The 441,446-nt window shown below is 42.3% G+C and overlaps 7 protein-coding genes, 3 long non-coding RNA genes and 1 other non-coding gene across 38 annotated transcripts; 4 read left to right on the forward strand and 7 right to left on the reverse strand.

Annotated features, from left to right (window-relative positions):
* Nucleotides 1–20,293: 20,293 nt before the first annotated feature.
* PECAM1 (platelet and endothelial cell adhesion molecule 1) lies at nt 20,294–95,519 on the reverse strand. Of its 6 annotated transcripts, XM_045490667.1 has the most exons (20): nt 95,332–95,519; nt 90,389–90,514; nt 85,293–85,387; nt 80,669–80,824; nt 80,556–80,582; nt 68,389–68,682; nt 64,493–64,798; nt 59,534–59,809; nt 54,819–55,067; nt 52,751–53,026; nt 50,910–51,197; nt 50,085–50,192; nt 48,937–48,964; nt 48,103–48,179; nt 45,194–45,247; nt 43,664–43,726; nt 40,876–40,950; nt 38,283–38,339; nt 27,595–27,617; nt 20,294–21,351 (listed from the first exon to the last, which is right to left on the reverse strand). In XM_045490667.1, the coding sequence occupies exons 4-20, from the start codon at nt 80,730–80,732 to the stop codon at nt 21,322–21,324; spliced, it is 2,295 nt and encodes a 764-aa protein (XP_045346623.1). In that variant the 5' UTR covers nt 80,733–80,824; nt 85,293–85,387; nt 90,389–90,514; nt 95,332–95,519; the 3' UTR covers nt 20,294–21,321. The 6 variants fall into 6 exon arrangements, with proteins under 6 accessions (XP_045346623.1, XP_045346624.1, XP_045346625.1 ...); XM_045490668.1 differs by lacking the exon at nt 85,293–85,387; XM_045490669.1 differs by lacking the exons at nt 85,293–85,387; nt 90,389–90,514; nt 95,332–95,519 and adding an exon at nt 81,598–81,833.
* Nucleotides 95,520–106,539: 11,020 nt separating this feature from the next.
* On the forward strand, nt 106,540–129,982 carry MILR1 (mast cell immunoglobulin like receptor 1). 4 transcript variants are annotated; one of them, XM_045490693.1, is made up of 9 exons: nt 106,553–106,686; nt 112,895–113,170; nt 118,330–118,617; nt 120,526–120,636; nt 122,480–122,569; nt 123,099–123,149; nt 123,282–123,350; nt 123,790–123,873; nt 129,479–129,982. In XM_045490693.1, exons 1-8 carry the CDS (start codon nt 106,557–106,559, stop codon nt 123,843–123,845), a joined length of 1,071 nt encoding a protein of 356 aa, XP_045346649.1. In that variant the 5' UTR covers nt 106,553–106,556; the 3' UTR covers nt 123,846–123,873; nt 129,479–129,982. The 4 variants fall into 4 exon arrangements, with proteins under 4 accessions (XP_045346650.1, XP_045346649.1, XP_045346651.1 ...); XM_045490695.1 differs by having other exon boundaries at nt 106,569–106,686; nt 112,971–113,170; XM_045490697.1 differs by lacking the exon at nt 106,553–106,686 and adding an exon at nt 107,838–107,951.
* POLG2 (DNA polymerase gamma 2, accessory subunit) lies at nt 124,655–155,689 on the reverse strand. 10 transcript variants are annotated; one of them, XM_045490683.1, is made up of 8 exons: nt 153,744–155,689; nt 150,132–150,258; nt 149,901–150,006; nt 148,472–148,645; nt 142,547–142,687; nt 140,302–140,382; nt 137,578–137,678; nt 124,655–126,825 (listed from the first exon to the last, which is right to left on the reverse strand). In XM_045490683.1, the coding sequence occupies exons 1-8, from the start codon at nt 154,303–154,305 to the stop codon at nt 126,666–126,668; spliced, it is 1,452 nt and encodes a 483-aa protein (XP_045346639.1). In that variant the 5' UTR covers nt 154,306–155,689; the 3' UTR covers nt 124,655–126,665. The 10 variants fall into 10 exon arrangements, with proteins under 10 accessions (XP_045346639.1, XP_045346640.1, XP_045346644.1 ...); XM_045490684.1 differs by lacking the exon at nt 124,655–126,825 and adding an exon at nt 134,952–135,151 and having other exon boundaries at nt 140,302–140,346; XM_045490688.1 differs by lacking the exon at nt 124,655–126,825 and adding an exon at nt 134,952–135,122.
* A 1,189-nt stretch (nt 155,690–156,878) lies between these two features.
* On the reverse strand, nt 156,879–164,253 carry DDX5 (DEAD-box helicase 5). Of its 4 annotated transcripts, none has more exons than XM_045490680.1 (14): nt 164,143–164,253; nt 163,339–163,517; nt 161,962–162,127; nt 161,519–161,615; nt 161,295–161,428; nt 161,110–161,175; nt 160,692–160,833; nt 160,450–160,610; nt 160,186–160,358; nt 159,707–159,817; nt 159,419–159,480; nt 159,281–159,340; nt 157,806–158,030; nt 156,879–157,583 (listed from the first exon to the last, which is right to left on the reverse strand). In XM_045490680.1, exons 2-14 carry the CDS (start codon nt 163,380–163,382, stop codon nt 157,180–157,182), a joined length of 1,845 nt encoding a protein of 614 aa, XP_045346636.1. In that variant the 5' UTR covers nt 163,383–163,517; nt 164,143–164,253; the 3' UTR covers nt 156,879–157,179. The 4 variants fall into 4 exon arrangements, with proteins under 4 accessions (XP_045346636.1, XP_045346635.1, XP_045346634.1 ...); XM_045490679.1 differs by lacking the exon at nt 164,143–164,253 and adding an exon at nt 163,803–163,921; XM_045490678.1 differs by lacking the exons at nt 163,339–163,517; nt 164,143–164,253 and adding an exon at nt 162,609–163,206.
* CEP95 (centrosomal protein 95) lies at nt 164,032–208,241 on the forward strand. The gene is made up of 20 exons (XM_045490666.1): nt 164,032–164,425; nt 165,927–166,055; nt 169,606–169,713; nt 172,972–173,082; nt 176,234–176,339; nt 178,037–178,152; nt 186,369–186,488; nt 187,038–187,231; nt 189,221–189,333; nt 189,509–189,638; nt 190,839–190,992; nt 201,048–201,187; nt 201,939–202,028; nt 202,830–202,962; nt 203,822–203,991; nt 204,106–204,180; nt 205,215–205,367; nt 206,904–207,050; nt 207,541–207,612; nt 207,898–208,241. The coding sequence occupies exons 1-20, from the start codon at nt 164,407–164,409 to the stop codon at nt 208,072–208,074; spliced, it is 2,457 nt and encodes an 818-aa protein (XP_045346622.1). The 5' UTR covers nt 164,032–164,406; the 3' UTR covers nt 208,075–208,241.
* Nucleotides 187,487–213,583, reverse strand: LOC123604506. The gene is made up of 2 exons (XR_006715350.1): nt 213,531–213,583; nt 187,487–187,666 (listed from the first exon to the last, which is right to left on the reverse strand). It is a non-coding gene; the product is annotated as an uncharacterized LOC123604506 (long non-coding RNA).
* On the forward strand, nt 208,417–214,974 carry LOC123604505. The gene is made up of 2 exons (XR_006715349.1): nt 208,417–208,622; nt 214,021–214,974. It is a non-coding gene; the product is annotated as an uncharacterized LOC123604505 (long non-coding RNA).
* SMURF2 (SMAD specific E3 ubiquitin protein ligase 2) lies at nt 214,411–335,191 on the reverse strand. 3 transcript variants are annotated; one of them, XM_045490673.1, is made up of 19 exons: nt 335,089–335,191; nt 273,597–273,635; nt 267,512–267,620; nt 258,219–258,352; nt 255,424–255,489; nt 251,077–251,161; nt 248,954–249,037; nt 246,226–246,428; nt 243,800–243,884; nt 238,922–239,080; nt 234,025–234,220; nt 231,547–231,650; nt 228,949–229,063; nt 227,120–227,298; nt 225,689–225,826; nt 221,901–222,021; nt 219,406–219,607; nt 218,062–218,137; nt 214,411–217,750 (listed from the first exon to the last, which is right to left on the reverse strand). In XM_045490673.1, the coding sequence occupies exons 1-19, from the start codon at nt 335,138–335,140 to the stop codon at nt 217,651–217,653; spliced, it is 2,247 nt and encodes a 748-aa protein (XP_045346629.1). In that variant the 5' UTR covers nt 335,141–335,191; the 3' UTR covers nt 214,411–217,650. The 3 variants fall into 3 exon arrangements, with proteins under 3 accessions (XP_045346629.1, XP_045346630.1, XP_045346633.1); XM_045490674.1 differs by lacking the exon at nt 238,922–239,080; XM_045490677.1 differs by lacking the exon at nt 219,406–219,607 and having other exon boundaries at nt 217,171–217,750.
* A 20,558-nt stretch (nt 335,192–355,749) lies between these two features.
* Nucleotides 355,750–361,727, reverse strand: LOC123604507. Its single transcript, XR_006715351.1, has 2 exons — nt 361,256–361,727; nt 355,750–356,491 (listed from the first exon to the last, which is right to left on the reverse strand). It is a non-coding gene; the product is annotated as an uncharacterized LOC123604507 (long non-coding RNA).
* Nucleotides 361,728–409,421: 47,694 nt separating this feature from the next.
* On the reverse strand, nt 409,422–419,739 carry KPNA2 (karyopherin subunit alpha 2). Of its 6 annotated transcripts, none has more exons than XM_045490698.1 (11): nt 419,483–419,739; nt 418,066–418,142; nt 417,774–417,911; nt 415,713–415,801; nt 414,640–414,908; nt 414,055–414,149; nt 413,689–413,952; nt 412,748–412,981; nt 412,306–412,488; nt 410,619–410,768; nt 409,422–409,772 (listed from the first exon to the last, which is right to left on the reverse strand). In XM_045490698.1, exons 2-11 carry the CDS (start codon nt 418,138–418,140, stop codon nt 409,680–409,682), a joined length of 1,590 nt encoding a protein of 529 aa, XP_045346654.1. In that variant the 5' UTR covers nt 418,141–418,142; nt 419,483–419,739; the 3' UTR covers nt 409,422–409,679. The 6 variants fall into 6 exon arrangements, with proteins under 6 accessions (XP_045346654.1, XP_045346657.1, XP_045346656.1 ...); XM_045490701.1 differs by having other exon boundaries at nt 419,487–419,618; XM_045490700.1 differs by having other exon boundaries at nt 418,066–418,163; nt 419,483–419,615.
* A 4,182-nt stretch (nt 419,740–423,921) lies between these two features.
* Nucleotides 423,922–423,994, forward strand: TRNAR-CCG. The gene has a single exon. It is a non-coding gene; the product is annotated as a tRNA-Arg (tRNA).
* The last annotated feature ends 17,452 nt before the right edge of the window (nt 423,995–441,446 follow it).

The raw sequence follows: 441,446 nt of genomic DNA on the forward strand, positions 1-441,446 counted from the left end.
CAACCACCTGTTTCTCCCACTAGGCGAAGACCCTTGGGCGCACCTCCTAGAGTCTGGCAGGGAGTAGAAGCTAATAACGAGTATCAAGAGGAAGAGAGGCAGAGGCTACGGTCTCAGCACCCATCTCAGTGCCCACCAAGAAGCAGGTCTTCAGCTCCTGTCTATGAGGCTGAACTTTCTAAGCAGCAGCTTGGTCTTCCCCCTCCTTTCTCCCCGAAACCTCCATCGGTGTGACAGAAAACGGGCTGGCTTTTGCAGCCACCTTCATGGACCTTGTCTCAAGCACGTCCCCAGCCAAACTGCTGATGGAGATTGATGTTAAGTATTTATGTCTACCCCCAAAACACTCATGCATGGATGTTCCTGGCAGCATTACTCACAAGAGCCCAAAGGGGGAAACAACCCAAATGTCCATCAACTGATGAATGGATAAACAAAATATGCTACATCAACACAATGAATGATATCTTATTTGGTAATAAAAAGGAAATGGAAGTCCGGCCTGAGCGCCGAAACATGGTGATTCTTGAAAATAGGAGGCTAAGTGAAAGGAGCCGATCACAAAGGACCACATTCTGTCTGAGACCCTTTTATATGAAAGGTACAGAAAAGGCAAATCCCCAGAGACAGAAAGCAGATTGGTGGTTTCCTAGGGCCAGGGGCATTAAGGGAATTGGGAGTGACTACCAGCGGGTACGGGGTTTCTTTTGGGGGTGACAAAAATGTCCCAAGATTGATGGTGGTGATGGTGGCACAACTCGGTGAATATACTAAAAGTCACTGAGTTTGTGCACTTTAAAGGGATGATTTTTATGGTATGTGAATTATATCTCAACCAAGCTGTTATTACACATATCTACATATATGTTTATGGCTGCTACCCAGTCTATACCCCCTGGCGGCATGGCAGACAAAGATGGATGTGGCATTGGCTATCTCCCCAATTTAAAATAGAATAATAAAAGATGAACTTGGTAGGGAAGGGGGGGTGGTTAGTATGTAACAGAGCCTGTAAATAAGACCTTGGCTTTTAGCTGTCAGATGCAAGGTGCTGATTAGGGCTGGTTATCTGTGACCCTGTAAGGGGTGAGGTTAGATCTCAGTCTACTCACTAAAGAGCAAGTGTGATGCGATGGAGATAGGAAGGAAGAAAACTCCTTCCATGATGCTGGAAAGATATAATTAAAAACATAAATTATACTTTCTAGGCTTTGGAGGCATTCATCATGCTGCTTTCCACAGGCGCCACAGATAAAGCAGTTTGAAAAATTCTATTAATTATCTCAGGAAAGAAAAGGAGGGGCCACCATTGTGGGCACCATGTCTGGAGGAGGAAGGGAAGGAAAAATAACAGAGCCGTAGTTCAGTACGACTCAGGGATGGGGAGAGCTGGAGGGGGCTTCACAGCCTGGTGGGCAACACCAGAATACATTTTGTGGGCTCACACAGCAGTAGAGATTTGCTTAATCAGTTGCTGTAAGAATGTCAGCTCTGGGAGGGCAGAGGTTTTTGTTTATTTTGTTCACTGATGCATCCAGATGGCTGGTACTCAGTAATTTTGTGTGCATGCAGTGAATAAATGAATATTTTACAATTAGGAGGTTTGAAGACAGAGTACTAGGGACCAGCCTGAAACAACTTAAAAGTTGGACAAAATACATGAAACAATGGTTGTCAAGACATTGGACACTGGGCAGCAGAGGACAATGACCCTTGGGAGATGGACGGATGGAGGGAGCCCTATGATTGCTCCAACTAACTGCCCGGAGGGTTTGCAGGCCATGGTGTGGGTGGTGGGAATCAGGTGGAACTTGGCAACCTCCCTGAACTGAGGAGATGGAACCAGGCGGCCAGGGCAGCTATTTTGCAGGACAGAGACTTGGAGAAGAGAGCTTCACAGAGAGAAAGTTCCAGAAATCTGCACAAGGTCCCACTCAAGTCACCAGCTAAGTACCGATCAGCCCAACCATGTGAAGAAACTACCAGAAGCCAGAGAAAGGACCACCTGAAAGAAGCAGAGAGAAGAATCTTTGGAGCCCATACAGGACCAGGAATAGTCCATGTTGCTACCAGCCAGAGTAGAAAACCTTGTAATTTGTGGGGCTAAAATTTGATGGGGGTGGTGCCCCCCCCAAGGTCTCCATACTTGACTGGCAGCCATGCAATAGGGGTAAGAAGCCAAAAAAAGTACATTAGAATAAGGAAGAGAAGCCCTTTGCCTACATCATCTGTCTAGTGCTCCTATTGACGAAGCTTAATATGGTGCCAGCTGCAAAGAAATGCTCGGAGTCCAGGGCAGACAATGAAGAATAAATCTGGAGCTGCCAGGGAATACATTGGTAACTGGTACAGTCACAATCTGACATCCGATAAAAAATTATCAGGTATTCAAAGAAGAAAAAAAAAAAAAACAATCCACAATGAGGAAAAAAATCAATCAGTAGAAACAGATGTAAAAATTACATAGATAGTACAACTGGTAGACCAGGACATCAAAACAGCTACGATATACCCTATGGTTGAGGAAGGTAGTGGAGAGTGAGCATGTTTAGTAGAGATATGGAAAAGAGGGGGAAAAAAATCCAGATGAAACTCCTAAAGATGAACAATACGATGTCTGAAAAGAAATGCTGGGAAAAAGATATGCTGGGTGTTATTAATTTCAGATTAGACACTGCAGAAGCAAGGATGAGTAAACCTGAAGACATAGCATTAGTAACTACCCAAAATGAAACGCAGAGGAAAAAAAGACAGGGGAAAAAAAATGAACAGGGGGTCATTTCCCTGTTTCCCTTATCTCCCTAGTGCAGGGATTGGGATAGTTGTTTTTCTTTTTTCTTTTTTTTTTTTTTAATGTTTATTTATTTTTGAGAGAGAGAGAGAGCAAGCAAGGGAAGGTCAGAGACAGGGAGACACAGAATCTGAAGCAGGGTCCAGGCTCTGGGCTGTTAGCACAGAGCCTGATGCGGGCTCAAACTCACAAACCACACGATTATGACTTCAGCCGAAGTTGGACACTTAACCAACTGAGTCACCCAGGTGCCCTGGGATTGTTTTTCTCAAAGGGCAGATAGTAAATGTTTTAGGTTTGTGGGCTATATGGTTTCCACTGCAATCATTCAACTCTGCCTATTCAACTATGCTCGAAAGCAATCCCAGACAGTACGGAACAAATAGGCATGTCTGTGTTCCAATAAAACTTTACAAAAAACAGTCAGCCAGTGGCCTTAAGTTTGCGGATCCCGTCCTGAGAGTATCCAGTGGGCACCCTGACTGCTCAGTCAGCACCCCTAAAACTCAGAGGGGCTGTCTGGCTCACTAGATGAGAGCCCACCCCAAGCTTCTGCCCTGTCTCCTTCTCTTCCTTCCTTTCCCCTGCCATCTGACATTTTCCTCCCAGCTCCCATCCCCCAGGGCCTTCAAGGATAGCTAGCAGATAAGTGAATTTATCCGGCCATTGTGATTTGCTGAAAAATGGCCCCTCAAAGATACCACATTCTAATCCCTGAACCTGTGAATGTTTCCTTATATGGGAAAATGATCTTCGCGGATGTAATTAACTTAAGGACCTTGAGATGGGAAAGTCATCCTGCTTTATCCCAGTGGGCCCTCTATGCTGCCACAAGTGTCCTTTTGAGATAGAAGCAGAGGGAGATTTGACACACAGAGGAGAGGACAATGTGAAGACAGAACAGAGGGAGATGTGAAGACGTTGGCCCTGGAGTGATGTGGCCACAGTGAAGGAACCAGCAGCCCCCGGAAGCTGCAAGAGGCAAGGAACAGATTCTTCTCTAGAGTCTCCGGAGGGACCACAGCCCAGATAATGTGTTGACTTATGCCTTGTGATGCTGATTTTGGATTTCTGGTCTCCAGAACTGTGAGAGAAAAGAAACTGAGTGTTGCTTGAAAGCCACACAGTTTGTGCTCATTTCTTACAGTAGCCCTAGGTGATGAATACAGCCATCTATAATTACCTGCTATCATCAATACAGTTAAATGGCCTCCCCCTATCCTGGCTAATGTAGGTTTAGAGCCAAGTTAAGTGAGGCTTTCTGGAGCCTTTGCCTTAATCTAAAGCAGGCCTCATGGGAATGGGAAGGCAGCCCACTCAAGAAAGTGGATGGAGTCCCAACCAGGGAGTCAAGAGATCTGAGCATGGCCTGCTCTGCCCTCCTCACTGACTGAGCCCAGGAAAGTCCCAGCTTTTGGTTTCCTTGCCTGTAAAACTCGCAAACTGGGGTAGAGGAAGAGGTTTTTATCCAGCTCCAAGTACCATTAAGCTTAAAGGAAATGCTGATGAGGACCCTGTGCAGAAACATTGTGTTTTTACTACCCGTGGGGCTGGGGGTATTGGGGGGGGGGGTGGGGGCGGGACATAGTAATTCTCAGATTCTACACTGGTCGCCGTCCTGCTCTAAGTTTTAGGAATAACAATACTGATATTAGGAACAGCTACCCTTTACCGCGGGCCTACTATGTGCCAGGAGCCGTGCCAAACATTTTATTTGTGCCCATATCCAAAGACATGAGGACACGGGAGAGTGGAGTTTGCACTTTTGGAACCAGAAAGACCTGGGCTGGAATCTCCAGATCTGCCACAATTATAGTTATGTGACCTCAAGCGAGCGACTTAGCCCAGCTAAGCTTCAGCATCCTCACCCACAAAATGGTGCTGCCTTGCGCTACCTTCCTGGGAGGTTCCAAGCATCAGATCTGCCTTCTGCAAAAATGTCTGGCACGGCCCTCTTATTACCATTTGTTCTTTATAACCAGTGGTGGATTTGTGGCGAACACACACGTCCATGAGGAGATTGCCGATGTCTCTTGGCGTGGGAACATCTAAGAGCCACTGGCATCCGTTCAAAAACACTCCCACTCCCACTCTGCCCCATGGCTGCATTACTACAGAATCTGTCTTCTATAATAGCACCCAGACACCTGCATATGTGGTAATTTTTTTTTTTTTTTTGCAAGAGCTGAGCACCTAATTTCCCCACCTAAAATTTATTCTCCCTTCTTTTGTTATTACAGACAAGGGAAAAGACATAATAAAAACCCTCCGAGTCTGGCAGAGAGAAACAACATGAAATGTGATTTGAAACTGGGAGTGATCGTTGTGTCTACAGTTCTAATAAAGTTAATAAATCAAAGAAAAGCTTTTACGGCCAGGCTTAAGTCACGCAGAAGGGCCTGAATTCAACAGAGGGAGCTTCACGCATCCAACGATTTTTTTTTTCTCCCCAAAGTGCCGCTCTGCCTGGACTTTCTGTCCTGGCTAACATTCCCACCAACCACCCCCCCCCCCCCAAAGACCCTCTGGTGTTAGACTCAGGGGTGCCCTCCATATTCCCTTTCTTGCTTCATCAGGCCATCCGGTCCTGCCTCTCACAGCTGCGGGATGTTTCCCCCGGCCTCACTGTCCACCTCCCCTGGCAGAAGCAAGACGTGTGCCCTTGCCTCTGGGCCTGCAAACTTGGCTGAGCACTCCAGGGCAGCTGCCAAGGGATCTTTCTGAAACACAGATGAAAAGATCATAACGGTGGCCGTCAACTACTTACACCCTATTGCGTGCCGGCCATCTTGCTCGCATTTTCATTTCGTCTCCAAAAGTCTACCAGGTACCAGGCTTTACTGATGAGACAACTTGCTTCAGTGACTTGGCCAGATCGCCGAGCTGGTAAATAGGGGAGCTGGGATTTGAGTCCAGGTCTGTGGGACTTTTGAGTTTGTGCTTCATTCATTCCACTGGTTTCCCTCGCGGGCTTTCTATTGACCACAGCTGAGTTTGCCAAACTCTGCCACTGGGAACACCACTACGTAAGATGTTAATGATGAGTTTTCTTTAAAACAGCATCCACAGCGACGAAATGTGTATATGGTGGTGGTGGAAGTCTGTAGTTACGTAAACCGGGGACATGTTCCCTATGCTGCCTTGTCTTGGAGAACTTCTGACATATTAGTATATTGAAGGCTTTGATGTGTCCTGAAAATAAAATCAAAGAGCACTTTAACCGAGAGTCTTCCAAAGGCATTTTGCCATGGGACCCCTTGAAGCCCTGAACATCTATCCATCGATCTGAAGGAGAACTGGTGTTCCTTGGCACACAGTCTGGGAACCACTGGCCCCTTGCTTCAAATGCAGGTCCTTAACCTAGCTCACAAGCCCCAGAGCTGGCCCTACCTGCCTCTCCCAGGTCACCTCCTCTTGTGACTTCGTGCAACCTTCTGCTCTAGCCACACCTCACTGCTCACATTGTCTCAAACATATGAGGGTGTTCATGCCTCAGTGCCTTTGCATGGGCTGTTTCCTAGGTCTGGAATGCCATTTCCCTCCTTCTCTCCTAGATGTGGAGGACTGACTAAAATGCTCCATAAGTGGTTTTCCCAGGGCTTCTAGCCGGAGCTAATTACCTAATTACTCCCTTGATGGCACCATACCTAGTACTTACCTAGTAGGACATGTTTCTCTTTGTAGATTGAAAGAATATTTGTTTTCTCACGGCTTTCTCCCGTGGAAGGCTGTGAACTTCTTGAAGGGCCAGATCGTGCTTTCTTTAGTTCAGAATCAATACCCGTAGAGGGCCTAGTACACAGTAGGAGTTTGCCAGCTGAACCTCCTATTGTCTTCTGGTCTATTTTCATAATATCGTTTTCTGATTATAAAAGTTCATGGACGCCTGGGTGGCTCAGTCTGTGAAGCGTCGGACTCTTGATTTCTGCACAGGTCATGATCCCAGGGTCTTGAGACTGAGCCCCATGTCGGCATCTGCGCTGAGCATGGCACCTGCTTAAGATTCTCTCTCCCTCCATCTGCCCCTCTCCTCAGCTTGCACATGCTCTCTCTCTAAAAAAAAAAAAAAAAAAAAAAAACACAGAAACAAATAATAAATTAAAATGTATCCCTCATTAAAAGTCACTGCTTAGGTGATTTCCAATATTTTTGTACTATAAACAAGGCAGTGATAAACATCTTCCTACATAAATATTATCTGTGGGTCTATTTGTTGCCTCAGGATAGATTCCCAGAAATGGACTCACTGAGCCAAAGGGTGGGAAGGTTTTTAAAGTTCTTGGAAGGAGTTACTCTACAGAAGGACTGTGCTACTCCCCTCTCCCACCAACAGCTTAGGAGGGTGGCGTCTCATCACACCCCATAATTATGACCACTTTGGATGAGAAAGAATACAAGAATAGTTGCTGTCAAACGTGAAAGAAAAATTGCCTAGCTGGGCGGTTCTTTAAGAGGGACATTTAGCAAGCTTTTGAGGTATAATTACTGTTTAATCAAGCTTAGGGACATACGGACTCCTTATTTTCTCTCTGCGCATGGTGGGTGACTTTGCCCACGCTGTTAGCATCCATCATCACTTTGTCCGTTCTCCCAGGGTTCCTGTTGCCGCTGTGCTTCCCTGGAGGGGCTGCTCTCTCTGGGTGAGGGATGTAGCTGCTGAATGTCCTCCTCCCCAGAGGCTCAGCCAAGGAGCAGGTACCCCCACCGAGATGCTCACCCCCACCCTGCAGGCTCAGGGCTGGCTGCCCACCACCTAAGCTCAAAGCTCAGTGTACTTGGCTGTCCTATTTCACACTTTTTCCTTTCTGCCTCCGGAACCTCTGGGAAGTAAGGACGCCCCTGGCAGAGCTTCTTAAGTTCTGGACCCACCTGCACCAGAAGCTTCTCCAGGCCAACTCATTCCTGCCTTAGGATGGAAAAGGTCCCAACTCCCTCCCTTGTGCTCAAGGGGCTGTGGGTCTCCACGGTTCCCGTGTGGTAGAAAGGGAAGTTTGCGGGAGGAGGGAACCACCAGGGACTGAGTCCACAGGACAACAGCCATTCAAATGCTAAATGTGCTCATCCTCTGACCCCAAATTCCCAGTCCAGAAATTTATCCCCGAGAATACTCACACAGGTGCATAATGGTGTTTGCAAGAACTTTCCCTGTTGTTAGCGGTGGCGGGGAGGGGAAAGCCCTTTAATGGGCAACTGGTTAAGTAAGTGAAGGTCCTTCCATATTATGGGATGCCAGGCAGCTGCACCAGGCAGTTAAAAATAATGAGGCAAAAAAGACAATGAGGCGGACCTGTGCTGGCTACAGGAGACTATCCGCTGTTAAATGAAAACAGCAGGCAGAAGAAAAATATGTTCAAAATGATCCCATTTATGTAAAAGAAAATACTTATTTTATTTAACCAACATTTAATGAGAACCTATTCCAGGCCGGGCACCATGGATAAAAAGGCAACAGCTACACAAAGCCCCTGCTCTCGTGACATGCACATGACCAGGGTTTATGAAGGAACACAAACCAGACCAGAAGGACCTGTTCCCATGGGTTATTTCTAGGCGGGGCGTCTGGGAGCAGGGACATAGTTTTAATGAGGGTTTTTCTATTTTCATCTCTGTGCTTCTATATTGTTTGAATTTTCCCACAATAAACATGCATCGTATTTGTAATTTTAAAATAATACACAATGAGGGAATTAAATGAATGAGAAATGCAGGATTGGGGCCCAGGATACAGCCGGGGCCGGAGACACAGGGCTGAGCCCCATGTCCCCCTTCTACTCTTCGCACGGCCCAGAGAGGTGGGACCTCCGTCGCTTCAGCCTTCCGTGGGCTCTTGGGTTTGATCTCTAGTCTCTTGAGGAAAACAAGTCAGAGAAATGGAGATAACCATTCCACCATGGGGGTGGGGGTTGGAGCTTCAAGTTGACCCCAGCTGTTACGACCTGGTCTTCTTAAGTAGTTTCTTGCAATTGAAAGTGTGTCCGAAGATGATAGTTCTTCCTTTCTTCTTCTGGAAAATTTCCAGACCTCAGAAAAGTGACAAGAAATAGTACAATGAACAATTGTATATCCTTCGCCTAGATTCACACTAGTTGTTAACATTTTGCCCATTTGCTCCCTCTGTCTGTATATATATATAATTTTCCTTTCCTTTTCTTTTCTTTTCTTTCTTTCTTTCTTTCCTTCTTTCTTTCTTTCTTTCTTTCTTTCTTTCTTTCTTTCTTTCTTTCTCTTTCTTTCTTTCTTCTTTCACAGAGAGAGAGAGAGAGAGAGAGTGTGTGTGTGTGTGTGTGTGTGTGTGTAAGGGGCAGAGGAAGAGGGAGACAGAATCTTAAGCAGGCTCTACCCTCAGTGCAGAGCCCAATGCAGGGCTCAAGCCCACAATCCTGGGATCAGGACCTGAGCCAAAATCCAGAGTCGATGCTTAACTGACTGAGCCACCCAGGTGCCCCTATATAATTTTCATTTTTGCTGAATCATTTGAAATTTAGGTACAGACATCATGATGCTTTGTCCCTAGTATTTCAGCACGTATCCCCTGGGAACAGGGACATCCTCCATAACCACAATGTATTATCACACTTGGGAAGCCTAACATTTAATACTATCCTGGTACTAACATACATTCCATATTCAAATTTTCCAAATTGGCCCAATAATATCCTTTGATAGCTTTCCCTCCCCTCCCCCCCCCCCCTTCTTCCTGCCTAAGATCCCATCCAGGATCACCTACATGTTGCATTCAGTTCCCTGAAACTGAAGAGTTTCCTTTAATCTAGAGCAGTTCCCAGCACGTTTTAGTCTTTTCTGATATGGAGATTTTGAAAAGTCTAAATTGTTTTAAAACTACAATTACTTTAGGGGCCTCTGGGTGGCCTCAACTGGTTGAGTGTCCAATTCCTGATTTCAGTTCAAGTCATGATCTCCCAGTTTGTGGGCTCCGCCCTGACGGTGTGGAGCCTGCTTGGGATTCTCTCTCTGCCCCTCCCCCACTCTCATGAGCATGCACACACTCTCTCTCTCTCTCTCAAAATAAATAAACTTTAAAAAAGCAACTACGGGGCGCCTGGTGGCTCTGTCAGTTAAACGTCCCACTCTTGGTTTCGGCTCAGGTCATGATCTCCCAGTTTGTGAGTTCAAGCCCCACCTTGGGCTCTGTGCTAACAGTGTGGAGCCCGCCTGGTGTGCTCTCTCTCTTCCTCTCTCTGCCCCTGCCCCGCTTCACGCTCTGTCCCTCTCAAAATAAATACATAAAACTTTTTTTAAAATTAAAAAATAAAGATAAAAAACAACCACGATTACTTTAAATATGATATCATTTTAATCCTAAATGTGATCCTTGTCCTAGAAATGTAAATTTTCCTAAACCACCACTAGGTGGCGCTCTCAACAGTCCTTGGGCCAAGAAAGCCATCCTGGAAAGGCAATTTAAGGCAAGCAACCCCGCTTTGTCTTAATCAGATAAGGCTCTTATTTGGTAAAGCATATGATGTTAAAAATGCCCGTGTGTTTATAAAGATGCTATTCTTTTGGGCATGACTTCTCACATATGATTCATAATCCCCCCTCCCTGGGATATTGCACATCAGGGCTCTGACTCAGTGGAACTGTGGTAGGTTCCAAGAGTTTGCATTTGTAACAAGCTACTGGTGACGGTGATGCTGCTGGTCTACAGACCACACTTGGAGGAGCAGGAGTTTAGAACAAGCATGTGAAGAAATATATCTATTTACAGTTAGGCAACTTTTACTTTTATGTCACAATCAGTAAGGAAGCTGCTCCCGTGTCCTCCTCCCTACACCCAGCCCTTTGGCCTCCTTGTTCCAAACAGTGGGGATTTTGCTCTAGCTGTTCTCTCTGCCTGGAATGCCCTTCCCCTCCACAGATGTCCTTCTGCTTGGATAACGCTCTTGGCTCCCTCCAGCCTTTGCTCAAATCTCACTTCTTTAACGTTTATTTATTTTTGAGACAGAGAGAGACAGCGCATGAACGGGGGAGGGGCAGAGAGAGAGGGAGACACAGAATCCGAAGCAGGCTCCAGGCTCCGAGCCATCAGCCCAGAGCCTGACGCGGGGCTCAAACTCAGGGACCGCGAGATCGTGACCTGAGTCGAAGTCGGACGCTTAACCGACTGAGCCACCCAGGCGCCCCTCAAATCTCACTTCTTAATGAGGGTTACCCAGACCACCCTATTGAATACCACCACCTACCCCCATGCCTGCTTCCATCTGCTCGATCCTTTTCCCCTGAAGCCCTCACTACCTTCTCACATACGTATGATCTGCTTATTATGTTTATCGCTGATTTCTGTCTCTCCCGGCTAGAATCTAAGTTCCATGAGGGCAGGGATCCTTGTCTATTTCCTTTACCAATATATCCCAAACACCTAGAGCAGTGTCTGGCACATGATAGGCGCCCAAGAAAATATCTGTGCACCTTAATGGGACCTTCAAGATAACAGAGCCCAATCCCCTGATTTTGCTGATGAAGAAATGAGCTCCAGGTCTCTAGGCCAGATAAAGACTTGCCCGAGGTCACACAGACTGTAGGGATATCGCTCCTGTTCTTCTGAATGAATCTAATTTAAAAACAAGGGTTTGTTTCTATCAGTTAAATTGTAAGCTATTATTTTTCATTTTTATTATTTGGCTTAGGCCTTTTCCAAAAAGCCTCTGAAGCAGCGGACAAGATTAAAGGTCATATAAAATGGAACAGTTAGGAATCAAAATGGAAGAGATACCATCTAAAGGAAGAGGGAGTCCACGTAACAGGCACTTGACAGTAGTTAATTACTCTAATGGGATGCGGGATTTGGCTCTAACTTCTCTGGCAGCTGAGTTAAACAGGAAGCACGTGGGACTATAGAGTGTTCATTGTCTGACCTAAGAAAACCTGAGCACTCAGCAGGGACTCACTTCCAGGAGGAACCGGTACCGGAGAACTCCGTGTAACATCCACGGGGCTCCAAGTTGGCCGATGTTTACAAAATACCCAAAGTCATGGTTAAAGAATGTGGTGCCTTTATCCGTGAAGACTGAGAGTATAACATTAAATCACGTAGACCATAGACAGCTCTTGTGGTGCAAGTGACTCCTGTCCTAATGCTCTAACGGAAAATAAAGATGGAAACTCGAGAATCTAGAAGAATGCATAGTTCAACACATCTAAGAATATCTTTGACAAATTATCTGATGTCTTAAATCTTTGGTAAACATTGAACCCCAGGCAATTCATGGATTGGATTTTCTTATGTTCAGGAAATATCTGTTGAGTTTCTGCCACAAACTATCTCTTTCCTTTTCTGACTTCCCCGCAGGGAACTCCCTAGGCCCAGCTATCTCTGACGTAGAGAGAACATGGGAGGAAGCCACATCTGTTTCTCCAGGTTGCATCAAGTATTGGCTAGGGTTTGTTATGCGTCCAAAAGAGAGAGACTGCACGTACGACAAGTTCACCTCTTCTGGCCTCTGGGAAGTTGTGCCCTGCACCAAGCAAGGACGCAGGTGCTCTTTCAAAACCCAATTCTTTTACAAAGCCTCTAAATACCTTGTGAGTAAATACTAGCCAACATATTTGAACAACTGAACAAATGACAATACGTTATTCTCTTAGCGACCCTTTGTCTTTTTTTTTAATTTAAAGAAATCCTAAGGCTTTTTTTTTTCTATGTGGTTCACCCCAAAATTTGTGTGTGTGTGTGCGTGTGCCCATACCATGTGTGATAAAATACACATGACATAAAATTTAACACTTTAGCCACTTTTCAATGTAGACTTCAGTGGTATTACATACATTCATAATGTTGTGCAGCCAGCACAACTGTCCATCCCCATAACTCTTTTCATCTTGTGAAACTGAAATTCTAGGGGCCCCTAGGTGGCTCAGTCGGTTGAGCCCAACTCTTGATATCGTCTCAGGTCGTGATCTTGCAGTTCATGAGATTGAACCCCCCGTGGGGCTCTGTGCTGATAGCACAAGACTTGCTTGGAATTCTCTCTCACACTCTCTTTCTGCCCTTCCCCTACTCACGCTCTCTCTCAAAATAAATAAATAAATAATTTTTTTTTTTAAAAACCCTGAAACTCTATATCCATTAAATAATACCACTCCCCCCGCCCCCGCATTCTCTCCCAAGCCCTTGATGAACACCCTTCTACTTTCTGTCTCTATGATTGTACCTCGTTTAAGTGGAATCACATAGTATTTGTCTTTTTGTGACTGGCTTATTTCACTTAGCATAATGTCCTCAAGTTTCATCCATGTTGTAACATATTGCAGAATTTCCCTCCTTTTAAAGGTTAAATAATATTGCGCTGTATGTATACACAATGTTTTGTTTATTCAGTTATCCATCAAAGGACACTTGGGTTTCTCCCATGTTTTAGTTATCATACATGCTATTATGAATATAGGTGTACAGATACCTCTTGGAACTCTGCTTTCAATTCTTTTGGGCATATATCCAGAAATGGAATTACTGGGCCACAATGTAATTAATATTGCACTGTAATTCATAAATATTAACGCGTTTTTAATTTTTTAGGAATTACCATATTGTTTTTCATAGTGGTTGTACCATTTTACATTCCTACCAACAGTACACAAGTGTTCCAATTTCTCCACATCCTCGCCAACACAGTATCGTCTGTTGTTTTTTTTTTTTAATAGAAGCCATCCTAATGAGTGTGAGGTGGTATCTCATTGTGATTTTGATTTGCATTCCCTAATGATTAGTGCTGTTGAGCATCTTTTCATGCACTTATTGGCTATTTGTAGATTTTCTTTGGCAAACTGTCAATTCAAGTGCTTTGCCCGTTTGGAAGCAGGTTGTTTGTTTTTTTTATTATTGTTGAGTTTTAGGAGTTTTCTATATATTCTGGATATTAATCCTGTATAAGATATTTGATTTACAAATTAAAAAAAATTTTTTTAATGTTTATTTATTTTTGAAAGAGAGAGAGACAGAGCATGAGCAGGGGAGAGGCAGAGAGAGAGGGAGACACAGAACTCAAAGTGGGCTCCAGGCTCCACACTGTCAGCACAAAGCCCAACGTGGGGCTCGAACTCACAAACTGTGAGATCGTGACCTGAGCCAAAGTCAGACGCTCAACCAACTGAGCCACTCGGGCGCCCCTACAAATATTTTAATATACTACTTAATACATTTCCCAAGGCATTTTTCTGTCTGGTGCTTTTTAAAATAGAAGTCACTGTGACCATGTCTTTAATTGAGCCCCCACCACACTGTCCCTCTGCCCATAACAGACGAATCACACACATAGAATGTTCTTTCTCCACTTGGCGCTGGTTCTGCCATGTTAACAGTCCTTGGCTGTGAGAGGGCCCAGAGCTTCAACACAGTTGTCAAGTGGCCTTAGTCACCAACTGGTGCTAGGTTTTGCACTGATCCAAACCTGGTCTTTTGCCTGAATGACCTGGATCCCTCTGCTTCAGTTACATGGATCAGTTGCTTCCATCTTGAAAGAGACCTGGTTGGGTTTGCCATGAGCCTGCTGTGTGCAAGGCATTGTGGCAAGGGCGGCTTACTGCCCTTGGGTTGGAGGGCTGAGTAGGACTATAACAAGCTCCTGGCCCATGTTGGCTATTTGTGGGCTCCTGTTTCCTCGGGGCATCTGCTTATCTTGGCATCTTCCACACAGCCGTGCAACAAAGCCTCACATAAGCCAGATGCTCAGTGTTTGTTGAAAAAAAATCAGATGAGCAAAAGTGATACGTGGACTGTTTGGAGACATGCTGTCTTGATTTTCACTTTTTGACTTAAATATCACCTATCCATATGCCAACACCTTCCTACAAAACAGAGAGAAGCACCTGTGTTGGTCTTGGCACACCATCTCCTCAAGGGCAGGGCTGGGGCATCCTTGTTCTCTAGCGTGCAGTGCACGTGCGTGTGTGCATACGGATGAGCACACGCACACGTGTGCGTTCACGCACGTGCATACCTACCAAGGGCTGGACAGACACATCACCTCAGGACAGACACGGAACGTCTGACAAACTCAGAGATGAATATAGTAGACTGATAGGTCCCAACCTGTTCAAGTACAAGGATTCTTCTTGAATATAAAATAGTTTGCAGGGCACCTGGATGGCTGAGTCAGTTGAGCGTCACTCTTGATTTCAGCTCAGGTCATGATCCCAGGGTTGTGGGATCGAGCCCTGTGTAGGTCTCCATGCTCAGCCTAAAACTAAAAAAATAAGTGAATAAATAAATAAAAGAGTTTGCAAAGATTCCCACATGAGTTTAATTGACCTTTTTAGCATTATTAGGTTGATAAAAATACATCCCTATGCATTTGAGGACCTTTTGTAATGATTCCAAACCTCTCCAGGTCTGGGGATCCACTTCATGAGAGGACATTAACACTAAAAAGGGATAACTACTGTGAACATTTGACATTTTGACATCTTTCCCCCTAAGAAGCATGACTAAAAAGCATGACTTCTCCGAGCAAAGTATCACAAGCACCAGAGACCCTGTCTGTCTGGTTGTCTGATGCATCTTTTTCCTTTTCCTAGGACCCAGTCCTGGGATCCTTCAAAGTCCCAACCGTGGGAGGTTTACTTGTGCTGCACATTCTGGCCCGAATAACCCAAGCCCTGAGAAGGAGAGTGTTAGTTGTACCAGAAACTAGTGGAATAGTTTCTGGCACTAAACCAGACCCTCCTGTGCCAAGAGGTTCCAGGAAAACTAGCACATCCCAGGATCGGGAGGAAGTAAGGCAGCAACTGGGGACTTTTTCCTAATAAATCTAATAAACGCTTGGAAAAATAATCCACCAATGGTCAAATATAGACAGAAACGAAAAACAACTTTGCAGGTTTTGGGAGGCATTTTTTTTTTCCTGAAAAGAGAGAAAAATGGAAAATATTCCATGCATTGGTTCTCAAAATAAATGAGAATGAGAAATATATAAAAAGTTAAAAATGGAAATTCAACTACTGGCTATTTACCCAAAGAAAACAAAAACACTAATTGAAAAGATATATGTCCTGCTATGTTTATTGCAGCATTATTTACAATAGCCAAGATATGGAAGCAGTCCAGTGTCCATCAATAGGTGGATAGATAAAGAAGATGTGGTGAGTATATACAGTGAAATATTACTCAGCCATAAAAAATGGCATCTTGCCATTTGTGACGACATGGCTGGACCTAGGGGGTATTATGCTAAGTGAAATAAGTCAGACAACGACAAATACCACACGATTTCATTTATATGTGGAATCCAAAAAACAAAACAAAGCAGAAAGACCCATAACTACAGAGAACAAACTGATGGTTTCCAGGAGGGAGAGTCAGGCAAAATGGGTGAAGGGGAGTGGGAGATACAGGCTTCCAGTCATGGAATGAATAAGTCACAGGGATGAAAGGTACAGCAGGGGAAATATAGTCAATGGTATTGTAATAGCGTTGCATGGTGACAGATGGTAGCTACCCTTCTGCTGAGTACAACATAATATACAGAATTGTTGAAACTAATGCAATACTGTGTCAACTATACTTCAGTTTTTTTTTTTTTAAGGAAAACTTTCACAGTGAAATAAAGGAATAAGAAAGAGAAAAAAAGAAGTATATAAACTTCAATTCTGTATTATGGTCAGGTAATTGTGGATGAGGGAGACAGGAAAAAGATGAATTGGAGGGGGAAAAGGAAAGAAGAAGCAAGAAAAGGATGGGAGATGAGAGCAAGGACATGAAGAAGGTTAGAGACAGAAGCACAGTGATGATCCCAGAGGCAGAGACACCAAACACACGAAAGCAAAGCACAGTGAGCAAACATCAGACTGCGATGGCTTAAAAGACTAGGTTATGTGCAGGTAAATCACCGGTGCTATACCTTTCTATTTATAGGAGCATCTTAGAAACATGGAAAATCAGAGCTGCAAGGAGTTGAGCTCATCTTGTCACGTTCCTTCTACATTGGGTTGAATAGTGTCCCCCCCCCCACCACCCCCCGCCAAAATTCATGTCTACCTGGAGCCTCAGAACATGAGTTTCTTTGGAAATAGGGTCTTTGCAGATGTAAGTAGTAAAGGTGGGGTTATCCTAGATTAGGGTGGGCTCTAAATCCAATGACTGCTTTCTTTATGAGAAGTCCATGTGAAGACACAGACACAGATACGTATGGAGAAATGTCTTGTATGACAGAGGCCAGGATTAGTGATGTAGCTGCAAGCCAAGGGATGCTGTGGCTTACCAACAACCACCAAAAGCTAGAAGAGGCAAGGAAGGGGTCTTCCCTAGAGCCTTTGAAGGGGGTACGGCCCTGTGGACAACTTGATTGGGGACTTCTGGCTTCTAGAGCAGTGGGAGAATAAAGTTCTGTTGCTCTAAGTCAGAGTTGGTGATAATTTGCTATGATAGCCCTAGAAAATGAATGCAACTTCTTGTAGAACTCTAAGATGTGTGACAGCTCAAGGTCACAGAATCAACTGGTAGCCAATCCCCTGTTGCAACTTGCCTTTTCCTTCATGCTCTGCAAACATGGAAATCATTTTTCTCCTCTCCTCTCCAAATTCATGTTGAAACTTTTATCAGTGCATGTTGGCTTTTATCAGTTTGAATTGTGAAATCCGTATGAAGGTTTTAGAAATACTTTGGACTATGAAAGTTTTAAATTAATTTACTGCCTATTCCTTTGGTGTACCAAAAATAACCCAATAGCTCATTACTTTTGGGAGATGAGGGCTGTCTCTTTTTAACACTGAGATCACCGTTTATTTATTTTGAGGCATTTTCTGAAGGCAAGCCAAGTTCCTCTAGGGATATTGGACTTAAAACAATCCACAAAGTAGACTCTTTGAGAAGAAAATGGGTTAACTACTCTTTTGGAGTTCTTAACAGACATCAAATCACATGGAGCACACTTGAGTTGTTAATTATATTGTAGTTCTTAACCTTGTTTTGGACCATGTCTCTGGGAAACTGATAAAAACCATGACCATCTTCCAGAAAATGGCATGTTCTCACAACTTCCTGCCCCTACTCTCACGGTGTTCACAGACACTGTCCCTTACCACCATCCCCACTCTGTGGACCCCCACTGTGGAGGCTGTCCTCAGGTGGCTGGGCCTCCATTTCCCCCCAGTTCTCCTTTTCACTGGAGCCATGTGGTGGTGAGCAAAGGCAGAACCTGATCCTGCAGCAGAGAATTTCTCTCCAACATATTAATAACACACACGGGGAGTCCTAAAAACAACCGTGCTCAGGAACTGAGTGCTGGCTGAGCAACTTTCAGGAAGCTTCTCCTGAAGACTCTCAAAGATTGAGTCAGGCCAGTGGGGTTCCTGACAGAAATTTCAAGGGACAATGGTGGCTTTTTGAAGAGGACTAATTGATCCCTGGGCTGGAAAGGACCCAGGGCTGACAGCCTGTTTTCCTGCTATGTTGAAGGCACTGTCCTCTCCTTTGCCTCAAGGTCTTAGCACACACACTCTGCCCCCTTGGTCAGCCATGCTCACCCCACCTTTTCCACCTGGTATTCTCCCTACCCTCAGGTCTTTGGTTAGACACAACTTCCCCTTGGACGCTTTCTCTGATTCCCTAATGTCAGTGTTCGAGGAGCCCTTTCCCTGTGCCCCCATTGGCCTTGACTTTCTCCACTGCAGTCCTTGTCCTGCCTGCTATAATGGGCACTCTACTCATCTGTAGCTCTACTGGATTGTGTGTTCCAGGAGGAGTAGAGGCCAAGTGATTCTTATAAGCTGGCCTATTCCCAACAGTGTCAGGAAAATAGAGCGTGATGGAATCGAAATAAATAAATAACCGGTTGGTTCAACGCAGGCATTATTGGCATTTTGGACATGATAATTCTTTGTTATGGTGGACTGTCCTGTGCATTGTAGGACATTTAGCAGCATCCCTGGCTTCTACCCACCAGATCCCAGTAGCGCCCCATCCAGTGGTGACAACTAAAAATGTCTCCAGACACTGTCCAGTGGCCCTGGGAGGCAAAATCACCCTGATAGAAAACCACCGCTTTAATGGATGAATGCTGACCTTGGAGTCACTTTGCCGATCTTGCATCTATGTCAGGGAGTGAAAATTCAGGTCATCAATTAATGCTGATGGAGTGGGTGGCTCCTGAAATGGGTGGCTGACCTCTTGTGGATCTTCAAAAGAGCCCCCCCCCCCCCCCACCAAAATCTATTACATGTTTGCAAAAGAGTGGTTAAGTCGTTTAATGACCTATAACGATGTAAGGACACGAGAGGGAGCTCTAACAAGTTCCAACACAGACGAAAACCAGCCACTCCCAGAAAGGGTGACTGAAGCTCTTCCATAGTGATGAGCTCTGGAGGTTTAGACGCTTGGTTATGCCCTAGAGTGAGGACAGCCGAACCAGAGTCTTGGATTTTTATTTTCTGAATCTACTACGAAAGATCCCTGTGTGTGTGGCTCCCCCCTCCCCCGCACCCGCCCCAGAAATATAGACAAGAGGGGGAAAACAAAGATCCATTTGTGTTCCATAAATAAGTCATAAGCATCAGGAACAGGGTCTTCCCAGCTTCCAGGGCAATGGCCTTTCTCTGGTGACAGCAGGGACTGAGGAGTTGACACTGAGGCTCTGGGCTCTCCCCAGATCATCAACACATCAACCTTCAGGCTTGAAGTTCAATACAGACCATCACATTCTGGGGCTCCACCCTGAGTCCATGCCTGGCTCTGGAACCGGGGAAATTATATAACATTTTCATGCTACTTTGTGTGTGTACACACACGGATTCATACCTTTTATCATATTTTCAAAGGAGTCTAAACCCTCCAGATACTAAGAACCCCTGGCCCAAGCTCCTCATTGTAGAAGTGAAGAACCTGAAGCTCAAAGGTTAAGAGGCTCCTTCAAGTTCCTACAGCTGCAATGTGGCAGAACTAGGACATACACTCCTATCTCCCTCTGCCTTCAGGCCCAGTGGGGCGCTGTTCTGATGGGGACCTGGGCTGTGGGACAGTGAGGTCTGGTCTGAGGCCACTGAGGATGGCTTAGAGGGATAGGAGGGGGTGCTTTGCCAGTAGGGTTACCAGATAAAATGAGATGCCTAGTTACATTTGACTCTCAGATAAATGAATACTTTTACAGCGTAAGTATAAGCCGAATGTTACACAGGACATACTTACACCCGAAGCAGATTCATTGTTTATCTGAAATTCAAATTTAATTGAGCACCCTGGGTGTTTCGGTGTTTTCTGTTGGTGTTATTCGCTCAACCTGGCAACCCTATCTGCCAGGGACAGCCTGGCAGTCTTTGGCTGGGAAGCAAACGCTGAATCGCAGCCAATGGATATTAATGACTCAGTGTTTGACGCTCAGACTACCTCTGGCCCTGCCTTCAATAAAGGCCACGGAGGCCCTTGGCCTGTGTGAGACAACCTGATAAGACCTGCTTGGTTCTTTGTGACTTCAGAAGGCCCGAGGCGTCCTCAAGCACTACAGATATTCTATGTGTATGTGTCCTCTTAGAAGATGACATTTCACAGGTCTGTGAAGAGTAAAGATCAAATTTATTTAATGCAATACCCTGCAGCTGTGTCACTGAGGTGGACGGGACGTGGGGGGAAAATGATCTCAGCTAGGTGTGCTCACTAGTGAAATTCCCCTGCAAAATGGCCGAGGCTACTCGTCCACCCCCTCAAGACACCCTCAGAAATATCGTAAGACCTCAGGGGACCATTTCTTTAGCAAGGAATAAATTAAAAAAAAATTAGTAAGAAAAATACGCATTTCATTTTTCTATTAAAAACAATATTTGCTGTAGGCAAACATCTTCCCATCTTGCAGCCTGCAGCATGGTAAAGGAAAAGAAAGAAAGGGTATAGAAAAACAGCATAAGAACATCTGTGCTCTGTCCGACTTCATTTTCTCTTCTGTGCATTGCCCGGAATGAACCTGATCTTCAGGTTGGCATCTCAAAGGGGTCGCTCCCAAGCAGCTTTGTTGTGATATTTGTGGCAGGCGAGGTCGTGGAGGGAACAGAGGGCGCCATCTGGTCAGTGCTGTTCACTTCCGAGGAACAAGGACCACCCAGAACCACAGGCCTTTGAAGGACCAAAGGCAAAGAGAGAGAGAGAGAGAGAAAAAAAAATAGCCCCTCAGCCCAGCCATTCGCTAGAAACGATTGGCTACAAAACAAAAAAATGGTTTCTGTGTGTGAAGATACTTGGACAAGTTCTTGATCTCCGTGCAAGACAAAAATATTCAAGTTTCAAAATATCCCAATGGCCGTTTAACCCTGAACCTCCTTCTGCGGCTCCCCACTCCTGAGGATGCCCCAGCTTGGTGAGAGGGGGGCGCTGTGGGGGGACTTAACCAGCCCCTCCGTATCTCTTTATACCCCCCATAAATGTAGGCAGATGGATTTCAGAACTGGTGACTTGGCCTGAGGAATTGCTCTGTTCAGTGGGAGCAGGGCAGGTTCATAAATAAATGCACAGAGCTCTTGGAATACAGGAATGATCTCCTCTTCTTGGAACGTGGGTGTCCTTCCAAGGAGGAACATCTGTCCTCGCAGCCCTAAGTTCCATCAAGGGAGCCTTCCGTTCTCTGCAGAGACAAGAGAAGACAAGCTATGGTCACACCCTTCAGGGCTCAAGACTGGCCTGGAGGAGGGGTAAGCAATATTGCAGCAAGCGCTTCACAAAGGCTCTCTGACAGCGCCGTCTTCCGCTGGTACCTCCACCCTGTGGGGTCAGCTCCTGCCCACATTCACTTCTCCCTTCTCTCCACACCAGCTCCGCCCAGGGCTGTGGCCTCCACTGCCTGTAGACGCGCGCTGCCCATCAGGCTATCAGCCAACTTTGTCAAGCACCCACTGAACACCCAGCATTCTGCCCCGTGGGTGCCACACTTACCTACAGAGCAAGACTAGTAGAGTTAAGAGAGACCTGGCTTCTTGCTCCAGCTCTGCTTCTAACACAAGCTGAGGCTTCTCTAGGTCTGTTTTCTTTTCTTTTTTTTTTTTCCAACTTTTTTTTTTTTAATGTTTATTTATTTTTGAGAGAGACAGAGACAGACTGCGAGTGGGTTAGGGGCAGAGAGAGAGGGAGACACAGAACCCGAAGCAGGCTCCAGGCTCCAAACTGTCAGCACAGAGCCTGACGTGGGGCTCGAACTCACAAACTGGGAGATCATGACCTGAGTGGAAGTAGGTCGCTCAACCAACTGAGCCACCCGGGCACCCCCGTTTTCTTTAAAAAAATTTTTTTAATTAATGTTTTTTATTTATTTTTGAGAGAGAGAGAGAGACAGAGACAGAATGGGAAGCAGGCTCCAGGCTCCGAGCTGACAGCATAGAGCCCGACGCGGAGCTCGAAATCACGAACCGTGAGATCATGACCTGAGCTGAAGTTGATGCTCAGCCGATGGAGCCACCCAGGCACCACCCCCCCACCCAGCCCATTTTCTTTTTTAATCGCAAAATCAAAGAGTTTTAACATGGATAAACACTGAGGATGCTTATCGTCACAAAGATGAAGAAGTGGGAGAAGCCAGACGCAGGAGGAACAGATATTGTGTGATTCCACTTACACGCGGTACCCAGAGTAGTCAAACTGATGGAGCTAGAAAGGAGAACTGTGATTTCCAGGAGCTGCGGGGAAGGGGGAAGTGAGCGTGCAATGGGTAGACTTTTGGGTTGGAATGATGACGAAGTTCTGTGGGCGGATGGTGCTGACGGTTGCACACGATGCGAATGTACTTAAGGCCACTGAGCGGTACACTTAACAATGGTTAAAATGGTACCTGCTGTTGTGTCCGTTTTGCCCCCTCCCCAAGAAAAAAAGTAAAAAACAAAACAAAAACAAAAGCCAGATTCCGCACGCCATCCTGCAGTGTTCTCTAACTGCTTTGTGTGATATTGTTGACACCTCCGTATCCACCAGTAACTGGACCCCCATCTGACCCGAGTACTGTTATCTATACCGAGGACGCGAGAACCCGCCAGGAATTTTATATCCTATCCGTTACTGACAAACAGTGCTAGCACGTGGGAAAGGTCCTAACAAACTGCAGGAGTTCAGAGGTGGCGAGACGCCCTCGCTGTACCACGAGGGAATCACAGAAGGCTTCGTGGAGCCAGCCTCCAAGGTGAGGCGGGTTTGGACGAACGGTTGCAGCATGGGGGCAAGAGTGGGGCAGATGGAAATGCTAGAGCAAAGGCGCCCTGGGCCCCAAAGGGCAGGCAGCAAATGAGTCCGTGACCCGACCCTCTGTGAGTGCAGGTGGACCTCGTGGGCACACAAGTGGGGGCACTTGTGGGGATCAGCCAGCGTCTTGGGAGCCCCATGGCCAGGCTGGTTGGCTCTCTGACGGTGGGGGCTGAGGTCCCTGTTTTGTTCTGGTCCCTGCGCATCTGAGGAGCCCCTGAGAACAGGATGCGGGTCCCACGGGCTCCAGCTGGCAGGCCACGGTCCTGCCTCTGCCTTCGCCAGGAGAGACCCTGGCAAGCGGGCCAAGAGAGCTGTGTTGGCCCCAAGGGGCTGGAGGCCCGCCAGCGCTGGCAGCTACCTTCATTTCTTCCGCTTTGCCCAGAGGGGTGACCCTGGTGTCCAGGCTTCCTGCAGGCCCCAGACCAAGTCCCTCCCTAAAGCACTCGGTAGCTGCAGCAGGACTAGCCCCACGGATGGGAAGGGCTGGGTCACAGTCAACCGGACCTTGAAGTAAAGGTTAACATACTCACATCCAAGACCTGTCCTTCCTTGTACCTAAATCAGAGGCCAGCTGTCAGCCACCCAAGAACAGCCATGAAATCGCCCCACTTCGGGCCAGAACATGGTATAGATGCTCTCGAAGGTCATTTTACTTCTAACACCCCTGGGTTTCCTGATTCTAGAATGTACCCCTTATGGTGGGGGGGGGGCGCCTTGGTCGTTCAGTTAGTTAAGCTCTTGGTTTCAGCTCAGGTCATGATCCCACAGTTCATGGGTTCAAGCCCAGGACTGAGATCCCTGCTCGGGATTCTCTCTCTCTCTCTCCTTCTCTCTCTCTGCCCCTCCCCACTCACTCCCTCTCTCAAAAAATAGATAAACTTGGGGCGCCTGGGTGGCTCAGTTGGTTAAGCGTCCGACTTCGGCTCAGGTCATGATCTCGCGGTCCGTGGGTTTGAGCCCCGCGTCGGGCTCTGTGCTGACAGCTCAGAGCCTGGAGCCTGTTTCAGATTCTGTGTCTCCCTCTTTCTCTGACCCTCCCCTGTTCATGCTCTCTCTCTGTCTCAAAAATAAATAAATGTTAAAAAAATTTTTTTAAAAATAGATAAACTTAAAAATAGAATGTGCGCCTTATGAGCACTTCCAATAAACCAAGTCTGTGATAGGTGCTCATTTAATCCTCACAACAACCAGGTGGGGTGGGGGTGGTTATTATCTCCAATTCCAGATGAGGAAATGAAGGCCCTGAGACATCTGCCCAGCGTGACTCAGCTGGTAAACAGCGAATCATGGAAAGGTTAGGTTTTAAGCTGGGTCTCTGATTCCCAAGTCAAAGCCTGGCTTTGGGTGAATCCGATGAAGAGGCATTTCAGGGCCAAAATGAAGTAAGTCTCCCAGTCGGGCCTCATACTGCCAGAGTGATGAAAAGAACTTTAAACAGACCATCAAGTAGCATTTATGTGGTACATTGCAAAATACTTTGTACACGTGTTCCTCATTTTACCTTTAAGAAACTTCTAGTAGGGAGCTATTACTGTGTTTGGGGTTCTCACCATCTCTGTTTCACGAATTGGAAAGCTTAGTTGGAGGAGGGCAGGATCACCCAAAAGATGGCCAGAGAGCTGAAGCTCAGACGCCAGTTCCCACTGCTGGCTCCCAGGAGGGAAGGGGGTGAGCTGTAACTGGGAACTGCCTTTTTTTCTGTAAGAAGACAAGGCTGTGTCCAAGATCCCGAGACCCACGAAGGTCCAGATTCACCCCTTTCTTTTAAGTACAAGGTGTTCTCTTTCACATTATCTGTCTGCCTGGGCCACAAACACAATTTATAAACAAGGCAAAAATGGCAGAGGAAAAATGAAGTCAGAATGTGCCATTGAAGCAAGTCAAACAATACTAAATTAGTATTTGGCTAAGCGGCTATCTCATTGTTAAGATATTTCCTCCAATGTGTTTTCAGAAGCAACGGCCATTAAACTACTGGGAATGATCGCCAGGTTTGATTTCAGGAAGGAAATCCCCTCCCATTTCCCTGCTGGGCAATTCGATTAATTTTCTCCTGACCCTCACCAGCTGATTATTAGGAAAACTATACCTCCTTCTTTTCTAAACAAATTGTATTCGCTTAAAGCGTCAAAATCCCTCTCCCAACGGCTGGGAACCCCTGAGCTCCTGCCAAAAGTCTTTATTCTTTGGGAGGGCAGGACCAGCTGGTGGGGGAGCTCTCAGGAGCATCCTGGGAGCAGACTTCTGGATCCACGGGTCAGCTCCTGGGGGAAAAGGAAAGTTCTATCTGTCCTGGAGCTCAGAGCCTTTGTCCAGAGAGACCGTTTGGATTGCAGACAAAGTAAATAAGTCAGTCCTGCCGGTCCAACAGACTTGCCTGGGGAGGACACAGCTATGTTTATAGTAGCGGGAGAGCATCTCTTTTTCTGGGTCCCACGTTGCCTATGGAGCAAAGATCTCACTTTCCACTCCCTCAAGGCCATGATAGCTGGAACAATGATGTCACTTCTTGGAGGGAGTCTTGTGTTGTGGACTAGCCAAGGAATCTGGGGACCCAGGTTCTAGTCCTGGCTCTGCTATTACCTGGCTGGGACACCCCAGCCAGGCTGTTCTGCCGATTCAGCCGTCAGTTTTTGCACCTATAAATTGGGCTCCGGACCCTTGCCAAGGCAAGTCACTGGTTTCGGGAGTCGGGGTGGGTTTAGGCTAGAAAAAGACCTTCATTTTATCCCTCTTTTCCTTAAATTGATAGCTTTCCTCCATAAGAAGAATGTCAGTGGTTTCCTGCCGTCAAAGGCATAATGAGTTCTCTGTTTTATAAGAATTCAGACTCCAGCAAAACAAAGGAAGCCAGGGGGCCCATTGGAAAGGCTACCAGCAATCTTGCTGAAGGTTCTTTCTTCCCAGACCTTAAAGCAGCGGCTCCTCATTTCTCAAGATACCAGCTGCCCAGTTAGTTAACCCCTGAACTACTGGGTAGTTCTTCAAAAGGTTGGGAGTGGGAAGATAGGAGGAGACAGGTCTTAGCATAATTTGAAGTTGGACCTCCACATTAAAAAAGTATATATTTGGGGCGCCTGGGTGGCTCAGTCGGTTAAGCGTCCGACTTCAGCTCAGGTCACGATCTCTCGGTCTGTGATTTCGAGCCCTCGTCGGGCTCTGGGCTGATGGCTCAGAGCCTGGAGCCTGCTTCCGATTCTGTGTCTCCCTCTCTCTGTCCCTCCCCCATTCATGCTCTGTCTCTCTCTGTCTCAAAAATAAATAAACGTTAAAAAAAAAAAAAGTGGGGCGCCTGGGTGGCGCAGTCGGTTAAGCGTCCGACTTCAGCCAGGTCACGATCTCGCGGTCCGTGAGTTCGAGCCCCGCGTCAGGCTCTGGGCTGATGGCTCAGAGCCTGGAGCCTGCTTCCGATTCTGTGTCTCCCTCTCTCTGCCCCTCCCCCGTTCATACTCTGTCTCTCTCTGTCCCAAAAATAAATAAACGTTGAAAAAATTTAAAGTCAAAAAAAAAAAAAAGTATATATTTCCATCTGCCAACTAGCAGCATCCTAAATCCTCAATTTCTTACAGAGTGAAAACCTCAGGGGCACCTGGGTGGCTCAGTCGGTTAAGCGACCGACCTCAGCTGAGGTCATGATCTCACGGTTTGTGGGTTTGAGCCCCGCATCACGCTCTGTGCTGACAGCTCAGAGCCTGGAGCCTGCTTCCGAGATTCTGTGTCTCCTTCTCTCTGCACCTCCCCTGCTCGTGCTCTGTCTCTCTCTCTGACTCTCAATAAATAAATAAATGTTTATTAAAAAAATAAAAAAAAAAAAAAGGAAAACCTCATAATGAGGTGTTTGAGTCCTTTGCATGTAAGCCCTAACTGACCTCTTCCTAGTGCTTCTCCTGGATGTCCTTTCTCCTATCACCCTGAGCTGCTTGGACTGTTCCTTCCCTCGTGGCTCTACTCCTGCTGATCTTTCTACCTGGGCCTGCTGCTGTGGTTGGACCCCTTCCTCACGGCCGATCCCAGTGACCCCTTCCGTGGGGAGGAGACCCTAACCAGAACCGTCTTTCTTCTGCGTTTCCATAGCTTCTGGTGAGCTATCATCACCTTGCTTTCTCATCTGTGTTAACTCATCTGATTCCCTCTGTGGGTCAAGGACCTTGAGTGGCCTCTGCAGCAAAGGGCCTGGTGTGTCAGGGTGACTGGCACAGGCTCTCAGAGTTCAAAGTTCAAATGCACTGTTGGATCCTCCCTTCCTCCAAGCATTCCCCCCACCCCACAACAATGTCTGCCTCACTTCCAAAGCCTGAACCTGAACTAGGAGGAAATGTGCACTTCGCTCAAGGGGGGCTATATGTTCTAGATTCCTGATCCTTTGAGGGGGTCTCTCTTCGTATGAGGGCTGAGATGCAAGCATGGAAACAGTGGGAGAGAATATTTGAAATCACCAGGCCCAGAAAACCTGGCCAGCCCGATGACCAAACACCCTCCATACAACATCTAGGCTATTGTTGCCCGGGGCTCCTGGTCTAAAACAGACCAGGCCGCTGTAGGGGTGTGATTCATGGGAGTGCAGAACCTGGCTGAGTTTGGAAATAGTTCACTGTTCAATGGACCATTTTTAAAAATTGTTTGTGAAATGTGTACTTACAGAATATCTGTTTTCCACGAAATCTGCAAAACAAAGCATAACATGGAGGGTGAGCGATTCAGAGAGTACATCAGGCTCCCCCCGCCCCCCAACCATCTCAGGAACCCCATGGGTAAAGGCAGGGGGTGGGGGCGGTGCAGAAGGAGACACCAGAGCTTTACCGGGTGCTGAGCTGCATGGCTCCTTTGCCCACAGACAGCTTCCTCTGGGCTCTATACTCCATGTGACAAGCATATTAAAATCCCTGGAAGCTCACTGGACGTTTTAAACAGTTTTTTTTTTAAGATTTTATTTTATTTTTTAATATTTTTTAATGTTTGTTTATTTTTGCGAGAAGAGACAGAGCGTGAGCTGGTGGGGGGGGGGGGTGGGCAGGGGTGGGGAGCAGAGAGAGAGACCCAGAATCTGAAGCAGGCTCCAGGCTCTGAGCTGTCAGCACAGAGCCTGACGCGAGGCTCGAACCCATGAGCAGTGAAATCATGACCTGAGCTGAAATAGGACGCTTAACCGACTGAGCCGCCCGGGCGCCCAAAGATTTTATTTTATTTTTTAAGTAATCTCTATATCCAATGTGGGGCTGGAACTCATGACTGCAAAAACCCAAGTCGCATGCTCCATGGACTGAGCCACCCAGGCGTCCCGGCAGGGTTTTTTTTTTGTTGTTTCTTTTTTTAATTAGTACTTCAGGTTATTTCAAGAAAAAAACTGAAAACTATAGAGGAGTAGAAAGTAGCCGATAAGCATGATCTCTTGTTCCATTCTTTAAACTCTGTTGACACTTTTGTCCCCCAGTCTTTTTCTGCTCTCCCGTAGGCTTTTGGTTCTGAGTCATAACATACAACATATGCCATTTTCTAGCCTACCCTTTTTACATAACGTGATCTTATAAATATTTCCTGGTACCTTCTTAAACATACTTGGGAGTGGCCTGTGTAATAATCATTCAATGGGTGTACAATTGTTTACTTATCCAGCTCCTTACTTTAGAAATTTAGGTTCTTTCCAAGTTTTTGCTGTTTTAAATAGCGCTGCCAGGGGAGCCTGGGTGGCTCGGTCAGTTAAGGGTCCGACTCTCCGTTTCGGCTGAAGTCATGCTCTCACGGTTTCTTGAGTTTGAGCCCCACGTCAGGCTCTGTGCTGACTGTGGAGCCTGCTTAGGATTCTCTCTCTCTCTCTCTCTCTCTCTCTCTCTCTCTCTCTGTCCCTCCCCGGCTCATGTTTTCCCTCTCCCAAGATAAATAAATAAACTTAATAAAAAAAAAAGATGTAAATAGTGCTGCCACATCCTCTTTGGGAATAAGGCTATTTCCTTATTTCGTAGTAGCTTCTCCATCCCCACAAGTGGGAGCAGGGGAGGAGAAGGTATAAACACTGCCACCACTCTCGGGATAGACAGCCCAAGCGCTGCCTGGAATGACAGGGCCACCTCTTCCCCCTTCCCCCGTAGGCCACCCTGTCTTCTTGCTAGGGTGCACGCCGGGACCTGCTGGCCCAGCCAGGCTGCAAGGATGAACATGGGCCTGTCAGGTCCTTCGAAATGTCAGGAAGATCGGAGCGAGGTGAAGAAAGGCCAAGGAGAACGGGAGGTGTCGTGTGGGGGGCGAGCCATCCCGCCAGTGTTAGTTAGAGCCGGTTTTCACTACAACAGGCGAGAGAGGGCTGTGGTTTGCCCTTGGAAAGGAGCAGGCCCCCACCCACTGCAGTTTCTAATCGGGCAGTGGCCCCCACGGCTGGGGCTGATTCCCCAAACAGTCCATGCAGGACATAGACCTGAAGACAGAGAAACCATGGGGACCTCCTGCTGTCTGGGAAAGGCGCCCAGAGCGTATGTGGGTGTTGGGGGTGGCAGCCAGTCTTGAAGGTGGAAGAGGCAATGGCAGGAGGGCCATAACCTACCGGACCCTAGTCCTCAGGGCTACTAGGTGGATGCACTCCAAGGGGCCTCGGGCTCTGCGAGGCCGCCCAACCTTAAACCCAGTCCCTTCTGGGTCTTGGGCGGTCTTGGGGCCCACCTGTCACAACGGGAGTCACAACTCTTCTGTTTCTCTCTCTAATTTAAAAATATCCTGTTTCCAAAAGTCCACTTCCCCCTCAAACCCTGTCTTATCACAGCCCTATTGTGCGTCCCCTGGAGAGGGAACGGGGCCAGAAGTTCCTAAGGGGCCCCCTTCTGTCCTGGCTGGGCCAGAGGCAGACGTCAAACAGCCAAATGGATGAATCAGCCGGACCACACGAAGTCGAGCCATTGTGTAAACTTCCACGCATTGAGTGAGGCTCGGGCAAGGCTCCCACCTGCAGCCCAAATCCGACCCAGGAGGACCTGAAGGACCCCGTGCTTCCCACTCCCCCCAAACCCCCGAGGGCTCTGGAATCAGACTTAAGAGGGAAAGAGGCTTAGTCTGTGTTTCCTAAAGTAATATGAATACAAAAGACGGAAAATTTCGAATATGCTAGTAATACTCAAGGAAACCCTAGGTTTATGCCCACTTGTAGTTTCTGCTACTTTCTTTTTGGTAATAGAGCAATCACTGCAGAAATAGAATCTGGTGGGTAGTACCTATTTTTTTTTTTTCACAGACTACTTTTTTACCCTCTTGGATTCTGAAGTAAAGAAACGCACCCCCCCACCCCGGCAGGGGCAGGGCTGGCAGTGTCCGCCAGGCTGCCTGGCTCAGTGCCACACAGGATGGGTGGGGACCGGCTCTCAAGTGCTCTTTTCTCCCTCCCACAGGGGTTGTGAGAGGCCCTCTGCACTGTGGTTCTTTCTTGATGACAGCTACTCTTAGTATATTAGACTTCTGCCCCTTTAGAAACATTTGGAACACCAAAGAGCGAGCAGAATGTGAAGGCCGAGTGAGCAGATCCTCAGGTGGGAAGATGGCTGGGTCCAACCCCAAAAGGCATAACTTCGTGTCTGGAGCAGGACCCGGCATCTCTTCCAGGGCCTGGCATTGTCAGGTGGGATGTGCCCAGGACACCTGTGGAGGTGGGCACAGGGCATCTAGAGAGGAAAACCAATTCTCCTGTTGGAGGGCTCACAAGGAGGTGAATTACGAGAAGCCAAGGTTTCTTAACACTGACATTTGGGGCTGGATCATTCTTCTTCTTCTTCTTCTTTTTTTTTTTTTTTAGAGTTTACATACTGTTTCTTAGCAATATCTACACCCAACGTGGGCCTTCAACTCGTGACCCTGAGACCAAGAGTTGGATGCTCTCTCAGGGCGCCTGGGTGGCTCCATCGGTTAAGCATCCGACTTCGGCTCAGGTCATGATCTCATGCTTTGTGAGTTGGAGCTCCGCGTCGGGCTCTGTGCTGACAGCTTGGAGTCTGGAGTCTGTTTCAGATTCTGTGTCTCCCTCTCTCTCTACCCCTCCCCCACCCTCTCTCATAAAAGGAATAAACATTAAAAAATTAAAAAAAAAAAAAAAAAAAGAGTTGCATCCTCTCCCAACTGAGCCCACCAGGCACCTCTGGGCTGGATCATTCTTTCTTGTGGGGACTGTCCCATACATTGTAAGATGATAAGTAGCATTCCTGGCCTCCACACATTAGATGCTATAGCACCCCTTTTCCTCCCCCCCAGTTATGACAACCAAAGACGTCTCCTGCCTTGTGAACCAGTGCTCCAGGCCGATGACTCCTAGACCTGAGTTCTTTCATAGTGAAAGAGCTTGACTGCATTGCTGATAAATGCACTCTTCTGTTAAAATCCAGTGTGAATATACATTAGTAGGTTTTGCTTTGGATGACCTGCGGGCCATTTTACAAAGTACTTTTAGAATAAGCCGGAGCACTATAAAAGGTGAAGTCCCGAATCAGAGTGAAGATACAAACTTTCCTGATGAGCCAGAAATTGCGGTTCCTACAAGGCTCAGCCAGGCTGAGTGAAGTTGTTGAGAAAGCCATAGACAGCCTGTAATTGCTCTCTTTTCGTTCTTGTCACCAGAAAAGCAAGGGGAGGAGAAGGAAATCAAACCTTTCCCTGGATGAGTCAGAGAAGGAGGAAGTTGATGACAGGTAAAAAGAGAGGTTTGGGGGGCACGTGCTTGCGGGTGGGGTGGGGGACTTTTGATGTCAGGTTGCCCCACAACCGAGAGTGTCTAAGCTATGAGCAAGCCCTGAAGGACACTACCATCTAAATCAGGAGAACTCAGGCGAGTAACAGAGCATCCTGTATGAAGTCCAAGGTTACAGGGGATGGGAGGAAATTGGTTCCAGTTAAGTGTTAAAGAGAGAAAGGTACCAAACCAACCTGGATTGCTTCCTTCAAACGCTCACTTTTTAGGACCACCCACATTGCTGCTTAAGAAGAGGCATAAACACAGGCTTAGTTCCCATTTCTGTAAAGCCAAACCGCAAGTCATAACCAGAGCTACTCTTGCTGCCTGGAATTTGCAAATCCTCATCTTAGGCAAGTCATTGAAAAGGGAATAAGTACTTCAAAGAGCCTGAAGTGTTAACCTTGCAGATCTAACTTACCAGAAATTATCGGCAAGTTTTCCTTTACCTTAAGAAAGCTGATGGTTATGTAAATGCAAAAGCTCTTTCTCAACCAGTTCTGGGGGCATTCCAGGGCTTGCTGTCCCTTCTACTTAGGCTTTTCTCAATTGGGCCTCTTCTGGATATAAATTTCCTAGTACTGAGAACCCCTCTCCTTCTTTCCCTAACGGTTTGTAAGGAATCACCTAACAGTTGGGAAAGTGGGAAAGGGAAACGTTCAAAGATCAGAGGTTTCTTTGTCCCAGACTGAGTTGACTGCTGGGATAAGATGTTAACTTAGCTCTCTGTCAACAAAACAGTAGGCTCCCAACAGAAGAGCAGACCTGTCTAACCATGGCCATGACCCAGCAGGGGATACTCAGTTGGAAGAGATACCAATTTTATTGAACCCACCTGCCCACCGCAGTGCTTATCCACCTACACACACTCCTGAGGAACACTGCAGTGTTCACTGTGACAATTCCATATGAGGGAGGGACATTTTATTGAAAATTAATAAGAAAACTGACGTCCAGGGGAGAAGTAAGGGTCGGGAGCCAAGTCATATAACTGGGTAAGGGCAGTGCTGAGACCAAACCCTAGTCTCTATCTCCCACTCAGGGTGTTCCTCTTAGGGTTACAGTGCAAAGAACCATCCAGCTGGACTCTAGCCAAAACAAACGTACCAGAAGCCCAGTGAGTTGGCCCCTGAGGTCCATGATTTAATTCGGATTTGGAGGGAAAACTCAGGCTTAGTAGAAGCAAATACTTACTGGGTCTTGGAGTCAAGGGTGAGTAAAGGATTAGAATTGCCTCCAAGGGACCTAGGAGGTGACTCTTAGACGTTGCTTAGAACAAAACATTTAGGGGAATGGTTTTGGATGGACCAAAGCATAGACAAATGACCATGACTTCCAAATGCCAGGACATTGAGACTCTCCGAACGTCATCACCGGAAGGCAACTTAAGATCATCCATTCAACCACCTCACTCAATACAGAAGCACTGAGCTTGCTCAAATTCACAGATAGACAAAGTAGAATGGTTGTTGCCAGGGGCTGGAAAGAGTAGCGAGTTATTGCTTACTGGGTCTAAAGTTTCATTTGGGGAAGATGAAAAAGTTCTGGAGATGGATGGTGATGGTTATACAGCTACGTGAATGTATTTAATGCCACCGAAACGTACACTTAAAAGTGGTTAAAATGGCAGGTGTTATGTGTATTTTGTCACAGTTAAAACACACAACCAAAGCTGTGAGCTTAGAGCCTAAAGCCAAGATTGCAAGGACCTGCTTCCCCCCACAGCCTACAGATGCCCCCACACTCATGAGCCAGCAGTCCACCTCGCTCCCTCCAGGACGCCGGTCCTGTCCAGATTCCCGCCCTGGGGCTGTTCCTTGGAGGCAGGCCTGCCCAATGCCCTTTCCCTTATCTAGAGGAGCAGTTTTCCTTTGTATCACTCAGGGGAAAAGGGGGGTTTAAGAGCCAGAACTACGCCCTGTGAGCCATTTCCCAAAATAGTCAGCCCTGACGTGCTGCTGGTTGGAAGGTGGGGAGAACTAAGAAATTAAGATGGGAAGAATAAAAAATTAAGAAGGAAAGGTTAGATAAGCCTTAGCTCTGTACTCAGCCCATTCACCGACCTGTCCAGAGACCCACCTCCCTCAAGGTCTTTATTTTATTGTGTGTCACCCTCCTCCCCCCAACACACACACACACACACACATGCACACACATGCACATATGTACGTGAGTTGGAGGATTCTCTCTGTTGGCCCACCCTGAGGCCAGTCCTTCCAGGATCCTTTCAAGATTGCTGAGTAAGAAAGACCCTACCTCTTCAAGCAAGAAGCAGAACATAACAGAGGTATAATCAGAAGGGAAGTGGGGCGCCTGGGTGGCGCAGTCGGTTAAGCGTCCGACTTCAGCCAGGTCACGATCTCGCGGTCCGTGAGTTCGAGCCCCGCGTCGGGCTCTGGGCTGATGGCTCAGAGCCTGGAGCCTGTTTCCGATTCTGTGTCTCCCTCTCTCTCTGCCCCTCCCCCGTTCATGCTCTGTCTCTCTCTGTCCCAAAAATAAATAAACGTTAAAAAAAAAAAAAATTAAAAAAAAAAAAAAAAAAAAAGGGAAGTGAGGGCATCTAGAAAATGCTTCTAAAAGTGTGGTGCCCAGAACAACAGCAGCAACATGTGAGAATTTTTTAGAAATACAAATTGGGGCGCCTGGGTGGCTGGGTCGGTTAAGCGTCCGACTTTGGCTCGGGTCATGATCTCGCGGTTTGTGAGTTCGAGCCCCGCGTCGGGCTCTGTGCGGACAGCTCAGAGCCTGGAGCCTGCTTCAGATTCTGTGTCTCCCTCTCTCTCTGTGCCTCCCCTGCTCACTCTCCCCCTCAAAAATAAATAGACATTTTAAAAAAATACTAAAAGAAATACAAATTAGTCCCACTCCAGACCTACTGAAATCACAAAGTCTGGGTGGTGGTACCACACCATTTGTGTTTTAACACACCTGGAGAATGCTCCATCTACATTTGAGCCCCTGCCCCTCATTTCACAGACAAGGCAACCAAGGTTCTGAGAGGTTCCACGACTCACCCAGGGTCACCCAGACCATACCGGGCTGTTACTCTTTTTTTTTTTTTTTTTAACTTTATGTATTTATTTTGAGAGAGTCAGAGATCGTGTGAATTGGGGAGGTGCAGAGAGCGGGGGAGAATCTCAAGCAGGCTGTCAGCTCAGAGCCCGACACGGGGCTCGAACTCATGAACTGTGAGATCCTGACCGGAGCTGAAGTCAAAGACCGGACGCTCAACCAACTGAGCCACCCAGGCACCCCCAGGCTGTTAATAGAACTGAATCCTCTAATTAAGCGGATGGTAATGTGAAACCGAACAAAGCTGGAAAGGGCAGCAACAGGCAGTCCCTTTGGCAGGACCGGGAGGAAACGTGAAGCCCGGCTCCCGGCATTGGAGTCCCTGCTCTGCCATCACTGGCCTTAGGATTGGGATGAGTTACTTAGCCTCCGGGCCCATTTTCCCATCTGCAGGACAGGAACAGTAGTAAAACCTCCGTCAACCCTAGGATGGTTTTGAGGACTGAACAAAGAGCAGGCGTCTCGCAGTAAGAGGGACAGAAAGAAAGAACAGGAAGAGGCCTGAGGAGCCTACGGCTTCCTGTCTTGGAGCAGCCACCGAGCAGGAAATGCTGGGAAACAGCAGCTCCCCTGGCCTCCAGGACGGGAGCCTCTTAGGCAAGGTGAGCACACGACTTTCACAGCAGCACTGTGGTTTTGGCTACAACATCCAGGGCTCTCTCTACCCGCAACCTCTGGGGCAGGAGCCAGCTGCCTGTTCAGAGACCAGGTTACAGAGGAGCCCCAGCCCCAGCTGACTCCTGATGGCCCAAGTGGGGCTCTGCCTGGGAGTCGGGGTGGGGAGGGAGACGGCTGTGCCTGGTCCCTGCCCTCAACCCTAGGGCTCAAGTTTCTCCTGCATCTTTTGGCCAACACGGATTGGATGCTCGCTGTATGGTAGGGATAGTAGACGGACTCGTGCCTGGGGTAATTAGCCCCATCTCCCCCCAAGCTAACCTCACCCCCTGTTTCTCATTTAATCTCATCTCCATGCAACAGCTGAAGAACCTGGAGTCTCAGAAGGGTCAGGCATCTTGGTCACAGTCACACAGCTGCTAAGGGGCAGCACCAGGACTGGGGCTCAGATGTCTGTGAGCAAAACAGGGCCCTTCACCACCCTGAGCCCCTGGGGTCCATTCCTGCCCTAGACCAGAGGGAGCAGCGAGATTCCCAGGGTGGGGCACTGAGGACTCAGGCACGGAGAACCGTCTGAACAGCTGCCCTAAAACAGGTGTAAATGCCACCCCCGAATATGCCACACTGACATAGGATTATTTGGGGCCGGAGGATGCAGAAGGAAGCCTTCCAGGAGTTTCCCTTATCTGACCAGAAGCCGAAGTTCCTAGGAAATGAAGACAGCCATGAGTCCCTCTCCCAGGGAAGGCTTCTGGCCTCCAAGATGACAGGCGGTGCTGAGATGGACCTGCCTAAACAAGCCTTATTCCATTCGTTTCCCCCAGATATTTACCTTCCCATTTGTTTTGTCACTTCTCCACAAATGTATTGTTCTTGCCTAAGGTGCTAAAGAAGTCCCCAGTTCTAACCACACCGAGGGCTTACTCATCACTGTTTTTCTCCTTGTTAATCTGTCTTTTGTCAGTCTCAGGGCAGGGCATCTCCTACTGACACTGGGTGTGGCCCTCACCAGCCAGCTGTAAAGGACCTCCAGCTGCTAGCCCAGGCCACGGCAGAGCCCCAGGCCTCCGGTCCTGGGGCGGGGGATCCCTGCGGGAGCCTGATCAGGAGCCTGGAGTTCAGGTCCAGGGTGGGCCAGTCTGGGGACTTGCTTCCTGTGTGAACTTGGTCAGGTGTTTTCACTGCTCTATGCCTCAGTATCCTCATCTGTAAAATGGGACTTAAATGTGAGGATTGAAAGAGATATTGTAACACAGACCACTTGGCATACACAGTAAGTGCTCAATAAATGTGAGGTTTTGCATAACCAAAGCGACCCAAAATGAACGATTTCAGGGACCATAAGAAGAACAGAGGGGTTTCATACAATTTTCACACAATTACCCAACAGGGTGTTGTATGGAAACCAATTTGACAATAAGTTTCATATTAAAAAAAAAAAAAAAATAAGAGAATGTCTTGGGGAAAAAAAAAATTACCCAACAGGACCAAGCATGAGCCCTACAAGAACTCTAGCTTTTTATTACACTGGAAGGACAGAGAAGGCCTATTTATTTCTGAATTTGCATTTTGCTGGCTCTGAATACTTTGAGAATACAAAATGAGACACTGAGGCCAAAAACTCCCCCAGGGGATGGTTTCTGAAAATCAGTCCGAGTCAGTGTCAAGTTCCACAAGGAAGCTGGGTTTCTGCTCTACCCATGAAAATACCATTAAAATATATATATAAATTAAGGGGTGATTCCTCTTTCAGATAAAAAGTAGGCTCTTCTGGTAAGACAGTGCTCCTCAAACTCTGGCAGCACCAGCGATATCTGGGAGCCTGTTAGAGTTCAGATTCTGGAGATTCTGATTCTGTGGGGCTGGACTGGTCCGGAGACACCCACGGCTGCTGGTCTGGGGACAGCACTTGGAATGGCCAGGCCCTCCCAAAGTTTCCACTTAAATACGGGTCTGTTATACAAAGCAAGATACACTCACAGTGACTATTTCCCCCAGAATCTTATGCCCTTTGGATTGTGACTGATTTTCAGAATTTACTTATCCTAAAGTTTATTTGAGAGACAGAGAGAGTGAGTGCAGGGGAGGGGCAGAGGAAGAGGGAGAGCAAGAATCCCAAGCAGGCTCTGTGCTGTTAGCACGGAGCCGACCCTAGGGTCCCGACCTGAGCCGAAATCAAGAGTCGGTCGCTTAACCGACTGAGCCACCCAGGCGCCCCTATTTTTTCAGAATTTAAAAGTAATCTTTGTATTCATTCATTTCCCCAGGATGGAATAGAATAATTACACACACACACACACACACACACACAAATGTTATTGCTGCGAGCTTCCCCAGGCCCATGTCTGCTTGGGCACTGGGCTCAGTCCTTGGGGGGAGCTCCTCATGAGGAAGTAATGGAGATGGGAACTGAATCGGGGTCTAGAATCAAAGAAAGGAAGAATCAAAGGAAATGGGGGCAGATCTGTACCCCACCCCCAGGCGGAAAGGGGGTTCTCAGAAAGGCTGAAGCTACCCAAGGTCTTCAAAGCACAGCACTAAGACCTTAGGGCACCCCCGCCCCGGTCCCGTGCACCAGGGCCCGTTGGGGGAGTGGGGCAGGTGAGGTGCACTGATTGGCCTCCGAGAACAGACAGGGCCGCACTGCTTCTCTCGGGGTCACGTGAGCACACAATGGCACCAGGGCACATCCCATCAGCTGGGTACGAATATGCAAAGTCCTATTTGCCTGGCCTGCAGCAGGCACTTAATAAGCATTCATTGACTAAATTATAGCACATGTAAAACGTGGCTACATTTGGAGAGTGGTGGGGGAGAGACAGTCAACAACTTCGGTGTAAGGGGCCTCCTTTGCTCCTTCTCCTTGCCCACTCCCAAGGCCCACGTGGATGATTCAGGAGGAAGCGTCCCCCAGGCTCGGGGAGTCAGAAGCCCTCACTCACCAGGATTAGTTTTCCGGATTTCACTATACACCGTCTCTGTGCCCTTGGTTTCCAGACCTGGAAAGTGATCAAGCATAGGTCAACAGCTGCCTCTGGGCACCAGGTCGGCCCACTGCCGAAGCAAGACAATGTCTGAGGCTCCCTGCTTACCCACGACCCCACCCCACGAGTGCCTGTCTCCAGCAAGCCCTGGAGACCTTAATGCCACTAAGCCCAGGCCATTCCCTGGCTTTACAAGATCCTGGTCTAAGTAGCCTCACTCTCTGTCTGGAAGTATGAAGTCAACAGGCCATTATGGGTCCACCTGGACCACTCACAGGTGGAGGGGTTCCCAGCATAGGCCTGCAGCCTCCTGCTCAGTGGTCCCATACCTCCTTCCCTGCCAGTGCGTTCCTGTGTCCAACTGCTCTCCCCGCCCCTCCCAGGAGGCTGGGCTATGACTTCCCAATCACCCGAGGCCTGGGTTCGAGCCTGGGCCTCATCTGTGATGTTAAGGATCAGCTGGGACCGAGAACCACTTAAAATCTTGACAGCGGGGCTAGTTGATTTCACACGCCAACACGTGGGCCTCATTCTGATTCTGATTAGTTCTGGAGTGGCCCTGGCATTGGTGGGTTTTAAGAGCTCCCAGCGGATTCCAATAGGCAGACGGGGTTGAGATCCTCTGGTCTGGGCTCTTTTGGACTGGCGCACAGATGACCAGCCAGGGTATGGATCACACTCAGGGGAGACCCAGGGTTTGGAGGACAAAGCACCCGTATGGTCATCTGTTTCAGTTGAAGTAGGTGTACAGGTTGTGTATACACACACATGTACACACACTCGTAGTGTAGCTACACGCATTGTATGAATCATAGAGGGTGTATACACACAGCATGTACATACATACACACCCACGAACCCTCAGGAAACAGGATGGGACCCCACTTCTTCCCCCACCTCCTCTCACCTGCACAAAGGACAAGGAAGCCTCATTGTAGAAAGGTGGCTCATGCCATGAGGCCAACATTCTCTTTCTACAGATCCGGAAATGAAGCCCCAGACCGGGTAAGATGCTTCCTGTCACCGTGCTCAGCGCCATGTGATTTTTCTTGGTGGCAGGTGGCTGGGGCATGTCCACGGACTCTAACTGCACCAAGATACCCTTGACTCCCTAGGCCCCAGGGATGCCCCCTGACCCTGAACATAGCCTTTCACCGCTGGCCCGGCCCTTTCTCTTTGCCCCATTCCTCCTCATCCTCCAAGTCTCAGGACAGGCTTTGCTTCCGCACTTGGGTACACATACCCTCACCCACCTGCATACACCCCAACACATGCACCCCTTCTCAGGGCCCAGGGCAGTTGCTAGGCCCCCTGTGCTCCCACGGCAGTTTGGGGACACTTGTCCACAGCCACACTGACATTATTTGTCCCCACGACTGCCTGTCCCCTGATGGGCCCGGAGCTTCTCCAGGGGTCTGGTGCACCTCCCAGTCAATGCAGTTACCTGGAGGCACCCGTAAAGGTTTCGCGAGATAGTGACGGCACCAGTCAATGCGCTTGCGGGTGCCTCTATCTCAGGTCCCCCGAGCCTCAGGAAGGCTTTGGCATAATCAGCTTGCTCCCTGAGGTTTTAGATTTTGGAATTGAAATCATGGTCATTCATTAGACACTGAATGGCGATGGTTCCCGTGCCAGGACCTGAACACCAGGAGGAAGCCTGAGGGGGTGTTTCAGACTCCAGCAGGTGAACTTGGGACATTTTGGGTGGCCAGGGCCTCGCACAAGTCTTCATATGGGTCCCCCCCCCCCACCCAGGGCACCAAACAGGAGTTGGTACTCACTAGAGCGACTGAGATATCAGGTGCTCTCAGCTTAGAGAACGGACACCTGCCGTTCTCTAAGAGGCCAGCAGAGATGCTTATACCAGGCTCCCTCCGTGGCACCAGATTTAGGGGTGTAGAGGGAAGCTCCAGGGTTTCCCATATCTCCTGGGGAAATCTCTCACATTCCCAAGGGATTCTGCTCAATGTCAGGCCCGGGGAAGTCACTCCTTCAGTATGATCCTGACACCTATTGTGTGCTGGACACGGTGGAAGCTGAAGCTGAAGCGGGAGGGAAAAGGCAAATCACACCCACACTGGAGCTTTCAGAAGCCCCAGGCCATGGGACAGACAATGCTGTGATAAGCAATATAGGTGCTCTGGGGTCTCTGCCAGCTCCTCCTCCGACCCCGCCCCACAAAGGGAGTGGGGGCCACAGGGAAGGAATCGAGGGAGGGGGCTGGGTGGCCAACGTGGGGGCCTGGACACCCTTGTAAGCTCCACCGCCCCCCGGAACACAAGAGTTGCTGGTAGACCTCTCTGGCCATCTTGGGGACACGCTAACAGCCTCTGGACTCAAGAGTCACGCTTGACTCCCTTCGTCCTTATAACTGCAGATCAGCCTGTTGGTTTCCGTCCTTGGCTGAGCAGCTACACTTGCAGCTGCCCCAGCGGCTCCTCCCACTGCCCCCCTGCTCTGCCCTTCGGTGATGGGCGGGAGCCCCCCCCCCCCCACCCCAGGCCGCTCGTCACCACCTCCCCTGCAATGCAGCTGCCTGCTAATGACTAACCCAGGCCAGCAGGCTGTTTGTCTCTGCTGTCAGGGATGTTTCCGGATGGTGCTTTATTTTGGCTCCTGTTTTTCTCTGTTAACAGAGAAAGAGAAGTCTTCAACGTCATGGGGTTTTCCCAGCAATTAGCCTCACAGCAAACAAGCAACAAACCGGTTTAACGAGTTCCTTCCCACCCTGCCTCCATCCCCAAGTGACTCCTTGAGCAACTGCCCAGTCAGAGTCAGAGCTGGACTGGGTTCCCAGCCCCTCCTCCACCCCAGCTGTAGAAGAGGGAGCTTTGAGGACAGGGAACTGGATTGGCCAAGACCAGATCAAGTTTACTCATCACTGGCCTTGAACCCACAGAGCCCTTTCCTCACCCACCCACTTCAGGACTGCCCTACCCTTGCTGTCCCTTAGCACCAACAAGGCTGGGTTCCGAAAGCTCAACTTGAATCTTCTAGAAACTCTCCATTTCCACCCACGAGGCACTCATTTTAGCTCTCCCGAGGCCCCCACAGCAGCCTGGGGAAACGTAACCACTTGGCTGGCTACCTGCACACAGCTTGTCAAGAAAAGCTTCCCTCCTCACCCGGTCCTGGGACTTCTTTTCCCTTGAAAGCCCCCCCGCCCCCGACCTTCAAGCAAGAAAAAGAAAACCAGACACTCTAACATGGAAACATTCCCAAAAGAATGGAAAATGGATGCTTTTCCAAGGAGAAACCCTGCTTCCTTTCTCCGTCAGCTACTTTAAATCCAAGGCCTCCCAGGCACTGGGCAGAGCGCTCATGAAGCCACCTTGCCCTGAGCTGGCTAGCAGCCCCAGAGGGGCAGGGCCTGGCCCTCTGTGAGGAGCTTCAGGACTGTCTGCTTGAGCTCCCAGTGGAGTTTGGAGGGTCAATGGGGACAGCAGAGTTTTTCTACACATCATCAAAACCCTGGGGCAGCCCTGCCCTCCTGTTACAGTTCCTTTTTCCCTCTGAGTCTGAAGTCCCCTTAAAGGGAAGTAAGCTGTTACTCACAGGACTGAGCCCAAGTGACAGACGGGCATGTGCATCGGGCATTGGCAGGACCAGAGAAGGCCGGAGGGGAGCCCCCTTCCAGCCCCTGTAGCCAGAGCCAACCCATACTCAGTTCTGGGCACCAGAGCCCTGTGCTGTCTCCTCTTGGGCATCTCATACTTAACCCAGCTGAACCTGCTGTTCCTCCCTGTCTCAGACCTCATGACCATCCACACAGTTGTCCACTCACACAACCTGTAGTGATTCTGTCTCCCTGGTCCTTGCCATAAAATTCATCCAGTGTTGTGATGTCTCTAAAATAGATCTGGAACCCATCCACTGCCAGCACTTTGGCTCCGCCCCCATCCCTTGTTGCCCGGTGTTAACACACGGGTCTCTCTGTCTCCATCCCTGTCTGCTTTCAGTCTGTCCTCTGCACCAGCCACATGGAACCTGTCAATTTCCTGCTTAGAGGCGTCTAAAGGCCTTCTGCTCCACTGAGACTAGAATCGCAAAGGGAACCTCAGAGGCCCCGCAGGCTGCACACGTACCTTTGCTACTTGGCACAGGGGTTGATCCAACACCGCCCTTAACTTGCTAACAGGCAAACCACTTTACAATGAAATAAGGAAGAAGAGAATTTCAGGCCTGCCATGGCCCCCACCATTCCCAGGTCCAGTCCAGACTTGGAAGTGGGACGCCCTGTGTGGCATTTGTGCAGATCAGGCAGTACCAACTCTAGGGGGCCATTCTGATTGCAGACTGTAGGATCAGTGCCCCACTGCGCGGCGCACAGCCTAGGGGCCTTCGGGGACTGCCTTACCGAAAGATTCTGTGCACATAGCTGCTGACATGGTACCCAGAGCCTAAGCAAGGGAAGAAAGAAAGAACCCCAAACTCTTCCCAAATCATGGAGCTAGAGATAACAAAGGGATGCCCTTGCCATGTGGCTCTGGCTAATGCCTGGTCTGGAAAACGGCTCTCAGCTTGCCAGGCAGAATAGACACAGCAGTGGCCTCAGCCTCAGCAGGAAGGGGGGTGCATGACAATAGCCCTAATGAGCTTCCCAGGAGGGGAGGAAGGCTTTGGAGAGCTCCTTTGAGCGCAGGGGCCTGTGGGAAAGCAAGGGTGGAGAGCTAGGAGGGTATGCATGGTTTTTTGTGGGACCAAAAGCAACTGAAATTGCTGTTCTAGCATTTGCTATGGACCAGCCCACTCTGAGTCAGTCTCAACCAGCACAGGACCAGAACTAGTGGCCTCCAGGCCAGCCCGCCCCTGAGAGAACCACACACATGAAGTGTGAAGCTAGTGCCACTGTTTACACAGCAGGGTACTCTGTACTTTCAAGAGCCTTTACCCAAGCGTGCCTTTAAAGAGCCAAGCCCTCACTACCTTCAAACGTGCATTTCATTTACACGAGCTCAGTGTGCAAGCAACTTTTTCAGGACGATGCTAGGTTTGGGCAAGGAACATACCTCTGGAGGAAAGTCCAAACGCCCAGGGGTAAGGCTGCCCTCAAAGTCTCTCACCAAACACATTTCTTAGCGCTTAGTAGTTGCTCAATAAAACTTACTCATGGTTAGTAGTAGGTAAACAATAATTAATGAAATGTTACACCCCAAAAGCCTAGGCAGGGGGGGGTCACTGCTCTTGTCATAGGCATGTCTAACAGGCCTGTCTGCTGACCACCCCCCTTCTGACCGACTGAAGGGACCCTTGTCCCCGGGTCATAGCACACCTCACTCTGTTGTCTACACCCAAGCAGAGAGCAAAACATGGGGAATCGCTCCAGGGATGGTGTTTACCTTGGTAAGGCTCAGATGGGGTCACTTGCACTTCTGTGTATTCAACATCCATGGTCAGAGGCTCTGCTCAAAAGAACCACAGCACCGGTGAGACAAAATCTCCTTGGGGAGCCTCAGCCTGCCTTAGAGATTTCCACTCAAATGATTATAACATTCCATATTTCGAGGAGGAAGCCAGACACAGGCCTAATGCCATTCTAAGTAGGGGAGAAATCTTGGGCTAGAGAAGACAGTCACAAGTCCTGCTTTCTCCAGGATGTGGAAAGGCCCTCCGGCCCAGGTCCCCATTGTTTCTACAGGGGAAGGATTTGTGAAAGCTCAGTAGACACAGAAAACAGCCAGTATCATCCATGGCAGTTAACTCTAGAAGCCTCCTCCACAGCCACAGGCATCGAAAGCTATCTCCAAGATGGAAAGGATCTCAGGAAATGGGGAACAGGGTCCCCCGGCCTAAAAATGCTCTGACAGTATGAGCCACACGCATAGGAAAACAAGTTAATGAGAGCAGTTGGGCCGCTAGAGTGAAATCCAGTAAATTAGTTTGTCTCAACTCAAAATTACATTCTTGTTTCATTTTTGAAGCCTCAGAGTTGGGGTTTCTCGCCAGCACTGAAAACATCGATATGTGGTCAAGGACACAGGTGTTTACTTTTTTAGATTTTTTTTTTTTTTTTTTTTTAAGTAGGTTTCACATCCCGCTCAGAGTCTGACATCATGACCCAGAGATCAAGACCTGAACTGAGACCAAGAGGCAGACTAACAAAGCCACCCAGGCGACCCTGCTTCTTTGGATTTAGCTCCTGTGATACAGAGCCCCGGGGTGGGGGGGGGAAGAATTTTGAGAAACGATTTATGATTTAGCCCAATCCTTCTGAGGTTTAACCGTAGCAGGGAATCTACTGTTAATTGTCTTTAAAAATTAGCAGCAATGCTAGTTTATTTTTTTTATAGTGTATGTTTTATTTTTATTAATATTGAGACACAAAATAATATTTTTAAGTTATGTATAAGATACATGGGACGCTTGGGTGGCTCAGTCGGTTGAACGTCCAACGTCAGCTCAGGTCATGATCTCCTGATCCGTGAGTTCAAGCCCCGCGTCCTGTGTCTCCCTCTCTCTCTGTCCCTCCTCCACTCACACACACACTCTCTCTTTCTCTCTAAAAAATAAATAAACATGAAAAATAACTAACTAAATAAAAATAAAAAAACATCTCTGCTTCTACTATCCAAAAGAAAGGAGGTCCTCTACAGTACTACTCAGTAACCCATTCTGAATCAGCCAGTTCCCTGTTAGGTATAACCCAGTTCTTTCCCACTAGAATTTTGGTTACTTTCCATTAAGGACACAAGATAGCATCTTTGGAGAAAGCAACCAGCCATCTCCATTTATACACAGTGGCCAGGGACAGGGTCACTGAGAGCGGTGGGGAAACATCCCCAGGCCTTAACAGTTTCAGCTCTTTCCCTAGGGGTCTTTTTTAACGTAAAGTTTCTAATTAAAAAAACTTTTTTAAATTAGATAATTACCTTTATTTTCATTTGCTGGTTTCGTTGCATGGTTTCCAACATCTTCACTGTAACCTAGTTGAAAAATAACAATTAGGATGAATGGCAATGGAAATTCTAGCTTCTCATATAATGTTTAAAAAACTTAGTGCCACAGGGCATCTGGGTAACTCAGTTGGTTAAGTGCTCAGGTTAAGCTCAGGTCATGATCTCGCAGTTTGTGGGTTTGAGCCCCACATGGGGGGGGGAGGGGAGCTGGGAGCCTGGAGCCTGCTTTGGTTTCTGTGTCTAACCTCTCTCTCTCTGCCCCTCCCCAGCTCACACTCTGTCTTTCTCTCTCTCTCTCAAAAATAAACATTAAACAACAACAACAACAACTTAGTGCCACTAAGAAACGAAGTCAGGCCTAACTTCTTTCTTCAGTGTAGCGGGCAACCAGCAGCATATCTGATTCTGGATTCCCTTCTGGTCCCCCTTCAGCCCCATCCCACCCACTGTGCGGTCTCTTTCTAACACCAGGAACACGCTTACCATCCCATGGGAGGAAAACTTCTGCCTATGGGTTGTTCAAAATTCAGAATTGTTCACGTTGAGCAACCCCATTAGAAATGAAGCTAAATTCCTTTTTTGTTTGTTTATTACTTCTGAGAGAGAGAGACAGAGTGTGAGTGGGGGGGGGGGGGGGGGCGGGCAAAGAGAGAAGGAGACAGAGAATCAGAAGCAGGTTCCAGGCTCTGAGCTGTCAGCACAGAGCCAGGTGCAGGGCTCGAACTCACAGATCAGCAGATTGTGACCCGAGCCGAAGTCCAACGCTTAACCGACTGAGCCACCCAGGGGCCCTGAGGTTAAGCTTAATTCTAAAGGAAGGGGTCCATAACCAGAAACTAGCAAACTTGCCTGCTCCAACCGGAGGACTGAATGCATGAGAACACGGTTTAAAAAATTACGGTACCTTCAGGCTGCCACCTCAGTGGGTAAAAAAATTTTTTAACATTTTTTTAAATCAAGTTATTCTTTATTAAAAATAATTCTCAGGGTACCTGGGTGGCTCAGTTGGTTAGGTGTCTGACTCTTAATTTCAGCTCAAGTCATGATCTCACAGTTTGTGAGTTCAAGCCCCGCGCAGGGCTCCACGCGGACAGTGCAGAACCTGCTTGGGATTCTCTCTCTCCCTCCCTCTCCCCTGCTTACATGCTCTCTCAAGAATAAAAACATAATAATAATTCTTACGGATGTTATAAATAATACTTCTGAAGAACATATGATTTTCCATTATGTATTAAAACTAATTACTTATTGTGATTATTAAAATATTTTATAAGGGGCGCCTGGGTGGCGCAGTCGGTTAAGCGTCCGACTTCAGCCAGGTCACGATCTCGTGGTCCATGAGTTCGAGCCCCGCGTCGGGCTCTGGGCTGATGGCTCAGAGCCTGGAGCCTGTTTCCAACTTTGTGTCTCCCTCTCTCTCTGCCCCTCCCCCGTTCATGCTCTGTCTCTCTCTGTCCCAAAAATAAATAAACGTTGAAAAAAAAAATATTTTATAAAGTGAAATAATCCATGCAGAGACAATATAAGAATTAGAGTATTTCTTGCATTTTGGAAATTTGGGGGAAAATCCTATTTTAATATACCTCTTAGCATTTAATTTAAAGTGTCTATGTATTCATGTGTAAATAGTATAAATCACCAAAAGAATCCCCCTTAAACCACAAAAAGGTATTTTCTCTATAACACTGGATTACTTTTTACTAAATATTCACCAAATGTTTCTGTATGTAGTTTCTTAAATGATATATTTTCCCATTTCTCTCTTTATTGGCCCATTACTTTTGCTATTGCAAATGTTTTATTCACTTTCTAGTAAGGATTGTCTCACATTTTGTGCTTTCTTTAGTTCCTGTTCTATTTGATGGCCTTCAGGAATACAGTTTCCCAGGTTCTTCCATTTATTTGTTTGTTTGTTTGATTATTAATTAGTAGGCTCCACATCCCATGTGGGGCTTGAACTCATGACCCTGAGGTTAAGAGTTGCATGCTCTACGATTGAGCCAACCAGGCCGTTTTATTGACTTTTTAAAGGTTTGATTTGGTACTATAAGAATTGCTCAATTCTTAAAACATGTTTCTCAAGTATGCCCTGTAAAAGGCATATCCTACCTAAAATTCTCATTCTTGTGAAACACTTACACAATTAGAAAAGAACATGAGCATTCTATTCTCAGACCTGCTGATAAAGAAAACTGCCCCCAACGTGGTCTGGGACAGGATGTCTTGGGTGATATAATTATACCCCCCCTCTGGGAAGTGGCTGGCACCCTTCTTCAAAGGCTTGAGCAATTTTCTCCTAGACTTAATGGGATTAAGAACTCCAGGGATTGGCTCCCCACCCTACGGAGCTGACTTTCAAGCTTTCACTCAGCCTCTAAGCATGCATTCCTTTATTGTAACTTTTTTTTTTAATGCCTCCACTATCTGAGAAATACTTTAATTAATTGTGGCCAAGTTTGAAAGGAAACTGTCTTGTGCTTGTAATAAACAATTCTATCCGAGAAGATGTTTTACCAGTGCCCTAATTTGGTAACTGGTCCCTTCTCTAACAAAAGGATAATGATTATACTTGGGCACTGTTCGAAGTTTTGGAAGATAACCCAGGATGGGTATCCACGGCATTACAATTATTCTCTACATTCCCTGGGATGTTTAGAAGGTGGTAAAATTAGGATAAAATGTTCTGCCTGTCTTCTGAAGTTTTTGGTTTATTTATCAACTCACCCTTCCATGACTGATTGGATTAAGTGCCCCTGCTTGAGGACAGGGCTTCCCTTCCAACTTGAACCCCATTACCTACATATTCTGTTTCTAAGACCGGTAGGGGAGTGTGTAGCCAGCTGGGGAAAACGCTTAGCAACTACAGGAAACCAAGACTGTACCGTAATGTCTGTTGGCTTCGGTATCGGGATCTGACAACATCTTCTCATTGCTGGAATTCAGAAGTGGCGCTGCTGGCCTTAAAATGAAATTTAAAAAGTAAAGAATAGATGACTTTTTTTTTTTTTGTCTCTAACTTCAAACTAATAAAATAACCAAGGAAAGATCATGAGAAAACCAGGAAGAGTTTTCTTTTTCTCTTCTTCTTTAAAGAGTTTTCTGCAGTTACAAAAACTTTACCCTCTCCTGTGGAAAGCTAACATTGTTTTCAGCTCTAAGATTATTTGACAAAAACTTTTTGCCGTTAAAATAAATGTCAGGGCCAAGGGGAACCTGAACTGCAGGCAGCCTTTATCAGGCGAATCCCACCCCTCTGAGTTCTTCAGCCTGTGCTACTGTTTTTCTCCAGAACCATCAGAGCTATCATTTCCATACTTTTGGATTTGAGGTTTCAAAAACAGTAAAATGATTACAACCATTTTTTTTTTAGGCCAACTCTATTTTACCAAGAAAGTAAATTCTAAAAATTCCCTCTACTGTCAGTATAATTTCATAAGGAAAAGGGGATTTGACAGGTAAGAGTGTCGGAAGGACATGGCCTCAGAATAAGGCCATTCTTTCCCAGGGAAGGGCGATTGGCAATCTTCCACGGAGACAAACACACACGCATGCACACACGTACACACACACACGCACGCATGCACACCTCCACTACTCACACCTAAGACCTTATTTTTCTGGGTTTCCCAAGAAAAAATTCCTGAGGACCAGAATTTCCCTACAGTTTCCACATGTCTACAGAGCCACCCACGTCTCTTCCAAATACGCACACTGACCTGGCCATCTCCACTGGCGTCTGCTTGGCTTTAAAAGAGAAAGAGAAAATCCAAAGTCAGTATAAAATAGCCATGTCCATACCAGATAGGAACACTCATCTTGACCATATTTGACTTTCTTGAAGGCTGAATACCCATAAAAAGAGAAAAGAAAGCCAAATCTGTTCCTGCCTTTAAAAGAGAAGAAAATAAACAAATAAACAAAGTAAGCCTTTTCTTGCTCTTATACTGAGAGATTTCACATTTCCTTCAGGAATATGACATTTTGACTGTTTTAGCCAGGAGCGATTTTCCTTAGTGGAATGTGATTGAGATGAAGATAATGATAAAGGAACCAGATAAGCCAGATATACAGGCAATTATCGCTTTGATTCAAGAAGATTTCAAAAAGTAAAAGTGACGTCAATCCTTCTGCTTTTAATTCCAAGCTGGCCTGAGACCAAGGCCAGGGTCAACCTTAGGAAGGGGTTGGTTCTGGAGCCCGTCTTCCCAGAAGGGTGGCAACTTTCTTGCTCCAGAAAAAGCCCAGGGCCCCACCTCATCCATCTGCCCCCACCCATCCCAGGTAGTAGCCTTACTCCACAAACATTTTTGCAGAATTTACTGGGACTGTGCCCTTTTCCTTGAGTTCAGGCTAGCTGACTCTGACTTCTGAGGGTCAGTGGGTGATCCTGGCTTCCCTTCCGTGCATGGTTAACCCTCAAGCACAGGGTAGAAATCATGGCACAAGTGGCAGATTAATTGGGAGGCATTCAGTGTGTGTGTGTGGGGGGGGGGCGTGTCTCCATAGCACTCACAACCCACTCTACCAACTGCAGGACTAGGTGTGGCCAAATCCACAGAAACAGCTTCTTCTGATCACATGTAGATGCAATCTTCCAGATTCATCTTTTCTGGGTTGTCCAACTAGAAGAACCATTGTGTTCACATGTGCCTAGCTAAATCCAAGGGGCAATAAAAGCTTTGTAGCTCAAATCTTTGGTTATCAAGGTGACCCCCCCCCCCCCCCCCAAGGAGAAAAACAATTGTCTCCTCAGTTCCCGCTGGGGCAGAGCACCAGCTCTCCATGAAGCTGAAGCATTTCACATCCATGGCCAGTTTCCTGGCCAGGGCGACCTGCCAGAATGCAGTGAAAGAATTGTACTTACCCTTGGCTTTCTTCAGAAAACAGCATCTGGCTCCAAGTATCAAGGTGGCAATTATCACTCCGATGACAACCACGGCAATAAGTCCTTTCTTCCATGGGGCAAGAAAGACTGGAAATGAAGAAAGAAACACACACACGCACACATGCACACACACACACACACACACACACACACACACACACAGGTTTTTCCTCTGTCAGCAAGAAATAATATCAAATTTAAGCAACAAATAAGACTGAATTTTATAGTCCTTGTAACCAGCATCTTACATGAGCATCTACCTCCAAAGGACTCTTGTGTTCATAGCTGGTGCAGAATGTTGTTTTTTGTTTCTTGGGTTTTTTTTTGTTTGTTTGTTTTGTTTTTGGTTTGTTTTTTTGCTACAGCTATGGTCTTAAAGGACCATTGGACTGAAGTAGATTATTTTTGGGAGGTCTATTCATCCCTTCTCCTTCACTAGGAAGCCACCTCTACCCACATTGGTGGGCTCCTGAAACTATGTCCCTTCTGCATGACCCAATCCTCTTGGCCACAGGTGGTCCATGGGTGGACATTTGACCCAAGACAGGCCAGTTGATATCTCTCTACCAAGAATTTGGAGTTATGATTATATGAGAAATTTCTAATTTTTATAATAACCAATTCCTCTTCTATATTTAATTTGGGTGCATGTCTGTCACTTGCAATCAAGAACCTTGAGAACATTGGTCTCTCAACCCTCAGTGAAATGAGCTAAACAGCCACCCATTTCCTCTTACAAGGGATGAAACTTTGGCTTTGCTCTTGGAAACCACACTATATCTCATTGTTGAGACCCTGACTCACCTCTGACTGTCAGTATGTTGCTTTGGGGATTGCTTTTAACAAGGTTGGCTCTGTTGAAGGCTGTGCAGTAATATTGTCCCTCATGTTCCTTGCTAGCCTTCTCCTTGTGCCAAATGGCATAGGTATCATTTGAGATGATCTGGTAGAAGGGACTGCCCTCCTTTTCTCTGTAAAACCTGTAGGTGATGGGACCAGAGGCATCATTCACGGAGCACCGAAGCACAACCTCCTTCCCAGACTCCACCTCTTCATTCAGCAGGATAGTGAGCTTGACCTCATCCACAGGGGCTGAAAGGCAGAGAAAGGGACAGCACTGAGAACCGGGGGAGTCACAAGGGAATGAACATGACACAGCACTGCCCATGGCTGTCCTGCTGCTGCACTGTGACCAAGACTGGGATCCTTTTACTCAGTTCATTCCCACCACCCTCCCTGCCCCATCAATCCCACATTCTTCAGAGCCTCTCCTCCCCCTTAGCCCATAAGGGCAGCAACAGATGCCTCCTGTCCCCACGTGTTTTTTAAATACAAGATGCTATGGACGCATCCCCTCACTTAGCACCTCAAGTATTACTCCATCTGACTTTCAGTCCTCTGCTTTGGAAACTGCCCTCTATCTCTGGTTTTGAAGAAACCCCAAAGGTCACCAATCCCCTGACTATCCCATCCCTGAGTCTCCAGCAGATTAAATCCAGCCTTTAATAGGCTCCCATCTAACCTTCCCACCTGTGGCCTCAACTGCTACCCAGCTTCTTCTGGGGCTTCGATGATGTCTCACTGCCCAGATTCTCTTGCCTTCCCACCTGTCACTCCCTCTTTTTTCACTAGTTTTTCTTCCTTTTGCTCCTTAAATATGGACTTTCTGCAAAATTCAGTCCTCAGCTTTCCATCTCCATTCTCCTTTCTGGTGATTTCACCCACATTATAGCTTCTGTTTGTGCATTTAACACGTAAACATGTGGCATTCAATGCCTAAATATATAGCTCTAGTCCAATTACTCCCCTGAATTCCAGGTCTGGATTTTGACCTGGGCATTTCCACCTGGAAGTCCTGCCGGCCTCTCATTCCCAGCAGATCTAAGCAGAACTCGATGTCCTCCCCTATATCTTTTCCATGTTTAATTACTGAAATTTTGATCCTCAATTGTCTTCCCAAGTAGACCTTCCTATCAGTGTGAGAACTGACTGGTCAGCACACTGGCATCTGACCATGAATCACCTCCCTGAAGACTACAGTGGGTCACTAGACCACAGAGCTGCTGCTCCCACAAAAAGGGAGGACCAGGCCCCGGATGGGAGAGTGGGGTTCCACCACAAGGGCAGATCCCAGAGGGTGCAGCCTGATTCGACAGCATCTCTCCTGATAAAGTACAAAGGGGCGGTGGCAAGCCAGCTTCAGGAGCCACGCTGCCTGGCCTTAATTCCCAGCCCCATTGCCCACCAGCTGTTTGCCCTAAGCCTTAGCTGTCTCATCATAAAACAAGGATAATATGATCATGGGCCTTTCATGGCTATTGTAAGTATTAATGAGGATAATTTACTACAACACTTCACACAGGGGTGGGCACATAGTCGGGGTCAGTAAATGTCAGCCACTAATGCTGACCCAGTTTAAACCAACAGTTTCACTTGGCATTCTGCATTAGCTTTTTCTTTTCTTTTTCTTCTTCTTCTTCTTCTTCTTCTTCTTCTTCTTCTTCTTCTTCTTCTAATGTTTATTTATTTTTAAAAGAGCATGAGGGGGGAGGAGCAGAAAAAGAGAGACAGAGGATCTGAAGTGGGCTCTGCGTTGACAGCACACAGACCAATGTGGGGCTTGAACTCAAGATCATGCAACTTACCTATCACCTTGACCCGCAGAACTTCACTGATCATTTCAGTATGGGAATGACAATTATCTGCGATACATTGGTATTCTACATCTTTTGTTGGCTTGTCTTTGAATACCGCAGGCTCATTGGAGTCCATGTTACAACTCTCCAAAATGCTATTTGCTTTTACAAGGTGATAGCTAATAGGTGCGGTTCCATTTACGGACTGGCAACTGACTGCTATGGTCTGTCCTTTTATCACCTCAGGGCCGGAGTCATAAAAAATCCTGGGCTTGGAGAGCATTTCTAGAACGAAAGAGAGAGAGACAACCTGAATGATGACTGAAAGCAGAAACAAAACATCCAGCCTAAGAGGGTCCTTCTCCAAACTCTAACATTACTATAATTTATTTTATTTTATTTAAGTTTATTTATTTATTTGAGAGAGACAGCATGAGCAGGGGAGGGGCAGAGAGAGAGGGAGACAGAGGATCTGAAGTGGGTTCTGTGCTGACAGCAGACAACCAATGTGAAGCTCGAACTCATGAACCTTGAGATCATGACCTGAGCCAAAGTCGGATGCTCAACCAACTGAGCCACCTAGGCGCCCCCCTAGGTGCATTTACTATAATTTTAAATGCCTACCTGCCTTATCAACCTTTATAGGACTCCTTTAAGATTGGCAAGTAATGTGTGTGTGTGTGTGTGTGTGTGTGTGTGTGTGTGTGTGTGAGAGAGAGAGAGATGAGGATGGAGGGGGGAAATGAAGGCTCTCAATAAAAAAGGATGACACAAGTTCAAGAAAAACATGACATCCCCCCTAAATACGTTTTTATAGGGGCACCTGGGTGGCTCAGTCGGTTAAGCGGCCGACTTCAGCTCAGGTCACGATCTCGAGGTCTGTGAGTTCGAGCCCCGTGCCGGGCTCTGTGCTGAAAGCTCAGAGCCTGGAGCCTGTTTCAGATTCTGTGTCTCCCTCTGTCTCTGACCCTCCCCCATTCATGCTCTGTCTCTCTCTGTCTCAAAAATAAAATATAAAAAATAAATAAATAAATACGTTTTTATATTTCCATGCATCTCACATGCACACACATCCATACGTTGTGGCAGTTATATTGAGAAAAGATATAAGGAAATGCATTAAAAATATAACAAGTACCAAACAGATTTTATTTGAAAACAAATCCTCAGTACCTCAGCCTCTCCTGATCATAAACTGCACGCCCCAAGAAGCAAGAATTCTACTAGGTCCTTATTTAGAAGTTCACTTATTTATAAAACTTATAAAACGAAATGACCTCCTTCCAAGAACAACAGAGAAAATGAAAATGTAATGGCCCACATTTGTCTCTTGCATTATTTCCTTTGGATTTCCATGATGAGAGAGTTGACAATAGACTACAATCCTCGTTGAGTTGAGACTAAAATCTTGGCTGGCTAAAACCACAGCCACAGGGTAAACTGAAGGACAGTGACTGAATAACAACAGAGCCTGTGACAGCTTGACCAGAGCTCTCCATTCACTTAGACCCCTCTACTCAGAGGGTGGTCCAGGACCCAGCATCCCCAAGGCTCTATCTAGTTAGAGATGTGGAATCTGGCTCCAACCGGACCTGTGTTCTAACTGGGTTTTGCATGCACAGTCACTCTGAGAAGCACAGCCGTAGGTGGTTCTGGTACCTATGTTCGGCCCACCAGGAGTCCCAGCCCTGCTGGTCAGCCAGGATATGGATCAGGATATGGAATTGAGGTCCTAAAATTTAGTGTTGAGTAAGCAGTGTTTCCTCCCTGACCTTTCAGAGGGTGCCTGTTCCAGCAGCCAGAATCTTGCCAACTCAGCCCCATCAACAGCATGCAGCCACAATAAAGCCATGAACTTGATTTTTGCCAACATTTTCTTTGTACCACCTCTTTCCTGTCCTCCAAGAAGGAATACACACTTGTTTGGTCTCTTGATATCACTGCTTCCTCTTACCCCCAAGTTGTTACCCTGTGTCAGTCTGATCTGCCTTCAGACTGGAGAGGGTGGCAGCTGGTGATAAATTGCCTTTCTCTCATTCCACCCCAAGACTCTCTGAGCCAGCGAGGATGTACTCACCACACACAGTTATCTGGACTGCATTGCTTTTCTTGACCACCTTGCCAATGCCTGCATTGCAGGTGTATGTCCCTCTGTCCCTCTCTGAGGCTATCTTGGTGAAATTTTGAGACAGTGACACAATCGTGTTTTCCTTCTGGATGGTAAAGTTGGCTGGAGGTGCTCCTGGAATGGAGCACCACAGGTTCAGGCTTTCACCATGATCCAGGCGGGTGGCGGAAGATTCCAGCTTCGGCTTGGAAAACAGCTCTGGAAGACCAGTGAGTGGAAGGAGGTGAGACGTTTCCGGGCACCACTCCCGCAGCCCCCTTCCAGAGAGACCCTTGACCCAGCTGCTTTTGTCAGAGCCAATCCCCAAACTTGCTGCAGAAATTTCTCTTTAGCTTCTCATGAAACCCGATAATCACACAATTCAAGAGTTAGGGTTCATTCTTTGCCTGGGATTGCAATGGCAGGTTTTCTACCCTTGTTAATCCAATTTATTTCATAAAAATGAATTAGAAAAGTTTTTCACTGTGTAATGCAGCAGTGATGATTCATGCATTCACCCAGGTATTCATTCACTCATATGCTTTATTTCATAAGTATTTAGTACACACTTTCTCTGTACTGGGTACCTTGCTTAGCATCAGAGATAGCTGTGAAAAAAAAAAAAAAGTCCCTGACTTCCAAGTGCTTACGTTTAGTGGGTGATTCAGACATGGTTATCTGCAGGAGAGCCCATGGAGGGGATAGCTGAAACTAGGCTCGGGGAATCAGGAAAGGACTCTTACAGGAACTATCCAGGCAAACAGGGAGTGTTCTAAGCAGAGAGAAGAGCCAATGCAAGTCCTGGCAGGAAGTTGGAGCACCTGAAAGTCCTGGAACTTGGTGGGAGTAGAAGCGGCCAGAGGAAGACCTATAGATCTTGAAGGACCTTGAGAGCCGTCTAAACAAGTGTGAATTGTATCCTGGGGCAATGGGATGGGAACCATGGAGAGTTTGGCTTGGGGGAATGACATCAGATGTGTGTTATAGGGAGATATCTGGAGGGAGAATGGATGGGGCTGAGAGCCTGGACTGGGAGCAAGAAGGATGAAGTGCAGGCTTGAGGCAGAGAGCATGAGGTTGGGGAGAAGTGGCAGCTGGTCACCATCCCTCCAGCACTTCCCACAGAGAAGATAACACCTGAGGTCGTGTACTTTGTAAGCTGTAACATTCTATGCCACTTTAAGGAGTCACTAGCACCATAGTTGAGGTTGGATGTCAACAGCAATAAAGACAGAAGTTGACTTTTAAGAAGTCTTGTCATCTTATTTGAATATTCCCTGAAATACATCAAGATTTCATAGTCATGGACTATGTTTTTAATTTCAGCTACTGGAAAATTACTAATTAACTACTTGACCAGTGTGCAGGGGTCCTTCACGTAGGCAAATGCACGCTGGCTTCAAGATTATTTCCTGTGATGCAGAAGGACAAAGTCAGTAATTTTTGAAACTATCTTCATATTGAGAAAGGAACTGAGACCCAAAGTCCCTCTTTGGAAAGCTTCTTGGGCTAGAGGCTTGAGAGTGCAGCCAGGAGTCAGGGAATCAAATTCTACATTTGGTTCTAAATTTACCTTCCATACAGGTTTTTGGGAGGTACAAATCAACACTGTCATTGTCATTGATGTTAAGTAGCTATCTATAGGAGTTATTTCCATCAAAATCAATCCCCAATGCCTTCCTAGTTTCCTCAACAGGGGATAAAATAAAACTTCAAGTAATGTGGTAGTCCAATAATTAATCTATGTGTTATTAAGACACATTCCATCCTTCCTTCCACATAAGCATTGACTTATCTGTTTTCCTAGCACCATCAAAAGCTCTAGTTTAGGAATGGGAAAAAGAAACCAAAGAAACTGACACCCTAAAAGCCTTTACAATCCCAGTGGGCAGTGGGGGCAGATACCCCACAACTTTTCACCTAAGTGAAAAAAATCACTTAGCAAAAAAATTCCAAAGCAATGACTATTTAAAAATATGTAAACGAAAATGTGAAAAATGAAACCATCTTTCAGAAGTAGGTGCAAGATGGTTTGTAGGAATGAAATGTAAGGAAATAATAGTCCATTTGTAAATGATCCATTTGCAGGTAATGTAACAGACCAGCAGGACCATCACATAGACTAATAAGAATTAGTCTTTTATTCACTTGTTGAATGAACACTTACTGAGCTCCTCCAATGTGCCAGTCTGTGCTAAGTGTCAATGATGTAAGGTGAATTGAGCCACAGATCTGGTCCTTCAAGAGCTTACCCAAAGTGGTGATGGCAGACTCTAGACCTTTGTAGTGACTACTGACATAAAGATGGAAACCGAGTGTGATAGGAACTAAGGTGTGACCATGGAACTGTCCTGGGGGACCCCCGAGGGAGATCTGGGGTTTGGTCTTTAAGGACAATAGAAGTTTTTCAGTGGCCGAGGGGAAAGAGTGGCCCAGGGAGAGTGGGAGGGACATTGGGAAGGGGATGGGGTCAAAGTGAAGGATCATGACCATTCAGGGTTGAAGCTCATGAACAGTGATGTCAAATAGGTATCATATTAGGAGGGCTTCTCCTATAGCTGGTTGAAGAATGAACTGGAACAGAGATACTCCAGGAAACCCCTGCAATAGGTAATCCTGGTGTGAGGGCCAGTGTTAGGGTGTGATTACCGAGACAAGAAGACAGAACAGAGCTGAAAGACCTACAACACCTGGTGACAGAACAGATCTGAAAGGTAGACAGTGGGGGATGAAGGTGTCTTTTCTATCCAAAGACAAATGACTAATTCAATGACTTCTATTTTCATAAATCTATTGTGAGCTGCTAACATCACTCAATAGAGCCATTGACAGTGAAGCTTGATGGCAACAGGGGCATGGATCACTAGATGCATCAGTGGGCCTGGAGACCTTTCCAAAGGCCTGGTGGAACTTGAACAGGAGGGTACTTGCCTGCCAGCCCTGGTGTGGCTCAGTTAGCTCTGGGTGGAAAGGGCAGAGCTCAGGATCACAGAGCACTCAGGCTAAAAGGACAGAGAGGGCAGGCTCTGTGTAACACTCTGTTATCTTGGGCCAGGGAGACTGATCTACTGAATGGCTTGTATACCCCACCCGATACAGACTTCTGGGGGTAGGTGATCACCTACAACAGTAGTATCCTAGGGTCCAATGATGCTTTATGCTTTCCCAAAGTAGCCTGGCCTGAGGGGTAAAGATGCTGCTCTGGCTGATGCAACCATCAGTTGGTCCGCCACATGGTCCCTGTTGCTCTCACAGTAGTATGTCCATCCCTTTGTTGTACTTGCTCATTGCATTGCATTCAAATAGTCTGTTTATGTCTGTGAGTTTGTCAGGAGCAAAGCCTGACCTTAGGCAGCTGTCTATCCCCAATAAGTTGCCCAGCATGCGGATGGTACTCAATGTATGTTGAATTGAAAACTTTTCTCTAATGAGATAATACATGTCTTATCAGCGAAAAATATCATGTACCATCAAGATATTTATCATTATCAATAATAAACTAAATTATTAGTACACACTATAGACCAGTGGGATCCAACACATATGCCAATCACCCAGTTGGGTAGTTGACAACTTTCCTATGATACTGTGGACTGTCCCTGTGACTACACTCAGTGCTTTACACATAGAAGGCTTTCAGTAAATGTAGAAATGAATGAATACCTTCACATGGCAACCACGAAGTGCCGACTCTCTCTGCCCTCTGGAACACAGTCATCCAATGTTCATTCATTCATCCAACAAATATGTATTTAAGTCCTACTATGTGCCAGGCTCTATTCTAGGTGTTAAGGACATAGCACTGGATAAAATGGGTAATGTTCCTAGTCTCATAGGCTTGCATTCCAGTGCCTGGATACATACAATAAACAGGAAGAGATAGAATACATTTTTTTGGTAATAGGTGCTATGGAGAGAAGTAAAGCCAGGAAAGGGGGAAAGGAGTCCAATAGAACTTTTAAGTGCATGGGTTTGGAAGTCAAATGGGCCTGGGGTGACTCTTGTTCTGCCACTTGGTAACCCTATAATCGCTGGGGTGAGTTACCTAACACCTCAGCCTCAATTTCCACACCCATAAAACCAGAATCATGATCCTTATCTCACAGCATTGTTATGAGCATGAAATGCAAATGTATGTAAACCAGTCATAGAGTTTTCAACAAAAGGGAATTGTTGCTATTGTTCTTGAATTTGCTAATGCTTTCTCACTCCTGATCCAGTCTTAGGACCTGGGTCTGGGATCTAGCATAGCGCCTGGCACAGAGGAAAGATAAATATAATAGCAGACACACTGGCTAACATTCACACAGAGTGCTTATTCTGTATGAGGCTGTTTATAGCAGAGTCATGTCATTTCATCATTGAGACAGTCCTACAGGTGAGTGCTGTCATTATCCCCATCTCATAGAGCTGTGCCAAGGAGAAGCTGAGTAATTCACCTAGGGTCACTGAAGTAGTGGGTGGCAGTGTTGGGATTTGATGTCAGAACTTGCACCCTCAACCACCACAGCTAATTGCTTACTGACTTTGCATTGACTTTTCCCCTTGAGCACCACGCCCCCACCTGAGTACATTCATTCAGACCAGCAGGAGCAGAAATATCTGCTCTCATTGGCCATTCTGGATTCCAGCATAGTGGCTGCTTGAGCCTACCATATTCACACATCCTCCAGCAGCAGCCCTACCTGTTATGTTGACCACGATGCTGCTGACCTTGGATATCCGGCTGGCTTCCACTTTGCACGTGTAGTTGCCATTATGCTCCACCATGGCCATCACTGAGTAGGTGGCCTCATTGCCATTCTTCTTGTGTGCTACAATCGCCTTGTCCTTCTGGATTATGATTTCTGGAAATGACTGCACCAGGTGTGTCACTTGAATGGTGCACTTAATGTTGAGCTGATCTCCTTCTGTGATCACTCCCTTGGGGCTGATGTGGAATCTGGGATTAGAGAAGGATTCTACAAGAAGAGGACAAGCTGGTTGGACTCAGGTTCAAAGCTGAGTGAGTGGAAGAGGCATTTACATCCTCCCCTTTTGTGATCTTTTTTGTTGCCAACACTATTCTTCCTTATTAATTAAACAAATTCAATCTTTTCCCTTAAAAACCTTCTCCTAAGTTGCTCTGATGCTTCTCACTCATTCTTGCAACTTCAGCCTTCTTAGCTGCAATCTCCCTTGACCTTCCCAAAGCCAAAACCACCTTCTCTAGATCTCATCTGCAGAATCCTCTTCAAATGACCTCAAAAATCATCAGAGCATTGGAAACAGACTCTTGCCCCTGCCCGCCAAGGATTTTCTAGGCTTTTCTCACATAGTTTCATGGAACCATGGCATTTCAGCACAAATATTCCATAGTTTTCTAAAGTGACAATGATGTAAACTGTGCCACTTCATGGAAATACATATTTAAATAACGATATGCACCCCCCAAACTGATTTCTGGTCTATTCTATTTTTTTTTTTTTTTTTTTTTAATGCTGGCTGTGACTGACTAAATTGATTACATGACTCATGCAGCTTGAAAAACACTGTTTTAATAAAATATTGGTCAGATACCAGGGTGTGGGATCATCAGGAGATGGTAAGAGAAGTAGGGATCAGCCTTTGCTTCCACAAACAAATAAAAAAATTGCAGACCATTAGAGTACACACACAGATTGCCAACTATGCAAAATGAAGCCAAAAGTGAATTTAGAGTGATATACTTTCATTCACTTGTCTTTTTTAAAAAATTTTTTAAATGTTTATTTATTTTGAGAGAGAGAGCACAAGCAGGGCAAGGGCAGAGAGAGGGAGACACAGAATCTGAGGCAGGCTCCAGGCTCTGAACTGTCAGCACAGAGCCTGATGCAGGGCTCGAACCCACAAACAGCAAGATCATGACCTGAGCCAAAGTCAGACGCTTAACTGACTGAGCCACCCAGGTGCCCCTAATTTGCTAGTTTTTTACTGCAAAGTCATTTAACTTCACAATAAATAGCTATCATTAAAAAAATAGTCTGTCGTCGTGGAAATGAAAGGAAACAAAAGCAAAAAAATGAACTATTGGGACCTTATCAAGATAAAAACCTTCCGCACAATGAAGGAAATAATCAACAAAACTAAAAGGCAGCCTACAGAATTGGAGAAGATATTTGCAAATGACATATCTGATAAAGTGTAAATATCCAAAATTTGTAAGGAATTTATCTAACTCAACACTGAAATAACAAATAATCCAGTTAAGAAATGGGCAGAAGACATGAACAGACGTTGTCCAAAGAAGACATCCAGATGGCTAACAGACACATGAAAAAATGCTCAATATCACTCATCATCAGGGAAATACATATCAAAACCACAATGAGATACCACCTCACACCTATCAGAATGGCTAAAATTAACAACACAGGGAAGAGATGTTGGCAAGGATGTGGAAAAAGGGGAACCCTCTTGTACTGTTGGTGGGAATGCAAACTGGTGCAGCCACTCTGGAGAACAGTATGGAGTTTCCTCAAAAAATTAAAAATAGAACCATCCTATGATCCAGCAATTGTACTACTACGTATTTTACCCAAAGGATACAAAAAATTTTGAAGGATGACATGCACCCCAATGCTTATAGCAGCATTATCAACAATAGCCAAACTATGAAGAGAGCCCAAATGTCCATCGACGATGAATGGATAAACAAGATGTGGCATATAGGGGCACCTGGGTGGCTCAGTTGGTTAAGCGTCTGACTCTTGATTTCTGCTCAGGTCATGATCTCACAGTTAGTGGGATCAAGCCCCACAATGGGCTCTGAGCTGACAGTGCAGAGCCTGTTTGAGATTCTTTCTCTCCCTGTCTCTCTCCCCCTCTCCTGCTCATGCACACATACACTCTCTCTCTCTCAAAATAAATAAACGTTAAAGAAAAAAAGATGTGGCATACACACACACACACACACACACACACACACACACAAATGGAATATTACTCAGCCATCAAAAAGAATGAAATCTTGCCATTTGCAATTACATGGCTGGAGCTAGAGAGTATTATGCTAAGCGAAATAGTCAGAGAAAGACAAATACCATATGATTTCACTCCTATGTGGAATTTAAGAAACAAAACAGATGAACATATGGGAAGGAAAAAAAAAAGAGGGGAGGGGAAGCAAATCTTAAGAGACTCTTAACAATAGAGAAGGGAGATGGGAGAGGGGGGATGGGCTACATCCCATGATGTGTACTAAGGAGGGCACTTGTGATGAGCACTGGGTGTTGTATGTAAGTGATGAATCGCTGAATTCTACTCCTGAAACCAATATTGCACTGTATGTTAACTAACTAGAATTTAAATGAAAATTCAAAAAAATAAATAAATAAATAAATAAGGCTACTTCCCTGAATGGAAGTTAAAAAACAAGAAAGGGCATCTTTTAGGATACTCAACAAATGTCCTCTGGAGAAGGGAAATCATCACTAAAGGTTTTTTTTTTTTTTTTTTCTTACATCCTAATTAACTCCAGATGCACCAGAAATCTAAACGCAGAAAAAACAAGCAAACAGTTAAACTACAGAAACAGTAAGAGCAAACATACGTGCATTTTTTCCTTTAATTATCTTTAATAGGCTTTAGGTGTGAATCATGAAACTGAGATGCCAAAAAAGAAAAAGATGGACAAATTTGATTCAGTAAGGATGAAACGCTTCTGCCTGAAAACTGAGCATAAAAGAAAGACAGATGACAAACTCAGGGAAATATTTGCATAGTACTTGACAAAGAGCTAATGCCTTTAATTTATAAAGGGCTCAAACAAATCAATCAGAAACAGTAAAAATGGGCCAAGTGTATATAAACAGGCAGTTTATGAGGGGAAATGTAATAAGTCAATAAACACCAAGAACATACTTGACCTCAGTAAAGACCAAAGAAATATAAATCACAAGAACAATGATATATCACTGTGTCTCAGATCGTCATAAACAAGAAAATGTTGATAATGCTACGTGAGAGTAAGGATGTGGGAAAATAAACAGTAGCATCAGTTTTGATGGAAATGTTCAACCATTTTGAGGAGTGCTTTGGCAATATATATCAATATTTAAAATGCACAAAACATTTGAATCAACAATTTGACTGCCAGGAATCAACCTTATAAATAATAATGAAAAAAAATACTCACAGAAGTATACAAGCTATAAGTCTGTATATTGCAGGACTGTTTTAGTAGCAAAACACTGGGTTGGCAGGGAGTAAGGGGGACAATGTGCCTGGGTGGCTCAGTCAGTTGAGCGTCCGCCTCTTGATTCTGGCTGAGGTCATGATCCCAGGGTTGTGGGATCAAGCCCCACATCAGGCTCCACACTGAGCTTGGGATTCTCTCTCTCTCTCTCCCTCTGCCCCTCTCCTCCCTCACACAGGTGCTCTCTCACTCTCCCTCTTAAAAAAAAAAAAAAAAAAAAAAAAAAGGAGCAAAAAAACTGGGAAAATACCTAAAAGTCTATATTAGAAAAATGAAGTAAATTAGGTAAATGAGGTAAATCCTATAATAGGATTCCGAGATGCCACTAAAAGGATTTAGATCTATATTTCTTGATATGGACAAAGCTCTATAACATACCGTTAAGTTAAGGAAAAGTTACAAAACAGTTATGTTTGACAGGTCACATTTTTTGTAAAAACAAAGAAAAACAAACAAAAATTTTGTGTGTGCATGAACATAACAGTAGAGCAAGTCTAGGACAACACAAGTGATTCTCTAAGTATTGGTGCTATGAATGATTGTCACTTGATACTTTATATGGTGCCATATATTCTGGAAGTTTAACCCACACCATGTATTATAATCAGAAAAATATGATATATACATAATATCATATGTATACATATATACACACACGATGGGAATGAAATGAGGTACCAAAAGCAGAAGGGTATCCGTGACAAACTTTGGGGCTCCTATAGAAAAGACTCGAGGCTACTGCACTAGAATATGCCTTCCCTTGACTCTCCCCTGCTCACGAGTCCTTGGGCCATCCTACAGGCTGCCTGTGCTGGAGCTCTTTTCATCCTGGACACGCACGCCCGGGCCTCCCTCTGCTATTTCCTTTCTCTCTGAAGAGCATTCCTCAGGCCACCTCATCTGCTTCTTACTTGTCCAACATCTTGGTGCTGGAGGGTGGGTAGAAGAGGGGAGTCCTTCCTCAAATGTGGGAGGCGAAGGCTGGGGATAGGGACCCCCTTCCCTCCCAAACCCCTCCAGACTCCACTTCCTGGTGTCTGACCCATATTGGCTTGAAGCCGTGTTTTCCAAACTGCAAATCACACAATGCATCATTTCACTGAGTCAAGGTCAGTGTTTAAAAAAAAAAAAAAAAAGAATAGAATAGAAAACAGCAAAATGCTCCATACATTAAGGATTAGTTGTGAAACTTTTGCTTGGGAAATTTTGCACACACACACACACACACACACACACACACACACACACACAAATTTTTTGAACTATATCGCAGTCAAAAAGTTTGAAAAGCATGGCTTGTAAGTGGTTAAGAACAGTCTTGAAAACAGCAGCCCAGTCAGAAGGCCCCAGCCCCTTTCCAATTTCTGGGCTTTCTCCCCATCCCAACCAGCAAACCAGAGAGTGATGAAAAGGAGAGTAGGACTCTGACCCGTCACGGTGACCAGTTCACTCTTGATGGCTTTAGAGATCTCCACATTGGTCCCAGAAAAGATCCTGGCTTGACATTGGAAAAATATGACATGGTCCTGTTCCTCCACTGTGAATTCCATCACCATAAAATTCTGGTTCTGAGAAACTTTTTCTCTTTTTTGCTTGAAACCTTTTGCATCTAGCTTGAGTTTTTCAATTGTGAAGTATATCGGGGGATTTTCCTCTGGGACAGAACAATTGACCGTCACGACCCCGCCTTCTATTGCCTCTTTCTTGTCCAGTGTCACTCTGGGATCGGACACTCCTTTGGGGAAAGAGAAAGTCCGTTAGTATCAGTTTGATCTAGTGATTCAAGCTTACCTCGGCTGCACCACTGTGATCGACCCATCTGAGAGTCTTCTCTTTTGTTCCCAGAACCCCAGGGCTACCTACCAGGTGATTACTGAGCAAGTATGTTCCCAGAGCTATACCAGCTACTTTGAAAAATATGAAATATGTTTCAGATGTGGTTGGTGCTTTCAAAGTTTACAATCCCACTGGGGAGACAGGTCTTGCCAACTGATACAATTAAAACAAAACAGCCATATCTATAGGCATTACTGTGGTTGGTGTTATAATTTATTGACTGCCAACCACGACCTAGGATAGACTTTTTATCCGTGACCCCATGTAATTCTCATAATAAATCTCCAGGGTGGACATGAAAGATAAAAGTATGCCTATTTTGAAGAAGGTGAAGCTCAGTGAGGTCCAAGTTTCATCCAAAAGCTCCTTGCCAGCAAGTTGCAGAACCGAGATTCGATTCCAGGTCTGTCTAACTCCAAAGCCAGGAGTTGGGGTGGGAGGTGGGAGAGAGGAAGGACACATCGCCTCCTGGTTCACAAAGTGAAGCTAAAAATAACTAACCATTAGAATGTGTGGTAGAGATAATGAGTGATGAAGCAGTCAGGAAAAAAGGAGGCCCTCTTTGCCTGAGGGATCAGAGAAGATTCTAGAAGGGAATAGTGCCTGAGAGTAATCTTGGAGGAAGGGTGTTATTTGTTATTTGGACAGATGAGGTGGGGGCTATTTGTTATTTGGACAGATGAGGTGGGGGCTAAGAACAGATGAGGTTGGGGGCTAAAGACAGGGATTTCAGGGTGCGTGTGCACGGGGACTGCTTGTGTCAAGGAATACGATGGACTTTTCGGGAGGGCCATCTAGAAAAAAGAAAGGGGTGTGGGGAGAGGTACAGTAGGTGGTGAGCCAGGGTCAGATGAGGGGGAGCTAGGATGGTCTAGCTGAGACTAGATGTCTTGTCCAGGCTCCGTGGTCTGGTGGTCATGAGGTCCACCTCAAGAGTCAGACAGACTAGCTGGTATCCTAAACCTTGCCACTTCACCTAGTTGCTTATGACTCTTCTGAATCTTTGTTTCAACGCACCCAGTTCGGACATCATGGGCTGTCCTCTTGGGAAGGTGACCTATACTGTATTCGTACCGCTATTTTCACCTGTGGTGGCAGCTGTTTACAAAGGTGTTCCCCTGCTTCACACTGATCTCCCCAAGGGAAAGGATCACATCTTACTCATTGTTGGTTCCTCAGCCCAGCCCAGAGTGGGACTCAATACACGTTGAGTGAATGAATGAATGAATGAATGGCCTCTGGTCTACCTCAAAGACCTGAATAATAATTAAGAGTTAGAGAGGCCAGCTTTGGAGTCAACGAGATCTTGGTTCTAACCAGCTTTGCCTCTGAGGAACTTCAAGGCATGAACATGCCATTCAACCTCTCTGGGCCTGTGCCTGCACCTGGAAAGGGTCACATTTAGCTCTCAGCGCTATTGCAGGGCTTAAATGACGTGTGTGAAGCACTTATAACCGTTTTCCTCATGAGGGTCTGATAGGTGACAGTTCTTATCATTGGAAGTAACAATAAAGTGAATGACTATTCTGATGACAAAAGTGAGCACACAAAATGCAGAAACGACCGTTATGGTAGTCGCTGTCAAGGAAGCACAGGATTCAATTCACTAACAATCCATTAAACCATCCAAGTTTTAAGAAAAATCACCCTAAGTTTCTAAAGCCTGCCAGCACATTTCTTTTCAACAGACATTGCCCAAATTCAGCCTGTCAATCTTTCCTTATCACTAAAGTCAGTGCTGGGAGCTGTTGGCCCGGCAAGGCCCTGTCCTCAGTGGAGACGAGAAGGGCTGGTCTGCATCCCTGTGCCTGTTGCCCCTGGCGACTCTGAGGGATGTCTAGCCAGCCATGTCCCTGTCTGTCCAAAGGACACCCATGGGGGAATTGGCCTGGGGGAGGGTGATGTCATAGTCTCCCAAGTAAGCCTAAAGGCCTGACCAAAAATGTGGCCAGAGATTGTATGCTCATGAAAGGAAAATGCCCCTGAACACTTACCTGCTGGTTCTTCCCGCTTCCTATATGCTGAAAGGGTTATCCCTTTCTAAGGATGGCCCAGCTGAACCCCTCACACATGATGGGCATTCATTCATTCATTCATTCATTCATTCATTCAATACTTGGTTACTAAGCACACTTCGATGCCATCACATTTAATCCTCAAAACAAAACAACCTTCAAGGGTACGTGTTGCTACCTAGTGATCTCTATTTTAAAGACAGGAAATGAAGACTCCAAAGGTTGGGGTATTTCACTGAAGAGCAACTCTATTGGGATACTCTGCTCTTTCTCGGCCTCTGCTCTTCCATTCATGTGACATTTCCATTTCTCTGCCCTTGCTCCATTTCACCATCAAGCAAACTCCTTCATGATCTTCTGTATCTGGACTCAAAGTCCCTTCCTCCAGGAAGCCATCCCTAACTTCTCTAGGAAGAATTGTTGCCTCTCATCTTTGTGCTCCCAAGGCCCTCAGATCATATGACCACTAGACCGTAATTATTTTTTTAATGTCTCTCTTCCCCACCAGACAGTGACCGCCACCAGAGCTGGACTCGACTTGACACATTTTCATGTCTTGCACCTGGTTTTTGTTCCTGACTTGCAGCCTTGGGAAATGCTTCTTGAGGGAGTAAAGCAATGAGTCACTGGATGGAATCCTATATCTCAGAACCCAAATTTCTCATGATTTCCCTCCCACTTCTACATTTCTATCCATTTCTACTTCCCCTTTTTCATCTGCCTAATTTATTCCACAATCATTTACTGAGTGCCTACTATAAGCCAGATTCTTTGTTTGAAATACAGAAACAGACCGAACACCATCTCTTTCCTTGGGAATCTCACAGTAGAGCAGACAGGTGTGAGAGAAACATTTGCAATTGAGTGAAACAGTAATTGCCATTTGGGGGGAACTTAATTATGTGTTGGAAATTATACTAAGCACTTTATCTAGAAGGTATCTTTTAATCCTTGCAATCACTCCCTGAGCTGGGTATTATTATTATCTTCATTTCACTGATGAGAATTTTAAAGTTTACAGAGGCTAAGGGACTTGCCCAAACTGGACTCCAGGCAGAACGACTGCAGAATCCAATGTGAACACTCGGCCTGTGGCCTTTATACAAATGCCACGGAATGTCCAGATTGCATAAGAGCTGTAAGGACCGGGACCCTGGGGGAGATTGGTTTTGCTTGGGAAAGTGTCAGAGAAGAGATGATTGAGTTGAGTCTTGAAGGAGGGAGAAGACGAAGAAGGGTATTCCCAGGAGAGGGAATATAGTGTACGCAAAGGCAAGGAGGTGAGAAACAGCCTGGCGTATTGGGAGCATGTCTAATGCCTACATTTGCAGGTTAGGAAAATGCCAGGCAGAGGAGTGACAAGGGTGACGGATGGGCAGGTAGGTCCAGTGTTACCCTCCATTCAATTTCTATTCCTGCTACCGAGTGCACTATGCTGCATCCACTTGAGCTACATTCAAATGCAGGGACTCACCTTTCACCCACACCTGGTACTCCGATGTGGTTTTCTCCTTGTTGTTCAGAATCACGGTGCATTTATATGTCCCTGCATCACAGACCCGGGCTTGGGGAATAAAATAACTCTCTGTGTTCTTCATGGAGGAGACGTTGTGAAACAGCACATCATCCTTATAGAACAGCACCCAGTGCTGAGGCTTGACATGGGAGGTGGTGCTGATGTCCACGACGCACTGCAGGGTCAGGTTCTCCCCATTTTGCACCTGCAGTCCTGGCAGGATATTCATGTTGATGTCGTTGATGGTGAAGGCTACATGCCAAGGGAAGGAGAGCAGACACACCTGTTATCTCAGAAACATCACCCTGGTGACCTTTACACCACATCAGATTACAGTAGATTGGTATTCTCACATCCTCTGCAGTGTAGTATCTGGGGATCCCAGTGCCTAGAGGGACCAGACAGGCAAGGATGGTATGTGATAGCCGTGGAGGCTATCTATCTAGCATCAGGACTTGGGCTTAAGAACTACTGTGTCTCCCATGCTTTGTTAGCCTCCTTTCTCATCAATGTCCATGAAGTATGAATAAAACAATCCTGAGATTATAAACAGTTTATGTTAATTTTTGAGCGGATAGTGCAGTCAAATGTTTCAAAATCCCCAAGGGCAGATGATATGACGTCTATGTGAAAAACCCCAAAGAGCCTAAAGATAGATCATTTGAAATAATGCAGGTTTAGAAAAGTGGATGGGAAAAAAAAAAAAAAAAGGTGGATATAACTAATATTTAAAAAATCAGGATAGTGGGGGCACCTGGCTGGCTCAGTTGGTAGAACATGTGACTCTTGATCTCAAGGTTGTGAGTTCAAGCCCCACGATGGGCGTGAAGCCTACTTAAGATTAAAAAAAAAAAAAAAAAATCAGGGTAGTGGTCACTTCTGAAGGGAAGAGGAGGGTAGCATTAGGAATACACGGGGTGATATAGTATTGGTGATGTTCTAATTTTCAGGTTAGGTGGTGGGGTCACGTGAATTCATTATGTTATTAAAAGCATGCATATATAAATAAAACAAAAGGTAATTGTGCACAGATCAAAGATGAGAGTATGTTATGAGCCAGGGATTATAATCAATCCAATTCTGTGTACTTGAGTTTAAGCCCCTCATCGGGCTCTGTGTTGACAGCATGGAGCCTGCTTGGAATTCTCTATCTCCGCTCCCCCCCTCCCTTTTTTTTTTTTTTTTCAACGTTTATTTATTTTTGGGACAGAGAGAGACAGAGCATGAACGGGGGAGGGGCAGAGAGAGAGGGAGACACAGAATCGGAAACAGGCTCCAGGCTCTGAGCCATCAGCCCAGAGCCCGACGCGGGGCTCGAACTCACAGACCGCGAGATCGTGACCTGGCTGAAGTCAGACGCTTAACCGACTGCGCCACCCAGGCGCCCCCCCCCCCTTTTTTTTTTTTTTTTTTTTTGCCCCTACCTGTTCTCTCTCTCTCTCTCAAAAATAAATAACATTAAAACAAAAAAAGAAAAAGATACAGTGTAAAGTCTCATTCCCATTCTTGTCCTGCCCACCCAGTTCCCACCTCCCCTTGCAGAAATAACGACTGAATTTAGTTTCTTCCAGATGGTCTGTACAATCTATAAGCAAATACAAAGATAAAGTCTTATGTACTCCTTCCTGATCTTTTACTTAAAAGGTAGATCTTCATATATAGAGTTTGGCACCCTACCTAAAGTTTATGTGGCCCATGAGGGCTTTAGGGGCCAGAAATAGTGTGGGGCTGTAGACACCAGGTGTTATTTAAGCAAAACAGGGTCCTGTGGCTTAGGTAAGGCTCCTAAAGATCAATTCTTAGCAGATACTTTGATAACAAAAATATTCATGGGCCATGATGAATGTATATTTATTGAGTCTCCTTACATATCCCCAATCTCCTTATCCTTGGACAGAGGAAGATCTCAGAAATCTGCATGCTTGGACCACTTTGCTATGGTCCCTCGTTTACTAGTATTAATGGAATGAAGCTTTGGCCCTCTACCAAGGGACGCTGTTAGTAGGGAATGAACTGCGTCCTCCCACACACAACATTCATATATTCAAAACCTAACCCCTAGTACCTCAGAATGTGACTGTGCTTGAACATAAGGCCTTTAAAGGTGATTAAATTAAAATGAACCCAATCCAACCTGCCTGGTGTCCTTATAAGGAATTTGGACAAAGAGAGACCAGGGACATGTGCACAGAAGGATGACCATATGAAGGCGGCCATCTGTGAGCCAAGGAGAGAGGCCTCAGAAGAAACTAAAGCTGCTGACATTTTAGTCTTGGACTTCTAGCCTCCAGAACTGTGAGAAAATTAATTTCTGTTTTTGAAGATAACCAGTCTGTGGTATTTCGTTGTGGTAGAGCTAGGAAACTGATAGATGCTGGTAAGAAATTGTCTTATGGAACCCGATATTGTCTAGTCTAGGATGCCAACGGGATGTTGTCCAGGATTTCACATAGTGTTTCAACTACATCAGGAAAAGCTGTGTTTATTCATTTCTAGCTTGTAAATTCCAACATTTTTCTTTCTTTTTTTCTTTTTTTAAAATGTTTATTTATTTTTGAGAGAAAGAGAGTATAAGCTGGGGGGGGGGGGGGCGGGGTCAGAGAGAGAGGGAGACACAGAATCTGAAGCAGGCTCCAGGCTCTGAGCTGTCAGCACAGAGACCGATGTGAGGATCAAACTCACAAACCGCACGATCACGACTTGAGTCAAAGTCAGATGCTTAACTGAGTGAGCCACCCAGGCGCCCCCACAAAATTTTTCTAATGGATCTTGTTTTCCTTTTGGCTTTGACTGCTAAGAAGCATTAACCCAAAATTTCACCTATGCTTCTAGCAAACTTTGGGATGAATTTCTGTGTGTTTAAAGACTCATAGTGTTGGGGCGCCTGGGTGGCTCAGTCAGTTAAGCGTCCGACTTCAGCTCAGGTCACGATCTCACAGTCCGTGAGTTCGAGCCCCGCGTCGGGCTCTGGGCTGATGGCTCAGAGCCTGGAGCCTGCTTCCAGTTCTGTGTCTCCCTCTCTCTCTGCCTCTCCCCCGTTCATGCTCTGTCTCTCTCTGTCTCAAAAATAAATAAACGTTAAAAAAAAAAAAATTAAAAAAAAAAAAAGACTCATAGTTTCTTTGGCCTGCCTTTATTTACCTTCCACTCTGATTTCCTCATTTATGTCCTCTTCATGAACAACAGCACATAATTTTTATAAGTGGTCCCAAATCATTTTTCAAATAAGAAAATGGATAGCTAGCTAGCTGACCAGAGAGACTGGCAAAAATTGTCTTTCTTTCTCTCTCTTTTAATAAAAGTCAAGTCTTTTTGAACAGTTTAGACTTTGTGTCTAATATGTCTCAGGTTTTAAAAGGAATACAACTGTCCACACCTGTCCCTTTCTTCTGAGCAATTCATTTAACAAAAAACAGCATCTGATCAGTCCATGAAATGAAACGAGGTGATTGTTTAAAATGCAAGTTGTTTCCCGCAGCATTAATCTTTAGAACTCCCTTTTTTGTCTTTGCTATTCCTTACCAGCTCCTGGTCTGAGGAGCCTGCTGGGTGAGCTCTCAGAACAGAAGTTTCCCATCCATTAATATGGTCCCTTCCAGGTAGGGACAGGCCATCTCACTACTCCTTCCTCACCTCCTCCTCATTTTAAGCCATGCTGTTTAGTACAGTGATTCTAACAGGAGAAGAAGGTACGTGCAGAGCCACACTGCCTGGGCCAAATCCCACCTCTGGTCACAAACTGTGTGGCTTTTGGCAAATTCCTGAGCTTCTCTGAGCCTCAGTTTGCTTATCCACACAATGGACATAATAATAGTAAGTGTAAATGGGAGCCCAAGTTTAAGTACTGGGAACACAGTTCCTGGCACAGATGAATGCTTGAGAAATGTTAGCCAGGTTTCTGTCTGCCAGTCACAGATATAAAAGCCAACTTGAGTCTTGAGGTCTCTGAAACTCGATATCCACTCCTTTGGCTAATGAATTTTTTCAAAAGAAAACCATTTCTTGATTTCCCAGGTTAATTACAGTGGCTTCTTCAGACTCCCAGTCTTAGTCGTCCCTGCCGTGTTAGGCTACATCGTGTCATCAGCCTGCGTGAAGTACACACCCGTGGCTGGCCATGCCCTAGACTGGGACACAGACCTGGGCGGATACAGGAAGAAAGCAAGTCAGGCATGTCTGGGTCCAAACCCCTGTCTCCACAGCCATTATCTGAGTGCTCTTGGGAGTTACTTAACCTCTCTCAGCTACCACTTCTCCTCCTGTAAAGTGGGAACATTAGTACCTGCCTTCCCTCCTATTTCTGTCTTCAGTAATGACTGAACCAAGATGGCTGAGGGCCCTGAAGGGACAGTGTGTACTGCCCAATGCCTGGCCCTGGCTGACATTCTCTTCCCTCTTCCTTGGCACTCAGCAGACATTTAAGGGGGCTTCTCTGTGCCAGGCACCGCATCTAATAGTGGGGGGTTCAGGGAAGAGTGAGATCGGCACAGTTTTTGCCCCCCTGGAGCTCACCATCTGCATTCCCGGGTCTTCTCTACTCGGGAACCTCCGGCCTCAGCACCATCCCTGCGTGGGTCTCCTACTGACCGGGCCTCGTTCATTTCCATCTTACAGGGGCCCCAAAGCAAACTTGGCTAAAGCATCAGGTGGTGGTTTTTTAGAAAGGATGAGATCCACTAGCACGGGGCACTTCTGCCAACTGGTCTTTCTAAGCAACAAACACACATTTGCTTCATAAATCAGCTCAACTGATTCATTGGAAGAAACATCACCGTCCCATGGTCAACTGGAACAGACAAGGGTGAAGAAAGGACAGCAGGATTGGGGCTCCTGGGTGGCTCAGTCGGTTGAGCATCCAACTTCAGCTCAGGTCATGATCTCGCGGTTTGTGGGTTTGAGCCCCACCTCGGGTTCTGCACTGACAGCTCGGAGCCTGGAGCCTGCTTCAGATTCTGTGTCTCCCTCTCTCTACCCCTCCCCTACTTGTGCTCTGTCTCTCTCTATCAAAAATAAATAAAATGTAAAAAAAAAAAAAAAAAAAAAAAAAAAAGGACAACAGGATGGAAGAAGGAAAAGCATTTTACAAAATTGATCAATATGTTTATCGTAGATTTATGAAACCCAGCTCTGTGACAAAACACAAAACCAGTGACGTGATGTAACTAAAGCAGCACAGTTTCGACACCACCACCGCCACCACAACCCTTGTGGAAGCCAGCCTTCAAGTTGGCGCCCATTGAGCCTTGCCCTCTGCTATTCACACCTGCATTTTTTGAAATGTTGATTTATCTTTGAGAGAGAGAGACAGAGCGCGAGTGGAGAAGGGGCAGAGAGAGAAGGACACACAGAATCCGAAGCAGGCTCCAGGCCCCGAGCTGTCAGCATAGAGCCCCACACAAGGCTCAAGCCCACGAACTATGAGATCATGACCTGAGCCGAAGTCCGATGCTCAACCGACTGAGTTGCCCAGGTGCCCCTCACACGTGCATTCCCACATCATACCTTCCCACATCATACCAGGGTTATTCTTGTGACCCCAAAATATTGACATGCTTGTTCGCTCCTTCTGAGTTTAGGTTATAAAAGACTTTGCAACTTTTGTCTTGAGCACTCTTTCTTTTTGGGGGGATCACTCACTCTGTGCAAAATCAGCTGCTCCCTGAGCATCCCGATAGAGAGGCCCACAGCCACATGAGTTAGCTTAAAAGCAAATCCCCTGGCCTTAAAGAAGCCCTCAGATCATTGTAATACTGAATAGCATTTTATGGGCAATCTCCTGACAGACCGTGAGCAAGAACTCCCCAGATTCCTGACCCTCAGAAGGTGTGAGATAATAAATTATCTTTTAAGTTTATTTATTTTTGAGAGAGAGAGTGCACACATGTGTGCTCATGCAAGCCGGGGAGGGGCAGAAAGAGGGGGAGAGAGAGAATCCCAAGCAGGTTCTGCACTGACAGAGCATGAACGCATGAACCGTGAGATCATGATCTGAGCAGAAATCAAGAGTCAACTTAACTGACTGAGCCACCCAGGTGCCCCATAAATCATTATCTCAAGCCACTAAATTCCGGGGTAATTTGTTAAGCAGTAGTACACCACTCAACTAATCTTTAAAAATCTCTACCTGATTATTAAGATAATACTGAAAACATTGTCCTCTTTGTGAATAAACTGTCCAGGAAGAGCCAAGCTGGATTACCATGTATAGGTCTCACTATTCATGCAACAGAGTGAGTGTTCACATCTGGGCTCCCTGGGCCTCCTGAGGCTCATGGGTAGGTGGTAGGGGGCCCACGAACCACCTTCGAGTAGATGCAAGTGTGCATTTGTTCTAGAGAAAAGGATCCACGGCTTTCTTTACCGAACAATTGTGATGAAAGATTGGGGTTAGGCAGCAGCCTAAATAGGTCAGATCTTTTCAACCTGGACAGATGAAGGCTGATGGAGGGGGATCCATGGTAACAAAGTCACCACAGCCCAGATAAGGGACCATCATGCCAAATGCCCAGACCCTGAAAGAAGGGGCTGCTTCCTCGTACCTCAAGCTCCCCGTGAGCGGATGCTCATGTTTCTTGGGAAGATGAGGCATCATGACTCAGCCAGTGTCTTGGCCAACCTGGAAATGACTCAGAAATGGGGGGAGGAAAGGTGCCCCCCCCACTGTAGTCAGGAAAATTACAGGGAGCTAGTTAGCAGGGAGCCCCTGATGAACTTTGGTGCTCAGCAGAGAATGCACGGACCCATCTCATCTGAATCTCAAGCATCTCCAAGCTCAGTTGGGGTCTCCTTCAGTGAAACATTTAGTGAGCACCTGTGTCAGGTGCTGGGATTACAAGATGAGTAAGAAATCATCCCCTCTGTCCTAGACCATATGGGCTGATGGGGACCTAGATGACCGAAGTACAATGAATTAAGCACCAAAAAAAAAAAAAAAAAAAAGGTGGCTCTAGGGAGGCCAAGGAAAGTGTGAAGGAAGTGACCCTTGAACCAAAGCTTGAATCAGGCCAAGAACGGGTGGTGGGGTGCTCCAGGCAGGAGAACAGCATGTTCCAGGGCACAGGGGCATGAAAGGTCACATGTTTGGTATTTTCATGGTAAGGATCTTTGCTGCAAACATTTTCAACACCTAACTAATTTGTCTTAAAGCCATTTGGCCGTAAAAGATAAAATCACGGAAAATAAAAGAGGGACATTCATGTAAGAGGACATAACAAAACATGAAAAATGAATAACAAAATCAGAAAAACTATTATAAAAAAATAATTGAATACATTTAAAATGTGTGTAGATTCATGCCAATTCTACGTAAATAACTGATTTTATTTCATGGATTGTACCTAAGTATTTGTCTTCAAAGTCTTTCATTCATAGTGTTATACTTTTTTTTTTTTTTTTTTTTTTTTTTGCTTATTGATGGGTCTCCTCATTCTTTCTTTACTAAAGCTTCTTCCTCATTAAGAGAGGTATAGTTTTGAGGTGACTGGCTGGCTCAGTTGGTAGAGCATCCAACTCTTTTTTTTTTTTAATAATTTTTTTAACGTTTATTTATTTTTGGGAGATCGCACAAGTGGGGGAGGGGCACAGAGAGAGAGGGAGACACAGAATCCCAAGCAGGCTCCAGGCTCTAAGCTGTCAGCACAGAGCCAGACGCGGGGCTCGAACTCATGAACCTTGGGATCATGACCTGAGCCGAAGTAGGATGTTTAACTCACTGAGCCACCCAGATGCCCCTAGAGCATCCAATTCTTAATCTCTGGGTCATGAGTTCAAGCCCCACATTGGGTGTAGAGCCTACTTAAAAAAACATAAAAGAGAGAGAGAGGTATAGTTTCCAAATACTAGGATGCATATTGGTAACAGAGTTTTGTACTACACTGTGAAAGTGTATTGCCTCCTATCCTGTTGTTTGTTCTCGGAAGATTGTCACATGTCCATTGATAGCTGTTCCAAAGTTCTATGGGAAGTGTGGGTTCAAAATTCTACACAACTGTATAGACCATCATGAAGACTAAGATTTATAGAATATAAAACAGAGCACCATGTCAATGGAGAAATGAAACCAGACTCAACCAGTTGTTAAAACCAGCTGTCAACCAATTATTTTTTTAGCCTTGCATGACAAAACTACCTTCCGGCCTAGTAGTTATGCAGCAAAAACGCTTATAGCAAAGATGTTTATGGCAAAACTACCTAGAACCAAGACATCAATGTATTCTGGGCACATACAATTACAGAAACCAGAATATGGGGCCCGAGGGGCCAGGCAAGCTAGGTAGGAGGTGCCAGAATGGAGGGTGTTTCTTAGGGTGCTGACAAGCTGGACCTGCCTAAGGGTATTTGGCGGGGGGGGGGGGAGGTTGGGGTGACAGAATGACATTGGAGCTTTAGAAAGATCACTATAGGTGGTGACTGGGTGGCTCAGTGAGTTAAGCATCCAACTTCAGCTCAGGTCATGATCTCACAGTTCATGAGTTCGAGCCCTGCATCGGGCTCTATGCTCATGGCTCAGAGCCTGGAACCTGCTTTGGATTCTGTGTCTCCCTCTCTCTTTCTGCCCCTCCCCTGTTCGTGCTCTGTCTCTGTCTCTCTCTCAAAAACAAATAAACATTAAAAAAATAAAATTTAATTAAAAAAAATAAAGTAAAAAAAAAGAAAGATCACTATGGGCTGGAGGGAGAGACCAGAGGCCTATAAACATCCTGGACCATGGTTCAGGGCTGAGTGGGGGAGACTGGGATAAAAGGAAGGGAAAGGGCCAAGGCTGACCAAGGAGTACGAGCACAGAGCAGGCAATGTGGAGCAAGCTGGCATCTACAAAGACTGTGGTAGGGCAGGTGCAGTGAGACTGGGGGAAGGGGTAGACTTGAGAATATTGAATGGATGAGAAAGGACTTTTTTTCTGGGGTGATAAAAATATTCTGGAACTAGACAGTGGAGATGTTTGCACCACATTATGAATGTACTGTCCTTAATAATAGAAGCGGAGGGTTTGTCAGAGGGGTGGGAGAACACCAAGGAAGAGTCTAGAAGGTCAAGGAAGGAGGCTTTGTGCAAAGGCAGCAAAGGGGTCCAGAAAGGTGAGGGACGGGAGTGTTCGTGGCATTTGGTAGTACAAGGTCTTTGGTGAGCCCTTAATGAGAGGATTCTGGTGGCAGCGGGGTGTGGGGGCTAAAACCAGAGTACTAAGTGAGGGCAGACTAAGAGCTGAGGAAGCAGAGACTGCAGTTATAAACCAGCCTTGACAGAAATTTGAGGAAGGGAGTGGATTCATTGGGGGGAGACACAAGATAATGAAGGGAGGTGGGTTGTTTGTGTTTTTTCTTTTTCCTAAAAACAAAAACAAAAACAAACAAACCCAAAACTACCATTTGTGTTTGTAGACTGAGGAGAAAGAGCCAGAACGGAGTGGGAAACAGAGATACTAAAAGTGGAGTGGTGGACTAAATAAATGATAGAGCGAGGGGCACCTGGGTGGCTCCGTCGGTTGAGCCTCTGACTTCAGCTCAGGTCATGATCTTGCATTCCGTGGGTTCGAGCCCCTTATTGGGCTCTGTCCTGACAGCTCGGAGCCTGGAGCCTGCTCTGGATCTGTGTCTCGCTCTCTCTGCCCCTCTCCCACTTGTGCTCCGTCTCTCTCTCTCTCTCTCTCTCTCTCTCTCAAAAATAAAAATAAACATAAAAAAATATTTTTAAAAAAATGGTAGAGGGAGATCGGGGCGGATGAGTGATGGGCTCAGAGCCCAGGTGGACAGGCTGGCCCCGTTCAGCCACAGGGACTGACATCTCTGAAGCAGGGAGGGAAGCTGGGAGGATGGGTGGGGAGACAGATAAGCCTGTAGACAGGGCAGGGCGGGAAGTAGAGGGAGTTCCCTGCAGACAGCAGTGTTTTCTAGGTGAAGGATGGAGCTGAGGTCATCTCCTGAGGCAGGCAGGCGGGCTGGGGCTGAGTGGGGGAGACTGGGATAAAAGGAAGGGAAAGGGCCAAGGCTGACCAAGGAGTACGAGCACAGAGCAGGCAATGTGGAGCAAGCTGGCGTCATGCGTGTCAAACGTGTGGTCAGCACGGTCTTGGGGGACCTGAGGAACGGGAGACCTGGTCCTAGTCTTCACTCTGCTAACACCCAGCATTGACCACACACAAGTACCTCATGGCCCCTGAGCCTCCGTCTCCTCAAGTGTAAAACAAGGTGATAGCCTGAGGAAGCAGTGGGAGAGTCTCCCTGCTCCAAGTCCTACCGTTCTGAGGTCTTCCCTGAAGATACAGAGGCCTTTCTCCAGGAACCCTGGGAAGGGAGTGATACCCTCCCATGTGAGGTAGGGAGGTGGGAGAGACTGGAGGTCCTGGGAAGCAGAAGCCCAGCAACTTGCATGTTTGCAGGGCATGGTGTGGACGAGAGCTGAGGTATGTGAACAGCAACGGACAGACAGGGGCAGTGCAGGAGCCATGATTGTGGAGGGCTAAGACCAGATACTAAACCATTGTCAGTCATTGCATGCCACGCAGGTAAGTCACTTCCTTTTATCTAATCTCATCCTCATACAGACACTATGGGATCAATTCTCTTATCATCCCCATTCTACAGATTGGGGAAAAAAGGCTCAAAGAGGCAAAGTGAAAGTGGCTTTAAAGATCTGAGTTGGGGGGCGCCTGGGTGGCTCAGTTGGTTGAGCCACCGAATTCGACTCAGGTCATGATCTCGAGGCTTGTGAGTTCGAGCCCCACATCGGGCTCTGTGCTGACAGCTCAGAGCCTGGAGCCTACTTCAGATTCTGTGTCTCCCTCTCTCTCTACCCCTCCCCTGTTCATGCTCTGTGTCTCTCTGTCTCTCAATAATAAATAAACGTTTAAAAAAAATTTTTTTAAAAGATCTGAGTTGGGCCTCTGGCTCTAGACAGAGAGCCATATTTTACACAGTGAAAGTTCTAGTGCCAATGCCCTGCTAACTGGCTCTCACCTGGGCGAGTTGGTTATTTCTTGGAGTCACAGAGACATCATCAGTCCATTAGGATGCTTACAAAGATCAGGGATATCCTGTCTCCATGAGTTGCCCTGGGAGTCAAATGCCCACTAGAGCACATGGACAGGAGACCAGCAGACTGGCTTTGTTAGTAGCCGCACTGGCCAATCCCAGAGCCACTGCTCCAAGCCTGGGCTCAGCAAACTAGCGTCATCTGTGCACATCATCTCCAAAGAACTATACAACTGTCTGCAATCCAGTCAACCCCATTCTTTTGCCGAGTGACAAGGGGATCCTCTTCTGTGGGCTCTCCCTCCATTTAGCCCCCAGACCCCATCAAACATCTGATCTTGTCTTAAAGATTCAAAATTAGCTCTAAAGTGGATGATAAACCAGACTTCCAAGATGGGCAGAAGCAACCCCCCTTCCTGTCCACAAGCACAAAACATTACAAATATTATCATAGCCTCACAGGCCGATGGGAAGTGAAATCCAGGATCTGTTTCAGATCATTTAGAAGAAAAGTCGTAACAACAATTTATGTTCTGTCTTCAAGAATCTAACAAATTGATTATGTCTCATTTGAACAAAAACAATGGGGCATAGGGGAGAATATGAAATTAAGAAATTTATGGTAAAACAAATAATGGAATCACTCCTTTTTTATCACTTCCCCAATCCTCACAAATAGCAATGCACTTGTTTCTAGAGAAAATGTATGCGACTCCTAGAACACGCTGATTAGAACTTGGCTTAGAATAGGGGCACCTGGGTGGCTCAGTCGGTTAAGCCTCCGACTTCAGCTCAGGTCACGATCTCGCGGTCCGTGAGTTCGAGCCCCGCGTCAGGCTCTGGGCTGATGGCTCAGAGCCTGGAGCCTGCTTCTGATTCTGTGTCTCCCTCTCTCTCTGCCCCTCCCCCGTTCATGCTCTGTCTCTCTCTGTCCCAAAAATAAAATAAACGTTAAAAAAAAAAAATTAAAAAAAAAGAACTTGGCTTAGAAGAAGCATTTTATTCTAAAAGCCTTCTAAAAATGCCAGAAAGAAATAGACTTTAGCTCTCAATATGTTTCTCAGTTGTTATAAACATGAAACCCAAGCAATTCGTTGTGAGTTTTAAGAATCCTGAAAAGACACAGTGAAGCTAGGTAGAGACTTTACAACTTACGGTTTTCTTGTCCTTCAAGGCCTGGACCTGGAAAAGACAGAAGAAATATGTTCATTTCCTCAGCTTTGATTCTCATGAAGTTTAAGGACTGTGGAAAGAGAATAAAAACTCACAAAGCATAAGTGCCAGCAGCAGTCCGAACCACATCTTGCCGTCTTGGGCTGTCTCCAGCTGCATCCCGAGAGCAAAGACTTCAGGCAGTTAGTTCTGCCTTTGGCCCATGCCCCTGGGGCAGAAGACACTTTCCTCGTGGCACAGATAAATCTGCACTGTGAAAGTAGAGAAAAGCACTCTAGTAACTTCTGGCACCACAAGCTGAGACTGACTATAGTGCTGATCAGGTAATGGCTGCCATTGCTGGAAACTGGAAACAATGAAGCGTGGGGCGGCTCGATATCCCCTCAGGAAATGACTGGCCTTCCTGAGGGGGCTGCTGAATGCAGACTCTTTGTTTTAAAGTTACAAGTGACATTTGCCTTAGTGCTCCTGACCCTCCTGTCTCACCTGGGTTTAGAGCCCCTTCTCACGGCAGGGTGAGAGGCTTCTTCCCTCTTTCCAACCTCTACCCAAAGGACTTCTCTCTTTGGACACCCAACAAGATCTCTTGATTTTCCCGAGCCATTCCCCCCACCCCGCCATCCCAAACCCAATGGGCCTGTCTACACAGCATAAGTTTGGACCTCCTGCCTTTCCTGGCAATGCTATCGGACAGGGCTGACTTTTCCAGACAATTGCAGGTTCACCAGACAGACCTGCCACCTTGGGGAAAGCTCAGCTTGGAACTTGCTGGACCTAGGAGGCTCTCCCTGGCTTCTGCGGTTGGTTTCAGCGTGAATGAAGGCAGCTCTTTGAGGTATCCATGCCTTCTGGTGGCTCCCCTCCAGCCTGTACCTTTAAACATACAGAGTATATCAGGCCACAGGGAGCTTTCTAGGACATAAATCAGATCCTTTCACTCCCTTGCTTGAAACCTTGGAATGGCTCCCCACTGCTCTCCAGGGAAAGTCAGTTTATAATCCTCCACAATCCGGCCCTTGCTTACCTCTCCAGCCGGGTCTGTCACCCATTCTTTCCTTGCCCCTACATTCTGGTTGCTAGAATTTATAGTTCCCAGAACACATCACGTGTCTGCGCCTTTATCTTTGCCATACCCCTCCCTAGAGTACTCATCCCCTCTCCTTTTCCGACCTATTCCTACCCAGGTGTCGTAACTCAGTAGGTATCCACTCTTCCAGAATTCTCCTCTGTCTCTCCCACACTGAACCACCCTTCCTCCGCATCCCTGTCTGCATTCCTCACCCCCCTGGGCTTCCCTGGCTGAGACATTTTCTACAGTATGCGATAATGGCCTGTTCTCACCCACGTGGACAGGACGGCTGGCTGGCTGCATGATCACAGGGACAGTGTCTGGTCAAAAAACATTAATAGAGTGGATGATCGGGTGAATGAAGACAAGTTAACAGTATTGTCTGAATTAGACTATTACTGCCTTGAGGTCTGAGGGCAGTGTTGTTTCTGAAATGCTACTCTCTGATACTGACACAGGGTAAATCTAAGTCAGGTTCAAACTGGGACAATGGAAATCAAAGACTTCTCTGCTGCAGGGCAAATACCCAGAAGGGATGGCTTCCAGCTAGAAAACAATTCCTCTCTCTGATCTTCGGTTCAATGGAAGTTATGATAAGAGCTGTGAAAGAGCAATGTAACACAACAGAACTTTTTCTATTGTGCTATTTACTTTTGTTGTTTTGTATTCTCTATCCCCCTCCCCACTGTAAACTCTCTTCTTAAGCAACCTACTGGAACCCCACCCCGCCCCCCGTGGCCCACACATCTACCAAATTTCTACTTGGCAAGAAAAAAAGAAACACCATGAGTCCTCAAATAAAGGTTGGCTTCAAAGATAACTTTTGTATACTGTGGAGTAACCAGCTTGTGCTTCTCAAGGTGACTTTCAAGCAATGGTGATAAATGTCCCACCCGATGCCCCTAAGTTCCAAAGTAAACTTCTAAAACTTAGTCATTGTTTCATATACAATGTTAATAGTTTTAGCACACCATGAGAAAATAAAGCTTCCTTTCAAAATAAATGCTAATATTTTATTGATTTAATGTCTATTCATTTTTGAGAGAAAGTAAGAGAGAGAGTGAGCAGGGGAGGGGCAGAGAGAGAGGGAGACAGAGCATCCGAAGCAGGCTCTTCACACAGCCCAAAGAGGGACTCAAACCCATAAACTGTTAGATCAGGACTGGAGCCGAAGTCAGACACTTAAACGACTGAGCCAGCCAGGTGCCCTAAAACAAGTGTTGATACTCTATTATTTTTTTAATTTTTAATTTTTATTTATTTATTTTGAGAAAGACAGAGACAACGTGAGTAAGGGAAGAGGAGAGAGAGGGAGAGAGAATCCCAGGCAGGTTCCACATGTCAGCTCAGAGCCCGACATGGGGCTTGAACCCACGAACATGTGAGATCATGACCTGAGCCGAAACTGAGAGTCGGATGCTTAATTGACTGAGCCATGCAAGTGCCCCAATACTTTAAAAGAAAAGCAGAAAAAACTATATCCCCCAACTCACACCATGTACCAGAATAAATTCCAAATGGACTGACTCTCTGAAGGTATGAACAAAACCATAGAAGATCTAGAAGAAAACGTAAAAGAATTCCTCATGACCTCGAAATGGCAAAGGCTGGTTCAAGTAGGACTTAAAATCTAGAAGTTATAAAATAAAAGACTGACAAATTATACTCCATGAAAAAAAAAGTTCTACTTTGCCCCTCCCTTCCAAAAAAAGGTCAGTCAAGAGAAAAAATACAAACTGGAAAAAATATTTGCAATTCACATCATCGACAAAGAGCTAACCTCTCTAATACATAAATGAATATGTAATCTCTCTAATATCCACCCCACAGGCACCATTCCTCATTGCAAATACCTGCTTTCTGTCACTCTAGGTTAGTTTGTATTCTTAGAATTTTATAAAAATGGAATCATACAGTATGTAATATGTGTGTGGGGGGGTGTCTATCTTCTCTTATCAGCATAGTCAAATATTAATTTCTTCTTATTGCCAAGTAGTATTCCACTGCATGAATATATCAGTTTTTTTTTAAATCATTATTTATCAATGAACATTTGAGTTGTTTCCAATTTTGAGCTCATAGAGAGCTGCTATGAACATGCTTTTGCACAGACACACACTTTGATTTCTCTTGGGCAAATACCCAGGAGTAGAATGCCTGGGTTGTATGGTAGGCGTATGTTTCAACATTTTAAGAAACTGCCACACCGTTCTCCCAAGTGGCTATATACTATTTTACATTCCCACCAGTGAGGTATGAGAGATCCACTTGTTCCCTATCTGTTACCAATTCCGGGCCTTGGGCTCTCCAAGGAACAGAGATTTTCTAGAGGCCATACTAGAAGTTCCGGTTTATGCCGGATCTAGAGGGAGACAGCACAGAGGAAAGGGTCTTCATGCTGGGTCTCTGAACAAAGGCTGGGGAAAGTTTTTTTTGTTTTTTTTTTTTTCCAACGTTTATTTATTTTTGGGACAGAGAGAGACAGAGCATGAACGGGGGAGGGGCAAAGAGAGAGGGAGACACAGAATCAGAAGCAGGCTCCAGGCTCTGAGCCATCAGCCCAGAGCCTGACGCGGGGCTCGAACTCACGGACCGCCTGGCTGAAGCCGGACGCTTAACCGACTGCGCCACCCAGGCGCCCCTGGCTGGGGAAAGTTTTTAAAGAGGCTGAGGCAGGAAAGGAGTGCGGTGCAACAGGTAAAGGTGGGGAGAGATACAGGAAGTTGGGCGCACAGGTGCAGTGGACAGAACGTGCTTTGTCATGCATGGCACGTCTCAATGGCATGTTAAATCTCCACCAGGCTTGATTTTTAGTATTATAATGAGGGGCAAAGTCGGTGACAGTTCAGTGCCAGGGGCCCAACCCTAGTGCAGACTGGTTTGGTTCAGTCTTCACCAGTCTTGGTAGGGGAGTCCCTCCTTTGGGAGGCAGCCTCTTTCCGCATTCCTGCAAGATATGCTAGTAGGAGGCACTGGGTTTCAGTTATCAAGGAACGCTGGATTTTGTGGTCTGGGTTGAGGGCACTGGAGTCCAATCGCTGCTCTGTCTCAATTTGGGCTATTCTAGGCCCTTTGTCCTTCCCTGTGCATTTTAAAATCAATTTCTCTGGGCACCTTTGTGGCTCAGTCGTTAAGCCTCTGACATGATCTCACACTTGGTGAGTTCAAGTCCTGCATCAGGCTCTGTGGTGACAGTGCAGAGCCTGCTTAGGATTCTCTCTGCCTCTCTGTCTGCCTCTCCCCCATTTGTGCTCTCTCTCAAAATAAATAAATCCTTAAAAAAATAAAATCAGGGGCACCTGGGTGGCTCAGTCAATTAAGCATCCGACTTCAGCTCGGGTCATGATCTCACAGCTCATGGGTTCAAGCTCCGCATCGGGCTCTGTGCTGATAGCTCAGCTGCTTCGGATTCTGGGTCTCCCTCTCTCTCTGCCTTTCCTCTGCTTGCTTTCTGTCTCTTTCTCAACACAAATAAACATTAAAGACTTAAAAAAAATTTTTTTTAATAAAAAAATAAAATCAACTTTTCGATCTCTGTCTAAAAAAAGGCCTTCTGTGATTTTGACTGGAATGGTATTGAACCTGTAAACCATTGTGGGGAGAAGTGACCTTTTAGTCTTAGAGTATTCTGGCCCACAGACATAGCATACCTCTTGACAAACAGCAATGTTGTTGTAGTTTCCGGTGTGCTTTTCTTTAGAAACCTCGTGTCTTTTTTAGTTTTGAAATCATGTAAATGTATTACCTATTAAAAATCAAACTAAGAAATTAAAGTCTAAAATAAAAGCTGTGCCTCGGGTGCTGGACATTATTTGGAATGACTGTTGTCCCCACCACCCCGGCCCAGACAATACTTACTACAGGGTGACTTGTGTTGAGGCCCCCCGGGAGCCAAGTCAACATGAGGCTGATCCTTCACAGGAGAGCCTCCCCACCCCCACTCACTATGGGTCTGCCTCCCTCTTAGTCTCTTTCTATGGGACCCACTCTTTCTAGTTATCCCAGCAATCTCTTCCTCCTCTCTTCCCCCAGCTATGATGTAAGAACTGGACGGTATATTCTCCTTCATTTATTTTATCTATCGAAAAGATGATCAGGCTCCTTATTCTTTATTTGTACAGTCTGAATGTCTTATTCAAAATTAAAAATATATAAATGGAATGTTTTCCAGTTCAGCTTTTTAAAACTCATCAATTAAGGGGTGCCTGGGTGGCTCAGTCAGTTAAGCATCAGACTTCGGCTTGGGTCATGAGCTCACAGTTCATGCATTCAAGCCCCACATTGGGCTCTCTGCTGTCAGCACGGAGCCTGTGTCAGATCCTCTGTCCCCCTCTTCCTCTGCCCCTCTCCTGCTTGCAAGCTCTCTCTCTCTCTCAAAAATAAACATAAAAAAAATAGTCAATTCAGTGGCTTTTTATATGTGTGTGGCCCTCACGTATCTCTCCCCTTCTAGCTCTTTGTCCTCAGTGGACTCCATAATCAAAAAAAAAAAAAAGTTCCAGAAACTATTTTAGCTGTTTGGTAACTAATTAAGAAACTATATTTCTCCTTACAGTGCTGTTCCCTTCTTCCTCTTTTCGGTAAAGGGAATTGAAGGAGAACAGAGTGGTTTCTACATGCTGTGCCTCTGCCCAAATACCAGGAAAATCACACAAATGTGTAACACAGCAATTCATTAACCACAGGAAAAAACTGCCTGCTGTAATAAGGAAAAAAAAACCAAAACAACAACAACTCAGGAAGTGCTTCTTCTGAGAAGCTAGGAGCCGTGTTGGGTAAGAAGGGGGTGGGGGCGGGAAGATGGGGGGAGGGGCAGAGAGAGATAGAGAATCCCAAGCAGGCTCTGCATTGTGAAAGCAGAACCTGATGCAGGGCTCGATCTCACAAACCGTGAGACCATGACCTGAGCTGAAATCAAGAGTTGGACGCTTAACTGGCTGAGCCACCCAGGCGCCCCAATAAACATTTAATAAAAACTAATAATAAAATAAAAAGGGTAAAACCAAAATTAAAAAAAAAAAGATAATAATAAATGTTGGTGAGGATGGAGATACTAGAACCCCTCAGACATTGCTGGTGGGATTGTAAAATGATACATCCACGTTGGAAAGCTTAAAAACTAGAATTGCCATATGATCCAGCAGCAATTCCATTCTTAGGTATATATACCCAAAGGAAATGAAAACACGCTTACACAAATACTTGTATGCGGACGTTTACAGCAGCATTACGAATAATACCTAAGAGGCAGGAGGAACTCAAATGTCTATCAACTGACGAATGGATAAATAAAAGTGATGTATCCATACAATAGAATATTATTTGGCAGAAAAAAGAATGAAGGATTGATACCTGCTACAGTATGCACGAACCTTGAAAACGTCATGGTAAGTGAAAGAGACCAAACATGAAAGGCCACATGTATATGATTCTATTTATATGAAATGTCCAAAGTAGGCAAATCTATATATAGAGAGAAGTAGCTTAGTAGTTTCCTAAGGCGGGGGGAGTGAAGGGAAATAAGAGTGACTCTGAATGGGTATGAGGGTTCTTCGTAGGAGGGATTACAAAGTTCTCAAAGATGGGGCACCTGGGTGGCTCAGCTGGTTAAGCATCCAAGTCTTGGTCTCTGCTCAGGTCTTGATCTCAGGGTTGTGAGTTCAAGCCCCGCATTGGGCTCTGTGCCGGACGTGGAGCCTACTTAAAAAAATAAGTTCTAAAAGTTGAGTGCGATGATAGTTGCACAATTCTGTCAATACACTAAAGACCACTGAATTGTACACTATAAACAGTTAAATGGTATGGTGTGTGAAATACATCTCCACAAACTGTTATTTTTTACAAAGTTTTATCTAATGTTTATTTATTTGAGAGAGAGAGAGTGCAAGCAGGGAAAGGGCAGAGAGAGGGGGAGACACAGAATCCGAAGTAGGCTCGAGGCTCTGGGCTGTCGGCACAGAGCCTGACGCGGGGCTCGAACTCACAAGCTGCGAGATCATGACCTGAGCTGAAGTCAGACGCTTGACTGACTGAGCCACCCAGGTGTCCCTGTGTGAGCCTCAAGAGGTGTCGCCCCTATTAGGCTGTCAGCTCTGTGAGGACAGACGTGGGTCTGTTGGGCTCACCGCAGTGTCCCTGCAGTCAACACAATGCCTGTGATGTAGGAGGCCCTGCGTACACATTTGCTAAATGAGTGAATGTGCTGGAAGCGCAGATGGGTTGTAAAGAGTCATCATGTACGATGGCGATGCACGGGCCACAGTAGCGGATTTGCTCTCCATGGCTGGCCTCAGGCTGACCTAGACTAAGTGGGAGCTTATAGAAAGCCAGCGTCCGCCCCTAGCCCGATGAGGCAAGATGCAGCCCTGAGGGGGGGTGCAGGCCCAAGGCCCCAGTGGAGGAGACCAGGGCCTGAGGAGCCCATCGGAGTGAAGGAGGAAGCATGTGTGTGTGGGGGGAGGGGTGGTTTGAAGGGTCTGCATGCTCTTGTGTGAGTGGTGGTCTGGGTTGGAAATGAGCTGGGCCAGGCATCCTGAGAGGCCGCCCTGGTAGGGCTGATCCGATTTCGCAAATAAAAATGCCCGACCCCGACTTACATCTGAATTTCACAAGAGCAACAAGTCATTTTGTAATAGGAGTACGTCCCACATATTGCACAGGACAGACTAGAAAATGATTTGGGCTATCTGAAATTCAGATGTACCTGGGCATCCGGCATTTTACCTGACAACCGTCACTCGGGACCCCCTCTGTTTCAGGAACACTTATGCCAAACCAGAGTCAGGTGCAGAAACGCTAGAAGGTTCAGGGAGCTGAAGCAGTGAAGTTTCCCGTGCGTTTCTTTTTCAGGTTATTGAGGGGACAGGAGGGAAAACAGGCACTAAGTGGGGCTGCAGATGGGAGGGAGGGTCAGAAATGCTCTGCTCCAGGCCCGGCCCAGGACCAGGAGGGCAGTGTCTTCTAGGAGTCCCCACCTAATGAAACAGCAAAGATGTGCCTGCAGAGGGACGGCCTCATCCCAAGCAGGCACCCTGCTAAACACCAGGAAAGACAAAGTCCTGGCCCTGCCCTCGAGGGGTCTGGAGGCTGATTTATCAACAGACTGATCAACAAAGAGTCAGGCGTGCTGGGAGAAGCTTCCTGCAGAAGACAGAAAATGAGGGGGCCAGAGGTGGCCTTCCCTGGATATTTCTCTCTGGTTTTCCCCATCAGTCTAAGCGGAAAAACGACATCTACTTCTACAACCAGGGTCTTTATCCATCTTCTTGACAATTGACTATCCTCTGACTCCTTCTTCCCAGTTTTGAATCATCCACAGAGAGAATCCCGAGCAGGCTCCTCACTGTCAGTGCAGAGCCCGACGCGTGGCTTCATCCTGATCATGACCTGAGCCGACATCAAGAGTCAGACGCTCCACCGACTGAGCCACCCAGGTGCCCCTGGATCATCCTCAGATTTTATCAGAAGGTCAGCAGGGTTCTCATCCAAGTCATTAATAAAAATACTCAGTAGGGGAGTGAAGATACAACCCTACAGCACTCTACAGATTTGCCCCAGGCTGATCCTAATAAAAATTCTTTTGATATAAATGTTCAGCAAGCTACAAATCCCCTTCCTCTGCCGTCATGTATCCCACCCATCTCCATGAGGACGTGAGGCTTCCTCATGACGATATCATAGGTGCCTTGATCAAATCCAGAAGTACTAGCAAACTATAGCTCCATTAGAGGGTGATCACTCTCAATACCATCCAGGCAGCAGTGGTAACAATAACAATAATAAATAAGAGAATTTTTTTTTTTTTTTGTCTTCACTCTCCTTTGTTGTCCTTTCTATCCAAGACACAGTAAACTTCACTAAAATAAGAGGAAACCCTAATCGGTTTATCATAAGTTCAAGGAAAAATTACCCTGCCAGGAACAACTCTTGGGGAGTGTGCGTGGGGCAGGGGTGGGGGGTGGCAGGCAGGGCAGGGGGGGAATGGTCATGGTTTATCTAGAGATCAGTAAAACGAATTTTAGATACAAAGAGTGACTTCGGTTTAAAGTACAGGCAGTTTCCAGCTTATCATCAGGTTTTGATCCAGAAGTTTGTTTTCAAGTTGGCTGTTGAGCAAATACAAAATGTACTCGAAAAGCAGTCTGACAAACACTGATTAGGTTCCCTGCTCAACCCCAACAAGCCCTTTATCGGCAGTGAGGCTGAGATTGTAACTGAGCCCCGAGTTTCTTCGGGCTCCCAGCTCTGAGCCTCTTCCTATCCAGGGGGAGGTCTGGGCAGTTTCCCTCCTCTGCACGTGGGACTCAGCAGGCAGCTGCCTGTATGCAGGGATTAGTTTTAAGCCCGCTGTCTATAACTTAAAGACATTTTTCATGGCGTGTAGTCCCCTCTTTTGGGGACTTTCCAGCAGGAACGGTGTCCCCATTCCTCATGTCACCCCATCAGTGTCTGTAGATTCCCATCTCGATGGGTACCAGAGCCTCATTTTGCCTGGGGACAGGTGGCAGCCATTTCTCCAAACTGTTTTCTTAAGCCCACAGCATTAGGCTCTAGAAATCCATCCTTCTCCTAATATTTTACTGCTAGAGATTGAAGAGAAGTAGCAGAAAACACAGAAGGTGAGAGATAGGAATGTTGGCTGACGGCTGCTGTTCACAAGCATCCCTTTACAGTTTGTTCTCTGTACACATAGGCTCTGGGGATCTAAGAGAGAAAAGCACTTAGAAATAGTTAAAACATTACCAACCGGGGTGGCTCCCAGTCCAGCGTGCATGTGTTGCTTTGTCCTTTCTCATGGGGCCGGCAGAAGTGTAGGTCGGCTTCTTATGACCAACTATCACCTCGGTCTGAACAGGAAATCTGGTTGGGGGAGCTGCGGAGAAAACAGAAGCCGGGAACGATGTGAGCTGAGCCACAAGGATGTTCTCAATTCTCAGCAGATCCCTCCATTGCCTGCTTTGACAGCAACTAGTAGCTTCTGCTAACACATTGCCTCTCAGAGGTTTCCCCTCTCCACTGTTTTGGCCAGGCAGGCTTGTGCTATCCCTGGACTGGGCCTCCCCGTGTTGCAAGCTTAAGGGCAACCTTGTTCTCTTCCAGTATCTAACCTGAAACCCCAAAAATGGCCTGAGTTTAAAAGGTGGGGGAGAGGGGCGCCTGGGTGGCTCAGTCGGTTGAGCGTCCGACTTCGGCTCAGGTCATGGTCTCACGGTTCGTGGGTTCCAGCCCTGCGTCGGGCTCTGTGCTAACAGCGTAGAGCCTGGAGCCTGCTTCGAATTATGTGTCTCCCCCTCTCTCTGCTCCTCCCCTGCTCATGCTTGGTCTCTCTCTCTCCTTCAAAAACAAAAACAAAAAAGGTGGGGGAGATAGGGAATCCTAAAACCACAGATGACAGGGGCCGTGACATCTACCCTCCATAAAGCTCCAGCAGATTATTTCTTAGGCATGTAAAAACTTCATGTTGTGTCTATGCATCCCCTACAATCTTTTCCTAGTGAGTTATGATGGCTCACACTTCAATCAAGAAGTGTATAGAGCTTCAATAAAGTCCTTGTAGAAATAAATGAAATTATGGAGAGGGCCCAGACCTCAGCTGTTGAGAGTTTAGGGAAGGGTGGAGGATGGGGAGTCTGGGCCAGGCCTGATAGAGCCGCCTGTGAAGGTCACGCCCCGGAAGGGTCAGGCCAGGTGTTAAGGGTCAGACACGGCCTGGGTCATGAAGTAGGCAGAACACGAGGAGTGCCCAGTGCAAGGACCGACAAAAGACAGGTGCAGATCACGTCAGAACTCTTACAGGAGTGGGCAGAGAGCACTTGCGCTTCCAGGCAAGAGTTGGAGATGCCCAGAAACCGACAAGGCTCTTCTAAAAATAAGTCATGACAGTTGCACCTGGTTTCTTTTGTTGTCAAGGTCACTAGATTGTCAAAACCATAAAATCCTGTAGGTACAGGGCTCCTCGATTTTAGCAAGACATCTAGCCAGGTCTGTCCCGAAGCCCTTGTGGAGAAGTATGTGCAATCTGCGAATTGTGGGACAATTAAATCAGGAGAGTTTTTAATCAGGAGCGTCTGGGCGGCTCAGTCAGTTAAGTGGCCAACTTAGCGGCTCCGGCCATAATCTCACAGTTCTGGGTTCGAGCCCCGCATCGGGCTCTGTGCTGACAGCTCAGAGCCTGGATCCTGCTTCGGATTCTGTGTCTCCTTCTCTCTCTGCCCCTCCCTCGTTCATGCTCTGTCACTCTCTCTCTCTCTCTCTCTCTCTCAAGAATAAACATTAAAAAAAATTAAAAACAAAGTTAAACTTCTGACCTTAATTCCCAGAGGCCACTGAAGCAGGCTCCAGGCTCTGAGCTGTCGGCACAGAGCCCGAAGCAGGGCTTGAGCCCATGAACCATGAGATCATGACCTGAGCCAAAGTCGGACGTTTGACTCACTGAGCCACCCAGGCGCCCCTGGGAAGGTTTTTAAAGACAGCTGAGGGAGGGAGGGCATGTTTCTAGAGGGCTGTGGAGTACCCTCTGGGCCAACGTTGGGCAACACAGCCTCCAGCAAGAAAGCAAGTGTGCAGGCCAGTTCCCCGGGGACTCCAGCGGCCACGTAAGCCACTCTCCTCTCCAGGGGGAACGTGTACCTGTTGAACATCTCTTCATCTTACTGATAAATAAGCTTCTAAGAAGGCAAATATTTGTCAAAACCAACACCTGGTGGGTCAGAGCAGTGTTCCCGCTGATTGTCAAGGTTAAACACAAAGAGAAAGGAAAGAAGAAAGCTGTTGTCATTGTGAAGGTGGTTAAGTGGCCTCTGTTGATTGTGGCGGGGGAGGGGGGTAGTCACAGTTCTGGCTGGATGCTAGGAAGGGCCATGCAACAATGAACATGCATCTGTGTCCTCATTGTAGAAACTTGAGCAGATCTGTCTGACCACTCAAACAGCAAGCAGGACAGGAACAAAAGCAAAAACAAAATGTAGCCTAAGAGCTCAAGTCTCATGTGGAGCCAGCAAAGGTGGCAGAATGACAAAAGTTCTGGATGTACCACACAAAACTCAAGAAGAAAGGAGCCCATCTGGGAGTGAGCAAGACTGATTGGTTGACTTTGAGAGGGCCGGCCTGGACTTGATTTTGAGGGAAAGGCCTCAGTACTGGGACTTTCTCTGGGAAGTGGGATTCTCCCCTCTAAGTCCCCTTCAAACAACGTTCAGTGAAGCCCTGCCTTATTTTAAATTGACTTGGAGAGGGGTTTCTGCTAATTGACTTGGAGAGGGGTTTTTCAGGAGACAAACAAGACTCTCAGGGAGGTTAGTATGCTTGCCCAAGGTCCCACAGTCAGTTTAAGTGGTAAAGTCTGTTGGAGTGTTGGATGCCTGACTCCAAGGCCTGAACTCCTTGTACAAATGCCTCTAGAAGAAAAGCATTTCAGGGGTGCCTGGGTGGCTCAGTGGGTTAAGCGTCCAATTTCGGCTCAGGTCATGATCTCGCGGCTCATGGGTTCAAGCCCTGAGCTGGGCTCTATGCAAAACATCTCAGGACTTCTTGAAATGCCCCACAATAGGAAAATCTTCGGCTTTGAACAAATACCAAAGGGGTCAGAGTCTGAAAAAGGTGAAGAACACAGAGTATAAAATATTTATTTACCAAGGTTATTCTAGGATGTAATCCTTCAATTTGTTCTATACAACTGTCTTGCTGTTTCCTGTTTCTTTATAACTTCACTACCCGATTAAACAAAATTAAAATAAATAGATGCATACAAATAAAAAAGGCAGCCAAGTTAGGGTATGAGAATATGCACAGGAAACAGTGCTAATAGACAGGCATGAGATTCATGTGATTTAGGACCAAGCTGCGAGCCCGTGTAAACATTTCTAATATTGAGAATGTGAGAACACGTGGGGCTTTCTAAATGGATCCCTCACAAACCTCAGTGATCTGCTTTAATTAGAGCTGTTTACTTTTTTAATGTTTATTTATTTTTAATTTTTTTTAATGTTTATTTATTTTTGACAGAGAGACAGAGCATGAGCAGGGGAGGGGCAGAGAGAGAGACACACACAGAATCCGAAACAGGCTCCAGGCTCCGAGCTGTCAGCACAGAGCCCGATGCAGGCTCGAACTCACAGACCGTGAGATCATGACCTGAGCCAAAGTCGGACGCTCAACCGATTGAGCCACCCAGGGGCCCCAAATGTTTATTTGAGAGAAAGAGAGAGCATGCGTGCGCCAGCATGAGCTGGGGAGGGGCAGAGAGAGAGGGAGAGAGAGTCCCAAGCTGGATCTCATGAACCATGAGATCTAATGAGAGCTGTTTAAAAAGACACCAATTTGCCCAGAGAAATAAAAAGCATGTTGGACACCTGGGTGGCTCAGTCAATTAAGTGTCTGACTCGATTTCAGCTCAGGTCATGATCTCTCAGTTGTGAGATCAATTCCTGCATCAGGCTCCTCCCTGGGCATGAAGCCTGGGTATGGGGTTCTCTCTCTTCCTTTCTGTCTCTCCCCCGCTGGTGTTCTCTTTCTCCCTCTTTCAAAAAAAAAAAAAAAAAAAAAAAAAAAAAAAAAAAAAAAAAAGCACGTGTTCACACAAATATCTGTACATGAATGTGCACAGCAGCTGTGCTGGAATTATTTATAATTCCAACTTTTCCAAAAAAAGCTTCAATTAGCCCAGATGTCCTTCAATGGGTGAATGGTTAAGCAGCGGTATATCCATACTATGGAATATTCTTCAGCAATAAAAAGGAACAAACTATTAACGACAAACTGAGCAAATCTCCAGGAAAATATGCTATGGCCTTCCACCCTCCAGTTCTCCTGGGTCTTGTGTGGAGTGACGCCAGGTGGTGACAGGGAAGCTGAGCATTACGTGAAAACCTTCCATTTCTTTTTTTTTTTTTTTAAGTTTAATTATTCATTTTGAGACAGAGACAGTGCGAGTGGGGGAGGGGCAGAGAAAGGGAGCATCCCAAGCAGGCTCCGCTCAGGGTTTGAACCCACAAAACCTTGAGATGATGACCTGAGCTGAAAGCAAGAGTTGGACGCTTCACTGACTGAGCCACCCAGGTGCCCCGAGGGTCCTCCATTTCTGCTGGTCCCACCGGCACAGAGCAAATCAGGGAGAACCCGGATGCTCTCCTCCAAGAGGCTCCTTTTCTTGTACTAAAAGGAAGAGGTGATCTGAGCTGCTCTGAAGGCCTGTGGCAAGACCACGTCTGTCACCATCTTCTCTCTAATGCTGGGGCCCTCCTGGGATCTAGGGGTTCAGGCCACTCCACTGACAAAAATAAAACATGAATGTTCACACTGCTACTTCCAACCTGGAAAAAACCCGGAAATCTTCTCCCAGGGTGACAAGGAACAAACATGTTCCAAATAATGGGACATTCTAGGGGGAAAGTGAACAGAAACATTTTGAGACCTAGGAAAGATCGTGGATGTTCGAGGAGGTAAAGGGTGGGGGGGTTGAACATTATTCTAGAGATGCACTAAAATGCCCCAGCTCCTCAGTGGGATGTCTCCCTCCCAGATAATTTCATGATCAGTTGCAACCAGAAAATTATCCTCACGTGGACCTCTGGAACAGTGAAAGGATAAATGTAAGGTGTCCTTAGTCTCCTCCTCCCCCATAGATGAGGCCAAAATGCCATCCCTTAAGCTGGCTTACAGAGACGGCCCCTGAGGTTGGCCATGACTTACCTGGGCAGCCACAGAAGGGCCTGATGAGCCTGACAGTGTCTCAAGAACTCCTTCCTGGCCAGGGAGCTTCCTTCATTGTCTCTGGGGTCCCCACTCATCGCCTGACCAGTGTCCTCACATCAAGAACCTGGCACAGTGTGTGTGATACCAGGGCCAGGGTGCTCTGAGCCGGGTGCTGGCTTCTGAAGAATGGCCTGAGTGCTGGGCCCACCCCAGCAGAGCCAGCTGTCACCAAGCACCAGGTGATAACCCCTGAAACTCAAGTAAATGTGGAAGTGATGACACAGGGTGCCTGCCCTCTGAATACCAATCACCCAGGCATTTGCCTCTCCCCCCTCCCCCCTCCGCATCTGCCCTCCATCTGCAAAGCCTTACCCTCCAAGAACAGATTGCTCTTGGGGGTGGGGGGGTCTCCGCCAGTGGGTAGGCACTTGCCGTGGAAGAGACCCTGCGCTGCCCATAGATCACATCTGCCTGGCCCTTGTAGAAAGGCTCTGCCCACACAAAGGGACTTTGAGTTTAAGTTTTCTTTCGTTAACACAATACTACCTGCGACTGCCTGAAAGTCCATTTTTTAAACGCAGCTAGGAAAGCTGAAGGAAGGGGAAAAGCGGGGGCCTGGTTCAGCCCCGGAGGCTGCATTGTTCTCGGGCCTCCGCTTACCCAGAAGGCCCCCACAACCCCTGGGGAATCAAATGAGATTGTTTTTTCCCAAGATCCAGCTCTTCAGGTGTGAGCTGCAGTTCTTGGACAACGGTCACTGTGGCATTTCTGCAACAGGAAAGAGGAAGGAACTTCTGAGCTCTGAGCAAGCCCCCAAGCAGCCGCCAGCGAAGAGGAAAAGAGCTCAGTTTCCATAGCGATAAATCACGAGGAAGCCAGCCAGGGATAGTCGGCAGGAGGACTTTACCCTTCCGCTGGTTCTCTGCAAACACATTCCCAGCTCCAGGGTTGGTCTCTTGCCTGCTGCCCCTCCAAGCTGCGCCTCCAGAACCACAGGTAGAGGAAGGCTGCCTGTGGATGAAGTGACACACGCTGAATAAAAACCCAGTAATAGTAACTGCCCTTTATCATAGTGCACTAAATCATTTTACGTGCACTGTGGCCCGGTCCTATGTCAGTGCAGCTAACAGTAACTCACCCATGGTGCCATGGCTGGTTAGGGGCCAACCCAAGGGCCTTTGTTCTTACCACCCAGTTCAAGTTCGTCCTGTTTTTAGCTGGAATTATATCATCTTGGCAAGGCTGTTCCCTGTCCATTAGAAACTTTAATCAGGGGCACCTGGGTGGCTCAGTCGGTTAAGCGTCCGACTTCAGCTCAGGTCGTGATCTCACATTTCGTGGGTTTGAGCCCCGCCTCGGGCTCTGTGCTGACAGCTCAGAGCCTGGAGCCTGCTTCCGATTCTGTGCCTTCCTCTCTCTCTGCTCCTCCCCTGTTCGAACTCTGTCTCTCTCTCTCAAAAATAAATATTAAAAAAAAAAAAAAAAAAGAAACTTCAATCAATCAAATCCATACACACATAAACACAAAATAGAAAAATCATTAACATTTAGCTAATGCCGTTTGGGATAAAATCGTCCCAATAATGAGATTTGTGAAATGAAAATAATGGAGGGGCTGTTGATGGTGAAAGAGTAGGAATCCCCAGTCTGCCCAGATTTACGGAAAATTCCAAAGGAGCAAACAGCCCTTTGCACTTCTGATAATCAGGCTATCAGCAGTGAAGTTTTTACAGGACCGAGGGAAAGTAACTCGTTCCTAGTTGTCAGTCTTTACATGCATCTGACTGTATTTTTCTTCTAATGACTAAATTCCTTTAATAAGCATTCATTTCATTGACCCCTCTGGCTTGAAATAGTAGGACACAGCTGAAGGGAGATTTAACTTGTTCCCCCACCCCCACCCCCACCCTGTGACTTAAAAGAAAAGCAAACAATAACAAAAACAAAGTGGTTGCAGGCAGAAACAGTTAATGGGTGCCACCTGTCCTCCCCCTGCTCATTTCAAACTACAGACCTTTGACAATGGCGCCATCTAATGGAAGATTAGGTTAGGCACAAAAATCGTTTCTTTTACCTTCACATTTATCAGCAGTAGCTTCTTCTAAGCACTTCGTTATCAATGGACACTGGACTCTGTCACTCCAGGACTTATGTCACTCTTGGCTATTATTTGTTTCTAAACATATCATTGATGTAAAAAATTATATTAAAATATAGCATAGGGGCCCCTGGGTGGCTCAGTTGGCTGAGCGTCCAACTTCAGCTCAGGTCGTGATTTCACGGTTGGGTTTGTGAGTTCAAGCCCCGTGTGGGGCTCTGTGCTGACGGCTCAGAGCCCAGAGCTTGCTTCGGATTCTGTGTCTCCCTCTCTCTCTCTGCCCCTCCCCCACTCCTGCTCTGTCTCTCTCACTCTCTCTCTCTCTCTCAAAAATAAACGTTAAAGGGGCGCCTGGGTGGCGCAGTCGGTTAAGCGTCCGACTTCAGCCAGGTCACGATCTCGCGGTCCGTGAGTTCGAGCCCCGCGTCGGGCTCTGGGCTGATGGCTCGGAGCCTGGAGCCTGTTTCCGATTCTGTGTCTCCCTCTCTCTCTGCACCTCCCCCGTTCATGCTCTGTCTCTCTCTGTCCCAAAAATAAACGTTGAAAAAAAAAAAATTTAAAAAAAAAAATAAAAAAAAAATAAAATAAACGTTAAAAAAATTTTTTTTAAAGTATTTCTAAAACATAGCATAGGGATGCCTGGGTGGCTCAGTAGGTTAAGCGTCCAACTCAGTTTCAGCTTAGGTCATGAGCTTGCTGTTCATGACTTCAGGCCCTGCATTGGGCTCTGCACTGAAAAAAATCCCTGTTTGGGATTCTTTCTCCCCCCACTTTCTCTCTCTCTGCCCCTCCACCGCTTGTGTTCTCTCTCTCTCTCTCTCAAAATAAATAAACTTAAAAAAAAGATATATATGTAAGTATACATACTATAATAAATAAATAGGATAATGTTTTTTTAATTTACCATTTTTATCATTTTATTTTATTTATTTTTTATTAAAAATTTTTTTAATGTTTATTTTTGAGAGAGAGAGAGAGAGCTAGAGCATGAGCACAGAGCCTGACATGGAGCTCGAACTCATGAACTGCCAGATCATGACCTGAGCCGAAGTCGGATGCTTAACCAACTGAGCCACCCAGGTACCGCTAGTTTTTATTTTATTTTTTAAAATGTTTATTTATTGGGGCACCTGGTTGGCTCAGTCAGTTAGGTGTCTGACTTTTGGTTTTGGCTCAGGTCATGATCTCACAGTTCTTGAGATCAAGCCCCACCTTGCTGGGCTCTGCTCTGACAGTGCAGAGCCTGCTTGGGATTCTCTCTCTCTCTCTCTCTCTCTCTCTCTCTCTCTGCCTCTCCCCTGCTCATGCTCTCTCTCTCTCTCTCTCTCTCTCTCAAAATAAATAAATAAACATTAAAAAGAATTTAAGTAAATTAAAATGTTTATTTATTTATCTTGAGAGAGAAAGAGAGGGAGAGAGTATTTGTCCATGAGTGGGACAGACAGCGAGATAGAGAGAGAAAATCCCAAGCAGGCTCTGTGCTGTGAGTGCCGAGCCCAACGTGGAGCTTGAACTCATGAACGATGAGATCATGACCTGAGCCAAAACCAAGAGTGGGATGCTTAACTGACTGAGCCACCCAGGCACCGCTGGATAATATGTTATATATTTCTGCAATGTGCTTTTTTTTCACCTTTTGCCCATTATGAATATATTTTCATTTATATACATCCAGAATTACCTTATTTTTTAAAAATGTCTCCAAAAGATCTCATTATGTATGGGAATCATTTTTGGGGTAATAAAAATACTCTTTTTTTTAACTATAATTATTCTCATTTTATTTTATTATTTATTTAGAGAGAGAGGGTGTGAATGAGGAAGGGGCAGAGAGAGAGAGAGAGAAAGAGAGAATCTTAAGCAGGCTCCACACTCAGTCCTACACAGGGCTTGATCCCACAATCCTGGGAACATGACCTGAGCCAAAATCAAGAGTCCGACGCTTAACCTACTAATCCACCCAGGTGCCCCAAAAACGTTCTAAAGTTAGATTGTGGTGATAGTTGCACAGCTTTGTGGTTATACTAAAAACCCCAAACTGTGCACTTTAAATTTTATGGTGTGTATATCTCAGCAAAACTGTTTAAAAGAACAGGATGTCAAAAAACATACCATTGTAAGGAATGCCTATCATTTAAATAACTAGTTCCCAATCGATGGGCGCTTAAGTGTCTGCAGTTTCTCATGATTACAAGCAAAACTGTAGGGATGCCCTGTGCCTACCTTGGCACACTTGTAGATCAAGAGGGAAAGTTCTAGGTCTATACGACACAGCTCTGGATGCAGGATTCTGTTGCTAGCTGGTGTGGTAGAAGCCCCTTCAACTTTCTTCCAAGAAGATAAATGTTTTGACATTCGCTGAAGTAAGTTTTCTGTTGAGGATGGGCCTGTGTTCCCCCGTGATCGTAGGTAGGGGAGGAGGGAGATGTGGTTTAGTCTTCTAACTACAATCTACCTTAGCTAGGTATGGCCAGGCACCTTGGTTAGTGCCCCAGATCTGCCTTACCAGCTGCAGACTTAGATCCGTCTGTTCCCGAATGGTTTTTCCCTTTTCGAAACAGAACAACTCACAGTGTTACGTGGACGCAGGGAGCTGGTCCATCTGATGGACCGACCCCTGGCTAGCAAGAGCTCAGTACATGCTAGATTCTCCCCATGGGTTCTCGAGAGACTCTAGATGAGTGTGCGGCAAATTCAGAGGCAGGGCAGACCCTGGTGAATTCAGTCACATGATGCAGTTCCTGAGTGGTGACCCCCACAACTGGGAGGTCACCGGCTCAGTCCAGGCATGGACACCAAAGTCGCTTATTCCCAGCTGCAGACAGATGGAGGAAAGTCCAAGAAGAATCAGGAGAAGGAGGGCAAGGCCTGCATCTGGCCTTGTGAACTCCTCCTACCCACCCCAGAATCTTCAGCAGCCCCTTCCCTGGGAGGGGTTAGGGGGTCAGTTGAAATCATTCTGGGACCCAGGGATGGGGCTGCCTTCTCAGCAGCAGCCCAGGCCATCCTGGATGCAGGAAAACTGGAAAACAGACAAAATTACCAGAGCCCCTGCCAGACCCTGCCGCTGTGAAGAATCACAAAGCCTCCTTCTTGTAAGGACACCAGTATGACTGCATTTTGACTAACTACATCTGCAAAGACCTCACTTCCGAGTAAGCCCATATTCTAAGGTTCTGGACGGATATGAAGTCTGGGGAGCACTAGTCAATCAAATACAGAATCCGTGGGAACAAATAAGATACAAAACAAATAATGAATTGCAGCCCAGAACATCTGCTATAGGGCCCAGCCCAGAGTATCTTTTTACACTGTGCAAGAAAAGTACAAAATACAGTAAACAGTTTCTGCTTGTGCAATGAAAAACAATTGGATTATCGTAACAAAAAACATGAATAGCCTTCAGAGGTTGTGAATAAATGGGGTTCAGCAGCTGTAATGTGAAAAGTTGAAAATACTAAATATATTTAATCGGAATGGTAATCATATGCTGGCAAAGCTCATTGCTCTAATAAATTCTACAATGTCAGCGAGCAAAATAATGAAAAGAATACCTTAAATCTGACAGGTGTGAGGTGGTATCTTATTGTGGGAATGCAAACTGGTGTAGCCGCTCTGGAAAACAGTATGGAGGTTCCTCAAAAAATTAAAACTAGGACTACCCTACAACCCAGCAATTGCACTATTAGGTATTTATCCAAAGGGTACAAAAATGCTGATTTGAAGGGGCACATGCACCTCCATGTTTAGAGCAGCACTATCAACAATAGTCAAATTATGGAAAGAGCCCAAATGTCCATCGACTGACAAATGGATAAAGAAGATACGGTACATATACACAATGGAATACTACTCAGAGATGAAAAAGAATGAAATCTTGCCATTTGCAACAACATGAATGGAACTAGAGGGTATTATGCTAAGTGAAATAAGTCATTCGGAGAAAGACATCATGTGATTTCACTCATATGTGGAATTTGAGAAACACAACAGATGAACATAGGGGAAGGGAAGGAAAAATACGATAAAAACAGAGAGGGAGGAGGCAAACCATAAGAGACTGTTAAATGCAGAGAACAAACTGAGGGTTCCTGGAGGGGTGTTGGGTGGGGGATGGGTTAAATGGGTGATGGGCATTAAGGAAGGAACTTTTTGGGATGAGCTCTGGGTATCCTATACAAGAGATGAATCCCTGGGTTCTACTCCTGAAGCCAAGACTACACTGTATGCCAACTAACTTGAATTTGAATTAAAAAAAAAAAAAAAAAAAAAAAAAAAAGAATACCTTAAATCTACTTCACACAGATAAAAATTCTGGAAATTTTCAAATCAAAATTGTGTCTATACAGCAAGTGAGGATATTCAGAAAATGCTGTCAGAATTTTTAACACAATTTAATATGTAGTTTTATCATTTTTTTTGAATTTTTTAAATGCTTTCATTTACATACAGTATATAGATAGCATGTTTCTTTTTTTTTTTTTTTTTTAAGACTTGATTTATTTAGTCCAGTGTTAAATTTACAGAATAACTGAGCAGGTAGTACATAGAGTTCAATATACGCACCCTGCCTCCAACTCCATAGTCTCCCTTACTATTAACATCTTGCATTAGTGTAGTACATTTGTTACAATTGATGAACCAATACCCATATATTATCATCAACTATAGTCCTTTATTTATGTTAAAGGTCACTCTTGGTGTTGGGCACTTCTGTGGGTTTTGACAAATGCTCTATGACATGTATCCAACATTACAGTTTCTTAGAGAATAGTTACACCAACATAACAATCCCCTCAGAAATTAGATTCCATGAGGCCTTTTTCTCTCCATGGCACTTCATCTCCACCCGACAATATTCTAGAGTTGAGTTATTATTATTATTATTATTATTATTATTATTATTAAAATCCAAGTTGGTTAACATATAGTGTAATAATGGTTTCAGGAGTAGAATTTAGTGATTCATCACTTACATATAACACCCAGTGCTCATCCCAGTTAAGTGCTCCTTAATTCCCATCACCCATTTAACCCACCCCCCACCCAACACCCCTCCAGGAACCCTCAGTTTGTTCTCTGCATTTAACAGTCTCTTATGATTTGCCTCCTCCCTCTCTGTTTTTATCATATTTTTCTTTCCCTTCCCCTATGTTCATCTGTTGTGTTTCTCAAATTCCACGAGTGAAATCATATGATATCTGTCTTTCTCTGACAGACTTATTTCACTTAGTATAATACCCTCTAATTCCATCCATGTTGTTACAAATGGCAAGATTTCATTCTTTTTCATCTCTGAGTAGTATTCCATTGTATATATGTACCGTATCTTCTTTATCTATTTGTCAGTCGATGGACATTTGGGCTCTTTCCATAATTTGACTATTGTTGATAGTGCTGCTCTAAACATGGAGGTGCATGTGCCCCTTCAAATCAGCATTTTTGTACCCTTTGGATAAATACCTAATAGTGCAATTGCTGGGTCATAGGGTAGTTCTAGTTTTAATTTTTAAAATTTTGTTTAATATTTACTTATTTTTGAGAGAGACAGAGACAGAGAGAGACAGAGCACACGTGGGGGAGGGGAAGAGTGAGATGGAGACAGAATCCAAAGCAGGCTTCCAGCTCTGAGCTGTCAGCATGGAGCTTGATGCAGGGCTCGAACTCTTGTGAGATCATGACCTGAGCCAAAGTCAGATGCTTAACAAACTAAGCCACCCAGGAGCCCTTATTTTTGATTTTTTGAGGAACCTCCATACTGTTTTCCAAAGTGGCTGAACCAGTTTGCATTCCCACCAGCAGTGCAAAAGTGTTCCCCTTTCGCTACATCCTCACCAACATCTGCTGTTTCCTGAGTTGTTAATGTTAACCATTCTGACAGGTGTGAGGTGGTATCTCATTGTGGTTTTGATTCGTATTTCCCTGAGAATGAATGATGTTGAACATCCTTTCATGTGTCTGTTAGCCATCTGATGTCTTCTTTGGAAAAGTGTCTGTTCATGTCTTTTGCCCATTTCTTCTCTGTTTCTTTCTTTCTCTCTCTCAAAAATAAATAAACATTTTAAATAAATAAATAAATAAATAAATAAATAAATAAATAAATAAATAAAAAGTTGTAATTATTATTGGTCATCAGGGGTTGAAGATTTAACATCATGAGTAATATCCTTGATGGGAAGAGGAATTCTCTATTGAGACTACACGTGGCTATCTATTTAAAAGAATTCATTGGAAAAGTTCAAGGCACTTCCCCATATCAGATCATCCCCGACAGTGAGCCCTGTATCAAAAGACTGCACCAACCATTTCTAAACATCAACCAAATTTTGGACAATATGAGAATGATTTGATTAACAATTTGCAGAAATATGTATATCACTTCTTAAGTAGCTTTGTATCACATGGCTTAGTTTACTTAGAAATAAAGCAGGGGCGGTGGTGGAGTGTGTTTTAAAATTTTTGATCTGTGCATTGAGTTAATAATTATTTACATTACTCCGTAGGTTGTTAAATCTTTTGGAGGGGGGGTTGTGGGTTTCTTTCTTTTTTTTTTTTTTTTGGTTGTTAAATATTTGTAATACCTCCACACACCTCACAGATTTTGTAAGGATTGAATGAGATTATCAGTGTAAAGTTCTCAGGTAAGAGGAATAGACTAACTTTACTATTAGTAAGCATGACAAGTCCATGGATGGATTTTTCTCTTTCCATTTGAGACTTCCCTCTTGATATATCTGTGTAACCTTTGACAAATTACTTTCCTCTTATGGGGCCTCGCTAACGCACCCCTACCAATCAGTACTTACCAACAGCTGTTAGTAGCACTTCCTCTGGTCTCTAAGCGTCCAAGCTGTGGTCTGCAAGTTTCCTGACCCAGCTGAGTTTCATACAGGGAAAATGTTCTAGACACGTCAGCTCTTCTGAATGTACCCCTGCCCCTGCCCCCCAGTCCTCCTGGGCATGAAATCATCAGGGACTGGCCCCGTCCACCACCCAGGCAAGGATGCACGAGATACTGGTGGGGAAAGTGTCAAACCGGCCATGCCTGCAAAACCTCCAATTTCCTTTGGCAACAGTTCTGACATGGAGAAGGATCATCCCACCAGAGATTAAACTTGTGAGGTTCCTTCCCTCCCTCTCTTCAGCAAGAGAAATTACCACCACTATCCCAGCATGAAAATCACCACTGGGGCGCCTGGGTGGCGCATCCGACTTCGGCTCAGGTCATGATCTCACAGTTTGGGAGTTGGAGCCCCGTGTTGGGCTCTGTGCTGACAGCTCGGAGCCTGGAGCCTGCTTCAGGTTCTGTGTCTCCCTCTCTCTCTGGCTCTCCCCTTCTCACGCTCTGTCTCTCCCTCTCTCTCTCTCTCTCTCAAAAAATAAATTAACATTAAAAAAAAAAAAAAGAAAATCACCATCAATCACTGTTGTGTTTTTTACAAGAGGTGCCCAAAAAGCAACTGAAAAAAAAATTTTTTTTAATGGTTATTTACTTTTAAGAAAGAAAATGTGCCAGCAAGGGAGGGGCAGAGAGAAGGGGACAGAGGACCCAAAGCAGGCTCTGTGCTGGCAGCAGAGAGTCTGATGCGGGGCTCAAACTCACGAACTGCAAGATCATGACCTGAGCCAAAGTTGGACGCTTAACTGACTGATCCACCCAGGTGTCCCAAAAGCAACTTTTTAAAAAAGTTTACTTATTTTGAGAGAGACGGGGAGGGAAGGGGCAGAGAGAGAGAGAGGGAGAGAGAATCCTAAGCAAGCTCTGCACTGTCAGTGCAGAGCCCAACGTCGGACTCAAATTCGCGAACCATGAGATAATGACCTGAGCTGAAATCAAGAGTCGGGTGCTTAACCGGCTGAGCCACCCAAGTGCCCCCCAAAAGCAACTTTTACTATCAGAAGGGAATAAGGGCCTTCTATGCACTGAGAGTTAACTAATGATTTGCTTCCAGACAGTGGCTGGGTGGCAGACCCTGGCTTTGCTCAGTCCCCCAGGGGTGGCTAGGTGTGAGACCCAGAATGACTCACCACCACAGGATGGGACGTGGGGAGGCCAAGCAAAGAGCACCTGGACTGAATGCACACAGTAGGTTGGACGATGTCCCAGAAGGACATGTACCTGGGCAGGAAACTGACTTCCCCCAGAGAGAGCCCCTGTCCACAGAAAAGTGGGAGACCTATAGGGCAGGCCTTAGAGGGGCAAAAGAAATCACCACCAAAGTGGCCTGGCCAGGTCACAGCTCCCTCCACTTGGGAAGCCCCTCACACTTCCTACTCCCCACTTCAGACTGGTGACACTGGAATATGTGGCTTTACTTCTTTTGTTTAAGTTTTTATTTATTTATTTTGAGAGAGCGAGCTTGAGCAGGGGAGGGGCAGAGAGAGAGGGAGAGAATCTCAAGCAGGCTCTATGTTCAGTGTGGAACCTGCCCTGGGCTCGATCCCATGACCCCGAGGTCACCACCTGAGCTGATATCAAGAGTCAGATGCTTAATCGGCAGAGCCACCCAGGTGCCGCTATGTGACTCTACCTCTGCATACATTTCACAGAGCCAGGAGAATTCTAGATGGAGTAGAAGTGAATCACAAGCCTCTCTGGGTTGTAACGTAGAGACTCAGAGACTGCTGGGGGCCCTTGTTACAATTCAGAGTCCCAGGTTTTATTCCTAGTAAGTCTGGAGTGGGGCCTAAGAACCAGCATTTAATATAATATTTAATACAAGGCATTTCTTTTTTTTTTTTATTTTTTTTAATGGTTATTTTTGAGAGAGAGACAGAGTGTGAGTGGAGGATGGACAGAGAGAAGGGGAGACACAGAATTTGAAGCAGGCTCCCAGCTCTGAGCCGTCAGCACAGAGTCTGACATGGGGCTTGAACCCATGAACCACCAGTCTCTTTGTACAAGAACTCATTGGGGGAACACAGGTCAGTCAAACCAACCAATCATATTTTGTTTCAAACTTGTCTAGGCACCGCCAATTTCTTTTACGTTGTCAAAAAAGAGGAAGTTCCCTAAATGACTCACCAGTATGGGGTCATCATGCCTCCTGTGTCCTCCTCCCTAATTTCTTCTGGAGCTGTTTCAAGAAACTGTTCTTTTAGGGCATTTTTTTCTTCTCTCGCCATGTATGGCTCATTTGCCATTTTGAAGCTTGTGTCTCCAAACCAAAACGTGATGTGGAAAAAGAGTTTTCTCATGTTCCTTTTCTCTCTCTCAGTTCAAAGAGCTGCCCTGGATTGTGAATGGAGGAACAGTAAGTTTCATTTACTTCCTTCTCTCTTTTACCAAAACTCTTTTCACCGACACGTGGAGATGGTCAGCTTTCAGCACGACCATTCACGAATAAGTCTTTCTTTGCTTTTAGACGAACAACCAAAGTCAAGTCTTTTCTGTTACCTACAGTTTAAGAGGAAATGATGGGAGGGAGGGAGTTGAAGGCTCTTTCCTGAGGTTCAGAGATTAAATGTTGAGATTGTTTTTACGCTGAAATGTTTCTTTCTTTCTCTGTTGTTATTGTTTTTTTTTTTTTTAATTTAGAAAATCAACACATAATCATTGTAAAATAATTCAAGCAACAAAATAAAAATATATATTGGGAGGTGGTTTATCATCATGGAACTAGACCAGCCAGGGTTGTGGTCCTAACCCCGGTTTCTACCGTTTTCCAGCAGGCAGGCTGGGTGTCTGATGTAACCACCTGACACTTAATCTCTTTCCTCTGTGATGTGAGGATAATAAAATCACCTACCTGAGAGGGTTCTTACGAGGACTCGGTGGGACAAGCCATGTCCCTTAGCACAGAAATTGGTATATGGTAAGCTGTGAGTAAATGCCAGCCCATGCTGCTGTGACTAGATGAAATATGAAAGTGCTGTTGTGCTCTCCAATTCTCCATTTCCAGAAGCAACCACTTATCAACAGTCATTCTCTATTCGGTACCATAGGAAACAAACTCTTCTGTGACGTGTCCTTTTTAATTTATTTTAAAGTTTATTTATTTACTTGAGAGAGAGAGAGAGAGAGCAGGGGAGAGGCAGAGAGAGAGGGAGAGAGAGAATCACAAAGCAGGCTCTCCACTGTCAGCGCGGAACCCCATGTGGGACTCAAACTCACGACCCTCAAGATCATGACCCGAGCTGAAATCGAGAGTCTTGATGCTTAACTGAACCACCCAGGGGCCCAGTCCTATTTTTAGATGACAATACATCACAGAAATCCTTGTAAGCAGTAGATGTAGACTCACCTCTCTTTTTTCAACGGCTGCTTGGCATTTCATAATGTGACTCAGCCATAGTTCATGTAACCACCCCCCTTACTGATTTATCCAGTTTTTTCTTTGTAATGTAAACAATGCTGCAATGAAAATCCTCATACAAAACATCCTTTGTGGACACAGGAGAGGGGGAGAGCATCTCTGGAGGATAAAATCCTGGAGGTGAAATCGCCGGGTCAAAGGGCATGTACATTTGAATTGTTAAGTTGCCCTCTCAACACACAGACCGGGTACCCAGTCACAGGGTGAGTGTGTCCCAGCCTTCTCCAACAGTGGACACAATCTGTTTTTAAATTTGTGCCAATCCGAAGTTCTATGGAAAGGAAATTTAGGGACAGCCGTCTGGTTGGAAGGAGAGGAGAGGCTTTATCTTGAAGCTGAGCTTATAGAAGCTGAGAAAATGTCAGTTGTCCAGATCAAAAAGGGCAAGGGAGCTTGATGACATTTTTGAGGGGCCTAAACTCCTCCTCCACCCAAACTGTCCCGTGGCCCTAGCATTATTTAATGGCCTTTTGCATTCATTCTTCTGGAAATTACCTATTCATATTATTTGTCCATTTATTTGTCTTTTTCTTATTCAGTTGCCATTGACATATCTATCTATCTATCTATCTATCTATCTATCTACATACGTGAAAATATATATACATGAAAAATCCCTTGCTTTCAAGGGATTTTTAAGTTTTAGGGGAGTCAGTTTTTCAGTCTTTTCTTTGTGGCTCCAATTTTTGTGTCTTATTCGGAAGAGCTTTTCTTCTCAGGTGATATAAAAACATTTTCTAATATTTCTTTAATTCCTTAATAATTTTATTCTTTTACATTAGATTTTCTGATGAGGGTTATTTTTTTCCTTGGCATTTTATTTTATTTTATTTTATTTTATTTTATTTTATTTTATTTTTAACGTTTATTATTTTTGAGACAGAGAGAGACAGAGCATGAACGGGGGAGGGTCAGAGAGAGGGAGACACAGAATCTGAAACAGGCTCCAGGCTCTGAGCTGTCAGCACAGAGCCCGACGCGGGGCTCGAACTCACGAACTGTGAGATCGTGACCTGAGCCGAAGTCGGATGCTTAACCGACTGAGCCACCCAGGTGCCCCTCCTTGGCATTTTAAAATAATAAAATACAAACATACAAGCTATCAAAGACTACTAGCTAGTGTCAAAGGACTCATGAGGGGCTCCTAGCTGGTAGAGCATGTGACTCTTGGTCTTGGGGTCATGAGTTTGAGCCCCATGTTGAGCCCCATGTTGTGCCCCATATTGAATATAGAGCTTACTTAAAAACAAACAAACAAACAAACAAACAAAAAACAAAACAAAAAAGGACTCAGGAGCTGGTATAGAGATGCTTCTCATGGCCAAAAAATGGGATAATAAAAATAATAATTGCAATGGATTGAAATACATCAAATATGTAAACTATGAGTTCATAATGATTCTTTTTTTAAAACAATTTTAACATTTATTTATTACTGAGACACAGAGAGAGACAGAGCATGAGCATGGGAGGGACAGAGAGAGAGGGAGACACAGAATCCGAAGCAGGCTCCAGGCTCTGAGCTGTCAGCACAGAGCCCGACGCGGGGCTTGAACTCACAAACCATGAGATCATGACCTGAGCCGAAGTTGGACGCTTAACTGACTGAGCCACCCAGGTGCCCCAAGTTCATAATGATTCTTAAACAAAAAAATAACAACAGTGAAAGAAAAATATCCTGTTACAAGATGCTAGGAAACCAACTCATTATTTTCAGAACCAGTCAATAAAGGAAGAGAATCAAGCATTTATCCTGCTTTTTCAATGCAAACCGTATCTCCATATAACCATAGTTGATGGGGGCAAGTTTCTCTTTATAGAATTATTTCAGATAATAAATGGAAAAGGAATGAATTAGTATATCACCATTTTGCAACCTCTAATGAAATAATGCTTCCAAGTGATTATTGTCAAAGCCGACTAAGAAACAAAAAGAGAGATGACCAGACATTATGTGCCTCGTAATGGAAGTGCACACTACCCTCATGCATTCTTGCTAAATAAAAGCTAATCTGGGGGCACCTGGCTGGCTTAATAGGAAAAGCATGAGCCTCATGATCTTGAGGTCATGAGTTCAAGCCCACATTGGGTGTAAAGATTACTTAAATAAATAAAACTTAAAAGAAAAAAAAGCTAATCTGAATTTCATTAAATTCAGGGGACAAGGGACAGAGGATCAAGGTAAAGGATACCATGGGAATGTGATCAACAAAATCCAGACCATGGAAAACACTATCGAACAAAGAGCTTGCCATCTTCCACAAATAAATTGCAGGGGGAAAGAAAAAGATGGAAACATCTACAGATTTAAAAAGACATAAGAAATAGGGGCACCTGGGTGGCTCAGTTGGTTAAGTGTCCAACTTCAGCTCAGGTCATGATCTCACAGTTCGTGGGTTTGAGCCCCGTGTCGGGCTCTGTGCTGACAGCTCAGAGCCTGGAACCTGTGTCAGAGTCTGTGTCTCCCCCTCACTCTCTCTCTCTCTCTCTCTCAAAAATAAATGGACGTTAAAAAAATTTTTTTTAATTAAAAAAAAGGTGGGGAGGGACCTGGGTGGGCTCAGTCGGTTAAGCCTCTGACTTCGGCTCAGGTCATGATCTCTCAGTTTGTGAGTTTGAGCCCCTTGTCAGATTCTGTGCTGACGGCTCAGAGCCTGTGTCTCCCTCTCTTTCTCTGCCCCTCCCCTGCTCACTCTCCGTTTCTCCCTCTCGAAAATAAATAAACATCAGAATTTTTAAAATAAATAAATAAAAATAAAAATAAGATGTAAGAAACATATCAAGTAATTACAATGCACCGTTTTGGATCCTAAAAAAACAAAACACAAACACAAAAACAAAAACAAAAACAAAACCCACCAGGAGACAGGAAAATTTGAATACTAACTAGATGTTTGATACAACATTTCAAAAACAATGTTAATTTTTGGGTGTGATAATGGTATTTTTACAAAAAAGAATCTTTACCTTTTAGAGATACAAACTATCACTGTCCTCCAGGCAAAGATCACCAAGGACACATGTGTAGTTGAACAAAGCTGGGTGTATTGACTCTTGGAAGTGACAGCAAGTGTGTCCCATGGGAGCCACGGGATGTCTCAGCAAGAAGGTGTTAGAATCTTATGATAAGATTTGGACTTATGTTAGGTGATTTTGGAGGGAGATTTAAAGCAGCAGGCTTTCCTCTGGATTGGATTCTTTCAGGGAGTGAGGATAGTGATATGGTTGGCCATCTCAATAATTACGATCTAAAAGACAGGAAGAACAGAGCAAGGCAGAGTCAGGGCTGATGAAGATTCAGTAGTCACTCATATCAGCCAGTTCAGGGGGATGTTTGGCCATTTTTATGGTTTGGACGATGCTCACGTCTTTATCTGCGTTCGGAGATGATCGTGAAATTATCTTGTGTTTGTCTCAATCCAACATGGTCACAGGGTCTTTGTCTGGTATTGGTGTTCTTAGCGGTGGGTCACTTCCTAGCCAGGCCGGTTCTCACTTGTCAAGGGCTGTTTTTATTCTCAATACTGAAATTTGTGGAGGAAATAATATGTGGTCTTGGACTTGTTTTAAAATAATGGAAGGGGAGGTGCCTGGGTGGCTTGGTCGGTTAAGTGTCTGACTCTTGATTTCGGCTCAAGTCATGATCCTACGGTTGTGAGATCGAGCCCAGAGTTGGGCTCTGTGCTGGGCGTGGAGCCTGCTTACGATTCTCTCTCTGCCCTTCCCCCACTCACATGCCGCTCCCCACCCCCCGTCAGAAAACAAAACAATACAAATAAAAATAAAAATAATAGAATGGGATGGGAGGCGGATGAAGCAGTTGTGACTACGAGTTGATACTTGTTAAAATGGGTGGTAGGCCCCTGGAGGATCATTACGTACTCTTCTCTACTGTTGTATTAAAATTTTTCTGAAATAATAATTTTTTTTTCCGGGGCGCCTGGGTGGCTTACTTGGTTAAGCACCCGACTTTGGCTGAGGCCATGATCTCACAGTTCACGGGTTTGAGCCCCGCATCGGGCTCTGTGCTGATAGCTCAGAGCCTGGAGCCTGCTTCAGTTTCTGTGTCTCCCTCTCTCTCTGCCTCTCCCCTGCTTGCCCTCTGTCTGTCTCTCTCTCTCTATGTCTCTCTCTCTCTGTGTCTCTCTCCCTCTCTCAAAAATGAATAAGTATTAAAAAAAATTTAAATAATTTTTTTTTCAAAATAAGAAATTTAAAAGAAATAGTGGTCCAAAAAGGTCACCAGACATAATGTTTGGTCAGAGAACCTAGAATTTTAATATTTATTTCAAAAAAATTTTTTTAATGTTTATTTATTTTTGAGAGAGAGAGAGTGAGAGTGAGAGAGAGAGAGAGAGAGAGAGACAGAGGGAGAGTGGAGGAGCAGAGAGAGAGGGAGTCACAGAACCCCAAGCAGGGTCTGTGCTGTCAGCACAGGGGCTAGGTCTTACGAACCATTAGATCATGACTTGAGCTGAAATCAAGAGTACAGACTCTTAACCGACTGAACCACCCAGGCGCCCCGGAATTTTAATATCTCTAAGTCAGCACAGCCAGTCTTAAGGGAGTGTCTTTTATCACACTGTACACCTGCAACTAATATCACACTGTGCGTTAAGTAACTGGAATGAAATTTTTTGTAATTTATTTATTTCAAGAGAGGTAGAGATAGCGCGAGTGGGGGAGGGGCAGAGACAGAGAGGGAGACAGAGAATCCCAAGCAGGCTCCTCACTGGCAGCTCGGAGCCCAATGTGAGGCTCGAACTCACGAAACCGTGGGATCGTGACCTGAGCCGAAAACCAAGAGTCGGATGCTTAACCGACTGAGCCACCCAGGCGCCCCCTCACTAGGATTTAAATTTAAAAAAAGAAAGAAGGAAAAATTAGAGTGTCCACTTAAAGCTCTCACCAGCAGAAGAGCTAGCAAGCACGGAAGAGCTGGTCAAGGCCACCCATCCGTCACTGGAAGGAGCCTCTGTAGGTGCTGAGGCTTTCCTCACACACTGGTCAGCCTGGCTGTGCCGACAAGAAAGTTCTCCAGGAACGAGCGTCTCTACCCCTTGACCCACAAAATGTGGCCAGATTACCACTTAGTTATTAAGCGACATTAACAAAGACTTTTTTCTTGTGTTACTCTGTTTTCCAGAACTCCTTTCTCCAAGTTTGAACTCAAAAACAAATGCAGTCACGAGGGGTCAAAATGTGTCTTTAATTTGTTCCAGCCAGAACCCATCACTACAGATCACCTATCTTTTGTTTCGGCATGAGAAGCACCTGAGAACCCAGGAAGGCAAAGGTGAACCCATGATTTTTAACCTAAGCGTCTCGGAAGCCCATGATTTGGGTCCCTACAAATGCAAAGTCCAAGTTTCTAACTGTTCAGTTACCAAATACAGTCATGAGTTCAACTTCATCTTTGTTGGTAAGTAGAGACTCATCCCTGGGGGGCCCCTGTGATTTGTGGGATTCTTTCCTGTCCTAGAATGGGCTCTCTGCTCTCCTGCGAATACTCCCTCAAGGGCTTGGAAAGTATGTCACTGAGATCTTTAGTCTTATTAATTCCATTTTGCTTGCTCTTCCGAAGACTTTTTTTTTTAATGATTAATAGACTTCTTTAAGCTATTATAATACATAGGGTCATCGTTGCCAGACTTAATATGAAATGTTAAATGGTCGATCCAATTTTCCTTCCTAGATAAGTTTTTCTTTCCTATTTCTGTCAGTTTTGAAAACATAATACCAGAAGAAGGGGGACCCAATTCCTAACAGAGCTCCTAAGAGTGAGGTCTTGGGATTGGGATAGATATTTGCTGATCTTGCATAGGGCCCAATGAATTAAGGCAGGATCTTTGGTGAGCCCTCTGCGGCTGAGATCGTTGTACTGAAGCAAGTACTCCCATTTAGGTTGGGATCTTTTTTTTTTTTTTTTTTAACGTTTACTTATTTATTTTAAGAGAGAGAAAGAGCGTGCATGCAAGGGTGTGAGTTGGGGAGGGGCAAGGTGAGAGGGAGAGAATCCCAAGCAGGCTCTGCAATGTCAGCGCTGAGCCCAACGCAGGGCTCAATCTCCCAAACAGTGAGATCATGACCTGAGGCGAGATCAAGAGTCGGGAGCTTAGTGACTGAGCCACCCAGGTGCCCCAGGTTGGTGTCTTATGACCAACCGCTCAGTTTGCGCCTTCTGGGCTTCCACAGATGTGCCTGTCGTACTCGGCTGGGTGGAAGATAGCAGGCAGGGTGGCCAACCGCCACGGCTGGTATTTGGGGAATGACATCGTGGCAATCCGGCATACCTCTTCCAAAGACTCATTGCTATTTCAAATAATGATAGCCTGATTGCCTTAGACAAAAAGCCTTATGTGAACAATTTGGGAAATTGTTGAGATCTTTTCTAGATGCTTTATTCTAGGATTCCCATCACGTAGGCAAAAACTACTTTTTCTCTGAAGGTGCAAGAAGACTTAGAATCAGTATTGGACCCTGCGGCAAAGGTCTTCAAAGCCCCAGGTCTTTTCCAACTTCTTCCCTTTGCAGTGACCACCCAGCAGGCATCCCACCAGCCAGCACTCTTCCTGCCCAACCACATCTTATTACTGCTATATTTTTCTCTCCCATCTTCCCACCCAAGCCTCTCACAACCTAGCATTAATGGTCTCATTTATAAAGGTGACCTTGTTAAAGGACTTCTGAGAGAGGGAGAGAGGGTTTCCAGGTAATATGTGGGCATGGAACCTGGAGGCTTCTAAACATAAGAGCTCTGACTCGCTGACTGAATCTTTGAGTGATTCTCTAGGTCTGTGCTCTCTAGCATAGTAGCCACTAGCCACGTGTGGTTATTTACATATACATCCAAATTAATTAAAACTAAATGAAGCAAAAAGCTCAATTCCTTAGTGTATTCCATAGCCACAGCCGGCCGGTGGCTGCTTTGTTAGTGCAGACAGAACGTTTCCATCATTACAGAAAGTTCCGAGCGCCATTGCTCTAGTGCAAGCGTTCTTAGCATTTTAGGTTATAGCTGTCTTAACAATCGAATGATAGTGATGGGTACTTTTCCTGAAACATATTCATGAGATTACAGATGCAAATCTCTGCATAAGGCTTTTAGGAGATCCAGGTTAAAACCAACCATTTTAGGAGTTTTGAACCCAAAATGAACAGAAGCCATACTGTAGAAGAAGAGTGAAGAAGGGGCAAATCCTTACAAACATGGTCTTAGGATGTGGTACATGACGTGAGGGCAGGCCCTCCGCTGATAATAGTCCATCTAGGCCACCAGGCTGGACTGAGCCGCCTTGTACTGCAGAAAGAGCAACAGGGTGAGCGTTGGGGAACCTGTGCACCCCTGGCTTCCCGTGCAACTTTGCATATTCCCTTTAGATGCACCTTTGCTATATCTCCAGCCCTCAACCATTAAAATGGGTTAAATGGTAAAATACCATTTAACATGGGTTTTAACTCTGGGTGGGAATCTCAGTCTATTGTGGGCAGCATGGGGTGAGGAGAGTAGGCACTATGGCAGAGAAAACATACGATTGTCCTTCAAATCACTGAGATTCAGTGTGAGAAAAGATGTCAAGACCCACTATTAGTGTGGGTTTCCTCCATTTGAATAATGGGGACCTACACTCCTGTAAGGAATAAGCCCAGTTTTAGATGGTTTATGAACTTGATGGCTGAAGCTTTAAATCAGCTGATTAAAAAAACCCCAAGTCTTCATTTCCTGAGCTTCTGTCCCACAGATATGTATAAAGTCTTCCCACATCCTGCCTTCCAAGTAAATGCACAAGTTTCCTGCAATTTGTCATGGTAACTACACTGTCCTGTAGAATTATTTTGATAGATTATAAGACTGTTTCAGCCCCATTTAGATCCAATTAGTAGATATCTATTGAGTGCTTACCCTGTGCAAGTAATTGTGTTGGGTATTGGGTGTTGCTGGGGTTTCAGTGATGCCTAAGACATGTTCTTGTCCCCAGCCCAGTAGGGGTATGAGCCATGAACACAAATTCACTAATTATTGACTCAATCATCAAATATTTGATGATATCCCAAATGTGCCAAACCCTGGATATACATTAAGTTTCTGCTCTGGTAGAGCTTACAGTCTTGTTGGGGAGATACAAAACCCAAGTACCCAAACAGATTCATAATCACAAACGGCATTGCTTGTTATGAAGAAAAAAGAAACTGGCACAGTGATGGAGTGAGGCAAGGCATGGTGGAGTGATCTACTTAGGTAGGGTAGTTAGGGAAGGCCTCTCAAAGGGGATGGCATTGAAGTAGAGCCTTGAAGAATGAGGAGTTAGCTATGCAAGGAGACAGAGAAAGAGGGCTCTAGTCAAGGGACACTAGCCTGTTCAGGAGCTCCAACTTAGGAAAGAACTTGGCTGGTTGGGAAGGACCTGATAGGAAGCTGGTATGGCCAAAGGTCAAATGAGGGGAGTGTAACCCCAGGTGAGACTAGAGTGGGAAGGGGCCAAGTCAGGCAGGGCCTATGACCCAATTTATCATCTTCAAAGTACATTCTAGGCGAGGCAGGGCAAGAGAAGTTGGGGACTGGTTAGGAGGCTCTTGAAGTCATCCAGGAGACAAACAATGGTGAGGACGGACAGACATGGATGGATTCCAGGTATATTTTGGAGGAAGAAGCAGCAGGATTTGTTTGATGATTGGATTTGGATTCACAGTAGTGAAGGTGAGGAAAGAATCAAAATGATTTCCAGATATCTAATGTGATCCACGATAGGAGTGTTGCATTTACTGAGATGGGGAAAACTAGAAGAATGGGAGGTGGGGGAAATGGAGAGCTGTTCAATGGGTATGTGCAAGATGAGTAAGTTCTCCAGATCTTGCTGTACAACATTGTGCCTGTAGTTAATACTACTGTATTGAGCACTTAAAGATTTAAGAAAGTAGATCTCCTGTTAACTCTTCTTACCATGGTAAAGTGAGTAAATGAATGGATGGATGGGTGGATGAATGAATATATATCTAAATAAAAACATTTCTTTTTTTAATAAAAACATTTCTTAAAGAATGGGATTTTGTTATATGTTTATCTACCTACTGATTTTTCATTAACTAGCAGATCAGCTAGAGTTCAGTTTCAAACAGATTACACTTGAGGGGACCATGAGACACCCAAGTGTATCATATAAGAGGATGGGCCAAAGACGAGAGGAGGCAGAAGAGGAAGCACTTCTGCCTGGAGGATTTAGGCAAGTCTTAAAGGAAACGTGGCAGCTGAATGAGTCTTAAAGGACTCCTTGAAGTTTTTAAAAATATAACTGGGTTAGTGAAGAGTAGCAACTCCCTTACTCTGATCACCATGATGCTGTGACGCCCTTTTACCAGTCAGTCCTTTTACAAACTCTCAGGAAAGTTTACATATTTCCAGTCACTTTAGATATCAGTCCTTGGTCCAGTTTGGATCATCCCATCTCAGCGAGGAGTCCATGCGCCCTGCTTCCTCATGAATTGTTTCAACTGCTCCTTCCTGGACACTACAGGATATAGATTTCAGTTCCATTGGAAGAATGTCCTATCAGTGCTCTTCCCAAAGTTGCTCTCTGAGGCCACCATCACCAACCAGGTGCTGCCTTGTCAAGGATGTTGCTTCAGGGATTCTGCTCAAGGGAGGGGTGGAGCAAGGAGACTAAATCATTTTCCTTGATTTTACTTATACTTGGGTCCTTGTATTTCATTGTTTCTGTGCCAAACTGATATTGTTAAAAAAAAAAAAAATCTGTTTGAGTTGGCCCTGGATCTGCTGGTTTACTAGCTGTGTGAGTTTCTTACCTCTCTGAATCACAGTGGGTTCATCTGCGGAATGGGCATGATATTATCCTCTTTGTAGTACTGTTGTTACAAAGTGAAATGAGGTAATGTGAATAGCAAGCCTGGTACATGAATGGATACTCAACAATTATCCTTCCTTTCCTATAATACTGCTTTATTACTGAATTATTAAATAAATAATATAGCTGGATTCTCCCACAAAATACCCATACCACAGGGTTTTCCCTGACAGAGTTAAGCAGACCCACACACTTCCTGTTGAAAAGTTCTCTTGAATCTATCAGAGTTACTTCCTGCTTGTGGGAGGAAGTAGAAGATAATCATTCAGCTGAATTCTATAAATAAAAATACAGTTAGAAAAGATTATATTTTTAGATTTCTTTGATAAAAAAAAAAAAAAACAATGTAGCCTTATAAAGACTGGGACTAAGAGCGCCTCTCAACTTCATACTTGGAACTAGATCTTTGACAGAATTACACTCGTTGTCAACAATAAACAGATGGAGAATTCTGCTGAAAGGCAAGTTTGTGCTTTGATTCCTCAAAGTAAGAGACACCCTCCACCCTCTGGTGTTCTCAGCACCCAGCTTGTGCCACATTGAGTGGAGCTAACCATATACCATCGGTCTTTCCCACTGGGCTGCAAGCTCCTTGGCTTCTCAAGAAGGGTGTCATTATCTTTGCGTCCACAGTCAGGAATAGAGGTTCAATCCATGCTGGTGGACTGAGTGGGTGAATCCATTCTGCTCATCCCTTTAACACATACTTTCATTTGCCTAGACACAGTGATTACACCAGTGCTGAACGTAAACGTCATTAAAATAGAAACAGACCGACATATAATACTGCATTGCATCTCATTCAACGGCTCTCTGCCCATCAATTATACTTTCTTTGAAAAAGATACTGCCATATCACCAGCCATTTCCAAGTACGTAAGGGAGCCCGCTGAATTCAACTTAACCAAGAAAAGCACTGGCGGAAGGGAAGAGTATAGGTGCAAAGCTGAAAACAAATTGCCTGACCATGCAAAATACAGTCAACCAGTCTTCATCAATCCCTCAACAGGTAAGGGCTACCTGAACTCTTTCGACAGGCTCTGGATTTGCTTCCAAAAACTGCAGCCAGCCTCTCCCCTGCCCACGCACTTCCCACTTTGGCTGTATGCATCCAAAGGCCTTTCCTTTGGAAGGTTCCACACAAATTCTGATGGGGTTTCTTTCTGCCATCCAAAAGAAGACGAAAAGCCTAGAAGCTAGGTCAGGAAGAAACCTTGCAGTGAGATTTCCTGACTTGACCCTGCTTCCTGCCTTGATCTCCCACTGCCCAGGTTCTAAGCTAGCACATTAGAATTTGCATCTTTCTTGGGCTTGGAGCCCGGTCTTGATTTTCTTCTGCTTTTTCATTGACTTCTAATGTCTGTGCCCTCCCGTTTGGCTGTTTCTTGCCCACTACTAATGCTTGGTGAGTCTAGACTTCTGGGGGACCACCCTTGTGGTGAGAAGGGCCCCTGTCCCAGTCCTGTGTTTTGGAAGGCACTGCTTTGGTGCTTCTTGGCCATGTGTCTTCCCACAGGCTGAGGGGCCCAGGGGAACATGAGAATGTGCCCACCTGGACCCTGTATCTCCACTTTCCTAAACCATATTCTGGGTACCTGCACCTGAATTCCCTACCCAGTCACATCAGAACCCTCCTTCCAGGGCCTACACAAGTCTTGTTCCCAGCTCATCCTCCCAAGATTGTACCAGGGTAAGGAAGGATAGGAGCATCCCTAGACTCAAGTGTAGGGAGCTGCTTGTGGGGGGTGTGGACAGCATTTGGACATGCAGGCTAGAGGATCCATGTGTAGGCGAGGCCTCTTGGGGTGCACATCAGAGCTCGAGTGGAAAGCTGGGCTGGGCCTGGGGCTAGGGCTGACTCTCTTCATGCCGCCATATTCTGGCACAGAAGTCTGAAGAGTCTGAGAATTCTAGACTCAAACCTGGCTTTCCAGGTCCTTATGAAGTAACACTTGTCGAGGTAGGAGGAGGGTAGAACAAAAATGAGGTTAGCTAAGGCAGTAGGCACACTTGGGCATTGAACACTTCACCTAGCCTCATCCACAGAAGAACAGAGCCCACACCCTGCTCTTTGGTAAGTTCTAACAGATGAGGCAGCCTGTTGGACTCAGGCTCCAGAGTCCTGCTTTTGCCTACAAACCACAGCCCTTCCATTTACTAGCTGTGTGACTGTAGGAAAGTCCTCTATCCTCTCTGAGCCTTACTCATTTGTAAAATGGGAGTGATATCAATGAGATAAATAAGGCAATGCATGCAAAGTGCTTAACACAGCATCTGGCGTGTAGTTAATAACGAATGGTAGCTGTTTAGGTGACATAAATCATGCCAACATGACTAAGGGCTTTGCCCAATAAGTGGCCAGGCTGTTCTGAGCCTTATGACTCTAACAGTGTTGCCAGGAATCTGGTTCAAGGCCGTGCTGTTTTTTCTCTTCCTTTGTGCGACCCCTTGTGGAAGATGTATTTGGTTGTGACTTTAAGAACTTCACTGAGGGGCGCCTGGGTGGCGCAGTCGGTTGAGCGTCCGACTTCGGCCAGGTCACGATCTCGCGGTCCGGGAGTTCGAGCCCCGCGTCGGGCTCTGGGCTGATGGCTCAGAGCCTGGAGCCTGTTTCCGATTCTGTGTCTCCCTCTCTCTTTGCCCCTCCCCCGTTCATGCTCTGTCTCTCTCTGTCCCAAAAAATGAATGGACGTTGAAGGAAAAAATTAAAAAAAAAAAAAAAAAAAGAAAAAAAAAAAAAAAGAACTTCACTGACTAACAAGTTACCTCTCAAGAGTTGCAGGTGTCCATAGTGGTCTGAGGCAATTAAATTAATTTAGGAGACGGTTGTAAACTGCCCTTTCCAGAACACTCTACAGTTCAATGTCATTGGAAAAGAAAGCTGTGCGGTAACCAATGAACCGCTATCTTCTTCCAGGTGGAGGCAGCTGTCCTTTCTGTCTGCAGCTACTGCTTCTGGGATTATTGCTGGTGCTAATGGTAATAATCCCAATTCTGACATTTTGGATACTACCAAAGTACAGAGCAGGTAAGTTCTTTTGGCAGCTTTTCACGGTTTTCCGTGGGCGTTGGATACAGAGAACAGGAGAGAAGGTGCAGAGGAAGGGAAAGGAAAATTAAAAATGGGATACGACGAAGGGGGCGCCTGCGTGGCTCAGTGGGTTGAGCATCCAATTTCGGCTCAGGTCAGGATCTCGCAGCTGGTGAGTTCAAGCCCCGCACTGGGCTCGCTGCTGTCAGCTGAGAGCCCGCTTCTGATCCTCTGTCCCCCTTTCTCTGCCCCTCCCTCCCTCCCTCCCTCTCTCAAAAATGAATAAGCATTAAAAAAATAAAAGCAAATTGTAAAATATACATAAAAAACCAATAAACATTACCATCTTAACCACTGTTCAGTATACAGTTCAGTATAAGGACACTGCCACTGCTCCACAACCATCACCACCATCCGTGCACGGAACTTTTCTCATCTTGCAACACTGAAATCCTGTCCCCATTAAACCCTCCCCATTCAGCTGCCTTGACCCCAGCCCCTGACAACCAGCATTCTCCTTTCTTCCTCTATGAATTGACTACTCTGGGGACCTCATCTAAGGGAATCCTAGGGTGTCTCTCCTTTGGTAACAGGCTTATTTCACTCAGCGTAATGTCCTCAAGATTCATCCATGTTGGGCATGTGTCAGAAATTTCCTTCATTTCTAAAGCTGAAGAATATTCCATCACAGATACATACATAGATACAAATACATATATCCGCTAAATTTATCCATTCGTCTGTCAGCGGGGCCTTGGGTTGCTTCCGCCTTTGGGCTATTGTGAGTAATGCTGCTGTAAACATGGGCACACAAATCTGAATAATTTTTTAACAAAAGGCCCCGCATGTTCGCATTGCACTGGGCCCTGCAAATGACGTGGTAGGTCCCGACCGCCAGCTCCGCAAAGGCAAGAGCTTTGCCTTGTAATTGTCCACCTCCTTGCTGGCCCTGCCCCTCCGAGGAAGCTCCGTAATTGAAGATGAACTCAAGCAACATGCCTCTGCCTCACCTCAGGTGCTGCATCAAGCCCCAGGCACTGCTTTTCGCCAGTCACCTCTCGGGACCACCTCTACTTAAGATTTTGAAATTTGGCCTTTTCACTTGGCCCACAAGTATGGAGGAATATCAAGATTTGCACAAAAAACCAGGATGTCTCCGTACCAGTGAGCCGAGGGGTGTTGGGCAGGTTCCTTCACTTGCTGGAGCCTCAGTGTTCTGACCTGTAGAATGGGGAGATACTGTCACAGCTAGGGAGAGACCTAAGTGATGCATGTTAGCCACCTGTGCCTCCCCCTGTGCCTCCTCTAGAGAGTTTTAAGGCAGAGAAGTCAGGGACTCAGTTGACACAAAACTTGAAACTAGATGTCAAAATGTATACATCTTATACCTTTTTACAACCTGTCTTCCCTTCTTACAAAAAGCCCAGGGTCTTGCAAAAGTGGAATTAGCATTCTTTGATTACTGGCCAGGATTCAATAGAACTCGGCTGGGTAATTTACTGTCTCTTGCAGATATTACAAAGGTTTTTACAGACTGTTCTTTTTCAGCAAAGGAAAGAAAATGTGTCTCTGGCCAACCCAAATGCAATCTGCGTAATCTGATGGGCAAAGGATGTTCCTTGCAGACCCAGGGAAATAAATCAAAAGGGCTTCTGGCTTGGAGAAGCGGGTGATATGGATTCCTCGCTAAGCCCATGGTTTTCCTTCAATGGATGACAGTGTAGGCCATTGGAGCGGGGTCATTCTTTGTTTCGGAACTTTGGGGGATTCGGCTCCTTGGCAGAGGAAATGAGAAAAATGTGGCTGAATTGGTTTAATGTTTCTGTACCAATTTATGTAGGAAAAGCTATGAGAGATCAGGCACCCAGAGACTATAGAAATACACCCATGGAAATTGGAATATACGCAAATGTCTGTGAAACTCAAGCAGGTAAGAGAACTTTGTTGGGTATTTTGATTGGTTTGGTTGGTTGGTTTCAGGTTTCGTCTTTTTAAAATTTTTTTAAGGTTGTACAGACACACGGGTACAAAAAAAAAAAATGAAGAAAAGTTATAGAATACAAGGGCTCCCTCCGACCCATGACCTCCAGTTCCACCCTGCCGGTTTAACCATCAGTTTTTAAAATCCTTCCACAGATACTCTATGCATATGGTAGCAGGTCATAGCCATGCCATCCTACGCCTTGATTTTTTTCACTTCACAACATATCGTGGAGATATTTTAATGTCAATTCGCAATGATCCGCAGGGTGTTCCAGAGCCTCTTATGACCCCCTCTTAATGCAGGCATCATACGCTGCTTTATGGTAAATAGACCCAGGGCAGGGCCTTGGTAACGATGAGAATAAACCCGGCCAACTGACTGAGGGCCGGCCTTGTCCCCAGGCATGGCGCTAAGCAAATTACCTGCTCTGTACTATGCAAACACCACTGACTCCCAATTTATCTCGTTCCCATAGACTCTGTGCCAGGCTTGGAACCAAGGCAGTGTGTTCGCACAGCCCAAGATGGTGAGTGCTCTCTGGGAAAAGTCCAGAGGCTGCACACCATTTCGAGGGCAGATGGCTAAACCCTGCCCTCGAAATGGTGATCAGAGATTCGGATGACAGGCCTAGTAACTCTGTTCCCTGTCTTTTGCCCAGGAACCGGACACTCCCAGGAGATACATTATGCTACCCCCATGTTCCAGGAGGTGGCACCTGGAGGTCGTGGTGAGCCAGTTTGGGATAAGAGATGCTAACAAAATGAGACCGCGGTCCCTGTGAGGCCACCATACTCTGGGGCTTTAGAAGCCCAAGGACCGGGTAGATGGGGGCAACATGCACACCCAGGGTACCAGTAGCAACCAATACCACAGCTCCTAACAAATGACATTGGGAGATGGGTGGGTAGGGAAGAGGGAAGGATGTGACATAGTGACGTATAAAAAACTCAGAGAGGAGGATACCGGGGTAGTCCTAAACCATTTTAAAGAATAAATTGTTTGTATACAGTCCAGGAAAAAAACCCAGTTAATTCTTGGTTCTGTCAATCCACCCAGCTACTAAAATGAGATTTTTTTTTTTTTGAGGGGTGGTGGTGGTTGGTTTTTAGAGACTCTATGGATATATACATTAGTTTTACTGAATTATTTTCTCTTTTATATTTCAGAAGCCTGTAATGATTGTAAAACTGGGTCTATCTATTCTGAGCTCATCAGAAGATGACATTTAAAGCTACAAGCTACATCTCAGAGTAAGATGCTTTTTCTGAAGCTGATTTACATGAAGAAAAAGCAAATTTGACTAATACTTAAAAATATCTCACTGGTTACCTAAAATAAATTACTATTTTTCATGATCAAACACTATTCCTTTGGCCTATTTGGGTACATCCAATCCTGTCGTCAGATAATAGTTTTGTCAGGTGGGATCCTGACTGGTGACAGGTTTTAAATGCTTTTGCTATTTTTATGCATGGACCATTCTCTCCCCATTGCCACATCATTAAAAAAGAGTACTTGTGGGGCGCCTTGGGTGGCTCAGTTGGTAAAGCATCGGACTCTTGATTTCAGCTCATGATCTCACAGTCGTGAGATCGAGTCTCCCCCGGGGCTCCACTCGGCATGGAGCCTAATTAAGATTCTCTCTCTGTGTCCCTCCCATGCTTTCTCTCTTTCTCTCTAAAAAAAAAAAAAAAAAGAGTAATTGTTAGACCACTGTGCTTTTTGTGTCTAAATTCTAAAACAAAAATTGGTGCCTTTGAAAATGTGTCTGAAGAAAACAGTCCCTATAGTTACACACCAAGTACACATTTATTACCCATTGCTGTTTTGGTTTGCTCTCAGATTTTGGAAGGCTGCAAAAACATTTATATTGATTTTCATGGACTTCCTCAGTCCTCAAGACTTAGCTAATATCAAAGGCGTGCCTTTATGCGCTGCATTTCCCATCAGCATTCTGTGGAGAGAACAGTGTTGTGTGGGAGAAAGGAGAATGGATTACTTTGACTGTTTTAACAAATTACCACAAACTGGTGGCTTAAAACAACAGAAATTTATTTTCATAGTTCTGGTGACCAGAAATCCAAAATCAAGATGTCGGCAGCGCTGGGCTCCCTCTGAAGACCCTAAGGGAGAATCCTGCTCGTCTGCTTCAGTTTCCCGTGGTTCCTGGTGTTCCTTGGCTTGTGGCAACATCTCTCTAGTCTCTGCCTCTGTCTTCACATGGCCTTCTCGTCCTTTGCCTTTCTTTTATAAGGACACTGGCCATTGGATCTCGGAACCCCCTGGATAATCTGGGATGGCCTCATCTCAAGATCCTCAATTATAGCTGCATAGACCCTTTTTTCAAATTAGGTGACATTCACAGGTTTCAGGAGTTAGGACACGGACTTAATCTTTTTGGGGAGCCACCCATTCAGACCCCTACAGGGGACAAAATGGTTCCTAGTTTAAGCCTCTCATCCTAGGAGTTATTAGTAACATCCAATAAAAGCCAAAAGGCATTTGTAGACAACCAAAACAACATGGCCAACATTTTTCTGCTCTGCTCTTCTTCTGGGTGGTGCCTGAACCTCTGTCTTAATCGCTCCCAACAGTGGACCTCTGACTAGAAAAAGCACAGCTACCAGTTATTAGACACCAACTGTATAACATTCTGTAAGGCCGATATTAAGAACTTGCTTTTACAGGTAAGGAAACTTAGACTCAGATGAGGTAAGTAATTTTACAAGGTCACCCACAGCTTAGTGGTGGTTGAATTGGGAGTTCAGTCCTAGCAAAGATCAGCAGAAGCACTGGCCATGGAAATGCCTCTTAGGGTGGGAAGGGATACTGTGCACACAGGTCCAGACTAGAGGATTGTGTTGTCATAAGGCAGCATTCATGAGCATAATTTCTGCCCTTTCTCTGTTGATATTTGTATTTGGGGGAAATCAGTATGTCACAGAGGCTAAGAGAGTAAGGAGTCAAACAGACTGAGCTGAATTCAGGCTCAGTCATGTTTTAACTGTGTGACTCTGGATAAGTTATGGGCTTCAGTTTTTTTTCATCTGGGGGGTAAGAGCAAAGTGGGGAGCGGGGGAGACAAATAAATACCTGCATCATGGAGCCACTGTGAGAATTAGCTCAGGTAATGAATGTAAAGGGCTTGCAACAGGGTCAGGCATATAATAAGAATTTTTAAAAGGCTACCTCTTTGTGGTATGATGCTTACTCTTGAGTCATACCAGTTGGCTGCGCCCCTTAGAAATCTTGAAGTCTTTGTGGTCATAAACTTGGCAACTCAGTCACCATTGGCCTCTTCTGTCTTGGGCTCCCTCCTAAAGCAGAGCCTGAGACAAGGACTTGGGTGCAGGTAGCCTATATGTCAGGTGACCCCAGGCGCTGGGAGTGAGAGAGCAGGTACAGTGAAACATTTCAGAGGAGGGAAAGTCAACCCAGGGCGGGGAGGGGCCAGCAAGCTAGAAACCTTACTGGGAATTGGATTTGATCCAGTTAAGACCTTCTGAAGTTTTGAAGTCCAGAATGCCTCTGGGTTTCACAGCATGCCCTGAATCGACAGCCTCTCATTTTCTCCTTGCAAAGCTTTTAAAGCACTTAGTAGAAGCCAACCAAGTCCACAATCCATATAATTACGATTGCCCTGTGCCTTTCAAGTGCTAAAACCATGGAAGAGCCTAGTGCTTCACTTTCTACCCCCGTCCTCTTTCCCACTGCAGGGGAAGGTGTTAGTAATTGTAAAGTAATTGGGAGGCTATGGCGTGCAAGTGTTATCACCACCCCCTTCCAACATCACATGTTGCCATCCATCCAAGGAGTAATTCCGCTTCCCAGCACTGCTTTCTAGGGCCTTCTGATACCCTGTCTTTTCCTGGGCTAGCCCTGAAAGCAGAGCCTGAGATAAGGCCTTCTGTGCAAATAATTTATCTGGGAGGTGACGCAAGCATCAGGTACTGGAGGAAAAGCCAGTACCAGGGTGTACTGTTGAGTTGGGCAACTGGGGCTTGATCTCACTGGAACCTTCTGAGCAACGAGAAGATGTTTCTTAGAACTGTCTGCCTAAGGACTGATAGTAAGAAGCGGTTATCCATTGACTTCCATCCCTGATTGGCTGAGGGGTGTCCCAGGAGGGGATGCCTCCCCGACTTCTAGGCTGTGCATGTGGACATTCCAAGTGGGTTTCCATGGGCGTCTCATGCAGGGCACTGCAAAGCACCAGGGCAGAAAATGGTATGTGTTGCACGCTTGAAGTGAGAAGCTGTCAACACAAAGTGAACGAAGTCCCAGATGCGGCTGGAATCAGAGGTGAGGCCCCGAGGATGTGACACAAGATACAGAGGTGGTGGCTACGCCATCTCGCCAAAGTTCCTTTGTGAAAACAATAACTGCCATGTGTTGAGCACATACCAGTGTCCAGCTGCTATTAAGTGCTTTGTGTACCTTATATGCTTCCATGGTCCTCACGATTCCCTCCCCATCCAGCTGCGACTTCCTGTGGCTTCCCACTCCACACCCCCCCCCCGCCCCCCACCACCCCCCCACCCCCCCGCTCCCCACACAGGTTCTGGCTTTCGGATTGAATTGTTCAGGAAGGGAAGAAGAGGAAAAGGAAAAGGAAAAGACCTACTGAGCTTTCATTTCAATAGCTACTTTGTTTTCAGGTCTATTTCAGCTTCACTTTGGTTCTTTTTCCATACTGTCTTTAGTTCTGCCTGTTTTTGCATTGAATACAAATGGAATCATGGAGCAGTCATTCTTGTGTCTGGTTTTTTTCTGCCCAACATTGTATTTGTGAGATGTGTGAGGTGCAGCATGCAGCTTTAATTGTGTATTTCACTACTAAATAGTATTCCATTGTTTGAATATACTGTAACTTATCTATTCTGCAGCTGACAAACATTTGGGCTGTTGTCAACTTGGGGCTATTACAAATAATGAAGCTGTGACTGCTCTTATGCAACAACATGTCTGCTGCTTCCATGTGCGTGCGACTATGTTGAATATGTATAGGAATACAATGACTGGGTCATGGGATTCATCCCCATGTTTATCCCCAATGTAAGGAGATGATGCCATTATATTTTCCAAAGTGGTTCTATCACCTTTCTATCACCTTTCCATTCCCTTGAATGGTAGACGATGTCATTTTATTTATTTATTTATTTATTTATTTATTTATTTATTTATTTATTTAGAGAGCGTGAGCAGGGGAGAGGGGCTGAGGGAGAGAGAGAACCTCTAGCAGGCATCATGCTCAGCACGAGTCCGATGTGGGTCGTTACTTATTTATTTTTTAAATTAATTTACTTACTTACTTAGAGAGCATGAGTGGGAGAGAGGGGCAGAGGGAGAGAGAGCACCTCAAAGAGGCATCATGTTCAGCATGAGCCTGATGTGGGTCGATCCCATGACCCTGGGATCATGACCTACACAGAAACCAAGAGTCGGATGCTCAATTGACTGAGCCACCCAGGTGCCCCGCACGGTCATTTTAATTGAACCATTCTTGTGGCCATCTAGTAATATCTTTTTGTGATTTTAACTTGCGTTTCCCTGAGACTAATAAGGTTGAACACACTTTCCCATATTTATAGGTCATTTGGATTTCTTTTTTTAATGAAATCCCTGTTTGAGGCCCTTACTTAGCCTGTTTTTCTGAAGCGTTTTGACTTTCATATTTTGGTCTACATCCACCCAGATGTGTGTGGTGTGGACATCATAGTTCATCCCTCCCGTGCACGAACATAGCCAACTCTAGCACCATCCACTGAAAAGCTGTCCTTTGCCCGCCAAACTGCTGTATCATCTCTGTCACACAATCAAATGTCCATGTACAATGTGTGTTTCCTTCTGCGCTTCAGATCGTTTCATTGTTCTACTTATCTCTCCTGCGTTAGTACCATATACTCTTTTTTTAAGTTTATTTATTGTGAGAGAGAGAGATACTGAGTGATTGTGGGAGGGGCAGAGAGAGAGAGAGAGAATCCCAAGCAGGCTCTGTGCTGTCAGTGCAGAGCCCGATGCGGGGCTCGAAATCACGAACCATGAGATCGTGACCTGAGCTGAAACCGAGAGTCAGACGCTTAACCGACTGAGCCGCTCAGGTGCCCTGCCACCATACTCTTCTAAATAAGTTTTGATAACTGGAAAAGCAAATTTTCCCATCTTGTTCTTTTTAAGAATGTCTTAGCTATTCTTGACCTTTTGCATTTCCAATTAAATCTTAGAGTCAGCTTGTTATTTTCTTAAAGAAAACAAAAACAAAAACAAAAACAAACCCTGAACATTAGAGGGATTTTGATTGATACTGGATTGAATTTATAGATCCATTTGGGGAGCATTAACATTGTTATAATAATGAGTCTTGCACATTACAAGCATCTCACTGCTTTTGTCTTCTTGGATTCTCTTAACATTTTATCATTTCCTGCATACCCATCTTACACATCTTTCGTTCCACATCTTATTTATTCCTAGGTACTTGATATGTTGATGCTGTAAGTTGTATTTTATTTCATGCTGTTGATATACAGAACACAGTTTTTTTTTTTTTTTTGTCTGATTTTGTATCCTTTAGCAACCCTGCTAAACTCTCTTCAACTTAAATAACTTAACTGTAGGGGCGCCTGGGTGGCGCAGTCGGTTAAGCGTCCGACTTCAGCCAGGTCACGATCTCGCGGTCCGTGAGTTCGAGCCCCGCGTCAGGCTCTGGGCTGATGGCTCAGAGCCTGGAGCCTGTTTCCGATTCTGTGTCTCCCTCTCTCTCTGCCCCTCCCCCGTTCATGCTCTGTCTCTCTCTGTCCCAAAAATAAATAAACGTTGAAAAAAAAAATAAAAAAAAAGATAACTTAACTGTAGATGTTCTTACAATCTGGAGACTGGAGAGCTACTGCTGCCGTTACCCTGGCTGCCTCCTGCCACAACAGCCTCAGGCCCAGAAACTGGAGGCTCGACATGGGATGTGGAGTTCTGCCACCGCAGACATTTGCTTCTCAGCGACAACCACCACCTTCCCTTCTACTTGCCAGATCCCACGCACGCGTGTCTAAATGGAAGACATTCACAACCACACACACCCTGGCAGTAAGGGAATTGTAATTTTTTAGGTTTCTGATGCCACCAAATAGGAGGGTCATGATGACACTTAAGAGAGCCAAAGAATCTACCACATCAGCCAAAATATCAACCAAGACTGAGGGTAAAATGAAGGCATTTTAAGACAAAGACTGAGAAGGAGGTTTTCCAATCATGTTCTCAGTGAAACAAGTACGCCGTATACTTGAAGAAGAAACCTGAACGCAGATAAAGGGTGTAAGATTCAAGAAGATTCATAGAGTAAACATAAATGACAGAAGGCAGGGGGGCAGAAAGAGAGGTGTGCCTGAGGTTTGCAAACATTATAAAGCTACTTGATGGGGGGCTTAAAGTCACCAACCATGAGATCACGACCTGAGCCAAAATCAAGAGTTGGACGCTCAACTGACTAAGCCACCCAAGTGTCCCTAAGTGACGTGGGTCTTGACCACCTCTCTGACCTCTTCTACCCATCTCCCCTATGCTCATCTATTCCGGCTCCCCTGGCCTGTTTTCTGCTCCTTGATCGTTCCACACCTTTTCCCTCCTAAGGGCCTTGGCTCTTGCTAGTCGCACCGCCCCAGATCTTCACACACCTGACCCCTTTGTATCATTCAGCCTCAATTTGAAGGTCAGGTTCTCAGAGCTTCCCCGACAACCTATGCAAAACACACTACCCAGCCACGATTTGGCACATCATCCTGTTCTATTACCTACAACACTACCACTATCTGAAATTACCTGAAATTGTCCATGTGCCTCCCGCTTAGCATCTGTCCCCACCTGCCCACCCCTGGAAGGGACTTGTCTGTGTTGTTCACCACTACGTCCTTAACACTTACAGTCCCTGGGACTCAGGTGCTCAGAAAGCCTTTTTGAATGAACACGATGAATAAATAGAGAACCATAACAGGCCGGTCTTCAGGAGAAGCACAATTATCTGAGAGAAATTTCTCCCATGCTTCCTTACAGGACGATGTGGTATAACAGCAAACAAATGCCTTCAAAAACACTCTTATGGCTAAATCAACAATGAGTTCACAGGACTATTTCTTAGTAACATCTTTCAATGGATATTGGTGTGGTGTAATACGTGAGAAGGGTATTTGGTAAAAACAAATGTATTAAAAATAATTGGATTGGAGGGAAAATACATCAAAACAATACCATGCAGGTGTGCAGCTCTCGGACAGATTTAATGGGAATTGCTGCTGGAGTGAGCATCAGAAATCACCTGTAGGTTTTAAAAATATACTTGCGTGGGCCCAACGGTCAGAGATTGTTATCAGAAAGAATAGGGCTCAAATATATTCAGATTTTTAAAAGCTCCACAGGGGATTCTGATGTAGAACTCCAGCTGGACATCTGTGATCTGGAAAAACCTCCATAAATATTACTTACCTCACCTGCAGTGTAAACATTCTATGTTGCCAATTAGTGCAGATGCCTTAGCAGTCAAACCAGGAATACAATCTCCTGTGAAGGCTGAGGCCCCTAAAAGGAAAAGGTACCTAAATAAAGGGACCTGTCAGTACAACGGAGAGCTTTAGAAAAATGTTTTAAAACTTAAAAAATTCTTAGTTATATTAAAACTAAGTATTGAACCCCAAAATGCAAAAATGAAATTTAAACTTTTAAGTAGACGTACAAGGGTCATATTGGTATTACAATTCTGAGACTGATGTAATTAAGGTAAAATAAAACAAATGAGCAGTTGTGGGATGTGGCTTTCTAATTTTATCATTACCCTCAATAGTCCTGAGAACTGGGATTTTGGAATGGGAATACAAATGTCTGATAAAAGAGATTAAGTAAAACCCCTGCAGTCCTAAAGGGCATGAGGGGACTTTTTGGGGGTGATGGAAATGTTCTATATTGTCACTCTGGTAGTAGTTACCCATTTATCTAAAATGCATAATTTGTACATTTAAAATAGGTAAATTTATTGAAGATAAATTATATCTCAATAAAGCTGATTAAAACATATACATACACACACACACACATGCTCGTTGTGAACACTGAAAAGGCCTAGACACAAAGTCCACTTTCTACCTATCAGTACCCCTAGTACCCAGAGTACAGCATCCAAATACTGTTTTCCATTAAAAGGAACCAGGGTTTCTTGGAGAAACTCTGAAATATACAATCTCTAGATCAGACATTAGATACCAAGGAAGCTATCAAACACTACTAAAGTTATGTCAAAAGGACTCCAGGCCAACTTGAAGAAGCTCCCACTGGCTAAAGATAGGACAATTTGAACATCAAAAGGAACAACTTTAAAGGGGACGAATCAGCATTTATCCTACCTCTCTCATACCTCTAAGCAGGTAAGAGATGTTTTTTTTTTTTAAATTTTCAATTTTTTTTTTTAACGTTTATTTATTTTGGGGACAGAGAGAGACAGAGCATGAATGGGGGAGGGGCAGAGAGAGAGGGAGACACAGAATCGGAAGCAGGCTCCAGGCTCTGAGCCATCAGCCCAGAGCCTGACGCAGGGCTCGAACTCACGGACCGCGAGATCGTGACCTGAGCTGAAGTTGGACGCTTAACCGACTGAGCCACCCAGGCGCCCCAAGAGATGTTTTTCTTTACAGAAGTATTCTAACTAATGAATGAAGATGTAAGAAAATCAGAATATCACCATTTTGCCACCTCTAATGAACTGACTGACCTAAGCATTGATCAACGACTTATTGCTAGCATCCCCAAAAGAGAAACCACCATTTATTACTGCCTCCTGATGGGAGAACACAACCTAGGAAAAATCTTGTCTCCCCGCCCCTGCCCCCAAATTAAACTTGAAACTGATCAAGCCTCTGGATCCAACTTCCACTCTACAGGAATTATATATAGAGAAGAACAGGTTAAACCCTCATGGGGATGCAGTAATCACGGTCCAAACAGTGACAAAGCCTGTAAAATAAGCAGCCCAATTTCTTAAAAAAGGAAAAACGGAGAGAGAGCTCAAATTTATGGGATAAGAGAGACTAAAAGACCTAACAATCCACTTCAATTTTATGAAATTATGAGACAATTGAAAATCAAGTGGATATTTGATATTAAAGAATTGGTTTTGGGGTGCCTGGGTGGCTCAGGCAGTTAAGTATCCAACTTGGGCTCAGGTCATGGTCTCACAGTTCCTGAGTTCAAGCCCCGCATCGTATTCTGCACTGATAGCCCAGAGCCTGCTTTGGCTTCTCTGTCTCCCTCTCTCTCTGCTCCTCTCCTGCTCTCTCTCAAAGATAAATAAACATTAAAAAAAAAAAAAAATTGTTTTTAAAAACTTTTTATTATGAAAATTCTCAAACATATGCAAAAAATAGAAAAGCATTACAATGAACCTCCATGTACCCATCACCCACCTCCAACAACTCAGAGATATTTTTTTTATCTATATTCCACCCCTTTTTTTTTAACTGGAGAATTTTAAGGCATGTTTCAGATATCGTATAATTTCACTCAAAAATATTTAAGTATGTGTCTCTTTCAGATAAGGATGTTTAAAAAAAAAAAAAAAAGCCATAATACCATCATCAGACTCCCAAGGAAATTGTCAATAATTCCTTCATATCATCTAGTATTAATGTTTTTAGGTGGGATAACGGTTAACAAAAGATACTTAACTGAAATCCTTACAGACGAAATGATACCCGTAATCTGCTTCAAACTGGAATGGAAAGGTGGTGTTAGGGGGAGGAAGCAAGATGTTCACAGGCTGATGGTTGCTGGTGCTGGGCCATAGTATTTGGAGTCAATTACACTATTGTCCATATATTTGGAATTTTTGCCAAGTGAGTAATGACAGCATAATTAACACAAACATAATCAGCACACAAAAGTCTAAAGATTTCTTTTATCTATGAGAAGCAGACACAAAATACACTGTAACACTAGATCATGCCATCTAACATTTTATTTTGCGTTTTAAAAATAAATGTGCTAATTTTTGAAAGTTTAGTTTTACGTTAATCTTCAGTATTTGACAATATACATGTGGCAGATTCTAGAAAGACTCCTTCTTTCCTGATAGTAGAACCCATTTCAGAGAGAAGACACTACTAAAGCCCCAAAGAATAAACTGTGTTTGATCCAAATTAATCATGATATTCTCATCCGCTCAGATAGTGACTGGCCTACGAGTGACCAGATGACCCAGTTCTGACCAATGAAATGTAAATAAGTCTTCTAATTGGGATGCCTGGAAAAGCTTTTACTTTCCCAATTAAAAAGGAAAGAGTTGGGGCACCTGGGTGGCTGTCGGTTGAGCGTCCGACCTTGGCTCAGGTCATGATCTCACGGTCTGTGAGCTCGAGCCCCGCATCGGGCTCTGTGCTGACAGCTTGGAGCCTGAAGCCTGCTTCCGATTCTGTGTCTCCCTCTCTCTGACCCTCCCCTGTTCATGCTCTCTGTCTCAAAAATAAATAAACATTAAAAAAATTTTTTGAAAAAAAAAGGAAAGAGTTTTGGCTGGTTAGCTCTTGCTTCTTTGACTTTCTTCCTAACCAGAATGTGGACAAGAAGCCTAGACAGGAGTCACCTTATGTGCATGTAGCAGCAAGTACAAAAATAAAAACCCAAATACTAAAGATGGTAGAATAGAAAGATATCAAGAGCCTGGGTCCTGGGTCCCTAACTATAATTGAAATAATTTATACCAGCTCTGGACAGTCCACCCCCTGGACTTCTTTTTTTTAATTTTTTTTTAACGTTTTTATTTATTTTTGAGACAGGGAGAGACAGAGCATGAACAGGGGAGGGTCAGAGAGAGGGAGACACAGAATCTGAAACAGGCTCTGGGCTCTGAGCTGTCAGCACAGAGCCCGACGCGGGGCTTGAACTCACGGACCGCGAGATCATGACCTGAGCCGAAGTCAGCCGCTTAACCGACTGAGCCACCCAGGCAACCCCCCCGGACTTCTTGTTATGAGAAAAACAAACTACAATTTGCTTAATCCAATATGTTGGATTATTTTTAAGATTTTATTTTCAAGGAATCTCTACACCCATTGTAGGTCTTGCACTCACAATCCTGAGATTCGAGAGTCACATGCTCTTCCAGCTGAGCCAACTAGGGGCACCCAATATAGTGGGATTTTTGTTTCTTGTAGCTGCACATATTTCTGATAGAATGGAATACATCAAGATATATAAGGAATAAAAACTGAATTTTAAAAAAGCACTGAAAATGTCTACTTCATAAGTGTAAAGGTGCTAAAAACAAATCTAAGTTAATAGAAGACAATCAAATTAGGAAGGAAGAATATTTATTATATAAACATTAAAATCTATACATTCTTAGCTGATGATATATACTTGATTAAAAAGTCTTTTACTTTGGATATATGCATCATTTCCTTCATCGTGGTGTCTCTACTTCTCAGATGTATTAACCCATTCTCCAAAGTAGCTTCAGTAATCAAAACTGTGAAGAGAATACTCATTTCATCATATCTGAGGGAAAAAGTAGTCAAACAAAACACATGAGCACAAATTAAATTGTAAATTCACCATACTACCAGCTTTAATTACTTTAGAATCCAGTCACTTTCCAGAGTCACAAAACTCAAAGGCAGGGCTTGAAAGGTAGACCAAAAAACTTTTTCAAAGTTTCCAAATTGTATTCAAAGTAAACTTTTCATAAAGTTTCTCTGAATTATTGTAATAGATGGAAAGTCATAAAAAACTAAAATTTGAGAAATAAACACTGGTACCTCAACGCATCATTTGGGGTGAAATTATGGATGAACCTCAGAATAACTGTAGCCTTTTGGTACTTGGATGCAATTCAAGAAAAATTACTTTAGACTAAATTCTCTTATAATACTACTGTAACAAAGATCTTGAGTACAATACATTATACCCAAACCATGCTTGCTTAATACAGAACTTAGTATGCTAACTTATAGTTTCTAGTTCAGCAATAACTGAATATATTCGCACTGGCCTTCTTTCTGCTTACCCAGTTACACTACCTCATTGTTTTCTTTCTAGAATTCCATCAGCAATTATCCTATTTATCTATTTACTTGTTTACTGTCTACTTTGTCCCACTAGAATATAGGCTTCATAAGAACAGGAATCCTTTCTGTCATGTTTATTGCTGTTATCAAAGTGCACAAAATATAGTAAGTGTGCTTAATAAATATTCCATTAAAAAGCTCTTGGGCTTTACCATTCAAAAACAACTGTAACTTGATAATATTCAATTATCCTTTAATGACACAAAGGATAAGATTTTAGAACTCACAGGACTGGCAGGTTCAGGCAGCACCTTTCAGTTTTACATACAATGAAACCATTACTTGCTTTATCTATAGAAACCTGTTTTTCCTCTGACATCGTCTGAAAGGCATATTTTAACAAGTTGCTAGAGAACTGAAGAGAAAAACATAAAGCTTCCCAACTTTTCACCCAAAAGATAGTCAACACAAAAAGTTATTAAGATAACAAAATAGGGGCGCCTGGGTGGCGCAGTCGGTTAAGCATCCGACTTCAGCCAGGTCACGATCTCGCGGTCCGGGAGTTCGAGCCCCGCATAGGGCTCTGTGCTGACAGCTCAGAGCCTGGAGCCTGTTTCCGATTCTGCGTCTCCCTCTCTCTCTGCCCCTCCCCCGTTCATGCTCTGTCTCTCTCTTTGTCCCAAAAATAAATAAACGTTGAAAAAAAAAAATTTTTTTTTAAAAAAGATAACAAAATAAACCCAAAGGAGGGAAGAATGGATTATTTGAAAAACAGAAGTTAATGAAATGGCAGGGGGTAAGACTAGAGACAGAAGATCAATCAGGAGGGGCGCCTGAGTTAAGCGTCCGACTTCAGCTCAGGTCATGATCTTGTGGTTTGTGAGTTCAAGCCCTGTGTCAGGCTCTGTGCCAATAGCTCAGAGCCTAGAGCTTGCTTTGGATTCTGTGTCTCCCTCTCTCTCTGCCCCTCCCCAACTCATGCTCTCTCTCTCTCTCTCTCTCTCTCTCAAAAAATAAACATAAAAAAATTAAAAAAAAAAAAAAAAAAAAAAAAGATCAGGCGATTACTGCAAGAACCAGCCAGAAGACACTGTTGACTTTAACTTGGGCAGTGTACTAAGGATCGAGAGATGGGTCCAAGATACTATTCAGGAGGCAGGCTGGCATGTAGTGATGAACTGGAGGTGAAAAGTAAGGAAGAGGAAAGAGTTAAGGACGATAAATCCAGGAATGTGTCTGGATCAACTGGGTGAACAGAGGTGCTGATCACTGAAACTAGTCCTCTGTCCTTTGTCTGGGATGGAATTATCTTCCACTCAGCCTCAGAATAAACCACAACACAAGCAAGGAAAAGGCACTCCACTCATGTTCCCTCACTCCTAATTCAATAAATGTGTCTAATACACACAAATGCATCCTTGATAAAATGATAAACTCGGGTACACATAGTCCATGACATTAAGTCTTAAAGCTGCACATAGTATGTGCTCAGATATACCTGATGAATACTGTTCCTGCTATAGCAATTAACTAGGGGCACATGGTTCTGTAAATGGGAGAGTTAGGAATAATTTTATGTAGATATACATAGATATTTAGAAGGATATTTAGAAGAGATTTTTGTTACTCATAAAGAAACATCACAGGATCAAAAACTCTGAACACAAACAATTCTTGGGGTGCATGGGTGGCTCAGTTGGTTAAGCATGCAACTTTGGTTCTGGTCACGATCTAGCAGTTTATGAGTTTGAGCCCCATGTTGGCCTCTGTGCTGACGGCTCAGAGCCTGAAGCCTGCTTCAGATTCTGTGTTTCCCTCTCTCTCTGCCCCTCCCCTGCTCACGCTGTTTCTCTCTTTCTCTCCCTCTCTCAAAAATAAATAAATGTTGGAAAAAAAAAAAAAAAAGACAATTCTTACTTTGAATAAAGTTGTTCCAGTGAGGAGTGCACAGTTTCCAAATAACCAGGCCACACAGAAATTCCATTTTCTAGTAATTCACTAAATAGTCCTTGACAAACCTGAGAAAAAAATACATAAAATTCAAATACGAAGGAAGTAAAAGTAGCTAGGATGATTACCCTGTTTTCATGAAACCACTAATCACCTTTTCCAGTGTTTAAAATGGGCATAAATTCTTTTAGTTATGTGATAATAGTGTTCACAATTCATATACTATATACTTATAAGCTGCATACTTCCTCTGGAAATGAAGAAATTAAGCACTGCAAAGCTGAATACTAAATGCAAATATTCTCTGAGAGAAAATTTTATACCAAATACAGGAATTTTTGTCATCATTGTTATCATTCAAAACACCAACAAAACCAAAGCAGATTCTGTTGGAGAAAAAACAGTCCAAAGCGCTGTGCTAACTGTGAACTCATCTGAGAGCAGGGCACTGAGCCCCAGGGTTGTACAACCATGTCAGGCAGAGAGGAAACAAGGGAGAAGTAGTCAGACGAGCATGATGAAAACGGGGACAACAGTGTTCCTGAAGCCAACTAAAGAAAACGTTTCCAGGACAGAATGACTGATTTTGGTGGAACGCTGTGCACAAAAGCCTGACTGGAAATACAGAAGTAGTAAGGAGTAATATTACATAATTTACATATTAAACAGTTTTCTTAACAAGCAATGGTGAAGCAAAACAGAGCAAAAACTTTAAACATCCTTAACAATCTGGAGAAGGGTTTCTCCCCCTCTGAATGCTGACGCAGGATACTTAGCAGCATCCCTGGCCTCCATGAGATACCTTTAGCACTCCTCTCCCCACAACTGACAACCAAAGCTGTCTCTAGACAACACCAAATGTCCCTGGTGGGGAGGCTGACCATCGCGGACTGGGGAGTGTGGAGGGAGTGCCTGAGCGACAGTACTGTTTCTCAAACTTCAGCTAGCATTAGAATCCCCTGGAGGGTTTATCAAACACATGTTGCATCACCAGAGTTTCTGATTCAGCGGCTCTGTGGCGAGGACCAAGAATCTGCCTTTCTAACAAGTTCCGAGGGAAAGACCGTAACTAAGTAGGTGGGTGTTAAGGTACTTGATATTTTGGGGATAGGTGAGAATATAAATATTAATAAATCTAAGTAAGAAGTTAACAGAGAAAGGTAAACATAATTGTGGATTTTAACAGGTTAGTGGTTGACAGCAAACAATTTGCTCTTTTGGGGCACCTGGCTGGCTCATTAGGTTGGATGTTCGACTCTTGATTTCGGCTCGGGTCATGATCTCGTGGTTCGTGGCATCAGTCCCCACATCAGGCTCTGTGCTGACAGTGCAGAGCCTGCTTGGGATTCTCTCTCTCCCTCTCTCTCTGCCCCCCACCCCCTGCTATATATAAACTTAAAAAAGTTTTGCTCTTTTGGAAGGTAGAAGAGAAATGGCTCTAAGCATGATTAGGTGCTGAAGACATGGGATAAGGACAATCCCCACACCATGAGTGAGAATACAAATACACCATGCAGCCAATATGGAGACAATCTCACTGACATAGTGAAATTAAGGATTCATATCCATTTTACCCAGTAATCCCATCTTCATATATATAACCAGCAAAAAACCCTTGCATAGCCCAGAAACTTCTGTCATACTGTTGAGGGAAAAAAGTTAGAAACAGAGTAAGATATACAACATGCTCCCTTTTGGTAAATTAAAAACACCCACGGGACACAATACTATTATATTCTTACACGTAAACAAAACCAAAACAGAACAAGGCCTGCAATTACAATGACAAATATTTAAGGAGCAGAGTTCTTTTTTGTCCTTTAAGCAAAAAACCCCAAGGAACTTCTACCTACAAGGGTGCTGGGGAGTCTGCCATGACCCCAGGGGGAAAAGTGGAAGTTAAACCATTACCTTCCCTTCCTCTGTGTGCACTACCTGCCCCTCCCCCCAAGACCTCTCCACAGGACCCTGAAGAAAAAAGCTGGGTGAATCTTGCTAGGGTCCTCACTCAGTTGCTAGATGGGTCTGAGTCACCCAGGACCCAGCATCACTGTGAAGGGGGGTCTCAAAAGAAACTAAAACCACCCTCCTGGCTTTTCTCAAGAGTATTTCATTAGGCTAGATAGATTAGAAAAACCAAAACAAGATTACAGATCTAGAACTTGTGTTTATATCAACAGGTATCAAAAGTGTTACGTTAAAATTGTAAGTAGGCAAGAAATAACTCACTAGACATCTGTACAAATATTTGGATTACCAAAACTATACACACTCATTTAAAAAATCCAACTATCACTAAGCATGACTTAACAGTAAAATCCGCTGAACTGTATGCAGCTTCTTTTATATACTATAGTTCCAATTATCTATAATTAACCATAGAATTTATCCATAGCCATTTAATTAAATTTTTTAAGAAGCCAATGAGGGATGCCTGGGTGGCTCAGTCAGCTGAGTGTCCAATTCTGGATTTCAGTTTAGGTCACGATCCCAGGGTCATGGTATCTATCCCCAGGGCTTGGAATTCTCTGTCTCCCACTGCCCCTCTACCCCACTTCCTCTCTCTCTCTCAAATAAAAAAATACTAATTTAAAAAATCAAACAAATCAAAAATTTTAAATGGCAAGCTACCCATTTGTTTGAAATAATGGTAATAATTAAAATCATGACATTAAAATTCATTTAACCCACCTGTCTTAATTCCACTGTTGGGCCTCTTCCCACATCCAAAGCAACCTTAACAGGGGCTAAACAAGGGTGAAGTTTAAGTACCTAAAGCAATTTAAAGGCGGGGGGGAAAAAGACAGCACACCTCGTTTAAACATAACACAAGCACTAACAAACATAGAGCTTCTTAAACAGTAAAATCTTGTATGAAAACGGAAGCTAGCTGAGGTCAGAAAAAAATCACGTAATGATGTACTTAGCTGGCTACATCCAGGTGCTCATTGACTTCACTTAAATGTTCTGCAGAAATAAGCTCACTTGCTACTCTCCCATTTTCTGACAACTCCCATTTTCCCTCAATCAAAATGCCCCTTCCTGGCATCACTGCCTTCCCTACCCAGCCAGAGCCATGTGGCTTATCGTTTGGACTCTCTTTTGCCAAAACTTACCACTTTTCTTATTCATCCATCCACTCAACAAATATTGAACAGCTACTTAGCGCCAGAAACAGTTCTACGTACTGGGGGACAAAACTCCCTGCCCCTCATGGAGGGGATAAACGGATAATAAACAAGTAAATCATATATTTGAAGGTGGTACGGGAGGAGACAGGAAGTGCTGGTGAGTGGTGGATTGGAGAGGCTGTTTGCAATTTTTTTTAGTTTAACTTTATTTTTTTTTTTTTTGAGAGGGTGCACGCACATGAGCGGAGAAGGGGCAGAGAGAGAGGGAGACAGAATCCAAGCCGGCTCCACGTTATGAGCACAGAGCCCAACATGGGGCTCAAACTCACGAGCTGTGTGACATGGGAGATCACGACCTGAGCCAAAATCAAAGGTCGGGTGCTTAACTGACTAAGCCACCCAGGCACCGCTGCAATTTTAAATAAGGTGGTAAGAGAAGTTCTTCTCTCTGAGGTGACACTGGGGCAGACTTGAGAGGTGCAAGTGGGTCCTGGAGGAGGCGCATCCCAGCCAAATGGAAGCATGACCTGCATGTCCTAGGAACAGCAAGGAGGTCTGTGCTGCTGGAGCAGACGTGTGAGGTCAAAAGGGAAGGGTTTTGTGGAACACTTGGGAGGCTTTGCCTTTTCATCTGAGTGAGTGGAGGAGTTGAGTGGAATATTCTGAGCAGCCGGGCAAAGTAACACGTACCTTTTAAAAGGGTCATTCAGTGCCAGAGGGAGGGGATGGTGGTGGCTTAGATCAGAGTGGAAGCAGCTGGTGGTAAGAAATGGTCAGACACAGGATGTATTTTGAAGACAGAGTCCGATGGTTTTTGCTGACGGTTTGGATGTGGGATATGAGAGAAAGAACGGATCCCCCTTGTTTGCTATACATCCTATAAATCCCAGCCCCTGAACAATTCTATAATCCAACTTTAGGGGCCTATCAGGCTAAATGAACACTGCATAATAAATCACTTAGCTCTGCAGCGTGGTAGGACAAATTCAGTTTCCAGTCCCAGTTGAGTACCCAACATGTCGAAATTGATTTGGGGCAGCTCCCTTTTGCATTCAAGGGGGATATGAATACTCTAAATTCTTGCCAATTAAACCGTACTCCTCCCCAGTTTAAGTTAATAATCCTGCCTTCTAATTCCCTAAGAAAATAGAGGGTATGAGGAAAACTTCCTTCAAAGGCTAACCAGCCCTGGTAGCCTATCTATACAATCATTTCTCTCCTCCCTGCTTTTTCAAATAATTCCTTTTCAAGACCAATCCCTCCCACTTGTGTTCTTGATCCTGCCTTGACTCCTCATGTTTCTTCCAAAATCTTGCTCCATTAGTCATTTATTTTCTTTCCTCCTCTCTCTTGATTTTGAGCCCTTAAAAATGTCCTTTATCCAGGCCCATAGCTAGCTCTTATGATCTACTCAATAGCCACTTGGGGTCCGACTAGAAGCAGGAAGGTCAATACCACAAGTCTTACTAGTGTGACATAATCCTACTTAACACTCTGATACAAACGGAAGCCACCGAGGGAAAGGCTCAGGAGCTAAGAATCAGAGATTTCTGTCTACCTGTCTGCCAGGATCAAACAGAAATGCCTCTGGGATTACCCAATAGGAATGCCTTGTTCTATTCTGTGAGAACCTGCTTATCATTCCCGTGGCCAGATTCTAAAAATCTGAAAAACAGTAAAATAACTTGCACTAAAAGAAATTTATTATTCACAGTTTGTGTTAGAAACCAAGTATACTAATAACATGAGTGAAAAAAACATATACTTCTAGTTTCCCAAGTTTATCTCTGAAATATTAAAAGCACCTTTCTATGAAGATTCTTCTTTCTTGTAAAGGAGCTCTCTGTTAGCTGGAAAGAATCGTAGAGATAAGCCAGCATGCCTCGGTCTAGATTTCCACTAACAGATAAAACATAAGGAACCACATTTTTTCGTCCATCTCGGCCCTTCATAGAAAAGTAGAAGAAACATAAAGTATCATTTAGCAGAGCTATCTCTTAAAACTATAGACTTAGAGAATCAGAACACAAACTTACAAATTCATTTAAGAAAGTATCTACTCTGGGCCAGGCCTATACTAGTCACTGGACCCACAAAGATGGTTATGACACATTTCCTGCTTTCAGGGAGATTAGGATTTAGATTAGATCATTAAATCTCAATTGACTATGTATTAGTACTGTCTTGAATTAAAAAAAAAATTTTTTTAATGTTTATTTATTTATTTTTTTAACGTTTTATTTATTTTTGAGACAGGGAGAGACAGAGCATGAACGGGGGAGGGTCAGAGAGAGAGGGAGACACAGAATCTGAAACAGGATCCAGGTTCTGAGCAGTCAGCACAGAGCCCGATGCGGGGCTCGAACTCACGGACAGTGAGATCGTGACCTGAGCCCAAGTCAAGACGCTTAACCGACTGAGCCACCCAGGCGCCCCTAATGTTTATTTATTTTTGAGAAACAGAGCACGAGCAGGACAGGGGCAGCAGGTGGGGTGGGGGGAGACACACAGAATCTGAAGCAGGCTCCAGGCTCTAAGCTGTCAGCACAGAGCTCAATGTGGGGCTCGAAACTGAGCCATCCAGGGGCCCCATAAAACTGCCCTGAATTATAAAATGTAAAGGTTTTGGGGCACCTGGGTGACTCAGTTGGTTGAACACCTGACTTCGGCTGAGGTCATGATCTCACAGTTTGTGAGTTCTAGCCCCAAAGGGGCTTGCTGCTGGCAGCACAGAGCCTGCTTCAGCTCCTCTGTTCTGTTTTTCTCTCAAAAAAACAAAAACAAAAACAAAAAACAAACAAAACCTGTTAAAAATAAATAAATGAATAAAATGTAAAGGTTTTGTGTTGGGCCCCACTCCCAGAGGTTTTCAACTACCTGGACAAGAGTAGGACCCCAACATCACTACTTTTCCAGTGCTCCCTACATGAGCGTTATAATACAGATTATAATATTACAATAAAGTTCAGAAAGGCCCTTAGAGGAAAAAAACAACTGGTACACTTAGGGATAGGGGTTTGGAGTATAATCTATGTAAATGTAAAGTTCTTATAAGAAGCAAACATCTTTTAAAAACCTGCATTGGAGTTATTACTTTAAGGCTACAATTAAGAATGTAAAATATACCATAATGTATGATATAAATCAGATACTGATAAGAGACCGATTATTTCCTTCCTTTTATTTAAAAAAAAATTTTTTTAATGTTTATTTGTTTTTGAGAGACAGAGAGACAGAGCATGAGCAGTGGAGGGGCAGAAAGAGAGGGAGACACAGAATCCAAAGCAGGCTCCAGGCTCTGAGCTGTCAGCACAGAGCCCAATGTGGACCTTGAACCAACGAACTGTGAGATCATGACCTGAGCTGAAGTTGGACGCTTAACCAACTGAGCCACCCAGGCACCCTTCTTTCCTTCCTTTTAAGCTGATAAACAACCATCTCAAAATTTTTAAAATGTCAATTCTAAAAATTAAAAAGGTTCTGCATATAAACAGTTCTACCTTCATTCTTTTTTTTACTGTTATCACTGTCATCTGAACATTCATGTAATTCTGATACTTAAAAAATTTGCCAATCCTCAACTTCTACTATCCATGATCAAGCATAGTTTTCACTAATACATATATGTACTGACATTTTAAACCCATCTTTATGGCATATGGTACCGTAAAGATTAATGTAAATTTGTTCTCAAAAGGCAGTAAACTTCCTGAAATCTGGGATTCTATTATAACTCTATTAATTGACATCTTGTACACATTTATAGATATGATACTTAATATAACTCTTGAGGCACTGCAAGCTTCTGTGGTGCCATTTGAATTAAAAAAAGACTAAATTGTGTTTAAGTATTCGGAAGGCTTTAATGTTTTCCTTTTTCAATGAAGATTTTATTTTTATTGTTACTTTTTAAAGTTTATTTATTTTTGAGAGAGGGTGAGACACAGAGAGCAAGCCGGGGAGGAGCAGAGAAAGAGGGAAACACAGAATCCGAAGCAGGGTCCTGGCTCTGAGCTGTCAGCACAGAGCTCGACAGGGGGCTTGAACTCACAAACTGCCAGATCATGACCTGAGCTGAAGTCAGACGCTCAACCAACTGAGCCACCCAGATGCCCCAAAGATTTTAAGTAATCTCTATACCCAACGTGGGACTTAAACTCACAACCCCGAGATCAAGAGTCACATGCTCTACTGACTGAGCCAACCAGATGCAGCTAATGTTTTCTAATTCTTTGATAACTGGATATCCAAGGATGCCAAGGTATCCAATGGTAACTCTTCTTAGCTAGAATATCTGATTTCTTATACCATCCAGAATAAACTTCTTTCTATACTCACTTTGTTCTTCAGACGTTGCTGATCTACTTCACCATTCTCAAAAAAATCCAAGAATGTATTTAGATGTTAACTGTAAAATTTACCAAAAACAAACACCAAATAGCCCAAGAAGCCTTTCAAAAAAACATACTAAATAGCAGAAATTCTACTTATTATTTTATAACATGTTCAACTAATGATGAGCAATTTTGAGAACCACGGAAATGGAAGAGCAACAATTTAATGGTGAGTATGGAGAATTTTTCACGGAGATAGTGAAAAAATGAACAAAAATTAACAGACTAATAGCCATAACAAAGAGATTATCTTCAAATTTCTAGTGATAAGACTGGGGCCCTGGCTGGCTCAGTCAGAAGAGCATGCCACCCTTGATCTGAGTTCAAGCCCTGTACTAGGTGTAGCGATTACGTTAAAAAAAAAAAAAAAAAAAAAAAAAAAAAGACCTAAAAAAATTAAATTCCTAGTCACAAGACTGATTGGTTTTTAACTATGATAATGATTATTTAACTATGACTATGCTAACCAGGTTTCATAAGAGTTCTGAATATCCCCAAATGAAATGTGATGGTGTTGGTGCTATGGGAAAATATTCAACAACGAGAAAACTCGATTAGTCACCAAATAGCACATAAAAACTCCACCTGTCGCCAATCAGAAAATCTAAACATTCAAATCTGCAACAGCTCAAAAATGGGCCAGCATAGAGGCATTTGGGTGCCTCAGTCGGTTAAGCATCTGACTCTTGGTTTCAGCTCAGGTCATGATCTCATGGTTTGTGGGTTCAAGCCCCACGTCAGGTTCTGTGCTGACAGTGCAGAGCCTGCTTGGGATTCTTTCTCGCTCCCTCTTTCTCTGCCCCTTCTCTACCCCCACCCCCCTCTCTTTCTCAAAATAAATAAACTTAAAGAAAGGGTCAGCATGGGGGTGCCTGGCTGGCTCAGTCTGTTGAGCATCCCAGTCTTGATTTCTGCTCAGGTCATGATCTCATAGATCAAGCCCCATATCAGGCTCTGTGCTGACAATGCAGAGTCTGCTTGGGATTCTCTTTCTCTCTGCCCCTCCCCTCCTCAAAATAAATAAATTTTAAAAAAATTAAATGAAAGACTGGGTCAGCATATAAGAGGGCTCAGCCACAATTCTATCCATCCAGGTGGCTTCTAAAACTTTGTATCCATGGGTACCTTGAAAAATATTATAGACATTTATAAAGAACCCTGTGTGATGGAAAGGCAAGGTTCCTTCTCTAAGAAAACTATATCACCTGTTTAAATTTTGAAAACTTTGCTCCTTTTAGGATGTAAATGAAGCACCTTTCCTCTGTGGCCAGGGCTCAGTTTTTGGTCAGCTGGCTAGTGTATCCAACTGGGAGAGATCCAGGGCCCAACTTCTAGCCAGTGTGACTGGTAAAGAAGGGGACACTGAGGCCCAAAGCCAGGCTTTCTAACTTTCCTCCTTCTCTATATTCTCACCAGAGCACCTAGTGATGGGGGTTGTAAAGGGAGCGGGCAACAGCCTATCTACGGTCAAGTTCTTTAGTCTTTCTTCCTTGTTCCTTCCCCTGCTTCAAACACTCACCTAGAGTGTCTGATGGGGTGGGAAGAGGGATGTATCAGGGCTGATCTTTGTATAACAATGGTAGGGACTTTGGTTACATACAAGAAATGAAAAATCAATAACTGAAGATACTGGGAGCCAGGTTTCTCACTGTCAGAGAAGAGAATTATAAATTTGGAAAGAGGTGAAGCTAGAATAAACCCTGTGACACTAGACTAGAACTTGAAGAACTGGTGTGCACTCCTAGCTTTTAACAGGTAAATACAGACACAAATATAGAGGTGAGTGTGTAAACATGTATGTACAGAATCGCCTACAAATATTTCTTAGATGGGTCCACAGAAAGGGCCCAGAAACAATGATACCCACTTGCAAGGAGTACACCTTGTAGCAAAATCTCAGTTTTTAAATACATTTTCCTCTAATAAGAATTAAGGTTCCTTGGAGAAATGGCTGACTCCACAGCTAGGCCAAGAAACAAGATGATCCTGGAACAACTTGTTGCTACAAAAAGTAAGGAAATGCTCAGAGAATGATAGAGGTATGTCAAAAGGACCCTGGCCAAGTCTAGGACAATTTCAGCATCAAAATAAATAACGCTAGTAACAGATTATAGCCCTCTGAGAGAAACTGGAATGGGTAAGTCCATATTTACAGAAAGGGGGAGAAAACTCTACCCCACAGTATACTGTTGAAAAACAAATCTAATAGAGCAATAATACAATTAATAATTATAATAAATGACACCATTTAGCAACCCTCATAGTAACCACTGATTTACACAAGAAACATCAACGCATGCTCCAACTGGTAGGTCAAAATGTGGTGAGAAACAGGTTATTGACATAGTCTTAAACTGTCTGCCCACAAAAGACATATTAATTGCTCATTAATTACTAAGTACAAAGTATTTGTCAACTTCATATTGGAGAAACCTGGTAGCACAATCGCAACCAAGAGATAAAAGTTAACATCCACAGTAAAAAATCTGATTATCATTTGCCTTGTAATATGATACACTGAGAGGGCAGCACCATTTCTGTGGTATTCCTAGCAAAAACACATAAATCATAAGGAAACATGAGAGAAATTCAAATTGAGGGACATTCTACAAAGTAACTACAAAGACATATACTCCTCAAAAATGTCAAAGTCATGGGGCGTCTGACTGGCTCGGTCAGTAGAGCATGCGACTCTTATAATCTCTTGGCTGTAATTTCAAGCCCACATTGGGTGTAGCAATTACTTAAAAATAAAATCTTTAAAAATAATGTCAAGGTCATCAAAGATAAAAGGAACTGTTCATCTGAAGGAAACTAAAGGGACATGACAACTACACGAAATCCTAGATTGGATATTGGACCTATGAAGGACATCATTAGGACAACATTTGAAGGATTAAGTGGATTGGATGGTAATAATTAGATTATCATTACATTCCAGATTTCGACAGCTGTGTTGTGGTTAAGTAGGTGAGTGTCCTTGCATTTCAGACATATATACTGTAGTATTAAGAGGTCATGGGCCCCATGTCTACAATTTATTCTCAAATGGTTTCAGAAGCGATCAGTTAGGGTGCCTAGGTGGCTCGGTTAAGTTGGCTGACTCTTGATTTTGGCTCAGGTCATGATCTCATGGTTTGTTAGTTCCAGCCCCACATCGGGCTCTGTGCTGACAGTGTGGAGCCTGCTTGGGATTCTCTCTCTTTCCCTCCCTCTCTGCCCCTTCCCTGCTTGCATTCTGTCTCTGTCTCAAAATAAATCAATAAACTTAAAAAAAAAAAAGATCAGTTAGAGAACCTGGGTAAAAAATATATAGGAGCTTAATATAAAACATACGTGTAATTGAGACTCATTTCCAGGACACATGTTTAAAAGTTCATGGTCTCCTAGATTCCACAGGGTCTCTATTGGCTCCTTTCCCCATGGAAAATTGTAGTAAAGTTTATTTCCTTTTCGTCCCTCTTCGTCCTGACAATCACTGCTGCTGAAGTTAGATGGACTCTTGGCAAACTAGAAAAGAAACTTGTTTTATTAACTTGTTAAAATAAATGTTAAAAAGTAAAGTTGAGGGGCGCCTGGGTGGCTCAATCAGTTAAGCGTCCAACTTCGGCTCAGGTAATCATCCCGCAGTTCATGAGTTCTAACCCTGTGTCCAGCTCTGTGCTGACAGCTCAGAGCCTGCAGCCTGCTTCATATTGTGTCCCTGCCCCTCCCCCACTCATGCTCTGTCTCTCAAAAAAAAAAAAAAAAAATTAAAATAAGAAAAGTTGTGGGGCACCTGGGTGGCTCAGTCAGGAAAGTGTCAACTTTTGATTTCAGCTCCGGTCATGATCTCATGGTTCATGTGGTTTTGAGCCCTGCATTGGGCTCTGCATTGAGAGAGCAGAGCCTGCTTGGGATTCTCTCACCCCCCTCTCTGCCCCTCCCCTGTGCTCTCACTCTCTCAAAATAAGTTAAAATAAACAAACAAAAAAAAAAAAAAAAAAAAAAAAAAAAAAAAAGGAAAGCTGCCTGAGACTTTCTATGCAGGAACTGAATGAAATTGGTCAGATTCCAAATAAAAATTATGACGTTTAGTTAAATGAGTGAATATATTGCTAAAAATATTGTTTTTAGTTTGAAAGAACTACAGAGAAAAACTGTTGGAGCTATCTAACCTTTCTGAGGTCAGTTAGTAAGAGGGGAAGGTGACCATAAACTAAGTGGGGTAAAGAAGAAAGTGTATACTCACCATTCTTATCCTTTGTGAAGAGTGTGATTATTTGTAATTATTCCACTCAGTTTAGTGGGTGTTTGGGGATTTTAAGAATTGGAGAGAGATAAGACAATGGTGAGCCACACATGCTTACTTCAACTGTTTTCCCTTCAGCAGGTACTAAAACTTAATTATAAATTACAGAACCATTTTGACAAATACAGAGTTCATGGAGTCAGGGTACAAAAGTTGAAGCTGTAGGGTGTGCAAGGGTCAAACTCTACAGCAGCCAGGAATGCCAAGTGAGGGACTTGAACTCTATCTCTAATGCAAATGCTTACTCAACAAAAGCTTCTGAGCAAGAGAGACATCAACAGGTATCTTTACCAAAGAAACTTTTTATATGCAACAATGAAAGTCATTACAAAGAGGTTTTTACTTGCATTTATCTATTCGTTATAGCTCTTACAAGCATAACGTAGCTACACCAAATAAAATTTTTTATTGTAGAGAAATATTATCTCTGACATACCAAGACACTCTACCTATTAACTATTAAATTAACGGTACCTTTCTCCACCACAGGAGTCGATGACGTAACCAGAAATCAAGCCACTGGCCTGCAGTTCTTGCTGAAGTAAACCAAACCAGTGAAGCCTCAGTCTTCTCACCGATTCTTTGGATATCAGAAATATCAGAGTTACTTACTTGGAAATTATATAATCTATCTGGATCAAAGGGACAGTTACTGGTTCTTGACTACTTAAATACAAGGCCATGTTATTTGTTATTTTTCTGTACCTTTTAACACCATCAGGTGTCTGCTTAGTATCAGAAACAGGATGAAAACACACTCCAATCTGAGCAAGGCCATAAGGTAGCCTCCTGTTTACCAGATCCAGGCAATTAACATAGTGCTCCAAAGCACCTGTCAAAAGATAAATTCATCATCATATAAATCTATTCCATATACCCAAGTCATAAGGGTCAGTTTATGAACAAGTTAACAATATAATAATGCCAGCAAAGCGGTACAAGTAGCATGGAACTATTAAGGCAGATCTTAATTGATTACCACTTAGTTTTAGGTGGTTTCCCCACAACTTCTTGATTTTCAAATCAATAAGAAAGTTGAAAGTATAGTACAATAAATATCTGTAAACTCTTCAGCTAGATACACCAACTGTCAACATTCTGCCACATGTTTTCTTGTTCACCCCGAAACATTTCAGCATGTGGCTCCTGAAATTATTCTCTATCATTACTGCACCATAAAATTAATCGTGATACCACAATTTCATCTAACACATGGTCAATATTTTATTTTCTCCAATTGTCACCCAAAATGTCATTTATTGCTGTGGTTCCTGCTCTGCATTTTTACCAGGTCTCTTTAATCTATTTTAATCTAGAACATGTCCCCTTTCTCCTCCCTCCTTCTCTAACTTTGCTTTTAATGACATTGACTTGACTGGAGTCCAGGACAGTCATACTCAAGATCTGGCTAATTGTTTCATTAATTGGGGTAAATCATTTTTAACAGAACTAAATACTACATAGTTGATATGTAGGTCTTCTTGCATTTTAACAGGAGGAACATAATTTCAAATTATCCCATATTAATGAAACCAAATTTGATTACCTGATCAGGTAGTAATATCCATTCCCCAACAACAGCCTGCTCAACAAACTTCCACCCAACATTTTAGAATCCATTCATAATCCTGCTTGAATCATTATACTGGGGATTGCAAAATCATTAAAAGGTGACTTTTCTGTCTTTCCTTCTACATTTATTTCATAGCTTCTGTAAAAACAATGTTTTTCCATCCCTTTCCCCTACCGTCAGTCTCAACTATTTATTTTTTGATTAACACTATAAATTTCTATTTTTAATGTGTTATAATCTATTACTATTACTAATTAATATTCAGCTGGATTCTCCTTCAAGCCATTATCTGTGTCCTTGTGATATAACTCTACTAGTCTTCAAGTAATTCTTTTGCTTTCTAGCACCATAAAATGTCTCAAACTCACTTTGTACTTTCCCTGCCCCAGATCTGGGATTAACCATTTCTCCAAGCACTGGTTCATTTTAAAAATCAAAGTCTGGGTACTAGTTGTGTTTATTGCTATTGTCATTACTTCTAGGTCCTTTCAAAATGAAGAAAGTTAAGAAATGTTTTTCAAAATTATGAGGTCATACTAATATTAATATAATATTGCTGATTCAAATTTAACATTACAAAGTTTATCCTTGCCTTCTTTTATATTTGTATCTTTTATATTATATTTGTATCTCTTTTTTCTTACAGAGAAAATCTTGGTTCCTAATAACCTTAACCTATCCATCTACTTGCTTTATCATCTAACATATATGAAACAGCTTCAGAATTATATTTCCAACATTTCTATTTGGAATAAATCTAAATTCAAGAGTTCTTTGTGGTTCTTTATGCACTGAGATGACATCCCACTAAATGACAGCATTGTGTTCAAATTACTTGAGATTTCCACTTCTGATAATAGCACACTAGCCTGCTGATAAGAAAAGCTGGTAAAGAAATTAAAAAAAAAAAAAAATCTGTTTAAAGACTATCAAGGCAGTAAGGACTTGTGGGTCCAAAACATGGAGAGAAGGGTAGAGCAGAGAGGTGAACCCAACAGTTATTGTTGCTTTTCTAATGCTCAAGTAGCAGAGCTGAGAAGCTGAAATGCTGAGAACTTCCTGACAAGTTATGGGACTGGTAAGTACAAAAATTGTAGTTCCGGGCTCCTGAAGGAGGAGGTGCCAAGGTAAACACTCCAGCCTTTCATGAGGGACATTCAAAGAGCTATAGTGTAGGAGTAAAGATGAAATCACTTAAGACCAGCCTCCAATAAACTCAATCTTGAATTGCATTAAGATATGCTCCCACGATAGCTGCCTGCCAAAAGCAAAAGTAAATCCTCCCAGGAAGAAGAAAACACCACCAATATCTCAATTTCTCTCTCCAACTTATACACAAATTACAGAGAATATCAGGAGAAAAGTCCAATGACCAAAAGCCGGAGATACAGACACTAGAAACAGATACATCTCGGTTATTAGTCACAGACTTTAAAATGTGATTGTGTTCAAGAAAGCTGATGACAAGATGGGGGAAAAGGTTTAACACGTGTAATTTGTCACAGAAGGACAGAAGAAAGAGACAATTAACAATAACAATATCTGGAAACAAAAACATAAAAGACAATAACAATATCCAGAAACATAATGGCTGAGAATTTTAAAAAGCTATTCATAAGTAGAGGCTACCAAAGTTGTCCAGAGATGAAATAAAGAAAGCAAGGACCTTGGGAATAGAAAGTAGCAAACTGGGTTAAGTCTAAGCTAAAAACACCAGTCAACTAAAGGATTCTGCAAATAAGTGTTTTTAAATTTGCTAAAGAAAAGGTCTGATATATCAAAAGACATTTTGATGAATGGGCATCTAAGCGAGCTAAGTTTCATTTTCTAATAGGGAAGAAAACATTGATTTGTTTTGGACATAGTAACAAGTGGTGATTTAACTCCCCCAGAAAAAAGACATGGAATAATTAAAGTAGCACAACTCAGAACTGTCACAAATACTCACCAGTTTGTTTTATTAGGGAAATCTTTAAAATATGGGTACTAATTTTCAGACAACCATGGACATTGGGTTATTTTAAGTTACTTTATAGTGCCACTTAATTAAAATAGCAAGGATAGCATTTTGCAAAGATGAGAAGCTGTGGCTGCAAGTCTGTCCTGTAAAGAACCGTTATTTTTTGTTATTTTATTTTATTTTTTACTTTTTTCAGAATCTCTGCTATCATGTTCTATTTGACTCCAAGGGCAAATTGTGACCTATAAATTTCTGTGTATTCACTCAAGAATTATTTATAAAGCTTGATTAGTACTATTATTTTTTTAACTGACTCAAATCACTTAAGGGGCACTTCAAACAACTGTGGACCAGTTTTCTGTAAGAAAAAATTGGGGGAGGGGGAATTTTCATTTTGCTCTAGAAAAATAAGCTTTTGATTAGTCTATTGTGTGTAAAATTAAAGATAACTAAGTATTTACAAACGTTTTAGTAACGTCGTACAAATGATTCACATCATTTAATTTAGGCCCGAATTCTGGAGCTGCTCAATTGAACTCTAGTGTTGTCCAGTCAAATGGACCAGTTTTCCCCATGGTAGGAAGTCAATATACCCAACTACATCAAAAAGATGAGAACCAGACAGATAATTTCCTTCCCACGAGAATACAGGGCCTGTTGCAATTCGCGAAATCTACCAAGACTGCCTTTCCACCCCATCTATTTTGTTCCAATTTTAGTATATGTGCTGCCGAAGCGAGCACTCCACCCCATCTATTTTGAAGCATGAAATCGTGAAGCATACCGTGAAGAAGGTTCTCCCGTAGTTTCCCAGAAGTTTTTAGTAAGTTGTCAAGAAATGCTACTAGCTGTTCCTTACTCAGCTCTTTGTCTTGCAAGAGTTCGCGTAGAGTTGCTGCTGAAACTAACCTGAAGGTACTGTCCCCGGGCAGCAAAGGGCCTGGCTCATGGTGGAGGGCGTCTACCGGGAAGACCTGCTCCCTTAACACCACCACGGAGGACCACCATTCTGCCGCCAGGTTCTTCCGCAACTCTATGCCCAAGGGGCCAAAACCGGGGTGGCACCCGCTCAGAAGAGAATGTCGGCTAAGCTGCCGCCTGCTGCCGCTGAAGAAATGCCTTCTCTGACAGATCTCTAGCAGCTCCTCGCTCCCCTCACCGGACTCGGGGACTTCGGTCGGCTCGCTCCCCCGGGGCAGCTCCGCTTGCGACCGCAGGGGCACTCCGAAGGAGCCACTCCCTTCCGTCAAAGGCTCAGGCTGCCCCCCATCCACTCGACCTCCAAACCCAGACAATAGGCACCTGCAGACTTTCTGGCAGGCCCTGACTGCAGCACCAGAACGCATCGCCCACGGGAGTTACACAGCAGTATCCTATTAGCTGGCTGGTCCCGGGAAACGGCCACAAACGTGAGCCCAGGAGCCAACTGCGCAGGCGCGACGGAAGTGCGCGGACGCCCGGCTGGCCACGCCCACGGAAGCGCGTCCGTGTTTCGGTTGTAGCGGCTGCAGGCCTAGGCCAGTAGCTATGGCCGGCGCAGACACGGTACGGTTTCTCGCCTCAACCAAGTTCGGCCCCTACTTTTTAGCCATCATTAGCACCGATAAAGATCATCCTCGTCTACTTTTCACTATCGTGCTGTACCAAGTCCGCTTTGCTTCTCAAGTGTTTTGCAAATCACATCAAAATACTTGTGTTCGCCAAATCGCCATTTACACCTTTTCAATCTCAGGTGTTTGCGTAAATAACTGTTACCTCTTTTAAAGTCTTAGCCCTTTATAGATTAGAGACACAAGCTTTAGTTGCAACTCCTTGTAAATGTTGCCGCCATGGTACCTACCCCCAGAGGTTCTCTGCTCTCTGGGGTTGGGGTTGTGTGACAGGGAAGGGTATGGACCTTTCACATTTTGGGAGTGGTTCTCAAAAGGGAGTCCTCGGCCAGCAGTGCCTGCACCCCCCGGGAACACTTTTGGAAAAGGAGCCCTGTGACCTTTTAAACAAATGCTCCTGGTGAATGTGGAGGCACACTGATAATCAGTGGTAAAGGCAAGTTTTCCCACTAGAGGATCCTTCCACAGGTCCATCAAAGCGTAATGCGTGACTCCCAGTCTCAAAACCAAACCAGGATTACCTAGCAGGCACTTAAGACTTCACAATTTTCATTTCCACACTTAGAACCTTTAGAATTGCCCAAATGGTGGAAAGGTGCCTCAGCCCACTGAGGAAAATTGTTGCTTCCCAAAGCCCACAACTCCCAATTTCTAAGCCTCCCTTAGAGCAGTTAGGGTAACCTTGTAAGACTAATTTGGGTTAAGAGACATAAGCAACTGTATTTCACTATACTACACCAAAGGGCAGTTTGTGAAAGGAGGGTACAATGGCTGAGGCAGTTGAATTAACCTTAGTTAAAATTTATCAGGCTCAGAAAATCATTCCATACAAGCACATGTGCATTAGTTTGTAAAAAGCTTTAAGACCGTATTGCGCATTGCTTGTAATTCTATTACAAGAACTGCAAAGCTGGGCTCTATCAACGTGTTTTCCAATCAGGAAACACCAGGGAAGAGGCCTATACACAAATAAATAAAAGCGAGAACGGGGAGAAAAATCACATTTATTAGTTCAGACAACCACAGGCTGGACACAACACACATGCTAAAAAGTGGACTGTCTTAAAACTTACTTCAAAGGTAAATAGGTAAATGTTTTCCACAGCCCCACAATCATTTCAATAAATGTTTACAAATTAAAAGGCCGTTAGACATTAAACAGTAAAATATGTAATAAATACTCCAACCTACCCCAAAAGCTTCTTAAGTTAAAAGTCATAATGAATTTGACTAACCATGCTATTGAAAACTGTTCAGTTACTAGACAGGCTGAATCAGTTTTCAATGTATTAGTCCTAAAAATACCAATCCCCATCCCCCACCCCAAGCAAATTCTAGTTAAGTTTTACATTTTAGAGATAAGGCATTGACACCAATTAAAGCCTCAGTTTAATAATCAAAATTTAAATGAAGTCTCATGAAGACCTCTCCTCTCCTGACAAAAAGGAACATAAATACCAGACTGTCTGGGAAGACATTCAGACCTATTTCTAGTCATAATTGAAATGTAGTATTAGAAAGGTTGGTGAGCCAAAATTATATCGAAAACCACCACCCCTCCCTTGACCTTTCTAGAAATAAAAACCCATGTTGACCCTAAGAAGACTTGTACAATGGTCACTGTGCTTTTGGTTATGTTGCCTCCTCTTGGTTAACTATTAACTTCAACAAGATTTTTGTTTATGAATAGACCCTCCAGTCTGAAGTCTTTAGAATTCCCTGAATTATTGGAAAGATATTCATGATTTCCCATATAACTAGTTAAGAGCCCCAGCAAGCCTGAAGACTACAATCTACATAAACTGAAACTTAGCTCTTAGCCAAACGTCTTACAAGGTGTAAAGTTTTTAGCTTTAGTCACCATTTCAGTTAATTCACAGTAGAGCCAAGAGCAAAAATATATTCTGAAACAGCAAGGTATTTGGAGCTTTTCAAATGATGACATTTACAAAGGAATAAAGTCCTCCATGTGGCTCTCACATAAGCACTTTGAGGGTGGGGCTACACAGCTGGTTATTTCCTACCTTAATCTCACTTTACCATTCTGCTACCAGGCTATTAAATGACTCACCTGATGAGGTACTTACAAAAAGCCTTGATGCAATTTTGCCTAAAATTATAAATTTAAACTCATTTTACTTCTTGCAATATAAATAGACCGTTTTGAGGGCCTTCTGATCTCCCCACTTCCCAAACTTAAATTATAGAAAGGAGCAGTCTTTTTAGTTTTTATGGTTAAAAAAACAGACCATCTAAGCAAAGTTTTACATGACATTATATATGTAAAATAAAGTACAATTTCCACTTAATTCAGTCTTCAAATATTTTTTATTGGAAGGCCATGCGTTGCCTTCATTTATTGTATTTCAAATCACTGTACATTTACTTGTGAAAACACTGCCTGCATTTTCTAGTACAAAAAAAACCTAAAAATTGTTTCAGGAATGTAGAGAAATATCCAACTTAAATAGCGAAAAAGTGCACCATAATTACTGCTGCACTGCAGTCATTTCTGCATTTCCCATGTTTCTTAAATAACTATCTTGTCTGATAACACACAATATAAAGAGCAATTATGAAAAACAGACATTTACATATACTTCTAAAGTCTTATTGAGAATATCCTGTTGGCATTGGATAACCAATCATAGGTGCAGCTGCAGTAGCAGGATATGCATATGCCTGTTGGTTCATACCATTGTGCATATTTGGAACGTTACTTCCATATTGCTGAGTGCTATCATAACCGTTCTGGTAAGTCCCTGTTGGATTACCAGTCCTAAAACTGGTCTGTATACCAGCAGACACAAAATTACTTCCAAAACTCCCATTGGTGTAATTTGCAGCACTGTAAACACCATTCTGAGTTTTTGCCCCAAAATCTCTCTTAAGCAGACTAGAATAACCTCGGTCATAATTTTCCCTGTCTCTAAAGGTATTAAATCCACCCCTTTTGCCCGCAGAGTATCTGTCCCGACGGTCATCCTTCATGCCTCCTCTACCCCTGGAACGACCTGTGAAGAAAAAAAAGATAATTGCATGCTGATTATTTCCATGCCACAAATCACTACTGACACAAAAAGGAATTAGGTAGCAACTAGCTCTATTCACTCTGTAAAGGGTTTCTCAGTTTCATATTAAAGATTTTTACTCACCCGCCAATCCCATTTAAATGGATTTGTAGACCATCATGTGACCCCAAATCACCAACATTTCTTATTGAAGGTTGGTCTTACCTGAACCTCTGTCTTCGACCAACTGAAGCAACTTGGGATTAATTGCTTGATTAGCTTCACGAAGCACAGAGATAAGGTCGCTCACTTGCTTTATGTTATTAGGTGTAAAGAAAGTGTATGCTGTGCCTGTTTTGGTACTGCGAGCAGTTCTTCCAATTCGATGAATATAATCCTCTGAGGAGTTAGGGTAGTCATAATTGATGACAAATTTCACATCTTCCACATCTGTAAGGTGTTGCAGTGTGGCAAAATAGCAATGTACGGAGTTTTGCACACCACAACAGCCAGACCAAAAATAAAAAGTTAGACAATTGTATTCCCAAGAAGGTACGGGCTGCAAAAAATACAGTTAAAATGGTTATCCATTCCCTGTAGGAATACCATTGAAATTGGAGAGGGAGAAAAAAAAAAAAAAAAGCACACACCATCTACCTGGATGTCTCATTACCCACCCAATGATAGACAGCCTGTCAGTAAGACGTGTATTCTCTAACATGTTCCCAAACCAGCAAGTCCCCTTACAGATCGTCAAGTGACATCTGAATGCTTCTGCGCAGTAGGGCCACTTAAAGGTTCACAGCAACCTCTTCATGTGCTCATTTTGAGGACCTTTAAACAAAAATGTACATGGTCCTTTGCATTACACACTCATCAGAAGTTCAAAATTCTGGCCACACTGCTTGTCTTGCCAAGACCTTACAACCGCAGCTGCAAGAAAAACATACCTGTCCCCCAAAAGTTGTTTTTATGCACTGTGTCTCGTCTAGGCAAGCGCTTCCAAGAAGCCAGGATTCACTTGAGAATGTGTCTCTCTCTGGCAGGTCTCGACATGACGACTACTGTGTAGGTGAGGGAGGAACTTTCAAAGCACTGCTTTCTTTTCCCACTGACTAAGTGTGAGAAGTTGCTCCTGCTCTAGATCTCATGTGCCAGTACTCACCAATTTGTAAAAGGCTTAGTACCTTTTAAAGCTGCTCTCTCCATTTCAAACTTGAACAAAAATTTCATTGAACATTGAAGTTTGGAAATAGTTCTTCAACATTTCAGCCAACTCACTGAAACTCAAAGACCCACAGATCACAGTAAACAGTTTGAAACAGTGCTGTACCATGGCAGTCATGCAAAGCATGGGACAGAAGAAATACCACGGCAGTGAACTGTGAGGATAACTTGCACTTTTTTCCCCCGGAGAGAACAGTTTACGGGGCAGAGGTGGTATGTTCTGCCTTTTGAAGATTACTGGCACACTTTCAGCTTTTCACCTCTCTAATCGACTGGAAGCAGCCAGCCGACCACTAGTCCTCCATCCCCCTCGAGTCCTCCGATTGTCATGCCTAGGCCTTGCCAAAGGCTGCACCTTTATATGAAAAAAACTTGGAAAAAATGCAGAGGTTAAAGAAAGCAATAAACTTTCTTTAAAAAAGTATATGGAGATCTTCTGGGAAACCGAGCCATGAATTCGAGTTTTTACTAACCTAGCCCTCTGGAGGCCACATCTGTAGCAATCAGAATAGGAGCTTTTCCATGTTTGAATTCTGTGAAAGAAAAACTATCATCAATAATGTAAGAATGACAAGTTTTAAGAAACAAATTTTCATTTTCATTTGACTTACCATTTAGAACCCAGTCACGTTCCTGTTGACTCTTGTCACCATGGATACCCATGGCGGGCCACCTACATTAAAGAAAAACTATCAGTAAGTTCACCTTTAAAACCAGATAGATTTTAGTCTGCTTAAAAAACTAATCACAATTTCCTTTAGTTTTACCTGATGTACAGTTTTATTTACACCAGATATAACTGCCATCCATGAAACTCAAATCTGTTACTTTCGATCTGTTTGCCTCTCCCTCTAAACTCAGCTCTCATACACCTGCTTCAATGGAAGAAGCCCACATACCCGTCTCTCCTCATTTTTCTAGTAAGCTCATCACATCTTCTTTTGGTTTCGACAAAAACAATGGTTTTATTCTCCTTCTCACTCATGATCTCTTCCATTAGACGAATAAGTCTTGGAAAAACAAATTGTGAATTTTAATAAAAGAAGTCCACAGTTACAGACACATATTTACGGTCAGTGAAATCAATAACTTCGATTTACACAACTCAAGTAAAAACACCTGCTTGAACACTTGTATCAAGCAATTCTATCCTTGGTCCTTAAACCATAAAGGAGTTCCTTTTCCTTCTTTGCTATATGGTGATAACCAATTGCGCGAATGAAGGAAAGTATTTTAATAAGGATCGACAGACTAATTTTAAACAAACACACCCAACGTTGCACCAACTGAAAGTCACTTTTAAGATAACCTATCAAACGGTTAACTCCTGAATTTGTACAGTGATGTTTTTAGAACAATACTTCTACAGAAAACTTACTTTTCATCCTTTTCTACATCATGACATACATCCACAATCTGAAGAATATTGTGGTTTGCACTCAGTTCTAGTGCACCAATGTTTATGTGAATGTAGTCTTTCAGGAAATCTTCAGCAAGCTGTCTTACTTCTTTTGGCCAAGTTGCACTCCACATTAGGGTTTGCCTATCAGGCTGAAGAATTTTGGGTTAAAAAAAGCATTGTATTCTAAGAACAAATCTTTGAGATAAGTTTGAAAAGGAAACATTTTTAAAGGTAACTTACTCTTATCTGATCCACAATCTTCCTTATTTGGGGTTCAAAGCCCATATCAAGCATTCTGTCTGCTTCATCAAGGACAAGGTAGGTGGTTCTTCTCAGATTGGTTTTCCCACACTCCAAAAAGTCAATCAGTCTTCCAGGTGTTGCAATACAGATTTCCACACCTTCAATGAAACACACGACGTAACTACAACACGTAGTGTAGAAGTTCTAGAACCAACACTGACAAAATTATTGTTACGTGCCTCTCTCCAAATCACGAATTTGTGGTCCCTTTGGAGCACCACCATAGATGCAAGTGGACTTCAAGCGACATGCTCTACAGTATTCAGCAGCTACTTGCTGTACTTGTTGGGCCAGTTCCCGAGTTGGTGCCAGCACCAAGCACTAAAAGAAACACAAAGCAGAGCAGATTTTAACAGAGTCCCGGATCCTAGTTTTAAACTTACTGGCATTATGCTGGCAGGTAATTGACGTTTGCTGTAAAGACAGCTTTGTCTCCAACTAAGTTGAATAAGACAACTAACTTACAACTAACTTATAACTACGTAACTAACTTATAACTGCATGTAAAAGCATGAGTTTTTTGCTACATACAAACATTTGCTACAAATCTCTCTGTCATACTCCTAAGCAAAAGCTAATGAAAATATGTCTACTTACAATAGGCCCATCACCTCTCTCTAGGAATGGCTGATGATTGATGTGGACGATAGCAGGCAGCAAATACTATGGGGGGGAGGCAAACAACAGGAATTAAGTTAAAATGTTTCCGGTTTCTTTATATTCTCAATTTGTTTTCTCTAGCACATCACCACCGAATAAAACTCGAGTTATCCCAAACTTACAGACAACGTTTTCCCGGATCCAGTCTGTGCTACTCCAACCATATCTAATCCACTTAGAGCAACGGGCCATCCCTGAGCTTGAATAGCAGTGGGCTCAGTAAAATTCTGTCTTGCAATGACATCCATTACGTTAGCTAAAATTAGCAACAATAAAAAATTAGCAAAACCAGAAGAAAAAGAATAAATGAAGTGGGGGGGGGGGAACCTCAAAACTAGGCACTTACCAGGGAAGTTCGCTTCATAAAAATTCAGAACTGGCTTTGGGCAGTTGTGACCTCTAACCGTAATTTCCTTACTCCTTCTGTATGTCTCCACCTCTTGCTAGAAAACAAATTTTAATGATCTACTAAGTACCATGACAACCTTCACTAATATGCAAGTCACCAGGTCCCTAACTTTTTAAATGATTAACAAACCTTAATAGGATTTTAAACCTGTATCCACATACAGACACCACACAGCATAAGATTCACCTATTATGGTTATAGTCAACAACTCTGAAGTACAAAAATCCAAAGCCACCTGTTTTTATAAGTACCACCTCTTTCTTAGCTACCATAGAGTGTGAATTTCCCTTAATTTGGTCATTTCCAAGACCTCTCTATTTAGATTTTGATTTAAGTCATTATTGAATTATAGCCTGATAAAACCATGTGAAATTACTCACTGCTGTGCGCCTAGCCAAATCAGGGTGCTCTTGATAAAAATTCTTCTCAAATTTGGGCAGCTCATCAAGATTCCACTTCTTTTTGACTAGTTTTTCCCCAGGGTTTCCAAACTTCTTTCCAGATAGGGGCCCTGCCCTACTTCCCCCGAATCGAGGTGCACCAAACCTGGAAAAACAAAAACAAAAACCTCACATTTTCAAATGTCTACATAGTGATTTACATACAGACTTTTCATCCTTTGGCACACACTAGAGGTAAATGACTTTCACAGTTTGAAGACTTAGCACTGCCCTTGGCGATGATCATGCTATCAAAAACCACCATTAGCACCATCTCTCTCCCTTCCCGTTGTCCCAAGTACACACTACTAAAGCCAAATCAACAGCCCGGGATATAGCAGGTCGGAAACTGGCTGCCCAAACGCCCGAAGTTCCGATTACAAGGATAGACAACAGCTTATGGTTACTAGCTTCTCCCATGAGCTTAGGAATTAAATGTCTGGGAAAGAGACAATACAAGGGAGGAGCTTAACAGCGATATTATTTTTACTGACTGTTTTCAAGCAAAGAAGCTTTGATTTTAAGGAATAACGGGACGACACAAACAATGAGAACAGAACAAGGACGGTGGTCTCAGGGACACTTACGCAAGCCAATCGAATTGGGGGTATCCCGCGGAAGGGCTCCTGATTCTGATAGCAACATTATATAACGCAAAGAAAAAGAGGAGGAGGAGCTGGCAACTACCGGGGGAGGAGTCCCGGACCGGGCGGCGTTCCCGCTGGGGCGGCGCTTCCCCCTTTGTCTCGCATTTCTCTCTGCGCCACATTTTCTCGACGCTGCCATTTTGAGCTCCTCCGCCGGGCGGGGTAACAAAGGCGCCGCCGCCATGTCCGACGCCGGCATTTTGTACCCGCGACCCAACCACATGGCCGATTCCCGCGGCGCTGGCCACCCTGCTGCCCCTGTCACATCAACGGGTTCGAAGGCGAGCCCGGCGGCTCTCATAGAATTCCCGGGGCAGCTAAACCACATCTCAAAGGGTTGCACCTAATAACGACGACTTCACCCTCTTGGAGACGTCGCGCTTTCCTCCCCTCGAAATACCCTCCCCCAAATTCTCCCAACAGCTACTCAATCGCCGGGGAAACTTCGATGTCCTCCCCGCCAGCCCGCCAACAAAAGGCGACCTTAAAAGCCGTTAACAGAAAAACCGCTTTCAATCAGTTTTTGACAAATACCAAAATGGCGCAAGCCTTCGGTCACAAAAGCCTAAGGATAGGCTGAGAAACCCAAGTTCCTGTCGCCCCCGCCCGCCACCTTCATCGGCCTCCCATCCCCCACTGCCAGGCCTGACAAGTCCGTTCCCACACTCACCCTCGATCCCGGCCGCGGTCTCGGTCACTCGAATAACCCGACATGGCGTCAATGGTTGCGGTTGGCGGGGAACGAAATGGAGAGAATCGGGTGCGACGAGTCGCTGCGGGTGGCTCTGGCGACAGCAAAGCCTTGCGGGGGCGGCAGCGGCGGAGGAGCGGCGATGACTGAGGCCGGAGCTGCTCAACGAGAGACCGGTGGAAATGAATGAGGTGCCGGCCGCGTCCCGGCAGCCGGTTTTATAGTCTGGACCGCCTCCTCCGCCGCAAAGAATGCTGGGAGCCGCTCTATGACCTAATCACTCCGCCCCTGCGCAGAGGCCGCAACGCCCGCCGGCGTTCCGGGATCCGCCATGTTCTCGCCCCACCCCCCACCGCCCCTCCCTCGGAATCGCCGGTTTAGGGCCCCTTTCATGGCTGGACCCACCCACACTGAAATTTCTCAGCCTACACCCTATTCTTTACCTTTTTCTCGTTTTTCCACACCTCAGGGAGGCCACCCTGCCCTTTTCCAGGTTCAGCCTACCCAACAAAATGGCCAGCACAGGCCAACCCACTCAGCCCACTTGGAGATGTTTACGTCTCCAAAGAGCCCTCACGCTTCTAACCAAATGAGACGGGAAGGCGGAGCCAGACGTTGTCACGTGGCTGCTCCCGCCCATCGGGTAAGCGGACCGCACTACTTCGCCAGTTGGCGTCGGCGGAGGAATACGAAACGAAATAGCTCGCCGGAAGTTCCGTACTAATGCCCCCGGGAGACCGACCTGGGCTGCTGGATGTGACCAGATATGTGAAACCCACCCACCTGAGAATCCCTTAGCGGGATATTGCCCGCGGCGAAGGGTATCTAGAGCCCACAAACCGCCGCCTCGGCCCGTGCTGAGAAAGGAAGTCCTCCTGTGATGACCAATCAGCAGCGAGAAGCCGTTTTAAAGTCCCACCCTCTTTCTCCCCCAGCCCTTTCGTTTCGTTCCCCCACCTCGGCGGTGCGTCTGCGCTGTTCGGCCCTTCCAGGACGCCGTCCATCGCGCGCCCAGTTGGGAGTCTAGCGGCAACCTGCCTCCGTGACATGGCCGGCTCAGAGGCTGGTGAGTCTCGGCCCGGAGCCCCGGTGTGTGTGGACTGAAACCGTTTAAGAACCCGAACGCCCCTATTCCTTTTATCTCGAGTCCTCCGGCTGGACTCACTGGTCTGGCCTGCCGACGGGTCTCGTCACAGACACCCCGTCGTGGTCGGCGGGTTTGGGTCTCTTAGCCCCGCTCTTGGTTCGCTTAGTCTCTTAGCCCCGCTTTTGGTTCGCTTAGTGGCCATCGAGCGCATTTTGGGGTGTGAAGAGGAGGGCCCGCAGCACGCCTGCAGCCTGGCTGCAAAGAGGGCAGTCAGAAAGCAGAAAGTGTCCTCCTGGCACCTGTATTCTCGGGAATCCAGCCACTGTCAGCGCGCTCTCTGCTTCTTGAATTGTGGAGACTGAGGCCGTACCTGCCTGTGCATTGAACTTTTGAGCAACGGCACCCTTACGGTGTTGTTGATGCCCTTGCCAAAGTAGAACGGTGGTGGATTTTTCTCTTCGGCGCTCTGTGTCGTTACCTGGCTTTTTCTAGCAACCACTTTCGAGAAGCGAGTTGATTGGGTTGCCTGGGACGCCTTCATCCTTTTCTTCCAGACAGCTTGAAACTTCAAACCCTTTGGTTTGGTCAGCTTGAGAACTGGGCACGGGGAGAGAGAACGTGATTCTTGGAAGATACTCTCATTTGTTTCTGGGAAGAGGGAGATGATGTGCCTTGAATACACAGACACATTTTTAGAACCTGCTGAGCATGTCAGATACAGAGTAACAGAACTTTCTCTTTAGTTGCTAATTATATCAGGGCGCAAATATTTCAAGCTTTCTAAATTGTTCGAGAAACCCTTGAAGTGTGTTTGCTATAATTCCAACGGTGTCTGGGGGTGGGTTGCGGTGGCACAGGAAACTTCAGTGTTGATAATGTGCTAGCTCTGAATTTAGAGACATTTTTAGGTATTTTCTATGTTTTATTTCTTATACATTAAATATAATTAAAAACTAACAAATGTTTTAGTGTTAGTGTCATTACTTCATTTCTTAACAGCCTGCGTTAATCAGCCTATTGGGCACCAGAGAAATTCTGACTTGCACAAGATAATTGGGTAAAAACATGACTAACGCTATTGGGAATTTGAAACAGCATTCATTAATTAGTTTCTGGTAGCCTCAGACTATCATTAACAAAGTGTCTTGCTTATGACATAATATTTGCTTACTTATACGTATGTTTTAAATAAAAACAGCTTTGTGTGGCTTGTAAAATAAGAAAAGGGTACATAACTTAGCACTTTAGCTTATAACGGTAGAAATTGGATTTGCATCATAGTTTTTTACTACATTGAAATTCTAGCACTCTAGCACTTGCAGAGTGCTAGAAATTAAATAATGTATTTTCAAAATTCATGCCTTGGAGGGCCTTTGAACTTTTATAGTAACCAAATTTCTTATCTTGTGCTGCATTCAATGTCTGTCTTTGTGGGGTCGACTTTTGCTATTTAAGGCTTATCTTTTTCCTTTCCTAACAGAGTGGATAACCGTTGCCAATAACCTTCTTTTGAAATGTCACATACACCTGAGGATACGAGAACTGGAAGACTGTGATGCTAATGTTTTTATTGCTCTTTATCAATCCATTTTGGGAGAAAAGGTACCAGGTAAGGGTACTAAAAAGTGGGAGTAATAGTGACTATATGTTAGGCCAGGTGTTTTGAGTGCCTTAAGTTAGATCCTGTGGTGTTTATAAAATCCTGTATTTTCTCTTTGTTTACATTTTATTTGTATGTAACTGTTGCATTCGTTACCATAATAAAGACCCACATAGAGTAACAGCCTTGTTCAAATCAGTTTGAGTGGTCTTGGTCATTGTGTCAGTCATGGCTAATACCTTGTGAAAGTCACACCTTTTCTGTACATATATTTTCAAAAATTCTAAAATTGAGTAGAACTTGGAAACTTGTTGGGTCCTGTTGCTTAACCAGTATTATGGATATGAATTGATGATTGTACTGCATCCCTGCTTGAGTAGCTCAGAGTCTTTATCCATAGATCTCTACTGTCTCTGCTATAACCATTAGTATTAAAGCTCTGTGTAGTCTCTTTTCCTTTCCCACTGTTACCATGAGTTAGTGCCCTCATCACTTGGAATAATGGAGATGGCCTCTAGCTAGTATCTTTGATGCTAGTCTTAACCTTCATTTGAGCACAGAGGCCTATAGTTATTAGACCAGTCTTTTAAAATACTTTTTTCAGGGCACCTGGGTTGCTTAGTCGGTTGAGCATCTGACTCTTGGTTTTGGGTCCAGTCATGATCTCAAGGTTCGTGAGTTTGAGCCCCACATTGGGCTCTGTGCTGACAGCATGGAGCCAACTTGGGATTCTCTCTCTGCCCCTCTCTGTCTGTCCCCTCCCTGCTCACTTGCTCTCTCTCTCTCTCTCAAAATAAATAAAAGAAAAACTTAAAAAATAAAGTACTTTTTTCTTCCTTCCCCCATTCATCTCCCTCAGTGCCAGAGGAGAAACTCCAAACACAAGTTCAGTGTTAAAATCTTTCCTCACTGTGGTCTTTACTGACCTTTTGGGTTTTTTTAAGTTTATTTTGATTTATTTTTAATTTTTTAAAGTTTATTTGCATTTCAAAGTAAGTTTTACTTTGTTTTATATTTTTATTTTTTAATTTACATCCAAGTTAGCATATAGTGCAACAATGATTTCGGGAGATTCCTTAATGCCCCTTACCCATTTAGCCCATCCCCCCTCCCACAATCCCTCCAGCAACCTTCTGTTTGTTCTCTATATTTGTCTGTTTTGTTCCCCTCCCTGTTTTTATATTTTTGTTTCCCTTCCCTATATGCATTTGTTTTGTATCTTAAATTCCTCATATGAGTGAAGTCATACGATATTTGTGTTTCTCTAATTCTGCTTAGCATAATATTCTCGAGTTTCATCTACATAGGAGCAAATGGCAAGATTTCATTCTTTTTGATTGCTGAGTAATACCCGTTTGTATGTATACATAGATATATATATATATGTACACATACACCATATGTATACATACACCACATTTTCTTTATCCATCTGTTGATAGACATTTGGGCTGTTTCCACATTTGGCCATTGTTGATAGTGCTGCTATAAACATTGGGGTACATGTGCCCCTTTGAAACACCACACCTGTATCCCTTGGATACATACCTAGTAGTGCAATTGCTCGGTCATAAGGTAGTTCTATTTTTAATTTTTTGAGGAACCTCCATACTGTTTTCCGGAGTGGGCTCACCAGTTTGCATTCCCACCAGCAGTGCAGAAGAGATCCTCTTTGTCCACATCCTTGCTAACATCTGTTGTTGCCTGAGTTGTTAACATTAGCCATTCTGACAGGTGTGGGGTGGTATCTCATTGTGGCTTTGATTTGTATTTCCCTGATGATGAATGATGTTGAGCATTTTTTCATGTGTCAGTTGGCCATCTGGATGTCTTCTTTGGAGAAGTGTCTATTCATGTCTTTTGCCCATTTCTTCACTGGATTATTTGTGTTTTGGGTGTTGAGTTTGATAAGTTCTTTATAGATTTTGGATACTAAGCCTTTATCTGATGTGTCATTTGCAAATATCTTCTCCCATTCCGTCGGTTGCCTTTTAGTCTTGCAGATTGTTTCCTTCACGGTGCAGAAGCCTTTTATTTTGATGAGGTCCCAGTAGTTCATTTTTGCTTTTGTTTCCCTTGCCTCTGGAGACGTGTTGAGTAAGAAGTTGCTGTGGCCAAGATCAAGGAGGTTTTTGCCTGCTTTCTCCTCGAGGATCTTGATGGCTTCCTGCCTTACATTGAGGTCTTTCATCCATTTTGAGTTTATTTTTGTGTCTGGTGTAAGAAAGTGGTCCAGGTTCATTCTTCTGCATGTCGCTGTCCTGTTTTCCCAGCACCATTTGTTGAAGAGACTGTCCTTATGCCATCGGATATTCTTTTCCTGCTTTGTCGAAGATGAGTTGGCCATACGTTTGTGGGTCCATTCCTGGATTCTCTGTTCTGTTGAATTGATCTGAGTGTCTGTTTTTGTGCCAGTACCATACTGTCTTGATGATTTCAGCTTTGTAGTACAGCTTGAAGTCCGGGATTGTGATGCCTGTAGCTTTGGTTTTCTTTTTCAAGATTGCTTTGGCTACCTGGGGTCTTTTCTGTTTCCATACAGATTGTAGGATTGTTTGTTCTAGCTCTGTGAAGAATGCTGGTGTTACTTTGATAGGGATTGCATTGAATATGTAAATTGCCTTGGGTAGTATTGACATTTAACAATATTTGTTCTTCCTATCCAGGAGTATGGAATATTTTTTCATTTTTTTGTGTCTTCTTCAATTTCTTTCATAAGCTTTCTGTAGTTTTCAGTGTATAGATTTTTCATGTCTTTGGTTAGATTTATTCCTAGGTATTTTATGGTTTTTGGTGCAAGTTTATTTATTTGAGAGCTTGCACGGGGAGGGGCAGAGAGAGGTAAAGAGAGAATCCCAAGCAGGCTCCATGCTGTCAGCATGGAGCCTGATTCAGGGCTCAATCCCAGGAACTGTGAGATCATGACCTGAGCCAGAATCAAGAGTTGGACACTTAACCACCTGAGCCACCCAGGGGCCTCTATTTTTATTTAGAGAGTGTGTGTATGAGTGGGGGAGGGACAGAGAGAGAACAAGGGAGAGAGAATACTAAGCAGGCTCCATGCCATCTTAGAAGCCCTGAGATCATGACCTGAACCAAAATTAAGAGTCAGACGTTTAACCAACTAAGCCACCCAGACACCCTTATATACTGACCTTTTAAATCATTATGCCATTAATTCCTACTAGGTTACCTTCAGAAGGTTGTGGGGTTTTTTTCCTCTCATGGAAAGCAGCCCATGATTATGGGTTAAAGTCTCACTCCATTATTGTTTCCCTTACTAGAGTATTAGCACCTCCTTGAATTTAGGGACCTCTTTATCTTTCTGTAGCATGGTGCTTATTGTAGAGCATGTTCATATATATGTTGATTGACTAAGTATTCAACCACTAAAGGTGCTGTGTGGAATTCAGGCTCTGTTAGCTTTATCTGAATTTTATAGCCTGTTTTGTTTGGGTAGAGCTTATGTTTGTAGCACTTAACCTGACTCAGAAGCCTGGTCAGAGACAGATGAAAACTTGGACCCTCAGATGAAAAATGTGTAGCCTTTTTTCCACAGACCTCATAGCTATTCCCAGGAGTCAAGAGGATGAAGCTCACAATGTACAAGCAGTAATTGATTCGCTGGCCTTGGATTACCTGCAAGTCAGCTTGTCTCACATAACAGGTCGGTGTATACTTAACCATCAGATAATTTTGCATTTGACTAAATTAATTTGTTGGGTAGAATCCTAGACATTGTTTAGTTAACCAAATGAATAAGCTTATGATATAAACCAAGTGGCAAGACTGAGCCAAGATAAATTGACTGGTAGAGTTAAGGCAGCCATTCTTGAGAGCTTTTTTAGGAGAGTCAAACATTGAGTTTATGATGGACCTGAGTCTGAGATGTAAGAATTCTGGCTGGTAGTTAAAGGTATGTTTTTTGTTATTTTGTTATTTTGTTATTTTAAAGCTAACATGCTGCTTGTTTGTAGTAGCTAAGAATTAGCTACATCTAAATATCCATTAAATAGGGACAGGTTAAATAAGTTATGATAGCTCCATGCAGGGAATTACTCTGCTACTGTAAAAGATGATTGATGATGCTCATTATGTACAATGTTCCATATTAGTGGAACAGTCTCCAATGTGTGCAATGTCAGAAAGATGTGCACTTAACAATGATAATGTGCAGAGTAGGGTGCTGCTTATAAAAACAAAGGTAAGGAGAGGAAATATGCAGTTGATTGCTTGCAGAAGGACTCTTTGAAAGCATGTGCAAGAAACCTGTAATGCCAATTGCTTCCAGTAAAGGAACTTCAGGGCTGCAGGACGAGGGTGGGATGAGACTTCATTATATAACTTTTATACTTCTTGAATTTTATTTTGTTTTTTTAAAGTTTATTTATTTATTTTGAGAGAAAGAGTGCATGAATGGGGGACAGGCAGAGAGAGAGAGAGAATCCCAGAGACCACACTGTCAGCGCAGAGCCCGGCATGGTGCTCCATCCCACAAACTGTGAGGTCATGACCTGAGCTGAAATCAAGAGTCAGATGCTCAACCAACTGAGCCACCCAGGCGCCCCTCAATTTTAAGCCTCATGGATATTTTCTCTATTCAAAATAAATAAAACTGTAAATTGTTTTTGAAACTTTTTCCAAAATAGAGTATATCATGCTTGTATTCTAAAGCCAAACATACCAAATATAAATATATTTGTAAATCCCTGTATTCTAGATAGAAAATGAGGATTATTCCAGTCAATTATTTCAAGCTAAGGAAAAGAGGGAATCTGTGCATTTGAACCTACATTTGAATCACTTAGAGAAGGCTTACACCATTGGTTTGTTCTTGGGCAGTTAAATGTTAATCAGGATTTGTCACTCACATCTCTCAATGTGATGTTGACGACAAGTTTTGCAAAAATACTCTGTCTTAAGTTTTGAGTGCAGTTCTAGGAGTAAAAATGGTAAATTAGTTTGAAGATAATTCATTTTGAGGGATAATCCCAGGGTTTTCCTGTTCTTTTGCAATTCGGAATTGCTTTATCACTTGAATAGGGTAATTTCTGGTATTTGTGCTTTTTAAACCTATAGCATAGTGTATCTGCTTATGTAACTTTTTAATGCAGAGCTGCTCCTAACAACTCTCACCCACCCCATGAAAAGTTGCAGAACTGCTTATCTCCTCCAGTATACTGCAGAGCAGCTTTTTACTCGTTGTGTTCTTGTTCAGTTTAAAATACTTTCTTCTGTACCATGAAGCACTGCATTTTGGTGGGCGGTCTTAGTTGCTGGGTTGGCAGAGGATGCTCCCCATCCTGGCAACTGAGAAGTTCTGAGTATGCCCTTGGGGTATACTTGTGTATCTCATTAAGCCAGAAAAACAAGGCTTAAGAAGATTTGTTTGCTTTAAACCAAAAAAAAAAAAAAAAAAAAAAAGAGTCAAATACTGTCTATCTGTATTGGTAATTTTGTAAAACATCATATTTCTGGTTTAGGTTTGTTTTGCATCAGGAGTGAAATTTTGAATGGCTAGATTCTCTCAAATATCAAGTTTCCATTGTGTCTTTCCCTTACTGGTTTGAACTTAAGAGAATGCAGGCATGACCTCCCAAAGGACAACCCAGCTGTCTCAAGAGTTACATTCCATCCATACCTGATGTTGATTAGAGTCCATTTTAGGTGATACTAAGCAAGCTAAGTTTCCATGCTTTTACCAACCCATTTCTTGTCAACATATCAATTTAGCATGTATTAAAAACTTATTATGAGACAAGTATTGTGCCAGGAATTGTTTAAAGAGTAACTCCTGGGTGTAAAGTGGATGTGGTGGGAGGTGAGGCTGGAGAAGTTGGGACTGAGGTGAGATTAAAAAGTTTTACGTGCATGGCCAGTGTTTTTAAGAAAATTTATTATTGAAGTTTAGTTGACATAGAAAATTATATTAGTTTCAGATGTACAACATAGTGATTGGACAGTTCTATATATTACACAGTGCTCACTGTAATAAGTATAGTAACCAACCACTACCTTACAACGCTATTACAATGTTATTGATGTTATTTCCTATGCCTTATTTTTCATCTCTGATTTATTTTATAACTGGAAGTTATACAAACTGTATACAAAGCTGTATAAATTGGAAATTTGTATGAATGGACAAGTTTTTTAAATTAGTATTTTATTTATTTTTTGAGAAAGAGAGAGAGCGAGAGCACCTGGGTCTGAGCAGGGGAGGGGCGTAAGGAGAGGGAGAGAGAATCTCAAGCAGGTTCCATGCCTGACATGGCAGTGGGGGGGGGGGGGTGCTCGATCCCACGACCCTGGGATCATGACCTGAGCTGAAGTCAAGAGTCAGACACTTAACTAACTGAGCCACCCAGGCATCCCACATGGGCAGTTTTTAAATTAAGAAAAATGACATGACCTATATAAAATGAATAGGAGTTAACAAATAGAAAAAACGAGGAATTCCTGATGAAAATATCCCAACAAGTTTTTTGTTTTTATGTTACTCTACTGCTGTTATCTTCAGAACAAACCACTATCTAGAAGTAGGATCCCACAATCTGAAACTGTGTTGCCTCCTGCCATTTTTTTTCACCAGCCTAAAAAAGTTCTGCTTAGATACTTTATATCTTGGTATAAATCTTACCAGAGGATGTTTTATTAAGTCTACTTATTTTGTTTCTTGGTAAAGGAAGGAATATGCTAATTAATTACCAAACATTATATTCAAGACTGCTTCCTTTGTTTCTTCAAATATAATTAGGTATCAAGACATTCATGTTTTTAATATTTATAATATTATTCGTTTTCCTGAATTAGTTTGTAATTCTTTTATCTGAACAGTATTTACACAGTGGTATATTTGTTTTGAAACTTTGAGACTTTTAGTTTCTTCGTTAATATTTTTAATAGCTTTTTATCCTGTGTTTAGGAGAAAATATAGTGAAGGGAGATAAAGAATCTATTAAGAATCTGCTAGAAATCTTTGATGGGTTGCTGGAGTATCTTACAGAACGCATCAGTGAGACATCTCACGAAAAAAGTAAGTTTTAAAATTGTAATTTGAATAACTAATGCATATACCTGGTAAATTAAATCTCACTTCTTTTTTTTTTTAATTTTTTTTTTTTCCAACGTTTATTTATTTTTGGGACAGAGAGAGACAGAGCATGAACAGGGGAGGGGCAGAGAGAGAGGGAGACACAGAATCGGAAACAGGCTCCAGGCTCTGGGCCATCAGCCCAGAGCCCGACGCGGGGCTCAAACTCACAGACCGTGAGATCGTGACCTGGCTAAAGTCGGACGCTTAACCGACTGCGCCACCCAGGCACCCTAAATCTCACTTCTTAACTGTTCTAAGTGGTTGGAAAAAACTATCTTAGACTATCATCATGTCCTTTGTCAGTTTGGATGTGCTAATCTATAAAAAGTTCTGATTAAAGTTGCTTACTGTCCTATTATTGCATGAAATGACTTATTCCAAAATTTCCTGTCAGAACTGCCATTTTTGTTATGAATTTGGATATTGCTAAAGCATTAACAGGAGGAATTGGAGTGTTTTTGTCTTTAACCTATGTTTAGGTTTGTGACAGCCTGAAAGTTTTATTTTAGCCTTTGAGTAATCCAGTTCTCCAAAAAGTTATCCAACAAGTTTTCAGCAGCAATAACAAACAACATAAATTCTGATATGAATGAAGACAAAAAAATGTGGGTAGGCTCATCGTTCCTACTTCTCACGTGGCTGTGATAACATCTGACCTTAAACTCTTTAGTGATAGTTTTCTACCTTTTATCATTGTTGCTGAAAAGATTTAAAGGCATATGTAGGTCTGGCCTGGAGGGAAAAACTGCCACAGGGGATATTTCTTATTTCAAACACTTGAGTGTTCTGAGTGTGGAGGGTTTTGAGTGTTTAATATCTGTTAAATATGTACCAGCCTCGGTATGCTGGGAGGATTCATAATTGCATGCCATGTTCTATTGCTCTCAAAGAAACCTAAGTTTCTGACTTAAGTCAGGAAGACAGCCATAACTGCATACAGTAGTCCCCCTAGATGCAGTTTTGCTTTCCACTCGCAGTCCCCCTTGGTCCAGAAGCAGATGATCCTCCTGAGGTATTGTCAGAAGGTCGGTCATTAATAGCCTAATGCTACATCACAATGCCTGTGTCATTCAGCTCACTTCGTCTCATCACGTAGGCATCTTATCCCACATCATCACAAGAAGCAGGTGAGTACAGTACAATAAGATATTTTGACAGACCACATTTCTATAACTTTTGTTATAGTATGTTGTTATAATCGTTCTATTTTATTATTAGCTATTGCTTATCTTAATGTGCCTAATCTAGAAGTTAAATTTTATCATACATATGTATAGGAAAAAACAGTATATATAGGTTCAATCTTATCTGTGGTTTCAGGCATCCTCTGGGGGTCTTGGAACGTATCCCTCGGGGGTGGGGGGGGGACTGTTAAACAATAAAAACCATTATAGGAGAATTGGGGGAGAGTGAAAGACGTGAAATTTACCTAATTCAAGGCTACTTAGTAGGTATTTTGAGGCTTGGTGGCTTTAACCATTTTAGCAACAAGATTAAGAGATGGAAAACTACCTTTGGTGGAAATTGATTAATTTGAAGTTTTACACTAACAGCAGCGGTTTTTTACAATGTAGTGCTTGATTGCAGGTAGAAGAGGAATGGTAGTGGCTTTACCATGAGTAGGGCAGTGGGGATGGCGAGAGGAGGGCAGAACTGAGAGATACTTAAATGTGAGTCTGGTTGGGGCGCCTGGGTGGCGCAGTCGGTTAAGCGTCCGACTTCAGCCAGGTCACGATCTCGCGGTCCGGGAGTTTGAGCCCCGCGTCAGGCTCTGGGCTGATGGCTCAGAGCCTGGAGCCTGTTTCCGATTCTGTGTCTCCCTCTCTCTCTGCCCCTCCCCCGTTCATGCTCTGTCTCTCTCTGTCCCAAAAATAAATAAAAACGTTGAAAAAAAAAATTAAAAAAAAAAAAAAAATGTGAGTCTGGTAATAGTGAGACGTGGAGGCAGGGCATGCGGGAGGGAGATTTCCAGGGGAGGTCAGTAGAATGTGGTGAGCTTAGTGCTGCTAGGAGGGGGTTGCAGAGGTGGGACCTCCCAGTGCAGTAGTACTGTGGTTGGATGGTGTTTTCTGAAGTGTGATTCTCACCTTTGCAGGTCCAAGTTGATATGGCAGTATTACCTAGAGCTAATCAGATTCTTCAAAATGCCAGTTAATAATGGGAAGTCAATCTTTATTACCATGAGTCACATCATGTACAGAGCAGCTTTTTCCTGGTACCTGAGCTAGCATTATCATTAACTTACCACTGAAGAACAGGGATTTGAAAGCAGACTTTGCGTCAATGCTAAGTTCTGCCTCTCATTGTTTCAAGCTCTCTAAGCCTCAGTGTTTTCATTTGAAATTCTTCCATGGCTGTAGTGATGGTTGAGTAAGTAGATATATAAATAGTTTAGTTCCAAGCCTAGCTCCGAGTCAGTGCGCAGTGAATGTTAACTAATGTTATTACAGTGTTGGTTATTTTGAATACAGAAATAGAAAAAAATGAAGGTAGATGCTCAAATAGAGAAATCTCTAGAAATGGGGATGGGAATATTCAGAGGCGTCAATCTGAATCATAGGAAGTTTCACCCACGTACCTCCTGAAATCAATTCCCTAGTGTGTTGCTGCTGGCGAAAGTGTATTCCTCAGAAATGTTGAGTTGAAAAAGGAGTGATAGTCTGAAAGAGAACTTGAGCCAAGCTTTGATGTACTCTGACTCTTAGCCTGGGAGGGATAGTCTTGGAGCTTGAGGCTCACAGTTGTGTTCTGAAGCCACAGCCTAGTCCTCTTGCTTCAGACATCCCTTACTGAACAGGGAGGTTATAAACAATAAAAAATAAACCTACCACCTATCTTAAAAAAATAAAACATTGCTAGTACAACTGTAGACCTTGCTTTTAAAGCAGCATTTATCTTGCTTCTGTTACCCAAGTAATACATGGTCTTCACAGGTGATAATTTGGTTCTTTCTAATTTCGTGTTCACAAAAGCCCAGTTTACCAGGAGAAGATGAGGGTGCTTAACTGTTCTTACCTCTACCCACCCCCATATAAAAATAGCATTATTAATTGAGAGGTTTTTTGGTTTTGTTTTTATCTATTCTAAACAGGTGAAACTGGACAGAGTTTTAAAGAATTCCATCAAGGACAACCTTTAGAAGAGCCAGAAAGTACTAAGGAATCCAAATCATCATGGAAAAAGGTTTCTTTTGGGAGGTAGCACTCAATGTCTATGAATTTAATCAAAACAAGTTATGCTTTTTCCTTCTAAGAATTGGCACACAATATACCACAATGGCAGCAAAAAACAAAACAAACTGATGGGAAAATCTCAGTACCTTCTCATATTTTAAATCTCCCTGACGGAATTTTAAGAACCTTGAGCTTATATGTAATACTTAAGTCTCAGTATTAAACACCTGTGTATTTTCTTCTTCCTAGTTAGTTCTTTTATTCCAAAATACATCTTTTAAAAAAAAATTTTTTTTTTAAACATTTATTTATTGTTGAGAGAAAAGGGAGCGTGAGTGGGAGAGGGACAGAGAAAGGAAGATGCAGAATTGGAAGCAGGCTCCAGGCTCTGACCTGTCAGCACAGAGCCCAACGCAGGGCTCAAACTCATGAGCAGTGAGGTCGTGACCTTAGCTGGAGTCAGATGCTTAACTGACTGAGCCACCCAGGTGCCCCTTTTCAAAATACGTCTTTAGTGGGGCGCCTGGGTGGCTTAGTTGGTTAAGTGCACCTGCATGTTTTTTTTATTTTTCCCTTGGTCATCAAAATAGTTTATGTTCCCTGTAGAAATCCTGGAAAGTACGAAGAAATAAACAAGTGAAGAAAAAAAAGATGAGCTCTACCATTCAGAACTAAACAAAGGCCTGTTAATGTTTTGTTATACTTGAGTCTTTTTTATAATGTTTTGGTTTTTTTTTTATTTAGTCATATTGTTTACATAGTTTTGTTTCCCACATTTAAAAATTTTACATATCAAGTCTTTTTCCAAGTTGTTAAATTCTTTGTAATAATGTTTAATCCCTGTATAACAGACCATATAGGTGCTTCACAATGGGCTAAACCACTCCTCTAAAGTGGAGGTGGATGTTTCTGGGTTTTTTTATAGTTTTTGAAAATGTGATACATGCTTTTGTTTGCTCTTTAAGCTACATCCAAAGAGTATGAATGTGATAAGCCTATTAAAAGTTGCCAGACTGCTTTCCAAAAAGGCCATGACAGTTTATACACTCACTGGCAGTATAAAATTGCTCGTTACTGTATCCTCATGAATCAGTAACATTAACTCATTAACAAATATCAGAGTTTTAAAATACCTGCAACTTTTATAGACAAAATATAATGTCATTACAGATTTGATGGTAGTTCTACCTACGGGTTGAACATAATGCTATGACTTTTAAATGTATGACTTTCCATTTTTTTTATGGAATTTGTCATGATTTGAAAGACACAGGCAATATCTTCCTGTTTAGGTATAGTACATTGTGGAAAACCTGTCTTAAAGGAGACCACCATGAGATGAATTTCTTGACTTTATTTTTTATTAGATTTTTTTTACAGTGCAAAAGTGAAACAATGCAAGGATATTTAATGCAAAATTCATACCCTACCCAGATTCCACCCCCACACCCGTAGAGTATCCAATGTTTATTGTTCTCTGTGTGTAATCTCCTATGCATTTAATCCTTGACACTTTCTACACGGCTATTTCTACTATACGTGTATGAGTTAAAACAGATAAACACCAAAAAGTGATAAGCAACAGAAGGGAGTGTCTTGCCCTTTTTCTGCACGTAGCAGTGAGCAGTCTGAATACTCATAGGCAGGCTGTTTAAAGCAGCTTTCGTCAGGAGGGGCCCTCTGGTTAGGCTGGGCCCAAGTAAGTAAGGGAATTCTTTCAGGTGCTCCTTGTCATCTGAGGCTTTGGGCCCCTCTTGGGATGGAGATGAAACAGAATCCACTGGTGAAGTAATTAGACTCGGAGACACAGCACACACCTTTGCTCTAAGAAGTAATGGTAAGTAAACTTCAGATACCTGTTATTCAGCATACAACTATGAAAATAAAAATAGTTATTCTTAGGAATGTTTACAGTTGAGAAGAATAGAATTGTAACTCGACCTTAGAATTGAATTTCCAGAGTATACCATGATTAACCTAAATATGAACAGTTACCTGAAATCAAACAAGTAGGAGTTATAGGCACATGAGCAAGTTTGTCATATAATATGTGGGACCTGATACCCTGAGAAGAGAATTCTGAATGCAATTTAATAGTCTACTCACATTCAGATTACCCCCTAAGTATAGTTTTCCTAAACTGGATGACTCACTCTTTTCATGGTTTCAAACAACAAGTCAGTATATCCAGTGGCAGTTCTTCCAGGCATCAGGCTACATTTCCAAGAGTCTGCTGCTCATACACAGTAAGCCTGAATATCTTTGAGGCCCATTTTGAGCCTCGTACCTTGCTGTCCTTCATCCCACTTCCTGTCCTGCCTACCTTAGTTGTCATGCTCTTTTCTGCCTTCATGTTGTTTCTTCTGCTGGGGTGCTCTTTCCTCATCTCTATTCCTGGCAAATTCACCCTACAAAGCCCAGCCTCCCCCACATGCCTACATTCTGGGGCTCTATTTCTACACTGTGGCCTTCTCATCTTATTTTGGTAATACTATTCTCACATTGTATAGTAATTTTGAGTATGTTTGTTTTATAAACTGTGAGTTCCAGGGACAGTAGCCACACCAGACTCATTCAGCAAATATTTAGTGCTTTCCCTGTGCCACGCAGTGGTGTTATAGTGGTTAACAAAATAGACACCGATCCCTTTCCTCATGGAGCTTGTATTCTGCTTGGGGAGGCAGCCAATCAGTAAGACAAGTAAGTGAAATACATAGTAAAATTATTCATATTCATCTTAGTATTTTAGAGCTTCTCAAAACACCAAGCCCAAAATAAGTTGTGGTTTGTATTTTTTTAATGGAAGAACAGGAATGCTGGATAGGCATTAAGTATATTAAATTGGGAATCCAGTGGCCAAATTCTCATCCAGACTCTGCTACTGGCTAGGTGACTTTGGACAAGGCCCTTATCTTTCCTGAGCCCGTTTCTTAACATGTGAAATTGGAGAATTCAGCAAAACCATCTGAGAAATCCCTTTGAGCATTAGTACTTTGGTTCCAAAGAATAGACATTGAAATCCAAGGAATTAATGTTCAAAGAACCTCAATATGGAAGGTTAGACAGTAGACTAAAGGCATGTACTTGCCACTGGGATGAGCGAAGTAACAGAATGACCAGAGTCAATTGAAAGTAACAAAAGAATGCTTCTTGAAGGAAGAGAGTCAGGTGGATTGACAGAAGATGGAAGGGACTATGATTTTAGAAATGGTGTTCTGTGATAGCAACTACCGTGTAGAAAGGTTGCATCTGTAAGAAGTGAGTTGTTTTCAGATTTTAACTATTCGGGTTATAATGCAATTAAGGCAAAAGAGAAAAGGTTGAGAGAAAAGCCAGGCTGAGGTGTTTTGGTTTGGTGTCATTAAGGGCTATGGTAACTTCCTTTTATATTTGGATTTAAGTCATCAGATAACTGTCACCGTATACATTCATAGGCATCTAACTTAGGCTTCAATTTCTGGGCTATGAATCTTATTTTTTTAATTGAGATATAATGAACATGTAAACTTATGTTAGTTTCAGATATACAATCTATGGATTTTATGTTTACATGTGTTGTGAAATGACTGTCCCAATAAAAGTCTAGTTAATATTTGTCACCATAGATAGTGATGACAACTGTTAAAATCTATTCTCTTAGCAACTTATAGTATTAATTATGGTCATGCTGTATATTTTATTCCCATGACTTAACTGGAAATTTGTACCTTTTGACCATCTTCACCCATTTTTTCCTACCCAGGGTTCCCCCTTATTTATGAAATGTCATATATGTTTATTATAGATACTTACTAATGCTTGCAGTAGACAAGTCCAGAGACTTTTCAGTAATAAAACAGTATATCCTAAAACAGTCTAAAAATTATAAGGAAATTTGAGTGTGTCACTTTCAGTCTGACAAATTAAAAGTGCCAAATGTTAACTAAGCATGAAATTTTGGAGAAATTTTATCAAAAAGAAACAGCATATGAGTTTCTTTGTCATCCAAGAAACTGAAGAAAAAATGGACTCAGGTAAAAATGAATTAGCCTGGAGTCAAGTTGATGACAAATTTAGTTTAGGTAGTAGAGAAATTGTGGACCACATTATGAATTTTGAATATTAGATCTTAGATGCTCTTCGTGTAAAATATGAAGTTATGGAGTGAGATTCACATATTTTATTTTATTTTTTTTAATTTTTTTTATTTAAAAAAAAAATTTTTTTTTTTTCAACATTTATTTATTTTTTTTGGGGAGAGAGAGAGAGACAGAGCATGAACAGGGGAGGGGCAGAGAGAGAGGGAGACACAGAATCGGAAACAGGCTCCAGGCTCTGAGCCATCAGCCCAGAGCCTGACGCGGGGCTCGAACTCACGGACTGCGAGATTGTGACCTGGCTGAAGTCGGACGCTTAACCGACTGCGCCACCCAGGCGCCCCGAGATTCACATATTTTAAACATGTTGATGTGAAAATGGCCCTGTTGCTCTGGGTTGTGGAAAAGGAGAGCATAAAAAGATGTGTTTGCTGGATTTTAAGAGACATCAAATGAACGTCAGACATTTTAAAATATGCAGTGTCTTGAAATACATTGCATGGAGTTTGTGCAAGGTGAATTTTCCATTTTTAGTGTGATTATGTCAGTTAACCACTTTAGTAACTGAGTTTTCAGGATACATTCTCATACCTTCAAAGTGAGGAGTAAGTTTATGGTGAAGTCTTTCATTAAATTGAAGAAGGGATAAATAGTCATTTGTAGAGGAGGAGTCATAAGTCTGTTTTGTTTGTGGGAAGTTTATGTATTGTAGATTTCTAAGGGAGCAAAGTGGATATTCCCTCAATTTCAGAACTATTTTAATACAGCTCTCTATGTAATAACATTATAAAGCCGATTAAATATTAAGCATTCAAAAGTTAGACAAAACAATTTGACCTATAAATTTTTTTTTATGGTATCAACCAGGATTCGTAGCTCAGAGATATACCCACAGAACAGCATTTCTACAATTCTCGCACCTATTTGTATGAGTATATTCCAGTAAAACCCAAGCTAGGCACACCTGGCTAGCTTAGTCAGTACAGCATGCAACTCTTGATCTCAGAGTTGTGAGTTTGAGCCCCATGATGAATGTAGAGATTGCTTAAAAATAAAATCTTTAAACACACACACACACACACACACACACATTTTATTTACAAAAACAGTTGGTGAGTCAGATTTGGACCTTGGGCCATAGTTTGCCAACCTCTGACCTAGAGAAAATCACCGTTAACATTTTGATTTCTTTACTTACGGATATGCAAATGTGCATCGCATATGTTCTTTTTTATTTGTTTTTAAAGTTTATTTATTTTTGAGAGAAAGTGACAGTGTGTGAGCGGGAGAGGGGCAGACAGAGACAGAGGGAGACACAGAATCAGAGAAAGGCTCCAGGCTCTGAGCTGTCAGCACAGAGCCCGACATAAGGCTCAAACCCACGAGCAGTGAGATCGTGACCTGAGCTGAAGTCAGATGCCCAGCTGACTGAGCCACCCAGGCGCCCCTCACATATGTTCTTTTAAAATACAGTCATACAGTGGGGCACCTGGGTGGCTCAGTCGGTTAAGTGTCTGACTTCCATTTGGGTCATGATCTCACCATTCGTGGGTTCAAGCCCCCCATCTGTCTCTGTGCTGACAGTACAGAGCCTGGAGCCTGATTCAGATTCTGTGTGTGTGTGTCTCTCTCTCTCTCCCCCTCCCCCAGTCATGGTCTCTGTCTCTCTCACTCTCTCTCTCAAAAATAAACATTTCTCTCTCAAAAATAAATAAACATTAAGAAAAAATTTTAATGTTTATTCATTTTTGAAAGAGACAGCACAAGCAGGGGTGGGGTGGAGGGGCGGGGCACAGAATCTGAAGCAGGCAAGGCATATGAGTAATTTTATTTTGCTTTTTTTTTTTTTTTTTTTTTTTTTGCAGGGCGATCTATGTGGTTTTCTTTTTTTTAATTAAAAAAATTTTTTTTAATTTACATCCAAATTATTTAGCATACAGTGCAGCAGTTATTTCAGGAGTAGGTTCCTTAATGCCCCTTACCCATTTAGCCCATCGTCCTCCCACAGCCCCTCTAGTAACCCTCTGTTTGTTCTCTATATTTAAGAGTCGCTTATGTTTTGGCCCCCTCCCTGTTTCTGTATTATTTTTGCTTCCCTTCCCTTATGTTCATCTGTTCTGTGTCTTAAAGCCCTCATATGAGTGAAGTCATATGAGATTTGTCTCTGACTAATTTTGCTTAGCATAATACCCTCTAGTTCCGTCCACATAGTTGCAAACGACAAGATTTCATTCTTTTTGATTGCCAAGTAATACTCCATTGTATATATATATACACCACATCTTCTGTATCTATTTATCCATCAGTGGACATGTGGGCTCTTTCCATACTTTGGCTATTGTCAGCGCTGCTATAAACATTGGGGTGCATGTGTCCCTTTGAAACAGCATCCCTGTATCCCCTTGGATAAATACCTAGTAGTGCAATTGCTGGGTCTAGGGTAATTCCATTTTCAATTTTTGAGGAACCTCCATACTGTTTTCCAGAGTGGCCTCACCAATTTGCATTCCCACCAGCAGTGCAGAAGAGATCCTCTTTGTCCACATCCTTGCCAACATCTGTTGTTGCCTGAGTTGTTAATGTTAGCCATTCTGACAGGTGTGGGGTAGTATCTCATTGTGATTTTGATTTGTATTTCCCTGATAATGAGTGATGTTGAGCATTTTTTCATGTGTCAGTTGGCCATCTGGATGTCTTCTTTGGAGAAGTGTCTATTCATGTCTTTTGCCCATTTCTTCACTGGATTATTTGTGTTTTGGGTGTTGAGTTTGATAAGTTCTTTATAGATTTTGGATACTAAGCCTTTATCTGATGTGTCATTTGCAAATATCTTCTCCCATTCCGTCGGTTGCCTTTTAGTCTTGCAGATTGTTTCCTTCGCTGTGCAGAAGCCTTTTATTTTGATGAGGTCCCAGTAGTTCATTTTTGCTTTTGTTTCCCTTGCCTCTGGAGACGTGTTGAGTAAGAAGTTGCTGTGGCCAAGATCAAGGAGGTTTTTGCCTGCTTTCTCCTCGAGGATCTTGATGGCTTCCTGCCTTACATTGAGGTCTTTCATCCATTTTGAGTTTATTTTTGTGTCTGGTGTAAGAAAGTGGTCCAGGTTCATTCTTCTGCAAGTCGCTGTCCTGTTTTCCCAGCACCATTTGTTGAAGAGACTGTCCTTATGCCATCGGATATTCTTTTCCTGCTTTGTCGAAGATGAGTTGGCCATACGTTTGTGGGTCCATTCCTGGATTCTCTGTTCTGTTGAATTGATCTGAGTGTCTGTTTTTGTGCCAGTACCATACTGTCTTGATGATTTCAGCTTTGTAGTACAGCTTGAAGTCCGGGATTGTGATGCCTGTAGCTTTGGTTTTCTTTTTCAAGATTGCTTTGGCTACCTGGGGTCTTTTCTGTTTCCATACAGATTGTAGGATTGTTTGTTCTAGCTCTGTGAAGAATGCTGGTGTTACTTTGATAGGGATTGCATTGAATATGTAAATTGCCTTGGGTAGTATTGACATTTTAACAATATTTGTTTTTCCTATCCAGGAGCATGGAATATTTTTCCTTTTTTTTTTTTTGTTATTTTGTTTTTTTTTTTAATTGAAGTATAGTTGACACAATATTACATTAGTTTCAGGTGTACAACATAGTGTACAACATAGTGATTTGACAACTATATATGTTACGCTATGCTCACCCCAAGTGTAGTTACCATTTGTCACCATACATTATTATTAATTCTGTTGACTATATTCCCTATGAGGTTCCTTTCATCCCTGGGACTTTTCAGTCCATAATTGGAAGCCTGTGTGCCTCCCACTCCTCTTTACCCATTTTGCCCATCCCCCTACTACTTCCTGTATAGAAACCATCAGTTCTCTGTATTTATGCATCTTTTTCTTCTTTTTCTGTTTGTTCTTTTGCTTTGTTTTTTGGATTCCATATATAAGTGAAATCATATGGTATTTGTCTTTCTCTGACTTATTTCACTTAGTGTGATACTCTCTAAGTCTACCCATGTTGTAAATAGCAAGCTCTCCTTTTTTTTTTTTTTTTTATTTTTTTAATTTACATCCAAATTAGTTAGCGTATAGTGCAACAATGATTTCAGGAGTATATTCCTTAATGCCCCTTACCCATTTAGCCCATCCCCCCTTCTACACCTCCTCCAGTAATCCTCTGTTTGTTCTCCACATTTATGAGTCTCTTATGCTTTGTCCCCCTCCCTGTTTTTATATTATTTTTGCTTCCCTTCCCTTATGTTTATCTGTTTGTCTCTTAAAGTCCTCATATGAGTGAAGTCATATGATATTTGTCTTTCTCTGATTAATTTTGCTTAGTATAATATCCTCCAGTTCCATCCACGTAGTTGTAAATGGCAAGATTTCATTCTTTTTGATTGCTGAGTAATACTCCATTGTGTATATACACCTCATCTTCTTTATTCATCCATCGATGGACATTTGGGCTCTTTCTATACTTTGGCTATTGTTGATAGTGCTGCTATAAACCTGGGGGTGCGTGTGTCCCTTTGAAAAAGCACACCTGTATCCCGTGGATCAATGCTTAGTAGTGCAATTGCTGGGTCGTAGGGTAGTTCTATTTTTAGTTTTTTGAGGAACCTCCATACTGTTTTCTGGAGTGGCTGCACCAGCTTGCATTCCCAGGCAAGATCTCCTTTTTTATGACTAATACTCCTCTGTGTGTGTGTGTGTGTGTGTGTGCGCGTGCGTGTGTGTGTGTGTGTGTGTGTACGCGCGCCACATCTTTATTCCTTCATTTATCAATGGACAGTGGGTTTGTTTCCATATTTGGCTATTGTAAATACTGCAGTAAATATGGGTGCATATATCTTTTCAAGTTAGTGTTATTGTTTTCCTGGGGGTAAATATACAGTAGTGGAATTACTGGAACATAAGGGATTTCTATTTTTATTTATTTATTTTTTGAGGAACGCTCATACTATTTTCCATAGTGGCTGTACCAATTTACATTTCCACCAACAGTGCACAAGAGGTCCTTTTTCTCCACATCTTTGCCAACACTTATTTTTTGTCTTTTTGATTCAAGCCTTTCTAACAGGTATAAAGTGATAGCTCATTGTAATTTTGATATGTATTTCCCTTGATGATTAGTGATATTGAGCACCTTTTCTTGTGTCTGTTGGCCATCTGTATGTTTTCTTTGGAAAAGCATCTATTCAGGTCCTATGCCTATTTTTTAATTGGATTTTTTTGGGATTTTGATGTTGAGTTATAAAGTTCTTTATATATTGTGGATATTAATCTTTTATAAGATATATCATTTGCAAATATCTTCTGTTCAGTAGTTTGTCTTTTTATTTTGTTGATGGTTTCCTTTGCTGTGCAGAAAGTTTTTATTTTAGTGTAATCCCAATAGTTTATTTTTTGCTTTTGTTTCCCTTGCCTGAGGAGACCTATCAGAAAACTGTTGCTAAGGCTGATGTCAAAGAGATTACTGCATATGTTTTCTTCTGGGAATTTTGTGGTTTCATGTCTCACACTTAGTTGTTTAATCCATTTTGAGGTAATTTTTGTGTATGGTGTTTCATTCTTTTGCATATAGCTGTCCAGTTTTCCTACCATCGTTTATTGAAGAGACTATCCTTTCCCCATTGTATATTCTTACCTCCTTTGTTGTAGATTAATTGACCGTATAAGCATGGGGTTTATTTCTGGACTCTCTTTTCTGTTCTTTTGATCTATGTTTCTGTTTTTGTGGCACCTATTTTTCTAAAGCAAAGCAATGTGATGTGAAGCTTTGTTTTTAATTTGTATAAATGGTTCTGGGCTATAGAACTAGATCTTACTCTCTGGTGGTTATTAAAAGTAATGGGTAGTTTGAACAATCAGACCAACATAGTTCTAGGATTACGTCATTCCTGAGCTTTATATCCTCTGGATACAAAATTCTTGGTTTTTAGTACATCATTCGGCAGTAAAAAAATTCTTTTTAATATTTTCTTTTCTAGGTGCCGAAGGCCCTAACCAAATGCAGTCCAAAAAAGCCCCAACTCTATTACATGAAGAAGTGCCACACCCTCCCTCGTCTAGTTTTTTGTCCAAGAGTAGGACATCCTTTGTTGAAGACAGTGAGTAGTAACGTGTTATTAGTGAGACTACTGCCATGAGTTAGAGCCAAAAGTTATTTCCTGGGATACTTTCGGATGCTATTAGTCTTTTCACTTCTGTTGCTTTACGCTTTATGTGATTCTTTTTGGTTTTACATGATTATATTTGTAAACATTTCCTATTATGAGTTCTGATTTCTTAAGATGGTTTTTGGTCACATGTTGTGCATCTACTATTTTCTAACTCTTCTCTCAAAGACTTTAGGACAATACAAGTTTCTCATATGTTAGCACATCAGTTTACGGTCTTCCAGTTATTAAGGAATGACAAAACATAGCAATTTGAAAAATATTCTCATTTCTTACTGTTATGTCTGGGATTTTTATTAGTTAGTATTACATAAAGTCATTGTTAATGGCGAACTAGCTGTATAACCTGTGGATGAACCATAATTTCTGTAGCTGTTATTCCAGCCATTTAGGTTTTTAGTACCTATAGGCATGTATATATATCAAATGATGTGTTTCTTACAGTTTCATCTTAATGTCCACTTTATTTTTGCTACTTAGTGGAAATTCCTTCTGTGGATGTGATTCCAAGTGCTAGGAAACTAGGGGAGCCTATTCAATCAGCTATTCCTTTACATCCACCCTACCACCCTTCAGAGCCTCGAGCACCCTGTCCCATAGGAAAAGAATACTTGCGCTCAAGTCACATCTCCCCTGCTGTGAATTCTACTGGAGAGGGCACTGCATTTTCTGTGGTAAGTGGAAAAGCTTACTTTCAATGAGATGGATGTCTATCAATTTAAAGGTGTCTCTGCTAGAATGGTAATTATAGATACTGCACTAACCCAAGCACTGTACTTCTTAAATTTTGCGTCTGGGTATACTTACATGTTCTTACTCTAGAACAGTGGGGATGAATGTATAGAAAGGAAAATAGTAAGAGCTAACGACACATTGTTTATTTTGTGTCATGCACAGTTCTAGGTACTTTACTGGTATTGAGTAATTTACTCCTCAACAGCTGTGGAGTAGGTACTATTTTTTTTTTTTTTTTTTTTTTCCCAAGGGGAAGCTGATATAAAGAGATTAAGTATCTAGTCTGAGGTCACACAACAACTGTAGAGTCGGGATTTGAACTCCATATTCTAGGGGCACCTGGGTGGCTCAGTTGGTTGAGCGTCCGGCTTTGGCTCATGAATTCGAGCCCCTTGTTGGGTTCTGTGCTGACAGCTCAGAGCCTGGAGCCTGCTTACGATTCTGTCTCTGTCTCTCTCTTGCTCAGGCATGCTCACGCTCGCGCTCTCTTTCTCACTTTCTCAAATATAAATAAATATTAAAAAAAAAACAAAAAACACCTTTTTTTTTTAATTCAGTATTCTAGTTTCAGAACCCGTATTCTATGTCCCTAGTTAAATCACTGAAAATTTAATAAGAAAGTATGAAAAACAACCTTTCATCCGTATTCCTATTATCCAGTGTGAACTGCTAGTAATATCTTGGTCTTTTTGCTTCTACTGTACTTTAGGAAGAAAAAAATCCATTTTTATAATTATCCTGTCCCTATCCTCCTAGAAACGAACATGTAGGGATATGCAGGTGGTGAATTTATAAACAATGATACATTGTCATTATTAAAAAATTCAGAGTACGTAGAAGTACGAAGATGAAATGAGCATCATTAGCATTAGGTGGCCATCATTCTAAACATTCTGTGCATCTATTCAGGTAGGAAGGTGGATAAGTTAGAAAAAAGGGATCCTAGGATTATGATTACATTTGGGGGACTTTTAGAGAGGGGTGGTAGAAGGGCTTCTGAGTTGCTGGTAATATTCTATTTCCTGACCTGAGTGGCATTTAAATGGGAATACTCCTTTTGAAATAATTCTTGAGCAGGACACTTAAACTTCAATATAAGTTTTTTAAAATGTGATTGTTTTTATAGTTGTTATTTACTAAAAAGTGTTAAATTTAATTTCACTTACACAAGAAACACATAAGTGAAGTTGAAGAGATTCTGTTTTTTTTTTTAACTTTTTAAAATGTTTTATTTATTTTTGAGAGAGAGAGACAGAGCACAAGTAGGGGAGGGGCAGAGAGAGAGGGAGACACAGAATCCAATGCAGGCTCCAGGCTCTGAGCTCTTAGTTAGCACAGAGCCCGATGTGGGGCTCAAACCCACAAACCATGAGATCATGACCCGAGCTGAAGTCGGACACTTAAACGACTGAGCTACCCAGGCACCCTAAATTGAAGAGATTCTTAAACATCAAATGTCTCTTCATAAGATTTCCTCTGAAGTTAAGAAATAAATTGTTAAAAATGTTAAGTATTTATATTCATAACGTTTGATTTTTAACTGTTTCAATTTTAGACAGTTTCTGTTGACTTCTTGATACCAAAGAGAATTATTTTAGTACTTACCACTTGTGATTTGATCACTTTTTCATTGTCCAGGTTTAGCCATAACCCTTGATTTTTCTTGTTTGAGAACACCTCACCTGCCTTTATATTTGAATGGCATCCTGACCCACACTTTTTATCTGAGTACATGTTTATAGACATTTGTTCCTTTGGTATTGAGGATCAAGAGAGTATTTTGACAAATATGTTTAAAAAAATAAAACGTGGAGAATAAAGGTACCTAGTTGTGTGCCATAGGACCTCCCTTTTCCTCCCCCACCCAAAATGTTTTTATGTGCCATCTTTGTATCCTTTTCAAATCAACTCTTTTTTGTTTTTAACAGGAATCAGATAATAGAGTTCTCTTAACTTCTAAGTTGCCTAAAGATAGCAAACAGGAAATGGTTTCAACTCAGATCCAAAGCCCTAGGACAAGGAAACTTCCCACAGGAAAAAGGTAATATTACTGCACTCTGTTTTTAGTCTGTTTGCAAAGGGATTTGAAGAAAGGTGTGTACTTTCTGACCTTAGCTGTGAAGACCAGTATGAATCTGTTAAAGCATGCATTACAGTTATTTTGTCTAAGTAATGTTACTTGGCTACTTAAATGTCACATGGTCATTTTACTACAGATATGAAGGTAGACCTACAGTCTCATCCTGGGATTCACCCTTCTCCCAAAGGGCAAGGAAGAGGTTAACAGAACAAGAAATACACGCAGTTTCCGAGAAACTCTCTCAACGGCTCTCTGAACTAGATTGGGCAAGTCTTGTTTTTTATCTATATTGCAATTGCCATAGTTGGTGAGTATTTAAGTGGTCTTCCAGTCGAAGATGGAAGCTAAGCTAAGGTACTAAAATTAGTTGTGTCTTAATTACTGTAAAAATGTTCCATTAATCAGGCAGATAGGACATAGGATGAGAAGTCATCTCCACCTAGCCTTTCATGATATAACCAAATTTGGTATGGATTTAACCAGATTTTTGTTGAATTCTGATGAAAGCTATTCATTTAGTTATTTACTTTTTAAAAAATTTTTTTAATTATTTACTTTTTTTAAAGATTTTATTTGTAAGTAATCTCTGTACCCACCATGGGGCTCAAGCTTACCAACCCCAAGATCAGGCGTCGCATGCTCTACCAACTGAGCCAGCCATGCACCCCGAAAACTACATTAAAACCTTTATTTTTTTATTTAAAAAAAAAAAAATTTTTTTTAACGTTTATTTATTTTTGGGACAGAGAGAGAGACAGAGCATGAATGGGGGAGGGGCAGAGAGAGAGGGAGACACACAGGATCGGAAGCAGGCTCCAGGCTCTGAGCCATCAGCCCAGAGCCTGACGCGGGGCTCGAACTCACGGACCGCGAGATCGTGACCTGAGCTGAAGTCGGACACTTAACTGACTGAGCCACCCAGGCACCCCTAAAACCTTTATTTTAGACACATCTAAGATTTGGTATAAAATTAGATCTCTGCTTCTTACAAAATCCAGTATTACAGTTTAGGGGTATCATTGAATAAATGTATTAAATCCTTGTGTGATTTACTCTAAAGTTGATTGAAACTGAATAGTCCATAGCACTGGTTAATATACACACTTGATAAACTAAATATGCATAAGTATCTAAAAGTTATTAATACCTAATTATGAGAAGCTTTTTTTATTTTTATAAATTTTTTTTTAACGTGTTTATTTATTTTTGAGACAGAGAGAGACAGAGCGTGAATGGGGGAGGGGCAGAGAGAGAGGGAGACACAGAATCGGAAGCAGGCTCCAGGCTCTGAGCCATCAGCCCAGAGCCCGATGCGGGGCTCAAATGACCTGAGCTGAAGTCGGATGCTTAACTGACTGAGCCACCCAGGCGCCCCGAGAAGAAGCTTTTTAAAGATTCTGTCTACTCTTTCTTACTTGCATTCTGCTGAAATCAATGAAAGATGTTAAAAAGTATTTTCTCAATAGATGTTAAAAAGTGCCCTGGGTGATCGAATTAAAGAAAAGACTGGCTACGAAGAAGATGATATTGGAAATGAAGAGATGGAGAGTGGAAATGATGAGACACTGTCTCAACACAGTGACAGCATCATGGAGTATGGGCCGAAGAAGCGAAGGCCAGGTACTTCTTCTCCCAGAGAAGCCAGGATGAGGTCCTAGAGAACCATGCAGGCGCATCCATTGGTCTATAATGACTGGCTTTTTCATTTTAAATATTTTAGAAATACGTAAAAGGATAAAAAATAATAGCTCTATCTTCACCATCTAAAAGTAGCAGATGCTAACAATTATATGTGTGCTTTACACCTTTTGTGTTTAAAAATAAGAGTTAAAATCCCCTCTGTCCTCCCTGCAGTCCATTTTTTTCCTCCTTCAAAGAAACAATTCTCTCAAAGTTGATATCTTCTTATCCCAGTTTTTATTGTTTATTGATTTTTTGTTTGAGATAAAATCGACATATAACATTGTATTTGTTTAAGGTGTATAGGTGCTTGCTTCAGCACACGTAATAAAATCATTTAAGGTGTACAGTGTAATGATTTGACATGTTTATATGTGTGTGTGTGTGTGTGTGTGTATATGTATACACACACACACACATATATGTATGTATTTTTTTTTTACATTTATTTTTTTTGAGAGAGAGTGAGCAAGAGTGGGAGAGGGGCAGAGAGAGAATCCCAAGCAGGCTCTGTACCGTCAGTGCAGAGCCTGATGCAGAGCTGGAACTCATGAACCATGACATCATGACCTGAACCAAAATCCAGAGTCAGACACTTAACCAACTGATCCACCTAGGCACCCCTTGATATATTTATATATTGCAAAATGATTACCACAGTAAGTTTAGTTAATATCACTTCACATAGTTACAAATTTTTTGTTAATAACTTTTAAGGTTGATTTTTTTGCAACTTTCAAATATGCAATATAGTATTGTTAACTATAGCTTCCATGCTGTACATTATATCCCCAGAACTTATTTATCTTATAATTGGAAGTTTGTACCTTTTGAGCACCTTCACGCCCACCTTTGGCAACCACTATTCTATTCTCTGTGTCTGTGAGTCTGGTGTTTTAGATTCCGCATATAAGTGAGATCATACATTATTTGTCTTTCTTTGACTTACTTACCACAATGCCCTCAAAGCCATCCATGCTGTTATAGATGGCAAGATTTCCTTTTTTTTCTATGGATGAATAATACCTGTTTATATATGTTTTTTTCTTTATCCATTTATCTGTGGATGGGCACTTAGATTGTTTCTGTATCTTGGCTATTTTAGATAATGCTGCAGTGAACATGAGGGTGCATGTATCTTTTTGAGGTAGTGATTTCTTTTCACTTCTGGGTCATTTGGTGTTCTTAAGTTTTTAAGGAACCTCCATACTGTTTTATTTATTTTGAATACTGTTTTACTTAGTGGCTACACCAATTTACATTCCCCCTAACAATGCACAAGGGTTCCCTTTTCTCTCCATCCTCTCCAACACTTGGTATCTTGTGTTTTTGATAATAGCCATTATTCTGGGGCGCCTGGGTGACCCAGTGGGTTAAGTGTCCAACTCTTGATTCCGGCTCGGGTCATGATCTCACGGTTCATAAGATCAAGCCCCACTTCAAGCCTGCTTCGGATTCTCTCTCCCTCTCTTTGCCCCTCCCCCACTCGCACGCATGCTCACTTGCTCTCTCAAAATAAACTTAAAAAAAAAAAGGTAATAGTCATTATTCTAATCAGCGTAAGATGACATCTCATGGTGATTTGGATTTGCATTTCTCTGATAGTGATGTTGAACACCTTTTTGCATACCTCTTGGCTCTTTGTGTGTTGTCTTTAGCAAAATATTCAGTTCCTCTGTCCATTTTTTTAATTGGATAGTTTTTTTTTACTATTAAGTTGTATGAGTTTCTTATATATTTTGGATATTAATCCTGTATCGGATATCTGATTTGCAGATATTTTCTCCTGTTTGGTAGATTGCCTTTTCATTTTGTTGATAGTTTCCTTGGCAGTGCAGAAGCTTGGTATGGTACCACTTGCTCATTTTTGCTTTTGTTGCTTTTGCTTTTGGTGTCAAATCCAAAAAAATGATTGCTGAGACCAATGGCAAGGAGCTTACCCCGTTTTCTTCTAGGAGTTTATGATTTCGGGTCTTACATCCAAATCTTTAGTTCATTTTGAGTTGATATTTGCGTATGGCGTAAGATAGGTTACAGTTTCATCCTTGTGAAATGTGGATGTCCAGTTTTTCTAGCACCATTTATTGAAGAAACTCTCCTTTCCCTATTGAATATTCTTGGGTCACTTGTTGTAAATTAATTGACAATATTTATGGGGGTTTATTTCTTGGCTCTCTCTTCTGTTCCATTGATCTGTGTGTCTTTTACGTCAATACCATATTGTTTTGATACTATAGCTTTGTAATACAGTTTGAAATCAGGAAGTGTGATGTCTCCAGCTTTGTTCTCCTTTTTAAGGATCACTTTGGTTATTTGGGGTGTTTTGTGGTTCCATATAAATTTTGTGACTATTCTGTTTGTGTGAAAATACCATTGGGATTTTGATAGGGATTACATTGAGTCTGTAGATCACTTGGGTGGTAATGGTATTAATGCTTTCAATCCTTGAGCATGGAATATCTTCCCATTTATTTGTGTCTTTCTTCCATCGGTGTCCTGTAGCTTTCAGTGTACAGGTTTTTCACTTTCTTGGTTAAGTTTATTCCTAGGTATTTTATTCTTTTCTGAATTATCATTCAAGTATAATTAATATACAATGTTACTTTCAGGTGTATAGCGATTCAATAATTCTATAAATTTCTCAGTACTTATCAAGATCAGTATATTCTTAATCTGCTTTATCTATTTCACCCATCTCCCTCCTATTCCCCTCTGGCAACCACCAGTTCTCTGTATTTAAGAGTCTGTTTTTTGTTGTTGTTGTCTTTTTTTTTTTTTTTTTTTAATTCACATACAGGTGAAATCATATGGTATTTGTCTTTCTCTGATTTAACTTAGCATTCTATTCTCTAGATCACCCATGTTGCAAATTGCAAGATTTCATTCTTTTTTATGGCTGTCTTTTTGAAGCATTATAAATGGGATTGTTGTCTTAATTTCTCTTTCTTACAGTTATTAGCATATAAAAGGTAACTGATTTTTGTATACTGATTTTGTATCTTGCAGCTTTTTTTATGTATTTTTTTAATGTTTATTTTTGAGAGAAAGAGTGTGAGCTGGAGAGGGGCAGAGAGAGGGAGACAGAGGATCTGAAGCAGGCTCCAAGCTATCAGTGCAAAGCCCAATGTGGGGCTCGAGCTCATGAACCATGAGATCGTGACCTGCGCTGAAGTCTGACACTTAACCAACTGAACCACCCAGGTGCCCCTAAAGATTTTATTTTTAAGTAATCTCTGCACGCAACCTAAACTCACAACCCTGAGGTCAGGAGTCACATACTCCACTGACTGAGCCAGCCAAGTGCCCCTGAATGCTTTCTTTCTTACCTAATTGGTCTGGCTAGGACTTCCACTACTATATTGTATACGTGTATATATACAACATATGTATATGTATAAAGGTAGTGAGAGTAGGTATTGTCTTGTTACTGAAATGAGAAGAAACACTTTAGCTTTTCACCCTTAACTATAATGTTAGCTGTGGGCTTATCAAATATGGCCTTTATTAGATTGAGTACATTCCCTTTATACACAGTTTGTTGAGAGTTTTTATCATGAATGGGTGTTGAATTTTATTAAATGCTTTCTTTGCATCTGTTGAGATGATCGTATTTTTATCCTACATTTTGTTAATGTGAATCACATTGATTGGTGGATGTTGAACCATCTTTGCACTCCTGGAATAAATCCCACTTCATTATGGTGTGTGATCCTTTTAATATAGTGTTGAACTCATTTGCTAATTATTTTGTTAAGGATTTTCGTTCACATCAGTGTTCATCCATATTCATTTTGCATTGATGTTCATCATTATGCTGGCCTTCTAGAATGAGTTTGGAAGTGTTCTTCCTCTTCTGTTTTTTGGAAGAGTTTGAGAAGGACTGCTATTCTTCTTTAAATGTTTGGTAGAATTTACCAGTGAAGCTGTCTGGTACTGGACTTTTGTTGGATGGTTTTTGAGTACTGATGTAATCTTACTTGTAATTAGTTTTTCCGGTTTTCTATTTCTTCATGACTAAATCCTGGTACATTTGATGTTTTTAGGAATTTATCCATTTCTTGTAGGTTCAATTTGTTGGCATAAAATTGTTCATAGTAGTTTCTTAGGATCCTTTGTATTTCTGTGGTATTTATTAGTTGTAATGTCTCCTTTTTCATTTCCAATTTTATTTGAGTCTTTCCTCTTTTTCCCTTGGGTAAGTCTGGCTAAAGGTTTATCTCTATTTTACATGGCACCTGGGTGGCTCAGTTGGTTTAGCATCCAACTCATGGTTTCCGCTCATGTTATGGTCTCATGGTTCATGAGTTCGAGCCCCACATCAGGCTCTGTGCTGACAGTGTGGAGCCTGCTTGGGATTCTGTCTCCCTCTCTTTCTGCTGCTCCCCTGCTTGCTCGCTCTCTCTCCCAAAATAAATACATAAATTTAAAAAAAATTTAAATGTCTATCCTTATTTTTTCAAAGAAACACAGCTCTTAGTTTCATTGACCTTTCTTTTGTTGTTGTTGTCTGTTTCACTTATTTCTGTTCTGATCATTGTTATTCCCTTCCTTCCAACTTTGGGCTTTGTTCTTTTTTCCTGGGTCCTTACAGTGTAAATTTCGGTTGTTTGAGATGTTGTTTCTTTTTTTCTCCCAATTTTTTTGAGATCTAGTTGATAAATAGCACTGTGTATGTATATGGTGCAATGACTGGATTTACCTATCATATGAAATGATTACAATAAGTTAATATCCATTGTCTCCTACAGATATAAGAAAAAAAAGTTTTCCCTTATGTTGAGAACTCTTAGGATCTACCATAACTTTCAAATATACCATATGGCAGAATTAACTATAGTCATGTTTTACATTATATTCCCAGTACTAATTTATCTTATAACTAAAAGCTTGTACCTTTTGACCACCTTCATCAAATTCCTCCACCCACCCCCTGCCTCTGATAACCAGAAATCTGATCTCTTTTTCTATGAGTTTAGCTTGCTTTTTTTTTTTTTTTTTTGTAGATTCCACATCTAAGTGTTTGGTTTCTTTTTCTTTTAGATCCTACAAGTGAGATCATACAATAATCCTCCGAGGGTCCACCCATGTTGTCACAAATGATAGGATTTTCTTTTTTATGACTGAATAATTCATCCATCATTGTACACTTATGTTTCCGTGTCTTGGCTATTATAAATAATGCTGCTGTGAACATGGGGTAGCAGATAATCTTTTCAACAGTGTTTTTGTTTTCCTTGGATGTATTTCAAAAGATGAAATTGCTGCATCATATGGTAATGCATCTATTTTTAATTTTTTGAGGAACTGCCATCTGGCTGTACCAGTTTACATTCCCACTAACAGTGCACAAGGGTTCCCTTTATTCCATATCCTTTCCAACACTTTTTATGTCTTGTCTTTTGTTGGTAGCCATTCTAATAGGCATGAAGTGATACTTCATTGTAGTTTTAATTTGCATTTCTGTAATGATTAGTGCTGCTGAGCACTTGATGTACCTGTTGGCCGTTTGTAGATCTTCTTTGGAAAATGTCTATTCTGTTCCTTTGCCCATTTTTAAATTTGGTTTTTGCTATTGAGTTGTATGCATTTGTTTTTTGGTTTCAGTTTGTGAGAGAGAGCACACACGTGAGCAGGGAGGGGCAGAGAGAGAGGCAGAGAATCCCAAGCAGGCTCCCCAGATGTAGGGCTCAATCTCACAGTGAGATCATGACCTGAGCCAAAATCAAGAGCTGGAGGTTTAACCAACTGAGCCACACAGGCATCCCAAGTTGTATGAGTTCTTTATGTATTTTGGATATTAACCCCTCATCAAATCTCTAATTTGCAAATTTTTTTCCCATTCCAGAAGACTTTTAGTTTGATGTAGTTCCACTTGTTTTTTATTTTGCTGCTTATACTACTTTAGGTGTCCTATCTTTCCTGTTTTCTAACGTATGCATTTATTGCTATGAACTTCCATCTTAGAACTTGTTTTTGCTACATCCTATAATTTTGATATGTTGTATTTCCTTTTCCATCTGAAGATTTTTAAAAAGTTCTCCTTTGATTTCTTCTTTGACCTTTTAGTTGTTCAGTAGCATGTTGTTTAATCTCCAGATGTTTGTGAACTGATTGTCCGTTTTCTTCTTGTAATTGCTTTCTAAATTTCATACCATTGTGGTCAGAAAAGATGCCTGATAGGATTCAGTTTTCTAACTTAAGACTTGTTTGGTGCCCTAACATGTGATTGGTCCTGGAGTATGTTCTTGTATGCTTAAGAAGAATGTATATTCTGTTGCTTTGGGATAGAATATTCTGTAAATGTCTGTTATCTAGTCAAAAATGTGGAATTTAAGCATCTTTATATGCTCCTATGTTGGATACATAAACACTTAGAAGTGTTCATAAACAGTATATAACATTTCCATCATTATATAACAGTCGCCTTTGTCTCTTGTTACTGTCTTTGTCTTAAAAGTTTTTTTTGTTTGATAAAAGTATAGCTACCACAGCTTTCTTTTGGTTTCCATTTGTGTGAAATGCCTTTTTCTATCCCTTCACTTTTATTCTGCGTGGACAGTGTCCCTAAACCTAAAGTGAGTCTCTATTTAGAGTCAGTGTGTAGTTGTGTTTTCTTTTTAATCCATTCAGCCACTTGATTGGAAAATTTACTCCATTTACATTTATAGGTGTCAACTTAGTGTTGCCATTTGGTTAGTTTTCTGGCTGTTTTGTAATACCTCTGTTCCTTCTCTTTCTTTGTGATTTGATGATTTTCTTTAAGGGTATGCTTACACTTCTTTATTTTTTGTGTATTGTAGGTTTCTCTTCCTGATCCTATACTTTGTTTTTGATACCATAATTTACATCTTTTCATCTTGTGTATCCAGTGACAAATTATTGTAGTTGTTTCTGCTACTTCTTTTAACCTTTATGCCAGATTTACATGTGCTTTACCCACCATTGTCACAATGTTGGTCTTTCCTGAATTATATATTTACTTTTACCAGTGAGATTTTACTTTTACCAGTGAGATATGCTTTCCTGTCACTAAATAGCACCCTTTTATTTCTTTTTGAAGAGGCGCCTTTAAAATTTCTTTTAAGGCTGTTCCGGTGTTGGTGAACTGCTTCAGCTTTTGCTTATTTGAAAACTATTTCTCCAGTTCCAAAGGACAGTTTTGCTGAGTAAAATAGTTTTCCTTGGCCAGTTTTTTTCTTTCAGCATTTTGAATATATTGTGCCATTCCCTTTTGGCCTGCAAACCTTCTCCTGAAAAATCTAAGGATAGTCATATGGGGGTTCCCTGGTAAATAACAAGTTGTTTTTCTCTTGCTGATTTTAAGATTCTCTCAAATTAAATTTGACAGTTTAGTTATAATGTGTCTTAGAGTGGGATCTTTGGATTCATCTTATTTGAAAGTTTCTGGGCTCCCTGAATCTGGGTGTCTGTTTCCTTTACCCAGGTTAGGGGAGTTTTCAGCCATTATTTCTTTGAATTAGCTTTCTGCCTTTTTCTCTCTCTCCTCCTTCTGGGACCTCTATAGTGTGAATATTGCTCCACTTGATGGTGTTCCACAAATCCCTTAAGCTGTCTTCACTCTTTTTCATTCTTTTTCTTTTTGCTCATGTGTTTGGATAAGTTCCACTGTCCTGTCTTTGAGTTTGGTAATTATTTTTTCTGCTTCCTCTAGTTTGCTGTTGAACCCCTGTATGGAATTTTCAGTTTAGTTACTGTATTTTTCAATAATGTGACTTTGGTTTGGTACTTCCTTGTATTATCTATCTCTGTTGAAATTCTCACTTTCACTTGTGAAATTGTTCTCCTGACCTTGTGGAGGCTCTTTATGCCCATTATTTTTAAGTTTTCATCAGGTAAATCCCTATTTTTGTTTCATTAAGGTCTGAGTTTTGTCTTATTCTTTTGTTTACAACATACTCTTTTTGTTCATTTTCCTGTGTCGGTCTCTGTGCTCTAGGTAACACCCACCTCTCCCAGGCTTTAAGGAGTCATCTTGTGTAGGAGAGCACTCATCATTCAGCCCATCCCTAGTTCTTGATTGTGCCAAACTTTTGTGATTGTCAGACTGCCGTCTTTGTTCTTAATGGCTCCCAGAAGATGAGGTTGGGTTTTTTTTTTTTTCTCATTCATGTGAGGTGGAGAAGTCATTCAGCTAGTTTCTGGATTCCTTTCAGAGGGAATTGTTCCATCTATGTAGCTGTAAATTCAGTGCATCCTGGGGAGGTGGTGAATTTAGGAGCCTCTAAATTGCCATCTTAAACCAGAACCTTCTCATCCCTTTTTTTATACTTGTAACAGCTCATATTTATAAATGCTATTGTTTTTAAATTTATATAGATACCGTATTATTCCGTAACTTTTTTCTCTTGTTTTGGAAATCTGTGTTGATACAGATACATAGTTAAAATGAATGAACTGTAAGTTCATATGATATACTCCATTTGTATGAATATATATAGATCACCCTTTTCCTCTATTTCAGCACATGTAGATTGTTTCTACTTTTCCTAACTACAGTTTTGCAGTGAACAACCTATAATGTGCAAAGTTTCTCTAGGATCTCCAGGCCAGGTTGTAAAGCATGGAACTCTTGATCTCAGTGTCATGAGTTCGAGCCCCATGTAGAGGGTAGAGTTTACTTTTTTAAAGAAAGTTTCTCTGGGATCTATATCTAGTAGAATTTCTTTTTACCCCAAAATTACTTTCTTCCCTTGGTTATTTCATCTCCCCCCCCCCCCCGCCCCTTAAACTTTCTCAAGTAATCTCTAGGTAAGCCTCACCTAGTAAGCTACATGTTTCGCTTGCTATACACATACACATCTATCCTATTTTGAAAACTCATAGTAAGTTACAATGCTATTTTAATTGGATCTTCAGTTTCTAAAGAATACATTGTGGACATAGTAAGATGTCATGAAAGCATCATTTAAAGTAAATTGTGGGGGTGTCTGGGTGGCTCAGTTGGTTGAGCATCTGACTTCAGCTCAGGTCATGATCTCATGGCTCAGCTCATGAGTTTGAGCCTTGCATCAGGCTCTGTGGTGACGGCTCAGAGCCTGGAGCCTGATTCAAATTCTTTCTTTGTCTCTGTCTCTCTCTGCACCTCCCCTGCTCACTCACTCTCTCAAAATATAAACAAACATTAAAAAAAATTAAAAAGTAAATTGTGCAAGTCAGTTTTTCTTAATATCTTTTTGTTTTTTTTAATTACGAATATCAGTGCCTGACACGGGGCTTGAACTCACGACCCTGAGATCAAGAATCATGTGCTCCACTGACTGAGACAGCCAGGCACGCCCTTAATACCTTACATTCAAAGTGAATTTAAAAGATTTGAATTAAAAGACTGAAAAAAATAAAAGCTTAGGGAAATTTTAGTTCTCTTGGAAGGTTTATTTAGCAAGATACCACACTAGTTTCCTTGATCTTAGAATTACTCACTTTTCTGAAAAGGCATGGAGTCCCCCTCTACACAACTACCAGATGCCCTAGCACAACTATAGACAGCGGAGCATTAAAAACATTTGTGAAGAAAAGTGATTTGTTAGATGTCTCAGGCAGTGTGCAATTGTTAGGAGGGCTAAATTACTTAGTAGGGAAAAATTGGGACTTACTTACAAAATGCTGACCTACATTAACTTTGTCTTCTAAGCATGCTGCTTCGTAGGGATGAGATGTATATATACTTACGTCCTGCCTCCTCAGGACCGAGATAGGTATAAAGGGATAGCAGACATGCAGCTTGGATGGTGTAACATTTTCTTCCTCCACCACCATTTCCTTCCACTTCTTTTAGGCTGTATACATTTATGTGCCTTTATCTGTTTACTTGGTATGACTAAACATATAAATAAATACGAATTCGTTACAGGAGAGAGTATGTTTAGCACATTCACAGTCATTCTTTTTTGGATTTGGTAAAAGTCAACTTAGGTTTCCACCTTAATATTTCTGGCTATCAGGAATTAATGGTGCATGTCTCTTCCGTGTTATAGGAGTTCCTGTGCATAGAAGGCCACCCTACAGATCTCATTCGCTCTCTCCATCTCCAGTTAACAAAAACACACAGTTCCATATGGAGAGAAAACGGCAGCGAAAGCCTAAAGAGGCAGATATCCACCAATTCCAAGCAAAGGTACATCCCATCTCTTGATTCCTATTGAGTAGCAGGCAATACCATTTACCCTCAACCAAGAGCTACAGTGAACATGCTTCAATTGCATTTAATATTCTTGAACTAAGTGAATGATAGGAAATGATGTGGCAAAGCTTTTATGTCTCCCATTAGGCACCATAAAACTTGTGATATTCTAAGAAAACTAACCTTGTCACATATAATCCAGCACTCCAGTGGATTCAGAAAGAGTAGATCAATGTGGGTTGATATTTGCAGAGTGCTTCAGAGAGGATGAGAATTTGAGGTGGGTTAAAAGTGATAGGGTTGCTGAGTTACAGATAGGATTTAAGTGTTCAAGACAGGAATGAGAGGAGGTGGTTAGAATTCAATATGGAGAATGCATGAGTACCAAGGAAGACTTCTGCTGTGGAACAGGGAGTTTGAAATGCAGCATAAATTTAGAACACTTACATTGTTTGCTATAGTATATTTTATAATTAGTGAAAAACTAAAATGCATTCATATGTCTTATAATGACATGTAACTTCAACTCAGCATGTAACTTCCACTCAAGGGACTATCAAAATAATTACAAAACCTGAGTACAAAAAAGTGTATTGTGTAAAACTTTATGTCCCAATTACATGTCTGTTAAATAATGTACATTTAGGATAGTGGAGTCTGCAAGGAACTTAGGCGAATTTTGTTCGTTATATTTTCATTTGTATATGTTTTTAATAATTATAATATATGGCTTTTTCTCCTCTAGGCAATAACGGAAGCATTTGAAAGGGAGCTAAGAAGAAATAAAGTTCAAGAGAATATTGGATCTCTAGGAATAAATAATGATGAGGAAACAGTGGGTAAAAGTCTCTGCTGTAATAAATGCAATTTGATCAGATCAGTGCCAAGTACAGAGATGATCTTTTTAAAAGGAAAAAAAGAACAGGGCCTTACTCATTAGCTCCTTAGAAAAAGGATTTCACGAAGCAGGATTTTCTCTTATTTATAGGGTAGCCAACTTGCTAAAATGTGGCAAGACATGGTATCAGAGAATACTAGCATTTTTCCTTCCTGCCCCAAACTGCCATCAGTTCTTATGTGGTTCTGTTGTTTAGCAGTTGACCAGTAGTTGAAAAGCTAGTTGAGGCTGACAGGTTAAAGGGGAGTTAGATAATCTCAGTTGTTCTATGCCTGATGAGAAGAAACCCAAAGCATAAATTTTCATTGCCTTTCAAAAGGATGGTTACAGAAACTAAGTGAAAACAGGAAAAATGCTTATGCTGAAATGTTCGTGAACAAAACAGGATATAAAATACATTATGATTGCAACTAAATGTTATTTAAGCACTTTTTTAATCTACATGGAAAAAGTTGTCAAGCAAGTACATCAAAGTATTACTGGTGGTTGTATTTAGGGTGTGGGACTCTGGTGACTATGAAACTCAAAAAAGATTCAGCGCTTTTTCAAATTCCAAGAGGTGCCAGAAGCCAAAAGATGCTTTTAACTTAGAGTAGACAAACACTAACCAGATTTTAGAAATGTAAAGTACGACAGTTTGGTTGGGGATTGGTTAGCTATTTTTATCAATATGTAATAATATATGAAAGTTATTAGACTTCTATCTTATTTCTATCCTGTTTTATGTCTGCTTCCAAGGAAAAAATATACAGAGAAGCTGTTCATAAAGGAACTCCAACAAAACGTAGTCAGCCCTGGAAGACTTACTCTAGAAAGACCACAACTCCAAGTCCAAGAGGTGGCTTGCCAAAGCCAAATAAAGCAGTTCCAAGTAAGAACCACAAAATTGTGCTTCACGGAAAACTGGCATCCTTTGAAAGTGTGTGCTACATTCCAAGGGACACAGCACTGAAAACTTCACATCTGCCAGTTAGCTGGAGAAAGTGCCCTCTTTTATCACTGCCATATGCTTGATATCTGTAGAGAGAGAGAAAACTCTTAAGGCATTTATTTAGAACTCTTAATACCTTAGGGAGGCCTATATATTGGTACCAGAGACAGGGTAGGCCTACTACCTGTTGCTGCAGCTTCAGCCTCACTCTGCTCACTCACACTTTAATTGCCTTATCTTTGTTTCTGGCAAGTCGGTAGAACCAAAGAGAAGGTCCAAAGCAAGCAGATGGCCCATCCAGCTCCTATTACATCGACAGTTGGTGCCAGTGAGCATTCGAGTCCTGTTAAAAGGAAAACAAAGTCATGTGAAATGCCAGGGTTCAGTTTCAAACACTGCTGGCCTTCTGACTACATCCCATCAGACACAGACTTTGCCGCCCAGTAGGGCCGGGAAGCGTGTGTGTGACCACACACACAGCGTCCGCCCCAGTCGCTGAGTCAGCCGAGCAGTCAGGACGGACTTCATGAGAACCATGTGTCATCAGTCAGATCTCTTGGGCTTATTTTCATCCTTTCTGGTAGTTGGTGTGCTGGGATCAGAGAAGGAGGGCAAAAGTTAATGACGTACTTCTGGAAGTATTCTTTTCAGGATCTGAACTGCATCACTTAGATAAGCTCTGCTCTACCAGGAAGGTAGAATGAGAGTTATTGTTAAAAGCTGTCAGCAAATCTCTCAGGTGAAGGGGGGTTTGGGTTTTTTTTGTTTTGTTTTTTTGTTTTTTTTTTTTACCTTGCAGTGAAAGTGAATGAACACAGCCTCTTGCCCCTCATGCTGGAGCAGTTTCCATTTCTCTATGTTTCTGGTGAAACACTAAGCAAAATGTGGAAACAGCAAATTACACAGGTTGAACAGCTCAGAAAAGATGCATGTAGAGAAAATCGATCAAAGAAGAAACTCCAGGATGAAGTAAGTTACCTGTCAATTTCAGGCATAGGATTAGAAAGGAGAAAGGGGAAGAGCTAATCTTTTAGAATCTAGTGAATAGCATTATAACCTCCTTCCTTCCTTTCCTCCCTAAAGATAGAAGAAGCCTTAAAAAAGCATGACCTCCTTACTGTACTTGTCAAGAAAGAATATGAACATAACAAGAGACTGGTATGTTAAGAGCAAGTTGAATATTATAATTTTGACTTTATAAGTTATATTAATTACTTGGATTTGTACAGCTGGGTGATAGTCCCACAGACTTACCTTTAACACTTGCCTGTGGAAGCATCTAGGGCTGTAACCAAAACTGATGAGGGGGGAAGGTGCTAGTATAGACAGTTTCATTTGGTCTTTATAGTAACATAATGCAGATGTTTTCTTCGAGATGCTTACACTTGGTCCCACTGTGATCAGCAAGGGGCAAGGTTGTGGTAAATCAGGTCTGTCTCTACCTCCACAGCACCTTCAAGGTACCAGGTGGTTGTAACTTAGTGTTTTTTGTCCTCTCTGATCTTTCAGGTCATAAGTAGAGAGCTGAGGTAGCCTAGCACCTTCCCTCATAATGTGGATTGAGAACTGTCCGTGGCGCACCATCCTCTGTTGAGTATAATGGAGTGGACAGAGGTCAAAGACAGTATGCCAGAGGAGGAGATTTTAAAACTCTTGGTTGAGATAAGCAATGACAACTGTAATCCTAAACAGTTCCAGGGAAAGAAAGGGAAGCCATCTGAAAACAAGTATGAGTCTGAACACTGAGTTGAGGGCTTTATGTAGATGACCTTATTTCATCCTCTCTGCTTTGCAAGATATAGTCTAATTTCCTTAGTTTCAATGTAAATAATCTTGGTAACAAGTTTTGCTTGAAAGTCAGAATGCCTTTTTTCTACTGTTTTTAACCTGGCTTCTGAGTGGGGCTTAGGTGACCCCTGGTGGACATGGGGAGATGCGATCCTCAGTTCCACCTGGATCACCTGCGGCAGTAGGGGCTCGTTGGGGTGGCCCTTCAGACTGGTGATGAACCTACCAAAGGCTGGAAGGCTTCTGGGGGCCAATAGTTTTTCAGGACCTATGCCCAGGTGATAGGCCCCTGGCTCCGCAGGCCTGGCTTACAAGGACCTCCTGGTGCAGAACAGGGCAGTTAAGAATGCCAGAGTCTGTCTTCCTCTTGTCCTTAAACCTCTTTTTCCCTTTCCCTTTCCTAGCAAGACTTCAAGGACCGCATTCATAGGCAGAGGTTGACACAGTCAAAGATAAAGGAAAATCGGCAGCAGATTGTCCGTGCCCGAAAATACTACGATGAGTACAGAGTTCAGTTGCGTGCAAAAATGATGAGAATGAGGACCCGGGAAGAAATGGTAAATATGGCTTTTTATCCAACCCCTGTCAAAAGGATGAATTTTACCTGTTACCTTTCAGGATGACCTTCTTTGTGACTCCTGTCCCAATTTGAATCCATAACCCAAATACAAATCCTCAAGTGCTGGCTACGAAAGTTTCTTATTACCTGTGTGGTGCCTCCCAGTCTGTTCTCAGTCTCCACTGCCCTCGTCTGAATGTGAGCCCTTCATTCCCTCTGTTCTGCACTTATCCTCCAGGACAATTGCTATAAGGGGTTTGCGAATGTGTTAGAAGGAACAGGAATCAAAGGTGTGACTAGATGAGCTGGATTCCACATAAAATCAGAAAAGGAGTGTAGGTTGTTGTCTTAAGCTGAAATGCTTAATATTTTGAGAGTACAAACTGGTAGTAAATTTCATCTCTAGAGTAAAACATTGAGGTAATTACAGTTGACTGGGCTGCTACTATTAGCATTACTAAATGATGCTGCTAAGGCTTTGAGAGGTTAAGTAACTTGACTGACACCGCTGACTGATGAATGCATGGCCATAACGAAAGTGGGCATATCCAAATCCTTTGAATAATCTGTTTTCCTCTGGCTCATATAACCACCTCACCCTCAGTTGTGCGCATCTGTAAATGCGCCATTTGTTCCTTCTCTGGCTGGGGTTCTTCCCCTATATACATGACTCCTTGAGAATTGTTTTCTGAGATCAGTAAAGAATTCTGGGGATACAGGAAAGGATGCTGAACACCGCTGGTCATTAAGGAAGTACAAATCAAAACCACCATGGGAAACCTCTCACTAAAATGGCTAAAATAAACAAGGTGTTGGCAAGGTTATGGAGAAGTTACAGCCCTCACGCAGGGCTGGCAGAATGGTGCGACCACCTTAGATAACAGTCTGGCAGTTCCTCAGGAGGTTGAACACAGAGCTACTGTAGGACTCCGCAGTTTCACTCCTAGATACATGTTCATGCAAATAACCTATAGCACCTTATTTATAATACCTGAAAAGAAGAAAGAAACTCCAGAGGCCCGTCGGCTGACGAATGGATAAACAAAATGTGATATACCCATAGAATAGGATGTTATGTGGCAATAAAAAGGAATGAGGTATTGATACCTGCTACAATATCGATGAACCTTGAAAACATGCTAATAAGCGAAAGAAGCCACATACAAAAGGCCACATATTTTAGGATTCCACTTATATGAAATCTCCAGGGTATATAGACCTGGAAAGTACATTAGTGGTTGCAGGGAGTCGGGGGGTGATGGAGGAGTGGCTGCTAATGGGTGTACGGTTTCTTTTTGGAATGATAAAAATGTCCTGAGGTTAGTGACGATGGTTGCACAAGTCTGAATATACAAAAACTTTCTGAATTGTACCTCTTCAAAGGGTGAATTTTATGGTATGTGGGTTGTATCTCAACAAAGCTGTTACTTAAAAAGACTTTGTGAAATACAATCAGTGTAGCTGGACCAGCTGGACAAAATGTTTCTATTCCTCCATGAAAAGTTCAGCATTAACTTTATTTTTCTAACAACAGATATTTAAGAAGTTGTTTGAAGAAGGTTTACAAATTCAAAAGCAAAGATTACGAGACCTAAGAAACTATGCCAAAGAAAAGCGAGCTGAACAAAAGAGACAGCACCAGAATGAACTGGACTCCATGGAGAACTACTATAAAGACCAGGTGGGCTCACTGTCGCTTGTTCACATCCTAATGTGCTTAATCCTGACCACGTTGTGTCAAAGATCAGCTTTGTATGTTTAATAAAAAGCCTCTATGTATCCATTCAGAACCTGTCCATACAGGTTGCACTGGTGATTCACAGTAAGCTAGTCCTTGACCACGGTACAGAATCTGCATTGCCCTGGTTCTGTTAAAGATTTTAAGGGGCACCTGGGTGGCTCAGTCGGTTAAGCATCTGACTTTGGCTCGGGTCTTGATCTCCTAGTTCGTGAGTTCAGACCTGCATTAGGCTCTCTGTACTGACAGCTCAGAGCCCACTTTGGATCCTGTGTCTCCCTCTCTGCTCTCCCCAGCTTGCACTCTCACTCCCTGTCTCTTCAGAAATAAACTTAAAAAAAATTTTTTTTTTAAGTCTATGAACTTTCAATATAAGAATTGTTCTATTTGGGCTATAGGTAAAACATTTGGTTTTTGTCCTCTCTATGAACAGTTTTCATTGCTGGCAGAAGCCATATCACAAGAACGCCAGGAACTCAAAGCCAGAGAGAGATCCCAGGCACAGGTAATAATTAATAGAAATCATTGATTTATAGTTTTCAGAACTAGAAAACAACTATAGTACACGTTTTAAGGGAAATGGAGAAGATCCATCTACGATCCAGAACATACGATGGTTAATCCGATAAATAGGATTTATCATGTGTTCATTTTACCTGTGAAGTCTCTGTAAGAGCTGCTGCTAAATTCCTGCAACTGCAGGGGCTGGAGGAGCTAGAAAGTGGCGAGGGTGTAACAAGAGTTGGGCCCGGACAAACGTGAACAGCAGGTGACGTGAGTTCTCTTGCAGACACTATATAAGGTGAAGAGGGAGCTGAGGTCGAAGATGGAGAAGGAGATCCAACAACTTCAGTGCATGATCACCCAGGATGACGACGATGCTTTCTTCCGGGAACTGGAAGCTGAGCGCTTCAGATCGCGCCTTCATCTGGCTTCTTTTCAGTACAGTAAAAATCCCTTCCCATGAGACCAGATTTTGTAAGTGAAGTTTCTGGAGGACGTTACCAGGACAGAGCTAGAACTGAGCCAGTAAACACTCGAAACCAGGAGACTCCTTTCCAAATGCTTTACTTCTACATTCATTCCAGTACTTTTTATGACATGATTTTTTTAAATAAAAATTTTCTTGAAGTACACTGCTGTGAATTTATAAGTTAAAGGGGGGGGGGGGGGCGGGGAATAAAGGCACACACTCTTCATTAGTCATATTTGCACCAAAGCAGTTAGTTAATAGGCCTTGATTGAGCAGCAAGCTCCTGAAACCTATTGCTGTAGTTCGGTAAAAACAATACAAATCTCTAATTCAGAAAAGTGCTGTAAGTGTGGGCTCATCATCAGCAGTGGGAGCTGGGGTTAAACCTTTAAAAGAGCATGTGTGTGTAGATTTTTCACCTGGTGGCTGAAGGTGAGAATTTGTGGCTGTGGCTTCTGTTCGTTGTCAGGGGACGGCGTGAGAAGAGGCGGAGTGTGGAAAGCCAGAAGGCGTGTGCCTCGAAGGAGCACTCGTGCCTGCAGGTAGGGAGGAGGCACAGTGGACTGGAAGTAGGCAAGTGCACACCAAGCCTATTTCTGGTGTGGAGGAGGAGAAAACCCCACACCCAGCAGGAAGGCACCACACCTTCCGTGGGGAGGAAGGCTCCAGAGCAGTTGAAGACAGGGGGACTTTGCTGATCAGAGCCAGAGAATGGCACGGGACCCCAGGAAAGGACTGAAGGGGAGAAGAGAGGCTCCGGTTAGGGAACGTAGAGAGTAGCAATGGCGATGAACCACAACAGAGGCCCTGGGAGCATGAGCCGTGGGATCCGCTGGTCTTGCAGACAGACATCCAGACAGCTGTGATCTACCAGGACAAGGGAGTGAGTGCAGGTGAATGGAAAGGATCAGGGACGTGCACAAGACAAGGCTAGGTCTGTAAGGGCTACAACGTGAATTCTAAAAATGGTTATGAAGAGAAAAAATGAAAGTAGATCTGTTATCCACGATATATTTGAGTAAAATGAGCAAATGAAACTATACACCGTGATACTATTTTACTTTAAAAGCTGTGGTATGGGTGGATCTCCCATATAATGCAGTATGTAGTTGACCTTTGGACAACTGCCCCGTGCAGTCAAAAATCCATGTATAACTTCTGACTCCCCAAAAACTTTACTACTAATAGCCTACTGCTGACCAGAAGCGTTACCGACAAAAATTAAGACATTTTGTATATGTATTATCTACTGTATTCTTATAATAAACCTAGAGAAAAAAATATTAAAATACTATAGTATTTTATAGTACTATACAAAAAAATTCATGTATAAATGGACCCAGGTAGTTCAAGGGTCAACAACTATAACCAATAGAGACGTCTGGAAGAATAGGCCCCAAACATTAAGAGGTGTCACTCTGATTATACAAACTTTCATTCTGTGCTTGATATACTTTAATACTATTTGAATTTGTTAAAACAAGTATAATGATACTTTTATTTTTAAATATTACATGTTTTAGGAGTACTCTTTTTTTTTTTTTTAATTTTTTTTTTTCAACGTTTTTATTTATTTTTGAGACAGAGACAGAGCATGAACGGGGGAGGGGCAGAGAGCGAGGGAGACACAGAATCGGAAACAGGCTCCAGGCTCCGAGCCATCAGCCCAGAGCCTGATGTGGGGCTCGCACTCACAGACCGCAAGATCGTGACCTGGCTGAAGTCGGATGCCCAACCGACTGCGCCACCCAGGCGCCCCTAGGAGTGCTCCTAAGTTGCTAGTTCCACCAGCTCTTTACCAAGCTAAGAAATAACTAGGAATAACCAAAAAGAATGGGTGAGGGAATTTAGCAGGAAAAGGATAGGACTACTAAGCAAAGGTCAAAGAATAGGAGAGGAGGACACATTCAAAGATGCCAACTTCTTTTCAAAAAACAGAAAGCAAATGAAGTGGTAACTCAGCAAGTAGAAGATGTTTCCATCCAAGTGCCTGTGGAGAGGGAAGAACGCAGGAAACGCTCCCAATCATGCATGCATTTGAAAATGTACTTAGAGGGGCGCCTGGGTGGCGCAGTCGGTTAAGCGTCCGACTTCAGCCAGGTCACGATCTCGCGGTCCGTGAGTTCGAGCCCCGCGTTGGGCTCTGGGCTGATGGCTCAGAGCCTGGAGCCTGTTTCCGATTCTGTGTCTCCCTCTCTCTCTGCCCCTCCCCCGTTCATGCTCTCTCTCTGTCCCAAAAATAAATAAACGTTGAAAAAAAAAAATTAAAAAAAAAAAAAAAAAGTACTTAGAACTGCGATATGACATATGAGTGGGGAGGGAAAGAGGCGGATTGGTGGAAGTTTATAAATCCTTAACTACCATAAAAGGAAACTAACCAGACGGTTTAAAATTAATGAGTAATATTAACATGTCACTTAGAAACATGGAAGAAACAGCAGAGCTGACCGAATATTTGGGATTAATGCCATCTGGAAAGCAAGACTGGGGCCAGGGGGAGGGGCGATGAAGGTTGTTTTTCTTTTTTCTTTAAGGTTCTTAAGTGTATATGACAAACTTTGTATGTTTAGCTGTGTATATGCATTACTGTATGGTGGGGCGCTGGAGAATTAGCTGCCTCCTCTGAAAAACATGGGAAGGAAAAGGAAGAACCAGCGTTGAGGTCAGCCAAGAGAACAGAGCGTTAGTGAGGGGGCTGAGGATACAGGGAAAACTTATTTGCAGTGACAAGAAGCACCACAATAAAAAAATGAATAGAGAATGAGAAGGGCACAGCAGACAGAAGAGTGTCATTAAGAGAAATGACATAAACTACCAGAAGAATCCAAAATTGGGGCTAGAGCTGCAACTCAATTTGTGTTAAAATCACAAATCTAGACGTGCTGAAAACCTGTTTTATCTGGCATTCTCAGCCATTCAAACCTTACCCAGCTAATTGGATAGGACCAATTTCTTCTTGTCTTAAAAAAACAGGAAACTCATCTGCCTTTAAAACTTTGCCCTCTGAACAAACCTGGAAGCATCATGCTCCCTGATTTCAAACTATACTACAAAGCTGTTAATAATCAAAACAGTATGGTATTGGCATAAAAACAGACACACAGATCAGTGGAACAGAATGAAGAGCCCAGAAATAAACCCACACATACGTGGTCAGTTCATTTACAACAAGTGAGCCAAGAATATATAGCGGGGAAAGGACAGTCTCTTTGACAAATGGTGTTGGGAAAACTGGACAGCTCCATGCAAAACAATACATACGCAAAAATTAACTCCAAACGTAGTAAAGACCTGAACGTAAGACCTGGAACCATAAAGCTCCTAGAGGAAACATGGGTAGTAAGCCCCTCGACATTGGTCTTGATTTTTTTTTGGCTTTGACACCAAAAGCAGAAAGCAATAAGCGGGACTACATCAAACTAAAAAGCTTATTCTGCACAACAAAGGAAACCAACAAAAAGGCAACCTATTGAATGGGGGGAAGTATTTGCAAATGAGATAAATCTGATAAGGGGTTAATATCCAAAATAGAGAAATTCATACAACTCAGTAGCAAAAAAACTATCCAAATAAAAAAAGGACAGAGGGACTGAAAAGACATTTTGCCAAAGACGACACACAAAGGGCCAACAGGTACACGAGAAGGTGTTCAACTCTAATCAGGGAAATGCAAATCAAAACCACCTCACACCTGTTAGGATGACTGTTACCAGAAAGAAGTGTGGGTGAGGACGTGGATTGAGAGGAAACCGTTGTGCACTGTTGGTGGCAATGTAAAATGGCGCCGTCACTACAGAAAATAAGGAAGTTCCCCCAAAATTAAAAATAGAATTACTGCATGGCTCAGCAATTCCCCTTCCAGGTATTCATCTGGAGAAATGAAAACACTACCTGGAAAAGATGCACGCACCGCCTTGTTCCTTGCAGCTTTAACGATAGCCAAAATATGGAAACTTAAGTGTCAGTAAGAGAAAACAGTGTTTAAACATAATGTAATATTATTCAGCCATTAAAAAAAAAGGAAATCTTACTATCTGCAACATGATGGACCTCAAGGGTGTTCTGCTAAGTGAAATAGGTCAGAAATACAAATACCTAAAAACGAACGAAACGGAGCTCATAGAACCAGAAAAAAGGTTGGTGGTTGCCAGAGGTGGGGGACAAAATGGGTGAAAGGAATCAAAAAGTACAAACTTCCAGTTATAAAATGAATTAAGCCGGGGCGCCTGAGTGGCTCAGTCGGTTAAGTGTCCAACTTCAGCTCAGGTCATGATCTCGCGGTTCACAGGTTCCAGCCCTGCGTCGGGCTCTGCTGACGGCTCGGAGCCTGGAGCCTGCTTCGAATTCTGTGTCCCCCTCTCTCTGCCCCTCCCCCACTTGTGCTCTGTCCCTCGCTTTCAAAAATAAACATTTAGAAATTTTTAAAAAATGAATAAGCCACAGGGATTAATGTACAGCATGGCGACTATAGTTAATATTGTATTGCATATTTGAAAGTTGCTACTGGGTCTTAAAAGTTCTCACCACAAAAAAATTTGTATGTGGTGACGGATGTTATACTAGATGTTACCGTGGTGATCATTCCGTATCTATACACACACCAAATCAGAAAGCTGTACAGCTGAACCTAACATTACGGGTCAGTTATACCTCAATTAAAGATAAAAAATACTTTGCCCGTCTGGTCTCGCTCCTGCACCTGGCCGCGCCGGCATCATCTCTGGGAGAAGTGAGCGTCTGAAAGGTGGAGTCTGATGTGCGTCTTCACTCCCAGTTCCTGTGTTGAAAGTCAGAACACTTGGAGAACACCTGGCGGGGGGGGGGGGGGGGGGGGGGGTTGCAGGCAGGAGAAACACCCTGGAAGGGTCCCTCACCCACCCGGTGGGGTTTACAGCTCATATTATAGACTAATGTGAATCTAGATAAACCGTAGCCCAAATACCCACAAAAGTATGCGATCGGCAACCGTTGAGCACATTACCCTGGAAACGTAGCCAACTGTATAATGAACACAAACACAAGGAAGAAGCCATATCCCCCGCAGCTGGCACAGAGCCTGACACGTAGTAGGAGCACAGTAGGTATCTGCTGAATGAACAGAAATAAGTCCATGCAAATACCTAATAAAATGTAATTGTAAAATCTGGCTTGTCCAGTTTGCTAGGAGTATTAACATAGGAATGTAACCTTTTTCTGTATAATTACCTCTATCCTGTTAGGAGGCTCTCGTTCTGTTTTATATATCCTAACTAAGCGTTTAGGATATAAAATACAACAAATGCAGTGGGTACCAAGGTTACGCTTCGTTATAATGAAGAGACAAAGCTTCTAGGTCGCCCCACAGCAGAAAAACAGAACACATACCAAATCAAACTTCTGGGTAATTTACAGATTATAAAAATACTAAAATGCTGGGGCACCTGGGTGGCTCAGTCAGTTGAGCGTCTGACTTCAGCTCATGATCTCATGGTTCATGAGTTCGAGCCCCATGTTGGGCTCTGTGCTGACAGCTCGGAGCCTGGAACCTGCTTCTGATTCTGTGTCTCCTTCTCTCTCTCAAAAATAAGTATTAAAAAAAAAAAAAATCCTTACTATACTAACACTACAAATTGTAGATAATAACCAGTAAACGTGGCAATGAGACAAAGCAAAAAAAAAATTTTTCAAAATGATGTAAAAAACGGACACTATGCCATCCTATGAACTGTAATAAGCCACTACCACTCACACTGCATCTCCCGACCTTCCTCTCTGTGTGGCCTGTGCTACGGAGAGACTCACACAGGCTACACGCTGCATGGAAAACATCGCACCCGTTCCTTTTTCCACCTGTATATTTAGTGGACTTTGATCCACTATCATTTATAGAGTTGTGGATCACGATCCTTAAGGTCTTGGTTTCTCGGAAAAATGTAATTGGTTTCTCCTTTTCATTTCGAGGATTTGACCGCTCAACGCCACGGGAGCAAATGAGGCCCCCCAGGGGCCTGGACAGGCACGGTCACGGGATGGCCCGCTCCCCAGCGAGCCCAGGGCAGCCTCAGACACCCAGCTCCACACGGCCTCCCAACGGCTCCTGCCAGCCCACCGACGTGCCGTGGCAGGAGCACACCAGCCCCTTCCCCACTCTACCTGGAGACACGGGGGGGTCCCGGGCGCTCCGGAGCGCTGCAGCGCGACATGGGCCACAACTAAGGCAGGCATGTGAATCCCCTTAAACTCCTCACTTGATGCCTCATACGCTGTCACTCTTTGCAAAGCCAGTCGTGAAGCTTTTTTGTCCAAAGCAATTCATTATAAACTCCATATTCTTTAAAAACTTCGATGCTGTGACAGTGCAAACAGCATTCATTTTATTGCTCAACTTCGGCATGGGCACATACATAGTTAATTTTTAAAAACCATTTATACAGATGTTATTGATAAAGCTCATGTAACAACGGAGTGAAAATACAAAGAATATCAAAGCTAAAACACTCTGTAATAAATACAAGTACAATGAAAACGATAAAACTTTGTTTTTAAAGTCAGTTTGAGAGAAGGAAGAATATTACATTAAGTGGACTAATTACATCTAGAAACAAAACAACTCAGCGCTTGGTACAATCGTCACCCTCACGTAAGAGCGCTCGATACCACAAATGGCACCTGTCGGCCGTGTGCTGCAGCTGAACAAAACAGGCAGAAAAGAGCTGCTCTATCAAACCGTAACGACGACCGGAACAATCTCTAACTCCCAACAGTGCAACCAGTTCAATGCACTGGAAGGTCAAAGCAGACTTAGTGTTGTAAAAGAAAGCAAATTACCTTGGATTTAAAACGAAAGGAAATCTGTGCTCTGAACTGTAGGGGGGTAAAAAAAAAAAAAAAAAAAAAAAAAAAAAAAAAAAAGACGATAAAAATAAAACCCAATCAGGGCAACAAACTATGTGCAAAACAAAATGTACACTATACACAGCACTATTTAAAAAATTCAAGAAGACCCTTTGCAACAAAACTCACCTCTGTACTGCACATGAGCGCTCAAAAGTTCATACTTAAGCATTCATGATGGAAAGGCAGGGTTAAGGAAAGGTGACCTCTCATACCGGAAATAGCACGGCCAGAGGAAGAGATTGGGAAAAAGCCCAGCTAAGAGGGATATGTGGAAATAAATATTCACATTAAACATGAGGTGCAAGTCCAAAATTCAATGACACATTGGGGGGTTTGGTTTGCTTAGCACCTATTTGGAAGAAATCAGGTAACCTCATTTTGAAAATGAAATCTAAGTCGTGTCTTTATAAATTATGTTGGTGATACCATAGACCGTTAGGGTAGATTTCTTTTAAAGCTCTATTAAGTCATTATTATAAAGTTAAAAAGGCACTCAGAAGCGATGGTATGAGCCTGCTTTATTGTCCATTATGACAGTAGCATTTATCACTGCATCCGTCAGTCAAGATTTCTCTAAAGCGTTCGTCGCGTACTTACTTTTTAGAAGATTAGAAGAGTGGGCACAATCATGCTGCACTAGTGCTTTAATAGGAGACAGACAGACCTGAACCAGTAAGGTACTATTGTGAGAGCTGAACACTGACCATCCAATAGCTCAGAAACCTTTTCTGTACATTTCAAGATGTTCTCAGGTACTACGAACAACGCAGCGGGGAAACACCAAGTGTCTGGGAAGGAAAAGGTCCGCGTAAGCACGTTACCCCCGCACAGTTATGACTATGACTAACTAACCTGCACGCAGCAGTCCGATCTGGCTGAATGAAATGGATTCAAATACTTAGAAACCACACAAGTAGTTCTCAGCTTTGTTTGTTTTAAACGGCAAAATTTCCGCTTCCTTTATCCCCTCCCCAGCCTCCCACCCCATGAAGGCTTACTTGGAATCCCAATACACAGAACAGACAAAGTGGGGGCTGCTCTAGGGAAAGGGGGTAGGGGTGGGGAGCTGGCGGCTCCTGCCCAAAGACCAACGAGGCCTTCCTTGCCCTCTCTGTCTCTCCTGTCTTAAGCCAGTACTTCTGATGCACCTCGCGGGAACCCCTTGGCTCCTGGACACAGACTGAAAACCAATCCATCAAACGAAAGAACGCAAAGGACCTATCACTTGATCATTAAGCTGCAAAATTTAAACAGAGCTCTTGTTAAAATTAGCCCTTGATTCACATCAATGTAAGAAATGTATATATATAATGCAGATTTCTGATAGCTGAATTTAAAAATTCATCCATGACTTCAGATTTTTTCAATCCCTCACTCCAGAACTTTGGCTGCCTTCTGGGTCACGCACCTTGAAAGCCGAATCTGGAGATTTCAAAATCAGATGCTGATCAACACCCAGGGAACTGGGATTCCCTCACCTCCCAAGTGAACTCTCCGGTTCTAAAGTAATTTATACCAGAGATCCAGAATCACTATTGCTTCAGTAATCCTACCCCCTGCCCCATCCCATGCCCACTTTATTAGGTAAAAACAGGATTTTCTAAGCTTGCTAAATAAAATTTTTCCTTTTTCGTAATTTTAGCTGATTAAAACATCATGAGCAGCTAAACAAAGATTCTGGATGGTTTACTTGATAGAAACTCAGACCGTAATTCAAATATAATATAAATTAGGTGCACTTGTTATAGGAGACTTTGGTTTACAGAAACAGCATCTGTATTAAAGATAAGCTGACCCAGCAAAAGAATGAAAATCCCATCCCATCTACATGATCTGAGGAGCAATAAAAATGCAGTATTTCCATTTAAGATGAAAAGTAAATCCAAAATACCTGATCATATTGATTCAAGATAAAAAATTAGGGTTTTTTTAAAGTCTCTTAAAAACAAGGAGCCCTGAATGCATCTTACTGTATCAAATAAGCTAGTTAAGTTTAGACTAAATGGTTGCATTAGGAATCTGACAACCAAAATTATGTAGCTGTATTCCAGGAAATTCGTGCTTGAAAAAAATACAAAAGACTCGCTTAGGCTAGGTTGAAACATATAATGCTTTTAAAATATAATGCTTTGCTATAGAAAAATGTAATTAAACGTGTAAATGGCTTTTTTTTTTTAAGATAATGATTCCTTTAGCCAATTGTTTACAAAGTAGAATCGTTCAAAATAATTTTATTTCTTTTTACAAAGAGCAAGTACAGGAACTGTTCAAAATCATGTGTTCGATCCAAATGAAATGTGATGTGTACCGACTGCTGGAGTTGTCTTGATGTTTGAGAGACTTGAAATCTGTGGAGCGATCTGAATAGATTACCTTTTTATAAAAATAGTAGTAGTCTTTAAGTGTAGAATACTGCCTAACTCTGGAAATGTAGGAAAAGTCAGCATTCTTTAGGTTCAAGATATTAATTTTAAATAGCAGCTGAGTGTGGCCTCATGGCAAAGCATAAAGACCTCTTTTTTCCTTGAAAAGGAATTTCAAAATTGTCCTTTCCCCTCACAGTGTCCTAAACATTTTTTTTTTTTTTAGGGGGGGTGGGGCATTTTCCTGTATTTCAGCATTCCGGGCAACTTTGCTGAAAGGAGGCTGTCGGTCAGGGTATAAATAGAGTCCGGGGTAAATCCGTGAAGTTCATCATTCCACAGCAAACCCACATGTCTCTTCGATGGCCGTTAGCAGCTTTTCGTATAACTTTTCATAGCTTTCATAGGGCGGAATGTCTATTCGATTGAAGCTGGAAATAAGCACATTAGATATAACGCAGTTTATTCAAAGTCAGCAAACTGGCCTCCTAAGTGTGTACTAATACGGTCATATCACTTTTTGTGACACGCAGAAAATTACAAAAAAAGGCTGTATTTCTCTAAAGTAGAAACTGCCACTTTTGGGTTTTCCTACCAATTTCTGAATAATCTTAAATCACTTAAAAACTGCTTATCATTCCTTTTAGAGGTCCTTTTAGTAATAAGAACAGAAAATGAAACATCGGTTTAAAACTAACACGCACATATGAGGAAGGATGGGAAAGCTTCAAAAATAGCTTACCACGTGTGGGCCTTTGGCAGGTTGTTGGTGCAGGCATCGATCTGGTGTATGGTGAAGAGTCGTGGGCCAGCAGCACCTGCAAAGCAAGTAAATGTGGGTCACGTCACCGCACCTGCCTGCATTGGTCTCCAAAATCTGGGAAGAAAACTGGTACATAAACCACAGGGCCTATGGATGGGGATACTGGTGACTCCACATAAGCTGCCAAGGGCAGCAGGCAAAGAACCTGGGTTTTGAAAGCTGGAAATGACCTTGGAAAACACTGGATTCCTTAATATGCTAGCATTTCATTTGACAAACAGTCCAGGATGGAAATCCTTCACCAACTTCTATCTTCTAAAAAAAATCAATGTGCCAAAAGCGTGAGAAGAAAAGTAAATGGACAAATCCAAGATCAAATACACACACACACACACACACACACACACACACACACACAAACTCAAAAAGATGACAACCTAAATACAAATTCAGGTTTCATGCCTCAAACTTGGCTGAGAACAAAAGATTAGCAGCCTATGGAATAAATCTCAGTTAACGTAAGACACCCCATCAACGGGTATGCAGAAATACAGCTTCACTTTACGCATCTGGGTAGTCGGCTAATGAGAGCTCTCCAAATGGGGAATGTGAGCACAACTCCAAGTGCGCTTTCCCCATGGACTTCTGACAGGTGTACTGAGGCCAACACTGCTGAATTATGCATCAGTCTTGCTGTGTGCGTCCTCAGTCACCGCCAGCAGCTTCGGAGGTAAAGGAAGCAGCCGCCCCTGCGTGAAGCTCCACTGTCATTAGCAACATTACCAACTCTCCCCCAAACGAAACCGCTATTCCATGGAAAACAATTCTTACAGGTGGAATAGGTTTGTAAATGAATGGTCTGATGCCATGCAATAATGGAAGTGCTCTGGCCAAACAGCTTCCACAACTCATGCTGCCTCTTTCTATTAAAAGAAGAAAAAAGTAGAGGGAAGAGGCATCCCAAGTGGGTGTAGGTTTTGCAGGGTTGAGGTGTGAAGGTGGAAGGGGACGGGCTTTCCCTACAGGAATGTGCGATATGAGTTAAGGGCAGGGTGACCACCCGAAAAGAAAAGGCAAGCATCGTCACATATGGTCTCTAGCGTGCGGCACTCACTACAACCACAGAGAACCCCGGCAGCAGAGCCTCTTGGGAGGGAACAAAGGAAAGGAAGGAGAAGGTATCAAGATACGAGAGCTACAGCTACAAGGCAGAATGAAGAGATCTGTTTATAAGCCCATGGCTTGTAAACTATGGGACCCAAATATCGACGCCCTCCCCCAATCCTCGGACACCATATCGCGTGTTTCTTCTGGCTTTTCTACCTTGTAAAGCCTTGAAGCCCTGCAGAGGCACTCTAGATGATCCTGTCACAAACTGAAGTAACCGTGCTCTTCGCTCTTCATCAAAGAACTCCACAGCTTTCCAGAACCACTTGACGACATTGCTGTCTGGCGTGCAGTGTTTTAACCGGGTGTTTACCTTCCAGTCATTAACATCTATCTTTCCAAGTCCACAAATAATGAGCTGTTAAAATATTGCACAAATAATGAGCCAAAGGAAATCCAAGTCAAGCCAAAAATTCCTCAAAACAGAACTTTCGATCTGTAGTGCTGGCTCCCATATGGCGGTTCTTTATCATCAAGGGTACACATCATAATCGTCTGGAAAGCTTTTCAACATACACACACCATCAGGTCCTACGTTCAGAGGTTCAGATTCTGGGAGCCTGGGGCGACAGGAGGGATCTGGACTTAAAAAGCTCCCTGGGTCCCTACATACTGCAGGTCCGTCCCCAGGGTCTGAGAACCAACCACGCTCACAAACATGACAAGATCAAAGTTCCGAATTTCCACAGAACTCTAAATTCTGTTTAATGGACAGAAACCAGACTCAAAGAGTAAATACGGTCTGCCTGTGCCTTCCTTAATACCTGCATCATACTACTATGGGTTTTAACACTTATTCGCTTGGGGATTTGGACAATTCGGTTCACCTCCCTCGGCCAGCGGTTTCCTCTGCTCCGCTACATCCTGTGAAAGAACCGTACTGCTCGCTCAGGAACTCAAGAAATGGGTGTTGAATAAGCAGTCCTGATCATCTTCAAGTTGTATCAAAGTACGAAATACATGACTGCACTGACAGAGAGCTCTGCCTGACATCCTGATGTAGGGTCAGCACAGATGAGCCGTATCAAAATCGCTCTGATACTATCAATACTCACATATCCTTAGAACCCAAGACTAACTCACCTCAATAATGTGTTTAGAAAAGTGAAAGATGATAGGGTACAATGTAAAGCATAATGTAAGCTGCACATCCTATATTTTATAATTAGTTCTAATCCCATATCACATACATGCATATATACATATATATACACATACATACACACACTTTAATAAAAAATTTTTAATTTCATTAGCAGTAGAAAGTATGTAATAAACCTTAGGCCTACTGAATAAAACGTCCACCAAAGCTTTCATAGGGTTCTAGAAAGATTACTGAATCATAGCCACACTTAACAGGGAGGTGGTGATCCAAATAGGATTACAGAAGTTATTTATATCACAAAAAATATTTCCTAAATTCTTTTCTTCAGAGGAATGGTAATTATAAGGCCAAACTCCTCATCTGTTGTATGAACAGATAAAAATGGACTGTATTTCAACTTTGCTGCCATTCCTGCTATGTTTTCTTCCTCTTCCTGACCACTTCCTACTGGCCATTTCCCTAAGGAATAGCTCAATCATGAAAGGAATGGGGATGATACTGAATCAAGCCAATCTTTTGAGATTTGCTAACAGGTCTGTTAAAAGATTTATAGTTTAGGGGCGCCTGGGTGGCGCAGTCGGTTAAGCGTCCGACTTCAGCCAGGTCACGATCTCGCGGTCCGTGAGTTTGAGCCCCGCGTCAGGCTCTGGGCTGATGGCTCAGAGCCTGGAGCCTGTTTCCGATTCTGTGTCTCCCTCTCTCTCTGCCCCTCCCCCGTTCATGCTCTGTCTCTCTCTGTCCCAAAAATAAATAAACGTTGAAAAGATTTATAGTTTAGAAAGCACACTGAAGTTAATGAGTAAAATCAGGTTTTACATTTATTTGTAGATTTCAAATATTTATGCTATCCCTAGCCACTAATTAAAATATGCCCCTGGAAGAATAAAACCTCATTGTTTTCTCAAAGTAGTTCAGTGGAAATTCAGATGTATTTGGTTAAAGGTCTTAATTATAAAACCAGACTACAGGTGCTTTAAGGGCCAGCTTTAAAGAAAACAAAAACAAAAACAAATCAGTTAACTGTTTATTACTGCTATTGTTAGTAATGCATATTTCCAAAGAGAGGAAAGATGTTTAGACGCAGTTTATCCTCAGTGTTTTAACTACTGCCTCTATGGTCTCGATTATCAAATGCTTTCTTGCAAAAGTTAGTGTAAACCAATTGAGACTTGGCTTCTAATTCAAATAAACTGCAATATGGTAGAGACGAAGTAATGAAGTTTTATTTAATTAAATCAACAGCCACTTAATTAGGGAAGAGAAAACAACATTAGAAGAACGTACACCTAAGACATGAAATCGGTTGAAAATGAGAAAGGATAATATGGCCAAATAAGTTAAGAATGTTCACAGTGTAAGAGAGATGGCTTATTTGTAGCAATTCCAAAGCAGGAAAGACTTTTCCCGTGAATACCAATTCTCATAGCAGCGCACCGTGAAGCTTCAAAAGCACCAGCAATACGACTTTCCTCTAAAACTAAGTTAACAGAAAATCCCCAACCTTTCCTTGTTACACTAAATGATGTCATGACATTAATACACTGACCTCTAACTCCTTCTCATCGAATGTCTTCAGCAGATGCTGTGGAATTACTTCATTAAATCCTTTCTGCAGAGCCAGGAACTGTGCCTCAATGCCTCGTAAAAATCTCCAGTTCACGTAGAGCCTGTAAACATTGGGCGGGGGTTTCACATGATCCATATATTCAGATTGAGTAACTATTACGAATCTCTACTTCAGCAATCTTGCACATCACAAGCACCTGGCATTAAGAATTTAGTCCAGAGTCTAAAGGAATTTCAGATTCCCAAGCGTGCTGGAGGCCGCGCTGTGAGGCAGTTCACTGTAAGTTAAAAGTTGGAAACCTTCTGCTAACAAAGCAACTCTGCAGATCACAGAGAGGGCAGGTCAATGGCAAGGCGGCTGGAGATTCGATGGGTCTGGAGTTAAAATCTTGACAAAACTTCTCTCTGAATTCTGCCACCAACCAGAAAAAAAAAAAACAGCCCGTGCAACCAAAACTGATTATTTTTCTAGTTTCACTTGAAAATGTCATCTGCGTGTGCTGGGTGTTTTGCTTCTATTTTGGGGGTGTTGGCTCGGGGACAGGAGGTAAAGAGACTCCTCCTATCAATACAAAATGACAACAGTAAAAGCCAACAGTGTGCACTTTCTGATTACACACTCCTTGTTCCCTGGAGGCTTTATAAAAACTGGAAGATGTAACTAAATTAAATAAGTACATAAATAAAATAAAAAGTACAATAAATAAAATTTTAAAAGTACACCAAACTATACCTAATGTATAGCTTCACTTATATTTTTTCCTTGGACTTATAACTGAATTGCCTTTTTAAAAAAAAATCTGTCTACCCAGGAAAACTTCTCCATCTCAAAAATCTCAGAACTATTCCCCTGCCAAATATGTCAACATTTCCTCCTGGCTTGGAGAAATGATTCTCTACTTTCAGTAATAAGTTACTTCACATGAGACCCTTTGGCGGATCTCCTTTTTGTCTGTTTAAGAGGACGGCAAAATGACACCTCCATAAAAAGTCTTTCTCTGTAACTTTTTTTTTCTCCCAAAACTGTATCTGGTAAGAGAGAGGACAGCGTGCTGAAAACATGACAGAGTCTTGGCAAATGGGGTCTAGGACCCTAAAGTGACACATTACTGAAATTCAGGAAATTCCCATCCATTCTTTTCTTTTCCAATTTAGAAACGTAATACATGCTTATTTTCTATGTAAGGAAAAAATCAAACATTAAATGTGAACAAAGAGTCAACACTGAAAGCCCGTTCTATTACCCTCTCCCCCCTACTTCCAGGCCTGGCACCTGCACCCCCTTGCCCCAGGCAAACATTTGACCTGGTATGCAGTCTTCCTGGACATCTTCCGAATAATTATAAAACAACAACACAGAGTTTTTCCCCCCACAGCTTTTTTTTTTTTTTTTTCCCTGGAGTCTTGGAAGCTTGACTACCCTACGTTCTCCTACAAATGGACCTTGAGAGCTTGTTTGGAGGTTCTAGCAGGGGAGCACAGCTACTCGTATACCCTTGACCGAAGAACGGTCCTCCTCTATCGGGGAAGGTCGTCCTCTTCGACCGAGCGCGCAGCTTCGGGAGGGACGCACATGGAGCGGTGAGGGAGGAAGGGGACACCCGCCTAGCCAGCCAGATCAGCCGAATCAACCCTGGCGATCAATGGGGTGACAGATGTCGCAGCCAGATCGCCCTCACATCCTCCCCCCATAGAATTCTTATAAAACTTGCTTAAAAAAAAAAAAAAAAGTGTTCTGTTGTTGTTGTTTCAGTAATCTCTATACCCATTGTGGGGCTTGAATTCATGACCCCAAGATCAAGAATCACATTCTCTTCCCAATGAGCCAGCCAGGCGCCCCTAAAACTTGCTTTTTAAATCTGACATCTTCTACAGTCTATTTATTTGTATTTATTTTGAGAGAAAGATTAGAGAGCAAGAGGGGGAGGGGCAAAGAGCAAGGGAGACAGAAACCCAAGCAGGCTCCGCGCTGTCAGCGTAGAGCCCGATGCCCTGCCTGAACTCCTGAACCATGAGACCATGACCTGAGCCGAAATCAAGAGCTGGACGCCAGTCAGTTAAGTCTCCTTCTAAATATCAGTCTCTTTCTTCTACATATCCATATAGTATTCCGTTGAATGTATGTATTTAATCATTCTCACCTAAAAACATTCCACCAGTTTTCAGTTGTTTTCACAAGTAATATTTAATTGAACATCCTTAAATTTATTTCTTTAACGTGTTTCCATAGACTAGATTCCTAAAAACAGGGCTGCTGGTTGAAAGGCGGATGCATTTTCATTTTGACAAGCAAGGTTATTCACCACCATACTAACGAGGATGCATTTTCACTTTGGTAGCTGTTATCAAATTGCTTTCCAAAAAAAAGCTATTCCAACAGACTGTTGGGCCTCATATGTCAACCAGGAAAATTTAAGCCAATGAGACTTAGAGACATTTCTTGTGTACATGTGGTAAAACAGAGTTCAAACTCCCATATTTGATTACCACGGTTTTATGTTTAGAAGAACTTTAGTTACCACAGGCCAAATGATCTAACGCAACTTCTAAATTCCTAAATCATCTGGTGATTATGTAAAATTTGAAGAGTATTTTCTCATACTTATCCCTTAAACTCACAATGTGCTTACTTCTAAACAGGACAAGGGCTGGTGTCACAGCCCAGAAGTATTGTCAGCCGGCTGCGGCAGCTACGTGACAACTAGCTGCATGCACCATCTCTCTTGGTGTTCCTGCCTCTACACCGCCCCTCTTCCACGTGAGCCTGCACTGGCCTGTGACTTGCTTTAACAGAAAGAACACAGCAGAGGTGATCTGGCCAGTTCCAGGCTTAGGCCTTAAAGAGATCTGACAACTTCTGCTCTTGTGCTCTGGGAAACCAGCCACCCCGTAAGAAGTCTGGTTATCTCGCTGGGAAGAGACAAGCCATGGGGAGCATTAAGAAGCCACCTGGGTGGGGCGCCTGGGTGGCGCAGTCGGTTAAGCGTCCGACTTCAGCCAGGTCACGATCTCGCGGTCCGTGAGTTCGAGCCCCGCGTCGGGCTCTGGGCTGATGGCTCAGAGCCTGGAGCCTGTTTCCGATTCTGTGTCTCCCTCTCTCTCTGCCCCTCTCCCGTTCATGCTCTGTCTCTCTCTGTCCCAAAGATAAATAAACTTTAAAAAAAAAAAAAAAAAAAAAAAAGAAGCCACCTGGGTGGCTGAGTTGGTTGAGCACCTGACTCTTGATTTCGACTCAGGTCATGTGATCGGGCCTTGCATAGAGCGCCACACCGAGCATGGAGCCTGCCTGGCACTCTCTCTCTTTGCCCCACCCCTGCTCACGCTCTCGCTGTTAAAAAAATAAACATTTTTTTAAAAAGATGGGGGGGGGGTGGTTCTCAGGCACCACTTGGAGATAACCAGGGAGGCCCAGCCTACAGTGAGAAGTAGACCCCAGAGGGTGACCCAGTGGCCATTCCAGCCAGTCCCCAGCCATTTGAGCCATCCTAGCTGAGGCATCAGATATGTGAAAAAAGAGGCCATCTTGATGTGAGCCCCAGCTGACACCACAGGGAGGAGCAAAATGCTGTCGCTGTTGTTCTCTATCCTTATTACTGACCCACTGAATTGTGAGAAAAAATAAATGGTGGTTGTTTTGAAGATACTAAATTCTGCAGAGGCCTATTTTGTAGCAGTAAGTAACGCTACCTAAATACTTCAGTGTTTCTCCGTACAGCCGTTCAAGAGCATTAAAACAATTCTTAGGCTTGAAAATATAAAAGTGTTTACCTGACATATTCTTTTTTATTTTCTTCAGTAACAGGGATACTCTTGCCATTTGGTTTAAGTTCATGCTGAATAATTTCACCATATGCATTATGTTCGACACAGAAGGTATGGTCCAAAACACCTGTAATATCATTCTCACTAGAAAGGAAAAAGAGAAGAAGATATTTAACTGGAAAATCTAAAATACAGATCCTTCCAATCTCTTAATTGGGGAGACAGATAAAATGAGACTGTTTTAGAACATAACAAGTACAAGATCAGATTCCTTTTGCTAGTACTTATGCTACCATACCTCCCAGTTCTTGCGCACAGAAGTCAAAGAGCTTTAACCTTCATCAACACAGGAAATGTTTTACTTCCTGAGTAAGGACAAAGAGCCCTGCCCAAAGCTGGACTTTACAAACAGGGAAAACTTAGGTTATGTTTAGCTTTTAGGTAAGAAGCCTTATTTGAATCCGGGTATTCCCGAGCAACCAAATGCCTGAGTATCCCAAGAGAAAGCTATTCATGTATTTGGTAAAAGTAAGTATGGCCCATGTATATTCATAAATAAATATTCTGACAAAACAGAACTCATTCTTACAGATCCCTTTTTTAAAGTATGGCTTCAACAATCACTACTTCAGCAGGAATTTACTCTTCTCACACGTGCGGGACTGGAACAGAACTTGTATCATGTCAAGAAAATCATTACATGTGGTAATTTTTAAAACAGAATATACTACCTTTTTTTTTTTTTTTTTCCTTTTTAAAGTAGTAACATTAACTTTTAGGGATTTGAAACACACAGGAAAGCAACAGAAAGAGGGAAAGTCTTACGTGGTCCTAAGACTCAGATAATCTCTCTCAATATTTTCTGTGCATCATTTAAAAAAAAATTTTTTTTAAGTACATCCATTTTGATGGGGCGCCTGGGTGGCTCAGTCGGTTAAGCGCCTGACTTCGGCTCAGGTCATGATCTCACAGCTTGTGGGTTCGAGCCCCACGTCTGGCTCTGTGCTGACAGCTCAGAGGCTGGAGCCTGTTTCGGATTCTGTATCTCCCTCGCTCTCTGCCCCTCCCCCACTTGCACTCGATCTCTCTCAAAAATAAACGTTAAAAATTTTTTTAAAAAACAGTACATCCATGGGGCGCCTGGGTGGCGCAGTCGGTTAAGCGTCCGACTTCAGCCAGGTCACGATCTCGCGGTCCGTGAGTTCGAGCCCCGCGTCAGGCTCTGGGCGGATGGCTCAGAGCCTGGAGCCTGTTTCCGATTCTGTGTCTCCCTCTCTCTCTGCCCCTCCCCCGTTCATGCTCTGTCTCTCTCTGTCCCAAAAATAAATAAACGTTGAAAAAAAAAAAAAACAAAAAAACAGTACATCCATTTTGAAACAGTTATCTGTAAGGCTCACATTCTATCTATAAGGAGCAGACACAAGACTCAATACATACAGAATCCACACCAAACTGTTGTGAAGATCTGGATCAACTAACTCCATGTCATCCAAAGTAATGGACTTCCCGAGCAACTGTTTATAAAAAGGCAATGTGAAGCCACCATCAATGTAATGTCCATGAAACACGGCCATTCCCATTATTCGTCCAACAAAGTGGAAATAGGATAAATGTTCCTGAAATTGAGAGAAGTTTACATATAAATATTCAAGTTAGACACTACACAGGGAATTTTTAATAAAAATTATATACACAGCATTCATCTTTTTTATAAGTAACAGTTTATACATTCTACAACTTATTTATATGGAGTAGGCTATCATATCAAAGGTTAATAATCATCAGGGAGAGTTTCTATAGCACACGTTCAAGATCCTCTCCATTGCTAAAATATTACACCAGGGACGATGCTTCTCCCAGAGAGTACAGTCACTTTGTAAAAATTATCTTTAGAAATGAAGTCCAAACTACACTCCCACTGTCGCTTCATGAAACCACTCAACAGATGCATCGTCTTCCTCTCCTATCTTACCTGCTGAGCCCTTTACAATCCTGGCTCTGTCCTAACACATGGTAAACACCTCACAAATACAAGCTCTAATTACACTGGCGTAATGGGCTCCCCAGGCACAACCTTCACCTAAAATCTTCCCAACTTTATAAGGGGTTCCCTGCAATGAATCTAGCATGTTTGGATGTATTTGTCTATCATGATAAACTGTTAGTTGGATATTTGCATTTTCAACTCTTTTTACTTCTCCAGCTAGTAAGTAATCTTTAAGCTCTTTAAAAAAAATTTTTTTTTGAGAGCAAGTGAGCAAGTGAGCGCAAGCAGGAGAGGGGCAGAGGGAGAGGAAGGTAGAGAATCTTAAGCAGCCTCCACGCCCACCATGGAGCCTGACACGGGGCTCAATCTCACGACTGTGAGATCATGACCTGAGCTGAAATCAGGAGTCACCCAGGTGCCCCTTAAGCTCCTCTTTAAACCTCCCTTTTAGCTTAAAAATAGCTTTTGTTTCTCTTTAAAAGAAAACATTTAGAAAATACTGACAAGCAAAAACAAAAAATCACCCATAATCTCATACCCAGAAATAACTTCCATCAGTATGATACTACAGAGCTTTTCAACGTTCATACACCCACATATCTACCAAAATTGTATCATACTGTTCTGTAACCTTCTTTTCACTTAGTATATCATGAATACCATCTTTATAGGTCATTAACTATTGTCCCATAGTGTCATTTTAGTGGCTATACAATATGCCATTCTATGGAACGATAACAAATTAGTAAGAGCTACGAACTATTGTTGAGTGCTCAACAGTATGTAACAGGGTTAACAACGTACAGCGCTATGCTCAATACCTAATGTGCACGGTCCCGTTTAATTGTCACAACCCTTCTCTGAACTTCAAGCTAAGATTATTATTATTAGCAATGATAAAATGGAGCCTTAATCACAAAGCTAGTATAGGACCAGGATACGATCTCACATCTTTCTAATTCCAGAACCGTTCCTCTTAAACCATTACCATAATTCTGCATCATGTGATCATCTACCCAACCCCTCTCTTATGGACAATGACGCTGCTTCCAGTTAGCACTACTATAAACAACGATGCAGCAAACATCCCAAAGCACAAATTACTGCACACACCCGTGATCATTTACTTGAGAAAATCTTCTACAACAGAACTTGCTAAGTCCAAGCTTGCGACTAGGACAAGGACAGTGACCCTTCATCATAAACCACACTGACATTTCAACATCAAAAGCACTGCAGGTCACAGGTTAATTCACATCGTCATAACCACCAATCTTACCGGATTGACTGCAGAATCAGGATTGATCTGCAATGTATAGATATCATCTCTTGAATACTGGAAGAGGCCATAGTAAGGATTCAACATTTCATGTGACAACAGATATAACCACTCCCTAGAAAGCAAGATGGAACACAGGAAACTTTTTGTTAATGAATGTTTTTATTAAGATATGCTATTAATTCATCATTTTAGCAAGGAAATTTTTAAATAAAAGCACATAAAACACTAACTAGTTATATAAAATGACACTGGAAAAATCTATCATGCCCCAAAAAGCATGAAGACTCTTGTTTTGTTAAACTGAAATCACTTCTCACTCAATTTTGGGCAATTTTATGACATTTCAGTATCAGAGAGGGCAAGTATTATTCAGAAGTGCCAATTACTCATTAGACGCTGCAGCCTAGTGGTCTGTTAACTTTTAATTACTAAATACATTTCTAATCCAGGATAAATACAAAACGAAGAGAAGAATATGGTTTTGTTTCAAAACATCCATGTGATCTATACTATCCTGGTCCATTCCTATTATGGCAGATTTATACTGGTTTATACTGATATATAACAAAGCATTAATTTACTCTCTTTTGGACAAGGGTGTGTTTTGTTGTTGGTATTGTTTAGTAAGGAAATGATCCCATTTCATCTTTTTTGTGTGAACTTTAAAATATACCACAATAAAAGTATAAGTGGTCAGAGACTGGAAGGCATTTGGTACAGGTAGGAACACAAGGCAAGCCTGCATCTGGGGGGCTGGGGAGGGTGGAGGGGGGTGGGCTCCACACTACTCATTTGTTTCAAGTGTACACTGGTGTTTTAAAAGGCATGTAATAGACAAACACTATCACCTTAAACTTATTAAATTCTTTATTTTTTCAAAGTATGAAAGATAACTTGTTATTCATCTTGGAGAAACAAAATCACTAGTCTAGGACTTGAAAAGATGTAGTTCTAGTCTCAATTCCTGTCATTCTTCCACTAGGAAAGGTATTTAAATATGTTCCGATATCATGGATTAAACAGACTGAGTAATATGTTTTTAGGAAATGTAGTGAAACACGATTTGCAAGTAAAGAAAAATGTCTCAAAGTTCTGTAAGTGATGGAGTCTAAATCAAATCACCACCATTTATGTCATACTCAAAAAATTCTAAAGATAAAAAAAAAAAAAAGCGGTCTCCATATAAGCAAGCTTACCCCCACACCTAACACTTACCTGAAATGTCTTCTATGTTTTTTTATGGATTAACCCAAATTTTTGTTTTACCAAGTATTTAGAACACACATATAAGCAGATTCCAGCTACTCTGGGGTTCTACTATGCAATAAAGATCAGAATGAAGCAGTTCACTGTCACATCCCATGCAGTCTGCCCAAACCCTGACAGTAGTGAGGTTAAGAAATGAACAACAAAAAACCAACTATTTATTTGACTTTACACAGAATTACAGCATTTAGAGTCTATCAACAGATAATTAACAAGCTGTCTCGACAAGCATTCAAATCTAGTGATGAGTAACTCCTAAGAATTCCACAGAAACTAGCAAGTCCTAAGTATGATGTACACATGATCAACTCTACAAATCTAAACTAAACAAACTATCCCATTTATAGGTAAAAAGGCCACAGAACAAAAATACAGGTAAAAACAAGTAATGCTAAGTAACAATTATGGGACTTGGTGGAAACGCAAATTTAATTTAGGCTACATTTAGATTGGGGGAAGCAAATTATCATGATGGTCCCTGGGATGTTTCAGTACAGAAGTTATGATGTTTCTGCCACATTTACATAAAGTGAATTTTCACACCTGTAAAAAAAATATATGTATGAATATATCATAAATATTAGCTTCTATATGGAAACATTAAAAAAAATTTTTTTAATGTTTATTTATTTTTGAGAGAGAGAGAGACAAGAGTGCGAGCAGTGGAGGGACAGAGAGAGAGAGAGACACAGAATCTGAAGCAGGCTCCAGGCTCAGAGCTGTCAGCACAGAGCCTGACGGGGGCTCAAAGCCATGAACCGTGAGATTGTGACCTGAGCCGAAGTCAGATGCTCAACTGATTGAGTCACCCAGGCACCCCTGTATGGAAACATTTTAAAGACCACTTATGATATACACGTATGTTCACACATTTTTACATGAACTTACATGCACACGCAAACATTACTTTAACAAGGTCAAAAAGCATGGCAATGGAAGCCAAGGAAAACAGCATTCAGTTCAGAATATATGTCATTAAAATCTCAACACGGCTCCTAACAATGGAAAGCAGAGGGAATAACATGTACTGAAGGAGAGAGAGAAAATACAGAGCCCGCAGGTCCTAACATGGCCCATGTACGGTTGCAGCCAGTTTTCAGAGAAAGTCTCACTGGGCTATACGAGCCATTAGGGAGTTCTCAATTACCCTTGTGGCGGCTCTACTATTCCAACCTCAGCATGAATACATCTATTAGGATATCGTCTGTATTGCAAACATTTGGGAATGTTACACCAGAAAATAAATTATCAGTGAGAAGGTTCACCAGAGGAAGTATCTTAAACTTATAAATGTAACTATATGTCATTTGCTCAGGAGCAAGTCTTTACCTGGCAACCCCTCCATAGTCAAGGCCTTCTTCTCCACGAAATTTTATCATTAATCGCTTCCACAGATCTTTTGGTCTCATTTTCATGACCTGCCGATATGATTCCTGAAAAAATGTTAATAAACTATTGTTACTAGGTGCTTTCAACTTGTTAAACTCTCCCTCGCATTCTACCTACAAAATGTACATTTATTAAAATAAGATGAAATGTGTTCAATAATCCAATAGATAAGCTCTAAGTGTTTGAAATCTCATGGAACTCCCAAAAACAAGATGGATATAGCTTAATACTACTGAAATTAATTCATTTGACAAATATATTAAAAGCCTAAGGGCAAAACTCCATACTTAAGTTCTATGAACCACAGCAATCACTACACTTACATTATTTTTTTTTGCGTTTCATTCTGACAGTTTATTTTTTTTTTTTCAATATATGAAATTTATTGTCAAATTGGTTTCCATACAACACCCAGAGCTCATCCCAAAAGATGCCCTCTTCAATAGCCATCACCCACCCTCTCCTCCCTCCCACCCCCCATCAACCCTCAGTTTGTTCTCAGTTTTTAAGAGTCTCTTATGCTTTGGCTCTCTCCCAATCTAATCTCTTTTTTTTCTTCCTTCCCCTCCCCCATGGGTTTCTGTTAAGTTTCTCAGGATCCACATAAGAGTGAAAACATATGGTATCTGTCTTTCTCTGTATGACTTATTTCACTTAGCATAACACTCTCCAGTTCCATCCACCTTGCTACAAAAGGCCATATTTCATTCTTTCTCATTGCCACGTAGTATTCCATTGTGTATATAAACCACAATTTCTTTATCCATTCATCAGTTGATGGACATTTAGGCTCTTTCCATAATTTGGCTATTGTTGAGAATGCTGCTATTAACATTGGGGTACAAGTGCCCCTAGGCATCAGTACTCCTGTATCCCTTGGGTAAATTCCTAGCAATGCTACTGCTGGGTCACAGGGCAGGTCTATTTTTAATTTTTTGAGGAACCTCCACACTGTTTTCCAGAGCGGCTGCACCAATTTGCATTCCCACCAACAGTGCAAGAGGGTTCCCGTTTCTCCACATCCTCGCCAGCATCTATAGTCTCCTGATTTGTTCATTTTTGCCACTCTGACTGGCATGAGGTGATATCTGAGTGTGGTTTACTACACTCACATTAAAAACAGAATTTGATTGGGGCGCCTGGGTGGCTCAGTTGGTTGCGTGTCCAACTTCAGCTCAGATCATGATCTCATGTCTCGTCAATCTGAGCCCCACATCAGGCTCTGTGCTGACAACCTGGAGCCTGCTTCGGATTCTGTGTCTCCCTCTCTCTGTCCCTCCCCCACTCATGCTGTCTCTCTCTCTCTCTCTCTCTCTCTCTCAAAAATAAACATTAAAAAAAATTTTTCATAAAAGTACCAAATTTTTAAAAATTGGTTGACCTAATTTTAGGTCATAGGTACCAACAGAAAGTAAAGATGAGAAAAAGAAAGCTCAAAAGAACAAGACGAGTCATTAATGTGACCTTCATTAAGCCAGCATCTTCATATTATTTTAAAATACAAATGACTGACTTGCAAATAAGGTCAGAACTGTTCCAACAGAAAAAAGTTCAGGGGCACCTGGGTGGCTCAGTCAGTTAAGTGTCCAACTTCAGCTCAGGTCACTGACCTCACTGTTTGTGAGTTCAAACATCGTCGGGCTCTGTGCTAACAGCTCAGAGCCTGGAACCTGCTTCAGATTCTGTGTCTCCTTCTCTCTCTGCCCCTCCCCCACACATGCTCAGTCTCTCTCAAATAAAATAAAAATGTCAAAAAGAAAAATTAAAAAAAAAAAAAGGAAAAAGAAAAAAGTTCATCCTTTAGGAAGAGGGTTATCAAATCCCCAAACATCTTTTGCTCCCAAATCCTGAGTGGGAAACCCCTGCCTTGGACCTCTAGGGCTATCAAGTCCAAAGATAAAAGAATATACTAGAAAGAAAGATTTTCAATAAATTAAGGAAGTAGTCCAAAACCAATTAAAATGATTTTTTTGACTTAAGAGTCCCTCATCTTTTGGAAGAATTAGAAGGTAAGGGATGGATACCATTTGCGGTCTTTTAAAGTCCATCAACAGGGCAAGGGCACCTGGCTGGCTCAGTTGGTATGAGCATGCGACTCTTGATCTCGGGGTTGTGAGTTTGCCCCATACTGGGTGTAGAGCTTACTTTAAAAATACATATACTAAAATTTATTAACAAGTATTTGCAACGCAGAGACTAAGCTGAACCAACTGGAATATTTCACCCTCTTCATCCCATTTAAATGTTTATCTTATATACTAAATCTCTGATATTATTGTCTTTATTCCCTACAATGAAAACAGAAATTAGTAAAAACTCTCCCATTCTTGAGAGATAGGAGTTCCAGAAAGCATTCTTAGAAAACAGAGTGAAACACTGTAATTTTTCTCTGTTTTACAATAAGACTTGTCCATTTACCTCAAAAATCTCTTCCCTGGAAACCTCAATGCGGCAATGACCAGCCTGAGGCTGTTGTTGGGAAAGTTCTTGCCGCAAAATTTTTAACTTCTGAACCAGGTCTCGCTTGTACCGTGGGACTGTCAGACACTCTGCATCATCGGGACATAACGATACCACCTGCTGTTGCTGTTGGTCTTTCAACTGGTTCTGCCGACTAAAAGGAAACAGAAATGTGACTATTTGAAATGAAAGAGATTGCGGTTATACATTTAAAAGAACATCATCCTATAAAGCAAGTCTGCCTGTACGATTTTCAGTCCTCACGCTATTCTTTGCTTGACATTTGTGAGGACAATACACGAGCTCCGAAGTTTATGTCTCAGAATCCACACACACTTATGGCATTGGATAATGGAGTTTTACCCATCCAGCTTTGTACAGCTGCTAAGAACAAATTTCTCAAATGCCATCTCCATTTTTTTCTGCATACTTTACCATCAGCCATTTTAAAATTCAGGCGTATGCCAAACGCTGTGCCTGTTATCTCGAGTCTGTCTCTCTGAGAGAGACAAACAGTTGGAGCTGGCAGTTTGGCAGGAGTCCCCTTTCCTATACGTGCTAAGTCTAGACCACAAGAATGTGGAAAGTCACGTGTAAGTTACTGGCACAGAGAAATGAGCACATTACAAGCAAGTCTAAACGCTTTACAAAGTGACTACTCTTTCTTTTTATTGTGGTAAAATATACAACACATAAAATTTACTGTATTAACCTCTTTTTAATATAGTCAGTGGCATTAAGTACATTCACACTGTTGTACTAAAGTGACTTCTAAGTGTGCACATACATGGTTTACTACAAATACAAGAAAATAATCTCCCAAGTACAGCAGAAATAGAATACTTTCAAAAACGGCACACATTACCTAGAGATATTTTTATTCTCCCGGCAAAAGTATTCTAAGTTACACCTAAGAACTTTTTTTTAAAGAACCTTATGATATAATGAACTACTTAATTCCAATAAGCTGTCAGGAAATAAAAAGTCTGATAATTCACTATGGATATCCATGCAGGCACTGAATCATCTTGGAGTTTAACTTTACACACAACAGATAGGAGCATCATCTCCTAACTTAAAGGTAAAGGGCAATGGTAGTCATAATAAAACAAACAAAATTAACTTTAAGGTTTCTAATAAATCACCCGAAACGGTTTTTGTTTTTGTTTTTTTTTTTTTTTTACAAACAGTGGTTCTTATGTACCAGGCCAAATTGTATTCCTAAAACATGTATCTACCCAAAGAAAATGCAGCTTTGATGAAAATCACAAATCACTATTTACTACTCTCATAAACATGAAAGGTGTTTTTTACACACACAAACAAAAGCAAAACAGAGTATTAAAGATGCTCCCTAAATAACTGTATTAATCCTATGCCAAAAACAAAACAAAACAAAACAAAACAAAAAAACCCACAAACTTGGGTATACCTCATACCACATACAAAAATTAAATTCAAAATCAATCAGACCTCCATGTAAAACTGAAATCCATAAAACTTTTGAAACACAGAAGAAAATTTTCATGACCTATGTTAGGCTAAGATTTCTTAGATATGACAACAGAAGTACAATCCATAAAAGAACAAATGGATAAACTGAACTTCATCAAAATTTCAAAAGAAGGGTGCCAACTCAGTTAAGTCGGATGACTTTGGCTCAGGTCATGACCTCATGGGTTCGAGCCCCGCAATGGGCTCTCTGCTGTCAGCACAGAGACCGCTTCGGATCCTCTATCCCCTCTCTCTGCCCCTCCCCAAATCACATTCTTGCTCTCCCTCTCTCAAAAATAACTATTAAAAAAATTTTTTTTTTAATTTCAAAAGATACTGTTCAGATAATGAAAAGACAAGTCATGGACTAGAAGAAAATCTTTCCAAAGCACTTATCTGGTATTTTGGCACTCTAAAATATCTAAAGAACACAAAACACTGAAAAAATTAATGAACTACTCAATTTTTTTAAAGAGGAGGCAAACTATTTCACCAAATAAGATACAAAGACGGCAAATAAGCACGAGAAGATGCACATTAGTTACTAGAGAAATGCAAATTACAACCACGAGGGGGCGCCACCACACATCTACAAGTGGTAAGGTGAACCACACCAAATGTTAGCAAGGACACAGAGCAACTACAAGCCTCACCCGCTGCAGGAGGGAATGGCAAATGGTACAATAGCTCTGAAAAACAACCTGCCATTTCTTTTAAGTTAAACGTAAACCGTATGATGTAGCCGTTCTACTCCTAGTCGCTCATTTATCTTAGAGAAGAGCATATGTCCATACAAAGACTTACACATAAATGTCCATAATAGTTTTGCCATAACCAAAAAGAGGGAATAATCCAAATATCAATAGGAAAGAGGTAAATAAATTGTGGTATATCCATACAATGGAATACCATCTAGCAATGAAAATAAATTATACGCACATCAGAGATGAATCTCAAATAATTATGCTGGGTAAAAGAAACAAAACAGACTACATACTGCAGGAATCCATTTATCTAACACTCTAGAAAATGCATACTAATATATAGTGACAGAAAGTAGACCAGAGATTAGGTGATGATGGGGTGTGTTGTGGACTGAACTGTGTCCAAAAAGATGTGTTGAAGTCCAACCCTTGATGCCTGTGAATGTGACCTTATCTAGATATAGAGTTTCGGCAGATGTACTAAGAGGAGGTCATACTGCATCAGGGTGGCCCTATATGCAATCAAGTGGTATCCTTATAAAAAGAGGGAAATTTGGATCCAGACACACAAAAAGGTGTGGAATAAGAAATGTACTTTGGCATTCCTGGTTCCTGACATGCAACTCCTAAAATCCTTTCAGTTTCCGGTGTGGCAGAGATGACAGGAGTGTCCTTTGTTCTAATATTTGGTCTTTGCCTCCAGTTTGACACACAGCTCCTAAATCCTTTACAATTTCCTGGGTAATTTTGGTTTGTTGTTTTGTTTTGTTTTTAATGTTTATTCATTTTTGAGAGAGCGAGCGAGCACAAGCAGGGGAGGGGCAGAGAGAAAGAGAGAGAGACACAGAATCTGAAGCAGGCTCCAGGCTCGAACCCACAAACTGCGAGATCATGACCTGAGCTGAAGTTGGATGCTTAACTGAGCCACCCAGGCGCCCCAAGGGCATTTTTTGTTTTAATGAGGTGACTTTTATAGTGGGGCCCTAGATATCTTCAGAATGGGTGCTGGTCACTAGAAAAATCAAAGCTTGATTAGAAGCCTGGAATTTTCAGCGTCATCCTCCCAACCTCTGAGAGGAGAGAGCTGGAGACTGAGTTAGTAACTGATCACACATAGGTGATGACATGTCCATAAAACCCCCTAAATGACAGTGTGCAGAGAGCTCCCAGGTTGGTGAATGCACTGAGGCACTGGGAGGACGAAGCACCCAGAGAAGGCCTGGAAGCTCTTGGCTCCCCCAGCACCACACCTTGCCCTATGCACCCCTTCCATTCGGTGGTTCTGAGTTGTATCCTTTATAATAAACTGGTAATGGTACATAAAGTATCTCCAGGAGTTCTGCCAACCATTCTAGCAAATTACTGAACCCCAGAACGAAGTCATGAGAACTCCCCGATTTACAGCGGGTCAATAAGAACCAGAGAAGTCCTTGGACTTGGGATTGGCGTCTGAAGCGGTAACGGTCTTGTGAGACTGAGCCCTTAACCTGTAGGGTCTGGCGCCAACCACAGGTAGTGTCAGAACTGAATTCACTCATCGTATACCCAGCTGGTGTCCAGAGATCTGGAGAACTGATAGGTTTGAGGGAAAAACCCGTTTGGAGTCAGAGGTTTTGTGTGTGGAAACAGATCACAAGAGGCCACGTGAAGACGAAGACAAAGATGGAGATGATGTGTCTACAAGCCGAGGAACAGCAAGTTTTTCCAGCAACCACCAGAAGCTAGGAGAGAGTCACTGAACAGATTCTTCTTCAGAGCCTCCACAGGGGACCAGCCCTGAGGACAACTTGATCCTACACTTCTGGCCTCCAGACTGTGGGAGAACCCATTTCTGTTGTTTTAAACCACCCAGTGTGCAATATTTTGTTATGGCAGCCGTACAGGAGGAGGACTTAAGAAGCATGAGGGAATTTTGGGGGGTGATAGATATGTTCACAATCTACATTGTGGTGATGGTTTCGTAGGCGTATAATATGTCAAAACTTAAATGGAACACTTTAAATACGCAGTTTATTGTATGTCGATTACATTTCAATAAGGGTGATTAAAAAAAATACCTGGGATAGGGGCGCCTGGGTGGCTCAGCAGGTTAAGCAGCTGACTCTTGACTTCAGTTCAGGTCGTGATCTGAGGGTTTGTGGGTTCAAGCCCCATGTCAGGCTCCATACTGACAGTGCAGAGCCTGCTTGGGATTCTCTCTCTCTCCCTCTCTCTACACCTTCCCTGCTCGTGGCATGCTCTCTTTCTCTTAAAATAAATAAATAAGCTTTAAAAATTTTTTTAACAAAAAAACCATAAAAAACCCCTGGGATGGATCCAGCTATCCTGGAGCTACGTCTGATGTACTCAGGGGAAAGATAAAAAACATCACCCCTAGAAAGCATCCTGTCTCTTCAAGTGTGCTATAAGCACCTTTGATACACACCCTTTCCTTAATGCTTCAGAACAGGTTCCTACTTAAGTGCAGTTGGGCTACTTAGGTACAGTGGGCTTAAAATGTTTCTGTATCAGAGTAGAACTTGTCATAGTCTCAAAATTTTGTCCAACAAAAGTAACTTACAACTGGAGAGAGCAATATTCTATCACATTACAAAAAGCATTTTCAGTCTTCTCTTGTTCAGGCTTGCATTTTAACATATATTGTTTCAAAAACTTACTTTAAAACTAAATGCAAGTTAGCAGAGAGCCGAGGATCTGTAAATTGTGTTGTTCTGTTGTTATGGTCAACGAAATAAACTCTGCCTGTTGCAGTATTACGGATCTCCCATCCAGGAGGCAATGGACCAAGCTCTTCACAATTGATGTTGCTAAGATCCCTGCAAAAACAAATATAAAATAAAAAATACCTCATTGCTGGGCCTACTGAGCCAAGCAAGTGTAAATGACACAGAACAATTCCATGAACTCTGAGAAAACGTATTGTTCCAGAAACCTGAGATGTCCAGCTAGAATCTTTAATTCCCAATGGTTTAACAAACTTGCATATTCAAAACCCAATTCATAAATGGCTCAGGAACTTATCACATAGCCTCCATTTTTAGTAAGTTCATTCCTGGGCCTTAATGTAATACAGATTTCAAATTAATATAAAAGCAATCACAACATTTGCCAACATAAACTGTACTTCAATACTTGTCTGACAAAATATTGTTTTACAAATGTCAGTGACATAAGGAATGAAATGTTCTCTAAACTCTCCCTTCAATTATTTTTCTTTATTGCACCATCAAATTTGTATAAATAAATGTTTATTCCATATTAATTTCTAACAAAGCAAAACTGGAAATGTTATTTAATTTACAGATCCTGAAAATAATCACAGTGTATATTTTAAGGGAAAACTGCTCCACTGGGAATTTTGAAAGCTATAAAGCTAGTGAATGAAGAACCTGTTTAAGACACCCAGGGAAGAATGCTCTAATGCTTACTGATACAGTAAGAAAAAGCAGAAAGGCTTTTAATGAATCAAAGACCATTGTTACTGTACCGCACATTCTTAAAATACTACTGTATGTAAACAAAGATTCACAGGACCTTAAAGAATAAGATAAAAACGTGTCTAATGTAAACTTAAACTGTAACAGATAATCATACTGATAAATCTCATCAAAATCGTGTTTTAAAAGTTAAACTAGAAAAAGATTTTTCCTGAAATAACCTCTTCTTGGTCATGGTGAAACATAATGGCAGACACACATAAGCACCCATAGATTTGTTGCAACAGTGATCTGACTTGTGCTTACAGGTGCTCCAAGAGACTCTTCTGCTACAAACTGAAGCTTAGAAAAAAACAACGCCAGTCTCCAAAGAGGAGGAAAAGTTTCAAGGATCCTCCTCCTCAAAAAAAAAAAAAAAAAAAAAAAGTGACGAGCTGGAGCTGGGGCCATCAGCTGGGGGCGGGGCTGTCAGAGAGTAGTTAACTGGGAAATTCAGCCCCAGGCCAGCAGCAAGTTTGGAAAAGGAAATCTGGAACTTCCCTACTACACTGAGAACTCAAAAGGAAGATGAAATGAGTCCAGGAAAACTTCCTCATTTCCCACTTTAGGTCCATAGACCTCCAACCACTTAAGACCAAACAAACTCACCAAGAGCACCACATACTCCTGAAAGAAGACATGATGATTAAGAGTGAGTGGGAACAATAAACCACAAAATTACATCAAACAGAATGGCTAGGCTATGCAACGTTTAGTAATAATTTCATAAAATTGGGTGGGGCGACTGGGCGGATGTCAGTTAAGCATCCGACTAGATTCCCACTCAGGTCATAATCTCACATTCGTGAGATTGAGCCCCGTGTCGGGCTCCATGCTAACAGCACAGGGCCTGCTTAGGATTTTCTCTCTCTCTCTCTCTCTCTCTCTCTGCCCCTCTCCCACACTCTCTCTCTCTCTCTCTCTCTCTCTCAAAAAAAAAAAACAACTTAAAAAAGGAACAATTAAACACATGGATTTTTTTAACAGAATTTTTAGAAATGAAAAGTGATTACTAAAATCAAAGAATGAATAATTCTTTTGATATAATGCAGAATTTGGTTTATAAAACCAAATGACATAAAGTGAAAATTATATAATCATTTTATTCAGAATTTTATAAATTCATAGTCATACGTGGAAGAGCTCTAAAGAATGGATTAAAAGAGAAGGAGGCTAACTGGAAGCAATCTTTATGTCCAATCGGGAGATGATTAAAGAAAACTGGAATGTTATGCAGCCATAAAAATACCGATCTGGACTGCAAGACTACATTGTGTGCAGAGTAATGAACAACAAGGCACTCATCACTGTGTTAAAGGGAAACGCCAAAGATGATGAAATGGGACTTCTCAGATAAATCTAAGTTTACTGGGTACCTTTAAATAAAAGTGTCTGAGTTATACTACTTTATAAATGTCTTTGAACAGGTTTTTTAATATAACCTAAATAATCGACCTAAATAATAATAATCTGCTTTGATACAAGATTCTCCACACAAAAGGCATATTTAAAGGATCCTCCAAAAGACATGATACACATTTTTAGGGTTAACAATTTAGAACACAGAAACTGAAGAAAAATAACCCAGAGCACTATTTTATAAAGTCATTATCCAATACTCAAAATATTCTCAAACCTTTATAGAAACCCTTTACTCGTTAATGAAAAACTGACGTTTCCTTAGGAATAAGAAACATTACCAACACTGGTAACAAAATCTCTCTCAACTTCTGATGCCAGCTTCCACACTTTTCTTTCAACAGATAACTCAAAAGATCAACTTTCTCACTATAAATAATTTAGTTAAAAAAAAAAAACACAATCATTTTTCTTCTATACATTGCCTGCCAATGATTTTAAATAATTTTATAGAAAAGCTCATTATTGACCTACAATTGTATACACACACTCCAAAACACTTCTTTTCATAAGTTACATAACAAAACTCTTGTTTCTCAAAGTTAGGCCCTTGGATTTCTTTTCAGTGAGCTTATTAACAAAACAAAAATTTCTTCCCCACTATTTTTTTAAACAGTTTTTATCATCAAGACACAGAAATGACAACCTTGATAGAATAATTAATGATAAAACACATTCCTTGGTTGCCACCTTGAAAGATTCTAATTAAGCTGTATCACAAAGTAAAACATTTACATTAGAATGGCTTCATTTATAAATACCAGTTAACCGTTGAATAATACAGGTTTACAGTGTGCAGCTCCACTCATATGCAGATTTTTTACAGTACAGTACTTACTATAAAGTGTTTTCCCTTCCCTATGATTTCCTTAACATTTTTTCTGTAGCTTACTTTAAATAGCACACAAAATATGTGTTAATCTATCGTTAAGGCTTATAGTCAACAGTGGGCTATTAGCAAAGTTTTGGGAGAGTCAGAAGTCACACACAGATTTTCAACTGTGCGGGTGGTCGGTGCCCCTAACCCCTGCATTGTTCAAGGGTCAACTGTAAATACAGAGTATCAAAGCAATCCAACATCAGCTTGTCACATCTGTTTTTGATTCAAATACATGACTGCTTGACAAGTAGAGCTCTGAGTACAAGCTTTAGGCAGAAAAAAGATCTCCTGACCCCTTCAGAGGTCATTTTTTGGGAGGAGGGGAATGCTGCACTTAAAATATAAAATATCTTCATCTCACAAGAGTGTATGTGCAGCTTATCAAGCTGATTTAGAATTTAGAACTCAACTTTTTTGCAGTTTCAGCTGAACTACCTGACACTTTGCATCTGTTCATTAGAAAATAATAGCTCCTTTGAGAGCTAAATAGTGTTTGAAAACTTATTATTTGATACTAAGATGTATCAAAAGTTATGTTAAATTACTAAATTGATTTGTGTGTCATTCCATCTTCTTAGTTAAAAGATAGCTCACATTTTGGTTAGTAAATGCATTCAACAATGCCTACAGTTTAAATGTCCAAGTTCTGGTATTTAAAAGAAATTTAATTCATGAGACACCATGACCAAATGAGGTTTATTTCAAGGGTGCAAGAATGGTTCAATATTTGAAAACTTATCCATGTAATCGGTCATATTAACAGATTAAAAAAGAAAAATCACGATAGTACCAATTGATACCAAAAAAAAAAAAGAAAAAAAAAAAGGACAAAGGTTTTAAGTAAATAAATAAATAAGGGGCGCCTGGGTGGTTCAGTCAGTCAAGCGTCCAATTTTGGCTCAGGTCATGATCTCATGGTTCATGAGTCCCAGTCCTAAATCAGGCTCTGTGCTGACTGTTCAGAGCCTGGAGATTGCTTTGGATTCTGTTTCTCTCTCTGCCCCTCCCCAATTCGCACTCTGCCTCTCTCTCAAAAATAAACATTAAAAAAATTTTTTTTAATATAATTTAGGTTATTTCCTTTATACATTAAAACAAAAGTTGATTAAGGAATACATAAGAGAACACTGAATATTCTCATATTAGGTTAAATTAAATAAACCTTTTTTTAAAAAGCCTAACCAGGGTCACCTGGGTGGCTCAGCAGGTTAAGCATCTGACTTCAGCTCAGGTCGTGATCTCTCAGTTCATGAGTTTGAGCCCCACATAAGGCTCTGTGCTGACAGCTCAGAGCCTGCCTATTTTGGATTCTGTGTCTCTCTGTCCCTCTCTGCCCCTCCCCCACTCGTGCTGTGTCTCTCTCTCAAACAAACATGTTAAAAAAATAAAAAACAAATTTAAAAAGCGTAACCAGAAATAAAAATATCAATTTGCTACCCTTTAAAAAAAAAAGGAGGGGGGTGTATAATTTTAAGGTTTATGTTATTCTCCAGGTCAATTTTCAAACTCACAAAGACCCATGTTTTCACCCTGATTTTTTTTCAGGGTGAGAGGGTAGAAGGACTGGGGGCTGGTTAGGGGCAGGGCACTGGGGTGGGACTCCGGAGAAACAGGAAAGGCTTTCCACTAAATGTTACATGAAACGACTGTCACAAACAGCCTTTTACATAAACCATTTTAAATTGAAAATTAAATAATCAAAGAAATCCCAGGTAAAACAGGGATCCAGTGGTGTGAAGAGTGTTTGGATATATTCTTACCTAGGCACTCTTGGATCATGCCACGTGCTCACACCGGTCTGAGTATGTAAGAAATACACCTGACCTTGCTGTGTTGTCCTCTGCTCTGTAAAATTAAGAAACACTAATAATAAAAACATATTCAGAAAGTCCAAATCAAAGACAGCTATAGATACTAGAATGATATTAATACATTCTCCAAATTACCAATTTACTATATTACCAAAAAAAAAAAAAGTGCTTTATAAATCATTTTTTTTCTCAACTCAATACATCTTCTCCTGGAAAACAACCTTATAAATGGTGATGAGAGCCAGAGGCCAGCTAACTAAAAGCCAACAAATTTACAACGTGGCTCAAATACTAAACATGTTGCTATGGAAAACAGAAAACAAGATTGTCACAGTACCAATATTTAAACAAAACAAACATGAAGAAATGATCTTTTATTTTTCTTAAAGTGGAGCCTGAAGGGAACAAAAGAAAGCTCAGAGGAAGAGGCTAACCAACTGTGGGAGATGCTGACAGGATTTGCAAAAGCTTTCAAAGGGTTTGCAGGCTGGTAATAGTTGTTTATTATTCCTAATTTTATACCAAAACTTATGTATTTTCTTTTCTTGAGAGAGGTATATTCTCAAGACTATATTTAGACTCAAACAAAGGCAAAAAGATGGAATACTCCACTAGGAGAGACACTCTATAGTCAAAAACAGACAAAGATACAAAAATAAGCAAGCTGGAAAAAGAAGGACTAAAAGAACAGGCATGCATTCTGGGGAGAAAAAGGTCAAAGGCGAAATGAACTCCGAGCTCTCGGGAAGAGAATAAGGAAGTCAGGGCAAAGAGGAGGTATCTGCTGAAGAGTTTCTTCAACAGTGGTTTTTAGTCTATTTGTGTTTTTAAGCAACAGAACCACTTGTCTTTAAACAAAATCTAATGAAAAATTCTAACATATGAAGTGGTGAAACTACTAATATTTATCAGTATGCCTTTGTTTATAAGCCTACAATAAAGTCAATCAATTTAAAGTTTATGCTTCTTAAAATTATAAACATAAAAATGTCTAAAATTGGTGATAGATGACAGCTGCAAAAACTTCAGCCCTGGCGCCCACTTTACTCCTAGGTTTCAGGTGTACAAAATTTGTTTTTAATTCAAATCACACAAGTAAAATAAAAATATAACCACCCCACTCCAAACAGCTTGCCTTATAATCTCAATTACAGAGAAATGACAGAAGATACTTTATTCTGGGTCTGAACATTAATAATAACAGCCAGAGTTTACTAAGTGCTTCCTATGCTGGACCTTGTATCAGGCACTTCACATGAAATCACCCCTCCTCTCTTGCAACGAACCTACATGGTTGGGACTATCAATTTCCCCATTCTGTGGAAGATAAATTGAGGCTCAGAGAAATTAATGTGCCCAGTGTCACACAACTAACATGTGGCAAAGCCAGGATATAAACCCAGGTCTGTCTCCCAAGTCCATGCTCTCATCACTGTGCTACCTGGGTCATTAAACTGTGCAGCACAGCACAATTAATGGGCAAATTGGGTTTTTTTAACTAAAGAGTTAAAATATATGTAAAAAATAAAGCTAGAATTCTGCATTTGCAGAACAGTTTACAACATACTGTAGAGGAAAAAGAAAATACAAGTTAGATCAGGCGATTCCCAATGTTGGTCATTAGGTGTCACCATCAGCCCAGAATGGTTTATCTGCAGGCAGTTGAGAGGGCGAGGATGTAATTCCTTTGGTTAACTTTGAGCAAGAAAGGAAAAGACAAGTTCATAGTATCTACAAGAGCATTCACAAGTTGTGACTAATTTAGAAAGTTCTGTATTCAACTAGAAGATTCAAGTCATCTTCCATGTGAAATTCTACAATTTAGGAAATTATATAAGATTATAATAATTTTATGCAAACATAGAAGTGACTAAGTCATTTACAACACGAAGCCAAATCATTCAGATGATCCAAAATTATAGACAACACAAATATACAGACACTGTCAGAAATATGCTTTTGAAGTCACTTCTAAATATGCAGGTCTAGAAAATTACACTGTGGGTCTGCCTTCAGATTATCATCATCGATAACTCTACCATTTTACCTTTACATCATGCCTATTGGCAAAGTAATCTCACATTGTTCCGTGTACTCTTAGCAATAGCTTTGTGACCAGGAGAGGTATCACTCACCTCATTTCTTTATAAAATAAGTGCCAAAGGGTTGAGGTTAAATGACCAGCCCAAGTCAAACCGCTGGGCAGGCCGACCGCTACCACTTCGAAGACTTTTCAGATTGGGAGGTTTTACACATTTATTTTCATGCCGAATCCCTAAACCCAGATTAATAACTTCTTTACGGCTGATTTTCTGGCTTTCTTAGCAAGCTGAAATCAGTAAATCACACTTTATTGTTTCCTCTGCTAGTCATACCATAGCCTTCTGGTAGGTCTGGAGGAGTATGTAAATGTGTCCTGCTCATGTAATTTCTATGTCGTTGTGACCGGACTCTCCTCTCGGCCAGTCTGGGATCCGAAGACTGTCCACACGTTGCACCATTTGTTCCACTAATTGGAGTGTTCTCATCAACAAAGCAGCTAAGAGGTCTGCCGGGACTAGAATATTCAGATGCTGGTCTATTGAAAAGTAACAGGGAAAAAAAAGTTACTCAAGTGCGATGTCGAAAGTAGAGTTCTCTAGACGACGTATATACTGCAGGGACAATCACAAGGAAATGGAGTGATCAATGCAAATAGAATGATTTCAAGAACTCTGAATCAAAGTAAACCTGACACCTCTAAGTACAAACTCATATGATAAAGCAGACGGTCAGTTATTTATTGAAATCATTTTATACTGATTTTAATTACATTGTATACAAAATCCACATATATTTACAGATGTGAGTACTAGTTTACAAAGCATTACCTGACTTAGCCTCGGCCTGCCTCTCAGATCTGACTTCCCACCTTTCTCTCACTCCACTTCTGGACATTCTTCCTGTTCCCTGAACTTGCCAAGATCAGTTTACCTTTAGTACTGGAAAGGAGCTCTTCCTCCCACCTCAAAAACTTTTTTCTCTTATTCTCCCTAGGCCAGACAGGCTCCTCCTTGTCATTCAAATCATAGCTTAAGCTTAAATGTCTGAGAGGTCTTTCCTGACCTTCAATCCTAAAGTAGTCACCCAGGCATTTGGTAAGTACATCACCCTAGTTTCTCAGCATAGCAATTATTTGACACTTTTTTTTTTTAATCTGTACCCTTGTTTTCCCTTACTAGAATATTTACTGAGAGAAGAAAGTCTGCCTGGTTCATTTCCCACTATATATATCCTCTGTACCTGGAACAGTGCTTGGCATACACACACACACACACACACACACACACACACAATGAATAAAGATGATGATGTGACTCTTCAAAGAACTTCCAGTATACTGGTAGGTAATCCAAAATGTAAGAGGATAATCAAGAGTTAATTTTTTTTTTAATGTTTATTTATTTTTGATAGAGAGCACGAGCAGGGGAGGGGCAGAGAGGGAGGGAGACACAGAACCTGAAACAGGCTCCAGGCTCTGAGCTGTCAGCACAGACCCTGACACAGGGCTCGAACCCACAAACCGTGAGATCATGACCTGAGCCAAAGGCAGACACTTAACCAACTAAGCCAGCCAGGTGCCCCAAGAGTTAATTTTTAAACTAACATTTACAACCACAATCAACTTTATACTGGTGGAAATTAAAGTGAATTTCATCAGTTAAAGGAGTTAGAAGGAAATGGACTTCACTAAAGCACTGACACAGGTACACATTCATTTATACTCAGACACAATAAAAAGGTTCTTGGACTTCAGTAAAATCCTTGGCAGTTTAATACTAGAAATACAACTCTCGAGTATCTTTTAAAATGCCAACGTGAGCTAAGCTTTTACCTGAGAATCATAATATAATAGGGAAAACTGTGATTTAATGAGTTCGGCAATTAATCCCCAATAAATAAAAGTGGGTATAACTTAGAGAACCATTTGATGATCTATGTCTGGTGCCAGACCTGCTTAGGAAAAGGGGGTGGAGGGCTAAACAAACACTTACTAGAAGTGGCAAATAAACTCTGTTCTGACTTTTAAAGCAAAAAAGGAAATTCAGCCACTTATCCTATTCATTATCAGTTACTTTAAAAAGTACTTTCTTGGAATTTCCAAAAATTCTCTTACTTCCTCATGTCTCTACACATTAAGCTCCATGAAGGCTGTTCAGCCTCGTTCCCTGTTAACAGAGCAAATGATGAGCACAGTGCCTGGCATAGAACCATTTGGTGAACTGAATGATCACGGTTACCACCATTCTGAACACTCTTCACCGCCTTCCCCTCACCTGGTAAAATTCGAACATTCTTCAGGATTTAGTTCAGAAATTCCCCTCCTTCAGAGTTTTCCTTTGCAATTTCTACCATCCCCTTGCTCCCCGCTCTAAGTTAAGGGGCCCTCCATATGGTCTCAGAGCATCTGCATTCTTATCTTGATCACAGACCTTACTAGATGTAATATAATGATATAATCGTACCCCTACATGACTGAACAAATGAAGATCTGGTATATATATTCTCTTACAGCCATTCAATAACAGACTCAAAAAAATTTTAACAGTCCCAGAAATGAGATGGCTTCTCAATTTATTCAGTTAACTTATTTAATCAATACTTACTAATTACCTTCACAGGCCCTAGAGCTGCAATAACAGGATGACTTGCTAAACAACCTTCATCGAAAATTACTTTTTGAAAATAATAATGGCACTTGCTACGGGTGCCCAGGTGGCTCAGTCGGTGAAGCGTCTGACTTCAGCTCAGGTCATGATCTCACAGTTCGTGGGTTCGAGCCCCACGTCGGGCTCTGTGCTGACAGCTCAGAGCCTGGAGCGTGCTTCAGATTCTGCGTCTCCCTCTCTCTCTGTCCCTCTCCTGCTCACACTCTCTCTCTCAAAAATAAATAAACGTTAAAAAATTAAAAAAAAAATAATAATGGCACTCGCTGTAAGATCTACTGATCTTGAGCAGTATAAACCAAGAAAGGAAATCTGGTAACACTGACAGATAAACAGAAAGTGACAACTTCAGGAAGGCAAACAGCACGACCAGGGAAAGATATTTGTATGTTCTTACCGTGTTGGGCGTTCCCACTGTGTAGTTCTTGTTATGTGGTTTAGATACTGGATTCTTCCAGAGGCAGTTCGCCTTTCTTCCCAGCTTAAATAAAAATTGAGAGATAAGGCATTAATAAGAAGGTGGATACAGAATGTTTTTAAGGCAATAACCGAGCCAGGAAGACATCTGCTGTTATAAATCAGGAATGACAAACTGAAAATCATTACACAGAATACAGGAATATTTTTCAACTTATTTTTAAAATGTACACTGTATCTTCTGGAATTCTGAAACTTCTACAATATTTACACTGAGGTGTGCCTAACATTCTCCATTAGCCAAACTCAGAATTTTTCAATAATGTCATTAAGGCTCAACTAAATTACACTATTTCTTCAGAATTTAGTGGCAAAAAAAAAAAAAAAATGCCATACTAAAAATAAAAATCACATCTAATTTTTAAAATTAAATCTAACATTAAAGCATATAAAAGCTTTTTAAAACATTTAGCCTACCCAAATTAGTTTTTTAAAAAGATTGGTACTTCCTCCTCAATAACTTTTTAATGCATGTAACAACAATAAAAAAAAGGGCAAATGACCACAGAAATGTAATAATATTAATACTTCCACCAAAACCCAAGCAGAGGTTTAGAGGCCATAAAAACCAGGAAATAAAGAAATGCTAAGAGGTCTTTTCCTGTGATTACAATCAGAATACAGTACTGGAGTATTATTTATCAATTAATTTGTAAATTATACATATGTATGACTGTATTATAAAATGTACACCAAGTTTTTAAAGGATACATCATAAAAACAAATGGGAAAAAAAGTACGATAAAGAACCAAAAGCTTAGAAAAATAAGCCTTGCATTGTTGTAATCTCTTAACACTGTTTAGTTATTTCGTCCCAAACTTCCCCTTCAAAATTACCAAAATCTACATCCCATCCACAAAAGTTAACATATAGATCAAGGAGCTAAAGTGAGGTATAAATAGAATTAAATTATGGCAATTTTTAAGAATTTAAACAAAGTGAGCAAATACCCTAACTTGGATGTAAAATTCCATATCAAAAATAATTGAAGTCAAAACTCAACCAATTATATACTTGAAATAATTCATTGTACGTAAACTACACCTCATTCAAGTTAAAAATGAAGTCAGAAAGTGTCAGCACTAGTATCAAACAGAGAAAGCAGTGATCAAAAGCATGAGATGTGGAATCAAGGCTTAATTAAGTCTGTGTTCCAGTCTACCATCCACTATATGGCCTTTAAGGCAAGTTTACTTAACTTCTCTGACCCAGTGTTTTTAATCTGTGTAATGAACGAGGGTAACAACAGTAGTGGCAGGAGTAATAACAGTAGCTGATCATTTATATATATTATCTTAATATTATATATATTTATAATATAAAATATATTACTATATATTAAGCACTTACTATATGCAAACATTGTGCCAAACATTGTGCTAAGTGCTTTACACGAACGATCTCATTTAATCCTCACAATTTATGGCATATACACTATTATCACCATCCTCTTCTAGAAGTAAATATAAACCAATGCTCAGAGAAGTTAAATGAACTGATTAAATCCATAAAGCTTGTAAACAGAAGAGGAAGGACTGGAATCCGGATGGTCTAATTCCAGAATCACATGCATGTGAGTTAAACGATCTAATGTCTGACATAAAATGCTTACAACAGTATCTGACACACACATACTCCACAAATGTTCCTATGTTTTTGTCATTTTTACTCCACAAATCTCTATTCCATCCCTCTAAATGGAGTTATGTCTCAGATTCAGCATTTATATGCCCTGTTTTGAATAATTTAATCATGCAAAAAAGTTGTTCTTTTAAATACATAGTATTTACAAGACAGAGATATCTGTCAAGAAATTTGATGGTCTCCTCGTCAAAACTCTTAAAAAATAAATGTAACACATTTAATTCATGGTTTATTTTATAAATTTGACTTGACAAGGTTCCTTGCTAATTTTCCAAGTACAAGGAAAATCTAGATTCTGGAACTGATCAGCAAATTTCTAAAGTATACAATAAATGTCAACTTATTTGTCATTATTTGAAGGACATTATCAACACATTTCTCTAATGATTTCAGCTTACCCATCTGGTAAATCATTATCAAATAAACGACTGCAGTCCACAACTTGTCCTCCTGTGCCTATCCGGTCTCTGGACTGAAGGCTTACTATAACACAACAAAAAAATTACTAAGAATAATTACTAGAAAGATTTACTACAATTTAAAATATGTATCTTTAAAGACATCTGGCTTATCTTAATACTTTAGAATGGATTCTTTAGCTTCTAATAATTCTATATTTTCTTTTTCCATGAGATGTTTCCCTTTAGGAGTGATATTAGAATTTTATGATTTTCTATGCTTTATCATGTTCATGGAGGGGAGTCTAAATCCTTTCTGCCCATTGTAATGGGGCAATGCAAGCCTCCTACTATACTTAAGAGAGGCATTAAAGGTATATTCACATACAGAAGAACTGGAAAAGTTCGTATCAATTTGGGTTTAATTCTTGACCCATCTTTAAAATACTTAACAAAACACACCAGATTCTGGCAACAGGGCAACACTTAGATTCCATAAGTCAAAACCCTACATCAGTATCTAGTGTGGTGTAAAACTACCACTATAAATTTGGAAGCAAGAGACGTAAACTCTAGACCAGGCTCTAATACCTAGTTTAGCACTGTGACCTTGAACAAAACACTTAAAATCCTAAAAGTTTACATAATCCCAATCTAAATAATGAGGAAGCTAGGCTAACTGATAAGCCTGAAGTCCTTCCTTGCTGCTTTAATATTCTTTAATTCTATTTTTGGTAATTCTCCTCAAAGATAGAAAGGAACGGGCAAATTTGACTATAACCAAACTTTTTTTTTTTTTTTAACGTCTATTTCTTTTGAGAGAGAGAAAAAGAAAGAGCACTCATACAAGGGGGTGGGAGGGGCAGAGAGAGAGAGAGAGAAAGAGGGGCGGGGGGGAAGGGCGAGGGGAGGGAATCCCAAGCAGGCTCTGCACCATCAGCGCAGAGCCCAATCTGGGGCTCGAACTCATGAACTGTGAGATCATGACCTGAGCCGAAGTCAGATGCTTAACTGACTGAGCCACCCGGTACCCTAACTATAACCTAACTTCCTAAATAGTTACTACATAAAGTATGATATTTTAAGACCCTTCATTCTAGGAAGGATCTCAAAATTCTAAAATCATCCAGTTCTGTAAAACTTTTGAAAAATCAGAAAGTTCAACACATCACTCCTTTATATGAGTATCATTTATAGGTGACAACATGGTAATACACCTCTCTTCAGTGAATATAAGCAAAATGTTATATGAAAGTTGTACTAGAAAACATTAACCAGTTTTTATACAGAAAAGCTAACTGAAATGCTTACCAATATATAATCACTGTAAAAACGATGTATTTTCTCATTAGCATTGTTTAGAATAATATTAAGGCTCAAAATTAAGGATTTCACGAGCTTCAGCTCCAGAATGCTATATTACAAGACACCTAAGCAATTTCTAGGTGGGTTTGTGTTTTTAAATGGTCTAATTCTAGCGATATAAGGAGTCATAGAAGTACTATGTTTATAAGAGCGCTGTTCATTAGCACTAAAACATCAGAAACAATCTAAATAAACAGCAATAATAGACTGGCTACATTAATTATTTGCCCACCATGGACTACTATACAACATTAAAAATGCTACAGAAATGGGGGACCTAGGTGGCTCAGTCAGTTAAGTGTCTGGCTCTTGATTTTTGTTCAGGTCATGATCTCAATGTTCACGGAATCAAGCCCCGCATCAGGCTCTAAGCTGACAGTGCAGAGCCTGCTCGGGATTCTCTCTCTTCTCTCTGCCCCCCACCCTCCAGCTTGCACTCTCTCTCAAAATAAAAAAACATATAAATTTTAAAAACATTAAAAAAAAACCACTCTTTCAAAAATGCTTTAGAAATAAATCTATGAACAACAACAGCAACAACGAAAGATGTTTAGGACAGATTAAAACAGGTTATTTAAAATTCTGCACAGTATAATCTCATTTAAAAAAAAACAGAAAAGGTAATACATCAAGCTAATAACAATGATGGCATATTATGGGTGTTCCTTATCTTCTCTATTTTTATATTATAACAAAAAAAGAAAAACTTCACAAGACATGGGAAGAACGGAGTAACAGTTTTAAACGTAACAGGGAAAAGATTTATAAACTTGAATCAGTCATCTCAATTTGGTAGATTTTTTTTTAACATTTTATTTTTTGAAACACAGATAATGAACAGGAGAGGGGCAGAGAGGGAAACACAGACTCCAAAGCAGGCTCCAGGCTCTCAGCTGTCAGCACAGAGCCCAATGTGGGACCCGAACTCACTGGCTGTGAGATCATGACCTGAGCCAAAGTCGGACGCTCAACAGAGTGAGCCACCCAGGCACCTCTGGGATATCTTTTCCTAAGGTAATACTCCAAGAAAAGGATAAAGCTAAGTGTCCAAAAATGCTTACAACTTTCAATGTTATAATAGCAAAAAAATGACTTAACTGTCCAATAATCAAGTTTTGATATATTGATATAATTCACCCCTTGGACACTAATAATGGTTACAGTAAGTGAAGGAAAACAAAATTTTACATTCACTGAACCAAAACCATAAAAAATATACACACATAAAAGTATATAAAATTACTAGAAAGGGATATATATTTTTTAAAATTAGTATTCTAGCATACTTCATTTCTCAAAAAGTGTTATGAATATGTATAATTATTTTTTTAATGTTTATTTTGAGAGGGGGAGAGAGAGAGCATGAGCAGGGGAGGGGCTGAGAGAGAGGGAGAGAGAGAATCCCAAGCAGACTGTACTGTCAGCACAGAGCCCAACACAGGGCTTAAACTCACAAACCATGAGATCATGACCTGAGCCAAAATCAAGAGTTGGATACTTAACAAACGAGCCACCCAGGTACCCCTATAATTATTTGCAAAGGTCTAATTCAGCAAGAACTGGAACTCATTCTGTTTTTAAATGGCAGAGTCCAACTCATCTCTACTATGAAAACTAAATTCATACAAAAGCTTCAAATTTAACTACACATGCACACATTTTAAAGTAAAACATTCCTTTTTTATACAGTATACTCCATAGATATATTTCTAATTGCTGACAAAGGAAAGCTGATTGTTTTTATAAATCCCAATTTACACCTAGTAAACCTATTTTGTTACTACTGGACATTAGTTGGCAAATATTATATGACATGCGAAATCAAATTAAATGTGATTGTTCTTACTTTAAAGTTTTATATGCCAGCATTTATTTTTGAGGGTTTTTTTACTCCCTTCTCAATCTAAGAATGACAGGAATTCTCAATAAGGTTGCAGTGTAGATACTTCCCTGTGGTAACTACAACAGGGCTTTGTTAGGTCGCTACTCTGGCAATTCACTAACTATGAACCCAATTCATTTCCTGGGAAAATGAAGCCCTTCAAAAGTAACTTCAGTAACTGAAACCTCTGACAGGTTCATAACGCAATCAACTTATCCTAAATTCTGCTCTGTAGTGAAGTGGTGGGATCCCACTTGCATTTTATTGCTTTTAAGAAGCCTCAAAGGAGTCCATCTCAGTGTCCTACCACATGATGTATCTTTTTTTAATGTTTATTTTTGAAAGAGAAAGAACACAAGCGGGGCGGGGGGGGGGGGGGGGGGGGGAGGGAGACAGAATCCTAAGCAGGCTCCAAGCTCTGAGAGCCTGACGCAGGGCTCGAACCCAAGAGCCGTGAGATCTGACCTGAGCCAAAGTTGGACGCTTAACTGACTGAGCTACTCAGGCACCCCTACCACACTATGTATCTTGATCAAAGCTCAATCCATCAATTCTTAGGTCTCAGAAAATTTTACCTTTAAGCCCTTCCTCTGAATCAATTCAAGACAGACCTTATGAGTAAAGTAATAGCTTCTCCCCTTTTTCAATCAGTGCTATACTATCCTTCATTTTTTTTTCCAATTAGCACAATTATTATAAAACTGTAAAGCATAAACAAAGTTCAATAGAATATTCTTATCAAAAACCAGTTTAAGGATTATTTTTAGAAAACTTTCAGATTATCTGTAAAAGTTTATCTTAGTGTGCTACCATATATTTGCATACTTTAAATGAATGCCTAAGGGATCAATAGTTCTTTACATTAGGAGCCTCTATTTTTTTTATATTATTCATAGTTTGAAGGGGTTTTTTTAAATAATTTTTTAAATTAAGGTAGCCAGGAACCTGGATCCACTGTTTGAAATATTTTATGTGACTCATTTAATTTAAGCCAATACAATGAAGCTATAGTTAGTGTACTTGGATTTGAAAGATACACAGAGTTTAGGTCAGTCTGAATGATGCCAAAATTTCACATAACTTTAAATTTCCACACTTACCTACTATCTGTCCTCTAACTGTATCGTTGTCATTTGGCCCAAGTTTGCATAGATCCAACCTCTGATCTATTTGAAATCAACAAAAAAAGCAATTAAAAAAAAAGCTGATATCAGAGCTTCTAACATCTATAGAGTGATGGTAAATTTCCATAATCCAATGGCAACCAGGCCTATAATTTAAATAACAACATTTTAAAGATGAAACAAACGTTTAAAATCTCTAACTGTATTTGGTACAAATGTCTTAACAGTTTTGATAAATTTGGGTTTCAAAAACTCTAAGTCACTGGTGTATATACATTGCCAATCTGCAATTACTTTTTCTCCAAAGATTTCTGACACTTGTCTTGAGTCTTGGCTTGTCACTTAATAGCTGTTGTCCTTAAGCAATTTATCCCTGAGTCTTGATTTTCTCACGTAGTACCTACACCTCATATTTTTGAAGGATCATATCAGGTAATTATGTAAAACTCTTAGGTACCTGGCATATAAGTGTTCAATAAATGTGAGTTATTATCACTGTTATTTTTTATCTAACCATTTCAAATGACCTCCATACACATAAAGTAAATATTAATAAGAAGCCAAATATAAACTGTAAGATAAGGGTTTGAGTCAGTTCTACTAACTCATTTAGGAGCAACTCATTTATTCTCTCATGCCTCATCAATAGAACAGACATAACACTGACCTGGCCAGTTATAGGAAGGAACAGTGTCACCCACAGCACGCTGCTTTTACTTTGATTATAGCACTTAAAACTGAATTCTTTTACAAATATATATATATACATATACATATATATATATATATATACATATGCATGCCATCTATTCAAAGAAGTCATGAATTGATAAAAAGGAGGAGACCATACATTAGTCTTTGAATTCTCTGCTCCTAACTGGCAGAACGCTGTACAGTGTGCTCAACAAACGTTTGATAAATTAAGTATTATTGCACATCAAAAAGGTCAAGGAAATAAATGCAATGAAACATCCACAGGCAGCACAAAGAAAAATCTGTGTCCCACCAGATTTATCCAGCCAAAAAGAGACACTTTTTCCCCTTGCAAAATAAACGCTACCAAATCAACTGTACAGTAGACTTCTGCAAGGCAATTCCTCTTCTCTTGTTCAGTCTTTCCAGTGTGTCCTGCTCCCTCTGCCAGCAGAGGCCAGTAGGCTTTTGCCCTGGTTTCTCAGAGGACAGGATCCATGCCCCTTTCACCTTTACATCCACCATGGATTTGAACAGTACCTGGCACATTAAAGGTTTGATAAATGCTGGCTAAACTGAACCAAAGATAAGGTCATCCATGTGGCCTGTAAGTCTTCAGTTTGCCTGCTGGGTTGGGTAATAAAACAGTTCGTTTTTATATACTAGACCTCTTCCCATCCCAGCGTCCTCTATTTCCTTTTGGGTCAGCCACCTTGTCAACTCAGAAATACAAGAAATTCTCAAGTGCCTTTAAATTCCCCTGACTCAGAGCTTCTGGCGCAATTTTCTCCCTTTTTCTTCTTAACAGATCAACACTTATATATCTGGACTGTGGCATCATACTACAGTAAAAGGGATTGTCTCTTAATGTATCTAATATTCCAAGAAAAATTTACTCTTTTTTATTAATTTCTTTAGCTAGATTCCATCTGAATTTCTGTTTAGCAGAGGTATCTGGACTAAAATCCCATGACAATGAATGACTAGCAATATTTTTTACATTATATGAAAAAGAATTCTGTAAAAACAACAAAAAATTTTGTCAAAAAAGTTATCTTCAGCTATGTCCCAAAAGAAAGACCCCCAAAAAGATGTTTTGTCACCTGGCTACTGCCAATCCAATACAAAAATCATTTCTAATGTCTTAACCTTGGTCTGATCTTCTAAATGCCCAGGCTAGTGTAAAACTAAGCTATAATTAAGCAGTTAACACAGCTGTCTTACAATCAATGTCTTACCTTTCTAGAACTTTTAACTTTTTTTAGTTTTATATATCATTCTTATTCACTAATAATTCTCCTTTAATTGCCACCTTAAACACTCCAGTCACCTAAATAAAACTCATTTTATCTCATTAATCCACCAAAACCAGAGAAGGGTGCTAAGAAATTTTAAAAAGGCATATACACTTTGACACCCTTCTTTTTACTCTTGGATATCAAACATTTCCTAACACTTATAAATTCACTGTACACTAACTATCAGCTCTGATTCAGTTCAAGTCTCACTATTTTAAATGTTTCATTTTTTTATAAAGTCCATAAAATAAATTTAAACAAGAATTTTTACCAATGTTTCAAACATACATAGGAAGTTAAATTTTTGGATCCCTGCCCCCCCCCAAAAAAAAACATACACATACATATTTTTTTTTTTGAGGGGGGACACAAGTGAGCGAGGGGCAGAGAGAGAGAATCTCACAAGGGGCAGAGAGAGAGAGGGAGGGAGAGAGGGAGAGAGAGAGAGGTGGGGCTCACCGAAAGCAGGGCTCATGTTTTTTTACCTGAAGCAGGGCTCATGCTCACACCAAGTGGGGTTCAAGCTACCTGATATGGAAATTGAACTCACGAACAATGAGATCATGACCTGAGCCATGTAAGTGTCCTGTATTTTTAAAAAAAAATTTTTTTAATGTTTATTTATTTTTGAGTGAGAGAGACAGAGCACGAGCAGGGGAGGGGCAGAGAGAGAGGGAGACACAGAATCTGAAGCAGGCTCCAGGCTCTGAGCTGTCAGCACAGAGCCTAATGTGTGTGCCCTATATTTTTATATTTTAAAAAACACTCGTATCTACTCACAACCAGTGTCTTTGAGGCGGTTGATGGCATTGGAAAGAAGTCGAACACAACCAAGAAATCCAGCACCTTGTTTTTTATGGATCTTCTTGTGATTCCATACACTGATCGTAACTGAATCAGACTTTCCAATATACCTAAAAAACAACATAACTGAATGAGTAACTTGGCAACTACAAGTAGTGAATGTAAAATTTTTTCTTTTGATTTTGTAGTCTAAAGTCACAAATGTTTCAGAGTATGGTTAGATAATGCAAAATATGTTTGAGTTCAATCAATCCCACAGGATTGAATTTAAATTTTTTTTAAATCTTGTAAGTAAAAATCTATAAAGAATTTTTAAAATATCCTTCATCACATCTGCCACTCTCAGACTGGCTAACAATGTGGTGGAAAAAAAAACTATTTTAGTAGCTAGTGTCAAATAACACTACAGGTTTCTGATGTTTCTTTCCAAGAACAAAAATCTTACAAGAGCTTTTATCACAGTCACATTTAAAAAACATTTCAATGACATGGCCTATCATTTCGAAGAGTACTCAGTTTTCAAGGGGCATTGTCAAGGCTGACAGACCAAAAATCTGACATACCTGGTGGGTTTTAAAATGCTGTAGAACAAAAGCTGATTGTAACGCTTTTCCCCTGCTTCTTTCCTGTATGCAGGCCTTGAGCGAGCAGGACTCTTGCAGATTTCACTTCACTGCCTGCAGACAAGCAGAGCAGGGGAAAGCGTTACTACACTTGTCTGTGCGTATACCTGCAAGTACGTTAAGAGCTCTACCACAGCCAATTGTTCACATGGTGCCATCCCATGCAAAAATATAATAAAATAACATAATTATATCAGTAGAATCCTAACTATATTTCATTGCCTCTAAGTGGTCAAATTTTTGGTCCAGCAACCTTGATCTTCAAGTGTCATTCAGTAAAGCAGTAATATCAGAAAAATTCACCTAGTACGTAAAAAAGCCAAAACCACTGAAGTGAGAACTAAAACTTTTCAATGAGAAACAGGGAAACCACACTTAGATCCAACTGTGCATAAAGCATGCCTATCCCTACTGGACTTTTAATTATGCAAGCTAATCCATTCCCTTTTTAAAAATTAAGCCAATTTGAATTTCATTTGTTGCTTACAAATGGGAAAACTCTGGTCGAAAACATCCAATATGCATGCACCAATTTTCAAAGAGACCTAACAGGCCTAACCTGGCAAGTATCTACTGCATGGTATATCAAAATTCTACAACCAGAATCAATTATTAAACAGCTACAGCACCCCAGATCAAGCATTAAAACAAAATCACATTAAATCGGTTCCCCAAGCCTGATTCCCCAGCATGATAAAGTACTGATCCCCGTGCCTTAGAACAGCCCACCACTGGCATAAGCACCCTTATGCTGTCAAGGCCCAGAGAGACCTTGAGAACGTACACTGAAAACAGAGGAACGTCTGTCAATTGTGTCCTGGAATGACTGTGAGACAGTGAAATCACCTCCCTGCCAAATGAACTTTTATACAAAATAGATTGCTCTTGTATGAAGCCACTGACAATTTGGGTTTGCCTATTCCATCAGTTAGCCTGCTCTAACCAATCAGGCACAAATCATAAAGGGCCTTGTCAGCCATGGTGTGAACTCTGGCCTTCTCTCCAAGTAAGGCAGGAAGCCAATGGGAGACGTGCAGCAAAGGAGTAACAAGATTTGAAATCTGTTTTAACAACATCACTCTAGCTGCTGTGTTGAGGACTGTAAAAGCAAGGCGTGTAAGGCAGGGGTCAGCAAACACAGCCTGAGACCCAAACCCGGCAGAGCACAAAATATAGTGTGATTTCAGTGTATATAGTGTGACATAATTTTTTTTTTTTTAGTTTTAAGGCCATAATCAAATATTTAGAATGTCTACATTCACATTACCACTTTTCTAACATGAGGTCATCATTTCTATTTGCTGGACCCAACAATTCCACATACTAATGATGGTCCAACAAGAATTCCAGCCCATACCATCAGAGAGTCCCCTCCCCCTAAATCCCATGGACCTGGCCACCAGGGAATCTCGCTGATCAGCACGTTAATATAATACCATGCTCTGGTCTATAACTGCACAGAACCCCTGATGGACTGACAGGTTTAGGTAGGGACACCCCTCCCCTAGGTCTAGCATGAAGCAGATACTGAAGATGAGCCCTCCGCCCAAATGCCAAAGATTTGTGATTGTCGACCTGTCAGGGGGGAAAACAGGGGCCCCTTTTAGTCAACAAGCTTGAGCAATGAAAACCTGAGTAAGGTAAGAGGGGCCGGCCACAGTGACCACCCAGCTGCATGCAAAGGCTCATGAAGAGACCCACCTCAAAATATCCACAGACCCCAGCCGACCAATGGGCTAGGGTGAGGTACAGGTACCAAAAAAGGAAAACTCCATATGTTCCTATACTCCCACACTCCCTCCCCCTAATTAGAGCCCCCCACCACTGCCTCCTGGCAGACAGTATTTCCTTTGCTATCCTGCCCCCTGCTCCCCTGCAGCGTATCCAGTGGATTCACTACCTCCTTTGTTTTGCCTATATCCATGCTTTCCCCACCCGATCAGGTCGCCCCACACTCCACAGTGTAGGAACTAGTCTCCTTGCCATCTTTGTCTCCCTCAAAGCCCTTCTCCACGGTTACTGCCTAAGTGTCTGCTCTTGGATATAAACCTGATGATAGCATTTCCCCACTTAAAACCTTTTTTCATTGCTCTCCGCTGCTTTAAGGAGAGCATTCAAACTTATTAGTAGGCTTTCAAGGACCTTCATGAGCTGGTTCCTACTTGCCTCTCTTTGCTTGTCCTATGCCGAACTCCACTTACCTGATGTGAACTCCCCAATGCTGCCCCTCCCAACTGTTTTCAGAGTCATGTTCTCTTTCACCTCTGGGTCTTCACACAGACTACTTTTGCTTAGAGCCATCCCCCGTTTCCTTTTTCAAACTAACTCCCACATAAGGTCTAAGCCTAAATGCCACTTTTCTAGGAAGCTGTCCTTAACTCCTAAATTCATATAAAAAAGTTCTGTATATTTCCAGGGCACCTATACTTCCCCATATTCTTATCATACTGTTTATAATTTCCTATTCACTTGTGTCTATATACCACTTAGCTGAAAGCTTGTGAGACTACGTCTTATGCACTGTTATACCTGGGTCTCTGGCTGAATTTAAATGTGACTGAAGCTTAAAGAGACGGCTTAAAACAATCTGATTAAGAACTCAAAAGCTGAGTCAGTTACACAGACAGTAGCTTATTACAGTTGGGATTTCAAAATCACCACAGGTCAAATCAAGTAATAAAAAAGGTGCGACCTAACATATTTACTAAAAGCGTCTGACATTTGAGGATTACCTGTGAGGTACTAGTCTAAGCACTTTGCAGGGGTTATCTCACTGCATCTTCCTATCAGTCGTCTAAAGTAGGCATTGTTGTTGCTGTCACCAATGGAAACTGACACACGAGGGGTTAAACACTGAGCTAATGATCACACAAATAAGTGGGGGGCTGGGGGGTCGGAAGCCAGGTAGTCTCACTTCTCTCTATTGCCTACTTTTTTAGTTCCTATTTATTTGCCTACTAACTTGGAGTCACTGAGCCATAGCACTGAGGGGCACACAAAAAAGCCTTATTCTGAACTGCCTCTCAGTATCTCAATGTTTTAGGAGAAACATGTTTGTTCACATGTGGTTTAGAAGGTCAAATTTAAATAACTGTCCAGAGTCTAGGCTGAGCTGGGTACTCTGCTAGAAGGGTGGGTTAGAACTAAGTAAGTCTAGAAGTAAGACTAGAAGTAAGTAAGTGAGGTGTCAGGCATAAACGTTTGATGGGAGATGTAAAATTCATTTTTGTGGGTAAGGCAAGTGGAACATTTTGAAGAAAAACTGAAATTGATGAAGAGTGAAGTAGAAAGCTCAAAAAGCTTAAAAGACCAAAGACTTAAAGGTCAGGATATCAGGGCAGTTAACATGTTTATAACATGAGATATGCTGACAAAATGGTAGAGGTATAGAAAACATATAGTAACAGAATTAGCAACCTGGAGAAAACTGACACCTATACCTGCAGGGAGCAACAGATAAGAAACAAGACTATTACTGCCACCCCATCCCTGAAATATTTCCGACTTATTAGCCCAAGATACTCTAACAGCGACGGTGGGGCTAAAACAGAAGGACTGGTGAAATTACTAAAAAGGAATGGAAAGCCCTCCTGAATCCCCTCCTTGACCCAGGTCATCCTCAACCCCAGCAGGAGATGTACGCTTTACTCTCTGAAAAGTTCTCTACTCAGGGACACCAGGCACAGCTGAGGGAGAAGGTAAAAGTCCATTATAGAAGCATGGATACTAAGAAGAGGTTACTACAGTCAATAGAGGGACCTCCTAGCATTCTTACACTCTTCAGCTCCAAGAACACTAGCATCCAAGAATATATAGCCCCGGGCAGGAAACAGCAGAATTCTGTGCAATGAATATGTCACAGCCACACCTGATTACCCTAGCAAGCGGACTACCTCTACCCATGGGCACACAATTTCCAATCAACATGGAAGTGCCTCCCCTTAAATATAAAAAAACAGAAACCCAAATCAAACTAACAGAAAAAAAAAAAAGGAACCTTGACAAAAGAGAGGCAATACAAGCAACAAAACTCACTTCTCTTGCATCCAAGAAATAAGACGAAATTACGAAAAACGGATAGTCAGTAAGCAAAGTGATCTTGCAAGCTAAAAATATGAGAGCAGAAATGACAATAAAAGGAATGTTGGAAAACTAAGTAGGGGAAACAGCCCAGATAGTTCATCATAGTTTTTAATTTTTTACTGAAACAAAAATATTTTATTCCACTGGAGATACAATATGAGAGAAAAGAGATAGGACAACTAAATGATAATCAATTCAGAAGGGGTAACATCCAAGTAACAGGAGTTCCAGGAAAGGAAATAGAAAATGAAGAAGAAATCACCTATAATAAATAAAGACAGGGGCACCTGGCTAGCTCAGTCAGTGCAGCATGCAACTCTTGATCTTGGGGTTGTGAATTTGAGCCCCAGAATGGGTGCAGAGATTAAAAATAAAATCTTTAAAAAACAAATAAAAAAGACAAAATTTCCTCATAACTAAAGAGTTTCAGCATCCAGAAGAGGCACAGGCAGTTATTTCTCTGACATCAGCCATAACAACATCTTTCTAGACATGTCTCCTGTGACAAGGGAAACAAAAGAAAAATAAACTACTGGGACTACATCAAAATAAAAAGCTTCTGCACAGAAAAGGAAACGACAGACAAAAATAAAAGACAACCTACCGAATGGGAGAAGATACTTGCACATGACATACCCAGTAAAGGGTTAGTATCTAAAATATAAAGAACTTACGCAACTCAACATCAAAAAACCCACAAACAATCCAATTTAAAAATGCACAGAAGAGGTATGCCTGGGTGGCTCAGTCGGTTAAGCGTTCGACTTCAGCTCAGGTTATGATCTCATGGTTTTGAGTTCTGCTGTCAGCACGAAGCCCACTTTGGATCCTCTGTCCCCCTCTATTTCTGCCCTTCCCTCACTCGCAAATGCTTGCTCTCTCTCACTCTCTCAAAAATAAATAAATATTTTTAAAAAATAATTAAAAAATAAAAATGCGCAGAAGATATGAACAGACATTTCTCCAAAGATATATAAATGGCCAAGAGACACATGAAAACTCACTCATCGTCAAGTAAATGTGTATCAAAACCACAATGAGTATTACCTAACACCTATCAGAATGTCTAAAATCAAAAATTCAAGAAATAGTAAGTGTTGGCGAGGATATGGAGAAAAAAGAACCCTCATGCACTGTTGGTGGGAGTGCAAAGTGGTGCAGCCACTGTGGAAGACAATATGAAGGTTCTTCAAAAAGTTACAAACAGAACTACCCTACAATCCAGTAATCACACTACTGGGTATTTACCCAAAGAATATGAAAACATCCAAGGGATGTATGCACCCCCATGTCTATTGCAGCAGTATTTGCAAAAGCCAAATTATGGAAACAGCCCGTGTCCATAAAGATATGAATGGATAAAGAAGGGAATATTATTCAGCCATAAGAAAGAATGAAATCTTGCCATTTGCAACAACATGGATGGCTCTAGAGAGTATAATGTTACAAAATAAGACAGAGAAAGACAAATACCAAATGATTTTACTCATATGTGGAATTTAAGAAATAAAACAAACGAACAAAGGAAAAAAAAAAAGAAGAGAGAGAGAGAGAGAGAGAGAGAGAGAGAGAGACAAACCAAAAAACAAACTCTTAACTATAGAGAACACACAAATGATTACCAGAGGGGAAGTGGATGGGGGGACAGGTGAAAAAAGTGAAGGGGATTAAAAGTACATTTATTTTTTATTATTATTTTTTTAGAGAGAGCATGAGCAGGAAGAGGGGCACAGGGGAGACAGCAAGGGAGAATCCCAAGCAGGCTCCACGCTCAGTGTGGAGCCCAACGCAGGGCTCAATTCCATGACCCTGGGGATCATTACCCAAGCTGAAATCAAGTCAGTTGCTCAACCAACTTAGCCACCAAGGAGCCCCAAGAGTACATTTATCTTGATGAACACTGAGTAATAAATGGAAGCTGAATCACTGTACTGTATACCTGAAACTAACAGAACACTGTATGTTAACTATACTGGAATTAGGGGCGCCTGGGTAGCTCAGTTGGTTAAGCATCCGACTTCAGCCCAGGTCATGATCTCACGGTTCGTGGGTTCGAGCCCCGCGTAGGGCCCTGTGCTGACAGCTCAGATCCTGAAGGCTGCTTCAGATTCTGTGTCTCCCTCTCTCTCTGCCCCTCCCCCACTTGTTCTCTCTCTCTCTTAAAAATAAACATTAAAAATATTTTTTTAATTTAAAAATAAAAAAACTATCCTGGAATTAAAAACTTTTTAATTTTTTAAAAAAGAGTTTATCCAGATTAAAAGGTCCCAATAAGTACCAAGCACTATGTAACATATATACCAAGTCCATCATCAAAAAATTTATTATGCGGCATAAAGAGAATACCCTGAAATCTTCCAGTGGAAAACAATAATCAAGAAAGACCAAAATCAGGATGCCATTAATGATACTCTGAAACTGCACTATTCAAAAGGGCAGTCACCAGTCACATGGAGCTATTGAGTACTTAAGGCTAGTCCAAATTGAGGCACTCTGTAAGTGCAAACAAACCCCTAAGATCTCAGACTTAGCTGAGAAATGTTTATTTTTTTAACCTATGCATTTATTTATAAGAAAAAAAGACCATAATTATTTTATCTTGATTACATGTTGAAATGAGAATATTTCAGATATACTAAATTAAATATGTTTATTAGGCTTAATCTTTTTTATTAACTTTTATTTATTTTGAGAGAGAGAGAGACAGAGACAGAGACAGTGGGGAGGGGCAGAGAGAGGGAGAGAGAGAGAGAGAGAGAGAGAGAGAGAATCCCAAGCAGGCTCCGCACTGTCAGCACAGAGCCTGATGTGGGGCTCGAACTCATGAACTGTGAGATCATGACCTGAGCCAAAATCAAGAGTTGAACACTTAACCAACTGGGCCACCCAGGTGTCCCTATTAACTTTTTTAAATGTGGCTATTACAAAATTTAAAATTACAGACAAGCTTCTATTTGTGGCTCACATTATATTTCTGTTCAAGTGCTGATCTAGACCTAGACAACAATGGAGCATATATTCACAATTTGGAGAGAAATGCATGTCTTACCTAGAAGGTTATAATCAAACTATCCATTGAGAAAGACAAAGTACATTTTCAGACAAGATCTCAAAGAAATTTTCCCTATCTTTGTACTCTTTCTCAAGATGACCATGAAAGACAGACTTCATCGAAACAGGGAATAACTAAAAATGGGAAATCACTGAACCCAGAAGAGACAAAGGAAATTCCCAACATAATGATAAAGGAGGTTCCTGGACAGTTGTGCAGCAGGTCCTAGACCAGCTTAGACCACCAGACCAGCGTGGAGGAAGAGGCCAAAGGTTTTAGGAGGGAGATCTCCAACAAGGAAACAAAGCCAATAGAATAGCTCATGCGGTTGAATATATGCAGAAACATCCAGTCCTGTAGGAGAGTCTAGGAATTAATTAATGAGACAGATAGAAAACTAAACAAATGGCAAAATAAGATAGTTAATTCCAGAAAAACAAAATTTATCAAGAGAGGAAATGTAATCACTGCACACCATGCGACTCAGTTATGAATAGTTACATGATCATAATGTAAATACAGAACAATGATTTAACCAAAAAGGTTCAAATGGAGGGCTCGGAGAAAGGAAGGGCCACGTGGGTGCTGTAGGAACAGGGATGAGAGAGATCAGTTGTAAAAGCTAAATCTTCTTCTATGGTAAGAAATGTAAAAATAATACCTAAAAGTATGCATACACTAAATCTCTGCATCTCCCCCCCACCCCCGCTCCTCCCCATATACAGAGAGATGTATAAAGTAAGCATGAGATCTAGAAAGAGAAGAAAATACCAGACTAAACAATCAAAGTAACTCTAGTTACCTTGAGAATGGGAATCAGGAATCAGAATGGGGCAGCAAACTGCAGTTTCCCATTACAAGCCTTACAACATTGGGGCACCCCAGTGGCTTAGTCGGTTAAGCGTCTGACTTGGGCTCACCTCATGATCCCACTGTTTGTGGGTTCGAGCCCCGCGTTGTGCTGTGCACTGACAGCTCAGAGCCTGGAGCCTGCTTCGGATTCTGGGTCTCCCTCTCTCTCTACCCCTCCCCTGTTTTTACCCTCTGTCTCTCTCAAAAATAAAAATAAATATTAAAAAAAAAAAGCCTTACAGTATTATGCACCTTTTTAGAATGGTGCCTATAGCACTGTGATTAAAATTTGAAAAAAAGAAACCATCCCTATAAAAGCACAAAGAATGTCTATGAGTGCACTCCAATTACAATTTCTGGTTTTATACTCATAATTGACCTAAAGTAAATTAATACCTTTATTTAACCGAAAGAAGATGGGACGGGGTTGCTCTATACTGCATATACGTTTTTTTCTCCATAGGCTTACTAAGAGCATTTCATCTTCCAAAACCAGCTATCAATAAGTCACAGTACCTTCCCACTAGGTTTTGTGCCCCTCTGTGAAGACCAAATTATACCACAGATCAAACTCTGATCATTTTCAGTGATTCTTTTCAAATACTATATCAAATAATATTGATTCTATGTTTCATTTCAAATGAATCATTTAAACCTACAGGTCATAATGCTGATTCCACTTTGGATCAAGTGTATTCTTCACAGTATCTGTAGAATGGCATTGCCCAGATCCATCAACCACCACCTTAGCAAATGGATCAGGAAGTCCTGTGGGAAAAGGGGAAGAATTTTTTTTTAATTAAAGAATAATGTGACATGGAAAATAGAAGATTAATTATATAAAACTTACTATTTGCTACAAAAGATTATTCCATTCTTTATAAAAAGTGTAACATTTAGCTATAAATGAAAAGTGGTCCATTTTGAACGAAGATTAAAGTTAATTCTACATTAAATACCAAAAGCTACGTTTTTCTTGTTGCTATCTCAAAACATTCTCAGCTTAAACTACCAAAGCCTAGAGGTTACCTCATAATAGGGAAGTGTTTATACATCTTTACCAGCCCTTTGACCCCAGGAAGCTTAAAACAGTTCTGGTTCTCTTAGGGCCTTCCCAAGGTCCTCCTTAGTAGCATTTTTAAAGAAAGAGCTTCTTACAGGTTTTCACACAAGAATATGGGCTACAGAGAAATCAAATTAGCCAAAAAGTTTTCCTGAATAACTACCATGAGTGATGAAAAACTGAATCGAAAAATTAAATACCCTGCCTTAAAACGTTAAGAATGCCTCGGAGGAGAGGGAAACCAGAGAATAAACAAATGTTTGTATAGATTCTAAAGAAAATACTTTTAACACTATGTCAGGCACTATTCTAAATGCTTTACATATATTAAATCTCTTATTCCTCACAATAATCCAATGGGGTAAATGTTACTATAGTCTCTACCCTACTGATGAGGAAACTGAGGCACAAAGGGGTTTATTAACTAATCCAAGGACAAACAATAGTACGTGAAAGAGCCAGGGTCTAAAGTTTAGATTTTAAACCCATGCACATAAAATCTGGTTCTCAATTTCATGCTCTCAACTACTATACTATAGTATACCTCTCACGTACCATGCAGTTCAACAGTGAGTACAAGTAAGAGTTCAGAAAAACAGAACTGTTGGAGAGTTTGAACAGTAAATCAAGGTGCTTTTTTTTTTTTTTTTTTTTTTTTTGAGGGGATGGTACTCATTGGGCTTTAAAGGACAAACAGGAAGATCACCAAGAAAGGTACGACCGCATCTGAAGGGCTGTGAGGAATCTAACCAAATCATTTGTGCTACGATGTTAAAAGTAAATGCTGTGGGTAAGAGAGGCTTAGAAATCAGAAAGTGACTGAGGTAGATAATAGGGTGTCATATTTTTCTATTAGCGGTATTCAGGGTGGACTGGGAGAAGGGAAGACTGGTACAGAGACTATCTAGGAAGCGGTCATAAGTTTCACACAGTAGGATAAACGAACAGTAAGATGAGCAGACTCTGAACTAGGGAAGCCACAGGAAAAGGGAAAGGACAGTGAAGTAATAAACTACTCTGAAAGATCTAATACAAGTTTATAAGAAACTAGGGTCAAAGATGACACTATAGTTTTCAGGCCTAAGTAACAATGAAAACAGTGGTTCTTTTGGAGAAAAAAAAAGTTAGAAGGTAGAACTAAATAAAGTTTTAACGAGACAAAAATGACATTTTGGGATAGCATAGATCTCCTATGGACAGTTGAAAATACTACAACGGGGCGCCTGGGTGGCTCAATCGGTTAAGCGCCCAACTTCAGTTCAGGTCACGATCTCGCAGTTTGTGAGTTCGAGCCCCGTGTCAGACTCTGTGCTGACAGCTCAGAGCCTGGAGCCTGCTTAAGATTCTGTGTCTCTCCCTCTCTCCGCCCCTCCCATGCTCATGCTCTGTTTCTCTGTCTCTCAATAATAAATAAACGTTAAAAAAAATTTTTTTTTAAACAAAGAAAATACTAGAACAAAATGTTGGTATGGGTTGATAATTGGAGAAATTCTGCACCTTGATATCATGCTAATTTTTTTTTTTTAAAGTCAAGATACCAATGTGCCAAGATTCGAGGTCAGGCATAAATCACATCATCAGTTCCCCAATCCTATGACTCTGTGATCTGTCAACTTCAAATAAGAGAGGACCAAATTTTAAGAGTGTTAAGTATTTAAGAAGATACTTGGAAGTTAAGGTATTGATGTATTTAACTATATTCTTTTTAAAAAAAAAAATTTTTTTTTTTAACGTTTATTTATTTTTGGGACAGAGAGAGACAGAGCATGAACGGGGGAGGGGCAGAGAGAGAGGGAGACACAGAATCGGAAACAGGCTCCAGGCTCTGAGCCATCAGCCCAGAGCCCGACGCGGGGCTCGAACTCACGGACCGCGAGATCGTGACCTGGCTGAAGTCGGACGCTTAACCGACTGCGCCACCCAGGCGCCCCACTATATTCTTGAAGTTTACTGCTATTCATATTATTTCAGTAATACCTACCATTTTTAAATGTGTTTAATGGAAGAATATTTTTCCCACTACCTTCAATAACATTAAGTATTTTCAAGAATCTATTCTTTTTCTTTTGATTCTACTATCTCAGCAAACATACAAATGTATGTTTGTAAGCAAAAACAAAAATCACATTTCAAGCTTTCCTTTTAGATGTTGTTTAAAGAATTAAGGACTAAGGGGAACAACTTTTCCACACAAACACACTAGGCATGGTTTCCAAGTCCTTAATTAACTATGAAATTCTGAGTCCCAACCTCCTATGTTTCTTTTCTGTTAAATAATACAAAACACAAGCTCTATGCCCTAACAAAAAAAAGTACCTATATTTCAACTTACCTGTTTCTATTAGTCCACAAAAATTTACCTTGAGAGCCAAGTTACTGTGATGTGATCAAAAGCTATCAAGTTTTCTGAAGTTAGTGAGGCTTCTAGTGGTAAATATCAAGTGGCTAAGGTATTTTCTGTATTTTTAAAAATTTCTCAATCATCCCCATCATTTCTGAGTCATACAAAAATAGCTAAAGCTGAAGACTTCCTCGCTATACAAATGCACTTGAGCTGCAAATAACAATGAAACAAAAATTTCAACTTAAAAGTGTGTTACTTTCTGGAGAAAATAAAGCTTTATTTTTGATTGGGGGAAGAAAAAGAACATTCACCAATCACCATGGTTCTGAGTGACTTCAATTCGGCCCCTAAATATAGTGACTCAACACAGTATCTTACACATAAATCTTTTATTTAAATGTTACATAAAAGAGGGGCACCTGGGCGGCTCAGTCAGTTAAGCATCTGACTTCGGCTCAGGTCATGATTGCACAGTTCGTGAGTCTGAGCCCCACCTCAGACTCTGTGCCACCCGCTTTGGATCCTCTGTCCCCCACCCCTTCTTTGCCCCTCCCAACTTGTTCTCTTTCTCACTCTTTTTCAAAATAAATAAACTTAAATAAACAAACAAATGTTGCATAAAAGAGAAAAAAATTATACTAATGAAAACATTCTTTAAGAAACAGATAATGGATAAAGACAGATACAGGATCATGTTAATGGTAGAATCTAGATGGTGGATATTCACTATACAACTTTTCCATGTTCTTATACGTTTTGAAAGTTTTCCTTCTAAAATTTTGGGGAGAGGGGGAAATAATTTATTTTTTAAAGCCAATAAGCTTGAAAACAATTCCAAAAAGTGAGTTAGCAAATTTTTTCTCAGCAAGGGTAGATACCCAGAATAAAGAGTATTATCTCTAATACACAAATTACAAGACAGCACTTGGCAGTGTATTTTTTCCTATAATTAAATATATACACACACATATGTTTCATCAGCCTATAGTCATGCTTGATATTAAAGTTTACTTTTCTCATTCAACATGATTTAAACTGCATTACAAGCAAACACTACATTTTGATATCAATGATAACTGCATTCTGGCAATAAACACACTCTCACTCAAATTTCATGAAGAGATTTAGGAAGTACTACAATTTTTTCTCTGGAATTAATGTGGGCAACCTTCAACTTATAAACAGATCAATGACAAACTTAAGTTTGTCAGCAGAGGCCATTCCCACTGTGAACCCAGGTGATAGCCCATCCCTGGCTGAGTGCCTTCTGAAGGCCTCAAGATTGGCTTTCCAATTTCCCTTTCCAGAGCCATCAAATGTTTCTTCCATTCTAGGTTTTCAAGATAATCATATAGTTTCCCCTAATTTCCTTATCCCTAGAAGCAAACTCACAACTCTTAAGAAAACTTTTATCAATTTTTACTGCCTACGCTAACAAGAGAGAGAAAGAGTCCTTTCTTTCTTTTTTTCCCACCTACAACTTAAGGGCAGATAAAGATCGTGTAACTGATATTAACTGGCTCTCCAAGGTTTACCAAAAATCAAAGTAAGATTCTTCTAGATTTCCTAGGAAAACTCAGACAAGTAGATATGGATATTATACTGGAGAAACTGTGTCTTAGGACTCTGGAGGAAAGAAAAGAACTTGGGAAGGAAGGCTGGGAGACAAAATGTTAGATTTTATCTGTAAAACCAAAGCAGTCATCTTGGAGGATGCAGAAGGAGCTATAAAAGAGTGCATGCCTCACTTGTCTCCCTTTTCTCCTTGTCACCTACCTATCCAATCCTATTTGCCACTTCACAGTCCTACTAATCCTACCTCAAATCAACCTTAAGAATGGTAAAAAAAAAAAAAAAAAAAAAAAAAAAAAAAAGAGTATACACTGGTTATTAGTGACAGGGATGAAGTAGGTAGTTCAGAAAAAGCCTGTGAAGACAGAATTTGGTGGCAGCATGGAGAGAGGCCACTGGCCTCTCCTGCTGTGATACGCAGTACGGTAGACAGCACCTGGTACACATATTGGAGACTGCTTAAAACTTTCTTAACTATGTCCCACAGCATCCTATTTAACTGCTTTCCCATATAAGCACAGAAACCAGAAAAATTTCTAATTATACAGTTTTATGTTATTTTATAAGCTTTAATTCTGGTTCTACTCTAGATATCTTAGAAGAAAATTTCAAGTGAGATGAATGAAGTATGATTTTAAAATGCATCAAGAGCTTACTATTTCTTTTAATGAAACCCCTGAAAATTAAGTAATATCATATTAAATTAGCACTCATACCTAGTTTCTGGGGGCTGGTAGAACTTGAATTTTAAAATCTAATGAATCTTCTTGGGGCACCTGGGTGGCTCATTCGGTTAAGTGTCCAACACTTGATTTTGGCTCAGGTCATGATCTCAGGGTCATGGGATCACTCCATACTGAGTGTGGAGCCTGCTTAAGATTCTCTCTCTCTCTCTTTCTGCCCCTCTCTCCTGCTTGTGAGTGTGCACATGCTCTAAAATAAAAATTTTAAATAAAATAAAAAATGAAAATCTAATGAATCTTCTCAATTTATAACTTCAAATATATTACATATAAAACCTTGTTGGCTTCGAGTTCTTTACTAAAAATTATATCATTTTGACTCAATTACTTATTTATATATATTTATTTTATTTTTTTTACTCAATACCTTAAAGCTATTGTGAAGTATGATATTACAGGGTAAAGATTTTAAACACACGTGAGGGGTTCTTCCCAATCCTCCTTCACAAAACTTAATCCTAAATAAAGCCACAAAAAAATTTGACAACTTATTGGCAAAGAGACTGCAAATAGGGGAACCACATGTCTGCTTTAGAGGCCGAGACATAAGAGCATCTATGATTGAATGTGGCAGAGATTTCTTTCCTACACTCTGGAAATTCTAAGCAGGCTGAATAACTTCTCTACTTTCCAAGGTATGGTGAATGCCTGAATAAAATTTCCTATAAAATGTTAGAAAAGAAAAAGTGTTTACAAAATAATCTCCACCCTTTCTAGAAACCTAGTAGTATGCACACCCTCGATATTCTTTACACGTCTCATATACACACCTATACACATACACATTTCACACAAATATGTGAGAGGGGTGGATAAAAGGAAAGGAACAAAGGCTAAAAAGGCACAAAGTCCTCTTAAAAAAAAAAAAAAAAAAGTATTGCCAAAAGGGTCCAAACCAAAGCATTCATAAAACAGTATGAAGTATATTTCTGAATAGAGAAATCACTAAAGCCAGACAATTCTGAAAAAGTTATCCAAAAAGTCTACACACAACATACAAGATTTAAAGTTAATTTACTTACGGAAAAAATCCTTTTTCACCAAGTTTTTTGCACAGAGTACTGTAAAGGAAACAAAAAATACATGGAAAGAATTAAAATGGTAAGACTGCACTGTCAAAACGTTCATTTTAAAACACTGAAAGTACCAGTGAATGATAAACATTATAGCAAGGTTTGAAATATGATCACAAGCTTTTATTAAAGACTAGCAAAAGACAGCTGAACCAGTGGTTCCAACTTTAGCAATGATCACACATAACAGCTGACAGCCAGAAAATTTATAAATCTGGTATTCTAATAAGGACCAACTTCCAATCAATCTTCCATCAAGATTTATCTCAGAGCAGCTCGGTGAAAAGGGGAAAATAGTTCCAAGAAAAAAATAAGCAAACTCAGGTTGACATATACATTTTTTAATGAAATAATTTTATACTGAAGATCATAAATAAAGCTTTCTTGATATAGATGAGATTTTTAAAAAAATAACATTGTTATTTAGTCTCCACCTAACTCCACAGAAATTTTATAGGAGAGATAAATTACCTTCTTCTAAATCATCACTCAATGAAAAGACAGATTACTGTATCTACCAAAAATTAAAAGTTAATACACTGAGTAGATATCCCAAAGCCACATTCTCTGGATTACCCTGCATGAAATTATTACTCATAATAAGGTGATGGATGCACAACATTACGAATATATTAAAACCACTGAATTGGAGGTGCCTGGGTGGCTCCGGTTCAGGTGATCTCGTGGTCCATGGGTTCGAGCCCTGCATCTGGCCCTGTGCTGACAGCTCAGAGCCTGGAGCCTGCTTCGGATTCTCTGTCTCTCTCTCTCTCTGCCCCTCCCCTGCTCGCACTCTGTGTTTCTCTGTCTCTCTCAAGATAATAAATAAACATTAAAAAAAATTTTAAAAACCATTGAACTGCACATTCTAAAGGGGTGAATTGTATAGTTTGTGGTTACATTTCACTTTAAAAAATTATTGCTTATATAGAGTTATAAACTTAACTTGTTTAATTCAAACTTGTTAAAAGTGAAGGGAAAACATTGATTTCTGTATGGTTTATAACTTATAAAATATCTATACATGTAATATTTGGCTAATTTCTACCCACTTCTACTCGGTTGAAATGGTCTGGAAGTTTAGTGTTATTTAACATAACAAACCTTGGGAATAAGTCTATACATAACTAATCACTCTAAAAGTTCAAATAAAGGGGAGCCTGGGTGGCTCAGTTCGTTAAGCCTCCAACTCTTGATCTCGGCTCAGGTTATGATCTCATGGTTCATGGGCTCTGTGCTGACAGCACGGAGTCAGCTCGGGATTCTTTCTCCCTCGCTCTCTGCCCCTCCCCTGCTTGCATGTGCTCTCGTTCTCTCTCTCTCTCAAAATAAATAAACTTTTAAAAAAAAGTTAAATAAAAATTATTTTAAAGACAGATGCCAGGCACCTGGGTGGTTTAGTGGTTGGTTTAAGCATCCGACTTTTGATTCCAGCTCAGGTCATGATCTCATGGTTCATGAGTTCAAGCTCTGCATCTGGCTCTGCACTGTCAAGCAGAGCCTGCTTGAGATTCTCTCTCTCTGCCCCTCCCAATTGTCTCTCTCTCCCAAAATAAGTAACTTAAAAAAAAAAAAAGAGACATGCCATTGGTAAATGAGTGAAATTATTAAGTAAGTACAAGATAGTGATTTAGTAGTCAGTCATTTAGGCCCTGTCTTAGAAACAGTTTTATTTTTAAAAACATAAAAACTCAAATATGAAAACTAAGAGCCGTAACTGAGAGTACCAAATCACTAATTGGATTTAGAAGAACTTCTCTCTAACCTTCATTGTCACCACATAAACCATACAGAATACTCAGGATCAATACATTTACAACACATATAGAATCCAAATTCTAATCTTCAGTACTGCTGAGGTAATGACTTTTTTTAAAACCACCGTCCTATGATTCCAGAAGTGAACTGATTTCACATCCTACTTTAGAGAAACCAAAAATATATGCGAATTCTCCAACTTCTTATTGCTAACCCTACAAAGTTATGTTTTGATACTCATTCGTTTTGTCTTCCTTCTGCTTATAATATCCACCCTCCTGTCTCACACTGTCCTTCCCCCTGTGTCCTAGATCTTTTTTTTTTTTTTTCAATGTTTATTTATTTTTGGGACAGAGAGAGACAGAGCATGAACGGGGGAGGGGCAGAGAGAGAGGGAGACACAGAATCGGAAACAGGCTCCAGGCTCTGAGCCATCAGCCCAGAGCCCGACGCGGGGCTCGAACTCACGGACCGCGAGATCGTGACCTGGCTGAAGTCGGACGCTTAACCGACTGCGCCACCCAGGCGCCCCAAGATCTTATATCCAAATCACCATTTTCTCAGGGACCTGTTCTCCCATCTCCTCTACTTATGGCCTCATCAACATTTAAACATACTCTCAGACACCATCCTACTTCTCCTTCAATGTAACTACTTAAGGGGCGCCCGGGTGGCTCAGTCAATTAAGCATCCAACTTTCACTCAGGTCATGATTTCGCAGGTTCATGAGTTCAAGCCCAGAATCAGGCTCTCTGCTGTCAGCACAGAGCCCACTTTGGATCTTCTGTCTCCCTCTTTCTCTGCCCCTCCCCTGCTCACACGCATTCCCTGCCTCCTCAAAAGTAAATAAACAGTAAAACAAAATTATAAAAACGCAACAGATTTCTGTATATTGATTTTGTATCCTACAACTTCACTGCATTCATTTATTAGTTCTACTAGTTTTTTGGTGGAGTCTCTAGGGTTTTATATATATAGCTATCATGGTATCTACAAATTGTCAAAGTCAAGGTTTTACTTTTTCCTTACCAATTTGGATGCCTTTTATTTCTTTTTCTTGTCTGATTGCAGCAGCTAGGACTTCCAGTACTATTTTGAGTAGAAGTGGTAAAAGTGGACACCCTTGTCTTATTCCTGATCTTAGAGGAAAAGCTCTTAATTTCTCCCACCCCCACCTCAGGACCAGACGGACCTAACAAATATACACAGAACATTCCACCCAAAAACAACAAAATACACATTCTTTTCAAGTGCACATGGAACTTTCTCCAGGATAGACCAGAGGTTAGGCCACAAAACAAGTCTCAATAAATTCAAAATGACTGAAATCATACGCATTTTTCCTACCACAGCAATAGACATCAATCACAAGAAATAATCTGGAAAGAACACAAACATAGGGAGGCTAAGTAACATGCTACTAAATGATGAATGGGTCAATCCAGAAATCAAAGAGGAAATAAAAAAATATATGAAGACAAATAAAAGTGAAAACGCAATGGTCCAAAATCTTTGAGATGCAGCAAAAGCTGTTCTAAGAGGGAAGTTTATAGCAAAACAGGCTTACCTCAAGAAACAAGAAAAGTAAACAACCTAACTTTATATGTAAAGGAGCTACAAAAAGAAGAACAAAGTCCAAAGTCTGTAAAAAGGAAATAATAAAGTTTAAAGCAGAAATCAATGAAAAAGAGACTGAAAAAAACAATAGAAAAGATCAATGAAACCGGTAGCTGGTTCTTTGAAAAAAACAAACAAACAGTATTTTATTTTATCTGGATAAAACTTTAACCAGATTCATCAAGAAAGAGAGAGGACTCAGGGCACCAGGGTGGCTCAGTCGGTTAAGTGTCCGACTTCGGCTCAGGTCATGATCTTAACGGTCCATGGGTTCAAGCCCCGCGTCGGACTCTGTGCTGACAGCTCGGAGCCTGGAGCCTGCTTCAGATTCTGTGTCTCCCTCGCTCTCTGCCCCTCCCCCATTCATGCTCTGTTTCTCTGTCTCAAAAATATATAAACATTAAAAAAAAAAAAGAAAGAGAGAGGACTCAAATAAATAGAATCAGAAATGATGGAGGAGAAATAGCAATGAATGCCACAGAAATACAAAGGATTTTGGGGCGCCTGGGTGGCGCAGTCGGTTAAGCGTCCGACTTCAGCCAGGTCACAATCTCGCGGTCCGTGAGTTCAAGCCCCGCGTCAGGCTCTGGGCTGATGGCTCAGAGCCTGGAGCCTGTTTCCGATTCTGTCTCCCTCTCTCTCTGCCCCTCCCCCGTTCATGCTCTGTCTCTCTCTGTCCCAAAAATAAATAAACGTTGAAAAAAAAATTTTTTTAGAAATACAAAGGATTCTAAGAGAATATTATGGAAAAATTTTATGCCAACAAATTGGACAATCTAGAAGAAATAAATTCCTAGAAACAAAGAAACTCCAAATGTGACTCAGGAAGAAATAGGTATCTCAACAGATGAAGTACTAACAAAATTGAATCAATAATCAAAAAGTTCGCAACAAACAGAAGTCCAGGTTTCACTGTGAATTCCAGACATTTAAAGAAGAGTTAATACCTATTCTTTTCAAACTACTCTAAAAAACAGAAGAAGAAAAGCTTCCAAATTCATTCTATTAGGCTGGCATTGTCTTAAAACCAAAACCAGATAAAGACACTATAAAAATTAAAAATTAAAAAAAAAAGGAAGAACAACACTATAGGGCAGTATCTCTGATGAATATAGATGCAAAACTCCTCAACAAAATATTCAAACCCAATCCAACAATACATTAAAAAAAATCATTCACCATAATCAGGTGGGATTTATTCCAGGGATGCAAGGGACAGTTCAATATTCACAAATCAGTCAATGTGATCAATCACATTAACAAGAGAAAGGATTAAAACCATACGATCATCTCAATAGATGTAGAAAAAGCATTTGACAAAGTGCAACACCCATTCATGATAAAAACTCTCTACAAAGTAAATTTAGACTGACTCAACTTCTTCACTTCCCACTAATGCCTCAACTCATTAACAATCTGTCTTCCTCTGTCACCATTGCCACTACGTGGCTTCTCTAAAGCCCAGGGGACATTAATTACTAAATCCATCCAATGGACATCTTTCATTCTTTATCACACTTGACACCTGAGGAGATTTGCCATCACTCCCTCTTCTGGAACCCCGCTTTTCTTTTGGTTTCTGTTTAATACCACATTTCACCTGGTTTTATACCAGGCATAAAATACATTCTAAATCCTCTTTGCCAGATTGTTTTCCTATATTCCATCCACGCAAGTTGAGGTTCTTCAGGATTTTTGCCCTGGATCCTCTTCTACTCTATAACCTGAGAAGCACAGATGCCCATCTCTGCAAACCTTGGAATATATGTAAACTGTTATATGTATGTGTATTTTTCTGGGGGAAGAACCCACATTTTTCCTAGTAGAAAATTCGTAGCTTAACAGACTAACAAAGCTCTTTCTCCTCTCTAAAATATAAATTTGAAGGGGCACCTGTGCGGTTCAGTTGGTTGGACGTCCAACTTCAGCTCAGGTCACGATCTCATGGTCCATGAGTTCGAGCCCTGTGTCGGGCTCTGAGCCTGGAGCCTGCTTTGGATTCTGTCTCCCTCCCTGCCTGCCCCTCCCCCACTCATGCTCTCTCAAAAATAAACATTAAAAAAATTTTAATAAAAAATAAAAATAAATAAATTTGAAGAGCCACATTTCATGCATTCTCCCTGACCTTTACCATTTTAGTGACACCTAAATATTAAGACCCAAACTTAACTCTCTCCTGAACTTCAGGTCCACACAAATTAAACATGCCCCCAAAATAAAATCACCATCTCTCCCTCCCCAAAAACTGCTCTTCCAGTTTACTTTCTTTCAATAAACATCCTTGCTTTTAACTCCTCTCCTCCAGTCAGAAACCTCCATAGCAACCTTCACTACTCCTCCCTCTCCCCATCTCCTGGCAGATACCAATTCTAATCAATTCCACCTCTGAAATATCCTTCATCTGTCCACTTCTATTACCAGTGCCACCACCCTTGTCCAGGCCACCATCAACTAGTCTAGGCCACTAAAACCAGCCTCCCAATCAGTCCCCTGCCTCAAGCCTCCACCAGTTCTTTGCAATGGACCCAAATTTGAAAAATGCAATTAAGGCCTTTCATACATGTCCTATCCTCCTAATAACATTCCAAAATACCCTTCAAAAATTCCTCAAAACTATCCTTCCATCTGTGCTCTGGATATCACACCCAACCTACCACTCTGGAGGTAGTTGACCTCCATCTTCAAAACCATCCCAAGGTTCCTGGGCCCAAACTTTATATTGGTTTACAATGCCCTTCAGGCCCTGGCTCCTGCTTACCTCTCTGATCTTATCTTTCATTACCACCCCTCCTCTCTAACCTAAGTCCAAGATCCAACCACACTAAACTTTCACTTTCTCAAACAAACTCCATCCCTCACCCAGAGAGTCACATGCCATTCCCTCTGCCTGAAACATTTTTCCCAGGCTTCTTCACCTAATCATCTCAAAAGGGAAAGGAAACCTTTTAGAACATATTTCTCTCAACCCTCCACCCATTTGTATTTTCACAGAATCCCCCACTTATAACATGCACTCATCACACTTCATTATAAATGCTTAAGTTTAGAATACCACTTGTAACTATGGGGGTGGTAAACACCATACAGCATAAATCAGGTCTGCCTCAATGGCGCACAAGCACACATTGCACCAGTTATTTGATGGGTGCTCAATAAATTTACTGGATGAATGAAACAGACTCCAAAATAATCTAAAATTTCATTGAAAGGAGGACTTTTTATGTGACAGATAAATTAATCCTCAAGTAATCATAATTTTAACTTATGAAATTTTATTTTTATCGTTTCCTTTTATTTAAAACAAAGTAGTCAGATCATATTTGACAAATTTTCTTTTAAAAATCATTAAGATATTGTTAATATAAGTTTCAAAGGTCAACCGAAAAATAAAAAATATAATTTTTTTTTTAACTTTTTTTTTTTTTTTGGTACAGGGCCCACCTGGGTGGCTCAGTCGGTTCAGCAACCAACTTCGGCTGAGGTCATGATCTCACAGTTCGTGAGTTCAAGCTCCGCATCAGGCTCTGTGCTGACAGCTCAGAGCCTGGAACCTGCTTTGAATTCTGTGTCTCCCTCTCTCTCTCTCTGCCCTTCCCCCGCTCACGCTCTGTCTCTCCTTCAAAAATAAATAAACATTAGGGGCACCTGGGTGGCTCAGCTGGTTAGGCGACTGACTTTGGCTCAGGTCATGATCTCACAGATCCGGAGTTCAAGCCCAGCGTCGGGCTCCGTGCTGATAGCTCAGAGCCTGGAGCCTACTTCAGATTCTGTGTCTCCAACTCTCTCTACCCCTTCCCTGCTCATGCTCTGGGTCTGTCTCTCAATGATAAATAAATGTTAAAAAAAATTTTTTTTAATAAACATTCAAAAAATAAAAAATAAACCCTTTTTTTTTTTAAAGTTTACTTATTTGAGAAAGAGTGAGAGTGCACAAGGGAGAGAAGCAAAGGGAGAGAGAGAATCCCAAGCAGGTCTCCCACTGTCAGCACAGAGTCAGACACGGGGCTCGATTTCACAGCCAGTGACATCATGACCTGAGAGGAAACCAAGAGTTGGATGCTTAACCGACTAAGCCACCCAGGCACCCCATGAAAGAATAACTTTAAAATCAGATTCAAAGTTTATAAAGATAAATTGAATTTTAGTAATCCAGAGACTAGGAAGCCAGTACCAGGGTTCCAGAAGAAACAAGATTAACTTAAAACATAAATATCAAGATTGGTCAGATTGCTAACTTTAACACTAGACCTCAAAAGCATCAGCCAGTTTTTGCTTCAACTGTTTTTATACTCTAAAAGCAAAAACTCTCATTTGCAAGTTTTAAAAGAGAGACTGTTAAACATGATTTGAGATTTGGTAATTTTAGCTATTTGCATAAATAAATAATTTTCACAGCTAGAAGCCTTTTCTGTACTGTTCTTTTTCTTGGGAATGTATTCTGGGTACTAGAACCACAGCCTATTGCTCTTTCCATCTTCAGTACCAATTATGAGAGCTCAGTAAATGCTCAATGACTTGGTGAATTTCAACAAGACAGACTCCTCTCTGTCACCATAACAAAATCTCAACCAAGGAGGTGTGTATCAGAATCTCCTGGGAAATGTACATACAATATTATAATGTAATTTTATGTTTGTAACATAATTTCATAATTATATTGATACGAATTTGTATTTGTAAACCTATCCTATTGTGAAGCATAAACTATAGAAAGTTGAGCCAAGACTGGGAATCCTGCAGCTAAGGAGGGAGGGGTACCACTACGAAGGATATCTTATTTTTGTTTTCTAAACAATCATTACAGGAAGAGAGATAAAAATAATGTTGAGAAATGCTAGACTAAGTTACAGGAAGGGACTGGCAAGAGAGACAACTTATAAGCTGGGAAGGCCTGGAACAAAGGCTAAGGAGTACAGACTTTCTCCTAGACAGTTATCAATATTTCAGTATCTCTCAATGTTTAGTAAGCTTTCCATTGAAGTAATACATATAGGAAAGTGAAGAAATCTTAACTACATAGTTCAATGAATTTTCACTGATTTCTGTACTAAAAACATTATACTGGACTCCAGATATTTAGCAGTCATGTATTAATTTTGATTAATGCTAACTACAAATGTGGCATTATATAAGCATAGTACCGTTACTCCAGAATCCACTGGGGACCATGTCTCACTCAACCTGTAGATTTGTACTAGATTAATCTCACTAGACTACTTTGATCACGTTATTACCCTTCTCAAATTCCTTCACAGCATTTCTCATTCTTAAGACTACACACCTAAAACCTAGCCTGTTCTATTCTGCTCACCTCTTCTGCAGATAAATGGTTTTAAATCAGTAGAGGAGGTGTTCAAAATAAACTAAGATGAGCCTTGTTGGTGTCCTGGTCCTATTTCACAGGGAAGCAGATGTGATCATTGTGAGATGCTTAATAAGAAGGTAGCACTTCCTATATCATTCACTCTTTCAATATTTCCTAAGCACCTACTTTGTGCCAAGTGCTATGATAGATTCTGCAGATACAAAGATAAATAAGACCTAGTACTCTGCTCTCAGAGCTTGCAGGTCAGACATAATTCCAATATCATGCCACCAATGCCCGCCCCCCTCCTTTAATTTTAACATTTACTTATTTTTAATGTTTATTTATTTTTGACAGAGAGAGACAGAGCATGAGCATAGGAGGGGCAGAAAGAGAGGGAGACACAGAATCCGAAGCAGGCTCCAGGCTCTGAGTTGTCAGCACAGAGCCGACGCGGGGCTCGAACTCACAGATTGCGAGATCATGACCTGAGCCGAAGTCGGACGCTCAACCGACTGAGCCACCCAGACACCCCATCATTTACTCATTTTTGAAAGAGCCTGAGCGGGGGAGGAGCAGAGAGAGAGGGGGACACAGAACCCAAAGCAGGCTCCAGGCCCTGAACTGTCAGCACAGAGCCCGACATGGGGATCGAACCCACAAACCATGAGATCATGACCTGAGCCGAAGTCGGACGCTTAACCGACTAAGCCACCCAAGTTCCCCATCAATGCCCTTTTTTTTGTTGTTTTCTCAAGAAATGACTTTAAATTTTGAAAAATCTCCTTTAGTATATTTGATTTGAGGCAGTGACTGGAGAAAACCATTTGCAGAAGTGCATATGCAGTAAATATTACTGTTTAAATCAATATTTTTTTTATGGTTGGATAGGAGTTATCTATATGCAACACACCATGTAGTAATATCAGAGTAAATCCCAGCTGTAGAAACAGAATGCTATTGCTGTTCTTACTGAGTTGTACTCATAATGAATGGCTGTCTATGCTTAATCTGAGTAAAACTCCCAACTGTTCAGTATCTTCTTGCCAAAAATTCCCCTTCCTCCTCCAGATTAGAGTTGCATTCCAATTACACTGCCGACTGGAATGAAACTGCTTGAGAGAAAGAAAAAAACCACTCAGACATCCCGTCTTCTGTCGCCCCACGAAAACAGATTTTATAATACTGTTCCTGCAACTCAAAAGTTGTACTATTTTTGAACAGAGTGGATTTCTCTGTTTTTTTTCCTTGAACTTATATTATCATTGTAAATTAAAACTGAAGTTCAGGATAACAATCCTATACATATACCAACAAGATGGCCTAGTACTGTAAAAATGTCTACTAATATGCACCCTTCCTGATGGCTAGCACATGACAGCAATTTAGATTTTCCTGCTCCAAGAAACAACCTCTACCCCAACTCCTACACATGGAATGAAAAGGAAATTTAAGCTCTTTAGAAAACTCATAAACAAATTTTTCCATGTACGTATTCTACTTATTGCTTTACACAGGAGCACTAACAAAGATTCACATTCAAGAGCATTATTACAAAATGCTGCAATGAGCAAAAATGTCAGCTACAACCCTATGCACATAACAAAAATGAAACAGTTAAAGATAACAAACAGCATGCTGAAATATTATTACACATCCATTAAAATTATGTAAATATATTTATTGACAAGAAAATATTTCTTGAAAACACTAAAAGTCAATTTACAAATACATTTAATAAAATATAATTTTAGCAAGGAATATAAGAAGATTAGCTAACACTTACTGAATATTTATTACTGAATATTTACTGTGCGAGTATATGCCAACTATTCTGTGAAGAAAGTGGTATTATTACCTACATTTTAGAAATGAAGAAATGGAGATTCAGGCATAAAGACTTGCCAGAGATTACAGTGTAAGTACTAGAGTTGAGATTCCAACTCAAACAGACTAATTACAGAATCCAGTCTCTTAACCATCATATATAAAATGAAACAGTCTCCCAGGTTACTTCTTCCTTTATAAGGGAACTTAACGCTGGTTAAAGCAATTACTGGTGTGATCCAAGTTCACAAAATGGTCAACAGAAACTTAGGATGCAAAAGGGCCTTCTCCAAAAAAATGAGCAATTTCCTTCTTTCAACAGATATATAACAGTTTACCTATACAGTCATATTAGACCTGCTTTTAACTAAATATCTTGCCACAGTGCCATTTAATCCAGGAATTTTAGGCAGTTTGTTTTATGCATGTTACAAAACAAACTGGGCCACTAAGTTTACCGTAATATACTTAGTACCTGGCAGGTAGTTCATTAAACTAGTGTATTAGATTTATTAAAAGATAAAGGTTCTACTATAACAAGGTAAATATTCTTGCTTAAAAAAAACCAAACTGTCAGCTTTTAAATATTTCACCAAAGGCAAAATGGGTTCTCAAGTTAACCAATTAAAGGCAACCTTTCCAGCTCACTCATACCAAACAACTTTATTTATTTTCTTTATTTTTGAGATGGGGGAAGGGCAGAGAGAGAAACAGAGAGAGAATCCCAGGCAGGCTTCACACCATCAGCCCAGAGCCGGACGTGGGGCTCGAACTCACAAACCATGAGATTATGGCCTGAGTCGAAACCAAGGGTTGGGCACTTAGCTGACTGAGCCACCCAGGCGGCTCAAACAACTAAAACAGTTTTTCTTGTAATTTCAAACATATGAAGATTTTGGTCAAAAGAATTTTCCAAAGAAGTGTATTTTAACCGAATAAAACTGAAACAAGATTAGGGTGTACAAATAAACTTTTTAAAATTTAAGTGCAAGTGGGGTGCCTGGGTGGCTCAGTTGGTTGAGCATCGGACTTCGGCTCAGGTCATGATCTCACAGCTCGTGAGTTCAAGCCCCGCGTCGGGCTCTGTGCTAAGAGCTCAGAGCCTAGAGCCTGCTTCCGATTCTGTGTCTCCCTCTCTCTCTGCCCCTAACCCACTCGCATTCTGTCTCTGTCTCTCTCAAAAATAAACATTAAAAATTTTTTTCTTAGTTCAGGTTGCTATAACAAATCCCATACACTGGGTGGCTTAAAATAACATCTATTTTGTACAATGCCACAGGCCAGGAAGTCCAAAATCAAGGTGCCAACAGATGTGATGTCTGGTGAGAGCCATCTTCCTGTTCTGCAGACAGGAAGACACCTTCTTGCTTTATCATCAGATGGCCAAGAGAGGTATCTTCTCTGTTGAGTCTCTTCTTATAAGGGCACTAATCCCAATCATGAGGGCTCTACTCTCATAACTTAATTACCTCCCAAAGACCCCACCTTCAAATACCATCAAATTGGGAATTAGGCCTTCAACATATAAAATTTGGGAGGACACATTCAGTCTATAACAAAGTTTCTGTACTTAAGCTTTCAGTATGTATCGATAAGTGAGTCTCAAGGTATATGTCTAGCCTCACTCTTCTCCCAAGCTCCAAACCCACATTTCAATTGCCTACCCCACATACCCACTTGAATATCTCGCCAGCACTGAAAATTGTATTTATTCAAAATTGAATCAAACAGCTTTCCTACTGAACCAGCTCTTCTTCTTTTTGACCTTCCTAGTTCTGTGAACTGTACCACATGCTTCCAATAATCCAGAAAGCAAATGTCTCTTTTATCTCTCCCTCTCCCTGACCACTGCACATCTAAAGCAGTTGCCAGATTATATCTGGTATCATATACAGATCACTCTGCCTATTTCCATTTTCAATGTTCACATTTAAGTAATACATCTAGAGTATTTTTTAATTCTTTTTTTAATTGTTTTTTAACGTTCATTTATTTTTGAGAGAGAGAAAGAGAAAGAGAGAGGAGAGAGAGACCAAGCGAGCAGGGGAAGGGCAGAGAGTGAGGGAGACACAGAATCTGAAGCAGGCCCCAGGCTCCGAACTGTCAGCACAGAGCTGGATGCAGGGCTCAAACCCCCGGGTTGCGAGACCATGACCTGAGCCAAAGTCAGACGCTCAACCAACTAAGCCACCCCAGGTGCCCCTTTCTAGAATATGTTATAATGTGCTCCCCAAAACTTCCACAGAGTCTCTTGCTTGATCCTTGCAAGTTTGTGAGTTATGTTGTAATATCCACAGAAAAGTAAACTACAACTAAGAGCTAAGGCTTGCCCTACCTGTCATCTAGTAAATGAGCTTATTAAGCATTTTGAATCCAGGCTCTACCTGGATTCTATAGATTTTTTTCCTTTTTCTATACACTCCTCATCTAGAAGGCTGTCAATTATCCCAGCCTTCTCTCTCATTAACCCCTAGACTGAAAATACCAGCCTCTTTGTCCCCTAAAATAAACCCAGGACTTTTCTGCCTTTGCTTTTATTTAAAACATTCCTCCTACTTCAAGTGTTATTATTCTAACCATAGACCCTCAAAATCTTATCCATTCAAATCTCAACTTCATGTGAAACTTTTTCTGATCTCCTCCTTTCTCACAATCTGATTTTCTCTCTCCCCCCCTATGAATTTCCAACAACACTTTGACTCTACTTGTTTCGTATGTCCCTTCTCACTATACTTGTATTAAAGTTATTCACGTGGGGCACCTGGGTGTCTCAGTCAGTTGGGTATCCAACCCTTGACTTCAGCTCGGGTCATGATCTCGCAGTCGTGGGATCCAGCCCCACATTAGGCTCTGTGCTGAGCATGGAGTCTGCTTGAGATTCTTTCCCTCCCATTGCCCCTCTCTCCCGCTCATACTCTAAAAATTAAATAAAAAATTAAATTATTCATGTGATATCCTCTCCATCCCTCTATGTTCCCACTAAAATATACATTTCTTTTTTTTTTTAATGTTTTATTTATTTTTGAGAGAGAGGGAGACAGGGTGCAAACAGGGGAGGGGCAGAAAGAGAGGGAGACAGAATCCACAAAGCAGGCTCCAGGCTCTGAGCTGTCAGCACAGAGCCTGACGCGGGGCACAAACCCATGAACCACAAGATCATGACCTGAGCTGATTCTATAGAATCCAGGTAGAGCCTGGATTCAAAATGCCTAATAAGCTCGTTTACTAGATGACAGGCACCCCAGCTATACATTTCTTAAAGACAAAGCCATGATTTATTTTTATTTCTCCTACAGTTATACATATAGTATCATAAACATGATATACAAATAGTTATTGAAATCCATGAAAATCCTCAGAAAACCACTGACAAGGTATAAGGATGAGCAAACTAAAAGGTAAAGAATAAAATTCACTCTTTACTTCTCTGAACCTAGCAAGTCTTTTTGTTGAAATCAGGGTGGCTTTCTCAACTGTTTGTAACCACTGCTTATTTTAGGGCCCTTTCCTAAAAACAGATCTCATTGAGGGGCGCATGGCTGGCTCAGTCAGTTGAATGTGTGACTCTTGATCTCAGGGTTGTGAATTCGAGCCCCATGTTGGGTGTAGAGATCACTTAAAACAAACAAACCACAGATTTCATATACAATAAAACGGTATATTACCACCTTTTATTACCACCAATTATATTAACCTTATTTCTACAACAGTAAGAATGAGCTCTCAGGTATTCCGCATCCTTCTAGCTTCTAAAAACGGTAGTCACTCAAATACCTGATGATCAACTCTAACAGAGCAAAGTGCCAAAGATATTTAGTTTCCCAAACAGACCCCATTTGTAAATACAAGCTACTAATACAAATAGGAAAGAAGACTGCAACTATAAAAAAAAAAGCACTGTGATTTATAATAATACTTCTCTATAGGGGTGCCAGAGTGGCTCAGTCAGTTAAGCCTCCAACTCTTGATATCAGCTCAGATCATGATCTCACAGTTCATGGGATCAGGCCCCGCATTGGGCTCTGTGTGGATAGTGTGAAGCCTGCTTGGGATTCTCCCTTTCTCTCTGCCCCTTTCCCTCTGTCTCTTTCTCTCTGTCTCAAAATAAATAAACATTAAAAAAGTAAAAAAAAACAAAAAAACAAAAAAAAAAAAACCACTTCTCTATAATTTCATACTTTTGAAGTATTTCCTGGGTTGATTAGTAATTACTAATTTTAATAAACTTATTTTAGGATAATTTTAGACTTACAGAAAAGTTACAAAGATAGTATAGTGTTCCCATATACCTCACACCCATTATCCCATTACTCATAACATCTTACATTAGTATGGTACATGGAACACAATTTAATGAATCAATATACATTATTATTAACTACAGTTCATATTTTATTCAGATTTCCTTAGTTTTCACATACTGTCTTATCTGTGCCAAGATCCCATTGAGGAGGTCATATTACATTTAGTCATCATGTCTCCTTAGGCTCCTGTGGCTACAGCAGTTTCTCAGACTTTGTTATTATTTCTCAGGCTTATTATTCATGACCTTGACAGTTTAGAGGACTATTCATCAGGTATTTTGTAGAATGAATCTGTCTGATTTCTCATGATTATTCTGGGTTATGGGTCATTGGGAAGAAGACCACAACGGTAAAGGTGCATTCTCATAGTATCACGTCAAGGGCATATACTATCAATGTGACTTACCACTGTTGATACTAACCTTGACCTGACTGAAGCAGTGTTTGTAGCGTTTCTCTACTCTAAAGGTACTCTTTTAACCTCCTTTCCATACTGTGCTCTTTGGAAGGAAGTCACTATGTGCTATCCCCCTGATTTAAGAACCAGGCAGTTATTGGGGCATCTGGGTGGCTCAGTCGGTTAAGCTTCCAACTTCAGCTCAGGTCATGATCTTGCAGTTCATGGGTTCGAGCCCCACATCGGGCTCTGTGCTGACAGCTTGGAGCCTGGAGCCTGGAGCCTGCTTTGGATCCTGTATCTCCCTCTCTCTCTGCCCCCCCCCCTCCCCCCAGCTCACGCATTGTTTTGGTCTCTCTAAAATGAATAAACATTAAAAAAAAATTTTTTTTTAAAGAGCCAGGGAGTTATTTTCCCACTCCTTAACAGTGGACTGTCCACATAAATTATTTGGAATTCTGCATGGGAGATTTGTCCATCCTTCTCCATTTATCTATTTATTCAACCATTTATTTATACCAGTACGGACTCATAAATATTTATTTTATACTCTGGGTTATAATCCAGTATTACTTCACTTTGTTGCTCAAACTGTCCCAGCTTTGGCCACTGGGAGTTCTTGCAGTTGGTTCCTGTGTTCCTTTGACAAATGTGCATCACTGTGGGAAGAGCGCACACACTTGCATACTTTCTGACACTAGAAAATGCTCCAGGTTCATCTTGTGTGTTCTCCGCCCCTGCCCTAGAATCAGTCACTTCTCCAGGATCCCCTGGGAATTACCAATTTTAAACATCCATAAAGACTCACATTTTCCAAACGTGAACAGTTCAATTAACCCTTCAGTTCCTAAAGTCTTTCCCCACTAGAACATTAAACTCCATGAGGCTTGATCTCCACTGCATCCCCAGAGCCTAGAAAATTGTGCAGAGTATGCCTTCAATAACCTCTACAAATACTGAGGTCTTACAAATTCTGAAGCCCTACAGGGGGCTCAGGATTGAGTCACAACATAACTTGCCATCCGATGAAATTTGCTTGGATGCGTCATGTTTAGACTCTTATTCTAACATCACTATGGCTAATTCACTGCATTGTTTTACAATAAACAAAAGGCTTCCTTTTTCCACTTCTCCTCCCTCTCACTGCACTGCAAGCCAAAAGTTTAAGTATTTCCCAGTAAAATTTTCAGTGCAAATGACTAATCCATCACATTTCCTAGATTCTTTCTATAATGGCATACTGCCATTTACATCACCCTCTCCAAGTTCTATTCAAATGATCATTTTTGACTAAGTAGAGTTTAAATGAAAGGCATAATGCTAAATCCTTACCAACACTGGCAGAAGAAAAATTACTGACAATGAAAGTGCCAAAAATCTACTGTTACTTGTTTATATACAATGCCCCCTCAAACACTCAGTATGTATATAAAATAAAGCATCTGAAACCTACCAATATCTTTTTGTAAAAATTTTTTAATTTTTTTAATGTTTATTTTTGAGAGAGAGAGAGAGACAGAGCATGGGGAGGTGGGGGCGGGGCAGAGAGAGAGGGAGAAACAGAATCTGAATCAGGCTCCAGGCTTTCAGCTGTGAGCACAGAGCCCAATGCAGGGCTCAAACCCACAAACCACAAAATCATGACCTGAGCTGAAGTCGGATGCTTAACCGACTGAGCCACCCAGGCAGCCCTATAAATCTTTTTAAGTAATATACAAATTTTTATAGATTTATAAACAAATGTAGTATGTAGAAAGGAAAAAGCATAAGCATATACTGTCTCATGTTTACATGGTTTGATTATAAGGTGAAGACATGTTCTCACAGCCTATTCAAACACATGCAAAAATAAGCCAAGATTACAATGGGATGATGATTCTACAAAGCAACTTTATATCTATTACATAACTACAATATGCACTAATTTGTGATGGTTTATTTTGAGAGAAAAAGAGAGAGCTGGGACAGGGGACGGGCAGAGAGAGGAGGAGAGAGAGAGACAATCCCAAGCAGGCTCGGTGCTGTCAGCACAAAGCCCAATGCAGAGCTTGATCCCACGAACCCCAAGAGCACAACCTGAGCCCAAATCAAGACTTGGAAACTCAACCGACTGAGCCACTCAGGCACCCCGAGAAAACTCATTCTCTGAAAGCTCTCTGGGCCACTGGAAAAACTGAGATGCATATCACTTTTACATAATGATCTAAATATCATTATGGATAGACAGGATAAATCCTGCAAGGGCAGAATATTTAGGCTTTTTGTTTCAAAAGGTTATTAGGTCTTTGTATCCTCAAGAGTATCTATCATAGCAACTAAAATGTGACAGGCCCTATAATAAAATCTGTAAAAAATGAAGAGCTATACTGTTTCATTATTTGTAGTTCATAAACCTCTATTTCCACATTTAGACAATCTCAAATAATGTTGTTTTATTTTTAGTAAAGTTTTCTTTTATGGAAATCAGAGTACATAATTTTGATATAGTTGAAAAATAAGTATGCTATAGACTGAATGTTTGTGTCCTTCCAAAATTGGTATGTTGAAACCTATTCCCCAACGTATCATATTTGGAAGTCATTTGGTTCTCTGAGTACTCACCGTGGAACTGACCAAGGCCACATAAAGAGGCCACTTGTAGGAACTTCAGCCGAGAGTCCCAGCTAAGGTCCCAGCTGACAGCCCACTGAACTGCCAGTGAATATTAGTGAATCTTAAGATAACATTAGGTCCCAGCCTTTAAGCCACCCAGCTGATGCTGAGTGGGAGACAAACTGAGCCTGCCACCCCTTGTACAAATTGCAGTTTCTCAAGTAAAATAAATGTCACTGTTTTAAGCCACTAAGTTTTGGAGTGGTTTACTGAACATCAACAGATAATAAGAACACTACTAGAGGAGTTAAGAACAGATTAAGACCCATGAAAGCTGGTATTTTTTTTTTTTTTAATTTTTTTTTTTCAACGTTTATTTATTTTTGGGACAGAGAGAGACAGAGCATGAACGGGGGAGGGGCAGAGAGAGAGGGAGACACAGAATCGGAAACAGGCTCCAGGCCCTGAGCCATCAGCCCAGAGCCTGACGCGGGGCTCGAACTCCCGGACCGCGAGATCGTGACCTGGCTGAAGTCGGACGCCTAACCGACTGCGCCACCCAGGCGCCCCTGAAAGCTGGTATTTTTCTGTACTAGACCACACTGCAAAGTATACAGCTATAGCACCACACCCAGACCTCTCTCCTAATACCCACCCCCTCATATCCAAAAAACTACTAAAGTCTTGATAAACCCTGTCCTAGCCACCTAGCCTGATACCAGTGATGCAGATGGGTGACATATTCCTAACTCACACATATGAAGTACAAAAACAGAGGCAGCTAGACAAAATTCTGTACCGCACATATGCTACAGACAATCTCCAGCCAGTCAGCGTTTACCAACCAACAAACCCAGATATCACCTGCAATCAACAACACTCAAAGATTTGGCTCTTTTTAGCCTAAATGTCCATCAACTGATGAATGGATAAAGAAATTGTGGTTTATATACACAATAGAGTACTACATGGCAATGAGAAAGAACGAAATATGGCCCTTTGTAGCAACGTGGATGGAACTGGAGAGTGTGATGCTAAGTGAAATAAGCCATACAGAGAAAGACAGATACCATGTTTTCACTCTTATGTGGATCCTGAGAAACTTAACGGAAACCCATGGGGGAGGGGAAGAAAAAAAAAAAAGAGGTTAGAGTGGGAGAGAGCCAAAGCATAAGAAACTCTTAAAAACTGAGAACTGAGGGTTGATGGGGGGTGGGAGGGAGGGGAGGGTGGGTGATGGGTATTGAGGAGGGCACCTTTTGGGATGAGCACTGGGTGTTGTATGGAAACCAATCTGACAATAAATTTCATATGTTGAAAAAAAAAAAAGATTTGGCTCTTTTTATTTTATTTCTTTTTAAGTAGGCTTCACACCCAGCGTGGAGCCCAACTCAGGACTTGAACTCACAGCTCTGAGATCAAGACCTGAGCTGAGATCAAGAGTCAGATGCTTAACCAACTGAGCCACCCAGGTGCCCCACAGATTTGACTTTTCTAGTACAAAAGATAACTCATGATCTTTTGGATTTAAATTTGGCTACCCCATTTCTCCTGCCCTGAACCTCATCCTTGAGAGCCTGCTTTAACCCTGGGCTGGATTAGGTTCCATGCTTGGCAATAAAGCTTTTTCATATAGTGCTCGGTCTTTGGTCTCTAAGAGTCGCTATGCTTTAACAGTTTGAAGGTCCCACAGAGATATGATTGAGCTACCGAGTGAAGCTGACAGACCACTGACACTTAAGAACCTATTGAGCCCTGGAATTAGCAAGTTTCTGACACCTTCTGAGAATGATTCAGCTGATTTCAGTTCTGAGTTTGTTCTATTCTGTCCCACAAGTTTCTGTTTATTCTGGCTCAGAGCCATCTGGTTTCTCATGGATACAGATGGAGAGGAAATATGGTCTCTTTCTTGAGTGACACAAAGAGAGGGGATGTGTCCTGTATATGTTCTATTGTCAGTCCACCTGTGTCTCGTCTAAGATTCTTCAGAAAACTCATGGTTTGGGCCAGATTCAAGGACTGCAGGTACTAGAATACTGGCTCCCTCCCAACTGCCTAAACACTCTGTATATACTTTTGTCTACCAAATGGTAAAGGAATCTCCTTTTTCGTATTTGTTGTAGGGACTGTCAGCTCAAAGAATCAAGTACATGTATATTCACTATAGTCTAAGTTCATGTGCGTTTCTAATAATATGGCATAATTACACCATGGATAGTTTATAATGGCAGCAGCCACTTTGGGGAACTTATGATTTCAATAAAGACTTACACTTCTGCAAATGCCTTAGAACCAAAGGAGGTAAAACCCCCAAGACAATAGGTCTACCTTTTTAAACTGGTACACCAAGATATCTTACTGTTTCAATAGCTCATAACTAACTTCCCTGAAGGATTGCCTGGAAAAAGCAAAGGAAAAAGCAGCTTACTCTGTGCCTAACTTCCTGCCTGTAAAGCTCAGCTTTTATTCCATCTTCTAAAATGTTAATGTTCTGATTCTTCAGATGAAAAACCTCATACTTTTCTCCATTTATCACCATGGGTTTCCCTAATATCTTCCTCCCTTAAACATGATGGTCCTGCCTCCTCCCTTGTTGCTGAGCACTCATATAGTGAGGCATAGACAATGTGCAATTTCCATTAAGGACTTATCACTCTTCAAAAGAAGGTCATGCTATTATTTCTGAACTTTAGTCCCTGAGGGAATCCCCAAACCCACTGAGAACCAAAGGTTTTCTCAGGAATTTAGAATACTTTTAGACACTTATGTTCCCTAGCCTTCCAGAACTTCACAAGCTTATACAGACTACTAATTTCCCCCAACAGAATGTCAGAGATAATTCGAAAAAAACAAGGTAGGATCCTAATGCAGATCAGATATCCCAAGTCAGAAGAACATTTAAAGAAAGTTAAAGACACAGAAAAGTACTTCTGGTCATCCCAGAAGCCTTTTTTACCAAAGTAGATGGGACCAAAATCTAAAATTGCAAGCAAAATCATCATAAACAGAAGGTTTTAGGAATTTTAGGAGATATTTTGATATAGACCACCAGACCATCACAAGGTCTTTTCAGCTCTTTAACAGATTAAAACTAAAAATAACCAGATTGGCAAACAGATTTAATAATCTGTAAGTAATTACAACAAATTATTATCAAAGAACTACAAAATAATGAAAAGGGTAGGGGAAGCCAACACGTCCCTTCAGTGTAAACAACTTACTTAAAGTCCAATACTCCCTCCTATGGCAGATTAAGAACTGTCCCAAGGGAGATGCTGAATCTATAAAGAGTTCAGGTACTAGACAACTGAGTGTCCCTTAAAAGCCAAGAAAGGAGTCCAACAATCCAAGTTAGAGATACAGTACAAACATGCCTCTGAGAATCTCAATAATACTCTATTACATCCTCTGCTGTTACAAGATGAAAACCATTTTCTGTCCAAGAACAGACCTACAAATTCCTAGTAGGTATAGGGTCTTCTGTTTCTACCTTAAATTCATTTCTACTCTTCCTCACTGTACCAAAAGAATAATAGTAATAATAATAATAGTTATCACCAATAACTCTCTTATCTTCTGAGTCTCCATTAGTGTGACCTCTACTCTGTATAATTTGCTAGGGTGAGGCATGTTCTTGTCAAATTAAATGCTCTACAGAAGGCATATGTTTAGAGATCCCAGATGACAAGTGCACGAAACCAAATCATAGCAGCCCCAGACACCCTTGTTGTCTTGTGCCTAGTGGCCTCTCCTAACCCACTGTTAGATACCTGTACTCTTTGGGCTAAAAATTTTTACTGACACAGGTAGAATACATGGTGCTGACTCCAGTAAGAGTGCAAACTGATCTTTACAAAACTCTGCCCCAGTTACTCCAAAATTTTTTTTAATTTTTTTTTAAAGTTTATTCATTTTTGAGAGAGCACAGACAGACACAGAGTGAGTGGGGAAGGGGCAGAGAGAGAGGGAGACAAAGACTCAGAAGCAGGCTCCAGGCTCCGAGCTGTCAGCACAGAGCCCGATGTGGGGCTCAAACTCATGAACAGATCATAACTTAAGCCAATGTCGTATGCTTAACTGACTGAGCCACCCAGGGGTCCGTCCCTCAGTTACTCCCAATATTTAAACCTGAAGTGATTATCAAGAATAAATCTCATATTGAGCCTTTATTAGAGCAAAGATGTATTGCCTTTCGTAATACTCCCCTATTGCTCCTTCAAAAAACTAATGGAAAAGACTAAAGATTTGTTCAAGATTTCAGGGCATCAATGGAACCGTGATCCTTAGAATCCCCAATAACTCTTTTTTTTTTTTTTTTTAACGACTGGAAGCTAAACAGTGCCTCCTTTTTTTTTTTTTATTTTTTTTTTCAATGTTTATTTATTTTTGGGACAGAGAGAGACAGAGCATGAGCAGGGGAGGGGCAGAGAGAGAGGGAGACACAGAATCGGAAACAGGCTCCAGGCTCTGAGCCATCAGCTCAGAGCCCGACGCGGGGCTCGAACTCACGGACTGCGAGATCGTGACCTGGCTGAAGTCGGACACCTAACCGACTGCGCCACCCAGGCGCCCCAAGAACCCCCAATAACTCTTAACAAAACACCTCACTTTCCTCAATTCCTTCCATAAGTAATCTAACAGCACTGTTCACGCCAGAAGCCTATTGCTTATCTACCATCCCTGTTTGCATTTGGTAGCACTTTCTCTACTCACTCGATGGGTCCCAAAGCTACTTAAAACTTTTTGTTGTTGTTGTTAAGCTTATTTGTTTTGAGAAAGTGAGTTCACACGTGTGAGGGAGGGGCAGACAGAGAGGCAGAGGGAAAATCCCAAGCAGGCTCCATACTGTCAGCACAGAACCTGACATGGGGCTCGATCCCACAAACCGTGAGATCATGACCTGAGGTGAAATCAGGAGTCAGACACTTAACTGACTGAGCCACCCAGGCACCCCTCTTGTTACTTCTGAGCAAGAGTCAACATTTCCATCAACCACCTTACCTCTTATGAAATCCTTTCTTGTTCACTTTGTGTAACACTTTTCAACTCTGTTCAAAACCTACTCTTACAGTATCAATTCCTCCTCAAATAAAGGGGAACTACATGATTGCTTAGCATTAACTTTAAAATTAATTATGACCACCTCTGAACCTATAGATACCCCTTTTGTCAATTCTGATTTAATACTGTTTGTGGAACAACTTACCTTAAAAATGACAAAGGCATTCCCCATGCAAGATACTCTGTTACCACTGAACATGCAGGCACTGAAACAGGTTCACTGTTTAATGAAATGCAGGGAATCCCTACCTTCCTATCAAATGATCAAGGAATTCATTTCACTAAAGGAGTTAAACAGAAACTCTAATATATTTCTCTTAACTTAGAAACTCCACTGTTCATATGATCCCGCAAGTTTCAGAAACCCTTCATTCTTCCTAAAGTTTTGCCACTAGCACTAATTACCCACATAGACTTTCTCCCCTATGAAATCATTACAATATGCCCAACACCACTGGGCCCCAAATCCACTAAAAACTATACCCTTATACGCAAATATAGCTAAAAACTGTGTGAAACTATACTGAGAGTTTTGAGGAGGGTAACCTGAGTTACTCAGTCTTATCCCCAAGAAACAGAAGTTCCCTTTCCTCTGTAAAGGACCTCACCTAAAAGGTCCATTTCAAGTCCTCCTGTCAACAGCAACTACAGTCAAGCTTCAAGGTGCTGATGTGTATGTTTATGTGTCATAGTGAAAACAAGCTACCAGTCCAAACCAGTGGATTTACTAAAATAATTTCAGAAGCAGACGACTCCAAGCAACACACAACTTGCCCCAGAACCACAGATCAAGCTGATGGCTGCACATACAACAACTTCTAAACAAGATACTGGAACAAAACACAGAATGATTGGTTCTTTTTAAAAAATGATTGTTCTAATATTTTTCTGGTGATTTACATCAAATACCAAGTGGTCGTTGTGTTCTCTTAGCATAGTGAGACTGAGTTTAACTAGATTTAGTTCCTTGTATGGTCAAAACATATGTTTGCAGGTTAGCCTATGCATTGGCCGCTGGCTATACACCATAATCTCAAGATGGGCACATCCATAAATACTCAAGACACATACACAGACCTCTTCTGGCCAGTCTATGGCTTCTCTGACCAGCAAAGCCATGTCACCAGCCTATCAACAGCATTTTGCTTTCCTAGTATGAAACAGAGATACCTCATAGTCTTTCACTTTAAAAGATCTCCATTTCTCGCTCCTCAAATGCTGTCTTCCAGAGCCCCCCTAGACTCTGTGCTAGATCAGGTTCCCTGTTTAGCAATAAAAGTTCTTAATTCAATGCTCAATTTTTGATCTCTAATAGTCTTTATTTTTGTCTTTAGTAATGATGTCTAGGGTTCTCCCCACTATCAAATTTTATCTTTCCCTCTCCTCCTCAAGTTTAACAGCATCAACCAATCCACAGTCATCAAGGAAGCTTGGAAATTAGCCTTTACCCATCATCCGTACACCTTCCACAGCAAAATTTCTAAAATAACTCAGACTGTAACATTCACTTGCTTAAAATCCTTCAATGACTTGCCAAAACACCTTAGCACACATGGTACTTTATAATTTGACTCCTGAACACCATCTTCTCAAGCCTAATCTCACTATACTCCTTCACTACTACCCAGCTTATATACCTAGCTAAATCCTAATAATCCTTAAAAATTGAGCACAATCATTATTTCCCAGCAGAAAGTGATCCTTAACACCTACTGAGTTACTAGCCCAGTTTGAGTTTCCTTTCTCAGTCTCCTCATGGTACTGTGTTTATCTCTATCATAGCATTTACCAAAATATACTGAAATACACACAGTAAGCTACCTTAGAAACAAAGATGTTAAACCTCTTCTCCTACCACAGTGTCTGACACAGATCAAACACCCAACAAATATTTTTTTACTGAACGAATGGTGCTCTCAGGATGTTGGATTTCACTACTTTAATGGTCTAAGAGGTCCATTTCTTCCCCTGCCCCAGCTTTATTAATATACAGTTGACCCACAACATTGTGTAAGTTTGAGGTACACAACTGATGATTTGGTACATATACATATTGCAAAATGATTACCACAATAAGGTTAGACAACTGAAGTCCACTCCTTAAGGGGAAAAAAAAAAAACTTTTTATATAGATACTATCTTCTAGGTATCATCTTTTATAAGAGCTGTCCTTTTTAGTCCTACAACAATCTTAGGAGGTGGATATAATTCTATTGGTGAGGAAAAAAAGACTTACAGCTTCAAAAATACCAACCGGAAAAGGAAGACTTAAAATCCAAAATTTTCTTACTTCAAGATCCATACCCTTTCTACCACATTTTGCTGTTTACTTATGGATAAAATCTAAAGAGAAAATAGCTCCCCTCCTCTACTGTGGCAACTTTATCCTTCCGCAAAGCATGATTATAAACTGTAAAGAGTATTTAAGAATCCTTAAAACAAGTTAGAGCAATTTCACTGCACCAGAATTAAAGAGACAACCAGATCAGTGTTAAGCCACAAGTTTCTAAAAAGACAAAATTTCCAGAGGAACCAAGTGATGTCCTGAGAAAGAATCTTGGGAGACTGGGACTGATGTCCTAAGTCAGAATCTTAAAGAAGACTTTTTAGTAATACAGCAGAAGAAAGGCTAGAGAGAACGACAAATTTTAAGAATATGAGGCTAAGAAGAACAGCAACATTAACAGAATTTTAAAAACAACATAGCAATAGGAGACAGAAAGCAAACAGAAAAATAGAAGTAAGAGAACAGAGGCCAGGAAAAACAATCATGATAATAAACAGGTAAACTATTCAGAACCAAAGAAAGCCTAGTCAGAAACCTCCTACAGGAAGAGCCTAGAACACCCACCAAACAAGGCTGCCTTGAGACGACAGTTTTGACCTACAGTCTACAGGAAATTAATCTGGTGACCTGACTGCAAGAAAAATACTTATCCAAAAACATAGGCTCCTGGTGGAGAAAGTAAAGGCTTAGACCCAGAAGACGTCGATAAAACCTATAAAGACAATAACCCTAAGTGTTAGTTCGGTTTAGAAGAATGACCTGAGAAATCACAAAAGATTCCTGGAAGGAGCTATTTAATATTTTAAACAAGCTTCAAGCTGAGAGACATGAAACTAGTTGCATTTCAACTATATGTAGTTTGAACCCAGAAATGCTCTCATATGTATGAAGATTAGCTATAAATCTGAACTCAGTGAACAGGGTGGTTTTACGAAAGGAGACAAAGAATGACAGGAAAGACTAACCACTTGAGGTGACTGGAGGAAATAATCATCTGCTTTTTCTGCCCCTAGGTTGTGAAATATAAAGTTAATGTAGATTAAGTGGTTACCCAAGATCCTAGAAGATTTTGGTTTTTTTACAAGAGGCTTCCAAAGTCATGCCTGCATCAAGCAGAAAACCACTTCACTTGCGAGATTATCAGTCAATTGGGAATTTCTAAAATTATATGATCCTATTCAAATTAGATGCCACAAAAGAAAGGGAACCTGCAGGTCCGCAAGCACGGAGAGCTAACCTGCCAAAACACCAGAAGTTAGTTCCCACCACCACACCCAAACTGGTACAACAGGTTGGTGTAAGCAGTAAGGCAGAAGAACTGTGTGCTAATACTATCAGACCTAAAAATTTCTATTTAAAGGCTCTAGGACAACCACAATGGGAGAGAAAACAAATGACAGCCCAACCAGAATAGAACACAAACAAATGTACCCCAAATAGGTTTTTTAAACTGTCCTCAGAAAACCAGAGGAATTGCCCAGAGTTTGCCTCTCAGTAGCTGAACCGATGAAGAACAAACTGCTTTTAGAAACTTCTTGAAAGCTCCAGCTAAGAGCTTTCCTTGTACATGACAAAAGAGAACTTCAACATCCCCGAGGCCCTATTTTCACCAACTCTAGGGTATTCCTAAAATCAACTACTAGTCAAATTAATTTGTGAGGTCAAGAAAGCTAAAACAGAAGTCCATTTGTTTTTGTTTTTGTCAATGAGGTCACCAGTATCCTCACCAAGAGCAGCTTTGGAAGAGTGCTGAGCAAAGACTGGACTAGCGCGTAATGAAAGGTGATACGTGGATAGAAATGAGAGTAGACTGCTCTTCTCTAAAAGTCAAACTTGAAAAGAAGAAACAGAAATTAAAAGAAATGGGCTAAAGAAAGGCATTTTTTTTTCAATATATGAAGTTTATTGTCAAATTGGTTTCCATACAACACCCAGTGCTCATCCCAAAAGGTGCCCTCCTCAATACCCATCAAGAAAGGCATTTTTAATATGACAGGCATATGTGGATATTTAAACTCTAAAATAACTGTAAGAGGGTACTTGATAGGGCCAAGTTTCAGAATCCAAAAGGAAAATTAACCAGCCTTGACAAATGAGCAACAAACTTCTTGATGGCTCTCCTTCAAACACCAGCTCCTTGACCTACTCTTTCATGAGACAAAAGGCATTTAACCAATGCCCACCCCCACCCCCAAATAAAAAAATAAAAACAAAATAAACAGTGAAATATGACAAGATCCTAAATTCTACTTTGGAATTCATTTTCATATACTCTATCAAGTAGAGAAAGTACTCACATAATAACTAATATTCACTGAGTGCTTACTATCTTCTCAGGCACTTCATAGGAACTAGCTCAAAAATTCTCTGGATTAATAATATTATTCCCATTCTACAGAAGAAAATGAAAGTTTAGAGAAGATCAACATATGGTCACCCTATGCTTCACTATCAGATACTGCCTCTCAGATCATCTATTAGCCACCCATCACTCCACTGTTAAGACTTTCTTTTTAAAAAGGGGAAAAAGGGAAATTTCAATCTCCAGAAGTTTTGACTTGATTAACTTTTGACATATTAATCATAAATTCCTCCATTAGTTCATAAGTCTAAAGGTAAAATGGCCAAAGTGTTCTGTGTAATCCACACCACATGGTTAACAACTCACTGTGTCCCAACACACTCGTAACATCAACCCTCCCAGGGAATAGTTCACCAATTAAACAAAATGAATCTCCAACTGATTACGCCAGCTGTAGAAAGAGACATGGGCAGGGAAAAAACAAAACAAAAAAACGAAAAACTTCTCTTAATTCAAAATTCTCACTCAGTCTATTTGACCTAAAACCTGGTTCTAAATGAACTTACAAACGTGGCTGTGTCCACCCCTACCCCCCCATTTTTTTTTGGCTGGAGGGACAAGTGAGACAAAAAACTGCCTAGGGAAGGGGGAAAAAAAACTACTCAAAGGCCTCCAGACCTGCCAAGAAATCTAAACGATTTAGGAAGACCATATAAAACAAACCTTAAAGAGAGCAAAACACATCTGCATTCAAATTCTATCTCCCCCACATTTACTAGCTTTGAGCCCTTATACAAATGACTTAATCATCATCAGTGTTTTCTGATGATGATATACTGATAATATTTGTATCTACCTACTTCATAGGATTACTTTGAGAATTAGATGAGAGAATTTAGGTAAAGAATTTAATACAAGTTTCCTCCACTATCTGAAAGTTTGCTTTACCCACTAAACTTTTAGAACAGAACTATATCACTATCTGTTTTCACTAACCAAGAGAAATCTGAGGATTTTCGATTTTACAAAATGGTAACTGTTTCTTTGTTTTAATCCAATTTTTCAGCTTATAAAAGGTTCCATACAAAAATGCTCTACTTTTGGATAAGAAGGGGAAACCTATACTTGGCCACAGAGGTACATGGTATTTATTATTACAATAAAAGGTAGAATCCCTAACAAGAGACTCCTCACTCCTCTATAACCAGAGTGTTGGGAGTTCATCAGAATCCCTTAAAATCAGAGAGAACAACTTTAAAGAGTAAGTGCAGTATGAAAACAGAAGCAGAGGCAAGAAACATCTTTTCACTGACACCCCCCCAACACACAGTATCATTTGATCCCAGTGAAATGTCTGCATTAGCTGGGTAAAAATAGTAAGTACATTCATTTACATAAACCCCTTAGCATACATTTACCAGGCAACAGAAGAATAACCATTAAATGTGTCATAGTCACTATACTGCAAGCCTAAATTCCAGGACTCAACCACCTTCATTGATTTGCTGTTCACATGCCATGAATGATTTCAAACTTCAATTATTTAGTGGCATCAGGGGTGTCAGTAAAATTCTCATCTCTACAATTCTGAGGCGTTAATAGTATGCTTAAAACACTCACTGCACACAACTCTCAATACTATACTTTATTTAGAGGTAACTTAAGAACATACACAACTACCAAGAAATTAGCCCAAAAAAAGCTATGAAGAATTTTATATTCTCCATACATACTATAAAAACAGAAAATGCAAATAAAACACTTCAGAAAACTGTGCCCCCCCCCCCAAAAAAAAAAACCAAACACAATGAAAAAAAAAAACTAACAAAACACTTCAAGTTGAATTAAATATGCTCAAGAGTTTGGAGATGTACAAAAACAAAGAACAGAAAAAGAAAGAAAAGAGAGGATGAAAACAGTAAGAAAGAGGAGGAAGAGGAAAAGGGCAACAGTAATTGACCAAACTCAGGAAAGAAACTGAAAAATGAGAAGACCACTGCAGAAATGGAGGGGGGCAGGGATAACACAGCGTCCATGGGAGAACAAAATCAAATGAAAAGCTAGTAAGGGTCACTGAAGAAAGGGAGGAAGACAGTCAAGAGAACAAAAATGAGATAAAAGGAGGCAGGCAGAAATAAAGAGACTGACATGGAAAGGAGACAAAGAAGGTCAATACCTACACATATAATTAGAAATCTAAGGAGGGAAAACAAAATAAAAGATTTTTAGAGCTAGTATTTAAAGTCACAGTACAAAACAACTTTCTAGAAATGAGAGAAAGCAAATCTATATATGTTTTCTACATATTGAAAACAGCCCATGGTATATCTGGGAAAACTGACTCAAACAATAAACTCTGACACATTATCCTAGTAAAACTAGACTTTAAAGACAAATCCCCAGAGATACCAGGCATGATCAAATTAGTACTCCTAAGAAAACAGGTTGATATCCAACTTCTCAAGAACAACCCATAGCAAGGCAACTGTGGAGAAGCATTTTCAAGAAATCCAGGAAAGAAAGTGCAAGCCAAGGGTTTCACATCAAGCAAAACAATCTTTCAAGTATCAAGACTTAAAAAAGAGTTCTTTCCAAATGTACAAGAGCTCAAGAAATATTCTATCCATGGACCCTTCCTGAGGAGTCTAACTACAGGATGAGCTTCATCCAAGAAATAAGTAACTAAAGCAACTTAAGTAAAAAAAAAAAAAAAAAGTGCTGAGCATTTTATTGTATTTAAAGAATTCCAAAGAAGACAAAGGCAGGAACATAGGTAAAAGCACAGTATACAAATACTGTATGTTCTGACAGACTTTACATATAATACTCTGAAAACAGGTAATATTAAGCACACATACACACAAAACCATCACAGAAACTGATCATGTATTAGGACCACCCTCCCGCAAAAAATCGGACATTTATAAAGTAGAAACATTACAAACATCTCTGAAAAACAATTAAATGTAATCAATGAAATGAAATCCCTTATTATTGATTAGAATGTTTCACTCATCACCATTGAAATACCACCCCTAGTTAATTTATGAATTTAATGAAATCCCAATAAAAATACTGGCAATTTTTTTCTGGAACTGGAAAAATGGATACCTAAGTACACGTGAAAAATACCACAGGAGCACCTGGGTGGCTCAGTCGATTGGGCATCCGACTTCAGCTTGGGCCGTGATCTCACAGTCCGTGAGTTCGAGCCCCACGTCGGGCTCTGTGCTGACAGCTCAGAGCCTGGAGCCTGCTTCAGATTCTGTGTCTCCCTCTCTCTCTGCCCCTCCCCTGCTCATGCTCTTTCTCTGTCTCAAAAACAAAAACCTTAAAAAAAATTTTTTTAAAAAGAAAAATACCGCAAAACAGCTAGGAAAACATGGAAAAGGAAAAGCTATAGGAGAAAAGGAGAGTAGTCCTACCAGATACTGAAACAAACTACAAAGCCTCTATAATTAAAACCACTAACAGATAAACAGACATCAGTATTGGTGCATTAATAGACAGACTGACGGAACAGAATAAAAAGCCCAAAAACAGACCCAATTACTTCACTGTTTTCCCATGATATATTTGATATATATCCCTCATATAAAAATAGCACATATACCAAATGAATCATTTGGGACATGAACAAATGAAACATCTGTTTACATAATTTTTGTCACTAAAGCTATAACTGATCTCCAGAAGGGAGAGATTGCCTCATTCATCTTTCCATACATCCATATAGCAGCAATACCACATTCAGGGCCTTATTTTGACAAAGCAGGCAACAGAATGAATGAATGAATGAATGAATGAATGAATGGTGACAATGAGGATAATTTACCTCAGAATCAACTGAGAACTACAAATTCACCAATTACTGTGAATACCACTAGGTAAAGCTTTTTTGCCAAGGAAGTGTAATGACATCCTGAAGTAATCTCAGAAATCATTTGCGGCTTGCTCTGTTTAACACTTAAAAATGACATCCTAGACACAAAAAGACTTCTTGGTGCTTTACTCCCAAAATGAGGCAAACGTTGAAGATTAAAAGTAAATGAAAAACTTCAAACTATCAAATACAGTAGCAGAAATATGTTTATCACATTTAAATTTACAAATCAGTTCAGCGCAACTCTTGTTGGGTCCTTTATTCTACCCTCAAATACGGCGGTCATTATCCCACAGTATTGTCTTTAGCCTTAGGTTTTTATGCCATTTGTGATTTTAGGTCTTCCTTTCTAATTCCTGTATTTGTTCTTGCAAGTACTGTCGATTACTTCCAGTACAATGATGAATAAAAGCAGTAATACTGGACTTTCTGAACTTACCCCTTATCCTAATTCTACCATTTGATCATTCAGTGTGATTTTTCCTTTAAGATTTTGGTAGATAATAATCCATTATCAAGTTAAGAAAATTTCATCTAGGCTTAGTTTTCTAAGCATTTTTTAACATAAGTGGGTGTTAAAATCTGTTCCTGGATCAATTATGATGAAAATATGCTTTTCCTATTTTATTCTGTTAATGTAATGATCACTTAACATGTCTGCTATAGTTAAATTAACCCTCCATTTTTGGAAAAAACCTACTTGGTCAAGATAAATCTTTTGTCATTTTCTAGCTTTGATTATTACATATTTTTGAAAGGAGTTAAACATTACTAGAATCAGTTTACTAATCATTTATTTAGGACAGAATTTCCTTCAGAGTACCCACACAAAAAATATGCTCAAATTTGTTGAAGAGACCACAAATTCTCTTTATATATGCTTAGAATCAATCTCTTGTTCAAGTAGCATATTTACATGCTTATTACAACATCAAAAAAGAGGCTTCAGTCCAAAGAGATCAAAAATTCCACATTTTTTTCCACAGGAAACAAATTTTCTACTCTTTTACCTCTCAGAAAAATGTATCAATTCTAAATGAAATCACCCGTGTGGGAAAAAAAAGAAGTTTAAAAAAAAGCTATCCAGAAACTACTGCCTTTAAAAGTCATTTTAGTATCACTGGACATAATCCAACCATTTAAATTGCTATCCTCATTATTTAAAATTAGGAACAAAAGGAGACCTGAATGCAACTTTATACTTAGAAGTATGATTTTTAAGTGTCCGTGTTATATAACGCAAGAAAATAAAATGAAGCAATGATCAGTTTTTATTAAACTTTTCTTAAGAAGTCAAAATCTGGCATAGTAATTATGTCAATTTTATAATGCCAGACTAGATCTTTATGCAATATTAAATGTGAATCTCATCACAACAATTGTTTTTAAACGGTTAATTTATGGTTCTGTATGGCAAAAGTTACAGTAAAATTTTATTTTTTATTTTTTTAACGTTTATTTATTTTTGAGACAGAGAGAGACAGAGCGTGAACAGGGGAGGGGCAGAGAGAGAGGGAGACACAGAATCTGAAACAGGCTCCAGGCTCTGAGCAGTCAGCACAGAGCCCGACGCGGGGCTCGAACTCACGGGCCGTGAGATCATGACCTGAGCCAAAGTCGGACGCCCAACCGACCGAGCCACCCAGGCGCCCCTACAATAAAATTTTAAAAGAAATGACAGAAACAAAATAGAGTATAACAAAAACAAAACAGAGTATAACAAAGGATTAATATCCAAAACCTACAAAGAGCTTCTATCAATCAATCAGGGGCACCTGGGTGGTTCAGTTGGTTAAGCATCTAACTCTTCGTTTTGGCTCAGGTCATGATCTCATATTTTGTGGGTTCAAGCCCTGCATTAGGCTCTGCACTGGCAGTGTGGAGCCTGCTTGGGATTCTCTGTCTCTCTCTGTCCCTCCTGTATTCTAAATAAATAAATAAATAAATAAATAAATGCGGGAGGGAGGGAGGGAGGGAGGGAGGGAGGGAGGGAAATTCAGAATAGGGGCAGGTGCCTGGGTGGCTCAGTTGGTTGAGTGTAAGACTCTTGATTTTGGTTCATGATCCCAGGAACCTGGAATCAAGTCCCACATTGGGTTCCATGCTCAGCACGGATTCTCTTAGATTCTCTCTCCCTTTTATCCCTCTCCCCTGCTCATGCTCTCTCTCGCTCTCTAAAATTAAAAAAAAAAAAAAAAAAAATTCAGAATAGAAAAATTGTTAACAACATAAACACAGAATTTGCAGAAGTGGAAAAGGCAGATAAAAATATGAAAATATGGGGGCGCCTGCGTGGCTCACTCGGATAACCGTCCAACTTCAGCTCAGGTAGGGGCACCTGGGTGGCTCAGTCGGTTGGGCGTCCGACTTCAGCCCAGGTCATGATCGCGCGGTCCGTGGGTTCGAGCCCCGCATCGGGCTCTATGCTGACAGCTGGGAGCCCAGAGCCTGTTTCAGATTCTGTGTCTCCCTCTCTCTCTGACCCTCCCCTGTTCATGCTCTGTCCCTCTCTGTCTCAAAAATAAATAAACATTAAAAAAAATTTTTTTAAACAACTTCAGCTCAGGTCATGATCTCTCAGTTCATGGGCTGAGCCCCACATGGGGCTCTGTGCTGACAGCTCAGAGCCTGGAGCCTGCTTTGGATTCGGTGTCTCCCACTCTTTCTGCCCCTCCACCACTCATGCTCTTCTCAAACATGAATAAACATGGAAAAAAAATGAAAATATGATTACCACATTAAGAATCAAAGAAATTAAACTTAAATATCATAGTAACATTTTAACCCATCAAATTGGCAACAATTATAAAGATCTGTTAAAACTCAATGTTTTTCAGGGTTATAAAGAAACAGATTATTTTTAAATATGCATAGCCATGAATGTAAATTAATATTTGGAGGGAAATTTTGCACTATCTCACAATATTCAAAATTCAGTTACCCTTCTCAGGAATTCTATAAATATATTCTGTAAACATTGAAACATGAACCAAAAGATGCACACACAAAAATGTTCACTGGGCCACTATTTATTACAGCTGAAGAGGGACAACCTAAATATTCAGCAAAGAAGACAAGAGTCCTCTATTTTTAGTCACTGAATTGTATTTTACACTATTTGTAGTATGGTTAAAATAACTTCAAGACAAAGTAAATGAAAAAGTCATAGAACACCTGTACAGTATGATTCCATTTCCATGTTTTATTAAGAAAAAAACCGTGTGAGTGTGTACACGTCAAATGCATAGAACAAATCGAGAAAAATACAATGAGCTATGAACAGTGGTTACCTCTAGGGAAGAGAGATTCAAAGACCTCTATACACCTTTATATTGTTTGAAATTTTTAGTGACCATGTATACATGTATAATTAAACAATGAAAATTAAAATATTGAACATTTCCTACTCTCTGGGTTTTTTAATAATTTAGATTTCAAAATTTTGCATTATAGAGACTATATTTGCAGTTTTTAAAACAATGGGTCAAGATTATTTTTTAATCTAAACTTTTTAAATTTTTTTTTTTTAGTGTTTACTTACTTTTGAGAGAGAGAGAGAGAGAGAGAGAAAGAGAAAGAGACAGAGACAGAGACAGAGCATGAGAGGGGGGAGTGGTAGAGAGAGGGAGACACAGGATCCGAAGCAGGTTCCAGGCTCCAAGCTGTCAGCACAGAGGATGATGTGGGGCTCTAACTTATGAACTGCGAGATCATGACCTGAACCAAAGTCGCATGCTTAACTGACTGAGCCACCCAGGCTCCCCTCTCTAAACTTTTTTTTTATTAGGGTGTAGTTGACATATAATATTGGTTTTCTAAATAATTATATATGTACCAAATTGTTTCTCCTTTTGTTCTCTGAATAGTTTTAAAGCTTTTGAAAATTGAACACAAACTTCTCAATTCCACTTCAAAAGCAGACTATGTTTGCAATTTTATTTCATACTAACACTTGTCTGTTACAAAACCAGACAGCCGGCCACACAATCCAAGAACCTTGTCAAACGTTCATATGTATTTATGTTGTTTTTTTAATTTATTTATGTTCTAACTCCAAGATGACTGGCCCAATAGTCATGAATCAGTACCTACATGAAAGGTACTGATTTTTCTGTGGTTTTAAAAAAAAGAATCACTAGGCAAAAACAAAGACATAAGAATACACATTATTCAACTCATTAGTATATAAATTCTCATATACACATACCTCCTCAAAGATAAAAAAAAAAAAAAAGATAATATATTTACTAAGTAGCAATACAGGATACATTATGACAAACTGTCAACAACAACAACAAAAAAGTAGTCATAAAACCAACCATCCCATCAAATTCAAATTCAAAACACAGAAAAAAAAGATACTCTTGTCACAGATTAACTCCTATACAAGTACATAAGTTTTTGATTATTTGCACAAACATAAATTATAGAAAATTATAGATTATATTTACAAAATATACATAGAAAAGGGCACCACACTGTGTATGTGTGTATGTGTAGCCACAAAAGGCTACGTGAACCTGTTTCCTTAAAATATAACCTAACCTAATGCCACAGACATTTCATATTTGTGTTTACTTGTCATACAAATATATTTTTAAAATGTGTTTTGAGAAACCAGTCTTAAAATTTTTTCAATTAAAAAAACTCTAAGTCCCATAATCAGTTGCCAAATATTTCATGCCAGGCAGAAGCATCTCAGCCCTATTTTTAAAAGACAAAGAACATTATGCATACGCTACGAAAGGATTCTGGAAGTACAGATTAGACATATTTCCTGCCCTTAAGAATTTTATATTCTAGTTGGGAACCCATGACTAAACATCTATCAAACTAGATAGATAGATGTGCTAATTGTGTTTAGCTAAACAATTAGTGTTAAACTGAACTACCAAAACACATCAGCACAAAAGTCAGTCCAAAATAGGAAAATCCAATTAACAAAACAAGTATTTATCAAGCACCCAAGTATATGAAGGCACCGTGTGTGGAAAATAAACACCATAAAGTTCTAGCATCCAGCAAGGCAAACAAGCACAGTTAAGACAAACAAGCACAATAGAAAGCATTAAACAAGTGCCTTAAGTACAAGCAAAGAATTCTGAGATTTCAGAGAAAAGAACTCAAACTAGCTTCTAAGTTATCTGAAGAAGCTGTGCAAAAGAGGTATAATTATAACTCTAAGGATGGGTATGATTTTTAATAAGTAAAGATGAGACTAGAGAAGAGATAAGCCAGGGGAAAGAAACAAAGACAAAATTTTTAAATGGAGGGGGCAAGATGTATGAGAGGGTAAAAAGAAACATTGCAAGTTCTCTAAAACCTAGGTTAAATGAAGGGAAAAAGAGAAGGCTTTAAAAAGGGTAGACCGGGTTATTTTTTGGAATGGCCTGAATGGCAGATGAAGTCTGGATCTTACCCTGTCAACAACAGGGAGATATTAAAAGTTTCTTTCTGAGGAGAAAGACATGATCAAAGTGAAGCTCTCGGTAAGATTAATCTGAGAGTGATGTCCAGAATGGACTGCAAGGATTCAAAGTAGAAAAACCATTTGTTAACTACAGCAACAATCTCAGTCTGATGTAATAAAGACTGACTTATGGTAGTGGAATGAGCAAGAATGGAAAAGGAAGGGATGGGTCAAGAGAAATTTCAAAGCAGAAAAGGCAGGGCTTGCCAGAAAAGGCAGGGCTTGACAGTTAGGGTTGGGAGGAATGGGGAATTAATTATAAATCCAAAATTTCTCCCTTGTTTGGAAATGTTTATTAACTTCTGACTACCTACTGGATAAAAAATCCAGACTCCTTAGCCTATCATTTAAGTCACCGTACAATCTGACCTCAGGTGTTTCTTTTCTTCCTCTCCCTACCCTACTCCATACATATAACTTGGCATTTTATATCCTTTGCTTTAGCTCATGCTTCTCTACCTGAAGATTAGAACAGCTTGAGTCTAGTAGCAGGCTTAAAACACTGGAATGACTTGGATTGAGAATGGGACAGAAGAGGCTATCAAAAGAAATAGAACAGGTTAACAAGAAAAGGGGACAAAACCCACAAGCATCCTCTACTTCAGCAGTAGTCAATAAAACTGGTAACTGATTACATCTGGAGGAGACACATTAAGAAACTAGGCAGCAGAAGGAAATTAATAATTTCACTGTGTAATCTCTGTACAAGCTAAATTTGCCATGCATATACATTTAGCTCATTCATTTTTTAAATTTTTTATAATTACGTACAAAATATACAAAATCCAGGTAACAACTCACCTCAAATCAATCACAAGAGCAGAACAAGCAGCAAGACTTCATAGTTCAAGCTAAATTACTACCCCAAGGGAACTCTGATCTTTTCCCGTCTCACTATATAGCAAAAGTAAAAACTGTTAGAGAAAAAGGCAAAGAATGTCTTTGCCTATCAATATAAATCTATTTTTAAAGTAATTTCCCTGTTAAAGCACACTTATGGGCCACAGATGATTAACAAAAGAAAATGTTTCAATATAATTCCAAAATATAAGGTAATCCCTGGGTAATGTCTTCTTTTTCAAGTACTTTACAGTAATTTTCAAAACTTCTAAAATATATCTCTCTTATTTTTTAATCAATTTTTCTTAAATGATATTATAAAACAGACAATTTCGGCCTTTAAAATACATCCTAATGGACTTAAACTCAGGTTTTATTATTTAATAAACAAGCTTTGAACTCTCCTTACATGTTTGATACAAATTACTTAAAGTAAGTTCCTTACCAAGTATGTTTCCGCCTAGATACAACACTAAACTCAGTAGTTGCTCAAGGGGTATGTCACAGAAAGGTACACTAGCCCTTAAACTCTATCTCCAAAATTAACCAAAAGCTTAGGAATATGTAATGTGTGTCCAACCCAATTTCCTAGATTACTTAAGGCATCAATGCTAAAATGCATTCAGACTGATTATGCAAACTAAAGAATGCAAGATCCTGAAACAGTCATTAAGATATTACTAACTAGGGCAAAAAAGGAGATTTACATTTTTACAAAAAAGTTCCAATACAGTAGACAAAGAACCCAGGTTGTCCCTAAATACTCATTCTTCAGCAATTCCAAAATACACATTTTTTTTTTCAACGTTTATTTATTTTTGGGACAGAGAGAGACAGAGCATGAACAGGGGAGGGGCAGAGAGAGAGGGGAGACACAGAATCGGAAACAGGCTCCAGGCTCTGAGCCATCAGCCCAGAGCCTGACGTGGGGCTCGAACTCACGGACCGCGAGATCATGACCTGGCTGAAGTTGGACGCTTAACCGACTGCGCCCCCCAGGCGCCCCCCAAAATATACATATTTATAAAATGTGTGTGAAACGCAGACTTTAACCCTATAAGACTGTTTGCAGAATTTTTCTGCAAAACAGAAGTGTAAAAATTTTTATTTTCCATAATGCTCAGGACTATTTGAAATGTCTATTTTAGGTTGTCACATTTTTTTTTTTTTTTTAATCTTTCAGATGTTTTAACATAACGTATCACTGAAGAGAAACCCACATCAGTTCTTAGGTTCATCTTAATCGTTAAACACACTGTTGAAGAAATTTAAAATCAATCATATAATAAAAACTATACTAATTCAGGACTCCGCAGACAGCATGATGTAACAGGAATGCACACCAGAACAAGAGTGAGGAGACCATAGCTTTGTAAGTCACTTAACCTCCCTGAACTACTTTTTCGGTAATATGAAACTGGACCTGATACCAGGAAGAAAAAAAAAAGTGTTCGCATATACAATTTTACATACAACTCAACGGATTCACAGTACTAACCTGGAACCAATCCACAGACTTCTTAAATACCTACATACCAGGTTAATGTAATTACTTGGTTGTCGGCCAGCTTTAAAACTTGAGTGTTTCTACTAGCAAGTATTTTAGCAATAAAGCCATAAGGTAATTGACCAAAGCAGAGAAAAAGGAAAAAGTTCTGACAGTAAAAGTGATTAACCTGCCTAATAAAAAAAGATTTTCAAACTCAAACATTTTTAGGCATACCATCTGTCTCACCTACAGAATTGCTAAATCCTAAAAAAAGTGATAATGATGGGAACGCCTGAGTAGATCAGTTGGTTAGTATCTGACTTCGGCTCAGGTCATGATCTCACAGCTACCAGCCCCGCATTAGGCTCTGTGCTAACAGCTCGGAGCCTGGAACCTGCTTTAGATTCTGTGTCTCCATCTCCCTGTCTCCCTCCCTCCCTCCCTCCCTCCCCCTCCATCTCTCTCTCTCTCTCTCTCTCTCTCTCTCTCTCTCTCTCTGCCCTTCCCTGCTTGTGCTGTCTCTCTCCCTCTCAAAAACAAATAAAACATTAAAAAAATTTTTTTAAGTGATAATGTTCATAGTTGGCCAAAGTATTTTCACAAGTTTGGTTTTCGGTCATTTATAAACAAGACTCCCAATATATACCCTCTCTCAAGAAAAAATACACAAGATGTTGCATGAAATTTCAAGGTAGAGTCTCCTACCCTGGACTGTTAAGGTTTATTGTCCTAGGACTTTGCCTCCTTCTGTCTTTCCCTTTGTGTACAAGGGTACAATCACCCACGTATTCCTCTTTCATAGTATGCTTCCTCATTTTGGTAGACATATCTTTCAGTACTTTGCTAAGAAGGGATAAGTGGACACGATTTTTTTGAGATCTGGCATGCAAAATACCTTTACTCTGCTTTCATACTTGATGGAACAAATGGTTGGGTTCTAGGCTACAAATCAGCTTCCCTCAGAATACCGAAGGCAGTGCTCAACTCTTTTCTCAGTTCTGATGCTGCTGTTGAGAAGTCAGTGCTTTTTTTTTTTTTTTTTTTTTTGAGAGGAAGCAAGAAGGAAAGGGGGCAGTGGGGGGAGGAGAGGGAGAGAGAGAATCTTAAGCAGGCTCCATGCCCAGAGCTGAGCTGGACACAGGGCTCAATTTCACTACGGTGACATCATGACCTGAGCCAAAATCAAGAGTCAGACACTTGGGGTGCCTGCGTGGCTCAATCGGTTCAGGGTTCGACTTTGATTTCAGCTCAGGTCATGATCTCGTGGTTTGTGAGTTTGAGCCCCACATGGGGCTCCACGCTGACCCTGCTTGGGATTCTGTCTCTCTCCCTTTCTGCTCCTCCCCTACTTATTCTCCCTCCCTCTCTCAAAATAAATAAACTTAAAAATAAAGAGTCAGACACAACCAACTGAACCACCCAGGCTCCCCATGAGAAGTCAGTGCCATTTTTAATTCTTTACGTGAAACTGAAAGTTTAAGGACTCAGTGGTGAGGCTCCCCCCACCCCGCCCCCACCACTGGCAACTGAGAACTTTCACTGTAGGGTGCCTGGCAGGGTGACCTAACTGTTTCAATAAGAGGCTTAGTAGAGTATTTGTGTTTTCTCTGGAGCTGTCCAATATTTTCTAAAAACAGCCAGTTTGGTTAACTTTCTCCACAAAGTAAGACTAACTTTTTATGAGGGCTGAGGAAGAACAGTCACCTGGCTGCCTGGGATGAAGTACATTGAGAACCTTCTACAAACTAAACCATTTCCCATTTTCAGCCTTACATCTCACCTGCAGCCTCAGAGATAGAGTGCCTCCAATTCCTGAGCCTCTTCTAGAGATCTAGATATGAACTAGTTGGAATACTGCAAGAAATTTGGTATATCCAACTACAGATACTTTCTATATATTCTACTTTGTCAGCTAAATTACCTACTCCAACCACCTTCCATTTTCCTGAATTTTTTTCACATCATGTATTTGCTTTTTTCTCTTCTGTTCTTTTTGCTCTTATAAGTGTACGTTGTTTTCATCCCCTTACTCTCATGGAATGGGGTTTTGGGAGAGAACAGAAATCAACGTTTGTTCAATCCCCCATGCATAAAAAGACAAAAGCTCTTGAATGATTTTTATTTGATGCTAATATATATCCTAGGGTGCATCCAGGTTTTGTGAAGCCTGGAGTTTATAGTTTGAGGGGCCCAACTTGAAGAATAAGAATATAGAATTTGCTTTCACACCTAACAGTCAATTCAAAATGGGAAAATCATAATTTTAACAACCTGACAAATACCACATCATAAAAACAGAAAACAACAGTATTTTTGTTAATTACACAGCCCTATAATACCTTTTTTCCTAGTTTTCCAGCCCCATACTCTTTATTTCTTCCCATATGACAGATTGTTTGCATTTTGTTTTATTAAGATAAAACTCACATCATATGAAATATGCCATTTTAAATTGTGCAGTTCAATTTGTCTTAGTATATTTCCAATGCTATACAACCACCACCATTATCTAACTCCAGAACATTCCCATCACCACAAAAAGAAACTCCATACCTAGCAACCCCACTAATGATCCACCTCATGTCTCTACAGATTTGCCAACTGGAATCATAGAAGAGGTGACCCTTTGTGTCTGGCTTCTTTCACACAGGATGTTTTTGAGATTCACTGATGCTGTAGCATGCATTACTACTTCATTCCCTTTTATGGATGAATAATATTCCATTATATAGATACACTACATTTTGTGTATTCATCAGTTAATGGATATTTGGGTTGCTTCCACTGAACTATTTTGGCTATTATGAATAATGTTGGTATGAAATTTTTGTGTGAACCTAGGTTTTCAATTATCTTAGTTATACACCTAGGAAGGGAACTGCTGTGTCAAATGTTAACTCTATGTTTAACTTTTGGAGGAACGGCCAAACTTTTGGCCACAGTGGCTGAACCATTTTCAATTCCCACCAACAATGTATGAGAATCCTTGCCAATGGGGCACAAATGTTTTAACTTTAATGAGATCCAATTTGTTGGGTTTTTGTCTAGTTTGGTTACCTGTGCTTTATGGTGTCATTTAAGAAATCATTTCCTACCCAAGGTATTATATTTCCATCTAAGAGTTTTCATGGTTTTAGCTGTTACACTAGGACATTAACCCATTTTGAGTTAATTTTTACACCTGGCGTGAGGTGGCAGTTCAACTTCATTCTTTTCCATGTGCACATCCAGTTGTTTCCAACATCATTTGTTGAAAAGACTAACCTTTCCCCACTGAATGGTCTCGGCAACCTTGTCAAAAATCAACTGACCACAAGTATACGAGTTTACTTCTGGACTCCCGATTCTATTGCATTGACCTGTTAATGGTTGTGCCAGTATCACACTTTCTCAAGAGTTTTATACTGCCACTTCTACAGAGATAACAAAAAAGTAATTCAGTCCTTCCTCTAGTGTACTTGAACCTATTTTTCTTGTTGTTTACAGCTTAGAAAAATTTCTTCTAGCACAGGGCCATTATTGGTAATGTTATGTAAACTTTTAGGATGGTGGTCAAACTTGGGAAAACTCTTAAGTCTTTTTCATACAAAGCTTTAAGATTTGGAAGAATATTCACCAATTGGCTTTTGGCACCAAACCTTGCTCTTCCTCCACTAACCCACATACTTCAGGTGCCAGATACCATGGGACACATTCATGTTACTGTACCACTCCTAAGTCTGCACATTTATGTCACAATGCCAGGTGAGTTAACATAACATAGAGTACTCCTAGAAACTATCCCTATACTGGGATGGCTAACAATACCTTGACAATACACGAACAGACTATGAACCAAAAAAATAAATCCTGCTGATACCCAATTAAATGTATCCCCAATGTCAGTTTCCCCCACACCAGATGTCCTAAAATGCCTACAGCCATTCCAATGCCACCAACATGAGGACAAGTATGATAGAGGGGAAGTCGGTGAAAAAAGAGACAGCAATCTTAATTGATTGTGCTCAGGATAGCTTACATTTGCAAATTCTTCATAACTATGTGATAATGTACAGAAGTTCTGTTTCTTGATCTGGGAGCTGGTTATATAGGTGTGTTAAGTTTGTAGGAAGTCTTAAGCTGCACTTATGATCTTTGCATTTGTCCATGTATATAATATATCCCAATAAAAGATTTTTTTAGTGTTTATTTATTTTGAGAGAAGGAAAGAACAAGCACGGGAGGGACAAAGAGAGAGGGAGAGAGAGAATCCCAAGCAGGCTCTACGCTGACAGCGCAGAGTCTGACACAGGGATTGATCTCACTAACTGTGAGATCACGACCTAAGCCAAAATCAAGAATTGGACGCTTAACCGACTAAGCCACCCGGGCGCCCCAGCAATTAAAGATTTTTTAAAGTGACCATGTGAACTCATTGCTAGGGTCCCTCCCAGGCCCTCTGATAGAATCTTGAAAGTTAAGCTTCATTAGTCTCACGAATTTCGCTAGTTTCATGAGATTCATAGTAAACTCACCTCTATATATAGCAGATTAGATATCACAAGCCACCCTGCCAACTAGCCATGGAACTTAGAGAAGACACACATGATGTCCCTAAGCAAGTTACTCACCTATGGGAAAGAGATTAGACTATAACTCTAAGACATCTTTCTAGTGGTCATTCTTTCAAGAAATATTTACAGAGTACCTCCCAAGTGTTTATTTAGTATTATACTAGGTGAATGAAACACACACAGTCCCTGTCTGCAGGAGCTCCCAATCTAGTAAAGACAAACGACAGTGACCAACATTAGGAAAAACTAAGAAAATTTAAGTATGGATTTTAGTAAATAATAATGTATCATTATTGGTTAATTGTGATAAATGAACCATACTAATGTAAGATTAGTTAATAACAGGGGAAGCTGGGTATGGAATATACAGGAACACTGTCATATCTTTGTAGTTTTAAAACTAGTCTAAAATTAAAGGTATTTTTACCTTTAAAAGACAATAATCATGTAAAGAAATTAATATAAAAGTGAATTTATTAAATCCTCTGAAGTTAATAGGATATAGCAATAGACAATGAGGGTAGAAGCTACTTTAGACAGAATACTTAGGAATTCTTTAGGATGACACAGAAAAATAATAATAAGCAACAAGATAAAGAGGTGCGCCTGGGTGGGTCAGTCGGTTGAGCATCCGGCTTCAGCTCAGGTCATGATCTCGCAGTCTGAGTTCAAGCCCCGCGTCAGGCTCTGTGCTGACAGCTCAGAGCCTGGAGCCTGTCCCCTGCTCATGCTCTGTCAAAAATAAATAAACATTTAAAAAAAAAAAAATCCCTCCTTCCCCCCACAAAAGAAAATACATATAAAGTCCTTGAGATGGGAAAGAGACTGACCTTTTCAAGAAATTAAAACAAAATCAATGTGATTATAACATAATGAGCAAAGGAAAGACCAGTCAACAGAGGCCAGATTGTACAGGATCTTATGCAAATAATTATCTACTTCATTTAAAGCATAATGGAAAGCCACTGGAGGATTTGAAGGGAGGATAATTATCCAATTCACTTTTTTTTTTAAACATATGAAGCTACTCTGTGGAGAATGGATTAAAAAAGGTTAAAGTAAAATAACATGGATCTGATGGGAGAATACTAAAATTATTTAACTTTTAGCCCTGAACTATAAAATTTTTTCAATATAAAAATCATTCCAGAGAATTAAAGAATTGGTATATTTGCATAATTTTTTTCAAACAGTATCTGCCTTCTTTCTTTTTACCAATCTGCTTTTGTTTCCATTATCTTTTTTATGCTTTACCAAAATTTATGGATATACACACATATATACACACACATATATATATACACACATATAGATACATATACATACATATAGATACATATACACATACATATAGATACACATACATATAGATACACATATATATACATACATATATACACACATACATATGTACACATACATACACATACATGTGTATGTATATAGATACATACACACACACATACATACACACACACATATTTTTTTTTTTGGTAATCTCTACCCCCAACATGGGACCCTGAGATTATGAGTCATATGCTCTACCAAGTGAGCCAGCCAGGCACCCCAATATACTTTAATAACAAACTATCATAACTCTTCTAGAAGCTGTTGAGTATGCCACTTGTTAAGTGTTCTCTAATAAAATTCCTGGAAACTTCAAAGGCAGAACATAAAATAAATTATAAAAGCTGAAAAATGCTATCTAGTAGATTAGGATACCAAAGAGTATGCAGTCCAACCCACAAAACAAAAAGAAATAGCCAACAGCTGCCTCCTATGACAATTTTTTATGGCTGCAAATTCTTGGACCCTTTTTCCATCAAGAGATGAGGTCTATGTTCTTTCCCCTTGAATCTAGAGGAGCTTGTAATGAACCAACTTGCTTGTAACCAATAAAATGCAGCAAGGACTTCCTAGTCTACTTCAGAAAAGAAGATGCAGCTTTACCTTATTTTCAGGACTACTGCTGGTGCCCTAAGCCTGTCATGCCAGCAGTGTGATTGCCCTAGAGCTGCCATAAACTAGCCTATGCAGAGAGGCCTAATGGAAAGGCTCTCCGATGACCTGAAGACAGACAAATGCCCAGCCTACCCCCAGCTATTCCAGCTTCAGACACCATCTGAATAAAACACATGACAGACTCTGAGCCAAAACCACCCTTCCCAAGCCCCTGACCTCCAGAAACCATGAGATAATAAAATTATTATTTGTGTTTTAGGCCTCTAAGTTTTGTAGCAATTTTTTTAAATGTTTATTTATCCTTGAAAGAGAGAGAGAAAAGAGAGAGAAAAGAGAGATTGGAGGAGGGAGACACAGAATCTGAAGCAGGCTCCATGCTCTGAGCTGTCAGCACAGAGCCCGATGGGGGGGCTCAAACTCAAGAACTGCGAGATCATGACCTGAGCCAAAGTCGGATGCTTAGCTGACTGAGCCACCCAGGTGCCCTTGCGGTAATTTTTTAAGCAGCAATTCTAACAAGCCTTTATAGCAAATATGATAATTACTTCAACTAATTAGGGGGAGAGAAAAAATTTGTTTGGTGAGCAATGAGGGAGGATTTTCCTGATAGAGCCCGGCTCTATTTGCAAAAGCTATGTCATAACCCATAGAAAGTCACATGGGTTATGTGACTAGTAAGGCACATTCTTCCTAAAGTCAACATAATTAGCCTTACAGCCTCCACAGATTCTCGCCCTGCATCGTGATTCTCCTATAGCAAAAGAAAAGTGCATAAATATACTTACCACGCCACCAAGCAGCCAACTCAGGGTCTTGCGTTATAATCCTTCTAAATTTAGCTACTTATTAACAGACCAAATCAATCCCTGGCCTCTCTTCAACTAAAATGAGTGAGCCAATTACTGCAGAAGCATCAAAACTGCCAAATGATGCAAAAATTATCAGGCTTACTCTCTTTTAAAGAATCATCACACATTACCACTAAGAGAGACAGACCTTTTAATTTATGTATCTCATCCAGCTCTTTTTAAACTTTTATTCATTTAATTAACAAATATCTAATGAGCACTGCAGGTATGCAAATGAGAATAAGAAATAGTTCATAGCTACAAAGCAGCTCACAGTGCTATGAGGAAAACATAAATACAACCAAGGAATTTTAAGTCAGTATGATACATGGCACAATGAAGTGTGCTAAAGTGTTGTAGGAGTATAAATAAGGGTGTACTGGATGTTCTCTATTTGTTCCTCCAGATCGTTCTCCACTCTTCACCTAGGACTTAGTGTCCCAAGAGGCTGACTTTTATGGACTACATAAACTAGGCTCCCTTGCCCCCTGGCTTCAAACTGGGTTCAGTGAATAAGAAGCAAGAGTGAGGGTCTCTCTGGGTTCCTGTAACTACTCTCTTCCTCTGCCCTTGCTAGCCCAAAGATGGTGCTAGTCCCTAGGTGCTGCACTACACCTTGTCGTATTCCTGTAACCCTATCCATTTCTTGTCAGTGGTCCCTTCATGACGTTCACTTTCACCTATAGTGAGAATGTTACCTATTTTCTATCAGGACTCTAACTGATAGAGGGGCACCTAACTCTGCCTGAGGAAGTCTGGGAAGACTTCTCAGAGGAGATAATGCTTCAGCTGTGTCTTAATAGCTGAGTAGATTAGACAGGAAGACTAGTAAGAAAGGAAAGTAAGGAAACAACACTGTCAAAAATTTGGGAGACAGGAGAAAATGTGAAAAGCATAAGAAAGGGTGAGGAGTTCAGGGTGGGGGGAGGGGCTGAGGGGGTTACAGTGTAAAAGAGACTTGAGACATACCAACCGAACAATACATAGACCTCTCCTGCATCCTGATTAGAACCAATTAGTCCAAAAAAAAAAAAAAAAAAAAAAGGGAGGAAAGGAGGAGGAAAAGAGGCAGAAATACATCTCTTCATGAGATGGATGGGGTTTTCTTATTTTCAATTAGTTCACATATCTATGAGTGAATATTTATTGTAAATATTCTATTCCTATTTTTTCATTTTTATAACTATCGGTGCTAAGAAAACTTATTCACATAAATAAGTAGATGAGAATGAAAGGAGTTTTATTAGAGCCATGCTGTCAAATTATTTTAATTCTTTGAGTTACAGGACAAAAAAAAAAAAAAATCACAATAATCATGACTTTTTTAACTTTCTGGAAAATAATGGCATTTACTTGACATTTCTATATTTTATGAAAACTATTTTTAGTGATTAGCTAATAACTTGATCAAGTCCTTCGATTTTGTTTAAAATTAAGGACTAGAGTACCTGACTTGGGAAAAGATGTTAATCAGTCATTGGAGTCACTGCCTTCTCAACAACCCAACCAGTACTCTGATTTGTCTCTTTGATGCCCTGGAATGCTTCTCACCACAGGACACTGTACTATTTGGGGTGGCCAAGAGATGTACTTTTCTTCTGTAAAGTAGAAGAAAATTTTAAAGACTGATCAACTTTAGAATCTGAAAATTGAGCTCCCTTAAAATTATCCCTAGGCCTTCATTCTTGTATTTCACCCTCACTGTGTGTACCACTAACTCTAGCACTAACTGGTTACTTCATCTATCAAGGCTTGTGTCTGTTTATAATGCAAGTTCCCCAAAAGCAAGATCAAGGTCCAAATCTCTTCTTGAAATCCCAGTACCTACACCTCAATCTTAGGTACATGTAAAACTCTCAACAGATGTTCCCTGAATGAATATGTAAATATTTTTGTCAACATTCCACATCCTCTTTCTAGTTAGAGAAAACACACTTAAGAGTTAACCAAACTGGAAATCAGAAAAAATTTGAAATATCATCACCAATCCCATTTTAAAGTACTAAAAAGGTTAGTTTCCTACCTAAGCTTTTTTATCTGCCTCAAATAAAAAAAGAAAAATTCAAAACTAGAAAATAGAAAACTAAAATATAGAAAGTAACAAAACTAAAATGTATTTCTTTTTTTCTTTCTTTTTTAAGTAAGCTCTACACCCAATCTGGGGCTCGAACTCATGACCCTAAGGATCAAGAGTCACATGCTCCACTGCCTGAGCCAGCCAGGCACCTCTAAAAGGATTTATATTTCATTCCAAAGGACTTTTGGTTCAACTAACTTCATTTATACAGAACTGGAATAGTTGTACCAATTGTTTCCTCAAAAATCTATTACTATTCATGAGATTTAAGAAAAAAATTTCAAAATAAAAAATTTCGTCAGATAAAGGTTCTCATTTCACTTTCATTGTTTCAGAATACTTATAAAGTTGGGGGGCGCCTGGGTGGCGCAGTCGGTTGAGCGTCCGACTTCAGCCAGGTTGCGATCTCGCGGTCCGTGAGTTCGAGCCCCGCGTCGGGCTCTGGGCTGATGGCTCGGAGCCTGGAGCCTGTTTCCGATTCTGTGTCTCCCTCTCTCTCTGCACCTCCCCCGTTCATGCTCTGTCTCTCTCTGTCCCAAAAATAAATAAACGTTGAAAAAAAAAATTTAAAAAAAAATAAAAAATAAAATAAAAAAAAAAAAAAAAAAAAAAGAATACTTATAAAGTTGGGATGTGAATAGTACTTAGATTATAAATGAGAACACTTTAAAACTATAGAGCTCTGAAAAAATATCATCTCCCTAACACTGACAGACGTGTTATATACATGAATTTTCTTAGGTGATGCTACAAAAACAGATCTCTTTGCAGTGAATATCAGACTGATATTTGTTAAGAAGTAAATTTTGGGGCGCCTGGCTGGCTCAGTTGGCAGAGCATGTGACTCCTGATCTCGGGGTTATTAAGTTCCACCTCCACACTGGGTGTAGGGATTACCTAAAATCTTAAAAAAAAAAAAAGGAAATTTTGCAGAGTATAATGAAAGAGTTCTATTCATGAAGTCAAATATTAACTTGCAGGAATACTTCAGTCCTCTTGTCCTTCGTAACTTTTGTCAAAATTACTAAGGTATAAATGTCAGTTAATTCAATGACATCACAAAAAGAGATCCTATTATTTGTTTCAAATGAGGTCCTACAGACCATGTAAGCTTTTTTCAATTTCCTCATTCTTTAATTCACAAATATTTACTAAAGATATACTATGTATCAAATACTACTTTAAGCATGGTACTTTGAATGTATCACATGTATTAAATGCTATTTTACTTTTCTTAAATTTAAAAAAAAATCTCATACTTCTTCCTTTACAAAATTCCCAAAATTCAATTTTTAAAAAATTTAACCTTATAGTATTAAATTCGTATGATTCTGAATAATCGGACCAATCAATAAGTTTTCTTTGTTCACTAGGGAAATAGTTATATTTAAAGCCTGATGACATAAGATCATACACAAAAAATGAAAACCGAATTAACTACTGTTTGCAATTCTAATATAACAAGAAGAATTTTTGTATCTGTTCCTACAACACATGTAGCATACAGTTTATATAAGAAAGTTTACCCTAGGGGTACCTGGGTGGCTCAGTCAGTTAAGTGTCCAACTCTTGATTTCCACTCAGGTGACGATCTCAGGGTTAGTGACATCGAGCCCCCAGTACAGCTTGACTGACAGCATGGAGCTTGGGATTCTCTCTCTCTTCTCTCTGCCCATCCTCCCACCCCCTTTGTGCGCATGCTCTCTCTCAGAATACTTTAAAAAATAAAATAAAGTTTATCCTAAAATATGCCAGTGTCACTTATGATGGATTCTAATTCTCCATCTCCATTTATTTCAAGTACATTCATTTGGACTTTAGGTTTCAGTTTTATAGGTCTTAACTCAGCCTGACATCTACCTGTGCCGAAATATCCCCACCTACTGACAAGAGGTGAAACTACAAGCCATTCTTGAAAGTACCAGCAAACTACAGGGAAATGTATTAAGTCATTAAAGGCTGGATTTGGATCCACACAGTTCCGCCACCTCCAAAAACCCTGAACTATTCCAACTATTCTCCAAAGCTCTTCTACTTTTCACCATAGGTACAGGGGAGGGAAGAGAACACAGTTAATTGCCTAAATGTTCACAATATGAGTTAATGATAAAAGTTATAACACAGTGGCTAATCTAACTACATGACTTCTTTGATATACTGGGCACCCCCAAGGTATACAAGACATCTGTGCCCATAAGACATGATATCAATTGAATAGAAACCTATATTAATCTTATTAATGTTGTACTTGCTCCTACAGATAACAGCGTATAATTGGTTATGACTAATTTATTTTTATTTTTAACTTTAATGTTTATTTACTTTTTAAGAGAGAGGGAGACAGAGCATGAGCAGAGGAGGGTCAAAGAGACAGGGAGACACAGAATCCAAAGCAGGCTCCAGACTCTGAGCTATCAGCACAGAGCACAACAGCGGGGCCCAAACTCAGGAACCGTGAGATCATGACCTAAGCCGAAGTCGGAGACCCAATCAACTGAGCCACCCAGGAACCCGATGACTAACTTATTTTTAAAAGTCTTCGGTCAAAAATGACAAAATTCATTAATACTTTACAACTTGAACGGTATTTTTCACATACTTCTCATCCAGGAGAATCTTAAAATAAGTAATATTATCATTTTAAGCATGCCCTTAAAACTAAAAGCACAGGCACCAAGAAAGTAGGTGATAAAAGGCATAAAGCTTATCAGTGGCCTAACTAGGATCTAAACCTAAATTTTCTGCCTGCAAGTTCTATAGTCTTTCTATAACATCCCAACTGCCTCCCAAAAATTACCAAGTATATCTTACAGAGTAAATAAGATCTACATTGTGGATGTCTGTTTTGTGACAGTTCCTAAGAATGTATTATGGTCAAACAAAAAAGTCGGCTTAGATTTTAATAAAATTAACTTTCTTGGTCTTGCAGAAAATACTTGCTCATAATATAATGCAACCCGAAAAATACCCAGAAGTCAACACACTTGTAACAATATGTCATTTCCTTTCTATTGCTCCATTCTTTATGTTTATTCTTTTTATCCCACTTTTCCCCAAAAATGATCTGAAGGGGCTGATAACTCATAAATAGGCATCCCTTGTTAATTCACACTTGTTGCAATTCACTTCAATCAGTAAGAAATAAAATAGTTATAAATTAGGGGCACCTTGGTGGCTCAGTCAGTTGAACATCCAACTCTTGATTTTGGCTGAGGTCATGATGCCAGGGTCATGGGATTGAGCCCTGTGTCAAGCTCTGCACTGAACATGGAGCCTGCTTAAGATTCTCTCTCTCCCTCTGTTCCTCTTTGCCACTCAAGCTCTAAAATAATAAATTTTTTAAAGGTCCATAACAGAAATTTTCAGGAGAAAAATACAGACCCTAATCTAAGTTTATTCTGATTTCTTACATCTCCATTCATGGTACTATATAATAAAAATAATCAATGCCTACAAATGTCAAGAAATTGATAAATATTTGTTGGTTGAGTAAATGAAATAATGGCTCCAACGCATTATAAAATTCTAAATTAAAGACTCAATTATGCTTATTAAACTGTTATCAAAATGTCTATGAAAAACTTTCTAATCATTGTTTGAAATCAGAAGACTTATTTTAAAGCTATAGTTATCAAGAAAGTGTGGCTCATAAATGATAAACTTAGAAAGGATAAAATTACAGCAAAAAGTGAGACGCTTGGGTGGCTCAGTCGGTTGAGCGCTGCACTCTTGATTTCGACTCAGATCATCATCCCAGGGTTGTGGGATCAAGCCCCGCACTGGGCTCTGTGCTGAGCGTGGAGCCTGCTTGGAATTCTCTCTTTCCCTCTTCCCCTCCCTCACCTCCCCCTCTCAAATTAAAAACAAAAACAAAAAACAAAAGAATTATAGCTAAAAGAAACAGAACAGAGTCCAGAAATAGATCTACATATATATTGTCAACTGATTTTCAGCCAAGGTGCCAGGACAATGCAATGGAAGAAACAAAGGTATGTGAACATATAGTGCCACCAGGAAAATCAGATACCCATATGGGAGGAAAAAAAACCTTGACCATTACCTCTCACATCATATTAAAAAATTAACTTTAGAAAAGCCACAGATGTAAATGTAAAAGCTAAAATTATAATACAGAAGAAAACATAGGAGAAAACTTTTAGGACTGTGGATTAAGAAAAGATTTCTTATGAGGTGCCTGGGTGGCTCAGTCAGTTAAGTGTCCGACTCTTTGATTTCAGCTCAGGTCATGATCAGGCAGTTCATGGGTTCGAGATCTGCGTCAGGCCCTGTGCTGACGGCTCAGAGCCTGGAGCCTGCTTCGGATTCTGTGTCTCCCTCTCTCTCTGCCCCTCTGCCACTCATGCTCTGTGTCTCTGTCTCTCTCTCAAAAATAAACATTAAAAAAATTTTTTTTAATTTCTTAGCACATAAAAAGCATGAATCATAAATGAGAACTTGATGAACTGGGCTCAATCAAAATTCAAAACTTCTGCTTTTTGAAACACTATTGAGGGAAAGCCCCAAATTAGAAGAAAATATTCACAAAACACATATCTGATAAGGGACTTGTATCCAGAATACAAAAAGAAATCTCACAACTTAATGAAAAAAAAATTTTAATTATGAGCAAAATATTTGAACAGATATTCACCAAAGATAAACAGATGGCAAGTAAGTCCATGAAAAGATGCTGAACCCTGCAGGTCAATAAGGGAATTAAAATTATAGCTACAGTGAAATCTCTCTACACATCAATTAGAATGGCTAAAACCAAAGATGACAATAGTACGTGTTCAAGTGCTGGCTAGGATTGGGAGCGACTGGAACTCTTACGCATTGCTGCTGGAAATGGCACAACTTTGAAAATCACTTTAGCAGATTTTTTTAAAAGTTAAACACATATTTACCATACGACCCAACAACCCTAATCATTTACTGGAGAGAAATTAAAACATGTTCACGCAAAGAGAATGGTCACAGCAGCTTTATTTGTAATGGCCAAAAACTGGAAAGAACAAATATCTGTGGATATTTGTGAATGGACAAACAAAATCAGCCATACGTGCACAATGCAACATTCCTCAGGAATAAGAAGAAACAAACAACTGATACACAAGATGGATGGATCTCAAAAGCACTATGGTAAGTGAAAGCGGTCTGGGCCAGAAGACTACATACTGTAGGATTCCACTGACATAAAATTCTAGAAAAGGCAAAACCCTAGTGACTGAAAGTAAAGTGGTTGTTGTCAAGGACTGGGGATAGGAGGAGACTGGCTGTGAAGGGGCATAAGGAAACTTTCTGGGAAAAATAACCTTTGTGCAATCTATGTAGTTAAATCCTACCTAACATTTTAGGTACTATTAGATTCATTATCATCAAGACTTATTTTATTTATTGTTTTGTTTTAATGTTTATTTATTTTGAGAAAGAGAGAGTGCAAGCAAGGGAGGGGCAGAGAGAAGGGAGAGAGAATCCCAAGCAGGCTCCACACTGTCAGTACAGAGCCTGACTGGGGGCTCAATCCCACCAACTGGGAGATCACGTCCTGAGCCAAATCAAGAGTCCAACCAACCAACCCTTGAGTTGAGTCCAAATGAGCCAACCAGGAGCCCCAAGATTTATTTTAAAACTTGAGTTTTATGTCTGCTGTCAATTTTTAGTAAGAAATCAAACTGTTAAACTTAAGATACACATCAATACTTCTTAGTGTATCAAATGTGGTTTTTAAAAAAGTAGGCCAGGACTGCCTGGGTGGCTCAGTCGGTTAAACATCCAACTTTTGGTATCAACTGAAGTCTTGGTCTCAGAGTTGGGAGTTCTAGCCCTGCACCCAGCCTGGAACCTACTTAAAAAAAAAAAAAAAGCAGTTCAAGCCTCCAGAAGCTATTCTAAAACAAACATAAAATTCCTCTTTTTGTTCAATTAATTATACATTAGTGGAAAAGTTCAAAAGAAATGTTTTAAATGTAAAGATTTTACTGTAAAAAATGCCAAGTACTCATACCCAGAAAACTAGCATTCAGTGAAATACTAACAGGATTAGCTTGCAACAAAATTGCTCTAATCAAGCAAAATACCTATTGCTGTGTTCCTAAATATAATAACTAAAATTAGAAAATACAATGAAAATGTCACAAATATAAATTAGCTGGAATTACATTCAAACATATAAAATACCTGAACTGTCCTGAGCAATACAGACAAAAGCTTAAATAAATGTAAAATAATAGCGTCCTCCTAGGAAGGAAATTAAGTACACTTAAATGCCTCTTTTTCCCTCCAAAGCAAGGCAATTCTAACACCAAGGAAATTTCTTCTTAAACCTGACAAGTTTAATATTCATGTGGAAGAGCAAATAAGTAAAAATAGCAAAAAAAAAAAAAAAAAAAAAAAAAAAAAAAAATCCATCACAATGAGCGTATTAAACTAAATTATAAAGCTATAATAATGAAAAGAGTATGGCAGTGAACAAGAGATAACCTGACTCTATTATAACTAATTTAACATAACTAAAAAGATAGCACATCACTGTGAAGAGGAAGAATTAGTTAATAAATGATGAGATGACTAAACAGAAACTGGGGGCGGGGGTGGGGGGAAGGAATATCTTCCTAAACCATTTTTTAGAAACACTAAAATAAAATGTACTTAAATACTTACTAAACTTCTTAACGGAAAAGGCCTTCCAAATAATAGAATAAGAAAAACAAAAGAAAAGTTGAACAGATTTGACTCCTAACTAAAACAACAAATTTGTGCATGTCCAAAAATGGCCAGAATTAAAAGTCAGATAACAGACTGGGGAAAATGTTTGTAGCAAATATAACAACAAATTAACATCTTTTTAATTCTCAGGCAAATCATTAAGAAAAACACGAAGGCCCTAACAGACAAGTAGGACAAGGCCAAACAAGTCAACAAAAATAAATATAATAAACAGGAAAATATTCAACTTCACAAGTTAATGTTTAAATACTGTATTCCATGAAATTAGCAAAAAATTTTAAAAACAAGAGCCAATGCTTGCAACAGTATTATAAAAATGTATGTTTATTTATTCATTGCTTCCCTAAACAGGCACAATTCTTACAGGAAGCAGCATGAGGAAAAATTTATCAAGAACTTACAAAAGATTCACACTCTTTAACGCAAAGCACTCTTTCTATGGAAATATCCTAGAAAAATAATCCTTAAAAAAAAAGTTATCTACACCAAGATGTTTAGGGCAATAATCTGTAATAAAAATTTAGAAACAGGGGCGCCTGGGTGGCTCAGTTGGTTAAGCGGCCGACTTCGGCTCAGGTCATGATCTCGCAGTCTGTGAGTTCGAGCCCCGCGTCGGGCTCTGTGCTGACAGCTCAGAGCCTGGAGCCTGTTTCAGATTCTGTGTCTCCCTCTCTCTGACCCTCCCCCATTCATGCTCTGTCTCTCTCTATCTCAAAAAAATAATAAACGTTAAAAAAAAAATTTTTTTTTAATTTAGAAACAAAAATTAGAACAAGAAAAAAATAAGAACCAGTTTTGTAGCATCCTCTTAACTGGTTATCCTAAAAGCAGTCTTCAGAGTTCCCATCCCAGCCCATCATCCCATTGCCTCAAGATTGATGTTTCTAAAGTTTATTATTTTGAGATAGAGAGAGATAGTGCAAGTGGGGGAGGGGCAGAGAGAGAAGGACAGAGAGCATCCCAAGCAGGCTCTGCACTGTCAGCACGAGCCCAATACAGGGCTCGAACTCACAAACCATGAGATCATGACCTGAGCCACCCAAGCACCACCCAAGAATAATGTTTCTAAACATCAAAGATATGAAAGCTTACAATCCTTCCTCCTTAAAAAAAAACTTCTTGGCAAAATATAACAAGTTCCTAAATGGGTTGGTCCCTGTCTATAGCCTCAACTCTTGCCACTCATACCTAGTGCATTAGCCACAAAGAACACATATAGAATGACAGAGAAATACTTCTACGCCTCCAGTGTTCATTCAATAAAATGCCAAAAACCCTTAATCCAAGCCGAAACAAAGACTCTGGCTTCCCAGAGCTGACAGCATAGAAACAACAAATGCCCTTCAGTGAGCTGGGTCTGACACTAGAGGAAGAGCCTCTTAGTCACAGAGGAAAGGCCAATTCAGGTCAAGGAAAGTTCTAGGGATAAGGGTAAGCTTTGAGTTGAACCTTAAAAGATGAGCCAGAATCCCAAGGGCAAGGGTAATTCCAAATAAATGGAATGTATATTTTATTTTTCCACACAAAATCTTAGACGTTTGTAACAGGCTCTCTAGACAGACAACTTGGGATTCTGACATGTACTTAACCTCTCCAAGTTTTTTCCTACCTCTTGGAGCTACCTCTTGGAGAATTAAAAGTGATAAAGGATATAAACTTGATACAATGTCTGGCACTTAATAAGCATTTAATATATGTCAGTCATACAGAAACACAATGCTGATTACAACAGTGTATTTCAAGGGTCTAGCCTTCTTAGAACAGAGTAAGTAACAGTAAACAAAAAACGGGAGCAAAAAGAGAAAAAGTAGTAAGAATGGGGTTAAACAACATACTGCCATGTAGCCAGGGTCAAACAGTTCTCTGTATACACCATGATGATATCCTCATACTACACGTTATAATACCATAATTTATATTCATAATGATACCAAATCATAAATAAAACATTAAGTTCTGTTAAATATGGTCTACATGAAAAAAGTAGGACATATTACAACTTTTGAAAACCTTCAAAATCTTTAAAAGACATCAAAAATGGCCACAATAGAAATCTTGTGTGCCTAAAGTGTGGCCCTTCATTTACCTTGAAAATTGCGTTACATGCTAAATGATAAACAAGCTAAATAAAAGACATGCTAGTATATATTATGATAGTTACAGTTCCACCAACAGGAAAAAAGTAGAATCCATGATTAAAACACATACACACCCTTTACTCACCAATGCAAACCAAACTACATGAGGCACCTACACAGGTTCAACTGCATGTCTGAGTGTTAGACTAGAAGAGGTAACTTAAGAGAAAAGTCAGGAGCTTAAGCTACCTTAGAAACCAAGAAAATAAAATGGGGACATTCAAATTACAAGCACCCTTAATTAGAAACCCGTGAGACACAATTCAAGTTGTAATTTTTAAGGCCTTGAATCAATAAAATATACAATAAAACAATACTAATAATACCAGCATATCTAAACTGAGACTTTTAATGTTGATTTTCCTCAAGCTACACACAGGGTTAACCTCATTACTTCCAAGGGTTTTATAAATTAATAACATGAGGAACTGCATATAAAAACATTTAAATTACAAAAAGGTTTGCAATATATGTTCTGGAGAAGTCAGTTATTTCTCCATATCTAAGACACTTAAATATTAGAAATTATACTAAACTGCTTTTTTGAGTCTTTGGTTCTCAAAAACATCAATGATATAAAAAAATTGCCCCAAATTTTTTATAGTAACTAAATACAAATAATATTTTCTATCCAAAGCATTGTAAGAAAAGCCTGTATCAGATATTCATAAGTATCATGTATACAAATTTTACATTTTCTAACCAATTTTCTATAGAAATAGTTGAAATTGGTAGCTTTACCATACAGCCCATTTTAATGATTAAGTGTTAATGTGTCATAAGAACCGAAGTAACTTGATGAACCAAATCAGATTTTAACCACCAATGGCCTGAGGAATCTCAAATGTGGGATTCAATTAACCCTACCTTCTTAGCACCAAAAATACCAAACAGGTCACTAGGTGATTGTGGGCTAAGGACTAATACATGGGGAAAGTATAATATCTGTCATGGGCAGAGATCTCGTGATTCAAATATTTCTTCTTCTTCAGTGTGTGTGTGTGTGTGAGAGAAAGAGAGAGAGAGAGAGAGAGAGAGAGAAAGTGAGGGAGAGAGAGAGAGAATGTGTACGCGTGCGTGCGCATGCACGTCACCAGGCAAAAATTGTTTACACCTTTCAGGAAAGAGACAGCTCTATGTTAAAGATATAATTGAGTAAGTACAGTTCATAAAGCACCTTGGAATCAAAGGCACTCTATAAATTTAAAATGCTAGTATGGTACTGACTTAAAGCAAAGAACAATAATTTTAAAGCATCTTACAGCCCAAGTGTATTATAAACCAAATAAAAATCCACTCTGGGATGTGCCTTTTTTATTTTTTTTAGTGATCTTCCTCTATGAGGGAACCCGGATCTAAACAAACTATTAAACACTTAGTCTAAAGGTATGCCAAACATTTCTTAAGGTCTTAACAAAGAATCAACTTTTTTTTTTTTTTTCTTAAACAAAACGAGGCCTAGGTTAAATATTTTATTTGGCTTCTCAAGATGGACTGAGAAGTTGGGCACCAGCTCCAGACCAATTCCTGGACGCACATCAAACACAGCCCTGTCATTTATCCAGTCAGTCAAAACAATCTTTTCCATCTAACCCTTTAATGTTTATGTCCTAAAAAGCTGCTAATTGAATCCAGCTCTTGAAATCTATTTGCTAAAATCTATACCATCTAATTTGTAAATGGACTAAAATGAAAAAAATAGAAGTTAACTTTCCTGGCAAAACAGAAGAGAATCCACCAAATGTAACCAAAAAGGAGAGGGCAATGTTTTTATTATTTGAACAGTTTTTTCTTGAAATATGACAGAGACAAATTCCCAATGGTTTTTAAAAATTGAGAGTACCTCCAACTGTTTTTACAATCAAGGGGACACAGTGTATTTAATATTCCTCAGAAAAATCTAAAAATACAAAATCACTCTACAAATTTAGTCCAATGTGTCCTCTCCCCCGCAAAAAAGAAGTGTCATCTTTTCTCCTAAGTGAACTCACGAATTCTTATAATGTAGCATAGGCTATAAGGAAACCACAGATAAACACTTTAAGATCTATTGAGTCACAGTAAAAACCTCAAACTCATTTTTAAAAAATTAAAATACCTGTTTTCTCCCTCATTTTCTCATTATGCATATAGCCTGCAAGGAAGTAAATGGCCAACAGCCTATTTCCGATGCTTTCTGCAAACCTGCAATCACAGGTTCTTCCCATGATCACTGACACAGCAGTGAGTCTACAGAGGAACAGCTGTAGATAAACTCTAAAGCAACAAAGATCCCTAATAAAGGTTTCATAAGAAAACAAGGAAACTGATTGGGGGAAACGGAGGGGGGCGGGGAATCCCCAGTCCAGGTTTTCCATTCAGAACCACTCAGTGAAGGGGCGCCTGGGTGGCACAGTTGGTTAACTGTCTGACTTCGGCTCAGGGCATGATGTCACGGTTTGTGAGTTCGAGCCCCGCGTCGGGGTCTGTACTGACAGCTCAGAGCCTGGAGCCTGCTTCAGATTCTGTGTCTCCCTCTCTCTGTCCACCCTCTGTCTCTGTCTCTCAAATATAAACATTAAAAAAAAATTTTTTTTAAAGAGCAACTCAGTTAATGATTCGTTGCAATTTTCCCTAGGAAAAGTAACACTGTCATAAAAGTAATATATTTTTTAAGTTGCAGCCAATTTACAGTCAGGCTAAATTCTCAAAAACCAAGTTCACTGCAAGTTTTTATCTGTAAAGTTCACCAGTGGACTGGGATGTGACACACAAGCATTCAATTACAAAATTAGTCCATATAAATCTCTACGTCCACTGTAGGCAAACATAATTACAGTTTATTCTTACACACACAAAGACACACACACACACACACACACACACACACACACACACAGACCTTTAAGAGAAACCATCTTTCCCACCACACATTCGAACATCAACGTGGATAATTTAGTGAATGGTAAAACCAGGATAATTATACTGATTTCAATTCCACTTTTCAAATCAAAAATAATTTTGTCCTTAAAATGGGGGGACACGACCATGTAAGAATACCAAAAACGGCACCGTGTAAGCAAAGTGTACCTGTAATGTCAAAGATTTAATGCACTTGGAATCATAAACACTTTGTAAGAGAGAAGCCTCCTACCTAGCAACCCCTCCAGACATTCTTTTCCATTTAGAAAAGGGAAGGGGAGGAGGTGGGGAGGGAGAAAACTTCGCTTGCAAGTCTGTATGAGCACATACTTAGAAATGTCCACCAAAAAAAAAAAAAAAAAAAAGTGTGCTTTCAAAGCAGGTCTGGAGTTAGAAGTGAGACACAAGTTCTGCGGCCTACAAGGAACAACCCAAAACATGCTACCCTACAATCAAACACTTCCAAAACACAGAGTGTACAATGAGCCGGAGTCGTCCGATCAGGCGGACGCACCGGAAAATCATCCACCTCGGTCTCCACCCTTCCCAGAGTCGTGCGTTTCAGGTGTGTGGCACCAGCTGCTGTGGCTGGCGGCAGAGAATGAAGGTTTTGCACGCGGGCATAAGTGGGCGAACAAGTTAACAAGCAGGGAACACACACACACACCCTCCCGTTAAGCGCTCCATCTTTAAGGAGTGTTTACTGCGCGCAGTCAGCGACCGGATTCAATAAGCCCCGCCACAGGAGCTCCTCATCCCCCCGACGACCCCACCTGGGCAGCAACCCAGGGGTTGCTCCCCGAGGCCCGGGAGAGAGTCGTGCTCCTCGGCCAAGGCTTTCCGACCTCCACTCCGCCTGCGATTCCAACCGGAGCAGCCCTCCCTCAACAAAAGACCCCCGAGACACCGTCGGTTTTTTAAAGAATTTCCCCACAAGGGCGAGTGGTTTTGCCATTACTCCCCCTGAACTAGGCCTTCCCACGTCCCCGACCCCCAACTCACCATTGATCACGACCCTGGCCCTTCCCAAGGCCACAGGCACCCCCCGCCGGTTCGCCCACCCCATGGCTGCCCCGGCCCGGCTCCCGCCGCCCCCCTCACCTGTCAGGCGCAGCTTGACGGGCCCGTTCCTCCGGCCCCCAGGGTTAGACATGTCCCCGGCGGCGGGGGCGGCGGCGGCGGCGGGGCTGCGGCCGCGGCGCGGGGCCCGGGGCCGGCGGGCGGGGCGGGGGCGACGGCGAGGCGCGGCGGAGTCACCACAGCGGCCGGGGCTGGGGCCCGAGCAGCCGGCGCCGCGGCCGCCACGGCCGGAGGGTCCCGGATGTGCCGAGCGTCGTCGCCATGAGCCGCGGAGGGAGCGGGACGCCGAGCTCCCCCCTCCTCCCACTTCTCCTTCCTCGGCCCGGGCCGCACAACAAAGCGGCAGCCGCGGCCGGCCGCGCCGCCTCCGCCCGCGCCCCCGCCGCCCGCACGCAGCCGCCTCCGCCTTTCCCTCGGCTCGGCGAGGCCCAGGAGCCGACGGCGCTGCTCGGCCGAGGCGGGCGGTGCTCGGCGGCGCCGGAGCAAGACTCGGGGCTCGGCCGCTTCCTCCTCCACCCGCCCTCTTGTCTGAGGGAGCCGGGTCCTGGGGCCGCCGCCGCCACTCGTCGGCTCCGAGGGGCGGGGAGGAGACGGGAGGCGGGGCCGGAGGGGCGGGGCCTGGGCGGGCGCGCGCAGGGTGCCCGGGGCGCGGGGGCGCGGAGCCCGGGCGGGCCGGGGCTCTGGCGGTGGGGGGCGGTGCTCGCTGCAGCCTAGGGTCCCACACAGAACTTGGGGGAGAGAGAGGGCAAAAGAACAAAGTGGCGGCGCGGAGCTCTGTGGCATCGGGAGGGGCTTAGTGTCCTGCCCACTTAAGGCAGAGCTTTTGTCCGTGCACCGCAGATTGCATTTATTAGACGCCTACTGCGTGCAGGACGCTCAGAGAGACTGAGGCGAGCAAGGTTGGAACCGAGTCCGCTGCCCTCGGGAATTTAGCGTCGCTGGGGTGAGGAAAAAGACACTGTTCTCGTACCGAGGGCTAATGCAAATCTCCTGGGATGTTTTGCTCCTGGTACGGTAGTTGCCACCTCCATCCAGGACTCACCTGGTGAACGGGATCAGGTTACCTGCTTGCTCTGGCTCTTTTTCCAGCTGTAGTGCAAGGATAGGAGATTGATAATAATGCTTGAAAGGAGTATCAACATGATAAACCTTGGAGAGCAATGTATGAAAAGCTTTTCATACAGTACTGTATTTCGTTATCTCAGGAGGAAAAATAGAAAATGAAATGAGTGTACCTTACCCTTTGACCCTGTAATTGCACTCTTGGGAATTTATTCTTGATATATAATAATACAGAAGATGTTCTTTGCAAAGTTCAGTTAATAACAAAAGGGGAATGAATGAGCAGCCTCCTGATGAATGATATTACATCATCCGCATCGATTTTTAAGCAGCCATTTAAATGGTAATTATGAAAATCATATAATAGCTTGAAATGAACAGTTTACAAATAAAGTTTAAAAGCAGAACAAAAGGTTGTATCCATGCAAAAATATCTAGGACAATGAAAACTAAGAATAACTGGGGGAGACGGGAGATTTTCATATGCGCTTTGTTAGTTTTGCTTAAGGTTGTTATTAATGCAATTTTAAAATTTAGTAAAGTCTAATATATTTTAATGCTAACTCAGTGTCAGGTCATTACTTTTTTTTTAATGTTTTATTTATTTTTAAGACAGAGAGAGACAGAGCATGAGTGGGGATGGGGCAGAGAGAGAGAGACACAGAATCTGAAGCAGGCTCCAGGCTCTGACCTGTCAGCACAGAGCCCAACGTGGGGCTCGAACTCAGGAACTGTGAGATCACGACCTGAGCCGAAGTCAGACACTCAACCGACGGAGCCACCCAGGCGCCCCAAGTCGTTACTTTTAATTTATTAGTAATGTCTCTTCATTCTCCAGATGAAGTACCTCCAAGAGCATCACATCAGTCTGGCTACAGCCCTACAATTAAAGTATCCAAAAAATTATATAAAGTTCTACAAGTTAGACTAGAAATTCAAAGGAGGTGAGATACCACTTCATACCTGTCAGAATGGCTAACATGAACAACTCAGGCAACAACAGATGCTGGCGAGGATGTGGAGAAAGAGGATCTCTTTTGCGCTGCTGATGAGAATGCGAACTGGTGCAGCCACTCTGGAAAACAGTATGGAGGTTCCTCAAAAATTGAAAATGGAACAACCCTAGACCCAGCAATTACACTACTAGGTATTTATGCAAGGGGTACAGGTATGCTGTTTCAAGGGGACATGCATCCCAATGTTTGTAGCAGCACTATCGACAATAGCCAAAGTATGGAAAGAGCCCAATGTCCATCGACAGATGGATGGACAAAGAAGATGTGTGATATATATAAAATGGAGTATTACCCGGCAATCAAAAAGAAAGAAATCTTGCCATTTGCAACTATGTGGATGGAACTAGAGGGCATTATGCTAAGCAAAATTAGAGAAACACAAATATCATATGAGTTCACTCATATGAGGACTTTAAGATACAAAACAGATGAACATTAAGAGACTCTTAAATATAGAGAACAAACAGAGGGTCGCTGGAGGAGTTTTGGGAGGGGGGATGGACTAAATGGGTAAGGGACATTAAGGAATCTACTCCTGAAAATATTGTTGTACTATATGCCAAGTAACTTGGATGTAAATTAAAAAATAAATAAATGATTAAAAAGTAAAATAAATTCAAAGGAGGGTACTAGAAATTCATTCAAATTCAAATACTAAGTGCCTACTATGTGCAAAGCAGTGAACAAGTTCGAGAAATGCTTCTTCGCACTACAGAAGCTCTGAAGTTACACTAATGAATTTGAACAATGGCTGCTATCACAATTTGAAAGACTGGATGGACAATGGCAATAAAATTAGCAAACTGACAGATAAATACACATTTGCCTTACTCTTATGGCACACGCTACGTTCCCAACCACCCACTAACATCATTTGTAGCTTTGTATTATTAAGCAATAGTTAGGATTTCAGAAAATGATGGGGGAGCTGGGGAAGCTACCTTTTGTGAAGTTTAAAGCGGTATATTCAGATATGTAAGTAACATTGCAGAAAAGTGTATATATGCTTAATACGCAGAGGAGGACTCTGTTTAGGCTTGCCGGTGTATAAGTTTAAATCTCATCGTGTAAAACAAGAGTCAGATGAGAATAACACTATAAAACCGTACTGTTCAGCTAAACTTTCATTAGATTAAATTTCAGCATTCAGCATTAGGAGCATGCTTTGCTTCCTCATGGCAACACTTTTAGATAATAAGTTTGAGAAAAAAGGGAGGAAAAATAATTCTTAGGGAATTCACCCTTTTCTTTCTTCCTAAAATAGAAATCCACTTCCGACATAAGTTGTACCTAGACATGTCTGTAATGGGAATGAGGATTGCAGAAAATCTTTTCAGAGCGATCTTACTCCCTTATGACTTCTAATTTGCTCTTGGTAGAATTGTGCACCTTTTATCAAATCATTATTCTAGGCATCTGTCTCAAGTTTACTAACTCCCCCTATTTCCTACTAATAAAATAAGTCTTTTTTCCATAAATGCCACTTACTAGAAACTTGCAGTGAAAATACTATAACAACAACTCATTAAATAGCATTTTGGCACAAAAATTTTAAGCTCTTTTATTTACATATTTTAATCACTTAAAGTTGCACTCTTTATGATGGAATCCTAGACCAGAGGTGAAAATCTACACATGGTCATAAGAATATTTAAAACCTTTTGTTTGAAACATGTTTCTGTTTTCCAAGGCTAATGTTAAATTTGATGTGACTTTGCAAGAAAATGCTTACCATCTGTAGTTGGTATTTTTCTTCTGCTCCCGCCATTAATATATTTTTTACATAGAAGAGTTGTCTCCAGTAATAAAAAATCTGTCTGAGGTAAGGTTATGTTAATAATGGTACCCCTGTGAAGCCATTTTTTTGAAGCTATTTTTGTAGCGTAAATTTTTAATTTAATACAGTTTATGCACCATGGAAAAAGCAAACGTCAAGCACTCAGCAGTCTCTACCACTGCTTAAAATTCAACTTTTTTTAATGGTTAAAATATCATGAATTTAATTTAATCTAATGTAGTATCTAGTTCTCGCTTTAACTAACGAAGCAGCTAAGCAGAACTCCCATGTACTTATAGCTGTTAACCTGACTTTCCCTCTCCCATCCCCACTCTTTTCCTCTCTGCCTTTGCCTGTCCTGGGTACTGAGAATTAGGTTTACTAAAAACCCTTGTGGGCAGTCCTGTCTTGACATGGTTTAGAATTAGGTTACGTTCCAAGCTGTTCTTTATGACCCCTTCCCTGATCCCCTCCCAGTAGACCTGGTTCCCAGTGATGGAAACTGAGGTCACACCTGGGACCTGTGTTTCTCCAGGTCTGGATTCCCCCCAGGCCACTGACTTTGCTCTTGCCTTTGATGGTAGTCCCTACCCACATCCCTTCCTGAAGGAATCTACCCTCACCTACTGTTCTAACATAGTGTTCTATGCTCATCCCCAGAGATGCTAATTCAACAAATTAGGGTGGGGCCCATGAATTTGCATTTCTAATGCTGCTGGTGGGGAGAACCCACTTTGAGAACCACTGCCTGATATCATGAATGAGCTGGGTGGCCCTCTTTATACTAGGTGAGCTTGGCTTCCTGGCTATGAGATGACTGATCAAGAGGCCAGTCCGATTTTATCGCCTTGGAACTTGAAACGGGGACAGTGGGAGACTTAGTGGTGTGGAGCTGGGTTGACAGGTTGTAGGGCTGGCACCTGAGAAAGACATTTTAAGGTTCAAGTAGATGAATACATGAGGAAATCAGTGAGTAGAAAGAGACTAACAAAGCAGACAAACCAAAATGGGGATGAGGTTTCATAACCCCAAAGAGGGAGACAAAGAGAGTGATTATTTGACCAGAATTCCCTCTGGACTCCTGGTCCACGAGTGACTTCTTACAATTCATTTCCAAGGAATCTCACCAGGCAGAACAACCATCCTACCCATACTTAAGCAGGTTTAAATGGGTCTCTGTCCCTTGCATTCACTCTGTCTACACTTGGAACACTTTTTCCTCTTCAGGCCTGTCCTGCGCATTTCTCCAAACACCCTTGATTGTCTGCCTTACTCCCGCCGATGTTCTTCTCCAGAAATGAGTCTCACCTACAACCTAGCCTGTGGCTTGGGATCCTACCACTCGGTGGTAGTGCTTTTAGAATCTACAGCACTCCGATACATATGGCTATCAGGCTCCTGGAATACGGCTAGTGATGTGCTGCAGACATAAAATGCCCACTGGGTTTGGAAGACTTAGTCTGGGGAAAAAAGAAGGCAAGATGTCTCAATATTTTTATATCCATGGCATTGAAAATAATATTTTGGATATATTGGGCAAAACAAAATATAGTATTAATTTGCCTATGTCTTCTTGCTTTTTATTTATTTTTTAAGATTTATTCATTTATTTTGAGAGAGAGAGAGAGACAGAGAGAAACAGAGAGCACCAGCAGGGAAGGGGCAGAGAGAGAATCCCAAGCACGCTCCGTGCTGTCAGTGCAGAGCCTGGCACTGGGCTCAAACTCATGAACCACAAGATCATGACCTGAGCCGAAGTCAAGAGTCGGACACTCAACCGACTGAGCCCCCCAGGCACCCGGTCTTTTTACTTTTTAAACCATGACTAGTGGAAAATCTGAAACCACCAATGTGACTCTTTCTGTACTTCTACTGACCAGTGGTGAATCTAGAGGGTGATGACGATCCCACCCATCTACCTCCAGAATATTCACCACCATCTGGACTCCCCACCACTCTGCCCAGCATCTGACTTTCCCTGCTATGCTTTTTAGAGTTTATCTTACCCACCCAAGTCTCCAATCAATTTCTATAGCTAGGTCAGTTCAATAGCAACTACCTCACCCTAGTGAGAATGGGAAGATCTGGTATCAGGATCCTCTCCCTGCCCTTACCCCGCCTATCTGGTTTTGATTTAAATCGACTATCATGCACTGTACCTAAGTCTTAAGATGGGACAGATCTTGTATGGCAGCTTCATATGTTCAGTAGAGAAGTAGACTCCATGTTATTGATTGAATTATTCTCCCCAAAAGATAGGTCGAAGCCCTAAACTCCATCCCCTGTATCGGTGAATATAACATTATTTGGAAATAGGGTATTTGAAGATGTAATCAAGATGAGGCCATGCGGGCGGGTCCTAATTCAATACGACTATTATCCTTACAAGACAAGGCAAATGCCATGTGAAGCCAGAGACACACGGAAAGAAGGTCATGTGACAACGAAGGCAGAGATTGGAGTGTGAAGCTGTAAGTGAACGAATACCAAGGATTGCTGGTCACCACCAGAAGCTAGGAAAAGGTGGGGCACCTGGGTGGCTCAGTTGGTTAAGCATCCCACTTCGGCTCAGGTCATGATCTCCCGCCCACGAGTTTGAGCCCCACATTGGGCTCTGACAGCTCAGGGCCTGGAGCCTGATTCAGATTCTGTGTCTCCCTCCCTCTGCCCCTCCCCTGCTCACACTCCGTCTCTCTCTCTCTCTCTCTCTCTCTCTCAAAAATAAATAAACATTAGGAAAAACATTTTTTTAAGAAGCTAGGAAAAGGCAAGCAAGGACTCTACCCAGAGTCTCAGAGAGAGCATAGCTTTGCTAACACCTTAATTTTGGAACTGTGAGAGAATGAATTTCTGTTGTTTTCAGCCGCTAAGCTTGTGCTACTTAGTTATAGGAGCCGTAGAAAATAAACATAACTTCTAAGTTCCCTGTACACCCAATTATATTAAGTGCCACACAGGTAAAAAGGCAGATTGCACAGCTGATTTTCATTATTTATTGCATTCACAATACAGTGCTTTCAAAAAATAGAAAATCCTGTAAATCAAGGCCATTTTTATGCACCCATTTTCAAATGCCTTAAGTATACAGACTTCCCTGTTATATTGTAAATTCTGAGTTAAGAGAGAATGTCATTTGAAGAGATTGCATATTTTCCAAAGCCAATTTGGTGATTTAAGCATGGAAGTATTACAATTAAATGTTTGAAAAGTTATCTGTGCATGGTTTGCTGTAAGCTGATCTCATGAAGCAATACATCTTTTGGGGATGAGGTAGCAGCCCCAACCCCGGGGGAAAGGGAGCGGGCGCATCACTTGACTGCAACTACTTTGGACAACTGGGCAACATGAGCAGGCTCAAAAAAAAAGTCAGATCCAATCATCTTCAAAATAAGAACTGTAGTAGCTACAACACAATCCTCTAAGGGCGGGATGGGAGGAGGAGATGTGGAAATATTTGTATGATGCAGTCTTTATGGGTAATGCAGAGAATATGGGCCAGAATGAGATCAACATGGCTCATAAGCCAATGGGTCAATGTCAACCATTGCTTGAAAACCTTCAATGACTGCTTGTTGCCTCTCGACTCCAACCCAAACAGTTTACTAACATAAAGGAATGCTCATGGTGTGTGTGTGTGTGTGTGTGTGCTTTTAAAAAGCAGAAAACAAAAATATGGGTGAGAAATGATCCCAATCCCAACTTTTAAATAAATATGCTTATATATTCATTCATTCAAAATTATATTGACTAAGCACATACCAGGTGCTGAGCACTGTTCTTAGAGCTTGTAATCTAGTGAGAGAAGACAACCGACATATAAAATGCTAAGTGTACAAAGGGATTATCTGTTGCTTTCTAGAGAGCATTTTCAATACTTAGGTCAAATAAATCACGGTGATTCTCCAAAGTTTTGCTGAAAATGTTGAGACAGACTTTACCTCTTTCCCACTAGACGTGAACTAGAAAAGATAGGCCCTACTGGGCCATATTGTGGCCCTCAATGGCAGACACTGAGACTGGAGTCAACATAGAGGAAGAGGGGCCAAGAGATGGAGAGAATGGAATCTGATCCCTGATGATCCCATTTGAACCCTGTATCCTGAAGCCATCAGGTCGCTTGGGTCAGGTTTTCAGTCGCTTGCCCGTAAGAGTCCTAACTGATCCATCCAGTGAAGCCGCGTCTCTGGGGTAAAAGCTGCAATCTGCATTATTAACCAGGTCCCCGTGTGAATAATCATTGAAGAATTGACTCCAGAACACAGGCCCGCTTAAGGTACAAAAGCGGGCAGTGGGCTAGACTTGGCTCACCGACCATGGTGCCAACCCCCGCTCTAGATCTGGAGCCATAAGTAAAGAGAACAAACAGTACCGTGCCCGAGAGGGTCAGTAGAATTCAGTAAAGTGTTTGTCCAAGATCTGTAAAATCTGAAACCATTTAACAGTTGAGGGAAAGAAGCCAGTACAATCACAAGAAGAGCTAATATTTATCGAGGGCTTACTACGGGCAAGAGGGTGTGCTAAGGGTTATCTCACTTAGGACGCTTTGGTTAGCCAGGAACAGAAAACCCTCCTCAAACAAACTTAAATGATACGAAGGATTTGTATTTCATATAACAAGTATTTCTGAGATTGGGGTGATTCCATGGTTGAAGTTCCAGTGGTTTAGTGATATGTTCAAGGACCCAGGTTCTTCCTATCTTATGCCTCTGCCTCCCTCAGGGTTTCGGCTTTGCTTTTAAGTAACTCCCTCCATGGCCACAAGATGGCTACTACAGTCCCAGGCCTCCTATCCAGACCAAATCATCTTTAGGAGAAGAAACAGATCATTTCTTCCTCCACCTGCTTCTTACAAGTGAAGAAATAAGGATGCCTGGCTGGCTCAGTCAGAAAAGAATGTGTCTCTTGATCTCTGGGTTGTGAGTTCAAGCTCCAAGTTGGGTGCAGGGATTTAAGTAAATAAATAAACTTAAGGAGAGAAAAAAGTGAAGAACTATTTCCCAAAAGTCCCTCCACACTAGTATCTTCCTTCTCATTTCTCATTGGTCAGAATTTGCTTAGATGCTCACTTTTAAACTAAGCATTGGCAAGAGGAATGGAAGTTCCCAGATTAGTTAAGACTAATTAGGAATCACCTCCTCATTTAAGCTATGTAGAGAATGCAGAAAACAATACAGAGGATGCATAAATACCTGCATGCAATCAGGGTTCTGCTAGGAAGGAAGTACAGGGTGGGGGTGGGGCTGGGGGCAGGAATGGATACTGGATAAGCAACCACCTGTGATATTATTAGGTGATATTCTTTTCCATGCTTTACACACTGTGAGAAAATAAAGTTCAGAGAGAGGAAAGTGACTTGCCCAAGGTCATACAGCAAATGAGTGGGAGAGACTGATTGCAAACCCAGGTCTGCAAATACATGCCCAAGACCTTGGCCACCACACTAAAGTGCTGTGGCAGAGCTGAGGATGTCAGGGAAGAGCAGGATAGCTCCAGAGTTTGCTCCAAAATCAAGAAAAATTGAGCCAGTTATTCAACCTGTGACCAGGTCTCTAGTAGTATGTACCACTTGCCTTTTGCTGTGTAAGAAGCAACCTCGTAATTCAGTGCGTAAAACCATAGTAACTTATTTCACTCAACATTATAGGGGTCGGCAATTTGGACTGGGCTTCTGGTCTCAGCTGGACTCACCCAAGCATCTTTGGTCAGCTGTCAATAAGCTGGCAGATCAGCTAGGGTCTGGTTAGTCCAAAACCAACTCAGGTAAGATAGTTGACCTTTTTCTCCAGCAGGCCGGCCTGGGCTTGTTTACATGGAAGCTGCTCAGCGTCCCAGGAGGGAGAGTGGAAATACGTAAAGCCTCTCAGGACGAGTTACTTTTTTTTATTAGGGACTGAGCTGAGAAAGGATTTTCTTTCCATATTCCCCAGAAAGATTGAAGCTATGATGTTCTCATGCAACAGTATTATGCCCCGTTCCCATGTTTGTAGTTCAGGGAGTGTTCAATAGTTAGCCCTAGTTTGTGGCCAACATGACTTAGGCTCCCAGAGGATAAGGACTCTTAACCACAGCTGACAGATGATATTAGGGGGTGGAACATAGTTTTTGTACAGAAAGTTAGAAAAGCAGCACCATGGTCAATGGATTGAGGCTGGGGTAAGACAACATGAGGCGAGCACCTGAAAGGCAAATATTTAAACCCAAACACAAAATTATATCCAGTCGACTTGTGTCCCCACCACATATACCATGTAACAATCAAGAAACCAGAGCCATATTTTCTACTATCCTGGTAAAGTAAATATAAACTATACATTCATGTCTCAAATATTTATTATGCCAAATCCTGTCAAACTTGAAATGAGTGGAATTCTTAATTTTTAAGTTATTGTCTTTAAAAATATCCTTTACGGGCCCCTAGGTGGCTAGCCAGTTAAGCCCTGACTTTGGCGTAGGTCATGATCTCGCAGTTCATGAGTTTGAGCCCTGCATCAGGCTCTGTGCTGACAGCTCAGAGCCTGGAGCCCACTTCAGATTCTGTGTCTCCTTCTCTGCCCCTCCTCCGTGCTCTCTCTCTCTCTCAAAAATAAATTAAACATGAAAAAAGTAATATGTGTGTGTGTGTGCGTGTGTGTGTGTGTGTGTGTATCCTTTAGAATGACTTATGTTATCTTTAGAAGGACCAAGAGCGTTTCCCCTCAAGGTCAGAACTTCCTTATTTGCAAAATTATTAAACCGTGTGGTCTAACCCATCTGAAAACACTGATGTCTTTTTTTCTGTCATTAGCAGCTTCAGTCTATAACTGTAGGCATTTAAAACATTCTGGAATTAATTTCTCAGGAAAGGAGTGAGCACAAGTAAGTTCTATTTCATCTTATGAACCCATTCAGAAATTTACAGTCTTTAGATATGAACTTACACAGCATGAAGTTTGGCCCACAGCATTTCTGAAAGTGGAATTTGGCTCATGTGAATTCTCATAGCAAAAGAGAGATTGCCAAAGCAAGCAACTTTCTCTAAATACAGGTGAAATAATATTCTTACAGAGTAAATCCTCACAATGTGAAAACATACAGAGTAAGTTCACTGAACGTTCTCTAAAATAGTTTGCCATAGAATTGAAACCCGGAAAAGTGATTTAGGTGTCAAGACTAAAGGGAATTCCTTCTCTGCCTCATAATGTGGGAGACACAAGAGAGAACGCTGAGTAAACTGAGGTGCCCACCCCACGGCTGAGTGGACTGAATGGAGAAGATCTGTTGGCTTGAGGGATCTCAACTTTAACAAGCTTGAGAAAAAGCACGGATATAGAAAATGCTCGGGGCACCTGGGTGGTTCAGTCAGTTAAGTGACTGACTTCAGCTCAGGTCATGATCTCAAGGTTCATGAGTTCGAGCCCCACATCAGGCTCTTTGCTGATAGCCCAGAGACTGCTTAGGTTCTCTCTCTCTCTCTCTCTCTCTCTCTCTCTGTGCCCCTCCCCTGCTTGCACTTTCACTCTCTCAAAAATAAATAAACTTTAAAAAAAAGAAAATGGTAGAAAATGCTCATGGATATTAATACAGAAAATATACAGATACAAATATAGAAAATGAAACCTAAAGCTATCTACTATACTGCATAATGTTCGTTGTTAATTTTCTTGTTGAAAATAGCAGTTTCTAATGTGCCATTTGTGATTATATTATAGCTAAGCAATCTATAATATATTCAATTAATAGAACGCCATAAGGATCGGTAAAGACACCAAGTAGGTAAACTATATTAATGCATTTAAATGTGTATTTGTAATAAAGTTAAGTTTAAAAACTGTTTAAAAACTTGAGGTAGGCATCATCAAGAAGTTCATATTAACAGAGAGGTTAAGAACACCTGATCTAATGCAGTGATCCTATTTAGAATAAAAAGTTTTGGGGCACCTGGGTGGCTCAGTCAGTTGAGCGTCCGACTTCAGCTTGGGTCATGGTTTTGCGGTCTGTGAGTTCGAGCCCCGTGTCCGGCTCTGTGCTGACAGCTCGCAGCCTGGAGCCTGCTTCGGATTCTGTGTCTCCCTCTCTCTCTGCCCCTAACCCGCTCGCACTGTGTGTGTGTGTGTGTCTCTCTCTCTCAAAAATAAATAAACATTAAAAAAAAACTAGAATAAAAAGTTTGTATTCCAGCAAGAAGATTTTAACTCTCACTATCTAACCATAGAGGAGAAGTTAAATAAATTATACATCCATTAAAACTACATTGTAGGGGCGCCTGGGTGGCTCAGTCGGTTAAGCGGCCGACTTCGGCCCAGGTCATGATCTCGCGGTCCGTGAGTTCGAGCCCCGTGTCGGGCTCTGTGCTGACAGCTCAGAGTTTGGAACCTGCTTTGTGTTCTGTGTCTCCCTCTCTCTCTGCCCCTTCCTCACTCATGCTCTCTCTCTCTCTCTCTCAAAAATAAACGAACATTAAAAAAAATTATGCATGATCATTAACTGTTATATAAGTAAATAAAAGTATAGATTCTGTCTTCAGAAATGTCTGATTGTCAATAACGAGATTCCAAAATAAAGCTGAAAAAGGTGTAATTTGCAAATATCAGTGACACCTTTTTATTGGTCCAAATGGTAGTGGGATCCCTGACTCAACACCGCCCCCTTCCTGTGGTCGTAGCATCTTTCTCTGAGACAAGGACAGCTCTATGCCGAATTCAAGCAAGAAAATCCAAGCTTAACAAGAGTCCCTTGGGTTACTTCGGTTCAAAGAGTCCATTGCTCAAGTCAAAGTTGATGAAGATGTGAACCAACAGCAGTCCATGTGGAAATGACTTCAGGCTCTTAGCTGACAATGGGCTCAGCATGAGTCATTCCAGTAACATGGGCTCTTAGCTGAATTCCTAACAGAATTCTACTGGAGATGAAGGTCATGATGGTACCCTTCTTACCTGCAGCCCATCAGCCTAGATGATAAGCAATACTTTCAGTTCTGGGAGCTGCACTGTAAAAGGGACAAGGGAGACAGAAATCAAGTTGCTGAGGGACTTTATGTCATAGCCCGTGCGGAATATTTGGAAAAGCAGAGAAAGAAAACTCAGAGGAACTCATCAGTTGCCTTAAAATAACTGAAAAACCTTCACGTTCAGGTAAATTAATCTTGTGCTCTGTGGTTTTGCAGGGTGTAGCTGGGACTAGAATTCCATTGAGACAGAACTTGAGACAGGAGGAAAGCTTTTTGAAACTTGAATTGGCAAATGATATGCTGGCCATGGAAGTGCTTCTCAAAGCACAGACTTCAAGGGAGCCCATTAGAAAAGTGCCAGATCTCGGGGCCAACCCAGACCTACTAAATCAGAACCTGACATTCAAAAAGATGCCCAGGCAACTCACATGCACATTCATGTCGTAGGTCACACTGGTCCAGACTGCCCATCTGGAGAGGGAATAAATGCCCTGTTCCCCTGGAGAGAAATCCAAGGCCGGGCTGCCCTCATTCAGCAGACTGTAGAGAACTCAAAAACTGCGAGATTGTCTGAGAAAGACTGTTGAGTAAGAGTGTTTATTGAAGTACAGTTTTAATTAGGAAAAATATTTTTAATCTAAATCTGGTAAAAAAAAAAAAAACTGTAATAAAATATTATGCAGCCAAGGTGCCTGGGTCCAACACAGCTCAGGTCCTGATCTCATGGTTTGCGGGTTCAAGCCCTCCATCGGGCTCTGGGCTGAGAGTGCAGAGCCTGCTTAGGATTCTCTCTCTCTCTGCCCCTCCCCAACTTGCAAGTGTGTGTGTGTGTGTGTGTGTGTGCGCGCGCGCACGCATTTTCTCTCCTCGATAAATAAATAAACTTTAAAAAATATGCTGGGGCACCTGGGTGGCTCAGTCGGTTAAGTGTCTGGCTCTTGACTTGGGCTCGGGTCATGATCTCACGGTTGGTGGGTTTGAACTCTACATCAGGCTCTGTACTGGCAGTGGGGAGCCTGCTTGGGATTCTCTCTCTCACTCTCTCTCCCTCTCTCTCTGCCCCTCCCAGCTCACGTGCTCTGTCTTTCAAAATAAATAAACTTAAATACACAACATATTATGGAGCCATTAAAAAATGATATTTTAGATTAATGTTTAAGGATGTTAAAGATGTTCATAATACAGGGAGCCTGGGTGGCTCAGTCAGTTAAGTGTCTGACTCTTGATCTTAGCTCAGGTCTTGATCTCAGGGTCATGAGTTCAAGCCCCATATTGAGCTCTGTGTTGACAGCTCAGAGCCTGAAGCCTGCTCTGTGCTGGGTGTGAAGTCTACTTTAAAAAATGTCCAGGGGCGCCTGGGTGGCTCAGTCAGTTAAGCATCTGACTTCAGTTCAGGTCATGATCTCATGGTTCATGGGTTCAAGCCCCATATAGAACTCTGTGCTGACAGCTCAGAGCCTGAAGCCTGCTTTGTATTCTGTGTCTCCTTCTCTCTCTGCCCCTCCCTCACTTGCACTCTCTCTCTCTCTCAAAAATAAATAAACATTAAGAAAAAAAGTTTTCGATGTTCGTAATATACTAGGGGAAGCTAAATTACAAAATATAATATGCATATATTTACCATGTATATTTAGCATCCACTTAAAAATAATTATGAAAAACTTAAAATATATAATAAAAATGTTATCAAGTTATCAAGCCTATGGAGACTGTTTTTTAAAATGCTTATAATAAAAATAATCATTGCTCGTTATGCAATATGGAAAATGGTCGACATTACAAAGGAGAAACTAAAATAATTTATTATCTACCACCCAAAGATAACCATTGTTATTATTTTTGTATATTTCCTTTTATTCCTTATTCTATACAAATTTATGCCTTTTAAATAACACTTTTTTGATTATAAAAGTAATACATGTTTAATACAGAGAATTTTGAAAATAAGAAAAGTCCAACAGAAAATTTTAAATCTTTTTTTTTTTAAGTTTATTTATTTTGAGAAAGAGAGAGAGCACGAACAAGCACAGGAGGGACAGAAAGAGAGGGAGAGAGAGAATCTCAAGTAGGCTCCACACTGTCAGCACAGAGCCGGATGCAGGGCTCGATTCCACCAACCATGAGATCATGACCAAAGCTGAAATCAAGAGTTGGAGGCTTAACTGACAGGGTCACCCAGGCGCCCCAAACAGAGAAAATTTTAAATATTCAGATATAATGACTACCGACATTTCTATCCAACTTGTGTTTTTATGCATCAATGTAAAAAATTGTTTTAAACAAGTTGGGATTATATTGTAAAATCAATTTTATATCTAGATTTTTCACTTATCATGAGACTATTTCCATATCATTAAATGTTGTTTGAACACAAACTGGGTGACTAGAAAGTATTTTGTGCTGTAAATATCCTTGATTTATTGCCCATTTTCTTTTTTTTTTTTAATGTTTATTTATTTTTGAGAGAGACAGAGACAGAATGCGAGTGGGTTGGGGCAGAGAAAGAGAGAGACACAGAAGCAGAAGCAGGCTCCAGGCTCTGAGCTGTCAGCACAGAGCCTGACATGGGGCTCAAATTCACAAGCCATGAGATCATGACCTGAGCCGAAGTCGGACGCTCAACCGACTGAGCCACCCAGGCACCCCTATTGCCCATTTTCATAGTAAGGAATATTTTTGTTTCCAGTTTTTCACTATTTAGAGCTATAAAAGTACTCTTGCTCATAAATCCCTGTTTACTTGATTAGAATGAGAGGCAGAATTGGGATTATCTTGAAGTCAAAGGCCATGAACTCTTTTGGGGTACCATCTTGTTTTGGAATCCTGAAAAGATCTCACCACGTGCCCACAAGTCTTGCTTTTCCTAAAAGCTAACAGGATAGACTGGCAATTGTCTGGACTCAGAAATTTTCTTGGAAGCGACATTTTTCCCCAAAGACATACACAATCAATTTCTTCCATACCTGTTTGCTTATTCTGATACACTCCTTTGTTTTTTTTCTTAAGTAGGCTTCACACCTGCACACAGCCCAAAGTTGGGCTTGAGATCAAGACCTGAGCTAAGAGTCAATCATTTAACTGACTGAACCACCCAGGGGCCCCTGATACATTATTTTTTCATGGATCAATTTTGGCAATTCATATTTCTTAGAAAAAATGTTCACTTCATCAAGAATTGGAGATTTACTGGAATCGACTTGAACATGATATATTTTAATTTTTAAGGGGTTTATTCCCATCTGACATTATATTCTCGTTCTCATTTCTAACTCTGGTTATTATGGGGGGGGGGGGGTTGGTGTTTGTTTGTTTGTTTGTTTTTTCTTAATTAGACAACCAGATTAGTTTGGTGTTTCAAAGAATCAGCCCTTTAATTTAAAAAAAATTTTTTTTTTTATTTTGAGAGAGACAGGGATAGAAAGCAAACAGGGGAGGGGCAGACAGAGAGGGAGAGAGAGAATCCCAAGCAGGCTCCACACTCTCATCATGGAGCGCCATTTGGGGCTCAAACCCACAAACTGTGAGATCATGACCTGAGCTGAAATCAAGAGTCAGACACTTAACCGACTAGCCACCGAGGCGCCCCAGCCCTTTAATTTTTTGCCAATTCAACTTTATTTCTATTATTTTTTTTTATTATTTCCTTCAGAGAATAACTTCCCAGTAACAAAACAATAAAAGTAGTTACAAAAGGAAAAAATTTTGCATTGGACCTTATAAAACTATTTTTTTCAGTTATGCATTCCCACGAAAAATTAACATAAGAGTAAAAGAAACAGAGTGTACTCTGTTCCCAAATGTGATTAGGAAATTTTAATATTTTTTATTATGCACATAACTTAAATTCACAAGAAAAAACCCCAATCACCTGAAAGGTTAATGGGCAAACTATTTGCACATACAGCTCACAAAGACATACTTTTATTTCCAAAAAAGTTTTAATTATTCAAATATTAAAGTATTTCTCATATATAAAGCAGAAATATATAACAACAAAGAAACAACCTCATATTAGGGTTTCAGAGAACTCATTGCCTTTTTTGAAATAATAGTCCTTATTTTCAAAAATAATAATAATAGCCCTTGTTGAGGTATAATTCACATACAATTCATCCTTTTCTAGTGGGCAATTCGGCGGGTTCTAGCATATTCAGCGCTGTACAACCATATCATGATCTAATTTCAGAACATTTTCACCACCTCAGAAAGAAACACTGCACTCATTGGCAGGCACGTCCTACCCTTTTTCCCCCAGCCAGGGACAGCCACCAATCTGCTTTCTGCCTCTATAGATTTGCTTTTTGCGCGCATTTCAAATAAATGGATGTACAATATGCGGTCTTCCGTGACTGGCTTCTTTCACTTAACATGATGTTTCCAAAGTCCATCCGTGTTGCAGCACGTGTCAGGGCTTCAGTCCTTTTCATTGTTGAATAGTATTCCACCTTAGGGACGTAACACATTTTTTTTTTTAACGTTTATTTATTTTTGAGACAGAGAGAGACAGAGCATGAACGGGGGAGGGGCAGAGAGAGAGGGAGACACAGAATCTGAAGCAGGCTCCAGGCTCTGAGCCATCAGCCCAGAGCCCGACGCGGGGCTCGAACTCACCGACCGTGAGATCATGACCTGAGTTGAAGTCGGACGCTTAACCGACTGAGCCACTCAGGCGCCCCTGGGACATAACACATTTTTGTCTATCCATTCATCATCTGGTGGGCATTTGGAATGTTTCCACTCTTTCCTGGTGACGAACGTTCACGTGAAGTTTTCATGTGGAATAACTCATTGTCTTTTACATGGCTGGAAATCTGTAAACTGGATGTAACCCTTTGACAAAGTCATACGTAAAATGTCCGTACCTTTTAACTGCATAACCCTGCTTCTCAGAATCTGATTTAAGCAAATAAATTATGTCTAATATAAATAAATAATATGCAAGGTGGGAAAGCCCCAAGTAGGAAGTTGCTGATCATGATATTATTTAAACGTAGCCAATTTGTCGTGTTTCTCCAGCATCAGGTACAAAAATAAGAACTTATCTTCTTTAAAATTGAAATGACCGAAGACACTTTGCTGTCTTTTCTCCCAAGAGTCTTTTCCCAAGAGAAAATCGATCGGTCGCCAAAGGGTCCCATCTCCGCCATGGTTGCTGGGGTGGCTCTCCCGCAGGGTCACTGTTGGAAGGGGGCTGTTGGACACTTGGCACAGGCGGGCCACCCTTGCTCATTTCCACAAGAGGTCTGGGTACCAGCCTCCCCGCACCTCTGTGGCCCACCCTGGCGAGTTCGTCCTCCAGCCCCCCGTGTCCTTCAAATGAACTCAGTGAAGAGCAGCTCAGCGAGATTCTAATCCCACTAAGCCTCATTAAGGACAGATTTGCCCACCCCTCCCCAACAACTTATGAGCTGTACCTTCTAAGGATTTTTGGTGGAGTTGCCTCACATTCCACATTCTGGAATCCTCCACAGTATGGGGTGCCCTTTGCCTTATATCTACCTAACCACAAGGAGACACTCCTAAAGGCCTTCCTAAAGATCAGCCGCACTGCTGACAGCTTCTGTTTTAATTTTTAAACAGTAAATGGTATTTGGGGTCCTTGGGTGGCTCAGTTGGTTAAGCGTCCAACTTTGACTCAGGTCATGATCTCACGGTTCGTGGGTTTGAGCCCTGTGTCGAACTCTGTGCTGACAGCTCACAGCCTGGAGCCTTCTTGGGATTCTATCTCTTTCTCTCTTTCTCTCTCTGCCCCTCCCCCACTAGCGCTCTGTCTCTCTGCCTCTCAAAGGTGAATAAATGTTAAAGACAATTTTTTTTAAGTAAGTGGTATTTATTTTTCTGTGAAGAGGAAATAAATTCCACGCAAAAATCTAAAAATACAGGGGCGCCAGGGTGGCTTAGTTGGTTAAGCCTCCGGCGTTAGCTCAGGTCATGATCACATGGTTCGTGGGTTTGAGCCCCGCATTGGGCTCTGTGCTGACAGCTCAGAGCCTGGAGCCAGCTTCACGTTCTGTGTCTCCCTCTCTCTCTGCCCCTCCCCTGTTCGCGCTCTGTTTCTGTCTCTCAAAAAAAAACATTAAAAATTTTTTTAAATTAAATCAACAAATACAAAGGGGTACACCATGAAAAGGCATTCTCCATTCCTGTCCCTGCTTAGGGACGATATTAGAGACAAGCCAGCATTACATTATGGAAATTGATAATATGTAATCTTTTTTCACACCTTGTTTTGATTACCATCTGTATCAGTGCACAATTTGGATATATCATAACTGATTTAACCAATCCCTTATTAGGTTGTTTTCAATCTTTTGCTAATCAATCAACCATGCAGCAAAAATACCCTTAGAAGGGTAAACTGGTTCTGTACCCAAATTCCAATGTGTAGAGGAGGGTTTTCCCCCCACAGCACCAAGCAATGCTTAGATACCAGCTGAATGAATACCCTACAATTCAGTTCAATTCTGACACTATCTACCTGGAGATAGCATGAGAGCCCACAGGGTCAGGGCTCCGTCCGAAGAGACTACCTCCCACTTTCACAGGCCATCCAAGTCCACATTGACACCTGTGTTTCTGACCCACCGGCTATAGATCAGAGGCCCCAATGACCCCATCCTTCTTCGGTTCCATTCATTTGCTAGAGTGGCTCACAGAGATCAGAGAAATATTTTACTCACTAGATCACCAGTTTCCGTGAGATCATGACCTGAGCCGAAGTCGAATGCTCAACCGACTGAGCCACCCAGGTGCCCCAATCACCAGTTAATTTTGAAAGAATATAATTCAGGAACAGTCAGATGGCAGAGATGCGTGGGGCAGGGGGATAGGGAAAGTGGGCAGAGCTTTCATGCCCTCTCCAGGGTACCACTCTCCCTAATCTCCAAGTGTTCACCAACCCAGAAGCTCTCCAGACCCTCTCCTTTTGGGTTCCTATGGCAGATTCCTTACAAAGCCACGACTAATTAAATCATTGGCCGTTGGTACTTGAACTCAGTCTCCAGCTCTGCTGCAGGAGGTCCCCTGCAGTGGGCCTGAGCGTTCTAACCCTCTAATCACACAGTTGGGTCTCTGGGCAGCCAGCCCCCATTCTTAGGTGCGGTCCAAAAATTCACCCTGTTAACATAACAAAAGATACCTTTCCCTCTCTCACCACTTAGGAAATTCCAAGGGTTTAGGGAGCTCTGTGCCTGAACTAAGATCAAATGTATATTTCTTACTGTAAATCACAATATCACAAAGGAGCATCATTGCTCAGGATAAATTAATGAATTAAAGGGTAAACATACTTTAAATTTTAGTAGATATCACCAATCCACTCTCCGTAGAAATTTATTAACCCAGCTAATAACAGTACACCTGACACTCAAGCCCAGGTTCCCTAAGTCCAAATTCAGGCTCTTGGTCACTGAGCTGAACTGCCCTTTCAGTCTCTCCCAAACTGAAAAATCAAGACTGTTATTACCCGGGTAGTTTTTCTATGAATCGGTCATCCAATGGAAGAAAGTGAACATTTTTTTTCATATATTTAAGAATGATTTGTGTTTCCTTTCTGTGAATTGTCTGCACATAGTCTTTGCCCATTTTTCCACTAGATTATTGGCTGGTTTCCTTACCAGTTTGTGGGAACTCTTAATATATTAGGGAAATTAATCCTTTCTATATGTGGAATTAAAAATATATTTCCCAGTTCGTCATTTGTCTTTTGACTCCATCTATAATGGTCTCTGCCTTGAAGAAATTCGAGTTTTATATAATCATATTTATCCATGTTTTATTTTATGGATTCCAGACTTCATTTCATTCTTGGACAAAATTTCCACTTAGGAAATAATAAAAAATTCTCCAATGGATTTTTCAAGTACTTTTATAGTTTCTTTCTTTTCTTTTCTCTCTTTCCCTTCTTTCTTCCTTTCTTTCTTTCTTTCTTTCTTTCTTTTTTGACATCTAAATATTTGGTGCATTTGGAATTTATCCTAGTTAAAGAAATGGATCCAAATTTTCCCCTTCCCCCACCTCACATGGCCACTCAGTTATCCCCGACACTATTTTGAAAGATTATCTATATTTTCCCATTGATTTATACACTCTTATGATAAATTTCACTGACAACATTCAAATAATAGCTTTTTCTGGTTAAAAAAAAAACTACTAGGTGTAGATACCCCACTTTATTGCTCCTCCCCACTACATGTATGAATCAATACCAGAAACATCTTAAATATTTGGCAACAGGGACCGACAATAGTATTCTGCTTAAAGTGTATTCTTGTAAATCTCCCTGATGGACTTGTGTACAACCTTTAAAGAAATGATTATAAAGATTATGTCAAAATGCAGGGGAAATGCTTTTGATGCAAAAGTTAAGTGAAAAAGGAAGGATATAAACTTTATGCAAACCAAGAACATGACCACAGTCTGAAAACACGCATAGCAAGGAATCACATGAGCAGCACACCAGAATCATAACATGGTTTTGTTGGCATGAGAGACGAGAGAGTTCCCCCACCTTTTTTACCTCCGGATTTTCTGCGACGTGGTGCTATCGGTATAATGTTCCAATTTACTTTTTAATAATGGCAGATTGTCCCTCTGGGTTTTTCTCCTGTGCCTCAGGAGACCTCACTAAACAAGATTACGAACCTACAAAGACAAAAAAAAAAAAAAAAAAAGGAGGGGGGGACAAAAAGATCTCACGGTTGAAAAATTCCGACACGTTTTTGGGAGAGAGTCTGCGGATTGAGGAGTGGTAACAGACACCACGGGGCTGTGAAGGAAGCGACCAGAAGGCGCTGGGTGGGGTGGTGATTAAAGTAAAACAGGTCACTTGTGGACAGGACTCCAGACTCCCCTCCTGGGAGACACTGCTGACTCACCGTGTGTGCCCTCCAGCCAAGACACTTAGAAGTGCTCTGGCCTCTGCTCCCAACGAAACAAGGAACACTGTGTTTAACATCCCCAGCTTCCACTTGGGGCTGTGGGGAGGTTAATTACTGTTTGAAAAGGTATGTGAACCAGTGGGATAAAAGACCCGACAGGCAGAAGGAGGGTTATTACCAGTCCTGTAGCCCTGTAAATCCTGTGATTCTCTCGTCCACCCAAGAGACCAGCACCCCAGGTTCAGAGCTGGGCAGCTACAGGTGCAGCCTCATATGCAGGCTTTGGCCAAACGCTCACATCACTTGAAGAACAGGGCAGAGGTGGCCGCTGGTAAAGGGATGAATGGTGCGAAACTCCCAGCTAGGACACCAGCCCAGGCCTCGCCTTGGGCGGCTTCTTTCCTTCTTTTTCTCTTTCTCTCTTTCAATTAAAAAAAATTTTTTTTTAATTTTTAAAATAATTTTTAATTGTCTCAAAGAGAGAGAGAGAGCATGAGCAGGGGAAGGGGGCACAGGGAGAGAGAGAGGTAGAGAGAGTCTTAAGCAGGCACAAGCTCAGTGCAGAGCCCGATGTGGAGCTCCATCCCACGACTCTGGGATCATGACCTGAGCCAAAATCAAGAGTCGCTCAACTGACTGAGCCATCCAGGTGCCCCGCAGCTACTTTTTTTTTTTTTTTTAATGTTTACTTTTTTTCTTTTGAGAGAGACAAAGCAACAGCGGGGGAGAGGGAGGAGCGGAGAGAGAGGGAGAATCCCAAGCGGGCTCCACACAGTTTGCACAGAGCCCGACATGGAACTTGGACTCACAAAATTGTGAGATCATGACCTGAGTCAAAATCAAGGGTCGAAGCTCAACTGACTGAGCCACCCAGGCACCCCCTGCCGCTACTTTCTGTAGAACGAATGACATGTCCTCCTTGGTCCCCTGTTTAGGCGCCTAGCCTTTGGCTCTCATCTAGAGCCCCTCGTTGCCCTGCCTTGCTCCTACTCATCAAAGCAAATCCCGTCTCCACACACCAGGAGCTCTGATGCCCTAGACTTACTGCTCAGAATCCGATGGTCTTGTCAAGATGTGGAAATGTGGTACAATTCAGTGAGCTCTCATCAAGTGATGGTGTTGGCAGTTACATCTACACACACACACACACACACACACACACACACACTCACCTGATTTCAAGAACTTGCTGGTAGGTTTGGATCCAGTCTCTTTTCTATGGCTTGGAAATTGATGGGGCTAAAAATATTCATTCATTCATTCATTCATTCATTCAATTGTCTTCATTCTTTCTTTGAGAGGGTAAATTTCTAAGCTCAGAAATGTAGCTTTAAAGACCGCAATAACCACTTGCGGAAAATTTACTCCATAGGTCAGTCCCTGTCCTACACCCTATGAAAGTACAAAGAAACACAACTCCTACCTCAGAGCTACCTAGACTCTTTATGCTCCTTTTAAAGATCTAAGCCACTCTTTCCTCCATGAGAACAGGAATAATGTCTGTCTTATTTACTGCTGCCTATTGCATTCATCCCTCCAGTGAATATTTACCGAGCACCTACTATGCTCCAGGCCCCAATTCACGCACTGAAGATACAACGGTAAACCAAGTACCGATTCTCATGCAGCTTAGATTCTAGTAATAGAGACAGACAACAAATCAATGAGCAAACAAACACATAATATGCAAAGCAGTGGTTACATATTTGCACAAGATTAAAAAGAGCAAGGGGACAAGAGTGGTGGAGGATGTTATTTCACATAGGTTTATCAGGCGAGATTTCTCTGATAAGAGGAAGTTCCAGCAGAGACTTGAATTAGGTGAGGGAGTAAGCTATGTGGATATCTGGGAACAGATGAATCTGTAAGTGCAAAATCCTCAAGGAAGGAAAAACCAGCAATGGTGTATCAGTGAACCATGAGAGAAGGGTCACAAGAGTGGGGTGAGCAAAGTTGGGGTGCAGCCAGAAATAGGGGTGGGGCAGAGGGAGTGCCATTATCACGTAGGGCCTTTTCGCTGAGGACTTTGTATAAGATTTTTATGGAACTACAACACACGTAGAGAAATGTACACGAGTCATAAATGTACAACTCCGTGAATTTTCGCCACCTGGACCCACCCATTTAAACCACCAACCTGCCTGAGCTGTAGAACATTGCCAGCCACCCTAAAGCCTCTCTCCTGCCTCTTTTGTCATTATCCCCCCGAGGATAAAACCATTATTTCAACTTCTGTTATTGTGGATTCGTTTTGCCTGGTTTCAAACTTCATGCAAATGGAATCATACAGTATTAACCTTTGATGTCTGGCTTTATTTGCTGAATGTTATGTTTGGGCATTTGTCCATGTAGCTATGGATGGTCATGGTTCATTTCCTTCATTAGTGGGTAGTATTGACCATATACATATACCACAATGTGTCTTTCTATTCTACCAGTGATCAACATTTGGACTGTTTCCAATTGGGGGTTATTTCAAATAATACTGCTATGAGGATTTTTTTTTTTTTTTGTATCTTTCAGAACACATGAGTATGCATTTCAGTTAAGTAAATATTGAGGGGTGGGATTACCGGGCATAGCTTTTGCTTTGATGAATACCCAAACTGTCTTCAAACTTTGCTTTTTAATCTGAATGAAAAGGGAAATCATTTGAAGGTTTAAAGTAGAGAAATCACATAATCTGACCTATATCTTTAAAGAAATTTATAATAGAAATTTTTAAAGATTATATATTTTTAAGTTTATATAGATTTTTGAGAGAGAGAGAGCGGGGTGGGGGGGGGAGGGGGACAGAGAGAGAGAAAGGGAGAAGGAGAGAATCCTAAGCAGAGTCCACACTACCCAAGACTGACAGAGCTACCCAAGCACCCCAAAGATAACATTTTTTAAATGTTCACCATATGAGGGGCGCCTGGGTGGCGCAGTCGGTTGAGCGTCCGACTTCAGCCAGGTCACGATCTCGCGGTCCGGGAGTTCGAGCCCCGCGTCAGGCTCTGGGCTGATGGCTCAGAGCCTGGAGCCTGTTTCTGATTCTGTGCCTCCCTCTCTGTCTGCCCCTCCCCCGTTCATGCTCTGTCTCTCTCTGTCCCAAAAATAAATAAACGTTGAAAAAAAAAAATTTTAAATGTTCACCATATGAAATAAAACCCAAGATGACCAGTGCCAGCATGAAAAGCATGAGCCCAGGGGCACCCATGTGGCTCAGTTGGTTGAGCATCCAACTCTTGATTTCAGCTCAGGTCATGATCTCACTGTCGTGGGATCAAGCCCCATGTCAGGCTCCACGCTGAGCATGGAGCCTGCTTAAGATTGTCTCTCTCCCTCTCTCTCTGCCCCTCCCCTCCCCTCCCTCGAAGAAGAAGAAGAAGAAGAGGAGGAGGAGGAGGAGGAGGAGGAAGAGGAGGAGAAGGAAGAAAAACAAGAAAAAGCACGAGTCCAAATCTGTATCTCTAGCCAGAACCTCTACTCTGAACCACAGACTCATGTCTCCAAAGCCTACTTGATGACACATGGATGTCTCATGGGCATCTCAAACTCTCTATGGCCAAAACCCAGCTCCTGACCTGCCCTGGGCCAGCCCCTCCTATAGGTTTCCCTTTCTTAATTAATAGCAGCTCCATTGTTCCATTCACTTGGGCTGAAAACCCTATTGGTGTCGTCTTTTTTTTTTTTCCTTGTATTTTTTCACACCCCATATCCTGTGTATCAGCACATCCTGTGAGCTCTATCTTCAGAATATTCTGGAATCACTGCTCACCGCACCCCTGGCCACTACCTGTCTAGGCCACCATTATCTCTCCCCTAGACTATTGCGGTCCCCTCCTCAGTGGTCTCCCACCTTCCACATCCTGCCCTTACCTTCTTCAGGCTACTCTCCATGCGGCTTCCTAAGAGAATCCTGTTGGGACATAAATGAGATCCCGTCATTCGCTATTAAAACTCTCCTATATCACAGGGTGAATACCAAAGTCCATGCTACCACTCACAGCGTGGAATGTCTCCTTTTAGCCTGACTGTCACTCCTGTGCCTCTCGTCTTCTCACTCTGCTCCAGCCACACTGGCTTTTCTCCTGTTCCCCAAGAAGTCCAGGCACACTCCTACCTCAGGGTCTTTGCACTTGCTGTCCCCTCTGCCTACAATGCTTTTGCCCCTACTGCTGGCTTCCTTGCCTCCTTCAAGTCTTATTTTCAGGATTTCCTTTCCCAGCAAGGACTTCTCCAGCCACCTTGCTGAACATTTCACACTTCCCTCCATACCCCACGTTTCGTATTTGCTTTCCCAGCTTTGTTTTCTCTGCGTAGCATTTATCATTATCTTACACGCCATAATTTTTTATCTTGTTTATCAGTTGTCCCTCCCAGTGGAATGTAACTGCTAGGAGGACATTGATTTTTATGTTTTGTTTACCTCCGTAGCCCAGCATCTAGAATGGCGCTTGGCACACAGTAGGTACTCCATAAATATTTATTGCATGAATGAGTGAATGGATGGATGGATCCTTGCCCTAGATCCTTTCCCGATTACCTGTGCCTGAGAAGCTGGTGGCGAATCAACAGTGGTCTCTAAGCACCTCTTGTAAGTTGGAGTTGCCAATAGAAACACGCTCTTCTGTATGCTCCCTTCCTGGCGTGCAGGGACCTGGGAAAAGCGGAGATGCTGATTGATATCTCTGACTGGGAAGGAAGATGGGATTAGGTACTAGAAATTAGAGGAAGGATGTCTCCGCCCGTCTGCTCCCAGCAGCAGAGGCTGTGATCTGCCTGGCAAGTCGCCTGCTCCCAGAAACAGGATGTGTCCAGAGAGGAAGTGACTGCAGACATAGTTCGGGGGGGAAAATGCCCTGTGCCTGAGACAGAACACTTGAGGCTAGTCATTCTGGAGCCTTCCAAGGGTCCATTCCTGGGGGATGAGTAAATTCCGCTCCACGGTCTTGCAGTGACTCACTCTGTATCTCGGGGAATTCGCGGCCCATCCCTAAGACAGGGCGAACAGGTGTTTCCTCCTCTGGGGTTCCCAGCTTGGGCCACTGGGGGCTGAAGGAGAGGCAAGGCCCGTGCCAAGCCCACAGCCAGCTCGGGTGGGCTACAAGATTAACCTGCTTCCGTGCCGGCGTCTTCCTGGGAATGATGTGGATGAGGAGGTAGCATTGGGAAGGCAGCAGGGTCTTGGTGCTGTGACTGCCACTGCCAGGAGGAACAACTCCGTGCCGGAGACCGAAAAGAGCACGCGAGTTTAGGGCTCTGCAGAAACTGTCAGAGGGAGCAGCTTTTTAGCAAATCATTTCACCAGTCTTATTGTCTTCCTTGATTCGAGATCAGAGTTTTGATGGTGCAAAAGGTCATCACCCGGGGTCTCTAGGAAACCTGCTCTCTCCCCCTTCCCCAGGAGTGGGCAAGAAAGCAAGCTGAGCCTGACTGAGCCCTGGGACCTCACGCTCAGGCGCCCAGCAGAGGGATCTCCCTGCTTTAATAAGGCGGTCCCGCTTCCAGACCACGGAGGCTGCGGCCTGAAGTCTTATTTTGCAGCCAGAAGAGAGAGAAATAGTTCCTACAGACGCTCCACGGTAGCTCTGCCTTGATGGGCTCAAAAATGTGGCCTCTGCATTTTGGCCAAAGGGCATTAATGTCATACCACCCACTCCAGGAAGCTTTTGATGGAAAGCAACTTGGCTATTTAAGAAAAGAACTGGGGCGCCTGGGTGGCGCAGTCGGTTAAGCGTCCGACTTCAGCCAGGTCACGATCTCGCGGCCCGTGAGTTCGAGCCCCGCGTCAGGCTCTGGGCTGATGGCTCAGAGCCTGGAGCCTGTTTCTGATTCTGTGTCTCCCTCTCTCTCTGCCCCTCCCCCGTTCATGCTCTGTCTCTCTCTGTCCCAAAAATAAATAAATGTTGAAAAAAAAAATTTTTTATAAAATAAAAAAAAAAAAAAAAAAAAAGAAAAGAACCACAAACACGGTGTTCAGCATGGAAACGGGCAGATGCATCAATTCAAGTTCCCAGAAGAATAGAGCAAGAAAAGTTTCCCAACACCCTGCGACACCGCAGCAATCTCCAGACAGCTCTGGGCCTTCTGTTTCTGGAGAAATGCAGGGAGCAACTCAAAGCTTGTGTGAGCATTGTGATTATTACAATAAAAGCGGACGCGTTTTCTTCTTCCTCTCGGAAAACCAAAACAAGCATTTTTAAGCTTGTCTTAGGTAAGAGGTTAAAGAGAGCTGGAGGTGTCCTCCTGGCAGGCTGCTTCTAACTTAGTCATTCACAGAAAAGAGCTCGTATGGTACAAAGCATTCTGCAGCCTGCTTTTTTTTTTTTTTTTTTTTTTTTTTTGCTTAAGTAATTGCCCATGAGCATCTTTTCATGTCAGTATGTATATATCTACATCCTTTTTCTTTTTAAGTGTATTCATTTATTTTGAGAGAGAGAGAGAGAGAGAGAGAGAGAGAGAGAGAGAGAGAGTGCAAGCAGGGGAGGGGCAGAGAGAGAGGGAGGGAGAGAGAGAGAATCCCAAGCAGGCTCCGCATTGTCAGCACAGAGCCCAACGTGGGGCTCGATCTCACAAATGGTGAGATCATGGCCTGAGCTGAAATCTAGAGACAGACACTTAACCCACTGAGCTACCCAGGCGCCCCTGTATCTACATCCTTCTATGTACTTCCTGTAAACTAAGAAACTAAGGGGTCTTCCCCGATGGAGAAGACGGAGTCACCCTGGGGATGGCCTGAAGGCGAGCCCCAAGCAGACATCCACGCCACTCAATGCTCTCTGCAGGATACTCCCCCACGAGGAGCCACCTCTTGGCTGTCTTTGAGCTCCTCCCCGCTGCAATTTCCCCTCACCCTGCTCCAAACTCACTTTTTCCTTTCCAGAGGCTAGAAATGAAAAGCAAAGAAACCATTCTCCCTGGTGGAGTGAACAGCCCTTCTGATTTGCCTGAGAGTGAGGGTTTTCCCAGGACATAGGACTTTGAGTTTTAAAATGAGGACAGTCCCATGAAAACCAGGCGGGCTGGTCGTCCTATTCCCAGAATCATGGCATTGGCAGGAGGGAAGGGAGCTCAATCCTGACCGAGTTTCTGGAGATCCCCTTCTCACAGTTCCACCCAGGTCAAGCTAGAAGTTTCTGGAAGGCACACTTACAGAGATTCTCATTGACTGGGCCTGCTTAGGTCCCATGCCCACCCTGGAAACAATCACCAGGACAGGGAATGGAAGCCTGAGAGGCTTAGAACTATCCACCAGGAGGGGCGCCTGGGCGGCTCAGTCCGTTGAGCATCCGACTTCAGCTCAGGTCATGACCTCCCAGTTCATGAGTTTGAGCCCCGCATCTGGGCTCGCTGCTGTCAGCACAGAGTCCGCTTCTGATCCTCTGTCCCCCAATCTCTCTCTCATTCATTCTCCCCCATTCATTCTCTCTCTCTCTCTCTCTCTCTCTCTCAAAAATGAAGAAACATGAAAAAAGATAAAGATAAAAAAGAGCTATCCACCAGGAAAGGGATCCAAATGAAGATACTGTCTGCTTCCCACTCAGCAAAGCTGTCACTTCTCTAAAGCCAGCCACAGCCTCTCCCTAGATTATCTCATTTTTCATCAAACGAGGTGGCTGCCAGGCCCTTCCCCACTGCAGTCCGTGGGACGTGGGTCCTGGTATCCTCGAAGGAGCAGAGCTGGGAGCAAGATGGACCCCCTAAGAGGCAGGAGATGCTCACAGGCAGGACAGACTTGGCCACCACGGCAGGACTCATCACTTTGTGGCCAGCAAGGTCAGGAGACCAGGCTAACTTAGGTGTAAGCCATATGTCAGGAACGCTTTCAAATAACAAGCTCCGTTTGCTGGCAGTGAGCCTTCCAATATCTTTCAGGCAAAAGGCCTCTCTCTACATTTAAACCAATGAATCTAATTACTATTTGGAGAATACCCAGTAAGTACACAACTTTCCCTGTGTTTCCAGAACTTCTGGACATTCTGTGGTACATTTATTGTACTTTCTTTCTCTCTCTTTTTTTTTTTTTTCAGCTTAACAGACCCAATAATTTCAATTTCAAGTACTTTATCTGAAAACATAATGAGGTTATTATTTGAAAATGTAAGTCCTTTAAAATTTTTTTGATGTTTATTTATTTTTGAGAGAGAGACACACACAGAGCATGAGCAGGGGAGGAGCAGAAACAGAGAGAGAGAGAGAGAGAGAGTCCGAAGCAGGCTCCAGGCTCCGAGCTGTCAGCACAGAGCCCGATGCGGAGCTCGAACCCACGAACTGTGAGATCATGACCTGAGCCAAACTTGGCACTTAACCCACTGACCCACCCAGGTGCCCCAAAAATGTAAGAACTTTTATAAAAATAAATAATTGAATAAATAAATGAATGGAGGACGAAATACAAATCTCCCAGGCAGAAAAATTCCAAATAATTTGTGTATATACTCTGCCCTCAAGGCTCCCTGGTCCCTGGTCCTTAAGCACCAGTTGTGCATAGTGACTTCCTTCCAAGAAACAGCCGGAAAATGGGAGAAAAGAGGAACTTTATAGTGGAGAAACCTGACTAACATGACCTCAGCCAGGTGATTTTATTTTAAAATAAATAAAGGTGTATTTATTTATTCTGAAAAAGAGGGAGCACTCGAGCAGGGGAGGGGCAGAGAGAGAGAGAGAGAGAGAGAAAGAATCCCAAGCAGGCTTCATGCTGACAGCACGGACATGGGGCTCAAACCCATGAAATGTGAGATCACGACCTTAGCCAAAAACCAAGAGCTAGATACTCAACCGACTGAGACACTCAGGTGCCCCCCCACCCAGCCAGGTGATTTTTTTTTTTAAATGTTTATTTATTTTTGAGAGAGAGAGAGAGAGAGAGAGTGCAGGAGGGGCAGAGAGAGAGGGGGACAGAGGATCCAAAGCAGGCTCCATGCTGACAGCAGAGAGCCCCATGCAGGGCTCGAATCCGCAAACTGTGAGATCATGACCTGAGCGGAAGTCCGATGTTAACCAACTGAGCCACCCAGACGCCCCATCCCAGCCAGGTGATTTTAAAAGAGTTTGTCCCATGGGGCGCCTGGGTGGCGCAGTCGGTTAAGCGTCCGACTTCAGCCAGGTCACGATCTCGCGGTCCGTGAGTTCGAGCCCCGCGTCTGGCTCTGGGCTGATGGCTCAGAGCCTGGAGCCTGTTTCCGATTCTGTGTCTCCCTCTCTCTCTGCCCCTCCCCCATTCATGCTCTGTCTCTCTCTGTCCCAAAAATAAATAAAAAAACGTGGAAAAAAAATTAAAAAAAAAAAATAAAATAAAAAAAAATAAATAAATAAAAGAGTTTGTCCCATGTTTCCCGACTTTGCCAACACTTACACAGCTGTGGGGAGGCAGTCTGGTTCAGCAGAGGGTCAGCCACACTGTCAACACCCTCTCGGACAGGCGGTTCCCCTCATCCTCCCAGATCCCCCCCGGCCATTCACTCATTCTCTGCTAAAGGCAGCAAGGTCAAGGGCCTTTCAGACCCTCTGGGTCAGTTTGGTTAGAGGTGGTTTGCACAAAGCGTTGCTGGGACCCGGAGGGCATACTTTATAGGACATGCTGTTCACGCCAGCATCTGAGACCACAAAGCCCAAGAGTCTGAGTGTGGAGACACCCAGGAAGCTGAAGGGCCCTCTCACCTTCAGAGGCCCAGCTCAGCTCACAGGAATGGCATGCATCAAAAGGCAAGAAGGCCTTACAAGTCCATCCCATCAAGCCACCAGACGCTGGTCACCTTTATGTGGTTGCACAGAAGGTCAACTTCTCCAGGAGGGGTGCGGGGATCTGTGACCTTTGGAGCCAGGGTGGAACCCATGCCTGAGAAGCAAGGCCACCACAGGAAGTGGGGACCCCCCCCCCCCCGGCAAGAGAGGGACTCAGAGCTGGGCCTTCTATTCCCTCGGGGAATAAGTGGTATTTTGGTTCTTGGTTCCTTTTCTCTCTTCTTTTTGACCCCCACACATTTTCCAAGGAAGTATTAAACACGTTCTGCAAAACAAGCCCCCAGAGAAACACGGAGAAGAGTGGGTGCCCTTCCTTCAAGATCTGATATATCCAGGTGGCTCAGTCGATTAAGTATCCAACTTCAGCTCAGGTCATGATCTCATGTCTCATGGGTTTGAGTCCTGCGTGGGGCTCTCAGCTGTCAGATCTTCTGTCCCCCTCCCAACTCTCTGCCCCTCCTTTCCTCCCCCCACCTCAAAAATAAATTTAAAACATTAAAAAAAAAAATCTGACATATCCAAGGCCCAGCTGGGGCCTTGGATAATCCAATCTCACCACCGGCTGGGTGGAGGGCCCGGGGCACAGCTCCCTGGGGACAGCTCCCTGTCCTGGCCTTCCCTGGGGGAGACAGAGAAGGTAGAGGCAGGTCATCAAGTTGGGCTTAGTCACAATTGCCCTTGGGGAGTTCTGTGCAGGCGACCGCCTTGTGAGGAGAGAAAGAATCTCTTAGTGGGTTGAAGCAGCATCTCTGTAGAAGGAGGGAGAAGAAACAACAGGTTAGCTTCCTGAGGGAAAGAGAGGACAGGAGAGCAACACAGGAGGGGGGACAAGAAGGCAGAGAGGGAGACGCAGGGCAACCCTAGGGACAGAGGGCAACGCCTGCTTGTTACAGGCCTGCTCAGGGCCACGGGATGTTGCTAGAAGACTGAGTAATCATGGCTGGTTGCCTCCTCATAGCATTTTACAGATAAGAAAACTGAAGCCCATGAGGTAAAAACCCTTCACCCTGGGACCACAGGCAGTGGTTAGCTGAATCAGATTTGAACCTAGGAGTGTCAGACTCCAGCGTCCGGGCTTTTACACGACTCTGTGCTCGGTCAGTAATTGCCTCAGAATAGCAGGCTGCCTGCCTCGGGTCCACGCTTGACCCGTGCCTGATTTTGTGATTTTAAAAATAACCATCATGCAAAAAAAAAACAAAAAACAAAAAAACAAAAAACGTTTTAAATAATAAAGTTAAGTTGAGAGCCAAAGTAACCGTGGCTGGAACAAACGATGTTTCCGTCTGTTAGCTGTCCTCAGTTGTCAGGGATTCTGACTCCTTCTCTCTTGTTGCTGCCCCTTCCCAAGGGTATGGTGCAAGGGGGCTCCAGCCCCCTGTGTTCATATTGCAAGCAGCAGAAAGGGAATAAAGAGGAGGGGGAGGCACACTTTTCCTGCAAGGGCACTGCCTGGGAGTTGAACACATCATTTCTCCTCAAATTTTATAGACTAGACTGTAGTCGTAAAAGCCACAACTAAGGGCAAATGGATGACAGGTGAGTCTAAAACATCCTTGGGCAGCCGGGGAGGCCTGGTGTGATGGGAGCCTTCCGCCTCAAGCAGCCTGTTTCATTACCCCAGCATTCTATGCAAAAGTATGACTTTCCGGGGGTGCCCGGCCAGCTCTGTCAATGGAACATGCAATTCTTGACTCTGAGGTTGTGAGTTTGAGCCCCATGTTTGGCATAGAGATTACTTTTAAAAGAATCAAAAGTGAGGAGGGGGGGCACCTGGGTGGCTCAGTCGGTTAAGCACCCAACTTCAGCTCGGGTCGGGATCTCACAGTTTGTGAGTTCGAGCCCTGCATCGGGCTCTGCACTGACAGTGCACAGCCTGTTTGGGATTCTCTCTCACCCCCTCCCACTCGCTCTTTCTCTCTCCGTCTCAAAATAAACTTAAAAGAATAAAGATTTATATTTTTTAAAACATCGAAAGTATGACTCTCTATATGTACTGTCATGTGTGAAAGTTAGATTCCACTGACTTACAAGGCTGTGACTGAGCGGCATAGGGGTCTGGAAAAGAGTAGGGAAACATTCTCATGGAACTGTATGGGGGCGGGGGTAAAGGGATACCAAGGACAAGAACATTAGGGCAAACTCCATCACCTCTCAAAGGATCATCAGCACAGGATATGTCTTCCAAAACTAATTGCAATTGGGGAAACCCTTCCTTTAGTTGGCTAGAAAATAACAACGGATTTAAACATCTTAACAGTATACTTGCCAAATGAACTCATCAGGGAACAAAAACAAAATTAAAGGGGCGCCTGGGTGTCTCAGCTGGCTAAGCGTCTGACTTCAGCTCAGGTCATGATTTCGCAGTTTGTGGGTTCGAATCCTGAGTTCAGGCTCTGTGCTGACAGCTCAGAGCCTAGAGCCTGCTTCGGACTCTGCGCGTGTGTCTCTCTCTGCCCCTGCCCCACTCTCACGCGTGCGCGTTTGCTCTCTCTCTCTCTCTCTCTCAAAAATAAATAAACGTTTAAAAAAATGAAATTGAGATGACCAAGTAAGACTCATCTCTGGAATTCAAGTATTGTTAAACATCAAAATTATAATTATAGCCTTGCTGGACATCTGCCCCTTCAAAGCCACTCTTCAACCTTTCCCCATCCTGCTCTATGTCCCTGAAGGTTGTCCTCTAAGGACCACATCACTGGGCCTTCTGGCCCCGGCTTCTTCTTTTTTTTTTTTTTTTGAGAGAGAGAGAGAGAGCACAAGTCGGGGAGAGGCAGAGAGAAAGGGAGACAGAAGGTCCAAAACAGGCACTGCGCTGACAGCAGCGAGCCCAAGGTAAGGCTCGAACTCACGAGCCGTGGGATCATGACCTGAGTCAAAGTTGGACACTCAACCCACTGAACCACCCAGCTGCTCCTTGCCCTGGCCTCTGATAGGCTCAGCCAATGCGGGCACCAAGAGAAGACAGGAGGAAGGGAGGAGCGAACTGTCGATTCCTCCAGCACTTGCCACTGGGCAATCCTTGCCTGAAGGTCACAGCTCCTCTCGGACCCCTCCATCCCCCGATTTCAGTAACCACTCCCATGCTTTCCCTTTCAGGCCCACGCATGGCAAAGCATTCCACCATTACCAGCGTTGGGGTTCTATGCTCTTCCTTGCTGTTTTCCTCACCTGCCTCTCATTAAATCTCCTCAAATGACCCAGTTGGAGGGTGTCACCTGTGTCCCTGCTGGTAAATGGTACCAGGGGTGGCCCAGTACCCAGGGCAGCCCCTCGAGATGGAATCCCCAGATTAGATTGCTCACATATTTAAGGAGAGCAGCCAGGACCTCCTTGAAGGCAGAGGTGGGCATGGGATGGGTCATGTGAAATCAGTGGCATCATAACCGCTCAACTTATCAGTGGTGGCATGGGATGAAGGGCATGTGGGGGATAAGGCACCAGGACCTGGGGTGACTTGGGCCCTAAGTTACTACAGCAGTTCTGATTGTTTCAAAGATTGTGGTCGCTTGGCTTCTGGCAGCACTGGAGAGGACACGCAGGGAAAAGGAAAACTTGAAAGCTGTGGATGTCAAACGGAGAATGCAGTGGCCAAGCGAGAAAGGCTTGGTGGCAGCTTTGAAGAAACCCTCATCTCCTGTCCTTGCAGAGTAGATGTGGCCGAAGACTGAGCCCAGGGCCTCATTGTACATGTAGCAGAGAACCTTGAACTCTCAAATCCCCTGAACCTCCCTTGTCAGCTCAGTTGGGCCCTTCCCTGTCTGGGGGAACCAACTTTGCCCTGCCTACGAGCCTCAGTGACTGTACCCAGGACAGCTGCTTCACAAAGGAGATGGCTAATATCCTCCTCAATCTCCCAGGCTCTAAAGGAGAGTTAGATCCCAACCCAACCCAGATGGGGAAATACCAACCCTGTGCCAGAAGGAGATGGCCTATATACAGAAAGAGATACAGGACCTTGCCAATTCAAATCAAGAGTCTTGGGAGCATGTATGGAATGGATGCTAAGCATTACAGCCCAAGGAGCGTAAGTACAATGCTTCATTGGGCTGAATTCGCTGACGTGAGTATACACACCCGGGTTTGGGCTTTGGAGTTTGGCAAGAATAATCTCCTACAATGGTTAATTCAGGCTAGATTTAATAGCGACCTAAAGTTAATGAGGCTGAGATGCCAAAAAATCCCTGGCATGTTGAGTGTAGAGGAAGGAGTCTGAAAGCCCAAAGAAATAGGAATGCTCAGTGAATGGATTATGTGTGACCTCTCAGCCACTGCCAGCCGTGTCTCCCTTCCTTCACCCCAAGGCCCGGACGACATTCTCTTTAGCAGGATGTTAACAAATGCATTGTGACGGGGGCGCCATTATCTTTCAGGAGCTCTGTAGTGACCATCACTGTGGGCTGGAGTTGAGGTCGGGGATGCTACAAAGAAGTTAGAGTCCTTGATCTCAATGAGAATAGCCAAATTCCAGAAGGGTAGTGGTCAGATGGGTATTTGTCAGAGACCATGTGGCATATTTCTTCATAAACAGCAGAGAGGAATGGTAATCAGACTGTACTGACTAGTGGTGGCCAGCTGATCACAGGGTTCCTGGGGATCAGGTAGATGAACAACCTAGTAAGATGCTTCTTGACACATAAGGAGGAAAAATTCCAGGTCTGGGAGGCAGAACTCTAATTTGCACGGCCTATGATAGGGATTCATGGCCTCCTATGCAGTTCCCAGACCCAAGTCCCATTGACTGAGGGAGAGGCTTTTTTTTTTTTTTAATGTTTATTTATTTTTGAGAAAGTGCAAGGGGGAGAGAGGCAGAGAGAGGGGGACAGAAGATCTAAACCAGGCTCTGCACTGACGGGCTGTCAGCAACCCCAATGTGGGGCTCGAACTCACCAACCACAAGATCCTGACCTGAGCTGAAGTCAGACGCTCAGCCAACTGAGCCACCCAGGTGCCCCAAGGCTGAGACCTTTTGAGGAAAGGTCTGCAATGCAGTCACATGTATATGCTGTGAATCTTTCCCCAAAACCTCCCTAGCAGATCCCAGGGCCATTTGCCAGAGTGGCAGTGGGTGGAGGAAAAGGAAACACCCAGACTTTCTAGGGGATTTTAGATGTTGGTTCTATATTAATGTCTCTGGAGACCAAAAATACCACGGTAGTCTACTGATCAGAAGAAGAGTTTATAGAGACCAGACGCAAATGGAATCTTGGCCCAAGTCTAGGGTCTGGTGGTGATTTCCCTAGTCCTTGAATGTATACAAGGAAGACATACACTTAGTGTGGTAGGTGGAATAAAAGTCCCCACAAAGATATCTATGGTCTAGGGATGCCCAGGGGGCTCAGTCGGTTGAGCATCCAACTCTTGATTTCAGCTCAGGTCATGATCTCACGGTTCATGGTATTGAGTCCCATGTCGGGTTCTATGCTGACAGCACAGAGTGTGCTTGGGATTCATTCTCATTCTCTCTCTCTCTCTCTCTCTCCCTCCCCTGCTCCTGCTTACGTGCTCTCTCTCTCAAAATAAATAAATAAACTTAGAGAGAAAAAAGATGTCTACAGTCTAATCCCCATAACCTGGGAATATGTTACAGTTCATGGAAAAGGAGAATGAAGGTAGCAGATGGAATTAAGCTCACTGATCAGGTTACCTTAAAATAGATTATCTGAGGGCGCCTAGGTGGCTCAGTGGGTTAAGCCACGGTCTCTTGGTTTCGGCTCAGGTCATGATCTTGTGGTTTGTGAGTTCAAGCCCCACATTGGGCTTGGCAAACAGTGTGAAGCCTGCTTGGGATTCTCTCTCTCTCCCTCTCTCTGCCCCTCCCCTGCTCCTGCTTACTTGTTTCCTTTCTCTCTCTCTCTCTCTCTCTCTCTCTCTCTCTCTCTCTCTCTCTCTCAATAAATAAATAGGTAAATAGATAAATAGGGAGATTATCTTGGATAATGTGGTCCCAATGTTATCTCAAGGGTCCTCAAACGTGGAAGAGAGAGGCAAAAGAGTCAATGTCAGAGTGACAAGACATGAGAAAGACTTGCCCAACCATTTCTGGCTTTAAAGATGAAGAGGCCGCAAGCCAAAGAAGGCGCACGGCCTCCAGAAGCAAGAAAAGACAAGGAATGGATTTCTCCTAGAGCCTCCAGAAAGAAATGTAGTCTTGTTAACACCTTGATTTTAGCGCAATGAGACCCATCACACACTTTGGACCTCTAAAACCATAAGATAACAAACGTGTTGTTTGAAACGACACAATCGGTCACTATTTGTTACAACAGCCATACACTATTATGCTTAGTAAAGGGCAGCATCCCCACATTGGTGCTCGGACCCGTGCCGTGAGGCTGTTAGGATAAGGAGAAACTGTGCAACTTCCCCCATTCCCAATGCCCAAGATACCAAACCAAAACCAGCTCTAAACCCCTAAAGAAAACACAGTCATTAGTGCCACCATCAAAGACCTGAAAGATGCAGGGCAACCCTTCCCACCCACGCCCACGCGGCATGCCTGTTTGAATGGCACAAGCCCCGTGTGGTTACGGAGAATGTCAGAAGATGCCTTAAGCAGGTGCCAGTTGTGACTGGCATAGCCACAACACTATAATATACAGCAACTCACCAGAAAAACACGTTTTAGAAAACCCATAGTATAGTTGCCATATAATATCATGTTAATTTCAGATGTACAACACAGTGATTCAACAGTTCTATACAGTGTTTGATGCTTGCCACCACACCATGGTCACCATCTGCCACCAGACAACATCGTGACATTATTGGCTATATTCCCCACGCTGTACTTTTTATCTCTGTGATGTATTTATTTCGTAGCTGGAAGTTTATACTTCTTTTTTTTTTTAATTTTTTTCTTTAATGTTTATTTATTTTTGAGAGAGAGAGAGAGACCGAGTGCAAGTGAGGGAGGGGCAGAGAGAGAGGGAGACACAGAATCCGAAGCAGGCTCCAGGCTCCGAGCTGTCAGCACAGAGCCCGATGCGGGGCTCGAACTCACGGACCATGAGATCATGACCTGAGCCAAAGTCAGACGCTCAACCGACTGAGCCACCCAGGCGCCCCTATACTTCTTAATCCCCTTCACCTATTTCACCACTCCCCCACGTCCCCTGTTCTCTGCCAACCACCACTCTGTTCTCTATGAGTCTGTTTCTGTTTGTTTTTTTGTTTGTTTGCTTGCTTGCAGAAAAACCTCTTTCCCCACACCCATCAATAAAAAACCTCAGAAGCAGGGGTCAATATAGATGATCTTTACTGTTTTGCCTTAAGGCTCCATCAACGCCTTTCTCCCATCTTAATCTCGTCTAGGAGGCTTTAATCATCTTGATAACCTGCAGAGTATCAGGCCTGTCTATTACGTGAATGAGCTATATATAGTAATCACCTTAGATATCTCAGTCAGCCCCATGCATCTAACAGAGCGGGAGAGAAACCCCACCCACAGACTCTCAAAGCCTGCCATATTGAGAATCCAAACGTTTCGGATCCAAACGTTTGGGGCACATCAGAACATCTCTTCCAAGGTAAGAGACAAATTGTCATGCTTTGCTTTGCCCACCCTGGGGGATTGGATCTCTGAGTTTTGGAGACAGATATCACATGTGAGCATACTACTCTGGGCGACCTGCGAAGCTGCCGGTGTTGATGAGGCCTGCAGTAAGAAAGGGCCTGTAGCGGTCCAGGCTCCCATTCAGGCTGCCCTGCCTTTGGGCATTTTGACCTAGCACACCTAATGGAACCAGAAGAGTCTCAGGCCAATGGAGATACTCTAGGAGCGCTGACAAGGCCCAACAGAAACACGATAAATTGCAGAAAGTCATGCCCTTTTCTACCAATAATTATTCTCCTTTGAAAAGCAGGTTCTGGTTTGTTCCTGGGCCCAAGTACAGTGTGAACACCTGACATGACTGGGCCCATGTCACTGTGAACCAAGTGACATGCACAACAGTGTTCCAGCATTCTGTGATAAAATACAGTGGGTACATCTGGATCCACGCCTGAGAAGATCCAGAAGGCACAAGTCAACTGTACAAACAGGTAACAAAGAGTTCCTCCGGCTCTGTCGTCTCTCCCTCTACCCATGCCTACAGATTTATGGCAATTTCCTTATGTTAACGGAGGAGGGCCTGGTTTCTGGCTGAGTCAGTACAACGTGCTGACATCAGCAGGAAACAGATGACTCCTGGATTGCCTCCCACTGGAGCGTGGCCCTGAAGACAGTGGTGAAGGAAAATCTTCCCAGGGGGCAGAACTTCAGATCAAACATGTGATTGTCCACTTTGTGTGGAATGGAAGATGGCCTGTGGTCTGAATCCACACTGATTCATTGGCAGCGGATAATGGATTGGCTGACTGGTCAGGGGCTTGGAAAGAACAAGACTGGAGAGCTGGTGACAAGGAGATTCTGGAGGGGAGGGAGATGTGGGTGGACCCGTGGGAATGGACCTACAGTGTGAAGGTATTCATGTGCCACATGTATGCTCAATAATGACCACATATATGCCCCCAAAGGAGGTAGACAAGATGACTTATCTGGTGGATGTCATTTGGGCTCTTTCCCCGGGCATCCCAGTACTCCTTCAATAGCCCGTGGCCAAAGTGGCCATGGCAGCTGGGCTGGAGTCCATGCATGGACTCAACAACATAGACTTCCCCTTACCCGAGCTGAATTAGCTACTGTCACAGCTCAGGGCCCCGTCTGCAAACAGAGGTCAACGCTGACCTTCTAATAGGGCATCATCCCCAGGAGGGAGGGACCAGCCAGCTCCCTGGTAACATGTTAATTACACAGGACTCATGGACAGGGCTGTGCTGTGTCCTCAAAGAAACATGCATATTCCAGGTTCTGATTACCTTCCCTGTTAGTAGCGCTTCTGCCAGTCCCATCATTTGTGGATTTACAAAATAGCTTATCCATCACTATCCATTTCACACAATGGCGTCTCCAACCAAGGAACCCTTTTAAAGCAAAAGAAGCATAACGGGGGGCTCAGATCCACAGAATTCACTGGTCTTTTTTTTTTCAAGTTTATTTATTATTATTATTATTATTTTAGAGAGAGGGCGCAAGTGAGCAAGAGGCAGAGAGAGATTGAGCGAGCAAGAGAAGCAAGGCTCACCCAAGGTGAGATTCACGTTCACTCGAAGCAGGGCTCGAACTCATGAACCACAAGATCATGACCTGAGCTGAAGTCAGATGCTTAACCGACTGAGCCACCCAGGCGCCCCCTGGTCTTAACATATGTCCCAACGTCCAGAAGCAGCTGTTTTGGAGAGGCTGGAATGGCCTGCTGAAGGCTCAGTAACAGGGTCAGCTGGGAGACCACACCTGCAATGTTAGAGTGCCTACTGGATACAATTTATGTCTTTAAAAAGCTACCAGGTGAGGGACACCTGGGTAGCTCAGTCTGTTTTCAGCGTGTGAATCTTGATTTTGGCTCAGGTCACCATCTCATGGTTTGTGAGATCGAGCCCCATGTCAGACTCTGCACTGACAGCATGGAGCCTGCTTGGGATTCTCTCTCTCCCTCTCTCAATGTTCCTCCTCCCTCCTCAAAATAAATAAAAGTAAACATTTTTTTAAAAAAAGGTCTCGGGGCGCGTGGGTGGCGCAGTCGGTTAAGCGTCCGTCTTCAGCCAGGTCACGATCTCGCAGTCCCTGAGTTTGAGCCCCGCGTCAGGCTCTGGGCTGATGGCTCAGCGCCTGGAGCCTGTTTCCGATTCTGTGTCTCCCTCTCTCTCTCTGCCCCTCCCCCGTTCATGCTCTGTCTCTCTCTGTCCCAAAAATAAATAAACGTGAAAAAAAAAAAAAAAAAAGGTCTCATAGAACTACCCTACAACCCAGCAATCACACTACTAGGTATGTATCCAGAGGATAAAGGACTGCTGTTTCGAGGGGGAACATACACCCCAATGTTTATAGCAGCGCTATTGACAATAGCCAAAGTATGGAAAGAGCCCAAATGTCCATCGAATGATGAATGGATAAAGAAGAAATAAATAAATATATAAATATATATATATATTATATATAAAATTTATATGTGGAATATAACTCAGTGGTTAAAAAGAATGAAATCTTGCCATTTGCAACAACGTGGTTGAAACTAGAGTGTATTATGCTAAACGAAATAAGTCAGAGAGGGACAAATATCATATGACTTCACTCATTATGTGGAATTTAAGATACAAAACAGATGAACATAAAGGAAGGGAAGCAAAAATAATATAAAAACAGGGAGGGAGACAAACCATAAGAGACTCTTAAATACAGAGAACAAACTGAGAGTTGCTGGAGGGGTTGTGGGTGGGGGAATGGGCCAAATGGGCAAGGGGCTTTAAGGAGGACACTTGTTGGGATGAGCACTGGGTGTTATATGTAAGTGATGAATTACTAGATTCTATTCCTGAATTCCTGAAATCATTATTACACTATATGTTAACTAATTTGGATATGAATTTTAAAAATAACAAGGATAATATTTTAAAAAGACCTCATTTTGGATGAGATCCAAAGAGTGCTCATCACCAGAAAAAAAATGTTTTTGCCTTTTTTTTTTCTTGTATCTTTATGAGATGGTGGATGTTAGTAAACTTGTGGTAATCGTTCACAATGCATAAGTCAAGTCATTATGCTCTACACCTTAAATGTATACAGCACAACACCAGCTCTAAGACGCTTAAGAATAAACCTAACAAAATACGTTCAAAACTTCTATAGAGAAAATCTCCAACCGTTATTAAAGGACAGAAGAAGACCTATATCCAGAAATGGAGAAATACAACCTGTTCCGACCTAGGAAGACTCAATATTGTAAAGATGCCATTTTCCCCCAAATTAATTTATAATCGATAATGCCTAACTTATCATCTATAATGCAACTTCACTAAAAATCCCAATAGGTTTTCTTATAGAATTTGATAAAAAAAAAAAGAACAAGGTCTAAGAAATATCTAAGGAAGGGCAGTATAGTAGCATTTGCCCTTCCAAATGCTTTCAGACTGTTTTAATTAAGACAGTGTGGTATTTCTGTAGGGAGAAACAGAGATCAATCGAACAGAATAGAGAGGCCAAAACTGCCCGTGCCATGTGAAAACAATCTACAGCAGAGGGGACATTACTAATCAGTGGAAAGAAGATGGTTGGACTATTCAAAAGTCGTGCTGGCAGAATTAGTTAAGGAGAAAATAGATCCTTACTTCATAGTATACACAAAAAGGAAGTCTAGATGGATTGGAGGCCTAAATGTGGAAGCAAAACCTTAAAACTTTTAGAAAGAAAACAGAGAGGATTGTTTTTATAGCATTGGGTAGAAGATTTCTCAAACAAGACACAAATAGGATAAACTATACATTTTTTTAAAAAATCTGTACCAAAAGAAAGAAAATTAAAAAACCGTAATCACAGAGAAAATAAAGCCACAGGCTTTAGGACTCATTTTCAGAAGATATAAAGAACTCCCATAAACACAAGAAGAAATGACAAACAACCCAAGTGGAAAATGGGCAAAGGATTTTAACAGGAAACCCAGAGAATGGTCAAAAGCATGTGGAAAGAGTCCCCAAACTCATTAACAGGGAAATGCAGATTGAAACAACCCTGAGAGACCACTTTACATCCTTGAGGTTGGCAAGAATTTAAAAGACCGACGATGTCAGGCGTTGGCAAGGACGTGCAGCAATGGGAACTCACATACCCTGCTGGCAAGAGTGCAAATCGGTACAACCACTTTGAAGAACAGAGGTAGTAAAATCAACGGGGAACAAATCCTTCAGTCCCCGGGTTCTACTTCCGGCTACACACCTCGAGCAAGCTGTCACACACGTGCCCAAAGAGGGATCAACAAGAATGCCCACTGCCACTCTGCCTGTAATAGCAAAAAGCTGCCGGCAACCTAAATATCCATCAATACAAGACTGGATAAATAAATTGCAGCAGAATTGTGCTTAAAAAAAAAAAAAAAAGAAAAGAATTAGAGCTACATATATCACCAGGGGAAAAAATTCAAAAACATAACTTTGAAAGCATGTTGAAACATAATATATACATGTTATAATTTAAACAGAGTTAAGGGGCGCTTGGGTGGCTCAGTCGACTTCAGCTTGAGTCATAACCTCACGGTTCGTGAGTTCGAGCCCCGCGTCGGACTCTGCGCTGACAGTGTGCAGTCTCTCTCTGCCCCTCCCCAACTCACACACTTTCTCTCTGTCTCTCAAAATAAATAAATAAATAAATAAATAAATAAACTTTCAAAAATATTTAAAATAATAGTTAATAAATAACCCAAACGACGACTCTAGATATTATGTGTGGATGCCATATATGTTGTAAAATGATGAAGATATCCTAGATATTCAGGAAAGTAGTTACCTCTAGAGGAGAGAGCAAGATTGGTGAAGCTTACCCAGCAGGAGTAGCGGTGGTGAGCTCTATCTGTAATGCCTCATTTCTTTAAAAATAAGCAAAAACTCAGAAGCATATATGGCAAAATATTAAAAGTTGCTCAAATAGGTGACGGGTGCAGAGGACGTTATATTAAACTCTGAACTTTTGCTTGAAATATTTTGCAACTAATAAAATGGAACCCTCTTTTGTAGTAATTGACAAGCTGGTCCTAAGATTCATATAAAAAGGGAAGGGACTCAGAATAGCTGAAACAATCTTTTTTTGCTTTTTTTAAAGGAAAACATTGGAGGATTCACACTTCCCAATTTCCAAACATAAAAGTGGACCTATAGATCAATGGAACAGAATTGGGAGTCCAGAAATAAACCCTGGATGTTTGTGGTCAACTGATTTTTTTAAAATTTATTTTTAACGTTTTATTTATTTTTGAGACAGGGAGAGACAGAGCATGAACAGGGGAGGGTCAGAGAGAGGGAGACGCAGAATCTGAAACAGGCTCCAGGCTCTGAGCTGTCAGCACAGAGCCCGACGCGGGGCTCGAACTCACGGACTGTGAGATCATGACCTGAGCCAAAGTCAGCCACTTAACCAACTGAGCCACCCAGGCGCCCCTGTGGTCAACTGATTTTTTTTGACAGGGATGCCAAGACAATGGAATGATTGGGGAAAGATTCATCTTTTCAATAAATATTGTTGGGAAAACTGGATATCCACATGCAAAAGAATGAAAGTGGAGTGCCTACCTTCTTTCATATACAAAAATTAAGTCAAAATGGATCAAAGACCTAAATGTAAGAGTTGAAACTATAAAACTCATAGGAGAAAACAAAGATATAAATGTTTGTGACTTTGGTTCTTTTTAAATTTTTTTTTAGTGTTCATTTATTATCGAGAGACAGAGTGTGAGTGGGGGAGGGAAACACAGAATCTGATGCAGGCTCCAGGCTGTCAGCACAGAGCCCGACGCGGGGCTCGATCTCATGAACTGTGAAATCATAACCTGAGCCAAAGTCAGTCACTTAACCAAGCGAGCCACCCAGGCACTCCACATCTTTGTGACTTTGGATAGACAACAATTTGGCACCAAAACCACAAGCAATGAAGAAAATAGATAAATTGAACTTCATCATCATTTAAAACTTTCGTGCTACAAAGGACATTTATAAGAAAATAAAACAACGGCCCACACAATGGAAGAAAATATTTACAAGTCATATATCTAATAAGGGCCTAGTATCCACAGTATCTAAAGAACTCGTACAACTCAACTATAAAATGACAAATAATCCAATTAGAAAATGGGCAACGGATCTGAATAGACATTTCTCCAAAGAAGATATACCAGTGGCAAATAAACACATGAAAATATATTCAACATCAGTAGTCATTCGGGATAAGGCAAATCAAAACCACAATGAGATATCACTTCCCACCCACTCAATGGTGATAATCTAAAGGATGGATAATCAGAAATACGGGTGAGGATGTGGAAACATTGGAACCCGAGTGGGAATGTGAAATAGAGCCACCACTTTGGAAAACATCGGACAGTTCCTCAAAATCTTAAACATAGAGTTGCCCTATGACCCAGAATTTCTGCTTCTACCTATATACCTAAGAGAATTGAGAACATATGTCTACATAAAAACTTGTACCCAAACATTCATAACAGCATTATTCGTAATAGTCAAAAAAGCAGAAATAGCCCAAGTGTCCATCAACTGATGAATGGACAAACAAAATAGGGTACATTCATATAATATCATTTGGCAATAAAAACGCATCAAGTACTGATACATGCTACAGCCTGGATGAACCTAGAATGCATCGTGCTAAGTGAAAGAAGCCAGACACAAAAATCCACATTCTGTATGATCGCATTTGTATGAAGCAAACAGAAAAGGCAAATCCACAGACACAGAAAGCAGATGGCTGGCTGTCTATGGCTGGCGGGGGAGGGGAGAAGGGGAAATGGGGAGTGACCGCTGGTGGATACAGTGTTTCTTTTGGGGAGGTGATGAAAATGTCTTGGGATTGCATAGCGGTGATGGTTGCAAAACTCTGAATAGGGGTGCCTGGGTGGCTCAGTTGGTTGAGCGTCCGACTTCAGCTCAGGCCATGATCTCATGGTCTGTGAGTTCGAGCCCCGCATCAGGCTCTGTGCTGACGGCTCAGGTTTCAGATTCAGTTTCAGATTCTGTGTCTCCCCCTCTCTCTGCCCCTCCCCCACTCATGCTCTGTCTCTCTCTCTCTATCAAAAATAAACATAAAAAATTTTTTTTAAATAAAAAAAATAAAAAAATTTTAAAAACTCTGAATATACTAAAAAGACTGAATCATCCACTTTAAAGGGGTCAATTTTGCGGCACATGAGTTATATTGCAATGTGAACACACACACACACGTTGAAGATCCTCCACTGGAGGTTGTGGCCTGCTCTGTCCCTCCCCCACTCTCCCCCAGGAGGAGGTTCAAGACGGTTTATGGGAGCGTGACTTGGAGGTGGCTCAGATGCCTGTCCTCCCACAATGACCGTGAGGAAATAAAGCTGGAGGCCTGTGTCAGAAATCCGGTTTTGCAGGCTGCAGTGTGGCACCAAGAGTGTTTACCGCTTTATCCTATAGCCAAGCAAAACACATGCTCGGCTGCAGGAAGCAAACTGCAGTCTGAGTGACTGTGATGCTTTTGCAAGTTAGTCCCTATTTTAGACCTGCACAACTGCCTTGGGTTTGCTTACGAAACCGCCACGGTCGGGTCACAATCGTCGGGGCTAGTCCTTTGATGTGCAATCATTTCCACTCCTTTTGCAAACAGATAGGAACACGGTTGTATTTCAAATAACTGAAAGATTTGTAAATGGAAATAGGTGTATTTTATTTTTGAGAGAGAGAGAGAGAGATTGTGAGCAGGGGAGGGGCAGAGAGAGTCGGAGACACAGAATCCAAAGTAGGCTCCAGGCTCTGAGCTGTCAACACAGAGCCCGATGCGGGGCTTGAACTCAAGAACTGTGAGATCATGACCTGAGCCCAAGTCAGATGCTTAACCAACTGAACCACCCAGACACCCCAAAATAGGTGTACTTGATACATGTGCATATTTGTTCATTTATTCATCCATCCAACAAACACACACACCTATCAAATGAACACCTACTACTTGCGAGGCACTGTTCTAGGCACTAGGGAGACAAGAAGAACAACATAGAAAAAGCCCCTGCTCTATTAGACATTATATTCCAGTGAGGGAGACCAAAAATGAACATAGAGCATACAAAGTCGATGGGGATAAATGCTGTATTGACGAAGAGAGCAGGTTGAGGGATCACGTATCGGGATAGCAGACAGAACATCCGTGATAGGCTTCTCTGATGAAGGTGACACTGAGGCACAGGTCCAAATGAGGAAAGAGGGAACCTATAACGAGCTCTGCATACACCAAACAAACACAAACACCCAGAGGTAGGAGCAAGCTTGGTGGGTTAGAACCACCGCAAAGAGGTAGTGTGGCTACACCCAAGTGAGCGAAGAAGAGATGGGTAGAAGATGCAGTTGGGGAAGATGCTAGGTGCCAGCCATGCCCAGATGCCAATGTCTAAGTTGGCATAAATACAAAGTGAGATGGGAGGCCCATGGAGGGTTCTGGGCAGGGAAACCATATGTTCTGCTTTGCATTAAGAGGCCCCCTGTGATGCTGTATGGGGACTGGGGAATGCGGAAGCAGGAATGGAGAAGTTAGACACAGCCTTCCATGTACAAGCACAGACAAAACCAGATGGGTCACTCTCAATGCGGTTCCCTCCAAAGAACATCTAACTTTCCATTCTTCCTTACAGCTTGGATTTGTTATGATGGGAATACGTCAGTTTGGAACTTAGAATAAAGATGTTGTAAAAGATAGCCACTCTTTGAAATCCTTGGGTACTTCTAGTGGGAATCTAAAATGGTGCTGTCACTGCAGAAAACAGTATGGCAGTTCCTCAGAAAGTTAAGCATGGAATCACCATTCGCTCTAGCAATCCCACTGCTAGGTGTATACTCCAAAGAACTGAAAAATAGAGACTCAAACAGATACACCAAGGTTCACAGCAGCGTTGTTCACACTAGCCCAAAGGTGGAAACAACCCAAATGTGTATCAAAAGATGAGTGGGTAAAAAAAGAAAATGAGTAGATAAACAAAATGTGGTATATACATACAATAGAATGCTACTCAGCCTTAAAAAGGAAGGGAATTCTAATACACGCTACAACACGAATAAAGCTAGAAAGCACTAGAAGACCACATGAAATCCACTCTGCGAAGTGGAATGAACCAGACACCATAGGACAAATATGACTCTACTTGTATGAGGTATCTAGAACAGGTGAACTCATAGAAACAACAAATATGATAGAGATTACCATGGGCTGGGGCAGGAGAATGAGGAGTTGTGTTTAATAGGTACAGAGTTTCTGTCTGGGATGATGAAAAAGTTTTGGAAATGCTGGTGATGATTGTACAATATTGTGAACGCACTTAATGCCAATGAATTGTACATTTTAAAATAGTTTAAATGGTAAATATTATGTGGTGTGTATTAACTACAATAAAAAAATTCCAGGGGCATCTGGCTGGCTCTGTCAGTGGAGCATGTGACTCTTGATCATAGGGTCATGAGTTCAAGCCCCATAATGGGTGTAGAGATTACTTAAAAATAAAATCTTTAAAAAAATTCTAGGGGCGCCTGGGTGGCGCAGTCGGTTAAGCGTCCGACTTCAGCCAGGTCACGATCTCGCGGTCCGGGAGTTCGAGCCCCGCGTCAGGCTCTGGGCTGAGGGCTCAGAGCCTGGAGCCTGTTTCCGATTCTGTGTCTCCCTCTCTCTCTGCCCCTCCCCCGTTCATGCTCTGTCTCTCCCTGTCCCAAAAATAAATAAATAAATAAATAAATAAACGTTGAAAAAAAAATTCTAAAAATAAGAAGAAGGAGAGGAGAAGGAGGAGGGGGAGGAAGAGGAGGAGGTAGCGGGAGGGGGGAGGAGAAGGAGGAGGGGGAGGAGGAGAAGAAGAGGAGGGAAAGGAGGAGGAGGAGGAGGAGGAAAGCACTCAGGAACAGTCAGGAGACAAGTTCCCTTTCCCCAAATTTATCAGGGAAGGGTGACATTTAAAAATGGTAGGGAGGGGCGCCGAGGTGGCTCAGGTTGTTAAGTGGCCAACTCTTGATTTCTGCTCAGGTCATGATCTCAAGGGTCATGAGTTTGAGCCCTGTGTCAGGTTCTACACTGACAGTGTGGAGACTGCTTGGTATTCTCTCTCTCCCTCTCTCTCTCTGCCCCTACCCTGCCCATGCTCTCTCTCTCTCTCTGTCTCTCTCAAAGATAAATAAACATTTTAAAAAATTTATAAAAACAATAAAGGTGGTAGGGAGGGGCACTTGGGTGGCTCAGTCAGTTAAGTGTCCCACTCTTGATTTTGGCTCAGGTCATGATCTCACGGTTCACGGGATCGAGCCCCAAGTCGTGCTCTTTGCGGAGTGCGGAGACTGCTTGAGATTCTCTCTCTCCCTCTTTCTCTCTGCCCCTCAGAACAAACAGGTAAAAAAAAAGAAAAAAAAAGATGGCAAGAAGAAACCCACAAGAATGCCATCTAGAAGGCAGACACTTGGGAATGGGTATGCTTTTACGAGAAAATGAAATCATATGTTTAAAACTCTCCTCTATTAAAAAAATGCCTGTGGTGGGATCTACAGCAACACTGTCCAGGAGTAACACAATGTGAGGCATGTGCAATTCACGTTGCTGGTAGTCACGTTAAAAAAAAAAAAATGAGGGGATTCATTTGTGTAAAAACTTTTTAACCCAACATATCCAAAATACCATCTGGGCTTGTAAAAAATATGAAAAGTCATAGGGGCGCCTGGGTGGCTCAGTGGGTTAAGTGTCCGACTTCGGCTCAGGTCATGATCTCACGGTCCATGAGTTCGAGCCCCGTGTCGGGCTCTGTGCTGACAGCTCAGAGCCCGGAGCCTGCTTCGGATTCAGTGTCTCCCTCTCTCTCTGCCCCTCCCCTACTCACATACACTCGCTCTCCTTTCCTCAAAAATAAACATTAAAAAATTTAAATATATATGTACATAATCATTAATGAGATATTCTCCGTTCATTATTTTTTTTATGTCATCAAAAGCCAATGTGTATTTTCCACTAGCAGCATATCTCAGCTTGGGCTCCAGGCTCCGTGGCCACACGTGGCTCATGGTTTTTGTACTGGATGGCGGTGGGCTAGAAGGAGGAGCGAGGCCCTGAACCAGCACTCAGACCTCTGGCTTCCCGGCCCAGTGACCCCACTTACAGCCGCGAGAACCATGGAAAGCGCCTCAATAGTTAGGAATATTCCTCAGACTCCTGGGAAATTCCTGATAAAATAGAGTTCACAGTCCACCTGCTTGTACAGTAAAGGTTATTGCTAGCCTTTGGCAACATAACATAAAACTAGAAACGTTCATTCAGTTGTGGTGTCTGATCGAATCTATTCACCAACACTAAAATGCAATGTGTTAAAATTATAGCGTTAGGTAATAGCCACAGACAAGATAAATACTTCTGGACATGTTAACTCTGGGGGAGGCGTGCAGGGAGGGTGGACTGGAGAAGGTCATGGTATTAAGCGTCGGTGAGCAATTCCACGATAGTCTTCTCCAGAAGAAAAAGGAAAAAAAAAAAAAAAAAAGCCTCAGAGCCACCTGTCATTGACTTATGGGTATATAGACCCCAAGGAACACATGGGCAGAACTTCTCTGCAAACAGATTTTCTTTCAGGCTATAAGATGATATTTCTCAAAGGAAGGAGCTCAGAGCTTCCTTGTTTATGAATTTGTCTTTATTTTATTGAAGAGCCTCAGCTGTTTCCTGACACTGCACACTGAGGAGGTCTGGAAGCCTCAGGCCCCAGCCGGCCTGACCACGAGCCAGACCCAGAGTAAGTTTCGTCCCACGCTTCCTGTTGAGTCCGGCAGCCTGGGTTTCCTGGTGACCCTTCCCTGCACCCAGCTGATTCAAAGGCCTGGCAAGACCCAGTGCCAGCCAAGAAAATTTGAGGCAGCCACGTTTGTTATTTCAAATCTCTAACCCCGCAGACCCCTGTATTCGGCTAATAAATACGAAAGTTAAAACAAGGATGCGTGTAACAGCCGTGATTAGAATACAAGTGAGCAAAAACCCCCGTGCGAGCAGCCCTCGAAACGTCTGCTCATTTCAAAGTTCACTGACTTAACCAATGTAGTAAAATCATAAAAATGATGAACAGTAGGAGGGGCGCCTGGGTAGCACAGTTGGGTAAGCGTCCAACTTCAGCTCGGGTCATGATCTCACAGTTCATGGGTTCAAGGCCCGTGTTGGATGTAGAGATTACTTAAAAATAATAAATAAACTTTAAACTCATCCAAAAATATCCTCAGAAAAATCCAGGATAATATTTTACCAACTACCTGGGCAACCTGTGGCCCAGTCAAGTTGACATATAAAATTAACCGTCACAAGTCAAAACCTGGAAACAAATCATATGTCCTTCAGCAGGTGGATGGATAAACTAACTGTGGTATATCCATACACTGAAATATCACTCAGCAATAAAAAGGAATGAGCTATTGTTACATGGAACAACCTGAGGGGATGTCAGGGCTTTATGCTGAGTGAGAAAAGCCAATCTCGAAAGATTACAAGGAGGTGATGGATATGTTGATTTGATCTTGGTAATCATCTCACAATGTATACATGTATCAAATCATCACGTTGTAGGCCTTAATATATACAATTTTTACTTTTTATTTTTATTTTTTAATTTTTTTAATGTTTATTTATTTTTGAGACAGACAGAGACAGAGCATGAATGGGGGAGGGGCAGAGAGAGGGAGACACAGAATCAGAAGAGGCTCCAGGCTCTGAGCCATCAGCCCAGAGCCCAACGTGGGGCTCGAACTCACGGACCACGAGATCGTGACCTGAGCTGAAGTCGGACGCTTAACCAACTGAGCCACCCAGGCGCCCCTACAATTTTTATTTTTTAATCATACTTCTATAAAGCTGGGTGGGGGGTAGGGAAGAAAAAAGATTAGACCTTGCCCATAAAGCTGTTTTTGCTCCTTTTTGTTTGGTATAGGTACACATTTTTAAAATAACTCCTTTTTTGGGGGGCACCTGGGTGGCTCAGCTGGTTAAATGTCTGACTTCACAGTTTATGGGTTTGAGCCCCGCATCGGGCTCTGTACTCACAGCTCAGAGCCTGGAGCCTGCTTCAGATTCTCTCTCTCTCTCTCTGCTCCTCCTCTGCTCGCACTCTGTCTCTCTCAAAAATGAATAAACATTAAAAAAATTTAAATAACTCCTTTTTTGAGATACTAATATGTTGATTATTAAAAATGGTTACATACCATTTGATTTTTTTTAATTTAATTTTATTTATTTTGAGAGAGAAAGCGCAAATAGGGGAGGGGCAGAGAGAGAGAGGGAGAGGGAGAGGGAGAGGGAGAGGGTAACACAGAGGAGTTTCTTAGCAGTAATGGAACAGTTCTGTATCCAGATTGTGGCAATAGTCACTCGAATCTGCCTGCCCATGCGATAAAATATCATAGAACCATACACCAAAAAAAAAAAAAAAAAAAAGAATGAACGTTTAGAAAGAAATTGGTGAGTATCTGTTTGCTAAGTACCATGTTCCAAACACAGTCTTAGAACTTCACGTACATTACACAGGCTACTGACAGCAACCTGGTGAGTAAAAACTATAGCCCCCACTTGAAGGGGGAGCAAACAGACACTTGGAGAGTGTCATCAGCTATACACGCTCACCCGGCAGGTAAGTGGCAAAGCCAGGACTTCCGCCAAATCTGACTCCAAGTCTTCTGCCCCTTCCCTGCCTCGTGAAACCTCTTAATCCATAAATAAACCCAATGCGTAAATAAAAATCAACAGCATGGAACCTCCCCTGCTCCCACAACAGGGCATCGTAGCCCTGATGTCATCTCACACCACAGCTGAGTATCTTGCACTTGTCCCTCTCTGGAACTCCTCACAGCTGTGGCGGGGGCCCGAGATAAACACAGAAAAGGAGAGGCTGCTGTGGAGAGGCTGGAAAAATTAGCAGAGAGATGAAGCCATTAAAAGCAAACTACAGGACAAGTCCAGACAGGCAGATGGCTCAGCCCGGGGTCAGGGGGCCCAGAGTCAAGGGAGCAGCTTTCCCTCAAGCTCACTTGAATTTAGATGACGACAGAATTGTCAAGGATGTGCCCCCCCCCCCCCCCCCGCACCTTGCAGGATGCCTCCCCTGGCTCCCTCCAGGCTGAGCTACCGGCCAAACTTCAGTGCTCCCAGATCAGCACGATTTTTCCATACAGTTCTAGAATCACCAGTGTATAAGCTGTTGTTGATCTCGGAGCCCAGCATAGACTGTGGCCTGGGTTGGGGCTCAGTGAGTGTTGAGTGGATGAATGAACCGCAAGAATCTAGCCCAGGACTGTGGACTCAAATGCCTTGCAAGGCCAGGCAGACGATACAAATGAATGGGGTTGGGGATGGTTAACGGAGGGAGTGACAAGGAAGACACTGGAGCCCATGTACCGCCTCTAAAGGGGCAGCCGCTACTCAGCCATGGTCATTTGCCTCCGTGTGGGAAGGTGGATCATCTATTGCCACATCTGATTTTTTGAGAGGAGCCAAAATCCAGGCTTTTATGATGAGCTCCTGATATTTCCATGTTGTGAACTCATTTTAAACTTTTTAAAATTAAGTGAGGGCCAAACACAACACATATGCTGGTTGACCACTGCCCAGAGGACGTCTGGAACATCCACTCTGAGACTTCAGGATGTTTCAGAGTTTCTGATGCAGTGATTTTGCCGATATACTGCTAGGCAAAGAGTTCAAGAGCAGGCAAAGGAAAGCCAGTGTCATCGACATCCATAAGCCAATTCCCTTCGATGGCCTCTTCTGTAAGCAAACCACTGGGAGAGGCCCAAAGAACAGGCAGGAACTCGGAAAAGGGGGGTGGGGAAAAGGGGGGGGGGACGCAGATGACCACATGACTGCTAGCTGGTTTGGTTATAGGATTCTTGTATAACTTGAACCCTCATGAAAAATGCATCTTTTTTGAATTATCAGACTATTTTCATCCCAGTGCTAGAGGCACAAAGACCAGACAATCCCATCTAATGGACAAAAGATGGTCTTGCCAGATCTATTTAAAGAGGAGCCCTCATTGCTATTTGCACAAGACAGAGGGAATTTAAGACAAGACTGGACAGGGCCCTGGGGAAGAGGCCACGGGTGGTGAATCAGCCCTGGTCTGAGGACCTAATATGGATGTAAAGTCTCCCCACCTCCCACCCTTCACTTTAACACCAGTGGCCTCTTGTCATCTCCTTCACTGGCCAGTCCTTCCTCTCAAACTCAGGAAAGCACAATGCTCAGACTCGCCCAGCTTCTAGCCCTCCTTCGACCATCTGCCGGCTGTGTGAGTCTAGGCAGGTGACAGCTTCGGAAGTTCAGTTTCTCCATCTTTAAAATGTAACCAACACATGCTGGTATCATGCACCCCTTCATACGCTACAATAAAAAGGGCATTTCATCTCTGTGGTATTCTTCTCCCAAATCTATATCCGCAGCCTGATCCTGAGAACGCATCAGAGGAGCTCAAATTGAGGAACATTATACAAAATACCTGAGTATACTCTTCAAAAGTATCAAGGTAAAGAAAAACAAGGATAGACTGAGAAACTGACCAGACAATGCAATGCAACATGGTATCCTGGATTGATCCCAGGATGGAAAAAGGCCACAAGTAGAACAACTAGTGAGAACTGAATGAGGTCTCTTCAGTTGAGTTTAAAAATCATGGGACTGGGCGCCTGGGTGGCTCGGTCGGTTGAGAGTCCGACTTCGACTCAGGTCACGATCTCGCGGTTCGTGGGTTCAGACCCCACATTGGGCTCTGTGCTGACGGCTCAGAGCCTGGAGCCTGCTTCAGATTCTGTGTCTACCTCTCTCTCTCTCTCTCAAAAATAAACAAACATTAAAAAAAATTTTTTTTTAAATCATGGGACTAATAGCTCTTCCTCTTCCCTTCTGGAACAATTCAATCCTAAAATGTAGATGAGACAGCAAGGTAGGCATCTACGGTGGAAGGGGGTGGGGAGCTGCGGTGACATAGAGCGGGCTTCGCCACAGAGTGTGGGTGCCCTGACATGAGGATTCAGAGCCTGAGCAGGGTAGGAAGAGTGTCCACGCAGGACATGGCCTGGAGTGGGCAGTCAGAGCCCACGCACGGAGGAGAAAGCATTACTCTCGGAGAACAGAGTTGCAAATATGGAAAAAGAGAAGCCCGGGACAAACCCTGTGGTGTTGGATAGGAATTGGACGTATTGGTGTGAACTCATGTTGGTGTGAACTCTTTCCATATATAGGGACATAAAAGTAATTATAGAGATGAGTATTTAACAGAGTTTCAGTTTTGCAAGATGAAGAGTTCTGTGAACGGATGGTGGTGAGGGTTGTACAATGTGAGTGCACGTAATGCTGTTGAAATGTACACCTCAAAATGGTTAAGACGGTAAATCTTATGTTATGTGTGCTTCACCCTAATTTCTAAAACTACTAAGTAGGGGTGCCTGGGTGGCTCAGTAGGTTAAGCGCCCGACTCTTAATTTTGGCTCAGGTCGTGATCTCACGGTGTGTGAGTTCGAGCCCCATGGCAGGCTCTGTGCTGACAGTGTGGCACCTGCTTGGGATTCTTTCTCTCCCTGTCTCTCTCAAAAAATAAATAAACTAAAAAAAAAAAATGTTTTTAATCAATAAACTAATAAGTAGATGTAGACACAAATGGTTGTGTTTGTGTGCATGTCATGTTGTATGTGCTCTGCTGTGTGTGCAGTTGTGTATATACACCTACACTCACAAGTGTTCTCCCCTGAGAGGGCCAGGGAAGCCTCACCCTGGTAGCAATGAGCACACCCAGCAGCCAGATCTTGACTTCTAAACACCATTCACACTGAGATGAACCAGGGTCCTTGGAGAAATGACTGATTTCCCAGGGCCGGGACAGGAAAAATGCGAGATGAGCCTAGAACATCTTGTGCTAGAAAGCTCAAAGAATGACAGGCCTGGCAAAAGGACGCAGCAATTAGTTTGAGTGGGTTCCCAGTGGCCAAACGGGGAATAATGATCAAAATAAGTAATGAGAGTAACAGATTATAACCCACTGAAGCTGAGAGTGCACGCAGACCTTCCGTCTCTTGCCAAGATGGAGAGAAGGTAAGGTGGCACTTGGGGGAAGAAGGACGCTCACTCTCATTTTCCTTTTTCCTATTTTGTTTTTAAATGCTGAGTGGAAAGGACATGACACATAGAGCAAACTAGAGGCCCAGAAAATTCCTAGAGAGACTGTCCAAGGCATATGGACTTTTGAGATCTGTCCAGTGTTATTTCCTGTTGGTAGGGAGGAAAGATACAGGGGGTGCCATGAGGAATGGAGTGTGGGACGGGGGGAGGGGAGCAGGAGACAGGGAAGGGGGCTGGGCCACCAACTGCTGCTTGCAGCGAACCCCCTCCCCAGGTGCTGAGGGGCCGGGGGGTGGTAAGGGGCCTCTGGGAGCGGCCTCTGCCCTGCTGAGTGGAGGTGCCCCACATCTGGTTCACATTGAAGGGTAAAAGCAAATGGGTTTCTGAGCTGGAAGGAGCCCAGAAGACTTGGCCAAGCCATGCTGCTTGGACACCAGGGCACAGCATCACCTCTTCCATGGGTCACCGGGCCTGGCCAGCTCCCAAGGGCCTACAGAGAGGACGTGGTTGGAAGGAGGCCATCTTCTCTGCTTAGAACCACGTTATCCAGGACCAGCTCTGCCTAATGTACAAAACAGCCATGGGTCCAGAGGGGCTGGTTCTGTGACGTGCACATGACTCATTTCAGGCCGGGAATGAGGCTGGAGTTGCACACACACCAAATGTAACCACCTCCACCCACAGGGATTGTTTGTTCTTGTCATGGTGCCTCCCTTGGCTGGGAAGAGGCAACTGCTCGCTGGGGAATCTTGAGCAACTTTCTTAATTTCTCTGAGACCGTTTCCTCATCTGTATAATGGGAATGATGGTTCCTTCTTCGTGGGGCCATGGTTAACCTATTAAAGTCACTGCATGTAAGGCACAGTCATGGCTCCAGAAAGTTCTCCATCAGTGTTTGCCATTCCCATTGGTCATTTGGATAGCAATCTTATCTTATCTCTTCTGTTGGGTAGTAAATGTTTTAGGGGAAAAGTAGGACTTTGTATTCTAGGCTTTATGCCCCAAGTACCTTCCATGGCCGTATCAGGCAGGGGGCAGACAGATGCCAGTTCACTTTCCAGTTTTGCTCTTTGGTGGCTGTGTGACTCTAGCAAGCTTCCTCAACCTCTCTGAGACTCCATTTCTTTCTCTGTTAAGGTGGAACCCTTCCCCTGCATCCCTGGGGTTGGCAGGAATTGACAAGGTAAATGCCTGTCAGGGGATGGTTTATAGTATAAAATATAGTATATATTTTCCTTCCCAGACTCATTTAAAAAGCTCAGAAAACAGTGTTGGATTGAAGGGACACACATCAGGGAAGCATCTTTTAAAAACCGTCCAGCTCTGGCCCTTTCTCTGCCCAGCATTATTAGCCTCCTCAAAAATCAGCAGCAGCCAGAAGAGTGCTGATTCATTCTGGGATGAGCACTGGGGCTCAGCATCCCGGCCGGCACCCCTCCGCTTCCCATCCCAGCCTCGCCTCTTGTTGTCCTCCAACCTAAGAAAGGACGTTGCTTCTCCACCGGATGGAACCAGCTTGCTCTTCCCCAGTGCCCTCCTGGGAGTTCAGGGGGAGCCACACAGCCGAGGTGGACACGCGTGTCCATTGCAGGGCCCTGACCAGGAGCCAGGCCTGCAAAGCAAAGCAGTCTGGGTTCGGGGACACCACCTTGGTGCTTAGGAGAAGAAGGCAAGGCCAGAAAAGCTGGCTGCACCTTGGCAAGTCATTTGACCTCCTTGTGCCTTAGTTTTCGCATCTGTAAAAATGGACGCTACCCACCTTACAGAGTGTGATGAGGTTTTCCTGAGAGGTTCGAGTATATAAGGGCGTACTTAGTGCAGTACCTGGCACATAATAAGTGTTTAGCGAATGCTCGCCATTATGAATATTAGCTCTCGTTTGGAATCTCTCCAGCCCTAAATAATTCCTGCGAAGCAGCTCAGAAGTTGCCAGGATTCAAGCTCTGATTTACCCAGGCTACTGGGGGAGAGAGAGAGAGAGAGAATCTGTCACTTGCTTTCTCTCACTTCCATTCACAAGTGAGAAATCCAGTATTCCACCAACATCTAATCTACTCCTCTAAACCAGCCAATCCGCAGATGGAACCAGTATCCAGTCAGGTAATTAAGTCTTAATTCCTCTCATCTGATCGCTCAAATCCCGCCACACACATTTAACCCTCTCCTTTTCCCCAAATTTTATCAGTCCCCCAATCACGCACTTAACTACCAGCCCCACCCCTGCCTCCGCTGGGACACAGCTCAGTGTAACCAACACACAAAATTGCAAGCTTTCACTTTAAGCGCTTTCTTTGAAAACATAAACAACAACAACAGCGAACAAAACAAAACAGAAAAAATAGCCTTTCCCCACCTCTGTGAAATCCTAGATTAAAAAAGGATAAATTTGATATATAATTATGTTATAACTATTACATATAACAAGATAATTATAGAAATTATTTCTCTGTGTGTGTGTGTGTGTGTGTGTGTGTGTGTGTGTGTATGTGTGTACACTCAACCAGGGCTAAGAGAATGCTTGTCACACTCAAGAGTGAAATGGAACAAATTATACAAACTTTGCATGATGAGAAAGCTAGGAGAATCACGTTATGTAGGGTCATGGCTTCTCTGAAGCCGCTGTTGAAATCGACTTCATGACCGGAAAAGAATGTGATCATAGATGAGGATTGAGGACAGGCTGAGTAACTGCTTAGAGATTTGGGGGTTAAATCATTCTGTACAGCTTTAAAAATATTGCACCCTCAGAGCGCCTGGGTGGCTCAGTCGGTTAAGCCTAGCACTCTTGATTTCTGCTTGGGTCATGATCTCTCTGTGTGTGAGTTCGAGCCCACATTGGACTCTGCCCTGACAGGACAGAGCCTGCTTGCGATTCTCTCTCTGCCCCTCCCCCCACAAAGTAAACTTTAAAAAACATTACACCCTCCAAAATAAAACAAACCCCTATCTAAGCATCTATCTGACATTTTTTGCCCCTGCCTTAAACTCCTGTCTTTTCAACTAACACTAATTGAGAGCTTACTTGTTGAGCTCTTTAGTCCATTCCTCCTTAAAACATCCTTAGGAGTTAGATAGTAGCTTCATCCCATTTTGCTGAGTTAGAAGTGAGGCACAGAGCAGTTAAGTAACTTTCCAGAGGTCACACAGCTATTAAGTGCTAGAATCAGAATTCAGACTCAAATCTGTCTGATTTGAGCCCATGTTACTAACCACTAAGCTCTACTGCCTCCTTGTGGTGGTTTTTCCACTTGGGAAGCCGTCAGCACCTTTCTCGATCCCTCCCTATGCTATAACACCCAGAACAAAGCAGCTCCCGTGTTGTTTGGCACAGCAAACCCCACACCCTGTATTCACATTTTCAACATGCAAAACGTTAACCCACCATGAGAAAAAAAAACCACATTTCTTTCTTTTTTAACCAATAACTTCTACTTTCTCTGATTTTAGACCATGATAGGAAAGCGGTTTTTTTTTTCATTTCCTATGGAAGACCAAAAGAATTCGTGGTCAACTCACAGTATGTTTTGGAAGCTGTTTAGAAGTCCTGGGGGTTGAGTCCATTAGGAGGAGTGTGGTGACACGTGGCCCAGTTTGGGTGACTGTGTCATTTCGACACCTGGATCCGGAACACCGGAGTAGGTGAGTGTCCAAAGCTCTAGAAACTTCTTTTTAATTCACATCGGTGTTTTAGCTACCTCGGGTGGTAGGGAGGAGGGGTTATTTTTTCCTGTTAAAAGCTTCAAAGCTCAAAGTTTACGTTTTTGGCCTCAGAGGCTGGTTTCGGAGCGTGGCAGGTGAGGCCTGGTCACCGGAGGGGGAGGGTCCTGACTGGGGGAGAGGTTTGAGCCCTCTGATGGGATGAGGAAGGAACAAATGTGGCCCCCTTAATTCGAAGATTAGAACAGAGCCCACAGTGGGGGCACCTGGGTGGCTCAGTCGGTTAAGGGTTGGACTTTGGCTCAGGCCGTGATCTCATGCTTCATGAGTTCAAGCCCCGCATCGGGCTCTCTCCTGGCTCTCTGCTGTTGGCACAGAGCCTGCTTCAGATCCTCTGTCCCCCTCTCTCTCCCCTTCCCCTACTCATTCTCTCTCTCTCTCTCTCAATAAATAAATAAACTTTTTAAAAAAGAAAGAAAGAACAGAGCCCATGGGCTCTGGGTGGGATGGGCTGAATTGAGGCCTGATTAGGCATTTGCTTCCTTACCACATGGTGTGGAGGGTGAACGGTGACAGAAAACAGTTCAAGAAGAAGGTGGAAGAGAGAGTTGGGGAGACCCACTGATGGGAATCTGAGGCCCAGAACAAGCGTCAGGACAAGGGCAAGAGGGTTTGCAAACAGGGAAAATAAAATGATTAAAAGGATGCAGACATTTGTTTCCTTTACCTTTTGCAAACGTGTCTGCCTCCGAATCCAAGCTTTCTTTCGGGCGTGAACTTTGCTGAGAACGTCAGGCAGGCCCCTCAGGCAAAGACCACCTGATGACAGTGATAATGGCTGAGCTTTATTGGGCACTCAATGGGCGCCCTCCCCTGGGCTAATGGGCTAATCCCCTCCTACGCAGTGACCCTCACAACAACCCCCTGAGGCGAGGACTGCTGGCCTTGTTAACAGGCGAGGAGAGTGAGGACCAAGAGGTTAAGTAACGTCCCAACATCACAGCAAGTGGGTGACTAAGCTGGGGCAGATGCTTCTACACCAGACATGCTACCCTCCACGCCGCCAGATGCCAATGTTGGCAACTTCTCCCTTGCAGGTCCCAGGACCAATCCGTGCCTTCTCTTCATTACTCCCAAAATGAGTTGACGAAAATGGGTTTCTGAGTTTTCATGGACAACATCATGTGTGTGTGTGTGGGGGGGGGGGGGGTGTTTAGCGGTGAGTGATTATTTTGTGCATATCACGTGCCTGGAACTGTTGGAGGTATGGGGGTGAGTACGAAGTAAAACGCCGTGTGTGCAAATATCTGTGTTCTCTTCCTGGACACATCACTCAACGACACTTCCCACACTCCTGGGAAGTTACACGGGACCGTGGAATTGAGTTCTGGCCAGTGACATGTGGCCAGAAGTGATGAATGGGACTGCCGGGCCTGGTCCGTCAGAACCTGCCTGTGGTCACCCGAGCTCTTTCTCTCTTTGTTTGGTTAATCAGGGGCAGAGACCCCCAGAGAATGATGGAGCCAGTGGATGGAAGAAGACTAATTCCCTGAATGAGCTTGTAGAACGGAACTCCCCTACACACACACACACACACACACACACACACACACTCCAACCTGCATCAGAATGTGATATGAGTGGGGTGCCTGGGTGGCTCAGTCGGTTAAGCATCCGACTTGGGCTCAGGTCATGATCTCGCAGGTTTGTGAGCTGGAGCCTGCTTGGGATTTTCTCTCTCTCTCTCTCTCTCTCTTTCTCTCTCTCTCTCTCTCTCCGCCCCTCTGCCACTTGTGCTCTCTCTCTCTCTCTCTCTCAAAATAAATAAATAATTAAACTTAAAAAAAAAGAATGCGGGGGCCCTTGGGTGGCTCAGAAAGTGTCCGACTCTTGATTTCTGCTCAGGTCATGATCTCACAGTTCCTGAGTTCAAGCCCCGCACTGGGCTCAGCGCTGGCAGCATGGAGCCTGCTTAGGATTCTCTCTCTCCCTCTTTCTCTGCCCATCCCCCACTTGCATTCTCTTTCTCTCTCCCTCTCTCAAAATAAATAAATAAACCTAAAAAAGAACAGAATGTGATATGAGCAAGAACTAATCCTTTTGTGTTAAGCCACTGAGATTTTTAAGTTCGGCCTATAAACAAGGCTTTTTCCAATAAGAAATAGTATTATTGCAAAATGAAACAAAATAAAGGGGTAGAGATTAGGGAAAGGGGTGATGTCTTGGAAGGCCTTTGGAGGAGGTAACATTTGAGGCAAGACCTAATGATGAGAAGAAAGGAGCCATATGAAGATATGTGCAGAGACTCCTGCAGGAATAGGGAACAGCATGAGCTAAGGTCCTGTGGCGGCAACAAGGTTGGATAGTTTGAGGACTAGAAACAAGGCCAGTCTAGCTAGAGCACAGTGAACTTGGGAAGGTATGAGAGAAGAGGTCAGAGATGTGGGCGCCAGATGGGGGCCAGTTCATGGAAGGCCTTATAGACTACAGTGAATTTTACCCGAGGTTGATGGGGAGTCATTGGAAAGTATGAAACAGAGGATAGAGTTTGTGCTTTAAAAAGATCCCTCTGGGGGGCATCTGGGTGGCTCAGTCAGTTAAACATCCGACTTCAGCTCAGGTCATGATCTCACGGTCTGTGAGCCCGAGCCCCGCGTCGGGCTCTGTGCTGACAGCTCAGGGCCTGGAGCCTGCTTCGGATTCTTTGTCTCTCTCTCTCTCTGCCCCTCCCCCACTCATGCTCTGTCTCTGTCTCTCAAAAATGAATAAATGTTAAAAAAATTTAAAGAATAACATGAAGACTATTTTGTCACATTGGTGCACATTCTCTCTCTTTTCTATCTATATGATTTATATATATATATATAATTTTATATACTATACATAACATATACAGTATATGTATGCTTTATACAGTATATGAATATATAATTTATGTTTCTATGTATAACTTTCTAAAGATTTTTAATTTTTTTAATGTTTATTTTTGAGAGAGAGAGCACACACGTGCACACGAGGGAGGGGCAGAGAGAGGGAGACAAAGAATCCTGTGGAGGCTCCATGCTGTGGCAGCTCAGAGCTCGATGCAGGGCTCGAACTCACCAACTGTGAGATTCTTTTTTTTTTTTTTTTTAATGTTTTTATTTATTTTTGATACAGAGAGAGAGAGCATGAGTGGGAGAGGGGCAGAGAGAGAGAGGGAGGCACAGAATCCAAAGCAGGCTCCAGGCTCTGAGCTGTCAGCACAGAGCCCCATGTGGGGCTGGAACTCACAAACTGTGAGATCATGACCTGAGCCGAAGTCAGATGCTCAACCGACTGAGCCACCCAGGTGCCCCAACTGTGAGATTCTGACCTGAGCCGAAGTCAAGAGTCAAATGCTTAAATGACTGAACCACTCAGGCACCTCTTTAATTTTTTTTAAGTAATCTCTACACTCAACATGGGGCTGGAACTTACAACCCCGAGATCAAGAGTCACATGCTCCACCGACGGAGCCAGCCAGGCACCCCTATATATATTCATAATTTTTAACATTTTTTCCCTCTGAATTATTTTAGTGTGCGAGATCCATACTCCTTTATGGCTAAACACTTCCGGGTTACCATCTAAGGGCAGGGAAGCCTTTTCTGTACAACCACAGTACAATTTCCAAACAAGAGATGTAACATTGATATAATGATAATATCTAACATAGAGTTCATATTCAAATTTTACTAATTGCCCTTATAATCTTATTAATGTCATTTTTTTTTTCTCAGTCAAGAATCCAATCCCAGATCATGGACTGCATTTAGTTGTTGTTATGGGTTGAATTGTTCCTCCTTCAAAAAGTTATGTTGAAGTCCTAACCCCAGGACCTCAGAATGTGTCTTTATTTGGAGATAAGGTCTTACAGAAATAAGTTAAAGTGAGGTCATTAGAGTGGGCACTAGTCCAATATGACCGGTGTCCTTATAAAAAGGGACAATTGAGGGGCGCCTGGGTGCCTCAGTCGGTTGAGCGGCTGACTTTGGCTCAGGTCATGATCTCGCGGTCCGTGAGTTCGAGCCCCACGTCGGGCTCTGTGCTGACAGCTCGGAGCCTGGAGCCTGTTTCGGATTCTGTGTCTCCCTCTCTCTGACCCTCCCCCGTTCATGCTCTGTCTCTCTCTGTCTCAAAAATAAATAAACGTTAAAAAAATTAAAAAAAAAAGGGACAATTGAGAGGCACTTGGGTGGCTCAGTAGGGCAAGTGTCCAACTGTAGCTCAGGTCATGGTCTCATGGTTGGTGAGTTTGAGCCCCACGTGGGGCTCTGTGCTGACAGCTGGGAGCCTGGAGCCTGCTTTGGATTCTGTGTCTCCCTCTCTCTCTGCCTGTCCCCATTCACACTCTGTCTCTGTCTCTGTCTCTCTCTTTCTCTCTCTCTCAAAAATAAATAAATACTTGGGGGGGGAGGTTTAGAAATGAAGTTCCCCAATATCTTTCTACGGGCCCAATATCCCTGTGGCTGCCTCCTGCTGACGGCTGGACAAACAGCAAGCGACAGCCCGAGGTCTCCCTGGCAGTAGGGCCTTAAGGAGGAAGGAAATAAATAGCTGCTCCCTGAATAGGCCCTGTGGGAGAAAAGGAATACCTCGCTGTCTTCACTGAAGGGAAAACAGGACCTCAAAGCTCTGGGGCCCAACGAGGAACGATGCAAAAGTGTTCCTTTTTCAGAAAGACCACTCCCTAGATGCACGATGCGTCTGATTCCCAGGGGATGTATGGTGTGGTGACAGGTGTCTCCAACACCCCATGGCTTTGGAGAATGTCGTCACTGCAGATGCATCTACAGCAGGGCTGAGCCAGGAGCCCAGGGTGCTCCCAGGAGCTTGGATCCTAATTTGCATGGGCTAAAAGATCACCAACACGAGATTTAGGGCTGAGAGAGGACACAAGCCAACGGCAAATCACTTTGAAACCTTAGACCAGGGTTTTCCCACCTCAGCGCTATTGACATTTTGGACCAGATAATTCTTTTTTTTTTTTTTTAATTAAAAAAAATTTATGTGTATTCATTTTTGAAAGACAGAGAGAGACAGAGCACAAGCAGGGGTGGAGCAGAGAGATGGAGGCACAATCTGAAGCAGGCTCTGGGCTCTGAGCTGTCAGCACAGAGCCCAACGTGGGGCTCAAACTCACGATCCGGGAGATCATGACCTGAGCTGAAGTCAGACCCTCAACCAACTGAGCCACCCAGGTGCCCCTGGACCAAATAATCCTTTATTGTGGGGGTCTTTCCTGCAGCATCCCTGACCTGTACTCACTTAGATGCCAGTAACATCCCTCTCTCCAAGATGAGACAATCAAGAATGTCTCCAGACAGTCAAATGTTCTCTTGGGGGCAAAAATTACCCTTGACTGAGAACTATTACTTTAGATAAAAATTAATCTTAGGAGAGGCTGGGTGGCTAAGTCGGTGAAGCGTCCAACTTCAGCTCAGGTCATGATCTCATGGTTCATGAGTTTGAGCCCCGAGTCAGGTTCTGTGCTGACAGCTCAGAGACTGGAGCCTGCTTCAGATGCTGTGTCTCCCTCTCCCTCTCTCTCTCTCTCTGCCCCTCCCCCACTCGCCTTCTGTCTGTCTCTCTCTCTGTCTCAAAAATAAATAAACATTAAAAAATTAATCTTAGGGGTGCCTGGGTGGCTCAGTGGGTTAAGCATCTGAAGCTTCATTTTGGCTCAGGTCATAATCTCACAGTTCGTGGGATCGAGCCCCATGTCGGGCTCTGCGCTGACAGCCTGTGACATCATCGAGCCTGCTTGGGGTTCTCTCTCTCCCTCTCTCTCTGCCCCTTCCCCAATCACTCTCTCTCTCTCTCTCTCTCTCTCTCTTTCTCTCTAAAAAATAAATAAATAAAACTTTAAAAAAAAATCTTAGACTTGTTAATTTTTTTTTTTTTTTTTGCAATTACCTGAAATCTTGCTCAGAAATCTAAAAGACCCAACTGCAATAGCAGTATCTGAACCCTGCCACTGATTGTGGCAAAAAGCAAATCAAAAGGCAGTTAATGACATGGTGTCTCACTTGCTTTTTCCTTGCAGGCTCAGTGACATCAGGCAGTCCGCTTCCCTCGCTCTCCACTGTTTGCATTCTTGCCGAGCTGGCCGGGTAGGGCAAAAACCTCAGAGCTGGCTGCGTTTCAGAAACGGCTGCAAGGACTCTCGGGGGCTTTCCAAGCTTAATTAGTTCTTATTTGTAAAGTTCCTTAGGAAGCTCAGGCCAGGATGCTATGGGAAGCCCAAGTCACTCGGGTTCTCGCCACACTCTTAAAAAGAACATTCCCGCCCGAAAGGGCTGGGAGAGCCAGAAAAAGAGCTTATAGGAAGGAGTGTGTGTGTTGAATAGTGAAGGAGGCCTTGTGAAGCGCATTTGAGACCATAAAGAAAGAGGGTAATACTTTCCAACTCTCTGGGCCTCCTCCTATTCTCTAGAGCAGGAAATTATGTAAAGTATTTCCTGAACAGCTGAAGTATGTTAGAAACGTGCTAGCGTCCTCTACATTATCTCCAGGAAATAGACGCCGAAGAATTTCTTTGCCACAAGGAACTATTCGGGTGCCGCTGCCCAGTTTCACCTGAACGGGAGGCATGTCTGCTCTGGGGGGTGAAGACAATGATCTTTTTTAGGTCGTTTTGACGTCATATTCAGTATTGTAAAGAACATGGCCTGAAAGAGAACTCTTCGTGTGTGTGTGTGTGTGTGTGTGTGGAGAGAGAGAGAGGAATAGGAATAGGAATATGAAAACTTTCTCTGCCAGGTAATTTAGCAACGTCAGTAACAGCTTGCTCGTTATCTACTTATCCTCACTTAATCTTCGGGCGGGGTAAGGATGAGGTCAACCTCTTCTGTTTCAAGCATCATTCTAGAGCGTGCAACCAAAGGAAACTGATGAGCCCCATCCCACCTCTGGAGATTTGCTCTCTCCAAAGCCTGAGCCCATACATCTCCCAGGGTGGGGGTCTACAGGCATCCTGCCCCAGCAGGCCGAGTTTAAGCCGCCCGAGCCCATCAACCGCAGGACGTTGGTGGGGTCACGGTACGAGAGCCATCTGGGAGCCAGCTGTGACTTTGGCTAGCAAGTTCCCCTGGTCTCCTGTGAGAAGGGAGCGGCAGAAACACCAGAGGAGAATGACAGTTGTTACCTCCAGAGCAAGAAGGAGGCCGAGGAAGGAAGCCAATTGCTGAAGAGAATGACAGATCCGATTCTGCTGGTGAAGGCCAGGCAAGTTCCCTGCTTCCTAGTATCAGTTAGGAGCCGTTTCCCCAGTGGTAGCGCGGCCCGGGATCCAACAAGGCTCAGGAAGTGTGCGATTTGCCTTTCAGAGACCTGGCTGTCAGCAGGAGGGTGAGAAGCCAGACGAGTACAGTTTATACTGCCCATCCTCTGGGGCCTGCAAGGGAAGCTGAACCGGAGGCCAGACGGAGAAAGACAGACCCCTGCCATCTTCTCTTTCTGGGAACAGAGGCACCACATTCTTACTGTGTCAACCAAACGCCATCTCTTAGGGACAGCAGTTAAAACTCCTGTTCAACCAGACTCCTTCCGTCCAATTATAGCTAAAGTCATTGGTCTGAGGTCTTAAACTACTTGTATGAATCCGGGCACCCGGCTGGCTCAGTCGATAGAGCTGTGATCTCAGGCTCATGAGTTTGAGCCCCACTTTGGGTGTAAAGATTAAGGGGGGGAAAAACATTACGGCAGGAAGTGAGCTCAGATGGTGACATTAACAACAAAAAAAAAGTGCACTACAAATGTGCAGAAAATAAATTGGAAAGATCTAGACCTGAAGTTTGTACTGTTTTGAAGGTGGCTGCCCCTTTGAGAATCTAATTTCCATCAGGCTAGGAGCCCCTTTTCTGGAAAAGCTCACGTACACGTGTTTCGCAATACCTTGCATACAATTTCGGGGACTCGTGGGCCCCATGAAGGCCTACCCTGAGTCTCAGGTTACTCAGGTTAAGGATTCCCATCTACGAAAAAAGGTACAAACTAATGGTGGAACTTTAGGCTATTTTTTTAGTTTTTAGGGTGTTCTGAGTTTTTAAATTTTCTAAAATTGGTATTACTTCCGTAACCTGGAAACATTATTTTACAAACTTACCAAAAAGTCTAAAGAAAAGGCAAAAACTTCAGACTCACTAAATGAAGGTTGCCTCACGGTGACAGAGACAAGTGGTTGAGAGAAGGGTGCAGGATGGTCACGAGTCACCTAGAACTGTGGTTTAAGTCAAAGAGTTTGAAAAGAGCTTCTTTTTCTACATGTTTCCCCACATCTCTCCTGTATTCCAACAGTTGTGCAAAAAAAAAAAAAAAAAAAAAAAAAAAAAGGTATGTGCTTTTTTGAAATGCTTATTTATTTTTAAGAGACAGAGTGCAAATGGGAGAGGGGCAGAGAGAGGGAGACACAGAATCCAAAGCAGGATCCAGGCTCCAAGCTGTCAGCACAGAGCCCGACACGGGGCTCAAGCTCACAAACCGTGACATTATAACCTGAGTCAAAATCAAGAGTCGGATGTTTTTTTTTTTTAACACACTTTATTTTTTTTATTTTTATTTTTTTTATTTTTTATTTATTTTTTTTTTTCAACGTTTATTTATTTTTGGGACAGAGAGAGACAGAGCATGAACGGGGGAGGGGCAGAGAGAGAGGGAGACACAGAATCGGAAACAGGCTCCAGGCTCTGAGCCATCAGCCCAGAGCCCGACGCGGGGCTCGAACTCACGGAACGCGAGATCATGACCTGGCTGAAGTCGGACGCTTAACCGACTGCACCACCCAGGCGCCCCGAGTCGGATGTTTAACTGATGGAGCCATCAAGGCACTCCTTAAAAATAAAACCTTAAAAAAAAGTACAGTAAAACCTTGGTTTGCAAGCATAATTCCTTCTGGAAACGTGCTTGTAACCCAAAGCACTTGCCTATCAAAGCGAATTTCCCCATAAGAAATAATGGAAACTCAGATGATTTGTTCCACAACCCAAAAATATTCATATCAAAATGATTACAATACTGTAATATAGGGGCTCCTGGGCGGCTCAGTCGGTTAAGCGTCTGACTTAGGCTCAGGGTATGATCTTGAGGATCATGGGTTTGAGCCCCGGGTCGGGCTCTGTGCTGACAGCTCAGAGCCTGGAGCCTGCTTCAGATTCCGTGTCTCCCTCTCTCTCTCTCTACCCCTCCCCCATTCACACCCTGACTCTGTCTCTCTGTCTCAGAAATAAATATTTAAAAATTTTGTTTAAATACTGTAATATAGGGGCGCCTGGGTGGCGCAGTCGGTTAAGCGTCCGACTTCAGCCAGGTCACGATCTCGCGGTCCGGGAGTTCGAGCCCCGCGTCGGGCTCTGGGCTGATGGCTCAGAGCCTGGAGCCTGTTTCCGATTCTGTGTCTCCCTCTCTCTCTGCCCCTCCCCCGTTCATGCTCTGTCTCTCTCTGTCCCAAAAATAAAATAAACGTTGAAAAAAAAAATTAAAAAAAAAAATACTGTAATATAATACAAAATAATAAAGAAAATACAAAATATAAAGAAAAATAAACAAATTAACCTTCACGTACCTTTGAAAACCTTCGTGGCTGGTGTGAGGGAGACAAGAGAGAGGAGGGTTATTGTGCAGGACGACTTTCACTATCACTAATGGAATCACTGCTATCTATTGGCTCATGGAATCTTCTTCTGAATGGGGATCATTGCATACACTGGCACGGATGTTGACCAGATTACAGTATTAAGAAACTCTTGTCCTATACTGTATTTAAGGTAACTTGGCAATCAGGCAGCAGAGGAAAGGGTCTCTATCTGCAGGCAGCCTGACCTAGGATGAACCAAAGCATTCGTAAGCTTATTCCTCTATGGAAAAGCAAAGGATTGTCCGCAGGTGCTTTGAAGTGACAAAAAAATACATTGTGCCAGTCGTGGGCACCTTCCGACATCCTGACAAATCACTGATTCTTGCCAAACACCACAGCCTGAGACAAAGCATCCAAGCATGGGAGACGATCACCCACAATCCCGTAGTTAGAGAGAGAAAGAGAGTGAGAGGAGAACCATTGGCTCAGTTGTGATCGTGTGACGTTCGGGGTCATGTACTATTCATATCGCAAGACATCGTTTGTTTATCAAGTTAAAATGGATTAGAAAGATTTGCTCGTCTTGCGGAACACTTGCAGAACAAGTTACCCGCAACCGAAGGTTCCACTGTAATAGTAAACAGCCTAGAAGGTAAAATCTGTTCTGTGGTAACACTACACCCTGAGCTATCAATATCACATAGTATTGGCTGTCTGTAGAGAACTTATTTTATACCAGAGATCGTGCTACTTTGATGGCCCAAAGGCCATTCACTAACCTTCAGAAGAGGCAGCATTTGAACTCAGGCAGATCTGGCTCCTAATTGCTAGTCCTTTCCACTGCACATCCCAGAGCTAGGATGGGAGGACATTCCTGGTTGTGAAAAGCCTGGACGGGATGCACAAAGTGATTGTTAGGATAGGGTTTGGTGCGCACAACTCCCCTCCTGCACAGCATTATGAAACTGTCCCAAATATCTAGGAGGAACTGGGCGTTTATAAGACACCAGAATTATGCTTTCAAACTAGGCCAGCAACATGCCATTTAACATACAAATGCTCAAAATTAAATGGCTCCTCTGCCCTCCCCCAAACCCTCCTTGATAGCTTGAGTGTTTTTTATCATCTTTATTAGCAGGGGTTATGAGGTTTTACATCAGTGATGTTACTAAACACTTTTCACTACACTTTCTCTTGGGGGAGAGGGGGTGGGGGGGTGCTTCAGGATTTGGCCAGGTTTTGCTCATCACAAATTGGGTCAACAGCCCAATCTCAAAAGAAAGCGCCATTAATGACATGTTTCAAAGGGCTTTCCAAAATCAGCCAGCTGGGTTCTGACAAACTTCAGCAGGGCGGAGGGAGGCAAGGAGTAGCCAGCTACACTCTCCTTAACGGCCTTCTGAACCTGGGGTACTGCAACCCCACAAGGTTTCTAACTGCCCAACAAACTGAAGCTTTTGCTCCTAGAACTATTATTGGGAGGGGAAAAAGGAACATACCGCCATTTTGGTTTAATTGACCTGGTTCTCATAGGCAAAAAAAAGAAGAAGCAATTTGAGGCCAAATGCTAACGCAAAATCCTAACACTGAGGATCTACTATAACAAATTATCCACAGCTTTTATCATTTCAGTAATGATGCAGCCACAGAAGCGTTGAAGAAGAGGGAATAATCCGACAACCGTAAGAAATGGAATGTTTAGGGGCGCCTGGGTGGCTCAGTTGGTTTAGTGTCCGACTTTGACTCAGGTCATGATCTCACAGTTCGCAGATACGAGCCCCCCGCATCAGGCTCATACTGACAGCTCTGAGCCTGGAGCCTGCTTCGCATTCTGTGTCTCCCTCTCTGTCTCTGCCCCTCCCTGCTCACACTGTCTCTCTCTCTCTCTCTGAAAAAATAAACATTTAAAAAAAATGAAATATTTATTCCCTACTTTGGTCCAAAAATAGTAGCTTGTGGGGCACCTGGGTGACTCAGTTTGTTGAGCATCTGACTCTTGATTTTGGCTCAGGTCATGATCTCACGGTTCATGGGATCGGGCCCCGTGTCGGGCTTTGCACTGACAGCATGGAGCCTGCTTGAGATTCTCTCTCCCTCCCTGTCTCTCTGCCCCTCCCTGGCTCTCTCTCTCAAAAATAAATAAACTTAAAAAAAAATAGTAGCTTGATAGGATATTTAAAGCTGATACAATGTAGCAACAAAAAGAATCAACACTTGGTGCAATGTTTAACAATAATGGATGTTCAACCTCTAACCACAAGGTAACTCTTTGAAGATTTTTGCAACAAGCAAAGTGTTAGTTTTTTCTTTGATATTTGCCTCATGAAAATTTAAGTACAACTACTACAAAAGGGAAACAGTAATGGGCAAAAAGATATAATTTATTAAAGCCTCAAATGGGGTTTAAAATTGATAGGAGCTACAAAACGTTGTGCATTAACAAAAGCAGTTTAGACATTAACACTCTGTGAAAGAGAAAAAGGTCGGTGGCTACATAGCATTTTACTGGACTTTTAAAACTCAAGCTGAACATGAAAACTCATTCTCAAGAGATAGAAAATTTTATCCAGTTAAGTTCAATAACAATATACAAACGCCTCCGTGGATTTGAACTCCAAGGAAACTAACATGCTAAAAATGTTACCTAGAGTATGAAAATGTATTTCTGGCAATCAGCTGTCTCCTGCCCATTACTTCGCTATCGTGTTATGCTCTCACTCGAAAACCTACAGACCTTACACTTTTTACTAGTGTGCACTACACCGGTCCCTCTAAGCCCACTAGGCTCCACCTACCTTAAAACATAAACCTACTGTGTCCAGGTTTACTTCCACATTATCTTTTCTCACCTTCAAGACTTCTGGACCCAGCATCTAAGGGACTTGCAGTGGAGCAAGTAGGTGGGACGGGGAGGGAAGTCTGTGCGGTTTTGTGACTTCTCTCCTGCCTCCTCTTTAGGGAAGGCTTTGTACAGAGAAAACCGAGGAAATGACCAGGGCTCCCGACAAGAGGCCCTAAGCTTAGGAGGACCCCATGTAACGCAGCTTAGCATTCCAGATGAAAACCCCAGCTGCAAGTGCTTCACATAAGCATTAGCCAAAGCGTTCTTGATTTCTACACCCAAACAAAGCACTAAATAATCTAGCATTCTCTATCTCTACACCCAAACAAGCGCTAAATATTCTAGCATTCTCTATTTCTACACCCAAACACTAAATATTCTTTTTCATAGCGGGAACTGCAAGAGTCTGTTATCTGCAAAGGGCAAAATGAATTCACATGTAGGTTGGTGGATGAACTGGGGTGGGGGAGAGGGGGAGGAGGGGCAGAGGAAGAGTATCCTTACGTGTGTACCCACCGAGAGAAGGTAAGTGGGTATCTGTTGCATTACACTACTGACTTGAAAAATTGTCTTATTGGGGCGCCTGGGTGGCGCCGTCGGTTAAGCGTCCGACTTCAGCCAGGTCACGATCTCGCGGTGAGTTCGAGCCCCACGTCGGGCTCTGGGCTGATGGATCAGAGCCTGGAGCCTGCTTCCGATTCTGTGTCTCCCTCTCTCTCTGCCCCTCCCCCGTTCATGCTCTGTCTCTCTCTGTCCCAAAAATAAATAAATGTTGGAAAAATAAAATAAAATTAAATTAAATTAAAAAAAAAGAGAGAAAGAAAAAAAAAAAAAAGAAAAATTGTCTTATTTTACTGACTACAGTGCCCTTTGTGGTCATAACTCGCTTTTTAGTCTTCAACCCAAATGCCCACCTCCACCACCACAGCTCCTGACCTTCCGTGGGAAAACAAGCAGGCAAAGCTGTTCGATTATCAGCAGTGGAGACTCGGCTCAGTATGTTTCCACCAAAGGGGCAACAGACAGAAGTGCTTCTAAGTGTTATTTCATTTGTCCTAAGACTTTTGGGGCCTGTAGTCAACCTTCCCTCCCTCCCCCAAATCCATTTCCTACACTGCTAATAGCGTAACTCATCCTTATGGTGGCTTTCAATCCAGACTGTATGGGAGTATATGGGAATCAAATTCAAAAGAGGACATTTAGACGCCCACTCCTTACCAATTAAACACAACTTCTGGGTAAACTTTCCCAGGTGACGTCAAGGCACAGCTTTTTTTTTTTTTTTTTTTTTTTTTAAACGTTTATTTATTTTTGAGACAGAGAGAGACAGAGCATGAACAGGGGAGGGGCAGAGAGAGAGGGAGACACAGAATCTGAAACAGGCTCCAGGCCCTGAGCGGTCAGCACAGAGCCCGACGCAGGGCTCGGACTCACGGACTGTGAGATCGTGACCTGAGCCGAGGTCAGATGCTTAACCGACTGAGCCACCCAGGCGCCCCAAGGCACAGCTTTGAAACCATGTTCAGCCCTGAAGTTTGGGAGGAGTGAATTCCACTTCTTGCTCCGAGATACTTGTGATTTTTTTTTAACGTTTATTATTGGGAGACAGAGCATGAACATGGCAGGGGCTAAGAGAGGGGGAGACACAGAATCTGAAGCAAGCTCCAAGCTCTGAGCTGTCAGCACAGAGCCGGACGCAGGGCTCAAACTCATGAACCGGGAGATCACGACCTGAGCCAAAGTCAGTCAACCGACTGCCACCCAGGCGCGCCTAAATTTATTGTTTTTAATCCCATCTCCCTGGCCAGTGAGATTTAAGGAGATACTGGCTGAGGGCTTCTGGGAAATTTTGTTCATTTCTCTGTGAGAACTTCTGAAAAATTCTTTTCTAGCTGGTGTGTAGAGGCTATGAAGTCTGGAAGCGCCAACAGCCATTATTTACAAACCCGCAGCCTAGAACAAAGTGGGAACTCAGAAGTGGGCGGGGAAAAAGTGATCACCCCTATATCCTTGATGACATCACAAACCTCACACCAGGCAACATCTCCAACCAGAACCACACCTCTGGTTCGTCACATTGGTTTGGCTGGGTCACCCTTCATCTGCAAGCTTAAGGACCCCAAATTAGAAAGCAGTACACAGAAACGGTGAAGTAAGGAAAAGGGTGGAATTTAATCTTTATTTACAGGACACTGCAAGATATGAGATTCCACAGAGAAATAAGAAACCCACCGAGAGGAGAAGCTTCATACAGTTTGTACAGTTCAGAACTGTTCAAGTATAGTTTCCATTGTAAAAAGTGCTACAATAACAAAACACATTTAAAAAGAGTTCTTAGTAGAGAAAACAGTAAAACAAACTTCTACCAAACATAGTACACAACAAACAACTTTATGCCTCAGCTGTACAATCTAGAAGTTAAAGGTCCCGGGAGTGCCATCCTGAACTTGGAATGTGTAGCTTTCAGAGGTAGTTTCTGGCACAACATTTTGATCTTCTTCTTCCTGGAAGTATTAAAAAACAAAACCAATCAATATAATCCCGCAAGTATGGCACATTTCTAAGCAGCAGCCTGCCTAGAAGTCTGTATTTACTCCTAAGGTCTTCACCTACGTTACCCCTCTAATCAATCCTATAACGTATTTCAGTATTTCAAATAGTGATCGCAGAGCTGCTGAAAACCTGCCAATTCAGGAGTGCCTGGGAGAAGATTCTGAATGGATTCAGGAATGCTACCACAAGAACAAAAAAAAAAAAAAGATTCTCTTCCCCACCGGCCACTTTCCAGTAGGAAATGAAAAGGCTTATTAACTCCTGAATGTGGTGATGGGGTTGGGCCCCTCCTCCATCAACTCCTACACAAACTTACTCTCCAGACATTCTAAAATCCCTATAAAGCTATTCATTTGAAAGTACAGTGGTGATTTAAAAAATTTTTTTAAATCTCTCAAGATATGATCATCAAGCCAAATATTTGAGGAGCAAACATATACATTATGTCCTACTCACGGTGATATTTTGCTAAATTTAACAAGGTCACGAGGCTCATTTAAAAAGTCTAAGGAGGGGCGCCTGGGTGGCTCAGTTAGTTAAGCATCCGACTTCAGCTCAGGCCATGGTCTCACGGTCTGTGAGTTCGAGCCCCGTGTCGGGCTCTATGCTGTCAGTTCACAGCCTGGAGCCTTCTTCGGATTCTGTGTCTCCCTCTCTCTCTGCCCCCCCACCCCCCCACTCATGCTCTGTCTCTATCAAAAAATGAATAAATGTTTAAAAAAAAGCGTAAGGAAAAAATCTTATGGGATTGACTTTGTGTATTTTCCAACTTCTGTTAACACTACCCTGTTACTCACCTCTACAGAGAAATACTTCTCAATCAAGTTTAATGAAGCTTTGTACACAGACTCATTTTCATGGTTTTGTAGAGCTTCAATTTTGTCCAAACCTCCGCATTCTTCAATCATTATACTGAGTTTCTCAGTTTCACCTAGTTTCTCAGCAGCCTAAAAAACATTCTCAGTTTACTTGAATTTACTGAATGTTCCATTTTAGTGATAAAAACAAAGTTTATGTTTGGCTGTTGATATATGTATCAGACATACACTTGGAAGTTCCTGCCAATAACCCTATGAGATCATTTTATCTCCAGTTTACATTTTTTTAAAAAATTCAAGGTGATCAGGTGCACCTCGGTGGCTCAGTCTGTTGAGCATCCAACTTCGGCTCAGGTCATGCTCTCATGGCTTGTGAGTTCCAGCCTGGAATCAGGCTCTGTGCTGACAGCTCAGGGCCTGGGGCCTGCTTTGCATCTCTGTCTCCCTCTCTCTGCCCCTACCCCTCTCACGCTGTGTCTCTCTCTCTCTCAAAAATAAACATTAAAAAAAAATCTTTTCTTTAAATTCAAGGTGATGAGATCTGTACTTGCTCTCAGCAGCTACTTCTGGAGATCTCAGAGATCTTCCAAGTAGTTCTCAGTAATTTCTTTGCATCAAAATCATCCGGACAAATTTAAAAATGACACCATATCGGGTTGCCTGGGTGGCTCGGTAGGTTAAGCATTCGACTTCAGCTCAGGTCATGATCTCATGGTTCGTGGGTTCAAGCCCCGCGTCAGGCTCTGTGTTAACAGCTCAGAGCCTGGAGCCTGCTGTGGATTCTGTGTACCCCCCTCTTCTCTCTGCCCCTCCCTGCTCCTTGTACTCGGTCTCTCTCTTGCTCTCTCAAAAACAAACATTTAAAAAAAAAAAAAAAAAAACCCACTACATCCAGGTTCAATTGATCTTTGATGGGAACAGAAAATTACTGTTTCATAAAAGCACCTCAGATAACACCAAAGTGTAGTCAAGGTGGAGAACCACCATCTAAGGGCAAAGATGGCCTATGCTGCATAAAAACAAATTTCCCTGAATGGATTATTTGCTGACATCAAGAATTTATTAGTATAAAAATGATATTATGGCCTTTTTTAAAGTCCTCAAATTAGAAGATAAATATTTACAGATGAAATAACTTTCTTCAAAATAACTTAGAGAGGGCTTGGGTAAGGGAAAGTAGGAAAACAGGCCAAATGTTGACAAATTATTTATGCTGGATGATGAATACACCAAGCATCATCATTCTAGACTCAACTCTTTGTAGGTAAAATTTCCATAATCAGAAGTCGTTAGGTAGGACCTACCTCCCACCAACCACTGTGACTAAGTGCCACAAGCTAGGTCAATTAGGAATGGAATCAGAAAAAAAACAATTAGATAACTAAGTCATCAAAATCTAATTTCACCAAAATTCAGTAGGATATTGGAGAATTAAAGATTCTTGACAAATTAGATGGGAATGAACAGTGTCCACATACGGATTTGATTTCAATTCAGGTCATCCACTTAGATCTCTTATAATCCCTTGTCACGTCTTACCAAGAGTGTGGCCCACATTAAAATAGCCTTTCTAATTCTGTGGCCTACTAAGTAAACTTAGCTGCCCTACCCTGAGTTTAAATCACTTATCATCAAGCCCAAATTCCAATGCTACCTTAACACCTACCTGAAAGATGTTTGAAATGGCATCCAGAATAACCAGAATGATTTTGGTATCTTTTGCAGTTAAGAGGTTCATCAATGGTTCTATTATGCCACAGTGAACGAGGTATACAATCTGCTCAACTGTTCCGCCACTCGTATAGTTGGTCACAGCCCACACAGCTTCCTTTTGTGTCTTAAAGTCTGCCTAATAAACATAAGGAAACAAGTTTACTTCAGAAACGATTGTAAAACTAAAATTCCAAAAGTATTGTTTTAGAAAAACAAGGACACAAACTACCAACTGATTCCATCCAACCTTAAATGTAAGAGGTCACTGGCTACTATTTAGCAAAGAACTACAAGTAGAACCAGCACTGGCACATCAAGAATCTTATCAAGCACAGCTCTACCAAGTGTCCATCCATAAATACTAACATCCTTCGATTAAGTTAAGACTTCATCACCTTAGAGAGAACACCAACGAGGAATGGAACTAATCCATGATTCACAACTTGCTGTATCTGGTCCTGGCGACCAGCTGTGATGTTTGACATTGTCCACGTAGCTTCCTTCTGAATATTAGTTTTGGGGTTCGTTAGTAGGCTGGGAAAGACAGCAAGTGCTCCCGCATCTATTACAACCTGAGTCTGTTCATCTGTCCCAGTGACAATATTTCCTATGGCTCTTAGCGCAGGAGTCTGAAAAGGAAATGTAGATGCCAGCTGTTAACTTTTATTTTTTCAGCACTGCTCCAAAAGTCTATACCCCAAAGGTTTTGTCAAGTCAGAGCCTCATCATGGCCCTAAAATAGGTAATATGTCAGTATCAGCTTATTAATTGACCATGCTTATGTTTTCTATTCTCATCTAAAAGTTAACAACTGGGGTGGGGGCGTGGGGTGGGGAGGTGCCTGGGTAGCTCAGTCACAGTCAGTTAAGCATCTGACTTCAGCTCAGGTCATGATCTCATGGTTCGTGAGTTCAAGGCCCACGTTGGGTTCTGTGCTGACAACTTGGAGCCTGGAGCCTGCTTCGGATCCTGTGTCTTCCTCTCTCTCTGCCCCTTTACCACCCACACTCTCAAACATAAATAAACACTCTCTCCCTCTGAAAAATAAACATTAAAAAAAAACTTAATGTTAACAACTGGGGCACCTGGGTGGCTCAGCTGGCTGACTGTCCAAATCTTGATTTCAGCTCAGGTCACAATCCAAGTGTCATGGGATCAAATCCCCCCATCTAGCTCCCCATGGAGCGTGGAGGCTACTTAGGAATTCTCTCCCTCTCCCCCTTTCCCCTGGTCAAGCTCTCTCAAACTAACTAAACTAAACTAAGCTAAGCTAAGCTAAACAACCAACTAACTAACTAACTAACTAAATAAATAAATGATAAAGTTAACAACTTACCACAATGGGCAATTCAGTAGCTCCTAGAAGCTTCACAAGTTGGGGCACAACTCCTGTTTTCACGACCATTTCAATCCGTTCATTTGGACCATCAGTAAGGTAGGAAATGGCCCAGCAGGTATCCGCTAATACTTCTGGATCATCATGATGCAGAAGACGAACTAAGGTAGGAAGAATCTGCTCAACAGCATCTAACGGGGGTGCAGGATTCTTGTTGCGACAAAGGTTTGAAAGTGTCCAAGTAAGGTTCCGTAAGTAACCACACTGAGGGGAAAGAAAAATGCAATGAGAAGTCCTCTGTATTTTGAGGAGATGGGAAAAACTGGAATCAAGAAGCGAGTAACCAGACTTATGTTAGTAACTTACTGCTAAAGATGACATATCAGGAACAGCAAGGAGAGCCAACAGCGGGTCAACTGCACCATACTTGATAACCAAGTCTCGGAAAACTGAACCATCACCTAAACAAAGGCAAGGTTAGTTTGTAAACTATTTTTCTAGCACCATTAGTGTACAGTGACTGAATGGGTCTTAACACAAAGACAACACTGGGAAATCCCTAACTTACTTAGCCACCACTTTCACCCCTGATAAGCATGGGAAGCAAACAAACTCAAATCTTAACACACAGGTCACTATTACTTATGATAAGCCACTTCTTCCAACCTCAGTAGGATTAGAAACAATCAGTCAAGAGAATTTTAAATCTGGGGCGCCCGGGTGGCTCAGTCGGTTAAGCATCCGACTTCGGTTCAGGTCACGATCTCAAAGTCAGAGAGTTCGAGCCTTGCCTTGGGCTCTGTGCTGACACCTCAGAGCCTGGAGCCTGCTTCAGATTCTGTGTCTCCCTCTCTCTCCCCCTCCCCCACTCACGCTCCCTCAAAAATAAACAAATAAACATTAAAAACAAAAAAAAACTCTCTTAAAAAAATCTGTTTTAAATCCAAGTACCTGCAATGTTTCCTAGAGCCCATACAGCTTGCTCACTGATGTGGGCATGGGAAGAGGCCAACAGAGAAATGAATGCTGGGATAGCACCTCCATCTACCACAGCCTTGGTCTGTTCTGATGTACCAGAAGCAATGTTAGTGAGGGCCCAAGCAGATTCGAACTGAATGGGGCTACAATCAGTTCTGCCCAAGAAGGACACAAATTTTGGAATCAAACCAGCTCGGATTATGTTGTCTATGGGAGGCTGTTTTTCCCTAGAAAGCAGTTTCCTAAGGGTAAGCAAAAAGAAAAATGAAAGTTGAGGAGGAATAACAAAAGTTTGTGTAAAAATCGATTTAAAATGCAATTCAAGAGTTTAGAACTATAGATAACCTTTTAAAGTCATGCAATAATGTTGAGATATCATGTAATTTAAGAGGAGATTAACAGACTGGTTGCAATGGTGCTACCCAGGTGGTGTCTTTAACTACCTTTTATCCAAAATTGAAGAATTACCGGTAATGGAAATTAGCCTCTTCGCTGCATCCGAGGAAACTACTTTAGATCTTGTCACTTTAAAATTTCGGTAGTCTGACAGAATTACACTACTAGTGGGGTGACCTGTGTTTCCCTAACTACTGGTGAGGTTAAACATCTTTTCCTTCATCATTTGTCACTTGGATTTTTGAGCACACTGCCAAATTATAGAAATTATTCTTTCTGTTACAAATGTCACAAAATATTTGCGTTTGATGGAAAGTGAGTAAATGCACCATTCTAAATGCATGTGCCAATCCCACTTACTGATTCCTTTCTCTGACACCACTTTGAAATGCCACTTTGACAAAACTTTGTAATTTACTTAAAAGGTATACCAAAAGGTTGACGGTGATTATCACTGGGGGTGGGTGGGACTTGAGGCAATTACAAAATTACAGTTTCACCTACAGAAAGACTCTAATGAAATCAGGCTTTTGGCCAAATTAACCTTTATTTTACCCATGCCATCTGTCTCTTTCCCAATAACAACAGCAAAAATCTAAAAAGGCTGGTATCTTAGTGATGTCATTCATGCTATAGCCGAAAAGACTTACCTAGCAGCTTGAGTAGCCTGGAGCTGGCTTTCCAAATTGTTGCTATTTATGCCTTTGACAATGTCATCAACAGACCAATTGACAGTGCCCTGCAAGGACAATGGGATCAATTTTGCAAATTATCATTTTTAAGATTAAATATAAACAATAAAATCTCTACCTGGCACTGTGAAGACCTTTTCTGTGAAGACCCTTTCAAAATCAGTTACTTTAAGTTTAGACTTATGCGGAATTGTGGCTGTTAACTAAATATCCATTATTTTAGATGTAGAAGAGCACTCAAACTTGGTATTATGAATCCCTGGAATCTCAAATTATGGAGTATTAAAGCATTTTGTCACTAAAAGAGGAGACTGTGAACAATCTAGTAAATTAAATTAGAGCAGTTTGGACGTTGTTCTACATTAGTCTCAATCACCCACATTCAGATATGCTGTCAGGGAGAAAAGGATGCAGTTATATAGGCAACGTGCTAGGAATTTTCACATCTAAGCTTATAATCTATGCATTTCCACAGTACAGTGCTACAGAAATGTCTCATGTTGTGAACACCACAGAAGAGCTTGAGAACCAGTACTAGAGTTAACTCAAAAAGACAGTGCCCCTTTTTCCATAACAGCTTACAACTTAATAAGGGAAATGTGAAAAATAGACACCATAAAATAAGTGGCAAATATACACACATTCACTCTCCATTTGTAATGCACAGCTGGGGTGCTATGCGAATTCTGAAAAGGGGACATTTTTCCTACCAGGTTGATCAAGGAGTGCTGTAAGAAGATAGGATTTGAATATAGTACTCTACAGATAGCACATAGGTACTATTTCATGAAAAAAAAAATATTTGGAGCTCTAAAGGAAAGCATAATGTAAAAAAAGCAGGAAAGTTCCCAGTATCTTTTAAAGATAAAAAAAAAAAAAGATAATCTGAAAGCCTAAGATGGATCGAATTTACAAAAATAAACCTTCCCGGGGCACCTGGCTGGCTCTGTTAGCGGAGCGTGCAACTCTTGATCTCGGGGTTGTGAGTTTGAGCCCCACATTGGGTGTGGAAATTACTCAAAAATAAAATCTTAAAATAAAACTTCCAAGAATATGGATTTAAAACTACCAAAGTTTTTGAGGTGTGTGGGTGACTCAGGTTAAGCGTCCAAAACGATTTAGGTTCAGGTCATGATCTCACACTTGGGGAGATCAAGCCCTCATCAGGCTCTGCACTAACAGCACGGAGTTGCTTGGGCTTCCCTCTCTTCCTCCATGTCTCTCCCACAAGTGCATGTGCGCTCGCTCTCTCTCTCTCTCAAAATATACGTTAATAAAAAAACCTACCAAAGTTTTTTCAGCACAGAAATAACAAGTCTAAACAGTATTTCAAGAATATTTTTAGGTATATAGTGTGTGGCATAGAATGAAGGAAAAGATAAATTAGAAGATCACTGAAAACATTGCAGGAGAGGGGCACCTGGGTGGCTGAGTCAGTTAAGCGCTGGACTTTGGCTCAGGTCATGATCTCGTGGTTCGTGAGTTCAAGCCCCGCGTCGGGCTCTGTGCTGACAGCTCAGAGCCTGGAGCCTGCTTCAGTTCTGTGTCTCTCTCTCTCTGCCCCTCCCCTGCTCATGCTCTGTCTCTGTCTCTCTCTCTCTTTCAAAAATAAACATTAAAAAAAGTTTTCTTTTAAATATCTCAGGAGGAAAAACATCTGAACAAAGATGGTGGAAAATACAAAAAATAGAGAACATCCAAAAAATTGGAAAATGATTGGTTCTGGACACACTAACTTTCAGTTAACACTGGAATGGCCAGTCAAGGTACCGAACTGGTGGCTAGAAATGCAGGGAAACCTCAAGGGAGTTTAGAGCTAAAGGAGACCTTGGAATCAGTTATGGAGAGTGGGCAAGAAAGAAGACAACTCATTAGAATTACTGATTGGGGACAGAAAAAAAGATCTTCGCAAAGTTGATAGTTAAAACCATTAGGCTAGGAACGTTATTTAAATTCCTAAGAAAAGCACCATATTGATCTTCTGAATCGACCATAACTCATAACCTACTACATATTTACCTGGTTGTTGCGGTTTTCCTGCAGTGGGGATGTCGCGTCATCAGGAAACGAGCTTACGTTTCTCCTTTTCAGCATCTGGTCATCCTTCTTAGCTTTCCTCAGCTCCACGTTAACTTCTATTCGGCGGCGCCTCATTTCCTTGAAAAAAGATACACCACTTCACCTATCGTATCAGTTTTTCTGGCCAAGTGAGAGCACTTATTTCAAATTTCCTCCGAGTTTCGACCCCTTCCCAAGTGTCTTTGCATTAAAAAAAAAAAAATAGCATAGAAAAGCAACAGAAGGTACTCACTGTACTGTCTTTCCCCTTATTCTTGAATCTGTTAAGGCGGGCAGCTGGTGAATTAGCATTCTCGTTGGTGGACATGGCTGTGAAACAAAGGGAGAAAGCTAGAAGACGGAAGAAAGGTAAGATTTCTCCTTCATCATTTTGCTTTGTCAGTAAGAGGAGCACTAACAGAATCATCAGGCATGTATTGCATCCACACTTGTCTATTAGAGGAGCAATTTCCGCCTTCAGCACTACGAAGCACTGAATTGGCCAAACTGTAGTAGTCCCCTCCCCTCCCAAGGGCCGAGACTTCCTGGAGCAGGGCTGTCCATCAGAAATAGAGTGCAAGCTGTATAAATTTCAATTTCCAGGTCTGCATTTTTCAAAAAGCAACAAATGAAATTAATTTTAACGTCTTATTTAACCCAACACACCCAATATATTCTCATTTCAACATGTTATATTTCGAGTCATTGAGATATTTTACACTTTCTTCATACTAATCCTCCGAAACCTTGAAATCCTGTGCGTACTTTAAGCTTACAGCATATCCCAATTTGGACCAGCCACTTGGGTTGGCTGGCTACCACACTGGGCAGTGCAATTGGACTATTTCAATTAAATAGCTAATTGAAGACAAAGTAGGAGAACTGAGCTCACAGTTAAAATCAATGTCCTAGGGGAAATAAATCCAATATCCATCCTCTGGAGGCTCTACCTACTGTTTTTAAGTGGCCAAAACAGGTACATTCTCCACACTTGAAATTTAAGGAGAAACCTGGCTCCTCATTACACTACGGAACCTTCCCTAACATTTCCTGTCCACACTGAAAACTTGAGACGCAGTTGTCCACCTTCAGCATCTCATTTCATTTCCAGGAATTTCGAGTGAATGCACTTAATTAGGCGGATCTCAACTGTGCTTCATTCAGACTGAGATCTTTAAGAGCAATCGCCAAAAAGTGCCGAGTACAAGTCCCCCTTACAATTTGTTAGCTTTCATTCCGTGTTCTTTGACGAAACGGTGTCACAGCCCGCCCTGGGCCTGCGTATTAAGAGAGATTTCTTCCAACTGCCACCCCCATCGCCAGGCCCTGCCCCTGCCCCCCACCCGGGAAGACGCAGCGGGGAACGGGCGGAGGAGGGGGCCGGGCCGCCTCCCCGGACTCTAGCCCTCGGGCCTCACCGATTTGCCGGGCCGCGATGCGCAAGGGCTCTCCGCTGCGGTTCGCACAGCCGCGGCGCCCTAAAGCCCAAGCACTCGCATCGCAAAACAGCCGCTTCGTCAACGAACGACGCCCCCGAGGCCTCGTCAACGAGGGAGGCCAAAGCCAGGTCGGGCGTGTACTCGGGCCCTCCCCTCCCGCCACCCGCAAGCGGAGCGCGGCCCGCAGGCCTGCCGTTTTCGCTTCGGCCGGACTCCGGCCCGAGTTCGTACCTACACGGCCGGCTCAGGATTCCACAAGAGGCGGTGCGGGGCGCGCAGGGTGCAGGTCAGCTGCCTGAAAACGTCCACCACGGCTCAGCCCAAAGACGGTGTGGCTCGTGCTGCCGGCCGGCGCGATTTAAATTTCCCGGTGTTCCCGCATTCCGATTGGCTGGTTCGAGTCTACGCCGTGTGCCCATTGGCGGATTTGAAAAACACGTTAGGGGGGTTGGTCATAGGGCCAAGAAGAAGAGAGGATAGCATCGCGAGATATGGGAGCGGCCGGGCAATCCCAGAGCACTTTGCAGTTCGGAGAGGAAAGACTCCAGATCCCAGCATGCAGCGGGCAAGTTCTCCGCCCTGCTTTGGCCCGAACCTTGGGTCTTTGCAGGGAGATTATGCAAGTGAGGTCACTCGCTGCTCGTTTGCTTGGGAGGCTGCTTCAACCAAAACACCACAAATGATTTCCAAAACGATTCCCTTTAAAAACCTTGACATAGAGGAGGTAGATTAAAAAAAAAAAATCTTGATATAGAAACATACCGCAATGCGTTTTTTCCCTGCTAGGACACAGAAGGAACTTGGCAGGGGTTTCTGACCATTATGGAGAGAAGGGATAAGGCAGGCTTGTGTTACATTTTTTAGTTTTAATTTTTTTTAGCTTGTGTCGTAAAAGACTGCATAGAAGCCACAAATATGCTAACAAAAGGCTTTTTATGGCTTTTTCTTCAGACACTCATTTATTTTTAAATAATTTCAAATACAGAAGAATTACAAATCTTTATGCAGATTTGCCAAATTTTAACATTTTGCCACCTTTGCTATTTCTCTATGTACACACACGTGCATGGGTGTATAATACATGTATGGCTTTTACATTTACTTTCCAAACCATTTGAGAGTAACTTTCAGATATCATGTCCAAATACTCCAAATACTTAAGTGTGTGTCTTCTTTTTTTTTTTAAGTTTATTTATTTTGAGAGCACAAGAGGAGGAGGGGCAGAGAGAGAAGGAGAGAGAGTCCCAAGCAGGCTCCACACCATCAGCAAAGACCCCCGACTTGGGACTCAATCTCACAAACCATGAGATCATGATCTGAGCCGAGATCAAGAGTCAGTTGCTTAACCTTCTGAGGCACCCACGTCCCCCTTCAGTGCGTATCTTCTAATGACATTCTCTTATATGACCACATCACAGTCATCAAATTCAGGACAAATGAATTTTTTTTTTTTTTAGTAATCTCTACACCCAATGTGGGGCTCAAACTCATGGCCTGGAGATCAAGAGTCACATGCTATCCTGGCTAAGCCAGCCAGGGACCCCAGGACAACTGAACTTTGATGCTATCATTTATTATATAGTCTGTGTTCAAGTTTTGACAATTGTTCCAATATGTTCTATGTGGTATTTTACACATTTCTGAATAACACGTTTGCATTCTCTTGCCTTGTACTTTTTTTTTAAAGCATCATGAATGGTTATCAGAGCATCAGAATTAAATCTTTTTGGTTTTATTTCTGGAATTTTTTTTTTTTTGTATTCTTAAAAGGGTGTTTTTAGAAATGTACTGGTTTATTTTTTAATATTAATAAATTCACTACAAATTATTTATGATAAATAAATTCATCTATTGTTGAAGGCATTTTGCCAGCCTCACTCATTGTGTCGCAGCCATGGGATTCATAGACGGTTGATTCTACTCCCACCTACTCAAGCAGCATGATCCCATCCCCCTAAGTGCAAAAATGTGAAAGGAATTCACCCCGAAACCGGTCACTGCAAGGGATTCTCTTGGCTACTGTGAATGGTTTAGAGGCAGGCATGTGACCTAAATTCATTCAGTTGGGAAGCCTATGCCTTTTGTTTAATGACTGGAGGTAGGAAAGCAGGCTCTGTTCTTCTGAACTGGGGGATGTGAGGCCGAGACATCTGAATAGGACAGTTGTAGAGAAACTATGAAAGCTCTGATCAACAGCCTGCCCTACCTCTGAAGGTTGCAATTATATAACTTTGCAATTTTGTCATCCGACACACTTTCTTGGTTGTTTACGCTGGTTATATCAGGTTTTCTTTTGCTTCAAAATACGGAGTACTATGTGCCCAAAGCTGTTCTAAATGTTTTACATATATTAATACATCTAATCTTCACAACTCTGTATTGTAGCATTATTATTACCTGTACCATTTTACAGAAGAGAAGACTGAATCGTGAGTGGTTAAGTAGCTTGTCCTGGTTCACACAGTCAGTAAATGGCAGACGGGATTCCGACCCAGGCTGCCAGGCTCTCAACCACTATTCTATACCCTCACCTGAAAACAACCTGAAACAGAAATACAATGTGGAATCTGAGAGAGTTGCCTTTGAAAGATACAACGTTCCCCTGGGGTAACCATAGACCTTCCCTCTTAGCTCTTCTAGTTTGGATGGAGATTCAGGAGAGAGCCTTGTCTGACCAGGGCCAATCAGTACCTTCCATCCTCAGACACAGGAATCAGTTTGGTGATAAAGATGCAGCATAGTGCAATAAAATGTCTACGGAGGCCTTTGAGTGTGAGATATCCTCTCTCTTCTATAGGACTGTGTGTGCTAATAGTATAGCTGGAAACTGCTTTCAGGGAAGCAAACCCCAGTGTGCCCAAGTCTGAATAATTAGTTTGTCAAATTGTTCTTTCAAGTAAAAACTATGTTCCACTGAAAAAGTTAGTTTAGCCTGCAACTCAAACATCACACAATTGTTTTTTCCTTCAAGAGAAAACCATTGTGGGGTGCTTGGCTGGCTTAGTTCCTAGAGCCGGCAACTCTTGACCTCGGGGGTTGTGAGTTCGAGCCCCAGCTGAGGTTGGAGATTGCTTACAAATGAAATGTTAAAAAAAAAAAAAAAAAAAAGTGCAGGGGCACCTGGGTGGCTCAGTCAGTTAAGTGTCCAACTCAGCTCAGGTCATGAGTTAGCGCCCTGCGTTGGGCTCTGTGCTGACAGCTCAGAGCCTGGGGCCTGTTTTAGATTCTGTGTCTCCCTCTCTCTCTGTCCCTCCCCTGTTCGTGCTCTCTCTCCCAAAAACAAACATTAAAAAAACATTTTTTAAAATAAAAAAAGTGCAAAAAAAAAAAAAAGTCAACCATTGTATTTTGGTATGTGGTAGAAATGATTTATGCATATTTTGTCACACAAAATATTAAAAAGGTGTGCACTCAAGTGTGGGGATTTAATACAATTGACAATTCTTACAATCATCAAGGATATTCTTAAGTGAAGCTGGCTACCTCCACCCCCACCTTTGCCAGGGCACAAACATGAAGGATGACTATTACTACTTTGGTTCCACTGCCGTGGTTCACTGAGATGTGAGTTTTACCCACTATCATTTCTGCACCACCAATGCTACATGATGAGTGAATTGTTATTTACTAAATAGCGTCCTAGTTTTCATTAAAAGCATTTCCTGAACGACTCAGGGTCCACAGGTAATAAAAGTGACATACTGACACACAGACACATAAAATTTGAAAGATGCATACCAATATGTTAACAGTGGTAAGCTCCAAATGAGAGAATCATAGTCAATTTCAGTTTTCTTCATTTGGTTTACTCATACTTTGTACAAGTTTACAACTAACAGGCGTTAGGTGTCTAAGGAGAAAACGAAATTGTGTATTTTTAAAAACCACGAATGCAGCATCTTTACATGCAACACGCATGGGCATACTGGGCGTGGAAACAAAGTCTCTAAGTCTTTATCCAAGACCTAGGATGGGATAAAAACAAAATCCGTATTATTTTTGTATTGACGGACGTTGTTAAATCCATTTTCCCTTTAATCCGGAGGGAAAGAAGAAACAAGGGAGGAAAATGGATGTAAATGAGTAAGGGAGAAGGGCAGATTTGGGGGAGGAAAAAAAAAAAGCCTGTTCACCCTGGAACCCCCCAACAGTCCCCAGCACATAATAGTTTATCACAATGCTGTATGTAGAATAACTGCGGGAAAGAAAGGGGAGGAGGAGCTACAAGGGACGGGAAGGTTGCGGGTGTGTAGGTGAGGAAGGACCTCAGGCTCTGCGACAGGCGGCACTAGGCGGTCCCAGGGAACTTTGTTAAATGCAGACGCCCGGGCCCAGCCAGGGAATCAGAACGGAGGGAGGACAGGCATTGGAATTTCGTTTAAAGTTCCCCAAGAGCGCGGAATGCGCAGCCAGGACAGACGACCTTCCGAGTAGAACCCTACAGGTAGGAGGCGGCCCGGAGCTGCCCGCGTGCCGGCCATGCAGCCCCGGGGGCTGTGGGGTAGGTAAGGCCACGCGCAGGCGCACGGGGCCGCGGGCGACGGGCCGGGCTCAGCGCAGGGGGGCGGCTCCCAAATCGTACGGCGCCCGTCTCGAGGCCGCGGAGCTCGGGGCGGGGCGCGATGATGGCATCGCGTAAGGAGACGGTGTGAGAACCCGGATCCTGTGGTGACCCAGTGGCCTAATGGATAAGGCATCAGCCTCCGGAGCTGGGGATTGTGGGTTCGAGTCCCATCTGGGTCGCACGGAGATTAGTTTTGGTGGAGAGAAAGGCGGTGATGGGCACTGACGGCAGTGAAGTAGATTTTGAATTGTGGTCACTTCACGTCTCTACAGCGATCTCCGAAACAACTGTATTTACAAGTTAGGAAATGTATGTCCGCGCTTTAAAAATACCGCAGTTGGGACCTTGCGAATGAAGGGTGAGATGGGGGCCAAAAGAGGAGCGTTTAACTTCTGCTTAGATTATAATGGCTTCTTATTAAAAGAAAAAAATCACTAGAAAGCACGAACTAGACACATGGCATTACCTCTTTTTGTCTACCGTTTCAAGCGTAGCATGGACAGCCACACATCCAAAACCTCCCCATCCTACTCCAAAGGGGTAGTGTGAGTAAATCCAACTGTGCTGACTCCAAACGGATTTATTTTCAGTACCAAGGAGAATTTATTGAGAAGCAACAGTGCTGTTGCAACGGACAAATATAATAAACATTTTACGGTTTCTATCCCGAAGCGTTATGAACAACAAATTGTAGTTAGGACCTATGTTTTTTGGGTATGTGTAGGGGTGTGTGTGTGTGTGTGTGTGTGTGTGTGTGTGTGTGTGTTTGGTTTGCAAATTAATGTAGTAAAAGAAATACAGAGTTTAATCTTTTCAGACCGGTTCAGTTGACCAGCTTGAAAATTTTAAACTCTTCTTGCAAAACTTGGACAAGAGGAGTATCACTGAGTTAATTCCTACTCTTTAAAAACAACTAAATACTAAATGCGTTGTGCCATCCTGGATTTCAACCTGAAACAGGAAAAGGATGTTAGTGGGACAAACAGTAATGTACCAATGTCGATTTCTTCATTATGTCAAATGTACATGGTAATATAAGACGTTAACATTAGAGGAAACTGGGTGAACGGTATACGCGAGCCCGCTGTTCTGCCTTTGCAACTTCCGTGTAAATCTGACATTATTCCAAAGTTAAAATTTTATTAAGAGCTCAACAAACGATGGAGAAATGTAACTGATATCTTTACCCCCTTTTTAAGATTAGGAATGTAGTGGTGAATTTTTAAACCAGAACTCATTGATAAAGATCAGATAAATTTCAGCATCTGGGGACATTGGACAGTGACAATGCCTCCCGGGTTCCCAAAGGCAAGATGGCTCTCCTAACAGAATACCCATCCCCAAGGACTGGGCAGGACAAACTCCTCACTGGATCTCTGCCCTTCTGACTTTTGACTGGCCCGCTTAGGCTTCCAGAGTGCTCACCTGACTCTCCCACGCCATTCCTCTCCTTCAACCTCCTTCTCAGCCTAGCTCCTTCTCTAAGGTAAATGTTTTGTGGCTCACTCACCACGGTTCATTTAGCTAAAGTTAGCAAACATTGAGTGGCTACTAAAACCCCCAGACCCAGGTCACTTAATGCAAATTCCACACTTTCCTCTCCCCTCACTGCTGTCATCTCCTCCGTTTCTTCCCTTTCCCGTGTCAGATGCAGACTTGTCCTCCTCCAGTCACAGCCCAATCCCTTTCTGACCTTGCGCTGAACCCATCCCCTCCCTCCTTAGGAAACGTGTCTGGCACTCAGTGGACCCTCAAAAGGTAGTAGCCCATTAACATCCCTCTTGCTTATGCCTTTAGCTTGCCCCATTACTGGCTCTTTCCTCTGAGCCCAGAAACACTCTCCAGTGTCTCCATTTCTTAAAAGCTCACCCTTGGTCCTGGGTATCTTGCATGAGTCCTGGGGTGCTCCCTCTGTGCAGCCTGGGGGCTTCGTTGGCAGTCCCCACGTGTCCAGTGTCCCCTTTTACCCCACCTGCCATGCTCTCCTCACTCTCCTGCTGATGGGCAAACTCCTTGAAGGTGACCTCTTTTAAACATTTATTATTTTTTAATTTTTAATGTATGTTTATTTTTGAGAGAGAGAGGCAAAGGGAGAGGGAGACACAATCTGAAGCAGGCTCTAGGTTCTGAGCTATCAGCACAGAGCCCAGTGTGGGGCTCAAACCCACCGACCATGAGATCATGACCTGAGCTGAAGTTGGATGCTTAACCAACTGAATCATCCAGGCACCTCTCGAAGGTGACCTTTTAATCAGCAAATTTAAGAAACACCTTTCCTGGGGTGCCCGGGTGGCTCAGTCGGTTACACGTCCAACTCTAGATTTCAGCTTAAATCCTGATCTCATGGTTCCTGAGATCAAGCCCCTCCTAGGGCTCTGCACTGACCACACGGAGCCTGCATGGGAGTTTCCCTCTGCCTCTCCCCCACCCACCCCCTCTCTCAATAAATAAACTTAAAAAAAAACAAAAAAAAAACAAAACACCTTTCCAATTCTTATCTTCCTTAACTTTACCCCCAAGTTTGAAGTTCTTGACCAATCCTTCCTTTTTTTTTTTTTTTTAAATATGATTCTTTTTTTCTTTATAAGTAAGCTATGTGCCCAACGTGGGGCTTGAATTCACGACCTTGGCATGTTCTACCAACTGAGCCAACCAGGAGTCCTGACCAGTCCTTCCTTCTGGAAACACATTCTTTCCCCAGACTTCCAGGAAATCCCATTTCCTCAGTTTTCCAAACAACTTCTCAGGCTCCTTTGCCAGTTCCCTCTAGGTGCCAACAATGGAAACCAACCAGCTCAACCCAAGCCAAGCAAATGATAATTCTTGGGAAAGACATGGGGGAAGAGAGGTGCTCGCTAAATAGCGGGGCTAAGCTGGACCACCCCACTTGGGGACCGGCAAGAATCAAAGACACACGAACGGCCCCCCAAAAAGTAAGAAGCTGAAAGCACAGTGACTCTCAGAGCCAGAAACACCAGGTCAGGAGGCCGCCACTGCTGTCATCATTGGCACTTGTCACTTGGCTAGAGCTGTAATAAGTCTCATCCTACGGCCACCTGCTCCAGAATCCAGGTTCCGGCCAAGTGCTTGGGGCCCAGCTCGGGGCATGGATCTTCCTCCTGTCGGAGGAATTACCACAGGGGAATTACCCTCCCACCGAGTCATCCGTTAAGGCAAAGAGGTAACTCCTTACAAGGAAAAAGAGGCATGGGTGTTGGCTAGCCATTGAAGCACCTCTACCTTTCCTCAGCATGAAATGTGTACATTTTGATTTTAGTAATCCATATTAATTGGTCTATCGCTACTGTTGATGTTAGGTGACGTAGACCAGGATTTTTTTTTTTTCTTTTCTCATTGAACTTTGTCTTAATGGGTTTCAAAATTCTGAGACAGATTTTTGGGCAAGTCCTTTCCATTAAAAGTTGCTGATTTTAAAAACTAGTAACTTGGGGCATCTGGGTGGCTCAGTCCGTTAAGTACCCAACCCTTGATTTCGGCTCAGGTCATGATCTCACGGTTCGTGAGTTTGAGCCCTGCGTCAGACTCTGCGCTGACAGTGTGGAACCTGCACAGGGTTCTCTCTCCCCATCTCTGCCTGTCTGATTCTCTCTCTCTCTCTCTCTCAAAAATAAATAGGGACACCTGAGTGGCTCAGTCGGTTGAATGTCTGACTTCAGCTCAGGTCATGATCTGCAGTTTGTGAGTTCAAGCCCCATGTGGGGCTCTGTGCTGACAGTCCAGGGCTTGGAGCCTGCTTCGGATTCTATGGCTCCCTCTCTCTCTCTGCCCCTCCCCTGCTTGAGCTCTGTCTCTTTTTCTCTCTCAAAAGTAAATGAACATTTAAAAAAAGAAAAAAATTGCCACTTGTTGAGTTAAAAATCATAAATAAATAAATAAATAAATAAACACTAAAAAAAAAATCCCTAGTAACTTAAAACTGCCACACACACACACACACACACACACACACACACACAAATGGTCCACACCTTTCCTTCTGAAGGTTTTCTGATGCATCATTATCTGCAACTAGTCTTTTGCTATGACACGGAAATGGACAATTGAGACAAAGAGTTCGGAGACCACTCTTCCACTGCTGATTAAGATTGGGGTGGCAGGTATTGGGGATAATATCTACTTAGCCTTCTGAGCCCTCTGGGCAGACTTGAGACCTTGCCAGCTGCCTTCCTGTCCGCTGCTTTGATGACACTCACAGCAACCGTTTGTCTCCCGTCACGGACAGCAAAACGACCTGGACAGGGATAGTCACAGAAGCTCTCAACACACACGGGCTTGCCAGGAACCGTATCAGTGACGGCAGCATCCCCAGATTTCCAGAATTTGCGGCCACCTTCCAGTTTTTTCCAAGAGAGACAATCCACCTTCTCCTTCGGCTGGGCAAATGTACAAGCAACGTGCACCAGGTGCCTATGCACACAGGTGAACCCGGAAGGTTCCGGATAATCACCTGAGCCATGAAGCCACGCTGCTTCCACTGGTGGATCATTTTTGCTGTTGCCGGCCACTTTGGCGTGATGGACATCTTTGGCAGACACATTTTTGAGAGAGACAGAGCACGAGCAGGGGACGGGCAGAGAGAGAGGGAGACACAGAATCGGAAGCAGGCTCCAGGCTCTGAGCCGTCAGCACAGAGCCCGACGCGGGCCTCGAACTCACTAACCGCGAGATCATGACCTGAGCCCAAAGTCAGACGCTTAACCGACTGAGCCACCCAGGCGCCCCTGGCAGACGTGTTCCTGACATTGAAGCCTACGGTGTCCCCAGGAAGAGCTTCACTCAAAGCTTCATGGTACATTTCAACGGTTTACTCTTTTACTTTACTTATCCGTACTTCAGTCATAGCATTGACGGGAGCAAAGGTGCCTGCCGGGCCGGCTTCGAAAACACCAACCTCCACATGGCCCACAGGGACAGTATCAATACCACGAGTCCTGCAGATGTAGAGGGGGTGATGCCAGGGCTTGCCAGTTGGACGAGCTGGTGACAGGAGGCGACCCAGAGCTTCAGGCAATGAGGTTCCCCTGCACTGCCCTGTGGGACTTTCTACCCCCCGAACCAAGCCATGTTAGCACCTGGCTCCACCGTGCTGTCACCATTCCAACCGGAAGTCGGCACAAATGCCACTGTCAGGCTTGGAGCCAATTTTCTTAATGTAGGTGTAGATTTCCTTAATGTTCTCATATCTCTTCTGGCTATAGGGAGGGTCCTGTAGGCGCCCTCTGCTAACACCACAATTAGTTGTTTTGCACCCCGTGTGTAATCCAGACGAGCATGCTCACCGGTCTGCCCATTCTTGGAGGCACCTGCTTCAAATTCACCAGCACTGGCAGCAACAATCAGGGCAGCAGAGTCAGCCTGCGATAGGCCTGTGATCATGTTTTTGATAAAGTCTCTGTGCCCTGGGGCATTAATGATGGTAAGCTAATACTTGCTGTTTTCTGGTTGTTGGTTTTTTTTTTTTTAATTTTTTACAATCTATTTATTTATTTTGAGAGAGACAGAGACAGCATGAGCAGGAGCCAGGGAGAAAGAGAGGGAGAGAAAGAGGGAATCCCAAGCAGGCTCCTCATTGTCAGCACAGACCCCGACGCGGGGCTCGAACTCACAGACCATGAGATCATGACCTGAGCCGAAAGTCAGACACTTAACTGACTGAACCCCCCATATTAGAGCACCCCTAATACTTGCTGCTTTCAATGGCGATACCACACTCAGCTTTCAGTTTATCCAAGACCCAGGCATAGTTGAAGGAGTCCTTTCCTGTCTCAGCAGACTCCTTCTCAAATTTTTCAATGGTCCAGGAGTGATACACCTGCCCAAATCTACACGTCCGATCATGGTGATATCGATGGAAGTCTTTTCCTTTCCCGTTTTGGCTTAGATTTAGTGGTGGATTTCAGGACACCTGTCTCCTGGCAGTAAACTTATGCCCCCCCCCCAAAAAAAAAACCCACTAGATTGTGAATTTTTAAAGATCACAGACTCTCATTACGTTTCAGAATATAAGGTGTGTGTCCTTGACATTATACAAAGAATAATCTGGCCCCTAATATTGCCCAAATCTAAGAACTCTCCTAGAGGCTTGACAAACAGGGATGGTCTGAATATGTTACTGGTGTTACTTACGAAAAAACACTTCAGGGCTTCACCAATTGTTCCATTTCCTATCATTTTTCCTTTGTCCCCAAACAGTCTCAGGGACAAACTGAGGAGTTGGTCAAAGGTGTTTCCAAATAGGCATCTGGGGGTGCTCAGAGTAAGCTTGGTAGGAAGCTGCCCTTGCTGAGGCCCTTGTTGAGTCTAGTGCCTGATTATGCAGCCCCAGCATCACCATGGGAGGCAGGCTGGCATGCGAGGCAACAATGGCAGAACCCAAAAATGCTGGAATTTGTTGTGTAGTATATAAGCGGGGATGTTTGTACCCACTGGCATTATATTACCGTGGGCCCAGTTATTTAGAGAAATCCATGTTCCCCATGGAAAAGATATATTATACCTAGAATCTACAATAGCATGCTTAATAAATGGAAGAATATGGCAAAATTCAGATATTTGAACTTTTTGCATAAAATTCTCCCTTTCCTTTTAATCGAGTTAGACAAATACCAGCCTTTTGCCAGGATCATGACTTTTTTTTTTTTTAACATTTATTTAATATTTTTGAGACAGAGACAGAGCATGAACGGGGGAGGGTCAGAGAGAGAGGGAGACACAGAATCTGAAACAGGCTCCAGGCTCTGAGCCGTCAGCACAGAGCCCGACGCGGGGCTCGAACTCACGGACTGCGAGATCGTGACCTGAGCCGAAGTTGGACGCTTCACCAACTGAGCCACCCAGGCGCCCCTGGATCATGGCTGTTTGATCTCTACCCCCAATGTGGGGCTCAAACTCATGACCCTGAGATCAAGAGTCGCATGCTCCATCAACTGAGCCAGCCAGGCGTCCTGATTTATTTTAAATTATAGGCTGTTCTATTTGGGGGTTAAAAACGTAATTGCTACCAACATATAACATACAAACAGGAAAGTCATGTATCGTAAGCATGCAGTTCAACCATGTTCACAAACTGAGCATACTTGTATAACCAGCACCCAGATCAAGAAAGGGGATATTACTCACTGCAGAAGCCCCCCCTTGACCCCTTCCGATCACTACCTCCTCCAGGGTGACCAGTAGCCTTATTTCTAACAGCCTGGGTTAGTTGTGCCTCCTTTTGTACTGGATCACTTTGGAATTTAAAATTTTTTAAGATTTTATTAAGCACAGCTATTTGTTACTATTGTATCAGTCTGAAGTTTCAAAATTCATTTAGGAATGTCAGAACAAGGGCCAGAGTTCATATTAAAATGCAATCCAGGGGCGCCTGGGTGGCACAGTCGGTTGAGCGTCCGACTTCAGCCAGGTCACGATCTCGCAGTCCCTGAGTTCGAGCCCCGCGTCAGGCTCTGGGCTGATGGCTCAGAGCCTGGAGCCTGTTTCCGATTCTGTGTCTCCCTCTCTCTCTGCCCCTCCCCGTTCATGCTCTGTCTCTCTCTGTCCCAAAAATAAATAAACATTGAAAAAAATTTAAAAGAAAAAAAAATAAAATGCAATCCAGTAGTATTAATATTCAGAATTATCATACTTTGAAATTGACCAGATTCCAGTATTAAAACTACAGTAAAGTTAACATTTTTCTCTACTCTTCTCAGAAGCCCCACAAAAGCAACAAGAGGAAGGAGAAGAAGAACCACATGCAACATCATCAGTGAAACTAGGAGGAGACATCTGAAACCCCTCAAGTAAAAGGAGAAAGGGCTACCAAAAGCAGTGAGGAACTAACGGATTACAGGATGCTCATGGCCGCAGATGTTAGGAAAGGCCAGCAGAGGGCGCTTCTCCAAAGGGAGGGTCACAACCCGAGAAGCAAAACAATAATCCCTTGTTTGCAATGACAAGACTGGGGTGTGTGGACAGCGACTCGTCCTCACAGGGACAGATCCATGTTCTGGGTATGGGTTTGCCTTCCCTGCCTGCCGTGTGTCCGCTCGCACCACCATTCCTGGACTTACACATTGCCAGGACCCACTAGTCCAGGAACCAAGGAGAGATGGGAGTGGTCCCTCCTATTATGACCCCTAAATACTGGCTGAAGAACTGTTTTCTTTCCTGGCCAGTAATCTGGGACTCAGTGGGTCTAGAGGTCCTAGTGCCCAAGGGGGAAATGTTCAGACCAAGAAACACCGTCACTGGTCCGTTCATTTGGAAGCTGAGACTGCCCCTTGGCCATTAAGGATTCCTCACGCTGCTGAATCATACACAGACAAAGGGGTCACTGTTACGGACTGAATGTTTATGTTACCCCAAAATCTATATGTTGAAGCCCTAACCCACAATGTTATGGTATTAGGAGGAGGGCCTTTGGGAAGTAATTTGATTTAGATGAGGTCATAAGGATGGAGACTCTTTCTCTCTCTCCTCAAAAAATAAACATTAAAAAAATTTTTTTTAATTAAAAGTAATCGTCATTATTAACAATCATTATTAACAATAGATGTTCTTTTTTATTTCATTGTAACATTAGACCAGGAAGTCCTCAAATTAAGAAAGGACACTTTTCTCAATTTTATTATCATTAATTTAAAGGGTTATTTATCGGGGCACTTGGGCAGCTTCGTCGGTTAGGTATCAGACTTCGGTTCAGGTTATGATCTCACAGTTTGTGAGTTCGAGCCCTGGGTTGGGCTCTGTGCTGACAGCTCAGAGCCTGGAGCCTACTTTGGATTCTGTGTCTCCCTCTCTCTCTGCCCTTCCCCTGCTCACACACTGTCTCCCTCTGTCTCTCAAAAATAAATAAACATTTAAAAGAATTTAAAAAAATAAAATAAAAGGTTATTTCTTGAGGGGCACCTGGGTGGCTCAGTCAGTTAAACAATTGACTCTTGATCTCAGTCAGTTCAGGTCTTGATCTCAGGGTCATGAGTTCAAGGCCTGCATTGGGCTCCATGCTGGGCATGGGGCCTACTTTTTAAAAAGATTATTTATTGAACTACAAGTATATGTTTATATTGGGTGTTCCAAAAATTTGGAATCAGAATTTTTTTTAACCTTCAAAAATATTTATTTATTTTTACAATAGTAGTTGGTATAGTCATGATAGGAGAAAGCATCCAACAGAATGGTAGAAACCCCAAGTTGAGCATAATGATTACCTCTAGGAAGGAAAGGAAATTGGATTAGGAAGGATGTAAGGGGCTTCAACTGTGTATTAGTTACCTACTGCTGCAAAAATAAATTCTTACCCCCAAATTTAGCAGCTTAAAATAATAAACACTATTAATCACGCTTTCTGTGGCCCTGGAATCTGGAAGTGGTTTTGCTGGGTGATTCTGCTCAGGTCTCTCAAAGACTTCAGTCAAGTTGTAGGTTGTGGCTGCAGTCTCATCTGAAGGCTCAACTGGGACAGGATCTGCTTTCAAGCTCACTTATTGGCTGTTAGCAGGCCTCAGTTTCTAACTGGCTATTGCCAAAGCTGTCAGTTCCTTATCCCATGAGCCTGTCAAAGACTGCCTGAGTGCCCTCCCAACGTAGCAGTGGCTTTCCCCAGAGTAAATGATCTAAAAGAAGGAGAGAATGCACACCCAAGATAAGAGTTCAGACTTTTCGTAACTTAATCTTGGTAGTGTATATTATCACTTCTTCCAAATGCTGTTGGTGACTCGGGCCAGTCCTGCTACAATGTGAGAGGGACGACTCAGGGTGTGAATACCAGGAGGTGGGTATCACTGGGGGCCAGCTATCTTGGAGACTGACTACCACCAACTATATTTATCATTTTTTAGTGTTTATTTATTTTTGATAGAGGGAGAGAGAGACAGTGTGACTGGGGGAGGGGCAGAGAGAGAGAGGGAGACAGAGGATCCAAAGTGGGCTCTGTGCTGACAGGAGAGAGACCGATGCAGGTCTTGAACCCATGAACTCTGAGATCATGACCTCAGTTGAAGTCGGACGCTGAACTGACTGAGCCACCCAGGTGCCCCTATTTATAATTTTTAAAAATTAAATGTCGGGGCGCCTGGGTGGCGCAGTCGGTTAAGCGTCCGACTTCAGCCAGGTCACAATCTCGCGGTCCGTGAGTTCGAGCCCCGCGTCGGGCTCTGGCTGATGGCTCAGAGCCTGGAGCCTGTTTCCGATTCTGTGTCTCCCTCTCTCTCTGCCCCTTCCCCGTTCATGCTCTGTCTCTCTCTGTCCCAAAAATAAATAAACGTTGAAAAAAAAATTTAAAAAAAAAAAATTAAATGTTTACTCTGAAATTATGATACCTAAATTGTATTAACTAACCAGTAGTTTCTTTTTTACTTAGACCTCGCTTTGGACATTAAAATTCTTGGAATAATGGAAAAGGAGAGTAATTTTTTAATACTAAGAAAATATGAAGCCAGTATGGAAAAAACTGTTATGATTTGACAATATTGGGTCATGTATATGCGAATATTCACTGTATTATTCTCAATAACTTTCTAAATGCTTGTAATATTTCAATATCAATATTTCAATAACAATCAAAAATATCTTCCCTAGGGGCACCTGGGTGGCTCAGTCAGTTGAGCTTCCGATTTCTGCTCAGGTCATGATCTTGCAGTTTGTGGGTTCGAGCCCCGTGTCAGGCTCTGTGCTGACCGCTCTGAGCCTGGAGCCTGCTTCGGATTCTGGGTCTCCCTCTCTCCCTGACCCCAAACCCCTGCTCATGCTCTGTCTGTCTGTCTGTCTCTGTCTCAAAAGTAAATAAACATTAAAATATATATAGATCTTCCCTTAAAAATGTGCAGGGGAAGAGCATACCTCAAATAATGATGACAGGGGCGCCTGGGTGGCGCAGTCGGTTAAGCGTCCGACTTCAGCCAGGTCACGATCTCGCGGTCCGTGAGTTCGAGCCCCGCGTCGGGCTCTGGGCTGATGGCTCGGAGCCTGGAGCCTGTTTCCGATTCTGTGTCTCCCTCTCTCTCTGCCCCTCCCCCGTTCATGCTCTGTCTCTCTCTGTCCCAAAAATAAAATAAACGTTGAAAAAAAAATTAAAAAAAAAAATGATGACAGAACTCTGAAGACAATTTTAAGAAACAGTTACGCATTCTCAGAAAAGTATGACAAGACATGCATGATCCTTGTAATCAGGAAATTACAAGAAGGCAGTAGATTGAGATGAAAGAACAATAGGATGGACCAAAAAAGAAACTAACTGAGAATTCTCTAGCCTTAAAATCCATATTGGAAGGAGCCAAAGGCAGAGGAGATAATACTGAACGTGAAATCAGTGACATGACGTGCAGATTCAAGCAAGTCTCCTAGAACAGAAAGGAAAAAGATAAAGAGATAAAGATGATGATAGAGAAGACAAAAGTAATTAATCAATCAATTTATTTATTTATTTATTTTTAAGTAATCTCTACACCCACTGTGGGGCTTGAACTTACAACCCTGAAATTAAGAGTCACAGGCTCTATCAACTGACTCAGCCAGATGCCCCGAGAAGATAAAATATGCAGAAGACATAACCAGAAGATCACTATTAAGGGGCGCCTGGCTGTCAGCAGAAGACCGTGTGCTCTCTATTGTGGGGTTGTCCCCAAGTTGGGCACAGAACTTACAAAGAAGATCAATACTAAAATACTAACAAGAGAGTAGGAATATTTGGCAGATCCTTAAAGTGAAAATGGTGTAGGTGTACAGATAAAAACAGCTCAATGCACCTGAAGCAAAATCAAGCTTTTAGCCTCTTGAAAGAGAAACATTTGAAGTGTTCTTCAGAAATGGTGAATATCTTTTAAAAAATGTTTTTTAACTTTTTAAAAAATTTTCAGAGAGAGAGAGAGACAGAGAGGCAGAGCGCGAGCAGGGGAGGAGTACAGAGAGAGGGAGACGAATCTGAAACAGGCTCCAGGCTCTGAGCTGTCAGCACAGAGCTGGACACGGGGCTCAAACTCATGAGCTGTGAGATCATGACCGGAACCGGAGCTGGATGCTTAACCGACTGAGCCACCCAGGTGCCCCTGGACATGGTGAATATCAGTAGAACAAAGGGGAGGACTACGATCGATAGTATTCAACAAGGTTTTGAAAGTTCTCATTAATGCAATAAAAAAGTTACATAAAATTTGAGAAGAGGAGGCGAAATATTTTTTATAGATTACATGGTTTCTTTGGGAAAACCCAAGGGAATCAGTTGAGACTAGTTTGGAATATTTTTGGATATACACAAATTGGGATATACAAAATATAGGGGTATACAAATCGTAGCTTTTCTATACATCTACCAAAACTAGTTAGAAAATACAAAAGACAGGGGTGCCTGGGTGGCTCGGTCAGTTAAGCGTCTGACTTTGGCTCAGGTCATGATCTCACAGTTCATGGGCTCGAGCCCTGAGTCGGGCTCTGTGCTGACAGCTCAGAGCCTGGAGCCTGCTTCGGATTCTGTCTCCCTTTCTCCCTGCCCCTCCCCCACTCACACTCTTTCTGTCTCTCAAAAATAAATAAACATTAAAAAAATATATAGAAGACAAAAAGATCTTTTCCGCATTACATCAAAAATACAAAATATCCAGGAAATAAATTTAACAAGGTATGTTTAGAGCTCAGAAGAAGAAAATGATAATGTTCTAACAGAGGGAAAAAAGGCTCAAATATAGAGATATGCCATTTTCATGGACAAAAGACAATATAGGACAGTTGTCCTATACTTCCTTTACAAATGAATCTATCCATTTAAAGCAAATTCGAAAAAAATCCAACAAAATTTTTAAAATTTAGCAGAGTACAATTTGGAAAACAAAACACAGTGATAGACAATTTTTGAAAAGAAAAACATGTTATAATATCACAATATCATAATATTATAACAATGTCCTGATGTGGGCATACAGGCATGAGAGTAGATAGAGGGAGTAACAGAACAGAGTAGAAAATCTAGAAGTAGACTCAAATTTATTAGATGTTAATACTCTCTATGTTAAAGGTGACATCTCAGATTTAGAAAAGGATGGATTTATTTGCCAATCGAGTGAGACAACTTTCTAGTTATTTTAGAAAAAAAATAAATTAGATTCTTACCTCATACTACATATCCAAATACATTCCAGATGGAATCAAGATTTAACTATAAGCACTAGAAAAAAACATATATATATATATATTTTTTTCTAAGTCTAAGTATGATATAAAAGACACTAGGGACACCGTTAAACAAAAGACCGATGTATTTTACCGTACAAAATTTAAAAGTTTGATGGCAAAAAAAATCGCTAACAGGTTAGAAATCACGAAAATTCTGCGAAGAAATATTTGCAATATATATATATATACTGGACAAAGGGTTAAAATTCTTGGGCTAGAAATAGCTCTTAAAAATCATAAAAGAGGGGCGCCTGGGTGGCGCAGTCGGTTAAGCGCCCGACTTCAGCCAGGTCACGATCTCGCGGTCCGTGAGTTCGAGCCCCGCATCGGGCTCTGGGCTGATGGCTCGGAGCCTGGAGCCTGTTTCCGATTCTGTGTCTCCCTCTCTCTCTGCCCCTCCCCCGTTCATGCTCTGTCTCTCTCTGTCCCAAAAATAAATAAACGTTGATTGTAAAAAAAAAAAAAAAAAAAAAAAAAATCATAAAAGAAATCCTAATAAATAGACAAATAATAAGAACAGGCACTTAATCAAAGAAGAAATCCAAATGGCCCATAAATCCATGAAAAGATATACAATATCACCAGCACTCAAAGGAATACAAATTAAAACAAAAAGAAACCTTTTTGTTTTTTATTTTTAAAGGTTTTACTTTTAAGTAATCTCTATACGCAACACGGGGTCAAACTCACAACCCTGAGATCAAGAGTCACATGCCATACCAACCGAGCCAGCCAGGTGCCCCAGAAAGAAGCCCTTTAAAAAACAACTCTTTAAAACAGCAAGGATATCAAATAATGATGATTTGATGTCCCAATGAGGAGAAATAGGCATTATTACCTACCTGCCCTGATTGTCGGTCAGCGTAAACTGGTACAACATATTTGGGGGACATTTCAGCAATATGTGGCAAAAATATTGAAATCATCGTATCTTTCGACTCAGCAATACAATGCCTAGGAATTCAGTCATTAAAAATGACCATGGGGGCACCTGGCTGGCTCAGTTGGAAGAACATGCAACTTTTGATCTTGGAGTTGTGAGTTTGAGCCCCACGTTGGGTGTAGACATTCTTTAAAAATCTTTAGTGGTGCCTGGCTGGCTCAATGGGCAGAGCATGTGACTCTTGATCTCAGGGTCATGAGTTCGACCCCCCATTGGGCATGGAGCCTTCTCAAAACAAAATAAAATTGAAAATAAAAAAATCTTTTTTTTTTTAAGTTTATTTATTTATTTTGAGGGGAGGAGGGACAGAGAGAGGGAAAGAGAGTCCCAAGCAGGCTCCAGGCTCAGCTCAGAGCCTGATGCAGGGCTCGATCTTATGACGATGAGGTCATGACCTGAGCCAGTTATCAAGAGTCGAACACTTAACCAACTGAGTCACTCAGGTGCCCTGAAAATAAAAAAATCTTTTTTTTCATGTTTATTTATTTTTGAGAGAGAGCGAGACAGAGAGACAGAGCCCAAGCAGGGGAAGGGCAGAGAGAGAGGGAGACACAGAATCTGAAACAGGTTCCAGGCTCCGAGCTATCAGCACAGAGCCCATCGCGGGGCTCAAACTCACAAACCACAAGATCATGACCTGAGCCGAAATCGGGAGTCAGACACTTAACGGGCTGAGCCACCCAGGCGTCCCACCCCCAACCAGTCATTCTTCAAACCAGAGTTTACGTGGTGTCCCCCAGCCACCCTAACTTGCCCCAGCCACATTGCCAACCACTCCTTTCTCTCTAACGGGTACAGCTTTTTAATATTGCATTTAACACTATAATTGAATGTTATTTTTCCACAAGCGCCTGTGAGCCATGTGAAGGGAGGATTTATGCCCTAACATCCCAGGACCTAGCCCAATCCCCGGGGGGAGTAAACCTAGCAGTTGTCTTTGAAAATCTGACGAATCTGGGGAGACCCCGGTCTCCAACAAGATGGTCCTGAAATCAAAGAACTAGAACATGACCGTAATTTACCTAATGGAAACTAAAGCAAATATTGTATGTACTCTTTTTGAAGAATGATTATGACTGGTATTTCTGGCTTCTAAAACAGTGTCTGGAACAAAGTATTTTGATAACAACCAGTGGTCTGTAATTCGATTCCGGCACTGACCACCCAGAGTTAGTGCAGACCCCACTATTTAAAGGGCACGGTCCACAGCAAGACTGCTCCTAATTCAGACCAACTGGCTACAGATCTCGGGGCGCTCATGATCTCCCTCAGGTGCGATCGTTTTCTACAACTCGCAGAACTCAGGAAAGCACTATACTTATGACTGCAATTTTATTATACAGGGTACAAATCAGGACCAGCTAAATGACGAGACACAGAGGGTGAGACCTGGAAGGGTCCCACATGCATAGCTTCAGTGTTCTCTTTCCACGGATTAGGGAGTGTCACCCTCCCGGCACATGGGTGTGGTCACCAACCAGGAAGCTCCAATGGATTTTCTTTGGGGTCTCATTAAACAGGCTGGGTGGAATAAATCATTGGTCATCGAACTGAACCCAATCCGTAGCCTCTCTTCCCTCCCTTGGAGGTCAGGCTGGCTCAAAATCCTGACCCTCTAAATGGCAGGATTGGCCTTTCTGGTGAAAGCTGGTGATAGCTCCCATCCTGGAGCTCTCAAGGGGCCCTCCAAGAGTCACCTCATTAGGATAAACTTAGGTGTGCTCCAGGAAGCTTATGAATAACTAAGACACTTCTATCGCTTGGGAAATTCCAAGGGGTTTAGAAGCTCCACGCCAGGAACCTGGCACAAATTCTTTATTATACAACACACAGTAGACGCTCAATAAATATTTGCTAAGCGGAAAGATACACTAAACATACTTGAAATTGGCAGGGGAGAGAAAGGCAGTTAGGCTCTTAGACTCTGCCACCTGACAAGTGTATATACCTATTACGAAGACGGACACATCAGGCTACAAAAAAACCCAATACCGTTAAACATTCCAATCTTATGACAAACTCCCCCTGTTCTGGTTTCTATTACCAAGCACCCTGATGATAATTTGACTTCTCATGTGACTTGTTTATAGAAAGACAATGCTAGCCAGGCTGATACGAGAGTGCGTGTCTGCCCGAGTTGATTTGTCCTTGGAAATTAATAAAGTGGCATCCTGGCTTACACGGATCAGTCTCTTTGAGTTCTGTGTGCCCTGCACCATTTGTGTGGTTTCTGAGTCAGATGCCGCCCCAGACCCAACCCTGGACTCTGGCAAGTTCTTCCAGGCTGGTGCCACCCCAGCAGCCTCTAGGAGCCCGTGGGAGCCAGCCAGCCAGGTCTCTCTGCCTCTACATTTCAGGGTGTGGGGCTTCAGGGCATTCACAACATTCCTGCAACAGAAGAGTTTCGGGAACACCCCAAATTGGATCTGGGAGACTTGAATATAATCTCACGCAAGCAGGTATGTCTGAGATGTGGTTGTAACTGAGAAAGCTTAAGCCTAATTAATTTTATTCCACTTGACTTAAAGAAAGAACACGTGAAAGAAGGGGGATCTGAGGACACCTGTAAACTGGACCTCGAGAACACAAATTTCACAGTGTTTATCCGGTCCTGGCCAGAGTCTGGAGACATTGACGCTGGTATACACAGGCCTTGCAGTAACTGGAGAGATTTGCTCTTTTGGAGGAAATAGAGAACTCACCCCTCTAAAACCCGAATGGGGAAGATTAGCCCACCATGAGCTGCATTTCAGTGTTGTGCTCAACAAGAAAACTTGTGGTTAGTAATTAGATCTCTGAATCCTCTTTACTGTATCCTCTCCATTGCAAATTAGTAAATGACATTCTGGTTTATACATCTTCTTTTTATGAGTTTGGTTAATATGAGTCAGTCCTACAAATCTGATGCATTGACATAAGTGAGTTTCAAGCTGAGGAAAGTTGAGGATCGGACGGCAGAAGATAGTGATCCCCTCCAACATATTGTCAGCCTGTGACTAGCCGGCCAGCTCCTCTCTAGATGAACGTATTTACCTCACTGTCTCCCTCAAACCACAATACGCGGAATTCAGGAAACTGTTCCACAGTATCCCTTTAAAAAAAAAAAAGTTTATTTATTTTTGGTGATCTCTACACCCAACATGGGGCTCAAACTCACACCTGGAAATCAAGATTTGCGTGCTCTTCTGACTGAGCCAGCCAGGTGTCCCTGTTCTACGGTATCCTTGAATCACATTCTCTTTGGATGCCTCCCGTGGCTCCGTGGTCTCACAACCCTTCAAAGCAGTCTGCTTTCTAGGAGATCTTGGTTGGGATCCTGAGGATCTTTTGATCCTCAAGGATCTTGAGGATATCTTTTCTTAAATTAATATGAAGCCTGTCACCTTACAACTTTTACCTACTGGTCCTTTCACAAAAAAATCACAGATGTTTTTGTGTCCCTCGGCTGCTTAGCCTCAGTTCCTGTGAAGGAACTTGGTGGTGGAATCAAGCCTTCTCACTCCCCTGTTGTTCTCCCAGCC

This window comes from Leopardus geoffroyi, chromosome E1, assembly GCF_018350155.1.
Source record: "Leopardus geoffroyi isolate Oge1 chromosome E1, O.geoffroyi_Oge1_pat1.0, whole genome shotgun sequence".
NCBI lineage: Eukaryota > Metazoa > Chordata > Mammalia > Carnivora > Felidae > Leopardus > Leopardus geoffroyi.

Excerpts from the sequence above, each read along its gene's own strand:
- CEP95 (XM_045490666.1), top strand. Across the intron at positions 173,083-176,233 it reads TGAGACATCTCACGAAAAAA|GTGAAACTGGACAGAGTTTT; the intron begins GTAAGTTTTAAA and ends TATTCTAAACAG. Across the intron at positions 207,613-207,897 it reads GAGAGAGATCCCAGGCACAG|ACACTATATAAGGTGAAGAG; the intron begins GTAATAATTAAT and ends GTTCTCTTGCAG.
- POLG2 (XM_045490682.1), bottom strand. The coding sequence starts at position 154,305 with ATGCGTTCTGGTGCTGCAGTCAGGGCCTGCCAGAAAGTCTGCAGGTGC. Across the intron at positions 142,688-148,471 it reads GAAATGAGTCTCAATTACAC|GGCCGAGATGGACGAAAAAA; the intron begins GTATGTTTTATA and ends TTTTCTATGAAG. Across the intron at positions 140,383-142,546 it reads AGAAGAATCTTCATAGAAAG|GTACTTAAACTTCACCCTTG; the intron begins GTGCTTTTAATA and ends AAATTGCTTTAG.
- DDX5 (XM_045490678.1), bottom strand. The coding sequence starts at position 162,790 with ATGTGGCGCAGAGAGAAATGCGAGACAAAGGGGGAAGCGCCGCCCCAG. Across the intron at positions 161,616-161,961 it reads ATTTGGCTAGGCGCACAGCA|CAAGAGGTGGAGACATACAG; the intron begins GTGAGTAATTTC and ends TTTGTTTTCTAG. Across the intron at positions 159,818-160,185 it reads GATGTAGAAAAGGATGAAAA|ACTTATTCGTCTAATGGAAG; the intron begins GTAAGTTTTCTG and ends TGTTTTTCCAAG.
- SMURF2 (XM_045490673.1), bottom strand. The coding sequence starts at position 335,140 with ATGTCTAACCCTGGGGGCCGGAGGAACGGGCCCGTCAAGCTGCGCCTG. Across the intron at positions 225,827-227,119 it reads AACAGTTTGGTGTGGATTCT|TGAGAATGATATTACAGGTG; the intron begins GTATGTATTGAG and ends TTTCCTTTCTAG. Across the intron at positions 219,608-221,900 it reads TCGATGAGAAGGAGTTAGAG|CTCATTATTTGTGGACTTGG; the intron begins GTCAGTGTATTA and ends ATATTTTAACAG.
- MILR1 (XM_045490694.1), top strand. The coding sequence starts at position 106,557 with ATGTATGGCTCATTTGCCATTTTGAAGCTTGTGTCTCCAAACCAAAAC. Across the intron at positions 120,637-122,479 it reads ACTACCAAAGTACAGAGCAG|GAAAAGCTATGAGAGATCAG; the intron begins GTAAGTTCTTTT and ends CAATTTATGTAG. Across the intron at positions 122,570-123,098 it reads TGTCTGTGAAACTCAAGCAG|ACTCTGTGCCAGGCTTGGAA; the intron begins GTAAGAGAACTT and ends TCGTTCCCATAG.
- PECAM1 (XM_045490668.1), bottom strand. The coding sequence starts at position 80,732 with ATGCAGCTGGAGACAGCCCAAGACGGCAAGATGTGGTTCGGACTGCTG. Across the intron at positions 50,193-50,909 it reads CAACATACTGACAGTCAGAG|TCTTTCTTGCCCCATGGAAG; the intron begins GTGAGTCAGGGT and ends CTTCATTTCCAG. Across the intron at positions 21,352-27,594 it reads TCGTGGAAAACAGATATTCT|AGAACGGAAGGCTCCCTTGA; the intron begins GTAAGTACACAT and ends TTGTCTCTGCAG.
- KPNA2 (XM_045490698.1), bottom strand. The coding sequence starts at position 418,140 with ATGTCCACCAACGAGAATGCTAATTCACCAGCTGCCCGCCTTAACAGA. Across the intron at positions 413,953-414,054 it reads CTGATATGTCATCTTTAGCA|TGTGGTTACTTACGGAACCT; the intron begins GTAAGTTACTAA and ends CTTTCCCCTCAG. Across the intron at positions 412,982-413,688 it reads CTACTGAATTGCCCATTGTG|ACTCCTGCGCTAAGAGCCAT; the intron begins GTAAGTTGTTAA and ends TTTCCTTTTCAG.